Source organism: Typopeltis vanoorti, chromosome 3, assembly GCF_054136105.1.
Source record: "Typopeltis vanoorti isolate ZY-2024b chromosome 3, IOZ_Tvanoo_1.0, whole genome shotgun sequence".
NCBI lineage: Eukaryota > Metazoa > Arthropoda > Arachnida > Uropygi > Thelyphonidae > Typopeltis > Typopeltis vanoorti.
Window position 1 is genome coordinate 112,425,197 of NC_143551.1, and position 417,756 is coordinate 112,842,952.

The 417,756-nt window shown below is 35.5% G+C and overlaps 1 protein-coding gene and 1 pseudogene across 3 annotated transcripts; one reads left to right on the forward strand and one right to left on the reverse strand.

Moving 5' to 3' along the window:
* Window positions 1–91,660: 91,660 nt before the first annotated feature.
* On the reverse strand, window positions 91,661–399,205 carry LOC150108473 (PX domain-containing protein kinase-like protein). Of its 3 annotated transcripts, XR_016548134.1 has the most exons (16): window positions 399,102–399,205; window positions 378,671–378,859; window positions 358,658–358,754; window positions 351,765–351,842; window positions 319,732–319,805; window positions 286,137–286,214; window positions 265,798–265,902; window positions 249,626–249,764; window positions 244,464–244,588; window positions 231,201–231,318; window positions 215,972–216,050; window positions 194,222–194,345; window positions 182,664–182,750; window positions 170,137–170,206; window positions 113,886–114,291; window positions 91,661–91,790 (listed from the first exon to the last, which is right to left on the reverse strand). XR_016548134.1 is itself a non-coding variant. In XM_090390804.1 (15 exons), exons 1-15 carry the CDS (start codon window positions 399,201–399,203, stop codon window positions 113,981–113,983), a joined length of 1,701 nt encoding a protein of 566 aa, XP_090246930.1. In that variant the 5' UTR covers window positions 399,204–399,205; the 3' UTR covers window positions 113,113–113,980. The 3 variants fall into 3 exon arrangements, 2 of the variants coding, with proteins under 2 accessions (XP_090246930.1, XP_090246929.1); XM_090390804.1 differs by lacking the exon at window positions 91,661–91,790 and having other exon boundaries at window positions 113,113–114,291; window positions 244,464–244,513; XM_090390803.1 differs by lacking the exon at window positions 91,661–91,790 and having other exon boundaries at window positions 113,113–114,291.
* On the forward strand, window positions 248,914–249,073 carry LOC150108474 (U2 spliceosomal RNA; annotated as a pseudogene).
* Window positions 399,206–417,756: the final 18,551 nt, after the last annotated feature.

Sequence of the window (417,756 nt, forward strand, 5' to 3'; positions counted from 1 at the left end):
AGTGGGTTTATGTGGGTCGAAGTTTAAGGCTTTTTCTTCAAAGGTCTCCATGAAGAAGTTGGCCAGTGATGCAGAAAGTGGAGAACCCAAAGCTGTCCCTTCTATCTGTTTGCAGAATTTTCCTTGCCAAACAAAATAGCCCGAGTTCATGATGAACTGAAACAGGGCTGAGATATCAGGAGGAAATATGGCTTGGATGAGGTCTAAGGTATCTTTGAATGGGACATACATTAGTGAATAAAGAGGAAACATCAAAACTAACTATTATATCAGTGTGTTAGAGTTTGAGGTTTTCTACATTGGCTTTAACCTGCTGTTAGTAAGGTGGGGTATCACAGACCCCGAAGATTTTAAATTGACTATAACTATTTAACAACACGTTGCAGCGAGTCATGCCTCAGTATAGCTTACCCTCCTGTAACCTGCTACTTGATGCCATAGACAACAGGCTGTTGCACGCAAGCAAGTTTAATGTGCAGAGGTGTAAAGTGTGCTGGGGTCCACCAGACCCCACCTTACCAAAAGTGTGACTATATTTAGTTCCAAAACGCAAATTGTTTTCATGTATATTCTACTAAAATATTATCGTTACTGCTGTATCTTTATATTTTTACATACTAACTTGGGGAGGGTGCTAGTGGGTCAAGCGCTACGGACGTGTTTTGAAGAGCTCCTGATTCAGATAAGTTTTACTAGGAATAATTAAGTATATATGCGTAATTGTTTAAGTAAGAGCGGCTGTAAACGTTGTACGCTACCGATATTATTGGTGTGGGGTTTCTTTTCTTGCTTAAACTAAATACAAAAACGTTAATATTAGACCTAGTAACCTGCAGAGAAAAAAAAAAAAAAATGGCGGCGGCATTGTCATACCATGATTTTAATTTGGATTTCAGTCGGTTCGTTAAGTGTGAGGTCTGTTATATGTATTCCTTCGATTACATAAATGATTTGTGGATGTTCAGTGCGGATGGAAGAAGGGTGTGTGCGAAATGTGACCTGAACGAGGAATTGATGAATGCAAATATGAAGTTGATGACAGAAAGTGCTAGTACCGATTGTGTCACGAGTGCACGTTTGAAAGAGAAGGATGGTGAGACAGACAGGCGAAAAAATGTTAAAAAATCAGGAAAAAAGAAAAAGAGCGATTTGACAACCGTAACGGATGTTAAAAGGGACGAAAGTGAGGCGGAAAGAAACGAAATTGAGAGAACGAATGAAAGTAGAAATGGCGTGATGCAGAAATCGCAAGTAAAAAAAATCGAAAGAATGAATGATAGCGAAAAAAGAATGACTGATGGCGAAAGTTGGACGCATGTTGGAACGAAAGTACTGAACCAAAGGATGAATGACAGTAAAAGTGAGAAGAATGATAGCGAAAGTTGGACGCATGTTAGTCCGAAAGTACGGAAACAAAGAAAGATATGTGAGAGTGAAAGTGAGAAGAATGATAGTGAAAGTTGGACGCATGTTGGACCGAAAGTACGGAAACAAAGAAGGATGAATGAGAGGGAAAGTGAGAAGAGGGGGTCGAGAGTTAGAAAGTTAGAAAGATTTAATGATAGAGTGAATGTGTCGCGAGGTTCGGAAGGTGAATTGGATTGGATGAAGCAAGAAATGAAATGGATGCGGAATGAAATTAAGAGAATTCAGGTCAAAACTATTAAAATAAATCATGATGGCATGAAAGAGTTAACAAAAGATGAGCGAGTGGCATTGTATGGCGACTCTATTATTAAAGGTGTGCTAGAGCATAAAATGCACAAGATATGTTTTCCAGGCGGTAAAATGAATAGGGTGATTGAGGCATTGAATATGAGGCGGGAATGAGCAAAAGAGTTAATTGTATTAATTGGTACGAATGATTTGAGAGAGAACAAAGAGCATGTCAAAATGAATGTCAGGAGACTGACATTCATTTTGACATGCTAAAGATAAAGGAGAATAGTGTGACAGGAAGGGTGGTCAGTGTGTTGCCTAGGTATGATTGTGGTGAAATGAGGCGGAGAGCAAGGATTATGAATGATATTCTGGCTGAAATGTGAGGAGATGGGAGTACAGTTTGTTAATGTGTGGAATGAGTTTGAGGGACGAAGTGAGCTGTATGGGAGCGATGGACTGCATTTGAGTGGTTATGGTGCGAGTCGCCTGGAGAGACTGTTGCTGGAAAGTGGAGAAGTGAATAGAGAGAATGAATCAGATCGAGAGGAGAGTGATGTGGAAGAGCAGGAGAGTAAGACAGGAGAGATTGAAGAAGTGGCAATGAATGGGGAAGTGAGTGGTATGAGTATAGAAAATGAGAGAATGGGTGTGCAAGAGGAGCAGGGAAACGGGGAGGCTCAGGGTGGACAGGGATACACAGCGTGAGAAAGGTGGATGCTCCAAGAGGAGGTGAGAGCATGTGTAGGCAGGAAAGTAATGGGATGATCAGGGATCAAAAGGAAACAGATGGAATTGCAAAGGGTTCTAAAATGAAGAAGCAGAAAGGGAAGTGACCCCAGTCCAGCATGGAGAGATCACATCGAGTGAGTGGTATCAGTGGAACTAGCTGTAGATCCAGAAATGAGTTGTTGTGTTTGTATACCAATGCTAGAAGTATAAGAAACAAGGCGGATGAAATGGTTGCACTAATTGCGTCTGTGCACCCAGAGATTGTCGGAATAAGTGAGACATGGTTAGATGAGGATGACATCCTGACAGGAATAGAGATGGAAAGGTATGATGTGTTTCGTGAGGATAGAAGGGGTAAAAAGGGAGGGGGAGTGCTATTGATGATAGAGAAAGAGTTATGTCCATACAAGGTAGAGATGCAAGAGGGAAATGGGGCCAGTGGTTTTGAGGCAGTATGGTGTGAGATAGAGGTGAATAGAATCAAATACTTGGTGGGAAGTTGTTATAGACCTGGTAATGTGGATGGTGGTGATAGTGAAATGTATAGTCAAATCAGCCAAGCAAATAAGAAAAGGGTGATCATTATGGGTGATTTTAATTATGGTAATATAGACTGGAATGAAGAGATAGCAACTGGAAGTAAAGAAAATGAGTTTCTTGAGTTTTTGAGGGATAACTACCTCAGACAGTATGTAACAGAGGGCACAAGAGGATTAAGGGTCTTGGATTTGGTCATCTCATCGAAGGATGTAATTATCAATGAGTTATCAAATCATCCACCAATAGGCGATTACTTGGGTGGTTGCCAGCAGTGCAAGGACCCCTGTGAAAAAAGGGTATATGTGGAACTACAAGGGGGGTGATCATGAAGAGCAGGATAGCATGGAATGAGGAGTTAGCTGGAAAAGAGATCAATGCAGCTTGGGGGATTTTCAAAAAATATTTAGTGGATGCAATGTCTAAATGCATACCACGGGTGAGAAGGTTAAATAAGGTAGGTGTGAGATGGATGAATAAAGAGATTAAGCATGCAATACAGAGAAAAAGGGCATTGTGGAGGCAGCATAAGACAAGTGGAAGTAACCAATTTCATGAGGTCTACAAAGACCAGGCAAGGAGGGTGACTTGGTTGGTGAGAGTAGCTAAAGAGAGGTATGAACAGCAGTTAGCTAATGAAGCTAAAAAGAATCCTAGGGAGTTCTTTCGATATGTAGCCAGCAAAAGAAAGAATGATTATGGAAGGATGACATTGATTGGAGGAAATGGTATAAAGACAGCTGTTGCAGAATGTGTGGTGGAGATACTTAATGAGCAGTTCATAAAGATCTTTCAATCTTGTGAATGTGACTTCATGGAGAGATTAAGAGCAGTTGATGATGGGGAGGAGAGACTGACTGTAAGTGAGCAAGAGGTGTTTGGGGAGTTGAGTAAACTAGATGTAAATAAGGCTGTGGGATGTGATAATATATCACCGCGTATTCTGAAGGAATGTGCCAGAGAGTTGACACCTGCCTTGACATATTTTTTTAATATGAGTCTTGCACTTGGTCAAGTCCCTAAAGAATGGAAGGAGGGCAAGATTGTGCCACTTCATAAAGGAGGTGATCGAACTCAAGCATCAAACTATAGGCCTATCTGTGTGTCAGGTGTTCTGGTTAAGTTGTTGGAGAAGCTTGTGAGAACTAGGATCCAGAGTTGGGTTGACAACAATGGTATAATCTTTGATGGACAGCATGGATTTGCTAAAGGGAGGTCGTGTTTTAGTAATCTACTTACTTACTTATTACAATAAAGTGACTGCTTCCTTGGACAGAGGAGAAGGATACACAGTAATATACTTGGATTTTGCAAAAGCTTGGTCACTTGGTCAAGCCCCTAAAGAGTGGAAGGAGGGTAAGATTGTGCCACTTCATAAAGGAGGTGATTGAACTCAAGCATCAAACTATAGGCCTATCTGTGTGTCAGGTGTTCTGGTTAAGTTGTTGGAGAAGCTTGTGAGAACTAGGATCCAGAGTTGGGTTGACAACAATGGTATAATCTTTGATGGACAGCATGGATTTGCTAAAGGGAGGTCGTGTTTTAGTAATCTACTTACTTACTTATTACAATAAAGTGACTGCTTCCTTGGACAGAGGAGAAGGATACACAGTAATATACTTGGATTTTGCAAAAGCTTTTGATAGAGTACCTCATGATAAGTTGACAGTCAAACTAGAGCAGATGGGGTTGGATATTAGATTAGTGCATTGGATTGGAGACTGGCTATCTGATAGGTATCAACAAGTTGTGTATGGGGGTGCAATATCCAGGAAAAGGAAAGTCACTAATGGAGTGCCTCAGGGGTCTGTTTTAGGGCGATTACTATTTAACTTGTATATTAATGATATTGGCAAAGATTTGGATGGAGATATTCAGTTGTTTGCAGATGATGCAAAGTTGGGATGAACCATAAAGAGTAGTGAAGATGTTGTGGCCTTGCAAGAAGACTTGAATAAATTGAGTGATTGGGCAAGCAAATGGGGATGTGAGTTCAATGTTGCAAAATGTAAGGTTTTAAAATTTGGAAAACAAAGATGGGATGCAGAATTTATGCTTGGTGAGAATATATTGTTGGAAGTAGAGGAAATAAGAGATCTGGGAGTGATAGTGGATAAGGATCTAAAATTTAGGGGACACATCGCCAAAATTGTGAAGACAACACAAAGGCTTCTGGGAATGATGCGGAGGACACTGACGTGTAGAAGTAGGGAGATTCTTGTTCCATTGTATAAGGCTTTGATTAGGCCACACATGGACTATTGTGCCCAGATTTGGTCACCTGGTTTTCAGAAGGATGAAGAGATGTTGGAAAGGGTCCAAAGGTGACTGACTAAGGTAGTTTCTGACCTCTGGAATGTCGAGTATGAGGAAAGATTGAAAAGATGTAATTTGCAGAGTCTAGTGGAGAGAAGGAAGAGGGGAGATATGATAGAGACCTACAAGTTGGTAAGGGGTTGTTATAGGATTAATGGTGGAGAAGTTCTACAGAGAATAGTGGGAGATCAGGGGAGAACCAGAGGTCATCCCTGGAAACTGTATAAAGAGGGTGTGAGTAGGGGAGTGAGAGGCAGGTTTTTTTCGTGCAGAGTTGTGAATGATTGGAATGCCTTGCCTGAGAGTGTGGTGTCTGCAAGGAGTTTGAATGTGTTTAAGACCCGGTATGATGAGATGTGTGTGAGATAAAAGGACCTCCTAGATGAGTCTTTGACTCCATGAGGTCTTGTTTAATAATAATAATAATAATAATAAGCAAATACATTTTTGTAAATATTTAGAGGGTATTTTGAGAATAATATCTTTTTTTTTTACCAGATGAGTTACGTGCAGGAAGAACAGAGATTACGTCAACTTATAGATGACACTAAAAGTAAAGATGTTTAATTAGTTAAGTATTCTGGGGAAATAAAAATTTAATTTTGTGGATCTGCGTTTTCATTCTGTAAAATTACAGGACACTTAAACAATACGTAATCTAATATTGATTAAAAAGATGTGGATTTCTATAATATACTACACTATTTAGGTGGGTCTGTGGGACCCCACCTCACCAGCGGCGGGTTGAAGTGGGCTGAGTTTTTTTGTGTGTGAAGGTGTGTTGCCAGTATATTGTGTGAGCCCTTTGGCTAAATGTTTTGCTAATTTGTATGTGGGTGATTGCCATCCACAATGGAATGTGATAGCACATTTTGTTTATGGATTTTTGGCAATTCCTATATCGGGAGCGGAGGGGCTTTCCTAGAGTTCTAAGGCTTTGGTTTGTTTGTGACTTCCACAGGCAAAGAGGTAACCTTTTTTAAGAAGCTTATGGAATGTTCTGATCTGTGTACGGGTTGGATCATAGTCTATAGCAACGTTCTTCAAACTTTTCCTACAACGGAACACTTCACAAATCCTAGAATTTTAACGGAACACCTTGGCTAGAGTTGAGTATCATCGGTCTCGTATTCAATGTAAAGCTAAGCGCACACTATCACTGAAACAGGGTGTGCGTTGTCACATTTTTGCAATACGATACAGCCAGGCTGCAATGCATCACACTGACCTTGCTTATGACCACACATTTCGTAGAATAGATACCTCCGTACTCCAATTACGCTCAGAGGTGTCGACATCTGCGGGGGGCTGAGTCAAGGCCAGCATGCACTGGCCTTAATAGCACAATTCACACGCAAATCAGTGCCTGACTTTAAAACATGTCTGAACTTATCACAGTATTTATATAATTTTGATAATTTTTCACGGAATACTTTCGCAGAATACAGTTTGGGAAACACTGGTCTATAGGGGAGGTAGGTAGAATGATCTAGAAGTAAGGAGGCAAGCTTCTTGATAGTGCTACCTACCTCCCTATAGACTGTGACAGGTAAGCTTTCCTCCTCACTTGCTAAATTAGTTACAATTAAGTTCTCTAATGCTAAGACCAAATCTAGCACTCTCAAACCTTGTGTCCCCCTCCATTGCATGCTGCCTCAGGTAATTACATCTCACTAGCTGTATAAATTCATTTCCTTCCCTCACAATCTATGTCCTGATAGTTGAAATTCCCCATAATAATTACTCAAACTGCACTCATATCTCCAGGAGGATAAAGCAGATGACATCCATTAATTACAGCAGTAACCAATTAAATATGTCTTCCATTTGGCCTCTACCTCACACCAGATAGCTTCAAATGAACTCAAGTCTGCATTCCAGTCCTCTTGATGTACTTCTATTTTTTGTCTTCAATTCCTCTGCTATAATTAGCAATCCCCTCTCCTATGCCTTCTGTCTTCTCTGAAGATACCACAGGTATCCCGTGATATATGCAGCTTTGATTAGCGCACAAAAAATTGTGACCATAAACTTGATATATCAGGTATCAAATTTGATTAGTGCAGCCCAAAAAGTTTGAAAATAAGCAAAGCGTTAGACTTGGTCAATGAAACCGATCAGATCACGTGGTACGAGTCGTGCTCCAACGTTAGTAACTCACTTTCGGCCTGTCTCAGTGCTTCAATTTATCAACAGAGCGTGGCACGTACAGACGTATATGTGTATGTATTACAATGTACGCTTACAGCCTATTAGCATATCACGTAATTTTCAAATTATGTAATCTGATTACATGGTTTCGAGGCCATGGTTACGAAGTACCCTTCGTAACCATGGCCTCGAAAAAGAGTAATAAACGAAAACTTATTACTTTGGATACTAAAATTGACATTATTAAAAGGTTGGATAACGGAGAAAGCAAAGCAAACATCGGAAGAACTCTAGGCTTTGGTGAATCAACTATACGAGTTTAATAAATATGAAAAAATAAGATTAAATAAAGCGACTGAGTACTGCGAATAAGGCAAAGTGGCATCTGCATCTTTGAGTATGCAGATTAAAATCATGGAGGAGAAAAAAAAAGCTACCACTGTTCAATTTACGTTAGATAAGTTTTTTTATAAAAAATAAATATTTAGATAAGTTTTTATGTAACAAATATGTATAAATAAAATATATAAATACATATCACCTTAAAAAATAAATGTTTAAATTTTGATATTTTGCAGGATTCATTATAATTATTCCCATTAATTCTTAACATTGAATAATGCGGTTTTGATATATGCGGTGTCCATCAAGGATTAATTAACCGCATATATCAAGGGATACTTGTATATCCTTTGCATTCTATTCCTATATCATCCTCAGTCTTGCTAATGCCTATAACTTTTGGCAAGTTGAACTAACCAATGCCAAAAACTCTTAACCTTTATTTTGAATACGTCTGGAATTGGTGTAAACCAATACCCCTTCATCACAAAACTTCCCTCACACCTTGTGTTGCTTACTCCACTGAAGTTAGGAACTTGGGATGCTACATTTAGTATCATGTGATCACTCTCTCATTTGCTAACCTCTGGATAGCCTGGATAAACAGTTACCTGCACCTCCCCCCAAACATTCTAGTTTCCATGACTCTACACTTTAAAATTCTCACTGAATACTTTCTCACGAATGCTGAACCCAAGTCCAGTCAAATGCAAACCATCCACCTTGTATACTTTTATCACTTATATACATCCTCCCATCAAACTCACTCCACCAACTCCACATAATTTCTCCAGTACAATCTATGCACTCACTCATTTGCAATCATACAACTTTTACCTTCTTACTCTTCTTTTTCACACGTACTAGCAACTCTTTCTTATCTTCTTACATACCACAATTCTCACCTGCTAAATCAGTTGTACTAGCCAATATAAACACCTCTTTCAACCTCACTCTCTGCATCCTTACAGCATCACTAACATCCTTAATCTCGACACCAGGAAAACATGATTTCATCAGTCTCCTCAAGCACTACTCTTATCAATAATGAATTATCATAAAAAATTTGATCCTTATTCTCACATTTCTGCTCTTTCATACTCAGCTTTTTTTCTCTTCTTGCATCTCTCCCTTCATTATATACATACATGCTTGGAAAGAAGTAAACAGACCCCATGGGCAAGTTGCATCATACTATGTAACAAGTCATGAGTTTGCAGCCAGTATAAATTGGAAAAATATGATGCACCCAAGTCAGGGCAACTATATCCAAGTGAAATGGCTGCAAAAAGGGAACTGACAGAGTTCGAAAGCGGCATTGGGACAGGATGCCATGTTTCTGGCCGCAAACTGTTGACAAATTGGGCCATCCCAGGTCAACAATCAGTGATATCACACTTAGATGGAAGCTCAGGGAGTCAACTGCAAATGATACCCACAGTAGACGACCCACCACACTTGCCAAACGTGACCATAGGGAGCTACGAAGAAATTGTAAAAACTGCTATTTGTTGGATGACATGTCAAGTGTAGAGTTCTGTGCATTGAGTGGAACACAAATCTGCATAAAATGGGTTTTTTTCCATGGTAGGACTGCAATATACAAACCCCAAATAACCTGAACATTCATTGGAAAGTCAGGTCAACAAAGCTGTCAGTTCTTAAGCACAGTCTCTCAAAACCCATGGTGAACTCCCATCCCATCCCATTGCTTCATTGGCACCCAGAGTACTCAGTATTTGAAACACTCTCTTCTTGCACATCTAAACCTCGAACCTGCATGAATCACCAAGTCCACCCCAATTTAAGGACTACACAGTATACAATGAGATTTTGTGGTATGCACCATGTATGCATCCCTGAGAGCAAGTGTCTGCAGAAAATGGAAAGAACTTTGTGATTTAGAAATTAGCACAATAAACCTTGGCGGCACTGTTATGTCAGAAACGGGTGAATACTAGCCGAGAGAGATGAATGTGTGATTGAGAGTGAGGAAAACTAGTAGAATGTGAATGAATAAATAAAAAATAAAAGTAGGGAGTGTAGTAGATTTGAAACATTGTGAAGTTTTCGAAGATGGATCAGGAGGATGAATACTGGGCAAGAGTAAGTATCTTACAGAGAGAGAGTTAGTTAGATTGAAAGAGAAGTAGAACGTATCATGAACAAATTGAGATGTGTGAAAGATGAGATTAGGTGGCTGGAAACAACGAATGCAAAAGCAAATCAGAGTAGGAGTGAGAGAGAAACAGAGAGAGAGTTATGGGAATGATCGAAAGGGAGAAAATAGGAAAACCAGTAAAAGAGAGAGAATGAGAGAAAGGCAAGACGGTGCTGGAAACAGGGATGGAGACAGGACAACGGGTAAGTGGGGGGGGGGGACAAAGAAACAGATGAGAGGGAGTAAGGGATGCAAGTGAGCAAAGAAGAAGCAGAGTGGTAAGAGTTGCGATGTATGGAGACTCAATGATCCATGGTGTATACAAGATAGAATGCCAGAGGAGGGTTTGCCTGAAGGAACAACAGCAGTGGTGTTCAACCTTTTTTATTATGTGAGCTACTTTTCTATAAAAAGTTATTCGCCGATCTACTTTCATATACAAGTTATTCGGTGATCTACTCTCTTATACAGATTACATTCCTCCAACCTGATTTCTGATTACGCACAAATAAACAACTAAAAACTTTGTGTATTTAAAAATTTATTTATCACTTTTAATTATTTTAATACAACAAAAAAAAACACAAATATATCAGAATGAAATATTTATTTCACTATTTTGGAAAATCAAAGTTAGAAAAAACAACAGATTGATTACAAACTCACGAGTTACAGGAAATGCTGGTAGATTTAAAAAAAAAAAAAAAGTTAATGTGAAATTTAGATTGTTTGAACCTGAAATATTTTCATGGTCAAGTTCATACGAAGTGGCCAATCGCAGACAATCATCCAAATGATCATTTGTAATTTGATTTCTTAATTGATTTTTTATGGCAGTCATATACGAAAAAGTGAATTCTGATAAGTAAGTTGATCCAAAACGCGACAGAATTTTTTCGTACAATATCAGTTAATATTGCAAATTTTTCATGTGCATACTTATAAATGACTTCATTGTTTATTGATCATCATCATCATCATCATGCGTATCAAGGATTTAGGCCTAGCATGGTGTTCCTGCCTTAGAAGTCATCGTTGAATCGTTTAAAAGGACATCCTATTTTTTTTTTTCCTAATGGTTTGTACTTTAAGATTGTTTTTGTTGATTTTAAAAGTAAACTTTTCTAAATGTTTATTATTTCAAGTTCTACTTCAGCTTGGTTTATATCAAACAGCCCACTAATTTTATTTGAAATTTCTGTGATTGTCAAGTTTTCTTGAAATGGATTATTGATAAAAGATACAATCATTTCAGTTTTATTAAAATCTTTAAATCTTAAATTATCTCTTCCTCAACTAATTTTATTTCACGAATAAATTCTTTTAAATCAAAAGGAAGCATTTCTTGATTTTGTTCAAAAAATTTTAATAAATATGGGAGATGTCTACATTTGCGGTCATTTATATTTTTCTTTAATAAAAGTAAGTATTGTTGGAAAATTTTATTGAACTTAACATGTCAATTAAATTTTTATCTCTACCTTGTAACTGTAAATTTAAATTGCTTAATTTCATACAGAAATCTACTAAAAATGATAAGTGTAACAACTATCTTTTATCACTCAATTGTGGATAAATATCTCCTTTTTTTCCAAGAAAATTTTTTATATCTTTAATTAATACAAGAAATCTTCCAAAAATGATTTGTACAATAGAAGTTCCCTATCATCATCTGCCTGTAATTTAAATAACTTCCGTTGCAGTCCTTTTCCTCGAACAGAATTTACAATTTTAAATGTAATATCCAAAACATATTTTGTGTTTAATCTTTTACTACACAGTACTTGTTGATGAATAATACAGTGGTACGTTAAAAAATCTGGATATTTGTCATCGTTTTTACATAATGAAACGAAGCCTGATTTATTACCTATCATTGCAGGAGCACCATCAGTAGTAATAGACACAAGTTTAAAAAGCGGAAGTTTGTGTTGTTTCACAAATTCATCAAATGCCGAAAAAATGTCTTCTCCCCTAGTCTTTACCAATAATGGTATAATTTTCAAAAGTTCTTTACTTGAATAATCTTGAAATACCATGCGAATAAATACCATTAAGTGAGCAATATCAGTGAAGTCGTTTGATTCGTCAAATTGTAATGAAAACGCAACACACTAGTGAATGTCTGACATTAACCTGGCATGGAAACTTTTCTCCAGCAATTGGAACTCTTCCTTTCAGCAATTTGAAACCTTGTCTGCAGCCTAGAAGTAGTCTCTCTCTAGCGACGTCTCGAACCGAGAAGCTCCTTTCTGGAAGTGGGAAACTCCTCTCTCAAGCAACGTGGATCCAGGCAGTCTCTCTGATGGCGACTCTGGATTGGGTGGCCTCCTCTCTGACAGCAATTCTGGAACTGGGACCCTTTCTGCTTGCTTCAGTCCCTTTTTATTAGGCCTCCTCTGAGACCTCGCATGAAGTTTGGCAACTCCCCAAAGAATCGGTACGAGTCTTTCATCTTAAGTTTCAAGTTTGGCATGCCTTTTGTTCTCCTCCATTTTCTTTTGGTTGTAAGTTGCTGGCCATCGGAAAGTTGTTTGAACTCTTTCTGACTGACTTCGGAGATGTTTACACTTAGAGCCTGCAAACCTTTCTCATACATACAAGTTTCAATAACAATCTTTCTAATGCCGCCATGTACAGCTTCGGCGACAAAAACATTGCCTTTGTTTTTAACACTCTAACAGACTCTTATTAAAGCAGTATATACAGTTAGCTTCAAAAGAGTTATTTACAAAAACATCTAATACAAACTATACCGAGACAAACAAAGTTTATTTTTTTACGATATTCACATGGGACTTTACCTAAGTAAAAAATCGATGTAATGTGCTTTGGAATATTTAAGCTTCAATCGAATTTTTACACTTTGCTTATAATCATATTCACTCGGCTTGCTGTTTGACTTCCATTGATCCAAATTAATTCATTTATTTTGAATTAATTTGGATCGATTTGGATCATTTACCTGGACTTAAAAGAAAATTACTGATTTGACAATTCAAAAGAAAAATAAATAAACAATAGCAATACACTTAAAGCAGATTAAAAATAATACAAAATAATGATAAATAAAATATCACGTTTTCAGTTTTAATTAAATTTGTAAGTAAGGAGGAATACACAAGAGATCGACCAAAAATCGCTCCGTGATCTACGGGTTGAATACCCCTGGTCTATGGCAATTAAGCAAGGTGAAAGGGGTGGATAAGATTATTATGATACTAGGCACGAATGGCTTGAGAGGCAGTGTGAATCGGGTGGCGAGAGATCTCAGGTTCATTCTTGAGGATGTATGGAAGAAGACAAAGAGGGAAGATAGTGAGTGTGTTGCCCAGGTATGATAATGCATAACTGCAGAGAAGATCATCAATAATATAATAGCCAGAATGTTTCGAAAGAGACTAGGATTACATGAATGCTTGGAGGGCAATTTAACTGTATGTGAAAGACAGCTTGTATTTGAATAAGGAAGGACACAGGCATCTGGAGAGAGAATGTTGTTCTCTGAACAAGTCAGTATGTCAATGCAAGTAAACTAGAATTTGCATGGTGGATGGTTGCAGGGGTGGTCTCTTGTGGGAATACGTGCTTTGGAAAAGGGGAATACATCAGATAATGCTGAATCCAGTGGAGTCTGGGGGGGGGGGGGATTAATGATAAGTATAAAAACAGTGCCTTGATGCCATGGATGCTACTGATGTCCAGCACTTACAAAATTATTTGAATAGGCTGGAAATTGGGGCAAAAAAAATAACTATCGGTTTAATGTTAGTAAGTGTCAAGTTATGCATTTTGGCATGATGAGATTTCCAGCAGCATATTATATTACTGGGGTTATGTACAAGAAACTGAGGAGGTAAGGGATCTTGCCATATTGGTGGATAGACATTTGAAGTTCGAAGGTCACCCAGAAAAAAGTCGCAAATACAACTCAAGAGATAATTGCGATGTTGAAGCAAACCTTTACATGTAAGGATAAGAAAGTCGTTTTGCCTCTTTATAAGGCTTTGATAAGACCACACTTGGATTATTGTGTGCAGATTTGGTCTCCTGGATTCCAAAGGGAATAAAGAAGTTGTGAAAAGGGTGCAAAGAAGAATTACAAAGATTATACCTGGATTATGGGATTTAGATTATGAGAACAATTGCGAATATGTGGATTACAGACTGGTTAACAGAAGAAAGAGAGGTGATATGATAGAGGTCTGTAAACTTTTGAATGGGTGTTATAGGATATCGTCTGATGAAATTTTTCATTATATGGAAGGTGGGGAGAGAGCACGAGGCTCCATGGAAGTTAAATTTGTTCACAGTCAAGAAAGAGGTAAGAGCTAGATTTTTTTCTCACAGAGCAGTGAGTGAGTGGAATAGTTTGCCTTTAGGTGGGTAGTGAGTGTATCCAGTGTGAATGAATTTAAAGGAAGGTATGACAGAAGGTTTGAATGATTTATAGCCTCCCTCAATAAGTCCTTGATTCCCTGTAGGTCTTAGATGATGATGATAATAACAATAATAATTGGTGGCACTGATAGCATCAGCTTGTCCAAAGATTACTGGGATCTTTGAGACATGGTTCATGGAAGATAATATACTGACAAAAATAGAAGTAGCAGGTATATCATTTTTTGACAGGATAGGAAATGCAGTGGGGGGAGTACTACTTATGATAAGCAAAAGTTGTTGAAAAATTCATCAGTAAGAGGTGTGTTCTAATTGTGAGGATCATTAAAATGTTTCCTCCAATGAACATTGACAGACAGTATCCTTGAAATGAGTTGAACCATCTTTTGCTGATGTCGGATTTGAGCCACAGAAGCCAGAAAGAGATCCATCCTTTTAAATTTCTGACGACCACTGATATTTCAGATGCCATGCTCTTCTTTATATTTATGTTATGATTTCTTAATGTGCCTTTTTCTTTAGAGCTAACAGGCTCATTCTTCTAGATGTGGAAAGCTTTCCATTTCTTAATGATCAGAAATTGGATTTTCCTGTCATTTCTACCAAACCAGTCAATAGGTGGCCAAACGTTTCTATGCAGGTGACAAGGATGAGAGACAAATTCCAGCCAGTACTACTCAACTTTTCTGAGTGGCATCTACTATAGGGGAGGGAGGGATTAGGTTTGTAGATCTTAGGTAAACCATATATAAAACTTACTTAAAAAGTATCTTCCTGGCTGCCAGACATTACAAAAAAACTCAAACCCTTCAGTTCTCATCACCCTCCCCAGATATATGGTTTACCTAAAATCCACAAACCTAAATCTCCCGTAAGACCTATAAGTATAATGATGCTTCATGCTACAAATTGTCAAAACAGCTGGCTAATTCTCTTACCCCCCCCCTTATTGGCCTCATCACATCTTATATATAAAAAAATTATACCCATTTTAAAACCTTCATCGAAAATCTAACTTTAAATAATACAGCTATATTGGAAAGCTTTGACATCACCTCACTGTTTACCAATATTTCCTTAAATGGCACCTTAACACTCTTAAAAACGTTTTTTCTTCTGTTATCTTAGATCTCTTTTCCATTGCCATCAATTCTGGTTATTTTTCTTGGAAGAACAAAATTTACAAAACAGAGGGTTCTTCCCTTTCACCCCCTCTTGCCAATTTTTAGATGGAAAATTTTCAAAAAAAGCCATTCAAACTTTCTATCTGGCTAAGATATGTAGATGATGTGTTCTCCATTTGGCCTCATGGCCCAGACACATTAGACTCCTTCCTCAGTCACCTGAATAGTTTACATCCAAGATCCAGTTTACAATGGATCTTGTAATAATAATAGTTTACCCTTCCTTACCTTAGTAACACACCTTCCTAATGGTAACTTCCTTCATTGTATATAGAAAACCCATTCACACAGGCAGATACATTCACAAACTTTCCCACCACACCGCTCTCAAAAATATGGCATTATTAAAACTCTACCCAATAGAGCCCATAATCTTTGTTCCAGTGGAACCTTTCTTTCAACCGAACTCAACCACATACACAACACCTTCCTTTCCAATGGTTACAGTGATTACAGAATTAAAAAAATAATCAGTTCCTCTTCCATTCCTCAGACATTGTTTCAGAATGATTTCAGAAATGCTATTACCATCCCCTACATCCATGGCACATCAGAAAAATAGCCAGGTCTTTAAAAAAGTACAACATCTACACAGCTTTTAAGCTCCACTATAAACTTGCTACCCTTATCTGTTCTACCAAAAATCAGCTCTCTCCTCTCTCAGTGCCTGGAGTATATAAAGTATACCCTGTTCCTGCAAGTCGGCTTACTTCGGACAGAGATAGATCAGCGAACTACCAGTAATCTGTAATCACAACTATGGTCAATCTGACCTTGCAGACCATGTGTTGGATACAACTCACAGTATCTCCTGGAAGAAAACCACCATGCTCCACCATAGTAAATTCAAAAGAGAAAGACCGTTTTTAGAATCTGCGGCAGCACTCAGAAATCAACCAAATTTAAATAAATATGGATGCATAAAACTTATCAAAATTTGGGAAACAATTGTCAGAGGTACCACTTTACATCCTAGGCCACCTACAAACATCCATAGAGGGTGCACCACCTAGATAAGAATTTATAGTCACCCACGTGTTTCATTTAGTAAACCTTCAATTTAACCACTAATAGGGGCTAAGGGGTGTCCGTTAAATCTCGAATTTTTTAAAATAAAATATCTAACATTAAACTGCAATTTTATCAATATTAACTGTAATAACAAAAAAATTGTTTTACACACACTTTTAGATAAGTTAATGTGAAGTTAATGTTCGATGTTGAACTTAGTTTAGGTAATCCTGCTTTGAAAAAACTATCTTTTTGAACTTTTGAATTCTGCTGTTTTTTTTATAATTAACTCCCTAAAATTATGAAAATGTGTGTAATAAAACTGTCGCAGAAAGTCACACCACATGACAAAAGAACCAATTACAGTATGATTGATGTGATCACATCCTAATCATTCGCCAAACATGCTTCTGAAAAATATTTTAACATGCAGAGACAACATGTTTAACATGTAGAGACAACATTTTAACATGTTGTTCCTCTGTATCGAGCCTTGATAAGACCCCATCTGGACTACTGTGCCCAGTTATGGGCACCAGGGTTTCTTCGTGATGGGGAGGAAGTGGAGAGGATCCAGAGACAAGTGACCAAGATGATAGCGGGTCTGTGGAATCAACCTTATGAGAATAGGTTGAAGATTTGTGGGTTGCAGAAATTGGTCGATAGGCGAAGGAGGGGTGATATGATTGAGACATTCAAATTACTGAAGGGTTTCTATAAGATTGATCCAGAAGATATTTTTGAAAATATGACTGGTGGTGGGAGGACTAAGGGCCATGAATGGAAGCTGGGCAAGAGTGTGGTTGACAAGGGTGTTAGAGCTAGGTTTTTTACTTGGAGAGTAGTGAATGAGTGGAATAAGCTTCCGGAGTCTGTTGTGGGTGCTACGACCGTGAATGAGTTCAAGGCAAGGTATGATAAATACTGTGTGAATGTCGAATAGTTGTTCTTGACATGATGTTAGGGCCTCCCTCGATGAGTCTGTCGACTCCTTGGAGTTGCCCGGAACAATAATAATAATAATAATGTTTTATGAGCGGTGACTCATTTATGTCGGCTAAATTACTGCAGTGTTTCTCCAACATACGATGGTCTATTCGCCAAATTTTTTTTAAAAAAACAGGAAATTAATAACAAAAAACTTAATTTAATTATAAGCAAATCTTGGTTAAAAGCATTTTAAAATTAACAGGGTGTTAATTTTCACGTGACATACAGACCGGAAATCTGTAGTCCGTTAAATCAAGGGTTAACCGTATTGGGGTGTCTGTGTTATTATTATTCGTGACACCTCCAAGGAGTCCGAAGACTCATCGTGGGAGAACACCTACTGTACAACTCTCCGTCTCCACCACTACCGAACCTCTACTACCAATCAACTACATCAGCGCCATCTACCACCCACCACCACCACAAGTGTTTTTTGTATGTAAATTGCGTGTTACAAGAGTTATTTGTAATCCTAAAGACATCTCAGTGACTGAGACAAAATATTGGAAGCATTAAAATTAGTTTTTAATCCTTTCCTAGTGCTGTAAATATTCCCTTAAATCTCCAACATGATATCCTCCCAGCTCTTAAGCCTTAACACACCGAGCCAAGTAAGGATATTTTCATGATGTCTTGATTTGTTTTTCTTCTTTTAACAAAAAAAATAATAATAAACAAATAAATAAAATAATGTATATGACAATAAGATCATGTTCAACGTCATCAAGAGAATGCAATTTGAGTTTTGTTTTCAAAAATATTCTTGCCAGTGTTGAGTCACATTGAGAGTGACTCAAAAACAGCTGTCATGCCAGTGAGATTCTAAATCAAATGCATTAATAAAAGGAGTGTGGTTATATGGACTTTTAGCAGAGTTAGTTTCTTAAGTAGTACAGAATCAAGGAAACTTGTGCCACAAGTTGATATTTTCATAAGCTTTGGGAACTTATGGAAATCTATAAAAAAAGACCAAGTTCTGAAAGTGACTGAATCGTTTTCAAAACTTGTTTCAAAAGCAAACATCTTTTTTGTTACCTGGCTGTGAAATAACTATAGATGTTATCCTATATTTTAAAAATTAAAATTTCATTTTTCTATAATTTTTTGGTTTATTTTTGGCATTGAGTTACATTACATTAATCTGGTATGGACATGTTGGTGAGTATTTACACAAGGGTGTCAGAGCATAAACAACACGAGAAGAACATATTAATTTATTAAGTTGATAATATTTCACTGAATTTCCACCATTGTCTTTAAAGCACAATTTATGTTATAAAACACAAAGTAGTTCACTAAGTAGTTATAACTCAAATTATAACTGAAAAGGAACCAGCATCCAATCATGGTACCCTCTTGGGCTGGTTAAAATTATTTACCAATGTACCAAACAGAAGAGTCCCTTGACCTTATTAAGCCACATACATTTCCTTCCATGACATATTTGAATTATTATTATTATATTATCTTAAGACACCATGGAGTCAAAGACTCATCTTGGAGGTACCATTATTACACAACCAGCTCATCATACCATGTCTCAAACACATTCAAATTCTCTGCAGACACCACACTCTTTGGCAATACATCTCAAATATTCACAACTCTCCGTGCAAAAAAAGCCTGCTTCTCACTCCGTTTATCATATACTCATTATATGGCTTTCAGGGATTACCTCTTTGTTCTCCCCCCACCCCACCACAACTCCCACCATTTTATGAAAATTTCAATGTTAATACTATAACAATCCCTTACTAACTTGTACATCTCTATCGCATCACCCCCTCTTCCTCCTATCCACCAGACTCTGTAAATTGCATTTTCTTAATCTTTCCTCATATTCAATATTCCAGAGATCAGAAACTGCCTTAGTCAATTGCCTCTGGACCCAACATCTCTTCATTCTTTCGAAAACCAGGCCAAATCTGTGCACAGTAGGCCATATGCAGCCTAATCAAGGCTTTATACAATGGTTGGTTTATTGGTGCAAGAACAGCAAAGGTCATAAAGCACCATAGCATGGGTTACAGCAAATTAAGTTTCACAATGTAGTATCTACATATAAATAAAATTACTGCAAGGGTTACAGCAATACATAAGGATCAAAAGTTACAGCAGTAGAGTAAACCCTCGATTTAAAGGAGACAAAATTTTCGGTTTGTATGTCACATGTGAAAATTAACACTGTTAATTTTAAAATGCTTTCAACCAAGATTTGCTTATAATTAAATTAACAGGTTATTTTTAACAGGAAATTAATAACAAAAAAGGAAGATGTCTGTATTAAGAAACCATTTAAGGGATTTATGAAGGAGAAGTGGAACACTGCATCCAGAAGGGCCATCATATGTTGGAAAAACACTGTAGTAATTTAACCGACATAAATGAGTTACCGCTCATAAAACATGTTCGGCGAATGATTAGGATGTGATCACACCAATCGCACTGTAATTGGTTTGTCGCGTGGCATGACTTTCTGGCAGTTTTATTACACACACACATTTTTGTAATTTTAGGGAGTGAATTATAAAAAAAAAACAGCAGAATTCAAAAGTTCAAAAAAAAATGATAGTTTTTTGAAAGCAGGATTACCTAAACCAAGCGCCTCAACATCGAACATTAACTTATCTAAAAGTGTGTGTAAAACAATTTTTTTGTTATTACAGTACTAATATTGATAAAATTGCAGCATAATGTCACAGATATTTTTATTTTAAAAAATTCGTGATTTAACTTTCGATTTAACGGACATCCCTTAGCCCCTATCAGTCCGTTAAATCAAGGGATTATTGTACATAAATAGGCAAAGAAATTAGTAAACAAAATGCATGTACAAAAACCAAGCGAAGGAATGCAGTATGTACCGTATTTGCCGGCATATAAGACGCACTTTTTTTCTTTGAAAATAGGTCTGAAAAACAGGGTATGTCATATGCCGATACTCAGTTTTTTATTATTTTCATTTCTGGAAATTTTCTCTGTTCCAAGTTAAGCAATTTCTTTCTTGCTTCCTTGCGGTGTGTGAGAGCATTCTAGTTACATTATTTATGTATACCAGTTACTGGAATACATTCTAGTAATGGATAGATAACATTTGGTCTAGGCGCTCTGGCAGAGTGTTGAAGAAGCCTACCCTGCTAGTATGAGATCAGTTTCGTTCTCACAGAACAGAAGATACTGAAAGCTGTAATTCCAGGAGGTCTAACTAGTCAGCTTCAACCTTTAGATGTCTGTATTAAGAAACCATTTAAGGGATTTATGAAGGAGAAGTGGAACACTGCATCCAGAGGACTGTTGGATGCAGTCTTCAGATTTTGAGGTTACACCATCAGGAAGAAGTCTAGCATTTCACAAATTTGTGAGTGAGTCAAGGCTTCATGGGATGCTGTGAAAAACTGAGACAGTGGTTAAATCATTTAAGAAGTGTGGCATTAAAAATGCACTGGATGATACAGAGTACAATTTGTTGAATGAGGACTCAGATTCTGATTTAGAAAAGATTTCAAGTGTCTCATATTTAGCTCTGGAGATTAATATCTGGATTTTGACAAAGAAGATTAAAAGGTGGGTACTCTTTCCTAGTTAGATTAAGTATTTCTCGAAAGTAGATCTACTTATTACTTTATTTGAAATACTGTAAATTCATTATAATATTCAATGATAAAGTTTTTTTTCCTAAAAATGTGTACAAAAAAAAAAGGGGGGGGTGTCTTATAGGCCAGTGTGTCTTATACGCCGGCAAATACGGTATATTTAAATAAAATTACAGCAAAAGGTTACAGGTTAAGTTTAGCAATGTAGTATCTACATATAAACAAAATTACAGCAAGGTTATACCAATACACAAGGTCAAAAGCTACAGAAGTACATAAATGGACAAAAATAAATTAATAAATAATATGTACACACAAAAATTAAGTTAAGCGATGCAGTATCTGCATTGCAAATGCAGACAAATATTACAAATAGTGAGACGTACTGAATTTTTCAGACAGGTCATCAGTTCTCAGTAAATAAGAATGTGTAAGATGACTGTGACCTATGCAGAGCCTAGCAAGAATAACTTTCTCTCTTCTCTTTCTATGTTGACTAGAATGTCATTGTTTAATTTCAAGTTTAATGTCATAATTTGTTTGTCAATGCTTCCTGCCATAATGACTGCCACTGAGCAATTAGCTTTGATTTTATAAACTGTCTGTAGTCTGTATATGGTACTGTTAAACAGTACGTGGAGAAAGTATGAGCTGATCTAGCAGCTGAATCTGCAGTCTAATTTCCTTTAATTTCAATGTAGCTGGGAATTCAGCACAACTGAACATCAAAATTAAGGGTTTTAATTTTGTACAACAGGTGTAATACCTCACACAGCACTGGGTGTGTGATTAAACATACATTATACATGGGAGAGGAGATAGTCTATAAAGAACTCAATGAGCCTGTATAAATTAACACACATTTGGTAGCGATTTTCTTTTCTATGCACAAGTGCATGCTAAACTGAACTGTATAATTACTGCAATCAAGTGGGATCTGATTGGAGATAGTAATGTCAAGAAACACAGCCAACACAGGTATCAGTTCTTGAGTCATCAGTATAGATAGGCAAGAAATTAGAGTGGGCTGCTCTGTGTACATTAAACAGTTGCAGATAGACAGATGATGGAGTATGAGACTTCTAGATGAAAAGTGAGAGGTTGAAGGATGGAGTGCAAATCTGCCATTGGTGTAGGCAATGTGGTTAACATGCATGCATGCCAACAGCCTGCATAGTCTCTTTAACACACACCCACACACCAAAAGGACGCATGGCAGTCTGACATGTGATATTTGAGCTTCCCAATGCAGAGAAGAGAGACTAGTCCACGTAAAATGATCTGGGAGATATTTTATCTTTAGGGCATAATTAAAAGATAACTTTTCTGTCTAAGTGATACAGCCGGTTCATTTGCTTCAACATAAAGACAGAGTGGGTGATGTTTGAAAGGCACCAGTAGCTATCTGTATACCCTGATGATGGATGAGATACAACCATCGTGGGTTATTCTACCTTGCAGAATCATAGACTTGAGACATATAATCCAGCTTTGAACGTATAAGTGCATGATAAAGATGAAGTAATAAAGATTGATTGGCACCTCACTCGGTAGAGGATAGAGTGCGAAGGAGATTCAATGCTTTCTTGCACTTTTCTCTTAGTTGACGAATGTGTGCAAGGAACATAAGTTTTCTGTCAAAGACGAGTCCGAAAAAATTGGCTTCTGTTGTACTGGAATAACAGTTTGTTCCATTCTTAATTCAGGTCTGGGTAAAGAGTGCATTTTTGACAGAAGTATATAGAGAGACTTTTTTCTGCTGATAATGAATCAATTACTAAGAGCTCAGAGAGAAACATGAACAACTGCTAGCTGAAGTTGTCTTTCAATTACCCTCATGTTTATGAAAGTGACAGTAAATTGTGAAGTCAACATATAGGGCATTATCTATAGTGGGGGGGGGGGGGGGGGGTTCAGTGATTGAGTTAACTTTGATAGCAAAAAGTGTCACACTTAAGACAGAGCCTTGGGGAACCCTGTTCTTGATGATATGACCAAGATATGGTACTTCCCACTCTGACTTGGAAAGTTTGCCTGGACAAAAGTTTTTAATAAATACAAGAAGGTGTCGTCTGAGACCCAGGTTATTTTATTTTAAGGTTATATTATTTTAAGAGGAGTTTTAATATGCCATATCTCCAGTCTGTGTCATGAGCTTTTTCCATATCAAAGAAAACTGAAATCAGATGTTCTTGCTTCAGAAATACATCTCTTATACAAGTTTCTAAATGAACCAAATGGTCTAAAGTTGAACAATGCCCACTGAAGCCACATTGTGTATTGGAGAGTAGATTGTTGCTTTCTAAGTACCAGAGAAGTCTGGCATTAACTATTGTTTCTAATATCTTTGATCTCGTCTATTTGTGTTGGCACTACCCCACAGAGTATTATGACTATTAAAGTCACCCAACAGAAGTATGAGTTCAGGTAGTTACAAGATAAGGTTATCAAGATCGATTTAACTCAGCACATGATGGTAAATAAATTGATACTGTAATAAGAAATCCCACGAATAAGCAAACTGCTACTGCTTCCAGAGCAGTATTAAGTTGGATATGATGGAAAGGAGTATGACCGTCCACTAGGATAGTGTTGTTTCATTGTCTATGGTTATATGAATGATTCTATAAGATTTAATAGTGGTTTACTTAATCTATCCTTCTTACCTAAAACCTTACTCAATCAAGTCCTGTCATTTGCGCCAATTGTTATCGTTCGATCTTCTTCTTTATATATTTCTATCGTTATTATTGCCTTTACCACTGTTCGCTATACTCTCCCATACGGTTACTTCCTATTGGGCTTCTATAATAGTTTTCCAATAAGTTAAATAAATCAGCTATCACTCTCCTTTTCTTAAACAAACTATGATTCAGGCCTTTCCCAAATTTTGTCACGTGTAATCCTTTCATTAATTAGGGCTTTGTCTATGTATGGGACAAGGCCCTAAGATTTTGTCCTCTGAGACAGTCCGCCTGTTAAATATTGACAAATTTGTTTTTTGCTGCGCCAGCCAATACAGAGGATAGATAAGATTCTTATCCAAGGTGGCTATCTCAGAATAATACACAGTAATAAAATCTCAAACACTAATCTAACTATTCTCTTAGTTTTACATGCAGTCGTGGCTTGAAAGATCAAACTATATTCATAGGTCTCTCCTGCTAGGTTCGGTAGTAATTTTATGCGTGGCTATTTTGAATTCATAAAATCGGCAGGATTCAGGCAAATGATATAAAACATATTTATTAAAGCTTAAGAGATATACATGAAGAATATAAGGTACATGATTAACTTAATCACCTTCCTAGCAATTTCTGATATCAATACTAACACTATAATACATTAATCACTGTAGAGTCACTAATCATATCTCATAACACATCTAAGTTATTTCACATACAGATCCCTTCTAGGGAGACCTTCTTCACAGGTTACTGCCAAATGGGATAATCACTAAAATTCTCTACAACTTGTCCATTCACAAATTAACCTATAAAGTCTTTCATATCTTTAATTGGAAATCAGATACTTTAACATTCTACGTTACCATCCCATGGAATGACTTTCTGTTCCGTCTTCAGCCTCGTCTGGATATCAAGGCACCGTTGTGGGTTACCGTTCTTTGGGTTACATACGATAGCAGCACGATCAGGTTCTCCAGGACGATAAGGCGGTGTGCCACTCTGGTCTCTCTCCCTGGAACCGCAGGAACACATCTGTATCGTCAGTCACACAATACAGCTTAGCTAATCTGTTATGAAGAGATAGCTAGCCTTGCCTCGCGAACCTCGATAAGCCTTTCATGACTTCTACGGCTGACCTGGAATCATCCCGTTGGCGGAGACGGAGAGCCAATGTCCAAGAGTGCAGGAACCAGGAACCAAAAGGAAAAAGCCACGTGTGGGGGGAGCTTGACCCTTATATTTTCCCTCTCTTTCTTGGAGATTCTCGCGCTTATTAGCTACATTGTTTACCGCGCAGCATTCATTCACTTGCGTGTGGCGTTCTTCTGAGAAAGCGTTCTAGCTTTGCTTTCCTAATAAATTCTCCTTCCCTCAGGCCATACGTTGTACTGGACAGCTAAAGTGTGACCTTTGGACTATAGCTTACACTCAACTTGCTTTAACACAATACATAGAATGGGATACTCTAATTAAATAATAATCTTAAATAAATTCCTTTATTTGACTCTGTAAGAAACTGGTTAAGTCTCACATTTCTTAAACTAAACACTTCTTCAGTTTTGCTTTAAATTATAATATACATTTCATTTTCTATGCCAAAACACAACATTTTTCTGCCTACAATTAAAGGTAGTTGTTCCTGAATAAATTAAATTTTAATTTTCAATTTCTGACTATTCAGGACACAACAATAGCTACTTCCCCCATGAGAAGGACCACTACAGTTCTGTCCTTGTGTACAACAGTGAAATTCCTTAAGGTAATGTCCTCATTGGGTCTTAAGTATGTTTCCTGTAGACAGAAACAGAAAGATTTGTGTTTCTGCAACAAAATCTTGATATCATCACTCTTCTGGCAAAACCCCCGACAGTTCCATTGTAAAAATTTTCCCATGGTTTTGGCTTTAAAGACTTGTCTAGTTTTCAGGAAGTTGAAGGTTTACCTTTGTCAAGTTTAAATTTATCAATTGTTTTTGGGAAGAATGGACAGCCAATGTCCATCTCTTCCTCTGGTAAAATATTCAATATATCTGATGTGTTAGGGTCAGTTGGCAAGTTTAATTTACTTACAGTGGATACTGAAGTATCCATTTTTTTCTGTGGAAATTTCTGGTGGTTTATCTTTAAGAGATATCTTTACCAAAATTTTTTGACAAGTAGGTTCCCATTGAATGGAACCATTTTTGGAGTTGTCTCCTTGAATAAGCTCAACAGAGAAGCACTCACGATCATAAAGTTCAGGAATATAGAAATTATCAGATGATGGAATAGACATACAAGTTTCTGTTGACATTTTTTTAATTGTTACTTTCTCAGCATATGAGGCTATAGGAGCAGATGTGGTGGTGGCTAGCTGTCTTTTTGCATCCAGATATATGTTTTGTTCTGTTTTAATTTTTTTGTATTTTTTTTAATCTTGCCTTCTATCATAGATGATCTCGATGATAGCCGACACATTTAGCTTTTTTTTTTGCAGAGCAAGATTTGTTATCATGCTCTTTACTACAACATTGGACATAGGTGGTAGAGCCATGTCAAGCAGTTTGTCATGCTTATTTTTTTGACATTTAAAGCATCTTAGCAGATTGGGGATGTACACTAAGAGGACAGCTGAGATACCCTGCTTTTACAAATGGTGGAGGTTTAGGTGTATCAACAGTAAGGACGATGTTCCTGGTTGGATCAAGATGCACCTCACACCCATCACTCCCTGTTGCAAGTTTATTTTTCACTTGGTTAGAGTATAATAAAATTAGTTTAACCCTTTATCCAAGTGTGAGCAAACAAAGTTTGCTCACGAGTTGCCCTGGTGTTGTACCACCTTAACCCAGTCCTGAAGATACTTTCAGGTGCAAACTTTGTTTGCTCACACTTGGATAAAGGATTAAACTAATTTTATTACCATCACTCCCTGATCTTTAAGTTCCGAACATTTCTCCTCATCAGGAATATCAAGGAGATCAAATTCTGATCTCATTCCTCTATAGGAATTGAATGTTTTGTGAGGTGTTACTGTGATTGGTATTCCACCCATTGATGTTACTTCCAGTAGTTTCTCAGAATATTGCTGATACAATGTTGCCACAAGGATATCACTAGAATGTAATTTTTTTAACAGTTTTGGGGGTCCTGCCAGTCCTTCTAGACCCTTTTGAATAAAAAAGGGTTGACATTTTCCCTACTGTCTTTTCACCTGTTGCATGGATGATCAAAAATACTGGCACATTTATATTAGTATCATATATCTTGTTTCTTACTTCTGTTACCAAATGCTATAAATACAGTATCAGTACCTGATTGGGAATTTGTTAGGCCCCTCCTGAAATGTTTGAGGATGAAGAATGCATTCTGAAGGGGTTTTTGGCTCTGCACCAGAGCTCCTCATGCACCATGGAGCCACACATGGACACCCACTGAGTGCTCGGGAGTGGAATGACAGGGGCTACCCTGAACACTATACCAGCACTACAGCAAGCCTTGGATTCCAACATTAGACCAAGGGGTGAGCGACTTACTGCAACAATGTTGACTCCTGCAGGCAAGCCCACTAGTCAATTGATCATGGCTGGTCCATCCAGGACCACCCATCTTGCCAAAGCAAAGGCCAAAGTAATGCAAGACTAGCAGGATCTCCCCCCCCCCACACACACACCCTTTCCAGATATCCATGGGCTGAACCACATGACAAACACAGTGGCTGGGTGTGTGTTGGATCCCAGTAATGGTGGTCTGGAAAAAAGAATAGTAAAAAAGACTCAGGAGAAGTGGAGCAAAGAAAAAGAGGAGGAATAAAAAAGGGCAGTACCATCAGTGGGAGGTCTCCCTCCACTGCAAACAGGTGTCCACATGAAAGGGCCTCAGGAGTAGAGTCCAAAATACAATATAACCAGAAATCTCCTTATTGCTACAAGTTAGTGTCTCCACTCATTGTCAGAATTTACTGTCTTGTCTTCACAATTCTGGCAACGTGTTCTCTAAATTTTAGATCCTTATCCACCAATCACCCCAAGATATCTTATTTCCTCCACCTACAACAATATATTATATACAACAATATATACAACAATTAAAGAATGAGTGTGGTAAGAAAAGCAAAAGCGGATTATGAAAGAATATTAGCCATGCAAGCTAAAGAGAATCCCAAACAGTTTTTTCGATATGTTGCAAGTAAAAGAAAAAATGTATATGGCAGAATGACTTTAAAGAATGCCGATGGTAGGGAGGTAACCGAATCAGTTGATATAGTAGAATTACTGAGCGAGCACTTTGCAAGAGTATATCATCCAGCTGGTGACATTGCAGGAATGAATGAACCAACAGCTATACGGGAATTGTGATGAATGAATAGTCTATTACAAAACCTCAATGTCAATACATCTGTGGGATTGGATGGTATACCAGCTCATGTCGTACGTGAAGTGGCTAAAGAATTGTCAGCGCTCTTGACCATTTTGTTTAATTTGAGTCTCGGGGCTGGGTTAGTCCGATGGGGTAGAAAGAGGGGAAAATAGTTCCACTGTATAAAGGAGGTTCCAAGACTGCTGTTGTAAATTACCGACCAATCAGCATATCAGGAATCGTTGTAGGTCTTAGAGAAAATAGTCAAGAGGAAAATACAAGATTGGATAGATGAAAATGGGATACTGTATGGGGAACAGCATGGTTTTGTGAAGGGTAGATTATGCCTCAGTAACTTGCTCACGTTTTATAACACAGTGACAGCAGAACTGGATAAGGGTAATGGGTTTACAGTGATTCTACTGGACCTTGCTAAGGCCTTTGACAGGATACCACATGGAATTCTAATTAGTAAACTGCAGCATATGGGGGATGGATGGGATTGGTGAAATGGATAGGAGGGTAATTGATAGAGAGAGATATCAGAGAGTGGTTTATTTAGGAGTAGAGTCCAAAAGACAGCCTGTGATTAGTGGTGTGCCAAAGGGTTCTGTTCTTGGACCACTACTGTTCAATTCGTTCATTAACGATATAGGAAAGGATCTGAGAGGAAGTGTTCATTTGTTTACTGATGATGTAAAGTTGGGTAGAGCAATAGCGAGTGCAATGGACAGTTTGGAGGACTGGACTAAGGAGAATGGATGTCAATTTAATGAGGCAAAGTGTAAGGTTATGCATTTTGGGGTGAAACGATTAGCAGCAGTATATCACATTGGTGGAACTGTGCTCCAGGAGATTGACGAGGCCAGGGATTTGGGAGTGTTGGTGGATAGGGAGTTGAAGTTTAGGGGGCACATTGCAAAAGTGGCAAAATCAGCTCATCAAATCACTTGGTTGCTGAAAAATACTTTAACAAGCAGAGACAAACAGGTTATTGTTCCTCTGCATCAAGTCGTGATAAGACCCCATCTAGACTACTGTGTGCCCAGATATGGGTGCCAGGGTTTCTTCTTGATGGGTAGGAGGTGGGGAAGATCCAGAGACGAGCAACCAAGATGATAGCAGGTCTATGGAATGAATCTTATGAGAACAGGTTGAAGATTTGTGGGGTGCAGAAATTGGTTGATAGGAGGAGAAGGGGTGATATGATTGAGACATTCAAATTACTAAAGGGTTTCTATAAGATTAATTCAGAAGATATTTTTGAGAATAGAACTTGTGGTTGGAGGACTAGGGGCCATACATGGAAGCTGGGCAAGAGTGTGGTTAGCAAGGGTGTTAAAGCTAGGTTTTTTACTTGGAGAGTGGTGAATGAGTGGAATAAGCTGCGAGAGTCTTGTGGGTGCCATGACTGTGAATGAGTTCAAGGCGAGGTATGATAGATACTGTGTGAATGTCGAATAGTTGTTCCTGACATGATGTTAGGGCCTCCCTTGATGAGTCTATCAACTCCTTGGAGTTGCTCGTAATAATAATAATATCCCCACCAAGAGTAAATTCTTCATCCTATATTTGTTTTCCAAATTTTAAAACAGGCATTCCCCACTCCCATGCCCATTCACTTCCAACTTTGCATCATCTACAAACAACAGAATATCCCCATTCAAATCTTCCCCAATATCATAAACATACAAGTTAAACAGCAAAGGCCCTAAAACAGACTCATCAGGCACACGATTCGTGACTTACCTCTTCCAGATATTGCTGCCTATACACAACTTGCTGATACCTATCAGACAGCCAATCTCCAATCCATTGCACTAGTCTAATATCCAACCCCATCCACTCTAGTTTGACTATCAATTTATCAAGCAGTAATCTATCAAAAGCCTTTGCAAAGTCTAAGTATACTACTGTGCATCCATCTCTCTCATCCAAAGCAGCTGCCACTTCATTGTAATAAGTAGATTACTAAAACATGACCTCCCGTTAGCCAATCACTGCTGTCCATCAAAGATAATACTACTGTTATCAACCCGATTCTGGTTCTCACTAGCCTCTCCAACAATTTAATCAGAACACCTGACACACAGATTGGCCTATATTTGATGCTCGAGTTCTGTTGCCTCCCTTATGAAGCAGTATAATCTTGCCTTCCACTCTCCTTTGGAACGCAACCCAACGTAAGACTCATACTAAACAAATACGGCAAGGCACATGTCAACTCCCTGGCACATTCCTTTAAAATACGTGGTGACACATCATCAAATCCCACAGGCTTATGAACATCGAGTTTGCTCAATGACCCATACACCCTTTGATCATTCACAGTCAATCTCTGCTCCTCCATATCATCCCCCACTCTCAAATGCTGCATGATATAACATTCACAAGGATGAAAGACCTTTATGAACTACTCATTAAATATCTCAACTATATCCTCCACAGCAGTTGTCCTCAATCCATATCATCCTATTATAATCTTTTTTCTTTTTTTTTGCTACATATCAAAAGAACTCCTAAGAATTTCTTTTTTTTGGCTTCATTAGCTAAGTGCTGCTCATATCTCATTTTTGCTACCCTTATCAACCTCCTTGTCTGTTCTTTGTAATCCTCATGGAATTGATTATTACCATTCCTCCTTATGCTGCCTCCATAATGATTTTTTCCTCTGTATTGCATGCTCAAGCTCTTTATTCATCCATTTCACACCTACTTTATTTAACCTTCTGAACCTTGAAATACGTTTAGACATTACTTCTACTGGACAGTTCTTGAATATCACCCAAGCAGCAATCTATCTTCCACTCAACTCCTCATTCCATGCTACAGCTGAAAGCTGTCTCCTGAGCTACCTTGGAACTACAAGGCTGAGTAGAAATGTCAGGAAAGAATGTGGAGCACTCTTTAAATTTATTATTTAAATTTATCATGTATTCCATTTGTTTTTTCATGGAAAGAAAAATATATATACACAAATAACTAGATGGAAATGCAATGAGTTAACCCCACATGTCCAATTTCTATATTGGAATATTGAAAACCAACAGCACTACACGTAAACCTAAGTGGACAGCAGATGTAGAACCCGAATGGTATCATTTTGGTGGGACCCTTAATTTTAAAATAATTAAGCATTGGGAATATATACTAAAAAACAATATTAAAATTAAATATATTTATTATACTTTTTACAAAAAATAAAAATAACAAAGAAATTTTCTTCTTTTTAAACAGCAAATTCTTCCAAAATTTTATCAAATTTTAAATTTGTTTCATCCCATAGCACATGGTGATGATTGAACACAAACAGTCCATACAACTTAAGGCCAGCGCTGCAAGCCAACAGCCTGGTTATGATACACAAAATGTTTTTATTTGGCCTTATGGACAAGACATATCAGATACATTTTTAGTGCATTTAAATAACCAACATCCAAAAATGCACTTTAAAACCTAAAAAGAAAGGAACAACTATCTTCATTTCCTAAATACAAGTTACACAATTCCAAATGGTTTAGTATCCTTTTCTGCTTGTAGAAAATCTACCACCGGAAGATAATAAGCAATCACATGATCATTCATCCTAATGTTAAGGCATATTCAAATTACTTGCACACACACAGTTAGGACTTTGTTCACTGAATTAATCTCTTTTTATTCATCCCCTAGAGCACTCCATGATAAGACACTTGCTTATTTTCAGTTAAGGTGTGAATTGTTTCAGTAAACTACCTAGCTGAGTGATTTGTGTTTCATAACTATTGTAATTTGTGCTCTAAAACCTGATAGAGCAATCCAGCAAAATATTAGCAACTTAATATACAGGCTATTTAAACACTTCATAATTATTATTATTACGGACACCTCCAAGGAGTCCAAAGATCCATTGAGAGAGGGCACCTACTCTACAACTTGGTCTCCACCACTCAATCCAGCGACCCGTAGATGTAGATGATGTGGTTCGCTGTAATTGGTAGAGACTGAGAGTTGTAGGGTAGGTGCCCTCCCTGAGTCTTAGTACTCCTTGGAGGTGTTATGTAATAATAATAATAATAATAAATTTACAGATCCCATTTCCTACTACCACCATTAATATTTTCATAGACAATCACAAACATTCATGTTCACAGCAGGATTCAAACCCACAGCCTTTTGGCTGGAGAGCAGATATGCTAACCACCCAGTCAACCAGGCCGCCATAAATAATATTTATAATATAATATTATACTTTTATGCAGACATATACAGTACATATGTGTGCAGCAAAACAGGCACATATGAAAATTGATTACACACATTTCGATCTTTTTTATTTTCCATAGAAAATAATTCTGAGTAAACATGGAGGATCTAAGTTTAACACTTAATCAATGAAAATAGATGTTAAAGCATTGGAAATTCACTAATATACCAGAAGTTTAGAGCCAGATCCTCCATGACTCATCATTGTACACATCCTATATTCTCCCCAGGACCTTTTGAATGGACAAACTGCCCAGCTAATTAATGTTGTGAATTGACATGGCTAAATAATGAGCAAGAATGAAAAAATAATTTAAGACTTTTTTAATTAATAGTGATTAGAAATCGAACCAGAGAGTCTCGATACTCGTGAGACCAGCTCAATTTCTTGCATTGCAAGCCAATCTTGAGAGCTTTGGATATTCACTGTGATGCACACCAATCCGTACGTGCAAGAAGACAAAAATCAGGATCTCGAATAAAACAGTATCGGTTGCAAAGAAGATCTTTTATGAAAGAGACATAATTTTGATGTTGACTTAACTGAAATAGAGCCAGTCTTAGAAGCCAGAAAACTATCCATCACGGAATTGAAAAGACATTCCTAGCAGTCATTTTCAAAATCTTCATCAGCATCTTTCAGGTGAATGGTCAGACCTTCACATTGATTATTCAGATTCTAATGTTATTATGTTTAAGATTACAATATATGATAAATACATAGGCACAGTTATTAAACACCTAGAAGCAAGATTTCCAGATATGCCAATCATTTCCTGCTTTTCAAGACTTTTCAATGCAGAAAGTCATGATCAACGTGAGGCTTCTAGGATTCTTTCTGAATATTATTCTAGAAATGGAAGTCCTACAGTTTTAAACTATGAAAGTACTAAACTAGAATGGGCAGTTGCATCAAAAATGATTAATGAACAGTCATACAAAAATCTAGATCCAAGACAAATACTGCTGAAATTAGCAACAACATCTAAACTCAAAGTCTTTTCCAAATTTAGCAAAACTAGCTGCTGTTGGACTGGCCATACCTTTGAGCACAGCTGAATGTGAAAAGGGTTTCTCTGCATTAAAAACCTGTATGAGGAATTGCATCAGTCAGAACACTAAATAATCTGATGCTGATTTCACTGGAGGATCTGGTCCCTCCAGTGAAATCAACATCAGATTATTTATGACAACTGGGCTTCTAAGAAGAGGAGAAGAATTAATGTATAGAATTTTAAGCTGTGAGCATTACAAGGTTTTTCATTACTTAATGAGAAAATAAGAAAAATCCTAGTCTTGTTTGTTATAATTACTATATAAAATATTATTGTTGTTTGAAGTAATTTCTAATAAAATTACTATTTTAATTTGTTATGAAAAAGGGTCTTTCTTAACTCATTCAAAATTTTTGTATGCCCAGCTAATGCTTCATTCCACCCAGCTGGTAAAAATTTCTGGGGAGAACACTGCACACCTATAATAAATGTGAGGAAGACTGTACTGTGAAATATGTGCACAAGCAAATCTGGTGCACATATTTCAGCCAATTCAGCCAATCTCCAAGGAAATCTGTAAGCCAACATGTTCATGAGACAGGGCCTCATATGCTAGACAGGTCAAAAGGTTGGGACCAGAATACAACTGGTCTGGTCTTCCAAGTTGAGGGTTGTTACCAGTGTTTTTTTTCTGGCGGTACGCAATGGTACTCAGTACTGGCATCTTTTCTTCTTAAGTTTTTAAAAATTTGCAATTTATTGATAGCACAATGTATTATAAATATTCCGGTAGATGGTACTGTGCTCACAAATTGAATTTTCAGTTTTGATTACTCATAAATTGGTACCCTGCTTTCCTGTTTCATAGGTTGGTACACAACCGGAAACAGGAAGTTGTGTTCACTTCCGAGTACTTCCAATATCAGTTTATCAGTTCTATATTTACTCTGCAACAGGCAGGTTGAAATTGAAATTAAAAAGTTAGCAATGAAATTTCGCTTAAATGAAAGAGAAGCAGTTCGTGGTTTCCGTGAATATCTTCAAGAAAATAAAGTCCCGGACATACTATTTCCTCTAAAGCACACTTTGGGCACAATTGCAATATCTTTCAGTGAATATGAAAGGGATTTCTCTCAGATGAATCTTATAGTAACTCCATCTAGGTCATCTCTGCTTGTACGGATGACTTCTGCACTGATGTTCATCAGGATAGTAGGACCTCCTCTCACTCAGTTCAACCCTAGCAAAAGAAGGAGAATTCATTCCGATATTAGGGTAATCAACGAGTTTCGTGGGATGAGTGTTTATTATTATACTTTGGAAGATTAGCTTTTCTTTTATGAACATTCTAGTTTTAAAGTGGTCAATATTTTGCTTGTACAACAGTTGGAAAATGTATGTATAAAGAACGTGATTTCACGTGCTGATGACCAATTCGTACATCCTTTATTTCTTTCTCCCCTTCAGCATGAATTTACTATTCTTGACACATTACCAAAGTCGGTTCTATGAAGTGTGGGCATACAATATGTCCAGAGGCGTAGCTAGGAGGAGCGGAGGGGGCGGTCAGGCCCCGAGCGGCACTTTTAACCTTTTTGAACTTTTGCAGTTAATTCTAAAATACAGTCTGGGGAACTCATTTCCAAATATTGTAATGCTACTGCATTGTTTCCTCACAATTGCTGTAAGTTTTGCTAGTTGTTAGAAGAGTTTTTCTAAATAAAATTGATTAAGAATTACCTACATTACTATGTCATCATCATTGATGATTTTGTTAACAGAAAAGCAAGAAAAATAACATTTTAGAAGGTTGAAATTAAAGTTTTACTTCAAAAATAAACATAGTGTTTTAATTTATTTCCCTATACATCGTTTTGACTCTTTGTAGTTTTTTTGGTGTGTATTGAGAGGGGCAGCAAACTCAAGGATCGCCCCGGATGGCAAAAGCTCTAGCTACACCACTGAATATGTCACATGAGGGGAGAGTGTTATAAGCAAAACCGCAGATCAGTTGAAAGTCAACAAGAAGTCATTTATGTATATAAGGAAGAGAGTGGGTGAAATAATACAGCTCCAAAGGATGCTACATTAACAGGAAATTCTATTGAGAGAACACCCTCCACTATTTCACACACACTGAGCAAAGAGAAAGAAAACCAGCAGTCCAATTAAAAAGGAAGGAAGAGATATAAGATGGCAATTTGAAAAGCTCTTGATGCAAACCCTACCAAATGTCTTAGAAATATTAAGTGCAACAGTGCTGTACTGTTGCACTTGACATATTTTAGATTATATTATTATTATTACGTGACACCTCCAGGGAGTCCAAAGACTCATCAAGGGAGGGCATGTACTCTACAGCTTCTGTCTCCACCATTACTACCATCATCATCTACACCAACGCCATCTACCACTGACCACTAGTATTTTCAAAGACAATTGCAAACATCCATGGCCATGGCGGGATTCGAACCTGCAGCCTTCTGGCTGGAGAGAGCGGATACACTAACCACTCAGCCAACCAGGCTGACAATTTCCAAGTACAACATTTCAACAGTTTGGTTTCTCCAAACCCTTCCATGGCAACTGTGAATCATGATGATATCCAGACTGGTTGTTACTGATTAGCTGACAGTTTTCAAGGTGTCAAAGAAGCTGACTGTTGATGGCATTCTCCATTAAATTAGACCACACTGAGGTCTGAGCAGCAGGTCAACAGCAGACACTTAACCTTTTTATGAAATGGCTAAATGAGAACCACTCTTATGGAAGGGAATCGTTTTGCCCTCATTTCACTGTCTTGGAATTCTACCAGAACTGATTTAAATTAAAGAGCCTAGTCAGATGAAGTGCAGTTCCCTTGAACATTCTCACAAAACTCTAGCTGATATTTCATCAAATTCTACAGCTGTATTTACATTGAGATTCTGAAATATCCTAAGAACCTCCAATTCATCCACCTCTGTTCCCACATTACTGTCCGTCACATATATTAAAGAAGTAACCTCACTAGGATGATATAACCTTGTAAATTGGTCACTCAGTAACTACTATTTTATCTGCTTCGGTCTCATCGTGACCATCATCAGTCATTAATGTTAATCTTCTGTAGTCATTCTTCTTCTTACTTGACATAATGCAGACAATTATCTTGGCAAGTGGTGAGTAGCGGAATATGTTGCCAGAGGTAGTGATGAGGTAAAACATCAGTGAATCAATTTGAATGTATGACATGTATTGTGTGATCTAGACAGGCCAACTCCGAAGCTCTTAATGTTATTTTTGATATTAGTGTAAATAATTACACTTTGCTGTTATTATTATGACACTGGACTTCGTGGAATTCAAGGAATGCAAACAGCTAAAAATGTATGTTATGTATTTCCTACAGTCCTAACAGCACAATAAAATGAATTTTTATTATGCAAAAATGGGGAGGGAAGAAAAGAGGAAAAAAGGCAGGTGTCATTTATATAGATATATATACACGATCGCACGCATACGCGCACACACATTATATATATATACATATATATGCGTGTGTGTGCGTGTGTGAAATGCTTCTTTTTTTTTTAATTTAATATACAGGAAAAGAAATAAGTATTTACATTTTGCTCAAGAAAAAGTACATTTTCATGTAAACATAATAATGCACAGGCCTAAAAGTCATCAATATTCTTCACGCAACACAAGTGGCACATGGCGGGAAAATGTAATAATATGTGAATAACTCCATATTTTCGAAAACATTTCGGGAATTACCAATTTCGGAATAAGTAAACAAACTGACAATTTGCACCATCAATAAGTAATATGCGTCAATTAAATTGTTTTATATTACATATATAAATACCACAACTTTATTAAACATGTCTAAAACATCAGAATTTTGTAGAAAGCTGAAAGCAAAAATGATGGTGTTATAGTACAACAAAGATCATGCAGTAACTGTAAAATTATACATATGCTAACTTTGAATACAGAACACACCTACCACCCACACCGGCAGCAATTCGGCTATTTTGTCAATAGAGGGCGGCCAGCATCACATATCTGTAGCGACTATTAATATTAATCTTGTTAAAAATATCCAGTTTTATATAAATGTCTAATTGCATATTAAGTCCACCTATTGAAAAGAAACCCGGAAACATTATTGCCTTTTTTTAAATTATATATATGTCATGTAATTACAAAAAGCAAGTCCAAAAGCATAGATGTATAACATGTTACATCATGTGTGAACTTTGTACACATGTCACACATGTTGTACAAAGCGAAAACGGCGTCAGTCGAAAATTTATTTACATAATAATAACTAATAATTTCTACTGTAAATAAGGCAATCTGGCATGGCAATTAATGGAAGAAGGGAAGAGATAATATTTTCGATTTAACAAAAGAATGATAAATCACTTTTTCACTACATGAAGATTCAAAATAAATAAACATTTCATGTTTTAGAATAATGCTCACCAATGGAATCGCTTTACTCGCTGGTTTTGAATATATATATATATATATATATATATATATATATATATATATATATATATATATATATATATATATATATATATATATATATATATATATATATATACATATATATATATATATATATATATACTGTATATATATATATATATATAAATGAGAGATTTTGGAAAGGTAAAATGTATATCTAAAACTTGTTTATTTGTTTAATCTTTGAGATTTTTTGAAAATTAGGGAAAAAAAATTACATGGCTACAGTTCTCTTCCCTAAAAGGAAAGAAAATAAATTTAGAAAAATCATACTGCCCAAGCTTAATAATTAAAAATAAAAAGAAAAGAAAAATAAACGCTCTACGAAAAAAAAAGTGTCTGCATGCCGTTTTTAAAGATTCCGGAAGCTTTTCTCTCTCTCTCTCTCTCTTTTTTTTTTTTGGTTTTTTTTTTTTTTTTTAGCTTTTTTAAATCCTATTTTCCCATGTTTCTTTCTCTAAGTTTTCTTTTTCAAGAAAACTATAAAATTGTAACTATAGTTTATTTTTTTTTTTAAATCAGTAAAGTATTTGGGCCTAATATTGAGAGCAACCTGAAATGGAACTCCCACATCACATTTTTAAACAAACAAGTTCAGGTTCGTAATTAACAGAATACATTATGCTTAAAAAAAATTCAACTATAGCCATTACTAATTTCTTTGCATAATGGGGGAAAGGGTTTTATTAATGATAGATGAAACATTAAAGCCAAAAAAAAAAAAAGATAGAAGTACCTCACTGTGACAGGTATGTAGATGTTAGTTCATTAGAGGCTGTTTGGTGTGAGATAGAGATTAACAAGGCGAAATATGTAATTGTTTGTTGCTATAATCCAAGGGGAATAAGGGAGAATGTAGAGAGCATGTATTGGCAAATTAGCACGATTAGTGAAGGTCAAGTGATTATTATGGGAGATTTTAACTTTGGGGACATAGATTGGGGAAAGGAATGGTCACAAGGAACAAAGGAAATGGAGTTTATAGTTGGTAAGCGATAATTACCTGAGACATCATGTGATGGAAGAAACAAGGGATTCTAGAGTGTTAGATCTGGTCATAACATCAGACAACATATCAATAAGTAATTTAGTTACAGTGTCTCCACTTGGGGAAAGCGATCATGTGGTCTTGACCTGGGAGATTGAAAGACGTGCTGAATATTCTATTAAGAATGGGTATATACGGAATTATAAGGCTGGTGATTATGGCAAGCTGAGACGTCAGCTTTCAGCTGGACTATGGCACGAGAAATTCAAGGGGGAGAGATGTTGATGGTGCGTGGGAGATTCTCAAGGAGTATTTGAAGAAAGCTGTATCAGACTCTATTCCCAGAGTCAGAAGGAGAAATCAAGTAGGAGTAAAATAGATGAATAATACTATTAAACAGGAGTTGCAGATAAAGAAAAGGTTGTGGAGGACGTATAAAGAAAAAGGTGATGAGCGTTCCAATGAGGGATATAAGGTACAGGCAAAGAGAGTAACATGTCTGGTAAGGAAAGCAAAAGCTAATTATAAGAGGAAGCTAGCTGATGAATCCAAAAGAAACCCTAAAGAGTTCTTTTGCTTTGTGGCTAGTAAAAGGAAGAATATCCATTGAAAGATTACTTTTAAAAGTGTTGATGGTAGGGAAATTACTGAAGCTAATCAAATATTTGAGTTGCTTGGTGATCATTTCGCAAAAGTGTACCATCTTCGTAGTGATAGTGCAGTGTCACATGTGCCATTGACTGATGAGAGTATAGAGATAGATGAAATTGAGGTGCTTAATATATTAAAGAAACTTAATGCTAACACTGCCATTGGGTTAGAAGGCATATCGGCCCATGTGTTACGAGAATGTGCAAGAGAATTAGCAACTCCTCTAACCAGGATGTTTAATTTAAGCCTCAGTTCTGGTAAAGTGCCAATAGTGTGGAAAGAGGGGAAAATAGTTCCATTGCACAAGGGAGGCTCTAAAACTGAGGTTGCAAATTATAGGCCAATCAATATATCTGGAGTGGTGGTTAAGATTTTGAAGAAATTAGTTAAAATTAGAATTCAGGACTGGGTGGACAGCAATATGATACTTTAGGTAACATGGTTTTGCGAAGGGTATTTCTTTCCTAAGTAATTTGCTTACTTTCTATAATAAAGTAACAGTGGAGTTGGATAAAGAAAATCCTTACTCAGTGATACTGCTTGACTTTGCAAAGGCATTTGACAGGATTTCACATGGAACTTTGTTACATAAATTAGAGCAAATGGGTATGGATCCGAAGATGGTGATTTGGATTAAAGGATGGCTGGTGGACAGATATCAAAGAGTGGTTTACGGAGGAGCTGAGTCCAGGAAAAGGCAAGTGACTCGTGGTGAACCTCAGAGCTCGGTTCTTGGTCCTCTATTGTTTAATTTGTACATCAATGATATTGGAAATACCTTGAATGGAAATATCCACTTGTTTGCTGATGATGCAAAATTGGGAAGAGCGATAATCAATTCAAATGATGTGGATATTTTACAGGATGACTTAAATAGGCTGATGGTATGGACTGAGGCAAATGGCTGTCAGTTCAACGTGGCTAAGTCTAAGGTGATGCACTTTGGGAGGTTGACATCGCATGCTGTTTACTATATTAATGGAACTGAACTGCAGGAAGTTGATGATACCAGAGACTTGGGAGTTATTTTGGACAGAGAACTTAAGTCTCTGGCATCATCAACTTCCAATATGCCAAAACAACTGTTTCGGCATATTGCAAAGATTGCCAAAACATCACATCAAATTACATGGTTGTTGAGGAACACACTAACAAGCAGGGATAGGGAAGTTATTGTTCCACTCTATAAAGCATTAATAAGGCCGCATTTGGACTATTGTGCACAGATCTGGTCGCCAGGATTTCTTGGTGATGCGGAAGTAGTGGAGAGGATTCAGAGGCGAGTTACGAAGATTGTTGCAGGTCTGTGGGATATTCCCTATGAGGATAGTTTGATGATCTATGGGCTCCAAAAACTAGCTGATAGACGTAGGAGAGGAGATATGATAGAGGTATTTAAATTGTTAAATTGATTTTACAGGATTGTTACTGATGATATTTTTAAGACCAGTGCAGGATGTGAGAGAACGAGGATCGATCCCTGGAGATTGTGTAAGAGTGTGGTTAACAAGGGTGTTAGGACTAGATTTTTTACATGGAGGTTTGTGAATGGGTGGAATGCTTTGCCGGAGGTGGTTATGAATGCTTCAACGGTGAATGAATTTAAGGAAGGTATGACAGGTATTGTGTAAATAATGGTTAGTGTGTCAGTGTCGGGTCTCCCGCGATGAGTCTTTTGACTCCATGGAGACACCGTTAAAATGATAATAATAATAACAATAAAACATTTTGTGGATATAAGCTGTTCTGTGAATCATCCAAGGTCAACGGGAAGGTCGATGCTCTTGTGGAAGAAGTTCGGAGAAAGTTTCCAGAGAAGCACTGAATAGTCAACGAGATGGTTGACTATCCTTTGATGAGATATCTAAATATCTCATCAAATTGGAATTCCACAAGTGACTGTGCAGGATGCTTTACGAGAGCATCTGCATTTAATATCCTATAAATTTACCCTCATAAAACATTTGAAGAAAGACAGTACGAAGATATACCAGAATTTCTGCACGGAAATGATTAGTAGGATAGAACAAAATCAGGAAACGTTTTGGACACGATCGTTTTTAGTGATGAGTGCTCACCAGATTTATTTGCCCACTTTTTACATAAGTGGACAAATAAATATAATTACAGAATTTGGGGAATGAAAATCCACACGGCATTTTAGAATATGTTTGCTGCACCCTAAAGACTAACGTTTCTTGTCCCATAAGCAAAAAGAAAGTGTATGGACATTTCTTTTTTCGGAGTCTACCGATACTTGTTTTGTGTATGTGGACATACTAGAAGGGTACCTAACACCACAATTAGATGACGATGACCATGACGGAAGCTTGCACCTCCTCATTGCATGAGAGACTGAAGGTCATAGCCCGACACCCGTTTTCAATACAGATGGATTGGTAGGGGAGCTCCTGTAGCATGGCCACCGCGTTCCCAAGACCTTATACAGTTACATTGTTTCTTGTGGAGCTTTTCCAAAGATCAAGTGTTTGTGCCACAACTACCAGTCAATTTCGATTAACTGCATAGAATTACTGCAGCCATTTCTGAAGTTATTCCAGATATGCTCTGCCGTATGTGACAAAAAACTGATTACATTATGGGGCATCTGAAATTACTGGAGGTAGTGATTTCGAACTTTAACTATCTGTGTTGAAACAAGTGTTGCGATACATTTTCACTGTAATAAAAATTCTTCACCTATCGCTATTTATTTTCTATTGTCATTCAAAGTTGAATACTCCATTTTTTTTATACTCGGAATATATATATTTTATTAGTATAAAATGTTCACGAAAGCAACTTCAGCATGACTTTCAAATTAAACAAGAACAGAAGTCGGTAAATTCAATAATGACACGCGCCAATTGCAAGTACTTGTCTTAGAGCGTCATAGTCAAATTATATTAAAATTCTAATAAAACTAACTTTTAGAAAATTCAAACTATCACCTAACGCCTTTTATTCCATTATAGGAGTAGTCGAGCCACCTATCTCTGGTCACCAGAGATAGGTGGCTCAAGGCCATCACTAAATTAAGTGGCACTCATGAAGAGAGAGCTCAACATGTTTATCTTAAGAAGTGTCACCATCTCGTGGTTCCTAACCCTAACACATATTTTAATACCTGAAATTGTGTGGGTTCTACGGTCGATTTTCGTTCGTTTCTCAGAAAAAAAATGAGCTTCCCCGTAAATTCAAGTCATTCGGGAATTTGTGAAGAACTATTTCTCATAAGTGGGACAATTAAGACCCTCGTTTCTATTTAGATACACTCGATTTAGCAAGATTTCATGTTCCATGAGATTATTACTTTTATGGAGAACCTTGATTTTCTTCAAGAGAACTCAATGTCTGGTGGTCATATCATGCTCTACAAGTTCTAATTTCTCTGGTATCATGGGGCTTAACGCAGTCTAAATGTTCATCAAGACGCACAGCTGCAAATCTCTTTGGCCAAAATACGATAATGGCAAGGAATTTGATAAACTCCAGGGTGGGCTAAAGACGGACGTTTATCTTTAGCTGAGCCTAGAAAAGTAGATATCTTGTTGATAGGACATAAGGATACTTGTCGCCCAATGCATCTAATTAGTTTGGCTACATATTGAGACACCTTTAACATGGGGAATATTGATATGACGGACCACTTCCTTATCACTATTCGATAAGAGGCAGAAGACAAAGAAACTCTACAATTATTATCTTGTTGACATATGATTCAGCAAAATCATTAGTAAAGAAGGTGCACTTGATGTGCTTTATTTAAGAGAGCAACAAAATAATGGAGCTAAGGGAGTCCTCGATCGATGTATTGAACTCTTAATGGAGCCAGGTGTCTTATAGAATTTTTAAACACCCAATAAAGAATTTGAAGATAATACTAACTATGGATTACTGGAAAACTATTTTCATGATATACCAGCAGGTGCATAAAGGCAATATAAACAACAATGCAGTGACGTTTATGATGAGGATACCGTTCATATATATATATATATATATATATATATATATTCATGAGCCTGTGTAGCTCAGTGGAAGTGGCGCTTGTGTCCTCTGCGCTTGGCTGCTTCAAGTTTGACCTAGGTTCTAGTCTAGTCGCTGACTGGAGGAACTTTTTCTAAGTCTATCTTCGACCGGTTCCCGAGTTAGTCGAATCAAGGTTCTCTGGCACAGGCAGCGGGTTTTTCCTCCCGGAAACTCGGGTTTTTCGTCCCGTAAAATCAAGAAAATCGACCGTAGTACCCACATTATTTCAAATAGTGGCATATCTTGTTAAGGTTAGGTACCAAGAGATGGCAGCACTTGTTTGCCAGCCTCTTCATCGGTGGCTGCTATAATTAGTGATAGACATGGGCCAGCTCTCTCTAATTGGCTACCGGTGGAGATTGAACTGCCCACTCAGTCTCCAAAAGCTAGATAGGGTATAAAGGCTTCGCCTACTCCCTATTAGGGAATAAAAGGCGTTTAGTTGATTTGATATATATATATATATAATAAAATAAATCAGCTAACGTCTTTTATTCCCTTATAGGCAAGGCCTTTATACCCTATCTAACTTTTGGAGACTGAGTGGGCAGTTCGGTCTCCACCAGTAGCCAATCAGAGATAGCTGGTCCATGTTTATCCCTAATTATAGGTGGGCACTGATGAAGAGACCAATAAACAAGTGCTGCATCTCTTAGTACATAACTCTAACAGGATATGTTACTATCTGAAATATAATGCGAGTACTACGGTCGATTTTCTTGAGTTTACGGGATGAAAAAACCCACTTGCCAATGCCAGAGATCGAATAACTTTGGAACCGGTCGAAGATAGGCTTAGAAAAAGTTCCTCCAGTTGGCAACTAGACTTGAACCTAAGTCTAACTTAGGGCGATCAAGCGTCACTTCCACTGAGCTACACCGTATATGGATACACTTTCCCAATATGGACTGTCACTATGGGAGTAGTAGACCCAAACATTCCTGGAACGGGAGAGGCCTTCACCCCGCAGTGGGTAGAAAAATAGGCTGTTCATCATCATCTCATATGTGTGGTGTTTGTGTGTGTAATTTTGTTGTTGCATAAATATTTTAATAAACAGTTTCAATAGTGCCATCAAGGTTTTACCTAATCCAGAATTTTTGAGTTCATGTTCCACTAAAATTGGAGAGTTTTCCAAAGTATGCATTGATTAGAAGACTAGTTATAACGTGGCAAATGTCATAAACTAGTGATTTAGTGAAAGCCGCAAATCAGCAATAGAACCTTATATGCTTATCTGGAGTGTTGTTAAGGCTTTAGAGAGACTGGTTTAGAATTGAGGTGGATAAATAAGGAAAAGATTCTCTACGGATGTCAACATGGATTTGTTAAAGGGAAGTTATTTGCATTTCATAAGGTGACTCCCATTCTAGATGGAAGTGATTCATATATGGCGATACTTCTGGATTTTTTAAAATTATTTTACAGACTACCACGTAATGAAGTGGTGTATAAATTACGGATATGGAATTGAATAGTCAGTTGACTGGATAAGAGACTGACTTTCCAATAGATATCAAAAGATCTAGTCTCTGAGGAGGAGTTACCAGTGGAGTCCCACGGGTTTCTGTATGTAGGCAACTGCTGTTTAGTTTGTATTAATGCTATTGCAAGTGGTTTGAAAGTGAATATTCAGCTGTTTGCAGGTGATGATAACTTGGGGAAAATGATTAAGAATGATGAAAATGCACTTGTGCTTCAGTGCAATTTGAATTTCAATTCTCTCTTAGCCACTCTATTCAACTTTTGAATAGAGTGGCTATTTGGGCACACAAGCTTTGGCACTTTGGATCTCACAAATGTAATGCTGTTTATCATACTGGAGGCAGTGTATAACAGGAAGCGGAGGAAATGATGGATCTTGGTGTATAATTGTAATTGAAGTTCAAAGGACATATTGCAAAAGTGCTAAAACAACTCAAAGAAATGCCAGCATACTAAGAACATTGATAAATACATCTAAGGATATCGTCATTCTATTGTGAGGCTTTGATTAGACCACATCTGGACTATTGAGCACTGATTGCCTACCTACATTTCTAGGTGAGACCTAAACTTGGGAAAACGTTCAGATGTGGATAAGAAAAGCAGTACCAGATTTATGGAATGCTATGACCAGACCACATCTGGACTGCTGAGCACTGATTACTTACCTACATTTCTAGGTGAGACCCAAACTAGAGAAAACGTTTAAATGTTGGTCAATTGGTAGAGCCTCTGCTACTAATGGCTCACGCAGAATGTTAAGCAAGTTTGGGCACCGGTAATAGTTGGAAAGATTTCCATTCATTTGATGTTGTTGGCACACTCTTCCTTGGTGAGTCTTTGGACTCCCTGGAGGTGTAACGTAATAATCATAATAAAAAGCAGTACAAAATTAATGGAATGCTGACTATGAAGACAGTTTGAGCAGATGTAATTGCAGAATGTAGTATATAGGGTGAGGAGGGGCAATATGATTTAGATATAAAAGTTGTTTAGAGGTGCTTATCAGATAGATACCCATGATTTTTTTGAAGGAGAGAATAGGATAGAGACGAGAGGTAATTCTTGGAAGTTGTATAAAGATATGGTTCATGAGAGAATGAGGTATGACTTTTTTTTGCATGGAGAGTGGTTGGTGAGTAGACGGTTTTGGCGAATGAGGTAGTTAGTGCACAAAAATTGATCCAATATAAAATGTTAAGATGAGGTATAATATAATAGACATTATCTCGGTTAGAATCAATCTGCTATTACCTCTCTCGATTAGTTTTGACTCCAGGTGTTTGTATAATAATAAAATATATTTAAAAAAAACCCGTTAAAACAGATTAGCTGGAATATATAAGATACAGAATGAGCTACTGAAGTGACCACAGATTATCTCTATGACTGCAATATAAACATTACAATAGATACAATATTTATATTAAACAAATAAGAGAATACTTTCTAATACAAGCCAGTTTATGGATTTACTTGAAATTAAAAAAAATTCTCTAAACGGAGTAGGCGGTGTTCCTTTAGCTCAAACGTTTTGGAAATCTAGTAGGCAGTGAGGTCAGCCTCTATCTTTCAAACATTACTGACAGTGAGCCTGATATCAAGATTTTCATGAGATGGAGAGGAAAAGAAAATAGGGCTGACAACTATTTGGCTGTAACAAATATGACCACATTGCCACCAGTTGGTGAGAGTAATCATAGGTCTTGACCTGGAAGGTGGCTAAAGGTGTGGAATTTACAATTAAGACAGGGTACATGTGGAACTATCGGGATGGAAAGTATGATAAGCTTAGGAGTTTGATTGGTTCAGTGCCATGGCATGAATAACTGCAAGGACTAGAAGTTGATAGTGCATGGGAGGCAGTTAAGAAGTGTTTGCATGAAGCAATGGCTGACTGTATACCTAGAGTCCGAATAATAAATCAAGTGGGGGTTAAATGGATGAATAACACCATTAAGCTTGAGCTGCAAAAAGAGAAACAATTGTGGAGGGAATTTAAGGAGAAAGGTGACCAGCAGGCGCAGGAACAGTATAAATCTCAAGCCAGGATGGTAACAGGGGTGGTAAGAAAAGCAAAAGCGGATTACGAAAGAAAATTGGCCATGCAGGCTAAAGAGAATCCCAAACAGTTTTTTCAATATGTTGCAAGTAAAAGGAAAAATGTTCATGGTAGAATAATCTTAAAAAATGCTGAGGGTAGCGAGGTAACCGAATCAGTCGATATAGTGGAATTACTGAGCGAGCACTTTGCAAGAGTATATCATCCAGGTGGTGACATTGCAGGAATGGAAGAACCAACAGCTTATACTGGAATTGTGATGAAGTAGAGGTAATCAGTCTATTACAGAACCTCAATGTCAATACATCTGTGGGATTGCACGGTATACCAGCTCGTGTCGTACGTGAAGTGGCTAAAGAATTGTCAGTGCCCTTGACCATTTTGTTTAATTTGAGCCTAGGGTCTGGGTTAGTCCCGAGCGGGTGGAAAGAGGGGAAAATAGTTCCACTGCATAAAGGTGGTTCCAAGACTGCTGTTGTAAATTACCAACCGATTAGCATATCAGGAATCGTTGTCAAGGTCTTAGAGAAATTAGTCAAGGAATGAATACAGGATTGGATAGATGAAAATGGGATATTGTATGGGAACATGGTTTTGTGAAGGGTAGATCATGCCTCAGTAACTTGCTCACGTTTTATAACACAGTGATGGCTGAACTGGATTAGGGTAATGGGTTTACAGTGATTATACTGGACCTTGCCAAGGCCTTTGACAGGATACCACATGGAACCCTAATCAGTAAATTGGAGCAGATGGGGATGGATATAGGTTGGTGAGGTGGATAGGAGGGTGGTTGATGGAGAGATGCCAGAGAGTGGTTTATTCATTCGTGGAGTCTAAAAGACTGCTTGTGACTAGCAGTGTGCTGCAGGTCTCTGTTCTTGGATACTGCTTTTCAATTTGTTCATCAATGATATAGGTAAGGATCTGAGAGGAAGTGTTCACTTGTTTGCTGATGATGCGAAGTTGAGTAGAGCAATTGAGAGTGCACAGGATGTCAAAATTTTACAGGATGATTTGGAGGACTGGGCTAGGAAAAATGGATGTCAATTTAATGTGGCAAAGTGTAAGGTTATGCACTTTGGGGTGAAAAGAATAGCAGCAGTATATCACATTGGTGGAATCGTACCCCAGGAGATTGATGAGGCCAGGGATTTGGGAGTGTTGGTGGATAGAGAATTGAAGTTTAGGGGGCGCATTACAAAAGTGGCTAAATTAGCTCATCAAATCATTTGGTTTCTGAAAAATACTTTAACATGCAGAGACAAACAAGTTGTTGTTCCTCTGTATCGAGTCTTGATAAGACCCCATCGCGACTACTGTGCCAAGTTATGGGCACCAGAGTTTCTTCGTAATGGGGAGGAAGTGGAGAGGATCTAGAGGCGAGTGACCAAGATGATAGGTCTGTGGAATGAACCGTATGAGAATAGGTTGAAGATTTGTGGGTTGCAGAAATTCGTTGATAGGCAGAAAAGGGGTGATATGATTGAGACATTCAAATTATTGAAGGGTTTCTATAAGATTAATTCAGATGATATTTTTGAGAACAGGACTGGTGGTGGGAGGACTAGAGGCCATCCATGGAAACTGGGCAAGAGTGTGGTTAGCAAGGGTGTTAGAGCTAGTTTTTATACTTGGAGAGTGGTGAATGAGTGGAATAAGCTGCCAGAGTCTGCTGTGGGTGCCATGACTGTGAATGAGTTAAAGGCGAAGTATGATAGATACTATGTGAATGTTGAACAGCTGTTCTTGACATGATATCAGGGCCTCCCTCGATGAGTCTAAGGACTCCTTGGAGTTGCCCGTAATAATACTAATAGTAATAGTGCGAGTGTTAGTCACAATTTTTTTCTTTTTTAGATGCAGAAATAATTACCCACTCTCTAGAAGGAAAAAACTCTGCTTGCCCATGCCACAAATCGACTAACTTGGGAAGCTTTCAAAGAAGGGCCTTAAAAAATGTTATTTTAGTCACTGATCGTTAATTTTCTGCAATTCTCCGGTTGAGACCTGTTCGGCAACGTAACGCAACTGAGTTTTAGGCTTATTTTTTTCATCTTTTTTTTTTTCTCTTCAAAATAGTATTATTTATTTAGGAAGTTTTTATAAATAAATTTGATAGGACTGTTGACAGGTAGGGGGGGGGGAGAACCCAGTAAGTCTTTGTTTATTTTCAATGTTTATCTTGAAATGTAAAGAACGCTATGTCTGAATAGGCTAACTGTACCAGGAGGAAAAAAAGTTTAGGCTCCACTTTGCAGCCCCTAGGGACAATGGCAAGTAAACTAATTATGTCTAACCTTGCTCGGAAGTGTGCAGTTTCTATTTTGAAAATTTTTAAATTTTCTATAAAGTGTAAAGTCAAGTCTGATAGCTCTACGCAGAGAAAAGCAGCATCCTATGTGAAAAATAGCTTACATTTTACAAATTTTATTCATAGTTTACATAATGAAAACACTGATGACGTTTTCATTATTTGATCAGGAACAACAGAATTAGAGCAATTTATAGATCATCTACATGGCTTACACACAAACAAAATTCACCTTAGAACTGGAGAATAACAGAAAATTATCATTCCTTAATATCCTTCACGAAGTATGTGAAAAGGGGGGGGGAAGGTCGATCTTTTCAAGACAGAAAGTCATACACAACTAGAAGATTCTTATATGCTGCTTTGCACCACAATGCATTACAAAAGATAGGCATGAAAAAAACATTATGTAACAGAGCCTGCATTTCCAATAAGAAAAAAAGTTCTTTATTCCTTTCAGAAAAAAGAAATAAAGAACTTTGTTACTTAGCTATAAATAAAGCCTCTAACCCAAAGGAAAAGAGATGTAACTCTCTTTCAGCTAACCTTTTTAGAAATTGGTAGACATCTCTCCTCAGTTATCACTAATACTTGGGTTCATGCCTACTGATGATTTTCAAGGTATTGGGAGGGAGAGATAAAAGCTCACAATCCCTAAATACAATAGTACTAACTGAAAACAGAGTTCTACGATTGCCATTTAGGGTCGTTTGGTTAAAATTTAATTTCTGGAGGAAAATACTTTACTTACCTGCAATATTGTTGACTAACCTAGGATTGAATTACAAAAACAACGATCCATAACAAGTACTTCAAATCAGCGACTATAAACAAACATATGATTTTTCTTGTCGGTGCATTATAGATCCACAAATATTGCCACAAAGGTTCACAGACTTCAGATATATATCCAAAATGGCTATCCTCTGATTTCTTCCAACTGACTCACGTAATGCATTCGCTTAAAGTAAGTTACTTACCATGTGACTGATCATTTTTTAAGTGCTATACCCATCACACTGTAGAGATATAGAACCTCTTGAATACAAGAGATTCTAGATAGGTTAGAATAGTGAAGCAATTCTGGTAACTGCTGTAGGTAGCATGTGAGACAATGCATCAGGAAGCTTCTCAATCTGGAACTGCATGATTCTGCCTAATGCATATACTTCAACATTGCCATGAGTGTCTAATGCTATGCAGAAAGTGATAGGTATCAAAGCAAAATGTGTCACATATGCATTATGCCAGAAAAAATTCAGACTTGCGTTAATTACTTCCATGTTTTATTTATTTTAACATTGAAACAAACTTGTTTGTTCATGTTAAGTTCATAATAAATATGCTAATTTAGTAATGGCATAGATTTTGATCTTCCTCAACACAGTATTTTTGTGTATATATCTAAACACGTTTCAGTCATTATTTTTGAATGACACAATGCAGTCTAATTCTGATCACTTGTATCCACACAAGGGGAAGTGGGTTCTCCCTCCTGGAAACTTTGAGTTTTTAACCCATCATCTCAAGAAAGTCGACTGTAGAGCTCACACTTATGAAGATAATGCATATATTAGGTTTGATTTATTAGGACACAAACAGATACCAGTTGTTTGGCACTTTCTCTCTATCTCTCCTAAAAAGGTTACATTTATTGACAGCTTGGGCTTAGTATTTAGTAAATTCTTGAAGGATGGAAACTGACTACCTAATCATCTTACAGAAAAGGTGATCCTGTGTTCTGAATTCAACATAGTTATCCAGAAATTTTATCAACTATGAATTTCAGCTTTTATAGACCTTTTAAAAACATTTTGTCAGGAACCAATTACTTATACCAAAATTTTAAATTATTGTGATGTAGTAGATGTAATCTTCACAAAGCAGATTTTAAGCATTCTCTAAACCTCAAGAATGCTGTAGCAAAAACACCATTCTTACTTACACTTATCATTTTCAAAAAAAATAAAAAATCAGCTAATGCCTTTTATTCCCACATAGGGAGTAGGTGAGGCTGTTTTATCACTATCTAAACCTTTCGAGACTGAGTGGACAGTCCAATCTCCACTGGTAGGAAATCAGAGATAATTGGCCCAAGGCTATCACTAATTTAATTGCCACGCAGTGAAGAAATGGCTAATAAGTGTTGCAATCTCATGATCCCTAACCCTAACACAATATCTTTAACGCCTGAAAATAGTGTGGATTTGATGGTCGATTGTCTTGAATTTACAGGACGAAAAAACTGAGTTTCTGGGATAAAAAACCTGCTTTCCCATGCCAGAGATCAATTAACTCAAGAAGAAATAATAAAAAATAAAGGATTCGAAAATGTTCCTCTAGTTGGTGACTAGATTTGAAACCAAGTTTCCTTCATGCGGTTAAGTGACGTGGAGTGCAAATGCCACTTTGACTGAGCTACACAATCTCAAGTCATTTATGAATTGCTTAATTCTCTTATTGTTCTATATAAATGTTAGAGTGAAAAATAGTTCTGGATGTTTTATTTGAGTTTACAAGTATTTAGCAGTGAAACATATACACAGTAATACATTCATACTTGCATTACTTTATACATGATATAAGGCAGGGGTGTTCAACCCGTCGATCGCAGAGCAATTTTTGGTCAATCTCTTGTGCATTCCTCCTTACTTACAAATTTAATTAAAACTGAAAACATATTTTATTTATCATTATTTTTAATTCGCTTTAAGTGTATTGCTATTGTTTATTTATTTTTCGTTAAAATTGTCAAATCAGTAATTTTCTTATAAGTCCGGGTAAAGGAATTCATTTGGATCATTGTAAGTCAAACAGCGAGCCGAGTGAATATGATTATAAACGAAGTGTAAAAACTGGATTGTAGCCTAAATATTAAATATTCCAAAAGCACATTACATCGATTTTTTATTTAGATTAATATTGTAAAAAAAAAAAAAATCAACTAATGCCTTTTTTCCTAATAGAGAGTAGGCGAGGCCTTTATACCCTACCTAGCTTTTGGAGACTGAGTGGGCAGTTCAATCTCCACCGGTAGCCAATCAGAGAGAGCTGGCCCATGTCTATCATTAATTATAACACCCACCGATGAAGAGGATGGCAAACAAGTGCTGCCATCTCTTGGTACCTAACCCTATCTAGATATGTCACTGTCTGAAATAATGTGGGTACTACGGTCGATTTTCTTGAGTTTACGGGACGAAAAACCCGCTTGCCCGTGCCAAAGATCGACTAACTCGGGAACCAGTCGAAGATAGGCTTAGAAAAAGTTCCTCCAGTCAGCGACTAGACTAGAACTAAAATATTGTAAAAAAATAAACTGTCTCAGTATAGTTTGTATTAGATGTTTTTGTAAATAACTCTTATGAAGCTAACTGCATATACTGCTTTAATAAGAATGTTAGACTGTTAATAATAAAGGCTATGTTTTTGTCGCCGAAGCTGTACATGGCAGCATTAGAAAGATTGTTAATGAAACTTGTATGTATGAGAAAGGCTTGCAGGCTCTAAGTGTAAACATCTCCGAAGTCAGTCAGAAAGAGTTCAAACAACTTTCCGATGCCAGCAAATTACAATCAAAAGAAAGCAGTGGAGAACAAAAGGCATGTCGAACTTGAAACTTAAGATGAAAGACTCATACCGATTCTTTGGGGATTGCCAAACTTCATGTGAGGTCTCAGAGGAGGCCTAATAAAAAGGGACTGAATCAAGCAGAAGGGGTCTTGGTTCCAGAATTGCTGTCAGAGAGGAGGCTGCCCGGTCCAGAGTTGCCGTCAGAGAGAGACTGCCCAGATCCACGTTGCCTGAGAGAGGAGTTTCCCACTTCCAGAAAGGAGCTTCTCGGCTCAAGACATCGCTAGAGAGAGACTACTTCTAGGCCACAGACAAGGTTTCAAATTGCCGAAAGAGTTCCAATTGCCAGAGAAAAGTTTCCAGGCCAGGTTAATGTCAGACATTCACTAGTGTGTTGTGTTTTCATTACAATTTGAATACAAACGACTTCACTGATATTGCTCAGTTAATGGTATTTCAAGATTATTCAAGTAAAGAACTTCTGAAAATTATACCATTATAGGGAAGGACTAGGAGAGAAGACATTTTTTCGGCATTTGATGAATTTGTGAAACAACACAAACTTCCGCTTTTTAAATTTGTGTCTATTACTACTGATGGTGCTCCTGCAATGATAGGTAATAAATCAGGCTTCATATCATTATGTAAAAACGATGACAAATATCCAGTTTTAACGTACCACTGTATTATTCACCAACAAGTACTGTATAGTAAAAGATTAAACACAAAAGATGTTTTGTATATTAATTTAAAATTTGCACACTACGGCGCTTGGCCGCACAAAGAAAGACTTGGTTTTGAGTCTAGTTGGCGACTAGAGGAAATTGTTCTAAGCCTTTTTTCTACTGGTTCCCGAGTTAGTCGATCTCTGACACAAGCAAGCGGCTTTTTTCTCCCCTAAACTCTGGTTTTTCATCCCATAAACTCAAGAAAATCTTCCGTAGAACCCACATTATTTCAGACATTAAATACGAGTGTTAGGGTTAAGGACCACGAGATAGCGGCACCTGTAGAACCATCTCTCTTCACTGCGTGCCACTTAATTAGTGATAGCCTTGGGCCAGCTATCTCTGATTGGATACCAGTGGAGGTTGAACTGCCCACTCAGTCTCCAAAACGTTATATAGTGCTAAAAACGGCCTTGATTACTCACTGTATATATGGGAATAAAAAGGCATTAGCTGATTTCTTTTTTTTTTAATTGTAAATTCTGTTCGAGGAAAAGCCCTGCAATGGCGGTTATTTAAATTACAGGCAGATGATGATGATAGGGAACTTCTGTTGTACAAATCATTCTTGAAAGATTTCTTGTATTAATTTAGAAGATTTCTGTACGAAATTAAGCAATTTAAATTTAGAGTTACAAGGTAGAGATAAAAATTTAATTGAGATGTTAAGTTCAATAAAAACTTTCCAACAATACTTACTTTTATTAAAGAAAAATATAAATTACCTCGAATTTAGACATCTCCCATATCAATTAAAATTTTTTGAACAAAATCAATAAATGCTTCGCTATGATTTAAAACAATTTATTCGTGAAATAGAATTAGTTTGGGGGAACGTGATCTATATGAGAGTAGATCGCTGAATAACTTTTTATAGAAAAGTAGCTCGCATAGTAAAAAAGGTTGAATGATATAAGGGATCAAGATTATTTACCAAGTATCTCTATGGAACTTAGGCCTAACTGCAGGAGGCTCACACCACCAGTATTCAAGATATACTTGAGGTTCATACCTCCAGTAATGCATCTAAAGACTTTCCACAGGAAGACCAAACTAGTTAAAATGGGTATTGCATTTTTTTATGCAATACCTATGCTTCTTAAACCAATTTATCATCCTTGTCATTTTGAAGGATCTTTTTTAATTTTATTTTCACTCATTAAATCATCTCCAGTATCATTAATATAAACTAAACAGCAATGGTCCATGCATCACACCACAGGTCTCCTCCTTAATCTATGATTCTACTCCATATACCCTAATGACTGGCAACAATCCTTCTATCCATTCCCATTCACTCAACAGATTATCAATTATGCAGTATACTGTCAAATGCTTTTGCAAAGTCCAACAATAACACAGTATAGGCATTGCATTTATCCAACTCTGCCATTATTTATTAAAACAGTAGACTGCATATCACCTATATCCACTCATCCACCTAAAGCAGCAATGAATAACATACTTCACCTCATTGACACTTATCTCACTGAACTAATTTTGCTGGTTGCAACTCTTCTGCTATCAGCAGCAGTAGCCTGCCTCATATTCTATCTTCTCTGAAAATACTATAATATACACACTCTACTCTTGTAACTATATCATGTCATGCTTTGTTAGGCCAAGTCTAATATCTATATTTCCTAGTCAAGAAGTAACAATTAAAGATAAAAATTCATTGCACTTGTTCCTGATACTTATGAATATATAAATATTTTAAGAATGAACTGAATCTACCAGAACTAGGGTGCCCATAATTTGAAACAAAGAAAAGGGAGGAATCAAATGGAGATGGGGATATTTGAGATTTTCTCAAAAAATGAAAATATTTTCAATTATCTAAAATTCACTATTTTGACCACAAAAATTGTGAATGCACATTAGAGTAAAATTAGACATTCTAAAAGGTATGGCTAGAGAAGATGGAGGCTCACACCACCATTATTCAAGAGGTTTAATTGTTATACTTGAGGTTTACCATATTACTATATTCACCATTATACTTGAGGTTTACCATATTGGAGGAACTTTGCTTCCAGAAGTAGAAGGCACACAACCTTGACAGATAGGGAACTGAATTTCTGGAGACACATTGCAAAAGTTGTAAGGGTTATGCAAAAGAGCTGTTGCAATAATGTAAAAAACTCTGACATGTACAGATAAGGAAGGATACTTCCACTGTATAAGATGCTAATTAGGCATAATCTGGATTTCTGTGGACAGATTTGGTTATATTGGTGAATAAAATGGAAATACTAGACAGAGTGCAGAAGTGATAGGAGAGATGATATGATTGAAATATGTTATCAGATGCAGGGGAATTATTGCATAGGATAATGGGTTATACGAGAATGAGAAGTTATCCCTGAAAGACCTACAAAAATCATGTTTTTTTTTTTTTTATATTGCCAGTGTGGGTGGCCAGTGCTCCAACATCTGTCTTCAAGGACAAGGTATGACAGTTATTGTGGTCTGCAAGTGTTCAACTCCCACAATGAGTCTTCAGACTCAGAGGCTTGGAAGTAATACTATTTTGCTGGTGTGGATGATGATACTTTTTTTTAGAAGTATCATCAGCAATACTATTTTTTTTATGCATAAACTTGTGAAAATCATCGCACTTCATTTTTTTTGAAATAGGTTTTTATAGTTATTGATTTTACTGATATAGGGTCAAAAAATTGCTTGCATCAGTATGCAAGCAATTTTTTCCCCCTTACTCTGTAAATTCAACAATAGGTTTTTCATTGAAAGTGCTGATACACCAGTAAAAAGAAAATGGGAATAAAAAGCCTAATATTCTGATAATAGAAATAAATCCATACTTGACAAAGTCATCAGAATATCAATAATGATACTCTTTCTGCAGCAGCTGTTTTATGAATGTTAAAACAATCCATCTTCGAAAAGCACATATTGGCATGTCCAGTGAAATTGGACCAATTTATGTGAAAATGGGACTGTCCCATACAAAACAGGATAGGAGAGATGCCAGCCTGGTTGGCCGAGTGATTAGTGTATTTGCTCTCCAGCCAAAAGGCTGCGGGTTTGAATCTTGCCGTGGGCATGGATGTTTGTAATTGTCAGTGAAAATACTAGTGGTGGTGATGGGCAGTAGATGGTATTGGTGTAGATGATTGTTTATTGCGGTCCATTGTAGTGGTGGAGATGGAGAGTTGTAAAGCAGTATCCTTCCTTGAGTCCTTGGATTCCCCTGGAGGTGTCATATAATAATAATAGATGGGCACCCATACTTGTACCACTGGCAAAGGCACACTTATTTCTGCCCACTCAGTTTCCATGCTTCTGCTCATCAGCAGTAACACAGCTAGGTTTCTGATACTATAATAAATTTTGTTTAATCCTTTATCCAAGTGTAAGCAAACAAAGTTTGCACCTAAAGTATCTTCAAGGACTGAGGCAACTTGTGGTAAAGGTGGACTAAGATCTCATCACTTGTCTTAGTATCTCCCATAATGCAAAGCACATCTTGCAGACATATAATGCATAGCATGTATAATGCTATGCATTAAGGGAAGGGCCACTACCCAGACCTTTATTGAGGTCTGGGTAGTGGTTTCGACCTTTACTGAGGTCTTGTCAGTGGGATCCAGACCTAGAGGTGGTGATACTAAGGTGGAAGTAATGGAGAAGTCATATTTACTTATATGAGGATTAAACTAAATTTATTATAGTCTAACAAAGTAGGGAAAAAAAAACTTCCAACAAAAAAAAAGTTTTTGATACGCTTTGCAATTTGTAGCTACATGCTTTGTGTGTGTGTGTGCAAGTTTTGTATTTTTTGTAGTAACATATCTCCATCCATAAAGGTGCTCTGCTAAGAACAGGCATTACAGGTTTGATTCTGGTTGATGATTTCTAGCACCACCCTCCTTTTCAGATAGTTGCTCAGTTATTCTATCATTGGTTATAAATTACAGTAAACTGACTGTAATACTCCAACTTTTCAGACACTACTGCTATTGTATTTATATACATGAGATAGTGAAAGATTGGTGCTCTACATTGCCCCCTTTACTTCCAAAAGTATGTAGCATGAATGCAACATTCCAAAGTGACAATTTCCACATTGTCACTGATAGTGACAATGTGGAAATTGGCTACCTACTGACACTCAAAGAGTAGAACTTCAGACTTTTGTCTACTCTTGAAGAAGAAATGAAGTAAGGAGATTTTTTTTACATTTTTTTTTCCCTTTTATCATTCAACAGTGCTTAGCAAAACTTACATTTTGGCAAACAAGTAGGATACAGAATTGAAGTGTTCACTAAAATTCTCTTGCCATAAAAATATATAGGATTCATTTTTGCATGTTCATCCATAATCTGGAAATCTGGCTGGAAAAACTTCATTAATCATTTGTTTTTGATATTATCACTAAAATTTGTTGATCTATTCTGATTCTATTTCAATCAGACCGTCTGCAGAGAACAAATTTGGCAAAACATGAAATTATGCTTTGTCTGAATGGAATTTAATGAAAACTTTGGATTTAGGATTTTCATTAAGTTCAATTTTACTTTTATTTATTGACAAGCCACTTTTTTCAAATTATAATAATTCTGTGCTGGACAGATGGAATATAAGGCTAGTATCGAAAGTTCCTGTTAAATCAGACTTTCTAGTGGCAACTAAAATTATACCTATAGAATATATAATGCCAAAAAAAGTTTGACCATGCCATAAATGCATTAGAAGTAAACTTGCTAAGAAATTATATTCTTGTTTAATCCTTTATCCAAGTGCAAGCAAAAACAAAATTGAATATGACTTCACATATTCAATATACAAAAGTACCACCATCAGATATGAGTAAAAAAAGACATCACAATGCTTGTGGAACCTATTACAAAAATATCAGCAATCAGAACTGAACATTTCAAGCTGTATAATGTAAATACTTTAAACTTACTGTGCATTTAGCCATATCAGCATGCCTATGTGCACGCAATAAAGTTAATTTCATTTACCAGCCAGTTCAAGCTTCACAACTGCATGTTTTATCTGCCCCCCCTCCCACCTCAAAAAAAAAAAAGTTATTAGAAAACCAGATTTAAATGACAATTCCTCCAGGGCTTGATGAAATTTCAAGACTGAGAGGAATTAAAAATTTATTTCAATTAGACCATTTTAAGAGGAAAAGTAGGTTAAAATGTCACTAGAGATATTTGAAAATGGCTCTGTATTAAGTATGATAATGAATGTATGCAACTATATAAAATAGTGCAAAACATAAATTTTTAGTGAGCTGCAATTAATTAATCTCTATTAACAGACTTGCATAAATCAACAGTCTTTGTGAGAGGAATCTCCTCAAGAGGCAATCCCTCTTGCAAAGCCTGTTAAAATGCAGACATTTATATAGTAAGTTATTCTACATCTTTGCTAGCAGAAGAGTTCAAAATTAAAACATAAAGGTACCCTTTTACACTGAAAAAGCATTACTCTACATGAACACTTTCCTAACCGGTGAAATTACCATGTCAATGATTTACAGTTTTACTAATACTCATGGCACTGTTTTTTGAACACTGGAAAAGCCTGAAAACCAACTGTACTGATGCCCATTATTTACAGTCTATTTACTGAACTCGCTGTGCTAACACTAGTTTATTCCAAATATTATCCCACAAAAAACAGACAAGGGGATGGGATATCATGCAACTCAAGGTATTTTTGGACCTTCCGTGGGCATTAAAGAGATTGCCACACAATAAGCCGAGGATGGATAATAGGTTGTGTAGAAGATATCAGAAAACTGTGAAAAATTATTTGAAAATGGTCACACAAGAAAGGGAAGAGAAACAAGTAGTAACATGCTGCAGGATTTTCTCTCAGTCACTGCTGTTCAACTTGTGTTAATTTTGAGTAGACTGAAAGGAGCTATTTGGTTGTCTGCTGCTAATAAATTTCCAAAAGCCGGGGGGAGGGGGGATAATTATAAGAAGCAATGCTGATGTCTTCTCCCTTCAGGAAGATTTAAATAGATTTTTAGCTTAGATGAATGAGGGGGGGAATTGCAGTTTTAATGTTTGCAAAAGTATAAGGGTGTGTACTATATTGTTGAAATGTACTGCAAGGAGGATATAATTTGGCATGCGGGGGTAAATGACATATGTTACTAGTTCACTGAAAACTCTCATGATGAATCTGTTGATTGAATGATGTACTTCTTTTGGGGGTGCAATTCTAGCTCGCCTCCTCATGGATAACGCTAAAGAGCTAGAGCAACTTGCCAACCAGACTATCTTCTCGATCTCCTGGTTACAGCACACACATGAAACTCAAACACACAAATTAGCCCTTTTAAGGGCAAAATGACTAGAAATATTGGACCTGTTGTCCAAATTTGCCAAATGAACAGTGAGGGTATATGTAGAGCAAAATGTGAATACCTCTCAAAGATTTTATATGACAACAATGTCGATGTTGTTCTTGTTCAAGAAACTCACTGTAAGGATGAGGATCAGCTCCACCACAGGGGCCGAATTCCTGGTTACATTATCACTGAAGCCACTTACCATCATGCGTATGACCTTGCCACCTATGTACATAGTACCCTAGAAGATTCCCACCTCATTACAACTAGCATTGTCGGCGACATGCATCTGATAACTATGATAGGGAACATAACCATTACCAACGTCTATAAACCCCCTTCCCTTGTGGCCTCCACAAGTTCTAACAGTGTACAACCACCCTGCGATGCATATAGGCGACTTTAACAGCCATCACACACTATGGAAATATGCTTCCAACAATGAATGCAGAGAGACTGACTGAATGGACAGAAATTCACAAAGTGCACCTAATTTTCAATGCAAAAGATAAATCTTCCTTCAGGTCAGCAGCTTGGAACAGGGAGTACAATCCTGACCTCTGCTTCATCACTCAAGACAACAATGGACGAACGTTACCTACATTGAGAAGAGTTCTCTCCAACTTTCCCCGAAGCCAACATAGACCAATTATATTAGAGGTAGGTCTGCAGGTACCCATTGTCAGATCCATCCAATGTCCCTGCTGGAATTTCCAGAAAGCCGCCTGGGATACATCTGCTACCTGTCTTGACAAATATGTCCGTTGGATCCCTCCAACAAGCAACAATTACAAGAGATTCTTGGGAGCTGTAGGTAAGAAGACCATACCAAGAGGCTTCCGGAAGGAATATATCCCTGGATGGGATGATGACAGTAATAAACTGTATCAAGAATGCCTAGAGAGTGGCGATCCTGACATTGCAGATGAACTCATTCACAGCCTTGACACCTGCCGACAGAAGAAATGGACTGAGACAATAGAAAGACTATTTTCGGCACTCCAGTAGAAAAGCATGGAGCCTTCTAAGAAAACTACATAGTGGCACCCTGACTGCCCAGGAACAATCAGCAATTTCTTCTAACCAATATGCATCACGTATTGTCAACACATCAAGACATACCACCAAGGACAAACAACACACTCTTCAAATAAAAAGAGAACTTACATATTTGAAAAATAACAGACCATCAGACCCTTTATATTCGTGACCTTTCATTCTTTAAGATATTAACACTGCTCTAATGGATATGAAACCAGGCAAGGCTCCAGGTTTTGATGGAATTTATCCTGATTTCCTGTTACAGGCCAAAAAGCTCTACAGTGGTTGGCTTGCTTTTTCTCTGACATCCTACAGACTGGTAGACTTCCAAAAGAGGTTAAGAGGACAAAAATTATCCCCATCTTAAAACCAGAAAACTACCAACCAATCGCCCTGCTTAGTACTTGTTATAAGCTCCTAGAAAGGTTCATCCTCAAAAGAATTGCCCCTAAGATAATAGAATAAGTCCCAGTGGAACAGGCCAGATTCAGACATAAACAAAGCTGCTGTGATCAGGTTTTGTCACTCACCACAGATATAGAGGCAGGCTACAAACAATGCCTGAAAATAGCTGTAGCTTTTGTAGGTCTTACCACAGCTTATGATATACTCTGGAAGCATGGAGCAGTCTGCAAGTTGCTCCATGCATAACAATAGCAAAATTAATCAATAACATGCTAAGCAACTGCCTGTTCCAAACGTGTATGGACGAGAACAAAAGTAAACAAAGAACGCTAGATAATGGATTACCACAAGGGTCAGTTCTGGCTCCCCTCCTTTTTAACGAGGGGAGCCAGAACTGACTAACGTATACATCACAGATTTGCCTCATACAGCCTCCAAGTTTTGCTACACCGATAACATTGCTCTAGCCACCAAACACATCGATTTTACTACAATGGAAGATACACTAACAAATGACCTTGCAGTCCTAGGTGAATACTGCTCCCCCGTATGGCTGAACAGCATCCATGTGTATTTGGTTGATGCTCAGCTTAACACCACTATGCGCCTTATTTCTGGAACTGTAAAATCAAGCCCAACCTACAGACTCCCAGTGCTAAGCAACATCCCACCTCCACAGATCCAATTTTCTTCTACATGAATACAACAAAATCATGGAAAGCCAAAATCTTTCAATTCACAGAGATATTCCAACCCATAGAAATAAACAGTCTAAAGTCAAGGCACCCTCCAATCTTAACACCAAAAAATCTTTCAGAGACAAGTTTCAATGAAACTTGTCTCTGAAAGAGTCCTGGTGTAACACTTCAACAAGGGTCTTCCATGAATTAGTGAACCCAACACAGATGCCTTTAGGTTCTGACCTACCTCGAAAAACTTGGTCTACCCTTAACCGAATCTGCACCAATCATGGCAGATGTGCAGACCACCTTTACAAATGGGGCATGATTGCCTCATCCAGGTGCAACTGTGGATCACCCTGCCAGACAATCAATCAGAATGTGTCCAATGTGCATACAGTGGAAACCTGTCAGACTTCATCCATGCATTACCAAGTGCAGTTGACTGGATAATCAACCTAGACATACAGTTGTAGCCTATTCTTGAGTTTCTCTTTTATGACTGTATTATGTCTTATTATTATACATATGTCTATTACTATGTCCATATATATTAAAAACTAATGTAATGTAACTTTTCATGTGTGAGCCATACACTAAATAATAAATAAATAATCAGTACATCATTATTTATTTATTTATTATTTAGCGTATGGCTCACACATGAAAAGTTACGTTACATTAATTCTTAATGTAATGTAATGAACATTATTTTGTTCCTGTCTTTAAATGACCATTCAGTGCCTTTTTTCTTTCTTCTTAATTTTTATTAAATTTTTTTTATGTGATGCACTAGCAGTTTCCTTTTTTTTTTTTTTTACTTTAAAAGTAATCTGCCATTATGCTGAAATTTCAACACATCTGCAGAACATCATATCCTGGTGAAATCTGTCATTCCGTTCTTCACATATTGCAGCAACATTCTAAAGGAAAGGCTTGAATTGTGCTAGTATATTTTTGAAACCAATCTATTCTTCCTTTTAAGTTGTAGTCATTATTCCTTATCCCCATATTTATGTGGGCTAAGGAAACAATAACTTCAACTTGGAATCTAAAAGAATGGAAATTTGTAATCAGAGATACTTAACCATTTTTGTCTAATAATTTAACAAAAAATTTCTTAAATAAGTTGAATAAGAAAACTTTAAATCTACTGAAGTTTTATGAAGAATATTTTAGAACATAGATCAATGCTGACTATGAGCTGTGTTCTCTTTGTTGTAGAGAAAAAACATAATATCCCACATGTAAGAAGAATACACAAGTTTCAAATCTCTACAACAAAACCACTTATTTTACTTTGGGATGGGAGTGCAAGTAAAAGTATTCTATAGCAAAACATCTTTCAGCATTCTTTTGAATGAGTCAACAAAGAACCCACACTAGCTTAATTCATTAATCCTAATTATAAATGAATTGGTGGTAAGAGAATTAAATAAACTTTTAAGAAGAATATTTTAGGTATAGAAGTATATACTTCTATAATTAAAAAAAAACAACAACTTGGTTATAAGTCCAGAAATATCACTGCAATAAAACAGTGAATCTATTATTAAATTATATCTTCTTTTAAATAAATGGTTCTTCATTCATTTTCAATGGTTTCTGTACCTGCTTCAAGAAAATGAAATTCCTGAAAAACAAGAGCTCTTGGTTTTGAGTCTTAATCTTAGGTACTATGCAAAATCCTTGTAGATCTAATCTCTGATCAGATCTTTCATTTTGTGAGCAATGCTGAGGTTCAATCTCAGTTTTAGGCTGGATAAGTCACTTTTAATGTTTATATTAACATCACACAAAATCTAAAGAAAGAACCAGATTAGAAATCCATAAGTCAAAAGCCTTAAAAGTACATAATAGTCAGAGAAGAAGAAGGAATGTCTTTCCAGTTCTCAACTACACCCTCTGAACAGTATACAATATTTGTTACCATGAGTCAAATCCTCAACTGTTCAACATTAAAAACCTTTTAATCCCAAAAGTTTTATCTAAAAGCACCATGATACATTTTTTTAACAAATTCTGTAATGTTCTGCAGCTCTTTTTTGACTGAAACTTCCCCAGATAATATAACAAAATGGATCTATTTCTGCAGGCACTTAATGATGATAATAATAAAACAGGTACTCAACAAGAAAACAATATTCAGAGTGACAGATCTTAACAATTAAAGTTCCTAAGAAATTATATTCTTGTTTAATCCTTTATCCAAGTGTAAGCAAACAAGGTAAGAGCATGAAGCATCTTCATGACTAGACTAGACTACTTGTATATGTCTAATGACTTTACACATTAACAGAGGCGTAGCTAGGGAGGGGTGGTCCACCCCTGGTGGCACTTTTGAACCTTTTTAAACTTTTCCAGTTAATTCTAAAATACAGTCTTGAGAACTCATTTCCAATTATTATAATAGTACTGCGAATTTTCCTCAAATTGCTGTAGGTGTTGCTAGTTGTGAGAGGAGTTTTTCTAAATAAAATAGATTAAGAATTACCTACATTATTATGAAATAGACTTCGTCAATTTTGCTAACAGAAAAGCAAGAAAAATAACATTTTAGAATGTTGAAATGAAAGTTTTACTTCAAAAATAAACTTCCCTATACATTGTTTTGACTTTTTGTAGTATTTTTGGTGTGTATTGAGAGGGGCAGCAAACTCAGGGACCACCCCTGCCAGCAAAACTCTAGCTACACCACTGCACATTAATTGTCTTGGTATTCCATAATACAAAGCACACTTCTTTTCAGGTGTGTATAATGCTATGCATTATGGGAAGGCCACTATCCAGACTAGTGTTGACCTTTATTAAGGTCTCATCAGTGGAAGGCAGACACAGAAGAGATACCAAGATTGAAGTAATGCAGAAGTCATACATTTCCAACCACTTAACATACTCACACCTTATCAAGTTTCTTTGCTTATTTGGAAAGTATATTACACTTAACAAGATATTACATTCTTGTTTTCATGCTTATTTTACTCCAGCATAAGGCCAACAAAAGTTTTTGCACTTGAAATATCATCACAATTAAGCTACTTCACATATAGAGAGAAGATGACTAATAATTTGTTCATTATTTCCCATAATGTAAAGCATCTTTCACAGATTGTGTACAATGCCAAGCTTCATATAGAAACTTTTGCTTGTTTATAGAAAAATATACATGAAAACAGGAATATAATTTTTTGAATTAATTACTACAGATGAAGCACTTCTATAATATACAGTTTATAACTCTGCCATGGAGCCTCCATAGTTTAGTCAATATACACGAAGCTCTTTGGTTGGAAAGACCCGAGTTTGATTTCCATGTTGTGATGTGAGGAACCTTTATCTGAACTCTTTTGACTAAAGGTGAGTTAACAGGTCTCATACAGAGGTGGAGGGCTTTTCCTCTGGTAACTCGGGTTTTTCACATCCCTAAAAACAGGCAAACCTGTCTCATGAACACACACGGCTACAGTCATAAAATATACTACGGCAAGGAAGGCAATGGGAAACCACCTTGCTCATAATCATTTCCCTAGTATGGTAGCATATAGCTACCCCCACCAGCCGTATGGCTGAGGGAATAGGATAGGAACTCTGCCACAAAAGAAATAAAATTTTAACAATTTATTTTAATATATAAAAGAAAAAAAAGTTAATAATAATGTTAAGTACCTTCTGGAATTTTGTTCAGGATATACACTGATCATTAGAAAGATGTTTTTGCACACAGATAGGAATAAAGTCATAAAAAGACATGCAAGAAATAAGAAATCTTGAGTAACTATTACTGTTGTCAGTGATAGCCCCACACTGACTCAGGATAAAAGAATACACACACAAAAGATCTGAAATGGTAGGTGGTCACCATTTGAGTAGAATAAAATCGAATATCATGTTGAAAGTAAAAAGATGTATGAAAGTTTTAAAGAGAATTAAATTCAGGCAGCTTTCAGAGAACACATAAAAGAGTTTGAAAACAAGAACTAAACCTTGGAGATTCAGCAGAAAAATTTGAAGAAAATACCAAGTGATATAGCCAGGGAGGCATGTGGTGAATTTCTTTGCTAAGATAAAAAAATCAAAACTTCAAGGTGATTAAAGGAGGTGTCTTGGAAAACAAGAAATCATGCTGAATTTCCTGACAAGTAAGACAGCAGGCCCCATAGAGAATACAATGAAAAATATAACAAAGTTAAGCTGTGTTAAAGTAGCCAAACAAAAGTTGAGGAAAGACTTTAGTAAGAACAGAGATAAATATCATGAAGACAGCAAATGTGCTGGAAGTCAGTCAGAAAGAGTTCAAACAACTTTCCGATGGCTGGCAACTTACAATCAAAAGAAATCAGAGGAGAACAAAAAGCATGGCGAACGTGAAACTTAAGATGAAAGACTCATACCGATTCTTTGAGGGTTGCCAAATTTCATGCGAGGTCTCAGAGGAGGCCTAATAAAAAGGGACTGAAGCAAGCAGAAGGGGGTCCCAGTTCCAGAATTGCTGTCAGAGAGGAGGCCGCCCAGTCCAGAGTCGCCGTCAGAGAGAGAGACTACTTCTAGACCGCAGACAAGGTTTCAGATTGCCGGAGAAAAGTTTCCAGGCCAGGTTAATGTCAGGCATTCACCAGTGTGTTGCGTTTTCATTACAATTTGATGAATCAAATGACTTCACTGATATTGCTCAGTTAATGGTATTTCAAGATTATTCAAGTAAAGAAGAACTTTTGAAAATTATACCATTATTGAGAAGGACTAGGGGAGAAGACATTTTTTCGGCATTTGATGAATTTTTGAAACAACACAAACTTCCACTTTTTAAACTTGTGTCTATTACTACTGATGGTGCTCCTGCAATGATAGGTAATAAATCAGGCTTCATTTCATTATGTAAAAATGATGACAAATATTCATATTTTTTAACGTACCACTGTATTATTCACCAACAAGTACTGTGTAGTAAAAGATTAAACACAAAAGATGTTTTAGATATTATATTTAAAATTGCAAATTCTGTTCGAGGAAAAGCCCTGCAATGGCGGTTATTTAAATTACAGGCAGATGATGATAGGGAACTTCTGTTGTAGAATAATGTTCACTGGCTCAGCAGAAGTCAATTTTTAGAAAGATTTCTTGTAATAATTAACGATATAAAAAATTATATCGTTAATTTTATCGTTAATTTTCTTGATGAAAAAGGAGATATTTATCCACAATTGAGTGAGAGATGGTTGTTACACTTATTTTTAGTAGATTTCTGTACAAAATTAAGCAATTTAAATTTAGAGTTACAAGGTAGAGATAAAAATTTAATTGACATGTTAAGTTCATATAAAAACTTTCCAACAATACTTACTTTTATTAAAAAAAAATATAAATGACTGCGAATTTAGACATCTCCCATATTTATTAAATTTTTTTGAACAAAATCAAGAAATGCTTCGCTATGATTTAAAAGAATTTATTCATGAAATAGAATTAGTTGAGTAAGAAATAAATTCAAGATTTAAAGATTTTAATAAAACTGAAATGATTGTATCTTTTATCAATAATCCATTTTTTCAAGAAAACTTGAGCATCACAGAAATTTCAAATAAAATTAGTGGGCTGTTTGATATAAACCAAGCTGAAGTAGAACTTGAGATAATAAACAATCAGAATAGTTTACATTAAAAATCAATAAACAATGAAGTCATTTGGAAGTATGCACATGAAAAAATTCCCAACATTAACTGATATTGCACGAAAAATTCTGTTGTGTTTTGGATCGACATTCTTGTCAGAATCTGCTTTTTCAAATATGACCGTCATAAAAAATCAATTAAGAAACCAAATTACAAATGATCATTTGGATGATTGTCTGCGATTGGCCACTTCTTCATATCAACTTGACTATGAAAATATTGCAAGGTCCAAACAATGCCAAATGTCACATCAACTTTTTTTTTTTTTTTTTTAATCCACCAGCATTTCCTGTAACTTGTGAGTTTGTAATTAATCTGTTGTTTTTTCTAACTTTGGTTTTCCAAAATAGAGAAATAAATATTTTATTCCAATATATTTGTTACACCTGATATCTTGAGAATATAGTATTCTCAGTTATCATGGTGTAACATGAAAAATAAATGACATAAATAAAAACCCCTGCATAAAAAGGATAATTTAATTAATAAAATATTCTTGCATCCAGTATAAATTGAGTAAAATGTAAAGGTCTATTGTTTAGTTAAGATAACAAAAGAAAAGAATGTATTAAGATGTATTATGACTAAACAAGGAATTTGTATTAAATAAGTAGCTAACTAAGAATTAATATAGTAATGCGATTAAGAATGAAAGAGTTAAGTGCATAAGTATAAAAGAATGAGTCATGAAATACGCTATGTAAGAGGCTACAGATTAAGCATTAAGTAGAATTCTGAGAAAAGGTTCGAAAGGGGGTTAAGATAGAGGCTAACAAGAGAAATAATGGAATATCGCTTAGGGCCTATACCCGGATAGAAACTTCGTTACGAGTTGCCGATTAAAATGACGTATGGTGGCAAAATGCTACCCAATTGATAGACAGACGGAAAACAAGTAGGAGGCGGGAAAAAGAAGTATGAAAGGGCGCCGTTAGGGGAGCAGCTAAAAAAGGGTTGGTAACCCCCCCCCCCCTTGAGAGGGAGGCTTTTGGCTTTTTGGGGAAGACGTTTAGATAGTCAAGGAGGCTTGAGGCCGAATAACCGAATAACTTTTTATAGATAAGCAGCTCATGTAGTAAAAAAGATTGAACACCACTGTCATATAACAACAATAATAATTACTTCAAAAGATATTGTTAAATGTGATAAGTAGTGAAACAACAGTGATAGAAATTATGTAAAGAAAAATGCACTCAAGAGTATAAATACTTGAGGTATTTATACTCTTGAAAAAGCCATCAAACACCTGAAATGTGGAAAGGCAGTTGGAGGAGAATGACATTCAACCCTAAAACACACAAATATGAAAGTATAAAAGTTCTACAGCTAAACTGCATAATTCATGAAACCTAGTCAGAAGGTTGGATAATTCCAGACAACCAGAGTAAATTCATGCTCATAGTACATTATTACTAGTACTCTATTAAAGTAGAGTGCCTTCCTTCAATGAATCCTTGGAGGTGAAATGTAATAATAACAATAAATTCTGCACAGAATATGTACATAAGGGAAAAAAATTATGTATTTTAAATTTTGAGTTGGCATAAACAAACTGTGAGGGACTGTGTAATGGTGTTTTCTCTTAAACATTTTTTTGAAAAAGGACTCGTGGACAAATTATATTCATTCAAATTCATGAATAATATTATGCAAAGGAGAATCTCATTTGCTCATAAATATATCTTGATGGCAAAAACAGACTATCTGTCTTCTATTATGAAAATGCCATATATACAAGGGGGTGGCTCCATAAGTTTCCAGCCTGACTTACGTTTAGAGATGACAGAAAGAAAACAACTGTGTCACTTTTCAACATAATCTCCCTTTACTTAAACACACCTTTCACATTTTTGAATTAACATTTCTATGCCCTTGAAAAAATAGTCTGTACTTTTGTCTGCAAAATGGACTAAAACTGCATTTTTCACCTAATTGTCATCTGCAAATTTTCTTCCTCAAAGGTCTTTCTTCAGTTTCGAGAAGAGGTGGTAGTCACTGGATGCTAGATCTGGGCTGTAGGGTAGGTGTTCAATCTCCTGAAAGCCACAGTCCTTCACTGCAGTCTTTGCAATAATAGCCGTTTGGACTGGAGCATTTTTGTGAAGCAGGCGAACACCATGACTCAGCATTCCTCATCCCTTCTCCTTTATGGCATCCACATTTGGTGCAGGAGTGAAGCATAATATTCTGCATTCACAGTCACAGGTAAAGAGTTGAAACTGGTACACTAAGCTCCCCATAGATGGTGCTATTTGTTACACATGACATTTTAAAATTGGTGCAATTATTTATATTATAATCGATTATATTTTCTTCTTTTATGACTTTGGTGTAAATAGAAAATATTTACATGAACATTTTAAGGAATACAGCCACATTTCCAAGGAGGAAAGTAAACTGAAAATTAACCTTTTGTAACCTATCTCGTATATAAACTGGAATTGTGATGAATGAAGTAGAGGTAAATAGTCTATTACAGAACCTCAATGTCAATAAATCTGTGGGATTGGATGGTATACCAGCTTGTGTCGTACGTGAAGCGGCTAAAGAATTGTCAGTGCCCTTGATCATTTTGTTTAATTTGAGCTTCGGGTCTGGGTCCGTACCAAGGGAGTGGAAAGAGGGGAAAATAGTTCCACTGCATAAAGGTGGTTCCAAAGCTGCTGTTGAAAATTACTGGCCAATCAGCATAACAGGAATCATTATTTCCTCTTGACTATTTTCTTGGAGAAAATAGCCATGAGGAAAATACAAGATTGGATAGATGAAAATGGGATACTGTATCGGGGACAGCATGGTTTTGTGAAGGGTAGGTCATGCCTCAGTAACTTGCTCACGTATTATAACACAGTGACAGCTAAACTGAATAAGGTAATGGGTTTACAGTGATTCTACTGGACCTTGCTAAGGCCTTTGACAGGATACCACATGGAATTCTAATCAGTAAAATGCAGCATATGGGGATGGTGTGATGGATAGGAGGGTGGTTGACGGAGAGACATCAGAGAGTGGTTTATTCAGGAGTAGAGTCCACAAGACGGCATGTGACTAGTGGTGTGCCACAGGAATCTGTTCTTGGACCACTGCTGTTTAATTTGTTCATTAATGATATAGGAAAGGATCTGAGAGGAACAGTTCATTTGTTCGCGGATGATATAAAGTTGGGGAGGGCAATAGTGAATGCTGATGATGTCAAAATTTTGCAGAATGATTTGGATAGATTGGAGGTCTGGGCTAAGGAGAATGGATGTCAATTTAATGTGGTAAAATGTAAGGTTATACATTTTGAGGTGAAAAGATTAGCAGCAGTTTACTACATTGGTGGAACTGTATCCAGGAAATTGATGAGGCACGAGATTCAGGAGTGTTGGTGGATAAGGAGTTGAAGTTTAGGGGGCACATTGCAAAAGTGGCCAAATCAGCTCATCAAATCACTTGGTTGCTGAAGAATACGTTGAAAAGCATGTTATTGTTCCTCTGTATCGAGCCTTGATTAGACCCCATCTCGACTACTGTGCCCAGATTTGGTCACCTAGGTTTCTTCTTGATGGGGGAGGAGGTTGAGAGGATCCAGAGGTGAGTGAGTGACCAAGATGATAGCAGGTCTATGGAATGAACTTTATGAGAACAGTTTGAGGATTTGTGGTTTGCAAAAATTGGTTGATAGGCAGAGAAGGGGAGATATGATTGAGACATTCAAATTACTGAAGGGTTTCTATAAAATTAATTCAGAAGATATTTTTGAGAACAGGGCTGGTTGTGGGAGGACTAGGGGGACATCCATGGAAGCTGGGCAAGATTGTGTGGTTAGTAAGGGTGTTAGAGCTAGGTTCTTTACTTTTAGAGTGGTGAATGAGTGGAATGGGCTGCCAGAGTCTGTGGTGGGTGCTGTGATGGTGAATGAGTTTAAGGCGAGGTATGATAGATACTGTATGAATGTCGAATAGTTGTGATGAACATGATTTGGGGCCTCCCTCGATGAGTGTAAGGACTCCCTGGAGTTGCCCGTAATAATAATAATAATAATATAGAAACTATGGAGGGTGGGGTAGGTAAGTTCACTACAGGAATTTAGCATTATTGGAGTTCAAAAGTCTATTGATAGATTTGCCTAAGTTACAAGGACTAATTTTTTCATTTATAGTTTTTGCCCTGCCTTTTAGAATTTTAATTGTATTAAAGCAATAAAAGATGTTATGTTTATGTTATGGAGTTCAATTAAATTGAAATTTCAAGCATGTTATATGATAAATAATTTCTAATTATCTATTATATTAATGGCTTATATTTCTTTAAACCATACTAACTTAAGCTCTACACACTTGATCAAACTAGAACTTTTACATTCAGCTATTTAAGATACAACAATCTGATTTTCTCTCAGACACCTATAAACATTAATGATGTTTATAGATGCATTTCCATGTTTTAATTATATCAGTGAAGTAAACATTGCATAGTTGAATTATTTATATTATAACAGATTATATTTTCTTCTTTTATGACTTTGGTGTATATAGAAAATATTTGCATGAACATTTTAAGGAATACAGCCACATTTCCAAGGAGGAAAGTAAACTGAAAATTAACTTAGCAATACCATTTATATGAGGTAGCTGCTTTATATTCTAATTGGCTATATAACTTACATATTTCAGAATATATCATAAAACTTATTTATGTTTCTTTCATGCTATAATTCCTTGAATATTCCATATGCAGCAAAAAATAAATAAATTCGATGACAAGTGGAGACATTTGGCTTATTCTAGACTGTTTTTTTTTTTTTTTGCGTGTCCATGCATTATTTCAATTTTCTTCTGTGTATCTACACTCTGTGAGCAGACATTGACCTGTAGAGTTTTGCATATATGATATGTTCAACATCAAGTGCAGTTAGGGGAAGAGAGAGAATGATAAGTGAGAAACTAAAGATAAAATGACTGGATAATGTTGCTGAAAGCTACATGATTTTTATTTATTTTTATTTTATTTTTTTTGGGAGGGGGAAAGAAATCTACACCCTCCATATAGATATAACTGGTAATTATTTTACGGAATTCACAATGCATATAAAGTATATTAATTAAAGGTAACTTTAATGAATAACTTCTATATTTCGGCAATGTCACATTGCCATCTTCAGGAACATAAAGATATGGTATGTGCACTCAGGAACTAACACAAAGCAAATGAGGAAGAAAGCAAGAAACTAATATTGTTCCTAAAGTCCTAATGGTGCCCTCTTGCAGGCTAATTTGGTAGTCTTGGCAGTTGGGCTGAAGTTCTCATAATGAAAGTCTCCCAAATTTGGGGCAGTTTCATGCACCCAAATTTGTTGAGGTTAGGAACGTTTTTTAGAGCTGCTGAAGATTCTTTGAATAATCTTTCGCATTTAAACTTGCTGCGATGAATTATTTTTGTTTTCTTCCAACGAATTTTATGGTGGGTATCCAAGGCATGGTCTGCCAGCCCAGAGCGGATGTACTGGTGAAAGTCTTGCTACTAGAATCATATAGATATAAAGAAAAGGTAACATCAAGCATTCCTACATTTTTCACTGAATGGTAATGCCAATCAAATATATCCAAGTACTCTGAACTGCTTTATGATACTACAATAAAAAAGGTAGGGAGGAGAGGAAAAAAAAGTATGCATACAAACTAGTAGCAGTGAGAAACAATGCTGTACCATAATTTGCACAGCATGGATAGATGCCAGAAAATTGTCACCATCAACCATTTTTAAAAGAAATGACTAGAGAAAATCAACAGAAAAGATGTTATTGTTGAGACTTAAACATTAAGATCAAGCTCATTATCATCAAATGCACAATATGGACAAAACTTACTAAGCAGCTCTGTTCAAATTCTGAAGAATGCCTGATTTGGACAATATTTCATGAAAATACAATGAAAGATACTTAAACAGCTACAATGCATATATATCCAAATGATCATTCTAGAGGACTCGCATTAATGTCGGATGGTACGAATAAATCAACCTCTCAAAGTTCATACATATAGAAAAAACTCCAAATGTGGATTAAAAATGCATGAGTATATTTTGCATACATCAGCTGATGATAAATATGAAAACATTAATAAGTTAGTGTAAATACAATATTTTGTTTCCTAATGGTTGAGTTTTATTGTTGGGTTACAAGAAGTGCAAGGCTTTCACTGCAATTAAAAAAAAAAAAAATGTTTGGAATTGATACTGTAAATGTGTGTACAAAACATGTCTACTTTTAACATTTCAATTAAAAATAATAATTAATTCTCTGTTCCCATAAAAATAGAGGTGCATGGTTTATTTGCAAGTGCAAGGTACTCAAGAAAATATTGTATATATAAATTTGCACACTTAATGAGAAAAGAAAATTAGCATACCATTAATTCAATAATCATAAAAGAATACATGCAGCACATTTGTAAAATGTTATAACTAAGACTGCTAAGCATGTGTACACACATACACTACTTGTAATTACTATCAAAGAAATATATACATGCATACAGAGAGAGAAACTTTAGAATATGTCTTTTGCATGATATTTAGAGACACTTCAGCCTTGCTTGAGTTTAATAGTCTGGTTTAATATTATACTTTGACTGAGATAATCTTCTACATAAAGTCTAAAAATAATTTTCAAAAAAAGTTTACAATAAACATAATGCATTTTTTTTTTTAAAGAAATGACTCAGTACATGCAATAAGGACAGTTCTGACTAGCATTGCCTTTCTGATGTTCTTTCTGATGGAAGAACTCTGTAGTTATTTACATGGAATGATAGATAAGTTGGGTTATTATGAAAGGTAATGCATACGTGCATATACATTTCACCATTTTTATATTTACATCATATCATTTATGAGAATGCTAAGTAAACATTATCATGAATTAAAAAAAGCCTCATGTTCATGATAGTTGTTAATTCCAATATGAAAATTTTTCAGCATTGAACAGATTTAATTACATTACTTTTCTTTTTAACAGAAGCAGAAAGGATGAAAAGATTCAATTTGATGTTTGTACATTTTTTCATGTGAGATGACCAAGAACAGAAATGACATTTCATAACAAATGACAAAGCCCATACAATGTTTTTTTTTTTTTTTTTGAATATATGTAGTGAGATGATATATAGTAGTATTTTTTAAAATAATGGTATTGAAAATGCAAAAAAGAATATAAGTATAATATAATGCATACATGCATATACATTTCACCATTTTTATATTTACATCATGTCATTTATGAGAATGCTAAGTAAACATTATCATAAAACTTTGTTTTATGATAACTAAATTTTATGAAAACTAAATTTATTTTTACTTGAAGTTATAAGTTTGGGAATAACAGCAGCATATGAATTTGCAACCTTACAGTATGAATGGGAAGGGTCTATTAGTCATGGTTTAAGCTATGCAACCATTTATTGTTGTTACACATAATATTTTCATAATACAGGGTGTTTAAAAAAAAATGTCCCGATGAATTCAGCTATCAGCTTGATGTTGTTTGTGCAGCAGGTGGAGGGCAAATTGAGCATTTGTGATTGCGGCGAGTGAAACTTTAGGCCTTACTTCATACTTGGTAATTTATTTTGTAACTGTACCATATTTTCATTACTAAATATAATTATTTGAAATCGGGTCATTCTTTTTGAAACACCCTGTGTGTGTGTGTATATATATATATATATATATATACACACACATGTAATATACACACACACACATACATATATATATATTACATAACCTTCTCAATCTTCAGTTTCATCAGACCAAATATGTCTGACCTTCACTTCAGAGGTAACATGGTATTTATTTTTTTTAAAAAAACATTTCACCAACAATCTCCATTACAATTTTTATGATATTCATATCCATTATTCACAACTTATTTAAAAAAACTCTTCCCCTTCATCAAATGAGTACTCTTTTTTTTTCTTCTCTAGGAAATATTCACAACTTATTTAAAAAAACCCTTCTCCCTTCATCAAATGAGTACTCTTTTTTTCCTTCTCTAGGAAATAAAAACTGTATATAATGTCCAATATACTAAATGGCATTCCTTTATGACAACTTTTATACCACCCCTATAATTACCTCTTAAAAAAAATAGCAAACTCTTTATAAAAGAATTTCTTTCTAAAATAATTATAAAGATTATATTTATTTTATAATGTGTTTTATAAACAATACTTATTGAAATGTTTTTAATAATAGAAATGACACATGAACAGCAATCAAATTTGTACTGTGAAGCAAATTTTTCATAGTACAAATTACACACTGGTTACTGATATTAGTTTAAATTGAAACAGTATATTATGTCTATTAATGTGTGTATTCTCTGTGTATAGTTTGTCTGTTTTGCATGAGAAAAAAACCAGAGTTTCTAAAAGGAAAAACTGTCACCTCTGAATGAGACTGGCTAAATCACTTCCAGTTGAAAAACCCTGCATCTTTGAGATTCCGATCCCCCCCCCCCACACACACCTGAAGAACAAATGTTGTATTGTCCTTGTGACTATGCTACAGAAGCAATAAACAGATAATTAATGTAAGGCTGTATTTGCGGATAAATTATTTAAACATTTTTTTTAGTTTTTTTTACAAGCTACACTTTATAATACTTCATCACACACTTTTTTTTTTAGATTGTTTTGCAGAACTCATAATGGAATGGAAATAACCTCATACAAGTAACTCCCTACTTACATAAAGACAGTTATGCTTTTTGTTGTCTGCACTACAGCATACATCCTTCAAATACAATCTCAGGTAAGAGATTTTTTTTTTTTAATAATCAAAAACTGATGAACAAATACTTATGCATTCTGCAAGAAGGGAGAGGAGTAAAATAAATTCAAAGGCAAAGGAATATGATGGGAACAAGGATATCTCAGAGCCCAGATAAGATTCATCCAGTCAGCGTTGGGTCTCTGGAATGCAGGATAAGAAGAAAACTGAGGGAATGCAATTTGCAAAGCCTTATGAATAGAAAAAGTATACAATTAAAACATAAAATGCTGAAGGATTACCAAATTAATGTAGTATGTAGTAATTTTTTTTTTTTTTTTTATAGAGTAGAGAGAGACAGAACAAGAGACCATCTCTGGAAGCTATAAGGAGGGTGTGGGCAAGGGAGTGAGGAGTAAATTTTTCACATGAAGAGTAGTTAAGTGGAATGCACTGCTTTAGATAGGAGAAGTGCAGAAACTGAGAACGTGTTTAAGGAACAATTGAATGACCTTTGTGTCAGAGTCTGGGCTAATCAGTCTTGATTCCTTGGAGGTCTGATGTTGATAATAATAATAGTACATTGAAAACATGTTTCAGTGAAGTGCTTGGGTCAAACTCTACAAAATGTATAATTCCATAGATATTTTTAAGAAGGTTTGCATGTAAATAAACACTATATAGGATAAGTATGCAATACTGAAGCTGGAACAACATAGGGAAGTCTAAAATAATAAAATAGTGTTCTCCTAGTGGGCTAAGATGAGCGTTCTTGATTGTTGGGCTGAAGTTCTCAGGATAAACGCTTCATAGATTTGAGGCAGTTTTATACAATGATATTTCTTGAGATTAGGTTTTTTACTCAAGGCTGAGGCATATTGTAAGGAACAGTCTTTTGTATTTGTTTCTGTGGGACCATATTTTTGGCAGTAGATATATTTTTATGTGCTTCTAAACAGACCATAATGTAAGTTAATCTTATAAGTCAGTGTCTGACCATATGTATGTAACAGAGGACACACGAGGATTGAGGGTCTTGGATTTGGTCATCTCATCAGAGGATGTAATTGTAAATGAGGTGTCAAATCATCCACCAATTGGTGAGAGTGACCATGAAGTGATTACCTGGGTGGTTGCCAGCAGTGTGAGGACCTCTGTGAGAAAAGGGTATATGTGGAACTACACGGGGGGGGGGGAATTATGAAGAGCTCAGGAGACAGCTTGCAGGTGTAGCATGGAATGACGAGTAAGCTGAAAAAGAGATCAATGCAGCTTGGGGGATTTTCAAAAACTGTTTAGTAGATGCAACGTCTAAATGTATTCCAAGGGTGAGAAGGTTAAATAAGGTGGGTGTGAGATGGATGAATAAAGAGATTAAGCATGCGATACAGAGAAAAAGGGCATTGTGGAGGCAGCATAAGAGAAGTGGAAATAACCAATTCCATGAGGTCTACAAAGACCAAGCAAGGAGGGCGACTTGGTTGGTGAGGGTAGCTAAAGAAAGGTATGAACAGCAGTTGGCTAATGAAGCCAAAAAGAATCCTAAGGAGTTCTTTCGATATGTAGCCAGCAAAAGAAAGAATAATTATGGAAGGATGACATTGATTGGAGAAAATGGTATAAAGACAGCTGATGCAGAATGTGTGGTGGAGATACTTAATGAGCAGTTCATAAAGATCTTTCAATCTTGTGAATGTGACTTCATGGAGGGATTGAGAGCAGTTGATGATGGGGAGGAGAGACTGACTGTAGGTGAGCAAGAGGTGTATGGGGAGTTGAGTAAACTAGATGTTAATAAGGCTGTGGGACTTGATAATATATCACCACGTATTCTGAAAGAATGTGCCAGGGAGTTGACATCTGCCTTGACATATTTTTTTAATATGAGTCTTGCACTCGGTCAAGTTCCTAAGGAGTGGAAGGAGGGCAAGATTGTGCCACTTCATAAAGGAGGTGATTGAACTCAAGCATCAAACTATAGGCGTACCTGTGTGTCAGGTGTTGTGGTTAAGTTGTTGGAGAAGCTTGTGAGAACTAGGATCCAAAGTTGGGTTGATAACAATGGTATTATCTTTGATGGACAGCATGGATTTGCTAAAGGGAGGTCATGTTTTAGTAATCTACTTACTTATTACAATAAAGTGACTGCTTCCTTGGACAGAGGAAAAGGATACACAGTAATATACTTGGATTTTGCAAAGGCTTTTGATAGAGTACCTCATGATAGGTTGACAGTCATGAAGAGATGTTGGAAAGGGTCCAAAGGAGACTGACTAAGGTAGTTTCTGACCTGTGGAATGTCGAGTATGAGGAAAGATTGAGAAGATGTAATTTGCAGAGTCTGGTGGACAGGAGGAAGAAGGGAGATATGATAGAGACCTACAAGTTGGTAATGGGTTGTTATAGGATCAATGCTGGAGAAGTTTTACAGAGAATAGTGGGAGATCAGGGGAGAACCAGAGGTCATCTCTGGAAACTGTATAAAGAGGGTGTGAGTAGGGGAGTGAGAGGCATTTTTTTTTCGTGCAGAGTTGTGAATGATTGGAATGCCTTGCCTGAGAATGTGGTGTCTGCAAAGAGTTTGAATGTGTTTAAAACAAGGTATGATGAGCTGTGTGTGTGTGTGAGAGAGAGAGAGAGATAAAAGGACCTCCCAGATAAGTCTTTGACTCCATAAGGTCTTGGGGTGGTAATAATATAAGTTGCAAGAACAAGGAACCCTATAAACACCTAGAATAGAGAGAGAGAGGATCCTCAGGAGACCAAATGAGGGGAAGCAGCTTCAGATGAGGTTTGAATGTAGTTTGATGTACTGTTGTGTGTGTGGATGACTGGGAGAATGTATTCACCCCTTTACACAACAGTAACAGACCATTAAAACTCTGTACAGCAGAGCAAAACTGACTAGTTCTGATAATCTCCTCTCCCCTGAACTCGAACACAACACCTTTTTTAGCCAATGGCTACAATCCCCACCAAATCCAAAGAATATTAAAACCCCCAAAACCATACTCACCTTCCTCCAGAATAGACTCCACCAAATCTATTACCACCCATATATTCCAAGGCACATCTGAAAAAGTGAAAAAAAATTCTTAAAAGATATGACCTTATAACCACTTACAGACCATAAAAAAATTGGCATCCCTTATACACTCCCCAAAAGACCATCTAGTTTCAACACTACAGTCACAAAGTGCTTGCTGATCGGGGTGCCTTGGACACCTGCCACGATATACTATAGAAAAAGGCCACCTTACTCCACAGAAGCAAATTCAAATACGAAAGACTGTTCCTTAAAATCTGCCTCAGCTTTAAGAAATTAGCCTAACCTCAATAAATATGATTGTATAAAACTGCCTCAAATCTGGGAAGCACTTATCAAGAAAACTTCAGCTTAACAGTCAAGAACACCCATCCCAGTTCACTAAGGATCACTATTTTAGGACTTCAGACTAACCTTTGTTGTTTCTGCTTCAGTCTTACTTATCCTATATAGTATCTGAATGCACATATCAAGTTGTTCTTAGTTCCTTGAAGATGGCAATGTCACTTTGCTGAATTACTGGAAGTATTAAGATTTTTCTAATTAATATATAGAATATGTTAATTTCCTTAAAGAATATCATTATGGATGACCAACATATAAGTGTTTTTGCCAGAATTACTATACTCCTAACAGGAAATTTTACATAATTCTTGAAAAACAATGTTAGTATTTTTCTATTAACATTTGTTTTCTTAAAACCTACAGAGAATAGAACTGCAGTAAAAGTGATGTATTTATTTCATTTATTTATTTAATTTTAGCCCTTCTTAAGTAGCATCTCTCCAATTTGGTGATTTGCAATCATGATAAAACAGTGTCTGATCCTCTGCCATCCTTTTAGTCCTACACATTGGGTACTGTCCAATCCATATCATGAACCATTTTTGATGAAGTTAAAAAAAAAACAAATTACTAAAAATTCAGAAAAAAAGTTGGACTAATTAAATTCAACTTAAATTTAATAAGTTTTTTTTTTGTCAGTTATATACTACAAGTGCAAATTCAGCTTCTTAGCTCCACTGGAAGTGGGTGTATATTTTGTTCTGTCTGTCAGTAGTAGAGATGCCTGAATTCATTCTGACATGTTTACATATTTTGTCTTTAAATAAATTTAACTATCATTTTGATCATTTATATAGAAAGAAAAGTTGTTGAATTAAAATTTTTATTCTAATGTAAATTCAGCAATTTTGATTTCAATTTATAATACACTTCACAATTGAGTCCCAGGGCTCATTATGAAAGGGCACTGTACAACAGAATCTCTCAAATTTTTTTTTTGTCTGTTAACATCATGTGTTCTTTGGCTGGTTTGCATTTGGAAGACAAACTCTGATGCCCCTATATGAGACCAGCTAATTCATCTTTGACTGAAAAAAACTCATATGAGATTTTTTACAATATGATGAAAATTGAACCATGGTCTTTTCCAATCAAAATTGTAATGAGATTTCTTGGCATTTCATGAGACCATTTCACTCAAGATTGAAGAGCCAAGAAATAACCCTTGTCTTTGCCTATTCAAATTGAGGCTTTTTTTAAATCTATACAAAGTATTTATAATTCTTTTTAAAAACTCTTTATATAATGGAAAAGGTTATCAAATGCATTGCTGAGGTATGACAATGATGAGTTGAGATGGAGAGCCAGAATCATGAAAGTGCTGGGAGAGCTGTGTGAGAAGAGTGCAGTTTGTGGATGTATAGCATGTATTTGAGAGAAGAATGGAATTATATAGATGTGACAGACAGCATTTAAATGGCTTTAGAGTGAGTGAACAGGAGAAACTGTTAATAAATGGAAGTGCAGCATGTGATGTTAGCAAGAGATCTGAAGTAAGAGGTGAAGTGAAAGATCAAGAGAGTGGTATTGAAAAGAATGAAGTGCTTGGCAGTGGAAACAGTAGTAGTGTGAGAGATGAAGAGAGAATTGTAATGCAAGAGGAAAATGGGGAGTGGTGAGCCTGGGTGGTCAGGGAGACATGGCATAGGGAGAGTGGATGGGAGTAGTAGTAGTGAATGTATGTATAGGGATGATTAGCATAGAAATGGAATAGATCAAGATGTGAACGGGGTAATTGAGACTCGACGGATATATGTGGTAAGCGGTAAATAAAGGTGACTGGCAAAGGACAGGTATGATGGGAAAATCACAACCAACAAGTGGCTTAGGTAGGACTGGTTATAGACCTAAAAGTAAACTACTGTGTTTATTTACAAATGCAAGGAGTATCAGAAATAAGGGAGATGAAATTGTTTCATTGATTCAGTCTATTTGCCCCAAATTTGTTGGAATAAGTGAAATGCGATTCAATGCAGGTGATATCTTAATGGGAATAGTAATAAAAGGGTACACTGTTTTTTGTGAGGACAGAAATGAAAAGAAGGGAGGGGGGGTGATGCTGCTGATGATAGGAGGGGAATTATGTCCACACAAGGTAGACATAAAAAAAGGAAATAGTGGCAATGGTTTTGAGGCAGTGAGGTGGAGGTTGACAAGAGATATTAGTTGGATATTGTTATAGGCCAGGCAATGTGGAAGGTGGTGATGAAGAAATGTATAAGCAACTTCAGTTAGTGAACAAGGAAGGGGTGATTATTGTGGGTGATTTTAACTGTGGTGGTATATATTGGAATGAAGAGTATACCAACTATACTCATTTCATTCATTTTCCTTATTCCCACATTTGGAAATAAGGAAAATGAATTTCTAGAGTTCTTGAGAGACAATTATCTCAGGTAGTATGTAAAGGAGGGCATGTGCAGATTCAGTTTTAGATCTGATTATTTCATCAGAGGATGTAATTGTGAGTGGGGTTTTGCACATCCCTTGGTTGGTGAGAGTGACCGTGAGAGTGGCCATACAAAGACTTCTATGAAGAAAGGATATATGTGGAATTACAAGGCTGGTGATTACGACAAGCATAGGAGATAGCTTGGAGCTATGGCATGAAATGAGAAGTTGAGCAGTAAGGAAATAAATGCTGCTTGGGAACTGAAAAGAAATACATAACATCATTAATGTGTGAATGTATTCTGAATGTCAAAAGGCTGAATCAGGTAGTGTTAAGTGGATGAACGGGAAGATTAAGCATGAAATTTGGAAGAAGAAGGCACTTTGCAGGAGGCAGCACAAGATGAATAATGGTAACAATCAGTTGCACAAAGAGTATAAAGAGCAGGCTAGGAGAGTGACTCAGTTGGTAAGGACAACAAAAGTGCAGTACAAACAGAAATTAGCAAACAGGCCAAGAAAAACTCTCATTAGTTTTTTTGATATGTGGTAAGTAGAAAAAATAATAATTATAGTTAATGGATGAAAGTGGGAGATTGGTAACACTTGCAGAGGATGTATTCAATGTGTTCAACAACATCAGGGTGTTGCATCCTCAATGTGAAATTAGAAGCTCAAGTGTAGAGAATGAAATGAGAGAAAACTTAATGGTGAGCGAGCAAGAGGTATATGAAGAGTTAAGTTAGATGTCAATAAGGCAATAAGACGATGACATATTACCACATGTCTTAAGGGAATGGTCCAAGAAGTTAGCATCAGCCTTGGCCTACCTGTTTAACAAGTCTTTCAACAGCACAAGTTCCAAAGGAGTGGAAGGAAGGCAAAATTGTTTCACTTTACAAAACTGGCTACAAATTATAGGCCAATCTGTATATCTGGGGTTGTAGTTAAGGTATTAAAGAGGTTGGTGAGAGTAAGGATACCAAAGTGGGTTGATAACAGTGATATTATTTGTGCTTGTCAGCATGGGGTTGTGAAAGAGAGGTTGTGTTTTATAAACTTGCTTATGTACTACAAAAAGGTGACAAATATACTAGGCAAGGGAGATGCATATACAGTGGTATACTTAGATTTTGCAAAGGCTTTTGAGATTGCCACACCACAAGTTGGTCACTAAACTGAAGCGGATGGAAGTGGATGATAGACTAGTGAGATGAATATCTGAATGGCTATCAGACAGGTATCAGCAAGTTGTGTATGGGAGGGCACTATCTTGAAAGAGGAAAGTCACTAGTGGTGCACACCAAGGGTCAGTTTTGGGAGCATTGTTATTCAATCTGTATATTAATGATACTAGGATAGGTTTAACTGGTGATATACAGCTGTTTGCAGATGATGCAAAACTGGGGGGAGTGATAAGGAATCAAGCAGATGTTGTGGCCTTACCAGAGGACTTGAATAGATTGCATGCATGAGCAACAGTATGGAACTGTCAATTCAATATTGCCAAGTGTAAGATTGACATTTGGTGGGCAATAATAGGATTCAAAGTATACGCTTGGCAGGGAAATTATGTAAAAGGTAGGTCTTTCCTCAATAATTTATTCACATTTTATAATGAGGTGACAGCAGAACTGCATAAAGGAAATGGCTACATCATAATACTGCTGGATTTTGCAAAGGCATTTGACAGAATACTGCATTGAAAACTATGACATAAGTTACAGCAAATTGGTATGGATATAGATTGGTGGCAGGGATGAGGAAGTGGCTAACAGATGGACATCAGAGAGTGAAATCAAGGTGAATGAGGGTGACTAGTGGAGTGCTCCAGGGCTTTTTTCCTAGGGCCAGTACTCTAATTTGTACATACAGCGGAAGATTTGAGTGGAGGGGGGACTTCAGTTGTTTATTGATGATACAAAACTGGAGAGGGCAATAGTTGATAAAGGTGATGTAGATATCCTGCAGGATGATTTAAATAAATTGGCAGTATGGGCAAAGGCTGTCAATTTAATGTTGCAAAATGTAAGGTAATGCACTTTGAGATGATAGATTACATACTTTGTACTACTGTGCACAGATTTGGTCATCTGCATTTTTTTGGAGATTAGGAAGTGATGGAGAGGATTCCACATACCTGTCACCATGCTGGTGATGGGTATGTGGAATGCTCACTTTGAAGATAGATTGAAAGTGTGTGGGTTGTAGAGTTTAGCTGACAGGAAGAGAGGATATGACAGAAACTTATAAGTTACTAAAGGGATTCTATAAAATTGACAGAAGAAATTTTCAATATATGATGAGTAGAGGGAGAACAAGGGAAGTTGTCTAGGAGTGTGGTTAGTAAGAGTATACAGACCAGGTTTTTTACTTGGAGAGAGAGTGTGGGTTGGTTTGCCAAAGTGCCCCAATAATGAACAAGCTCAAGGAGATGTATGCAAAGTATTGCATGAATAATGGGTCTTTTAACTCCATGGAGATACCTGTCTAAATAATAACAACATACACTCATTTCCTCCCTCCACCCCCATCTGATAGACCCCACAGCGCATAAACATACCAGTATTCAAAATCTTCTACACTCATATCATAAACACAGACCCTCATGACATTCTTTGATGGGGATGAGAATAGTATAGTCACCTTCAATGCAAACCAAAACAACATTGTCTTTTTTTACTTGTTCACCATTCACAACAGCGATATACACTGCTTGGAAAAAAGTCAACAGACATTCCCGTAGGCAAAAAGCATTGTGCCATGTAACAAGTCACGTGTTTGTAGCTAGTACTGGAGGAATATGATGCTCTCAAGTCAGTGGAACTGTGTTCAGGTGAAATGGCTGCAAGAAGGGAACTCACAAAGTTTGAAAGAGACATTGTGATAGGATGCCAAGTCAGGCTTACCTGTTTGGCAAATTGTTGAAAAATTGGGCCATCACAGGTCAACAATCAGTGATATCATACTGAGATAGAAGAGCAGGGAGTCAACTGCAAGTGTTATCTGCAGTGGATAACCATCACACTTGCTGAATGTCACCATAGGGGGTACTAAGAAGGATAATATATAAAAACCACCATTTGCCAGCTGGCATGTTAAAAGCAGAGTTCCAGGCATCAACTGGAACACCAATCTGCACAAAAGCATTCAGAACCAAGGTTCACAACATGGGTTTCTAAGGTGACTGCAATATGTAAGCCCTACATTACCCAAACCAACATGCAGCATCATCAGTGGTGCAAGGAGTATGTACAGTAGGATGTGGAAACTTGGAAACCTGTGTTATGGAGTGACAAATCACACTACACTCTCTACAAGCAGATGGATGGGTGTAAATGTGGCATATGCCCAATGAATGTCTCTTACAAGAGTGAATACCCCAACTAGGAAATTTGGAGGTGGCAGTGTGATGTATAGTCCTTTTTTTCATGATATAACCTCAGGGCCTCTGTTTGTGGTGCCACGAACATTGCACTTGGAGAGGTATCTGAACATTCTGGACAATGCAATGCTTCCTGCTTTGTGGCATTTCTGTGGAACTGACCATTGACTTTCTCAGTAAGACAATGCACTGTGGGGTTTGGGGACATGAATGTCTCCACACTTGACTACCTCCACAGAGCTCTGATCTCAACCCTATTAAGCATCTGTGGGATGAACTGGAGTGTCAGATGAGGTCAAGGGATGTCTGCCCCACAACAGGCCAGGACCTGATTACATGCATACAAGAAGAAGAATGGTCCAAAATTCCCACTGATCACTATTGTATGCTTGTGGAAATTATGCCCTGTAGGATTGCTGAAGGTATCACAGCAAAAGGAGGTCCTACATCTTGTTAAGGTGGACACCATGGCTGTTTGTTCCTCATACTACAGTGCCCACTGATTTCTTTCTTAGCAGTACATGGGTTTACATGCTTTCATGGTTTGGTTGGAATTCACATTCAAAAACTTAATACTCCAAATATCTCACATTCATCAACTCCTAGTCTCCTCTCTTCCTCTACCATTACTGTTATTTCTTTCCTTCAAACATAAAATACACTGACATAATCCTGAAACATTTCTAATAGATTCTGTTGATGTTTCTCTTTCTTCTTCTAGCCAAATCATTACAGAATTCTTTAAGGCCATTACATAATTCTCAAGCTTGCACTTATCTCTTCTCATTTCCTAATTTTATCTTTTATTCTTTACCTTGTCACACTCATTACAACTGAAAACTGAACCCCTCAACTATTTATATGAAATAAACATTCAACCAGTAAAGAAAGGACATGGCAGCTTAATGTAACTAAGTATAAGGCTTTGAAATTTGGGAGATACATGGATAGATGGTTGCATATTCCACTGGTGGAGGAACCAAGGGATCTTGGGATGATCGTGGGTAGAAATGTAAAGTTAAGGAGAAATACTGCGAAGGTAGTGAAGACAACCTATAGGGCTGCTTAGAGATCTGACCACCAGGATTTGGAGGGGAAATGAATAACTGGAGAGGATACAGAAGTAGATAACAAAACTGATATCTTCTAGACTTTATTATTATTTATTTTTTTATGTGGCTCCTGCTAATGAAAGGTTGATTTGTGAACCTATAGTGCATTTGTACTGTGAGTGGGGTTAAGGATTTTTTTTTTTTTTTTTTTTGTATTTATACTGTTTTTAGTTTTTTAAATTTTTTACCTGGTTCAGAAAACTGCTCAAACATGGAATTTTTTTTAACCACTGCAGGCCTCCAATAAGCAAGGTGGTGGTCTCACATAAGGCAATGAAATTCATCTCCCATCTGAAGACAATCATAAACATACAAGCCCATGGCAGGATTCAAATCCACAACCTGTTGGTTGAAGAGCAGACATGCTAACTACTCAAATGGGCCAGCAAGACTGCAGAACATTGGTTATGAAAAAAGAATAAGGACAACGTAATCTGCAGAGTTGGGTAGATAGAAAAGGAAGGGATAATATGACAAAGCTTAAGTTGATGAGAGGTATTTAACTGAATGGAACAACAGGAAGATTTTTTCATATGGCAGAACAAGCGAAAAGGAAGGAGCTATCGTGGAAGTTGTGAAAGGGAATAGTGAGACAATATATTTTTTCTAATCACTCATCTCTTTCCAAAAATTACTTAAGAAATTTAAAGAGAAATCAATTTTATTCCCTTATTTTAGATATTACTAGAAGTGGTACTGCAATTTTTATTACATTACTTATGTAATGTAATAAATACAGGAACCCTCGTATAACGCAGATGTTAGGTTCCACAGAAATGCTGCATTATGCAAGACTCAGATCACATAGAAAAAGTAGTTATGTTCAGAAATCGTTTTTTTTTTAAATTATATAAACAACGACATATCCAACAAAAAATATTTTTATTTAATTCAGGTAATTCATGTAAATTAAGAAAACATATAAACTATGAAACAAAATACATAGTATAAACTTATAAAAATACAAATTGTACCTAAACTTCATTGCTCATAATGCATAAATATTTTAGGCAAAATAAAATAAAAAAGTGCATATTTTAATAATCATCACTGTCTTCAAAACTAACATTTCGTAGATGTTCTTTATTTACGAGTGGCTGGTCGTCGTACATGAAATCTCTTGGACATCATTTGTATAATTCTTATTGCATACCTCAGCTGGTTTAGTTATGAAGAAGTCAGTAATAAGACCTTGCTTTACTACTATGCTGCAATTTTTTATTAAGTTCATGATATGGATCTAAACAAATATCCAATTGTCTCGTGAATTTTCCGGAGCGCTCCACTGAGGGATCATTATCCGTAAAATAACTTCCTAACACTCTTGCCAAGTCCAATCCTTTTGCTAATTTCTTTAAACTGAATTCTTTAATGGATTCATCACAATCAGAATCTTTGGCAGAACTTGACCCGCATTTGGTTCGATGTCATCTATTAATTGTATCAGTTTCTCCACATTTAAATCTATTTACCCATCAGTTAATTCACTAATTTTATTTTCAACCATATTGCAAAAGCCCTCTTAGTGGCCATTACTATAAAAATAAAATTTTTACTTAAAAAAGCATTACATATTGTATGTAACTCACCAGAAAATAAAGTGCTCAGGTTAAGATTAATACACTTATGATTTTTAATGTGCTTTCCTGGCAGAAAACAAAGACAAATTTCAACAAAAAACAATTGACGTACATGCGTGCTAAAGGTTATTTCCCCTTTTATAAATTCACTACTTATAACTAGATGCGTGATATGGGCAGACACAAATTTAACGAAGATAAAATTTGATTTTTAAATCGCGCAGTGAAAAATATATGAAAAGATAAAGGGTTACTACAATGTGTAGACTTTGTTATACCGAAACCAAGTTGAATGAGGGTTACTACAATTTGCAGACCACATACATCGAAACCGCGTTATACGAGGGTCACCTGTAATGTAATAAAATGTAATTACATATATACTCGTGGAAGCTGTGAAAGGGAATTGTAAGAGTGAGAAGTAATTTTTTTGCAAGAAGAGTGGTAAGAGTATGAACTGCATTACCTGAGAGGGTGTTGAGAGAGAGAGAGAGAGTGAGTGCAGGGTGTAAATGAGTTTAAGGAATGTCTAAAGCAGATTTCCCATGATAAGTCATGACTCCATAGAGGACATGAATAATAAAGCAACAGTTTGAAGACAATATTTTTTTCCTTATCACTCATCTCTTTCCAAAATTTACTTTAGAAATGTAAAGAGAAATGAATTTTATTCTCTTTTTATTTTAGATATTACTTACACATACACTTATGTGTAAGTTAAGACACTGAACAAAAATCTTTAGTTAATAAAATAATTTGATACTGTATAAATTTAGGGGTGCTTAAGGGTCAAAGCTGTATAACTGAGAGGAGACCTCCACATAGCCTTTAAAGGAATGCGGAGAACCGACCAGGGCTTCTGACCTAATGTCCAATCCTCACCTTCTCGTGGTGCACCCTGTTGGGTATCTACTTTGATACTGAACAAACGAGGATGGGCTGGCAATTTGGGATTTAGCCGACCAAATTGTATTCTTATTGGTTAAACCAAAATAGAAAAATGATGTATAAATTTAACTCTGAGTTTTTTTTAATAGACAATATAAGTCCCCTACATACTGTATTTTTTCACTAAGGGAGAATGTTCACCACAGAAGTGACCTTAAATCTTTACATATGTTTGCACTGATTTTATCTCTCATGTTTGCTTTAAATGAGCTTGTGTATCTTCAATGTATTTTCTATGCACATACATGAATATGATGAGCTTGGTGTCAACAATAAAAGTAAATATTAAAGAACTACATTATTGCAGCATATAATTTTTTTAAAAAAAAGAAACAGTTAATCTCCCAATAGCACTAAAATGCATAAAAATGATTGCTTTTATAAAGATCATCTTATTGCATTTTTTGTTGTTAAACAAAAAATGAAAAAAAAAAAGCTATTTTTAATTTTTAAAAAATGTTTTTCAGATATTATAAAATAAAGCAGTCAAATAGGGCATAAAATAATCAGTTTAGATGTATGTGTATATATATATATATATATATATATATATGTTGTCATATACATTAAATTAAGACCTTGATTTTGACTTTATATAATAATGACCTTAATTTTTTTTTTAATCAAGAAAAAATATTTTGCACAGAACACATTACTATTCACAGCTGATATTTCTTACAGGAATATAATTATCAGCAAAGAATCTATAGTATTATTAATTATCAAGAACAAATTATATTAATGTTTGCACTGATTTTATCTCTCATCTGCTTTAAATGAGCTTGCGTATCTTCATGTATGCGCATACATGAATATGAGGGGCTTGGTGTCAACAATAAAAGTAAATATTAACATACGTACTGTAAATATTTTACAGTATGTATGTTGAATTTGAGTGCACTAATGTGGTTTTAAGGTATTGTGAAAATTATGGAAACTACTGCATTAGAGTAAAACTTTAGTTTAATATAGACTAAAATAGACACTCGACATTTCGACCTTCACATTAAGGTCATCATCTGGAGTATACACATATATACAAAAAACAAGCAACACTACAATCTACATGGTGTGAGCAACTTTAGCACACCATGTAGATTGTAGTGTTGCTCGTTTTTTGTATATATGTGTATATTCCAGATGATGACCTTAATGTGAAGGTCGAAACGTCGAGTGTCTATTTAAGTCTATATTAAACTAAAGTTTTACTCTAATGCAGTAATTGTTTCCATAATGTCTTTGAATCACCATGTAAGCATAAAGAGGGGGGGGGGGGATGGTTTTAAGGTAGTTTTAAACTTGACTGTTCAGAGCAACTAAAACTATTAGTTCTTCCTGAAATGATTTAAGATTTATTTTTAGTTTGAATTAACAGCACTATGTAATGATTAAAGCTAATACTCATTTGGAAATTAACCAGTGAAATGATTTGGTTTCATATGCCATAAGGTTATGTATACTTTAATAGTAGTTTGAATATAATAATGGAAATAAGAAAGAAATGAATTTTCACTATAATGCATGCATATAGAGTATTTTTCAAATCATATGATGATAAGCAGGAATATTATATTTTTAAATACATAGCTGTTTAGTTAATTGTGATGATTCCATCACTATTCTGTCTTAACAAAAATTAGAATTTAATATCCTGAAATTAAAAAAAAAAAAAAAGGCAGTAAGTATTTACAAAGTATATTTTATTTAATATTATAGTACTATAATGGCTAATAACTGTAGTTAATTATTATATATTTATTTTTAAATCTAAGGAGATATGTTTTTCCATTACAGGTGAAGCTCTGGCCTATTCACTCTTTCTAAATATTTAAATAAATCATTAAAATAAATGAAATTTTTTTTCACAAGTGCATGCTAATGAAATTTGGCATTAAGACTTTTTTGCTTATTAATTATTAATAGTCTCATTTTAACTGAAATATAAATGTAATAAAATTATGATAAACTGCAAATGTAAAATAACATCAGACAATCTTTCAAACCATTAAAATGCCAATAAACTTTGCTGGCTTTTAATGTGACAATTTCTTTATATTTAATATTGATGAGGTATAGCACATAAATATATAAATATAGCATAAGTATTATAAAAATGATAAACTTTTGTCAATCTTTTTGGAAAATAACATCTTGTAACTTTTTTTTTTCAGGTGCCAATAATAAATCTTATATAACACTAGAACAATTTGAAAACTACAACTATAATCTCTAAATGAAACTTTATTAATAATAGAATTTGCAAGTGAAATCAGAATTTTAAACAAAATATTTTGGCAACTTTTTTTTTCCTACTTCTGATTGACAATTTTAAGTCAGTATTTAAATCAGTTACTATCTGTTTATTTTCAAGTTCGCATAAACTGTAAGCAGCCCTAAAAAAAAAAAAAAAAAAAAATAAGCATATAATAAGCATATAAGATTTAAAAAAAATTTTTTTAAATCTATCTTTTTTCCCTATTTTTATTTTATTTTTTTTTTAAATTTTCCATTTGGCATTTTGGTCAGTGCATTACAATAGTAGAAAAAAAGATGCAAATATTTGATATAATCTTTCATTTATTAACAAAAATATATTAAAATAACAATCTTTGCTTAGATAACAGCAAGTCTCTCAATCTAGATCAACAATAGTAAATAAATATATGAACTTAAAGGATACATTCAGAAAAATATATGATTTTAAGAACTATATTTACACACATGAGCATGCAAGAATTGAATCATCAGGAATTTTAAACATATTAAAAAATTAGCATTCATTAAATAATCTAATGTATTAAAAATATACTGATAGAAATTTCAAATGATATTTCATTCATATTCATACTTCGCTGGCTTTTAATGGGACAATTTCCTTATATTTAATATTTATGAGGTATAGCACATAAATATAGAAGTGAGACATACATACTGATAAAATATGAAGTCTGTTGATTTATGCATTATTTCTTATCTTTAAAAATGAATAACAAAAAACACAGAAGAAATAAGAGTTTAAAATGTGCTCTCTGATAGTGAAACCTTGAAAATGTATCAAAAAAGGTGAATAAGACTGATCTGATGTTCATGTCTCAAGTAGTATAATATTATGACCATTATTTTAATTTATGCTTTGGAGTGGTGGTTCCCAATCTTTTTCGGTTTACGGTGCTCTTAGTGTATCAGGATTTTTCCACGGCATCGGTTAGAGTTAGATTGGTTAAGTTAAAAAAATAAATGAAACACATATTTCAAATTCACAAACAATTTATGTAAAGAAGTATTAAATAGGTACATATTTTGAACAATCAAAATCATTGAATAAATAAATCTTAATTAGTGGGATGGGTGAGCCTGTTGTTCACTGCACATCTTCTCAAATCTTAGAATCAAACTTGTATAGTATCTATTAAATGTCCTTCATTGGATTAACACATCGATGGTCTGATTCTAAAACCATATGGGCTAAGTGTCATTTCAGTAAAAATATTAGACTATTTCGTGACACCACAAGTGGCCACAATGCACAGTTTGGGAACCACTGCTTAAGCATAGAAAATAAAATTAGATATATTTATTTTTTTAATGCAAATCTTATCCATAAAAGGTTCTAAACCTATCATACATTAGTAATGTGGATAGGTTGAGGTTTACATAATCCAAAATCCTGCTCTACAGACCAAACATGGAAATTTTTTTAAGTGACACACATGACACACACACTCAAAACCTGGCATATATGCTGTAGAGAATTTTGTTTTGCTTAATACTGCTATTAAAATGATTCAAATAAGAACTCAACTTTCAGAAGAAACCAATAGTGGTTTTTAACAGTTGAGTCCTTTCATTTGAAATAAAACAATCTTACAATTATCTGACCCTCTTGAATAAGTTAGTATGTCAAATGACTTCTCATACAGAACTACATAAATTAACAGTACTCTGTTAATCAAACCTTCAAATTATTCTTGCATCCAATATACTGGATGCAAGCATGTGTGACTGAACTGGAAACCCACTACCATCAATTCATTCAAGATGCACTAATGTATGTTAACAACAAATCATGTCTACTATAGTAATAACTACGATAGCAATAACTATAACTAACAAAATCATTGTGAATCAGGTAATCATTCCTAACTAATAAGCAAATATTAATAAATTAGATATGATAGCAAATTTTGCCCAGTAAGAGATCCCCCCCCCCCTCCATTAAAATTATCCAGCTAAAATACTAAACAAGTTTTAATAATGACCTTAACTTTCAAATCATTTAGCAGAACAAAACAAAACAAAATAAAGTAAATGATAATAATGCCAGAATGACCATGGCACATGAGATATTTATGTTAAAGATATATAATATATGTAAATTTATCATATTTAGGAAATGTCACTGTTTTTGGTTTATGAACTCTATACATATAATTTAATTTTGCCACCACTAATATTCATATTAAAATTGAAACTAAAACTGAAGTGACTCTACAAATTTTTAGAGATCCTAAATATAAAATTTTATTAAATTCCATCCAGCCAGGACAAAATTATATAAAACAGAATAGTTTTTGCTAAATTTTGCTAATAATAATAAAAAAAAAACTAATAAAAATACTCTGATTAAAACTAAACTACACTATGTTGCCAAAAGTGTCCAGACATCCCCATAGCTCTACATTGCCTCACCCATAGATACATGTCTGCAATATTAGCAGTGTAACAGTGTAAACATTCTTTGCCATCAGGATGAGTGGAGAAAAAGAGATGAGTCCATTCGAACACGGTATGATAGTCAAAGTCCACGAGTATGAGAGATTTCTGCCACATTGCTCATGCCAGTGAGATTGTAGACCCAAAAACTGACAAATTGGGACCGGCGAACTCTCAGGTGTGTTGTCACAGTAAATCATCAGTCAGCTTTAGCAACCATCACAAACAACTTCCACCTGAGTTCTGGAATGGATACCAGTGTACCATTTACTGGGAGGTGTTTTGCCCTTGGGTTTCATGGTTGTGCCATGGCTCACAAAACCCTTGATTACACTTGCCAATACTTGGCATTTTATGGAAATGGTGAAAACAACACCTTTATTGGACTGGAGCGATGAATCAGTACAGTACACAATCTGCAAATCTGATGGATGTGTCTGGACTTGGTGAATGATAATTACAGGAATGTCTTGTATTGACTATGAAATTTGGAGGTGGTCGCATAATGGTCTGGGGCTGTTTTTCCTGGTATGGACTGGGCCCATTGGTTTCTGTGTCCAGATCTTTAAACACTGATGTTACCATGACATTTTGGAATTGGCCCTTTCCTTTACCAGCACAATAATGCACCTGCTCACAAAGCAAGCTAGCTCCATGGGTTGAAGACATGGAGGTGGAAGAACTAAACTGGCGAGCCCAGACCTCAACCCTACTGAACATCTTTGAGAAGAGCTGAAGCGAAAGTTGCATGCCAGACCTACTTACCCAAATAACACTTGTCAGCTGTTTGCCATGCCACAGGAGGAATGGAAATGAATTCAAGTAGCAGTTTACCAGAACTTAGTGGAGAGCCAATCCCGAAAGGTAATGGTTATAATAGTAGCAAAAGGAGGCTCAACTTCATATTGACAGCAATGCTGTACAGAAGGAAATACAAACAGTTGCTGTCCAGACACTTCTGGTAACAGTGTATGCATACAAATTAAATCCTAAATTTTATTAATTAAATTCCATCCATCCAGATCTAATTCAGTGTAATATTTTCTTTTTTTTTTGTGTACTGATAAGGGAAATGCCACACCACAACACTGTTGCATTTTGTAAAAGCATGACAGAACACCATACAGAACCTTATTACATGAGATGGAACAAAAGAAGATGGACACGAAGCTAGTAAGATGGATAAGAGAGTGGCTGATAAAACAAAAAGAAGGCAGATGAACAGTGATGTGTGTACCACAGGGCTGTGAAATGGGATCTCTGCTGGTCAATTTGCACACCATTAATATTGGGAATGGTTTGAGGTGGAAGTTATTTGCCAATGATGTTAAACTGGGATGAGACATTAATGATGATGTAGAGATTCTGTAGAATAATCTAATTAGACTGGAAGTTTGAGCATAAGATAATGTCTGCCTATTCAATGTATCAAAATATAAAGTTATGCACAACAGGATGAAAAAACAAGCTGTGTGTTGCATAGATGGGATTGTCTGGCAAGAAATTGACAAGGTTAGGGATTTATTGGTAATGATATAGATTTGAGTTTGCATGCAGTGGACATATCGCTAAAGTAAGCAAAATATCTCAATGAATGAATTGATGTTAAGAAACACAATGGCAAGCAGGAATAAGGAAGTTGTTATTCCTCTTTATAAGGCTTTTCATGTTTGACCAAATCTGGACTATTATGCACAGATTTGGTCACCTACATTTCTTGAGTGGAAGTAGAAGAGAGGATTCAGAGGTGAGTTACTAAAATGGTATCTGGCTTATGAAGGTGCCCCCCTTTGAGGAAGGACTGAAGGTTTGTGGGTTACAGAGTTTAGCTAATAAGCAGTAAAGGGATATTGCAGAAAGCATATGTCACTAAAAGTTTTTCAGAATCAGATTCTAAAGAAATTTTCCAATATATGAATTATAGTACTCTTTCCTCCATTTCTAAGCTTTTTTCAATAATCTTGAACATTGTTCCACCCCACTTCTTGTATTTATCTTTTATGTTTTCGCCAAAGTCATCCTTTGACTTTTTTATCCCATTGTCTAACTTTTTCACATTTTCCCAATGTGCCCTCTTAGAACACATGCTAACTTAATAACTTGGAATTTTCAACACACCTTCTTCTTTCTATGACCACCTCTTTAAACTTGCTCCAAACAACTTCAATGTCTCCCTGGCAGAATCGATCAGTTTTTAATTCAGTGTCTGCATTTCATCTCTGAAAGCTGCTTAACTCTGATTCGTTTCAAAACTAAATTGTGATTATGACCTTTTTTTTTCTTGACCACTAGTATTAATAACTTAAAGACTTAATTCGGTATGTTAGTCAAGTCAGTGAAACTAGTCAATATCTGACTAGTTTCACTGACTTGTTTCAGGGATACATGGTATGCAATGGAAAGTAACAAAAACTAGGAAACTAACTGACAATTCTAAAAATTATATAAAGTTATCACTGTGCATGATACAATACGCATGTCACAAGAACAACGTTTTATTTGTTGAGATATTTATTGCAATTTTCATGAAAGTTCATTTCTTTTTGGTTGAATGATCTAATTAGAGTTTTCCATATATCTGGCAGGATTAGGCCTTGATTCTTATTTAAGTTACCTGTTGAATGGGCGACTGTAGCAGCTTCTTTAAATGTTCTGGAATGGCAGTTCTCTTCTATATAGGGCACATGACTCATATCCCATTCAATATTATGGTTAGTAGAGGCGAAGTGGGAAGAAAGGCCTGATATATCTTGTCTGCTATTCCTTACATAGCCTATGTGTTCTTTCTTTCTTGTTTCAAAACTTCTAGAGGTCTGTCCGATGTAATTGATGCCGCATGAACAGGGTATGCTGTAAATTCCAGAGTATTTGCAGAAAGGATGGCTATCTTTTGGGGATCTTATAAACTTTTGAATGGTCTCAATAGGTTTGAAGGTTACCCTGATATTGTATGGTTTTAGAAGAAGAGTTAATTTTTTGGATATAGAGCTAACAAATGGAATTGTTATAGAGCTGATGTATTGCATTTCATCTCGTTATCTTTGTGGTATGTTATTAAAGAGAATCTTGTTGATGAGTCTTGTAGGGTAGCCATTTAGGGATAAATCTCTGGATATTTTCATTAATTTTTCTTGTAAGTCACCAGGGTCTGTGGTACACTGTATAGCTCTTTTTTTAAGCATATGGATAATGCTGAGTTTCTGGGATATGTGGTGATATATTTGTTAGCTCCATATCCAAAAAATTAGCTCTTCTTCTAAAACCATACAATATCAGAGTAACCTTCAAAGCTATTGAGATCATTCAAAAGTTTATAAGATCCCCGAAAGATAGCCATCCTTTCTACAAATACTCTGGAATTTACAGCATACCCTGTTCATGTGGCATCAATTACATCGGACAGACATCTAGAAGTTTTGAAACAAGAAAGAAAGAACACATAGGCTATGTAAGGAATAGCAGACAAGATATATCAGGCCTTTCCTCCCACTTCGCCTCTACCAACCATAATACTGAATGGGATATGAGTCATATGCCCTATATAGAAGAGAACTACCATTCCAGAACATTCAAAGAAGCTGCTACAGTCACCCGTTCAACAGGTAACTTAAATAAGAATCAAGGCCTAATCCTGCCAGATATATGGAAAACTCTAATTAGATCATTCAACCAAAAAGAAATGAACTTTCATGAAAATTACAATAAATATCCCAACAAATAAAACGTTGTACTTGCGACACGCGTATTGTATCATGCATAGTGATATCTTTAAATAATTTTTAGCATTGTCGGTTAGTTTCCTAGTTTTTGTTACTTTCCATTGCTTACCAGTGTATCCCTGAAAATGCTGACAGATATTAGTCAGTGAAACTAGTTGGATATTAAACAATTATTTACTTGAAATTTACCGAATTAAGTCTTTAATTTATTAAATTGTGATTACTTTCTTCTTCAAATTCCTTGCAAACGCTTGTGTTCTGAACCAGCAAGGAGATATCACTTTCAACAATAACACAGTCAACAGGACTTATTTCATCTGTTTTCTCCATGCAAATCTGTGCATACCTTTATTTTGGGACATTGCATTGGTTGATGACTAGTTCATATCTATCCTGAATAGAAATACCAGTTTATGTATGGGTTAATCCAAACCTAAACAAATTTGGGTGCATGAGACTGCCCCAAATGTGGGAAACCTACATCAGAAGTCGTGTGTAGAGGCTTAAGCTGTGAGGACATCATGTTGGAGGCTTAATGGATTTTTTTACAACTTTCAAAAAGAATTAAAATAGAATTTAATACTTCCTATATTTCGTCCTAGTCACTAGGACATCTACGGGGATTACAAAAACAATTAACATAACATGCACACACAAATCTTACAATACTAAGCCCAACCACGTGGGTGACACTAAAGTCCTATCTAGGTGGAGCGCCCTCTAAGGGTGGTAATAGGTGGCCTGGAATGTAAGGTGGGATCTCTGGTGATGAGTGTTTCCCAAATCTTCGGAAGCTTAATGCAACCGTATTTATTAAGATTTGGTTGGTTTCTGAGAGCTGCTGCTGCTTCTAAGAAAAGTCGCTCTTTCTTGAATTTGCTGTGGTGGAGCATGGTGGTTTTCTTCCATGATACTCTGTGGGTAGTGTCCAAAACAATGTCAGCCAAGTCTGAATGGCCATAGTTGTGTTTACAGATGTAAGACTTGTGTTCCTCCAGGCAGATGGATGCTGATCTGCCTGTCTGTCCAAAGTACGCCAGCTTACAGGAACAGGGTACTTTGTAAACTCCAGGCAGCGAGAGAGGAGGGAACTGATCTTTCGTAGAACGGATAAGGGTAGCAAGTTTGCGGTAGGGATTATATGCTGTGTGTAGGTTGTACTTTTTTAGTATCTTGGCTATTTTTTCAGATGTGCCACGGATGTAGGGTATGGTGATGGCATTTTTAAAATCTTGTTGACGAGAAGGATGGGGAATGGGGGAGGAACTGATTATTTTTTTGATACTGTGTTCACTGTAGCCATTGGAGAGGAAAGTGTTGTGTATGTGGTTAAGCTCAGTAGTAAGGGCGGTTCCACTGGAACAAAGATTGTGGGCTCTCTTAGTAAGAGTTTTGATGATGCCATATTGTTGTGAGGGGTGGTGGTGGGAGAGTTTGTGAATGTATCTGCCTGTGTGTGTGTGTGAGTTTTCTGTATACAGTGAAGGCAAGTGTATCATTAGGCAGGCATGTGACTAAGGTGTCTAGGAAGGGTAAACAGTTGTTCTTTTCCTTTTCCATAGTAAACTGGATTCTTGGATGTAGGCTATTAAGATGACTGAGGAAGGAGTCTAACATGTCTGGGCCATGAGGCCAAATAGAGAACACATCATCTACATATCTTAGCCAGATAGAAGGTTTGAGTGGGGATGAGTCTATGGCTCGTTTTTCGAAATCTTCCATATAGAAATTGGCAGGGGGGTGGCGAGAGGGGGGAACCCATGGCGGTTCCTTCTATCTGCTTGTAGATTTTGTTCTTCCAAGAGAAATACCCAGAGTTAATGGCAAAGGAAAAGAGATCTAAGATGTCAGAGGGAAAAACGTTTTCTAAGAGAGATAAGGTGTCAGTTAAGGGAATATTGGTAAACAAAGAGGAAATATCAAAGCTTACCAATATGTCTGCATTATTCAAGGTTAAATTTTCTGTGAGGGCTTTAAAGTGGGTCGAGTTTTTTATATAGGAAGTGGACCTTCCGGTTAGGGGGAGTCAGAGAGTTGGCCAGCTGTTTGGACAGTCTGTAGCAAGGTGCATTGGTGGCATCTACTATAGGTCTGAGTGGGGAATTGGGTTTGTGGTACACTTTTGGTACACCGTATATTCGGGGGGGGACGGGAGCAGAAAGGTTTAAGTTTTTTCGTGACGTCAGGGGGGAGGTTACTTTTTTAAGTAAGATTTTTAATTTCTTAACTTGTGTTTTTGTGGGGTCGTGTTCTAGCGGGATGTAAGTAGCGCGATCGCGGAGGATAATGTTCATTTTACGATTGTATTCACTGGTATTAAGAATGACTGTGGCATTACCCTTATCCGCTCTGGTGATGATGATACTTTTTTCTTTGCGTAGTTTCAGGAGAGCCATGCATTGGGCATACGATAAGTTGCTTTTTGGAGGCAAAGAATAAATGAGGATTCAAGTCTGATGTTGTTGGCTATCTCTGACGGTAAGCGACCGATCCCCCGTTCGATGTTAACCATAACATCGAGCACCGGTACTTCCTTCGGAGCAACGGCAAAATTACGGCCGAGGCAAAGGGTGCTGACGGCATAGTCATTGAGCCTTTTGGAAGAGAGGTTTACTACTGTCTGGAGCGGTTGAATTTGTGGTTGTGGTTTATCTTTAACCAGGTTGCTATATTTCTTGACGTGTTTATTTTTTATTTTTTGAAATTCTCTCTGTGCGGAGGTTTCCGAAATGCCAGGGAGAATCGACCAAAGTTCAGGGTTAAGAACGGTGGAGAGCTCTGAATGTAAGGAGCCAATGGCGGCGTTCGTCACTGAGAGGGTGGTGCGAGTAGAGGCGATTTGCTCGTGTAGTAATGCCAGGCTGGCACGGTTATATATACGGAGTGCTTTTTTGGAATGGAAATTGATCTTCATTTTAACGCAGCTCGGTATCACTCTTGTATCCTGACATCTTTTTAGAAAGGACAGCCTATTTAGTTGCCTAGATAATCGTAGTTTTGACTTACCGTATTGCTTGGATTTGCGTGCTAAATCTTCTCCATGAATGATTAGAATTCGTGTGTAGAGGCTTAAGTGCTGTGAGGACATCATGTTGGAGGCTTAATGGATTTTTTACAACACTCAAAAAGAATTAAAATAGAATTTAATACTTCCTATATTTCGTCCTAGTCACTAGGACATCTACGGGGATTACAAAAACAATTAATGTAACATGCACACACAAATCTTACAATACTAAGCCCAACCACGTGGGTGACACTAAAGTCCTATCTAGGTGGAGCACCCTCTAAGGGTGGCAGTAGGTGGCCTGGAATGTAAGGTGGGATCTCTGGTGATGAGTGTTTCCCAAATCTTCGGAAGCCTAATGCAACCGTATTTATTAAGATTTGGTTGGTTTCTGAGAGCTGCTGCTGCTGCTTCTAAGAAAAGTCTCTCTTTCTTGAATTTGCTGTGGTGGAGCATGGTGGGTTTCTTCCATGATACTCTGTGGGTGGTGTCCAAAACATGGTCAGCCAGGCCTGAATGGCCATAGTTGTGTTTACAGATGTAAGACTTGTGTTCCTCCAGGCAGATGGATGCTGATCTGCCTGTCTGTCCAAAGTACACAGAAGATCTTCAGCCCAATCGGCCAAGAATATCAACATTGCACGCTAGGGGGCACCATCAGGAGTTTTAGGAGAAAGAATAGCTTCCTGCTTTGTTCCTCATTTACTGTGTGTTATGTTTGCATGCACACGTCTTGTATTTAAGTTTCTGTGATAATGGCAACATGACGTTGCCGAAATATTGGAAGTGTATTAAAATTTATTTTAATGTATATTCTGTTGTACGTTGTAATTTCCTTAAGCTATTTAGTAAGAACGTATAACCAACGTCTAAGCCTTTCCACGAGAATTTTAATAGTATCCTACTATTTTTACACTTTTAACTCCTTTATTCATATGTTTTAAATTATAAAATTCATTGGAGCTCCATCTTACTACTTTACCTATTACTAATATCATAGTCGTTCATCACAATCTGCAATCTCCACTATAAATTTCAAAGATCGTTATTACCAAAAGTACAAAAGAGATAGGCATGATATATAATCACTTCATTAAATTTTTATTTTATTTTTAAAAAATCTAGTTGCAGTCAAAAGACATGTTCTAATATAGGATGCTTCATAGCATAAAAGCTATGCTCATCTCTTTATATCAAAAATGTAACTATATTTGATAAATAGAGGATCAGCCTTTTATCTTCTCCTAGTAAGATACTTAGAATAATTTCAAATAATTCTTGTGTCAGAAACATCCTAATCATTTGGCTGGATGTTGCTAACATCCATTCCAAATCTATAAGAGCAATATTCCACAAAAACAAACTGCAACTTAAAAAAAAGTTAAGCAACAAGATTATAACCAAAGCTGATAATGTTGATCAATTATGCCATTGTTATTAATGAATTTAGAGACTACAAAGCACAATATTTTAAAAAATAATCATACAACTAATGAAATTATAGCTCATGATCCTACTAGTATAAAAAGGGTAAAGGCTTGCAAAACACTTTAAAAAATGGTTATTTCTTGGCCTAAAGAAATTATTAAAAAGCTTAAACTTCACTATGCCAAACCACCTTAGATATATGACTTCAACAATTTACAAATCAATACCATTAGGTTGATAGACAGCCCTAATTTATAAACTTGCAAAAAAAAAAAAAAAAACACTCTTCCCTCTCACAGGAAATTTTTCATTTTTCTTTCGTTCTCTCTCTTTTTAAATTCCATTCATTTATGCTATTTTAAAAATATTCTACTCAAAAATCTAGACATGATTAAACACCAAAGCAATACAATAAAACTGGGCATATCTCAAGTGGCCCCAAGACAATCTCCAGCTTAGCATTCAGCAACATCTGTTCAAAAAAAAAAAAAAATTCAACTTTCTATGGATCAAACACAAAAAAACTTGTGTACTGCTCAAAGTATATCTTTCCAGAGTACTGTATGCAATCTTTGCCCTTTCACACTTTCATCTTTCTCTCTCTCACACACACAAACACAGAAGTTGTATTTTCATATTCAAATTTTTGCAGCTATTGCAATGATCATATTGAAGTTTGTGGATCAAAAACTATGTGGAACTGGAATGAAAATAAATATTTCTATAACTAAATTAATTACATGCTGATGCTTCACTATCTCAAGCTAGCATTATCATAAAGACACACAAAAAAAAAAACATCCTACTCAAAATTTCAGATATCATGATTCTGAAATTTTAGCAATACAATATTAAAACTGGGCATATCTCAAGTAGCCCAAGACAAATACACAGCAAAGACTGACAATGAAATGATCTCGAGAATAAGATGAAAGAAGGCCACAGTAATAAACAAGTCCCAATTTAAATCACAGATTTCCTGGAATCAGCTCAAATTCTACAGAATTCAGTTAACTGCAACAGAACTTATGGTATGATCCTACACAAATTTTGGTGCACCATTCTATTCTCCTGTCATGAAGTGACACAGTTGTCCTCATAAATGTGACTGTCCTGGTTCTTAAGGTCATTTCATTTTTAGACTTTGTTGAGTGTGTGTTTTAAAGTGCCTTTGATAATATTAGCTTGAACCGGTGTAAAAAAACTAAAAAACATTTACTTTCATTCCCCCATCGCACACAGTTTTTGTTCCAGACACTTCGACATGAATCACATCCAGAAAGTATTGTTATAACATTACTCAAATACAAGGCTCACCTCCAAGCATCATCAGTATTGATTCATGGTGAAGTTTCTATAACAAAAACTATGTACAAACTAAATTTAATTATTTACATGCCAACATTTTGCCAGTTTAAAAGCACTGTGTTTTTAATGGTTTAAAAGCATCATTAAAAATACACACACACACACACACACACACACACACACACACACACACACACACACAACACTTGGTGACAACTGAGATGAAATGACTTTGAGAACAAGAACAGTCATGTGTATGGAAGATGACACAGTGGCACTTTCAATAGTGATTTTTTGTGATTACCGATGACCAGAGGATAGGGCAGCATGCCAAAATTTGTGTAGATTGCGCCACAATTCTATTGAAGTTACTAGATTCTATTAAATCATGAACAATCTATGATTTGAACTGGGATCTGTGTAGTAGCCTGGCTTTCTGATGTAGAGACAGTCTCGAATGTGTTCCCTGAAGATTTATTCTCTATTTACTATATGATTGACCATTGTTCCTTTTTTCAAATTATCTTTGTAAGTGACGTTTAATATATCAGTGTTTGATACACTTAATTAGGTTTGCTTTGGTTCAAATTAAATTAAAACCATTTCTTCATGTGAATGGACATAAAGCAATAGCATAATCAACAAAGCAACATTTGTAACTCTGAATAACGATCAGCTCACATGCCAAATTAACAAGCTCAGGCTGGAAATTGGAAGTAGACCAAATTATATTCTCTACTGGGATAAACTAGCCAGCATTACATTAACAATACAGGAAATGATTTAAAGGGAAATAATCATTGTTTACTGATTATACAAAATTAGCATAGGAGTTAATCAAAGTGATCCAGACAGTTTGCAGAATGATTTATATATGCTAACAGTATGAGCAAGGGATAATGGAGACCAGCTTAACATGGAAAAGTATAAACTTAAGCATTTCAGGATGAGAAAATTACAAGCTGTATATGTACCACTAAGGAACAGTACTCCAGGAAATTGAAGAAGTGTTAAATATTTTGGGCTCTTTGTGAGAGGAAGTTGAAGTTCAGAGAACATGTTGGAAAAGAGATCGAAGTAGCTTATAGAATTATTTGGTTATTGAAGAACCACCAAGCAGAGATAAGAAGTTATTATTCCTCTTTATAAGGCTTTGATCTGAATTTAATGTGTGGAGGTCTGGTTATCTGGGATTCATGGAGATGAGAAGTGCTGGAGAGGATCCAGGTGAGTAACCATGCTAGGTGGTTGGTGGAAATGAGGATATACTGCAGGTTTCTGGGAAGCAAAAGTTAGTTGTTAGAAACAATAGTAAAAGGGCTTTATAGCTTGATGCAGAGGAAAATTTTCAGTACTTGACTAGAGGGTGGGGGATAAAACAAGAAGTCATCTGTGGAAATTGAGAGAGTGGTGGTTAGCAATGGTATGAGGACTACATTTTTTGCATGGAGAGTGGTGAATGAATGGGATGAAATGCCTCAGTCTGTGGCTGAAAGTGTTCAAGCAGAGATGTACTACACATACTACTGTAGGTATTATGTGGAGAGAGTATGAGTTTGCCATGATGAGCCTTCACACTTCATGGAGTTGCCTGTGCAATAATAATAATAACCAAGGCTTCTATGCTCGTATAACTATGATAATGATAATAATTATGATAATTGGTTCGTTAGTTGATTGATTGGCGGAGATAGACTTGTAGAGTAGATACTCTCTCTCAATGAGTCTTTGGACTCCTTGGAGGTGTTATGTAATAATAATAATTACAACCAAGTGACACTAACTCAACATCAAATGAAAAAAAGAATCCTCATGTCCTAGAAAGAATCTGAATCGAAGTCTTTCCAACTGATGGATGTACAGACCTAGGTGTTGGCAGTTATTTCTCTGGTTGTGTAGTATAAATCAAAATACCAAAAAGAATAAAATAAATAAGATATACTAATATTTAACTGGATTTTTCAACTAGCATCTTCAACTCACAAACAGTTTATCACAATACATAATAACAACCTGTTATTAGCGAGAGCAATTCAGACATAAAAAAGATGTCCTATTTTTGGCACCCTCCAATGTTGGATAAAAAAAAAGAAACATGTAATCTGGTTGTGTTATCTAGATGATGTATTTGTCATTTGGCTCTGTGGCTTAAATACATTTTAGATAATTTTTAGAGCACTTAAATAGCCAACTGTCTAAAAATGGTTTAAAACAGAAAATAAATCTATAAACGTTTGCCCTTCCTAAATACATTAGTCACATGCCTTTCAGAATGTTCATTTATCTTCTACACATACTGGCTACTGAATTAGAAACTTTTATTTAATACAGTGGTTTCCGTAAGGCATACAACTGCCAATACTGATCCTCTCAGTTTCCTGCATATAATTCGGTGAGATACAGGTCAGGAACAGCCTTCATTAAAAGCTTCGGTTCAATTCAATTGCGTCCGCGCGGTTAGCCTAGTGGCTTTGCGCTTCGCAACCATATGCCTGGGGAAGGAGTGTCCTAGGTTCGATTCCCGTCGGAGACGTGAGGAGCCGAAGGATCTTCCTCAGGTATAGCTAAGTTAGCCGGTCTTGGGCGCGGGCAGTAGGGTTTTTTCTGCCAGTTTAACTGGTGTTTTTCATCCCGCAAGCAGTCAAACCGGCCCCTTGAACACACAGGGATACAGCCAAGAATACCTTGAGGCATAGGAATGACCATTCTATCCTCGTATTTCGGTTACGAAATCCAAGCATGCTTGGAAGGTTGTGGGCCTTAAAGGCCTGTTAAAGCCATTGGGATAGATCAATTCAATTGCTGCACATGGGAAGTTCTGTTTGTCCATGCAAGCCTTCTTAGATGAGCAATGTGGGTCAATTTTCCACTGATTAAACACCTGGGATCACACCTTTTGAGAAACCAGTCAGTTCTTGGTAACTATTTAAGAATAGTTGGCAAGAACATCTGGTGATGCATGTGACCAAGTATTTTGCATATATGCTGATTAAGTGATGTTTACATACATCTGCCTAAACATTTCTAATTCAGTGACTGGCATGTGTATTAATAGAAAAGCCAATACATGTCAAGAAGATATTTATACAAGCAATCACATTATCACCCAGCCTATTACATAAAGGTGACTACAAGACAGAATTAGCAAATTACAGACCATCAGTATCCCAAGAGTGATGAGTAAAGTATTTAAAAAGCTAGTTAAAGTAAAATACAGGAATGGGTGGATAGGAATACGAATGGCGGGCAGCACGACTATGGAAAATGTAGATCCTGCCTTAGTAATTTATTCATATTTTATAATAAAGTGACAGTAGAATTACATAGCGGCTACACATGGAAACTATTCATTAAGTTGGAGCAAACAGGAATGGATATGAAGCAGGTGGCTGGCAGACAGACACCAGAGAATAATATTGTCGACTGGAATCTAGGTGAATGAGAATGACTAGTGCAGTGTCTCAGGGCTCTGTACTAGGGATATAAGGAATGATTTAAGGGAGAATATTCAGTTATTTGCTGATGATGCAAAACTGGACAGGGCTATAGTTGATAAATGTGATGTACATATCCTGAAGAATGATTTAAATAAATTGGCAGTGTGGACAAAGGATAATGCATGTCAGAACAAAAAAAGATTACACACTTGTATCATACTGATGGTACAACTCCAAATCTCTGCCCATCATCACCTCCATCAATTTCTTACAGACTGATGAAGTTCAGAGGGCATACCACAACAGTTGGAAGAAAAAAAAGTTCAAATGATTACTTGGATGTTGAAGAACACATTGGAAACATCTGCATCTTGAATACTGTGCACAGATTTGTCACCTGGGTGTCTTGGGATCAGGAGGAGTTGAGAAAATTTGGAGATGAGTAACCAAGCTGGTGACAGGTCTGTGAAATGCTTTCCATGAGGACAGACTGAGTGTCAGTTGCAGGGTTTAGTTGACAGACTGAAGAAAGGAGAAAAGATAGAAACTTATAAATTACTAAAGAGGTACTATAAGATTAAAACAAAAGAAAATTTTCAATATATGACAAGAAGGGAAATAACAAGGGATCAATCCTGGAATTTGTGTAAGAGTGTGGTCATTAAGATTGTACAGACTAGATTTTTTTGATTACAAAAGAGATGGAATGGATTGCCAGAGGTGGTAGTCATGACTGCACTGACTGAATGAATTTAAGGAGAAGTATAATATGTATTGTGAATAATGGTTAGCATGTGCCACCTGTGATGAATCTTCTCAATCCATGGAGATATCCATATAATAATAATAAAATAAGGCATCCTTAAAATGGTAACACACAAAGCTTTGGCTTTCAGTGAACATACTTTACTACACAAATTTAGCCGATAAAATATAATCCTATAAAATAGATAAAAATACTAAATTCCCTCCTCATCTCCTTCTTCAAATATATAAGGATGCAGAAAAATATTCCTTTCCCTATATCAAGAGCACTTCAACAAAGACAGCTAGAGTGTTTAATAAGTATAATTAACTTATTAAACCACAAATCAACTCTCATCAATTAACTAAAGATTATTTTGTGAGAGATGTGGTTTTGCCTGTAACTTTGCTTACTATGGACAACTGGAGAAAGAGGAAGATATGTTAATATCTGCCTTGGTGAACATAAAAAATACATTCACACTACCATCACATTATGGCAAGTCAAGACTCACAGACCACACTTTAGATATCTCATTAGTCAAACCCAACAAGCATGACCACTGTCATTTTAAGCCTAACTCCATCCTGTAAGCTTTTATTATAAAACATTAGAGAATGCCATAAATAAGATGCTAGTTCTTTTCTTATGTCCATTACAATTCTAAACTGTTCTAAAAAAAATAAATAAAACTGATTATCGTTATTTCTGTGCTGTGACAAAGTGTGTGCGTGTGTGTTCTGAAGATAATGGTTGGAAATCCAAAAATATTGGTAGGTAAATAAATGTTATCTTATTTATTTTGCTCTTGTGATTTATATCACAAAACCTCAAATGAAAGGGGGGGGGATAGGCAATTGTCACATCATCCTTGTGGGCATTAAGATGCATGGTTCTCATCCTTGCCTCTAGATCTCTAGAGGAAGAACAGGAACCATGACAAACAGTGATGTAATGTGACAACCTCAACAGAATTCAAGATAGTCTCTTTCAATGGACGAAGATTAAATGGAACAGAGGTGAAACCAGCAGAATTACCAAAATATCATGTGAATATATTTATTTATTTCATGGAAACATGTTAGTGGTAAGCAAATTCATTACCTAGTGTAAGACCAGAATTCTGCTTACTAAATATCTTAAGTAGCTTGAAAAACTTTAAGTTTGATCCATAGAGTAGGGTTTCCAGATTACCTAATCCTTAGTCCACTATACAACACTAAACTGTGCTTTAATTTCCCAATCTTTTACAGGTGGACTTGAGATTTAAAAAAAAAAAAAAAAAAATGGCTGAGAAAAAAGGCTGTACTAATAATCACTGCAAGCACCTGCTAAATTTCATTTCTGCTCAGTATATGTACTAGTTCTTATTAAAGCTACTATTCCAACATATATAATTGACACAGAGACAATATGCAAGAAGTGAGAATGCTTATGTTGCTGTTGATTGTAACATCTTCAGATTTGTCCAGAATAAAAAATATGGAAAATCTGAATGAAAGTGATCGTCTAGTGCATCTACTCCAGCAATGGAGAAGATGAATAGTGTCAAAATTTTTAAAGAATAAAAGTTGAGAAGCTTTCATATTAAACTGCAGGGCTCAAATATATACATATTATTGAAAAAAAAAAGAAAGAAAGAAAGAAAGAAATATCTTAATAACAGACTCAGCAAAAGAAAAATGTAGTGAAATAGTCTGGAAGGTTAGAAAAATCAGGCACAAGAGGAAAAGAAATCATATTGAAAGTTTCTCATATTATAAGTTGGCATGTGCTCCTAGTGTGAAACAAAAGTCACATGTTGGAAAGAATACAGATACTGAATACATAGCAATGAAAATGGCAAAATGTTCTGCAGCCAATAAAAAAAAAAGTCTACAAATGGGAGAAAAGAGTCTACAAAAGGAACAAAAGATGAGAAAAGAGATTATTATGCAGGCATTTCCATAGTCTAAGATTTATTGTGGAAGGTTCACATAATGTCCATCATAAATAATAAAATAAACATATACCTACTGAAATTCATTCACTGAAAAAAAAAAAAAACACTCAACCACCTTTGCCAACCCATTCATCACTCTCCAAGCAAAAATCTAGTCCTCATGCCCGTCATGTACTGAAAAATTTCTTCGCATCAATTCTATAAATCCCCTTTAGCAACTTATGTTTCTATCACATCCCATCTTTTCCCATCCACCAACTGAACTTTTAAATGTATAAACCTCCAATTTATCCTCATAGGGAGTAATCCACAGATTAGTTAACATTTTCGTCACCTGCATCTCAATCCTTTCTACCTCACTGTCATCTCCAAGAAACTCTGAATGATCAATCGCCTATCCTATCCCCTCAGCCATGATGGTAGCTATATGCTACTATACTAGAGAGATGATCATGAGCAAGGTGGTTTTCTATTGCCTTCCTTGCCATAGTATACATTTTATGACTGTAGCCGTGTGTGTGTTCACGGGAATGGTTAACCCACCTTTAGTCGAAAGAGATCAGATAATGGTTCCTCACATCACTGATGGGAACCCAGGTCTTTCCGAGCAAAGGCTTTCATCTATACTGATTGAGCTATGGTAGCTCTGCATAATAGCCAGATATGGTTATACCGAAGCATTATAGTGAGGGATAATGACTTCATCATCCCTACTTTTCAATCTGTTTCTTAACATGCAAGTGATCCTTTAAGTACCATATTTGCCAGAGTATAAGATGCACCCCCTTTTTTGTACACATTTTTTTAGGAAAAAAACTTTATCACTGAATATTATAATGAATTTACAGTATTTAAAACATAAAGTAATAGTAGGTCTACTTTCAACAAATACCTAACCTAACTAGGAAAGAGTACCCACCTTTTAATCTTCTTCATCTCTAGAGCTAAATGAAGAGACACTTGAAACATCTTCTAAATCAGAATCTGAGTCCTCATACAACAAATTGTCCTCTGTACCATCAAGTGCATTACTAATGCCACACTTCTTCAATGATTTAACCACTGTCTCAGTTTTCAGAGCATCCCTCCTCCTCCATCCATGCAGCCTTTTGCGTGAACATGTACAAACACTCCTTTAATCAGTTTTTCTTTGGGTAGCGTCTTCCTTTTAAAATTCAATAATGGCAGCAATTTTGTCCCATCAGCACAGCAGAATAAACAACCATGTAGTGAGTTTTTTTGTGCCGCGAAATTTTAACAGTAACACTTTTTGTGCCCTGGGAATCTATATAATTCTATGTAACTCGGAACAGAGAAAATTTCCAGAAATGAAAGTAATAAAAAACTGAGTATCGGCATATAAGATGCACCCTGTTTTTCAGACCTATTTTCAAAGAAAAAAAAGTGCGTCGTATACACCGGCAAATACGGTAATTTTGTTCACTTTCACAATGTGACCTATGAACTTCAACTCTGTCCATATTCCGCCCCACATCAATTTCTTGTGGTCATTCCATCTATTAATGCACAGCTTGTAGTTTTCATCCCAAGTGTGCAAGTTCACATTTTGTCACAGTGAACTACAACCATTGTCCTTTGCCCAAATTGCCAGTCTATATCAACCAGCAGGATCTTTAGATCATCTTTATTAATTACTGTAAACATAAAACTTTATAAACATAGAAACTGAAGACAAGAATATTCTGGATATCTGAAGTAATTATTCCAAAAATGCATTAAATGAGGAAACAAGAGAACATTCATATTAATTTTAACAGCACACACACACACACACGCACGCACACACACACACACACGCACGCACGCACGCACGCACACACACACACACACACACACACACACACACAAAAGATAAGATTATTTTTTATGTATTAATATTTTGCTGGATTTCAAACCAGTATCCTCAGAACACAAAGCACTTGTAACAGCACACAAAATACTAAACAATCCAGTAGCTGTGGAAGCAGTTTAAAATTATATGCTCCTTGAAGATACAGATTAGGAAACAGTGATCTGGTTATAAATAGTTTAACCTTGATAGATATTTTTCTACATAAAAGAATAATACACACACAAAGTTGACCCTCGATGTTCTTTCTTATAGTTATAGCTGACCCTTGAACAACGTGGAGGTTAGGAGCACCGACCCCCTGCATTGTTCGAAAATCCGCACATAACTTTGGTCTCCTCAAAAACTTAACTACTAATTGCCTACTGTTGACTGGAAGCCTTACTGATAAACAGTCAGTTAACAAATATTTTATACGTATGTATATATACTATATTCTTATAATAAAGAAAGCTAGAGAAAAGAAAATGTTATTAAAGAAAATCATAAGGAAGAGAAAATACATTTACAGTACTGTGTTTATCGATACCGTATCTGTTTACATCGTCTGGTTACAAGATGAATTGTATGTCTGTCAGTACCTACATCAATATTGTCTTATATGATACAAAACACTGTAGATGTTATATATATCACTAAGTAGACATCAAAAATGGAAAGATAATGTGAAAAAGAAATTGTTCATATTTATTTACAGGTATAACGATTCATGCATTGATAACAAAGAAGCAGCAATATGATTGCTTTATCCTAGTGTAATCGATGTGATTGCTTCACAGTAGCCTATCCTACACTAATGAAAGAATCGTTATAAAATATTTTTATTCTAATTAATAAAATTAACTAATTAATAAGTTAATTTTATGCAATGATTATTTAATACTGCATCTTTTTGTTTACATTTCTCTTGACTGCAGATGCACACAAACACTTACTGCTATCTGTAAGTGTTTGTGTGCATTCGTTTTGCTAAATCTTAATTTTTATAATAGATCTGTGTATATTTTATAGTAGTAAATGATAAAATAGACTAGCATCTACATATATTTCATGAATTCATGACATACTTAACTTTCTTAATTTTTTTCGATATTTCTAGGTTATGTGGTTCATCTATGAGTTTTTCAAATTGTTGTAAATCTCCAAAAATTTTTCGATCATATTGAAAAAAAAATCTGCGTATAATTGGATCTGTGCAACTCAAACCTGCATTTTAATGAGAGTTCAGTAATAACTTCACAAATCTAATGACCTATACTGTTTGAGTGAAGGGTTGAGTTTCCTTAATTCTCTTAGGAGAACTAAGAAAATTAAATTATGAAACTAATTCCTTTAAGTTTACTTTGAATTTCAAACTAATTTCATTCTCAAATCCTTTTAGCTAAAATAAGAGCCACTGATTTTTTTTTTTTTTTTTAGAATTTTTTGTTCGTGTGATCCATTAATTTTCTTGAAAATTTAGAGATTTAATCAAAAAGAGCAAGGATAGAATTAGGACTAAAACAGTGATTTGAAGTGGGAAAAAAAACAACAGAATAACCAGAGCTAAACTAAGAAGTTTTATTCCCAATAAGGAAAATATTTTGATAGCATTTCAGTCTTAACAGAAGTAAATATATGCAGTTCAAACTTCATCATTATTGAAAATGTTACTTTGTGACTAGAGTAATTTGAGAACAACCAGTTCTCTCAATATAGGAAAATTCAGATGCCACATCCATTTACTCTCCAATGATTCCTCCCCAATAAGAGATCTTTAAATGTATTGGTAAAATGTTTAAATTTTCAACAATGCTGGAAAAAATCGTAGTACTTTGAACTTCATTATTTTTTTTTAAATGCTGTGTCTTATTCAATAATAAAATTTTCATTAACAGTGAAAGCAAAATGAAATGTATTCAGTTCCTTTCTATGTAATCTATAATAGTCTTCTATACTGTAATATTTCTCATCCAGTATAAATTAATACAATTGTATAAAATTATAGATTTTAAATTTATTGAACTATTATGACTGTTATGAATTTTAGAGAGATTCACCCAGTGAAAGAATCCTGCAATGTCTTCATAAAAAAGACAGAAAACCAATTTTGTACAGATATCAGGTACAAGGATACCTAGGTTTACCAAAATTTTTGCTCATGTCAGGAGTGTTGTATAGAAGTTATAAAATTTTTTTTCATGTATATATTATATACATTCAGATAACAGCAATACCATAAAAGAAGGTAGGGAGAAGAAAACTTTAATGCAAGTAATTAAAAAATTATCTATCTACCTATATATATACATACACGTACTATATTTATATTAAACCCACTTTTTTTCCCCCAATATGTTCTTCACATGTAGGAACTAATTAGACTTTTACAAGCATTCACATCTTTGGTTACCAAAACTAACTTGTTATACTTGTCAGATCTTTGGAACACTGTGATCATTTATTGTTGCCTTTTTCAAGGTATTTTTATTGAAGGACTGTATAGATCCCAGAAGTGCATTCCTGTTTGATGAAGTAACAAAAGAGGTTGATTCTGATGATGGAGAATTTATATTTTCTGATCCACTATCTGCAGGAGCAGAAAGTGCTTGTGGAAGGTTATGAGATACAGCCAAAGCTGTTGGTAGTGGTGGCGGAGGCGGTGGAGGTGGTGATAATGAAGCTGGAGAGGAAGAAGACAAGGATGATGGTGGTAGGCTTGAAGGAGTAGAAGGTCCTATGTTATCTAAAAGGAAAATAAAAATGAAAATATAGTAAATTAAGCAAACAATTTTTTTATATATAATGAAAACGGTTGTTCTAATATTTAAAAAAATATCACTAATTTATGTAAGATCTGGTAACCACATGCTGACAAAAATGCTACAGAATTCCTATTAAATTTCAGAGCATGCCTTTTTTTTTTTTAAACATCCAGAAACTAAGAATGCTGTTCAATTTTCTGTACTCCACTTAAATTTTCCTAGCAGAGGACAACCTGACTATACATTCCTTGGAATAAAATTGTAACTTTCTCAAATAATATGAGTCTCAGAAGTCAATTTAGGACAAATAAAGATATCCCCCAGAAATTTCAATAACTTAGAATCATAATCTGACTGGTAATTAGTTTACGGAATTAACAATGCATATAAAGTATATTAATTAAAGGTAACTTTAATGAATAACTTCTATATTTCGGCAATGTCACATTGCCATCTTCAGGAACATAAAGATATGGTATGTGCACTCAGGAACTAACACAAAGCAAATGAGGAAGAAAGCGAGAAACTAATATTGTTCCTAAAGTCCTAATGGTGCCCTCTTGCGGGCTAATTTGGTAGTCTTGGCAGTTGGGCTGAAGTTCTCATAATGAAAGTCTCCCAAATTTGGGGCAGTTTCATGCACCCAAATTTGTTGAGGTTAGGAACGTTTTTTAGAGCTGCTGAAGATTCTTTGAATAATCTTTCGCATTTAAACTTGCTGCGATGAATTATTTTTGTTTTCTTCCAACGAATTTTATGGTGGGTATCCAAGGCATGGTCTGCCAGCCCAGAGCGGCTGTACTGGTGAAACCGGATGTAGTCTTGGTGTTCTGAAATCCTGATATTTGTTGTTCTGCCTGTTTGGCCAAAGTAGGACAATTTGCAGCTGCAAGGGACCTGGTATACACCAGGTAGGTCTAGGGGAAGTGGTTGGTCTTTGGTAGGGCGGATAAGGGATGCCAACTTTTTATATGGTCTGTAACAGGAAGTAAGGTCATATTTTTTGAGGATATTGGTTATTTTCTCAGAGGTGCCCTGGATGTAGGGGATGGTGATAGACTTGGTGTAATCTTTATTGTGGAGGGGGGGGGGGTTGTGGTTTACAGGTTTTAGTATTTTTTGGATTTTTTTGGGGTTATAGCCATTGGCTAAGAAAGTGTTGAGGATGTGGTTTAGTTCAATAGTCAGGGCCTTGTCATCTGAGCAGATTAATTTTGCCCTGTTATATAGTGTTTTTATCACCCCCATATTGTTGTGAGGGGGGGGGGGGTTTGCTGGTGAATGTATCTGCCAGTGTGGGTGGGTTTTCTGTAAACAGAGAAAACCAAAGATCCATCAAGCTGGCGGGTGATTAAAGTGTCTAGGAAGGGGAGGGTGTTGTTTTCCTCTTTTTCTAAGGTGAACTGGACTCTGGGGTGTTGGTTGTTTAAGTGTGCTAGGAAGGAGTGGAGTGTGTCTGAGCCATGTGGCCAAATAGCAAACACATCATCCACATAACGAAGCCAAATAGTGGGTTTTTGTGGGGCGGAGTTTAAGGCTTTCTCTTCAAATGTCTCCATAAAGAAATTGGCCAAGGGTGGGGAAAGTGGTGAACCCATGGCTGTCCCCTCTATCTATTTGTAGATCCACAAACACTTGTAGACTCTACAAGTGTTTGTAGTCTAACACTTGAAACTGCCCCAAATTTGGGAGACTTTCATTATGAGAACTTCAGCCCAACTGCCAAGACTACCAAATTAGCCCACAAGAGGGCACCATTAGGACTTTAGGAACAATATTAGTTTCTTGCTTTCTTCCTCATTTGCTTTGTGTTAGTTCCTGAGTGCACATACCATATCTTTATGTTCCTGAAGATGGCAATGTGACTTTGCCGAAATATAGAAGTTATTCATTAAAGTTACCTTTAATTAATATACTTTATATGCGTTGTTAATTCCGTAAACTAATTGCCAGTTATGTCTAACCAACGTATAAGTCTTACTACCAGAATTAGAATCATAATCGTTTAAGTTTCTCATCCTGCAAAACAGCCATCTCTCAGTAAATTATAACAGACAAGAAACTATATTCTTGTTTTAATTCCCCAACAAGCATAAACAAAGTTTGTATGTTTAGTATCTTCACAACTAGGCTACTTGTATAAGAAGGCTGCTGACTTTGCATCGATTGCCTTAGTATTCCACAATGTACAGCAATATACATCATATGAGAGGAAATGTGCTTTGCATTATGGGATATTAAGGCAATTGATGTAAAGTCAACAGCCTCTATATACAAGTAACCTAGTTGAGAAGATAATTATAATTCACAGCAAACTTTGTTTGCTTATGCTTGGATAAAGGATTAAACAAGAATATAATTTCTTATCTATTATAGTTTACTTTGTGACTCAGCAAAAAAAATTTTTGTATCCTTTCTTCTGCCACTCTCAATCTTGTATCCTCTGGCATTACATTGGTGCTAAGTGAGCTAATGTCTGAAATTTCTACTTCCTTTTCACAGCCACAATACTGTTTCTGATCTCCCAGTCCAAATGCTTGCTGTGATTTAGAGACAGAAAATATTCTTGTTGGAATATTTTCTGGAAGGTGGTCTTCATTCTCATTCCATTTGAAATTTACATTCACCATCAAACCTTCATTTTCCACCAAGTGTATTGAGGCAGTCCAAAAAAAAAGCATATTGAAAGTAGCTTGAGATAATACTCCAGCTGACTACACTAAAACATGACAAATAAAAACAACCATGAACCCAAATCTGACTCTACAAAACACAATTGCAGAAAACTGGCTTCAACAAGTAGGAGTTATGTCTGATTTCTCATAAAAGTCATTTGCACACAACTTCTGCTCACTGTGCTTCTACCTCTTTCTCATCCAGATGGCACCACTCTAACAATATCGAAAGATAAAACTAGTTTTCTAGCACCATTCTTCTTCAACTTCTATAGAGATGAGCAAGACATATCATCATCCACCATACCAGAAACAAGAATTTTAAATAATCTAGATGGTATTCCTCACCCTTTGCACACACCAAAAATATACTTAAAAGTTGCACAGGATGAATGCTACAGAACTAATATCCATCCTATTTTGTTTTTGTACTCTAGTAATCAGCCAGCATTTACTCAAAGCATGAAAATACATTTATATTAAACCCATTACACAAAATATGGATGATCATATAATTGTACAGAGAAACAAGGTTATAGCCCACTGTTTTCTTCACTTCAGTCCCCTCTAAAATAATGAAGGTCATTAAACTTAACTTTTTCACCACCTGGAAAGAGAGCACCCAGTTAATCAAAGGCCACCAGTATAGATTCCTTCACTTGAGATCAACATCAGATCACCTAGCTTACATCAGCCACCCATGGACACAAGCTATGGCCAAAACATAACCTTGATGTTGCACAAACATTACTAGGACATCTGATCAGATCTGATACAGATGACTGCTTAGCAAACTGCCATCCTATGGTCTGGATTCTACTCTCTATAACTAGGTAGCTAGCTAGTTTCATCTCAGTTCTTTCAATGCATGTCAACAGATGGCTTCCTCAATTCAGATTTCTCTACTAGTTCAGAAGTATCCCAAAGCTCTGTTTATCACCTCCTCTCAAACATAAATGATCTTTTTTCATTAACTTCAATAGGAATAGTATAGTATCATCAATAATTCTGCTGATGACAGTATACTATTCTTACTACTCAATGGACTTAGCAGAGCTCAAACAACATCACAAGCTTCACAATCTCCTATAACTAATTCCTTAAACACTGATCTCCATACCATTCCTCCATGGAGTAAGCAACAATACAGTTGTATTGTCAAAACACATTCCTATCTACTAAACATATCAATTCACCTCTCTTCTTTCCTTTGATAATACATATACTGCTATATATGATCAGATCTCTCTCTTCTCGAACTTACTATTATTTCAAGCCTTTTCTTACACAAGCACATCATACAGCTTCCTCAGCCTTTTTTCTCCCACCAACACAACTAATAACTGCAAACAAATTTCAAATCTACTTAATCTTAGAATACTGTTCTTACATTTTAGATTGCCCATCGAAAACCTTTCTAAAAATTATTGATGCTGTCCAAAATGGGCAATCAGGTAAGTAACTAACAATCTTATAAATATAGCATCCATCATTTCTTGACTTTTTTTTTTTTTTTTTCCTTTCTAACAAAGCCTATAGCAAAAGCAGCAGCTGATTAACAACTATTCACAATCTAGCTGCAAATGCATGAAAACCTGCTGCTTCCTGTCTTTCATTTCTTTTGCCTTTATTCTTTGGAACAACTTTCTTCATAAAATGTTCCCCAAGGTCTACAAACCCTCAGCTTTTCAAAAAATAATATCACCAGGTGCCTTCTATCACTGTCCACATATACTACTAATGTGCTATATGCACATAAGCTCTCGTGATTGGGTAAAATCCTATTATGTAGTAGCTAATTACACTATTAAAAAAAAAAATTACATACACACACTTCTTTTGCTTTATAAGAAGTTATGTTTTGATATCTGGATTCTGTGATTAGTTTTTTTTTTTTTTTTTTTTAAATATGCATATTTTTAAATAACATATTATATATTAATTTGCTGAAATAATTAGTATTACTTCTTTACGAAAACAAAATGCTAACTATTAAAGTATACACTATCTACCAATAATTGTCCGGACACTTTAGCAATTTACAATTGATACCAGCAGGTGAACCCTAATATTGGGTATATCCACCTTCGGCTTTAATCACCTTCTGCACCCTTTGAAGGAGGCTTTTCACCAATGTGTGGTACACATCAGGTGGAATTTGTCTCCATTCCTCCATCAAAGCAGCACTGAGTTCAGTGACAGACTGAGAGCGTGCTGATCTGGACCTCAATCGGTGCTCATTGTCCCACAGGTGTTTGATGAGGGTTGAGGTCAGGACAGTCATTTAATACCCATTTCTTCACACCATTCCATAATGGCTGCAGCTTTGTGGTATGGGACATTGTCGTCTTGATAGTAACATGGGTCTGTTTCATAAAAACTTCAGTGTAGACAGTACCCGATTGTCGAGGATATCAAGGTACTCAGCTGCCTTCATGGAACCAGACAATGACCAGTGGTCCCACTCCAAACCAGCTGAATGCACCCCACACCATTACTCCTCCACCACCAAACTTTACTGTGAGTACAACACACTGTGGTAACAGGTGAACCTTGATTCAATGTTCCAGAGAACCGTTTTCCGCTGGTCAATTGTCCAGTTCACATGCTCTTTACACCAGACCAGACAAGCCACTTTGTTCATTGTGATGTTCAGCTTGTGTGTGCTGCTGCTCTTCAGTGGAAACCCAGTAAATGGAGTTCTTTTTGTACAGTATTAGTGCTGTACGAAAAGATCACAATCGTGTTACTGACACTTTGGAACTCATCACGGATGGTCTGCCGATTGGAGCTGGTTTTTGTATGCCACTCGTTTTAACACCCTCCATCCCTTAGTCATTTTTGGCAGCCACCATGGGTGTTTTACTGCACTAGTGATGCCAGAACATCTCCATTTGTTGATGACATCACCAACCGTTGACTTTGGATGCTCCAGTTGAGTAGCAATGGTACGTATGAACATACCAATGTGACAGCCCATGATGATACCGCTCTCAAAGTGACTGAGTTTACGTCATGTTACCATACCACCTGTATTCAACTGCTATGATGAAATGTTGGATGTTTTTTCCCACTTGGTTAGACTATAAATTATATATTTAGTTTAATCCTTTATACAAGTGTAAGCAAACAAAGTTTGTGCCTGAAGTATCTTAAGGACTGGGGATAAAGGATTAAACTAAATATATAATTTATAGTCTAACCAAGTGAGAAAAAACTTCCGACATCTTTTTCTAATCCGGAGTAATTTAATAATAAGGTGCGACACCTTTTGGCAAGTGGCATATGGAAATACGAGTTCTGCATTGTTTCAACCTTGGTATCACCTCTGGGTCTGGCTCCCACTGAAGAGACCTCAATAAAGGTCGAAACCGGTCTGGGAAGTGACCCTTCCCATAATGCATAGAATTATACATATCTGCAAGGAGATGTGCTTTGCATTATGAGAGATACCAAGGAAAGTGATGAGAACTTAGTCCACCTTTGCCAAGAGTTGCCTCAGTCCTGAAGATACTTAAGACGCAAACTTTGTTTGCTTACACTTGGATAAAAGATTAAACTAAATATATAATTTATGATGAAATGCTATTTCCTACTATCTGTACACTGGTTTTTATGTTATTAACAAACCTGGAATGTTCAATAACTTCAAATAATAGGGGCATCCAGACAATTATTTGTAGCTAGTGTATATTTATAATAACAAACAGCCATATTTATAAAAATTTAATACCTAATTTGCATTATGATGCAATCTAAATTTTACATTTAAAAAATCTAAGATTGTATTTATTTAATATTTGTGTTGTAATTACTAATTGAATATTTGTTTTATTTAATATTTAATCTGAATAATTAAATGCACTTTAATAATATCTATTTTATTGTTTAACATTTAGTTTTCTTGGGAAGACAATTAAATAGCAATTTAAGTTTAATAGTTCTGATGCTGCTTAAAATCACATATCATTATGAACTCAAAAAGAAATACAATCCACATGGAAGAAATTAGTACATTTAATATTATATGGTGGACTTCTGCATAATGAAATTAACTAGTTCCATTAGATTATTAATTTGTCAAAATTTTGTAATGCAAACTATTATTTAAATGGGAAACCAATACTTTGTTCCAAACAAATCCAGGTATTTCCAAACTTAGATTTAAAATAAAATAGAGTAAGGCATGACAAATTAATAAATATGCAGAGTAAATTATTAAAAATATATCACTACACTGGACAATATAAGATGTGTTCACTTAAAAGATATATAATGTGATCACTTCCAATAACCGGTAATATCCACAAAAGTAAACCTAAAAATTATTACATTCACTGAGCACAAAAGAAAAGAACAGAAAGAAAGATGCCTAAGTTTATGGAAAGGAAGCCTATTCATGTCACAGCGAACTAATGTGACATACACTATGATCAAAATTATTCAGACACCTCAAAGTTGTGGATGTGGGTATATACAATCTGCTCACAGTTGAGAGAACTGTAGCTGGCAGAGTGCCAAGAAGAGTCAATTCATGTTGAAGGGTAGAAAGGAATAAGGAATGTATGGATTTGTCACCTACACGTGAAATCACGTTTTCTTGTCTGTTGCTATATGTTAAATTGTGAATGAAGATATTTAGGAATTATACTTCATTCACATTTAACATAATCTGCCATAACTTAAGCAAGAATTGTAAATATCATTTGTTGCTAGTCTCTTGCTTATAAATTATTATTCATATAATTACTTTGAGTTTGTTTATTATTGTTTAATTATATAATTTTGGGATATGTATTAGTAATGAAAGGACTCTGTGTTAAAATGTCATTCAATTTATTTTATTTATTCCTGTGTTAATATTATAAGACGCTGTGCATATATATTATAAGAATTTGTATTATCATATTTAAATATATTTTATGTGAACTATGGATTATTTTTTTATTTGTTATTTCTGAAAGAGAATGTAAATATGTGAAATTCTGCTGATGTGATTTGATTGGTTACAGTCGGAGAACTGAGTTGTTTTTAGTTAGCGCGTGCTTAGAACGTGAATGGCTATGTATATGGAGAGAGAGGCCAGTAGGATGTATGCTGAACTGGTTAGAACTGGATTTTGGGCGGGAAAGAATAAGCATATTTGATTGGAAAACGAAAGTAAAGGGGAGAAGCATTGAGGACAGCAAGGAGTCAAGTAACTGTTGGCAGCAAGGGAATTTGGAAATGCCGACCACAAATGAGGGTTCTCTCATCTGTGGTCGAACTGTACTTCACAACCATAGCTCATACAAGTATAAAAGGAAGTACACAGTCTTGCAATCATCATAGACAAACATTAACAGTACGATGGGCTGCACTGAAGAGTTCAGCAACTTTCGACATGGTAGCACTATCATAGAAAGCCACCTTTGCAACAACTCAGTTTGAGAAACTTCTGCACTGATCACCTAGTGATGTTGCTGTAAAGTAGAAATGCCTAGGAGCAACAACACAACTGCAATTTGGTAGGCCACATATAAAATCACAGGAACAGAACTGCCAAGTGCTGAAGTGTGTATGGTTGGGAAGGGTATCCTCAGCTGAAATGCCTCTGCAAGCAATGCCAGCAACTGCACACAAATCTAAAACCAGCAAAGACAATTCCAAGAATTGGGAGAAGTGGTGTAAAGATCACCACTATTGGATTCATGAACAGTGGAAATGCATTCTCTGAAATGCTGCATCATGCTTCTCCCATCTGAATGTGACATCGACAAATGCTAGGAGAACACTATCTGCCTGAATGTGTTGTGTCAACTGTGAAATTTGGTGGAAGAAGCATCATGGTCTGGGGATGTTTATAATGGTTCAAGTCTAGGTCCCCTAGTTTTAGTGACAGGGTATCTTAACACTGTGGTCTATAATGACATTGGAGATAATTCTGTGCTTCTGACTTTGCCAACATTTTTGGTGAAAATGCTTTCCTGGATCATCATGACAATGATTTCTTTCTCCTAATGCCCTTATCCATAAAGTGAAGTCTGTGCAGACATGATTTTATATTTAGAAAAAAGCATTCTAGAGGATAGCAAATTTTTGGCTGGATGGTGTAGACAACCCCCATTATGCAACATTCACCAGGGGTAGATAAAATTCTGTTCATTTTTATTATAAGAAGTTTTTCACGTGGTTCCATCCTATTAGTTAACCATGGTCTTATGGTCAATTGCAGGGATGACTGCAGAGCAATCCCAGGTACAGAAGATTTGTTCCGCTGCATGAAACTGGTGAAAAGGACAGCCTTTGGCTATATGATAATTTAAAAGAGTTGAGGCCTTTCTTTTTTTCTCTCTCACTCCTACTATCTATCTCTTTTGTCTCTCCTAATGCTCTCTCTCTCTCTCTCTCTGAGGTTAGAAAGCTGAAACTGGTCTTAGTAGTTACATTACCCTTTCCATAATGCCTAGCAATATACATGTCCAAAAGGAAGCATGCTTGGCATTATGGGATAGTAAGACAATTGATGTGAAGTCAACAGCCTCTATATACAAGTAGCCTATAAATGAAGATACTTCATGGCAAACTGTTCACTTCCACTTGAATAAAGGAACAAACAGAATATAATTGTTGTGATTTTCAGTTTATCTAATTTCATTAGATAAACTGAAAGTCAATATAGAGGCTAATTCATTAGTTGCAATTTGAAAACTGGACACTTTATCCAAATCAACAGTTTAGATTTCAATCCTATATGTTCCAATTTATGCAACGGTGTCATAGTGTATTTATATGAGTATATTTATTTATATACTCAGACATGAATGCCTTCAGTAAACCCATGCTGTTCTTCACAAAGTATGACTTGTCTTCAACACATTTCTCTATGCAAGTTCTTACCAACTTCTCAAAAATCTTTACCACCACTTCAGAGATATGGATAGGTTAGTGTTGCACATCAGATTTTGCACCAGTAGTATCATGAATTCTTTCCATTGTTGTGGAATCTTTCCCAAGCTAAGACTCAAAATATACAGTCAGGTCAAGGGCATAACCAGTTGTTGAACATTCCTTTAGCATACATGATGTACATATTGCCAAATTTTTGTGGATTACCCAACAGTTCTAGAATCTTGTTCACACAAAAGCATACATTACCCATTCAGTAAAATTATTCTTCTACATCTTCTACATTTATTTATTTATTTTTTTACTTGCTGCTTAAATGATAGAATTAATTTGGGTTGCATTTAGTCTGCATGACCAATTCTGTTCATGTTCCAGCTTTGATTTCCAAAGCTGGAGCATGAACAGAAGATGATGTGGAAGTCATATCATAACTCCTCTCATTATTATTCTCATGATATGACTTCCACATCATCTTTTTATGGATCTCTTTTAGTTAATAAGGAAGCACATTCATTTCATTTTCACCCTAGAAAATATAACATGTTTTAGAGAACATATTGCCAAGGTAGCCCATAAGATTACTTGGCTATTGAAGAACACATTAACCAGTAGAGATAAGTTGTTATTCCTCTTTATAAGGCCTTGATACACCCACATCTGGATTACTGTGCTCACGTCTGGTCCCCTAGGTTTCTTGGGGATGAGGAAGCACTGGAGAGGATTCAGAGGTGAATGATCAAGATGGCGAGTGGCCTGTGGAATGTTCCTTATGAGGATAGATTGAGGGTATGTGGATTGCAGAAGTTGGTTGAAAGGAGAAAAAGAGGGGGTATGAAAGAAACATTTAAGTTGCTTAAAGGGTTTTATAGGATAGATGCAGAGGAAATGTTTCAGCACTTGGCTAGAGGGACTGGAAGAAAGGGTCACCCCTGGAAGTTGAATAAAGGTGTGGTTAGTAGGGGTGCAAGGATGAGATTTTTTTTGCTTGTAGAGTTGTGAATGAGTGGAATGGGTTGCCAGAGTCAGCTGCGAGTGTTTTGTCTGTTAATGGGTTCAAGGAGAGGTATGATAGATTTTGTGGATAGATTGGGTCTCCCACGATGAGTCTTTGAACTCCATGGAGGTGCCTGTATAATAATAATATATGCCCATGATTTCTTAACTGTGTGTTTTAAAGTGAAAATCTGATAACGAAAACCACTATTTGGCCTAGATCTAGCCTGTTTTTCTCTTAACTTTTTCTTTTACAATTTTTCTTCGCATTTCTCATGTATGCTAGCTTTAATGTTCCCTTTTTATAAATGAGCACTATCAGAGCTCTATTTCAATCATCTGAAATTTGACCTTTCGCCTATGCCTTTTGAATTGTGCAGTGAAGCAAATGTAAAACTTATAACTCCTTATTTGAGCATTTCTGGTTAAATATCATTTGCTTCAGCTGCCTTTCCACATTTTCGGATGGCTTTTTCTTTCCCCATGTATTGGTATGTACCTCTGATTGCATTCCTTTTGAATATTTTCAACCACTCTTGTCTGACTTATTTTATCTCATCTAACAAATAATAACTTCAGACATCTAATTTTCATGTCACTTGGTCACCTCCGATTTTTTTACAGTACTCTTTCCTCCATTTCAAAGCTTTCTCAATAGTTCCTAGAACATTCTGCCATCTTCCTGATATTCATCTTTATATACTTATCAAAGTCTTCTCACAAGTTTTGTTTAGCTACTTTTCCTTCATACACTACTTCAAATTCTTACATTTTCCTCTGTATTCTCTCTGAGCACATGCTCACTTACTTGCTATGAACTTCTGATATTCTTTCTTTTTCATGACTGCTTCTTTAACTTCCCGATTCAACCCTAGGGTTCTGATTTTTCTATCCTTGTAAAAAATTACGCCGTGTGCCTATCTTGCTGAATCAATCAACGTTTTTTTCAGAGTGTCAATGTGTCTCCAAGGTTTGATTCTATGTGAAAAGCTTTGCTGCTTAGTAACAAAGTATATTATACATGACAAGATATTATACCAGTTTGCACACAACACGTAAAGTTTTCAAGCAATGTATCTCCATGACTGGTCTATTTGTATACAGAAGCTGTTCACTTCATTCATATCTTACCTTAGTATTTCATAATGCACAAGAATTATAAAGGGCCCTAACTCAGACTGGTTTCATGAGTAGGAGCCAAACTCAGGAAGATATAAAGTTAAATCAATGTAGAAGTCCTTTTTTTTCCTATTACAAGTCAATAGCTTCTACTTCAAGTAGGCTAGTCTTGAAGATACTTCATGTACAAACTTTGTTTGCTTACTTGTAAGGGATTAAAAGAAGAACATAATTTCTTGTCAACAATATACTTTGTAAGCATGAAGAAAATCTTTCCACAAACATCTTTGATCAAGAGTATTTAATAATATGGTGATAAACCATTTTACTACTTGTATATATGGAAAATATAGGACTTCTGCATTATTTAACCATGGTATCCTTCCTGGGTCTGTCTCCTGATGAGATCTCAATAAAGGGTGAAACCAGTCAGGATATCTACCCCTCACCAGAATGTTTTTCATTATGGGATATTAAGGCAAATCGATGTGAAGTAAACAGCCTTTATAAACACAGTGTGCCAACTAAATAACAAGATGAGATCATCTTTATCTTGTTATTTAACTTTATTTTATTGTTTAGCATAAAGAGCAATTACAGGAAGATGAATCATTTACTTATTTACAATATAATCTCCCCTTAACTCAATACAACATTTACATTATTCATGCAAATTTTCAAAACATCACTAGTAGGCATCTAAAGGCATAGCTTTTGGCTCTGTGGTTATATTTTTCAGACAATCTCCATTGAGTCAAACTGGCATCTATTGAATTTTATCTTCAATTTCAGAAAGTCTGCTGGTTGGAAATCTAGCAAATACAGTGGATGTTTGAGTACTGGTGGATTTCCAAATGCACTCCTCTCATTTGTCTCATGCACTGTATGACACCGAGACAGTACTGAAAAAAATTCCTTATGAACAATTCTATGAATGTTTAAGAAAACAAACAGCACTATTTTGACTTGAGACTCCTGAAGTCAAACCTTTTGTCATCTTGGAGATGGTAATGACTACCATTTCATGCTTTGCTGTTTTGTTTCTGGATCATGTTGGAAGAATCATGATTCATCACCAATCAAAATTCTATCTGAAATGGTATGACCTTGGTCAACCATTTCAATGAAATTGCAGCAGCAAGCAACATGATACCCTATCTCTCTCTCTCTTCCTTCAGTAGTCAAAGAACATGGTAACGAATCAGAAAAAATATCTCTTTTCCCTAAATTTTATAACAAAATTTCAGGACTGCTTCCTTTGCAATCATCTGAGTGTAGATTTCATGATTACTGTTGATGAGTTAATGAACTTTTTTCCCACATTTTCTTCATCTGATCATGGATCCTCTACTGAATCCCTACCATCTCAAACTCATGTGAACCACTCAAAAACTTGAGCATGTGATAAGCAGTTATTCCCACACGCCATTATAATTAAATGTTTCTAAAGTAGATTTTCTCAGTTTAAAATAATATTTTATTATTACTCATTCCATTTTTGACTTTTTGATACAAGGCACCATCTAAAACCATATCAAACAAAAAGTGTCTATGCAAGAACTAATGAAGCTATTGCAACACGAAGGTGCTTATTGGAAAGAGGATACTCTAGAATTGGGCAAAATGATATATTATATTGTCCAATTCTATATACAGTATGTTCTCCCCCTCACCACACACACACTCTCTCTCTCATTTAATGGGAACACTGTTTACAAGTAGACACTAGTTGTGAATATACTTCATGTGCAAACTTTGTTTGCTTATGCTTGGGTAAGGATCAAAACAAGAACATAATTTCTTGGTAAATATAATATAGTCTGATTTTTGTTTTCAAACACTTTCATTTTTCTTGAATAATATTTGTATATTTGAGTTCATGATTCACTCCTGAAACTTTCCCAACTTAGGTGCAAAAGTTTTAAAATGAATAAATTTTATTTTTCAACATGAAATTCATTTTTATCCTGCTTGAATCTGATGATGATCATTTCCTATTTGAAACCCTCTAAGGATTTGAACCCCCCCCCCTCTCTCTCTCTCTCTCTTAGGAGAGAGAGGCCATACATCACCTACACAAGCTAGCATATCTTCTCTTAAACTCTTCACACTAGATGCACTCATCACTTCAACAGCAAACTGTTCCACTAATGCAATACTCTGTGAGAGAAAAATCTAGCTTTCACCCTATTTTTTTTTTTTTTTTTTTAAACACAGAAACTTAACTTCCATGGACTCATCCATGTTCTCTCCCCCACTTCCCATATATTGAAAAATTTCATCAGAGGATATCCTATATCAGGGTTTCCCAAACTGTGTTCTGCGGAACACCAGTGTTCCACGGAAGGTGAATAAGTGTTCCGCGAGAAGTTCTCCTGGAATTTGTCATTTTAGTTTTCTAAGTATTTTTCATGAATAAATATTTTATAGTGGAAACATTCTGAGGAGAATAATATTCGTGAATATGTCGAAAAGCTCAGAACCCAGAATGCCTATTAACATCTGTGTATCATCAATTTTCACACATCAAAACCTTTCAACATTTGGGAAGGGAATACCATTGTTTATGATCGGTCATAAAAGTGTCTGTTAGCAGATTATAACAATGGGCGGCATATCCCCTGTTCTCAAAACTGAAATAAATAATATGTGTTGCAAATGTTAGTGACCAATCAGCAAGGAAGTATAAAGAAAATTTTTGTACTAAAATTGAAGATCAAGGTAGTTTGTATCCGGTTCTCAAATCTAGTAATACTGAATACTTTCTTTGCACGTTCGTATTGAAGGGTGAAAGTTTTGAAACCATAGTGCTGTGATTTTTTAAAAGTAATAGGCCTACAGATTTAAATTTTAATATGAATAAGAGACAAGGGACTTTGTTTAATTTTGGTATTAAGAAATCTCTTATTGAAGGTGTTTGTGATGCAACAGATAGTGATTCATCCACCTCCAGCCTACAAAAGCGATCTCCAGGATGTACAAAAGGAGGTGAAAACTACCAGTACCAGCACACAGGAGAAAAAGTTCGCATTCACTCGTATGTCAATGAAAATCAGCACAAATTAATTATTAATCAATAATAATTAATGATCAATTATTAATCAATAATAATTAATGATCAATTATTAATTAATAACAAAAAATCAGCTAAATTAACAATTAATTAATTATTAATTAATACATTACAAAATAACCAAGGTGTTCCATGAAAATTTCAGGATTTGTGAAGTGTTCTGATGTAGGAAAAGTTTGGGAAACGCTGTCCTATATCATCATCAGAATTTCACAGACCTCTATCACACCACCCATCTTTCTCCTGTTTACCAGTTCTACTGCGGTCTCCTGTCCTCGTAATCTACCTTGTATAATCCCAATATAGTCTCTGTAAATCTTCTTGGTACCCTTTCCAAAGCTTCTTTATCCACTCCATACACAGGAGACCAAATCTGTGCACAGTAGTCCAGGAGCAGTTATATCAAAGCCTTGTAAAGAGGTTAAATGAATTCCTTTCCTTATATGTCAATGTCCATTTTTCAATATCATAATTTTCCTGTGGGTTGTATTTGCAATTTTTGCTATTTGAGCTATGAACTTCAAATTCCTATCCAGTATAACTCCAAGGTCCCTGGCCTCATCAGTTTCTTATAGTATAATCACACCAACATAAGCCACTGGAAATCTCATCACACTAAAGTGCATAAGTTTACACTTACTAACACTGAACTGACAAGTATTATATCATCATTTTCCCACAGCCCACTCAAGTGATTCTGTAAGAGCTGCATATCAGATAGCATCCCTGACTGCTCTGCTTATCATATCAGCAGCAAACAATTGATACGAAAATACCAAATACCAAAATAAAGATATATATGAAATCATTATCCCACAAAGTGTCTACTATACATCAGTGTCATCGCCAGACCTAGGAAGACACCAAGGCAAAATGAATGTAAAACTCATATTTTCCATATACAAGTAGTTAAAGATGTATCACCTTATTTTTAAAATACTCTGGGGTTAGAGATAGTTGTAGGAAGTTTTTTCTTTTGATTTCAAAGTAAATTATAGTGCCAAGAAATTATATTCTTATTTAATCTTTTTTTTTTTTTTTTTTTTAAGCAAACAAAGATTGCATGAGAAGTATCTTCACAGCTCAGCACCTTGTATGTAGGTTAATCAATTGCCTTTATATCTCATAATGCAAAGCACACCTCCTTTTGGATGTTCATAAAGGTCTAAATTAGTCTGGTAGTGATCCTCCCTTAATGCATAGCATTATGCATTATGGTTCCATTCTTACAGCTGGTGTATTGTCTATACAAAACAGAAAGGAAAAATTAGAAAGATTTATATTTGGAAAGATTAAACAAAAATATAAGTTGTTGGCAATTGATATATGTTATATTTATTCTAATAAAGACTGCAATTAGAGATTTATGAAAAATTTAAGGAATATTTTGAATATCCCTTAAATAAGTAGTTGAATAATGATTCTTCTACTTACTCACATACTTTATCTAATTGGCAGCTTTTTAAAGAAATCTTGTATACAGAGGGAGTCAGAACATATTAAAATAACATCAAAACTATTTGAAGATTATATGTAATGATTTCATGGGTGATGTTAATAGTGGGCTTGGAAAAGAAGATCGTACAATGGAAACTGATGAAACTATCTTTTTACATGTAAATATCGACCTGAAAATATGCTTACTTTGGGTTTTCAGTTTAACTAAATGTGAAATACTGACATTCAGTTATGGTAAGACATGATCAAGGCACTTTGTTTATCATGCTAATCATGTAGTTGTTTTCAGGGACAATTATTATGATTGACAGAGCCAAAACACAATACACAAAACTTATGAGTGCAAAACAGTGTTAATATCAATTTATCAATCCTGATATATAGTACGCCCACACTTTAGAGAGCTGCTGTTGGCTCAGTGCCAAGAAGAGTCAATTCATGTTGAAGGGGAGAAAGAAATAAGGCAATGTACGAATTGATCATCAACATGTGAAATCACGTGCTTTATACATAAAATTTTCCAACAGTTATACAAGCAAAATAGTTACCACTTTAAAAACTACAATGATCATAAAAGAGAAGTTAATTTTCCGACATGTAATAATAAACACTCATTCCACAATACGGATTGATTATCCTATTATCGGAATGGATTCTCCATGCGCTGAAGTGTCTAAGGGCTCTTATCTGTGGGCATACTATAATAAGGTGATACATACAAAGCACACATACAGTATAATAATTATCTTGATAATAAGTTAAATATAGTCCCCTTTACTAGCAGTCTCTCTATCTCCAACATTTTGTACGACTGATCTCATTTTTATTTTACAATAGTTTTTTTGGGAGATTTATTCAGAATTTCTTGAATACCGTATTTCTCTTAAAATTATTGTGTTATTCTTTTAATATATTAAAATGGAAACAGTTAATAACTTTATTCTATGGATTGCACTTTTTGAATGTACTTATAAACAAAAAATTAATTTTAACATAATATTACAACAGACTTATCAGTGAAGCTATTAAAATTAATAATCTTAATGATAATGATGTTCTTAAAATATATATTAATGAAGGAAAAAATCCTCAGCTGAAGTATATTTTTATTATTAACTGTTTGTTGGCTTATCCTATATAATTACATACAGACAATTGTTAAATTTACATTCAATGTATACTAGTTGTTGTGTAGCAGTAGGTGGTGCTGTGTGTTGATGGTAGTGGTATTATGTAGTTGAGATTATGTAAGGGACTCTGTGAGTTGTAGTGGAGTGTGCCCTCCCACGATAAGTCCTTGGAGGTGTTAAGTAATAGTAATATTGTAAATGTGTTTTCCCTCAATTATACAGGTCCTATCACCAGGCCTATATATTTGGTATTTTACATGCTACATACATAAAAACTAAGTTTTCTTTTTATGTACTTAGTGTGTGCATGTGTAAAATTAAAAAGAGTGTATGTGTGTAAAAACTCAACATAGAGAACAAAATTGTATATTAAAAAAAATTAATGATTCTTCTACTTACTCACTTTTAATGCATTTAATCATTTAATGCATCATCTGGCATTAAATACAAAATATCTGCAAAGGCAGAAGCTAACATATTTAGGTCAGAACATCAGACAGACATAACAGAAAACTTGGCAAATCTTGTTCTCTAAAGTCCAAAAACACATTGATGATCTTCAATCTTTAAGTTCTCTAAGGAAAATATCAGCAACAAATTTCCTTTCTTGCAATCACACAAGATAACTCATACCTATATCTTTAATATAAGCCTTACTTCAAGCATATTATATTCGATTTTTGTTTAAAAAAGGGTACCAAAAAACATTAGCAGCTCATTTCATAAAATTCAGCTATTGAACACTGAAACAGAATACAACTACTTTGGAAAGTTTCTGCATTTCTATTTGACAGCTGTTAGTTCCATAAACACAGTGAACAGCCTTCTTTCCAATGTGTAAGTAAAAATCATGGAATCCACAAAAAAAAAAAAAAAAAAAACTATTCATTCCTTATATTTTTCTTTATTTCTTAAAAGGAATCATTTACAACTTCCTTATCTTCTTTTATCCATTCCTTTTTTTTTTTACAATGTTCTCTTCCTTTCTTTTTCTCTCTCTGGCTATGCATGCATAGCCAGGGAGAGAGAGAGAGAGATGCATGGGTATTCTCTCTCTCTCGCATCCAACAGCTGATCGTTTCATATCACAATAGCTATATACAGTATTCTCTTATTTGCCATTGCATGATGTTATAACAGCTGGGTATCATAGACAGTAGAGAGAAGTTTTTCGGTATTGGATATGTTTGTTGGTAGTGTGAAGTTTCTTTTCCACTTGATTATTTCATGTACTCTCATAAAAAAAATTCTACAGGTATTGTAATTCTAAATGTAAGGAAGATGTACATTTTGCCAATTCTAGTTGTTGCTGCTAAATTGGAAAACTAATTCCACAAGTGACTTAAACCATGAGCTAAAGTTAGGCTTAACTGCCTTGCTAGTCATCTATCAATAGCAAAAAAGTAATGCTGCACTGTTTTTCTTATAGCAGAATATCATTTTAAAAATATATGTTTATCAACATAACGACATTTTTATATATCTTTCATTTTACTTTTAATTAACTAAACTAACAATCTTTCATCAACAAAGCCTCATGTTCTTTCCCCACCCTCCATATAACAAAAAATTTCATCAGACGATATCCTATAACACCCATTCAGAAATTTATAGACCTCTATCATATCACCCCTCTTTCTTCTGTTAACCAGTCTATAATCCACATATTTGCAATCTGTTCTCAATCTAAATCCCATAATCAGATATAATCTTTGTAGCTCTTTCCACAGCTTCTTTATACCCTTGGAACCTGGGAGACCAAATCTACACACAATAGTCCAAGTGCAATCTTATCAGTGTCTTATAATAAGCAAAACGAGTAACTTATCCTTACATGTCAAGGTTCGCTTCAACATTGAATCATCCTCCGAGCTGTATTTGCAACTTTTGCACATCAAACTCCTATCCACCATTATGCTAAGATCCCTAGCCTTATCAGTTCTTGTAGCATAACTCTGCTGATATAACATGCTGCTGGAAATCTCATCATGCCAAAGTGCATTCCTGAGCTGAGACTCAAATTATACAAACAAACATGTGAAAGGCCTAGCCAATTCAGTTGAACATTTCTTTAGCAAACATGCTCCATCTGAAGCTCCATCAATATTCCATCTGACCCTATTGACAAATACTTATCCAGGTTATGCAACAGCTCTTCAACCTCATTTTCATGAAGCTGTAAATCTTCATCCAATGTAGCAGTAGCATTGTGCACCATGTTACATACACCTGGTTGATATCTCTCTGCAAATTGAGAACTCATTAATTGAACAATCTCATTAGTTTTCTGACACTATACCATCTGCATTCAGTAAAGTTATTCTTCCCAATTCATTGTTTCTTTTGCTTGTGGAATAATGATAAAATTCATTTGGATTGCCTTTAGTTGCATAGCCAATTTATTTCATACTCCAATTTAGCTTTCTGCACCAAAAAAAAAATAAAGTCCAGTATTTATACACATCTAATATTTATAATCCTTCTGATATACATGTTATTCTAACAGTATTCTTCATTGAAATCTTTAAAATGTTTAAAACCATTGCCTTCAGTTAATATTGTTAGATAGTTTATAGATTTTTTTTATTTTATTTGTGTGAGGTCCCCCCCCCCCGACCACCCCTTAGTACTGGTTGATCCCTCCAAATGAGGGATTAAGTATGTATTTTTGTTCTGAGGGAAGAAAAACCTGAGTTTCCAGGAGGGAAAACCCTCTACCTCTGTATGAGACTGATTAACTCACCTTTAGTAGAAAGAGATCAGATAAAGGTTCTTCACATGGACAGGAATCGAACACAGGTCTTTCCGACCAAAGGGCTTCGTCTATACCGACTGAGCTAAGGAGGCTTTCAACCTTATAGATGTAAATCCAGCATATGACATCTATCCCATCAGTATACTCTCTCTCTCTCTCTCTCTCACACACACAACTCGTTACTTTTCTGGCCTGTGCTTTATATATTTCATAACTCCTCTTGCTCTTATTCTCACGATATTCTTTCTGCATCATCATCTTCTCATGAATCTCTTGCTTAATAAGGTTGCATATCCATTTCACATCCAACCTATTTATTCTTTGAACACTAGGGATACATTCAGATACCGATACCACCTCATTTACACACATTTTCAAAGATTCATGCATTGCTCTCATTCAATAACTGATATCATGAAACTATAGGTAGTATTCTCCTAAGGTGATCATAATTTCCAGCTTTGTAGTTCAGCATGTAACCTGTTCTAATGGGAACATCAATATAATTAGATACTTCCCAAGAAAGCATAGCATGATCATTGTCACCAACTGGTCGTAAAATAGTCATATTCTTAACAGAGACCCCCTTCTGATGCTATAAACAAATCTAACACTCTTTGACCAAGAGTTCCTTCTTTCAAATGCTGCTTGAGAAAGTTGTTTCACAATGATTCTATAAATTAATAAGGTTGCACATCCATTTCACTTCCAACCTATTTATTCTTTGAACACCAGGGATACATTCATATACCACCTCATTTAAGCACATTTTCAAAGATTCATGCATTGCTCCCATTCAGTAACTGACACCATGAGGTGTCAGTTGTCACCAACTGGTCGTAAAATAGTCATATTCTTAACAGAGACCTCTTCTGATGCTGTGAACAAATCTAACACTCTTTGACCTAGAGTTCCTTCTTTCAAATGCTGCTTGAGAAAGCTGTTTCACAACGATTCAATAAATTACTCTTCATTCTTATCATGAGATTTCTCTTCTACCCAATCAATGTTTGGATAAATAAAGTCACCCATAATGTTCACTTGTTTAGTAACCATAAGGCTAAATTGGCAATGCATTTCTTCATCCCCTGCAACCACCATATATTTTATTCTGTTAGCATTCACTTCACATTAGAGAGACTTAAACTCACAATGATCAAGCAAAATAATCACCGTTTGCTTGGCAGACTGATGATTAAAATTAACAATCTGCCAAGCAAACGGTAATGTTTGCTTTTTTTATTAATTGCAAGTAAATCAGTGTTTGCCGCTTTTGTTTGAAGTAAATTTTATCCAGAAAAAATAAAACTGGAGGAAACTGACTAAAATTGTCTCTCTTCTGGTAATATTAATAAAGCCAGATATCATTATTATTAATAAACTTAAGCATGTAAATCAGGAATTGAGGTACCATATGGTGGTAGGCCTGTGTTTGGAGAGTTCCGAAAGCTAAGTTGTTTATTTAAAAAAAAAATGGTGATATTAGTTAAAAATGTGTTAGAATTAGATTGTATTGTGGTGTTAATTAGATTTAAGTTAAAAATTTTATTTTAAATATAGTTAATATAGTCCTTCTGCACAGTAAGTTGTGTAGCACATAGCATCAATGTGAAGCAGGCAATAGTGTTTACATATATAGCAGTTATGTTAATATTAAAATGGTAATAATTAAACATTGAGAATGGTTCAAAAAGATAATTAGCAGACACCAGTGTCATTTAGGTTACAAGGCGATTGGAAATTCAAAATTTTAAGATCAAAAATTCAGAAAACTTTCATCAGCATGTCCAAAAATACAACCAAAAACTACTAACCAATTAAGAAAATATATTTCCTTACTTGCATATAATTTGACTATGAACAAAATTTTTTGTTCATAGGTCAATTAATTTAAAACTTGCCTAAGTGGCAATGACAAGCAAGTTTTTTGAACTGTGTAGATGAATATTTTAGAGGTTTTGTATTTTATGTTAGAAGGAAAAAAATAAAGTAACAAATATGGTTATGTAATATATATAATATAAAATGCAGAGAGAAAATTTCCATAAATCTTTGCCAGCACAGAGCTCTCACCCTCCAGTATAAATACTTTTATACTAATTTTTATAATATATGCACATGAATCAGTTATACTGATTTTGGCAAAGTAACTAATCCTGATATTTATTCACTGAATGATGAATGTATATAATACATAATAATCATTACTATATTATGCTCTTTTCTGCAAAATGTTCAGAAAAGAAAACAATTGTAGTTTCATACATAGTTTGCATGCAAGTTTGAAACATTCAGAAATAATGCACATGCAAACGACATTAACAAGAAAAAACAGAATTAGAGAAGAGAAAAAAAAAAAACAACAACTTCCACCTACGCATCTTGAGGTATCTTGGATTGAAGTTTAACGGACAGAGAGAGAGAACAGTTAGGTGATGATGATGAAGGCATCATGAAGCGGAGCCTGCAGTAGTGAGGAAAATGGCAAACTCAAACAAACAATGTGTCACAATGATATTTAAGCATTTTTGTGACCATTTTGCTAAAATATAAAGTACAGAAGATGGAACACAAATATATGTCTGAATTTTAGTTTGATCAAATTAATTATATAAGAAACCTTTAAAAGTTTTAAAATCAGATTTTTGCACTACTGATTACATAATTTTACAAAGTAACACTATATCTGACACTAGTTTCATATAAATACAAACACAAGTTATAAAAACATATTCACAGTATAACTTGAAACTACTAGTATTTATTGAATTAAAATGTTTCTCCACTCTTACTGATGACATACAACTGAACAGAAAGTTACATGCAAAAAAAAAAAGCCCTTAGATTGTATTTCTAACCTGAGAAGCAACACCTCTATATCATTAACAGCAATAGTGTTGACTTACACTAACTTGCATACTGACAAAGCACTGGTAATTCAGCTGAGTTTTTTGGTGTATGTGCTCAGATACTGCTCCATTAATGTTCATTATTCAGTAGTAGTGATGGATATAAACATGGGCATATTAGTCCCATTTATGAATTTGCATGATATCTAAGTTGGTGTAAATCATCATTGTTAGAGGTATGTTTTATTTTATTTTATTTATTTATTTATTATTATTTTTTGCATGTAACTTTCTGTTCAAATTGTGACTCACCTTTCATTGGTGCATCCTAGTACCACGAATCAATATAGATACCAAAAAGAATGAGGATGAGCTGACAATTTGAGACATGCTGATAAAATACAAATTGTATTTTACATCAGCTTAAACATCATGAAAGATCATGGTACAATATTATCTAATATTATGATGGCAGAATATCATCAAGTTAAACGAGATCCCTGCTGTGTGTTGTATCACAGATAGCAGGGGCCTTGAATGAATTTTTTTCAAGAGCAAGAGTCAGCTACCAGAACAATGGAATAACATAAAAAAGACAAAAGTGAAATTATAGAGGAATTTAAGAAATAAGTATGAGGACAATAAAAATGGGAAACTGATAAGAACTTGGACAATGAGACCTACTGTGCTTGTTGATTCATGTTGAAGGTCACAACAGTAGTAGGAGAAATGAATCCCAAAATATAGTGTGGTCCATACTGCATTTTGGGATTCATTTGCCACTTTCATTATCCACACCACACTGCATTTTGGGATTCATTTGCCACTTTCATTATCCACACCACACTGCATTTTGGAAGTGTGAGATGGTGTGAAATGAAAGGGATGAAAGTGGCAGTAGTCACATTTTATCACCAGAGTAAGACCTCTGGTCCCCCCCCCCTCTTCTCACAAGCAGTGCAGGTGATGGCCTTGCTAGGCATACTCATACTCAACACACCATTATCATTATTCAACTAGGTCATTTTAGTCATATTTGGCCCCACGGCTGCCAAGCACCAGATACATCCCTTAGCCACCCGAACAAACAACACAAACGCATCGAATTCACCATTGAAATTAAAAAAAAAACAACTATCTTTCGTCCCTAGACACACTTGTCACACGTCTTCCTTCAGGCTGTCTCTCCTCAGTTTACCGCAAACCTACACACACAGGCCAGTACATACACAAAACTTCTTATCACCACCCAACACAAAAACTAGGGGTCATAAGCACCTTTAAACACAGAGCTCAAACCATTTGTTCAAATGAACAAGCTCTTAACCATGAATATGAGACCATCAAACATACCTTTATAAAAAATGGATATAGTATAAAAACCATTCACAAGATCCTCCACAAAGATACCACTAATAACAAAAAAGATTTCAAGAATGCTATTGCTATACCATATGTTAGAGGCATTTCAGAAAAAATAGACAGAACACTACACAAATACAACATCAAAACCACCTTTAAACTCCCGACAAAATTAAGACACCTACTCAGTTCTTCCAAGGATCCCCTGCCACACTTAGCCCACCCAGAGGTTTACAAAATAGATTGCACATGTAACATATCATACATAGGGGAAACAGGGCGAACCATCCCAATCAGAAAGGATGAACACAAACGTCACATAAAATACCTCCATTTTGGAAAAACCGGCCTTTCTGACTACGCACTCCAAACATACCACAAAATTGACTGAAAAGGTACCAAGTTCCTACAGCGCACCAAAACCTGGATCGAGCGGAAATTCAAGGAAGCATGTGAAATGCTCAAACATGATCCGAATCTGAATAAAAATGATGGTCTAACAATTCCAAGAATGTGGAGGACCCATCTACAACCTTCATAGCAACCACGAAGAAAAATCTCAATACAAGAAGACTTGGTGAAGTTTTTTTTTTTTTTTATTTATTTATTTTTTCCTCCTGAACATTCAGCAGCAACCTGTATGGTACAAATCCAGAAGATAATCATAATATAACAATATAAACTGTATAATTCCAGAAGAATCCTAGTACGTGAGGACTTTAGCAGAGTTTATTGTAGTTTTTATTTTATTTAATTTTTTTTTCCCACTAGAGGGCAGGCTAAGAAAAAAGATCAGTTAACAACGTAGATGTAATTTACTTGTATAGAGTGCAACAGCATGTAGCTTGTTCTTATACACATGTATCCTTCTGAAGATGACCTCAATACAGGGGTCGAAACGTAAAGTTATTATTTCATAATTAATCAGTAAAATAATCTTTTCAACATGTGTTTTGTATCCCTAAATTCATCAATATGAATGCTGTTCACCGTGTAACCTTAAAAGAAAGAGACAACTAGGGAGTCAGTTTCTGCTCTATTGAGGGTACAACAGTAAAACAGTTTTCAGCAGGCTGGCTGCAATATAGTGCATGGGACTGAACCCGATGGTAATGCATCTGCTGGAGGCTTCCTGATCAGCTGGCGAATAATCCTGCTGCTTCCTACTCTGCCAGAGTGTACCTGGAGGGAGACTGAGTCAGTGGACGATTTCAGAACACTGAGGCCACACTTGGACTGGAGGCTAGGTACTCAGTGTGTGTGAGTTATGTACACAAGTCTCTCATCCCAGCTGCATGCCCCCTCTTTGTTTTCTGACTCAAAAAATCTACACATAAAAGTCCATTATACCAATACTGGCATTTTAATTGCAGATACAAATAAAATCACCCATAAAAAATTTAAAAATACAACAAAAAATTTTTTTAAATAATAAAAACATGCCCCCCCCCCAAAAAAAACAAAATTTCTTACAACAAATAACACTTCTATATCCATTTCACCAACATTTGAGGCATCAATACAAACATTATTGATATATACACCACCACCACCACCACTTTACAGACATCAAAACCTGATCTCTTTTTCCTAAGAGAACTCCTAATTGGCATTCTCACTGACCACTCTCCCAGATGCATTCTGCAGAAAGGGAGGAACGTGTATTTTTGTAAAATCTGATATCCCTTACCAAAGGCTATCCAACCTGGATTCCCCAGTTTTCGATCTGCTCTGGTTCAAAAGTTCCTTACCTCACTTTAAAGCCTTCATTTGCTGCCTTTACCATTCCCCTAACAATCATGCTTTCCCTTTTCACTATTTATCACTAAAATTTGATTTCATACAAACTACTTACCCAAATTGTGAGACTGTCTTCCTAGAGGACTTGAGCCTCCATAACATAAACTATCTCTCCCTACTGACTTAGATCAAGCCAGAATGAAAGCTGAATCATTTGCCATCAGTCATGACCTTGCACAAATAGTTAACCTACTAATAAAAATACCAGACAATCCTAATCATTCTTCCAACACTCTTGACCTTTTCTTAACTAGCTCTCTCCAAATACACTGTAGATGTCTACTTTCCCCTTGGCAACTCTGACCACAATCTTATTCAAGTCTCCTTCTCTCAACCTTGTATCCCATGGCATTACACTTTCACTAACTGGGATGACCTACAGTATTTTTATGCTTCTTTTCCATGGTCAGATCACTGCTTTCACTCTCCTAATACAAATATCTGCACTGATCTAATAACCGAAATAATCTTCACATGAATGATAGCCTTCATTCTCCACTCCACTGCAAGCCTCCACCTGACCCATATCAAGTCCTGGTTCTCAAAAAATGTGCCTCTGCAGTCCATGATAAAAATGCAGCATATGTTTAATGGCTTAAATTAAAAACTTCAGCTTCTCATTTTGCTTGTACAATGATTCCAAAGCAGACTTCATAAGAATGAAATGCAATAAACTTGTTTCCTGTTCAACTGGCAATCAAGTGTTCTGGTCCCTTGCCAAGACTATTTAGGTGTAACTTCTGCTCATCCTTATTCCTACCTCCCTCACATCTTGACAGAACCATGGTAAACTCACCCAAGGAAAAATTGGACCTATTGGCATCAAGTTTTTTTAACCAATTTATTAATAAGCAAATTTACATATTACAAAAATTGCTTTATTAAAAATATTTCACCCTCACTACGAACATACACCAATAATAGAAATAATACACCAATATACAGAAATAATGCACGCAAGCATACAATATATCTGTAGTGACACTGCTCATTGAGCATTGTTGGTTTCGACATTCTGACACTGCGTTAGATCACAGTGCACTTGTTTCATGTAACGATAATTAAGAAAATATAATTCTTTTCATATTTTCAACAGTGACACATGTCATAATTCAGCTTTGTATTTATAATAAATAAATAAATAAATATGTAATTTCAACAGCATAAAATAAGATTTACCAAAAATATTTCACTCTCACCACGAACACACGCCAATAATAAAAGTTTCATATCTCACAGAAATAATGCATTAAGATCATCAGAGCAATTTATCTGTAGCGACACTGCTCAAAAAGCAGTGTCAGATTCACTTGTTACGTGCAGTGACAAGTGCAAACAAATATCAGCGAGTCTAGCCAGAAGTGACCGAACGTGATAATTCCGACACTGCGTTAGATCCCAGTGCATTTGTTTCGTGATCTAAAGCATTAATCAAACAATTCCAATTATTAACTATTCAATCAATGTTGAAACATAAGCTGTAACCTTTAACATGTTGTATTGCATTTATATAATGTTATTTATATACTTATTATTTTTATGTTATTTATATAATGTTATTGTATACTTACAAGTTATATAAAATTTTAAGTATTGTTATTATTTATAAACACAAACAAAATTTAATTTTTTTGTTTTTTCCTTCAGAGTGCTGCAGTGTCGCAGTGTTTATGTACAAGCCGCCACTGTTTTTGCCTCTCTCTCTCTTCTTTATTAGTTTCAAAATGTCTTCTACCATCCTTTTGTTGTTATTCTTTTTGGGGTAACTCAGGAGGATCCTTGCTGAGTGTTGCAATTTTTTTAATTTTTTTTACCTTGATTCCAGCAATTTCCTTTGTCTTCTTCTTTTATTGTTCATAGTTTCCCTGGAATCAGTTCTCAATACTGATGCTTGTGTGCTATTTTCAAATATGTCTATGTATATTATTTTTGCTTGTCAGCTAATGCCTTTTATTTTCTTATAGGGAGGGGAGTAGGGATGAGGCAATTTTAGTCCTATTTTTGGAGACTGATTGTGTGTGTGTGGGGGGGGGAAGACAGTTCAATCTCCACAAGTAGCCAATCAGAGACAGCTAGCCCGAGACTATCACTAATTATAAGTGACATCTGATGAAGACACTGCTGGGAAGTGTTGCCATCTCTTGGTTCCTAACACAATATGTTATTGTCTGAAATAGTGCGGGTTCTACAGTCCATTTTCTTGCTTTGGGTGCTATTTTCTTTTTGGCAAATTTAATGTTTATTGTGGTTGTAAGGAGTTCATGGTCTGTATCCATATCTATTTTCTTAAGGATTTTTACATTTTCAACTCAGCTTTTCCGTATTCTGTTAATTAATATAGTCTATGCATTTCTTGATTTCTCTATTGGGCAAGATCCAGGTGTATTTATAGTTTTCACTATGATAAAATATTGTATAGGTGATAAACAGGCCATTTAATTTACAGAAATTTAGTAGCATTTCTCCTATTCCAAATTTTCTCATAACATCCACATAAGAATATGAAGTGTCCAACTTTTGCAAAATCTCTTAAGATCATCAGGATATATCTTTTGTTTGTATCATCTATTTCTTCTTGATTGTTCTAAAAATCTGTATATTCTACTTCTTCATGAGAATGGTCTGGTGTGTACTTGGACAATTGTATATACTGTATTTGATGAAACTATAATTGATGAAAATCATGAAATGAAAGATGAGGATAAGGAATATTCTGGATGTCTAGTAATTACCATGAAAGACATAAAACAGTGAAAGAAACTATCAAAAGGAATGCAAATAGGTGCACATAACTGGAGGTAGAAAAAACCATCTGAAACCTGAGGTGTGGAAAGGCAGTTGGAGAAGAAAACTTATGATCAAAAATGTCCAATATGGGAGAATAAAAATTTTAGAGTGGCTGCAACATATAAATTCAAAATTCTTAAATAATCCAGAACACATCTGGATTTATTAGTTAAACTGATCACCTGCTATAACAAATTTGGCATGAAAACTAATCAATAAAAATACAAAAACTAAGCAAATAGGAAGGGACAATATTTCAGCTATTTAGGTACATACAATTTTTATGATACTACAAAGAAGTACAATTTTTAATTAAGATGGAAAATTAAATATGGAAATAGACAAAAGAAAGCAAAGCTGGTATGGTGGGATCTGAATAAAAACATTTTTATGAACTAGGAGAAAAATTAACTGAATGCTAAACTAGTTAGTATACAAGAAGATGGTGTTCAAAATCAATTTCAACGTATAGATTTGAGAGCTAGGTTAAAAATAAAACAGTTGACCACAGACTGAAGATCACAGATCTGAGTGTTCTGAGAAAAACTTATTGGAGTGAAAGTGAACAGATAGCATCTATGGCAGAATCATTAAAAGTGATTTTATGAAGGAGCTTAACATTGTTACCATTCAAGAATGCCTGAGCAGAGATAATCTAAGGTGATATCATTTAAACAAAATGGGAAAGAGAGAGAGAGAGGTACCAAAACAAGTGTTTGATGCAAGAATGGCAAGAAAGAGACCCATAGGAAGATCGTGTAGATGGAATCTTGAAGTTAGAGGCACCTTAGCAGCCAAAATATATCATCATCATCATCAAATTCCTGCCATGTACCCTGAAGGGGTGTACAGGATATGACAGTACTATATGAAAAAATTACATCATTACTAACTTCCTATCTACAATTTTCCTCCAAATCAGTCTGTTACTTGTCAGGACTCCAACATTATCAGATCTTATATTTCTATCGTCTAAGACACTTTGCACCGTATCAATCCACCTATATCTTGGTCTTCCTCTGGGTCGTTTTCCCGCCAACCTGGCAGAGAACACTTGTTTTGCTAATCTTTCCTTGCCCATTCTGTTTAGGTGACCATACCACCTGAGATTAGCTCTGCTAACGCATTCCTGGATGCTGACAATGTCAAGTTCATTCCTAACATCCTCATTTTTAATATGATATTGCCATTGATGCCATCTCTTCATGCCTATAATCTTTCTCAGGACTCTCATATCTGCGGTCTCTAGTCTTTGGTCAAGTGTTTTACTTCTGACCCAGCTCTCCAATCCATAAGTTAAAACTGGTTTGAACACTGTCTTGTATACAGCTAATTTAGTGTTCCAACTAATTTCTCTCTTATTCCATATGAATTTATTCAATTGACTTCCCACCATACCAGCTTTGCTGATTCTGTTGTCTATTTCTATATTTAATTTACCATCTTCCGTAAAAATCGTGCCTAAGTAGCTGAAACGTTTTACTTGTTCCACAGGTTCTCCATTCGCAACACAGTTGACATTTTCAATGATTCTGCCTATTTTCATTGTCTTTGTCTTTTTATTGCTGACTTTCATAGTATATATCTATTACAACAGCTATTCAATTTAGTCAGAGAATCTTGCAGACTTGTAGCGGATTTATTTAGAAGTATAACATCATCCGCATAAAGCAAAGAGCTGACATTAACATTTCCAATTTTGATATCAGGTTTAATACCACTTTCCTTCATAATGTGATCCATATAGATAATGAATAACTGAGGGGATAATGTACATCCTTGTCTTACACCAGATTTAACATTAAACCATCTTGCTGTACTTCCTTCAATTCTAATGCTGACTTACAACTCAAATAAAGACTAAGTATTGCTTGATATAATGCCCCATTGACACCATATAACGGCAGCGTATTGAATAGCTTCTCTCTTTGAACCTTGTAATATGCCTTTTCCAAATCGACAAAACTTAAATACAGATCTTTGTTATATTCCCATGCTTTCTCGACTATTTGTCGTAAAGTGAAGATCTGATCCTGACGGCCTCTATTTGGTCTGAATCCAGCTTGTTCTTCACCAAGCTTTTCTTCCACAATTATTCTCAACCGTTTCTCAAGTATGCTTGCATAGATCTTGCCAGGAACACTCAGTAGGGAAATACCTCTGTAATTCTCACATTCAGTTTTATTTCCGTTTTTATATATGGGTACTATGAGAGCTCTACTCCAATCATCGGGAATTCGTCCCTCTGTCCAGGCTTTCTGAACTATGCAGTGCAGCCACTGTAAAACTTTTATACCACCATACTTCAGCATTTCTGGTTGAATATCATCTACTCCTGCTGCCTTTCCACATTTCAAGCCTTTGATGGCTTTTTCTACTTCAAGTATGGATATGTATTCCTGACTGCATGCCTGGTCGGTGTTTTTTTATCACTGTGCTGTCATCACTGCTTGTTTCATTTACCAGTTTTTCAAAGTAATTACTCCATACTTCAAGGATATCTTTTTCTCCTGTTTTCATGTCACCTTTATCATCTCTAACTCCTTTTACAGCACTCTTTCCTCCATTCCTAAGTTTCTTCAACAACCTCCACAATATTTTGCCACCTTCTTGATATTTATTTTCTATATTCTTGCCAAAGTCCTCCCATGACTTTTGTTTAGCTAGTTTTACACAGTGTTTAGCTTTCTTACATTTGTCTCTGTATTCTGTAAGAGTAAAAGCCGAATTATTTGCCAGGAACTTTTGATATGCTTTCTTCCTTTCCTTCACTGCCTCTTTAACTTACTGTGTCCACCAGTGAGTTCTGATTTTTATATCCTTGCACACAACCTCACCACATGCCTCTCTGGCAGAATCAATCAATGTTTTCTTCAGAGTTTGCCATTGAATCTCCAAGGTTTGATTCCTGTTCTCAAACTCTTTCATTTTCTTTTCAATAATCTTTCTGTATTTTAGTCTACAGTTCACATCTGAGAGCCACTCAACTTTTATTCGCTTTAAAACTTTCTTACATGTTATTCTTTTCAATATGAAATTCAATTTTATCCTGCTCAAGACTAAATAGTGATCACTTCCAATTTCAAATCCTCTGTACACTCTGGTGTCCTGCACCAGGGAGAAAACATCTATCAACAATAACATAGTCAATGAGACTTTTCTTATTCCTAGCCTCTTCTCTCCATGTGAATTTGTGCACATTTTTATGTTGGAATATGGTGTTAGTAATAACCAGTCCATGTCCTGAGCAGAAATCCAACAGATATTTGCCATTATTATTAGCTTTGCTCTTTTCTCCAAATTTTCCCAAAATATTTTTGTATGTCTCACAATCATTTCCTACTCTGCTATTTAGATCCCCAACAAGGACCAACTTTTCCTTTTTCATTGTGTCAGTTGCTTTTTCTAAAGGCTCAAAAAATTTTTCCACTTCTACCTTAGTAGAACCTTCTGTGGGACCATAGGCACAAATAAGTCTCATTGTCCAACTCCCCATTCTCATATTTGCCCACCTTACTCTACTTGAGACTGCCTGCCATTCAAGAAGATTAGCCTCGTATTTTGTGTTGAATATTATGGCTACTCCTTCTTTTCCTTGATTGTCATTGCCTGAATATAACATTTTGTATTTATTGCTCAGAAAGATCTCACCAGTTTTGGTCTTTTTTGTTTCAGTCACTCCTATTATGTCTATCTGGTACTTATCTAATTCCTCATCTAGCGCCATTTCTTTGCCATTCAGGCTTCTTACGGTGATAGTACCGATCTTTAACTCTGGTGATGTTGAGTTGGGGTTTGTTTTCAGATTTGTTCCAGTAGCTGACTTTTCACTGTTCGCCCTGGTTCCCTGGCGAAAACAACGGGGGCCTTGTTTAACTGGGCGACGCCCCAGCCGGCATGAAATTTTGTCATGTTGTACCATAATTTTTTTATTTTGGTTTAACCAATAAGAATACAATTTAGTCGACTAAATCCCAAATTGCCAGCTCATCCTCGTTCGTTCGGTATCAAAGTAGATACCCAACAAGGTGCACCACGAGAAGGTGAGGATTGGACATTAGGTCAGAAGCCCTGGTCGCTTCTCCGCATTCCTTTAAAGGCTATGTGGAGGTCACCTCTCATTTATACAGCTTTGATCCTTAAGCACCCCTCAGACAAAATATAATATCTGACAATACTGAATTTCTGATAAATAAGACTAATTTGGAAGAAAATTGCCGATAGAAATATTACAGGCAGAAGTAAGGAATGATTTAATAGAAATATGCTTCTCTATGGGAGATACAGCTTTGTGAAGGATGAGTCAGGTCTTGGTGTTTACTCACCTTCTATAATAAAGTACAGTTGAGTTGGATAAAGGAGATGGCGATGATATGCTAGACTTTGCAAAGTTAATTAACAATATTAATTAACAAAGTGTTCTGCACATCTCTTGGTTGTGGAGTTATAATATAACAGGAATTTGATTATTATGATGGATCTGAAGGTAGGTATATGGAGAAAGATTTGTTCAGCTGAAGTGTGAAATCAGAAAAACAAAGGCTAATGGGGGATGGAGGGAAATGCTAGTGAGCATGAATACATGCACTCCTGAAGTAAGTGGGAATGTGACAAATCAAAATATACTAATATGTTGCTCATATACAAATGGCAGAAGAATCAGGAAGGGCAAGGAGTTTTTTTTTTCTTTTTACAAGGAGGTAGAAAGAACACAGTGCAATATTGTAAACGACAGCGTCACAACCATTAAAAGTTCAGCAGGAAAGGGGGGGAAAGAGAGATGGTGCATTTGAAACTATATGTGGTGTAGGATAAAAAAAAATGGATAAAATATATTGTTGATGCTGCTATAGGCTCAGTGGTGCAAAAGAAGATGAGGATAACAGCAATGGCAAATTAGCTCAATGAGCAGCACAGGGCAAGTAATCATTATGAGAGATTGCAAATGGAAAGGGAGTATAAATTAAGAGGAAGAAAAGGCACACAGAAATTAATAAATGGAATTTTTGCAGCTCTGCTGAGAAACTATTATCCAATACAGCATGATGATGAAGGGGCCTCAGTTTCAGAATGTTAAGATTTGGTGATGCAGCAGAGAATTTGTTCATAACCAAGGTAACCATTTTACCTCTGAATAATGAGAGCAATTATGCAGCTTAACAGAGCAGGCGACTATGACAAATTGGATGCAGAAAGTAACAAGGAAATAAGAGGTAAGGAAATGAAGAGGAAAATGTCAGACTATATTACCCAGAAATATAAAGAGAATTGTGATCAGCAGGCTCATAAGGTGTACAAAGCACAGCAGTGAGTAAAAAGAATTATCATTAAAGGCTAATTTTGATGATTGTCAATGACCTCCACTTCCACAATATCTTCATCGTGTGGAACAACAACAAAGATGACCTATATGATTTTCTCAAAAAGATCAACTCCTTCCATCATTCTATTAAATTTACTCTGGAACTTGAAAGAGAAATACAACTACCGTTTTTAGACATCTTAATCAAAAAACATATTGATGGCAATATAAATCTATCGGTGTACAGAAAACCGACCAATACAGGTCGCTACCTACATTTCAGCTCCTCTCACCATATCTCACATAAACTCAGCATTGTACACATGTCAAAGAAGAGAGCGATTCGCATCACAACAGACAACGAGACCCTTCAAGATGAGTTAATATTAATTTCCAACAATCTGTATTTGAATGGCTATCCAAGAAGACTAGTCAATAAAGTCCTTTTCTCTGAACTACCACAAAGAGAACAAGAAGATATTCAATATATAAAAACTATTGCAATTCCGTTTGTAAGTGGCATCTCCAACAAGCTCGCCAGCCTCCTCAAACAACACAAAATAAGAGTAACATTTAAACCAATAGAATCTATTCGTAAACTACTAAGATCTCCAAAAGACAACCATCCTTTCTATAAATATGCTGGAGTTTATAATATTCCATGCTCGTGTGGCTCTAGTTACATCAGACATACTTCGAGAAGCCTTGAAATCAGGCAAAAAAGAGCACATTGGCTATGTCAAAATCAACAGAGAGGACATTTCTGGCCTATCATCTCATTTCTCTACAACTAGCCATGCCATCGAGTGGGACAAAAGTTATTCCCCTTACTTAGAGGAAGATTACCATTCAAGAATGTTCAAAGAAGCAGCCACAGTCCCCCGTTCTACTGTCAACCTTAACAGAAATCAAGGCCTAATACTCCCAGAGATATGGAAAACCCTAATCAAATCTCTAAAAACAAAAGAAATGAACTTTAATACAAACTACAGAAAGTTCCTTAGCAACAGCTAGCTAATCTTGTACATGCGATACGTATTTCACGCACGTTCGATACTATTTTATTTGTAATTATTCTAGTCAGTTTTTTACAGTGTTACACATAATTGTGAGATTGTTTCAGCCTATATGTAAGTGCCCTGAAGATGCCAACAGTTAAAGTGTGGCGAAAACTAGTTGGTTAAGTTAATAAAATTAATCGACACTTGATCTGTAAACAAAAAATATTTTTCCTCCGTATTATTCTATTACTTGTCAGCACTCCCATATTTTCATTTCTAACATTTATTCAGACAATTCTGAATAAATTAATCCACCTGGGTCTTAATCTTCCTCTGGTTCTCCTTACTGCCACCTTGGCATCAAACACCTGTTTTGCTAATGTTTGAACTCTATTTAAGTGGCCACCTTAAATTAGCTCTGCTCACACATTCTTGAATGCTAACAATCTCAAGTTTCTTTCTATCTTCATTTTTAGTATGATTCTTTGTCATTGATGCCATCTGTTCACACACCCCCCGACTTTTTCTCAAAGCTCTCATATCTGTGATTTTTGGTCTTTGATCACTTGCTTTATTTCTAACCCAATTCCCAGATCCATAACTTAAAACTAGTTTGAACACTGGCCTTGTATACTGCTAGTTTGGTGTTTTAGTTAATATTTCTTATTCCATATAAAATTTATTCAATTTGCTCCCTACCATACCATTGCCATTCTGTTGTCTATTTCCAAATTTAATTTGCCATCTTCACTAAAAACTGTGTGCCTAAATAGCTGAAATATTTAACTTGTGCTATAAGATCTCCATTAAGAATATAGAGGTAGTTTTTTCCACCTCTTTTTATAGTTTTGGTCTTTTTACTGCTGATTTTCATTCAAAATTTGTTACAGCTATTATGCAATTTAGTTAGAGAACTCAGAAGACTTGCACTGGATGTATTCAGGAATACATCATATGCATAAAGCAAATAGCTAAGTTTGATGTCTCATGTTAATATCAGGTTTAATGCCATTTTCTTTCATAATGCAATCCATGTAGATGAGTAAAAATGGAGATAATGTACATTCCTGTCTTACCCATGTTTTACATCAAACCATCTTCCTATATTTCCTTCAATTGCTAACCGCTGACTTAAACTTAAATGTAGACCATGTATTGCTCTGTATAATGTCCCATTTATCACAAATAACTGTAATAACCTTTTCTTGGGACAACTTGTCATATTCCCATTATTTCCCAACTCTTTGTTCATCATCGTCAAATTCCTGACATGTATCCCGAAGGATGTACAGGATATGATAGTACTACATGAAAAACTTACATAATTACTAATTTCCTATCTACAATTTTCTTCCCAATTAATCTGTTACCTGTCAAGACTAACATTATCAGATCTTATATTTCTGTCTTCTAAGGCACTTTTTAGTGTATCAATCCACCTATATCTTGGTCTTCTTCTGGGTCCTTTTTTTCCCCCCTGCCAACCTGGCAGAGAACACTTGTTTTACCAATCTTTCCTCTCCCATTCTGTTTAAGTGCCCATACCACCTGAGATTAGCTCTGCTAACACATTTCTAATGCTAACAATGTCAAGTTCTTTCCTAATATCCTCATTTTTAATATGGTACTGCCATCTGTTCACACCACTAATCTTTCTCAGGACTCTCATATCTTTGGTCAAGTGTTTTATTTCTAATCCAGCTCTCTCAGATCCATAAGTTAAAATTGGTTTGAACACTGTCTTATATACAGCTAGTTTAGTGTTTTGACTGATTTCTCTCTATTCCATATAAATTTATTCACTTGACATCTTACCACACAGATTTGCTAATTTTGTTGTCTATTTTCATATTTAATTTGATATCTTCACTAAAAATTGTGCCTAAATAGATGAAATATTTTACTTGTTCTATAGGCTCTCCATTCAGAATGCAGTTGATGTTTTTGATTTCTACCTATTTTCATTGCCTTTGTCTTTTTATGGCCTTCAAACCAAATCTATTACAAGAGTTATTAAATTTAGTCAGGGAATCTTGCAGATTTGTACTGGATTTATTTAGAAGTATAACATCATCCATATAAAGCAAAGAGCTGAGATCAACATCTCTAATTTTGATATCATGTTTAATACCACTTTCCTTCATAATGTAATCCATATAGATAATGAATAACAGAGGGGATAACGTACATCCCCAGTTTTAACATTAAACCATCTTCCTGTACTTCCTTCAATTCTAACTGCTAACTTACAACTCAAATAAAGTTTAAGTATTGTTTGATATAATGCCTCATTGATGCCATATAACTTTAGCATTTTGAATAACTTTTCTCTTGGCACCTTTCCATATGCCTTTTCCAGATCAACAAAACTCAAATACAGATCCCTGTTATATTCCCATGATTTCTCCGCTATTTGTAGTAAAGTGAAAACGTGCCTCTATCTGGCCTAAATCCAGCTTGTTCTTCACGAAGCTTCACTTCCACAATTCTTCTCCACAACTGATTTTCAAGTATACTTGCATAAATCTTACCAGGAACACTCAGTAGGGAAATTCCTCTGTATTTCTCACATTCAGTTTTATTTCCCCTTTTATAGATGGGTACTATGAGAGATCTGCTTGAATCACATGGAATCAGTCCCTCTGTCCATGCCTTCTGAATTATGTAGAGCAGCCACTGCAAGATTTTCATACCTCCATACTTGAGCATTTCTAGTCAAATATCATCTACTCCAGCTGCCTTAAGCTTGAAATGTGGAACATTTCAGGCTTTTCATGCTTTTTCTACTTCAAGTATGGATATGTATTCCTGATCGCATGTTTCTTGAGTGTTTTTTTTACCACTGTGCTGTCGCTGATTATTTCATTTAGCAATTTTTCGAAGTAATTACTCCAAACATCAAAGATTTTTTTTTTCAATTTTTATATCACTTTTATCATCTATAATTCCTTTTACAGAGTCTTTCCTCCATTTCTGAGCTTTTTCAATAGCTTCCAGAATATCTTGTCCCTTCCTTTTTTAAATAATGAAATCTGTTGTGCGATCATAATTAAAAGAAACACACGTATTAGCCACAGTTAAAATTATTTAATCGTAAATATTTCATCCTAAGTATCTTAGGACATCATCATCAGTACAGTAGTTTAAAACAATAATAGGAATACCATACAGTTAGGGCGCATGATTACAATAGAATCTCATTAAACGTGCATATCGTGTTACAGGGAAAAAAAAAAAAAAATAAAATAAAATAAATTAATTAATTAATTAACACAATTTTGTATGACAATTTCCCATACTTTAGGGAATTTATCTATTAAATCTTTTTTGATCGATTTAATAGATTAAGGTATTTAATATGTAAAGCACTATTACTTTTATCAAAAGCTTTTTTTTCTGAATTATTTAAGACAGTTATAATTAATTGTAGCAATTCTTGATTTAACGTATTTGACAAGTCTGTCTAGTTCTGTAATATTTAAATTGTTTGTTGCTAATTCATGCTTAGAAACTCTTAACTGATTACGTATTAAGGAATGACTTGCTTTTTGATAGATTTTATGGACACCTGGAGATTTGATGGCTTCCTTCAGTTTTGCAAAGGTTGGAATAATATTATCACATCTGCACTTTTTTTTAAAAAAAAGATTCCTAGCTCGAAGTTTATCCTGTTTTAATTGCAGTTTTCCTAGTAAGTTTGTCTTCTGCACTGTCATTTCCCCATGAAGGAATAAAACTTTTTTAAATAACGAAACCTGTGGTGTGATCATAATTAAAAGAAACACACGTATTAACCACAGCTAAAATTATTTAATTGCAAATATTTCATCCTAAGTATCTTAGGATGAAATATTTCATCACTACAGTAGTTTAAAACAATAATAGGAATAACATACAGTTAGGGTGCATGATTACAATAAAATCTCATTAAACGTGCATAACGTGTTACAGGGAAACAAAAAAAAAAAAAAAAAAAATTATTTAACATAATTTTGTATGACAATTTCCCATACTTTAGGGAAATTGTCATACTTCATGTTTATATAAAGATCTATACTTTTCTCAATGGATCCTATGGCTTGGATTTTCAATTCAGTGTTGAGAGAGGCCAGATTTCTGCAGTTTAAAAAGACGAATGTGGTCTTGATGTTCCGAGGTGCATTTCTGAACAGACCTACCTGTCTGTCCAAAGTAAGACAATTTGCATGAGCATGGAATTTCATAAACGCCAGGCAACATCAAAGGTGAGAGTTTGTCCTTAGGAGAAGGTAACAAGTTGCAAATTTGGTTGATAGGTTTGTAAGTAGTGGCAAAATTGTATTTCTTCATAATTTTAGAAAGATGTTCGGAGATGCCTTTGACGTAAGGTATGGGAATCCTATGGACTTCTTCCTGTCTGGTTTGATGTATGGAGAAGTGACTGATGATTTTTGGAGCTCTTTTCGGATTATATCCATTTAAGATGGCTGTATTTTTGATTACTTCTAATTGCTGGTTTAAAGATTCTTCAGAGGAGCAGAATTTGTGTGCTCTGGAAACTAGTGATTTAATAATGCCAAATTTCTGAGATGGATGATGAGCGGAAGAATTGTGAATGTAGCGACCCGAGAATGTAGGCTTGCGAAAGACAGACGTGGCATGGAACCGTCTTCTTTTCTTTGGATATGTAAATCCAAAAAGGAGATACCCTGTGGAGATTCTTTTTCTAATGCAAAGTCGATGCGATGATGAAGAAGGTTAATTTTATCTAAAAACAGTTAATTCATGTTCGGGATGATCCCAGACTGCAAATACGTCGTTCACATATCTTAACCAAATTTTTGGTTTGGTGTTCAAAAGTAAATATTTTTTCTCTTCAAGGTATTCTAGAAACAAATTTGCTAGGTTTGATAAAGGATTTTTGATAAAGGAGATCCAATTGCTGTTTCTTCTTCTTACTTGTAAATTTGACCTTTCCAGGTGAAGTAACCTGATGCAATAACAAACTTGAACAATTCAACTATATCAGACTGAAAATTTTTGAATTAGTAATTCTATTGTTTCTTTATGGGGAATGTTTGTGAAGAGGAAGACAATGTCGAAGCTGATTAACAAGTCAGTTTTTGATAGTTGAATGTCTTTAATTTTTGTGTGAAACTCAATAGAATTTTGGATTGAAGAGACTAAGTGGCCTATGTGAGGGCAGAGAAGGTTAGATAAGAATCTTGATGACTTGTAAGTTGGACTGCTGATACAGTCTACGACGGGTCTAAGTGGAACATTAGTTTTGTGTAGCTTAGGTAAGCCATAAATTCTAGGAGGTCTTGCATGGTATGTATTAAGTTTTTTGATTGTTTCTTCATCTAAGGAGGAAGTTTCATTAAGTAGATTATTTAATTTTCTGAGTTGATGTTTTGTAGGATCATAATCCAATTTAGCGTAAGTATTACGATCTTGAAGAAGTAAATTCATTTTTCGGTCATATGAGTTTGTATCGAGAACCACAGTGGTATTTCCTTTATCAGCTCTGGTAATGATTATGTTTTTATTACGTTTTAAGGAAATAATAGCTTTCAATTCTGATGGTGGGATATTTAATTCTGAAGGTTTGGCATTGTAGATCACTTTAGCTACTTCAAATCAAAGTCTGTTGGCTTAAATACTGGAGAGATGGATGAAGTTTCTTTCTACATTATGTATGAAGTCTAAATATGGGAAACATTTTGGTGAAATCGCAAATTTATGGCCTCTTGCTAGAACATTTAATTCATCTTTCGTTAGTGGACGGTTAGATAAATTGACTACCCATTTTTCCGTTGGCAATTTGTTAATGATCTTTTGATCGATTTAATAGATTAAGATATTTAATATGTAGAGCACTATTGCTTTTATCAAAAGCTTTTTTTCCTGAATTCTTTGAGACAGTTATAATTAAATGTAGCAATTCTTGATTTAACGTATTTGACAAGTCTGTTTCTAGTTCTGTAATATTTAAATTGTTTGTTGCTAATTCATGCTTAGAAACTCGTAACTGATTACGTATTAAGGAATGACTTGCTTTCTGATAGATTTTATGGACACCTGGAGATTTGATGGCTTCCTTCAGTTTTGCAAAGGTTGGAATAATATTATCACGTCTGCACTTTTTTTAAAAAAAGATTCCTAGCTCGAAGCTTACCCTGTTTTAATTGCAGTTTTCCTAGTAAGTTTGTCTTCTGCACTGTCATTTCCCCATGAAGGAATAAAACTTTTTTAAATAACGAAACCTGTGGTGTGATCATAATTAAAAGAAACACATGTATTAACCACAGTTAAAATTATTTAATTGCAAATATTTCATCAGTACAGTAGTTTAAAACAATAATAGGAATAACATACAGTTATGGCGCATGATTACAATAGAATCTCATTAAATGTGCGTAACGTGTTACAGGGGAAAAAAATAATTATTTAACACAATTCTGTATGACAATTTCCCATACTTTAGGAATAGTAAGAACATCGTTGCGGTTTAAGTTTGGTCTGTGTAGTAGGTCTTCAGAACTTTCTTTGTATAAATGTTCATGTTTATATAAAGATCAATGTAAAAGTTTAGACTTTTCCCAATGGATCCTATGATTTGGATGTTCAATTCTGTGTTGAGAGAGGCCAGAAATGCATCTCGGAACATCAACTATATTCATCTTTTTAAACCGCAGAAATCTGGCCTCTCTCAACACGGAATTGAAAATCCAAACCATAGGATCCATTGGGAAAAGACATGAATGTTTATGCAAAGAAAGTTCTGAAGCCCTACTACACACACCAAACTTAAACTGCAACGACGTTCTTACTATTCCTAAAGTATGGGAAATTGTTATACAAAAGTGTTAAATAATTATCCCCCCCCCCCCGTAACACATTACGCACATTTAATGAGATTCTATTGTAATCATGCGCCCTAACTGTATGGTATTCCTATTATTGTTTTAAACTACTGTACTGATGATGATGTCCTAAGATACTTAGGATGAAATATTTACAATTAAATAATTTTAACTGTGGTTAATACGTGTGTTTCTTTTAATTATGATCGCACCACAGGTTTCGTTATTTAAAAAAGTTTTATTCCTTCATGGGGAAATGACAGCGCAGAAGACAAACTTACTAGGAAAACTGCAATTAAAACAGGGTAAGCTACGAGCTAGGAATCTCTTTTTTAAAAAAGTGAAGTGCAGACGCGATAATCTTATTCCAACCTTTGCAAAACTGAAGGAAGCCATCAAATTTCCAGTTGCCCATAAAATCTATCAAAAAGCAAGTCATTCCTTACTACTTAATCAGTTACAAGTGTCTATGCATGAATTAGCAACAAACAATTTAAATATTACAGAACTAAAAACAGACTTGTCAAATACGTTAAATCAAGAATTGCTACAATTAATTATAACTGTCTCAAAGAATTCAGGAAAAAAAGCTTTTGATAAAAGCAATAGTGCTCTACATATTAAATACCTTAACCTATTAAATCGATCAAAAAAGATCATTAACAAATTGCCAACGGAAAAATGGGTAGTCAATTTATCTAACCGTCCACTAACAAAAGATGAATTAAATTACTTAAATATAAAGAGCTAATAAGCTTCATTTCGGCAACAAAAACATTATTTAAATTAAGTTAATTTAAATAATGTTTTTGTTGCCGAAATGAAGCTTATTAGCTCTTTATATTTAAGTAACTTAATGGTTGCACCTGTTCGGAAACTCGTATAGCAGAGTATAAAGTTCTTTTCGCTATACACTTTGGTATTAACTCGGTCTAGCTACTCACTGATGAAGCCTCAAAAAAGGCTGAAACCGGTCTGGGTAGTGACCTCACCACCATAATGTAATAACAGCATACATTTCCTAGGAAATGTGTTTTTACATTATGGTAAATACCTAAGAATAGTGATCAGAACTTTACCGACTTTGCTGCGAGATTTCCGGTATTGCACTACGTGCTGGGCCACTTGCATTTAGCGGACGCTTAGTGATCGCCGATACTTTATAGTTTACTATACTATAATCGGCAAGAAACTCTCTGATTCCAATCTTTGAGTTCCTTATTCGGTTTTAAAACAATGTGGGATTTAATATCCCCTTAATTTAAATGATGAATTAAATGTTCTAGCAAGAGGCCATAAATTTGTGATTTCACCAAAATGTTTCCCATATTTAGATTTCATACATAATGTAGAAAGAAACTTCAACCATCTCTCCAGTATTGAAGCCGAAAGACTTCGATTTGAAGTAGCTAAAGTGATCTACAATGCCAAACCTTCAGAATTAAATATCCCACCATCAGAATTGAAAGCTATTATTTCCTTAAAACGTAATAAAAACATAATCATTACCAGAGCTGATAAAGGAAATACCACTGTGGTTCTCGATACAAACTCATATGACCGAAAAATGAATTTACTTCTTCGAGATCATAATACTTACGCCCAATTGGATTATGATCCTACAAAACATCAACTCAGAAAATTAAATAAGCTACTTAATGAAACTTCCTCCTTAGATGAAGAAACAATCAAAAAACTTAAGGCATACCATGCAAGACCTCCTAGAATTTATGGCTTACCTAAGCTACACAAAACTAATGTTCCACTTAGACCCGTCGTAGACTGTATCAGCAGTCCAACTTACAAGTTATCAAGATTCTTATCTAACCTTCTTATCAACTATCAAAAACTGACTTGTTAATCAGCTTCGACATTGTCTCCCTCTTCACAAACATTCCCCATAAAGAAACAATAGAATTACTAACTCAAAAATTTCCCTCTGATATAGTCGAATTGTTCAAGTTTGTTATTGCATCAGGTTACTTTACCTGGAAAGGTCAAATTTACAAGCAAGAAGAAGGAACAGCAATGGGATCTCCTTTATCACCAAACCTAGCAAACTTGTTTCTAGAATACCTTGAAGAAAAAATATTCACTTTTGAACCCAAACCAAAAATTTGGTTAAGATATGTCGACGACGTATTTGCAGTCTGGGATCATCCCGAACATGAATTACAACTGTTTCTAGATAAAATTAACCTTCTTCATCATTGCATCGACTTTATGTTAGAAAAAGAATCTCCACAGGGTATCTCCTTTTTGGATTTACGCATCCAAAGAAAAGAAGACTGTTCCATCGCCATGTCTGTCTTTCGCAAGCCTACATTCTCAGGTCGCTACATTCACAATTCTTCCACTCATCATCCATCTCAGAAATTTGGCATTATTAAATCACTAGTTTCCAGAGCACACAAATTCTGCTCCTCTGAAGAATCTTTAAACCAGGAATTAGAAGTAATCAAAAATACAGCCATCTTAAATGGATATAATCCAAAAAGAACTCCAAAAATCATCAGTCACTTCTCCACACATCAAACCAGACAGGAAGAAGTCCATAGGATTCCCAAACCTTACGTCAAAGGCATCTCCGAACATCTTTCTAAAATTATGAAGAAATACAATTTTGCCACTACTTACAAACCTATCAACCAAATTTGCAACTCGTTACCTTCTCCTAAGGACAAACTCTCACCTTTGATGTTGCCTGGCGTTTTTGAAATTCCATGCTCATGCAAATTGTCTTACTTTGGACAGACAGGTAGGTATGTTCAGAAATGCACCTCGGAACATCAAGACCACATTCATCTTTTTAAACCGCAGAAATCTGGCCTCTCTCAACACGGAATTGAAAATCCAAACCATAGGATCCATTGAGAAAAGTCTAAACTTTCACATAGATCTTTATATAAACATGAACGTTTATGCAAAGAAAGTTCTGAAACTCTACTACACAGACCAAACTTAAACTGCAACGACTTTCTTACTATTTCTAAAGTATGGGAAATTGTCCTACAAAATTGTATTAAATAATTTTTTTTTTTCCTGTAACACGTTACACACATTTAATGAGATTCTATTGTAATCATACCCCCTTAATGTATGTGATTCCTATTATTGTTTTAAACTACTGTACTGATGATGTCCTAAGATACTTTTTTCACTGTGGTCAATACATGTGTTTCTTTTAATTATTGTCCCTTCCTGATATTAATTTTCTATGTTCTTACCAAAATCTTCTCCTCACTTTTGTTTAGCTAGTTTTACACAGTGTTTAGCTTTCTTACATTTGTCTTCGTATTCTCTAAGAGCACAAGGTGAGTTATTTGCCAGGAACTTTTGAAATGTTTTCCTCTTTTCCTTCACTGCCTCTTTAACTTCCTGTGTCCAACATGGAGTTCTGATTTTTCTATCCTTGCAGACAACCTCGCCACATGCCTTTCTGTGTTTTCTCCAAGATTTGCCACTGAGTCTCCAAGGTTTAGTTCCCATCTCAAACTCTGCTGGAAAAAAATTTGCCATTTCTTTTTTGAATAATGTTTATGTATTTTAATTAAAGTTTACATCTGAAAGCTGCTCGACTTTTATTTGCTTTAAAACTTTCTTACATGTTCTTCTTTTCAATATAAATTTCAATTTTATCCTGATTAAGAATAAATGGTGATCGCTTCCAATTTCAAATCTTCTGTATACTATAGTGTACTGTACCAGTGAGAAAACATAACTATGAACAATAACATAGTCAATGAGTCTTTTCTTATTCCTTACCTCTTCTCTCCATGTGAATTTGTGCACATTTTTATGTTGGGACATTGTGTTAGTAATAACCAGTCCATGTCCTGAGCAAAAATTCAACAGGTATTTGCCATTATTATTAACTTTACTCAGGGTGCTTAAGGGTCAAAGCTGTATAACTGAGAGGTGACATCCACATAGCCTTTAAAGGAATGCGGAAAAACGACCAGGTCTTCTGACCTAATGCCCAATCTTCACCTTCTCGTGGTGCACCCTGTTGGGTATCTACTTGGATACTGAACATGTCCTGAGCAAACATTCAACAGGTATTTGCCTTTATTATTAACTTTACTCAGAGTGCTTAAGGATCAAAGCTGTATAAATGACAGGTGACCTCCACATAGCCTCTAAAGGAATGCGTAAAAAAACAACCAGGCCTTGTGACCTTATGTCCAATCCTCACCTTCTCGTGGTGCACCCTGCTGAGTATCTACTTGGATACTGAACGAACGAGGATGGGCTGGCAATTTGGGATTTAGCTGACCAAATTGTATTCTTATTGGTTAAACCAAAATAAAAAATGATGGTAAGACATGACAAAATTTCATGCCAGCTGGTGCGTTGCCGGTTAAACAAGGCACCCGTTGTTTTCGCCAGGGAACCAGGGCAAACAGTGAAAAGTCAGCTACTGGAACAAATCTGAAAACAGACCCCAACTCAACATCACCAGAGTTAAAGATCGATACTATCAACATAAGAAGCCTGAATGGCAAAGAAATTAAGCTAGCTGAGGAATTAGATAAGTACCAGATCGACATAATAGGGGTGACTGAAACAAAAAAGACAAAAACTGGTGAGATCTTTCTGAGCAATAAATACAAAATGTTATATTCAGGCAATGGCAATCAAGGAAAAAGAAGGAGTAGCCATAGTATTCAACACAAAATATGAGGCTAATCTTCTTGAATGGCAGTCAGTCTCAAGTAGAGTAATGTGGGCAAATATGAGAATGGGGAACTGGACAATGAGACTTATTTGTGGCTATGGTCCCACAGAAGGTTCTACTAAGGTAGAAATGAAGGAATTTTTTGAAACTTTAGAAAAAGCAACTGACACAATGAAAAAGGAAAAGTTGGTCCTTGTTGGGGATCAAATAGCAGAGTAGGAAATGATTGTGAGACATATAAAGATATTTTGGGAAAATTTGGAGAAAAGAGCAAAGCTAATAATAATGGCAAATATCTGTTGGATTTCTGCTCGGGACATGGACTGGTTATGACTAATACCATGTTCCAACATAAAAATGTGCACAAATTCACATACAGAGAAGAGGCAAGGAATAAGAAAAGTCTCATTGACTATGTTATTGTTGATAGTGATGTTTTTTCCCTGGTACAGGACAACAGAGTGTACAGAGGATTTGAAATTGAAAGTGATCACTATTTAGTCTTGAACAGGATAAAACTGAATTTCATATTGAAAGGAATAACATGTAAGAAAGTTTTAAAGCGAATAAAAGTTGAGCAGCTCTCAGATGTGAACTATAGACTAAAATACACAAAGATTATTGAAGAAAAAATGAAAGAGTTTGAGAACAGGAATCAAACCTTGGAGATTCAGTGGCAAAACTCTGAGAAAACATTGATTCTGCCAGAGAGGCATGTGGTGAGGTTGTCTGCAAGGATAAAAAAATCAGAACGCCCTGGTGGACATAGGAAGTAAAAGAGGCAGTGAAGGAAAAGAAGAAAGCATATCAAAAGTTCCTGTCAAATAAGTCAGCTTGTGCTCTTAGAGAATACAGAGACAAATGCAAGAATAATAAACACTGTGTAAAACTAGCTAAACAAAAGTCACGGGAGGACTTTGACAAGAATATAGAAAATAAATATCAAGGTGGCAAAATATTCTGGAGGTTGTTGAAGAAGCTTAGGGATGGAAGAAAGAGTGCTGTAAAAGCAGTTAGAGATGATAAAATTGACATGAAAAGGGGAGAAAAAGATATCCTTGAAGTATGGAGTAATTACTTTGAAAAACTACTAAATGAAACAAGCAGTGATGACAGCACAGTGGTAAAAACCACTGACCAGGCATGCAGTCAGGAATATATATATCCATACTTGAAGTAAAAAAAAGCCATCAAAGGCTTGAAATGTGGAAAGGCAGCAGGAGTAGATGATATTCGATAGGAAATGCTGAAGTATGGTGGCATAAGAGTCTTACAGTGGCTGCACTGCATAGTTCAGAAAGCCTGTACAGAGGGACGAATTCCCGATGATTGGAGTACAGCTCTCATAGTACCCATATATAAAAACGGAAATAAAACTGAATGTGAGAATTACTATTTCCATATTTCCATACTGAGTGTTCCTTTCAAGATCTATGCAAGTATACTTGAGAAACGGTTGAGAAGAATTGTGGAAGAAAAGCTTGGTGAAGAACAAGCTGGATTCAGGCCAAATAGAGGCTGTCAGGATCAGATCTTCACTTTCGACAAATAGTGGAGAAATCATGGGAACAGCGATCTGTATTTAAGTTTTGTCGATTTGGAAAAGGCATATGACAAGGTTCCAAGAGAGAAGCTATTCAATACGCTACAGTTATATGGTGTCAATGGGGCAATATATCAGCAATACTTAGTCTTTATTTGAGTTGTAAGTCAGCAGTTAGAATTGAAGGAAGTACAGGAAGATGGTTTAATGTTAAATCTGGTGTGAGACAAGAATGTACATTATCCCCTCTGTTATTCATTATCTATATGGATCACATTATGAAGGAAAGTGGTATTACACCTGATATCAAAATTGGAGATGTTAATGTCAGCTCTTTGTTATACTTCTAAATAAAGCCGCTACAAGTCTGCAGATTCTCTGACTAAATTGAATAGCTGTTGTAATAGATATAGTATGAAGGTCAGCAATAAAAAGACAAAGACAATGAAAATAGGCAGAATCATTAAATATGTCAACTGTGTTGTGAATGGAGAACCTGGAACTAGTGAAACATTTCAGCTACTTAGGCATGATTTTTACTGAAGATGGTAAATTAAATATAGAAATAGACAACAGAATCAGCAAAGCTGGTATGGTAGGAAGTCAATTGAATAAATTCATATGGAATAAGAGAGAAATTAGTTGGAACACTAAATTAGCTGTATACAAGACAGTGTTCAAACCGGTTTTAACTTATGGATCTGAGAGCTGGGTCAGAAGTAAAACACTTGACCAAAGACTAGAGACCGCAGATATGAGAGTCCTGAAAAAGATTATAGGCGTGAACAGATGGCATCAATGGCAATATCATATTAAAAACGAGGATATTAGGAAAGAACTTGACATTGTCAGCATCCAGGAATGCGTTAGCAGAGCTAATCTCAGGTGGTATGGTCACTTAAACAGAATGGGCGAGGAAAGATTTGCAAAACAAGCGTTCTCTGCCAGGTTGGCAGCAAAATGACCCAGAAGAAGACCAAGATATAGGTGGATTGATACGGTACAAAGTGCCTTAGACGATAGAAATATAAGATCTGATAATGTTGGAGTTTTGACAAGTAACAGACTGATTTGGAGGAAAATTGTAGATAGGAAATTAGTAATCATGTAATTTTTTTCAGGTAGTACTATCATATCCTGTACACCCCTTGAGGGTACATGGCAGGAATTTGATGATGAAGATTAACTTTACTCTTTTCACCAAATTTTTTCAAAAGATTTTTGCATGTCTGACAATCATTTCCTACTCTGCTATTTAGATCCCGAACAAGGACTGACTTTTCCTTTTTCATTGTGTCAGTTGCTTTCTTTAAAGCCTCAAAAAATTCCTCCACTTATACCTTAGTAGAACCTTCTGTGGGATCACATGCACAAATAAGTCTCATTGTCCAGTTCCCCATTCTGATATTTGCCCACATCACTCTACTTGAGACTGCCATTCAAGAAGATTATCCTCGTATTTAGTGTTGAATACTATGGCTACTACTTCTTTTCCTTGATTGTCATTGCCAAAATATAACATTTTGTATTTATTGCTCAGAAAGATCTCACCAGTTTTTGTCTTTTTTGTTTGTCACTCTTATGATGTCAATCTTGTACTTATCCAATTCCTCAGCTAGCTCCATTTCTTTGCCATTCAGGATTCTTATGTTGATAGTACTGATCTTGAACTCTGGTAATGTTGAGTTGGGAAGTGTTTCAGGATTTGTTCCAGTAGCTGATTTTTTGCTGTTTACCCTGGTTCCCTGGCGAAAACAATAGGGGCTTTGTTTAACTGGGCAATGCCCCAATCAGCACGAAATTCTGTCACATTGTACCAGCATTTGAAATTGTAGTTTAAGCCAATTTGGTCTGCTAAATCCGAAATTGCCAGCCCATCCTCATTCATTCAGTGTCCAGGTAGATACCTAACAGGGTGCACCATGAAAAGGTGAGGACTGGACATTAGGTTAGAAGCCCTGGTTTGTTCTCTGCATTCCGTTAAAGGCTATCTGGAGGTCTCCCCTCAGTTATATAGCTTTGACCCTTAAGCATCCCCCAACTCTTTGTTGTAAAGTGGAAATCTGATCCTGACAACCTCTGTTTGGTCTGAACCCAGCTTGTTCTTCTCTAAATATCTCTTCTATAAAGTTTTCTCTATCTCTTTTCAAGTTGTTGTTGTTGTCAGCTTGTAGAATCCCACTGATAGGCATCCCCCCCCCCCCCCCCCGCTATTCTATTCGACTATTTTGGTGTGTTCTTGACAGGACTGGTCATTTATCCAATGTATCATCTTGTTTCCTCATCAAGTGTCCTGCCCATTTTCATTTTAGGGATTTTTGCTGTTCTTATGACATCAGTGACTTTTGTTTTCTGTCTTGTTTCTAGGGCTCTTATTTTTTGTTATCCTTTTGATGTCTAACATACTTCTTTCCATTTCTCTTTGGCATGTTCTTGACTTGGTCACTTGTTTAGTTGTTAGTGACCATGTTAGTGATCCATAGGTTAAAATGGGTATGACAATATTATGAAGTTTGCATTTTAGGCTGATTAATAGGTCTCCCTTCGTCCAGTCTTTTAAACTCCAATTGCTCCTCCTATTGGAGAAGCATTGGTGATTCTGGCATCTGTTTCTTTTTCCGTCCTGTTTTTAAATGATATTATCTAGCCCAAATATTTAAAATCTTGGTCCTAACTTATTATTGAGCCTCTGTAGCTCAGTCGATAGAGATGAAGCCCTTTGGTTGGAAAAACCTGGGTTTGATTCCTGTTAGCGAAGTGAGAAAGCTTTATCTGGGTCTCTTTCAACGAAAAGGTGAGTTAGCCAGTCTCATATGGGGGTAGAGGATTTTTTCACATAGAAACTCAGGTTTTTCACCCCCCCCCCCCCCCAGAACAGGCTCCATGAACACATAGATTACAGTCATGAATATTGCCCTTAGGGAATGCAGCAGAGGAGTGACAAACCGGCTGCATTAATTCGTTGTGAGCCCCTTATCAGGGTGGGACTCAATCCATCCTAGGGGATGGATGAGAAGAATAGGATAGGAACTTATTATTCTGTTTTCAACAGTTACTGAAATTTCTGCGTGGTTAGTCATTAGTTTAGATTTGCTGAAGTTTATGTTTAATCCATATGCTTTACTTTTATTACTTAGATCTCTAATCATCATTTCCAGTTCTGAGTTGGAAACAATGATCTCTTTTCAAGTATGTTCATATAAATCTTACCTGGAACACTTAATACAGAAATTCACCCATAGTTTTCACATTCAGCTTTATTCCTCCCCCCCTTTTTTTTATAGATGATAACTACAAGAGATCTACTCCAATCATCTGGAATTTGACCTGACCAGGCCCTCTGAATTATGCAATGTAACCACTGCAAAACTTTTATACCTTCATATTTATGCATTTCTGGTCGAATATCATCTACTTCATCTTCCTTTCCATGTTTCAAGTTTTTGATGGCTTTTTCTACCCCATGCTTCTTGAAAAATTTCTAGTATGGTTATGTCAGTGCTTGTTTCATTTAACAGTCTTTCAAAATAATTACTCCAGGACATCTAGGATATCCTTATCTTCAGCTTTCATGTCACATTTATCATCTTTGATTCCTTTTACAGTACTCTCTCTTCCATTTCTAAGACCTTTTCAATAGCTTCCTGAACATTTTGCTAAATTCTTGATATTTATTCTTATATTCTTACTAAAGTCATCCCATCTTATATCTTATATTTTTCCTTGTATTCTTTCAGGGCACCTGCAGACTTATTTCTTAGGAACTTTTTGGTATGTTTTCTTCTTGTCCAAGACTGCTTCTTTAACTTCTTGTGTCCACTATGGTGTTCTTTTTCTATAATTGCAGACAAGTTCGCCACATACCTCTCTATCTGAATCAATGTTTTCTTCGGGGTTTGCCACTGAGACTCCAAGATTTTGTTCTTGTTGTCAAACTTTCACATTTTTTTTTTTTTTTTCAGTAATTTTTGTATAGCTGAGCCTACAGTTTACCTGTAAAAGATATTCAACTTTAATTCTTGTTAAAACTTTCTTACATGCTTTTCAATGTGATATTCATTTTTATCCTACTCAGCAGTATGTGATGGTTCATTAAACTTGGAGACAAGGGCTAGTATTCCAAATTGTGATATCTTTCTTCCATGAGTGGTATTATTCTTTTAAGACCAAACAGATGGAAATTTTAAGGAGAGAAATCTAAACCATACAGTCTGGATTTCACTTCAGAGTGTGCAGTATAATTTTATGATAGCTTTGCACTGTAATATACAAAAGAAGAATGTCTTGTCTTTTTTCCTTTTACTCTTCTGGTTGAACTTGCTGCATCCAGCTTGAGTTTCTTGGGTAGATATAATGCAAAACTCAACCCCCCCCCCATTCCCCAACTCAATAGAATCAAAATATAGACAACTTTTACTGGTGCAGAAAATATTCCTTTCAAACTTCTTTACATGAAAAGTCTGATGATTCCATTCTATGAATGGTTGCTTAGATCTGGTTGAATATGGCATTTACACATTCATTATTTGATTTCTAAAAATAATGTCTTTTTCCAACTGTTGCATATCAAGCCAGAAATTCAAAAAAAATCTACTCACTATGAACTTTGTATTCTTGTGTCAGTTGCCAAAGAACAAATAGTAAGCACACATATCATTCCTACTCACTAATTCTGAATTATAGTAACTATTCTTCACCATGACACATCAATCTCACAGATTTGCCATTCATTCACATACTGTACATACTCAAGCAACATTGCCAGTGTATATCTCCACAGGCATTTATCAGATATCCAAAAAAAATATCTTTAGCAGTTTAAGATAAGTCTCCTTGTATGATTCCATTCTGAAAACTGATTTTTTATTTCTTCTTCTTCTTCTTCTTCTTTTTTTTTTCGCAATTTTATACTCAAATACACCCAGAGAAACCAAATAATTTATTGACTTACTATTTTTTTACTATTTATTGAGTTACTAATATTTTGTACAATTTCAAACAAGCAATTTTAGAGCACAAATTATAACTACAGTAAAACAAACAATGCTCAATTACTGTTACAGAAACAATTCAAATTATTACTGTAAAGGATCGTCCCATCAAGTGGCCTCTAGGGGCCAGATAAAAACAAATCTGTACTTTGAGATGGTGGTTAGAAATCAGCAAAATATCAATCTAAATACATAGCACAATCGAAGTACTATTATGAATAACCACCACCTAATCCTATCACATTTTTAGTCAAGCAGAAAAGTTCAAATAACATACACCAATTTTTCACTCTTTTCAAAAGGAACTGATATAATGTTGTTCTGACTTTGGCGATAACTACTTCTATCTATCTTGGAAGAATCTACTACTTTCTGGTGTGCTCTACTCCTCAATTTAAAGCATTAACAAATGTGACTAATGAAGAGTGTTATCTTGGCTGTCCTGTTTTCCAGTTCATCCTCACAACTAATGCAATGCTTTCTATAATAAATTTAGTTTAATCACTTAAATATAAAGAGCTAATAAGCTTCATTTCGGCAATATAAACATTATTTAAATTAAGGGGATATTGGAAACTCGTATAGCAGAGTATATAAGTTCTTTTTGCTATACACTTTGGTATTAATTTGGTTTAGCTACTCACTGATGAAGCCTCAAAAAAGGCTGAAACCGGTCTGGGTAGTGACCTCCCACCATAATGTAATAACAGCATACATTTCCTAGGAAATGTGTTTTTACATTATGGAAAATACCTAAGAATAGCGATCAGAACTTTACCTCCTTTGCTACGAGTTGTCCAGTATTGTACTACGTACTAGGGTCACTTGCATTAGCTCACGCTAGTGATCGCCGATACTTTATAGTTTTTACTATATTCGGCACGAAACTCTCTGATTCCAATCTTTGAGTTTCTTATTCGGTTTTAAAACAATGTGGGATTTATATCCCCTTAATTTAAATAATTTAGTTTAATCCTTTATCCAAGTGTGAGCAAACAAAGTTTGCACCTGAAAATATCTTCAGGACTGAGACAAGGTGGTGCATCTGTTGGCAACTCGTAGCAAAGGTGGACCAAGCTCTCATCACTCCTTGTCTCAGTATCTCTCACCATGCAATATAGGTAAATTTAGGTAAACAAATATAGGTAAATTTGCATGGTGGGAGATACTGAGACAAGGAGTGATGAGCGCTCACTCCACCTTTACTACGAGTTGCCAGCAGATGCACCACCTTGCCTCAGTCCTGAAGATATTTTCAGGCGCAAACTTTGTTTGCTCAGACTTGGATAAAGGATTAAACTAAATTTATTATAGTCTAACCAAGTGCAAAATAAACTTCCAACATCTTTCTCTAAATCCAGAGTAATTTAATAATAAGGTGGTACACCGGTTGGTAACTCATATAAGTAAATATGACCTCTCCATTGCTTCTGCTTAGTGTCACCACTTCTGGGTCTGCCTCCTAATGACAAGGCCTCAATCAAGGTCGAAACCGGTCTGGGTAGTGGCCCTTCCCTTAATGCACAGCATTATACATGTCCGCAAGGAGATGTGCTTTGCATGGTGGGAGATACTGAGACAAGGAGTGATGAGAGCTTGGTCCACCTTTGCTAAGTTGCCAACAGATGCACCACCTTGTCTCAGTCCTGAAGATATTTTCAGGTGCAAACTCTGTTTGCTCACACTTGGATAAAGGATTAAACTAAATTTATTATAGTCTAACCAAGTGCAAAATAAACTTCCAGCAATGCTTTCTCTTCAAATCATGTTCACAATTAGTGCTTTGTGATCATGGAATATTATTGCTTTAGAAGGCATAAAGGACAATATCACAAAATTGACACAGCATAGGGTATACAATGCAAGAGGCAGTCATGATTCATAACGCTATGAACAGCAAACCTAATCCATTCCACGAGAAGCAACCTTATGTCAATGCACTGCGATATCCATTAACAGGATAACAATAAAATAAGAAGTCTACAGGTATCTTACATACCAAAAATGCCCATTGAATGGAATGTATGAATCATTCCATAGGGTTGATTTTTTCAGTGCATGGCACATGTCAAATGACAATGTAACCCTATTGTTAATAAGGTTCATCAGCTGTAGCTCTTCTGTAGTCATCTGACTATCATTCTACAGAATGATAGTCAGATGTTATTTAGTTTAAAAACGTCTGTTAATGCTGCTTTGGAGCAGAAGTAACAAAGCATTTTTTTACTAAATAACATCTGACTCTCATTTGCTCTTTGAAATAGTTTGTGTATTCATTATTCAACTTTTGGCTGCTGGCAGACACATGCATACAGGTAACTACTGAGCAATTCCCTACCTTCTAAAAAAAAAAAAAACTTTTGCAAGACACCAATTGTGTCTTGCAAAAGTGTACACTTTTGTCTATGATTGATTCCTGAGAGCAACCCTAAATAGGGGCCAAAACATTGTCCAAACTCAGTTATTTTTTCTAAGCAGTTGGAAATTTTCAAAAAAACTTCACTATGAAAGACTATATGAATGATTAATCATATTTAAGTTTCCATACTTTTAAAACAAAAAAAAAATCAAACTTACTAGGTGTGGTTGGACTTGGTGATGGGCCATTGGAAGGAGGAGATGGGGCACTGAGTTGAAGCTTTTGTTGCTAAAAATAAATGCAATGAAATTAAGTATTTTCTATAAACTAAAATAACAGAAAAGTTAATATACTATACAGTCACATATCTGACTAAAAAGAACAACTACATCTCTGTAGTTTGGCATTATAACAGTGTCAAGTGTGACAGCCTCTGTTACTTCTATGTCTCATTCATCCCATTGGACTATTGTTTCTGACCTCCCAACCCAAATATATATGCACCGAACATATCACTGAAGTAATCCTTATGTATGTTCCATACATTCCCCACACTACTCTGAACTGCTTCCCCTAACTAAACCCTGATTTTCCAAAACAATGTACCAAGTCTGTACAAATAAAAAATCGAGCATACCACAACTGGCTCACATCAGGAACTCCATCCTCCTTTAGTGCTTATAGTCAAGCCTGAAACAGCTGCAAGAAAACTATCAATGATTCCTAACCAGAGTTTGAAAGAGCAAAAAAAGGAAAAAAAAAAAAGAAGAAGAAGGAAACTTACATCATGTCCAAATGGCAGCCGGGCCTTTTGGTCTTTTGCCAAAGCAATTGGTCATAACTTTTGCCCAACACTATTTAGTTCATGGACAATTAGTCAGGGAGAAAATTCATCGTGCGAACTATTCATTGTGGAAAAATTTGCTGAAAATGTTATTCACTAGAAAATTGAAATGATAGTGGATTGATAGTATATGAAAAGTAAATACAGTCCAAGATTAATTTCACAAAATATAGTTTTTTTTTTTATGTATTTATGTATTATTCAGATTTTCATATTTTTACTCTTATACGGTTAAAGTAATAGTTTATTGATCAGTGAGTTTCCTAATTTCCGTGTCGTCTTAAAAAGTTATAAATATTCTTTCTTACTTAGATATCACAGGTTCTGTTGATGGAATATTAATATTTACAAAATTGGAATAGGGTGGTTTAGAAGAAAGGACACCATATATAAGAATATTTATTCTGTGAACCGTTCACCATTTTTCTGCACACTTAGACACCCATCCAGTTGTGTGTGTGTGTGTGTGTGCATGAAAAAAATAGTTTCAATGACTATAATACCAAGAATAAAAATAATAAAGTTTAATGCTGAGATACTACTAGTTTCGTTAAAACAAAATTCAACATCTTCAGGTATCAAAGACAAAGAATTATGTAAAATAACAGAGACATAATAAAATTACATCAACAGAACTAATATAAAAGACCGCAGTATAGTTTAAAACAGGAATGCGTGCTGGAATTCCAATTAAAGTTGACTACATGCAAGAGTTGTCACGAGAGCGCCAGTATTGGACAGTGGCAATGTGTGCATCAGAAAGATTGTAGCTAAGGATGTTGTTTATATGGGATGAATCAAGGGATATTTCTTTAGATTCGACTATCTTCCTTTCGAGCTCATCATAACACCTATGAATATCAGGTTTGCGGCCAGTTTACGAGGTGTTGAAGGCTTTCATCCGAGTTAATAGAGCGCTGGCCTGGTCCTATTGTAGGATATGTCTCTTTTGTGTTCCTCAATATGTAAAAGGATAGATTTAGCCGTCTGACTGTAATATGGTTTGCCACATTCACACAAATATTCAAACTAATTTTTTCATAACATTATCTACCGAGTGAATATGTATGCCAATATATCATCATCATCATCAAATTCCTGCCATGTACCTTCAAGGGGTGTACAGGATATGATAGTACTACATGAAAAATTTACATCATTACTAACTTCCTATCTACAATTTTCCTCCAAATCAGTCTGTTACTTGTCAAGACTCCAACATTATCAGATCTTATATTTCTATTGTCTAAGGCATTTTGTACTGTATCAATCCACCTATATCTTGGTCTTCCTCTGGGTCGTTTTCCTGCCAACCTGGCAGAGAACACTTGTTTTGCTAATCTTTCCTCTCCCATTCTGTTCAAGTGACCACACCACCTGAGATTAGCTCTGCTAACGCATTCCTGGATGCTGACAATTGTGCTTCAGTTATTGAATACACGTGTATTTTGAAAATGACTCCACTTTCCCTGAATAGGAAAGGTATGTTGTATGTTGTTATTGTTTACACAGCTAGTACGATGATAAGTGCACTTTTGACTAATTATATTAAAAAAAATAATAAAATTATGTAAATACTATCATAATGATGTAAATCAGCATAAGCTAAATTGCCATTTGAAACTGCAATATTAGTCTTTACTTTTTCCTCCAATGCTAGTATTTTCAGACAAGGAAATTCATCTCTCACCTAAAAACAATTACAAACATCCATGCCCACTGCAAATCCACAGCTCATTGGTGGGAGAGGGTATGCTATCTGGTTAGTTGTTAACAACATGATATTTCTGATTACAGTTTATTTATATTATTAATTACACAGTAATTATTATTAATTACACAAGAGAAGTAATTAATTACGTATTTCACTTTGGGGGTCATGCATCTATGTATGTGTGTGTGTGTGTGTGTATATATATATATTATTATTTTTTTTTTTTTTCCAGCAAAGAAGCCTAAATACAAAATTTAAAATTTCTTAGTGTCATAAAATACTAGTACAGTGTACCCTTGATTTAATGGACTAATAGCAGCTAAGGGGTGTCCGTTAAATTTTGAATTTTTTAAAATAAAAAAAAGTTGTAACATTATACTGTAATTTTATCAGTATTAGCACTGCAATAACAAAAAAATTGTTTTACACAAACTTTTAGATAAGTTATTGTTCGATGTTGAGGCACTTGGTTTAGATAATCCTGCTTTGAAAAAACTATCAAGTTTTTTTTGAACTTTTGAATTCTGCTGTTTTTTTATAAATAACTCCCTAAAATATGAAAATGTGTGTAATAAAACTACTGCAGAAAGTCATGCCACATGACAAAAGAACCAATTACAGTGCGATTGGTGTGACCATGTCCTAATCATTCACCGAACATGTTTTATGAGCGTTGACTCATTTATGTCAGATAAATTACTACAGTGTTTCTCCAACATATGATGGCCTATTTGCCAAAATTTGTTAAAAATAATAGGAAATTAATAACAAAAAATAACTTGTTAATTATAAGCAAATGTTGGTTAAAAGAATTTTAAAATTAACAGGGTGTTAATTTTCACATGTGATATATGAACCAGAAATTTTGTCCGTTAATCGACGGTTTACTGTATAGGATGAAAAGGTAAACACTAGTATTGAATCCACAGATGGCAATTTAGCTTATGCTGATTTACATAATGATGATAATGTTTATGTAATTTAAGGGTCAAAGCTGTATAACTGAGAGGAGAACTCCACATAGCCTTTAAAGGAATGCGGAGAACTGACCAGGGCTTCTGACCTAATGTCCAACCCCCACCTTCTTGTGGTGCACCCTGTTGGGTATCTACTTGGATACTGAACGACCAAGGATGGGCTGGCAATTTGGCATTTAGCTGACCAAATTGTATTCTTATTGGTTAAACCAAAATAAAAAATGATGGTACAACATGACAAAATTTCATGCCGGCTAGGGATATGCCCTGGTTAAACAAGCTTCCCCATTGTTTTTGTCAGGGAACCAGGGCGAACAGCAAAAAGTCAGCTACTGGAACAAATCTGAAAACACACCCCAACTCAACATCACCAGAGTTAAAGATCAGTACTATCAACATAAGAAATCTGAATGGCAAAGAAATGGAGCTAGCTGAGGAATTAGATAAGTACCAGATCGACATAATAGGAGTGACTGAAACAAAAAAAGACAAAAACTGGTGAGATCTTTCTGAGCAATAAATACAAAATGTTATATTCAGGCAATGACAATCAAGGAAAAGGAGTAGCCATAATATTCAACACAAAATACGAGGCTAATCTTCTTGAATGGCAGTCAGTCTCAAGTAGAGTAATGTGGGCAAATATGAGAATGGGAAACTGGATAATGACACTTATTTGTGCCTGTGGTCCCAAAGGTTCAACTAAGGTAGAAGTGGAGGAATTTTTTGATGCTTTAGAAAAAGCAACTGACACAATGAAAAAGGAAAAGTCAGTCGTTGTTGGGGATCTAAATAGCAGAGTAGGAAATGACTATCACACATACAAAAATATTTTGGGAAAATTTGGAGAAAAGAGCAAAGCTAATAATAATGGCAAATATTTGTTGGATTTCTGCTCAGGACATGGACTGGTTATGACTAACAACATGTTCCAACATAAAAATGTGCACAAATTCACATGGAGAGAAGAGACAAGGAATAAGAAAAGTCTCATTGACGATGTTATTGTTGATAGTGATGTTTTCTCCCTGATGCAGGACACTAGAGTGTACAGAGGATTTGAAATTGGAAGTGATCACTATTTAGTCTTGAGCAAGATAAAATTGAATTTCATATTGAAAAGAATAACATGTAAGAAAGTTTTCAAGTGAATAAAAGTTGAGCAGCTCTCAGATGGGAACTGTAGACTAAAATACACAAATGTTATTCATGAAAAAATGAAAGAGTTTGAGAGCAGGAACCAAACTTTGGAGATTCAGTGGCAAGCAATGAAGAAAACAGCGATCGATTCAGCCAGAGAGAGTCATGTGGTGAGATTGTGTGCAAGGGTAGAAAAATCAGAACACCATGGTGGACACTGGAAGTTAAAGAGGTAGTGACGGAAAAATAGAAAGCATATCAAAAGTTCCTGGCAAATAAGTCAGCTTGTGCTCTTAGAGAATACAGAGACAAATGTAAGAAAGCTAAACACTGTGTAAAACTGGCTAAACAAAAGTCATGGGAGGACTTTGGCAAGAACATAGAAAATAAATATCGACCAGGTGGTAAGATATTCTGGAGGTTGTTGAAGAAGTTCAGAAATGGAGGAAAGAGTGCTTTAAAAGGAGTTAGAGATGATAAAGGTGATGTGAAAACAGCAGAAAAAGATATCCTCGAAGTATGGAGTAATTACTTTGAAAAACTGCTAAATGACACAAGCAGTAATAAATTTAGTTTAATACTTTATCCAAGTGTGAGCAAACAAAGTTTGTACCTGAAAATATCTTCAGGACTGAGGCAAGGTGGTGCATCTGTTAACACGTAGCAAAGCTGGACCAAGCTCTCATCACTCCTTGTCTCAGTATCTCCCAACATGTAAAACACATCCTTGCAGAGATGTATAATGCTATGCATTAAGGGAAAGGCCAATTGGAAGACCGGATTCGACCTTTATTGGGGTTTCGTCAGTGGGAGGCAGACTCAGAAGTAGTGACACTAAGGCAGAAGCAATGGAGTGGTCATATTTACCTATATGAGTTGCCAACCAGTGTACCACCTTATTATTAAATTATTCTGGATTTAGAAAAAGATGTTGGAAGTTTATTTTGCACTTGGTTAGACTATAATAAATTTAGTTTAATCCTTTATCCAAGTGTGAGCAAACAAAGTTTACGCCTGAAAATATCTTCAGGATTTAATTTAATAATAAGGTGGTACATCTGTTGGCAACCCATAGCAAAGGTGGACAAGCCCTTATCACTCCTTGTCTCAGTATCTCCCACCATGCAAAGCACATCTGCTTGCGGATATGTATAATGCTTTGCATTAATGGAAGGGCCACTACCCAGACCGGTTTCGACCTTTACTGAGGTCTAACCAAATGCAAAATAAACTATAAACAAGCAGTAATGACAGCACAGTGGTAAAAAACAATGACCAGGCATGCAGTTAGGAAGTAATATCCATACTTGAAATAGAAAAAGTCCTCAAAAGCATAAAATGTGATACGGCAGCAGGAGTAGATGATATTCGACCAGAAATGCTCAAGTATGGAGGTATAAAAGTCGCAAAGTAGCTGCACTGCATAGTTCATAAGGACTGGGGCAGAGGGATGAATTCCAGATGATTGGAGTAGAGCTCTCATAATACTCATCTATAAAAAGGAAAATAAAACACCTTTTTACAGACGCATTTCATTAATGAGGGTTCCTGGTAAGATATATGCAAGTATACTTGAGAAACGGTTGAAAAGGATTGTGGAAGAGAAATCTGGTGAAGAACAAACTAGATTCAGACCAAATTGAGGCTGTCAGGATCAGATTTTCATTTTACGGCAGATAGTTGAGAAATCATGGGAATATAACAAAGATCATCTGTATTTAAGTTTTATAGATCTGGAAAAGGCATATGACAAGGTGCCAAGACAGAAGCTATTTCAAATGCTACAGTTATATAGTGTTAATGGAGCATTATATCAAGCAATACTTAGTCTTTATTTGAGTTGTAAGTCAGTAGTTAGAATTGAAGGAAGTAAAGGAAGATGGTTTAATGTTAAATCTGGTGTCAGACAAGGATGTACATTATTCCCCTCTCTTATTCGTTATCTATATGGATCACATTATGAAAGAAAGTGGTATTAAACCTGATATCAAAATTGGAGATGTTAATCTCAGCTCTCTGCTTTATGCAGTTGAGGTTATACATCTAAATAAATCTGCTACAAGTCTGCAAGATTCATCATCATCATCATCAAATTCCTGCCATGTACCCTCAAGGGGTGTACAGGATATGATAGTACTACATGAAAAAAATTACATCATTACTAACTTCCTATCTACAATTTTCCTCCAAATCAGTCTGTTACTTGTCAAGACTCCAACATTATCAGATCTTATATTTCTATCGTCTAAGGCACTTTGTACCGTATCAACCCACCTATATCTTGGTCTTCCTCTGGGTCGTTCTGATGCCAACCTGGCAGAGAACACTTGCTTTGCTAATCTTTCTTCACCCATTCTGTTTAAGTGACCATACCACCTGAGAATAGCTCTGCAAACGCATTCCTGGATGTTGAAAATGTCAAGTTCTTTCCTAATATCCTCGTTTTTAATATGATATTGGCATTGATGCCATCTCTTCACGCCTATAATCTTTCTCAGGACTCTCATATCTGCGGTCTCTAGTCTTTGATCAAGTGTTTTACTTCTGACCCAGCTCTCAGATCCAGAAGTTAAAACTGGTTTGAACACCGTCTTGTATACAGTTAATTTAGTGTTCCGACTAATTTCTCTCTTATTCCATATGAATTTATTCAATTGACTTCCAACCACAAGTCTGCAAGATTCTCTGACTAAATTGAATAGCTGTTGTAATAGATATGGTATGAAGGTCAGCAATAAAAAGACAAAGACAATGAAAATAGGCAGAATCATTGAAAATGTCAACTGTGTTGTGAATGGAGAACCTGTGGAACAAGTAAAACATTTCAGCTATTTAGGCACGATTTTTACTGAAGATGGTAAATTAAATATAGAAATAGACAACAGAATCAGCAAAGCTGGTATGGTGGGAAGTCAACTGAATAAATTCATATGGAATAAGAGAGAAATTAGCTGTATACAAGACAGTGTTCAAACCAGTTTTAACTTATGGATCTGAGTCAGAAGTAAAACACTTGACCAAAGACTAGAGACCACAGATATGAGAGTCCTGAGAAAGATTATAGGCGTGAACAGATGGCATCAATGGCAATATCATATTAAAAATGAGGATATTAGGAAAGAACTGGACATTGTCAGCATCCAGGAATGCGTTAGCAGAGCTAATCTCAGATGGTATGGTCACTTAAACAGAATGGGCGAGGAAAGATTAGCAAAACAAGTGTTCTCTGCTAGGTTGGCAGGAAAACAACCCAAAGGAAGACCAAGATATAGCTGGATTGATACGGTACAAAGTGCCTTAGACGTTAGAAATATAAGATCTGATAATGTTGGAGTCTTGACAAGTAACAGACTGATTTGGAGGAAAATTGTAGATAGGAAATTAATAATGATGTAATTTTTTTCATGTAGTACTATCATATCCTGTACACCCCTTGAGGGCATAGCAGGAATTTGATGATGATGATGATGACCTCCAACCATAACAGCTTTGCTGATTCTGTTGTCTATTTCTATATTTAATTTACCACCTTCAGTAAAAATCGTGCCTAAGTAGCTGAAATGTTTCACTTGTTCCACAAGTTCTCCATTCACAACACAGGTGACATTTTCAATGATACTGCCTATTTTCATTGTCTTTGTCTTTTTATTGCTGACCTTCATACCATATCTATTACAACAGCTATTCACAATTTAGTCATAGAATCTTGCAGAGTTGTAGCGGATTTATTTAGAAGTACAACATCATCCACATAAAGCAAATAGCTGACATTAACATCTCCAATTCTGATATCATGTTTAATACCACTTTCCTTCATAATGTGATCCATATAAATAATGAATAACAGAGGGGATAATGTACATCCTTGTCTCACACCAGATTTAACATTAAACCATCTTCCTGTACTTCCTTCAATTCTAACTGCTGACTTACACCTCAAATAAAGACTAAGTATTGCTTGATATAATGCCCCATTCACACCATATAACTGTAGTGTATTGAATAGCTTCTCTCTTGGCACCTTGTCATATGCTTTTTCCAGATCGACAAAACTTAAATACAGATCTTTGTTATATTCCCATGCTTTCTCGACTATTTGTCGTAAAGTGAAGATCTGATCCTGACGGCCTCTATTTGGTCTGAATCCAGCTTGTTCTTCACCAAGCTTTTCTTCCACAATTCTTCTCAACCGTTTCTCAAGTATACTTGCATAGATCTTGCCAGGAACACTCAGTAGGGAAATACCTCTGTAATTCATACATTCAGTTTTATTTCCCTTTTTATATGTGGGTACTATGAGAGCTCTACTCCAATCATCGGGAATTCGTCCCTCTGTCCAGGCTTTCTGAACTATGCAGTGCAGATACTGTAAGACTCTTATACCACCATACTTCAGCATTTCTGGTCGAATATCATTTACTCCTGCTGCCTTTCCACATTTCAAGCCTTTGATGGCTTTTTCTACTTCAAGTATGGATATGTATTCCTGACTGCATGCCTTGTCAGTGTTTTTTTACCACTGTACTGTCATCACTGCTTGTTTCATTTTGCAGCTTTTCAAAGTAATTACTCCATACTTCAAGGATATCTTTTTTCTCCCGTTTTCATGTCACCTTTATCATCTCTAACTCCTTTTACAGTATCCATTCCTAAGCTTCTTCAACAACCTCCAGAATATTTTGCCACCTTCTTGATATTTATTTTCTATATTCTTGCCAAGTCCTCCCGTGACTTTTGTTTAGCTAGTTTTACACAGTGTTTAGCATTCTTGCATTTGTCTCTGTATTCTCTAAGAACACAAGCCGACTTATTTGACAGGAAATTTTGGTATGCTTTCTTCGTTTCCTTCATTGCATCTGTAACTTCCTGTGTTCACCAGGGAGTTCTGATTTTTTTATCCTTGCAGACAACCTCACCACATGCCTCTCTGGCAGAATCAATCAATGTTTTCTTTAGAGTTTGCCACCGAATCTCCAAGGTTTGATTCCTGTTCTCAAACTCTTTCATTTTTTCTTCAATAATCTTTGTGTATTCTAGTCTACAGTTCACATCTGCGAGCTGGTCAACTTTTATTCGCTTTAATAAAACTTTCTTACATATTATTCTTTTCAATATGAAATTCAATTTTATCCTGCTCAAGACTAAATAGTGATCACTTCCAATTTCAAATCCTCTGTACACTCTGGTGTCCTGCACCAGGGAGAAAACATCACTATCAACAATAACATAGTCAATGAGACTTTTCTTGTTCCTTGCCTCTTCTCTCCATGTGAATTTGTGCACATTTTTATGTTCGATCATGGTGTTAGTAATAACCAGTCCATGTCCTGAGCAGAAATCCAACAGATATTTGCCATTATTATTAGCTTTGCTCTTTTCTCCAAATTTTCACAAAATATTTTTGTATGTCTCACAATCATTTCCTACTCTGCTATTTAGATCCACAACAAGGACCAACTTTTCCTTTTTCATTGTGTCAGTTGCTTTTTCTAAAGGCTCAAAAAATTTTTCCACTTCTACCTTAGTAGAACCTTCTGTGGGACCATCAGCAGAAATAAGTGTCATTGTCCAGTTTCCCATTCTCATATTTGCCCACATTACTCTACTTGAGACTGACTGCCATTCAAGAAGATTAGCCTCGTATTTTGTGTTGAATACTATGGCTACTCCTTCTTTTTCCTTGATTGCCATTGCCCGAATATAACATTTTGTATTTATTGCTCAGAAAGATCTCACCAGTTTTTGTCATTTTTGTTTCAGTCACCCCTATTATGTCGATCTGGTACTTATCTAATTCCTCAGCTAGCTCCATTTCTTTGCCATTCAGGCTTCTTATGTTGATAGTACCGATGTTTAACTCTAGTGATGTTGAGTTGGGGGTTTGTTTTCAGATTTGTTCCAGTAGCTGATTTTTCGCTGTTCGACCTGGTTCCCTGGCAAAAACAACGGGGACCTTGTTTAACCGGGTGACACCCCAGCTGGCATGATATTTTGTCATGTCGTACCATCATTTTTTATTTTGGTTTAACCAATAAGAATACAATTTGGTTGGCTAAATCCCAAATTGCCAGCCCATCCTCGTTCGTTCAGTATCCAAGTAGATACCCAACAGGGTGCACCATGAGAAGGTGAGGATTGGACATTAGGTCTGAAGCCCTGGTCAATTCTCTGCATTCCTTTAAAGGCTATGTGGAGGTCTCCTCTCAGTTATACAGCTTTGACCTTTAAGATTCCCAAACTAAATTGAATAACTGTTGTAATAGATATTTTATGAAGGTCAGCATTAAAAATAACCAATAAGAATACAATTTGGTGGCTAAATCCCACACTGCCAGCCCATCCTCGTTTGTTCAGTATCCAAGTAGATACCCAACAGGGTGCACCATGAGAAGGTGACGATTGGACATTAGGTCAGAAGCCCTGGTCGGTTCTCCGCATTCCTTTAAAGGCTATGTGGAGGTGTCTCCTCTCAGTTATACAGCTTTGACCCTTAAGATTCCCAAACTAAATTGAATAACTGTTGTAATAGATATTTTATGACGGTCAGCATTAAAAACACAAAGACAATGAAAATAGGCAAGAAGCATTGAAAATATCAACTGCATTGTGAATGGAGAACCTATAGAACAAAGTAAAACATTTCAGTTACTTAGGCACAATTTTTAGTGAGGATGGTAAGTTAAATATGGAAATAGACAACAGAATCAACAAAGCTGGTATGGTAGGAAGTCAACTGAATAAATTTATATGGAATAAGAGAGAAATTAGTCAAAAAACACTAAATTGGCTGTATACAAGACAGAGTTTAAACTAATTTTAACTTATGGATCTGAGAGCTGGGTTAGAAGCAAAACACTTGAGCAAAGACTAGAGACCGCAGATATGAATGAGAGTCCTGAGAAAGATTAGGGGCATGAACAGATGGAATCAATGGCATTATCATATTAAAAACGAGGATATTAGGAAAGAACTTGACATTGTCAGCATCCAGGAATGAGTTAGCAGAGTTAATCTCAGGGTCACTTAAACAGAATGGGAGAGGAAAGATTAGCAAAACAAGTGTTCTCTGCCAGGTTGGCAGGAAAAATACCCAGAGGAAGACCAAGATATAGGTTGGATTGATACAGTAAAAAGTGCCTTAGAAAACAGAAATATAAGACTTGATAATATTAGAGTTTTGACATTTAACAGACTGATTTAGAGGAAAATTGTAGATAGGAAGTTAGTAATAATGTAACATTTTGATGTAGTACTATCATAGCCCGTACACCCCTTGAGGTGATGATGTGATGATGATGAAATTCAGTCATGTGCTGCTGAAAAATGCAGTATGAGCAGAAATTAGCAAATAGAAGGAAGAATGATTATGGTAAGATGTTAATAGATGAAAATAGTAGAATGGTAACTGCTACAGAAGACATTGTTGAGGAATTCAGTGGTCAGTTTATAAGAGGATTTCATCTTTATCAGGGTGAAAAGAAAAACTTAAGTGTAGAAATTTAGATGCTTAATGAATCATGAAAAACTTAAGGGGACAAAGGAGAGGATGGCTTAATTGTGAGTAAGCAGGAGGTATTTGAAGAAATAAACTTGATATCAATAAGGCAATAGGATTTGATGACATATCACCACAAATCTTAAGGGAATGTTCCAGGGAATTGGCACTAGCATTGGCATGCCTGTTTAACAAGTCTTACAACAGCACAGTCACCACCAAGGGGGAGGGGGGGGTGGAAAGAAGGCAAAATTGTTCCATTACATAAAGGTGGTGATAAAGATGTGGCTACAAATTATAATTCAATCTGTATATCTGGAATTGTGGTGAAGTTACTAGAGATTGGTGAGAAGTAGGATACAGAAATGGGATGATAACAGCAGTATTCTCTGTGGTTATCAGCATGGGTTTGTTAAAGAGTAGATAATGTTTTACTAACTTACTTATATACTATAACAAGGTGACAAATATCTTGGATAAAGGAGATGCATATAGAAAATTGTAGCAAGTTGCAGGAACATAATGTAATTCCTTGTCTATTATATAGTAGGTAAAAAATGAACTGGTTTCCTTACCCTTTTCCATTCATTTTGCCGTTTTTTCCTTTCTTCCTCAGAAGTTAAATGAGCATAAGCTTTAGATAGCCTTTTGCTATGTCTTATCTAAAAGAATTAATATTTAGATTTGCAAAAGGAAAACAATTCAGTACAATTTAGGAAATGTTTGGCATGGTTCAAGAGAAAACAATTTATTTTAATATTTACAAAGTTATTTTCTATGTAATACAATATACATAATTTCTAATTAGTGGCAATGGCATACAAGATTCATATAAAAAATTTTATATCATATTAAAGTAATCAAAAGATGCTTGAATTTTCAAGCATCACAAAAATTTTGAGAATAACAATTATATATATGTGCTTGAGAGTTTGCTTACAGAACTATCACATAGCCCAGCTAAGGAGACCAAACATAGAACTTTTTCAAGCAACTTCAGACCTCCAAATAAGTGAAACAGTGGTCTCACACAAGGCAATAAAATTTATCAATCATCTCCCACATAAAAACAATTGCAAAAATCCATGCCAAAATAGGATTTAAACCTGCAGCCTGCTAGTTGAAGAGGAGATGTGCTCTAGCATTGTTTGCTATTGTGAAAGCTGACTATAAAAAGGAACGAGATGAGCATATATTTTTAACATATTTTCTATAATTACTGAAAGGTTAAGATAATTTTTAAGGGGCAGGCACCTCTAAAGGTCAAAGCTTGATATTATCTAGAAAATGAAAACAGAAGTGAAACTCAATGCAATCTCACAGGCAATGATAGCCAGTAAACACACTCACATGTAACAGGAGGATATGCACAGTTGCTGAAATAGCTAGAATATGGATAACTTCAAGTCCTGAAATCATAAGAAAGACAGGACTCTAATTAGTTTAAATAACATATAGGGAATGTTTTTAGTAATTGAATAACTAAAATGCATTACAAATAAATCGAGCAATGATTACATAACATTTTAAGGATTTATACCAACTATAACTGTGTAATGAGAGTAAGCAAAGCTTGCAGAGACAAACTAAAAAAGAAAATAAAAATATAAATTATAATTTACCCTTTCACAAAATGTTTATGATTGATTTTAAATTGAAAGTTATGAGAAAACCTTTATCAGGGAATCAAGACTTTATTATTATTATTATTTATTTTATTATGGGCATCAAATGCATAAAAACCATACTACATAACATAAAATGATTAGTAGGGCAGTGCTTCCCAAACTTCTGGATGTCTGGGACCCCATTTTGAAAAATTAAAATATTTCACGGCTCCCCCCATGAAAAAAAAAACTGTAATATAGACATATTATTATATTTATATTCTATAAAAAATATACACAGCGAATATTGCAAAAATGAAATGCAAATATTATATTTTTAGCATATTACATAAACATTTGACATGGCACATTATCTCATATTTTTATATAGATATTGTTATTGTACATTTGCAGTACAACAAATGAAATGTAAAACGATTAGTAATAAAGAGAATTAAAAACATAAAAGTTTAATAACAATTTAATGTGATGGATGTGTTTCAATACTGCTATACTTAAATATTTGAAACTGCAATTCTTAGATTTCTGCTTTGAAATGAAACTTATATGAATAAGCATATATTTACTAATATTCATTAAGTGCTGAAATATGCAGGAAGCAAAATTTGTGAGCCCACACCAATGTGTGATTTTTTTTCATTAAAATATAAAAAATAAATAAAAATTAAATACATTTCTTTTAAGATAAAAAAATCTACTTAGTCTTACAATATTTTAAATTTGTTTTCATTATTTCACGGGCCCCCAAGGAGGCCACAGCCCACAGTTTGGGAAGTGCTGTATTAGGGGACACTGATAATGGGAAAACATGCTCGCAATAGTGGAGAGATTAATTTGGAAACAGATGTAATGTTCAATCAATATATCCTTCTGGTAAGTGGCTTCATTGGGTGAAACCACAAAGATGAAATTGATATCAACCATAGCTTTTGTGTGGCATGCTGTATATTTCTGAGCAGTTTGTGAGAATTTAGTCAATAAATTTACTTCAAAGGCATATGAAGCTTTTTTTTTTTTAAATCATACTATATTCATCTCCCAGAAATACATTTTATAGAAAATATAATTCTATACATATTTTCTTACAGAGAGAACATCAATACTTAAATATTATAGTTATAAAAACAGGACAGATTAAAAATGAAGAAATTAATCTGATAAAGAATAATAAATCAAAAATATGATTTGAGCAAATGAACTTTCCTTTGGCATTAGTTAAACACAATCAAAACTCCATGTCTAAGTGCTAAAAAAGTTAGACATGTGCCATTCATCATCACACACACACACACCTTATTTTTACACAGGATGTCCCAAGAGGAATCTAATGAACCTCAGCAGTCTATCCTTTAATCACTATACTGACAATGATATGTTCATGTTAATAAAAATATGGATGCAAAGTCTGAATTGAAATTACTAATACCACTGAAATACTATGATTACAAAATATAAAATGGTTGATATATTTCATCCATATGGATGGATGGTAGTTGTTAATTAAAAACAAACAAAAAACATTTTACTGTTTTACTCTATATTCTGAAGCATCCACTTATCTATATGCTTAAGTATGAGCTTAATTTTAATGATATATATTATTAAATTTAATTGCAAAAAAAGTGCAATTAAATTGAGGATTTATAGACTGCAGACACTAGCAAACAGGAGAAAGAGGGGTGATATGACTGAGACTTACAAACTTCTGAAAGGGTGATTTCAACTGATGGAATTTTTCAATTTATGGAGGATGGGGAAAAGGACAAGCAGGCATCCTTGAAAGCTGAGAATGAATGCCGCTAAGAAGGGGGGTGAGGGCTAATTTTTCTCTCGCAGAGTGGTGTGTGATTGGAATGGATTGCCATTGGATGTTGTGGGTGCAAGCAGTGTGAATAAATTCAAGAATAAGTATGATAGCTGGTATATGCAGTATGTGGCCTCCCTCGATGAGTTCCTGACTTCCTGGAGATCTCTCTTAATGATAATAATAAATTCAGACACAGTATTATGGTAACATAGAATTAATGTAGAAACCCTGTTGCTTTATCCTTCCAACCCAAAAAGGGACAAGTGGATATCCAATTTTGAAGTCTGATATGTATCATCAGGGTTATTATATGTCAGAAGACTCATCATGGGAGATTTATGCTAACCTTTACAAATAATTATTATTATACTATACTACACTAGTTTCCATAAATTAAGGAACAAGAGAAAAATCTCAATTACTCAAAAACTGTATGATGAGGTTTAATGCAATTTGGTGAAAAGCAATATGATATGAAATGTGAAAGAAACACCTATAAAAATTGTAAAAAAAAAAAAAAATAAGACAATGGTCAAAAACAAGATGTCAAAGTGCCTCAATAAGAAATGTGGAACCCTGACAGCAATATGTTGGTCACAACATTTCATACTATTTATAATGGTGTCCAGGAGCTCAGTTGGTAATAACAACCCATTGCTCCTGCAAATCTCTCCCAATTTCTCAAGGTTTGGGGAGGCTAAGTTGTGAGGAGCAACACATCTAGAGCATCCAAGACATGCTCAACATGATTAAGGTCAGGAGGTCTGGCTGGCCAGTCCATACAGTCTCTTCATGAAAATATTGGTCCATTAGATCTTGCTTGATGAGGACAAGTATTATCATCCTGTAGGATAAATGTCTCCACTATTGCACTCACATATGGATGAAAATAGAGGTCTTGGACCTCGTTTCTATAAGTTGCAGCATTCACATTTCTGCTAGGAAGCACATACAGGTGTTTACCCAATGAGATGCCTGTCCAAACCATCACACTATTCATCTGAAGAATTTCTTTCACAGACATTAGATGGATGAAAATGTGTCCCTGGTACTCTCCTGATCATAGCAAGTCTGGTATCACTTTGTAGAACAAATTGGCATGTGTGTAAATAATACTGACCACCTTTGGTCTTGGGTCCAGTTGACATGGCTTGGCCCATTTCAAATGTTCTCTCAAAGCAAAAAATCTCATTTGCATACCCTAACTAACCACACTCTTGCACAACTTCCACTAGTGGGATGACCGCTAGTTCTCTCTTATTCATCATGTATTGAAAACTTTCTTTTGTGTCAATCTTACAGAACCTCTTTAATGACATGTTTCTATTTGTTCCTCTTTTCTGCCTATCAACTAAACTTCACAACTGCACACATTCAAGCTGTCCTCACAGGAAGTTTTCTATACACCAGTCACCAATATGATCACTCATCTCTGAATCCTCTCCACCACCTCCTGATTTTCAAGAAACCCAGGTGACCAAATCACAGTAGTCAAAATGTGGTCCAATTATAGCCTTATAAATAGGGATAATCCTCCCTATCTTTACTTGTATATTTTTCAACATCCAAGCAATCATTTGAGCCACTTTTGCAACTTTTGCAATATGCCCTCTGAACTTCAAACTCTGTCCACCGTTATCCCCAAATCTGTAACATCATTTTCCTGCAAGCCAGTACCATGCAAGATGTAAGATTATGCACTTTGTTTTGATAAACTTACTCTTTGCAACATTAAATTGACAGCTATTATCTTATTCTTTGTCCACAATGCTAATTTATTTAAATCATTCAGCAGGATGTCTGTATCATTTCTTATACATGGGGATAATCCTCCCTATCTTTACTTGTATATTTTTCAACATCCAAGCAATCATTTGAGCCACTTTTGCAATATGTCCTCTGAACTTCAAACTCTGTCCACCATTATCCTCAAATCTGTAGCATAATTTTCCTGCAATCCAGTACCATCAATGTGATACAGAGTAAGTTTATCAACCTGAAGTGAATAATCTTACATTTTGCAACATTAAATTGACAGCTCTTATCTTATTCTTTGTCCACAATGCTAATTTATTTAAATCATTCAGCAGGATGTCTGTATCACTTCTATTAACTATTGCCCTCTCCAGTTTTGCATTATCAGCAAACAAATGAATATCCCCAATTAAATCACTCCCTATATTATTAATATACATAATTAAGAAGTAGGTTGCCCTAGTGTACAGAGCCTTGAGGCACTTTACTAGTCACACTCATTCTCCAAGATTCCACTCCTCCAAATACTAATCTCTGGTGCCTGTGAGCCCCCCCCCCCCCCCCAAATTCATGCAACCAGCTTCATATCCATTCTCATTTGCTCCAACTTATGTAAAGTTTCCATACAGTATTCTGTCACATGCCTTTGCAAAGCCTAGCAGTATCATGGTGTAGCCATTTCCCTTAAAATGTAAGTTACTAAAGCAGAACTTTTGTAAAAATCTACACACGACTTTTACAAAGTCATGCTTCCCACCACAGCGTGTTGTATTCCTATCCATTGATAGCTGAATTTTACTTTTAACTTTTCTAATACTTTAACCACCAGTCCTGAGATATTAAGTGGTCTATAATTTGCTACTTCTGTCTTGGAGCCACCTTTATGTAATGGAACTTTCTTACCCTCTTCTTACTCTCTTGCAGCATTGCCAGAGTTGAGACTTCATCATGGGCACAGTCAATTCTCTTGCACTTTCGCATGGCACACAGGCCAATATGCCATCCAGTCCCACTGTATTCACATTGATATTTTTCCATATGCTGAGCACCTTCTGTTCATCTACATCAATTCTGACATCAGTCTGTCACATCAGCAACCTGCAAAATCTCCACCTAGATGGCATACCTTTGTAAAGTGATCACTCAGCAAACTCAACTATTTCTTTTGCTCATGTCACCTTCCTATCATCAGCACTAATTACAGCCATCTTTCTATAATTATTTTTCCTCTTACTTGCTGTGAAAAAACTCTTGGATTTACTATGGCTTGCTTAGCTAATTTTCTCTCATAATCTGATTTGGCCTTTCTTACCATAATAGTTATGCTTCTTGCCTGCGCTTTGTGCTGCTTATAAGTATGCTGTTCACCTTTTTCTTTATATTCCCTCCACGATGTTTTCTTTTTCTTTTATTTTATCCTTTATTGCAGTTCTTGCTTTATATATCTGCTACTATCCACATAACCCCCACTTATGCAAAACTTATAAAACCCCCACTGAAGCTTCTTTATCAGTAAGAATACAGTTAGTAAAATTTAATACAAATTTATTAGAGGTTAGAGAATTTGTATTTTTGTGAAAGTGGGTATTTTTTTATATTCTTGAGTTGTTCTCCACTGAACAAAAAAGCACATCGTGTATGTTATATTCTGGCAAATTCAACATCCATGAATATGTGGTACACTGTAGATCATATGCATTTGAAGATCTCAAGAGAAGAAAAAGATTCTAAATATACTGTTCCAAAAAATTAATTTAAGAATTTATACAACACAGGTCACAAAAACACCAACTCTGATTTATAATAAATTGGTATTAAATGTTTCTAATTATATTCTTACTTATATAGAATTTTTCCATTCCAAGCAATAACTTTGGTTATGCCATTACTCCAAGACATGTTCGAAAAGTTGATATAACAGCCAGTGTTGGAAAAAAGATAGTAAATTTCTGTCATTACATGAGTAAGTTTATGTGACAATGATGAAATCATATGTATATCAGACAAAGGAAATTTAACAATCATTTTAAATAATGCAGATTATGACAAGATTATATCCATGTTATTAAACTCTTCCATGTATTCAGAAATGGGTCATGATACCACTTTATCACACATAAAAACCAATTATAACATCTCTGATCTAACTGATAAGCTTAGGCGTTGCTGGTTATTCATTACTTATTTTTTCACGGTATTAACAACACCACAAACACTTTTATCAACAAGGATGTTTTATTAACGCTAATATTTCGCTGATATTCAAATCAGCATCATCAGAGCACAACACACATGTAAACGCGACAGTGAGTGAAACAATATAATTGCAGAAAGACAAAAGATCTAAAGTCCTATTTTTGGCGCCCTCTAACGAAAAAAAAAAAAAAAAAAAACATATAAACTGGCCCACATATACACTGGCCCGGCATTTAGCGAAGTCGCTTGCCCCTCTTACTGGCAACTCCTCTACTTTTGTAAAAAATTCTATCCATTTCAAAACACTGGTTAAAAATCTAATCCTAAAAAATTCAGACATAATGGTTAGTTTCGATGTCACCTCCCTATTTACCAATGTACCACTTATAGACACTCTTGAATTAATCAAGTCTAAATTTCCCCCAGATATTTTTGAATTATTTCAATTTACCATGAATGCAGGTTACTTTACATGGGGCGGGGGGAATTCTACAAACAGATTAATGGTACTGCTATGGGTTCCCCCCTCTCCCCCCCGTTAGCAAATTTTTACATGGAACACTTTGAAAACAAAGTACTTACCACAGCTACATACAAGCCACTAGTGTGGCTGCGCTATGTAGATGATGTGTTTGCCATCTGGCCCCATGGACAAGACACTTTGGATGCTTTTGTCACCTACCTAAACAGCCAACACCCCAAAATTCACTTCACAGTAGAAAAAGAATCAAATAACTGTTTACCATTTCTTGACACATTAGTCACCCGCCTTTCAGATGGATCACTATCTTTTTCTATTTACAGGAAGCCCACACACACAGGAAGATACCTACATAAACAATCACATCATCATCCAGTCCAACAGTACGGCATTTTAAAAACACTGACACACAGAGCCAGAGCCATTTGTTCTAACGATACAGCTCTGACCACTGAACTCCAGTACCTGCGCCATACGTTCTTAGCCAACGGCTACAATCCCTACAAAATAGAAAAAATACTACATAGGCCCATTACTTTGCCCCCCCCCCTAATACACAAGAATACAACATGACCATTTCTATTCCCTATATCAGAGGTACATCGGAAAAGATAGCCAAAGTATTGGTGAAACATGGCCTTCGCACCACCTTCAAGCCTCATGTCAAGCTGGCAACTCTGATCCGCTCACCAAAGGATAAACTTCACCCTTTAGCACACCCAGGAGTGTATGAAGTTCCATGTGACTGTGACTTTGCCTATTATGGGCAAACAGGAAGATCAGTGAACATCCGCCTGGAAGAACATGAAAGATACATTCGCTACTATTACTATGGCAAGTCGGGACTGGCAGACCACGCTTTGGACACTCCTTCACACAGGATTAGATGGAGAAAAACGAATGTGCTATTTAGGAGTCGTTATAGATCTGAAAGACTATTTTTTGAGTCAGCAATGGCTTTGAAGAATTCTCCCAACCTTAACAAATATGGTTGCATTAATTTGCCAAAAATTTGGGAGACGGTTATCCTAAGAAAAACTCCTGGATAACTGCTGCTTTTTTTTTTTTTTTTTTTTTTTCGTTAGAGGGCGCCAAAAATAGGACTTTAGATCTTTTGTCTTTCTGCAATTATATTGTTTCCCTCACTGTCGCGTTTACATGTGTGTTGTGCTCTGATGATGCTGATTTGAAAATCAGCGAAATATTAGCGTTAATAAAACATCCTTGTTGATAAAAGTGTTTGTGGTGTTGTTAATACCGTGAAAAAATAAGTAATGTATAACATCTTTGATACACTTGAATTTATAGATCTCCTCTTCTTTACTTGGAAAGGAAGATGTTACTTGACTGTTTCTTTTCAGTGGTTGTCTGGTTACCATATCTGCATTACCTTGATTTTATGTATGCAATTCCCCTCATATGGAATAAGAGAGAAATTCGTTGGAACACTATAGCTGTATACAAGACAGTGTTCAAACCAGTTCAAACTTATGGATCTGAGAGCTGGGTCAGAAGTAAAACACTTGACCAAAGACTAGAGACCGCAGATATGAGAGTCCTGAGAAAGATTAGAGGCCTGAACATATGGCATCAATGGCAATATCATATTAAAAACGAGGATATTAGGAAAGAACTTGACACTGTCAGCATCCAGGAGTGTGTTAGCGGAGCTAATCTCAGGTGGTACGGTCACTTAAACAGAATGGGCGAAGAAAGATTAGCAAAACATGTGTTCTCTGCCAGGTTGGCAGGAAAACGACCCAGAGGAAGACCAAGATATAGGTGGATTGATACAGTACAAAGTTCCTTAGACGACAGAAATATAAGATCTGATAATGTTGGAGTCTTGACAAGTAACAGACTGATTTGGGGGAAAATTGTAGACAGGAATTCAGTAATGATGTAAATTTTTCATGTAGTACTATTATATCCTGTACACCCCCCTTGAGGGTACATGGCAGGAATTTGATGATGAATTCTCTTCCCCATCCCCAAACCCAGTTAAACAAGTGAAATTTGATGCCATCCCTTAGTGATAAGTATGTACTTTGGAGCAAAGCACCAAACATACAAGATGGCTCGGTATAAGATAAATATTACACAGAAATAAACGTTTTGTATTTTTTTCAAGATCCATCAAAATTTATCCACTTTCTGCATATTTATGTACGTAGGCTGTTCAATAAGTAATAAGACTATATTTATACAGAAAAAGATTACTTTTAATCGTCATCATTTACATGGTCTTTTTCGAAGTAACTACCATGAGACACGATGCATTTGTCCCAACGTTGCGTCTGCTTCTTAAACACATGTGAAAGTCCGTTTTTTGAGAATTCTTTCAAAATCGCCTCTGCAGCTTTTACACATGCTTTGTTGCTTTTGAAATGGCAGCCTCTTTGTGGTTTCTTGAGCTGAGGAAACAGCCAGAAATCACACGGTGCGAGATCAGGACTGTATGGAGGATGTGGTAGGATATCTGTGTTGTTCTTCTGCAAAACGGCCACTACACAACTAGCAATATGCGGCCTTGCATTATCGTGGTGCAATAAGAAGCCATTCTTCAGCAATGGACGCTTCCTTTTGACATGCTTGATGATAATCGCTGCTGTGTTGATCATCGTCTCTGTGATGGACGTTGAAGGTCTTCCCTCACGTTCAAGATCTTCCACATTTTGCCTTCCTTCCTTAAAAGTTTTATGCCAGCGAAAAACACTTGCCCTCGACATTGCTTCATCATGGAAAGCTTCGCGTATCATGTTAAAAGTGTCCGATGCCGATTTTTGCAAGCGCACACAAAATTTAATCCGATAACACTGTTCCAAGGACGCTTCCATTTGAAGACTGGTCACGCCTCGTAGGCATGGCAAGACGAGCTTGCGTTTAGTCACGTGACACTCTGGCACATCAGCCCGTATACGCCATCTATCAATCTCTTTTGTTAATACAGACAGCAACATTTCTTTATTCCACAGAAATTAATATTGTAATGAGTGGTTTCGCGACAGTAAAATTAGTCTTATTACTTATTGAACAGACCACGTATTAGTTCTGCTTCCAATTAGAAATAGAGCACAAATCTTCAATTTATAATCTCACCTTATATGAAATACCAAGATAAATCATGTGGTAGCACAAAAAGTTCAAAAAGACATTCACAAGAATGTTCGGTAGTCACCTATGCATGACACTCTCAGTCAAGAAGCCTCCAGAGTGTATATAGACATGTTGTACATGCTTTATTTAAATGTTATAATTTAATATTTTAACTGTAATTATTAAAAATCAAATCATAGTTGTGTCTATAAGCTTTTTTGTTTTGTTTTTGAATAAACTTTAGAAAATATATATTTCATTTTAATTTCAGTTAATTTTTTATTCAAGAGCTTGGTTAGAAGTAAAACACTTGAAACAAGACTAGAGACCACAGATATGAGAGTCCTGAGAAAGATTAAGGGGCATGAACAGATGGCATCAATGGCAATATCATATTAAAAATGAGGATATTAGGAAAGAACTTGATATTGTCAGTATCCATGAATGCATTAGCAGAGCTAATCTCAGGTGGTGTGGTCACTTAAACAGAATGGAAAAGGAAAGATTAGCAAAACAAGTGTTCTCTGACAGGTTGGCAGGAAAAAGACTGATTCGGAGGAAAATTGTAGATAAGAAGTTAGTAATGATGTAAATTTTTCATGTAGTACTATCATATCCTGTACATCCCTTTGAGGGTATATATCAGGAATTTGATGATGATGATGAATAATTCACAATTGTGTTTACTTAACTATGTATTTTCTTGAAAAAGGCAAGGTCATGAATACTTTTTTTCCATATTTTTTACTAAAATGCCCTGATATTTTGAAATAAAGAACAAGCATAAAAAAAACATGCCTAAGGTGGTCTATTACAGCAAATACTATTTCATGAAAATCAATTCAGATTTTCATGAAATATCTCCCAATCAGCTGCAGGAAGTTTCATTGATGCACTGGTTATAAAACTCAGACACAATGTATTGTAGTTTTTTTATGTACACTTTAAAACAAGCAAATTGAAAAGTATGCAAATTATGGCCAGCAGATAGGATTATTGGGATCCACTTTTTTTTATCTTTATTTTTCTTTATCTCAGCTTAATGAAGTACATTAAGCTGAGATAAAGTATAATCCTTGTTAACTTACTGTATACAACTCAAGGTTTTTTTTTTTTTTTTTGCAATTAAGTTCCCAATAACAAAGCAGTTAGGAAAAATACTTAACAAACCATTTTTTGCTCTTCTTTTAAGCGTTGTTCCATTAGTTCTTTAGATTTCCTAAGGTGTTCTTTTAACTGTGAAGGAACTTTTAAATGATACTTCTCACTATTGCCTAATGAGATCTTGAAAAACCTACAACACAAAAATTGTCTCAGAGTTTATGCAGATGCTTTGAAAAGTAAAAAAGAAAATCTACAAATATACTCGTTATGTAAAAAATATCACTATTTTCAAAATACTCTAATGTTTAAATAAAATCAAACAAACAAAAAAGTTCGCATTTGGTATAAATTAAAGATAATACCAAGAAATTATATACTTGGTTTAATCCTTTATCCAAGTGTAAGCAAACAAAGTTTGTGGTTGAAGTATTTTCAGGACAGGGACAACTTGTATAAGGATGCTAAGACTTCACATCACTTGCCTTAGTATGCCATAATACAAAGCACATCTCCTTGCAGACATGCATAATGTCTGCAAGGAGATGTGCTTTATGGGAAGAGTCACTACCCAGACCGGTTTCGACCTTTATTGAGGTCTCTTCAGTGGGAGCCAGACCCATAGGTGATACTACGATTGAAGTAATGCAGAAGTCATATTTTCATATATGAATTACCAAAAGGCATCACACCTTATTATTAAATTACTCTGGATTAGAGAAAGTTGTTGGAATTTTTTCACTTAGTTATACTATAAATTAAAGATAGCAAGAAATTATATACTTGGTTTAATCCTTTATCCAAGTGTAAGCAAACAAAGTTTGCGCCTGAAGTATTTTCAGGGCATGGGCAACTTGTATAAGGATGCTAAGATTTCACATCACTTGCCTTAGTATCCCACAATGCAAAGCACATCTCCTTGCAGACATGTATAATGCTATGCATTATGGGAAGGGTCACTACCCAGACCGGTTTCGACCAGTTTCAGACACAAACTTTGTTTGCTTACACTTGGACAGTTTCAGACACAAACTTTGTTTGCTTACACTTGGATAAAGGATTAAACCAAGTATATAACCAAATGAAAAAACTTCCAACAACTTTCACATTTGGTAAACACCTACAGGGTGTTCGGGATAAATTTGACAGTTTCGTAAGGAAAAAGAAAATCTACTTTGTATCTATTAAATTTAATGAATTGACAAAAAAACATTACAGGCAGAGTTAATTACAATACTATCAACAAGATTTACTCAAAATAACCACCATTAGCATCGATCACAGCTTCAATTCTGCTTCGGAACCTCGAACAAGCTGATGCTACAGTCTCCCTGGGAAGGGCCGCAAAAACTGTTTTAATTTTATCCATTAACTGGGCTTTTGTATTACTGGAAGTGCGATTGGTGTCTTTTTCAACTGTGCCCCATACAAAATAATCCATGGGGTTAAGGTCTGGGGAGTTTGGAGGCCAAACATTTGGACTGGTGAAGTCGTAGAAATTTTCAGACAACCATTTTTGACTTTTCCCAGAGGTGTGGCAAGGGGCCGAATCCTGCTGCCATACATACGGCCTACCATTGGCTACCCTTGAATGATATAATCACGTAATCACAAGAAAGATATTTATTTAACCAAATATTTCGGTCTGGAAATAGCAGACCATCGTCGGTGGTATTACAAGAACAGTTTAAAAAATATACAAGCTAGAATACTAACAATAGATCGTTGAAATTAGAACATGCCGCGTGATGTTATATCACTAAGTATGAAACGAAATATTTTGAAGTAGAAACATGATTGAATTTGCTATTAAAAAAAAAAAAAAAAAAAAAAAAAAAAATTAATGGGTAATCTTGATTAGGCTTTCCCAGATTTTTGATATAGATATGCAGTCATTACGATTCAGGTTGGGATGATGGAGCAAGGCCTCCACGCTTTCCTTGAACAAACGTTCGAACCTATAACGGGATCTATGTAAGAGGCGCGTTTTGGACCAAAGGATGCTGTGGTCAGTTTCAATCCCGTGTTGAGCCAAACCAGCAACACATGAAACTCAATGGCTTTTCTGAAAAAAGTATTCAACGTCTTCTTACATCTTATAATCCTCCACAAAACAACAAAGATTCAATACGTCGAGTACCTATTCCTTATATCTCCGGTATTTCAGAACCTATCGCAAGAATTTTGAAGAAATATGATTTAACAGCTACGTATTCTCCTATTAACAAATTGTCTTCTCAATTTCCTTCTCCTAAAGACAAACGCTCAACTTTATCTCTTCCTGGAGTTTATCAAATTCCTTGCAACTGTGATCTCTCTTACTTTGGACAGACTGGACGTTCTCTTGAAAAAAGAATCCAAGAACATCAATCATCCATTCTTCACAATAAACCTGAAAAGTCTGGTTTGGCTCAACACGGGATTGAAACTGACCACAGCATCCTTTGGTCCAAAACGCGCCTCTTACATAGATCCCGTTATAGGTTCGAACGTTTGTTCAAGGAAAGCGTGGAGGCCTTGCTCCATCATCCCAACCTGAATCGTAATGACTGCATATCTATATCAAAAATCTGGGAAAGCCTAATCAAGATTACCCATTAATTTTTTTTTTTTTTTTTTTTTTTTTTTTTTTTTTTTAATAGCAAATTCAATCATGTTTCTACTTCAAAATATTTCGTTTCATACTTAGTGATATAACATCACGCGGCATGTTCTAATTTCAACGATCTATTGTTAGTATTCTAGCTTGTATATTTTTTAAACTGTTCTTGTAATACCACCGACGATGGTCTGCTATTTCCAGACCGAAATATTTGGTTAAATAAATATCTTTCTTGTGATTACGTGATTATATCATTCAGTCTTATGTCGCAAGTATCCTTAAAACAACAAATTGGCTACCCTTGTTATCCAGGGCTTGACTACAGTTAGCAACTCCACGAACAAAGCCCGAATTCCAATGCCAGGGTTCTTCAACACCTGTTCCTGCAGATTTGCGAGGAATTCTGCTGTACGAACGCAATCAGATCGTCTGCTAGGGATCTTTCTTCTTGCTACATCCTCGTAGTCACCACTGCAAGTCTCTAGTTCATGCCTGATTGTTTTTACTGTATTCAGGGAGCATTGGGCAGCAGTCGTAATATCCTTATTTTGATGGCGGGCACGAATCATCATGATACAAGTTATTCTCTTCCATGATTCAGGTGGGTTCCAGCTATCCATCCTTTCTGACATCTTGTATATGAATGAAGAAGGGTCCAAACTTTTAAATGAAGAGAAGTGTGTGTTAATACATGTAACTTACGGAAAAATATAATTAATTATAAATATGTCAAATTTATCCCGAACACCCTGTAAGTTCCATCAGGCAGATAAACAATATATACATATTTTTTTTAAACAAAGCCAAGGAAAATATATGTTTATATACTTCATGTTGGAGGCTTAATGGAATGTATACAGCACTCAGAAAGGATTAACATAGGTTTAATATTTCCTATATTTCATCCTAGTCACTAGGACATCTTCGGGGATACAAAAACAACTAATGTAACATGAACACAAATATCATACAATACTAAGCCCAACCACATGGGTGACACTAAAGTCCTATCTAGGTGGAGCGCCCTCTAAGGGCAGTTGTAAGCAGCCTGGAATGTAAGGTGGGACCTCTGGAGATGAGTGTTTCCCAAATCTTTGGAAGCTTAATGCAACCGTATTTATTAAAATTTGGTTGATTTCCGAGAGCTGCTGCTGCTTCTAAGAATAGGCTCTTGAATTTGCTGTGGTGGAGCATGGTGGTTTTCTTCCAAGAGACCCTGTGGGTGGTGTCCAAGACATGGTCAGCCAAGCCTGACTGACCATAGTTGTGTTTACAGATGTAAGAATTGTGTTCCTCCAGGCAGATGGATGCTGATCTGCCTGTCTTCCAAAGTATGCCAGCTTACAGGAACAGGGTACTTTGAAAACTCCAGGCAGAGCCTCTACACACGAATGTTTATATACCATAAAACTAAAACACTAAAACATAAGAGACAGTAATTGAGAAAGAATATGTTACTACTCCACCTTTGCCAAGGTTACTTCTCTATGTTCCACAACAGAATCATATTTTTTATATATATATATACATAAAAAATTTAATTTTGTGTGGACTGAATTTTCCTTTCTTGATATGGCATAATAAAATATTTTAAAAGATAACCATAAAATTTAAATATTTAAATTAACTTTTTCTCTCGTTCTTTCACTTTTTTTTTATTCTTTCCTCAATCAAGTAAGGACTATTTCTGAATAGAGGGGAAATAGTAATTTGACCACAGAAAAAAAAAAAAAAAAAAAAGGTGGAGAAATCCCAGAGGTCATTCCAATTAGCACCATTTAGTGCTACAGGAAGCAAGGCTGAGGTTGGCATCCCATAAGAGTAGACATCTACAGTATATACCGAGTCTAGCCATAAATACTGTTACAACTTGAACAGCACATAAACCTTTAATCTTAACTAATTCTTGTAGATAAGCATATAAGTTGGTTACTCATAACTACTAATTTTTCAGGAAATAACAATGTATACTAAAATATTAATTATAAAATACTTTAATTAATACTTTCCTATATTTTGGCAACATTACATTGTCATCATCAGAGAAAACCTCCCAAAAAAAACAATGACATGTGCACACATGCACTAACACTGGGCAAATGAAGCTGAAGACAGACAACAGAAGTTGGGCCTAGTCTGCTAAAAGGCATCCCATAGCAGGAGTTGGGTAGTCATGGCCATTGGGCTGACGATCTTGGAATGTATGCTTCCCAAATTTGGGGCAGTCCCATGTAGCTGAATTTATTGAGGTTTGGAATGTTTTTCAGGGATAAAACAGATTCAAGGAATAGTCTTTCATATTTATACCTACTGCAGTATAATAAAGTGGCCTTCTTCCAGCATATGATGTGGTGTTTGTCCAAAGCATGGTCAGCAAGTCCTGAGTGGCTGTACTGTTAGAACCAGATGTAGACCTTGTGTTCAGATATTCTGATATTGGCTGTTCTGCCTGTTTGGCTGTAGTAGAACAGTTTGCAACTGCAAGGGACCAGGAAGATATCTGGTAGGTACAAGGAATGTGGATGGTTTTTGGTGTAGCGAATAAGAGATACCAATTTTGTACGTTATCTGCAAGTGGTTGTAAGGTTGTAGTTCCTTAGGATTTTTATCAATTTTTTCGGATGTGCCTCGGATATATGGAATGGTGATGGATTCTGAGTAATCTCTGCTCTGAAGGGGGGGGGGGTTGCAGTTACAGGGTTTTAATATTTTTTGGGAGCTGTAGCCATTGGCTAAGAAAGTGTTAAGGATATGGTCAAGTTTAATAATTAGGGCAATGTTATTAGAACTGATTAATTTTGGCCTGTTATATAAGGCTTTTATAATCCCATATTCTACTTTTAAGATTGAATTTATACAGACATCTGTGTAGAAGATGAGTTTTGGAACAGAGAATGTTGTGGTTTGTCTCTATTTGAGAGAAACTTGTGACACAAAATTAAGAATTATCTATACTTTAGCTCAAGAAAAGTATATTTAATATGCCGCCAGATATTTCAGTTTGAAAAAATAACAAAACTATCATCAGTGGCTTGACAGAAAACAGTTTTTTTACAAGGTAGAATACAAACAATTGATCATTCAGAATTAGAACAAGCTGCATGATGTTACATTGTTAATCACGATATCATTTCACCGAAGAAAGGTAAACATAAGAGTGCAGAATAACTTGCATGTATAAATTTACAATGTCATACAAAAATCTTAATTTATGAAATCATACTACAGATATCATTAGACAGATGTAGTATCTAGGTCTTAATTAAAAAAAAAAAAAAAATGTGTTATTCAGATCAAGCTTTCCCATATTTTTGACAAGGATAGGTAGTAATTCCAATTCAAGTTAGGGTGGTGAAGTAAGGCCTCAGTACTCTCTTTGAATAGGTGTTTGAATTTATACCGACATCTGTGTAGAAGATGAGTTTTGGTTATGATTTTGAATGTTATGATTTGTCTATATTCCGTGTTGCGCCAATCCAGACTTATCGAATTTGTTGTGAAGAATATAAGATTGATGTTCTTGTATTCTTTTTTTTTTTGGCTGCCAGTTCAAAACACATATCCAACTCTTTCTACCATGGCTTTAAGAGTGCTGCTTCCTTTTACTACTTTGTACACGTACGAAGTTGGATTTTCGGCAATGATAGGAATTAAAAACAAATTTCAAAATAAACTTCAATTATCAAACACCTTGCATCTGAAAATAACACATATCAATATGGACATCAAAGTCATCATCAGAAAAAATAGAAAACAACCATTCTTCACATACACCTCATTATGTATCTGATTAACAAATTTATATAATTAGTTATATTCAATAAAAAAATTTAAAAGTAGTAAAGCGATATTTTTTATTCAACCCCCTCCCCCCTTCCTTTTAAAATATGCATTACAAGCGAGTGGGTCACAAAAAATTACAGTTTTCAAAAGTGGGTCTCGACCCATAAAAGTTTGGGAAGCCCTGCTTTAGAGGATACTTCATGGGAAGGGTTGTCATTCATTTTATCTACCAGGTTCTGGTAGATAAAATGAAAGATGAATGAGAGTAGTGGGTTTGGTAAGTAAGCAATTCAACTGTAAAAGGATGCTGTGCAGTAGCTGCTGAATATGTGTTATTGTAGGTCTAACAGAAGGATCATGATGATACCAGCTACACTGAATAGCACCCATGGAAACATGTATAAAAGAAATACAATACTAAAACTGACTATGAGACAGGCTGAAGAGAGTTTGTGAGAAAGCAGGATCGCTGCTTAACCAAACTACCATTCAAGATTTTGAGAGGGTTTTGGTGCATCACCACAAATGTGAGAGTAACATTCTAAGATAAAGCAAAATTTGGAATTTGTACAGAGTTGTGGCTCATCATCAAATTCCTGATATATATACTCAGAGGATGTACAGGATTTTATGACAATACTACATGAAAAGTTATCTCATTATCAACCTCTGATTGACAATTTTCCTAAAAATTAATCTTATCTATGAAGACTCGGAAGACTCCAATATTATCAGGTCTTATATTTCTGTCTTCTATAGCAATTTTTATTTCAATCCACCTACATCTTGGTCTTCCTCTATGTCTTTTTTCCTGCCAGCCTGCAAAGAACAATTGTTTTGCTAATCTTTCCTCTTCCATTCTGTTTAAGTGACCATACCATCTGAGATTAGCTCTACTAACACATTCCTGAATGCTAACAAAGGCAAATTCTTTCCTAATATCCTCATTTTTAATGTGATAGTGCCATCTGTTCACACCACAAATCTCTTTCAGAACTTTCATATCAGATGTCTCTAGTTTTTGGGCAAATGTTTTATTTCTAACCCAGGTCTCAGATTCATAAGTTAAAATTGGTTTGAACACTGGCTTGTATACAGCTAATTTAATATTTTAACTAATTTCTCTATTATTCCATATAAATTTATTCAACTGACTTTCTACCATACCAGCTTTACTAATTCTGTTATCTATTTAAAAAAAAAACACAGAGAGAAGTTATTATCCTTAAAGCTATCATTCACTACACCTTGACTACTGTGCATAGATTTGGTCACCTGGGTTTCTTGGAGATTAGAAGATGGTAGAGATGATTCAGATATGAGTGACCAAGCTGGTGACAGGTTTGTGGAGTACTTCCTATGAGGACAGGTTGAAGGTGCACGGGTTGCAAAATTTAGTTGATATCAAGGTGGAAAAGAGACATGATAGAAAATTATAAGATATTGAACAGGTTTTATAAATTTGACACAAAGGATACTTTTCAATATATGACAAATAGTCAGAGAACTAGGGATCAATGGAAATTGTGGAAGAGGGTGGTCAGCAACTGTTAGATCCTGAATGAGAAAAATTTGAGAAGAAATTATTCATTCAGGATTTAACATGCAAAAACTAACAACTAAAGGAGATGCCTTCAGCAAAAAATAGAGAAAACTTGTTTACTGTATGTGAAAGTATATATTCCTTGTATGTAAATTATTAAGATCTTATTGCTATTTAACCAGAGATCAAAGTGAGAATTTGAATCATAATATAGTATTTGTGTAAGGAAAATATTTAGTTCATTAAGATATCCAGTGTATTGCAAGTCTCCAGACAATTTTAAGTAACAGTCCAAAGGTCACATGCTAGCCACCCAGATCGGTGTAATGCCGAGGGGGGGCAATAACACATGGAAGGTGATGCAGGCACGCTTTCCAAGAACAGCACCCTAACAGCAAAGGATCATCTTGAGGGCATAAAATAAAGCTTGTCGAGCGGAAAAGATATGGAGAATATAAGGAGATGCGCGCCATATCTCGCTCTCTTGTTCCTGCTTGGTGATTTTGACTTGTGGCTTGTGAGAGACGTGCATAGGTGTTGCGATGTAGAACAGCGGGCTTTTTCCTGACGATGCTTAAGAAATTCCACATGGAGCCGTTCGTGCATTATCAGCCTTGCAGAATCGTGCCAATCGCTGGATGTCCCATCAGAAAGAGTGAAGAAAGTCCCCTAAGATGCAGCAAACAAATACTTTCGTGTCCAGTAGCAGAATTCAAGGACAGCGTGAGCTTATCGCCAGATGCAGACAGAATAAGCAGAAGGTAACCAGACCACATGGAAGCGACATATTGTCCGGATCAGAATCGGTAACGTAGAATATTTCATTGTATGTTTCAGAATTGTTAGAGGAAAAAAAAACGTGTAAGCATATAGTATGGACAATTAATAGAAGACTTTAGTAAGAAGATTTTTAGAAGACTTTTTGAAAATAACTGGTAACCTTTAGCAGAGATTGTCTGGAGGCAGTTATATTATTGAATGAGATTGAATCTGATAAAAATGAAACAGGTATTACTGAGAGCTCTTAATTGAAACCTTAAGAATGTGTATATGTGTAACTTAAGAATAACTTGAGGAAAGAGATTACAGGTTATGCAATGTGATATAGCATTTTGAACTAACTTAGCATGAACTGATTTCTTTAGCATTGAATATATGTTGCCTTTTATTGTAAAATATTTGATTTCCCAATAAACATGTTTTATTACATATGCCTGAGTTATGCTGGATTGTAAGGACAAATTACCACTTCTAAAAATAGAACCTTAGCAGGCAGAATTTAGAAGTTATATAACGATAGATTACAGGTCACAACTGCAAAGTACCAGAAATCTATATAATCGTAACGAAGAGTAAAATAATGTGTGTATGTCTAGGATTATTTCCCTGAGCAAAAATCTTTTCTGTTATAGGATACTGGCTGGTGCAGCATAATACAAATTTTGCCAGTATCTGAAGAGGAAATAACCCTAGATAAAAATAAGATAGGCTAGACAATAGAATAGATAATAGTGGATATTGAGATAACAAAGATAGAAAAAATAGTAGAAAGTAACGACATAACACTATGGTGTGCACACTAAATTTTTTGCATGGAGAGTGGTGAATGAGTGGAATGGATTGCCACAGATGTGGGTGTCCTGAGAGTGAATGAGTTTAAGGAGAGGTATGACAGGTTTTGTGTGAATAAAAGTTAACTTTGGTCTCCCACGAGTCTCCAGACTGAATGGAGATACCACATAATAGTAATAATATTTCCATATTTAATTTGATATCTTCACTAAAAATTGTGCCGAAATAACAAATGTTTTGCTTGTTCTATAGGTTCTCCATTCAGGATACAGTTGATGTTCACAGTGTTTCTGCCTATTTTCATTGTCTTTGTCTTTTTGTTGCTGATTTTCATACCAAATTTATTACAACAGTTATTCATTTCAAGTCAGGGAATTCTGCAAACTTGTACTGGATTTATTGAGAAGTATAACATTATCTACATAAAGTAGAGTTGAGATTAACATAACAATTTCCACTTTCTTCATAATGTGTCCATACAGATATTGAATAACTGTGGAGATAATGTGCACGCTTTTCATACGCCTGATTTAACATCAAACCATCATCCTGTACTTCCTTCACTTCTAACTACTGACAAACAGCTCAAATAATTGTAGTGTTTTGAAAAGCTTTCTCTGGGCACCTTGTCATATGCCTTTTCCAGGTCAATGAAACTTAAATATACTGGTGTTCAGATAAACACTATTTCTGAAGATTACAACCTCAAATTCAGACAAATCAGCTTGCAGCAATTTGTATAACTTATGATTTTGAGTAGAGAGCAGGTACACATTCAGATTTTCAAATCATGCACAAAGGGGTCATGCAAAAGCATTCAACAGGATAAAAGGCTGCACGAAGCAAATTATGTTTGAAAGGAAGCTCTTTTGGTGAAGGAATAAAGTCGCAAATTTGGATGTCTTGTAATGTCTCAAAGACAACTAGATGATTTCATGAAGGGAAGAATTATTGGAAAGCTTGAAGCCTGCAGAATTACTGATATTGCCAGAGTTTGGAATCTCACACAGCATTGTATACAGGCTCTGGGGCAGCATTTCAAACCAATGGAATGTATTGCTAAGAGGTCACTCTCGCTCTACCATGTATGCAGAGAGATTTTTGGTAATAACAGCAAAATGTAATCGACACACCATGGCAGGTCAGCTTGTAAGTCGGCTCCATTCAAGTGTAAAAAATTTTGATGTAACTTAATAATGCCAGAAAGCCTTACATAAATTTTTACAGAAGATAAGCCCAGTAAGATTGTAATCTGTATGTCTATATATAGTTAAAACAGTTTGTTAATGTAAATAATCCCTATGGGAATTGTCCTTACTTGCAGCCTAAAACAAATTCTAGAATGTGTTGAACTAAGGCAATACCTTGCCACCTGAAAACTGTATATGTTAGCTCCTTATAAGGAAATAAAATTTGTTTGTGAAGTCCACCTGTAAATACTCAAGGTCAGTGTTAAATGGACCGACAAACTTCAGACGAATGTCCGCTGCCCGAAACAAATAGGATTAAAGGAGTACACGAGAAGAACAAAGAAAGGGTCAGCGTCAGTGGAAGAACAAGGGACCGCACCAAAATATTCGGGTCCCATTATCTTTGTGCAGGGATACGAAAGAAGGCGAATAAAAGGTGTTGAAGACCAGAAGATCAAGTATCAGTTCCAGGAGTTCCTCAACGGTTGTCCAGGGGTCGTTACTGAGAAGTCGCCAGCAGTTGTCCGTCAGATGTAAGCCATCAAGGATGCAACTTCAGGAGAAATCATGCCAGTGATCTAAAAGAAAGATGACGGGAGCTGATCCACCAGGCAAAGCAGATATTTGATGACGAAATTTTGCTGGGCGCTGTTGTCCAAGGGGACAAATTTTCGAGCGGGAAAAAATTGCTCCGTTAGTATAACGCGCATGCAAGCATTCCACAAGTCGATAATCTTTGCCCGAAGTGCAGCACCCCAGAAGCATTAGTAAATCTATCGCCAATGTAAAAGGGGAGAAAAGGATCAGGACTCCAGTTCAAAGCCAAGTACACAGTGAGTAGTAGCCATAAAGTGAGTTGATCCGTTTGTTCAATTTGTTCAATGTTTAATAATTAATAGAAATTTATGTGTGTAACAGTCAGAGAGTAACTGTTTGTCAATGCTGCATTTTGCCTATAGAATTATCTTATCGGAAGGAAAGAGCTTTTGTGTGTAATAATATTTTTTATGTGCATAACAGTTAAGAAGTAACGTTTATTAATAGGTACTATTGCTTAGGGTAGTAACTTGTATTTGGAAGAGAGTGGTTAATTTTGTGACATAATTTTCATAAATTGAAAGGGCATTTTAAGCTAATTGTTGAACTAAGCAAATTTTTCTTCATTGCATAATTAGTGCAAATTGTTTTATGTAAAATAAAATGTGTTGTTTAAATGTTAACAGAGTATTGCCTGATATTTAATTTTTCGATGCACTGTTCCGAAAAACATTAAGAGCCTATTAGCGGGAACCCAGGAAAGGGACAGTAAAGGATAGATAGTAGACCACGACTGAAGATTAATTAATCAGGGATAATTTGAATGTAAAGGGAAAACTGCTGGACGCACTTAACACTTCTTATTACTAGAAAACGGACATCAGTGGCACAGCTTTTCAAATAAATTTTCTAGTGTTCAAAGAATAAGAAGGCAAGTGTGGAAGGCAGTATAGCTTAAAGAGATATTAGAGAGATAAGGAAAATAATAAGGTATATAATTAAAGAGATACCAAAGAGTGATAAGGAAGAATAGTTAGAAGTACATAATAATTATTGCAAAGAGATAAATAAAGATATTAAATATATATATATATAAATAATAAATAAATAGACCCCCCCCCCCCGTTTACAATGGCACAGCTGACAGGATCAAATCCACAGTAATTAAATAAGATAATAGTGGATTGGAACAGTTTCGAAAATTAAGATCAGGCAACTAAACAAAAAGTTTATATTTATATATATTTATAGAGAGTATACATATAGTGTAAAAGAAATTTTTTTAACCATGAATGTAAACAATGCTGATTCGGGAGTCACTAGTACTGAAAAAATATGGGATAGAGAATTTTTCAGAACGAAAAATCCTCCTCTTAATCCCTTACTTCTCTGGAGAGGACCACGATGATGTGTTGTCCTTCAAGTTCGTAGAGGAGCTAAGGAATGTTGAAAACTGGTCGGACTTCCAGCTTCTGGTAATATTAAGGAACAAACTGGTTGGCAGGGCTAAAACCTTTTTGTATCCCTCTCCAATACTGAGAGACACTTTGGAGTACAATAAGTTTAAAAATACCCTAATGTCTTAGTTTCCAAGACTAGAAGCGTGGGTCCAAACCTGTGGAGGTTACAGAAATGCAAGCAGGAAAGTAAAGAGACTATCACAGACTTTTACAATAGGCTGCTCACCTTAGCAAATAGCTTGAATGTGCCAGATGAGGAAAAGAGCCATTTTGATTGGGTGGTCCTTAACTAATTCAGGCTAGGAGTGAGAGAGGAATATAAAGAAACAGCATATAATAGGAAGATAAATAATTTAGAAGACTGCTATCAGGCAATAAAAGACAGGTTAAGCGATCTACATCCAGCTTCTAGTGTCAGTCAAATATGCAACATTACAGACGCATCTGAACCAAAGAGTGAGACTAAGAAAGAGAAGAATGCTAATCCTAAAGAAAAGGGAATAAACAAACAGAAGGCAGAAAAAGAGGGAGATATAATTAAATATATGAAGTAGACCACAACATACAGACAACTTCTGATTTTTTTAACAGAAAAGAACTACAAGCCTTTATTAAAAAAGAGATAGAAAAGCTACATGTCTGTGATAAGTAGACCTATATGCCTCAGGGCCTGTAGTCTGCAACCTTTTATCCAAGCTCATCGTACAGCATGTTTTCAGTGGTATTGTATCCATAATAATTGGACAAGTCACCAATGGGCTAATGTTCTCTTTACATATATGAGTTGCTTTAGTCTTTCCTCTGATTCTAAATGATGCTTGATCTGGAGTAAAAGTGATACAGCTTACCATTGCAAGAATGTTCTTGAAAGGATAGATACAGTGGTGCTGGGGTCATGGTGTGGAGAGGCATTATGCTTAATGAATGCACCGGACTACAAGTGCTTGAAAAAGGAACTATGACTGGTGAATGATACTGCAACAAAGTATTTTGTTGTCCTGTTCGATTGTTCTATGGTGCTGTAAGTGAAGAATTCATTTTTATGGATGACAATGCCACACCACATCATACACGAGCAGTGGAGATATTTCTGGAGACCGAGGATATTAATTGAACCGAGTGGCCAGCACACTCCCCAGATCTCAACTGCATAGAACATGTTTGGGATACAATAGGTAGATGCATTGCTGCTTGAAATTCCCCTCCAGAAAACAAAAAGGAGTGGACCAAGAACTCCATAGGCTTTAACTTCCTGAGTCTACCATGGAGAACTGATTTTTTTATTCTTGCATACAACCTCACTACATGCCTCTCTGGCTGAATTGTGTTTTTTCAGGACTGCCAATGAATCTCAAAGTTTGGTTCTTATTTTCAAACTCTCATTTTTTTCTTGAACGATGTTTGTGTATTTTAGCCTACAGTTCACCTCTGAAAATTATTTAAGTTTCATTCATTTTAAAACCTTACATACTCTTCTTTTGAATATGAAATTAAATTTTATCCTGCTAAAATTAAATAGTTTCCAGTTCTAATTTCAAACCCTGTGTATAGTCATGTTCTGAACCAGCGGGAAGACATTGCTATTAACAATAAAACATGCTATTGATGAGTGAGTTATATAGGAAGCAATTCAAAAACAGAAAAGAAAACTAAACAAATCGTAATTGTAGCAGGTACCAATGACTTAACTAGCGATAAGTTCAGTATGAGAGAGGACATGAAAGGGTTGTTGGAAGAGGCAAGAGTGAAGGGTGAGAAAGTGAAAATCCTCGATATGATAAAAATGAATTAAGAAGGGCTATGATGGCAAATGATTTGATGCATAGGCTGTATAGAAGGAATGGATGTGGGTTTCTGGATGTGTAGAGTGAGTTTGAGGGAAGATTAAATTTGTATAAGAGGGACAACCTACACCTGAATGTGTTTGGTATCAGGAGTCTAGAAAAATGAATAACTGGTATGAGACCTAACACACAGAGTCAGTGAAATCATAGAGGGAAGAATGGTGAGAATATGAGTGTAAGAGCACCAATGTTATATAACTGTGTTAATGACAGGGAATGGGCTTTGTTATGGAAATGTTGATGGGAGAGAACGATTTGACTTTGTGATTGTCAGGTTTGGACTCATCAAATGTGTGCAAAGATGTCTACATGTATAAAGCATTACAGAATAGAGATCTGCAAGTTGTCCAACTGTGTCGTGCAGACAAGAGTATACAAAAGAACATGCGAGTAGATTATTATGTCTATACATGAATGCTAGACGTATCAGAAACAAAGGGGTAGAGTTTGTTACCTTAGTCAATATGACGGGACCTCAGATTGTAGGCCTTAGTGAGACTGGGCTATCAGAATCAGACGTACTAACCAGTATCGAGTGTAAAGAGTACACTATTTTTAGGAAGGATAGAGAGGAGAGGAGGGGGGGGGGAAGGATGCTGCTAATGATATCAGATGACTAGATTCCAGTTAGAGTTGAGATCTATGATTGTAGCACTTCTACTAACAATAGTTAGTAGAAGTTTGAAGTCAGTGAGTTTGAAGCCATCTAGTGTGAGGTGGAATCTAACAAGATCAATTACATAGTGGGGTGTTGTTACAGACCGGGTGGATCGGTTGCTAGTGATGAAGAAATGCATCACCAAATAGACAAGATGAGTGTGAAAAGAGTAATCAAAATGAGAGGCATTAATTATCCAAATATTGATTGGGGGGGGGGGAATCAGTAGAATCTCATGGGAAGAATGAAAATGCATTTATTGAGCTGTTGCAGGACAATTTTCTCAAGCAGGATGTGACAGAAGGAACTCGAGGTCAAAGAGTGTTAGATTTGATTATAGTGTCAGGGCATTTCAGTTAAAGACATGACTATTCTGCCTCTGGTTTATTATATAGAAATATTATGGACAGACAGACAGCAAGAACTGTTAACAACCATCTTAGATAACATAAATACATTTGCTACTATTAACATAGCAAGTCAGGCCTTGGCCTTTACACAAGATATCCCAAGATGAAAGAAAATCAATGTATACAGAAGTCATTACAGGTCAGAATGGCTTTGAAGCATTCTCCTAATAGTATGGTTGTATTAATCTGCTAAAAATTTGGGAACACCACAAACACTTTTAACAACAAAGATGTTTTATTAACGCTTATATTTCGCTGATTTTCAACTCAGCATCATCAGAGCACAACACACATGGAAACGCGACAGTGAGTGAGTGAAACAATATAATTGCAAAAGACAAAAGATCCAAAGTCCTATTTTTGGCGCCCTCTAACGAGAAAAAAAAAAAAACAGTTATCCAGGAGTTTTTCTTAGGATAACCGTCTTCCAAATTTTTGGCAAATTAATGCAACCATATTTGATAAGGTTGGGAGAATTCTTCAAAGCCATTGCTGACTCAAAAAATAATCTTTCAGCTCTATAACAACTCCTAAATAGCACATTCGTTTTCCTCCATCTAATCCTGTGTGAAGGAGTGTCCAAAGCATGGTCTGCCAGTCCCGACTTGCCATAGTAATAGTAGCGAATGTATCTTTCATGTTCTTCCAGGTGGATGTTCACTGATCTTCCTGTTTGCCCATAATAGGCCAAATCACAGTCACACGGAACTTCATACACTCCGGGGTGTGATAAAGGGTGAAGTTTATCCTTAGGCGAGTGGATCAGAGTTGCCAGCTTGACATGAGGTTTGAAAGTGGTGCGAAGGCCATGTTTCAACAATACTTTGGCTATCTTTTCCGACGTACCTCTGATATCGGGAATAGAAATGGTCATGTTGTATTCTTGTGTATTAGGGGAGGGCAGAGTAATGGGTCTATGTAGTATTTTATCTATTTTGTAGTGATTGTAGCCGTTGGCTAAGAACGTATGGCGCAGGTATTGGAGTTCAGTGGTCAGAGCTGTATCGTTAGAACAAATGGCTCTGTGTGTAAGTGTTTTTAAAATGCCGTACTGTTGGACTGGATGATGATGTGATTGTTTACGTAGGTATCTTCCTGTGTGTGTAGGCTTTCTGTAAACAGAAAAAGATAGTGCACCATCTGAAAGGCGGGTGACTAATGCGTCAAGAAATGGTAAACAGTTATTTGATTCTTTTTCTACTGTGAAGTGAATTTTGGGGTGTTGGCTGTTTAGGTAGGTGACAAAAGCATTCAAAGTGTCTTGTCCATGGGGCCAGATGGCAAACACACCATCTACATAGCGTAACCACACTTGTGGCTTGTATGTAGCTGTGGTAAGTACTTTGTTTTCAAAGTGTTCCATGTAAAAATTTGCTAACGGGGGAGAGAGGGGGGGGGAAACCCATAGCAGTACCATTAATCTGTTTGTAGAATTCCCCCCCCCCCATGTAAAGTAACCTGCATTCATGGTAAATTGAAATAATTCAAAAATATCTGGGGGAAATTTAGACTTGATTAAATCAAGAGTGTCTATAAGTGGTACATTGGTAAATAAGGAGGTGACATCGAAACTAACCATTATGTCTGAATCTTTTAGGATTAGATTTTTAACCAGTGTTTTGAAATGGATTGAATTTTTTACAAAAGTAGAGGAGTTGCCAGTAAGGGGGGCAAGCAACTTGGCTAAATGCCGGGCTAGTTTATGTGTGTGACTATCTATGCTGTCAACTATGGGGCGTAGGGGAATATTAGTTTTGTGGATTTTTGGCAATCCATAAATACGGGGTGGTTTAACATGAATTGGTTTTATTTTCCTGATGATTTCTTTGGGCCATGATGTCACCTTTTTCAGTAATTTTCGGACTTTTTTCTTTTGAGACATCGTAGGATCTCGATGTATAATTTGATATGTGGAATTGTCACATATGAGATCTTGCATTTTTCTGTTATACTCTTTTTTATTCATGATAACTGTTGCATTTCCTTTATCGGCTTTTGTAATAATAATATTTTTATTATTATATAACTTTTTTAGGGCAGTTATTTGTTTACATGGCATATTGCTTTTTGGAGGCTTAGCCTTGTTTATAATACTAGCTATATCTAGTCGCACGTTGTTGGCCATTGCTGGCGGAAGATCGTGGATACCCCGTTCTACTTTCATCATAATTTCCAGTTTAGGAATTTGTTTGGGCATGATGGCGAAGTTATGTCCTAGACTGAGAGCGTTCTTGGCTTCTTCAGTGAGTGTTTCAGACGATAGGTTTATGACCACGTGGTCTCGTCGAAGTTGCGGTCAGGACTTCGTATGCTGGCGTTGTTGTAGGAGTTCAAATTTCTTTAGGTGTTTGCTTTTTACTTTTGTGAATTCTTTTTTTGCTGCAACTTCGGAGATGTGTTGTAGGACAGTCCATATTTCAGGATTTAACACGTTTAATAGTTCTTGTTGTAGAGCTGTGATAGAGCTGTTTAGCTTACTAAGCTCTATGCAAGTAGCGGCGATTTGTTCTCGAAGAAGCGCTAAACTCGCCCGTTGATAAATATGATGTGCCTTTGCCGATTGCAACTTTTCTTTGAATTTCAGAAAAGATGGAATTATATCGGTGTCGCGGCATCGTTTAAGGAAGGCTAACCTGTTCAATTTTCTGGACAATTTCAGTTTCAACTTACCGAACCGTCGCGCTTTGTAAACAATATTTTCTCCGTGCAGAATATTCAATCTAACAGATAAGCTTAGGTGTTGATGGTTATTCACAACTTATTTTTCACAGTATTAACAACACCACAAACACTTTTAACAACAAAGATGTTTTATTAACGGTTATATTTCGCTGATTTTCAACTCAGCATCATCAGAGCACAACACACATGTAAACGCGACAGTGAGTTCTAACGATACAGCTCTGACCACTGAACTCCAATACCTGCGCCATACGTTCTTAGCCAACGGCTACAATCCCTACAAAATAGATAAAATACTACATAGGCCCATTACTCTGCCCTCCCCTAATACACAAGAATACAACATGACCATTTCTATTCCCGATATCAGAGGTACATCGGAAAAGATAGCCAAAGTATTGTTGAAACATGGCCTTCGCACCACTTTCAAACCTCATGTCAAGCTGGCAACTCTGATCCGCTCGCCTAAACTTCACCCTTTAGCACACCCAGGAGTGTATGAAGTTCCGTGTGACTGTGATTTGGCCTATTATGGGCAAACAGGAAGATCAGTGAACATCCGCCTGGAAGAACATGAAAGATACATTCGCTACTATTACTATGGCAAGTCGGGACTGGCAGACCACGCTTTGGACACTCCTTCACATAGGATTAGATGGAGGAAAACGAATGTGCTATTTCGGAGTCGTTATAGATCTGAAAGATTATTTTTTGAGTCAGCAATGGCTTTGAAGAATTCTCCCAACCTTAACAAATATGGTTGCATTAATTTGCCAAAAATTTGGAAGACGGTTATCCTAAGAAAAACTCCTGGATAACTGCGGTTTTTTTTTTTCTCGTTAGAGGACGCCAAAAATAGGACTTTAGATCTTTTGTCTTTTGCAATTATATTGTTTCACTCACTCACTGTCGCGTTTACATGTGTGTTGTGCTCTGATGATGCTGAGTTGAAAATCAGCGAAATATAAGTGTTAATAAAACATCATTGTTGTTAAAAGTGTTTGTGGTGTTGTTAATACAGTGAAAAAATAAGTCATGAATAACCATCAACACCTAAGCTTATCTGTTAGATAAAAATTTGGGAGACTGTCATTTTAAGATCATCTCTTACTTAACTGTAAGATGATCTTTTATTCAACATTAGATAGGCCAAATTAGGACTTAAGATCTTTGGTCTATTAAAATTTAAACCATTTTCCTTACTCATTGTCATGCGTAAACTGTAACACATCGTTTTGCTCTAAAGCTGCTGGTTTGAAATCTCACAAAATATAAGCCAGTTAATTAATAAGCATCCTTTCATAAATTAGTTTTGTGTTGTAATACAATTAAAATAAGTTATGAATAATATCCTTTCTGTCTGGACACACAATATGTTGTGATGGTGGGCGATTCCTAATCCTCTCACCATTAAACTAATGCCAGGGTTCCACAAGGTTCTGTTCTCTCAACAACCCTCTTCCTTCTATATACTAATTACCTACTTCAGTTGACTTTCAATCAATACACATTTTTTGCAGATGACAGCACACTGCACTCTGCCCTTTCATTTGATAAACCTTACTGTACACAAATCATTTCAACTTACAGAACATCAACCACCACTGCCTTCAATTCTGATCTCCAAGCCATCCTCCAATGGGATTCAGATAACCTCATCAATTTCGATGCTAGCAAAACTCAGATCTGCCTTATTTCTCACAAACAAGAACCATTTTCTCCCAGTATTAAACCTTTGACAACACTCAAATTTCCAAACAAGATAAGATTTCCCTTCTTGGAATCACCCTGACATCAAGCCTCTCCTAGCATAAACACATCACAATCATTGCGTCCTTGGCTTCTGAAAAACTAGAATTTCTCTTTCAATCAAGAGGTTACCTTTACCTCTGAACAGTTGTTAACCTTATATGAATCACAAATTATACTGATTAATAATCCATCTCTTACCAACTCACTCCTCCCACTCTTGCACAGGTATTTGGTTTCTGCAATATGTGTATTCTATAAATATTTCCAGGGCAAATGTTCATACAAAATAGCATCAATAATTCTCCCACTCAGTACTAAGTCTATTGAAACATGTGTGGCTGCCACCCAACATCCTTTCACAGCACACCTTGAAACCCACAGAACAAGTTTCTTTTCCTCCTCCTTCATCCCAGCTATTGCTGTATGATAGAACAGTCTTACCCCTTATGTGGTAAAGATTACAATATACAGGCTTTTAAATCAAATGTAAACAAGTTTTTCCTTTCCCAACTCATTATCCATACACAGTACTAACATGCTACAGGTTGAGTAAAGGGGATAAAAATCCCTTATTGTTTTTCAGCCAGTATGCGAAACTCTAAGATCAAAAACTACGATCTAAACGTTTCATGCCGATGAACTGTCGGCGGATCCAAGCGTAAGTGACCACTTGGTAGTGACACACCAAGGCAACTCGATGCAAAGGTGGAGCAAGTTCCCTCACTATTCTTGATATTTTCTCATAATGTAAAAACACACAGCTCCTAGGAGATGTAGTACTGCTTTACATTATGAGGAGAGGTCACTACCCAGACCGGTTTCAACCTTTTTTGAGGTCTCATCAGTGAGTAGCTAGACCTAGATGATATCAAAGTTTAAGTGAAAAGAACTTACATACCTTCGCTATACGAATGCCAGAAAGGGGTGTGCCACTAATATAGTAAAAAATAGTAATGAGAAAATATCAAGAATAGTGAGGGAGCTTGCTCTACTTTTGCATCGAGTTGCCTTGGTGTGGCACTACCAAGTGGTCACTTACGCTTGGATCCGTCGACAGTTCGTCGGCATGAAACATTTAGATTGTAGTTTTCGATCTTAGAGTTTCGCATACTGGCTGAAAAACAATAAGGGATTTTTATCCCCTTTACTTATCAACCTCGCCAGAAAAAATAGCTGTTTGGCTTTTCGTCTTATGCTACAGGTTGATTAACCAACCTCTTGTGTATGAGCTCAACATAATATAAAAAATAAATAAAGGTCAAACACTTAAGCTTTTCAACTAGATCAAGGACATGATAAAATGAAGAGAAAGAAAGGCTAGTTTAATGAATTTGAAGTTGGACCACATATGGTAAATTGATGCTGCTTATGTTTTTATAGGTTTTGGGAAAGTTAATGGATTACAGATACTTCCAAAATTTTGTTTTCTGATTTTCATACACTATCTATGCTTAATTTGACTTTTAGATTTATTGTGGTAGTGCACTATAAAGAATTTCTTTCCAGGATTCTTCACACTGCACAGTTTTGACCTTTATAAAAGACTTTCATTACTCCAATGTCTGATTTAATGGTCACTGACATCATCAGTTATCATGAAAGAGCTAGTAAACTACATAACATAATATGATTGTTTAATTATAATAGCAGCATTATATTATATTCAATATGAGACTTTCATACACAGTTGGATACTTTCCATTATTATGGTAATAAAAATTTGTTAAGAGAATGCCCCAAATATTTTTTAATTACTAACATCTGCTAATACCAAACCAATACTCACGGATGCGAAAGCAAATCTGATACAGATGGAAGTTTATTTTTGCAAGCCTCTTTTGTCAGTATTGCTTCTAGTACTGAACCTATCAAGAAAAAAAATATACACATACCTCAGACAGATATGCATGCAACAAATATTTAGTAGGTTTCTAGCACTGCATTTTCCCCCCTATAAAAGATAGATTTTGACCTTCCTGCATTTGAGAATTAATATTCCTGTTTATATACTGTGTATTCTCGTGTCCTCTTATCTTTCTAACATAAGTAATGTGATAGTGCCAAAATTAGAGGAATTAATCCTATTGGTACAAAATAAAACTGCAATCTGAGAAAGAGAGAGAGAGAAAAAAGTAGAAAACAAATATATAAAAATTTCCCTTGATCTATAGATCAAGTTCATTCCCTACTCACATTTTCAAAGATTCACTTTTTTTTAATAGGATATGCAAATTCATGATTCCTATTAACTTTGATTAACAAGATATTTCTGCAACACATGTCAGAAAATGAAAACAGACTATGGAAAGTACATGTGTAAAAATGCATTATACAAGCTGGTGCTCTAACATCAAGGTATTAGTTTATATATAGTTTTTGAGCAGTTTTTTTTTTAAATATTATATATATCCCTGAAGAAGTAGCACAGCAACACTGACTGCTGTGCGCAGACTTTAAAATAAGATCGAAGATAAGAACCTCTGGATGCCATGGGATGAAGACAATTAAGTGGTTTTGCTTAAAAGAGGGGAGTGTGAGGAATCGTTTTAGGGAGAGGGTGTTAGAGAGGATTTCGGATGGACTGGAAAGTGTACAAGATTAGTGGAAACATAATTCAAAAGTAATCCTGAGCTGTGCAATCGAGGTACTTGGTGAGACAACTGGAAAGATTAGAGAGCAGAAGGAGGGTTGGTGGTGGAATAATAATGTACAAGTGGCAGTGACGGCTAAGAGGAAGGCAAAGCAGAAGTGGGATGAGTCAAGAGTGGAAGAGGACAGAGAGGTGTACAGAGAGAGAAAGCAAGAAGCCAAGAGAGTTGTGGCAAAGGTGAAGGCCATGGCATATCAAGATCTGTATGATCAATTAGAAATAAAGGAAGGACACAGAAAAATTTACCAACTAGCGAAATGTAGAAATAAAGCAGCAAAGGACATCTTACATGTGAGGCAGATCAAAGACACTGAAGGAAGAGTATTATGGAGGGACGTGGACATAAGAAACAGATGGAAAATATACTTTGAGGGACTTTTGAATGAGGAAAATGCAAGGACTCACAGAGAAGATGGGCAGCCTTATGAGGGGATGGTGCAGAACATCAGTAGAGTGGAAGTGACGGAGGTCATCAAGAGGATGAGGAATGGAAAATCGGTGGGCCCCAACAGAATTCCAGTGGAGGCATGGAAGGCACTGGGGGAAGAGGGAATTGACCTACTGTGGGACCTGTTCATGAAAGTTTGCCAACAGGAAAATATACCCGAGGAATGGAGGGAGAGTACTCTTGTCACCATCTACAAGGATAAAGGGGATGCACAAGAGTGTAAAAATTACAGAGGAATAAAGTTGATGTCCCACACAATGAAAATCCTAGAAAGGGTTCTTGATGGTAGATTGAGGAAGGAGGTGGAGATTGCAAAAGAACAATTTGGCTTCATGCTGGTAGATCAACAACAGATGCTATCTTTGGGTTACGGCAGATGATGGAAAAGTATCAAGAGAAACAACGGGAGCTACATCCGGCATTTATTGATCTGGAGAAAGCATACGATAGAGTGCCAAGGCAAGAAGTCTGGAGGGGTCTGAGGGAGAAGAAGGTTCCGGAGAAATATGTCAGGTTGGTGCGGCAGATGTACAGAGATGTGAAGACAAGTGTTCGGATCTGTCTGGGACAGACAAAGTTTTCAAGTAACAGTTGGCTTGCATCAAGGTTCAGCATTAAGTCTGTTTCTGTTTAATATTGTGATGGAGGTAGTAACAGAGGAGGTGAGAGAAGATGCGCCTTCGACAATGTTGTATGCAGATGACATCTTGCTATGTGCAGATTCAAGAGAAGAAGCGGGAACTAAACTGGAAAGATGGAGAAAAGTACTGGAAGAGAGAGGTATGAGACTGAGCAGAAGTAAGACAGAGAATATGTGTTGCACAGTGGGCGGCAGACAGGAGACAGATCTGGAGCTGGAAGGAAATGTCATCAGGAAGGTGAGAGACTTTAGATACTTAGGTTTTCAACAGTGGAAGAAGATGGAGGAGCTGAGAAGGAAGTGGGATGCAGGATACAAGCAGGTTGGAGGAACTGGAGGAAGATGGCTGGAGTGTTATGCAATAAGAGGGTGCCGATCAATCTGAAAGGTAAAATCTATAGGACAGTAGTGAGGCCAGCTATGACATATGCTATAGAAACTGTGGCCCTGAGGAAAAATAACATCAGCAGGATGGAAGTAGCAGAGATGAGAATGCTTAGGTGGATGTGCGGTGTGACCAGAAAGGATCATCTGAGAAATGACTATGTCAGGGGAACAATGAAAGTTACGAACTTAGGAGCAAAAATACAGGAGGCAAGGTTGAGATGGTTTGGTCATGTGATGAGGAGGGAGGACGAATATGTGGGAAGAAGGGTCATGCAGATGGATGTGCAAGGAAGGAGGAAGTGTGGGCGGCCAAAGAAGAGATGGAGGGAGCTGGTAGAAGAGGACTTGAGGATGAAGTACTTGGATGTGGTGACAGCCCAAGACAGGAAGGTGTGGAGGAGACTCATTACAAACAGTGACCCCACTTAAGTGGGAGAAGCTGCAGAAGAAGAAGATATATATCCCTGAAGATTATAAGCAGTAAATTATTAAAACTGTGGGACTTGTTTATTAGAGTAGGTTATGCAAGTAAATGTGTAGTTTTTATGCTGAAAAATATCTAAATGTGTTATCACTTTAGTGACATGTTCTGGCATCACCAAAAATTAGGTTCTCTCTCTCTCTACTCTGGGCATTAGTTTATCCTGTGAATAATTATTAACTCTATATATAATGAATCATCCAACCAATTAATCAGCACAGAAGAGATTATGCTGAATAAATCCTGTTGACTGTGCCATTTGTTATAAAGAGGGATTATTTATTAATTAATTATTATCAATCCTCATTTGTTATGAGATTTTCTCTATAACGATTATTTCTATTTCCGAGTGTTTTAATGCACAAGGGTTCGATTCCAATTGGTGCAATGACTTTTAACTGTTTCTTTCAGAATCCGAAAAATCACTTACTCAAGACCAAATACAAAATATACACATTTAATAAAACAAAAACAATACATACACTTCAAATAAAATTACACAACTAACTACAAAATTAACTGGATCCAAGGCCTTTTAAAATAAACTTACACTTTAGAGATTAACCATTCTCCGACTCATTCTATTACTGGTTTGTTTAACGTATACTTAATCACGTCTACTACACTAAACACCTTGTTTACACAATAACAAAATGTTCATAGTCAGTTTCTCCTTTAAGGCCTTTTTTCCAAAGATATAAGATTCTCTTCTTCTTTTCCATAGAATCCTTTTTCATCACCCTTATGTAGCACACATTATTCCACCTGACTCTGAAGTATAGATATTCTGAATTCACTGAAGTATAAGTACTCTCACCTCATGCAGTTCAATTTTGTTAATTTTTGTACCAGCAAAAAAGTTTCTTCTACTGCTTTATCTAAGTTGCTAAATTCCATCTCTATTTCCAGTAGAAATAACAGGTAGATCTAACATCGTTAAGACAGATGAAATTTTCCAATCGGTGTTTTTTCCTCAAACATTCCTGCAGAACTTCAATTGCAATATTTTCTTTTATTTACCAATACTTATTTACAGTCTTAACTCCTCCACTTTAAAGGCTCACAGTTCTATGATTCCTTTTTTGGAATCTTCTATTAATATTCCTCCCACTGTCACATACAACTAAATAAACTTTGTAAGAACAAAATTCCTTCGCCTATGTTCTTAAACTTCCATTAGCTCTTTCTTGTTTGTCCTCCATTACTTCGATACCGAACACTCTCTTGTTGTTTCTGTTACCTCGATACTGAATGCTCTCCTTGTCAGCTGTCAATCACCCATCAAACTCCTCAGCGAGCATGTGCACTCCATGAAAGTGGCAAGCAAGAAGTTAGGTATAATGGCTGACGTGTCATCTCCGTTAGCATTACGAGAATATCTTTACAAAAACACAGCACTTAATAATTTAAACCACAATAAAATTTCTGAAAGTAGCACAACTATCCAAATACAGTAAGTACATAAATTTTTTAAATGCTTCACATTTCATTTTGACAAAATAACATCAGTAACGGGCACATCGCAAGTGCCGACAATACGTATTATGAAACCAAAACTAATAATGTACTAACATAAACAATTTGTAAAAATATTCATAATTTTAAATTATGACTATTTTTACATTATCACTTTAGTGACGTTTTGGCATTGCCAAAAATTAGGTCCTTCTACTCTGGGCATTAGTTTATCCTGTGAATAACTAGTAACTCTATATATAATGAATCATCCAACCAATGACTCAGCACAGAAGAGATTATGCTGAATTAATGACATCTCTCATCACTTTGCTCCACTCTTTCAACTAGACATTGTTTTTGCTATGTGTTTTATATAGGTATTTCTATGGTCTCTGTTCATCAGAATTGGAAATGGTAATTCTTCCACTCTAAATTAGTTAAGACATGCAACAACTAATCACCAGCCCTTTACAGTTCAACTCCAAACTCAATCCCCCCCCCCACTCCTCTCTATTTTGTTCACTGAACTGCTGCCCTTTAAAACAACTTCCACCTTCATATCCATTTTCTGAAAGGTATGATTACCTGAAGGTCTTCAATATTTACTTTCTACTCAATATCCACATTAATGATGTATTATAGTATGAAAAAAAAAAAAAACATTTGTGAGATTATTTAAAAAAAGAAAAAAAAATTCATTTAATTTCTAGCAATAAAATCTATTGCAATTCTGTAGTGTGTGTGAGAGAGAGATATTAGGAATAAGAATGTAAGACAAATATGTTTGCCAACAACTAGAATAACTGATCTAAATCTTGAAATGCTCTAAATGCTACCTGTATGGAGCTAGTGCAAATAAATGAATTAAGTTACTACATCAGAAGTTAAAAGTTAGCATAATTCATTAATATAATGCCTAGGTTTCATAGCCAGTAAACCATGGTTATAATAATAGCAGATAACCAAATTCTGTGTAGGAGAAGTGCTGTGCATGACTGGGACTTTATTAATTTATGGGAATCAGTTTATTAATAATTGGAAATGATTTACTTGTGTAAGTCCACGGTAACTTCCATGATACCAGACCAGTCACCAACCAAAGAAACTTTTGGTAGGCTTTTTTCAACCAGTTCCTGATTTAGGTAATATATGTTGAGCAAACAGGGTTTCTCCATATGAAACTTGATTTTTTTTACCTTACAATTTTGAAAAACTGACTGAAGAATTAACACTATTTCACACAATAACAGCAGTTAGGTTAATGAACAAATAATGGCAGCAGTTATTTGCAATGCACTTGCTTTGCATTGTGGGAGATACTGAGACAAGGAGTGATGAGAGCTTGGCCATCTTTGCTCAGTGGTTGCCTGATGTTGCACTACCTTACCCCAGTCCTGAAGATATTTTCAGGTGCAAACTTTGTTTGCTAACACTTGGATAAAGGATTAAACTAAATTTATTATTGAAGTCAAATATATAAGTTCCATTTCCTTATATTACTGAGTATCCAAATGCATATTGCAATTTTAAAAACAAGAAGTCAGATCTAACAGAATTTCCTATGTTCTCCAAAAGACAACAACTCTTTCTGAAATTAATCTTGCACATAGAAGTTTTTTGTTCTTGTAGTAAAGCCTACACAGGTCAAACAGGATTAATTTTGCAACTGAAAATTAAATACATGAGAGATGTTGAACAAAAAAGGAAAGATAAATACCTGGTCTCACTTCCTACATTTTTACAGAATACTATGAACATGAAATGGTCATCTATTGGGTCACACTACATGCCATTCGTATTGATGTAACATAGCAGACCTACATTATGCTAGAAATCATCTAAAAGCTATTTGCAATAATGAATGGCTTACAACAGTTGACAGGTCAGATTCAAGTGGTTAACTCCACATTATAATATTGTATTTTTCAAAATTACTATTGTTTGGAATTTCCAGAGGATTTATTCATTTCTTTAGTTTTGAAGACTAGATAATTTCATGAAGACACTATCAGTTATAATGAATGTAAAAGTTTATTATTCTAATAAAATATGCAGGTGAAATACCATAATCTTAAGTTATTATTATTCACTGGACTTTGTGATTCTCCTTTATATATATATATATATATGGTTTTACGATTAGTAAGTAACTTTAAATTCTGTAATGCTTAGTTTAGACCATGAGTATTATTTTTCAATGTATCTATAACTGTTTACTTTTAACAAAAAAATAAAAATAAATTCTTTAAACTAATTAATTCACTTTGGATCTTTAAAAATAAGTGAAACAAACTGTAAAAAAAAAAAAAAAACTTTAATTAATATGGCAAAAGGTGTGCCTTACAGCTCTATTCTATCACCTACTCTTTCTCCTGTACATAGATAACCTACCTGCAATCACCATCCTATCTGCAGTTTTGCTGATAGTGTACTCCATTTACATCCTTTTCATTCAACAAACTATGCAGAAATCCCAAGTTTCAATATTAATCTCTGTCCTCCAGAAGAGTTTTTCTCATGATGTGTTCCCAAATAACTAATTTCAACTCTTCAAAAAAAAAAAAAATCAGTAAACTTCTTTCACAAACCTAACCTACTATACCCCCATACAGCTCTGAAGTGCTATAGGTTCTACCTCTCATGTATAAGATCAATAAAAAAAAAAAAACATATTGAGAATTATTTAATTAGATGGAATATAAGTTTATAAATAACAGATACAGTTTTATATGCAGTTAAAATTATCTTCAAAATTGATGCCATGTTCAAATTTTAGAAATTAAAACAGCTCTCATTGTTAAGCTTTAGAATTTAGAACAACAGTCATAACATCTCTACAAACTGTTTTAAGAGAAAACTTAGAGAGAGCATCTCTAACTTGGTTTTAAAAAAATAATAAAATTCAAAAAATATAGATTTAAGAGAACTAAATGATCTATTAAATTCAAAGTATCTTTCAAAAGTCTCTTTGCTGGCCTGGTTGGTCAAGTGGTTAGCGTATCTGCTCCCTAGCCAAAAGGCTGCAGGTTCGAATCCCACCATGGGCATGGATGTTTGTAATTGTCTGTGAAAATAGTGGTGGTGATCGGCAGTAGATGGCATTAGTGTAGATGATGAAGGTAGTTGTGGTTAGTGGAGTGGTGGAGTTGTAAAGTAGGTGCCCTCCATTGATGAGTCTTTGGACTCCCTGGAGGTGTTACATAATAATAAATTTAAAAAAATATAAAGAAAACAACCTATGCTGACATATCTACATGCCTCTTCCCACCATTACAGACTTCAAAAATTGAGCACCATTTCAACAGTGGGAGCTGTCTCATTATTGACAAGTATGAACTAGTTGAAAGACTCCAGTCATAAACACTTTCTACAAAATGCTACAATGAGCACGCTATCTCAAAACTTCTTAACCAACATGCCACTTGATGTACCTCCAACAATAAAATCATTATTACTTTTTCCTATATTAGCTCTATTTCCATAAATCTTGCAAAAATCCTTTGAGAATATAAAATAACAGTATTCACTTCTTTTATCAAGATGAGATCACTACTCTAATCCATGAAACCTCAACACAGCTCCCTAAAATATCCATGTTCTGTCACCTCACTCACTGCATTTACCAACTGTGGTGTGACTGCAGGAGTCCACAAACAGACAGAGAAATCTATTGAACACATCGAAGAACATATTAGAAATATTGAATAACAAAGAATTGTGTAAGGCCTCAGCTCTGTCATGACATGAATTCTATTCAGTTGACTAACAGCTCGAGGGACATTAAATCTTCTAGAATGAATTTGGACTGTTATGATAAAACTGAAAGAAAAAATTGGAATCTTTAGAAATGGTATTGGATCCCAAAAACCTAAACATAAAGCCTTATTGGAATGTATCCTAGCTACAGTTAGCCAAACACATAAGAGTGAACATGCATGGAATGCTCAACAATGTAATGCATATCTAGATACCATTTAAAATAATCAGAATCCTATATAACACTATAATGGATGTCGCATTACTAATTTTTTACCATTTGTTTGTTGATTAGTTTCTTCTCCACAGCCAAAGAAGTCTTAATCCTGGACTACTCACCCTTTTTTTGGACATCATCACTGCTCATCTGGGGGTATGCTGTCACCCCATGACATTTCTTCTCCTCCTCCCTCCCCTCCACTATAGGTAACCGAAATTGTTATTGTGTTTATACAGCCCAAGCTATTAACAGATTTTACCTACTACGAAATTTTGAAAGGAGAAAAAGGAAGGGAAAATAAAAAAATAAAATACAATATTATGTAATTTAAAATTTTTACTGATATTTACGAAGTGTCATACTTTCTAACGAAAACATAAAAAAATGAATATATTCTAATTTTTCTTGTGCAAATGTGTTGTTAGGTTTCAGTTAAAACGTACATAAAGAAAAAATACCTTACAATACAAATGACAAACTTATTTACACAAAACAAACAATGAGTGTCAAAAATTGATGTTTGTTTTAGTAATATATTACACAAAAATAAAACATTTTTCTACCATATGAATGATTTGTAGATGGTAAATTTATAAAAGTTTAAAAAAGACTACAATGCATCAAAATCAGTTTATAAAACATGTAGAACGTTAATTCTTTCTAGCACATTCATCACAAATGTCTTTCTTATGATTCGCACACACACACAAAAGTGTCACATACTGAACAACGGACTTTAATTTTCCGATCCTTGGCTCGTGGACAGATCTGACATCTAGCTTGCTTCTTCACTTTTGGTTCTGGAGGTCCCTCAGCAGGACCAGCATTAGTGTCTTCATCGCCTTGGATGTTCAGAACTTTCTTTATGATATTCGTAAGTTCTCTAGACAGTGGCTGAGCCAGCCTCCTTTTCATGTGTGGTGTCGCAAGATTCAAGCCCAAATTCTTCAAGTATTGGTGCCTAATCATCTTTTTCTTAGTTGCTGACTGGAGAATTATCTGTGAGTTGATTCTTGCCTGATCTAGCATCCCATAAAAATAGCGCAGAGGCCATCTTCTGGTTTTGCAGCTTTTTGTGTAGTTGTGAGCCATCTGGTTGAAACTGTCAACACCATCTTCTGTGTTGTTATAAAAAAGTATAACTTCTGGTTGTTTAGAGATTTCATCAACTTTCTTGTCACTGTGCATTGATAGAAATAGCCGTGGTGCCTAACACAAATTTAACACACACTAATGCTCACTGGGGTATGCTAACCTAACCTAACCTAACCTAGAGTAACGCATCACCCCAGGGAGCATTACAGGGCTAATAAAGACAAAACATTGTGTAAAATGCAATTTCAGTTTAATAAAATATATATACACATACATACTTCAGTTAAAAAAAAAAAAAAAAACATTTCTTCAGTGCTTCACTTCTTAAAATGCCTACAGAAAAATCCAAAATAAACAAGCAGTTCATGCCCCCAACTCCTTATCTCTTTTTCTAAGTTAAGTGCATCAATTTAATTAGGAAAACTTGCACTATTGAAGCGAATTTCTTACCATGAGTTACTCTTTTAGGTAACATCTTAAAGAACAGATCTGGCATGAAATATGCACTGACTTTACAGTTGAGTAAACAGCAATACCTTGGTTTACAATACGTCATTATGATCCGCTGATACAATGCTTTTCATTTATGACCAATGCCCATTTATATGATGGTTTTAGGACATGATGTTGCTGTGAATCAACCAATGTGCAGTTTTTTTGAACTATTTGTTTACAATGGATTTGTGTTCTATAACTATTTTATTGTGTTAATAACAGCAGATAAAATTCAAACTAAGGGTGCTGTTGCTTGCAGCAACTTTTGAAAAGAAGACACGTAAACCTATTAGATAGACATTAATTAATTAAAATTATTCAATTTAGCGATGATGGCCTCATTGAGATAGGCAGCACACTAAACTTACCTCGCACAACCATTATCGCAGTTGTTAAAAACAAAAGAAAGTGAAAAGTGCTATGCTAGTTAATACAGTTATCCATAAACGTGACATTCTTATTGCCGAAAAGGGAAATGTTTCAGTGGTATAGATTGATGAGCAAACTAGCTGGTGGGTTTCCTTAAGAAAATTATTCAGAATAATGTTTTTGTTTGCAATAATTTATTGTAAATTTTCCTGCTGAAAAATTAAAGGAGAATGTTCTATTCATTACTAATTATTTAACAACCCAGTGCTGGTGAGGTGGGAAAATGTAACAAAAGTGGTAAGGTGGGGTCCCACAGACCCACCCAAATAATGTAGTGTATTATAGAAATCCATATCTTTTTAATCAATATTATATTACGTATTGTTTAAGCGTCCTGTAATTTTACAGAATAAAAATGCAGATCCACAAAATTAAATTTTTATTACTCACAAATACTTAACTAATTAAACAACTTTATTTTTACTTTTAGTGTCATCTATAAGTTGACGTAACCCCTGTTCTTCCTGCTCGTAACTCATCTGGTAAAAAAAAAGATATTATTCTCAAAATACCCTCTAAATATTGATGAAAACGTATTTGTTTACAGTTGGTATGCAAAAATATAGAAAATATTCTATAGAAAAAATATAGAAAAGTTGCTGCTTATGTTTCGGAAGTAAATATAGTTACCCTTTTGGTAAGGTGGGGTCTGGTGGACCCCAGCACACTAAATTTGCTTGTGCAGAACAGCCTGTCGTCTATGGCGTCGAGTAGCAGGTTAAGGGAGGAGAAGCTATACTGAGGCATGACTCACTGCCATGCGTTGTTAAAAAGTTATAGTCAATTTAAAATCTTTGGGGTCTGTGACACCCCACCTTACTAATGCCGGGTTAACAGTATATCCCAATTTACTCTTGTTGATAAATTAACAGTTTTCATTAAAGCTTAATGACAGTTTTAATCTTTAAAACAATAGACCTTTATACTTTTATTGTACATAGATTATTCATCATTAAAAAAAAACTTTTCACTGAAAATCTATCAGTCTTTCCCAAAACCAGAAAACTCATTCTCATCACAACAAAGCATAAAGTTATATAGTGATTGCAATGTACTGATATTCTAAATTTTAATATGATTCTGGCACTAATGTCATCTTTCACTCCCCTAGTCATTCTCAGAACCTCTCATATCTGAGAGGTTCTGAGAAATCATTAAAGACCAGAGACCTGTGGTCTCTGGTCTTTAATGATAAATGTTTTATTTCTAATCCAGCTCTCAGATCAATAAGTTAAAATGGTTTCAACAATGTCTCGTATACAACTAGTTTAGTGTTCTGACTAATTTCTCTGTTATTCCCTATAAATTTCTTCAGTTGACTTCTTACCATACCAGTTTTGCTAATTCAATTGTCATTTTATTAATCAGTCTAAATGGCCAAAATGAGTCCAATATTACCAGATCTTACATTTCTGTCTTCTAAAGCACATCTCACTGTAACAATCCACTTGGATTTTTTTGTGAACTATCTTTTTTCCTGCCATCCTGGCAACAAACACTTGTTTTTATTATAACTAATTAATAACAGAAACATGTCAGTTTATAATTCTTTTATATGTAGAATTTTCAGCTATTTTTTTATAGCCATTATCAATACAATTACAGGAAAACAATCACAAAAAAGAGAATTATTCTCTTTTTTTGTGAGTTTTTCTATAATTGTATTGATAATGGTTATGAAACAGCCAAAAATTCTATAAATAAAAGAATTAAATTAATGTAAGTGTTTCTGTTATTAAATAGTTATAATTCTTCCACTTAAATCTTAATTTTGAGATCAACACTTGTTTTTGCTAACTTTCTTCTCCCATATTGATATTAGTTCTACTAAAACAGTTCTAAATGCTAACAATGTCAAGTTCTTTCCTAATATCCTCATGTTTAATGCTACTGCCATTGATGCCATCTGTTCACTCCCCTAATCTTTTTTCAGAACTCTCATATTTGTAGTCTTTGGTCTTTGATCAAGTGTTTTATTTCTAACCTGGCTCTCAGATCCATAAATTAAACCTGGTTTAAACATTGTCTGGTATAAAGCTAGTTTAGTGTTTTGACTAATTTCTCTCTTATTCTGTATAAATTTATTCAGTTGACTTCCTACCACAATGGCTTTGCTTTTGTTTGGCTATTTCATTATTTAATTTGCCACCTTCACTAAAAATTGTGCTTAAATAGCTGAAATGTTTTACTTGTTCTAAGGGTTCACCATTCAGGAAGCTGTTCTGCCTAAGCTGAATTGAATATTTCCAATTCTGATCTCAAGGTCTAATACCACTTTTTTTTTTTTTTTTTTTCACATAATGTGATCCATATAGATGATGAATATCAGTGGAAATAATGTGCACCCAGGTCTCATATCTGATTTGACATTAAATCATCTTCCTGTGCCTCTTGCAATTCTAAATGCTGACTTACAACTTAAATATAGACTATATACTGCTTGATATAAAGTTCCATTTACACCATATAATTGTAGGATTTTGATCTTTTCTCTCAGATCTTGCCATATGTCATTTCTAGATCTGCAAAACTTAAATACAGATCCTTGTTATATTTAAATAACAAAAGTTTTATGATTATAACATTCTGTAACAACAGGAACTTAGTAGTTGTTAATTTATGTAAAATGCACCTACTAGTTTTACCACCTGACATAGAACAGATAGTATCTTCATGGCTTAAATAATACCAAAAATATAAATACAAAGATCCCAAAGTTGTTTAAACTAAAAGCATTACAAGGCATTCAATTTCATGCTAGCCAACAAACAAAAATATGTGGCATACGTAAGCTATCTGCAGTTAACAACAGAAGATGATTTTTGGTGAAATGGAAATCTGATGTGAAAAGATTTAATAAGCAATTTCCATACTTCACTTAATATCCCTCCTTGGTTTTTATTCGGTGATCCATGTGAATGGATGATCATAACCATTCCCTTCAGAAGACCTGAATACAAGTTCTTTTCTATGTAAGGAATGGCTGAAAAGTTCCAATGAACTGCATGGTTGGTATTATATGCAATGGTTGATCATATGGCTATGGTTGGCCAGACCAGAATTAAATCTTATTAAATCTCTGAATTTTAAATTTCTGAATAAAACGAATAATTATCATAGTAGAAAAACTATTTTATTTGAGTGCAGTAGGTCATAATAATGTAGTTTATCAAAGTAAACTATTCTTGCAGGGAACTATTTCTATGGGAATTTTTATATATTCCCTAGTAATTTTAAACAATGTATATCTGAAAGTAGTCATATTATCCTATCCCATATATTTAGTGATTTTATATTAAACAAGAAAATGTCTTATACCTTACGTTGCTCCTTAAAACTATATTTAGTGACAATTTAACCTCTTGTGTCCTCTCACTGAGAAAAAAAAAAATTGCTATACAGAAAAAAGTAATCTGAACTAACTGATGACTTGTCTCTTTATAAGCTCAATGCCACCTCAACAAACAATGAGATTAGAATGAGCAGCAGCTAATTAATATCCAGTGTTGTTATGTTCCATCGAGTCATCTTCGACTCCTGGTGACTCCATGAACATACATTCTCCATTCAGATCTGCCCCTGGCCATATCCTTCAGAATTTCCAAGTGCATTCCAGTTGCTTCTTTAACTCCATCCGCCCATCTAATTCTTGGTCTTTCTCTTCTCCTGGCTGTCATTTGCTCACATAATATGTCCGAAATATGAATATTTTTTCTTGATGATCATAGCTTCGAGGGAGCAATCTGGCTTTATTCTGTCTATCACTGATTTATTGGTTTGCTTTGCAGTCCATGGTATTCTTAGCATCTCCAAATCCATAATTCAAATGCATCTATCTTCCTTCTTTTACTCTTTCTCAGGGTCCAACTTTCACATCCATACCGTACCACAGGGAATACCATTGCTTTCACGATTCTGATTTTTGTTGCAAGGCTAATATCTTTAAAGATCTTGCTTAAATTTGTCATTGCTTTCTTTCCTCTTCTTCTAATAAAGAAAATAATCTTCTAATAATCAATAGCCATACACAGGTAAATTTCAAACTGAGTTTTCTAGTCTTCTGTTCAAGCAACATATTTTTGTCATAATCACTAGTTTTATGTGTGTGTACGTGTGTAAATTTATATACTGACAAGGGCTGTAAGGTAATTAGAGTGAAAATATACTTTTCAAGGGAGGAAAAATTAAATGGCAATACAAGATAAAATGAAAGAAGGATCACTAATATGGGGAGCTAAGCATGGTAAATGGGAAAAAGAAGATTTTAAAACTACAGAGTAATTCTCAGAGGGATGGTAGATCTTGCTTTAACATCATTCTTGGCTCCTCATCAGCTTTCATTGAAGACTAAAAACATAGCTGCAATTGCCTCAAACTACAGTACCAAAGTTATTTTAGAAAATAAATAGGAAATAACACTGTACATTCTTGGAAAAAAAAAAAAAAAAAAAAAAAACTGGTTTTCTTTTTTCTTTGCTCCCAATGAACCTGAGAGAAGAGAAAACCGAAACACACTTTTCAACATGGTAATGTATTAGTATACATTAAGAGTAATGTTAATCAGGAAGAACTTTTCTTGATATAGACAGTGAGCAATTTGTGTACTATAAATTGTATAATGCTAATTAATCACAGAATATTTCCAAATATCTTTTTGAGTTGGAATTTTACAAAATATAACAATAAATCTTCTCTGAATTATTTAGTAAGCTGGTAATTATTGAAATGCTTTTAAAAAGAGCAGAAAGCATTTCACAAAATTTTTTTCAAACTTTTTTTTTTTTTTGGCTTTTAAGATTTCTCATATTTCATAAAATAAGTAACAGAAAATATTTTAAGAAACTATATGTTAAATATAGTTTTTTTAATTTACTGATTTATGTCTTTCAGTGAATAAAACAAAAAATACAGTATTTTTAATACAACTTTGTAATTTTTTAAAAATAAAATACTTACGAAGCTCTGCAGGACAAGAAAGTGGAAAACTGTCACAGTTAGAGGTGTCACAAGGAACTCCGAAGGTCATTTCATATAATAGATGACCAAATGAAAAGACATCAATACTTTCAACTGTCTGAAAAGAATTTATTGTTAAACATACAGGCATATGAGAATTAAATATATTCTAAAATTAAACATTTTATATCTTAACATGGTCTGAGCTTAGTTATTAATGAAAACTATTAATTAATGAGAATTTTAGAAAAAATTCTCAAAATTGCTGTGCTTGCATTGAGAGTTATTTTCAATTGGGTAAGAGGAACTTATCAGATAGATATTCAAGATACGTTTCAAATAGCTGTAAGAATAAGATTATTCCTGGAAGCTTCAAAGTGTTGTAAGGAAGGGTGCAAGAAACAGATTTTTGCATGGAAAGTAGCAGTATATATGAAACATGATGCCAGAGTGGATAGTAAATGCACTGACAATGAACAATTTCAAAGTGAGATATGATAGGTATTGTGATGTTTGGAAAGGATGGATACCCACAATGGGTACAGTGACTAATGGAAATAATAATAATAATGCTTACTGACCTTAAACTATATGACTTCCATGTTGAAAATGGGAAAGGGAGAAAAAAAAAAATTAAAACCTAAACCAGAAATTAATACAATTACATAGAAAGTTTGGATGATTAAGGATAAAAATGGACAAAACTGTACTTATTGAGCAATGTCTGTAAATGTGTTTAATTAGAAAAAATATGCGATTCATTTCCATCGAGTAAATTTATATCACTGATATTTTGAAAGTCAACAGTAAATATTAAAGTGGAAACTAATTAAATGAGGTTATATAAAAAGCCAGCATAAATGGACAGAACATTTCAGGATAACAACAAATATCAAAAGAGGAAATGAGATATGACTGTCCTATGTAGTGTAAAAACCATTTAGGTTTGGATTATTATGGATTATTAGTGAAACAATTAATCTTAATTAAGATTGACCAGGGATAGCTGCCAGTCTGTTAACTGGTAGGCATGACTGTTTTGCAGGATGAAAAACTAGTTATACAAGTTTTTCGTGTCCCAAGCAGGATCCAAGCATACTATTTCAATGAAAGGCCATTGTCATTACTGACTGAGCTCAAGTTCTCTATGATTTTTAAAGCAATTATGGCATTCATGAATGATGTAAGAACTGCTGCCTAAATCTCTCTCTCACTCCTCTGATTGTTCCCAACTTTGAAGACAACATTCCCTTAATCTATCCTCAATATGTACAATTCTGTACAGTTACCATTTTGGTTACTTGCCACTTTGTTTCCAATATCTCCTTATGGCTACAGAATCCAGATGACTATATTCATGAACAATAATCTAAATGTAGTCTTTATGCTTGGAAACACTGAAATAATCATTATGCCTGTATAACCAATCTGTTCAAATCAACCTGCAGGGGTCTCTATCAGTTACATTCCTTACCACCATTTTTAATATGCAAGTTAAATAATAGTTTTAATGGAACCTGTGCACTAGACATACAGTAGCAAAGAAATTAATCTGAACACTCATATTTTAAAGAAAAATTTTAATTTAGGAAGAAAATAAGTACAAAAATTAAACTGCAACTTTACTTAATAATTTATATGTGCTCCTCTGTTCCAAATAAGTTCATTAATTCAATTAGGTATGGACTCTATCAATGTAGAATGCATTTTTCTAATTTCTGCATTTCAAAACCATATTTCTATAATGGGTTGTATTAAGTTATCCTTTATATCAAAATTTAATTTTCCAAGTCTCTTTTTCACTACAGCCCACAAATTTTCTATTGGGTTAATGTCAGGAGAGTTATCTCTGGCCACTGAAGCAATTGAATGTTGTGATTTTTGAAGAACTCTTTCACTTTTTTTTGAAGTATGGCATGGAGCAAGATCCTCTTGAAAGATGAGTTCTTTGTCTTTCTGGATCTGTGAGAACACTTTTTTTTTTCAATATTTTTATGTATTGATCACTTTTCATCATACTGTTAACAGGCACAAGTGATCCTGGACCATCATGTGTAAAACAACCTCAGAACATCTTTTTATTTGGTGTTTAGAAGCTTGTTGATGGTGGGGGAGAAGTCTTCTCAGCTGCTGTCTGCAAACATAGGGTACTCGCTCTCCTTAGACAAAGAAATTGCTGTCATCTGAGAATATGAGCTCCTTACACTTCTCAACAGTCCAATCTTTGTACACTTTTGCCAACTGGAGCCGCTTTTTCTGCCTAGCCTTCGTCAGCAGTTCTTTCTATTTTGGTGTGTGGGCAGTCTTCCCTGCTTCCAACAATTTTCGATGGATCGTCATGTCAGAAACATTAATCCCACTTGCTGTAGTCTCTAAGTCTACAGCAATCTTGGATTCATTTTGTTTTTCCCAACTAGTAAACAATCTTGAGTAAGTTTAGTTCTTTTTTTGCTCACATTTTCCTTTTCTGTCAAAAGAAAAGGTACCTGTCTCCCTAAACCTCTTTAAAATCATATTAACAGTAAACAAACCAACACCAGACTCATTGCCAGTTTGTCTTTGAATCATGAATGTGTGCTGAGAAAGAGTACATATCTTGGAGATGTATCCATTTTATAGCTACACAAAATGAATAAAACACTACTAATGTCAACTTGTTTACACTATTAAAAACCCACTCAACCAAAATAGTAAACTGAAATCTTCTTCTTCTCTTCCGTCTAAGACGGGTTGAGTCTTCTCTTGAGCAGGATCTTCCAGTCTTCTCTATTCCTTGCTGTTCAAAAAAGTTCCTTATATGTTCTGCATCCTGAGATGTTCTTTATTAATTTCAGCCAGGTAATTCTTGGTCTTCCAGGTCTTCTTTTTTCAGTTGGAAAAGTATTGATTAGGATGTTAGGAAGTCTGTCCGCATCCATGCGTACAGTGTGTCCAAACCATCTCAGTTGTTGTTTTTAATTTTTTTTTCTATTATTGTCTTTTTATACAATAGTTCTTGTCTGACTGTGATGTTTCTTTTCTTTTCTATCCAACTTTTTCTATTTATTTTTCTTAAGCATTTCATTTCAAATGCCAGCAGTTTTTTCTCTTCTCTTTTTTAAACTGTCCACGCTTCTGCTCCATAGATGACTGTTGGTATAATTATTGCTTCATATAATTTGATTTTGGCTTGTTTAGATATCTTGTTTGTTTTCCAGATTTTCTGTAATTTTTCCATGGTGGTCCATCCTATCACTATTCTGTGTTTGATTGTTTTGAGTTCATCTATTGTTTCTGTTAGTTTTGATCCAAGGTATATGAAGTTGTCTACTTGTTCTATTTGTTCTCCGTTTAGGGTGGCTGAGATGGTGGTTCTGTTCCTCCCTATTTTCATCACTCTTGTCTTTTGTATATTAATGTCATGTCATATGTTTTACAGGTTTCGTTTAGCTTGTTGATCAACTTTTGTAGTTCATTTGGGGTTCTTGCAAGAAGGACAAGATCATCTGCATATTTCATATTATTTATGTTTAAACCGTTGACATTGATTCCAGGCTCATTGTCCATTGCTTTCTTTACAACTTCTTCTAGATATATGTTGAATAGGCATGGGGATAATGGACATCCTTGCATTACTCCTTTTTGGATCTCTACGGGTTCTGTTGTGAGTGTGTCCTTTTTAATTATTGCATTTGTCTTAGAGTAATATTTTATTACTAATTACAAAAGACAAATATATAATACAGAAACTGTATTATATATTTGTCTATTACTTTTTCTAGTAGAATTTTAAGAAGGATTTCTCTGTTGATGTTATTGAAAGCTTGTTTAAAGTCCACAAAACAACAATATAGTTCTTTATGGTCTTCCCAGCTGAGCTCTGCTAGTTGGTGCAATGTGAAAATTTGGTCTATTGTTGAATAGTTTCCTCGGAAACCAGCTTGTTCTATGCCTATCATTTCTTCGTAGGTGTTTTTTTAATTTATTTTGTATAATTCTTATGAATATTTTATAGGTGTGAGGGAGTAAATTGATTGGTCTGTAATTTCTGTAGTCTCTTTTGTCTCCTTTCTTGTATATTGGGATGATCTTTCCAGTTCTCCAGTCATCTGGAATCTCTCTGGAAATTTTGTAGTATTTTATTGAATAGGATTGTTAAATATATTCTATCGATATGCTGCCTCCATATGACCACAGTTCAGTAGGGATAGTATCAATGCCTGGTGCTTTATTGTTTTTCATCTGTTTTATTGCGTATCTAACTTCTTCTTGTAAAATTTTTGGGTGATCATTATTTTCTTCTATTGTTGGCATTGTAGTTTTGTTTCCTTGGTGGAAGATAGTCTTAAAATCGTTTGACCAGATTTTTTTTATATATTCAATATTCCCGGTTTCATTCATCTTGTTGTTTATCATTGTTACTGCTTTTGCTGAGAATTCCTTTGTAATTTCTCTTACAGTATCATGGAAGACTTTTAGGTTGTTTTGTTGGTATGCTTCTTGGCATTTCTTAGCTTTTTCTTCTAACCATTTTCTTTGGCTTTTTTGTATAGGTTATCAACTTTATTTTTAGTGCTCTGTATTTTTCTCTATTCTCTTCATCGTTTTGTTGGTTTACAAGTATCTTGGCCTCTCTTTTCTCTTCTATGGTAGCTATGATTTCTTGGGTTATCCACTGTTTGTTTATTTTGGGTTTGGAACCTAGAGTGGCTTTTGCAATTGTTAACACTGTTTCTTTTCCTTCTTCCCAGTATTTTCCGCTGTTCTGGAAGATGGAGGGTATTAAATTCAAGCACATCTGTTCTAAAAATCGACTTCTGCTTGAGCTATCTTTTAGTTTTGATAGGTTGATGTTTTCTTCTTTTCTGATATTATTTTTCCTGTTGAATTTTATCTTCACTTTGGCAGTTAATATTTTGTGGTCAGTGTCAAAATCAAAACTTCTTAATGTTCATACATTATTTACTGATCTTTTCCATTGTTTGTTTATGATGATATAGTCTATGCAGTTCTTTATATTACCATCTGGGGATGTCCATGTATATTTATTACTAGGGCGTTGATAGAACAATGTGTTTGTAATCATTAGACTGTTTGCTTTACAGAAGTGGAGTAATTGTTCTCCTCTGTCGTTAAGCTCTCCGTATCCAAATTTCCCCATCACATCTTTTTTGTCTGCTGTGAACTGTCCTATTTTAGCATTAAAATCTCCCATCACTATCATGAGTTCTCTATTTCCTGTTATAGTTCTTCATAGAAATTTTCTATTTCTTCCTCTGAATGGTTATTGTCTGGTGCATATATTTGGATTATTTTAATTGTTTGATTTTTTTCTTTTGCTTGAAGTTTGGCTGTTATTATTCTAGGAGACACTGGGTTTATTTCAATTACTGAGTGTGTAAGTTTCTTTTCAATTAGTAATGCAACTCCTTCTCTGTGTATGTTATCTTTTCTTCCTAAGAAGTACAGTCTTCCTTCTGGTAAATCCATGAATCCATCTCCGCACCAATGTGTCTCTGATAAACCTAAAATACTCCATTTCAGTCTTTTTAAATTTTCCTGGACTAATTGCAATTTTCCAGGTCGGTATAGTGATCTTATGTTGAGGGTGGCTACATGTTTCACATCCTTGGCTGATTTCTCACCTACTCTATGTGGTCTTTGAGTAGGCGCGTCAGTTGTCCCGTACGCAGTAGCACTATCTCGGTTTGTAGACTTTCTCCTGCTCATGAAAGTTACTGGCATAATAATGTAGCCAGCTTTCCATGCCTCTGCTACATCCTTTGGTCCACGGCTCTTTATTCTTTATTCAGAGCAACCCATTTGGGTTCTCCCCATCCGCCACCTGGGGGATACGCCTGGTAGGAGTGTGGTCTCCCTCAAGCTGAAATCACACAATATAATTTCAGTTTTAATATTTAAAATTATTATAAACTGAAACAAAAACCAAATCAAAACCAAAAACTTGACCAAAAATTCAGCTTGTTCAGATTAATTTGTTCACGTCTTCTTTTGCAGCTTTTCCCACTTAAGTAGTGTCGCTGTTTGTAGTGAGTCTCCTCCACAATCTCCTTTCTTGGGCTGTAGCCACCAAGTTATTCATCCTCCACAATCTCCCTCCATTTCTTCTTTGCCCGTCCATGCTTCCTCCTCCCCCCTGCACATCCATCTGCATGACCTTTCTTCCCATACACATTCTTCCTCCCTCCTCATCACGACCTAACCATCTCAAACTTGCCTCCTGTATCTATGTTCCTAAGTTTGTAACTTTCACCATTCTCCTTACATAGTCATTTCTCAGACGATATAAGATAGACCATTAACTACATTCAAAACACGAATCACAATAATAAGTCATAAATCATGCATATATTAACTTGTGTCTCGGGTGCAGGTGAAGTATATATAATATTATACTATTAGAGTTCAAAGGAACAATTGAAGACCATTGCAGAGATAAAAATATTTTAAAATAATATTAATTTAAAAAATTACTTATGAACAATTAATAGTGATCACTTCAGAAAACTTGAATATTGAAATGCAGTCTGATCAGTTGAGGTTTGGATAATTTTGTAATGTTTCACATGTTTCAAGGAAAAGACAATCGAAACTTCTTCATTCCAGCAAGTTCAAATTTGATTATCTTGCTCGCTTTCCATTCATTAGTAATCCTGCATGTGCTGAGGCTAAAGTAGAACAACCAAATCAGGGACACTGCTGTTTTGCACATTCCTTTGATACCCACACGATAATATCCCATCCAGTCCGATTGATATATTTGATTAAATCTCTCCTAACAGCTTTAATATTTCTAACTTAACCTCTATTCTTTCTATGAGTTCTTTCTTAATCTAGCATCTAAAGAGCTACAAGACTGCTTGGAATATAATGCACTCTTGACAATTCATCCAGTTGTTCTGTATATGACACTTCTACCATCCATATTCACTAACATTAATTCACTTCCACAGTTATTCTTTCTTTTACTTGCTACATAGTGATAAAATTCTTTCAAATTTCCTTTGGCCTACTTGGCTAACTTCTTTTCATAATGTGATCACTAATCCTGAGCAGCCATAGTGGTGGAAACAGATGTAGTTCTCGTGCTCTGATATACAGATGTTGGCTGTCCTGTCTATTTCACCAAAGTATGAATGGTTGCAGCTACAGAGTACCTGGTCTCTGGAAGAGTGGTTAAGGATCGCCAGCTTTCTGTGCAGTTTATAAGTGGTTACTAGATTGTGCTTTTTTAGGATCATGGCCACACTTTCTGAGATACCATGAATATAAAGGATGGCAATGGATTTGCTGAAATCTATATTTGGAAGGGGGGGGGTATGTGGTGAAAGAATTCTCTTTATTTGGTGAAAGGTGTAGCCATTGGTCAAAAAAAGTTTTTTTTTTTTTTTTTTTTTTTTTTATGTTGGAGAGTTCTGTGGTGAGTGCACTGTTATCAGAGCAAATTAATTTTGTCCAGTGGACTAAGATTTTTATAGTTTTGTATTGTTGTGTGTGTGTGGGGGGGGGGGGTTAGGAAGAAGGGCAGACTGCTGTTTCTTTCTATTTCTGCTTGAATTGGATGTTGACTGTTCGAATGGGACAGGAAAGAGCATAAGGGGTCCAAGGTCATGTAGCCAAATTGCAAACACACCGTCCACGTGTAGCCAAATAGTGGGTTTCGGGGGGGGGGGGAGATTAGGGGCAGATAAATGATAAATACATCCATCAACAGTCACATCACTGCATAGTTCATGCAGTTTGACCAATAACAACACAATTTTTTTGTCTGTTTATTTTTTCAATAAGATGGTGCTTATTGTAGAATGAGACAATGAGACTTGGATGCAAGTTTATGTTCTCTTCTAATGTTATCGTTTTTCCTGCTTCTTTAAGGATTTTGTGAGTCTAAATTCAGTTATCCTCTTTCCAGGTGTTTTTGAGGAGACATGTGTACTGTATTGTAAATAATTTTAAGTTAAACTGACAATAAATGAAGAGAAGGTAAACAACAGCTCACTCTAACCACAGCCTGTAAAATAATTCCCTCTGCACCTGTGAAACGATTTGGGCACAGCAACTGTTTTTTTAAAACACAAATGTATATTTGCAATATAATAATACACAACATTTTGTGACATAAAACTTAGTTATGGGGAAAAAAAATAAACCATGATGATTTAGTTATTAGATTTCATGCTAGTTAAAATGATTTATTCTCAGTTGTACACTGTAGTCTCAATCAGTTGACAACTGAAGTATGTGTCCCAACTGACTCGATATGGCATTTTATACAGTCATAATAGAAAATTTATGACTGTATGCAAAACAGTACATGTTTTACACAACGAATATAGATAAGTTCCAAAGAACAAAGAGAGATGGAAAGAAATGAGAGGTTGAAGTTGGTGTATGAAAGCTGACCGGAGGCTGCTCTCACATGTTAAGGAAAAATGGAGAAATGGTGGTGTCGATTTCAGTGGAGCAACAACTATAAAAACAATGCAGAATCAGATTTTCTACGAAAAACTGATTAGAGAAATTACTTAAATAAAAGAGCCAATAGGCTTCACTTCAGCAATGTAACATTATTTAAATTAAAATTTAAATAACTGATTAGAGAAATATTGTGAGGGGAGGGTGATCCATCAAGTAGGTCCTCTTCTAGATAGTATTCTTTTGGAAAGTTTCTGGTACACCATCCAAAATGCAAAAACAGCATTCTAAGGTTGGACTGTGTGATTTATAAAGCAATAAGAGATGTGTAAGTGAAGAGTAGCATTTTGAAAACAACAAAAAAAAAAGACAGTTTTTTTTTGAGCTTGTCAAGGCTATGGAAGTGATGTGCTAGTGCTAAATAGACAGGCTAGGCATAAAAGCCAATCTAGAGAGAAAAAGTGAGTGGAGATCAGAATATTAGCAATGAAGAGGGGAGGGGGATGTAGCAAGACCTTTCTTCCATAAATAAATGGGATTGCCTTTTGGTAGCACTGAAATTCATTAATTTTCTTCACTTCATTGGAATATCAGTGTTTAAGACATTGGTTATGGTGCTTAGAAGCTTTAATCATTTGAGCCCTATAAGGTTTCTCAAAAGAATATTGCATATTATCATCAGCAAACAATGAACAGGATTTGATGTTAGCGAAATGATATAAAAAGAAGAGTGTCGATAAAAGCACATAGTCCTGGAATATCCTGAGTGATAGAGAACCGTGATGAGATGGAAACAATCCACCATGACAGACTAAGAATGACTAGACAGGAACGGGTGATGCAACCACAAAGGACAGGAATTATGATACCTGTAAGCCAGACTCGATCAAATGCCTTGGAAATATCAAGAGCAGTCACATGTGTTACTGCACCAAAATTTTCCATGGCTTGTGTCCAAAAGTGAGTAAGGTATGCTAAGAAGTGTGCTGTGGAGCAAGAGTTGAAGTGATTGAGTAAAGAGCTTAGGTAGTGAGAGATCTGTTTGATATCTAATTTCTTTATCTTTTTTTTATGGATAGGGGATGATTAAAACTTGCTTCCATGTTGTTGGATACATGCCAGATAAGTCGACTGCTATAGATGATACAGGATGGGTGTTAATTCTGAAACAAGTTTTAAGTACAACTGGAGATATAAGTTTAGTGGAGGACCATGTAACTTGTTAGTGTAATCTATGTTAAGAGATTACACTAAATCTATCATCATTCCTTATATCTGGGACACATCTGAAAACTCACAAAAATCCTAAAAAAATTCAATCTGACTACCTGTTACAAATCACATAAGAAATTGGCATCCCTTATCCACTCCACAAAAGACCAACCACTTCCTCAAGACCTACCTGGAGTATACCAGGTCCCTTACAGATGTAAACTGTCCTACTATGGCCAAACAGGCAGGACAACTAATATCAGGATATCCGAATACAAAGACTACATCCAGTTTCACCAATACAGCCACTCAGGACTTGCAGACCATGAACTAGATATCCACCACAGAATACGTTGAAAGAAAGCCACTTTACTACACCGTAGCAAATATAAATATGAAAAATTGTTCCTGGAATCAGCCTCAGCTCTAAAAAACTTCCCAAATCTCAACAAATTTGGGTGCATGAGACTGCCCCCAAAATTTGGGAAGCATACATCCTTAGAGCATCAGCCAAGACAACCCCATTCAGCCTGCTAGGGGCACCTCTAGGACTCTAAGACCAACGCCAGTTGCCTTCTTCAGCTCCATTTGCTCGTTGTTAGTGCCTGCATGCACATATCATAATTTTATGTTCTCAGAAGATAGCAATGTAATATTGCTGAAATATTGGAAGGTACTGATTAAAGTTTTTTAATTAATATTTTAGTATATGTTGTCATTTCCTGAAAAATTTAAAGTCATGCGTAACCAATGTTTAAGTTTATCTACAAGAAGAATGTAACATTAGTATTGAGAATGAGGATTTTTCAGATGTCCCTCTGACAAAAGAATATGAGGAGGCATGTGGTGAGTTGATAGTAAAGTGAAAGACAATTTTTCTTAGTCATCTATGTAAAAGTTGGAAAAGACTGATATCAAATGGTCATCTTTATATTTAGGTTATGTTACCACAGTATCACCTTGACATGAGAGGTAGAAGCATGGAAAGACATGTTATTATTATTATTATTATACAGACACCTAAATGGAATTCAAAGACTCATCACAAGAGACCCAATCTATCATACCTCTCTTTGAACCCATTAACAGGAAAAAGTACTCACAATTGACCGTGACAACCAATTCCATTCATTCACCACTCTCCAAGCAAAAAATCTAGTCCTCACATCTCTACTGACCACAGCCTTACTCAACTTCCAGGGATGACCCCTTGTTCTGGTCTCACAAGTCAAATGCCGAAACATATCCCCTGCATCTATCCTATAAAACCCTTTAAGCAACTTAAATGTTTCTATCAAATCCCCTCAAAACCAGTCTGGATAGGTGGTCTTTCCCAGAATGCATAGCATTATACATGTCCATAAGGATATACACATTGCATTATGGGATACTAAGGCAATTGGTGTGAAGTCATTAGTCTCTATATACAAGGAGCCCAGTCGTGAAGTGACTTCACATGCAAACTTTGAAACCAAGAATATAACTTCTTGGCATTTTCAAATTCGAGTTATGTCCATTAAAGTCACCCATTAGGAGAATGGGCTGAGGCAGTTCCATCATGAGATTATTGAGTTCCTTTTCACTTAATTCAGAACCTGGTGATAAATATATTGAGCAGGTTTGCCTTGAGAGCATTTTGAGTCTCTGGGAAGGGTGCTCAGGTGACCATCTCTATGGATCAGGATGTACCTCATACCTATCACTCATTGATCTTTCAGCTCTGAACATATCTCCTTATCAGGGACACCTAGGAGATCCCATTCTGAGATCACTCGCCTACAGGGATTGAATGTTTTATGGGGGTTTAACTGTAATCAGTATTCCACTCATTGATGTTACTCTGAAAATTTTTTCAGAATGTTACTGACATGATTCTTCTACAAGGACATTGCCTGAACATAGTTTCTTAAGTGTTTTGGGAGAACCAGTCTTAAACCCTTCTGAATGAAGAAGGGTGATATTTTCCCCATTGGCTTTTCACCTGTTGCACAGATGATTAGAAAAAATGGTACATTTATACTTGTCTTTTGTTTCTTACTTCTGCTAGAAAGGTATACTATCATTACTTGATTGGGACTTTGTTAGCCCCCCCCCCCCCGAAACAATTGAGGATGAAGGATTCATGCCCAAGTGTTTTTTTTTTTTTTTTTTTTTTTTTCCCAGCACCAGAGCTCCCCACCTACCATGGAGCCACACATGGACATCCACCATCTGGCAAGCAATGACTGCAGTCAAGAGTGGAATGCCAGGATTACCCCAGATGCTTTACAAGCAGCACAGCAAAAAAAAAGAGGCCTGGACAGGTCTTGCCTGTACGGGCCATCCATAATAGCTATTTTGTGAAAGCAGAGGCCAAAGTAGTGCTAAAAACTAGAACTATTAGAGGCATCACTGCCTCTAATAGTTCTAGCTTCCCTGACTTTGCACTTCCACACATTCAGTGAAGAATACTTTCTTGAGGCACATAACTTTAAATAAATTTAAGGATAATCCATTGGCCTTATATAAGCCCCAAGATCTACAAAACTGCACTCCATTCCTTTTGCACAAACTATTATTATTATTATCATCATCCAAGACCCATGATGTCAGACTCATCTATGAGTTCCCTTTGTCGTACACACAGCTCATCACACCATGCCTTGCAACACATTCAAATTCTCTGCGGACACCACACACTCAGGCAATGCATTCCCATCATTCACAACTCTCCATGCAAAAAACCTGCTTCTCATACTCCTTAAACAACTTCCAGAGATGACCTCTTGTTCTCCTCTCATTTTATGAAAAACCTCTTCAATCTTAATCCTATTATCAACTTGTATAATTGTAAATGTAAAATACGAATACCACATCATATCACTCATCTTCCTCTAATTTACTAGACTGGAAATTGCATCTTCTCACAAAAGACCATCAGCTAAATAGCCATCCCTTTAGCAGTTTAAGATCCTGTTTTTTTGCACTCAGTCTGTTCTGTGTTTGCCCTCTTATTGGTGTGTCTACATGTCTATGCACTTATGAAAATTCTTTGATGACTATAGCAACATTTGGTCTAATAATAACTAAATAATCTTAATTATTATCCCTAGACATCAGTTTCTTCCTCTAAATAAAAACATTAGTTATAATCAATGTCTGAGCATCCATGCCAGATTAACCTGTTTGTCAGCTGCAATGTAGAGATTTTATCCATATAGTCAGAGAATGAATATAAAACAGAATCATGGGCTTTTAGATGTAGGAAAAGCAGATCAAAAAGAAAAATAAAATGTGCCCATTGTATCTCATGTCTACTTTGCTACTTTCTTAGCATACTTATGATATGAATGATCTTAGCAATTAACTGGAATGAAGAAATAGTCCTGAAATAAAATTGCACAGATGTGTCTGTTATTTATCATATTTAAGAGCGATCTTAATGGTATTGATATCTGATCATGAAAACTTAAAAAAAGACAAAAATAAACTACAATCATTATGGGAGGATGCACTAAGTATAAATTATTGCTGTTGTATGTTTTATGATAAGATAGTAATACCAGATCATAAAAACCTACAACACAACTCTCTGATCAGGAATCCTTCTGAAAGTATTAATACAGATCAAAAAGTCAATATCTGAAAAATACTTACTTGTACTTTTCTCTGGTGTATAAAGTAAGGTCGAAGATATGAGGGTACACCTAGAATATGATTTTCAATTTCTAGTAAACGACACGTATCATTTTCAATTATTATATTTCCTGAATGTATATGACCTAATAAAAGGGAGAAAAATAGTACTGCCTTCTATATACAATTTTTAACAATCAGTATCAAATAAAGTTTCTGCACAGCAAATTTGGTTAATCATATAGTAATTAGAATTACTAATTTCATCCCAACCACCATAATGATCATCAGCTTCAATTTATGCATTAGGGTTTGTGAAGCTTTATGGAAAATCTGAATAACAAAACTTATTGATGTGCAGAAACTTTATTTGATACTGAAATATGAGAAATGTCCATCATATTTCAGGATTTTGAATTTTATTTGGTAAATGAAATCAAAGTATCAGATTATTTTATGAAAGTAATAATGACACTGGTAGGGCATGCACTCTCTAATCATACATATATACTTCAATAGATGCAGAAACCAACCAATTTTAAAAAACAAATCAGTTATTTTTGTTTGTTTTTTTACTTGAAAGAGGATAATATCATAAAAAACCATAAAAGTAATATTAAGACAGTTCACAAATACTAGTTTTACATGAAAATTTTATCAAAAAAAAATAATAATAAAAAAATTGAAAGTGGCATTCTGTAAACATTAATGAAATCATCAAAAGAAGTGTTTTATAAGGAATAAAATATGTGGTCAAGCAAGCACCTGCCTAATGTGCAACATGTTATTATATGTCTAGCATAAATATGTTAAAAGCAGATACTGCTTTAGAAATCTGCTCATAAGGGGAAATGGATATGTAACAATGCTTTTGGATTTTGGCAAGCCATATGACAGGATTCCACACATGCCAGACATTGTTAAACTCAAAGGAAGAGGTATGCAAAATAGGCTGGTGACATGTGATAATCCAAAAGACAGAGATAATAAATTTAACTTTAATATAGATCATAGATTAGTTAAAAGCACTATTCAAACCATCTTTAACAAAACCAGAAATAAATGGTTTAAGAAAAATGTGATTCAAGAGTAATTCAGAATAAGATTAATGTAAGAAAACTAATCTCAACAAGCAACTAAATATCCACAGAAACAAACATGTACTCTGCAGCCAAATGGAAACTGCAATTAAAGCCCAAGTAAACCTGTTCAAGGGAAATATATTTTACCAAAAATACTGAACTATTAAGAAAACAAAAATTATTGTTCAAGAGTAGAAATAAAATTGAATATGTAAAGAGAGAGAGATCAGAAAGAATATACAGAATACTATCATTACCTTAATATGGCATGAAAAATAATGCTAGCTTAAAAATAGCAAAAGAGAGCAATCAATCAACTAAATGAAAAAGAAGAAATCACAAACAACAGAAACAAATCTTAAAAATAGCAATTAATTTCTATATGAAACTGCACTCTAACTCGAACTTTCAGTGCCACAACATGCATGATAATGGATAACAGTAATTGTCCTAGAGATCAATAGCACAGAAATTGAGAATGTTGTATAGGAGATGAAAAATTGAAAAAAGTCTTGGCAAAGATGAAATAAATGTCCAACTGTTAAAATTCAGAGTAGAAGAATTGTCATGGACTCAAAATTTCGTAGCCTGGTGGATGATGTCAATGCTGAATGCATGCTGTGGTATACTTATCTGGGATAAATAATATCCTTCAACAGACAAGACATGGGAATACAGTCCAGAGCAACAAACATGGAATAATTAGTAGCAATTTTATGGGTGAATGAAAGGTGATTTCATACTTTCTCTTAAAAGGAGCTAATGATTCCATTATATTATTCACATACATATGATGCCCAAACTTGGTCCTAAAAACTTAGAACATGTGAACGAGCAAATGTAAATAAGTATTTTGAGAATTAAAAGAGCACATAAGATAAAAAAAAATTCTTTTGATTCCCAAAAAGAAAGAAGAAGAGGATGATGCAGTGAGATGAGATCACAGGAATATCTACTACTTTGTATATAGAGGCTGATGACTTCATATCACTTGCCTCAATATGTATCCCATAATGCAAAGCACAGTCCCTTTCGGACGTGCATAATGCTATAAGGCCAATCCCATTATGCATAGTATTATGCATGTCTGAAAGGTAGTATGTTTTGCATTATGGCATACATATTAAGGCAAATGATATGAAGTCATTAGCTTTTATATACAAAGTAGTAGCTCAGACATGAATATATTTCACATGCAAAACTTTGTTTTGTGTCCTTGGGAAAAGGATTAAAACCAAGTATAAAATTTCTTGGTATTTTTAACATATAATAAACCCAAGGTAAAAAAATTTCATCAACTTTCTCTCATCCAGAGATTTTTATAAATAAGGTCAAGCACCATTTGCCTACTTGTATATGAGATATGACTTCTGCATTACTTCAACCTGGTATTTCTCTCATGTCTGGCTCCCACTGATGAGGCCTCAACAAAGATCAAAACCAGTCTGGGCAGTGGCCCTTCCCATTATGCATAGCATTATACCCATTAAGGCAAGTGATATGAAGTCAGCCTCTACATACAAAGTAGTAGCTCAGAGGTGAATATATTTCATCACATGCAAACATTGTTCTGCTTCTTTGGGAAAAGGATTAAAACCAAGTATAAAATTTCCCAGTATCTTTAATATATATATATATATATATATATTATAAAAGTTCAAATATAGAAAAAAAATCCTTAGGCAACCAACAATACACATTTTAGGATTACAAAACCTTTCATGGGTGAGAGGCACTTAAAAAAAAAATAATAATGATAACTGGCTATAGGTGTTCAATGAAGCAAAAAGCATGCAGGATTATGGGGTAGACAAATTTAGATATCACAATGTTGAGACAGTTACCACATTAGATAGTTACATTATTGAAGAAAACATTAACTTATAGGAATAAGGAAGTTATCCTCCCACTTAATAAGATTTTAATAAAACTACATTTTGAACATTATGCTCAGATATGGTCATCACTTGGATTCTGAGAAGACGAGGAGACAAGAAAAGTTCTAGCAGCAAATAACTAGGATGATATAAGGCCTATGGAACTGTGCATAAGAGGACAGAACTGAGGGAATGTGATCTTCAAAGTCTGAGTTAAGAGACAGAAGAGAGGAGGATAAGATAGTAGCATAAGAGTTGTATGCAGATCTTACAGTAGAGACAAGCAAGATTTCACAACTTATGCTATGTGGAATCAGATGTAAGAGTCATTCCAGAAACAGAAGATAGTGTTGTTTAGGAAGAATGTGAGATTCAGGTTCTCTCAAGGTGAGCGAGTTCCTTACAAACATTCGCCTTTGATGAATGTTAATAGACTCTCCCTAGAATGAGCCCTAGACTAACCTCTGGTGGAGTTAATAATCAAGTGCACAGTCATATAGAAACTGAACTGAATAACACTAATGAAATAGCATTCAATGTATTATTTTCTCTTACTATAGCAAACACTAATAGTATCACTTATTATAATTACTGATAAGTTCACAGACTCTGTAGTAACAATGGTATTTTAAAAGGTTTTCTATAATAAAATGGATAATATTACTCAGTGCACTCATATGAACTAAAGAAGAATTCCGTAAATCAATGTAAACTAGTGTTTTTCAAACTGTCACAACCAATTAGGTGTGTTGTGAAATCAGTTTAGCAGGTGGTGATCAACATTTTTTTAAATGAAATATGATAGAAAGTACTAGAGTTCATCTCAGATTTCATAGTATTAACATGTTTATGGGGATGTTGTCACATTTCATCCTTCAAGAGAGGACTTACTTGATGGTATATCATTACCCTTCCATGTAGAGCGAGTGCATTTTTATAGTTTTATAAAGCATTCTTATATGTTGAATCAGGTCATTTTCATTTCAGATATCTCCAATCTAAACCAATTGTCTCTACACAGTGTATTGGCTTTAATTGTGTCTATACATTCTATTTAGCTATAATCTCATATTTATCTTGCATTTGCAGTATGGTGTCTGTTGGGGAAGGGACATTTCATTTGTGTTCTAAAGGATAAGCATAGCAAGCAAAACTGCTTATTCTGATGAATAAAAATGAATCTTATGTTTTATGGCAAACACACATGTGACATTAAATAAAATATTTCCTAATTCCTGTTTTTGCTGTTTGATTCTTTCTTTCTTTCTTTTTTTTTTTTTGTATTTAAATGTAAATAAAATGCATGTTTCTTTTAGCTCTGCAAGCGCACGCACACACACACACACACGGTTTCATGTTTCCCTGATGGAGAGAGATAACCCTGGAGGTTATGCAACACCAGGGCAACTCAAGGAAAAGGTAGAGTAAGCTACATGTCCCTGGAAGCCTTCCAAAAATCAGTTTATATCTTGGGACCTGATGGGGCCTGTATCAGATTTGATAAGAAGAGATATCACTTTTTGCTAATATAACAGTGTAGTATCAGATCTCTTCAGCTTAATATCTGATATGGGCAACAAGATATCAAACTGATTTTTGGAAGGTGGTGAGGTGCTTAGGGCTTGCTCCACCTTTGTGACGAGTTGCCTGGCATTCTAGGACCTCAACTTCTCAGGGTTTCGCGTCTCATATATATATATATATATATATATATATATATATATATATAGTGTGTGTGTGTGCACGTGCACATGCATGCATGCTTGAGCCGAGATGCAAAATGCATTTTTTTATTATTTTGGATCATAGTTGGAAAAGCGTGAAACACTGCTGTAAACCCCCCCCCCCAGCTTAAAACACCAATATCTTCATGAAAAAAGTAATTTTTTGAATCACAGAGAAGCTACACAAAGAGTATATGAAAAGTGACTGAATGAACTAAATGAAGATTTGTTGCAGTAAATAACTATAAAACTTGGGAATTACCTTTTATTTATGATTGATAATTCCCAATTTATGACATAACATCAGACTTGCTTAAACTATGCATGACAGTTGGAATCAATGTGGAAAGGTTGCCTTAGATTTACATTGTACAACCTGTACCACAAGCTAAATTTTTAATGATATATATATAGTGGCAAGTTAAACTTGAATTTCTTTCTACATGATATGGTTTATGCAGACAAAAAAAAAAGCTTCTCTGTTTATTTTAAACACCTACCATGTGGAAAACATTTATCCTGAAGGAATTTCAAGCCTAAAAGGATTTGATGACCATATATTCTTATTTTATCTGGTTCTAATGATGTGTACATTTTGGGCTTTCCATATTTTTTTAAAAAAGGACCCTTAGGTTTCGTCTGCAAAAAGAATTAATACAATATTAATAAGTAACAATGGAAATTACTCATTAACAAAGGGGAAAGGAAATTAATATAATACAGTAACCTACCATTTATCTGACTTTCGAACAATGACCCTTCGATTAATCAACATTTGCAATGTCAATAACTGACCCTTGCATGTCAACTGACTTCTGGTCAAGCACCATGTAAATGCACTTTGATTATCTGACCCTTCAATTATGAGAATGGCAAATTTCTTTCCTAGTGTAGCTGGGTAAACAATATTTACTGTATTAATGAATAACAACATATTTCTGTATACATACATACACTCAGCAGTTGGATACATCCACCTAACAGTATGACCTTTGATATCTTTGTATACCATAAAAATCAAATCAAACTCATCTCTTTCTACATCTCGTGGAGTTGGCAGATTCCTGCTCACCCGATCCATCAGTATTCAAAACCACCAACTTGTAGTGCATGAACTCCACAAGATGCAGAAAGAGATGAGAGATACTGATATGAATGAAGTTTGATTTTGATTTGATTTCTATGGTACAAAGACATCAAAGGTCATACTGTGCCAAGACAGTTTTACAGCAGTACATATGGCAAATGGTTAGTAGGACAATCACAGACATCCATGCTCTTGGCAGGATTCAAACCTACAGCCTCTTGGCTGGAGAGAAGATATACTAACCACTTAGCTAACCAGGCCAGCTATGAATGAAGACCTGGATAAAAACTATCAAATAATAACTGAGACCCTACTAAATAATACCAAAGGGATTAGTGGAAATAATCAAAAGAAGGATGAAAGAAAACATATTATCAGGTGTCTGATGAAACCCTAAACCTTTTCAGAAAGAGAAGAGAAATGAAAAGAGATCTAGACATGAGAAGTAGAATAGAATTCTTGGAGCTATGTAAATCAATAAGAAAAAGGATGACAAGAAATTGGAAACTTCAGAACAAGGAGAATTAGAATTACGATAGAAAACAATATGAGTCTAAAAGGAGTAAAAAGAGTTGTCCATAGGACAAAATAAATTAATAACCTTTAAAGATGAAAAAATGAAATGGAGTACTAATTAAAGACAAAGAACAGATCATAAGAAGAACAGAGTCCTTGTATGTCAAATTATATGATTCCCAAAATTTAAACTAACATGAAAACAAAAATGTAATATCCCAAATGGAAGAGGAAGAAATATGCCCTGATGTTTTAAAAGTAGTTCAGTATGCAATGGGTAGCATGAGTAGTAGAAAGACACAAGGTGCAGATAAGTAAGCAATAGTTCTGAAAGCAGATTGTGAACCAGTCATGACAATATTAGATAAAATTTACTTTTGCCTAATACAGAAGAGAATACTTAAGAGATGGAATAATGCTATCCTTATTATAGTTTTTAAAAAGAGAGAGACGATATTAAAAATTATCATCCTATCTTTTAAATAATATACAAAATTTTTACAGAAATCATTAGCAACAGAATACAAAACAAACTAGATTTTGCCAACCTCCAAAACAATCAGGATTACAGAGAGAGAGAGAGCTATTGTAAATTAAAGATGCCAAGAGATTATATTCTTGGTTTAATCTTTTATCCAAGTGTAAGCAAACAAAGTTTGTGCCTGAAGTAACTTCAGGACTGGGCAACTCATATATAGATACTAATGACTACATATCAATTGCCTTAGTATCCCATAATGCAAAGCACATAATGTATAATACTACACATTATGAGAATGGTCGCTACCCAGACCGATTTCACTGATGAGACCTTTATTGAGATCTCATCATATTACACAAAAAAATTAGTTCATTACTAACTGCCTATCAATAATTTTCACACCAAATTAATCTGTCATGACTGCAATATTATCAGATCTTATTTGTGTCTTCTAAGGCACATCTCACCGTATCAATCCACACAGGTCTTGAACTTCCTCTGGGTCTTTTTCTTTTCCATTCTGGCAAAAAAAAAACACTTGTTTTGCTAGTCTTTCCTATCCCATTCTGTTTAAGTGGCCATGCCACCTGAGACTAGCTCTGCTAACATATTCCTGAATCAGGATATTTTAGCTAGAACAGCTAACTCTTTAAACAAATTGAAGGTGTAGCAATGAGCTTCCTTCCTGCTTTCAACCCTCCCAATTTTGTGAACTTGAACATGGAATCATTGAATCACTGGCACCTAATTAGGTTTCCCCTCCCCTCAAAGTATGGTTGAGCTATATAGACAATGTCTTTGTCATTTGGCTGCATTGTCCACAGACTAGCTTTTTTACATTTCCTCAATAATATTCATCCTTGAATTTGTTTCATTGTAAAAAAAGAAAGAGGAGCTCTTACCTTCTTGGATACTTCAGTTACAAGGCAAACAGATGGGTCACCTCATATGTTCAGTTTACCATACCCCCCCCCCCTTCATATACACACAGATATCCACATGCCACTTCCCACAACCACCCTGCTCAGAAACTTAGATTTTCAAAACTGTAGTCTCAAGGGCAGAGCAAATTTCATCCCTGAGGCCACTTCTCTACCTGGAACAACAGGCTCTACTCACATCATTCCAACAAATAAAAAATAAAAATAAAAAAACCCTCATTACACTCCTAAAAAAAAAAAAAAAAAAAGAACAAATCCCCCTCCATCTTCAAACCAGTATATCCACACAGTATATCTTTACCCTACATCAAAGGACAACAGATAAACTGGCTCTCCTTCTGAAATAACAAGAATACAACTGTATACAAACTTCTAATCTAAACAAAATTTCTACCTGCCTAAGACAAATTAAGGATTACCAAGACCCTCTCACCTTCCCAGGTGTCTACAACATACCCTGCCAGTGTAGAACTCAATATATTGGACAGATAGGAAAAACTACTTTGGTCAGGAAAAAAGAATGTAAAAAATACATCTGGAATGGAGAACAAAAAAGCAAACTATCTCAACATGCCTTAGAGAAACACCACTTCATAAGATGGGAGAAAGCTAGGCTACGTTACAAATCCCAATTTAAACAGGCAAGACTATTCCTGGAAGAAGCAGAAATTCTATAGAACCCAGTTAACTGTTGGCTGCATGTCAGATTTTGGCACACTGCCCTATCTAACCATCAGCATTAACAAGAATCACAAAGAGAATGGCACTGTCACCCTCATGCATATGACTGTTCTTGTTATCCAGGTCATTTTAGTTTGTGACTGAGTGTGTGTGTGTAGTGTTAAATTAACTCTGATAATGCTAGCTTAAACTAATGAAATGTTAGCTGTAAATAATTAATTTAGCTAGTAAATTATTTATTTATATCCCAGTGTTTACGTAGCTTTGTGTTCCAGAAACTTCAACATGAATAACAGCAACAACTATGGAAATTTAAACATTGATTTAGCATTGAATATTATAGCTACTTCTTTTCCCTTTATCATTATTGGTTGAAGATAACATCTTGTATTTGTTACTCATTTGCCTTTTCTCAAATCTTAGTTATAATACCATAATTTTAAATTATTTCACTTATTACACTTATGTTGCTGCTTTGAATTCAGGTATGTAGCACTAGTTTGAAAATACTCTGGGACATGTTTGTCTATATCTGAAAACATCTGAACCTGCTGGTTTACATCAAGGAATACTGTAACAGATTTTCACTCTGTTATAATTATATCTGTTATATATCTTCCTCTGGTATTTTTCCTGCTATCTCAGCATCACACATCTGTTTTGCCAATCTTTCTTCTCTGATATCACCACCACAGCTTAGTTCTAGATATAAGGTAGGTTCCAAACGTTTCCAGCCTGATATACAAAATTTGCACCAATTTTAAAATGTAGTGCATGACAGATAGCACCATCTAAGGAGAACTTAGTGTACCAGTTTCAACTCTCTATGTGTCATTCAGTTGGAGAGACTCGTTTCACTAATACATGACACGCTAAGTGGCAGCAATGTTAAAGATTGAGTACCATGCTTGATAAAGTTTTTCACCAAAGAAGGGCTTTCTCCAAGTGCTATCAAACAGATATTAGATGGTGTTTATGGGGAAGCTTCTCCTTCATATTCTACCATGAAGGAATGGGCTAAATAGTTTCACCTAGGAAGAGAGAGTATCGAAGATGATCCTCGTGATGGTTGACCTGTGGAAGTGATGACTGAAAAAAATGTCTCTCTTGTTGAGGAAGAAATGCTCAATGACAGACGGCTGAAGTTCAAAGAAATCTCAGAAAGGTTGGGGCTTTCTATAACAACTGTCTTTTGCATCATTCATGAGAAGCTTCACTTAACAAAGGTCAGTGCAAGGTGGATGCCCTGACTTCTCTCTTCAATTCAGAAGGAGCATCGTGTGACTTGTTTCAGCAAGTTTTTAGAGCTTTGTCAAGGGAATCAGAGAAAAGTGCTGGAATCCATTGTCACCAGGATGAAACCATGGTCCTTTATTATGATCCTATTTTCAAAAGGGAATCCATGGAGTGGTGCACCAAGAAAGGCCAAGGTCACTTAGTCAACCAAGAGTGACAAATTGGGGGAATTCTCTTGATGGACTTCATGGAAAGGAATACCATTGTGAATGCAGAATATTATGTTTTACTCCTGCACCAACTGCTCGACACCATAAAGGAGAAGTTGAAAGTTTATTTTTCACTTGGTTAGAGTATAATAAAATTAGTTTAATCCTTTATCCAAGTGTGAGCAAACAAAGTTTGCGCCTGAAAGTATCTTCAGGACTGGGGTAAGGTGGTACAACACCACGGCAACTCGTTGCAAAGGTGGAGCAAGTTACTATCACTCCTATCTCAGTATCTCCCATAATGCAAAACACATCTCCTTGCAGATATGTCTGATGTTATGCATTAAGGGAAGGGCCACTATCCAGACTAGTTTCGACCTTTATTGAGGTCTCTTCAGTGGGAGCCAGGCCCAAGTGGAGATACCAGGCAGAAGCATTAGCAGGTCATCTCTACCTATAGGAGTTGCCAAATGGTGTGCCACCCTTTTTTAATAAATTACTCTGGATTTAGAGAAAGATGTTGAAAGTTTATTTTTCACTTGGTTAGAGTATAATAAAATTAGTTTAATCCTTTATCCAAGTGTGAGCAAACAAAGTTTGCACCTGAAAGTATCTTCAGGACTGGGGTAAGGTGGTATACTAAAATTAGTTTAATCCTTTATCCAAGTGTGAGCAAACAAAGTTTGCACCTGAAAGTATCTTCAGGACTGGGGTAAGGTGGTATAATAAAATTAGTTTAATCCTTTATCCAAGTGTGAGCAAACAAAGTTTGCTCACACTTGGATAAAGGATTAAACTAATTTTATTATACCATAAAGGAGAAGAGATGAGGAATACTGATCAATAGTGTTCCTACTTCACGACAATGCTCCAGTCCATACAGCTATTGCTGAGACTGCTGCAGTGAAGGACTATGGCTTTCAGGAGATTGAACACCTACTCCACTGCCCAGATCTAGCACCCAGTGACTACTACCTCTTTTCAAAACTGAAGAAAGATCTTCAAGGAAGAAAATGTGCAGATGAGAATGAGGTGAAAGATGCAATTTTAAGTCATTTTGCATACAGACTAATTTTTCAAGAGCACAGAAATGTTAATTCAAAGATGTGAAAAGTGTGTTGAAGTAAAGGGAGATTATGCTGAAAAGTGACACAGTTGTTTTCTTTCCAGCACCTCTAAAAGTTAGTCAGGCCAGAAACTTATGGAACCACCCTCATACATACATGAGTGTGGTTCCATGTTTCTGAATGCTAATAACAAACTTTCTGATAGTCATTTTTAAAGAGTCTGCCAGCGATGTGACTCACTCCCCAAAATTTCCTCAGAATGTTTTTTTGTGGCTTTTCTGGTCAATTAATATTCTATACCTAACTTAACTTTCAGATCCTTGTGTTAAAATTAGATTAAACAATGTGTTACACTGTTAGTTTTAAATATATAGTTATCAGAATTAGAACAAAGAAAAAATATAGTTATCAGAATGCCCACCATAAAATTGATTATTCTGTTATTTTCACTTAAAATTGTGCCTAAATATCTGAAATTTTACTGCTTCTGCAAATATGTTCTCCACTGAGAATAAAGGTGATGTTTTTCAGGTTCTTCTACCTATATATGTTGTACATTTTCATGCCAAATTTGTTATAGCAGTTATTCAATTTACTTAAAGTATCCTGAAGACTAGCAGCAGTGAGTCTATCTACAAGTGTAAGAATAACATCACTTGAATAAAGGGTTGAATTTTAGGTCCAATTCTAATATCTGATTACTAACTTCGTTATAAGAGGATCCATACAGTCAATGAATAACAGAAAAGATAGCATGTCTAATACATGATTTTACATCAACCTATTTTCCTTTACACTGTTAATTCTAATTACTGCTTTACAACTTAAATGAAAAACATATATATTGATCTGTAATATAATCCTCTTCTCTTGACAACTCACCTGATATATCTTTTTCAGATATGCAAAAAAAAGAAAACTTAAATATAGACCCTTGTTATATTCCTTGAATTGTTATTATTTCTCAACTACAATGGGCTCACACTACAGAGTTGGTTAGGGCTTTTCAGAAGCTTGCTATAGTGAATGAGTTTGTTATAATGTTTCCAATAGTAAGTTCAACTGTATTGCTCATGAAGTAAACATCTGGTGTTGACCAACTCTATTTTTCCTAAACCCAACTTGTTTTTCCCAAATTTTTTTTTCCACATTATTCATAGCCTCTTCTCATATTTAAGAAGAGGGTATGAAAAATGTGGAAGAGAAATTCCTGCATAAACCTCATCAGGAAAATTATTCATAATTCTTACATTTGGTTTTATTCCATTCTTTTGATAGGTACCGTGAGTGCTTTCCAAACATATGAAATTGGATCTTCCAACCAGGACTTCCCGAACCTGGATTTGAATCCTGTGTACAAGGCGAAGAACAACCTTTATCAGGCCTTTTCAAATGAAATGAATTACTCAATATCATATGCCAATAGGGTTTTTTTTACCCCACAAAAGAGACAAACCAGCCTGAGAATACACAAAATTCAAAATTTAGAAACCACAAAAAAAAAAAAGTTATATTTGTTAGATTTTAAATCATTGAAGTATTAAAAGATCAACAATCTGAAAAGTTTAACTAAAAACCGAGGCAAAAAATCATGAAGATGTTATAGACCACTCAGGATGAATATTATAAAGAACTAATGATCAAGTTATAATAAGGGCTGTGATATACCATTGGGAGTTCGCTTCATTTGTTCACATCCAAATTTATTTCTGAAAATTTGGATGCAATGAATGATAAGTACAGTCAATCACTCCACTAACACATCCTGGAAATGAGCAATGATATCTGGTAAAATGGAATGTTAGTATGATGGGAGACTACTGTATGTGTGTGTGTGTGAGTGAGTGAGAGAGAGACAGACACCCAAAGGTACTATTATAACAGGAAATGAAGTACTTGTTAGCATTTTAAATTTGTATTTTTAACATTTTTTTAATGTTCTTACTTATTATAAATGCAAAAAAAAAAAAAAAATAAATAAAATAAATAAATAAAATAAAAAATTAAAGTATTTAAAAATTTGGTTCTTCCTATTAACTTTAAAAAATACAATTTTTTTTTCCCAATAAACAATTATGCATCATCATCAATTCCTGATATGTAGCGCCCCCCCCCCCCAAGGGGTGTTCAGGTTACTATGACAGCACTACATGATTAAGTTTATTTATTATTAATCTCCTATCAACAATTTTCCTCCAAATCAATTTATTACTTGTCTTCTAAATGTTGAGTTGAAGCTTGTTCCAGTAGCTGACTTTTCACTGTTCACCCTAGTTCGTTCCCTCATAAAAACAGCGGAGGGGGCCTTGTTTAACCAGACGACACCCCCAGATGGTATGAAATCCCATCACGTTGTACCATCTTATGTATTTGTGGTTTAAGCCAATAGAGTACAATTTGGTACACTTGGTCCCAAACTGCCAGCCCATTGTTCATTCAGCACCCAGTAGATACCTACTAATGGGGTGCATCACGTGAAGATGAGGACTGGATATTAGGTCAGAAGCTCCAGTCAGTTATCTTCATTCCTGAAAGGCGATGTGGAGGTCTCCTCCCAGTTATTTGGTTTTGACCCTGACACAATCCTTAAACAATTATGCTTTACAAAAAAAAAAAGTATTCATTAAATAATTCAAATATTAGCTGTTTGGCATATTTGCAAAGAACCCAAATGTGCATGGTGAGTGTGTGTGTGTGTGGGGGTCCATTTTTTAAATTCTACATTTAAAATATACAGAATCAACCTGCTTTGATAATATTTACAAACTTCTTGATCAGTATTAACAGGATGTATTACATCAGTAAAAATTCACTCCTAATTGGAACAGCCCTTTTATTTCAGTAAAAGTTCTTCAAGTAAGTGGTTCTCAACCTTTTATGCTTCATGTACTCCTCCCTGGAAATGTGTATGTAAATTGCATATCCCTTGTATAGATAGATAAAACTATAGTTATAGTATAACAATGGGAATAAAATAAAACACACACATTAAATTTTGTATTCATAAATTGCATATATCGATAAACACAAAGAGTGATGAACAATTTTAATTTAACAAACGTGTATAGACATGAACTATTACAGCACTGCACTTCATCACTGAGTTCTCAGAAATTAATCAGTATGTATCAGTGTTGCCAATTTAGCGACTTTGTTACTATATCTAGCAACTTTTTGGCTATCATGGTGTACCCCCAAAAATTTTACTATGTACCCCAAGGGGTACGCGTACCACATGTTGAGAATCCCTACTTCAAGTCATTGATGAGAATCAAACCTTAGGTCTGTTCCTTTGTATAGAAGTGTCAGTGTCATGTCATCCTATCAACTGCAATACAAGCTGCTTATACACTGTTGGGAAAGAAGTCGACAGACACCCTCATGGACAAGATGCATCATGCCATGTAACAAGTTATGTGTTTGTAGCTGGTATAAATTGGAGGAATATAATGCTCCCCAAGTCAGCACAACTGAGTCTAGGTGAAATGACTGTGAGAAGGGAACTGGGATGAAAGAGACATTATGATAGGCCTGCCGTGCTGAAGGCCTATCTGTTCAGCAAAATGTTGATAAATTAGACCATCCCCGGTCAACAATCAGTGATACCATACTGCGATGGAAGTGCAGGGAGTCAACTGCAAGTGGACAACCCACCACACTCACTGAACGAGACTAGAGCGCTACAAAGGATCATATGTAAAAACCGTCATTCATTGGCTGAGACATTAAATGCAGAGTTCTAATCATCAACTGGAACACAAATCTGCACAACAACAGTCAGTAGCAAGGCTCACATCATGGGTTTGATGGTAGGACTGCAATATGCAAGTCCCACATTGTCTGAACCAATATGCAGCGTTGTCTTCAGTGGTGCAAAGAGCATGTACAGTGGAATATGAAAGCTCCAACAGCTAAGAGGCATTCATCTGGTGGATGCCCAGTGAATGTCTCTTACCAGAGTGCATAACCCCAACTATGAATTCGGAGGTGGCAGTTTGATGTATGGTTCTGTTTTTCCTGGTTTCGCCTTGGACCACTGTCTGTGGTGGCATGAACATTGAACTCTGAGCGGTATCTGAACATTCTGGACAATGCAATGCTTCCTACTTTGTGGCATTTCTATGGAATTGACTACTATCTCTTTCTCCTACTGTAACTGCATAGTTTGTGGACATGAAAAAATTGCCACACTTGACTAGCCTCCACAAAGCCCTGATCTCAACCCTGAACATCTGTGGGATGAAAACTGAACAATGGGTTTGGTCAAGGGATGTCTGCCAAACAACAGTCCAGTACTCGTTACATACTTGCAAGAAGAATGGTTCAAAATTCCCATTGATTGCTATTGAAATGAATGTATTGGGGAATGTATTTCCCCAATACATTCCTCGATGTATGTCAGATCAGAACAAATAAGTTAGGAATGTCAAATACAACTGCACAAGTTTCTCCAGATCTTTCCACAACACATGACAAGATTGGGATGAAGTAGGTCAGAGATTACCAAAGTGTGGATCGTGAGCTGATTTTGGATGGATTACGTTAAATATTAAAATGTGAGAGTAGTTTACATGTTCATTAGAAGAGTTTTACTCATCAAGAATCGTCAGATGAACAATTCAAAGTTGATTCAATTAAAGATCACAAGAGAATTACTATTTCTGTCTAGTTTCTCTCAATCAACTCTCGACAGCAATTACACTTTGTTATTGTGCATAGCTCAAAAAAGCAGGTGAGCAGACAACATGTCGTGACGTACTTGGTATAGCTGCATGCTGTCACAGGTTAAAATAACAGACACACTGATGCAAACTGTTTGAAACTGCAAATAAAATGTATTTTCTTAATTTAATAATTAGTGTGTTATGTAATAATAAGTGTTTCTCTTATTATTTTTTAATATTTACCGTAGTAATGAACGAGTGGTTGATAAGGAATCTGGTGAAAATGCAAGTCGCTGAAAAGAAACCAAAAAGAAGAATCTGCTGCAGACGAAATGAACAATCAAAGAAAAATTGATGAAAATCCTTCAACAAGTTTTCAGTTATCAAAACAACGAAAAGTAGTAAGAAAATATGATTCCAACTACTTAAAATTTGGATTTATGTGGAATGGTGACAAAGGAAATCCACATCCGCAGTGTGTTATTGTGTTATTTGATGTAAAAATTCTCACAAATGAGAGTATGTGACCAAACAAATTACTTCGACATATTGAGACAAAGCATGTAGATTTGAAAAACAAACCGCTTCATTTTTTGAAAGTAAACTAAAAGAATTGAATACTTCAAAAAATACATTTTCTCATTTCACCAGTGTTAATGAAAAAGCTATGCATGCCTCATACCTCATCAGTTTGCAAATTGCACAATCTGGTAAGCCTCACACCATTGGTAAGTCATTAGTACTCCCAGTGATAAAAGATGCTGTTGGAGATATGTTTGGTGACAAGAGCTTGAAAGAGGTTTCTACTTTCCAATAACATGGTTGCCCGCAGAATCGATGAAATATCCGAGTGGATAGAAGATCAGCTTATCAACAGAGTTAAGGTGAGTAATTTTTTTTTCTCTGCAACTGGATCAGTAAACAGATATACAAGGTTTGTCCCAAATGATTGATTTTATCCATTTTATGTGGAACAATGAGCTGCATGAAGATATACTATTTTGTAAACCAATTATTTGGTTTACAAAATAGCGAGGAAATTTTCCGAACTCTTGACATTTATGTAAAATCGAAGGCATTGCACTGGATGAACTGTGTTGGTATATGTACAGATAACGCACAGGCAATGTGTTGTAAAAATAGTGGTATTGTGAAATGCGTTCTAAGTCCAAATGCATCATTGACTCACCTTAGTCTTTATAGATAAGCATTGGTATCTAAAACTACGTCAGACAATTTGACGATTTAAACACTGCCGTGAAATTCATAAATTTCATCAAGAGTAAACCATTACAGTCACGCTTATTTGAAAAAACTGTATGAAGAGATGGGAAGTTTCCATAAATCTCTTCTTTTACATACTGAAGTACGTTGGCTGTTGAGGGACAAAGTGCTAACAAGACTTGTTGAACTCTGTGAAGAAGTTGCAATGTTTCTGGATGGACAAAACGATTATGCAAAATCTTTGCATGATGAGAAGTTTGTTCTGAAGCTCACTTATTTGGCAGATATATTTTCGAAATTAAATGAACTAAATTTATACTTACAAGGAACAGACAAAAATGATATATTTGCGATACATGATAAAATTCAAGGTTTTACCAAAAAACTTTATTTATGGGAAAAAAAATATTAAAGAATGAAAGTAAGATTGTTTCAAGACATTCAAAACTTTTATCATTAAAAATGAAGTGACACCAACTGATTAAGAAGCCTCTAGACTTCTTAATCTCTGTAATACTTGCACATCTAGACTCATTGAAAGAAAGTTTTGATTATTATTTCACTGAAGAAATGAAAAATTGTGAGAAAATCACCTGGATTGTGAATCCATTTTGGAGTGATGATGTGGCTACTGGTATACCTATGAAGGCAGACAAAGAACTAATTGATTTGTCCAAAGACATTTTGTTGAAAATGAATTTTGATCATAAAAAATTGATACGGTTTTAGCTGTCAGTTCAAAACATATCCAACTCTTTCTACTGCAGCTTTAAGAGTGCTGATTCCTTTTACTACTTCGCACATCTGTGAAATTTGATTTTCAGCAATAATAGGAATTAAAAACAAATTCCAAAATAAACTTCAATTATCAAACACCTTGTGTCTGAAAATAACACATCAATGTGGATATCAAAGATATCAGCAAAAACAGAAAACAACATGGGGACACATTATGTACGTGATTAATAAATTTATATATTAATTGTGTTCAATAAAAAAAAAATGTTAAAGTAGTAAAGCGATATTTTTTATTCAACCCCACCCCCTCCTTTTAAAATATGCATTACAAGCAAGTGGGTCGTGAAAAATTACCAGTTTCAAAAGTGGGTATCGACTCATAAAAGTCTGGGAAGCCCTGGGCTAGGTGATTTGCTGCACATCGAGAATAGTGGAAGTCATGATCAGCCACCTGGTGCTGAAGAAGTTGATTGTTAATGACCTTTTTTCATTATTTCTGTTAGGGATGAGAGGTGAGGGAAATGGATCAAGTCTGACTGAAGAGTTTATCTCAATTTTGTTCAAATGGGTTGAATATAGACTTGCTCCAATGATACACATAATGCCATAATGCGCCAGCTGAGTATGAAATACAAGAGGTTATATATAGAATGGATGAGGTTTACAAAGATTTTTTTTTTATTAGTCATTGCAAAAAATTCAAAACTTGTCCTAACTAGATTCCTCCACATGCAACTAGTGGCTTTTTTCCCAGGTGTATATAGAGTACCATGCTCAAGTGGCTTGGCCTACACAGGGCAGTCAAGCCATGGTTTGGAGATAATAAAGAAGGAACATGGTGGGGACACTGAGCACAAAAAGAAAGGAAAGATCTGATCTGGCCCACAATACTTCAACTACAGTTAACAGATATTTCCACCTATGCCTTATTTAGAAGAAAAATTTTTCTATAGACTTCTCAAAGCATCTGTAACAGTTATCCATGCACATGGGTCTCTTAACAGAAACCAAAGAATTTATTGAATGACATCTGCAAATCTCTGATTAGATCTTTTAATAGCGTGTCAGATTTCAATTTTTCCACAAATTATCTTCTATCATTATCAAGTAACAGCCAACACATATCAAGTGTTTCTGCATTCTAGTTAGGAGGAATTTATTCCTGCAATGATTTTTAAACAACTCTGTAGTTAACTATTTTTGTGCTTTTATAAATCCTGAAGAAACCACTAGTTGGGTGTGAGTGAAACTAGTTGGCACAAGTTTTTCAAGTTTTTGCAATGACTAATAAAAAAATATAAAAAATTCTTTGTAATCCTCATTTATTTTAGTTGCAAAACACTCAATTCAAAAATACAAAATGGATGTTATTTCTGCAGTAAAACTTTTAAGGAAGTATAGGAGAAATACTATCAGGACTAAATACATTTTCATGTCTAGGTTATTTATTTGAGATCCTTCTGTCTTTCTGACAACAGGCTACAGAGACATACAATGGTAAGTAGGACTGTGGTTGAGGTATATGCTGCCCCCTAAACAAAGCACTGTTTTGCTGCCTTTAAACTCAAGAAAATATGTAAAACTAAAAATAAAAAATGGTGCTTTATTGGCCGAGATACAATTTTGCCACTTTTTGCTGTACTTTCAATTTCCAACTTCTAGGCATTTCCTTAATTGCTTAATGTCTGTACATAATGTCAAGTACTGCCCACTTATGCCCTTATGAAAAATTAAATTAAGGAAGATTTAATATCTTTCAATCTCAGAATCTAAATGCAAGGGTATGAATGGCTCTATTTTAGATCTTTCTAAATAACTAGAGCTTAAATAGTCAAATAAAAATTATCCAAAGCAAAGAAATATTTTTCTATTTCTTAGTAGGTGTTACAATGGCCATGCTAATATGTAATATGATATAGTCATGTATAGTCATGTATGCAGGATATGAAGGGAAGAATGATATCAAGAAGTCAGCTTTGTCTTTAGTTGATGTTAGATAATATTTGGATGAAAAAGAGATGCGTAATCAAGATTTAATAAGACTCGGTTTCCTGTAAAGCATTGTGTCTTAATACCATCTTGTATTTATTAAACTTCATGTTAATGTCAATGAATGATTAAAAGTAGAAAATTACCTTGTATGTGTGTATAATTTATATGCTGAAACTCTGTACATAATGTCAAGTACTGCCCACTTATGCCCTTATGAAAAATTAAATTAAGGAAGATTTAATATCTTTCAATCTCAGAATCTAAATGCAAGGGTATGAATGGCTCTATTTTAGATCTTTCTAAATAACTAGAGCTTAAATAGTCAAATAAAAATTATCCAAAGCAAAGAAATATTTTTCTTATACTTACTAAATGTATTATTATTAAAGGGCACCTCCATGGACACATTAACAGACAAAGCACTCATAACTCACACTCTGGCAACTCATTCCGCTCATTCACAACTAACTCTCCAAGGAAAAGTTCTAGTCTCTAGACTTTTATTCAACTTCCAGCGATAACTCCTTCTTCTGATCCCTCTAAGTGCTGAAACATTTGCCCTGCATCCATCCTATAAAACCCTTTAAGCAACTTAAATGTTTCTATCATATCCCCTCATTTTCTCCTATCAACCAACTTCTGCAATCAACACACATCCTCAATCTATCCTCATAGGGAACATTCCACAGGGTACTCACCATCTTAGTCACTCACCTCTGAATCCTCTCCACCACTTCCCCATCAACAAGAAACCTAGGGGACCAAACTTGAGCACAGATGTGGGCATATCAAAGCCTTATAAAGAGGAATAACAACTGCCTTATCTCTACTTATGTGTTCTTTAATAGCCAAGTAATCTTATGGGCTACTTCAGCAACCTTAGCAATATGGCCTCCAAACTTTAAATCTGTCTAATACTACCCCTAAATCTCTAGCTTCATCCATTTCCAGGAGTACAGTGCCATCAATGTGATACACGGCTTTTAATCTATTTATCCCAAAATGCATAACTTGACATTTCTCCACATTAAACTGACAACCATTATCTTTTGCCTATACTGACAGCTTATTTAAATCGTTTTGCAAGTTCTCCACTTTGTATCATTTTGATTAACTATTACTCCCTAATTTCACATCATCAACAAACAACTGAATATTTTCTATATCATTTATGTACAAATTAAACAGCAATGGTCCCAGCACTGAACCATGCAGCACATGACTAGGCACCTGTTTTCGACTTGATTCTGCCCCCCCCCCCCCTCTGGATACCAATTTTTGATATCTGTTCAGCAGCCAGCCTCTTATCCTCTTAACCAGTGTCATATTCATTACCATTTATTCTAATTTGCGTAACAGAGTTCCATGTAGTATTCCATCAAATGCCTTTGCAAAATCTAGCAAAATCATCGTGTAGCCATTTCCTTTATCCAACTCAGCTGTTACTCTATTATAAAAAGTTAGTAAATTACTAAGGCATGACCAACCCTTCACAAAGCCATGCTGATCCTCATACAGTATCATATTTTTATCTACCCATTCTTGAATTCTCTTTTTGACCAATTTTTGTAGTGCTTTTATTACCATGCCTGAGATACTGATTGGTGTATAATTTGCTACTGCAGTCTTAAAACCTACCTTATACAATGGAATTATTTTGTCCTCTTTCCACTCCCTTAGTACTCTACCAGAGCTGAGACTTAAATTAAAGAGTCTAGTCAAAGGCATTGCCAGTTCCCTTGCACATTCTTGCAAAACCCTAATTTTTAATTTATTAATATGCCAATAGTATAATCAAACTTCAGACACAAATGCAGAGTAACAATGTTTACTTACCTTAGAAAGCATGTCTCTTAATGTACCGTTTTGGTGGTAATTTCGAATGAAGAGACCGCCATTTTCACTTACACATGCAAATATCACAGGATATATATAAGGATGCTGTAAATAAATAAAAACAGCAAAGTTTAACAGCAAATACTGAATTAATTTCTTTAAGTAATCAAAAGAATAAGCTTCATTTCAACATATACACATACATCAGGGGCGAATATTCCGGGTGCTAGGTGCTCATCCATGAAATATCAGTATTACTAATATTATATTTTTGCATTTATTCCCATTAAAGACTCCCCTAATTATTTCCTGGCTTCGTGTGGTTCCTAAAATTAAACACAATATACTAATGCTTCATGAAGAGGACACTTTTTGATGCATAAACATTGCATCACATTCGCGTTAATAGCCAGCGTGTGCTTTCAAAATACATACACAAAAGATGTAGAGGGAAGTGGGTCAAATTCTTAGCGTTGTAGTAGTTTTAAACTGCTGAAAAGGCAAAGCAAAGTGAGTTCTGAGACAAGAGCACCTAGAGGCTGTGACTGGTTATTGTGTCAACCAATCCAATTGAACATTGTCATTTGTCAAGAGTTGCTGTTTTTGTTTTCTGAGTTTCATCTGTTTTGCATGTGTAGGTTACGTGCATATTATATATAAAAACTTGTTTACCACATTAGTGGTAGGCAAGTTTTTATATATAATATAGACAAGTTTTTAATATATAATTTTCCATAAATTTATAACTTTTTTGTCCATATTTAGAATGGGAAACCAGTGTTGACGATCTACTGAATGTCACGTTTTCTACCAGAACATTCGGAGATTGTATGACTGTATTTCAAGAAGGTAAGCCTTGTCCTCCTCTTCCAAATTTACAGAGCATGCACAAAGATGCAAAAATTGAGTATATGAGACACTTCTCTATTTCAGAATACAGTACAGTAGAATAATTAACTGGATGTGAAGTGTGGTCAAGATTTTTTTGTTGGCTTTGTTTATTATTCTCCAGAGAGAAAAGTGTTTGGAATAAGCATGGATATTCTGACCTTAACCATTTAACAGCAGTAGTGCAAAAACACGAGTGCTCCCAATCACATGTTCAATCAATTTTAAATTTCAAGATGTTTGGAAAACAAAGAATTGACACTCTCTTTGACAAAGAAATTGAAGTTACCCATCATAACGAACAGGTAAAGAATAATAGAGACATTCATGATGAATCTAAAGATTTAACTAATTGAGGAAATTATACAGAATTTTTTAATGTGCTCCGTGAGTATGATCCTCTTTTAGACAGTCATTTAAAGGATTTGACTGTATTTCAAAGAACTTCTTCCGAAATGATATTATTAGCACTATATCTGATGTAGTTAAAGATGCTATAAAAAAAGAAACTGCTGCAGCTATATTTCTGGCCATTAAATTCTGGATGAAACATCTGATGTCATGTCAAAATTGCAGCTATCAACTGTTTTCCATTTTGTCCGTAATGCAAATACACAAAAGGTTCATTGGATTTCCAAATGTAAGTGATGATAGTAATGTCTAGTGGTCTTTTTAAAGATATTGTAAACAGAGTTGAGGAATTTAATATCAAGGACAAGTTAGTTGGTCAAACTTATGATGGTGTCTATGAAACGAGTGGCTATATTAATGGCTTACAGAGGAAAGTTAGAGGCATATCCTTTAGCAATATTTACACATTGCTATGCCCACGTTTCAAATTTAGTTCTGAAGCAAAGCCTCTTGAATATCGAGGAATGTGGATTGTTTTTCCAAACTATCAGTGCATTGGTGGCATATTTTTCTAAATCATCGAAAAGAATAAATGCTTTGCAAGAGTTTGTTGCTAAAAAATTATCCTCCATCGTACCAACCAGATGGAACTTTACTTCTCGTTTAACAAGCACAGTAAAACATCACAGAAATCAACTAATTGAGTTTTTTTGAACACATAGTGAAGAATTCTGAGGAATGGGACGTGGATGCTGTAATCAAAGCTCATGGTTTTTTGCATTTCTTGCAAGATTTTCAAACAATTTTGTAGCTAGAATTTTTTTCTGTTTTATTTGGCTATACTGATGTCTTGAATAATATACTGCAAACTTCATCCTATAATATATTGTACTGTTGTAAAAAAGTGCATGATACTATGAAGCAGCTTAGAAATGACAGGGAACATGGATTTGATGATATTTGGGTTTCTGTATCAAAGTAGAAGCATACAGTTGATGAGTCGAGACCTAAGAGATGGAGAAGAGCATGTGCCTTCGATTATACCAGGGAATAGTAGACTGCATGTGCCTGGAGATGGAAGAAAGATACTCTTCACTTTTGAAACATAAATTTTTTCAATTCTTTTGTAGTGAAAGATGTGGTCATGCGAAGACATTTCTTGATGGTATTTTAGAAAACTTAAAAGGATTTCTATGGCCCAGTTTTTGACTACATTTGCTTGAAAAATGAAATGAAAGTACTATTTTCTTCTGAAGAATTTGCCAGGAAATCGGTGCATCACCTATTAAAATTCATGCAAGAAAATCAACTTCAGGTTGCATTCAAGGAAATTTATAAGTTAGCAGAACTTGTCATGCTGATTCTGAGCTCTACTGCTAGAGTCGAGTGTTCTCATTGATGATGGAACTGAAGGGAAAAACCTTCATTTCATGATGTGCTAATACAATTCTTAAAGAAAAACAGAAGATTGGAACTTGTGTATAAATAAAGTAAGTAAAATTAGTTATTATTTCAGTCGTTCTTTGATTCAGTCCAGAAAAATGATAATTTCCCAAGTGATTACTTTTTTTCAATTTCTTTGTGAATTACATATGGCTGTATTTAAAAATCGTATCAAAATTCAAATTATCCACGTCTCACTCTAGTATTTGCCAATGATAATCTAACCTCACAAAGAAATGTAAACCCTTTGTTCTCAGAAAACCGGCATGCGTGAAGCATAGACTATTGTTCATTTGACCTTCATGCTTTCCATATTTAAAATTATATTAACATATTGTCACGTTCGCACCTGGGTGTCTGTTGTTCCTTTAATTCCCTGGGAGGTACTAGCTTTTTAGCATGTATGCTGCTTCTGTGTCAAGCAGTTGCATTTTCACAAAGCATATATAGCATGTTGGTCCAACTCCTATGGTAGAATTTTATTTCTAAAATTAACATTTGTTAAGTGTTTGGATGATATCAAATATCTCAAATGCTATTCAAACTGATTTCAAGTTATATATATCTTCATTTTTTGATTTTCATAAATTGACTGCTTTCTGTATCCAATGGCTGTATTACAAACACCTGCTATATATATTTTCTGGAATTGAAAATTTGAAAGTGGACGTTAGGACAAATGTGTTTAATTAGGTGTTATGTTTAGTGCTACAATAAATCTGTTCTGTTCGCATGCATGCAGCATAGCCTGCAGGAGAAGAGTGTTTTTTCCATTAAGTGTGTCGTTTGAGTTGTCTTACACTGATTGTTCCTAAATATAGTATACAGATGTTAAATATCTGTTTACTATATTCAGTGATAAACAAAGCTAATTGTTTTTCTTGTTTGTGCAGTATACATCTGTTGAAGTTGGAAAGTTTTTAATGGTATAGGGACATTTTTATTCTAGTCTTCGGAAACAAAAGACAGTAAAAATTTATCTATTCCTGAATAAAAATGAATACTTCTGTGTATTATATTATTGATCTACAACAAAATACCAGTATATGTGAGATTGCTAAGACAGAAGAGCTGCTGACACTTAAACAAAACAAAACAAATGAATGTAGGATTCCTGAAAGTGTAGACAATTCTGATAATTATCAGATATTATGTATCCCATTATTGCATAAAATGTATACTGAGTCTCAGTAAACAAAAGAAAATTCTTAGAAAATGGAGCAAAATATACATAAACCAGAGAAATACACATAATATGCACAACACATTTTATGAACCAAGATTTGCTGCTCCATCAAACCACATATTCCTGCCATGCCTAAATGAATCACCCGATGAACATCTGCAACCTTCATAGCAACCACGAAGAAAAATCTCAATACAAGAAGACTAGGTGAAGTGTTTTTTTTTTTTTTCCCTGAACATTCAATAGCAACCTGTACTGTACAAATCCAGAAGATAATCGTAATATAACAATATAAACTGTATAATTCCAGAAGAATCCTAGTATGTGAGGACTTTAGCAGAGTTTATTGTAGTTTTTATTGGTAATTTTTTTTTTTTTAATCACTAGAGGGCAGGCTAAGAAAAAAGATTAGTTAACAACATAGATGTAATTTACCTGTATAGAGTGCAACAGCATGTAGCTTGGTTCTTATACACATGTATCCTTCTGATGATGACCTCAATACAGGGGTCTAAACGTCAAGTTATTATTTTATTATTAATCAGTCAAATAATCTTTTTAACACGTGTGTTTTGTGCCCCTAAATTCATAAATATGAATTATTAGTTCATTGGATTAGCCTCTCCCTATAGTTTTTAACTGAACTACTAAATTCACATGTATACCACAGTAATTAAATTTTAATAATATGTAGATGTTTCATCTTAAGTATCTTAAGACATCATCAGTACAGTTATTACAAACAATACTAGGAATTACATTCAAAGGAACAGTTAGTGCATGCTTACATTGGAATCCCTCTAAGCGTACAGTAACATGTTTGAGGACTAAAATATTCACCTTTAAATTAAAATTAAATTAAAATATATCTGATACATTTATTTTATACAATTGAGGATAATAATTTCCAGACCTTTGAGATAGTGAGACAGTCATTAAGGTTAAGATTGGGTCTGTGACATAAGGCTTCAGCACTTTCTTTATATAAACACTCATGCTTATATAAGGATCTATGTAGCAGCTTGGTGATAATTACTGTGGTATAAGTGTGAATTTTTAGTTATGAATACTCCACATGTTTCACTATATAACTGAACTACTAAATGTATTAGTGGCTGTTTATTATTGGTTAGTTATTTATACTTTCCAAACAAATCTCTTTTCCTCTCCTCGTCCTTTATTTATTTTTTTAAATTATGCCATCATAAATTCACTTATTCATGTCTAGACAGAGCCGAACCATGCACCGCACAAGGGCGCTTGAAGATGGGGGGGGGGGGGCATTTCACCATGGGAAATAATAAAAAAAAAATATAAATTTTCTTATTCTTGAATTATATCGTTTGAAGTGAAACGATATCAATATTACCACAGATTTTATTTCACATAGTAAGCATCGACTCAGCGAAAATTTTAGAAATATTCTCGATTGTTTCTTATATTTTTAGTGGAAATTGTTAATTTAAGACAGACTGTGAATTCATTCTTATGCTGTGCTTTGCCCAGTACCGTCGACAGGATGTAGCATAGAGGCAGCCTGCCTCACGGCGCTGCTTAATAAGGGTGTTTGCTCAGCCGTATTACGGCAACAAGATATTTTAAAAAAAATACAGCATTTAGTTTACCAAATAAAAAAGGCGCCATTTCCCATTGACAGTTAAATATGTGCTTATTATATTTTATTAATAAAAAAATTATAGTCATACATACTAAAACTAAACATTTTAGAACCCACTTATTAGATACTTAAGGAAACAACCCATAAAGTATCATACGATGTGAATTTCATAAACTTTTATAGTCTATATCAGTGATGGCAAACCTATGACATGTGTGTCAGCAGTGACACACTTGAGGGTTTCAGGTGACACACCTTGGATGTTGAAAGATATTGGTATTTTGATGAAAAAACTGTGATAAATCATGTAAGATCGCTCTCAGTTAAGGTGAAGGCAGGTTTCGGTTCATTGAAAGAATTATATTTCGTACAGGGTGTCCCAAAATTCACGCAAGATTAAAATTTAGCGCCATTTGTGCGGTAAAGTGTTGCCAATGAGAAAAAAAAGACAGCATGACAGCTGACAGTTCAGGGTTATTAAAAATGGAGTGCTACACGAAAGAACAACGCATTTTCAATGTTGAGCAATATTTTAAAAATAATGAAGGTTTGGCAGCTACAGTTCGCAATTTTCGTACAAAATATGGTCGGAATAGTGATTTAACTTCAACTGTGAAAAGATTAATTAAAAAATTCAAGGAAACTGGATCAATTAGTGATCTTATACACTCTGGCCGTCCTTCAACAAGTTGTTCAACAGAAAACATCAAAGCAGCTCGTGAGAGTGTTGCTGAGAGTCCAGTAACATCAATTCGGCACTGTGGTCTTGAATTGGGCATTTCGAGAAGCTCTCTACAGCGTATTCTCACGAAAGATTTGCATCTTTATGCTTACAAAGTTCAATTGACTCAAGAACTGAAGCCTACTGACCACACACAGCGAAGAGAGTTCGTTGAATGGATTACGGAACAACAACAAGTGGATGCTTATTTTTCGAACAAAATCATCTTCAGCGATGAGGCTCATTTTCATCTTGATGGCTTCGTTAATCGACAAAATTGTCGCATTTGGGGTTCAGAAAATCCACAAGTGATTGTTGAGAAACAAAATCATCCACAACGTGTCACTGTTTGGTGCGGATTTTGGGCTGGAGGCATCATCGGTCCATTCTTCGAAAATGCGGCTGGTAAGGCAATAATAGTTAATGGTGCTCGCTATCGCGACATGATAATCCAGTTTTTTGTGCCTAAATTGCAAGATATGGATGTGGACGACATGTGGTTTCAACAAGACAGTGCCACATGCCATACAGCCCGAGAAACAATTCAATTACTGCATGAGTCATTTCCTGGTCATGTAATTTCCCGTTTTGGTGATCAGAATTGGCTGCCCAGATCATGTGACTTAACGGCGTTGGACTTTTTTCTTTGGGGTTTTTTGAAGTCTAAGGTTTATGCCAACAAGCTCACGACCACCCACGCCTTGAAGGAGGAAATTGAGTGCTGTATCAACGAAATTCAGCCACATTTATGCAAAACGGTTATGGAAAATTTCGACAAAAGAGTGTGTATGTGCCAGCAAAGCCGTGGGGGCCATTTACCTGATATGCTATTCCATGCATAACCCTATACTGTATACTTTATGAATCAATAAGAAATTACAATTTTTAATTAAAAACCTGTGTTTTCTATCAAAATTACTTCTTGCGTGAATTTTGGGACACCCTGTAGTTAGCCTATTACTATTTTATTCTGTAGTTAGCTTATTTCTATTTTATTTTGTAACTAGCCTATAAACAACGAGCGTTTTAAGTTTACATTTTCTTTCTTAATCATTATAATTTCTGCATAGTCATATGATATTATAAAACCTTATAAAAATTATTATCAATATTATATGATACAAACTTATAAATACGTGCTTTATATATTATAAACTTAAAGTTTTCATTTGACTTCTGTGTGAAATTCGTTCATGCATGCATTTCAAGTCTCTCGACTGACTAATACAACTTCTAAACATATTTAAAACCACTTTAACAGAAAATATAATTCACAGCATTAAATATTGAATTTATCTGAGTAAATAATGAAAACATTTTTATAGTTGCAATAAATTCAGTAAATTTTGTTAAATAATGCAAATAGTAACAACTTACGATGACGTCGCAACAAAACCTACTAAATAGCTGCTATTAGTAGGATGATAGAGAGTAAAACGTAACAAGGTTGTTCCAAATGCACTGGTAATAAATCTGACAACCCTGCTGAAAGTAGTGGTAGTCTTGCATGGTCTACCACTTAAGTAATATGAGTTGCTGGTGTATAATTCATTTCCAGTAATTGTTAGTTCTTATTAATTATTACTGCTGTATATAATTATGCTCTTTTTTAATTTGTAAACCCTTTTACAATGGCAGCTAGCACTAATAAAAAACTAAAATTATCACAGAAAGGAAGTGGAAGAAATTTCCAAGATGCCTGGACTGAACAATATGGTGTTATTGATAGATGCAATAAAGTTCTCTGTAAATTGTGTGGTGAATTATCTGTGAGTAGAACACTTGGAATGTAAGAAGACATTTTGAAACTAAGCACAAATGGCTCCTAGAAAAAACTTTTGAAGAAAGCAAAGAATACATATCGCAACATCTAAAACTGGCAGAATCACAATCAGGGACTTCAATTAAATTTGTTTCAGGACCTTCAAATTTAGTAGCCGCAAGTTACAGTATTTCACATACTATTGTTGAACATGGGAAACCACTTAGTGATGGTGATTATATTAAAGAAGCTTTCGTAAAGTGTGCACTATTTTTATTTGAGAACTTTCATAATAAGGAAGCTATTGTAAAGCGCATGAAAGAGTTATCATTAAGTAGGAATACTATTAAAGACAGAGTTATATCAATGAATGCTAGTATAGAAAATCAAATACAAGACTTGAACTCATGCCATTGTTTTTCCATTTGTCTCGACGAAACTACAGATATTACGTCATCAGCTCGATTGGTTATTATTGCAAGGTATGTTCACAGTGATTCTATGCACGAGAAATTGATAAAGTTAGAAAATTTACCTCAAAACACGACAGGTGAAGACATGCAACTGTGTTGTTCAAGTGTTCCGTGAGAAACAGATCGAAAATGTTTTCGATTAAACTGATGGCGTGCCTAATATGGTTGGCCATAATGTCGGTTTTATCAAACAATTTACAGAATATGTTGGTCATCCCCTGGTTTGTTTCCATTGTAATATACATCAGGAGACACTGTGTGAGAAATCAGGCTTAAAGGATTTGAATGATGTGATGAGAATTGTGACAAAGGTAACTAATTTTGCTGCTGCCAGGGTTTTAAACAAACGAGAATTTAATTCACTTTTAAGCGAAGTTTAATCAATATACAATACTGGTCTATTGTACATTAATAGACCAATATACAATGGTCTATTAATGTACAATAATATTCGATAGTTGAGTCGTGGCCAAGTACTTGAACGGTTTGTTGAATATTTAAATGAAATTAAATTATATTTAAATACTAAGAGCATGGAGCACGAATTTTCTCAGTTGAACGATTCTACTTGGCTCAGTAAGCTGATGTTTTTCACAGATTTTTCATTGCACCTGAATGAACTTAATATACAATTGCAAGGTTTCGGAAATCGATGTTATGTTTGGCACGATCAAGAGCTTTGAGAATAAACTAATATTTCAACGTGATTTAGAAATTAACAATTTTAAGTATTTCCCAAGAGCGAAATTTTTTTTAACCAAACCAGCCCCAAAAATCGTGAACAACATATCAACCAATCTATCGAAGTTCTAAAGTCAGTAACTGAGCAATTTTCTTCTAGATTTGAGCAATTTCGAATGTTGGAACAAACAATCCAATTCATAAAGTATCCTCATGAAACAGAATTCATGGATCTTAAATTAGATGGCTTTGAGTGGCTGGATTTAAATGATCTAGAAATGCAACTAGCCAACTTCCAGTGTAATCCTATTTGGAAAAGAAAGTTTATTGCTCTTAGAAATGAATTAGAAGAATTTAAGCGGGAACATCTGCATGATACCGCATGTAAAAATTCAGATTGTGAAATTCTAAGCGTGTGGAATAGCCATCCCGAAAACTTTCATGCTCTTAAAATCTTTGCTAAAGCTCTTCTAACAATTTTCTCTTCTACATACTCTTGTGAAACTCTATTTTCTGCCTTAAATAATATCAAATCGAAAGGGAGAAATAGATTGAGCAATGATTTGAGCACTGCCTGTGTAGCATTAAAATGTACACACTACAGCCCTTCTATAAAGCAACTTTCTACCAGTACTCAGCAACAGTACTGGTAGAAAATTACAAACTTACATTACATTAAATGTAATGTAAGTTTGTAACTTTCACTTTCACTTTATTAAATTAATTGTATAATATGAATTCATAGATTTTATATCAATGTCCTATTAAATAAATAGCCTAATATGATATGTATAAGTCACCATCTATGATTATGTAGTTAAATTTATAATGCATGTATGCAAGTGGCACATCAACAACGTCAATATTTAAAAAAAAAAAAGATGTTTGACACATCTGGGTAAAAAGGTTCGCCATCACTGGTCTATATCTAAGCCTATATATATATATAATGATAAGCTTTTTATGTAACGTTTTGGTGTCAGGTTTTTTTGTCAAGTTATTTGAAACGTTTTGAAACTCAGGGGCTACCCCGAGTGTCGAGTCTTCAAAATTCGAGTCGTTAGAATTCAAGGAGAACCGGCCTACCAGTCCAGAACATGGGGGGGGGGCACCAGGGGGAGGAACCCCCTAGTGTAAATATATTAAATTATATTATGCATGAATTCTCTTACTCAAATTGCGAGTCTCTATCGCCCCAAATTTTGCATTTGAGCGATAATTCGCTCCCTGCAGTAAACAATAAGCTATCCCCGACAGCCATTATATTGCAGAAATACGAAAACCAATTAGTTTTATCATGTCACTGGATAAGGCTCACAGACATCATTTGCAGACTGTGTAATATATTTCTCAACAAATACTGCAATTACAGACAACTGGGAATATAAACACTAACTAATGAATGACATCTTCCCTCCAACAGAAACTGCTATATACAGCAGGTACAACATATGGTTTTGCTTGACACTATCCCCCCCCCCCCCCCGTCATGAACGTGTTAAAATTAAGAAATATATAGTGAATGCATTTCAGATATTATGGCAATTGGTTTAAGAGAATTAGCATTTCAATTCAATTGTCAGCTTGTTTTGTTTGGGTAGCACGATCTTTTGTAAATACCGCACCAATCATATGCACTTCTTAATAGTGGCTTTTTCTCTATTATACTGGCCTACAGTCACGCACATCTTTCACTTCTCATTAGTAATTTGTCAAGGATTGTTCATTACGTATTTCAAGTCTTAAATTACTAGTAATTTTTGCTTGATATAATGAAATTATTATTTATTTTGGTGGACAACTTTTAATGCTCTTCTTATTTTAAAGCTAACCAAGTGTGTTAACCCCTAGATGTCGGGAAAAAAGCCAAAGAAGTGATCTGGTGCACAAAACAGGAAAAGACAATTGCAATGAGTACAACTGGAACATAAATTGGCTGGATCACTGAATAAATTTTTAACTTCAGGACCACATAAAAAACGAAGAACTGAAAGTTCTGACGAAGCAAGTACTCCGTGTAGCTCTACTACAGAAAAAGAGGGGATACAAGATAACTATGAAGAAACAAATGTTACATGCGAAAATGAAACTGGCCAGACAGGATTGTCTACAGAAGTTGCAGCACAAGAAATATTGGATTCCGATTCAGAGAAACACGAAACTTCATATTTTACTTTAAATTTTAATGTTAATGATCCAGGTACTTGGCCGAATCATATAACTACCAAAGTTAGAGATTGTTTAGTTGAGCATTGCCCGCGTCAAGTAGTTAAAAGAATTTCCCAAAGATGAATCTGGCCTCAAGTTTTCCGATTCATACTATTATCAAACTTTAGCAAATGGAGAAAAACTTTTACAAAGTTATTTAGTTTACTCAGAATCGCGAAATTCGGTTTTCTGTTATCATTGAAAAATATTTGGTAGTCAAAATTCCCAACTTACTAACGAATACAGTTGTAACGATTGGCAACATTTGAGTCGCATACTAAAAATACACAAGACAAGTTCCGCGCATATTAAAAACTGTTCAAAATATAGCGAACTTAAAATATCGTTGATTAAGAAATGCATTACTGATTGCACACAACAAAAATTATACAAAACTGAGAAAAAATATTGGCAATCTGTTATAGAACGGTTAATTTACATAATACAATATTTATCAAGACAGTGTATAGCGTTTAGAGGTTCTTCGCAAAAACCTTTTGAAAATGATAACGGCAATTTTTTAAAGTTAGTAGAAACTGTCGCTAAATTTGATTCGATAATGGCAGAACACTTGCATCGCATTCAAACATCACAAAAAAGGAACATTGCTCATTATTTAATTGATAAAATACAAAATGAAATCACCCGTATAATTTCTGAAGCTATAAAACAAAAAAATTTTAGAAATGGTTAAAGAGGCGAAATATTATTCATTAATTCTTGACACTACTCTGGATATAAGCCACACAGAACAATTATCTATTGTTATTAGATTTGTTAATCAAAATAAAGATACAAATATAGCAGAAATTCATGAACATTTTTTTTGGGGTTTTCAATCTGTAGAAGACAAAATACATGATCATCAGCAAACATCCAGCCTCATCAATGAAACTGACACTCAATGGGAAAAATATTGATCAAGTGTCAAGATATAAATATCTTGGTTGCTGGCTTAATGAACGGTGGGACCCAGAAATAGATATAAAGACAAGGATTGAAGTTGCACGGCAGTCCTTCATGAAGATGAGAACACTATTCTGCAATAAAGACCTAAACATGGAAGTCAGATGCCGAATGCTGAAATGTTACGTGTGGTCTATTCTGCTCTATGGAGTTGAAACATGGACATTGAAGGCGACAACCATCAAGAAAATCGAAGCCTTTGAGATGTGGCTATACAGAAGAATGCTAAAGATATCATGGACAGAAAAAATTACCAATGAAGATGTCTTAAAATCCATTGGCAAAGCTAAACATCTTGTACAAATAATCAAGAAACGAAAAACATCATATCTTGGACACATCATGAGAAACAGCAAATACCAACTTCTACAAACTATTTTGGTAGGAAGAATTGATGGCAAAGGAACTAGAGGAAGAAAAAGAATATCATGGTTTGACAACATCAAGATGTGGACAGGAAAGAGCAGTGCACAACTGCTCAGATTAGCACAAGAGCGCAGTTTGTTCGCCAAGATGGTCGCTGACCTTCGATAGAAGATAGCACAATAAGAAGAAGAATCTGTAGAAGATACCACTGGGCAAGGACCATTTCAATTTATAAAAAAAAATATTTAAAATTATTGAATATTAACATTTCGGATTTCTGCTGCCAAGCTTATGATAACGGTTCAAATATGCGAGGCAAACATAATGGACTGCAGAAAAAAATCCTTGAAATAAATTCAAGGGCTTTTTTTTATTCCATGTGCTGCTCATTCATTAAATTTGGTAGTTAATGATGCAGCAAGATATCCTGTGAAACTGTAAATTTTTTGGGGGTAATACAGGAAACAGGAATTATATAATTATTTCTCAATAACTGTGAAGCATTGGGCTATATTAAAAAAAAAAATGTGTTTTAAATTTTAAACCACTTTATGTTACTAGGTGGGAAAGTAGAGTAGAAGCAATAAAACCACTTAAAAATAATATCAAGGAAATTTACCAGGCTCTTTTTGATATTAGAAGCTGAAACTAAAGATATTGATTCTAGAGTTCAGGCAGACAACTTAATTTCAAAGATTTATTCATTTAAATTTATTTGCTCTGTTCATGTTTGGTACGAAATCTTAAGTCTCGTAAATGTTGCAAGCAACATAATGCAAAATCTGACATTTGATATAGGAAAAATTACAGAAAATCTTGATTATGTTATACAAGAATTAAATACTCGCCGAATAGACCAATATTTTGAAAATATTATTAGAACTGCAAAAGAAGTAGCAAACGATCTTAATATTGATCCTATTGTTCCAGACATTCGCAAAAGAACAAAAAACAAAAATGTTTGGTTACGAAGCATCATATGAGACAACGCATGATCCTAAACAAATTTTAAAATAAATTTTTTCTTCGTGATTTTAGACACGACAATAACTTCAGTCACGGAAAGATTCACACTCTTAAAACAACATAGCGAGGACTTTAAAGTTATAAGAGACATTAGCAAATTAAAAGATTGGAGCGATGAAGATTTAATGAAACATTGTAAAGATTTGCACTTAAAACTGAGAGACAATCGCGATATTGATGGTATAACTTTATTTGAGGAATTAAAAACTTTACGATGTTTTACTAAAAAAGAGTCGGCTCCTCAGGATGTTTTAAATTATATATATGAAATTAACCGACACGTTTCCAAATACTGCAATTGTGATGCGTATTTATTTAACATTATCAATATCCATAGCATCAGGGGAAAGAAGTTTTTCAAAACTGAAACTAATAAAAAATTATTTGCGGTCAACAATGTCTGGAGAGCATCTAAAGAATTTACCAATTATATCAATTGAAAATAATATTATGGATTCATTAGACATTAAAGATATTATTAAAAATTTTGTGGTGACTAAAGCAATACGGATAAATATGTAAAATAAATCTACATTTATACTTGCGTATAAACTTTTGTAATTTTAAAAAAATTAAATTTTCGCAAAAATTTTTCATGGAAACGTATTTTATGGGGGCGCTGAAAAAAATTTTGCACAAGGGCGCCTCCTACCCACGGCGCGGCCCTGTGTCTAGACTTAATAGAATCACATGCTATTCACACTACCCAGCAACTTATGGGACAAACATATCACAAATGTTAATTATTAATAATTCGTTTGCTATTAATGAAAGTATTTCTACTCATACTTATTTCCTTTCATTTCCTATTCTGACATGTCTTATAAATGATGGTTCACATATTTTCTCCTTTGAGTAATTCAAATATAGAAACCAAATAGAGCATTCTCCTTCATTGTTGTTTTCTAATAAATCCTAAAACAAATCTGTGTAGAGTGGGAGAACAGATTGTTCCCCCCACTCTATGCAAATTTGGCCAATAAATCTCACTGAGTGACCGTAAAGAATCACCATCATGTTGGAGGCTTAATGGATTCTTTACAACACTCAAAAATAATTAAAATAGAATTTAATACTTCCTATATTTCGTCCTAGTCACTAGGACATCTACGGGGATTACAAAAACAATTAATGTAACATGCACACACAAATCTTACAATACTAAGCCCAACCACGTGGGTGACACTAAAGTCCTATCTAGGTGGAGCGCCCTCTAAGGGCGGTAGTAGGTGGCCTGGAATGTAAGGTGGGATCTCTGGTGATGAGTGTTTCCCAAATCTTCGGAAGCTTAATGCAACCGTATTTATTAAGATTTGGTTGGTTTCTGAGTGCTGCTGCTGCTTCTAAGAAAAGTCTCTCTTTCTTGAATTTGCTGTGGTGGAGCATGGTGGTTTTCTTCCATGATACTCTGTGGGTGGTGTCCAAAACATGGTCAGCCAAGCCTGAATGGCCATAGTTGTGTTTACAGATATAAGACTTGTGTTCCTCCAGGCGGATGGATGCTGATCTGCCTGTCTGTCCAAAGTACGCTAGCTTACAGGAACAGGGTACTTTGTAAACTCCAGGCAGAGAGAGGAGGGAGCTGATCTTTCATAGAATGGATACGGGTAGCAAGTTTGCGGTAGAGCTTATATGCTGTATGTAGGTTGTACTTTTTTAGTATCTTGGCTATTTCTTCAGATGTGCCACGGATGTAGGGTATGGTGATGGCATTTTTAAAATCTTGTTGACGAGAAGGACGGGGAATGGGGGAGGAACTGACTATTTTTTTGATACTGTGTTCGCTGTACCCATTGGAGAGGAAAGTGTTGTGTATGTGGTTAAGCTCAGTAGTAAGTGCGGTTCCACTGGAACAAAGATTGTGGGCTCTCTTAGTAAGAGTTTTGATGATGCCATATTGTTGTGAGGGGTGGTGGTGGGAGAGTTTGTGAATGTATCTGCCTGTGTGTGTGTGTGTGGGTTTTCTGTATACAGTGAAGGCAAGTGTATCATTAGGCAGGCGTGTGACTAAGGTGTCTAGGAAGGGTAAACAGTTGTTCTTTTCCTTTTCCATAGTAAACTGGATTCTTGAATGTAGGCTATTAAGATGACTGAGGAAGGAGTCTAACGTGTCTGGGCCGTGAGGCCAAATAGAGAACACATCATCTACATATCTTAGCCAGATAGAAGGTTTGAGTGGGGCTGAGTCTATGGCTCGTTTTTCGAAATCTTCCATATAGAAATTGGGGGGGGGGGGACCCATGGCGGTTCCTTCTATCTGCTTGTAGATTTTGTTCTTCCAGGAGAAATACCCAGAGTTAATGGCAAAGAAAAAGAGATCTAAGATGTCAGAGGGAAAAACGTTTTCTAAGAGAGATAAGGTGTCAGTTAAGGGAATATTGGTAAGCAAAGAGGAGATATCAAAGCTTACCAATATGTCTGCATTATTCAAGGTTAAATTTTCTGTGAGGGCTTTAAAGTGGGTCGAGTTTTTTATATAGGAAGTGGACCTTCCGGTTGGGGGGGGGGGGGGGGTCAGAGAGTTGGCCAGCTGTTTGGACAGTCTGTAGCAAGGTGCATTGGTGGTATCTACTATAGGTCTGAGTGGGGAATTGGGTTTGTAGGTTTTTGATAAACCGTTTATTCGGGGGGGATGGGAGCGGAAAGGTTTAAGTTTTTTCGTGAGGTCAAGGGGCCAGAAGGTTACTTTTTTAAGTAAGATTTTTAATTTCTGAACTTGTGTTTTTGTGGGGTCGTGTTCTAGCAGGATGTAGGTAGCGCGATCGCAGAGGATAATGTTCATTTTACGATTGTATTCACTGGTATTAAGAACGACTGTATCAATCACCACTAAAATAAAGAATCACCACTAAACTCATCATTTTTTTTACCTGAAAGACCCTAGGACAGGAAATTCAGTAGTGGCTCCACTTAATGAGGCAAAGACTGGCCACTGAACAGAGCCTCTCCACTCCCCCAGGAAGCAAGCAAACCCAAAGGTGAACATTATCAAATGTCATTAGTGAGAGCCAGACCCAGAATAGATACCAAGGTTGAAGTAATGTAGAAGTTGTATATTTCCCATATACAAGTAGTCAAAAGTTGTTACCCCCTTATTAATAGAATACTCTAGATTAGAGATAGATGAAAGTTTTTTCATGGTTATACTATAAATTAAAGATGCCAAGAAATTATATTCTTGGTTTAATCCTTTATCCAAATGTAGGCAAACAATGTTTGCACATGAAATATCTGGCTCCCCAATGATGAGACCTCAATAAAGGTCAAAACCAGTAGTGGCTCTTCCCACAATGCATAACACTGTACACATCTGAAAGGACATGTGCTTTGCATTATGGATCACTAAAGCAATTGATGTGAAGTTATCAGCCTCTATATACAAGTATTCCAGGCAGGAAGATACTTCATGCACAAACATTGTTTGCTTACAGTTGAATAAAGGATTAAACCAAGAATATAATTTCTTGGCATCTTTAGTTTATAGTATAACCAAGGGGGAAAACTTTTAACAAAAAACATATCCTTCAATTCTTACTACAATTTAAATACAGACTATGTATTGTTCAATACAACATCCCACTTACACTATATAATGGTAGTGTTTTGAAGCTTTTCTCTTAGCACCTTGTCATATGCCTTTTCCCATAATTTCAAAATTGCTGTCTTATAATGAAAATGTGATCCAAACAAGTCCTATTTTGCATGAACCTAGTTTATTCTTCTCTTTCAATTTTTCTTAGCCTCTTTCTTTTTCCCTCCATTTTTTTTAATAGATAGGTACTGAGAGTTCTATTCCAATCATCTAGAATTATATCTTCTAACATACCTTCTAAGTTATGCAGTGTAGCCACTATAAACTTTTACCCCCCCCCCTCTTAAGCATTTCTTTGAATATCTACTCCAGATGCCTTCCCACATTTCAGCTTTTTCGTGACAAACTAATGATATATACTCCAGATTACATTCCTCTTGAATATTTGTTACCACATGATAGAAAACTTCATGTTTCAATAAATGATCTTTCAAAGTAAGTACGCCAAACATTTAAGATATCTTTATCTTCAGTTGGGGTGCTTAAGGGTCAAAGCTGTATAATTGAGAGGAGACCTCCACATAGCCTTTAAAGGAATGCGGAGAACCGACCAGGGCTTTTGACCTAATGTCCAATCCTCACCTTCTCGTGGTGCACCCTGTTGGGTATCTACTTGGATACTGAACAAATGAGGATGGGCTGGCAATCTGGGATTTGGCCGACCAAATTGTATCCTATTGGATTAAACCAATCTAGAAAATGATGGTACAACATTACAAAATTTCATGCTGGCTGGGGCATCACCCGGTTAAACAAGGCCACCATTGTTTTTGCCAGGGAACCAGGACGAAATGCGAAAAGTCAGCTACTGGAACAAATCTGAAAGCACACCCTAACTCAATATCACCAGAGTTAAAGATCAGTACTATCAACATAAGAAGCCTGAATGGCAAAGAAATGGAGCTAACTGAGGAATTAGATAAGTACCAGACCGACATAATAGGGGTGACTGAAACAAAAAAGACAAAAACTGGTGAGATCTTTCTGAGCAATAAATACAAAATATATTCAGGCAATGACAATCAAGGAAAAGAAGGAGTAGCCATACTATTCAACACAAAATACGAGGCTAATCTTCTTGAATGGCAGGCAGTCTCAAGTAGAGTGATTTGGACAAATATCAGAATGGGACACTGGACAATGAGACTTATTTGTGCCTATGGTCCCACAGATGGTTCTCCTAAGGTAGAAGTGGAGGAATTTTTTGAGGCTCTAGAGAAAGCTACTGACACAATGAAAAAGGAAAAGTTGGTCCTTGTTGGGGATCTAAATAGCAGAGTAGGAAATGATTATCAGACATACAAAAATATTTTAGGAAAATTTGGAGAAAAGAGCAAAGCTAATAATAATGGCAAATACCTGTTGGATTTCTGCTCAGGACATGGACTGGTTATTACTAACACAATGTTCCAACATAAAAATGTGCACAAATTCACATGGAGAGAAGAGGCAAGGAATAAGAAAAGTCTCATTGACTGTTATTGTTGATAGTGATGTTTTCTCTCTGGTGCAGGACACCAGAGTGTACAGAGGATTTGAAACTGGAAGTGATCATTATTTAGTCTTGAGCAGGATAAAATTGAATTTCATATTGAAAAGAATAACATGTAAGAAAGTTTTAAAGCGAATAAAAGTTGAACAGCTCTTAGATGTGAACTGTCGACTAAAATACACAAAGATTATTGAAGATAAAATGAAAGAGTTTGAGAACAGGGAACCAAGCCTTTGAGATTCAGTGGCAAGCCTTGAAGAAAACCCTGATTGATTCAGCCAGAGAGGCATGTGGTGAGGTTGTATGCAAGGATAGAAAAATCAGAATTCCATGGTGGACACAGGAAGTTAAAGAGGCAGTGAAGGAAAAGAAGAAAGCATATCAAAAGTTCCTGGCAATTAAGTCAGCTTTTGCTCTTAAAGAATACAGAGACAAATGTAAGAAAGCTAAACACTGTGTAAAACTAGCTAAACAAAAGTCAAAGATTAGAGGCGTGAACAGATGGCATAAATTTCAATATTATATTAAAAACGAGGATATTAGGAAAGAACTTGATATTGTCAGCATCCAGGAATGCGTTGCAGAGCTAATCTCAGGTGGTATGGTCACTTAAACAGAATGGGCAAGGAAAGATTAGCAAAACAAGTGTTCTCTGCCAGGTTGGCAGGAAAACAACCCAGAGGAAGACCAAGATATAGGTGGATTGATATGGTAAAATGTGCCTTAGACGATAGAAATATAAGATCTGATAATGATAATATTGGAGTCTTGACAAGTAACAGACTGATTTGGAGGAAAATTGTAGATAGGAAGTTAGTAAAGATGTAAAATTTTCATGTAGTACTATCATATCCTGTACACCCCTTGAGGGTACATGTCAGGAATTTGATGATGATGATTATCTTCAGTTTTTTTATCATCTGATTCCTTCTTACAGTACCATTTTCTCCATTTCTAAGTTTATTTCGTGATCCATAACATTTTGCCACCTTCCTGATAATTTATCTTCTATATTCTTACCAGTTTTCACATGACTTTTGTTTAGCTAATTTTACACACTGCTTTGCTTTCTGACATTTTTCTCTGCATTCTCGCAAAGCTAACTTATTTTTTAGGAACTTTCAATATGCTTTCTTCTTTTTCATGACTGCCTCTAACTTCCCAAGCCCGCCATGGAGTTCTTATTTTTCTATCCTTGCAGACAACCTCACCTTAGAGATAATATAATAATAAAACAACAAATGAAAACCTTAACCTGAAGTATTAGTGTACTAAGAGTTTACAACTTTTCATGGGTGGGAGAAAAAAGCTGCAATGCAATGAATTTGTAGTATTGTATGTAATACATTACCCCATTTCTTTCAAATTTTTGCGTGCTCTGCATACAAGCCAAAACAATTTTCATCAGTCATTTTCAAGGATAAATTTTTCAGCTAATTACATGAGGATTTGCACTAATATAACGGCACTCCCATTCTGATGATTCTACAATGATTACAACAGAAATTTTTAAATCATAATGATTATTACATCTGACTAATTCTATTAATAAACATATAAGCATACCTGAATACCACTAATAAGCAGTTTTATAGCAGATTGCATGTCCTTATCTTCCAGATACTTATCAGGGCCAAATGGTACCTAAAAATATAACAGGTGTACAAGGTAATACATGCAAAAGTGAAAATTCATTATGTATAATTTCTTAAAAGAAGAATTTTACAATAATAACAAGCAGAAAATGGAAGAATAAGTTAGACAATGCTGTCAACTCAACTTAGATCCATATATGAAAATAAATCCAACCATTTTCACTTTGCCTCATAATGACATCTTATTTTAATGCGATGCGAGCCTGAGATAATTTTACACTATAAAACAAGAATATTCATAATTTAAACAGTTACTTAATATCAATATACTCATCAGTTGCTGCATTACCTTAGGAAGTATTAAAACAAATAAATACAGCTATGTTGAAGTATGATACTAAACACACACACATGAAGAATTACAGAGAGAATAGAATATTTACAGCCCACAAATTATTTACTGTTAAGGGAGTAAAGCATGTAGGGAGTAAAGCATGCAGACTAAGTAGTACAAAGTCTGCAGATGTTAGTTATCAGTCTATTTGCAAGTTATTATGATGAATTAACAGTGTTTTTTTTTTATCAAATAAGAAGTGGACATTTTAATAGATGGGTACTATGAGAGCACTATTCCAATCGTCCAGAATTCTAAACTCCTGAATTATGCAGAATAGCTACTAAAACTTTTACCTGCATACTTTTTGGTGGAATATCATCTATCCATTTGTCACCTTTCCACATTTCAAATTTCTGAGAAATTTTTTTTTCAATATCTCAACACTCAAAATTTTTTTCAGAATGTACTATACCTTGATATTTTCTACTACTCTGTCACTGCTTATTTCATTTAATAATGTTTCCAAATAATTACAGAGTGTTTGTCACCATTATCATCTCATTTCATTTTTTTTTCCCCACCAGCTTTCAGACCATTTGATCCCTTCATGATATTCATCTTCTATATCTATATAGTCATAGATAGCCTTCCCAAAGGCTATCTATGACTTTAATTTGGCCACTTATAGAGAAATGTAATAATAAATGAATAAATAAACAGCTTTCTTAAATTCTGCTGACTTACTCACCAGAATCTTTCAATGCTTTCTTCTTTTCAAAGTTGCCACATAACTTCTTGAGTGTTATTAATTCTGATTCTGTCACATTTTCCAATATATATGAATATTTCAGTCTATACTTTGCCTCTGAAAGCCACTCAAGTTGATTATTTTTAAGACTTGTGTATACATGTTTTTCTTTCAATGTGGTATTCTTTTTTTTTATACTGCTCAAAATTAAATAATTTATTTCAAATCCCCATATATTCTTCTACCCTAAACCAGTATGAAGAAAACCCCATCAGCAATAATATAAGATTTTAGTTATTTCTTGTGTGTGTGTGTGTGTGTTCATTTCCTCCATGAAGTTATGAATATTTATGTTTGAACATGATGAGTATAATTACTACTTTTTTTTTTATTATTATTATTTCAGCAACTCCAGGAGTCCTTAGACTCATCGAGGGAGGCCCTAAACATCATGTCCACACAACTATGCGATTACATTCTCACAGTATCTATCATACCTTGTCTTGAACTCGTTCACCGTCATAGCACCCACAACAGACTCTGGCAGCTTATTCCACTCATTTACCACTCTAAAAGTAAAGAACCCAGCTCTAACACCCCTGCTAACCACACTCTTGCCCAGCTTCCATAGGTGTCCCCTAGTTCTCCCACCACCAGTCCTGATCTCAAAAATATCCTCTGAATTAATCCTGTAGAATCCCTTTAGCAATTTGAATGTCTCAATCATATCTCCCCTCCTCCGCCTATCAACTAGTTTCTGCAACCCACAAATCTTCAACCTGTTCTCATATGGTTCATTCCATAGACCTGTTATCATCTTAGTCACTCGCCTCTGGATCCTCTCCACCTCCTCCCCATCAAGAAGGAACCAAGGTGACCAAATCTGGGCATACTTCATGTCTTGAACATTAATCCAGCAGGTACTTACTAGTGTAAATGGTATGCTATTGCTGCACCATCGTAAACTATGGCTATCTATTTATGCGGTATTATTAATTTCTTATTCTTGGTTCTATCTCTTAATCTACCTTCCGTGACTCTATATTCTTATACCTGAGAGGACTAGAAATTTATCTGTTAAGCTGCACCACCAGGCCTCCTTGTGATATAAGAACAAGCAGCACTTCCAGTAGGTCCTAATCTAACACAAAATCCTCTCTTAATCAAATTACAGTCATGGCTTTCTATGTGTTCCTTATCTTATCTATCATTTAGTTCCAGCTCACAGGATCGTGTTTATTTGGAAACAGTGCATTGCATATTAAAGATCAGGAGTACTCATTGAATATAAATAACAAGCATGTTTAAAATTAAATACTAATACTGAACATACAATACATGCAATAGGGAAGTTGCTTCTTATATCTTTAACTTAAGCTACACTCTATATGACAAATTTCTACAGTATACTTCTACAATTATGTAACTTATCTTACAAAATCAGTGCAATATAATTTATGACTCCTATTTTAAGCAAACTAATTTAGAACAGAATCTCTATGGTAATTTTCTGTAATTATGCAGCATGAAGCCTTAGAATTCCTTACAATTATCAATTAAACATTTTGCCCAGTCACTTCTTAGGAATTTGCTATGCTCTGATCCATACACTTAATAATTCCAACCAGAGCATCGTCATTTCATTCAGAATGATTGGTGGGTCAGGAATGTGATTTCCCGGCGTCTTAGAGCTTCGGGAAAAAATGATATGAAAAAAAATAAATGACTCTTGATCTAAAATTTCTGCAGACTTCACTTTTCTCCCCTTTCATGTGTCTTTAATCCGTTTTACTGGACTGTGGAATTTGTTTGATCTTGCCGCCCCTTTCTCCACTGACCTTGAAGGTCGCCTAAGACTGAATTTGTAAACAAAAGGGCTCGCTTACACTTTATCAGAGCACTAACATCAAATAACCTTCCGAAGGCAAGGCATTGCCCTTGGCTTTACCATTTTTACATTCTTTGTTTATGTGAGCGAGCAAGCTAATTCCCCTTGGGTTTTATACTTAGGCTTTTAGTATTCTATTTACAATAACAAAGTTTATTTTTACAAGTTTTCTAGATGTCACCTCTGTAAAAAAAAGATGCAATAAAATATATGAAAATTTACGTTGCATCGAATTTTACACTAGCTCTGCTTTTTTCTTCAAATTTTTCCAAAACATTTCTTTGTATCTGTGGTATTCAATGTGGTATTCTTTTTATATACTGCTCAAAATTAAATAATTTATTTCAAATTCCCATATATTCTCCTACCCTAAACCAGTATGAAGAAAACCCCATCAGCAATAATATAGGATTTTACTTATTTCTTGTGTGTGTTCATTTCCTCCATGTAAGTTAGGAATATTTATGTTTGAAATGATATAAGTATAATTACTACTTCATGTCTTGAACATAAATCCAGCAGGTACTTACTAGCTCTGCTTTTTTCTCCAAATTTTTCCAAAACATTTCTCTGTATCTGGGATTCATTTCCTACTCCTACAATTTAGATCTCTAAAAATAACCAACTTTACCATTTTCTTTTTGTTAGCTGACCTCTCTAATGACTCAAATTCCCCTATGTCATCCCTACTTGAGCCTTCGTTGGGACCACATGCACAAATAACTATTATTTTGAAATATTTCACACTTCGAAATGTATCTACATTCATTCTACTCGAAACTGCCTGCATCCAGGAAGTTCAATCCATGTTTAGTGCTGAATACTACAGTAACTCCTACCTATCTTTTTTCCTAATCACCATTTCCTTAATAAATCACCTAATAGTTATTAAAAGCATTTCACCTGTTTGTCTTCTTCAGCTCAATAACACCAAGCATTGTTAACATTATATGTCTCTAACTTTTCTATTTAATTTATTTAAAAGAAATTTTCTATTTTTTTTCTAATTTAATTTCTTTTCTGTTAAAGCTTATGATGATAGTTTACATTCTCAATTTGTTTGAGCTTTGTACCGTATCATTTCACTGTTCCTCCTAAATTCCGAACAAGCACCTCCAGTTTTATGACATATGACTATGCTATACCATCAGTGTTTGTGGTTTAAACCAATACAGAATATAATTTTGTTAGCTTTAGACAATTCATCATCATCAAATTCCTGACATGTATCCTCAAGGGGTGTACAGGATATGATAGTACTAAATGAAAAATTTACATAATTACTAACTTCCTATCTACAATTTTCCTCCAGATCAGTCTGTTACTTGTCAAGACTCTAACATTATCAGATCTTATATTTCTATCGTCTAAGGCACTTTGTACCGTATCAATCCACCTATATCCTGGTCTTCCTCTGGGTCGTTTTTGCTGCCAACCTGGCAGAGAACACTTCTTTTGCTAATGTTTCTTCGCCCATTCTGTTTAAGTGACCATACCTGAGATTAGCTCTGCTAACGCATTCCTGGATGCCGACAATGTTAAGTTCTTTCCTAATATTCTCATTTTTAATATGATATTGCCATTGATGCCATCTGTTCACGCCTCTAATCTTTCTCAGGACTCTCATATCTGCGGTCTCTAGTCTTTGGTCAAGTGTTTTACTTCTGACGCAGCTCTCAGATCCATAAGTTAAAACTGGTTTGAACACGGTCTTGTATACAGCTAATTTAGTGTTCCGACTAATTTCTCTCTTATTCCATATGAATTTATTCAATTGACTGCCTACCATACCAGCTTTGTTGATTCTGTTGTCTATTTCCATATTTAATTTACCATCTTCACTAAAAATCGTACCTAAGCAGCTGAAATGTTTTACTTGTTCTACAGGTTCCCCGTTCACAACAAAGTTTACATTTTCAACAATTCTACCTATTTTCATTGTCTTTGTCTTTTTAATGCTGACCTTCATACCATATCTATTACAACAGTTATTCAATTTAGTCAGGGAATCTTGCAAACTTGTAGCGAATTTATTTAGAAGTATAACATCATCCGCATAAAGCAAAGAGCTGACATTAACATCTCCAATTCTGATATCATGTTTAATACCGCTTTCTTTCATAATGTGATCCATATAGATAATGAATAAGAGAGGGATAATGTACATCCTTGTCTCACTCCAGTTTTAACATTAAACCATCTTCCTGTACTTCCTTCAATTCTAACTACTGACTTACAACTCAAATAAAGACTAAGTATTGCTTGATATAATGCCCCATCGACACCATATAACTGTAGCGTATTGAATAGCTTCTCTCTTGGCACCTTGTCATATGCCTTTTCCAGATCGACAACACTTAGATACAGATCTTTGTTATATTCCCATGCTTTCTCAACTATTTGTCGTAAAGTGAAGATCTGATCCTGACAGCCTCTATTTGGCCTGAATCCAGCATGTTCTTCACCAAGCTTTTCTTCCACAATTATTCTCAACTGTTTCTCAAGTATACTTGTATAAATCTGGCCAGGAACAATCAGCAGGGAGATACCTCTGTAATTCTCACATTCAGTTTTATTTCCCTTTTTATATATGGGTACTATTAGAGCTCTACTCCAATCATTGGGAAGTCGTCCCTCTGTCCAGGCTTTCTGAACTATGCAGTGCAGCCACTGTAAGACTTATACCACCATATTTCAGCATTTCTGGTCGAATATCATCTACTCCTGCTGCCTTTCCACATTTCAAGCCTTTGATGGCTTTTCTACTTCAAGTATGGATATGTATTCCTGACTGCATACCTGTGGAGTGTTTCTTACCACTGTGCTAACACTGCTTGTTTCATTTAGCAATTTTTCAAAGTAATTACTCCATACTTCAAGGATATCTTTTTCTCCCGTTTTCATGTCACCTTTATTATCTATAACTTCTTTTACAGCACTCTATCCTCCATCAGTAAGCTTCTTCAATAACCTCCAGAATATTTTGCCACCTTCTTGATATTTATTTTCTATATTCTTGCCAAATTCCTCCCATGACTTTTGTTTAGCTAGTTTTACAGTGTTTAGCTTTCTTACATTTGTCTCTGTATTCTCTACGAGCACTAGCTGACTTATTTGCCAGGAACTTTTTGATATGCTTTCTTCTTTTCCTTCACTCCCTCTTTAACTTCCTGTGTCCACCATGGAGTTCTAATTTTTCTATCCTTGCAGACAACCTCACCACATGTTTCTCTGGCTGAATCAATCAGGGTTTTCTTCAAGGCTTGCCACTGAATCTCCAAGGTTTGGTTCTGTTCTCAAACTCTTTCATTTTTTCTTCAATAATCTTTGTGTATTTTAGTCTACAGTTCACATCTGAGAGCTGCTCAACTTTTATTCGCTTTAAAACTTTCTTACATGTTATTCTTTTCAATATGAAATTCAATTTTATCCTGCTCAAGACTAAATAGTGATCGCTTCCAATTTCAAATCCTCTGTACACTCTGGTGTCCTGCACCAGAGAGAAAACATCACTATCCACAATAACACAGTCAATGAGACTTTTCTTATTCCTTGCCTCTTCTCTCTATGTGAATTTGTGCACATTTTTATGTTGGAACATGGTGTTAATAATAACCACTCCATGTCCTGAGCAGAAATCCAACAGATATTTGCCATTATTATTAGCTTTGCTCTTTTCTCCAAATTTTTCCAAAATATTTTTGTATGTCTGACAATCATTTTCTACTCTGCTATTTAGATCCCCAACAAGGACCAACTTTTCCTTTTTCATTGCGTTAGTTGCTTTTTCAAAAGCATCAAAAAATTCCTCCACTTCTACCTCAGTAGAACCTTCTGTGGGACTATAGGCACAAATAAGTCTCATTGTCCAATTCCCCATTCTGATATTTGCCCACATCACTCTACTTGAGACTGCCTGCCATTCAAGAAGATTAGCCTCATATTTTGTGTTGAATACTATGGCTACTCCTTTTCCCTGATTGTCATTTCCTGAATATAACATTTTGTATTTATTGCCCAGAAAGATCTCACCAGTTTTTGTCTTTTTTGTTTCAGTCACCCCTATTATGTCGGTCTGGTACTTATCTAATTCCTCAGTTAGCTCCATTTCTTTGCCATTCAGGCTGCTTATGTTGATAGTACCGATCTTTAACTCTGGTGATGTTGAGTTGGGGGTGTGTTTTCAGATTTGTTCCAGTGGTTGACTTTTTGCTGTTCACCCTAGTTCCCTGGCGAAAAGAACGGGGGCCTTGTTTAACCGGGTGACGCCCCACCCGGCATGAAATTTTGTCATGTTGTACCATCATTTTCTATACTGGTTTAAGCTAATAGGAATACAATTTGGTCGGCTAAATCCCAAATTGCCAGCCTATCCTCGTTCGTTCAGTATCCAGGTAGATACCCAACAGGGTGCACCACGAGAAGGTGAGGATTGGACATTAGTTCAGAAGCCTTGGTTCTCCACATTCCTTTAAAGGCTATGTGGAGGTTTCCTCTCAGATATACTGCTTTAACCCCTTAAGCACCCCGCTTTAGACAATTTAAGTCCTTAACTGTTAGCCCATAATTTTTTCGTTATCTGAATGATGTCGAGTACCAGATGTACTACCAAAAGCTTAGTATTCGACACCAGATCAAAAGCTCTGGTTAGTTCACTGCATCCTTGCATTCTTTACAAGCTATTTCAACGTCTCTTCTCAGGTATCTAGCACAGATCCTAGTGAAACCATGAATAGATGTTAGTAGCAAAAACTATTAAAATAAGGATACTGGGAAGGAACTTGGAATTTTTGATATTCAAGGATGTGTAAACAGAGATAATTTGTGGTAAGGTTACTGATTTAGGATGGGAGATTGTGCTTGATGCAAAAATTATTATATTGCCAACTCTATAAAATCCTTACTCACTGAGGGAAGCCCTAAACATAAGGTCATGCACAATATCTAACATACTTTGCTTTGAACACCGTCACAGAACTCAACAAATAAATTGGCAATCTATTCCACTCATTCACCACTCTCCAAACAAAAAACTTAGTCCTTACATCCTTTCTAACTACACTCTTGCTCAATTTCCAAGGTGGCTCTAGGTTCTCCCACCACCAGACTTGTTCTGAAAAGTTTCCTCTGTATTAATCATGTAAAACCCTTCAGTAATTTGTATATCTCAATCATATCACCCCTTTTCCATTTGACAAGCAATTTGTAACTCACAAATCTTCAACTGTTTTTGTGAGTGCATTCAATAGACTTGCTGCCATCTTAGTCACTTGCCTATGGATCCTCTCCAACTCCTATTCATCTCTAAGAAACCTATGTGACCAGAACTGTGCATAGTAGTCAAGATGGACCTATAATGAGGTATAATATACCACATGTTTCTGTTCATCAGGGTGTTCTTTAGTAGCCAAGTCTTCGATGAGCTGTTTTAGTCACTTTTTGCAATTATGCCTTCTAAATTTTTAACTCCCGATCCACTAACACCCTCAAATCCATAGCTTCATTAATTTTCTGAAGTACAGTTCCATCAATGTGGTACATAGCTGGTAACCTTTTCATCCCAAAAGCATAACCTTACACTTTGCCACATTAAACTGACATTTACTCTACTATTTCATCTGATTTAGTTACCTCCCTATCATCAGCATTCATTAAATTTCTTCTTCCATAATCATTCTTCCTTTTACTTGCAATGTACTGAAAGAACTCTTTGAAATTATCTTTGATCTGTACTGCTAATTTCCTTTCATACTCTGATTTTGACTTTCTTGTCTGTGCTTTGTACTGCTCATGTGACTGCTAGTCACCTTTCTCAGTGAATTCCCTCCACAAATTTTTCTTCTTTTTTTTCCATAGCCCCTGCTTAATGCTGGTATTCATCCATTTAACTCCTACTTGATTCATCCTCCTGACTAAGTAAGCAGTCTGCTATTACTTCCCTCAAACAGTCCTTTAACACTTCCCAACCATTGTAGTTTCTCATGCTATAGCACTGCTCCAGGCAATCTCCTAAGTATGTCATACTTACCAGCCCTATAATTAACATATATCCTCTCTTAAATGAAAATTGCACATATTTAGTCACCTCCTAGGTCAAGACCATATAATCACTCTCACCAATTGGTGACAATGTGGTTATATTGATTATAGACAAATTCTCTGATGCAATTACTAGATTTAGCATTCTCAAATATTCCTAGTACATTTCATCACATGTTGCCTCATGTAATTATTCTGCCATAACTGCATAAATTCCATTTTCTTCCTCCTGTGTGTGTGTGTCCTTTCCTCCTTCCAGTATGTTCCCCATAAATTTACCCCACCCTCTGCTCATTAAGCTTATTTACCTATGCATATCCCCATCATCCTTTATATCTCCTGGTCTATTTTGTTCTACTGGTCTCTATCTCACACCAGATGGCCTCAAATGTGCTATTTTCACTGGCCTACAATTAAACTCCAACTCTCTTTGGTTGCAGTTCATTGGCTATCATCAATAACACTCTTCCCCACATTCTTTTCTCTCTATCCTCCCCGTTACATTCTATCCAAATAACCATATCATCTTCTGTCAGTCATGTCTCACTAATGCCAATAACCATTGGCCAAGATGAAATAACCAATACCAAAAACTCCACCCCTTTGTTTTCCAAATGCTCCTGGCATTAGTATATATAAAGTGCAATAGCCCTTAGGCCCACCGCTGTCCTTACGCTTTATACTAACTGTCCTATTCTGGTTTATTACTAGTGATACTAACTTAGGCATTTTCTTACACTCAACAGTATCTGTGTATACTTGCCTAATCCCCCCCCCGCCCCAGTTTCCCCAATTTTGTATATCCAATTTCATTTCATTCAAAAACACTTTATTCTAAACCTGTTATGCACAAGTCTGTAACCAAGCAGCTATTGCAGTTTGGTTGCAGACTTGCTGAACACATTTTTATTCAGATTTACAGTGGGAGTTCCCCCCTTTCCTCAACCATCCCTTAGGACAAGTTGAGCCCTCCTAATGAGAGATTAAGTATGTATTTTATGACTGTAGATTCTTGTGTTCACGAGCCAGTTTGCCTGATCTGAGGGACGAAAAACCTGAGTTTCTGGGTGAAAAAACCCTTAACCTCTGTATGAGACCGGCTAACTTACCTTTAGTCGCAAGAGACCTGATAAAGGTTCCTCATGGACAGGAATCTAACCCAGGTCGTTCCGACCAAAGGGCTTCATCTATTCCGACTGAGCTACGGAGGCTCTTTAATTCTGATGAACAACAGTCATGAAATATCTGAACTTTTCATGATTGTTGTTCATGAAAGCAGAAAATTAATGCTATGTGAAAGAAGATGAATTGGTGAGATACAGGCCACCACCACTTTCACTGCCAATTTAATATTTTCAAAATTCTAAGGAATGCCAAATAGTGGTGCAGCAGTAGAAATGAAACCACAGCAATTAATAGAATAAGACTTGTTATTTAAGAGTAACTTGTTGTTACTTGTTATTTGGCAGTGAAATTTCCTAAGATTATTTCCTAAGAATGGACATAATGATAATACAGTCATTATGGCCATCCTCAGGAGTAGAGCAGAATTGACTAAATTAACATTTAAAATTCACTTAATCTGAACATAATTGCAAAAGTTATTCAGAACTTTGTTTTTATCCTGCTATTTGTTGATCTACTGTGTTACTCCACTACTCTTATGAGGATCGCAATGATATAATGGCTGAAACATTGAGTCACATTTAATAAGTTAATACCTAAGCAGGTATCAAGCATAACCGAAATAACAAAAAGAAACCATGCAACACCAAATGTTAATATTAACAGTGAGTGTTAACTTAATTGTACTCTTTTGTACCAAGACACCACTCCAGATGTCAAAAGACTGGCTGGATGATATTACAATTTATACAAGATTAATAACAGATTAATTAATAACATAATCTGTTTGTACTTTCTGTACTGTTTGTATTTACTAATGTATACCACTAGCATACACACTCTTGATTTAATAAAATCAAAACTTTCCTGATATCTTTAAATTATTCAAAATTTACTATGCATGCTGGGTTTTTTTTTTTTATTTTATTTTTTATGTTTTTTAGGCAAGGAAAAATGTACAAATGGTATTGTAATGAAGTAATGCAGAACAAGAGGTAGCAAGACTACAGGAGAAACGGAGTGTGAAACTGCCGGAATGCAAGATTTGATAAAACAGTTACTGAAAATGAAAAATGAAATTAGGAATATGCAGAGTGATATTAGATGTTTCGTGAAACTAATGAAAGTGTGCAAAAGAATAAAATGAAAGAAAAATGGGTAAAAGAGGTGATGTGCGATTCCAGGATAGCAGTATATGAAGATTCCATAGAGGATTAGTTAATAAGAGAGTCCATAAGGTCTGCTATCCAGGAAGGAGAATGAGTAAGATAATTCAGGTGTTGGAAATGAGGAAGAAATGAGCAAGAGAATTAGTGGTGGTTGTTTGGACAAATTATCTAAGTGGACATAAGGAGCATGTGAGAACAAATATCAGGTTATTGAGAAGAGTGAAAGATAACAGTGAAGTGGGAAAGGTTGTCAGTGTGTGTTGCCAGGGTATGACAATCATGAGTTGAGATGGAGAGCCAGAATCATGAATGGTATGCTAGGATTAATAACTTGGATTAGTGAACAAAGAAAGGGTAATTATTATGGACAACTTTAATTATGGCAGTACAGATTACAATGAAGAGATAGCATTTGGGAATAAGGAAAATGAATTTTGAGTTCAGTTCTTGAAGAGATAACTATCTCAGGCAGCATGTAAAGGAGAGCATACAAGAATTGAGTTTTAGATCTGATCATTTCATCAAAGGATGTAATTGTGAGTGGGGGTTTCGCACTTTCCTACAGTTGGTAAGAGTGATCATGAAGTGACCACCTAGGTTGTGGCTAGCCATAATGGAAACACGAGGCTAGTCATTATGACAAGCTTAGGAGACAGCTTGAAGCTATAGCATGGAATGAGGAGTTGAGTGGTAAGAAAATAGATGCTGCTTGGGAACTGACAAACTCTGCCATAAGTAGAGCATATGCTCGTCCCTATGCCAGTCCTAAGCCCGGTTAAAAGAGGAAGGTTGAGCGACAGGCTAATCACCCATCCTCATAAAAAAAAAAAACATGATTACAGAAACCACAAGTGAAGCAAGAAATCCCTTGGGACAGAGTGCTACGACCTGTGGTCTCCCAACAGACGAATATTTACAGGACTTTGCCCCACCTGCATCGTAGATGTTGGGAGCCAACATCTATAATGCAGGTGGAGCAAAGCATCATGGAACCTCACTTACAGATAAAGTCAATCACTCACCCTAAAATTTAACTTAAAATTGGAACATGGAACATTCACACAATGTACCAAATTGGAAAAAAACTAGGCAGATAGTCAACGAGATGAATAAATACGTTCTTGATATCTTAGGAATTGCTGAAACGAGATGGACAGATTTTGGTGAGATAAAAACAACTGACAAATATTGCATATTGTATTCGGGAGATGATGAAAGACATGAGAAAGGAGTTGCAGTTATTGTAAGTGAGAAAGCAAGGAAAAGTCTGATGGAATGGAACCCAATAAATAAACGAATAATTAAAGCTAGATTTTTCTCCAGGTTCATGAAATTGACCATCGTACAAGCAAGTATATGCACCCACAAATGATGCCGAAGAAATGGAGAAAGCACAATTCTATGAACAACTCCAAAAAGTGATTGATAAAGTCCCTAAACATGACTTGTTAATTTTGATTGGAGACATGAATGCTAAAGTAGGGAAAAGAAAGATGGAGGACGAACATGCTATAGGAAATGAAGCGAGTGGTGAGCAAAATGAAAATGAGAACTTTTTGCATCCTTCTGTGAATTAAATAAACTCATTATAGGAGGTAGCATCTTTAAACATAAGGAAATTCACAAACTAACATGGATTTCCCCCAATGGAAAAACAAAAAACCAGATCAATCATATTGCTATATGTAATACTTACAAGAGGACATTACAAGATGTAAAGGTTAAAAGAGGAGCTGATGCAACTTCAGACCATTTTCTGCTAACCACAATAGTTAAATTAAAGCTAGCAAGGAAGTCAAAACTAAAAAAGAATAAGAAAATTAAATATAACATTGATAAACTGAAGGAAAATAAAATAAAAGAGAAATTTACCAATGAACTGAATAGATTCTCAGTTTAGAAGAATCAAATGAAAATTATGAGGAAAATAAGATTGAAGCCAACTGGAAAAAGTGTAAAGAAGCCTTCAATAAAACTGCAGAAGATATTTTAGGAGTGACAAGTGGGAAGTCACACAAAGAATGGATTACAGGAAAGACATTAAAACTAATTGAAGAAGAAAGGAAGAAGATAAAAATGAAAAGAAACAACTGCAAATCAGAAAGATTACATGGAGAAGAAGCAATACCAAGAAGTGCATAAGATGATAAAGCGCTCAGCCAGAATTGAAAAGAGAAACTACTATCAGCTGTTGGCTGAGGATGCTCAGAAAGCGAATGATACTGGAAATCTTGGAGAAGTTTATAAAATTATAAGACAACTTGGAGGAAACTATCAGATGAATGAGGGGTTAAAGATAAAAATGGTCAACTACTAACTCAAAAGCAAGAAGTCCAACAAAGATGGAAAGAGTACTTTGAAGAATTATTAAATGTTAAACACGACTCTGTAAATCCAAATATTGAATCCCCTTTCGAAGAGATGCCAAATCAATTCGAATTTCACGTAAACATGGGAGAATCACAGTGCAAGAAATCATGGAAGCAATCAAGATTCAAAAGAGTAGAAAAACAAGTGGAAATGATAACATTAGTGCTGAATTGCTCAAGGCTGACCTAAAAATATCAGCAACTATACTATATAAACTGTGTAATATCATGTGGGCATATGAGAAGGTTCCGAATACCTGGAAAGAATCACAAATAGTCAAAATTCCAAAAAAAGGTGATCTTACAGAATGCACCAATTGGAGAGGAATCAGCCTATTGTCAGTACCATCAAAGATCTTCATAGAATCATAATATGCAGAATAAAAAATAGCATTGAGAAAATTCTGAGAATAGAACAAGCAGGCTTTAGAAATGGAAGAAGCACAAGGAATCAAATTTTTATTCTTAGAAACATAACTGAACAGAGTGTTGAACTAAATTCAACTATGCATCTCAGTTTTATTGATTTTGCCAAAGCTTTCGACAGCATAGACAGAGAATGTCTATGGAAAATCCTGAAAATTTATGGATTTCCTGACAAAATAATAAATATTATAAAAGATTTGTATGATGGAAGTAAAGGATAAATTCTATTAAATGGAACAGCTTCCTAAAGTTTTTAGATCAAAACTGGTGTTAAGCAAGGTTGTGTCATGTCTGGAACACTTTTCATCATTGTCATAGATTAGATAATGCAGCATACCCTGAAAACTGGAATAAGATGGAACATTGACACTACATTAGAAGATTTGGACTATGCTGACGACATTGTACTACTATCATCTAGATTTGAAGAAATGAAAATTAAGACAGCAAAGTTAGAGGAAACAAATAGGCTTACATGTCAATGAGAAGAAAACCAAAATATTAAAAATCAACAGTAAAAAGAATGACCCAATCTTTATAAATGGAAATCAAGCAGAAGTGACAAACACTTTTAATTACCTCGGAGCAACTGTCAACATGGAAGGTGGTATCAATGAAGACATTGCAATAAGAATAAAAAAATCTTGCTACGCATTTAAAACTTTACAGAAAATTTGGAAATCATCCAATATAAAAACAAACTTAAAGGTGCAAATTTTTAACTCAACTGTTAAATCTGTATTACTTTATGGAAGAATCATGAAAATTAACCAAACAACAAGAAAATAAAATAGATGCCTTCCAAACAAAATGTCTTCACAGAATTCTCAAAATTTACTGGCCAAATAAAATCTCAAATATTGAAATTTACAACCAAACCCATTACAATAGAGTTAAAGAAACACAGATGGACATGGATAGGCCATGTAATGAGAATGCCAACATCAAAACACAGAAGAATAGCATTGACATGGATGCCTGATGGTAAAAGGAAGAGGGGGAAGACCCAAAATGACATGGCACCGGATGGTAATCCAAGAACGAAACAAACTAGGATGGTTGAGCTGGGGGAAAGCAAGAGAAGCAGCACTGGGCCAAAGAGAATGGCAAGCTAAACTCGTGACCTCATGCACCTTATAGGTGTAAAGAGCAATAAGTAAGTCAAATAGGGAACTGACAAAGGAATACATAACAGCATCAATATGTGAATATATTCCGAAGGCCAAAAAGGTAGATATAAAATGGATGAATGAAGGGCTCTCAAGCAAGAAATCTGGAAGATGATGATACTTTGGAGGCAGTACAAGAGTAATAATAGTAATAATCAGTTACATGAAGGGTATAAAGAACAAGCCAGAAGAGTGATTTAGTAAGGAAATAAAAGTGAAGTGTGAGAATGGTAGAATGGTGAAGACATGCTATAGAGCAGAGGAGTGAGGAGCAGGTTTTTTGCATGGAGAGTGGCTGGTGAGTGAAATGCATTGCCTGAGTGTGTTGTGAATGTAGACACATTGAATGAGTTTAAAGCACGGTTCGATGAGCATTGTGTGCGATTGTGTACCTTCCACGATGAGTCTGACTCCATGGAAGTCAGTTGTTAATAATAATAATAATAATAAAGGGTTTCCTTCCTTTAGCTAACTTTTACATGGAACTTCTTGTAGAGAGGCTTATATGCTGGAATTGACAGCATACACTAGAAATATAAATTAAACTTTTCATATATACTTTCCGATATTTCGGCAACGTCACGTTACCATCTTCTTGGGAACTTAATACAAAGACAAGTGCACGCAAGTACTACATAACAGCAAATGAGAAACGAAGTAAGGAAGGTACCGTTTACCCTTAGGAACATGCCAAACCTCAACAAATTTGGATGCATGAGACTGCCCCAAATTTGGGAAACATTTATCAGAAGAACTTCAGCCCAAAAGCCAAGAACTACCAATATAGCCCGTCGGGGGGGGGGGTCATCAGGACTTTAGGAAAACGGTAGCTTCCTCGCTTCCTTTCTCATTTGCTGTTATGTAGTACTTGTGTGCACTTGTCTTTGTATTAAGTTCCCAAGAAGATGGCAATGTGACATTGCCAAAATATCGGAAAGTATATATTAAAAGTTTATTCAATTTATATTTTACATGGAACATCGTGAGAATAAAATACAAGGGTTGTAAATAAAGTAGTGGCAACACGTGTACAAAATGTAAAATAGTTTATTTATCAAGTCTATACAATTATATCCCTTTGACGTAATCTCCTGCCATTTTCTGCACTTGTTTCCAAATTGTGAGAGCTGCTGGATACCACCAGCAGAATGCTGCCAGTTGATATCAGTGAGAGTGTGACCTACTGCTCGAAGAACCTCTTGCACATCACAAAATTGAGAACTGTGAGGGGTTCTTTCATTCTGAGGAACAAGATGAAGTTGCAAGGACTTATACTTGGTGAATACGGAGGATGTTCCAATACTTTTCATTGTTACCTGTACAACATCTCTATCATCAATTGCGACATTACATTGCACATTTTCATGCAACAAACACAGTGGAGAACTCATGAAAAAAATGTGGTTGCTTTCTCCTTAAAGCCAAACTCAAATGGTGCCTCAGAAATTGTCAACAGTACTGTGCATTAACAGTTTGCTCTTGGGTCATGTCGTGACTATTAGGGTGATCCTAAATGGCATCATTCATTGGATTGTCTCTTCAATTCGGACTCCTAAGCCCTTGCCCATGTTTCACCAATGGCTACAATATGATTCAGGAATGCATCCCCTTCATTTTCATATAGTTCCAGATGGAGGCCAGCAACCTGTGTTATTTTTGCATCTCAGTCAAGTGATGTGGAACCCAACAAGCTGAAATTTTGCGCATACCTAGCCTCTCTTTTAGGATGTACCACACACTTGTGGTTTATCCCAGTTTCCTGGGTCACCTGGCATACAGTCCATCACCGATTAACTGTGAGGAGTTTCCAAACAAGTTCAACATGTTCTTCTGAAATGGCAGGTTGTCAAGGTGATCTCACCCTGCATGAAATCTGCTGACTCATCTTGCAACAGTCTGATACAGTAAGGCACTGTATCAGTGCCTTACTGTATCAGACTTCCTTAAATTTCCTTAAGACCACGATAACAGTCACTTGCAGTTTTACCTTGTGCAACCTGGGCCTCAATCCAGGATCGTTGTTCTAATCTTGTGAATATACCTTAGTGCATTGCACACTGTGACATTGACTTTAACCACTTCTCTATGCAAGGACACTTGTCTGGTAAGGACAAGTGTCCTTGCATAGTTTGCCTTTGATGTGTTTGCCATTTGGCCCCATAGGCAAGACTGAATTTTTTGTAACTTACCTAAACACACCCCTAAAATTTAGTTCAAAGCAGAAAAGAATCTAATAAATGTTTGCTCTTTATCGCACATTAGTCACGATCTTTTCCATTTATAGAAAGCCAACACACATGCGTGCAGCATACTCACACACAGGAAGGTAACTACATAAACATTCATGTCATCACACAACCCAACAGTGTGGTATTCTAAAAATACAGAGCTAAGGCTATTGGCTCTAATGATGCAGCTCTTACTACAGAACATCTTTGCATACTTTATTGGCCAATGACTACAGCTCCTATGAAAATAGATAAAAAGTACATTTCCCTACTTCTGTCAAGAACCTATTCCCTATATATGAGGTACATCTGAAAAGATAGCCAAAGTACTAATAAAATATAACCTTCACACCACATTTAGACCACATGTCAAATTAGAAACCAAGATCCACTCTCTGGGGTGCTTAAGGGTCAAAACTGTATAACTGAGAGGAGACCTCCACATAGCCTTTAAAGGAATGTGGAGAACCGACCAGGGCTTCTGACCTAATGTCCAATCCTCACCTTCTCGTGGTGCACCCTGTTGGGTATCTACTTTGATACTGAACGAACGAGGATGGGCTGGCAATTTGGGATTTAGCCGACCAAATTGTATTCTTATTGGTTAAACCAAAATAAAAAATGATGGTACAACATGACAAAATTTCATGCCGGCTGGGGCGTCGCCCGGTTAAACAAGGCCCCCGTTGTTTCCGCATGGGAACCAGGGTGAACAGCGAAAAGTCAGCTACTGGAACAAATCTGAAAACAAACCCCAACTGAACATCACCAGAGTTAAAGATCGGTACTATCAACATAAGAAGCCTGAATGGCAAAGAAATGGAGCTAGCTGAGGAATTAGATAAGTACCAGATCGACATAATAGGGGTGACTGAAACAAAAAAGACCAAAACTGGTGAGATCTTTCTGAGCAATAAATACAGAATGTTATATTCAGGCAATGACAATCAAGGAAAAGAAGGAGTAGCCATAGTATTCAACACAAAATATGAGGCTAATCTTCTTGAATGGCAGTCAGTCTCAAGTAGAGTAATGTGGGCAAATATGAGAATGGGGAACTGGACAATGAGACTTATTTGTGCCTATGGTCCCACAGAAAGTTCTACTAAGGTAGAAGTGGAGGAATTTTTTGAGGCTTTAGAAAAAGCAACTGACACAATGAAAAAGGAAAAGTTGGTCCTTGTTGGGGATCTAAATAGCAGAGTAGGAAATGATTGTGAGACATACAAAAATATTTTGGGAAAATTTGGAGAAAAGAGCAAAGCTAATAATAATGGCAAATATCTGTTGGATTTCTGCTCAGGACATGGACTGGTTATTACTAACACCATGTTCCAACATAAAAATGTGCACAAATTCACATGGAGAGAAGAGGCTAGGAATAAGAAAAGTCTCATTCACTATGTTATTGTTGATAGTGATGTTTTCTCCCTGGTGCAGGACACCAGAGTGTACAGAGGATTTGAAATTGGAAGTGTTCACTATTTAGGCTTGAGCAGGATAAAATTGAATTTCATATTGAAAAGAATAACATGTAAGAAAGTTTTAAAGCGAATAAAAGTTGACCAGCTCGCAGATGTGAACTGTAGACTAAAATACACAAAGATTATTGAAAAGAAAATGAAAGAGTTTGAGAACAGGAATCAAACCTTGGAGATTCAGTGGCAAACTCTGAAGAAAACATTGATTCTGCCAGAGAGGCATGTGTTGAGGTTGTGTGCAAGGATAAAAAAATCAGAACTCCCTGGTGGACACAGGAAGTTAAAGAGGCAGTGAAGGAAAAGAAGAAAGCATATCAAAAGTTCCTGGCAAATCAGTCAGATTTTACTCTTACAGAATACAGAGACAAATGTAAGAAAGCTAAACAGTGTGTAAAACTAGCTAAACAAAAGTCATGGGAGGACTTTGGCAAGAATATAGAAAATAAATATCAAGAAGGTGGCAAAATATTCTGGAGGTTGTTGAAGAAGCTTAGGATTGGAGTAAAGAGTGCTGTAAAAGGAGTTAGAGATGATAAAGGTGACATGAAAACAGGAGAAAAAGATATCCTTGAAGTATGGAGTAATTACTTTGAAAAACTGCAAAATGAAACAAGCAGTGATGACAGCACAGTGATAAAAAACACTGACCAGGCATGCAGTCAGGAATACACATCCATACTTGAAGTAGAAAAAGCCATCAAAGGCTTGAAATGTGGAAAGGCAGCAGGAGTAGATGATATTCGACCAGAAATGCTGAAGTATGGTGGTATAAAAGTCTTACAGTGGCTGCACTGCATAGTTCAGAAAGCCTGGACAGAGGGACGAATTCCCGATGATTGGAGTAGAGCTCTCATAGTATCCATATATAAAAAGGGAAATAAAACTGAATGTGAGAATTACAGAGGTATTTCCCTACTGAGTGTTCCTGGCAAGATCTATGCAAGTATACTTGAGAAACAGTTGAGAAGAATTGTGGAAGATAAGCTTGGTGAAGAACAAGCTGGATTCAGGCCAAATAGAGGCTGTCAGGATCAGATCTTCACTTTACGACAAATAGTCGAGAAAGCATGGGAATACAACAAAGATCTGGATTTAAGTTTTGTCGATTTGGAAAAGGCATATGACAAGGTGTCAAGAGAGAAGCTATTCAATACGCTGCAGTTATATGGTGTCGATGGGGCATTATATCAAGCAATACTTAGTCTTTATTTGAGTTGTAAGTCAGCAGTTAGAATTGAAGGAAGTACAGGAAGATGGTTTAATGTTAAATCTGGTGTGAAACAAGGATGTACATTATCCCTCTCTTATTCATTATCTATATGGATCACATTATGAAGGAATGTGGTATTAAACCTGATATCAAAATTGGAGATGTTAATGTCAGCTCTTTGCTTTATGCGGATGATGTTATACTTCTAAATAAATCCGCTACAGCCTGCAAGATTCTCTTACTAAATTGAATAGCTGTTGTAACAGATATGGTATGAAGGTGAGCAATAAAAAGACAAAGACAATGAAAATAGGCAGAATCATTGAAAATGTTAACTGTGTTGTGAATGGAGAACCTGTGGAACAAGTAAAACATTTCAGCTACTTAGGCACGATTTTTACTGAAGATGGTAAATTAAATATAGAAACAGACAACAGAATCAGCAAAGCTGGTATGGTGGGAAGTCAATTGAATAAATTCATATGGAATAAGAAAGAAATTAGTCGGAACACTAAATTAGCTGTATACAAGATAGTGTTCAAACCAGTTTTAACTTATGGATCTGAGAGCTGGGTCAGAAGTAAAACACTTGACCAAAGACTAGAGACCGCAGATATGAGTCCTGAGAAAGATTAGAGGCGTGAACAGATGGCATCAATGGCAATATCATATTAAAAATGAGGATATTAGGAAAGAACTTGACATTGTCGGCATCCAGGAATGCGTTAGCAGAGCTAATCTCAGGTGGTATGGTCACTTAAATAAAATGGGAGAGGAAAGATTAGCAAAACAAGTGTTCTCTGCCAGGTTGGCAGGAAAACGACCCAGAGGAAGACCAAGATATAGGTGGATTGATACGGTACAAAGTGCCTTAGACGATAGAAATATAAGATCTGATAATGTTGGAGTCTTGACAAGTAACAGACTGATTTGGAGGAAAATTGTAGATAAGAAGTTAGTAATGATGTAATTTTTTCATGTAGTACTGTCATATCCTGTACACCCCTTGAGGGTACATGGCAGGAATTTGATGATGATGATGATGATCCACTCTCTTAAGAACAAATTCCACTTCTAGCATATTCTGGAGTGTATGAAGTTCTCTGTGACAGCCTACTATGGACATGAAAGAAGATCTTTTAACATTCTTGGAGAACACAGATACTGTTCATCCACTAACATTATTATCATAAATCTGGACTGACAGACCATGCTTTGAACACCCTTTCACACAGGATTAGATGGAAGAAAACCAATGTGCAGAAGACGTGCAGAATAGACAGAAGACATTACAAGTCAAAGATCATTTTTAAAATCAGCAATGGTTATGATGCATTCTCCTAACCTTAACAAATATGGTTGCATTAATCTGCCAAAAATTCAGGAGACTATTATTTTAAGATCAACTGTTACTTAACTATAATGCTTATTTTATTCAACATTCCTATCCTATCCTTCTCGTCCATCCTAGGACAGGTTGAGTCCCCTCCTAATAAGAGGTTACTGGCATATTAATGCAGCCAGTTCTCCACTCCTCTGCTGCATTCAAAGGCAGTATACATGACTGTAATCTGTGTGTGTTCATGGGGCCGGTTTGCCTGTTTGTGAGATGAAAAACCCCAGATAAACACTGGAGGGGGGAAACCTTGCTATCCATGCCCAAGACCGGCTAAGGCTGAGGAAGATCCTTGAGCTCTTCACGTCATTGACGGGAATCGAACCTAGGACACTCCTTCCCCAGGCATTATGGGTGCGAAGCGCATTGGCACTAGGCTAACCATGCGGACTCTATACATTAGATGAGGCAAATTAGGACTTTAGATCTTTTGTCTATTATAAACTGTGTCACTTATTCATTGTTGCACATAAACTAACCTCTGTTTTGCTTCAGAGCAAAACAAGTCAGTTTTGCTGACATGTTTTGCTCTGAAGATGCTGTTTGAAATCCAGCAAAATATAAGCCAGTTAATGGACATCTTTTTATAATTTAAGCTTATCTATTAAATAAAATAAATTAATAAATTTATAAAATTTATTTTATTAATAAAATAAAATAAATAAATTAAATGAACTTTAGACATTCCTTTAACATAAAGAAGAGGAATATGAGAGATTTCTTCCTCAGACAGAGAATGGGAGATTAAAAATGCTTTACTGATAAAGGACTCATTGAAACTATTTTTTAGAAATGATAGATTTGATATAATTCAGTCCTTGGCATAAAAGGTCCTCTATAGAACATACCATAGGAGAACGATGTAGCAAGGTCTTAATGGTATTCTAATTTTTTGACTTGCATGATGAGTCAAGTAACATGGATGTAACAATCAGTGTGTGTGTGTGTGTTTTCCATTTCAAATTTTAAACAATTATCAAGATATGATATTACACCAGGTCTGGTCCTCTCTCATAAAACATCTAGTCCACGCAGATGCCAGTGACACACATAATTCTACCAAGTGTCTACATAGCAAATGTATGCATTCCATTGCTGGTCTCGTTATTCAAATATTTAAAATTGTGATCATTACTTGCTTTTATTTTTATTTACTACTCCTGAACAATGCGAAACAGTTATTTCACAAAACTAGTTAAGTGTGTGAACAAATATTTTTTACTATCAAGTTGTCCTATGTGGTTTATTGCTGGTACTACATTTCATTGTGACAGATTACATACCTATTCTTAGACAAATACCTCAGCTTTATAGAGAGGCTATATCTACACAATGTAGTATGTGTTTGGCAAACTTTAAGTCAAAATAGCAAAATGTATTAGCAGGTAATTGTTTTAAAAAGATGCAAGACAGCACATGCAATTCCTACCTGTTACAGACAAAGTTTTCTAGTCACCTAAGGTGTAGAATATTTATTAGGGCCAGTATATCTGCTAATTATTACAACTCAATGAAGCTAAGAAATCCTTGGTCCTTTTAAATATCGAAATTAATTCCCTGAAGAATTCTCTCTCAACTGTGTTATCTACCTAGTTTTTAAATATTGTTCTTCATATTTCATCTGATTCTTACAAATGAGTTTTTAATTCAACTCAACTTCCTCTACTAGTCAGTCATTTTAGGACTCCATCTTGTAATATTATAAGATGGAGTCCTAGAATGTTAGTTGCTAATATATCTGGATGTTCATCCTCCCACTCAGGATGAAATTACTGTATTACCCAAAGATCATGTGGTATCTTTTCCAATGTAGTTTCAGTTTTTTCTCAGAAAAACTGAAAGTGTCCTGAACAGTTTGCTTTCAAACTGCTATGTTCCCTTCAAACTGAAAGCTCTTAAATGCTAAAGGAAAATAATCTCTTAATTACCAGAGCAGACAAAGGCAAAGTTTTTACTTATTGTCCCCTCACAGTATGATCCTACTACTAGCCAGATTAATAAAGTTCACTGACATCTTCATAGTTAGGATGAATAAAAAAATAACACTTAAGATCTTTTATGCTCATCTTCACAGATTATATAGTTTTTCAAAGATCTGTAAGCATGATGTTTCATTAAGACCCAAAGTAGATTGCATTGGCTGCCTCAAGTATAAGGTGGGCAGCCAATGCAATCTACTAGAGGCACCCACAGGAAAATCTGCTTCACATATTTTAAAAAAACTCTTTGGATTTTAAAAATAAAGTTTATGATCTGTTTAGATCATAAACTTTGTGATACTTTATATATGACTAGCTCATACATAGCATCTCTTTTCACTAACATTCCTCTGATGGATACTATTAATTTATTTAAACAAGATTTTCCTCCTACCATTAAACTTTGACATCCATTGCAGTTATTTTAGTGTTAAATTATATCAGCAGATTGAGGATAGAACAATGAAAAGTCTTCTTTCTCTTTACTCCCAACTAATTTAGAATAGCATTTTGATTATAGTCTCCTTAATGACAAATCTCCCAAACCTACAGTACAGTAAATAGTGCAGATATGTCGATATTGTATTTGTAATATGGAATTGTTCTCCATCTAATTTAAAACTTTTCTACATTTATTGATTCTTAGTCAGGCTGAGAACAGTTTGCATTCCTTAGTTTTTCATAAATAAATGCACACAGATTATTATGTTCATGCTCTTTCACACCATCACCTAAGTCAGAAAATCGACACCATTAAGATAAATTAGATGTTTTCATAGTATATTACTATGGAGGACCTTTTATGCCAAGAATTTAATATAATTCAACTTACCTTTTTAAAAAATGGTATTAATGAGTCCTTTATCAACGAAGCATTCAGAAGTTTTAGGCTCCCAGTTTCTATGTCACAGAAAAACCTTTCTCACATTCCTCTTCCCTGTGGAAAGGAATATCTGAATGTATCGCTAAAGTTCTGAGGCCTCTCAACATTGTGGTATTTCATTTTGTCCTATCAGGAAGATTTTAACCTTCCTTTCTTCTCCTAGAAACAAGTTTCCTATGATAGATAGCAGCAGATACCAAATCCCTTGCTGCTGTGGCTTGGTATCTGCTGCTATCTATCATGAACATAAATTTCATATCAAGTACCATGAATCTCAGTAATCTGGCTTAGGTGAACATGCCATCTCTATTAAAAGCACAGTCCTTTGGAAGAAACCAAGTTCTCATACAAAAAAGTAGATTCCTTATAGAATGTTCATATAAAGAGAGTGGTGAGATTATTTTACTGTCCAAATTTAAACATATCTGAGAGCCACTGGGTATTCCCTCTATGGGAAATACTGCTGTCTGTCTTCTTAATTCCTGATTTATTATTTTCTTATTTTATATAATTTTTTAAAATAATTAATAAGGAATTTTATTGACCAGTTGTCTTACTTATGCTATGATTGCACTTTTTAAAATGTTTCTGTTATTTGCACTGTGTTCCATCTTCCACTGTTATTGTACTGAAAATGCCTTTGCTACTAAGGTGAAAATTTTATATCATTAAAGTAGTTTACATGTAAGTTGGGGTGCTTAAAGATCAAAGCTGTAAACCTGAGAGGAGACTTCCACATAGCCTTTAAAGGAATGCGGAGAACCAACCAGGGCTTCTGACCTAATGTCCAATCCTCACCTTCTTGTAGTGCACCCTGTTGGGTATCTACCTGGATACTGAACGAACGAGGATGGGCTGGCAATTTGGGATTTAGCAGACCAAATTGTATTCCTATTGGTTAAACCAAAATACAAAATGATGGTACAACATGACAAAATTTCATGTCAGCTGGGGCGTTGCCCGGTTAAACAAGGCCCCCCGTTGTTTCCGCATGGGAACCAGGGCGAACAGCAAAAAGCCAGCTACTGGAACAAATCTGAAAACACACCCCAACACAACATCACTAGAGTTAAAGATCAGAATTATCAAATATAAGAAGCCTGAATGGCAAAGAAATGGAGCTGGCGGAGGAATTAGATAAATACCAGATCGACATAATAGGAGTGACTGAAACAAAAAAGACAAAAACCAGTGAGATCTTTCTGAGCAATAAATACAAAATATTATATTCAGGCAATGACAATCAAGGAAAAAAAGGAGTAGCCATACTATTCAACACAAAATACGAGGCTCATCTTCTTGAATGGCAGGCAGTCTCAAGTAGAGTGATTTGGAACAAATATCAGAATGGGACACTGGACAATGAGACTTATTTGTGCTTATGGTCCCACAGATGGTTCTACTAAGGTAGAAGTGGAGGAATTTTTTGAGGCTCTAGAGAAAGCTACTGACTCAACTTTTCCTTTTTCATTCATTATGAAAAAGGAAAAGTTGATCCTTGTTGGGGATCTAAATAGCAGAGTAGGAAGTGATTGTCAGACATACAAAAATGTTTTGGGAAAATTTGGAGAAAAGAGCAAAGCTAATAATAATGGCAAATACTTGTTGGATTTCTGCTCAGGACATGGACTGGTTATTACTAACATCATGTTCCAACATAAAAATGTGCATAAATTCACATGGAGAGAAGAGGCAAGGAATAAGAAAAGTCTCATTGACTATGTTATTGTGGAGTGATGTTTTCTCCCTGGTGCAGGACACCAGAGTGTACAGAGGATTTGAAATTGGAAGTGATCACTATTTAGTCTTGAGCAGGATAAAATTGAATTTCATATTGAAAAGAATGACATGTAAGAAAGTTTTAAAGCGAATAAAAGTTGAGCAGCTCTCAGATGTGAACTGTAGACTAAAATACACGACGATTATTGAAGGAAAAATGAAAGAGTTTGAGAACAAGAACCAAACCTTGGAGATTCAGTGGCAGGCCTTAAAGAAAACCCTGATTGATTCAGCTAGAGAGGCATGTGGTGAAGTTGTCTGCAAGGATAGAAAAATTAGAACTCCATGGTGGACACAGGAAGTTAAAGAGGCAGTGAAGGAAAAGAAGAAAGCATATCAAAAGTTCCTGGCAAATAAGTCAGCTTGTGCTCGTAGAGAATAAACTAGCTAAACAAGTCATGGGAGGACTTTGGCAAGAATATAGAAAATAAATATCAAGAAGGTGGCAAAATATTCTGGAGGTTATTGAAGAAGCTTACTAATGGAGGACAGAGTGCTGTAAAAGAAGTTCTAGATAATAAAGGTGACATGAAAATGGGAGAAAAAGATATGGTTGAAGTATGGAGTAATTACTTCAAAAAATTGCTAAATGAAACAAGCAGTGATAGCACAGTGGTAAGAAACGCTCCACAGGTATACAGTCAGGAATACATATCCCTACTTGAAGTAGAAAAAGCCTCAAAGGCTTGAAATGTGGAAATGCAACAGGAATAGATGATATTCGACCAGAAATGCTGAAGTATGGTAGTATAAAAGTCTTACAGTGGCTGCACTGCATAGTTCAGAATGCCTGGACAGAGGGACGAATTCCAGACGATTGGAGTAGAGCTCTCATAGTACCCATATATATAAAGGGAAATAAAACTGAATGTGAGAATTACAGAGGTAGGTATATCCCTACTGAGTGTTCCTGTTAAGATATATGCAAGTATACTTGAGAAACGATTGAGAATAATTTTGGAAGAAAAGCTTGTTGAAGAAAAAGGATTCAGGTCGAATAGAGGCTGTCAGGATCAGATCTTCACTTTACGACAAATAGTCGAGAAAGCATGGGAATATAACAAAGATCTCTATTTGAGTTTTGTAGATTTGGGAAAGCCATGTGACAAGGTGCCAAGAGAGAAGCTATTCAATACGCTACAGTTATATGGTGTTAATGGGCCATTATATCAAGCAATATTTAGTCTTTATTTGAGTTGAAAGTCAACAGAATTGAAGGAAGTACAGGAAGATGGTTTAATGTTAAAACTGGTGTGAGACAAGGATGTACATTATCCCCTCTGTTATTCATTATCTATATGGATTACATTATGAAGGAAAGTGGTATTAAACATGATATCAAAATTGTAGATGTTAATGTCAGCTCTTTGCTTTATGCAGATGATGTTATACTGCTAAATAAATCTGCTACAGGTCTGCAAGAATCTCTGACTAAATTGAATAACTGTTGTAATAGATATGGTATGAAGCTCAGCAATAAAAGGACAAAGACAATGAAAATAGGCAGAATCATTGAAAATGTCAACTGTGTTGTGAATGGAAACCTGTGGAACAAGTAAAACATTTCAGCTACTTAGGCACGATTTTTAGTGAAGATGGTAAATTAAATATGGAAATACACAACAGAATCAACAAAGCTGGTATGGTAGAAAGTCAATTGAATAAATTCATATGGAATAAGAGAGAAATTAGTCGGAACACTAAATTAGCTGTATACAAAACAGTGTTCAAACCAGTTTTAACTTATGAATCTGAGAGCTGGGTCAGAAGTAACACACTTGACCAAAGACTAGAGACCGCAATATGAGAGTCCCGAGAAAGATTAGAGGCGTGAACAGATGGCATCAATGGCAATATCATATTAAAAATGAGAATATTAGGAAAGAATTGACATTGTCGACATCCAGGAATGCATTAGCATAGCTAATCTCAGGTGGTATGGTCACTTAAACAGAATGGGCGAAGAAAGATTAGCAAAACAAGTGTTCTCTGCCAAGTTGGCAGCAAAATGACCCAGAGGTGGATTGATATGGTACAAAGTGCCTTAGACGATAGAAATATAAGATCTGGTAATGTTGGAGTCTTGACAAGTAACAGACTGATTTGGAGGAATATTGTAGATAGGAAGTTAGTAAGGATGTAAATTTTTCATGTAGTACTTTCATATCCTGTACACTCCTTGAGGGTACATGGCAGGAATTTGATGATGACGTAAGTTTTTTTTTTCCCATCCTAAATTTGAGATGGAAAGGTTTTCCAACATTTGAACTGAGGTCTTTCACCAAAGAGCATTTTGTTATTCACTGAGCTAAGAAATAAAACACAGAGATTAAATGTTTTTGCAATTTATAAATATCAAATTGTTTACCTTTTTTTTATATAACAATCCCACCCCAGGATCTGTGTAGCTCAGATGAAGTGGCCTTTGAATCAACAGCACTAGGCTGTCCAAAGATGGACTTAAGTTTGATTCTAGTAATAAAATTTATTATTTCTCATTCATTTAATTTTTTTTTTTCAAAATTATAGAATTGTAAAACAATGACATCATATGTATAACCCAAGAGCATGAGCTCATCCAAGCTACAAGTATAACAATTACACATAGCATTATAGGCATACAAAAATTGACATTACATATAGAAAATAATGTGTATATATGCACAAATGTATACGTGGAATAAGAACAATGCAGTTCTAATTACTTGAATATTTTGAATTGGTTAATTTTTTCCATTATTCATTTTATACAATTATTCTAAACAATTTTCAATATTCTTATAAAACTTTAGGTACTGTTCAATCAGATTTCTGTATGAGTTCATGTTGTTTTTATTTTGTACTAAGAGTGGTAAGCTGTTGAAGATTTTTGGAGCCAAACAGATATAGTGTTTGTGTATTATTTCTTTTTGTGCTTTTGAGATAAAATATTTTAAGCCTGCTTTTCTGCAGAAGCAAGTATCTTTTCTAATGCTTACATACTGATTATCAGTCTTTAGAAAAAGGAGTATCCTGTAATGTATAATTGTCTAACTGGTAAGATATTTATTATTATTATGTGACACCTCCAAGGAGTCCAAAGACGGATCGAGGGAGGGCACCTACTCTACAACTATCTGTCTCTGCCACTCAATCCACCAACTACAGCAACCCGCATCATCTACAACAATGCCATCTACTTCCCACATTTTGCATTTCAGAGACAATCACAAACATCTATTTCCATGATAGGATTCAAACCAGCAGTCTTTTGGCTGGAGAGCAGAAACGCTAATCACACGGCCAACCATTTAATAAGGTATATTTAGCATTCACTGTAGTGTCTCTATATTTAATGTTGGCTAAAATGAGTATTAATTTATTTTGTAAAGAGATAAATGGTGTCAGTGTGGTGTGATATGTTCCTCTCCAGCTTAGTATACCATACTGTATAAAAGTCTGTATTCAAGCAAAATATAATGTTCTTAACACTGTCACGGTTAAGATCTCTTTAAAAAGAAGACCCGAGATAGCATAAATCTTACTTTGTGAACATGTTACTTTGTAGCTTAATTTATTTTTGTAACCAAATAGATAATAATAATAACAACAGGACTCTAGCAATGATGTAGTAAGATTTTTTTTTTTTCCCACCAGAGGTCAGGCCAGTAATTTTAATGGTTGACCAAATCAATGTAACTTTAGCATAACATGTAGATTGTAGTGCAGCTTGTTTCTTTGTTTATATATGTGTATATGCTAGATGGCGACCTTAATGTGAAGGTAGAAACACCGAGTGATTATTTTAGTTTATATTAAACTGAAGTTTTTCTCTAACATGATTCCATAATTTTTACAATGAATTCTGATCACCATGTAACCACGAAAGAAAGGATAAATCTTACTTTGTTGCACACCTCTGTAATATGTGGTTTGCAGATAAAGTTGCTGTCTATTTTTAATCCTAAGTAGGTTATAGTATTCACGTTTTCTATCTCCATTCAGTTACAATTTTGATTATCAATTCCAGTTTTGTAGGAATATATGGATGGAAAAACTGGTTTTATTAATAGGTGCATTTTTTAGCATAAAAATTATAAAGCTTAGTTAAGATAAATTCGAATTGCCTTCACTGATAGTTTTTTGGCATGAAACTTATAGATCGTAGTTATCGATCTTTAGTTTCGCTTACTGGCTATAAAACAACAAAGGATGTTTATCCCCTTATTTTCTAATTATAAATCTTGTTTTTTCAGCATTGAGAGTAAGTTTATTTCACACAAAACTACTTTGTTGCTATTTGCAAATCTGTGTTGACCATGTTTTGCATTTCACTTACAGAATTTGTAGTAAATATCATTGTAATATCATCTGCAAAGGCATTTATTTGACTTGATAACTGTAGGTGACAGAAGTCATTGATGTAAATTATAAATAATACTCGCCCATGCACAGAGCCTCTGCATTCAAGAATATCTGCAATGCAATATTATTATTATTATTATTACTTGACACCTCCAGGGAGTCCAAAGACTCATCAAGGAAGGGCATCTACTCTACAACTCTGTCTCCAGCAACTACAATGAACCACAACTACACCAACGGCATTTACCACCCACCATTTACACTAGTATTTTCACAGACAATCACAAACATCCAAGCCCGCAGCCTTTTTGGCTGGAGAGCAGATACACTAACCATCGGCCAACCAGGCCAACATATTACAGTGTAATACAATGAACATAAGAAAAAAACATTTCTGAAATCAAGCAAAAGCATGTCATAAAGGCAGAAAAGGTCCGAAATTACATTGTGAAACAAACATTGACACATGTCAATGTTTGTTTCACCACTGCAATTATCTTCTGAGTTGTATTTGAAAGTTCCACAGCAGAAATTTCAATTTCCAACTACCATAACTCCAAGATACTTAGTCTCAACAGTTTCTCAAATCCCACCAATATAATATGCTACTGGATATCTCATACCAAAGTGCATAACTTTTGCACTTATCAGCACTGAATTGACAGGCATTATCATTTGTCCACATCTCAGCCTAATTAAATCATTCTATAAGTATATCAGCTGTATATCAGTGGCACCCCTGAATGTCCTACCTACCTTTGCATATCAGCAAACAATTGAACAACTTCTGTCAGGTCCTTCCCAATATCATTAATATATAGATTGAACCAAATGGTTGAAGGACTGATCCCTGGGGTATACTACCAGTCACCTTAAATCTGCAGATTTACAGTCCCATAAACCACTTTCTGATACCAAATCCATTAGCCACCAACTTACAAAATTAGTGATTTATATTCCAATCACTTTCTCCAGTTTATGCAAGTCTTTCATGTGGTATCCTATCAAACACCTGAGCAAAATGTGACATTCCCTTTATCTACCTTGGCTGTAACATTAGCTCAGACATGACCTCTCTTTATATATATATATATATATATATATATATATATATATATATTTTAAGCACATCTCCTATTCATGGAATGACCATAAAATATTATCTCTTTGTATCCCTTTTTTGCTCATTAATTAATACTCAGGATACTTTTCCTTCTCACCTCAATTACTGTTTTTTATATCCCATTTCTTTCTGGTCAAGATGTTAAATGAAAGCTGTCTGTATAATGTTAAAAATTTATAACATATGGACATGTGATTTCAACGGCATAATCATTAAGCTTGCAAAAGATGCATTCAAATAGTATTCATTGTATAATTTAATTGATTTGAACAGAATAACTGGGAAAAACAGAAGATGCAAAAGTAATTCATTTAATAATAATAAAACCATTTTAAATTATGTACATTTCATGCAAAATAACAGATTTAATAATAATCATCAAATTTCTGATATGTAGCCTCAGGAGTGTACAGAATATTATGATAGTACTACATGAAAAAGATAGCATCATTACTAATTTCATGTCAACAATTTTCCTCCAAATTAATCTGTTATTTGTCAAACCTTCAATATTATGAGATCTAATATTTTGGTATTCTAATGCACTTCTTACTGTATCAATCCACTTAGATCATGGTCTTTCTCTATCTTGCCCTATCAAAGAACAAGTGTTCTTTGCCAGAATGGAAAAGAACACACTTGTTTTGCTAATCTTTCCTCTCCCATTTAGTTTACGTAGTCATACAACCTGAGATTAGCTCTGCTAACACATTCCTGAATGCTAACAATGTCAAGTTCTTTCCTAGAATCCTCATTTTTAATGACACTGTCATGGATGCCATCTGTTCACTTCTCTAATGTTTCTTAATACTCTCATATTTGTAGTCTCCAGTCTTTGATCAAGACTTTTATTTCTAATCCAGCTCTCAGATCCATAAATTAAAACTGGTTTAAATACCATCTTGTATACAGCTAGTTTAGTGTTTTGACTAAACTCTGTCTTATTCTATATACATTTATTTAGGCCTACCATACCAGCTTTGCTAATTCTGCTGTCTGTTTCCAAATTTAATTTGCCATCTTTGCTAAAAAATGTGACTAAACAGCTGTAATATTTCTTTTAGGTTTTTCATTCAGGATGCGGTTTACATTATTTATATTATGCATTCAAAATAGTGATGGACTAGACACATTGCAAGATGGTCTAAATTTTGACAGAATGAAGATCTATGAATGGCAGTAGACAAAGTGGAAGACCAAGGAAGAGATGGCAGAATGAAACTGTTAGGACTGGTGGAAGGCAATGAATGAGAAATGCTGAAAATAGAATGGACTCTGGGAAAACTTCATCCAACAATGGACAGATCCAGTTTGAAGAAGAAAACATCATCCGAATAAAGTAATGAGCTGAGTCTAACATCTCCAATTTTGATATCAAGTGTAATAGCACTTTACTTCATAAAGTGATCCATACAGATTATGAAAAACAGTAAAGATAATGTGTACCCTTGTCTTACGCTAGAAAATAAAAAATCTGTCATGCAATGATTCAATATAACACATTCAAATAGACATTTGCATTTAGCTATGAAATCTATCTTTATATATCATTTCAAATGAATACACTGATAGTTCAAAAATTGTGAGTAAACTCATTCAACAAAAGCATGAAAGCTTCATAATTTCTTTTTGAAAAGCAAGAGAAAGAAATATAACAATACACCACTAAAATAAAGTTAGTTGCTTGAATATTGTACTATATAACCTTACAGCCATACTAAGAAAAATAATGCTAAGACTAAAAGAATTTGTTGGTAAGAATATTTTTATTAGTTCTAGATATGTTTCAAACATGGATAAATAATCATCAGTACATGAGTAGGCATGCACACACAGACACATGCAATATACCAAAGAGTTAAATTTCTTTTACCCAAGACAACAATAATCTCTGCTTTGGATCCGATTTTGGCTTGATAATAAAATATTGTTTACGTATCCGCCAACCTAAAAGACCAAAAAAGATGTATATGATATTAATAGGATGAATTTTGCAAACAAATTTGTTTGAATAAATATCAATTACATAAGAAATTAGCTTCAAGATACCACAACACCATGAGGTTGAACAGTTGAATTCCTCATGCTTCACATGTTAGTTGCATTCTTTATGACTTTTCTGCATAAAGAGTGCAACTATTTTGTGCATTACAAATAAAAGAAATATTTATTTATTTATAGCTCTTTAAAAAAATAAAAATAAATAAAAAAAAGTAAAATAGTTAATTCAATATTAGATAATCTCAAGTAAAAAGTATAGTAAAAATGTGTATACACAGTACAGCCCCCCCCCCCCCGAGTTCTGGACTGGTAAGAGCAGGTAAGAACATGACAAAAATATTTCAAATTTTGACTTATCTTTTTATATATATATACATCTATCCAATATATATAAAATAAGCTTTTTATGTCACGTTTTGAAACTCAGGGGCTATCCTGAGCGTCAAGTCTTCAAAATTCGAGTCATGAGAATTCAAGGAGAACCGGCCTACCAGTCTGGAACACGGGGGGTTGGGTGCCGTAGGCACCAGGGGAGCATAGCCCCCCCCCCTAGTATATATATATAGAGAGAGAGAGAGAGACACAGAGAGAGTAGATTTAAAAATCATAATTCTATTTAATTATTCATAATTATAAATAATCATGGCATGAAAACTGCACTTGTCTGCTCATCCATGAGGAGTGTGAATTTGGGTTATTATTAGTTGTATTTATAATGCTAATTCTGTTTCAAGTTTCATGTAGTAAATAGTTTTTATGTATTTACCTCACTTATCGTGTCTATTGGAGAATGCTGGTCATTGATGTTTTTTTTTTTTTTTGCTGTTGAATATCACTGATTTTATCATAATGGAATATGACTAATGAAAAGATAGGATATCCATGAATCATTTTATCTTCAATGAATACTCAGTTGTACCAGGAGGTAACCAGTTAATCGTGACACTGCAACTTAAAAAACAGGCATGTTGTGGAGAGTGGTAATTAGCTAATTTCTTACCCACTGATAAAATATGCAGAATATGAACAAGAACTGTTAAGAGTGGATATTAAAATTTGGAAAGTTGAGAAAGAGGTATTTATTTGCCCAAAATACCTAAATGTTTGATTGTTTCTGGAGTTGCCAATGTGTCCAACTGTATCACTGGCCCTGTCTATCCAACAGTGTTTTGAAGCCAATCAAAATTCAGAAACACACTAAGGTAGTTAGTATGTGGAAAAATAAGGGCTTTATTTTGAGAGTTTTTATGATACTGAATGTTTTCAACATTTTCTTATGATAAATAGAGAGCTGTAAATAGAGAGTTTGCTTTTTCCATAAGTGATTCTGGACATAAATGTTAGAAGCAAAAGTCTAGTGAAAAATGGTATTGGTAATAAAAAAATAATTTTTTTAATCATTTTCTGCATCAACACTAGTAGTTATAAAGGGTTAAAATTAGTCATAGAATTAACAAAAGGCTTGCAGTAGATTACATCAATACTAGTAATATCTGACAAGTGAGATATTTGCATGACTGTTGAGCCAGTGCAAAATTTTTCCAGTCCTGTAAATAATTAAATAAAAAAATTAAGACATTTTGGTTTAAGTATTTAAACCATTTAGAAAGTGAATAATGGGAAATTCAAAAATAATAATACAAGCACATTGAGAATTGTATCTTTTGGTGTGCAGTCATGAGAATGCCAGGTAAATGTTATACTATTAAGATCCAATATAGGTGTGTGTGTGAGAGAGTATGTTAAAAATAATTTTAAAAAATATTAAGCAATAGTTATTGATAAAAACCACCCAAAATTTTCGCACAGAGATCTTCATTGCAGTGGATCCTATGGTAGTATTTTAATTCCATGTTCATCAAGACTAGATAATTGTGTGGTTTATTCAGTTCAATAAGAGTGATGTTCTAAAAGTTTTTTTTATTATTATTGCAACAGGTAAGCCTATCTATCCACAGTAGGACAATAGACAGGCCAATTGCAAGTACTGCAATTACATGGAACATATCAGATCCCTTGTGTTATGTTAAACTTTATCTTTTGGAAAAGGTAAAGAACCGATTTGGTTGATAGGCTTAAACATAGCTGCAATATGAAATTTCTTTAGGACACATACAGCATGTTCAGAGGTGTCCCTAACATATGAGATATCATCTTATGAGAGTCATCTCTTCTTGTGGAATTAGGAGAGAAAAATACTGACTGAAATTTGTTTGATGGAAGAAATTTCTTGCTGAAGAAACTCAGATGAGAAACATACTGTGTAGCACTTGACAGTAGGCATTTAATAATACCACATTTCTGTGAGGGATGAGATGCTGATGTTTGATGAATATTAATGGCCAGAGAAAGTAGGTAGATAAGGAGCCATGCATTTTGCTTCTTAAGAGGATATCAAGAAAGGATAAAGTTCCATTTGATTCTATTTCTATAGTGAATTTGATTCCAGGGCATAGGTTATTTTTGTAAGAAGATAACCTTGGCCAAAATTGTAGAGCCCATCAGAGTTCCTTCAATCTATCTGTAGTTATCTTCCAGCTGAAATATCTCAAATTCAGAATGAATTTGAAGAGGCCTATGATGCTGATGAAATAAAAAACGATAGAAGTTCTAAGGTATTATTTAGAGCAGCATTTCCCAGATTTTTCCTATGACGGAACACTTCACAAATCCTGAAATTTTCACGGAACACCTTGGTTATTTTGTACTGGACTAATAATTAATTAATTTTTAATTAATAAGTAATTATTAATATTATAATGTTTATTAATTAATAATTAATTATTAATATATTACAATATTAATAATTAATTATGGCATGATCATAAAAAGTATTAGTACACTTATGTATATGGTGTGACATGTTGACAAATATAAAATTACATTTAAATCAGTTATCAATCAGTGGACTAATGAAATCTTGTAGCATATTAGTTTCCTCAGGCCAACATCATTAAATTAATTTGTGCTGATTTTCATTGACATATCCCATTCTGATCACCCAAAATTTATATTATTATAAGTCCTTACGAGTGAATGCAGACTTTTTCTCCTGTGTGCTGTAGTTTTTCCCTATTTGTACATCCTGGACATCGCTTTGTAGGCCGCAGGTGGATGAATCACTATCTGTTGCATCACAAACACCTTCAATAAGAGATTTATTAACACCAAAATTAAACAAAGTCTCTTGTCTCTTATTCATATTAAAATTTAAATCTGTAGGCCTATTACTTTTAAAAAATAACGGCACTATGGTTTCGAAACAAGCACTTTCACCCTACAATACAAACTTGTGAAGAAAGTATTCAGTATTACTAGATTTGAGAACCGATAGACTACCTTGATCTTCAATTTCAGTGGAAAAATTTTCTTTATACTTCCTTGCTGATTGGTCACTAACATTTGCAACACAGATGTTATTACGTTTTGAGAACAGAGGATAAGCCGTCCATTGTTGTAATCGGCTTGCAGGCAATTTTTATGAGCCGGTCATAAACAGCAATATTTCCTTTCCTGAATTACTTTCATGTTTAAAAATACACAGCTTAGTCACTGACATCACGGAACACTTATTCACTTTCTGCAGAACACAATTTGGGAAACCCTGATTTAGAGCTATATTGGAAGAGAGAATGTCAAAATTGACCATTAAATCACAAGAGTTGAGTTTCAAATTCTCCGATTTTTGAAATAAAATTGGAGGTATTTTTTTTTATAAAAAGTAGGAATAGCCAGTAAAGGGAGTAAGGAGATTTGAGAGGAACCTGAAATTTTGTATTAGGATATTAAGCAACAATCAGTTACAGAGGATATTCAGGTTTATGCAGTTTAGGATGACCATAAATCCTGAGTTGTCTTAGATGATAAGGTGAAGTTTATAAATGATATCTGACATCATTCTGACTACTGTTCTGATCTGATTACCAAATATAATAAGATTTGAGATCTTATGTTTATATTTGGTAGTCTAGTCAAGTACTGATATTTTCTTTATCAGCTTAAAGATTTTTGTTATTTCTTAAAGATCAAACATTTTAATTCTGAGAAGGGAATATTGAGAGAGTTCTTGAACCATAAATAATTTGAGAAACCTCAAAACATAACTCATTTCTATCTTCATAGGTAAGATGTGCTCAATATTTTTTTATTTTATTTTAAAGACTAAACTCAAGGAGCTATATAAGCTTGTCCAGAGCAGACTTTTACAAATATCTATGCCTACTGCAGGATTTGAACTCACAACCTGTTGGTCACATAGCATACTCACTATCTGCTGTCTTCTTAATACTATTTTCATAATAATACTGGCAGTATTTTTATGAAGAAAATCCTAATATGGGAAACATTTAAGAATGACTGTAAATTTGTGGCCTCATACTAAGAGATTAACTTCATCCTCTGTCAATCTGTCAAAAGATAGATTAACACCACTTATGAGGGAGTCTGCTAGAACCAGGAAGTCACTGTTTGAAGTATTTTTAATTATTTGTTTAGTTTGGTTGATTTTAATTATTAAATTAACAAAACTTAAACAAAATTTAAACAATTAATTAAACAATGTTAATTTAATTTTTTAACAAAAATTAAATTAACATTGTTTATGTCATCAATTATTCATTAATGACATTTTGAAAGACTAATAAAATGTTTAAAATTATGATTTATTTTTACCTTTTACTTTCGTTTTTAATAAACTCATACATCTATACTGGATCGTAATTGTATAAGTTTACACTGGCAATCTGCAATAGTATTTGAAAAAAAAAACAATTCTCCATGCTGGATAAGAGAGATGGGCTACATCTGAATGAATCTGGTGCGAGTCAGTTGGAGAAACTGTTGCTGGAGTGAATGTAAGACCTGAGGAAGAGCAGGGGGAATAAGGTAAGCAAGTTTGTGAATGGAGAGGTGAGTGGTGTGAGGGAAGAGAATAAAAAAGAAGGAACATAGTGGACAGGGGACCCACTGTGTGAAAACTGTGGATGATGGATTCAGGAGTAGATATGTGAGCATGCAAGAAAGGATTAAGACAGTCAAGGATGTGGGGATGATATTTATATCTGGGAAGGGGTGTAGTATCAATGATGATAGACAGGAATAGATAGAAGAGAGTGTAGAGGAGTCATGTCCAAGAAGTGAGATTAATGGGACTTGTTATAGAAACAGAAATGAGCTAGTGTGTATGTTTACAAATGCTAGAAGTATTCGAAACAAGGGGAATGAAATTGTAACATTGATAGAGTTCATTTGCCCAAAAATTGTTGGTGTAATTAAGACATGGGTGAACGAGGAATGATATTCTGACAGGAATAGAGATTGAGGGATATGTAGTCTTTCACGAAGACAGACAAAACAAAAAAAAAGGAGGAGGAGTGTTATTGATGATGATGCCAGAGGAGTTGTGCTCATCCAGGGTGGAGATATCAGGAGCAAATACTGACAGTGGTTTTGAAGCAGTATGGTGTGAAATAGAGGTGGACCAGATGAAATGTTTGGTAGGGTGTTGTTATAGACTTGGTAATGTGGAAGGTAGCAAGGAGGAAATGTTTAGACAAATTGGTCTGGCTAATAAGAGAAGGGTGATCATTATGGGTGATTTCAATTATGGTAATATAGACTGGAATGAAAAGACAGCATCAGAAACCAAAGATAATGAATTTCTTGAGTTTCTAAGGGATAACTTAAGCAGACGTAACAGAGACCACACATGGATCGAGGGTCTTGGATTTGATTACCTCATCAGAAGATATCATTGTAAATGAAGTGTCGCATCATCTTCCAATTGGTGAAAGTGACCATGAAGTGATCACTTGAGTGTTGGCCAGTCATATCATGACTTGGAGAAAGAGTTATACAAGGGTGGTCTGAAAAGTTCTTGGCCTCAACCATAGATGGCAACACTATTGGCAAGATTTTTTTTTTTTTTTAAGTTGGTACATCTATCATAAGCATCCATGTGAAATTGCAAGTCATTCTATCAAGTAGTTTGTTTTATACAGCTGTCTGAAGCAAAAGTGTTGTCTGTATCCCTTGAAATGGATAAAATTGAGTATAGTGCAGTTATAAAATTCTTTGTAAAAGAAGGTTTAACGCCAAAAGAAATTCATTTGAAGTTCATAAAAGTTCATGGGCACTCTTCTCCTTTGCTTTCGACAATTAAGAAATGGGCTGCTGAGTTTAAACATGCCGTACTACCAGCCTTGAAGATGATCCACGTGAAGGACATCCAAAAAGTGAAACACCAGAAATCATTGATCAAGTGCACGATATGGTATTGGATGACATGTGAATCAAAGTGCATTAAAACTGCTGACACTATATGCATTTCAAAAGAACGTGTAGGATATATTTTGCATGAAGAATTGCATATGAAAAAGCTTTGCGCAAGATGGGTGCTGCGCTTGCTCACAGCAGATCAAAAATGCACTCGCATGAAAATCTGAGCAGTGCTTGGAGTGGTTTAACAAGAATAAAACTGATTTTGTGTGTCGATTTATTACTATGGATGAGACTTGGATTCACCATAACACACCAGAATCTAAATAACAGTCAAAGCAGTGGACAGAAGCCAGTTGTTCAGCATTAAAGAGGACAAAGTCGGTTCCATCAGCAGGAAAGGTCATGGCATTGGTGTTTTGGGATGCTAAAAGCATTTTGTTTATTAATTATCTTGAAAAGGGTAAAACAATAACCAGGAAATATTATTCAGATCTTTTAACCAGACTAGATGAAAAAATTCGCGAGAAAAGACCCAGTTTGCAGAAGAAAAAAAATTATCTTTCATCAGGACAGTGCACCTGTCCATAAGTGTTTTGGCAATGGGAAAATTAACAGATCTGCACTATGAATTGTTGGAACATCCACCCTATTCCCCAGATTTAGCTCCCTCTGACTTCTATCTCTTCCCAAAACTAAAACTCTTCCTCACTGGACTGATCAGCATTTTTCTTCAAATAAAGAGGTGATTTGCAGCTGTAGGAGTATTTTGCAGATCTTACTGAGAACCACTAAAGGGATAGGATAATAATGCTGGAGCATCTAGAATAAATGTATTAGTCTTAAGGGAGATTATGTTGAAAAATAAAAATAATTTTGAAATTATAAATTCGTTTTTTCATTGTTAGGCAGAGAACTTCTCAGACCACCCTCGTATGTGGAACTATAAGGTAATTATGGCAAACTCAGGAGGAAGCTTGCAGTGATATCATGGAATGAGGAATTGCAGGAAAGGAAATCGATGCTGTTTGGTGTTGGATTTGATTATTTCATCAGAAGATATCATTGTAAATGAAGTGTCACATCATCTTCCAACTGGTGAAAGTGATCATTTCATAGTGTTGCATTTCATGATATGGCTGGCCAACACTCGTGTTGGCCAGCCATATCATGATTTGGAAAGGGTTATAAGTGGAATGATAAGGCAAGTGATTATGGCAAACTTAGGAAGAAGCTTGCAGTGATATCATGGAATGAGGAATTGCATGGAAAGGAAATCTATGCTGCTTGGTCTCTACTCAGGAATTATTTGGCAGAGGCAATGACTGAGTGTATTCCAAAGGTCAGGAGATGAAATATGGTAGGTGTAAAATGGATGATTGAAGAGGTGAAGCATGTAATCTGGAAGAAAAAGGCAATGTGGAGGCAGAACAAGATGAGTGAAGATAATCAGTTACATGAGGTATACAAAGAGCAAGTAAGGAAGGTGACTCAGTAAAGGTAGCAAAAGTGTGGTATAAGCAGCAGTTAGCAAATGACACTAAAAGAAATCCTAGGGAATTTTTTTTGATATGTGGCCAGTAGTAGGAAGAATGATTATGGGAGGATTATGTTAGTCATTGATAATGGGAAAATGGTAAACACCGAAAAGGATATAGTGAAGATGTTTAATGAGAAGTTCGTTAAGGTATTCTATCCTTGTGATTGTAACATAATGCAGAACTTGAGATCAGTGAGTACTGCAGAAAAACCAATGATGATGAGTGAGTAGGAGGTATATGAGGAATTGAGTAAAGTTGATGTCAACAAGGCCATGGGACTGATATTATATCACTGCATCTTGAGGGAATGTTCCAGGGAGTTAACAACCCTCAACGTGAGTCTAAGATTAGTCCAGGTCCCAAAGGAATGGAAAGATGACAAAACTAAGGCTTCAAATTAAAGGCCAATCTGCTTGTTTGGAGTTGTGGTCAAAGTATTGGAGAAGCTAGTGAGGACAAAGATTCTGAACTAGGAGGGCAGCAGTAGAATTCTCTTTAATGGACAGTATGGGTTCGCTAAAGGAAGATCATGTTTTAGCAATCTGCTTGCTTATTTATTTTCATAGTTTGGGTGTTTTTATTGCTGATTTTCATTCTAAAATTTGTTACAGCTGTTATTCAATTTAGTTAGAGAATGGTGGAGACTTGCACTAGATGTGACAAATACATTGGAAAAGGGAGATGCATATACAGTAGTATATTTAGATTTTGCAAAGGGTTTCGATAGATTACCACATGACAAATTGGAACAGATGGGGGTTGGATAGTAGATTAGTGCATTGGATTGGAGATTGGTTGTCTGATAGGTATCAACAGGTTGTGAATGGACGAGTGATATCCCAGAAGAGGAAAGTCACTAGTGGCATTTCCAAGAGGTCTGTTTTGTGGCCATTGTTGTGTAATTTGTACGTATATAAATGACATTGGAAAGGGCTTAAATGTGATACACAGCTGTTTGCAGATGATGAAAGTTGGGGAGAGTTATGAGAAGTACAGCAGATGTTGTAGCTCTGAGAGAGGGCCTAAACAGACTGTCTGAATGGGCGAATGTGTTGTGATATCAGTGTAATGTTACAAAGTGTAAGGTTTTAAAATATGGGAAGCAAAGATGAGATGCAGAATATAAGATTGCTGGGAATATTTTGGAGGAGATAAAGGAATTGGGGGTTGTGGTGGATAGAGATTTGAAATTTTGTGGACATTTTGCTAAAATTGTGAGGACGACACAGTGGATTATGAGAATGATGCGGAGAACACTGATATGCAAAAATAAGGATGCTTTGATTCCATTGTACAAGACTTTGATCAGGCTGCCATGGATTACAGTGCACAGATTTGGTTGCCAGGTTTTCAAAAAGATTATGAGATGTTGTTATATTTAGGCAATAATTATCAAAGAAAGGAGGAGTTGCAATAATTATCAACACCATACACGAACATAAACTTTTTGATTGGAAGGTAGCAGTGACGCACTCAAGATTTAATCTTGGGGAGGGGAAGTTAAGTATACGATTTGAGAATACACACTAGGCATTGCATATGACCTATGACTGAGTATCTGCAGTGATCGCCAATACATGATATCCATGATCTCCTTTAGCCAGGCTCGGGCAAACGAAATAGCACTCAGTCTGACGGAGCAATACTTCGTTTGCCTTTGCGTTCAACAGTGGGCTGTGAATCCCAAGAGCTATAGGGTATTCCCACCTTGTGACCGATAATTCATAAGTAGTATAGAAATAGAAGACACGGCACAATATAAATAAAAAAATAATAATTTTAATTAGGAAAAGATTTTTGGAAAATTTTCTAGTGTTTTTCCTTTTTCTTTTTGGGGGACAGGGTCCCTTGGCCCCCTCCCTGGGTGCACCATTGGAAGGCAGTTTCAAGTAGAGTTATGTGGGCAAACTTCAAAATAGGGAAATGGACAATGAAACTTATTTGTGCCTATGGTCCCACCAAAGGTCCTTGTTGGAGATCTGAATAGCAAAGTAGGAAATGAATCCCACCAGGCATATAGGAACATTTTGGGAAATTCTGGAGAAAAGGGCAAACTGTCCTTCTACTCAAGACATGGACTAGTCATTATTAACATCATGTTCCAACATAAAGATGTGCACTATTCATGTGGAGAGAAGACAAAAAAAATAAGAAAAGCCTCATTGACTATGTCATTGATAATGATATCTTCATGATGGTTCAGAATACAAGAGCGTACAGAGGATTTGAAATTGGAAGGGGATTTGTACAGAGGATTTGAAATTATCAGGCTAAGCAAGATAAAAATGAATATCACATTGAAAAGAACAGTATGTAAGAAAGTTTTAAAAAGAATTAAAGTTAAGCAGCTTTTACAGATAAACTGTAGCCTCGACTAAAACATTATTGAACAAAAAAGAAACATTAAAAATAAGAAATAAACCTTGAAGTCTCAGTAGCAAACTCTGAAGAAGGCTGACTGATTCAGCTAGAAGCATGTAGTGAAGTTAAAGTGGTGTTCTGTTAAAGAAAAAAGCACACCAAAAGTTACTAGCAAATAAGTCAGCAGATGCCCTAAAATACAGATGAAAATGTAAGAGAGAAAAGCTATGTTTAGAAGTAGCTAAACAAAAGTCATAGGAATACGTCAGCAAGAATATAGAAAATAAATATCAGAAAGGTGGCAAAATGTTCTGGAGGCTAGATAAAGCTCAGAAATGGAGTACTGTAAAAGGAATCAAAGATGATAAAGGTAACATGAAAACTGAAGATAAGGATATCCTAGATGTCTGGAGTAATTATTTTATAAGGCTGTTAAATGAAACAAGTAGTGACAGAACCATACTGGAAAATTTTTCAAGAGGAACGCAATGAGGAGTACATATCAATACTTGAGGTAGAAAATGCCATCAAAAACTTGAAATGTGATTGAAAGCAGATGAAATAGATGACGTTCGACCAGAAATGCTGAGTATGGAGGTATAATAGTTTTGCAGTGGCTACACTACATAATTCAAAGCGCCTGGTCAGAAGGTCAAATTCCAAATGATTGGAGTAGAGCTCTCATAGTTCCCATCTATTAAAACAAAAATAAAGCTGAATGTGAGATTTACAGATGAATTTCTGAACTAAGTGTTCTAGGTAAGATTTATGCAAGCATATTTGAAAAAAGCAGCTGAGAAAAATTGTGGAAGAGAAACTTGGAGAAGAACTGGGTTCACGCTAAATATAAGTTGTAAATATCAGATTTTCACATTACAACAAATAGTTGAGAAATCGTGCTAATATGACAAGGATCTGTACTTAAGTATTGTAAATCTTATATACTACAAGGTGCCCAGAGAAAAGCTCATCGAAACAATAAAATTATATGGGGTAAATGCAACATACAGAGCAATACAGGAAGATAGTTTGATGTGAAATTAGGGGTACGACACGGTTGCACATTATCTCCACTCTTTCTTTCTTTCATCTATATGGATCACATTATAAAAGAAAGTGGCATTAGGCCTGATATTAGAATTGGACATGTCAAACTCAGTTCTTTGCTTTATGCAGATGATGTACTCCTAAACACATCTAGTGCAAATCTCCACCATTTGCTAACTAAATTGAATAATAGCTGTAACAAGTTTTAGAATGAAAATCAGCAATTAAAACACCCCAACTATGAAAATTGGCAGGAACATAGAAAGTTTCAGTTGCATTTCGAATGGAAATTGTATAGAACAAGTAAAATATTTAAGCAAAGATGGCAAATTAAATCTGGAAATAGACAACTGAATATAGCAAAGTTGGTATAGTGGTTAGCTAACTGAACAAATTTATATGGAATGAGAGAGAAATTAGCCAAAACACGGAACTAGCAGCATGCAAAACAGTTTCAAACCAGTTTTAAATTATGGATTTGAGTGAGAGTTGAGTTAGAAATAAAGCACTTGATCAAAGACTAGAGACCACAGATATGAGAGTTCTGAGAAAAATTAGGTGAGTGAACCGATAGCATTAATGGCAGAATCATATTAAAAATGAAGATTTTAGAAAGGAACTTGACACTATTAGCATTCAAGAATATGTAAGCAGAGCTTATCTAAGGTGGTATGATGGGCACTTAGATAGAATGAGTGAAGAAAGGTTAGCAAAACAAGAAGACCAAGGTCTAGGTGGATTGATTCAGTCAGAAGTGCCTTAGAAGCACGAAATGTTAGTTATGACAATATTGGAGTTTCTCACTAATAACAGACTGATTTGGAGGAAAATTGTTGATAAGAGATTAATAATGTAAACTTAATCATGTAGTGCTGTCATAGTAACCTGAACACCCCTTGAGGGTATATATCAGGAAATTGATTATGATGATGCATCAAAAGAACGGAGAATATTGCTAGGTGGCATGATGGTTTATTTTATGTGCTTGATCACTGATATTTTTAATAATAAATTTTCAATATTTTAGTAATAGTTTAATTAATTGAGAAATAAATTTGGATACGGAAGCTATTGTGGCATTTTGTATAAAATTATATGCCTGGTTTATGTATTTTGTCTGAAAATAGTATGAAGACAGCTTGTACAAGGAATGAGTTTTGACAGTGTATTTTTCTTCTTTTCTAAGGTGATATAAAAGTTTTTCAATTTGTTTTATGATATTGGGCGTCAGGTCTTCTGTAATTATTTTATCAGTGTTGGTATCATTGACAGCTTTCATTTCATTGTGTTAACCAGTTCTGTCGATTATTGCAGTAATATTACCTTTACTGATAATTAATTTACATTTTCTATGCTTAGAAAAAGGCAAAATGGAAGATTTGGTTTGGGAATAATTTTCCTATTTATGATATTGTTTAGTTTTTCAAAAAGCATAGTTGTGCTTCTATTATATATTCTTATCGGGGAAACATTTAGGAAGGAGAGTAAAATTTTCATTTTTGTTCACTTCAGTTTCATCCTGAGAAAGACGGTACCTGGATAGATTTATATCTAAACCATAAGTACTATGGTTGTTTCAGGTACAGTGAAAGGGGAAGAAGGAAAGTAGGATGTGTGCACCAGTGTATATTGGTGTAACACCAATGTATGCATTGGTATTGATAAATCAGTTAGATTATTCCATTTTTATTATTGTGACATTATTGTATTATATAAGTGTTGCCATTAAAAAGTATATTAAAAAGTACCTATTTGATTTCGAGGACAAAATCAGATAGGATCTTTTTTTGTGTTTATAGCATCCTGATTGGCTCTTTTTGTTAGAAATTCAGAGTAACAATTTGATTTCATTATCTCTGAAATTAGATGATGGTAACCATCAATTTCACGAGTATGTTTACACTGAGTTAGCTTTGCATTAGGAACATCCACCTAATAACGCATTGGTCCACCTCTTGTGTGATCACAACTCACAGACACCTGGTAACAGATTCCACAGGGTGTTGAACATCCTTCATGTGTAACTTGACCCATGTCTGCTGCAGCAACTCCATCAGTTCATGCTCATTCTGTGGAGGAGAATCAGCAATTCTCACACCCCTGTTCTAACATGTCCCACACGTTAACTGGTTACAGTCAGCAGAGTTTGGGGCCAAGGCAATGTGGCGAATTCGATGTCGTGCTCCTCCAATCACTCAGTAGTTGTACGAGCCCGATGACAAGGTGCATTGTCTGTTGAAAGATAGCACTGTGGTCAGGGTAGACCTCCTGCAGATATGGATGGAGATGGTCAGCTAACCAACAGAACTAGGGCATGCCAGAAAAAAGGACCCTAACACCACCTCCATTGGCATGTTGAACTCCAACCATTCAACCAGGGAGATTGGGTTTCATGCTGTTTACATCAAATGTGAATCCGACCAGCAGCATGGTGCAGATTCATCATTCTAGAAAGCTTCTTCATCTGTCAAGGGTCCATTGCTAATGATGTTCCTTGGCCCATGCAAGGAATTGTTTGAAATGTCTGGCAGTCATCACAGGTACTCTTGTTGGTCTCCAGTTGTGGAACCCCCAGGCAAAGCAAGGTAGTGCATGTGGAAATGGGTTGAACTTTTCTGCTGCTGCACTGGTGGATGAGCTATGTGATTGTTGCACATCGCTGCTGAAATACCACTTGTGACACCCAGCACTCATCAGCCATGCATGGCTGACCAATGTGGGACTGCTGGATGTCTGTTCATGGTTAATCCAGTCCTGGTACACCCTTGATACAGTAGTATGGAAAAAATCAATAAGTACAGCTGATTCCGAAATAGTGACACATGCCCTCCAGGCCCCAACTATCTGCCTACAGTTAAATTGGCTTATGTCGCCATGTTTTGTCATTACTGGCAAACATTTACTGATTACACATAGAGGATAGGCGTGCCCATTTATAGTAGCCGCATATGACATTGATATCATGTATTACTTAGTTATCATGCTGAATATGTAAATTGGAGGGGGGGGGTTTCCTAATGCAAAGCAATATCATTGTTGGGTTTGTCTTGATGGGTTTGTTTGAGGTTCTTTTTAGTTATGGAATGTAAGTGCTCTAGTATAGAGATACAGTAATCTCAGTAATAAAAAAATTTTTTAAGATCTATGGTCCATCTGATTCATCGTTTTCCTTGTTTACTGGTTTTATTTATGCTTCATTATCAATACCATCCTCGTTCTGCATGCTCTTGGCTCAATCAAGTGTGGCTCCAAATATTTTGTCATCCTCACCTTCTAAAAATATACAACCAGGTATGTCTTTTAAATTACTCTTTCAGTATAAATTAAAAAAAAAAAAAAATATATATATATATATATATATATATATATATATGTTATTTAACTTAGCCTCTGGAGATACAGGACAGTAGAATTATGTAAGTTATTGCAGTTTTTTTGTTAGTATTGGATATCAGGTGCAACATGAAATCTAGTTTCAGAAAACTCAGAGAAATCATAAAAGTTCTTGAGAAGCATATCAGCATATACTTATTGAAATTATGGAGAAAAAAGTAAGACAGCTAAGCTACAGGTTTAACAAAAAAAAAAAAAAGAAAAAGAAAATTTAAAGAAAATGCATTTCAATTTCACTATAGCAAAAACTAAAATTTGCTATGATAAACTTTTCACTATAGAGTAAAATCTATAGATTTTACTTCGATGTGTTAATTTTTTAACTTATCGGGTTCGACTTTACAGAGGTTTCTATTAATATATTTTGTATGATTTTATGTAGTAATATGTCGTAATTGTATGAATGTTAAATTTTACTGTAAATGTGCACAAAAATAAGCTTTATTAAGTTGTATGTAAAGCAAAGAAAAGAGGATTAGCAGAGATTATAACGATGACCGTGCATAAACAAAAGTTTGAAAGATCTTGCAAACATAAAAATATGCACCCACGATATAGTGTCTTGCACGGAGCCTGCTGATGTGATGTCACTGTGCCAGCGGGTGATCCTGGCAACAAATACGTGGTTACATAGAATGAGACAAGATATTTAAGAGGGCTGAGAGGATTCTGAAAAATATAGAGAATAGAGGATTTTTGAAGACTCTCACTGGTCACTCTATCACTCTCCTTTCTGAGTGTTGGAGGCTTATGGCACCGGTCCCTTTCAGTGGATGGAATTCTGGTGGTGAAGGTGAGGTCATATTTCGATGGAACTCTAGCCAGATTGACATGCTCAGAGCATACAGCTATCCATGGGCATAGCAGAAGACATTGGCAGTTCATTTCATTTCCTGTTTTTGATGGAGAAATCTACCTAAATTTCCTGGCAACTGCAAGAGTGAAGAACCACCATATCATCCAGTCAACAGTCGTATTCCAGAAAAAGGTCGCAAGGTTAAGCAAACCTAGCTGAAGAATTGTTCATGTTAACTGGACTGTATCTGTAAAGGCTACTGTAAGTAAACAAATTTTGTTAATGTTTTAAAAGCTTACTGTTGGAATTTATGTATGTAATGAAAGTGCTCACAGGAAATTGTTAATAACTAGTTAAGTAAACAGTTATGGTCATGGGGGAAATGAATGTAAATTTGGTATACAGAATGAACAGAGATTAGCTAAGTAAGCACATAAGGAATAACTGTATGTTAAATTTAGATGAGTTAACAATATAAAGGGTTAAGCAAGTGTTATGTAAGAGAAAATTAATTATATGTTGCACTTAATGTGTATATGACTAGGTTGAGAAAGAGATTTTCTCTCTCTTACATTGTGATTTGTAGTTTTAATTTTCAAGCTAAATATACAAATTAGAATAGCGCAGTCGTTAAATAAATTTTTCTAATTGCGTAGTGTGAGAGTTGATAACCTGTTTATCGTGGACGGACTAATAACAAAGTTCATTCACATGCAGTGGGAACATAAAGAAAATTATAAGGGATTAATAGAGAGGTCTATCTTAAGCAGATTATAGTTATGACTGAGTAAAGTAGAAGTAAGTTAGGCCTAATATGCATATGCAAAAGAATAACAAAGGCGCAGTTGATAGAAATACAAAGTTGATAATAGACATAGAACATTAGAATGGTGCAGTCGACGTCAAGTAACAATCAAATTATAAACCAATAATATAATTTATAACTGAGAGGAAACCTCTACATAGCCTTTAAAGGAATGTGGAAAACCGACCAGGGCTTCTGACCTAATGTCCAATCCTCACATTCTTGTGGTGCACCCTGTTGGGTATCTACCTAGATACTGAACGAACGAGGATGGGCTGGCAATTTGGGATTTAGCAGACCAAATTGTATTCCTATTGGTTAAACCAAAATACAAAATGATGGTACAACATGACAAAATTTCATGTCGGCTGGGGTGTCACCCGGTTAAACAAGGTCCCCGTTGTTTTTGCCAGGGAACCAGGTCGAACAGCAAAAAGTCAGCTACAGGAACAAATCTGAAAACAAACCCCAACTTAACATCACCAGAGTTAAAGATCGGTACTATCAACGTAAGAAGCCTGAATGGCAAAGAAATGGAGCTAGCTGAGGAATTAGATAAGTACCAGATCGACATAATAGGGGTGACTGAAACAAAAATGACAAAAACTGGTGAGATCTTTCTGAGCAATAAATACAAAATGTTATATTCGGGCAATGGCAATCAAGGAAAAAGAAGGAGTAGCCATAGTATTCAACACAAAATACGAGGCTAATCTTCTTGAATGGCAGTCAGTCTCAAGTAGAGTAATGTGGGCAAATATGAGAATGGGAAACTGGACAATGACACTTATTTCTGCTGATGGTCCCACAGAAGGTTCCACTAAGGTAGAAGTGGAGAAATTTTTTGAGGCTCTAGAGAAAGCTACTGACACAATGAAAAAGGAAAAGTTGGTCCTTGTTGGGGATCTAAATAGCAGAGTAGGAAGTGATTGTCAGACATACATAAATATTTTGGGGAAATTTGGAGAAAAGAGCATAATAATGGCAAATACCTGTTGAATTTCTGCTCAGGACATGGACTGGTTATTACTAAGACCGTGTTCCAAAAAAAAAATGTGCACAAATTCACATGGAGAGAAGAGGCAAGAAATAAGAAAAATCTCATTGATTATGTTACTGTTCATAGTGATGTCTTCTCCCTTGTGCAAGACACCAGAGTGTATAGAGGATTTGAAATGGGAAGTGATCACTATTTAGTCGAGCAGGATAAAATTGAATTTCATATTGAAAAGAATAACATGTAAGAAAGTTTTAAAGCAAATAAAAGTTGAGCAGTTCTCAGATGTGAACTGCAGACTTAAAATACACAAAGATTATTGAAGAAAAAATGAAAGAGTTTGAGAATAGGAACCAAACTTTAGAGATTCAGTGGCAAGCCTTGATTGATTCAGCCAGAGAGGCATGTGATGAGGTTGTCTGCAAGGATAGAAAAATCAGAACTCCATGTTGGACACAGGAAGTTAAAGAGGCAGTGAAGGAAAAGAAGAAAGCATATCAAAAGTTACTGGCAAATAAGTCAGCTTGTGCTCTTAGAGAATACAGAGACAAATGTAAGAAAGCTAAATACTGTGTAAAACTAGCTAAACAAAAGTCATGGGAGGACTTTGGCAACAACATAGAAATTAAATATCAAGAAGGTGGCAAAATATTTTGGAGGTTGTTGAAGAAGCTTAGAAATGGAGGAAAGAGTACTGTAAAAGAAGTTAGAGATGATAAAGGTGACATGAAAACAGGAGAAAAAGATATCCTTAAAGTATGGAGTAATTACTTCGAGAAATTGTTAAATGAAACAAGCAGTGATAGCACAGTGGTAAAAAACACTCAACAGGCATACAGTCAGGAATATATATCCATACTTCAAGTAAAAAAGCCATCAAAGGCTTGAAATGTGGAAAGGCAGCAGGAGTAGATGATACTCGATAGGAAATGCTGAAGTATGGTGGTATAAGAGTCTTGCAGTGGCTGCTCTGCATAGTTCAGAAGGCCTGGACAGAGGGACGAATTCCCAATGATTGGAGTAGAGCTCTTAGAGTACCCATATATAAAAAAGGGAAATAAAACTGAATGTGAGAATTACAGCTACTGAGTGTTCCTGGAAAGATATATGCAAGTACACTTGAGAAACGGTTGAGAAGAATTGTAGAAGAAAAGCTTTGTGAAGAAGAAGAAGCTGGATTCTGGCCAAATAGAGGCTGTCAGGATCAGATCTTCACTTTAGTCAGCAGTTAGAATTGAAGGAAGTACAGGAAGATGGTTTAATGTTAAATCTGGTGTGAGACAAGGATGTACATTATTCCCTCTGTTATTCATTATCTATATGGATCACATTATGAAGGAAAGTGGTATTAAACATGATATCAAAATTGGAGATGTTAATGTCGGCTCTTTGCTTTATGCGAACGATGTTATACTTCTAAATAAATCCACTACAAGCTTGCAAGATTCCCTGACTAAACAGAATAACTGTTGTAATAGATATGGTATGAAGGTCAGCAATAAAAAGACAAAGACAATGAAAATAGGCAGAATCGTTGAAAATGTCAACTACATTATGAACGGAGAACCTGTGGAACAAGTAAAACATATCACCTACTTAGGAACGATTTTTAGTGAAGATGGTAAATTAAATATGGAAATAGACAACAGAATCAATAAAGCTGGTATAGTAGGAAGTCAACTGAATAAATTCATATGGAATAAGTGAGAAATTAATCAGAATACTAAATTAGCTGTATACAAGACGGTGTTCAAACCAGTTTTAACTTATGAAACTGAGAGCTGGCTCAAAAGTAAAACACCTGACCAAAGACTAGAGTCCACAGATATGAGAATCCTGAGAAAGATAAGACGCGTGAACAGATGGCATCAATGGCAATATCATATTAAAAATGAGGATATTAGGAAAGACCTTGACATTGTCAGCATCCAGGAATGCGTTAGAAGAGCTAATCTCAGGTGGTATGGTCATTTAAACAGAATGGGCAAAGAAAGATTGGCAAAACAAGTGTTCTCTGCCAGGTTGGCAGGAAAACTACCCAGAGGAAGACCAAGATATAGGTGGATTGATATGGTACAAGGTGCCTTAGAAGACAGAAATATAAGATCTGATAATATTGGAGTCTTGACAAGTAACAGACTGATCTGGAGGAAAATTGTAGATAGGAAGTTAATAATGATATAAATTTTTCATGTAGTACTATCATATAGTACTATTTCATGTGGTACTATCATATCCTGTACACCCCTTGAGGGTACATGGCAGGAATTTGATAATGATGATGATAATATAATTTCACAATAGGTTACTATTCCTGTGGTTATTGACAAGTTACTATAGTCACTACCTGTAAATATCACGAAGACAGAAAATGTAGAGGTTACTAAGAAAGCTTAGCAATAGAGGAAAATGTACCTCAAAATATATAAAAATTGAAGTAAGTGTGTGTGTGTATTTTTTTTATAAGAGAATGCCACCAAAAAAATATCAGAAATCTATAGCACACATTAGTGCTGTGAATAGCCAACCAACAGCTACATAACATTGCTCTGCTCTATAAACCAAATGTATAACCTTTTCAAGCTATAACAGACCTGCAATAACAAGGTTATGGTGATTTCTCACTGAGTGATGAAAATTCACTTACCAAGTAGACATTTGCAATTTTTGCATCCATGTCTGCAGTGAAATTCAAACCCCACAGTCTGTTAACTGAAGAGTAGAGAAACTATCCACTCAATCAAGAAAGTCAACTATAGAGTCAGCCTGGTTAGTGAAATAAAATTTCTTTGGAATATTATCAAATAACTACTCAAGATCTAAGATGCAAAATATGTAGCCACTCCAGCCAAGCTAACCCTATCATCTCGTGGCATAGCTGGTTTTCACAAAAAAGGTTTAACAAACAATCAGCTAAGTATTGTTGCTACTGATGCCAACGCATATTCCTAACTGAAGGAAATGGTAACTAGACTTCTAGGTGGTAAATGACTTTCATTACACACTGGAATGGTGCTTTGCTTACTAGAATAGTGAAGTGGCTGTTGCCATGGTTGGTCTTCATAGAAACCTGACATGTTGCTCTGAACTCCTCTACTTATATGCAGCACAGAGGTACACCAAAATAGAAGGGGCCCAGAAATTCCTCATTTGAAAACACAGAAAGAAAGCAGTTTTGCAAGCTAGCCACTAGATGGGACCAAACCTGATGGCAAAAAAACAGGAAGCTTTTAGATCGGCTAACAAACAATACTGTAAGAATACACAGAGAGAGAGAGAGAGGGAGGGAGGGAGAAAGGAGTCCAAGTATAGTGGTATGAGAGTAGCTATGGGAAGGAAATTCATGGCCTTCTACTCTTTATTTAACTCATTCCTCATTAACAACAAAAAAGTTATTCTGTGGATCACAAAAACACTTGCAAAAAAATACCCTCATAAAAATAACCAAGCCTAACCAAAAGAATGAAACTAAACTACACTTTACACAATTGCCTCCATCACAAAGGCAGTATATACAGGGTGTTCGGGATAAATTTGACATATTTATAATTAATTATATTTTTCCGTAAGTTACATGTATTAACACACACTTCTCTTCATTTAACAGTTTGGACCCTTCTTCATTCATATACAAGATGTCAGAAAGGATGGATAGCTGGAACCCACCTGAATCATGGAAGAGAATAACTTGTATCATGATGATTCGTGCCCGCCATCAAAATAAGGATATTACGACTGCTGCCCAATGCTCCCTGAATACAGTAAAAACAATCAGGCATGAACTAGAGACTTGCAATGGTTGACTACGAGGATGTAGCAAGAAGAAAGATCCCTAGCAGACGATCTGATTGCGTTCGTACAGCAGAATTCCTCGCAAATCTGCAGGAACAGGTGTTGAAGAACCCTGGCATTGGAATTCGGGCTTTGTTCGTGGAGTTGCTAACTGTAGTCAAGCCCTGGATAACAAGGGTAGCCAATGGTAGGCCGTATGTATGGCAGCAGGATTCGGCCCCTTGCCACACCTCTGGGAAAAGTCAAAAATGGTTGTCTGAAAATTTCTACGACTTCACCAGTCCAAATGTTTGGCCTCCAAACTCCCCAGACCTTAACCCTATGGATTATTTTGTATGGGGCGCAGTTGAAAAAGACACCAATCGCACTTCCAGTAATACAAAAGCCCAGTTAATGGATAAAATTAAAACAGTTTTTGCGGCCCTTCCCAGGGAGACTGTAGCATCAGCTTGTTCGAGGTTCCGAAGCAGAATTGAAGCTGTGATCGATGCTAATGGTGGTTATTTTGAGTAAATCTTGTTGATAGTATTGTAATTAACTCTGCCTGTAATGTTTTTTTGTCAATTCATTAAATTTAATAGATACAAAGAAGATTTTCTTTTTCCTTACGAAACTGTCAAATTTATCCCGAACACCCTGTATGTGCATCCATCAGATGAAACACTCCCAGAAAATACCAAGCAAAATCCTCTCTCTGATCTGCTCTGACTCTCATTACATTCATTTGCTGTCTTTATCACTATCCTAAATTTTAATAATCATTGGGAAATTCAGAGTTCAAAAGTCAAGTTGGCATCCTTCATCCATTCTGCAGATCAAGCTGGAAAGAATGGTGAGGGTATTCGCTGCTAGCAATGTATCCACCAGAATACCATCACCATCCTGCAAACCTCCTAGATGCTTTCTTAACCAGCTCTCCTTTCAAATGTATTGCAGATATGTTCTCCTCTTAATAACTAAGATCATAACCACCGTAACCTTGTCCAGGTTTCTCCTTACACACCAAGTCTTTCACCTAACCAGTCTTGTGTTCTGTGGTATTACAATGCTGCCAAAAAGGATGGCCCTTGTGACTTCTACTCTCTCCTCCTTTCCATGGTCTGATTAATGTTTCTGTTCTTCTACTTCACCAAATAACAGAAATCTAATTGGAATGAAGGTCTTCATCTGCATTCAACACAAATTCCATTCAAGCCTTGGTTCTCTATGTGCCAAAGCAGTCCAAGAAAAAAAATTCTTCCTATCACAAGCATGAGACAAAAACTCCAGCTTTGCATACAGCCTATAGTACAGCTTGCAATAGCTGTAAAAACCCATCCACAAATCCAAAGCTGACATGAGAGGCAAATGTAGAAAACTTACCTCCCATTACTTTTCCAATTATTTTATAAGATATTAATCATAACATTACCCAAAAATAACACAAACTTTGTGGCATTGTTTATTTCCTGATTCCTTGATATATAACCACAGGAAATTCTCTTTCAAAATACTTTCTCTAGTCTCATCAGAAAGTAATCAAAAGAAACCAAATAACCTGGACACCAATAGGCCTTCTGGTCTTGATAGTAATCCTTTAATTGTGCTAAAAATTATGCTATAGCATAAACATATATTCTATATCTGTTTGCAATCTTTCCTACTTGTCTGGCATATATCATACAGAATAGACATAAGCCTTTTTTTTACTAAGTAATTTAAGGAAATTACAACGTCAACTAGTATATACATTAAAATAAAATTTTAATATACTTCAATATTTCAGCAACGTCACATTGCCATTTTCAAGAAACTTAAGAACAAGACACGTGCACGCAGGCACAACAAACAGTAAGTGAGGAAGAAGCAAGAAGCTATTATTTCTCCTAAAGTCCTGATGGTTCCCCCTAGCAGGCAATGTTGGTATTCTTGGGCGATTGGGCTGAAGGTCTTCTGATGTAGGTTTCCCAAATTTGAGGCAGTCTCATGCAGCCAAATTTGTTGAGGTTTGGATTGTTTCTTAGGGCTGAAGCTGATTCCATGAAAAGCCTTTCCTATTTGTATTTACTACGGTATAATATCTATGGCAGGTATCCAGCGCATAGTCCGCAAGACCAGATTGGCTGTATTGGTGAAACCAGATGTAGTCCTTGTGTTCTGAAATTCTGATATTTGCTGTCCTGCCTGTTTGGCCAAAGTAGGACAGCTTACAGCTGCAAGGGACCTGGTATACACCAGGTAGGTCTAGAGGGGCAGGGGAGGTTGGTCTTTAGTAGAGCGGATAAGGGATGCCAATTTTTTTTATATGGTCTGTAACAAGAAGTCAAGTCATGTTTTTTTAGGATTTTTGTAATTTTTTCTGAGGTACCTCGGATATAGGTTATGGTGATGGATTTAGAGTAATCCTTGTTGTGAGGGGGGGGGGGGTTACTGGTTTCAATATTTTTTGGATATTTTTTTTTGGGGGGGGGGGGGTAGCCATTGGCTGAGAAAGTGTTGAGAATCTGGTTTAGTTCTATGGTTAGGGCATTGTCATTTGAGCAGATTAGTCCTGTTGTGTAGTATCTTAATTACTCCATATTATTGTGAGGAGGGGTGGTGGGATTGTTGGTGAATGTATCTGCCTGTATGGGTGGGTTTTCTATAGACTGAGAAAACCAAGGTTCTGCCAGGCTGATGGGTGACGAGTGTGTCTAAGAAAGGAAGGCAGTTGTTTTTTTCTTCTTCCAGGGTGAATTTGATTCTGGGGTGTTGGTTGTTCAAGTGTATTAGGAAGGAGAGGAGTGCATTGAAGCCATGTAGCCAAATAGCGAACACGTCATCTACATAGCGAAGCCAAATGGTTGGTTTTTGTGGGGCAGAGTTTAAGGCTTTCTCTTCAAAAGTCTCCATATAAAAGTTGGCCAAGGGTGGGGAGAGTGGAGAACCCATGGCTCTCTCCTCTATTTGTTTGTAGAATTTTCCTTGTCAGACAAAATAGCCTGAGTTCATTGTGAACTGAAATAGGGCTGTGATATCGGGAGGAAATTTAGCTTGGATTAGCTCTAAGGATTCTTTGAGTGGGACATTTGTGAATAAGGAGGAGACATCAAAACTGACCATTATGTAAGTGTGTTTGAGTGTAAGGTTTTCTATGCTGGCTTTGAAGTGGGCTGAGTTTTTTTATGTGTGAAGGTGTGTTGTCAGTATAGTGTGTGGGGGAATCAATGCCATCCACTATGGGAGTAATGGCAGATTTTCCTTATGTATTTGTGGGAGTCCATAAATACGGGGGGGGGGGGGGGGTATGGAATTAAATGGTTTTAATTTGTTAGTGATTTCCACAGGCCAAGAAGTGACCTTCTTAAGGAGCCTGTGGAGTTTTCTAATTCGTGAGTTGGTGAGATTGTACTCGATAGGGAGGTAAGTAGCCCGATCTAACAATAGAGCTTTCAGCTTACCTGTGTAATCCTTATAGTTAAGCAATACTGTGGCGTTCCCTTTATCAGCTTTGGTGATTATTATTTTCTTGTTTTTCTCTAATTCTAGTAGAGATTTAATTTCCTTACTGGGCATGTTGGCTTTTGGTGGTTTAGCTTTGGTCAGAACACAAGCCACATCCAGTCTAATATCATTGGCGATGTGGTTTGGATGGTGTCGTATCCCGCGTTCAATTCTTATCATAATATCTTCAGCAAGTATTCTTCTGGGCGCAATGGCGAAGTTGTGGCCACGTGCAAGGGCGCTGAGTGCTTCGGGTTTCACACTAAATGACAAAAGGTTGACTACCGTTTCTGTAGGAAGTTGTGGTTTCGAGATAGAGTTCTTTTTTAAATTTTCAAATTTTTCGATGTGTCGATCTCATACTTTTTTAAATTCTTTCTCCACTGTAATGCACGAGATGTCGTATAAAATAGACCAAATTTCGTGGCTTAAGGTGCTTGAAAGGTCATCTTTGAGTGCCTGGATAGCTAAGTTAGCATCATTCAGGAAATGGCGAGTCGTGGCAATTTGTTCTCTGAGGAAGGCTTGGCTGGCACAGTTATAAATACAAAGAGCCTTTTGCAAAGAGAAAAGGTGCTTGAATTTGACACAGTTAGGAATTACCTGGTTATCCTTTTAGGCAGCCTTAAGGGAAGGCGAGACGATTCAATTGTCTTGATAGCTTTAACTTCATTTTACTGCAACGGCGTGCTTTACGTGCGATATCATCTCTGTGGATTATCGTAATTCTCGTGGAAAGGCTTAAACGTTGGTTATGCATTTTTTACTAAGTAATTTAAGGAAATTACATCAACTAGTATATAGTTGACGTAATTTCCTTAGTATATTATATTAAAATAAAATTTTAATATACTTCAATATTTCAGCAACGTCACGTTGCTATTTTCAAGAAACTTAAGAACAAGACACGTGCACACAGGCATAACAAACAGTAAGTGAGGAAGAAGTAAGAAGCTATTTCTTCTCCAAAAGTCCTGATGGTGCCCCCTAGCAGGCAATGTTGGTATTCTTGGGCGATTAGGCTGAAGGTCTTCTGATGTAGGTTTCCCAAATTTGAGGCAGTCTCATGCAGCCAAATTTGTTGAGGTTTGGATTGTTTCTTAGGGCTGAAGCTGATTCCATGAAAAGCCTTTCCTATTTGTATTTACTACGGTGTATTATCTTGGCTTTCTTCCACCGTATTCTATGGCAGGTATCCAGCGCATGGTCCGCAAGACCAGAGTGGCTGTATTGGTGACACCAGATGTAATCCTCGTGTTCTGAAATTCTGATATTTGCTGTCCTACCTGTTTGGCCAAAGTAGGCCAGCTTACAGCTGCAAGGGACCTGGTATACACCAGGTAGTCTGGGGGGGTGGGGAGGTTGGTCTTTAGTAGAGCAGATAAGGGATGCCAATTTTTTTATATGGTCTGTAACAAGAAGTCAAGTCATGTTTTTTTAGGATTTTTGTAATTTTTTCTGAGGTACCTCGGATATAGGTTATGGTGATGGATTTAGAGTAATCCTTGTTGTGAGGGGGGGGGTTTACTGGTTTCAATATTTTTTGAATTTTTTTTTTTTTGGGGGGGGGGGTAGCCATTGGCTGAGAAAGTGTTGAGGATGTGGTTTAGTTCTGTGGTTAGGGCATTGTCATTTGAGCAGATAAGTTTAGTCCTGTTGTGTAGTGTCTTAATGACTCCATATTGTTGTGAGGAGGGGTGGTGGGATTGTTGGTGAATGTATTTGACTGTATGGGTGGGTTTTCTATAGACTGAGAAAATGAGGTTGTTGAAATATTGAAGTATATTAAAATTTTATTTTAATGTATGTACTAGTTGACATTGTAATTTCCTTAAATTACTTAGTAAAAAAATGCATAATCAATGTCTAAGCCTTTCCACGAGAATTAGACATAAGCCTATATTAGACCCCATACACAAAATGTGATAGAAATCTGCAAACTATCATCCCATTGCTCTTATTCAGTCTCCCCCCCCCCAAAAAAAAAATAAATAAACAAACAAATCAGGGAGCAAATCAAAAGACTTCTTAATAACCTTGCAGGTTATTTTGACCAGCAACATGAATTCTGCCACTCTGAATCCACAATTTCTAGTTTATAGTTATTGCAGTGAAACAGTCATGTTTTTCCCCCATGTATTTGGGCTTAAGTGCAATTCATATTATGGTTTAATGATTCCAATATTTCATTTCTGTCACAGAGATATCACTGGGTTAAAACATAAGAACTGAAACAATATGTACAATAAGTGAAAGAAATTAGACAAAGCACAAAGACCTAAGAGGGAACCTCTCAATGTGCACTGGCAGGCACTCTTAGATGTTGGGTGGGAGGCTGCAGAATTGCTATTTTCCATATCTTTAGAAGTTTCACACAATCATATTTATTGAAGTTTGGTTGATTTTTTTTTTAAATCTGCTGCAGATTTAAAAAAATAAAAATAAAAAAAGTCTAGTTTATAGTTATTGCAGTGAAACAGTCATTTCCCCCCCCAATTTGATTCAGTGCAGGATGTTCAAAGCAGGTCTGCAGGAGCCAAGATCAATTTCTTCTTCAGGATCATCCATTGATCCTGAAGATGTGTTCTTCAAGATCAATGGATGTTGACATATCTTCTCATTTGTCCATAATACAACTTGTACTACAAGGAGTCTTGTATATACTTGGAAGAGAAAGGGAGAGAGTTAGTCTTAAAGAAAGCAGATAAGGGTATCTAAGGAGTTTGAAAATAGTGCAGAGAATTTAATATTCTAGCTATATTTTTCTCAGGTATCTCAGATACAGGGAATAATAAATAACATTACTATAATCTGTAAGGCAAGATGACTCTACCAAAGAGAGAGGAATAAGAATTTTAATGGGATTTTTTTTTTTTTTTAGCCATTACAAAAGGTGCAATGAATAAAAGTAAGAGAAGCCTGTTGGAAGAGAGGCTGACAGTTCTATTAACAAGAGTTTTTATAGTGCAATAGTATTGGCAAGGAAGGAATGATAGTAAAGTGCGAATGGACAGGACAAGAAAGACTCCTTAGTTCAGAATAAACTAGATGGAGGCTTTTATTTAAAGAACTCTAAACAGTAAATTCTGTAAAATTTTCATGATAAAAAAAGCTGTTTATTATTTTGTTATTTAAGTGCCAATTTGTACTTTCTTAAATAACAAAATAATAAAGGAACAGATTTTTTTTAATCACAAAAATTGAAAATTTTAAAGGATTTACAGTTTAGAGTTCATTAAATAAAAGCCTCCATCTAGTTTTATTCTGAAATAAGGACTTTTTTTTTTTCTTGTCTATAAATCTGTTGTAGCATTAAAGGTAAACTGACTGCAGTTAAGGCCTTTGGGCTCCCTTTTGGGATTTTCAAACTGGATTATTAGTTTCAAAATTTTTCTAACCTGCATCAATTTTTTTTCAAATAGGATTAGGATAGGATAGGATAGGATTAGGATTTTCATCATTTTCAGAAATTCCTTACTACTTTTCCATTTCATGAAGTTCCTGAATGACAGGCTCATTTTCATGTGAGTTCAGCAAGAGGAGACGTCAAGAGCCAGCTGATTTGCTATCTCAACCACAGATTCTGCCTTTTCCAAAGATTTCAAAATATTCAATTAACTGTGAGCATAGTTTCTTTCAAACTTCCTTCAGATGAGATTTGATGAGTTCATTCCAGGCATCTCTAACAGTTTTTATAAATTCAAGAGATAAATTTTCATCAAACTCTTGGATCATTGGGCTAGCTTCCTAATTGACTGCCTTTATCCAGGCACAGCAAATCACAGCAATGGTTAAAAACTCTAATTATGTATACAATATTGTGGCATCAAAGTTATTGGATAAAAAAAAATAAGCCATGCTGATTCAGTTATCAGACCTCATTCATACTAGTTAAAATATTTTATTCCCAGTTGTATACTCTGGTATATCAGTTGGCAACCTGCTGTTGAGGGATATTCATCTCAAGTGCCTCACTTCTGAGGCCAGGTATTTCATGTAATAATGACTATTATTCTCTATATACAGAGAATGTCATGTCAGAATAAACAGAACTTCAAACAGCTTTAGGTTCTTTGAAGTATATACACAAGGTATATGCAGAGTTCCTTTTGTTCTTGCTTCTTGTCATATTCTGGAGATGAACTGGAAGATCTGCTAACATTCATCTTTAAGAACATAAGAAATATATTTGTTACCATAATTGTAGTCAATGAAGCCTTGGACAGACCACACACACACACAAAAAAACTATGCTTCACCACAACAATTTTTTATAGTATTATTATTATTACGAGATATCTCCAAGGAGTCCAAAGACTCATCGAGGGAGGGCACCTACTCTACAACTCTTTGTCTCCACCAAGTATAACAAACTTCAACTACCATCATCATCTACACCAATGCCATCTACTACCCACCACCACTAGTATTTTCACAGACAATCAAACATGCATGTCCATGACAGGATTTGAACCCACAGCTTTTTGGCTGGAGAGCAGATACGCTAACCAGTAATTTTCATTTGAAACCTTGTTATGCAGAATCAGTAAAAGCTTCAAAATCTCTTATAATTTATTCTCCCGTGGAGTGAAGATGATTTATAATGTCTGCTAAAAATTCTGAAGTATCAGTGAACTTAGCTAACCAAGTCGCCAAATACAAAGAAATACAAATAAAGACAAACACGAAAGCCTTTTTCTGAAATCAGCAGTAGATTTAAAAACCAAATGAACCTCAATAAATAGGACTGTTGAAACAATTTTTAGATTTCCTGCCCAAAAAACAAAGCTGCCTGCCAGCATATATGGAGTGTGGCTCTATTAGGCATAAAACTTGCAGTGTAATTTCATCCACTTATTTTTTAATGTGGTTTGTGCATGTTGTTATAATTCTTACACTACTGAGTGATGTCTCTGTGACAGAGATGAAATACTGGAATCATTAAACAACTATTTAATTCATTCTTGTGTTGTTTTCATTCTATTAAACCATAACACAAACAATCTCCTAACATCAACTACCCACCTTTGGACACATGGCATTGAAAAGTTTTTATATTTTCAGAGCATTTGATTGGATCTGACACAGAGGTCTGCTCACCAAACTACCATCTTGTTTGTTTTCTTTCCTTTGAAACTGGATCACCAGCTTCTTATTTCTGATTATTCACTACATATTATGATGAACAGCTTTCTCTCCAAAGATTAACCCCCACCAATAGTGGAATACAGGTGCAGAACCCAGGCTCTGAACCTTCTACTCTCTTTCTCCAGTACATGAATGACTATTGCTCAGTGATTTCAAATCCTATTCATAGCTTTCTCCATGCAAGCCATGCCAGTGATTTTCGTTTGAAACCATGTAATGCACAATCAGCCAAAAGCTTCAAAATCTCTTATTATTTATTCTCCCATGAAGTGAAGATGATTTACGATGTCTGCTAAAAATTCAAGAGATAAAAATTCTGAAGTGTCAATAAGTGAAACACTGATGAAAAGAGGCAATACAGTGATTTCTAATTACAGACAGGTCCTATGATATATAAATTCAAGATACATAAATCCGTATTTACATAAGAAATTCACTCAGCCCTACATGCTGCATCATCCCAGTTTGCACGTCTCTTGTGTGAACACACCTATATAGCGTTATTCCTATTTTCACATTTTTGGTGTTTTTTCTAAATATTATTCACAATGGCTGGTGGTAAATGTGCCCTCAAATCAAAACACGAACCATCTTACAATTGTACTGCAATCGATCTAGAGATGAAATTATGGATAATAAAGAAATATGAAGGTGGATAAAGCTTATTAGATATAGCAGTGAACTTGGTATCGACAGTAAATACCATAGTAAAGAATGCTACATGTATAAAAGAACAGCCAGCATGAAAACCATAATAAAAAACGTGAAGAAGCACTAACAGAGAAAATTCCTTATATGGATGGAAGACCAGATCCAGAAGTGTGTTCCTTTGAGCCTTATGACAATACAGGCCAAAGCAAGAAGTGTGAGAACCTTAAGGGAAAATATCTCGAAGGAACACAGTTGTTTGCTGCAAGTAATGGCTGGTTTGCATGTTTTAAAAATCTTGCTGGCTTTCAAATGGTCAAATTGTAAAATATATTTGGAGTGTGTTTAGTTTTAAAAACTGTCCAACTGGATATAGTGTAAAATGTACTTATGTATTTAATACAGGATGTTTATCATATTTTTACTATTTAATATTTCAGCATTGCATAACATGTTTTTTTTGTTGTTTTGCATATGTATTTGACATGACAAAATCTATTATGAAATGTCAGGGAAGGAAGAGACAATCAGACTTACATAAGGAGTTGCAATGATCTACTTACATATGTCGAGGAGCATTTGTATTTGGACTTCAAACAACTAAACTTTGAATTGACAGACCCTTTAAAGAGTTAATGAACTGTTCAGCAGAACAAGCATCATTCTTCCCCCCCCCCATTTCTGCTAAATCCACAATAACAAACGCAGCAACTGCCCAACATCCATTTATAGGCTAACCCAAACCAATAATTCCCACTCATCGTTATATCAATTCTGGTCTATGGAAATCATCTCCGACTATAATTGAAGATTATAACCAATAACCCCTTCCCACACAGAGCATCAATTTGCTACAAGTTCTGCCACCTCTCATGATACAAAAACCTTATGGATGATTATGGCTTTATTATAGTCCTTTTTTTTTTCTTTCTTATTATGCAGATGCTGTAAGAAACTTATAGCAAAATATTAGGTTTTTTGTTCACATGTCACACTGCTGTGCTATAGGTGTTACAAACTTCTGTATATGACTGATATAAAAATTGATCCTATCTAAAAGTAAGGCTTCATTTCAGCTAATCAAAATTATATAAATCAAGTGGATATTAAATCCAGCATTATTTCAAAGCCAAATGCAGAAACTATAAAAGTTTCATAAAAAATGACCAAAGAGCTTTACGGGAATACACTCTCCAGCATTTACGAGTTGCCCTAGCGCGAACCTTATATGAGACATCATCGCTACCCATGCATCCAAATGGACCAATAGGAGGTGAATATATGGACGCTTGGGCAGCGATCATGTTTCCTAAAAGATTCGCGCTATGGTAACTCGTATATGCCAGCGAGTGTATTCCCGTAAGCTCTCTCTCTGGTCAAATTTCGTATGAAACTTTTATAGTTTCTGCATTCTGCTTTGAAATGATGCTGGATTATATAAGTAAAACTAAGTGATTATTATTATTATTATTAATATAGTAATGTGTTTCTCTTCATAAAATATTCACAGGGGCCTCCACAAATCAAAAAGGATATACTGTAAATAAGTCCAATCCCACCATATCTATCAGATAGTCAAAATTAAAATTTAATTTTTGATAAAGTAGCAATTTTAAACAATTTAAATACATTAATATATTTTAATTTTTCTAAATTGGTACTTTTTTAAACTTATAAAATGATAAATGTTATTACTCACCCATATCAGGTAATGGCTCTACTACTTCCCATTCTGGCTCTGAACGAAACACCATTGATACGTGCTGAAGTGATATTTCTGTGATGTGTAAGTAGAGAAAAAAAAATAGTTTAAACTAAACAAGTGGCTAATCTTATAACAGAAAAAAGTAGCAGAATACAAATTACTCATTCAAGCTTATAAGTTAATAGTATTAATTTCAATACCACAATTAAACTAATAAACCAAATGAATAAACCTGAACATAAAAATAAGATATAATCGGTACAGCTTATTTTATGTGTAGTTTATGGAAATCCCATATATAGGAAAACATAACCATACTGTTTCATCATTATCCAGTCTAAAATTCTGTGATAGTTTCACAGAGCACTGACTTCTTTAGAGCTGAGATAAATATATAACCAGAGAATGTAAACCTGTTATTAAGCACCTGCATAGTGCAATTAGAAGAAAAACAGAACAATTGTATCCTTCAGTTGAAAAAGACCCGTGTTTGATTCTCGTCGTGACAAGAGTAATCTTTATATGGACTTTTTCAACTGAAGGTGAGTTAGCCAATCTCATATGGAAGTAGCAGGGTTTTTTCATCCTGCATACGTGCAATCAGCTATAAGAATACGTGCAATTTGCAGACAAAAAATATCGTTGTTGGTAGTCGGGAGCAGGTGGTGTTGATAGTAAGTGCCATTGTGTTGTAACTGGAGAATTAAGTAGTAGGGGAGACAACCATGTGTATATAGCAGAACAGAGTAAGGTGCCCTCCTACGATGAATCCTTGGAGGTGTCATAATAATAATAACAGTGTGACCACCACTGTCTGAACATTTTTCTTTTCTTAAATGCAATGGCTAAGACATTGAAAATAACTCTTCACACTTCTTACATTCGAACACTACAAATCATATATGACTAGAGTAATTTTGAAAACAACCAGATCACTGCGTGAATATGAACTACGCTCTGGTTTCAAACCCAATGTCAAAATACACCCAAGATCCTCTACATCTTTTCTTCATTTTTCTCTACAAAATATTCTATGTCTATTTTGATACTTATATATATCAATTGAATTTGTGTGCTGAAGATGCCGATCTGAATCCAATAAAATGTTATCTAGACTTAATCAAATGATTAAGTCTAGATAAGATTTAATATTGTTTAATTGTAGTGCTGTCATTAATACAATTAAACTTAAATGCTAGATGTCATTCATATTGTTTTTCATGTCAGTCACACCATATCCATGCCAAAAAAGGGGCAATCTGGTGGCCCTTGCTAAATGTGGAGCTTATTTAAGCATATGGTAGCACTGTTAGATAAATAAGATATGCTTAGAATGTAATATGAAAAGCCACAATGGCTACAGAAGAGACATCAGTGAGTTTCAAAAAGTGGACTGTTGGCTGTTTGAAGATACCTCCATGAAAAGAGGTTACTGAATTTGCTAATGTGTCACAAGAAACTGTTTCTAAAGTACTGTCAGTGGAAGGAAGGAGGAACAGAGAACACCATCATGAAAAATCAATGGCACAGTACAACTGACTCTAAACTACTTCACCCACTAAAACAAACTACTGAAAAATCCCAGCCACAAGTCCCATGGGTACTGTAACATAAGAGAGAGATAATAAAAATTTTTATAAATTTTTTATATTTTTAAATATTTTATTTATATTTATAATGTTATGATTTATTTATAATTATAATTTATATTATATAATATATAAATATTATATATTTATAATTAAATTTTTTATAAATTTATAAAAAATATTTTCGTTAATTCAAAATAATCTGTTCACAAGAGTTATGTTGTATAATGAAACCTGTGGAACATTCATGACTAAACATACACACGTAACCACAGTAATACGATTTTTTAATAAGTAAATATTTCATCCTAGGTATCATAGGACATCTTCAGTACAGTTAATTCAAATAATACTAGGAATCACATACAGTTAGGGCGCATGCTTACAATGGAATCCCTCTATGTGTGCGGTAGCATGTTATAGAATTAAATTAAAATATATCTGAGAAAAAAAAAAGGGTTACATTAAAATGAGATAACATATATAAAATTATTTTACACAATTTAGGATGACAATTTCCCAGACTTTAGGGATAGTAGGAACGTCATTATGGTTTAAATTGGGTCTGTGACGTAGTGTTTCAGTACTTTCTTTATATAAACGTTCATGTTTATATAAAGATCTATGTAGAAGTTTGGTCTTTTTCCAATGGATCCTATGGTTTGGGTTTTCAATTCTGTGTTGTGCGAGGCTGGATTTCAGCAGTTTGATAAGACGGATATGGTCTTGATGTTCCGAAATGCGTTTGCTAATGGATTACCTATCTGTCCATGGTAGGAAAATTTACAGGAACATGGGACCTTGTACACACCAGGTAGCATCAGAGGTGAGATGCTTGTCTTTAGAAGGTAACCAATTGTATATCTGGTTGACTGGTTTGTAGGTAGCAGCCAATTTATATTTTCTCACAATTTTTCAAAGACATTCGGAAATGCCTTTGACATAAGATATGGGAATCCTACAGACTTGTTCTTGTCTAGGTTAATATGTGGGGAAATGACTGATGATTCTTTGAGTTGTATCCAATTTTTTTTGTATGGCTGTATTTTTGATCGTTTCCAATTCTTGGTTTAAAGTTTCTTCAAAGGAGCAGAATCTGTGCGCTCTGGTTACTAATGATTAAATTATGCCAAATTTTTTGTAATGGATGATGAGCTGAAGAATTGTGAATGTAGCGACCTGAAAATGTCTTCTTGCGATAGACAGAATTGGAGATAGAACCATCTTCTTTTCTTTGGATGTGAACATCCAGGAAGGAGATATCCTGTGGAAATTCTTTTTTCTAGCGTGACTTTAATGAGAGGATGAAGGAGGTTGATTTACTGGCAGCATGAAGTGGCCACTGACATGTTTGGTCAGTATCTCTAGAAACAAGTGTAGTTCTTGTTCAGAATGACTCCAGACAGCAAAGACGTCTTTGATTTGAATCTTTGACATTTTTTTGACGCTTTTCAATTCTATAACACGCTACTGCATGCATAGAGGGATTCCATTGTTAGCATGCGCCCTAACTGCATGTGATTCCTAGTATTGTTTGAATTAACTGTACTGAAGATGTTCTATGATACTTAGGACAAATTACTTATTAAAAAAATCTAATTACTGTGGTTATGTGTGTATGTTTAGTCAAGAGTTGCTACGACCTTCTTATACAATAGTTATTCTCCAAGATTTCAATTATTCTGTAGGTTAATGGAAATTAAATATATCTCAACAAAAAACATGAATTACACAGTCAACTCTCACTATAGCAAACACCACCAATAAGGTCAAAATAAGTGGTGCGAGCAGTGTATATAGCCTCCCAGCCAAGTCATAGTATGGCCTGTCTTCACAGATGGGAGCTCTGGCAAGACAGGTATTGCTGCTTTAAAAAGCATACCATTCTCTCTGGAAATGCTAACCAGGTCTCTAGGTGATAGATGTCTTTCATCACCCAGCAAAATACCAGCATCCCCTGCTTACTGGCAGCATGAAGTGGCCACTGACATGTTTCGTCTCTAGAGCAGGGTTTCTTTCTAGTTTGTAATCCCCCCCCCCCCTTTCTTCCTAAATACAGTGTAGGTGGAAGCCTCCATATTCATGCCCTTCACACCATAATTATTTAACCAGAGAGTCTCTACTTCCTTCTCCATTGAAGGATATAGCAGTAAAGCAACTTCCACATGCTGCCCCCCCCCCCATGGGACTAAATTACTATTACTATTATTACGGGCAACTCCAGGGAGTCATTAGACTCATCGAGGGAGGCCCCAAATCATATTCATCACAACTATCTGACATTCATACAGTATCTATCATACCTCGCCTTAAACTCATTCACTGTCACAGCATCCACTACAGACTCAGGGAGCGCATTCCACTCATTCACTACTCTAAAAGTAAAGAACCCAGCTCTAACACCTTTACTAACCACACTTTTGCCCAGTTTCCATGGATGTCCCCTAGTCCTCCCACAACCAGCCCTGTTCTCAAAAATATCTTCTGAATTAATTTTATAGAAACCCTTCAGTAATTTGAATGTCTCAATCATATCTCCCCTCCTCCGCCTATCAACCAATTTTTGCAACCCACAAATCCTCAACCTGTTCTCATACGGTTCATTCCACAGACCTGCTATCATCTTGGTCACTCGCCTCTGGATCCTCTCCACCTCCTCCCCATCAAGAAGAAACCTAGATGACCAAATCTGAGCACAGTAGTCTAGATGGGGTCTTATCAAGGCTCGATAGAGAGGAACAATAACCTGCTTGTCTCTGCTTGTCAACGTATTCTTCAGCAACCAAGTGATTTGATGAGCTATTTTGGTCACTTTTGCAATGTGTCCCCTAAATTTCAATTCCTTATCCACCAACACTCCTAAATCTCGTGCCTCATCAATTTCCTGGAGCAGGGTTCCACCAATGCAGTAAACTGCCGCCAATCTTTTCATCCCAAAATGCATAACCTTACATTTTGCCACATTAAACTGACATCCATTCTCCTTAGCCCAGACCTCCAATCTATCCAAATCATCCTGCAAAATTTTGACGTCATCTGCATTCACTATTGCCCTACCCAGCTTCGCATCATCCGCAAACAAATGTACTGTTCCTCTCAGATCATTTCCTATATCATTTATGAACAAATTAAACAGCAGTGGTCCAAGAACAGATCCTTGTGGCACACCACTAGTCACAGGCCGTCTTGTGGACTCTACTCCCGAGTAAACCACTCTCTGATATCTCTCCGTCAACCACCCTCCTATCCATCTCACCAACCCTATGTCCATTCCCATATGCTGCAATTTACTGATTAGAATTCCATGTGGAATCCTGTCAAAGGCCTTGGCAAGGTCCAGTAGAATCACCGTAAACCCATTACCCTTATCCAGTTCAGCCGTCACTGTGTTATAATACGTGAGCAAGTTACTGAGGCATGACTTACCCTTCACAAAACCATGCTGTCCCCGATACAGTATCCCATTTTCTTCTATCCAATCTTGTATTTTCCTCTTGACTATTTTCTCTAAGACCTTGACAATGATTCCTGATATGCTAATCGGTCGGTAATTTACAACAGCAGTCTTGGAACCACCTTTATGCAGTGGAACTATTTTCCCCTCTTTCCACCCGCTCGGGACTAACCCAGACCCGAGACTCAAATTAAACAAAATGGTCAACGGTACTGACAATTCTTTAGCTGCTTCTCGTACAACACGAGCTGGTATACCATCCAATCCCACAGATGTATTGACATTGAGGTTATGCAATAGACTACCCACCTCCACTTCATTAACCACAATTCCCGTATAATCTACTGGTTTATTCGTTTCTGCAATGTCACCACCTGGATGATATACTTTTGCAAAGTGCTCACTCAGTAACTCAACTATCTCAACTGATTCAGTTACCTCCCTACCATCGGCATTCTTTAAAATCAATCTGCCATGTACATTTTTTCTTTTACTTGCTACATATCTAAAAAACTGTTTAGGATTCTCTTTAGCCTGCATGGCCAATGTTCTTTCGTAATCCTTTTTTGCTTTTCTTACCACACTCGTCACCCTTCTGGCCTGCGCTTTATACCGTTCATGTGCCTGCCGGTCACCCTTCTCCTTAAATTCCCTCCATAGTTGTTTCTTTTTTTGCAACGTGAGTTGCAAAAAAAGAAATGTAGGCTAATGGAAATTAAATATATCTATCTCAGTTAGGGAGCCTCCATAGCCCAGTCAGTATAGACTAAGATCTTTGGTCAGAAAGACCTGAGTTCGATTCCAGTCAGTGACATGAAGAACCTTTATCTGGTCTCGTTCGACTAAAGGTGAGTTAACTAATCTCAAACAGAGGTAGAGGATTTTTTCTCCCAGTAACTCGGGTTGCGGGTTATAGTTGTTTGGGAATACTTCATGAGAAGACTGTTTCATAGGGCAAGGGTGGACAGAATAAAAGAGAAAGAGCAGAAGAAAGTTTGATGTGTTTGTAGTTGTACAGTAAAGGAGTTCTGGGTCAGCTGCTCTTGTATCAATAGGTGCAACAGAAAGTGGAGTAGGATGGTTGCCAATGCACTGGAAAGTGACCATGGAAGTACCTGTAGAAAAGACACAGTGCTGAAATCTATAAGAGAGGCATCACCTATGAGCTTAATTGCTCACCCTTGGACAGAGTCAAGGATTTTAATGGAAGTTTTAAGTGCACCACCTCAAATATGTGAGAAGTATTCTAAACATAGGCAGTTGGGTTCTTAAACAAAAGAGAATGGCAAGTTTCTTGGATGCTGAGGAGGCAATTGATGTGATGTTTATACCAGGAAACACTGGAGGTAAACATTAGTCCAAGCAAAGCGATCTAATCTTGTTTGGTGATTTATGTATTACTGAGAGGAAGGGCAGATGAGCTGGGATCTCTTTTGCATGAGAAAAGGCAGGACTATGTTTTGATGGCACTAAATATGACAAAGCTGTCCTCACCCCATTAAAGGATAGTATGTAGATCAACGTTTTAGGCAGAGAAGTAAGAGTAGCCTGGAATATTGCATTGTCTACACCTTAGCCTTGTACCACATTAATTCAATATCATTCACTGAAACAGGAAAATAAATATCAATTACATGTTAATATTTTGTTTGAAGTGAAACCAAAATATCTTCCAATGTAAATAATAACTCTGAAATATACACCTTGTACCACATTAATTCAATATCATTCACTAAAACAGGAAAATAAATATCAATGACATGTTAATATTTTGTTTAAAGTGAAAACAAAATATCTTCCAATGTAAATAGTAACTCTGAAATACGAAACCAAAGCATACTCACCTAAATAATTAAGAGAATAATTCTCTGGATCTAAAAATTTCTTCACAGTTAACGATGCTGCCAACATTGGGTGTGATAAAATAGTATTCATATAAGTCTGAGTAAAGGAAAATGAAAGCATTTAGTATATATTAAAACTGAAAATAAAATGTCAAGTATAAGAATTCAAAATGTAAAAAATTAAAAAATACCATTTTTTTGAAATCATATAATACTGAAATGATATGCCAGTCTCCATTTTTTTTTTCATAAGAAAATTTCATTTATTTCAAATTTATGAAGTAAATTTTTATTAGAATAATAAATCCTTTCATAGGTAAGTAAATAATTTCTTTGATATTATTATCACAAAAGACCTCCAGGGAGTAAGGAACTTATCAAGAGAGGCCACATATTGCTTATACACCTCATCATATCTTTTCTTAAATTCATTCACACTATCTACACTCACAACCTCCAGATGCGAGCAACAATCAATTACGAACCAATCTATAAGAAAAAAAAAAAATCTATCATCATTTTCTTGACTGAATTCATTCTCAACTTCCATGAATGTCTGCTTCTCACATTCATAAAATTCAAATGTTAATTTTGTGACCTACAAAATTGTAGGTACAAGATCTGTGCACAATAGTTCAGATGAGGTCATATCAAAGTCTTGTAAAGAAGCAAAATGACTTCCTTATTTGTACATGTTAAGGTTCATTTCAGCATTGCAATTATCCTGAGTTGTATTTGCAATCTTTGCTATATGAGCCCCGTGAACTCCAACTTCTACTAAAACTTGAAGATTACTAGCCTGGTCAATTTCTTCTAACATAATCCCACCAGAATAATGTGACATTGGATATCTCATTACATCAAAATGTATAACTTTACATTTACTAACAGCCATTTTCAAATGCCCACAATTACAGCTTATTCAGATCATTTTGCAAGTGATGCGTGTCAGTTACATTTATGATTACCCTACCAATCTTTGCATCATCAGCAAATAGCTATATGTCTCCTGTTAATTCCATCCCAATATCATTAATGTAAAGACTGAATAACAATGGACGATCCCTGAAGTACACACTGGCAACCTCAAATCTTGCAGATTCACATCCCCCATACACCAATTTTTCACATCTGTCAATCAACCATCCACTAATCAAAACTAGTAGTTGATAATCCAACTCCATATCTTTTAACTTAATCCTGTCGCAAGCTTTAGCCAAGTCCAAAGTATGATAGTGTATCCATTCACCTTGTCTAACTCAACTGTTACATTGTTATAAAACACGAGCAATTTATTCAAATATGACATTCCCTTAGTTAAGCCCATGTTGTTCATTGCAAAGTATAGTTTCTCTGTCAACCCATTTCTTTAAGTGATCTCTTACCAACTTTTCCAAAATTTTCACCACTACTCCAGAGATACTGATAGGTCGATAGTTAGATACATCAGTCTTTGCATTTCTTTTGTGTCAATCTTATAGAACCCTATAGTAACTTATAAGTTTCTATCATATCCCCTCTCCTCTGCCTGTCAGCTAAATTCTACAACCCACACATCAATCTATTTCTCATAGGGAACATTCCACAGACCTATCACCAGCTTTGTCACACATCTCTGAATCCTCTTCACCACCTCCTGATCCCCAAGAAATGCAGGTGACAAAATCTGTGCACAGTAGTCAACATGTGACTGAATCATAACCTTATAAAGAGGGATAATAACTTCCCTATCTTTACTTGTCAATGTGTTCTTCAACATCCAAGTAATCCTCTCAAATATTGCAATATGTCCTCTGAATTTCAAATCTCTATCCACCATCCCCTCTAGATCCCTAATCTCATCAATATAATATGAAACAAGTATGTAATCTTTTCATCCTGAAGTGCATTACCTTATATTTTACAACATTAAATTGACAATCATTGTCCTTTGCACATACTGCCAATTTATTTAAATCATCATGTAAGATATCTACATCACCTTTATCAACTATTGACCTCTCCAGTTTTGCATCATCAGCAAACAACAGAATATCCCCACTTCAAATCTTCTGCTATATCATTAATGTACAAATTAAAGAGCAGCGGTCCTAATACAGAGCTCTGGGACACTTCACTAATCGTCCTCATTTGCCTTGATTCCACTCCACCATACACCATCCTCTATCTTTCAGCCACACCCTATCCATGCCACTAGTCACATATCCATTCCAATTTGCTCCAACTTATGCAATAGTTTTCTATGTGGTATTCTGTCAAATGCCTTTGCAAAGTCCAGCAGTATCATGATGTAGCCATTTCGCTTTATCTAATTCCACTGTCACTTTATTATAAAATGTGAATAAATTAATGAGACAGGACCTACCTTTTATAAAGCCATGCTGCCTCTATAGAATATCAAATTGAAGCTATTCTTTCTCCTAAAGTCCTATTGGTGCCTCCTAGCAGGCAATGTTGGTATTCTTGGGCGATTGGGCTAAGGTCTTCTGATGTAGGTTTCCCAAATTTGAGGCAGTCTCATGCAGCCAATAGGACTTTAGAAGAAAGAATAGCTTCCTGCTTCGTCTTCATTTACTGTTTGCTGTGCCTGCATGCAAGTGTCTTGCTCACAAGTTCCTGTTGAAAATGGCAACGTGACGTTGCCGAAATACTGGATTTGTATTAAAAAGTTATTTTAATGTATATCCAAGTCTACGTTGTTATTTCCCTAAACTATTTAGTAATAATGCATAACCAACGTCTAAGCCTTTCCACTAGAAGAATATCAAATTCCTATCCACCTATTTCTGAATTTTACTTATAAACGACTTTTCCAATATTTTAATCACCACCACAGAGATAATAACTGATAATGAATTTGCTACTCTACTTCTGTCTTGAAGCCACCTTTATGTAATGGAACTATCTTACCCTCTTTCCACTTTCTTGTAACCTAGCCAGAGCTGAGACTTAGATTAAACAACTTCATCAGAGGCACTTGCACATTCTCGTAGCATACATACAAGTTGACATATCTATTCCCACTGCTGTATTCACACTGATATTTTTCCAATATACTGAGTACCTCCAGTTCATCTACCTCAATTCTCACATCAGTAACTTTTTATTTCGTATTCAAATACAAGTGGTACAACATTATTTAACAAATTAGGATACATTACAAATGAGAACAGCTTAAATTTGGTAGGTGAATTACACTGGGATTAATAAGTAAAATATGAGAAAAAAAGAAACTATACATAAGTTATATACAATAAATATGGTCAGATGTTCCTCCAGTATTTGGCACAATCAATGCTCTTTCTGTGCAGGATATAAGGCCCTCTTTGGTACAAGGTGATTGAAGAAGGGGGCAAGAAAGAAGGTGTTCCATGGACTGGGTTGTCCTGCACTCACAATTATCTGGTCCAGTGAGGTAGCCCCATTTGATAAGGTTCTGTTTGCAGCATCCTGTTGTTCAAAGTCTGTTGAGGCTTTTCCAAGTATTCCAGTCCAAGTGGGCACCACATGGAAGATGTTAGGCTGTTGGAATACCAGTATTATTCTCCAGGTATAGTGCAAGCCATTGTTGAAGTCTTGTCTCTGAAGGGCTTTTAGGTGGTTCAACAGTTAGGAAGCTATGTCAGGATCTTAGTCTTTGGGGGCACTGTGGTCTGGCCGAATAGTGGGTGGCATTCATCATTCGTCTGCTTCTTTCATCAGCTGAGAATGCAGATCTTTGAATTGAAGGGGGATGCAATACCAGCCAAAGTATACAGGTCTCTTAGTGGTGTTGGTTTTAGGCATCCTGTAATTAAGCGGCAGCTTTCATTCAACGCTGGGTCAAGTTTTTTAGCAAGGCAGGATCTGGACCATACTGGGCAGGCATAGTCAGCAGAAGAATAGCAAAGGGCCAAGGCAGAAGATCTCAGTGTGCTTGGGTCTGTATCCCATTTAGAGGAGATAAGCTTTCTTAGTATATTGTTTCTTGCATTCACTTTTGCCTTTGTTTTTTCTATGTGTGTTTAATATGAAAGAGTGTGACCAAGGGTCACACCAAGGTAGACTGGGTTCCAGGAATGTTCTATATTAGAGTCTTCCCAAGAAGTCTGTAGCTTCCTGTTGGCTTCCTTATTGTTAAGGTGGAAAAGACAGTTTGGGTTTTCAAGGGGTTTGGTTTTAATTGTTTACTGCTATAATAAGTGGTTAGACTATTTAACCTCCCAACCGGCCAGTGTGGATGAAATATTTAACACTCCCTAGCTTTTTTCATGGATCAAAACTTTGTCGGCATTCTACCTTTTATCATGCCATTACCTTCCTCCGCCGTTAATCTCGTTACGGCTATTCCATAGCCATTAGTGGATTAACTGTTGCTGAGTGACCTTTGTGTCCCCCTCCCCCCGTCTTTAGGTCTATTGTGTTGTTTAGAATTTCATTTACTGTCCTAAGTTATTTGACCTATCTTGCCTCTAAAATGATTTATTGTATCTCTTCCGAAAAATTGAAACGAATTTCACATATGCGAAAAAAATCAATCCTGAAATCACCACTGATCAACCTTTGCAATGAATCTATTTAGTGATAGTAAATTTGGTGTATTTTATTCTACAAATCAGTGCACCGGAAGAGTTGCACTGATTGTTCTTTCACTTTACTTATAATAATTGAATAATTTTTTTTTCGAATTTTCAAATGTTTGCTTTGAAAATATTATGTCAAATATTTATATTTTTAAATAATATTTATTGAAATAAATATGTCCTTTTTCTTTTGTTTCTAGCCATATAGCATTATATGGATCATCACATTTCAGATTTAGATACGATTTTTTGTTATTCATAAAGACAAAATAAAAAAAAAAATATTAAAATGCTAAATTGCTTTACTCGGTTTCCAATTGTGTCTTTTTGGTATCAAAAATTTATATCCAATGATATTTTAGTAGTGATTCTTCGCATTCGTCATTTATTTATTTATTTGTATTATGCATATTACGATAATATCTAGTGCATAACCTCGTAGATATGTTGAAAATATAATGTGAAAAATATCATATACAGAATGATTCAACATTCTGCTCATTTTGAAGATTTTCTAAAGGCCCCCCCCCCCTCCTTATTCTCTCCTGGAACTCAATTTCATAACTACTCTAAATTTCTATACAGGTTTGAAAGCTTTTCTAGACAGCATTCAAAATCAATTACTTCATTTTACCATTTTGACAATAGATATATGGCAATCAGATTGTATCGTGAAGCTTCTAAATCTGTTCTATTTATTTGCAATCTAAAACCAGCTGTTCTACTGCCTGCTGAAATTATGTGAAATTTTAGAAATAATATGGTATATTTTCAACATGCAAAATTGTTTATATACATACCACACAAAAGAAAGTTCAGTAGTATTATTTGTGTTTGTTTTTCTTTAAAAAAATCTAAATATTACTTCTTCTGCTGCTGGAAGCTATTTCTGAAATAATCTACGTCTTGTAAATACTTGGTAATATCCTCTTAGCTGGAGGAAAAGTTGAAGGCTTATTACTCTCAGTGCTATTGAGAAGAAAGGGGAGAACACTAAAGTGCCTCAAGCTGTAGTGCAGAATATGTCAAGAATGTCTTGTTTCCTTTTCAATTGTTGATTACCTATATCCTAACAGAAATACTGATATTTCGTTTACATGCTTATACATTATTTATGTCAAAATAATTGCTTAATTTATAATGATCAGTTTCACTTATATTATCAAAAATTAGAAATTAAATCATACAATTATCTTGAAAAAGAGGATTTGAATTATTTTCAAAGAAAAGGTGCATATGCGCTTCATAATCTTTTTTTTTTTGGGGGGGGGGGATATAGACCTAATCAATCTGCGGATATTTCAGATAATTTATTTCATAAATTGTACGTAAGACAGCTGTTACAAACGTAAATCACTTGGGGAACATACCCATTCATTTTAGTGTAAAATAGTAGCAAAGGTTCAGTTACTTTAGATATGTAATCTAGAAGAAAATGTTATGTCTGCTGAGATTAGAATCTTACGTGAAATTTTTTCTGACATGATTTCTCTATTCGTTATAATGTAACTAATTTCCAGATTTTTTTCTCTCTCCTGCAGACTTCATGTTATATGCAGTGATTTCTTTGTACTACAAGAAAAAAAATCAGATAACAGAAGAAAAATATGTAGTATTTTCTTTTCCACTGACTGAATTTACAATGTTCTTTCTTTGTGTTTTGAAGAGAAAGTGCAAATGACTTTTTCTTACTATTTTTGCCATTATAATATCTCATATAATTATAAGAGTGATATTTTACCGTTTTTCTCCCACACGAGAAACAGAAATAAGGTAGTAATAATATTGTTGATTCTGATAAACTTCATTGTAGCAGAAATTTTTATTACAAAACTTTGTAATATATATATATATATATATATATATATCTCCGAAACAAGAAATTTGGAACCCATATCACATCAATGTTGAGTGTTGGCAAGGTGAAAATGTTCCCGTTATTATTTATATATTTCATTTATTAACTAGGGGGGCTATGCCCAACCCCCCCGTATTCCGGTATGGTAGGCCAGTTCTCCTTCAATTGTGATAACCTGAAAGGGAGTTCCACCCCTGAATTCTGATGACTCGACACTCAGGGTAGCCCCTGAGTTTCAAAACGTTTCGATAAACATGACATAAAAAGGCTTATCATTTTATATATATATATATATATATATATATATATATAGGGTAGATTTTATTTCATTATTTTTTATTGTTTTGATGAATTACTTTACCTGGAATACTCTTTCCAGTTTCTCTGTGTCATAAAAAGAACTTAAAAATTAGCCTTCAGGATGATAAAGAAACAGTGCATTTGGGTATCCCTCAATATTTGTAGTCCTGAAAAGGACTGTTTTGATGGTCTTGAAAACAAACATTTTTTATTTCATACTGTTCAGAATTTAAAATTCTTGAACAGCGTGGAACACCTTGAAGCAAAGCTAAACACACAAAGCAGTTTTACACTCAGGGCACCAGATTTTTGTTTCCTTTCTGATATTTTTTTTTTTATTACATACATAATATTTGCGTGCAGGTTTTTTTTTATTAGCAGTTGGTAGTAGATTTTCGGGATAATGGTTGGAGTTAGCAGCGTTCAACCTCAGATGTCTGGCAGGATTTCCTGTTTTTCTGCTTGCTGAAGAAGGTGCATGTGCATGCAGCAATGCTTTCGCAATTTCTATTCTGTATTCTAGATATGTTATGGTAGACAAATATTTTTTCTTGTACAGGAGGAAACTGTTCCAAATAACAAAATCCAATACATGTCCAAATACTTTTTTGTAATATTTTTATGCTGTTTCCTCATTACAGAGTAGAATGATAGCTGCTGATCGCACCTGTCGACTCCACCCATAGTGTCGTTGTATGTACACATAGCAATGGGTTTTTCTTTCTTCAAACCATGCTTCTCCACGGATTCCGTTGATGGATTGTGCAGGGAAGACAGCAAAAAAACATCTTTTTTTGTCTTTCCAACGTAGTGCAAAGACTTTCCCTCGCTGATAAGTTCGGATTTCCCCCTTCGATAGCTTTCCTGAAGCCAGATCTGGAGGCATATCTCGCCTTTTTGCATTTACAGTACCATAACTATCTGTACGATGCTGTAAAAGCAAATCAGCGAGTTCAGGACACATATAGTAATTATCCATTATAATGCAGTAACCTTTCCCCAGTAAAGGGTCTAGTAACTGCATTACTGCACACATCGACAAGGGGAGATCCGAATATTTATCATGCTCGATTACAGTTTGCTTTCCCGTATAAGGTTTGAAATCCCAAAGATATTCACTCTCCGATTCGCAAAGCATAAAAAATTTTACTCCATACTTCGCTTTCTTTTTGGGAATATACTGCTTACATTTCAGTCTACCTTTGAATGGCATAAGGCTTCACGAAACATTGGCGTGTTCAGAATCCAGTCTGTAGACCAATACATTTCGAGAGCGGGCTTTCGAAATGTATTTCGAAACTTTGGGTTTTCCACTTTCTTTATTCTGATATTGCATTTGAAGGATGATTTTAAATATTAATTTCACCTATATCCAAATATCACATAATCTCCTGATTTATAATAATCAGGAAATACGTATATTGTCTGATTTATAATTTGCTAATTTATAATAATCGCCACATACTTTCAGTATCGAAAAATTAAAGTTATGTGGAACAATTACTAGAGAAAAATAACGAATTAAATAAAAACTGTACCTATGTTTCATAACAGTTTTCGGGTGTGTGATAGTAATGCAACTGGGGGGAGTAAACTATCAGAGGCGAAATAAAATTCAATTCTATTGTAAAAATATGGAAATGAAATTTCACATTTGATATACATATTTTGAATGATAAAAATAAGCAAATGTATCGTTTACTTTAAAAATTAGAGAAAAAATATCTGAATTATGCAGAAAATATAAATTTAAATCGTAACTGTTAAGTTCATTTTGTAATGACCAATTATACAAGGAAACCAAGAAAGTGAAAGTACAGATTACTATACAACACGAAGAAAAAATTTAGTAATATGATTAAAGAATTTCATGTTATTCTCTATAAAGCAAAGTTGCTCAAGTGTGTCCTAAAGGAAATCTGTGAAGTATTATTCGATTTCGAAGGTTTTGTACAAAAATAAAAATAATATAAACTGGAACATCAGCAGTCGGTTTTCTTTTCTTTTTTTAAAAGAATATTTCGAATAATTATCGTGAATTAATTTCTTTGAGAACAAAGAAAAATCTTTTGTCTAGTAAGCGATTAGAAAAAAATTTGCACAAAAAATAAATAATTAAATTGGTTCTCCAAGGTAAGGCAATATTTAAGTGAAGAAATTATGCAAGACCTTTATTTTGTCCAGAAATTAAAATTGTATTGTACAATAAAAAGAGAAAACAAAAATATAAATAATTTCTCTATTTTTAGTCTATCATATATAACTAAAATCCAGTTAACCAGCATGGAACAAGAAAGTCCGTTTCTTGTTATAGGCAACTGAGAGGCAGCTACGAACGGGAGATAATCCGATTGACCGTTCTCTTCAGCATGAGGGTTTATCACACCTTCTAATGGACATGACAGTCAAATTGCACTTCTTATCCAGGTTCTTTAAACAGGTGGGCTGAAACATATCCAGATTTAGTTGGACGTCTATAGACGTCCTAGCCAGTAGGGAGGTTAAGGCAAGTGATAGAGTAGTTTAAATGGACTTGAAATTCTTTGATTGAGTAACTGCAAAATCACCACCTGGATGATATAATCTTGCAAGGTGATCACTAGTAACTGAACTATTTCTCCTGCTTCTGTCACTTTCCTACTATCAGCATTGAGTGAAGTTATCTTTCTATAATCATTCTTTCTCTTATTTGCTATGTGGTGAATAAAATTCTTTTGAGCTTGCTTTAGCCTGCTTAGCTAATTTTCTCTCAAAGTCTGATTTAGCTTTTCTTACCATACTTGTTACCCTTCTTGATTGTGCTTTATATTGTTCAATGGCATGCTGATCACCTTTTATTCATATTCCTTCCACAATGTTTTCTTTTTTTGCAGCTCCTGTTTTATATTTATACTCACCCATTTAATCCCTACTCAGTTTATCCTCCTGACCAGTTCACTCTGATACCTCACTCAAACAATCCTTGACTGCTTCCCATGCTCTAATGACATTTGTTCCATGTAGTTTCTTATGCCATGGCATTGATAAAATTGTCTCCTAAGTTTGTCATAATTGCCAGCTTTGTAATGTCACAAACTCTTTCTTGACTGAAAACTCCACATGCTGAGCATTCTCCCAGGACAAGACTGCGACTGCATGGTCCCTTTCCCCAATGGAATTACTGGAAATTTTTACGAGACTGCTGACGTTACTGAACTGGGAAAGTTCAGAAATGTTCGTCATATTTTTAGTTACAGATCGATGGAAAAGGTCATTTACCTTTTCGGTAAAAACCGTGATTACTTCATTTATGTCTCAGAATCCTGCGTCCGTTCACTCTTATTAGCAGCCAACTCTAATCGATAAACACATAATTTAGTAAAATAAACCTACAGGAGTCAAATGCTTTCAAAGACCAGCTCCTTCACACAGAGAAAAAAAAAAAAAAAAAATGTAATGTATATTACCCCCCCCCCCATAGAAATGGTGTACAGATAAATTTAAAATAAACACAGTAAACCTACTATATTTTTTTTTCTTGTATGAGACCCATGACGTATCCATAACTATAGAATCACACGTGTACCACAGCAAAAATTAAATTTATTATACAGGTATTTCGTCTTACGTATCGTATGACATCATCAGTACAAACAGCAAACACCAATAAAATAAGGAATTTGAATTTAAAAAAAAACAGTAGAGTTATAGATAGATTTTCTAATGCTATTCCCAGATCCAATACTCCCAAACCTCTGATCCCCTTTGTCACATGCTGTTTCAGGTAATTATCCCTAAGTAACCGTATAAATTCCATTTCCATATTTGCCACATGCCCTTTCCTCCTTCCAATCTATATCCCCATAGTTAGTCTTCCATGATAACTGCTTGGCTCAGCTGATTAGCATTCATTGTGCTAATCAGCTGATGCATGTCATCCACATTCTATAAATTGCACAATCTTCTCATTGACAATCACGGCTCTTCTCAATTCCACCCGATCATATTGAGGAAGCAAACTCATTATCTTTACTTTCTTGCTCTTCATTTTTGCTGCTTCTAACAACTCTTTCATATCCCCGCTCATTGCATATTTCTCACCTTTCAAATCATTTGTGCTTGCCAAAACAAGTAACTCACTCACTTCTTTCTTCTGCAAACTTACATCTTCGTAACATCCTTTATCTTTGCACCTGGGAAAGACTCATTTGTCACTTTCTCATTAAGTATACCTATTATCAAATCTCCATACAATACCATCTTTTTTCTCACAGTTTTTCACACTTTTATGCTTTTCCTATTCACTCTTTCTTTCAATCTCACTCCTGCTGTACCACATGCCAATCATTTCTCCAGTCAATCAAGCTCACCTTTTGTCCTGTGAAGGAGTCTTCATAAGTGTGCAATTTATTCAGACACTGGCATCTCGTATTTCATGCACTATTATTTGGAGTTTCTACAACATTCTCCACTCCATAACACTTCCACAGTCCCAACTAATATCCTTAATATCTTAAAATTGTCACTTCATTCTTCTGCTCCCAAGATGACTCACATTTCTTGCATTTGCTAATGAAATATTTTCAACAAACATTCTCTCCCTCGTACCACAAGCCATTCACTCTCAGTAATGAATACATGAAACACATGCGACATTGCACTAAATCCTGCATATTAATATTCAATGGACACATTCGTGTAATTATGGATGTATACACGTCAAGGCTAGTATGATGAATAAGGAAACTTGCTTACTAGAAGTCATATGTAAGTATACTAATCAAGTGAGATCAACTTTTATTGTATTTAACTTGAAAGGTAATATAGACAATGAATGAATGAATGAGAAAAATAAATAAAATAAAGGAAGATAAATACGACAGTGATAAAATATATGCTACATAGAAAGCCCCAATACAGTCAAGTGAAACTACGGAACTTTTAGCTGAACACTATGATTAATTACTTTGGTAGTATTCGATGTTGTCTCTCAGAATTGAATTCAACTGTAAGAGAGTGAAAGATATATACACACTGTATACAAATCTTTATTTTATTGAGCTCATACGGTGTAATTCCTAGAATGGCCATTTAATTGTTCTTTGCATTTATTAAGAAGTGATATATAGAATAGTAGAAATTAATTTACTACTTAATTTCTATACAGAATATGAATATCAGAACAGAATTAAATCTGTTGTATATATTTATGTTGACAGTAAAATTTCATTTTTTTTATATATTTGAGCTTTCGTTCTTTGGAAAACATGGCATGCTGATTTTGAAGCCAATACACTATCATGGATATGAATCTGTTGAAACATTCTAACTAAATTAAAATTATATAAAAAATATTGTTTTCTTACTCTCCACAACTATAACTAAAAGGGGTGGATATACAGAACAAGGTGGGAAATAATGTTACTGTTAGTCAATTAATAGTATAACTGGTACAATTAAATTTTAAATATAACAATAGTTTTTAGCAAAATAAACACATTAGCTGAACAATCCCTTCTGCATCTGCCACCCGCAGAATGAATACCACCCACACTGACGAGAGATTCTTTCACATTCATTCACTTTCTTTCACTTGCAACATAACGACAGCATTCTTTTCGATTATCCTTAGCTTGCAGAGCAAACTTTCTGTACAATAGTTGCAACTCTTCTGGCCTGCATCCTATAATTTTCGTAACTGATATCATCCTTGTGCATATTGGTGTCGAGGCTAGCTGGTGAACGGACGTGCTATCGGAGAGCTCCTGAGAGATTTGTGTTTTTTGTCAATTTATTGATGTTTTGGATTCAATTTAATGGACTTAAGTGTGTAATTTTGGTATATTATTGGAGCTTTATTATCGTGGTTAGTGTACTAAAGTGTTCTATAACATAATCTATGTCGGGAAGTCGCCACTAGATGAATTCGTAATGTGTAGTGTTCGTGCAAGCTCCAGATAAGATAAGTATCATTTTCAGTTATCGATACAAATTACTTAATATTGTGTAGTTTTGTTTTGTTTGCCTTGCGTATTTTAGTGCGTCTATTTCTGGTGTGTTATAACGTATAATTTGACAAAACACGTTGCAAATAAGTATGGCACCTGTGCGAAGGAAAATGGCGGCCAGTAATGAAGGTTTGCCATCGTTATCAAAGAACGGTAGCATAAAAGAAATGAGTCAGTGTACTAGCTGTGAAATGTACGCTTTGCGGAGTGCGGTCGGAGTGTGGTTAGATGATAATAAAGGATTGAATGTGTGTAGAAAATGTAGGGAGAATGAGGAATTGAAGTGTATTTCGGATCGTGAGTGTGATATTTTTGTCAACCTTCAGAATGAAGGAAATAGGGATATGACAAGAAACGGCAAGGTTGTACATGAAAATTGTGAGAGTGTGAATGATAGTATAAATGGTTTCTCAGAGAACAAAAAAGATGAGATAGATGCATTGAGTGAGATCGCGTTGTTGAATAGTGCGATAGAAAGAGCAAAACAGCAGCTAGAGTGCATGAACAAAAGTAGACTGAATGAACCAACCAATAATAAAAGGTATGACAGGAAAAATAGATGTATGAATGTGAACATGAACAAAATGAAGGATAGAGTGCTGTATGGAGACTCGTTAGTACGAGGTGTGTTAGTAAAGGATTTGACAAAATCGTACCAACCTTGTGCGACCATAAAGGACGTAACTGAGTCTATTAGAGAGCAAAAGGAAAGGGTGAAAGAAATGATTGTTGTGGCAGGTACGAATGATTTGAAAGGAGATAAAATGGAAATGATAGAAGACCTGAATGAATTGTTTGAGGTAGCAAAAGAAAAGAGTGAGAGAGTTAGAATGATTAGTCTTTTGTCACGGTATGACAGTGAAATGTTTAAAAGGAGGGCTATAATTGCGAATGACTTTATGCGTGGGTTATGTATGACGAGTGGTGTAGAATTTGTGGATGTGTGGAGTGAGTTTGATGGGCGAAAGGATCTATATAAGATGGATGGCTTGCATTTGAATGGTTACGGTGTAAGAAGACTTGAGAAAGTGTTGCTGAATGTAGTGGATGTGCAAATTCAGGGAAACTAGATTTGTTAAGGGGGGGGAGTAGAGATACAGTCCTTATGGAGGCAGTTGAATGTAAGAATGAATATAATATGCCAGAGCAAATAATGACAACAAATCTGAGTGGGATAGTTAATATAAGGCATCAAGGTAGGGTTGGGGCTAATGGGGGTCTTAAATTCATGTACACTAATACTAGGAGTATTAGGAACAAGAAGGAAGAGTTTTTGGCCATGGTTGGCACTTCCAGACCACAGGTTATAGGTATTAGTGAAACATGGCTGACTGTAGATGATATAACTAGTGGGATTGAATGTGATGGGTATAGTGTGTTCAGGAATGACAGAGAGAATAAAATTGGGGGAGGAGTATTGTTGATGATAGCTGATGAGCTACAGCCAAGGAGAATAGAAGTTGAATTGCAGGATAGAGAAAAGAGCACATTTGAGGCCATTTGGTGTGAGATTGTGGCTAGCAGAACTAAATATACAATTGGGTGCTGCTATAGACCAGGTGATGGAGAAGATGGTGGTGACAGTATGCACAAGCAAATAGAAGAAATGGGTGGAAGGAGGGTGATTATTATGGGAGATTTCAACTATGGTCGCATTGATTGGAGTGAGGAGAGGACACAAGGGAGGAAGGAACTGGATTTTATGCGGTTATTAAGGGATAATTATCTGCGACGGCATGTAATGGAAAATACTAGGGGTCAGAGAGTGCTTGACCTAGTAATTACATCTGAGGATTTGGCTGTAACAAATATGACCACATTGCCACCAATCGGTGAGAGTGATCATAGGGTCTTAACTTGGGAGGTGGCTAAAGGTGTAGAATTTTCAATTAAGACAGGGTACATGTGGAATTATCGGGCTGGAAAGTATGACAAGCTTAGGAGTTTGATTGGTTCAGTGCCATGGCATGTACAACTGCAAGGACTAGAAGTTGATAGTGCATGGGAGGTAGTTAAGAAGTGCTTGCATGAAGCAATGGCTGACTGTATACCTAGAGTCCGAATAATAAATCAAGTAGGGGTTAAATGGATGAATAACACCATTAAGCTTGAGTTGCAAAAAAAGAAACAACTATGGAGGGAATTTAAGGAGAAGGGTGACCGGCAGGCACATGAACGGCATAAAGCGCAGGCCAGAAGGGTGACGAGTGTGGTAAGAAAAGCAAAAAAGGATTACGAAAGAACATTGGCCATGCAGACTAAAGAGAATCCTAAACAGTTTTTTAGATATGTAGCAAGTAAAAGGAAAAATGTACATGGCAGATTGATTTTAAAGAATGCCGATGGTAGGGAGGTAACTGAATCAGTTGAGATAGTTGAGTTACTGAGTGAGCACTTTGCAAAAGTATATCATCCAGGTGGGTACATTGCAGAAACGAATAAACCAGTAGATTATATGGGAATTGTGGTTAATGAAGTGGAGGTGAGTAGTCTATTGCATAACCTCAATGTCAATACATCTGTGGGATTGGATGGTATACCAGCTCGTGTTGTACGAGAAGCAGCTAAAGAATTGTCAGTACCGTTGACCATTTTGTTTAATTTGAGTCTCGGGTCTGGGTTAGTCCCGAGCGGGTGGAAAGAGGGGAAAATAGTTCCACTGCATAAAGGTGGTTCCAAGACTGCTGTTGTAAATTACCGACCGATTAGCATATCAGGAATCATTGTCAAGGTCTTAGAGAAATTAGTCAAGAAAAGAATACAGGATTGGATAGATGAAAATGGGATATTGTATGGGGGACAACATGGTTTTGTGAAGGGTAGATCATGCCTCAGTAACTTGCTCACGTTTTATAACACAGTGACGGCTGAACTGGATAGGGGTAATGGGTTTACAGTGATATTACTGGATCTTGCCAAGACCTTTGATAGGATACCACATGGAACCCTAATCAGTAAACTGGAGCAGATGGGTATAGATATAGGGTTGGTGAGATGGATAAGAGGGTGGTTGAAGGAGAGATATCAAAGAATGGTTTATTCAGGAGTGGAGTCTAAAAGACGTCTTGTGACTAGTGGAGTGCCACAGGGCTCTGTTCTTGGACCACTGCTTTTCAATTTGTTCATCAATGATATTGGAAAGGATCTGAGAGGAAGTGTTCACTTGTTTGCTGATGATGCAAAGTTGGGTAGAGCAATTGTGAGTGCACAGGATGTCAAAATTTTACAGGATGATTTGGATAGTTTGGAGGACTGGGCTAGGAAAAATGGATGTCAATTTAATGTGGCGAAGTGTAAGGTTATGCACTTTGGGGTGAAAAGAATAGCAGCAGTATATCGCATTGGTGGAACCATACTCCAGGAGATTGATGAGGCCAGGGATTTGGGAGTGTTGGTGGATAGGGAGTTGAAGTTTAGGGGGCACATTGCAAAAGTAACTAAAACAGCTCACCAAATCACTTGGCTTCTGAAAAATACTTTAACATGCAGAGACGAACAAGTTGTTGTTCCTCTGTATCGAGCCTTGATAAGACCCCATCTGGACTTCTGTGCCCAGCTATGGGCACCAGGGTTTCTTTGTGATGGGGAGGAAGTGGAGAGGGTCCAGAGACGAGTGACCAAGATGATAGCAGGTCTGTGGAATGAACCTTATGAGAATAGGTTGAAGATTTGTGGGTTGCAGAAATTGGACGATAGGCGAAGGAGGGGTGATATGATTGAGACATTCAAATTACTGAATGGTTTTTATAAGATTGATCCAGAAGATATTTTTGAAAATATGACTGGTGGTGGGAGGACTAGGGGCCATGCATGGAAGCTGGGCAAGAGCGTGGTTGACAAGGGTGTTAGAGCTAGGTTCTTTACTTGGAGAGTGGTAAATGAGTGGAATAAGCTTCCAGAGTCTGTTGTGGGTGCTACGACCGTGAATGAGTTCAAGGCAAGGTATGATAGATACTGTGTGAATGTTGAATAGTTGTTCTTGACATGATGTTAGGGCTTCCCACGATGAGTCTGTCGACTCCTTGGAGTTTCCCGGAACAATAATAATGATAATAATATTCCCAGTATTCTTTCCACGTAATCTTTTTCTTATGATTCTCTTGCTTAATAAGATTGCATATATCACTCCCATCCTGTTTATCTGTTTATTCCTTGAACTCTAAGGATACATTCCAATATTGCATTATTGATCTAATTTTTAAATACTTCCCAGGCTCTGCTGATATTCTTCCCATTTGGCAACCGATACCATGGGGTTGAACTAGTATTCTCCTCCATTGGTCATAATTTCCACCTCTGAAATTCTGCATGTAAATTCCAAATGGAATATCAATATACTTAGCCACTTCCCAGGTCAGTACAGCATGATTACTGTCACCAACCTGAAGCAGAACAGTCGCATGTTTTATTGAAACTCTCGACACTAAACGAGGTCTAAATACTCCGACCTCGAGTTCATTCTGTCACATGCTGTTCAAGGAAGTTATTATGCAATAGCTCCATAAATTCAGCTTCATTCTTTTTCATGTGATTTCCCTCCTATGTAATCAATGTTTGAATAATTAAAGTCACTCATAATAATTAATCATTTAATACCATTAGGTTTATTTGGTGATACATTTCATAGTCACTAGGAGCTGATCCATCTCATATAGCTTTAAACTCACTACTAAATGGAAAACTGTTATTAAAATGCAATTATAGATTTCTATACTAAGTGGACTCAAATCATGCAATATCATTAGCATCACACTCTCCTCTCCAATCCTTCCCAAAAATATTGTATTCTTTACACCCATTACCAATTAGCACATCTAATTATGAGAGCATGGTCTTACTAATACCAATAATCTGAGACCACACATTATTCACTAAGGCAACAAACAAATCAACCCTTTGTTACTTATACTGCTGGCATTTGTGTACAGACATAACTCTATGCTTTTTTGTATACTCTCCTCTGTAGGCTGCATGACTCAGACGGACAACTTTAACAATTCTCTTTTCATCATGATTACATATACATATCATTAATATGGTTGGTGGCCTCATTGGCTAAGTGATTAGCATACCTGCTCTCAAACCAACAGGCTGTGTTCAAATCCTGCCATGGGCATGGTTATTTGTGACTGTCTTTAGGTGAGAGACGAATTTCATCATCCAATGCAAGGCCACCTCCCCACTTAATGGAGGTCTGAAGTGGCTTGAAAAAGTCCCACGTTTGGTTTCTAGAGCAGGGTTTTTGGACTATGTAAAAAATACAAAAAAATAAATAAAACTGATAAAAAGGAATAAAAATCCTTAGTCCACCCACAGTACAAAACGTACTATAGGTTTGCAAATAACCTTTGAATGAATGCAATATTGTCATATCCCCACATGCACTCGAGGGTACAGAGGTCTGCCTTATGCCAGCTAACAGGCCGAAGTTAACCCTGTGAGAATGGCCAGTCCTCAGCAGAGTGCAGACAGTATCGAACGATTGATTGCCTTCCAACTACTAACCATGCTCAGACTTGCTTAACTTTTTGCGTGAGCCATTAGTAGTGGAGACTCTACCAATCGACCAACCTTTGCTGGCAAATGTAATATAAAAAAATATAAAAATAAATTAATACAGTTGAATAATTTAGTTTTATGCATTGATTCTCACCATTCCTCCCATCATAATCTAGTTCCATGGTTTCTCTGCATTATCAGCTTTCATATGAATAATTTCCCTAGATTGGTTTGAACACTGTCTCATATACTGCTAGTTTAGTGTTTTGGCTAATTTTTTTTTTTTATTCCATACAGTGAGTTTGAAGCTATCTGTCGTGAGGTGGAATCTAAAAAGATCAAATACATAGTGAAGTGTTGTTACAGACCTGGTGGATCAGTTGCTAGTGATGAAGAAATGCATCACCAAATAAAGATGATAGGTACAAAAAGAGAAATAATGGGGGAGTTAAATTATCCAAACCCTATCCACAGATTGGGTAGCAATAAAATCTGATGAGAAGAATGAAATTGAATTTATTGAGCTGTTGCAATACAACTTTCTCAAGCAGCATGTGACAGAAGGAACTGAAGTTCAAAGAATGCTAGATTTGATTATAGTGTCAGAGGGAATTTCAGTTAAGGACATAATTATTCTGTCTCTAGTTGGTGACAGTGATCATAATATACTCACTTGGGAAGTTGCTAAGTTCATGAATGTTCCATTCAGGAAGTTACATGCTGAACTACAAAGGAGGAAATTATGACCAACTGAGGAGTATACCAAGATCAGCAAAATGGTATCAGTTACTGGATAGGAAAAATATTGACAGTATATGGGAAGCATTTAAAAAAAATACTTAAATGATGCAATATCAGAATCGTGTCCCAAGAGTTTGAAGAATAAATAAGGTAGCAGTCAAATGGAGGTATAATCTTATCAAGCAAGAGATTCTTAAGAAAATGATGATGTGGAAGGAATACCTTGTGCATAAGGATGATGTTCATTACAAAAATTATAAACAGCTGGTCAGAAGACTCATAACTGTTGTACAGAAAGTTAAGTCTGGGAATGAAAAGAAACTGGCTTTGCAAGCTAAAGATAACTTCAAAAAATTCTATTAATATGCTGCAAGTAAAAGAGAGAATGATTAGGAAAGAATAACTCTACTGAATGCAGACAGTGTGAGGGTGACAGATGCAGAAGAGGTTGTTCAACTGAGACAGCATTGAATGGGTAGCAGTAAGCTTACTGCTATCCCTTCAATGGATGAAGAAACTCAGATATATGAGAAGGTATTACAGCTGTTGAACAAAGTGAATAAGAATTCAGCAATTTCTCAGCACAGGTGCTAAGAAAGTGTTCAGCTGAAACTGGCAATTCCTTTAACCAGGCTATATAATCTGAGTCTCAGAATAGGGAAGATGCCACAATAGTGGAAAGAATGAATGAATGAATTGCACGAGGATCTTGCAAAGACCAATGTATCTAACTATTGACCAATCAGTATCTCAAGGTGGTGGTGAAAATTTTGGAAACATTGGTTAGGGCATGCATTCAGAAATGAGTTGACAGTGAATCTCTGTTTTGCAATGAACAGCATGGGTGAACAGATATTGTGTTGAATAACAGCAGAGTCTCTAACATGCCTTTAATAAATGATATACAGTATCACAGAAGTATGACCAGAGGATCATGTAATTAATCAGGATTAATCACAATCAGGATTTGACGATAGGTGGCTTGTTCTGGATATCATTTAATAATTCAGATATAATTCCAGCATTCCTTTTCAATATATGGGTATAAGTAATAAACCAAACTTACTTGTAAACCTTGCTGGCGTTCAGCTATGAATTCTCGTTCCAACTTTCCAAACATTTTCTTTGGTGGAAGGGGGAGGTCAATGCCCGATATCTGCAAAGAGCTGTTAAGAGCATCAAAGTCGCTATATCGTCTTGTAATCTGCCAGGAGTTTTCTGCAGAAGTGCCTCTCTGAACACGCATAATATATACCTAGAACAAAATGGGAAACAGTCTTCATCAAAATCATATTTAATTTAATTATCTACAACTTAATTGAAATATCTATAGGAATTTTAATTTAAAAACTTCACATCTACAACTGTATTTAATATAATAAGTACATTCCACTTTCAGTCTTGTATTATAAACCTGTTCATTATATGAATTACTTCAGTTATATGAAACCAAATTTGAATTTCAAATATTTAAAAATTAGAAAGAAATTATGGATTATATTTTGGAGGAAAAAATAGACTACAACTTTATTGCAAACATGAAAATAACAACAAACAGGCTTCTTACTTCATGAAGATGAAACAAGAAGCCTGCTTATTGTCATTTTCAGAGGGAGGTCAATGCCTGGTATCTGCAAAGGGCAGATACCAGGTACTTTGATATTTTGGTGAGTTACAAGTCAATAAACATCAAGACTGCAATGCTGTCTTGAAAACAAGCATGATTAACTTCAGGAGAGACAAAATTAACCATGTTGTATCTTTTAGTACCAAAACAATGCTTCTGCTACATGAGATTATGCTAATTCTCAGAGCAAGTAGTACCTAATTCTTCTAATTCTTTCAACAATACTAAACTGTCAGCTACATTCTAAATCTGTGGCTGATTGACAGTGTAATATTGTTGGAAACAAAACAAAAAATAGCCTGAATAACAGTGCTGGTACCAAGAATGAAATCAAAACTTTGAAGGGTGATCACATTGTAAAATAATTTTCTTCTTCCTCTAACCATTTATGGTTATAGCCCCCTCCCCATTTGTTTCAGTCTTTCTTTGTTGAGTGCTTCCCTATGCCAGCATTCTCCAGCCATCTCCACTAGGTTGTCCTTCCATCTTCTCTCTCTAGTCATGCCAGCATTCATCTTCCTTCATATGGGTGCCACTGGGTGATTGTCTTTGTCCATCTATCACTTTTCATCCATCCATGTGACCTTCCTACCTCCATTTCAGTTTTAAAATCTCTTCCACTATGTTCAAACTTTTGTTTCTTTTCTTATATCGTCATTCCTGATTTTGTATTGTCTGATGTTTAGCATGGCTCTCTCTCTCCATTCTATGCTCAGTTTTCCTAATTTTCTGTCCAGTATTTATTTAGTTATTGGCCACATCTCTGATCTGTAGGTCATAACTGGGATGATACACTGGTTAAAAGTTTGGTTCTATTTTCTGATTTTATAACTTTAACAAATAACTTTAATTAGTATATTATACTGAACAAGAAATGATATTCTTTTCTTTTAGTGTTGCACAGTGATCAGCATTCATTTTAGAAATTATGGACTTTACAACCGTGTTATAAATAACTATTTTAATTTCCCGATGTTTGACCCTTCATATTAAGGTCATCATCTGGAGTATATACAAATATACAAGGACAAGCTGAGTTACATAATCACACAGTATGCTAAAGAAACAATGATTTGATCACCAGTTATTCTACTGGCATGACCGCCAGTGGGAAAAAAAAAAAAAAATACAGATAAAATTAATTATTTAGAAACTACATCAAAGCTAAATTCTATTTAAGATAACATAAGAGAAATAGAAACAAAATGTTTCTCTTATGTTATCTTAAATAGAATTTAGCTTTGATGTAGTTTCTAAATAATTAATTTTATCTGTATTTTTTTTTTTCCCCATTAGAGGTCATGCCAGTAGAATAACCGGTGATCAAATCACTGTTTCTTTAGCATACTGTGTGAAATGTAACTCAGCTTGTCCTTGTATATTTGTATATACTACAGATGATGACCTTAATATGAAGGTCGAAACATCGAGAAATTAAAATAGTTATTTATAACACGGTTGTAAAGTCCATAATTTCTAAAATGAAATGATATTCTTGTTTTAGTCTTTTATCCTATATCATACTTAGAGACTCAAAACCTTCTCATTTTCAATGGTATGTCAGTATAAATGGCAGTGCTACAGGCTGGCAGCCAGACAGTACATAGTCCTGAATTTGTCAGTGATGAGCCAGGAAGGGTTCCCAGCAAGCTGGAATATAATTTCACTGTCACACTCTACCAGGTTGTGCCTAGAGAGTGAGTCCAAGTATTGCTATGTGGAAGGCACTATCCAGGCCACATTATAGCACGAGTCATGTCCAAGAGTACCTCTTTTCCCTGCATGTCCCCACACTATCCCTCCATTTAACCATAAATGAACCAATAATGAAATAAACAGTGACAATGCAACTAAAATACAGCTCCCTCAAATCTAATCCCAACAAAAAGAGGCAGACCACACACAATATACAAATCATTACATCCGTTTTATCAGCATCCATGCTATTAACACCAACCATGAACAACATACAGCATCATTTACACACTCTCTCTCTCTCTCTCTCTCTCTCTCTCTCTGTGTGCTTTGGCATATGATTGGGTACGAACATATTTATCTTGTATTCCTGGTTTTGGTGTTTTACTTAAATTATAAGCTATTTTTAACTATTATTTTACTGTTGTTAATAATGCCAGATAAAATTCAAAGTAAGGATGCTGGCTACTTCCAGTGAAAAGGAGCTCAATAAACCCATTGCATGAGATACTAATATTAAAATTATTAAATTTACTTTCTTCACATTATGATAGCAACTTTCTGGATAACTCTCAACTTTTGCAATGCATTCCCTGAACTTCAGTTTCCTATCCACCAAGATCCCCTGCTTCCTCCACATTCTGAGGCAAAGTTCCTCCAATAAGATTAACTTTATTCCATCCTCTCTGGCCAAAGTGCATAACTTGACTTGTCAACACCGAAGTGACATCTCCATTCTTCATTCCAAATCTATTTGAATCCTCTTGCAGTAACATATCAAATTCCTGACAATGTTCTTCCTAATTTAACATCAGTAAACAACTGAATATCTCCTCTCATACCATTAATTATAGTTGGTATATAAATTAAACAATAGTGGTTCCAAAACAGAACACTGTAGTAACCCACTCATTACCTTTCTCTGTTTGGGATCACTGCAATCCCATACATAACTTGCTTGCTCCTATCTGTCAACCATACCTCTACTAAAAGTTACAAACTGGCCAGTCACCCCCACCCCACTCAATTTCAACAGTATTTTATGCGATACTCTATCAAATACAGGGTGATCAAAACTAAAGTATTCTTTTTAATGCCTTGTGAAGTGCCGCCCAGTGATCCAAATACTGGAAATCTTTGCAAGAACACATTATGCATCATGTGGAAATGACATCTACAAGGGGGGGGGGGGGAGAAGAAAAAAGTTGTTCCAAAATTCACCACCAGGTGGCACTGTATAATGTACCCAATGTAGATGCAATTTAAGTTAGTAAGGAAATACCATGAGTAGACATATTAATAACTATTATAATAACAGAATTAACTCACGTAAATTATTCTTTATTCGTAGAATTTTCACCTGAGTATCACACGTATCATCAGTACAGGTACAAGGCTAATTAAACAATAACTGTTATATTCACAAAGCGCCACCTAAGTAGCTCAGTTAAATTTCCTAAATTCATTTAATTATTCAATTATAATTTTTAAAAAAATTTTTCATATATAATTAAATATATATATATGTGTATATAATTATATGTTAGGAAAGATTTGCTGCTTAATAAAGTACTATCTCCCACAAGGGGGGAAAGATGTAGACCATCAGATCTGTTTAGGTTAGGGGAGTGAAGTAATGTTTCACATGTTTCTTTGTATAGCCGTTCCATTAGGAACAGACTTTTGTGAATGACTTTTGTCTCGTTCCACTTAACTCTATGTCTGGTGTTGATGGCATATTCTGCAATTCCAGACTGTTCGAGTTCAAGGTACTGGATATATGACTGATGTTCTTCTGAAGATCTGCTCAGGTCCGGTTAGAAAGAACACCAGTCATATATCCAGTACCTTGAACCCGAACAGTATGGAATTGCAGAACATGTCATCAATACCAGACAGAGTTAAGTGGAACAAGACTTTTGTCTTGTTCCACTTAACACAAAAGTCTGTTCCTAATGGAACGGCTATACAAAGAAACATGTGAAACATTACTTCACTCCCCTAACCTAAACAGATCCGATGGTCTACATCTTTCCCCCCTTGTGGGAGATAGTACTTTATAAAGCAGTAAATCTTTCCTAACATATAATTGTATACACATATATATATTTAATTATATATGAAAAAAAATTAATTATTATAATTGAATAATTAAATAATTATTTAATAAGTAAATTAAAATAATAAAATAAATAAATAAAATAAAATAATAATAATTAAATAAATTTAGGAAATTTAACTTAGCTATTTAGGTGGCGCTTTGTGAATATAACAGTTATTGTTTAATTAGCCTTGTACCTGTACTAATGTTGCCTGTGATACTCAGATGAAAATTCTATGAATAAAGAATAATTTACGTGAGTTAATTCCGTTATTATAATAATTAGTAGTAGATAATTTTTCTGTGTCTGTAAGAAGGAGAAAAAGCAACAAGAATAATGAACGCATTTTTATTAACTTCCATTATGCATTTACAGGCTGTACAGCTCAATGTGCTGTCCTTCCCAGTATGCCACAAACCACACCTATTGCACAGTGTGTGTTCAATGGTAGAATGTAACTAGTTAGGACTGATGTTGCAGACATGCTATATTATACTGTTTTTCAGCACAGCAAGTTATCAGGATGATCCTGATAAACCTCGTCTTTGAGAAATACCAAGAGCCAGATGTCACATGGGGTCAGATCAGGTGAATAAGGTGGCCATGCAGTGGGAAATGCATGGCTGATCACTCTGGCAGGAATACATTGTGCATCATGCAGAAACAATATCTGAGAGAAAAACAAACAAACAAAAAAAAAAAAAACAGTCACACCCCGAGTTATGTAAGTAATGCATTCTGAAAACCTTTACGTAACTCGAATTTTACTTAAGTCCCTTGAAATGTTGTCGGCAATCATAAGTGATCCGATCTTTTGCGACTTTTAATCCAGGCATAGATTTTTCCTCTTTTGCAATACATGTCTGTGTTGGCATCCTCTTCCAAAACAGAGCCATTTCATCAACATTAAATATTTGCTCAGGAAAATATTCCCCCTCCTCAATTATGAAGTTTGCCAGAAGTTTGGAAAATTGACTTGCCGTGTCTGTATCTACACTTGCTGCCTCACCCATGATTTTGATGCTGTGCAGATTTGTATGTTTCTTGAATCGTTTGAACCATCCAGCACTAGCTTTAAATGTACTCTCCATGTCCGTGATGCCGGCCTGCTCTTTTAAATCCTTATATAAGAACATAAGCCTTCTCCTGGATAATCATTAAACTTAATGGTATCCGCTTCTGTGTCAGATCATCAATCCAGTGAGACAACAATTTCTCCATCTCTGATATCGGGCCCAGCCTTCTTGGTAACAACTGTGCCCTTCAACGCTACCGCACCTTTCGTGCTTTCAACAATGCGAACTGTATCCTTCACTATTGTATTCATTGTTGAAATAGGTCAATTTATTTCCCGTGCTATTGTTGATAGAATTTTCCTACCTTCATACATACGAATTATTTTCAACTTTTCTAAAGAGTAATTGCAGACCTTTGTTTTTTAGATTTATTACCAGCACATTTGGTTTTGCATTTGCATTCCATTTTAAGGGTAAAAAAACAACGAAACTAGCAGTGATAATAAGTGACTGAGCTAACCACGCGAGACATCTACTACTATACTGCAATAAGGCTGTCAAAGATGCACCTGCACAAAGCCACAAATGTGTTTATACAGGCTAGTAGATTTATTACATAACTATGAATTTATGTAAGTCACATGTTATGTAACTCCGGGCCCTACTGTACTTCCAAAATTCATCACCAAGAGATACTGTATGATGTACCAGATGTAGTAGTGTGTGTGTGTGTGTGTGTGTGTGTGTGTGTGTGTCAGCGTGTGTGTAAAAGGAGAAAAGTGACATGCATAAATAACACATTTTTATTCCCTTCCATTATGCATTCACAGGCTGTACTGTTCAATTGGCTGCCCTTCCCAGTATGCCACAAGCTTCATCCATTGTACATTGTGTTCAATGGCAGAACACAGCGGGTCAGGACCAATGTTGCGAACATGCTGTGTTATGGTGTCTCTCAGCACTGGCAAGTTATCAGGATGATCCTGATAAACTGTCTTTGAGAAATCCCCAGAGCAAGAAGTCACAAGGGATCAGATCAGGTGAACGAGTTAGCCGAGCATTGGTAAATGCACAGCTGATCACTCCTCTGGCTTCAGTGAAATATTCTCGAAGAACCTCCTATACAGATCGACCGATGTGTGGAAGGAGGGGCCCCATCCTGCATGAAAATGAATGAATCAATGCACAGGCTGCTGTAGCTGTGGCACAATAAAACTGTTTATCATATTGCGATACCTCTTGGCAGTAACTGAGCAGGTGACAGGATCTGACTCACAAATGTGCTCAAAGAAAAATAGTCCAATGATAAACAAAGCTGTAAATAGGCATCAGATAGTAACTTTGAGTGAATGAAAAGGAATTTGTTGGACTGAATGCTAATTTGCATAGCTCATACCTGGCAATTGTCGGTATTCACAGCTCCAATCAGGTGAAAGTGAGCCTCATCTCCCCACAAAATCATCCATGGCCACCCAGTGTCCAACACCACTCAAGCAATGAATGTTAAAGCGAATGTCAGTTGACTTTCAAAGTTCCGTGGGTGCAACTCCTGCATTAGACATCTTGAATGTGTAGAAATGCAGAATCCTTCATAGAATTTCCTAGACGTGTGTAAGGCACATCCATGTGTTTCAATACAACCCAGTATTGAAACATATGCAGTGCAGGAACCAATGCTGTTATTCATGGCCTACTCTACAATGGTAGTAGCAACTTCATTCACTTGAGAACTGATTGGCTTGTGACCTCTGCCAGGTCTAATTCCTAATTATCCCATTTCTTTGAAACAACTAATCATTCATTGCAGAACATATTTAGATAATGGACCTTGTTGACGTTTGTTCAGACAGTGAAATTTGCAGAGTGTAGTAATAGCATTATAACTGTTTAGGTAGTACAGCTTCAGAAGCAAAGCACCTTGGGATAAGGTTAGTGCAATCACTGTGGAGGTCCTTTTATCACACACACACACACAGCTCATCATACCGTGTTTTAAACACATTCAAACTCTTTGCAGACACCACATTCTCAGGCAAGGCATTCCAATCATTCACAACTCTGCACGAAAAAAACCTGCCTCTCACTCCCCTACTCACACCCTCTTTATACAGTTTCCAGGGATGACCTCTGGTTCGCTCCTGATCTCCCACTATTCTCTGTAAAACTTCTCCAGCATTGATCCTATAACAACCCCTTACCAACTTGTAGGTCTCTATCATATCTCCCCCTCCCCTCTTCCTCCTGTCCACCAGACTCTGCAAATTACATCTTCTCAATATTTCCTCATACTCGACATTCCAGAGGTCAGAAACTACCTTAGTCAGTCTCCTTTGGACCCTATCCAACATCTCTTCATCCTTCTGAAAACCCAGTGACCAAATCTGGGCACAATAGTCCATGTGTGGCCTAATCAAAGCCTTATACAACGGAACAAGAATCTCCCTACTTTTACATGTCAGTGTTCTCCACATCATTCCCAGAAGCTGTGTTGTCTTCACAATTTTGGCAATGTGTCACCTAAATTTTAGATCCTTATCCAATATCATCCCCAGATCTCTTATTTCCTCTACCTCCAACAATATATTCTCACCAAGCATAAATTCAGCATCCCATCTTTGTTTTCCAAATTTTAAAACCTTACATTTTGCAACATTGAACTCGCATCCCCATTTCCGTGCCCAATTGCTCAATCTATTCAAGTCTTCCTGTAAGGCCACATTTTCACTACACTTCATGGTTTGTCCCAACTTTGCATCATCTGCAAACAACTGAATATCTCCATCCAAATCTTCACCTATATCATTAATATACAAGTTAAACAGCAATGGACCTAAAACAGACCCCGAGGCACTCCACTAGTGACTTTCCTTTTCCTGGATATCGCTCCCCCCATACACAACTTGTTGATACCTATCAGATAGCCAGTCTCCAATCCAATGCACCAATCTAATATCCAACCCATCTGCTCTAGTTTGACTGTCAACCTATCATGAGTTACTCTATCAAAAGCCTTTGCGAAATCCAAGTATATTATTGTGTATTCTTTTCCTCTGTCCAAGGAAGCAGTCACTTTATTGTAATAAGTAGATTACTAAAACATGACCTCCCTTTAGCAAATCCATGCTGTCCATCAAAGATAATACCATTGTTATCAACCCAACTCTGGATCCTAGTTCTCACAAGCTTCTCCAATAACTTAACCACAACATCTGACACACAGATAGGCCTATAGTTTGATGCTTGAGTTCGATCACCTCCTTTATGAAGTGGCACAATCTTGCCCTCCTTAGGAACTTGACCGAGTGCAAGACTCATATTAAAAAAAATATGTCAAGGCAGATGTCAACTCCCTGGCACATTCTTTCAGAATACATGGTGATATATTATCAAGTCCCACAGCCTTATTAACATTTAGTTTACTCAACTCCCCATACACCTCTTGCTCACCTACAGTCAGTCTCTCCTCCCCATCATCAACTGCTCTCAATCCCTCCATGAAGTCACATTCACAAGATTGAAAGATCTTTATGAACTGCTCATTAAGTATCTCCACCACACATTCTGCATCAGCTGTCTTTATACCATTTTCTCCAATCAATGCCATCCTTCCATAATTATTCTTTCTTTTGCTGGCTACATATCAAAAGAACTCCTTAGGATTCTTTTTGGCTTCATTAGCCAACTGCTGTTCATACCTCTCTTTAGAATGAAGGGAAAAATCCCATGTCCATCTTTTCAAACCCTCCTAGCACCTGCTGAGTTGCCTAATATGCAAATTCCATGCATTTGGTGTTTACATTGTCCCGGTGATGAATTTTGGAACTATTGTTTTTTTTTTTCCTCAGATATTGCTTCGGCATGACCCACAATGTATTCTTGCAAAGTTTCACAGCATTTAGATCACTGGATGGCACTACACAAGGATTAAAAAGGGATATTTTAATTTTGATCACCCATTACTTTTTAAAAGTATTTTATTTATTTTAGAACTATCAAATACCTTGGATAAAAAATTTATCCTCTTCTGACCAATACCTAGTCAACCTTATACCTATACCCCACCTGCTCTTAACAGACCCTTGCTGCTATTATCTTTAAAGACTCCATTTTCATTAATACAGGTTTGTATTCTGTCTCTAACAATCTTCACCATTACTCCTGATATACATATTGGCCTATTATAGGACATCACTGATTTGGTGTTAAATTCTACATACATGTTGACTGCGCCATTTGTTAAATTTATATATTTTATATTATATCCGTGTTGTCAACTTGCCCTTGTAAAGTTCTTTATCTATCCACATCTATCTATCCTGCTTTGTCTTTTTCCTTTTTATTATGGTTGGCCGTTTTATCTTCTGACTGTCACAATATATATGCTTATGCTATGTCTAATCTCTCACGCTCTATAGTCTAGCTAATTTATTTATCAACTGCACCAGCTAGACTATATATTGAGAATGAGAGAATAAGTATTTCAAGGATGGTGGCCATTCAAAGACAATACAGGTATCTGAAATCGTATTCACATTCCCCACTTTAACCTTTTTTATCCTTTAGTCAGTCGTGGCAATCAAATAAAAATCTTACATATTACTCGCACACAGGTTCAAATTTTTTTGGAGATAGTACATTGACACTTCACAGTTCAGTGTGTTGTTTACAAGATTACAAACCATTTATTAAGACCCAAAGAATATTTACAGTATACACATCCGGTAGATACAAATTCCTTATTCTTCTAAGCCTTAATTCTGAATTATCATAGATAATTCATAATCACAAGCAAGAGTAAGTATTGAGAACCTGGGATATACAAACCAACAAAGTATCTCTTTCTTTTCCCGACCAAGGATGGCAGTCATCACAGGCAAGAGTAAGCATTAAGAATCTTGTAGATAATTTTGCTTACTGATGAAGTGCCTTTTATATGCCTAGGTTTCCTTTGTTTTCACATTTGCGGGCTTTTCAAACTTGTCACATGCTTACCACCAGGCATATTGACGTCATCTTCCCACACTTTTTCAAATTCTTTGTCCTTGGCACTTGCTGACTGTTTGATGCGATGACGTCATTCTTTGCAAACTTTTTCTCTCATGGTAATCCTCTTTGTTCTTTACTAATCTTACCATAAATTTGCTGACTCATGTACCACATTATAACAAAGGAAATTCTTTTTTGCTGAACACAATAACTTACAGGAATAATATTTCATTAAACATTTTACATATCTTTTTAGTACATTTCCTCAATTAAAACCATTGTAAAACTGAACATGATAAGTTAGGGAATTACTTATCATGAGAGATTTTACATTGGATTGTTGTTTATGCAGTGGCACTACTTTTCCTTCTCTTCTGTAACTGTTCCAGTTGCCAGACTCCTGTTAACAACCAAGTCAAGAATACTGCCAGCTCTTCACACATTCCCAATAATATACAAATGGTAACATCCCATCAAAGCCTCGCAGCCTTATTAAGTTTACTTAATATACTAAATATTTCCCATTTCTGAAATGTCAATCTTCTGTCTTCCTTCCTATTGTTATTCAACCACTCATAACCCCCTACATACAATACACTAATGAAATAGATACTGAATATTTCCACTACATCTCAGCACAATAATGCTAATATTCCATATTTATCTTTTCTTCTATTGGCTATAGAATTTTCTAGGCTTTTGCTTTACTGCTTCAGCCAATATCCTTTCATATACTAATTTCTCCTTCCTCACTAAACTTTACTATTCTGTGCCTTAATACACCTCACACTGATAAAGGTGAACCCTGTTCTTTATAAAACCTTCATAACATCCTCTTTCTCAAAAGCTCCTGAATAATTCAATGATTCACCCATTTCACCTCTACTTTAAGTATCCTCCTAACCTTTAGGAATAAGTAAATGATTCTGAAGTAAGTTCAAGGCATTGTTGATTTCACTCCCCTTCAAATAGATCAAGCCATTTCTCATCACCAATCTTTTCCCCCTTAATTTATTAGTCTTATTCTCGTTCAAGTCAAACCACATGATCACTCCTCTCCAATTGGTGGCATTGTTGTGAAATATTTTATCACTGTATGAGATGATATTATCAAATCTCATTAATTATCAATATTTTGTACTCAGCCAGGAAAAATTTCCAAACACATTTCCTATGTAAATTATTTACGTTTGCAATTCACTGAATATGCAAAGATAATTATCCAGCATAAATAACCTTTAAAAATGCAGGGATGATACAATTTATAATAATAAAATTTAAAGAACTTTAATTTTTACTTTAGTAGCCAATTTATGCCATTTAACAGCCATGCAATAATTGTTTGATATGAGTGAAAAATGTTTTTAAAATTAGCATGAAAATCCATTTAAAATACTAATAATCATCATAAATTTAATGACATTAAATTTATGATGATCGCCGGCAAAGGTTGGTCGATTGGTAGAGCCTCTGCTACTAATTGCTCAGTTAAGTTAGTTTGAGCGCGGTTAGTAGTTGGAAGGGGGAAATCGTTCGATGCTGTTGGCACACTCTCCCTCGATGAGTCTTTGGACTCCCTGGAGGTGTCAAATAATAATAATAATAATAATAATAATAATAATAATAATAAATTTAATGACATGTATGCTCAAGGGATATATAAGATACTATGTGAGTACTGCACCCAATGGACAAAACATTAAGAGATACCTACCTAATAGTGTGTTGGTCCTTCTCCAGCATGATTAAGAGCTTGTACTCTCTGAGGCATTGACTATGCCAGAGGATTGCTAGTAGTAATTCCAGCCATGACTCTCGCAGTACTGTCCACAACTGCACCTCAGACGTTGGTCCTGAATACATGGATCTGATGTCTCACTCTAGGCATCCCATAGAGATTCAATTGGATTTAAATCCAGGGAGCCTGGGGGACACTGGATGGTCCCAAACTCATATGAATGTTCCTCGAGCAATGCCTGGGTGGTTGTGGCTGGGTGGGGCAGTGCATTGTCCTGGTGAAACAGACCATTGGTTGCAGGATGCACAAAAGCCATGAAAGTGTGTAGGTGATCAGTCAGCACATTCTGGTAGCTCGCAGAATTTAAGGACCTCTCCAGACACACTAAGGGACTAATATGTTACATGAGAAAGATCCCCAAACCATCACAGATTCAACCTGGCACGATGGGGCCATGGTCTCATGCTGTCGACGCCACACCTAAACCCTCCCGTCAGCTCGATACAACTGGTAATGGAATTCTTCAGACCACACAACTCTGATCCCTCTGCAGAGGCCAGTTTTAGTGGTCCGACAACAGGCAAGGCACAATGCCCGATCATGAGCTGTCAACAGTGGTACACGAGTAGGGTGTCAGCTCCCATAGCCCATGGTGTGCAGGGCACACCGTACCATTCACTCACTCACTCATGCTGCTTAGACCTCTGACATTGAAACTGGATGTGATTTGTGCCACTGCTGCCCTGCAGTTCATCTCAATGAGCCTAGACAATCTACATCAGGGGCCGCCAAAGTTATTTGCCCGTCGACCTCTTCAAGAGTTTCTTGACTTATCAACCCCCTATATTTTACTATTATGTAATTATAATAGGACAAGCAAAAAAAGATGCTTAAAACCAAATTAAATATTACCCATACAATGATGTCTTAAATTTTTCTGTCAACCCCCAACAATGTCATATCGACCCCTTTGGTGACCACTGGTCTACATGGACCCCAATCAATGGCATGTGGTCAGGCACCTGCTTGCTAGGTACTGGTATGTCCCATTGATGGTATACCATGAGTATACCATCAATCTGCACAAGGAATGCCAGTATCAAATTCCCATCACCTCTATCTCTAATCCACTGAGTGTATATGTTTACGTTCCATTATTACAACTTCCTCTCAACAGTTTTCCTCCAAATTAGTCTATCATTTGTCAGCACTCCAATATCTTATGTTTCTGTCTTCTAGGCACTTCCGACCACATCAATCCACCTACATCTTGGAGTAGGTGGATTGATGCAGGTGTCTACATTCTATGAGTCTTTTTTTTTTCCTGCCATAAAACACCTGTTTTGCTAACCTTTTCTGTCCCATTCTGTTTGCATGGTATAATCATGCAAACAGAACTTAAGAAACCTTTATTCATGCAAACTTTTTAATATCTTCATTTTAATATGATTCTGCCAATGATGACATCCGAACTCTCATATCTGTGATCTCTGTTCTTTGATCAAGTACTTTATTTCTAACCCAACTCTCAGATCCATAAGTTAAAATTAGTTTGAATATCCATTGGTGTCCAAAAGCTAAGGAAAAACTACATTTTTACCTGTATATGAAAAAATTTTGATGATGACAGCCAAATGTGGGCATAAATTTATTGCCACCATACTAATAAATTATATTACAGAAAAAATGTATTATAAATTTTGTACAAATTAAATTGCAATACGTTTTTGGCAAAAGTAATAAATTTCGTACAGAAATAGTTAAGGAATTAATGTACAGAACTTACAGAAAACTATGCAGAGAGAAACATTTCAGTATGGAATATATCCACCACAAACTACAATGCAGCTCTCACAACATCATACCATGATTAGCACCATGTGATTCAGGAGTTCTTGGGGCAAACTTCTCCTTCATAACAAGGATAAGGCCTTTTTGTTTACTGAAAGGGGAATTTTGAGCAGCAATACATCTCCTCATTGCATCCCAAATGTGTTCTATTGAATGTAGACTTGGGGTGGGCATGCTGCTACTTGATTTGATTAATATCCTCAATCACCAGAAGTGTCAGTAGTGCATGGCAAGTGGTCACATTGCTTAAGAGTAGAGGTATCAGACTGCATACCCAAAGTCAGGAGGATAAACCAAGTTGGAATTAAGTGGATGAGTAAGGATGTAAAGCAAGAACTGCAAAAAAAAAAATGAAAATATTGTGGAGGAAATTTAAAGAAAAAAGTGATTAGCATACTCATGCGCAGCACAAAGTGCAAGCAAGAAGGATGACTAGTAAGGTAAGGAAGGTCAAATCACACTATCAGAGAGAATTAGTCAAACAGGCCAAAGTAAACCCAAAAGAGTTTTTTTGTTATGTAGCAAGTAAGAGGAAAAATGACTATGGTAGAATGACTTTAAACAATGCTCACGGTAGGAAGGTAACTGAACCAAAAGAAATAGTTGAGTTGCTGAGTGATCATTTTGCAAAGGTGTATCATCTGGGTTATGATTTTACAGTTGCTGATGTTACAGAGATGCATATCAATAGTGAGGTAGATGAACAGGAAGTGTTTAGCATATTAAATAATATGAATGTGAACACAGAAGTGGGATTGGATGGCATATCAGTCCGTGTACTACGTGAAGTGCAAGAGAATTGGCATTGCCTCTGACGAAGTTGTTTAAACTATATCTCAGCTCTGGCAGGGTTCCAAGGAAGTGGGGAAAGAGGGTAAGATAGTACCATTGCATAAAGGTGGCTCCAAGACAGAGATAGCAAACTACAGACCAATTTTCACTTGGTTATACTATAAATTAAAGATACCAAGAAATTATATACTTGGTTTAATCCTTTATCCAAGTGTAGGCAAACAAGTTTGCACCTGAACTGGGGCAAACTTGTATACAGAAGGATACACTGAATACAAACTTGTATATTCAGGACTGGGGCAACTCGTATATAGAAGCTTATAACTTCTCATCACTTGCCTTAGTATCCCATAATGCAAAGCACATATCCTTACAGGTATGTATAATGCTATGCATTATGGGAAGGGTCACTATCCAGACCAGTTTCAACCTTTATTGAGGTCTCCTCAGTGGGAGCCAGACCCAGAGGTGATATTAAGGCAGAAGTAATGCCAAAGTCATATTTTCATATACTTTCATGTTTTAATAATAAGGTGTGACACCTTTTGGCAATTCGTATATGAAAATATGACATTGGCACTACTTCAGCCTTAATATCACCTCTGGATCTGGCTCCCACTGACAAAACCTCAATAAAGGTTGAAACCGGTCTGGGTAGTGACCCGTCCCATAATGCATAGCATTATACATACCTGTAAGCAGTGGTGAGCTATAAGCAGCTCATGGGGGCCCTTTGTTAAATTTTTCTCAAATTTGCAAGCCCCTTGTTGATATCCTGCACGATGATTTAAATAAATTCTTGTTTACTTTTTTTTTCAAAAAAAAAATTTTTTTTTGAAACATTAAACAACAAACTCATACGGTAACCTAACAAAAATTAGTCTATTCAGCAGTGTATAGATTATTTGGAATTACTGTTTCAACTCCTCTATAATGAACGCGTCCAAGTTGAAAATAAAATAAATGCATGTGCTATCTTTACCCTTCTCCATTCTGGTAGCCAATCAAATGTTTTATAAAAGATTATAAAAGATTTCATTCTTATTATATTCTGATAGTTAAAAAATGTTTTTCTTATGTAAGATAAATTAACACAGCAAATATTAATTAGCAAATATTTCATGTTTAGATCATGAAATATTTGTTTAAAAATTATAGCTTTTAAAGGTTGATTGTCTTCTCATACTTTTTTGATTGGAATTTGTACAAAAGCTGTATTAATAAAAGTTTTCGTGAAATACTGCTTTTTTTTTTTTTTTGCTGGCCGATGAGAACCCTTTGTTAAAATTTCCATAGCTCTGTAAGGATATGTGTTTTGCATTATGGGATACTAAGGCAAGTGATGAGAAGTTATAAGCTTCTATATACGAGTTGCCCTAGTCCTGAAAATAGTTCAGGTGCAAACTTGTTTGCCTACACTTGGATAAAGGATTAAACCAAGTATATAATTTCTTGGTATCTTTAATTCAGTGGATATTAGTAATTAGTTTTGTAGATATTAGTAATTAGTAATTATACTTATTTTAGACTGTAAAATGGAGTGTGTGTGTGTGTGTGTGTAAAATCTAATACAGGATATTGTTTCAGAAAGTGTTTTACTACATAGCACCAATGTCTACAAGGAAATGGCAGCTAAGTTCAGCATGAGAGATCTTGTACAATGGTGTATATTCTATATACGCATTACCAAGAGTGAATGAGTTGTGAAATGTTTGAATGGAGAGAGAGAATTTGTCATAAATGTTTTGTGTGCATGCGCAAGAATGACTCAAAGTAGTGTAGATATGAAACTAGTAGTATGATGGGGGGGGGGGGGTGACTGACAGACAAACACCAGAGAGCAGTATGCGGTAAAGTAAAATTTAGGAAAATAAGGGTGACTAGTGGAGCACCCCAGAATACCATACTAAAACTACTCACATCTGAAGGCAGTGTACTTTGCATTATGGGATACTAAAACATTCCATGGGTCAGTAGCCTGTATATAATAGACAAGACTTGAAAATACTTCAAAGACAATTTGTATATCAATGACATAGGGAAAGATTTAAGAGAGGATATTCAGTTGTTTGCTGATGATGAAAAACTAGGAAGAGCAATAGTTGAAGGTGATGTAGATATCCTGCACGATGATTTAAATAAATTGGCATTGTGAGCAAAGGATAATGGCTGTCGATTAAATGTTGCAAAATGTAAGGTTATGCACTTCAGATTGAAAAGGTTATGTACAATGTATCATACTGAAGGTACTGGATTGTAGGAAATTGATGAGGCCTGGGACTTGGGGATGGTGAACAGAGAACTGAAGTTCAGAGGGGCATATTGCAAAAGATGATAAAATGGCTCAAAGGATTACTTGAATGTCGAAAAGCATGTAAAAAGTGAAGATAGGCAAGTTATTATCCCTTTTTATAAGGCTATGATTCAGCCACATCTGGACTACTGTGCACAAATTTGGTCATCTGGGTTTCTTGTGGACCAGGAGGGAGTGGAGAGGATTCAGAGATAATGACCAAGATGGTGAGAGGTCTGTGGAATGCTCCCTATGAGGATAAGTTGAAGATTTGTGAGTTACAAAGTTTAGTTGTTAGGCAGAAAAGAGAGGACATGATAGAAACTTTTAAGATATTAAAGGGTATCTATAAAATTGATGCAAAGGAAATTTTCAATATATGAAAAATAGAGAACCTGAGAGCCATCCACGGAAGTGTGTGGTCATTAGGGGTGTATGTGAACCAGATTTTTTGCATGGAGAATGACTGGAATGGATTGTCAGAATTAGTCATGAGTTTTCTGACAGTGAATGAGTTTAAGGAGAGGTATAATAGGTTTTGTATGTATAACAGTTTGGGTCTCCCACAATGAGCTCCAGATTCCATAGAGATACTGTATAATAATGATAAAAGATCAGTGAATGAGTGAGTCACTGGTGTCAACTAGCAGACAATAATAAGAATTAAATCACCAGAATTAGGCAGTTAAAGGAATAAACAGAATGCTTGAATATGCTCCTTTAGATCATGCTTGAAAAATGCAAGCTTTGTAGTAGAGGGCATTTTCTTGCTGGAAAAATTCATATCAATTCAGCCTCACTGTCACCATCTAGGGCAATACCTAGTCCAAAACAATGTCAGCTGGTTGGCCACATGGATAGCACTCCTGCTCTCCAACTAACAGGTTGTGGATTTGAATCCATGTACACTGACATTTGTAAAAGCCTGCTTTGGATGAGTTTGTGTAGCTCCTTAAGTTCATAAGGCTTGTCTTTGTTTTTTTTTTCAATCCCCAAGTACAAATTAGCATTCAAGGTGTGTTCAATAGGGATGAGAGGATTCAGTGATGCCTATGCAAACAATCCCCACAGTAAGATACTGCCACTATCAGCAGCCGGTTTCTGGCCGACCAGAAACAGGCTGGGTAGTCATAATGTCTGGCTCACAAGTGTATCAACTATTATTTTATGTGAATCTTATCCAAGAAAGACTAAAACTTATAGCATGGTACGGTACCTATTAGTACTGTGGGCTAAGGATGAGATAATCTTGAAATCCTGCTCTAGAGACAAACTTTTCAGTATGGTCTCACACCAGGTATTGAAATTCATCTACCACCTAAAGACATTTATAAACATCCATGCGCACTGCAGCATTCAAACTCACAGCCTATTGGTTGGAAAATGGGTACACTATCCAATTGGCAACCATGCTGACTGTGTGCATCTCCAGCATCCAATACAGCTTGTCCTATTATGAAAAAAAAATGTAACTAGATTACTGACACAAGATCATTCTGTAATAAATACATGCTGGAGATTACTACTGTCATCAAGACAGTTTCATAATTGTGCCTCTGTAGTGCAATTGGAAGAACAATGGTATGTTGCACCCTTTGATTGAAAAAAGTCTAAGTTTGATTCTCGTCATGACTGGAAGAATCTTTATATGGGCTTTTTCAGTTGAAGGTGAGTTAGCCGATCTCATACAGAGGTAGCAGGGTTTTCCTCCTGGAAACTTGGGTTTTTCATCCTGCATACAGACAAATTGGCCCTTCAGAATACACACAATTTACAGAAAAAAAATACTAGTGATGGTGGTGGGCAGTAGATGCTGTTGATATAGGTCAGGGCTGTCCAAAACACTGCCAAAGGGCTGCATCCGGCCCGCAGGGCAATTTTGTATAGCCCGCCAGTGGGTTTTGATTTTCACGAGCGAAAAAATAAAATAATTTAAATTGAATGCGTATTAGATATTTTAATTCTTTATCAGTAATCAATAATCTTGATGTTGGCAATTTTATTTGGTGCTTTCACATCACTATATACCCACGTGTTTTTCAAACATTAGAAGTGTCAAAGAAGCATTTCTTACACTGTTTTGTTCCAATGTGCATGCTCCAGGAGCTCACAGGGAACGTGCAATTAGTGTTTTATTTGTTCAGCTGTTGAGGTTGTGTCGCTGATGCTCACCAAATTACTAAACATGCACTGTGATGCGGCCCTCGGATAATTTTTTTTTAATGTGGTCTCTCGGATTACCTAAGGTCGGACAATCCTGATGTAGATGATAATAGTAGAGGTTCCCTCGATGAGTCCTCGAACTCCTTGAAGGTGTCACGAAATAATAATAATCTGAACTCTAACCAACCTTGCTTCTCCAACTACCCATGAAAGACAACCCGATAAAAACACAACTTGATATCATCCTTGCTTTGAATCCACCACCACCATACAACTGCACTAGCTCCCCCCCCCCACTGCAGTGGAAAGATACCTTCACAATAATGACAATGAGGCAAATCCCTTTGGTTGTCCCAGAATTTCCAGTTCTAAAATATTCTTACAAGCTTAGCCAAACTAAAAGGCACAATATGAAAGGTAATCTAATAGATTTCTGAGTTTTATATTTTTTTCTGGAAAGAAAAATATAAATGTGTTTGTAAATTTGTAATCCAGTGAAATCAGGTAGAAACTTATAACTGATAGCACTACATCTAGCAACAAAAACTGTTACTCAGTTTTGTTAAGTTTGGTATCAGAGTATGAATCAAACTCCATAAAATTTCATCAGTTAATATCACAAAGATTTTTTTTTCCCTCGGATAACTAAGGGCTAAGTCTGAGAATTCGTGAGAAACACTATAATCAAAAACACGATCCGGACTAGAAGCAGCACATTAATGCATATGGCAGCAAGTTTTTAACTGCACTTACACAGTGAAAAACTCTTGTTCTCCACAGTTTAAAATGCAGATTTTTATCTGATATCTACTTAACGTATAAAGTGGAGTATGACTGACAGGCAATTTGCCTTCCTGGAATGTATAGTTTTAGCATTAAAGATTGTGGGGAATCGTACTTTTTTTTTCACAGTACTATCGGAATAGTGAATTGAATTGCTCCCAAATACATATTTTAAGGTAAAATTTATATAAAATGCATGAAGTTAACACATATTTTGAACAACATTTATTCTTTAGCAGATGGAAGCTTAACGTGATAACATATTAGTAAGCACTGAATATTTATGCTTGACAATGATCAATTTAAAAGTATTCTCATCTCTGACACACAGACCATATGGCCAATTGTATTTTCAGCTGTTTTTATCTTGTAGAATACGAAGTGCTATCGTAGGCGGCTCATATATAAAACATCAAACTATTATAAAAATTATTATATTTCTGAAACTCACCGTATGCCCGGGAACATTTTCAGCTGCTTCTATTACGCAGCTTAAACTTTGAGTATCATCAAGTGTTATTTTAGACAACTTACGATTTTCAAACACAGCCATGATGGGGCGTCTTACACACCAACAGCGCCACACTCTCTATAGGAAATTACATCAACAATTGAAAGTTATACAATCTTCTATAACTTCGTTTAGTAGCTAAAACCAACAGAAGGAGATTCAGTTCACCCCGGATTTAAATTGAACTCATATTTATTATGATTTCACTCTAATCTACTGATTTTTTTCTTTTTGAACTAACAGAAGGGGATTTAGTTCACTCTGGACTTAAACTGAACTCATTTATTATGATTTCACTGTAATCTACTTATTCAATACTGAAATAAAAAAATACATATTTCTCTGGTAAATTATTTATCCATTGGCTTGTCTACTTATACCTCTGAGAAATTTCCCTGCATAATTTTGCAGACATACAGATAAGTAAATAAATCTTCATCAGCCTTTTTATTTTCCAAAAGTAGCAGTAAAAACTCCTGCTTAGGCTAAACCAACATATGGAAATCACTGGGCAATTGGCCGCTACACTTAGCTGTCAACGATATCTGAGTTCATGGTTACAGATGATTTTGAAGATATCGAATCAAGAGTAACTTGCTCACGTTTTATAACACAGTGACGGCTGAACTGGATAAGGGTAATGGGTTTACAGTGATTATACTGGACCTTGCCAAGGCCTTTGACAGGATACCACATGGAACCCTAATCAGTAAACTGGAGCAGATGGGGATGGATATAGGGTTGGTGAGATGGATATAGGGTTGGTGAGATGGATAGGAGAGTGGTTGATGGAGAGATACCAAAGAGTGGTTTATTCAGGAGTGGAGTCTAAAAGATGGCTTGTGAGTAGTGGTGTGCCACAGGACTCTGTTCTTGGACTACTACTTTTCAATTTGTTCATCAATGATATAGGAAAGGATCTGAGAGGAAGTGTTCACTTGTTTGCTGATGATGCAAAGTTGGGTAGAGCAATTGTGAGTGCACAGGATGCCAAAATTTTACAGGATGATTTGGATAGTTTGGAGGACTGAACTAGGAAAAATGGATGTCAATTTAATGTGACAAAGTGTAAGGTTATGCACTTTGGGGCGAAAAGAATAGCAGCAGTATATCACATTGGTGGAACCGTACTCCAGGAGATTGATGAGGCCAGGGATTTGGGAGTATTGGTGGATAGGGAATTGAAGTTTAGGGGGCACATTGCAAAAGTGGCTAAATCAGCTCATCAAATCACTTGGTTGCTGAAAAATATTTTAACATGCAGAGACAAACAAGTTGTTGTTCCTCTGTATCGAGCCTTGATAAGACCCCCATCTGGACTACTGTGCCCAGTTATGGGTGCCAGGGTTTCTTCGTGATGGGGAGGAAGTGGAGAGGATCCAGAGGCGAGTGACCAACAAGATGATAGCTGGTCTGTGGAATGAACCTTATGAGAATAGGTTGAAGATTTGTGGGTTGCAGAAATTGGTCGATAGGCAGAAAAGGGGTAATATGTTTGAAACATTCAAATCACTGAAGGGTTTCTATAAGATTAATCCAGAAGATACTTTTGAAAATAGGACTGGTGGTGGGAGGACTAAGGGCCATGCTTGGAAGCTGGGCAAGAATGTGGTTGACAAGGGTGTTAGAGCTAGTTTTTTTTACTTGGAGAGTGGTGAATGAGTGGAATAAGCTTCCAGAGTCTGTTTTAGATGCTACGACCATGAATGAGTTCAAGGCAAGGTATCATAGATTCTGTGTGAATGTCGAATTGTTGTTCTTGACATGATGTTAGGGCCTCCCTCAATGAGTCTGTCGACTCCTTGGAGTTGCCCGGATTATTATTATTATTAATAATAATAATAATAATAATAATAATAATAATAATAATAATAATAATATCTTATATTCCTGAAACTTATATCTTATTGTCTGAAATGAGTTCTACTTCTGATTGTTTGTTAGAGAGAGAGAGAAAGAGAGAAAGCGAGAGAGAGAGAAAGAGAGAGAGAGAGATTGGGTACAAAGCTATTTGTCATATGCTCGATTATGATTCACTGAATCAGAATTGAACTTACGACAGTCTTTCTTCTGAGGTATGGAAATATTATTACCAGCCGAATGCATAGGCACTATGAAAAAAATCTACAATTAAATAATTCTTCAATAAACAGTTACTTCTTTAATGCAAATGGGTGAACGATGTGAAAATGTTTCCTTTGTTCTAGTAGCAAGGCTTATACGTTGGTCATACATAACTGGTAAATAGTTTACAGAATTAACAACGCATATAAAGTATATTAATTAAAGGTAACTTTAATGAATAACTTCTATATTTTGGCAACGTCACGCCGCCATCTTCGGGAAACGTTGCCGAAATATAGAAGTTATTCATTAAAGTTACCTTTAATTAATATACTTTATATGCATTGTTAATTCCTTAAACTATTTACCAGTTATGTTTCCTTTGATTGTAAAAAACTTTGGATCAATTTTTTATGTGAGAGATCTTTGGAGAGACTTTTACAAATTAAGTGGGTCAGCTGGTCTCATAGGGAGGTAACATGATTACCTCTCTGGTAAGTGGAGTTTTTCAGCTCTCATACAGAAAAATTAGCCAGAGAACTCATGCAGTTAACAAAAAAAGCTATTAGTGGATAATAGCTGATTTAATGTGTTGTGTGTAGAAGAATTAATTAATCTAAATGGTGGGTTGTGTAATTAGAGTGCCTTCTGGCAATGAGTCATGGGACTCCTGGAGTGTTACATAATAATAGTGATTCAATGACATAAGAAATTTCTAGTAATATGACTGTTTTAATATTATAATTTTTGGAAATAATTTTTGTATTATTATTATTATTATTATTATTATTATTATTATTTAATATTAGTTGCAAGCATGCTATTTCAACACTCCCATTTTTTAAGTTATAAGCTAGTGTTTTACTTGTGGATTAATATTCGAAGTGTATTAATCAATGAATTCCGTTCGTCAAGCCAAAAATATTGATGTAAAAATTGTATCTGTTAAGTAGTACGTAAGTTATGTTTTCTAATCTTTGGACTCCCTGGAGGTGTTATAATAATAATAATAATAATATTAATAATAATAATAATCTTAAAGCAAGTGGTGGTCAACCATGCTACAGGAATACAAAAGAAGTCACCATCTTAGCAGTCACCCTAGGATCGCCAAAACCAGAAAGAAGGTGAAGTAATATAAATATGAACTTTTAGGTCAATGATAATTTATAACTTATTTATGTTATATATATATATATATATATATATATATATATATATATATATATATATATATATATATATATATATATATATATATATATATATATATATATATATATATATATATATATATATATATATATACACACACACACACACACATACGCACACACACACGCACATACATAAAATTTGGAGCAGAACAACCTCCCATTTCGCTATAAAGTCGAAAAAAATCAAGAGCTCGAACGAATGCGACTGTGGGTGACGCTAGATCCAAAATGGCGGCAAGTAAGCGTACCTTCTATTTAGAGCCTTAGTGATAACCTTGGGCTGACTATCATTGATTGGTAGACTAACCACATTTCCTTGAGACAAAAACGGGACATTGGGATGACAAGAACGGGACGTGGGGTATGTAATATTCTGTATTCATGAAAAAGTAAGACGATAAAAAAAAAAGTTTTATTACATAAACACATTATTTTTGCCAAGTCTTTTGCAACCACCAAAATTGGTGTTTGTGTTATCTGCACAAAGCAACAATTTTGTTTGTAAGTCAAATTTGTCACTTACTTTCTTCAATATTGCACACTGTTGGTCGGATGTTTCACTAGGTAAGGAAATAAAGTCTATAATTTTGTTTTCAACACCACAATTTGGCAAAATGTACCGCACAACGATTGGAAAAAGTTTGATGTCTTTTTTGTTTGATGCATCTAAACTGACTGTAATGCTTTTAGTTTTATTCAAATTCTCTATTACTTCGCTCATTATGTATGGTGATAAAACGTTGGTAATTATTGCTTCTGATTTGGTATGTGCTGAAGAAAATTTTGGTTCATAAATTTTATTTATTAATATCGACAAGCAAGGAGCCTATGTAGCTCAGTAGAAGTGGAGATTGCGCACTATGACGCTTGATAGCACGAAGAAAGACTTATAAGTTTGAGTCTAGTCGCCGACTGCAGGAACATTTTCTAAACCTTTTTTCGTCGTTCCCGAGTTAGTCGATCTCTGGCACGGGAAAGCGGATTTTTTTCTCCCGAAAACTCGGCTTTTTCGTCTTGTAAACTCAAGAAAATCGGCCGTTGAACCCACACTATTAAAATGTTGTATTAGGGTTAGGAACCACGAGATGGTGGCACTTATTAGCCGTCTTCTTCACTGCGTGCCGAGTAATTAGTGATATCCCTGGGCCAGCTATCTCTGATTGGCTACCAGTGCAGAATTGAACTGTCCACTCAGTCTCCAAAAGTTAGGTAGGGCTTAAACGGCTTCGCCTATTCCCTATATGGGAACAAAAAACATTAGCTGGGTTTTTTTATATGTCTACAAGCAGTCATTTGCGCCAAAAACCTTGTCGGTGATGCACAGTAGGATACGCAACAAAAGCTTCACTTGATGTTTTGTTGATGTTTTTAATTGAAGTCAGTGTCTTTTCAGCATCCTTATGTTTCTGGTTACGTAGATGTTGGTTGATGTCACTTCTTCCTCCATGAGCAATGGAAAACTGGACATTACAATGCTGACATACTACTTTTGTTCCATCCCTACACAGCTTGTCAATTTTAATGAATTTGAATTCTTTCTGAAGATCGTCATAAAACTGCAGTTTCTCCTCTTTGACATTGCAAAGATAGACTTAAAGCTTTAAAAAATAAAACTTTAAAAAATCTGAAATTTAAACCACTGGCATTGAATAACAAAGCTCCTGGTTAACATACAGGCAAAACAAAAACTAACGCTACAGCAGAACAGACGCTGCGGCTGAGATGCGCAAGTGTTGCCAACATGTATTTTTTTTTTATTATTTTCTTTGAATGATTCATTGCAGACATCGATATTTAGTATCGAACAATGCGACTCCATGGTTATACAAATTACTGGTATCCCTGATATTGATATACGATTATAGGTTATGAATAATAATTTATGATTGGCTAATAATAAAGTATATTTATAACTTTTATTAAAACCGGGACAAAATTGACATTTTTATCAAAACGACGGGACGACCGGGCAATATGAAAAAAAAAACGGTACTGTCCCGTTCTGAACGGTATGTATGGTCAGTCTACTGATTGGGCACCAGTGGAGTTTAAACTAGATAGGGCTAAAACGGCCTCGTCTACTCCCTATAGGGGATTAAAAGGCATTAGCTGTTTTTTTTTTTTTAAGACGAAAAAATTTGTGAGAACTGACCCAGTTTTCAGAAGAAAAAAATCATCTTTCATTAGGACCATGCACCTGCCCACAAAAGTATTTTGGCAATGAGAAAATTAAGGTATGTGCACTATGAATTGTTTGAACATCCACCCTGTTCCCCAGATTTGGCTTCCTCTGACTTCCATTTGTTCCCCAAACTAAAATTCTTCCTCACTGGTCAGCGTTTTTCTTCGAATCAAGAGGTGATTGTAGCTGTAGAGGGATATTTTGTAGATCTTACTGAGAACCACTACAGGGACGGGAAAATGGTGCTGGTGCATCGCTGGAATAAATGTATTAGTCTTATGGGAGATAATGTTGAAAAATATAAATAATTTTGAAATTATAAATTCGTTTTTTCACTGTTAGGTCGAGACCATTTCAAATCACCCCCGTAGATGGCGGTGGTTTCGTGATTTTGTTTCAATACCCGTCGCAATCCAGATGTTGATTTAATTTGTGTGTTTTGTGTGCTTTGAAACTTATATATGAAGATAATATAGCGCCCATAGACTACCACTGCTTGAGCACGGTTTAACTTTTTTGCAAACGGAGTTGGATTTGGATATCGCGTCTTTGGATTCTTGTAATGGTGTTTGAGAGGAGTTTGTAATAGGTGTGTGTGTGTGTGTGTGTGTGTGTGTGTGTGTGTGTGTGTGTGTGTGTGTGTGTGTGTGTGTGTGTGTGTGTGTGTGTGTGTGTGTGTGTGTGTGTGTGTGTGTGTGTGTGTGTGTGTGTGTGTGTGTGTGTGTGTGTGTGTGTGTGTGTGTGTGTGTGTGTGTGTGTGTGTGTGTGTGTGTTGTGAGAGAGAGAGAGAGTAATTTCTTTCTAATTTTCAGTTTCTCTATAATATTTACATAGTGCCTGTTTCAGCTCTCTGTGGGTCCTTAAGTTTCTGTCGTCAAATGGCAGTTTGTTTATCATGTCAGTTACGTTGAAGTTTCGGAAGGCTTTTCCGTAGTGATTATTATAACTTATATGGTATGTACTTTGTTGACTTTAGTCTTGTCATTTGATATGTTGTTCTTGTTATTATGTAGGTTGGACTGAAGTAATATTTTAACATGACTGTGTAGTGGCATAAGTGTTTCACCTTAAATATTCTGTGTTCTCTCATTGCTGCCTGTATAAGTGTGGACTGTTTTCTTTGTTCCTAGAATACCAGTTTTACCATTTTATTTTGCAAGCATTGTAATCTGTTAAGTTTGTAGTCTGCGCAGAATGCGTGTGATTTAATTGCGTATCTGAAAATGTTTTCACATAATGCTTTATAGATTTTTTTTAGTATTTTCATGTGTGTCGGAGCAATGTCTTTTAATCGATATAGTTTGCTTGCTATTATCCTGAGTTTGTTGTGTAGGTGGTGTGCATGGCTATTCCAACTTTGATCAGCATCGAAGTAAAGTCCGAGATAACGTGTTGTTTTTACCTGTGTGATGGTTGTGGTTTTTAGGTTCAGTGCTTTGTTTATAGGGGGATAGATGTTGGATAGTGAGATATTTAGTTTCTATGGATAGGGTTTGGGAGTTTGTGAATACCATTAGCTTTGTTTTTTCAGGGCTTATATATATGCTCTTCTCAGTTAACCAGTTAGTGATTTCATTGATGTCGTGTTGTATATTTGCGTTGTGAATAGAATACTATTGCCGTGTCGTCCAAGTATTGGAATATTTTAATTTTTACGGGAAGATGGCAATATTGTGTGTGTGTGTGTGTGTGTGTGTGTGTGTGTGTGTGTGTGTGTGTGTGTGTGTGTGTGTGTGTGTGTGTGTGTGTGTGTGTGTGTGTGTGTGTGTGTGTGTGTGTGTGTGTGTGTGTGTGTTGAACAGAATGGGAGATAGTACAGTTCCTTGTGGTCCTCCACAGGTTACCTTCGCCTCTTTGCTGTGCAGTGATCTTATACGTGTGATGTGCTTTCTGTTTTTTATCTATGCTTTGAACCGCAGTAGTAGACGACCTCCGATTCTGATATGTGTTAGTTTGTTCAGCAAGGTTTTGTGTGTTAGTGTGTCAAATGCTTTTGTTAGATCAATGAAAACGACTAATACTGTTCTGTTTTTATCTAATGCAGCGTTTATTAGGTCTATGAAATCTTCCAGGAGTGTTGCGGTTCCTTTATTGTTTTGAAAGCCATATTGTGTTTTGGGGATGATTTGGAATTTTTCAATGTATGTGGAAAGTATGTAATACACAATGCACTCCATGATTTCGTTGATTACAGACAATGTGGCGATGGGTCTGTAATTACGTACAATGTTTCTTTTTCCATGTTTATGTATGGAAGTGATTAATGCAGAGTTTAGTGTTTCAGGTATGTGTCCTGTTTCGAAGATTTTATTTACCAGTTTAGTAGAACTGGACATAGGATAGTTGAGCGTTTTTCATGTCTTTTGGCCTGATTCCGTTTATTCCTGGTCCTTTGTTAGGATTAATTTGCTGAAGTGCATGTGACAGTTCTTCTGTTACTATGGAGAACCACATTGACTGGGTTGCTCGTGGTCCTAGTAGATAATGTTTCTTTGTGTGAAGAGAGAATGTTTCCTGTTGTTTTTGAACAGAGTTAGCAAAGTGCTGATTAAAGTTGTTGGCCAACTCTGTGAAGGATTTTGACTCAGAGCAAAGCTGGGTTTTATTATTTCTGAGGCAGTGGCTTTGTATGTATTGTCTAGCATTTCATTGATCAGGTGCCAGATTTACTTTATCTCGTTCTGAGCTGTTGTTCATTTGTTTATTTAATAACTTATTTTTGCAATTCTAATCTGTGTTGTTAAAAGATTCCATTTTCTTTTGTATTCAGCTTGTAAAGTGGTATTATTAGGTAACTTCTTAAGTTGTTTTCATACAGCACCTTTTCTTTGTATGACTGTTAACACGTTGTCTTTTATCCATGGATTCTGTCTGGTTTGGGAACGTATTTTTATTTTTGTTAATGCTATATTATATATTTTATTAAATGTAAGTTTAAGATTATTATATACAGCGTCAGCAGAGTCTAAAGATGTTATCTGCATTTAGTCTGTTTTTCAGATTTCGTCGTTTACTCTAGTTTCGTTTAGGATGATATTAGCTGTTGGGTAATTTCAGTGAATTTTAATGGTTCTGGTTCAGTATGTAATTGTAATTTCTATTTGTAATTTCAGAAAATATGGTTTTAAGTATTTGGAAAGGTAGATTGGGATATTGTCGTGAGTTAGATTCAAATTCTTGACTACTGTTTGTTTTTAATTCCGCTAGCTTTTATAATGTTAACTTTTGTCGGGCTGTTCCGCGATGGGGCGAGGTCGCGGAAAACCTTCTCTTGTCCTTTTTTGAGGTAATCGATGTATTGGCTGGATATCTTTTGATTCTATGGGAGCTCCAATTTTTTGGCTTAGTTCGATTACGGTGTTTTTTAATGTTCAGTAGCAATTTCTGGGAGACCATCTATGAGGAGATAATTTTTATACGGTTGTTGGTTTAGGAGTTCGTAATGTTGTTTTAAAGAATTTAGTTCTTGCTGTAGTTTCGTTGTCTCTTTAATTAAGTTATGCTGTCTTTCCGTTAGTTCTTTCACGCTGTTTTTAATTTCTCTAATGGTCCGCAATATTTTAATTATTTTATTTAATTTCTCTAACGGTTTGAACTGCAAAACCATTCCTAATGCAAAACACCTGCTCTTCACACACACCTTTGCTCACACTCTCCTTATGCAGTCCCAGGGATGACCTTTCTCTCTCTACACATTCTATGCAAACCTTCCCCACATTAATCTGTTAATAACCTCTTAGCAGCTTATGTTACAATCACATCCCCACTCCTTCTCCTCTCTGTCAATTTCAGCAATTGCATTTTCTTAGTCAATCACCTATTCTAATACATTTTCATCTTTTCCAAAACCAGGAGACGAAATATGTGCACAGTAATCCATATGTGGCGTGATCAAGCCTTATACAAAGGAACCATAACATCCTTACTTCTAACAAGCCCTCCATATCATTCCCGTTATCCGCTGTGCTGTTCTTACAACTTTAGCAATATGTCCTCGAAATTTTATGTTCTTGTCCACAATCAGCCCCAGATCTCTCATCTCTTCTATCTCTTCCAAGGTATTTCCACTGATTCTTTACTCTACATCCCATCCCTAGTTCTCAAATTTCAAAATCTTACACAGAGATACAAAATCGACAGAATAACACGATGATCATTTAAAGCACATTTATTTCAATGCCTTAGGAAAATTTATATTGAAATCTGGAATTTACAATTTCTGTTATATTGTTGGTTAAATGCTACTAAAACACCGAAAATAGACTACTCACTCAAAGAAATAGTTAAACCTCTTATTCTTCGCGTAAAGGTCTGAATGAAAGCGGTGCGTCTATCAAAATTAAAATTAGACAAGTTATCGCTACACTATGGTAATAGATGTTTTCAAATTTATGGAATAGATTAAAAAATTCATAACATATTATGCTACACAGCGATCATATGGATGATTACGTATATTATCATATGGTGATTAGAATAACTGAAAACTTTCAGTTTAAGATAATCAAAAGATTTATCTTTTGATTATCTTAAAGCCTTTAAAGATCGCAGTTTCTTGCATAAAGAACAAATTTGAAATATTTTTTTATTCAAAACAGCCTTGATTTTGTAAACAAATTCGCAGTTTTGATTCTGTAAAAATTCCTGAATCGATTAAGAAAGCAAGTAAATTAAAAAAAGTAACCGGTTATTCATTTTCAGTGAAAATTTTAACTGGTAATTTTTGAACTTCAGAACCATTAATTTTTCCTTAACTTTGGCCTAAAAACCAAAAATCATTTCTGAAAGCTCTGAAGTTATAGAGTTTTATGCGGGAATATCTGTGATAGCTATCAGTCAGTAAATGATTTTAGAATTATAAATCCATATACTAGTTGCCAGAAAGGATAGCGCATTCGCTTTCCAACCAACAGTTCATCACATAGGGCGATGAATTTTATCTCCCTATATGAGACCACCACCCTCTTTGTGGAGGACAAAAGTAGCTCAAAATGTCCACATAAATGAAAAACAGTCTTGTAATAGCTGTGACCGCAAGTAACTGAAAGGAGAAAAGATTGTAAGTATCCAATAATCAGATGACTGATGCGGAGTAAGCAGTAAGATTTTAGTCGCAACGTTCCAATAAATTGGGGATCATGAATCAATGAATAAACTGTTTCTAGTCTAAAGAATTAGTTTTAAGGCAATGATGATAATTGGACTAAAAATATATTTAACTAAATAAGCAAACTACGTTTGTTATTTGAACTAACTAAAATACGAGGATGTGCTAAAAAGTTGTGATAATCACCATAAAGGAATTGACATGTCTTTTTATATATCCTAAAAAAAATATTACAATTTAATTAAACATGGGCTTAAAGGGGTTTAAGGTATATTCTTTCTTGTGGTTATATCAGCTGCTTTATTATCATTTTTGTTCTAGGTGTTTATCAGAACTTTTCAGCCCCCCCCCCACCTCTGTTGCATCTCTAAAGGATCAATAATAGTTAGTACAACTAACTATTATTGCTTTTAAGAAACTACCTTAAATTTAGACATCCGTCTCATAATGTAGTGGGCCAGTTTGCCTTTTTCTGGAACAAAAAAAAACCCGTCTTCGCCATACTAGACTTGCTACCTGACCTTCAGTTGGAAAAGGCTTTTTATTTAGAGAAATGAAAATGAAACTAGAGTTTTTATCTTTTCTAATAAAATGGTGAACTCGCGACGCTCTTCCCAGTGGGCCACTACAGATCCGCTAGATGAGACTAGTTCCATTTGCTTTTTTATTTACTTTAATTAATTTTATTTTAATTTTATTTTTTGAGGGTAGAGATGGTTATTAAAGAAACTAAAGCCACGAGACGATCGTATTTTATCTAAATGAATGTGCTCTTCAGTTTGGGGTACGGAATTTGTGTAGTCTCCACATGAGGCTGAATAATTCACTTTCAGGTTAAAACAATTATTAAATTCTTCACAACACCTCCATGGAAATGTCAGAAGTCTGACATACCCTTTGGTTGTAAAAACTTGAGATTGAATCCTGTCCAGAATGTTTAATTTTTCGGTCTTTTCAACTTAAACGGAGTTCCGTTTTGTTTGTTTGTCTTTTTGTTTTTTACCTCGTACACTCTCCACATTTCTTTCTCCTTCTGAAAAACAAACTACCAATAAAGGGTAGACAATTAATATAATACACTTTCCCTATTCCATACTTGTTCTGCACTAATTTAGAATTAGTGAACCCAAGTATAATACAACCCGGTCACGCAGAAAATTCCTCCTTCTGTAGATGGGATTCGAACCTAGAAGGGTCGGCCTAGTTGGCCGTGGTTAGCGTATCTGCTCTCCAGTCAAGAGGCTGCGAGTTCGAATCCTGACAGGGGCATGGATGTTTGTGAATTGACTAACCGTTTACCATATTTGCTGCTGTGTACGGGCGCAGTATAACTTTTGATGTCTTTGCACCATAAAAATCAAAACTAGCTAACTAACATAGAGTTGTTACTAAGGATGTGATAAAGTTCAATTCAGGTTAAGGATAACTTGGGACAACTAGAAATCTACTGAACCAAACATATTTTATGATAAATTATTTCTTTTCGAATTTGTAATATCGCTTAATATTAATAATCAACATATCTAAGGTAATAGCAAGGAATATGTCACGATGCAAAACTAGTAGCGCTTGCCATAACATTGGTGATTTATTATAACAGCTGAGGATTGGAGTGTGTGTCAAAGGCATCTTCGAAGTATAATATTGTCGGTGTTACTCAGGTGTGAGAGGTCGCAACGTGCACGCATGCTCATGAGGCACAGTTAATTTTTTTTTGTATTCGTATTTAGTTCAATTTTAAGCATTAAAAGTTTTCAATTTTGTTTTCAAAATTTCACATGGTATGAACTAATGTGAAGAGTGACAGACGTTCAGCTTGCTTGCAGATGATTGACTGAACCATAAGAATAATCGAAACAGTAAAAACATGGAATGCACATAAGTAAATTATCTAAGCTATGACTGCAGAACAGTTTTTAAAAAATGGGTATTCATAAAAATAACGCCTACCAGTGCTGCCACAAAGAAATAGGAACTTTTTTTTTTTCCATAAACAAGTAATTTTATTATCCGTGACCATGATTACACTGGAATTCGTCGATGTTAATCTCATGCATAAATGAAAGTGCAATGACTGTAGACAGTGTTGGGTGCTCAGAAATATTATGGAAAGAATTGGCTGCCTATTCTGATGAACAGAATAGTAGTGATTAATGATAAGGAGAATTCTGATGTCGATAGAGGCACCATTACTATCGACAGTGATGGAATTATTTTTTATAAATAAAAAGTATAACTTTAAAAGAAAGAAAGAAAAAAGAAAAAAACGCATAAGTTACATAAGAGGAAATAATTATTTATTATAAAACTTCAGGCTGTGTATCAAGGACATCCTCAGTATGAACTTAATTGAAATATAACCGTAACTGTGTTAAATAATGCTAATACATTAGTATTGTTTCGTGCAGTGAAATCGCCAGTTTAAATTGATAAAAATGGCTTGATTGTGCTAAAGTCCCAATGATGTGATATAAATAAATAAAATATTCATCTTAATCAACTTAACCCATCAATGCGCCGTCTCAATTAATAAATGTTTTATTATTATTATTATTATTTTAATCACGTCATGAAGACTTCACTACAATCAGCCCGTGCAGCTCTCTTCAAATATATGATTTCACGTTTAGCATTGTTAAATTTTCTGTTATATTTGCATGCACTTGTGTTCAAATTCAGTTCATACTAAAGACGCTATTAGTGTGATGCCAAATTTTATGAAGAATATTTGTTCCTGCTAATGTAAGTTATTTTTCATTAATTGTTTTTTAAATACTTGCTTACTTTTCTATTAGTCATATAATTTATTTTCTACACTGGATGATATAGCTGTTGGTTACTGGCGCTCCAGAAACCATCATGGCAGTCTAAACGCTAAATAAACATATGAATCATATTATAAACAGAATGCTGAAGTTAGGATTTGCATAACGCTAATCTTTTATAATCCAAAACCATATTCTACAATTTATGCAACAATCTACCATGCTGTATTTTTCAAAAGCTAGAAAAATCAAACGTATCGTGGTGTATCATTCCCTATGTCTAGTTCAATGGTAATATTATTATAGAATGTGAGCAAGTTGCTAAAGCATGACCTTCCCTTAGTCAACCCATTTCTGAATGTGAGCCCTGACCAATTTTTCCAGAATCTTCACCACCACTCCTGAGATACTGATTGATCGATAGTTACATACATCGGTTGGATACATCGCACCACCCTTGTGTATTGGGATTACCATACATTCTTTCCATTCCTGTTCTGAGACTCAAATAATTTAGCCTGGAAGAATAGCCAGTTCAGCTGAATAATCTTTTAGCACCCGTGTGGATATCTCATAAGTCCCTATCGCTAAATTCTTATTCAGTTTGTGTAAAGCTCTAATACCTCCTCTTCATACACCTGAGTTTCTTCATCCAGTGGAGAGGTAGCTGTGAGCTCAATGTTGCATTCACCAGGTTGATAGCTTTTACAAAACGGACACTGATTAGTTGAACAACCTCTTTTGCATCTATCACTGTCACGTCATCAGGATTGAGAAGAGTTATTCTTTCATATTCTTTCTTTCTTTTACTTGCAGCATATCGATAGAATTCTTGTCGGTTGTCTTTAGCTTGCAGAACCAGTTTCTTTTCATACTCAGTCTTTGTTTTCATAGAACAGTTGTGACTATTGCTTATAAATTTCATAACCGACATCATCCTTATGCAGACGGTATTCCTTCCACATCATTCGTTTCTCACGAATCTCTTACTTAATAAGATTACACATCTATTTGCCTCCTACCCTATTTATTCTTCGAACTCTCAGGGCACATTCTGATATTGCATCATTTAAGTATTTTTTAAATGCTTCCCATGCACTGTCCATATTCGTACCGAAGGAGAAAAAGTCCCATATAATAATAAATATAATAATAAAATTTAATATTTATAGCAAAATAAATAATAAATGAATGAAAGTTTTCAATTTAGTTCCCACTGTTGGCTACAGTAGGGATAGAAAGATATCTTAGTTTATTTTTAGGAGAGTTCTACCAGTCTTCGAGAATTTAAGTAACAGATGAATATGAACCCCTCTGAAATGTGCTTAATGGTAAAGTATACATGCGAATATCTAAACGAAATACATTGCATTTTCTCTCCTTAGAGATTATGTAATTCTAGGTTGCACTTCAGACAGCACGGTTAGAATGTAGTATATTTTGAGGTTCAAGACATCATTAATTACTGCGAACTCAAAACATAGTGGTCAGAATGCTAGTTTATTATCCGTATGTAGCATGATACATCTTCATCATTATCACAAACACCATGAATTCCTGATAAACATGGATGTAGAGGATACTGCGAGAATACTACATAAATAAGTTTACATCTTAACTAACTTCCTATCAATAATTTTCTTCCAAATTAATCTCATTTATCGGGTCTCCAATATTGTCAAATCGTACTTTTGAGTCTTCTAACGTACGTTCTTACTGCGTCAGTCTACTCCAACAGTTTGGTCTTCTTCTAGTTCTTTTTTCTCCTGTCAAAATGCTTGTTTTGCTAACTCTTATGTTCTCATTCTTCTTCCGTCATCCTGGCATCAAATAACTTGTCTTAAAAATCTTTTCTTACATATTCTTGATGCTAACAATATCAAGTGCTTTCCTAATATCTTTTTAATATGATTCTACCATTGACGCCATCTGTGGTCTGTAGTCTTTGATCGTGTGCTTTATTTCTAACCCAACTCTCAGATACGTGAGATAAAATTGATTTGAACCCTGTATTGTGTACTGCTAGGTGAAGACTAACATTATATGCATAAAGTAGAGTGGAGTTTAAGATCTGAGATTTTGATATCGGGTTTGATGTTACTTTGCTTCATAATGCGATCCATATAGATGATAAATAAGAGGATAGAAAAAGACTGTATCCTTGCCTTACATCTGATTTCAAGTGCGCATCCTTCAGTCCACAACTAAAGTACAGGGTACATGTTGCTCTGTATGGTTTCATTTATAGCATGAATGTAGCGCTTTTTGGAGGGCTTCATCTTGGAACTTTTCCTATTAAAAGATAAAGATTGCTGTGGTCATATTTTTACTTTAAGACAAATATTCTCAAGATTCTAAACTGAAAAAGTAAAAATCTAATCCTTATAGCCTCTTTCTTCTCCTTTTCCACAAATTTTCGTAGCCTCTTCTGAAGTATGCTTCCATAAATCTTATCTGGAACACCAGGTAACGAAAATTTTCTGCAATTCTTATCTTAGATTTACTTCCTTTTTATAAATGGGTGAAGTCTCTGCGCTTCAGTTAGTAACGACGATGCTTAGATATTCGGTGTGCAGTCCGGTATACTAACTAAGCATAACAAATATCTATTGCATAACAGTTAAATGATTTTCCTAGGTTTCTTAAATCGTTAAAATAAATTTGTATACAATTATTTTCTACACTTTGCATAATTCTCGCAGATCGGCTTAAAATTACTTTTACCTCATTTGACTTGTTCATCAGTTACAACTTAACAAATATTGCTATTGGTTATGCCATTCCAGCGCTAGGCATTGGCTAGCACTGGAATGGCGTCCATCGCGCAAAAAGTAGTTGGAACACTGAACAGATCTTTGTTGTTCGCCGAATTTGCACGAAGTCCATTTCCAGTTTTGTACTGTCTTTAGAGAGCTATTTAAATTGGCTTTCCGCAAGTCCGGCACACTAAAAATAATAACTAATTTTGCATTTATCTTCACACTTCATTACAGATCTAATGTGAAGATATGTCTCTTCATAAACATTGGTTTGTGAAGAAACATACGTTTGTGAAGTGAACTAACACGTTATAGTTTAGTGTTCAAGTTAATCCTATTCTTTGTTCTAGGTACTCATCTTGTATACTAGTCCAATGGCGACCGTTGACAAACCGCAGAATGAATAGGCAATTTTAAAAAAATTGCCTATTCATTCTGCTTACAAGCTACAAGCTACACGTTTCAAGCTACACTGCAGGAATTACTATAATACATTTTTTTGAATAATATACTAAGTGAAACGTTGTTTTACTGCAGAGCACTATATCACACGACTAATAGGCACTATGCCACCAATCGGACTTGATTGTGTTTTCCGATCTTCGTATGTTTGTGTTTCCCAATAAATAACATCATTTTAAGTGTTTGATGTCGCGTTCTAAACCATAATATACATTGAATCAATTTGTTCAAAGCATGGAAACATTCATTTATTACTCCCCTTATAAGAATTACATTCGGAATAAAACTGTTTTCAGTATAAATATTTTAGTATTACATTTTTAAAGAGAAATGCCATTTTCCTGATTGATTTTAGCATTTTTACAGTGCCAAAGCATTCTAATTAATAGTGTGAGCCCATGCTTTTACGTATTTTCAAGATCCAATGAATAAAATTCTGAACACTAGTTTCAACACGCAGCACTTTAACACAGCAATGATAAGTTATTCAAAAAGTGAAAGTTAATTTCGTTTATTATAACTGAATTTTTGAAGATTTTATTTAGGCTAGCGAGATTTTTGTTGCTGTTTTCTGTCCATTAGCTTATTAATTCTGCTATAAATTGAAGTGATAGCCAAACCAAGACAGTCAGAATGTTGCAGGCGGTTGCTCTGTTCTATTTTAAACACAATGATCGCAGACAGTGCAGTTTCCCAAAAACATGCGGTGGAAATACAAAGAAGAAATGTCATGGCTATTTCGTGTAAATTTGGATATTAATTTTTCATTCTTATCCAGAATTTTGAATTACTCATAGAAGTAAAAGTATTTCCAGTCTTTTTTGCGATGATGATTCAATAAGTTGAACTGTTTCTTCATGGGAAAGGGCTGTCTCTTTGTGTTCGACAAAGGGGTTCACAATCCACATATTTTGTCTTCAGTGATCCTCAGGTTGGGAGTAATACTTTTCAAACGACACCATCTTCAATTGGGCTGCAATAATATCTGAAACTGAATTCTGTGAATAGAAATCATCTGCTTCCATAATATAATCTGAGTACGTCGGAAACATTTCAATATTTCATTCTGCAGTCATATTAAACCAAAGTTTGAGTTTCGTTTTGAATGATTCGATCCTTTTCCAAGCATTAAAAATTGTTTTAGTTGGACGTTGAAGTTTTCAATTCAACTCTTTTATGTAAGAAAATATGTTGCTGAGATATGCCTGCCTGGCTTCCCATTTTTTTATCCTGGAAATAATTAGACAGGTCATTTTCTTATCAATAAGAACAGCTCAATTTCCATTCGGAGTTCATTTCACCTCTTGAAAACTTTATCGCGGGACAGCCAACAAACTTCCGAATGGAAAAGGAGATTTTGATGAACAGAGCCCATTTCATCGCACAATGCTTTTAACAGTCTTGTATTCAAAGCACTGCTTTTTATATAATTAATAATTTTAACAGATTGAAACAGGACTTCGTTAAGCTCAGATTCCATTTTTTGGAGGCCAGGTTTTTCATATGATTGTAGCGATGTGTTGGCAATAAGTTATTGCCCTCAACATCCTTAATTTTAGTGACTAAACCTGAATTTCTGCTTGTAAGACAGGCAGCGCCGTCATTGGACAAAGTCCAATGCTATTTATCCCTTCGAAACCCCCCCCCCCCTCTCTCTCTCTCTCTCTCTCCTCAATGTAACCCTTTAAAACTTGGAAAATTTCACTACTGGTAGTGTGCGTAAGTAATAATACAGAAACACTTAAAATATCTTCTTTCATATCACTTTCATCATGATCAATATCTTGTACACATACGTAAGTGAAATGCTGTTGTTCCGAATTCTGTAGATTCGTCCCGTTGTAAAGCAAACAATTTCGATTTTTTAATTTTTTTTCAACGAGTTGCATTTCTGTATCTTCTGCCATATCGGATATCCGCCTTTCAACTGTATCATTTGACAATGGGACGTCTTTCCTTTTACTTGCCGCAGACTGGCCTAATACTTCATTACAAGTAGTAATCAAAAATGCTTAATGAGTTCTTCGCCAATGGAATAT

What these genes read in the sequence shown, in the direction of transcription:
- LOC150108473 (XM_090390803.1), bottom strand. Translation starts at nt 399,203, where the DNA reads ATGGCTGTGTTTGAAAATCGTAAGTTGTCTAAAATAACACTTGATGAT. An exon ending in TACACCAGAGAAAAGTACAA is followed by an intron (nt 231,319 to 244,463) that starts GTAAGTATTTTT and finishes AATTCTTTTCAG; the next exon opens with ACAGTTGAAAGTATTGATGT. An exon ending in TCAGATTTGCTTTCGCATCC is followed by an intron (nt 194,346 to 215,971) that starts GTGAGTATTGGT and finishes TTTGTGTTGTAG; the next exon opens with GTTTTTCAAGATCTCATTAG.